Source organism: Xiphophorus maculatus, chromosome 18 (assembly GCF_002775205.1).
Source record: "Xiphophorus maculatus strain JP 163 A chromosome 18, X_maculatus-5.0-male, whole genome shotgun sequence".
Taxonomy (NCBI): domain Eukaryota; kingdom Metazoa; phylum Chordata; class Actinopteri; order Cyprinodontiformes; family Poeciliidae; genus Xiphophorus; species Xiphophorus maculatus.
In genome coordinates, this window is record NC_036460.1 from 1,701,429 (window position 1) to 2,259,576 (window position 558,148).

The 558,148-nt window shown below is 41.9% G+C and overlaps 49 protein-coding genes, 2 long non-coding RNA genes and 6 other non-coding genes across 84 annotated transcripts in view; 23 read left to right on the top strand and 34 right to left on the bottom strand.

Moving 5' to 3' along the window:
• The first annotated feature begins 308 nt into the window (after positions 1 to 308).
• On the top strand, positions 309 to 15,487 carry LOC102233780 (ATP-binding cassette sub-family G member 1-like). The gene is made up of 15 exons (XM_014472208.2): positions 309 to 371; positions 1,438 to 1,705; positions 8,583 to 8,700; positions 8,801 to 8,933; positions 9,773 to 9,823; positions 9,911 to 10,056; positions 10,274 to 10,397; positions 10,921 to 11,035; positions 11,927 to 12,063; positions 12,143 to 12,244; positions 13,038 to 13,206; positions 13,299 to 13,399; positions 13,740 to 13,898; positions 13,978 to 14,096; positions 14,985 to 15,487. Exons 1-15 carry the CDS (start codon positions 309 to 311, stop codon positions 15,211 to 15,213), a joined length of 2,034 nt encoding a protein of 677 aa, XP_014327694.2. The 3' UTR covers positions 15,214 to 15,487.
• Positions 15,488 to 21,544: 6,057 nt separating this feature from the next.
• Positions 21,545 to 27,109, bottom strand: LOC102218473 (olfactory receptor 6K3-like). The gene is made up of 2 exons (XM_005808261.3): positions 27,093 to 27,109; positions 21,545 to 22,475 (listed from the first exon to the last, which is right to left on the bottom strand). Exon 2 carries the CDS (start codon positions 22,472 to 22,474, stop codon positions 21,545 to 21,547), a length of 930 nt encoding a protein of 309 aa, XP_005808318.2. The 5' UTR covers position 22,475; positions 27,093 to 27,109.
• A 1,025-nt stretch (positions 27,110 to 28,134) lies between these two features.
• LOC111612068 (olfactory receptor 11A1-like) lies at positions 28,135 to 29,055 on the top strand. The gene has a single exon (XM_023351996.1). The coding sequence runs from the start codon at positions 28,135 to 28,137 to the stop codon at positions 29,053 to 29,055; it is 921 nt and encodes a 306-aa protein (XP_023207764.1).
• A 3,589-nt stretch (positions 29,056 to 32,644) lies between these two features.
• On the top strand, positions 32,645 to 33,565 carry LOC102218212 (olfactory receptor 11A1-like). The gene has a single exon (XM_005808260.2). It carries the CDS (start codon positions 32,645 to 32,647, stop codon positions 33,563 to 33,565), a length of 921 nt encoding a protein of 306 aa, XP_005808317.2.
• Positions 33,566 to 35,544: 1,979 nt separating this feature from the next.
• LOC102217952 (olfactory receptor 11A1-like) lies at positions 35,545 to 36,501 on the bottom strand. The gene has a single exon (XM_005808259.2). The coding sequence runs from the start codon at positions 36,499 to 36,501 to the stop codon at positions 35,545 to 35,547; it is 957 nt and encodes a 318-aa protein (XP_005808316.2).
• A 5,348-nt stretch (positions 36,502 to 41,849) lies between these two features.
• LOC102217697 (olfactory receptor 1F12-like) lies at positions 41,850 to 42,791 on the top strand. Its single transcript, XM_005808258.3, has one exon. The coding sequence runs from the start codon at positions 41,853 to 41,855 to the stop codon at positions 42,789 to 42,791; it is 939 nt and encodes a 312-aa protein (XP_005808315.3). The 5' UTR covers positions 41,850 to 41,852.
• Positions 42,792 to 45,698: 2,907 nt separating this feature from the next.
• On the bottom strand, positions 45,699 to 46,697 carry LOC102217444 (olfactory receptor 11A1-like). Its single transcript, XM_005808257.2, has one exon. The coding sequence runs from the start codon at positions 46,668 to 46,670 to the stop codon at positions 45,699 to 45,701; it is 972 nt and encodes a 323-aa protein (XP_005808314.2). The 5' UTR covers positions 46,671 to 46,697.
• A 1,489-nt stretch (positions 46,698 to 48,186) lies between these two features.
• Positions 48,187 to 56,788, bottom strand: LOC102217186 (olfactory receptor 52N4-like). The gene is made up of 2 exons (XM_005808256.2): positions 56,668 to 56,788; positions 48,187 to 49,062 (listed from the first exon to the last, which is right to left on the bottom strand). Exons 1-2 carry the CDS (start codon positions 56,728 to 56,730, stop codon positions 48,496 to 48,498), a joined length of 630 nt encoding a protein of 209 aa, XP_005808313.2. The 5' UTR covers positions 56,731 to 56,788; the 3' UTR covers positions 48,187 to 48,495.
• An 8,987-nt stretch (positions 56,789 to 65,775) lies between these two features.
• LOC102216940 (segment polarity protein dishevelled homolog DVL-3) lies at positions 65,776 to 77,931 on the bottom strand. Of its 3 annotated transcripts, none has more exons than XM_023351454.1 (15): positions 77,547 to 77,930; positions 76,559 to 76,628; positions 75,633 to 75,766; positions 75,469 to 75,551; positions 75,253 to 75,397; positions 72,997 to 73,093; positions 72,516 to 72,585; positions 70,978 to 71,117; positions 70,800 to 70,876; positions 70,607 to 70,674; positions 70,438 to 70,521; positions 70,231 to 70,365; positions 69,318 to 69,485; positions 68,422 to 68,607; positions 65,776 to 67,483 (listed from the first exon to the last, which is right to left on the bottom strand). In XM_023351454.1, the coding sequence occupies exons 1-15, from the start codon at positions 77,708 to 77,710 to the stop codon at positions 67,191 to 67,193; spliced, it is 1,914 nt and encodes a 637-aa protein (XP_023207222.1). In that variant the 5' UTR covers positions 77,711 to 77,930; the 3' UTR covers positions 65,776 to 67,190. The 3 variants fall into 3 exon arrangements, with proteins under 3 accessions (XP_023207222.1, XP_023207223.1, XP_023207221.1); XM_023351455.1 differs by having other exon boundaries at positions 70,438 to 70,518; positions 77,547 to 77,929; XM_023351453.1 differs by having other exon boundaries at positions 70,231 to 70,518; positions 77,547 to 77,931.
• A 912-nt stretch (positions 77,932 to 78,843) lies between these two features.
• Positions 78,844 to 87,743, bottom strand: rnpepl1 (arginyl aminopeptidase like 1). The gene is made up of 11 exons (XM_023351870.1): positions 86,343 to 87,743; positions 85,398 to 85,538; positions 85,136 to 85,287; positions 84,076 to 84,192; positions 83,238 to 83,473; positions 81,772 to 81,885; positions 81,567 to 81,679; positions 81,053 to 81,161; positions 80,757 to 80,984; positions 80,541 to 80,683; positions 78,844 to 79,792 (listed from the first exon to the last, which is right to left on the bottom strand). The coding sequence occupies exons 1-11, from the start codon at positions 86,829 to 86,831 to the stop codon at positions 79,490 to 79,492; spliced, it is 2,145 nt and encodes a 714-aa protein (XP_023207638.1). The 5' UTR covers positions 86,832 to 87,743; the 3' UTR covers positions 78,844 to 79,489.
• A 646-nt stretch (positions 87,744 to 88,389) lies between these two features.
• Positions 88,390 to 101,463, bottom strand: abcc5 (ATP binding cassette subfamily C member 5). The gene is made up of 30 exons (XM_005808233.3): positions 101,352 to 101,463; positions 100,882 to 101,035; positions 100,011 to 100,099; positions 99,515 to 99,670; positions 99,302 to 99,446; positions 98,594 to 98,827; positions 98,336 to 98,509; positions 97,803 to 97,950; positions 97,575 to 97,723; positions 97,387 to 97,494; positions 96,587 to 96,750; positions 96,313 to 96,511; positions 96,169 to 96,240; positions 95,956 to 96,080; positions 95,812 to 95,884; positions 94,732 to 94,935; positions 94,519 to 94,656; positions 94,341 to 94,434; positions 94,095 to 94,264; positions 93,873 to 94,019; positions 93,102 to 93,231; positions 92,738 to 93,020; positions 92,468 to 92,654; positions 91,611 to 91,700; positions 91,328 to 91,517; positions 91,087 to 91,246; positions 90,718 to 90,796; positions 90,144 to 90,257; positions 89,912 to 90,076; positions 88,390 to 89,830 (listed from the first exon to the last, which is right to left on the bottom strand). The coding sequence occupies exons 2-30, from the start codon at positions 100,969 to 100,971 to the stop codon at positions 89,729 to 89,731; spliced, it is 4,179 nt and encodes a 1,392-aa protein (XP_005808290.1). The 5' UTR covers positions 100,972 to 101,035; positions 101,352 to 101,463; the 3' UTR covers positions 88,390 to 89,728.
• Positions 101,464 to 102,539: 1,076 nt separating this feature from the next.
• On the bottom strand, positions 102,540 to 106,065 carry rpl35a (ribosomal protein L35a). Its single transcript, XM_005808232.2, has 5 exons — positions 106,004 to 106,065; positions 105,278 to 105,314; positions 104,954 to 105,106; positions 104,738 to 104,882; positions 102,540 to 102,626 (listed from the first exon to the last, which is right to left on the bottom strand). The coding sequence occupies exons 2-5, from the start codon at positions 105,286 to 105,288 to the stop codon at positions 102,603 to 102,605; spliced, it is 333 nt and encodes a 110-aa protein (XP_005808289.1). The 5' UTR covers positions 105,289 to 105,314; positions 106,004 to 106,065; the 3' UTR covers positions 102,540 to 102,602.
• Positions 106,066 to 113,436: 7,371 nt separating this feature from the next.
• Positions 113,437 to 124,725, bottom strand: lrch3 (leucine rich repeats and calponin homology domain containing 3). 6 transcript variants are annotated; one of them, XM_023351582.1, is made up of 20 exons: positions 124,444 to 124,725; positions 122,039 to 122,183; positions 120,900 to 121,026; positions 120,707 to 120,812; positions 120,494 to 120,630; positions 120,325 to 120,428; positions 120,152 to 120,245; positions 119,974 to 120,055; positions 119,750 to 119,892; positions 119,572 to 119,627; positions 119,440 to 119,485; positions 119,211 to 119,363; positions 118,989 to 119,033; positions 118,789 to 118,842; positions 118,419 to 118,452; positions 118,226 to 118,339; positions 117,690 to 117,787; positions 117,479 to 117,616; positions 117,328 to 117,405; positions 113,437 to 114,001 (listed from the first exon to the last, which is right to left on the bottom strand). In XM_023351582.1, the coding sequence occupies exons 1-20, from the start codon at positions 124,691 to 124,693 to the stop codon at positions 113,852 to 113,854; spliced, it is 2,154 nt and encodes a 717-aa protein (XP_023207350.1). In that variant the 5' UTR covers positions 124,694 to 124,725; the 3' UTR covers positions 113,437 to 113,851. The 6 variants fall into 6 exon arrangements, with proteins under 6 accessions (XP_023207350.1, XP_023207348.1, XP_023207349.1 ...); XM_023351580.1 differs by lacking the exon at positions 113,437 to 114,001 and adding an exon at positions 115,016 to 116,689 and having other exon boundaries at positions 119,750 to 119,889; XM_023351581.1 differs by lacking the exon at positions 113,437 to 114,001 and adding an exon at positions 115,016 to 116,689 and having other exon boundaries at positions 118,989 to 119,030.
• Positions 124,726 to 126,217: 1,492 nt separating this feature from the next.
• Positions 126,218 to 132,488, top strand: abcf3 (ATP binding cassette subfamily F member 3). The gene is made up of 21 exons (XM_014472204.2): positions 126,218 to 126,328; positions 126,949 to 127,096; positions 127,175 to 127,251; positions 127,347 to 127,402; positions 127,533 to 127,630; positions 127,800 to 127,922; positions 128,000 to 128,266; positions 128,348 to 128,428; positions 128,511 to 128,570; positions 128,643 to 128,699; positions 128,772 to 128,794; positions 128,902 to 128,957; positions 129,042 to 129,242; positions 129,577 to 129,653; positions 129,780 to 129,824; positions 129,914 to 130,046; positions 130,124 to 130,212; positions 130,641 to 130,732; positions 130,809 to 130,941; positions 131,898 to 131,985; positions 132,058 to 132,488. The coding sequence occupies exons 1-21, from the start codon at positions 126,256 to 126,258 to the stop codon at positions 132,214 to 132,216; spliced, it is 2,136 nt and encodes a 711-aa protein (XP_014327690.1). The 5' UTR covers positions 126,218 to 126,255; the 3' UTR covers positions 132,217 to 132,488.
• A 1,221-nt stretch (positions 132,489 to 133,709) lies between these two features.
• LOC111612006 lies at positions 133,710 to 138,753 on the bottom strand. Of its 2 annotated transcripts, XM_023351596.1 has the most exons (6): positions 137,332 to 138,752; positions 136,239 to 136,862; positions 136,074 to 136,150; positions 135,157 to 135,402; positions 134,058 to 134,331; positions 133,710 to 133,915 (listed from the first exon to the last, which is right to left on the bottom strand). In XM_023351596.1, the coding sequence occupies exons 2-5, from the start codon at positions 136,846 to 136,848 to the stop codon at positions 134,080 to 134,082; spliced, it is 1,185 nt and encodes a 394-aa protein (XP_023207364.1). In that variant the 5' UTR covers positions 136,849 to 136,862; positions 137,332 to 138,752; the 3' UTR covers positions 133,710 to 133,915; positions 134,058 to 134,079. The 2 variants fall into 2 exon arrangements, with proteins under 2 accessions (XP_023207364.1, XP_023207363.1); XM_023351595.1 differs by having other exon boundaries at positions 133,710 to 134,331; positions 137,332 to 138,753.
• LOC102237711 (dual specificity protein phosphatase 14-like) lies at positions 134,320 to 139,731 on the top strand. 3 transcript variants are annotated; one of them, XM_023351599.1, is made up of 3 exons: positions 134,320 to 134,353; positions 138,765 to 139,092; positions 139,503 to 139,731. In XM_023351599.1, exons 2-3 carry the CDS (start codon positions 138,782 to 138,784, stop codon positions 139,711 to 139,713), a joined length of 522 nt encoding a protein of 173 aa, XP_023207367.1. In that variant the 5' UTR covers positions 134,320 to 134,353; positions 138,765 to 138,781; the 3' UTR covers positions 139,714 to 139,731. The 3 variants fall into 3 exon arrangements, with proteins under 3 accessions (XP_023207367.1, XP_005808307.2, XP_023207365.1); XM_005808250.3 differs by lacking the exon at positions 134,320 to 134,353 and adding an exon at positions 136,901 to 137,306; XM_023351597.1 differs by lacking the exon at positions 134,320 to 134,353 and adding an exon at positions 137,438 to 137,523.
• trnal-cag lies at positions 137,756 to 137,838 on the top strand. The gene has a single exon. It is a non-coding gene; the product is annotated as a tRNA-Leu (tRNA).
• Positions 139,732 to 139,784: 53 nt separating the features above from the next.
• polr2d (RNA polymerase II subunit D) lies at positions 139,785 to 142,429 on the bottom strand. Its single transcript, XM_005808231.3, has 4 exons — positions 142,185 to 142,429; positions 140,842 to 141,022; positions 140,670 to 140,765; positions 139,785 to 139,967 (listed from the first exon to the last, which is right to left on the bottom strand). Exons 1-4 carry the CDS (start codon positions 142,261 to 142,263, stop codon positions 139,889 to 139,891), a joined length of 435 nt encoding a protein of 144 aa, XP_005808288.1. The 5' UTR covers positions 142,264 to 142,429; the 3' UTR covers positions 139,785 to 139,888.
• A 411-nt stretch (positions 142,430 to 142,840) lies between these two features.
• Positions 142,841 to 142,912, bottom strand: trnag-ucc. Its single transcript has one exon. It is a non-coding gene; the product is annotated as a tRNA-Gly (tRNA).
• A 2,708-nt stretch (positions 142,913 to 145,620) lies between these two features.
• On the top strand, positions 145,621 to 151,382 carry LOC102237455 (matrix metalloproteinase-23-like). The gene is made up of 8 exons (XM_014472200.2): positions 145,621 to 145,749; positions 147,174 to 147,286; positions 147,428 to 147,567; positions 148,018 to 148,185; positions 149,187 to 149,351; positions 149,477 to 149,587; positions 149,714 to 149,840; positions 149,940 to 151,382. Exons 1-8 carry the CDS (start codon positions 145,711 to 145,713, stop codon positions 150,130 to 150,132), a joined length of 1,056 nt encoding a protein of 351 aa, XP_014327686.1. The 5' UTR covers positions 145,621 to 145,710; the 3' UTR covers positions 150,133 to 151,382.
• Positions 151,383 to 153,495: 2,113 nt separating this feature from the next.
• Positions 153,496 to 155,980, bottom strand: serp1 (stress associated endoplasmic reticulum protein 1). Its single transcript, XM_005808230.3, has 3 exons — positions 155,788 to 155,980; positions 155,311 to 155,383; positions 153,496 to 153,941 (listed from the first exon to the last, which is right to left on the bottom strand). The coding sequence occupies exons 1-3, from the start codon at positions 155,869 to 155,871 to the stop codon at positions 153,901 to 153,903; spliced, it is 198 nt and encodes a 65-aa protein (XP_005808287.1). The 5' UTR covers positions 155,872 to 155,980; the 3' UTR covers positions 153,496 to 153,900.
• Positions 155,981 to 157,366: 1,386 nt separating this feature from the next.
• On the top strand, positions 157,367 to 164,054 carry eif2a (eukaryotic translation initiation factor 2A). Its single transcript, XM_005808248.2, has 16 exons — positions 157,367 to 157,416; positions 158,615 to 158,684; positions 158,755 to 158,826; positions 158,899 to 159,017; positions 159,091 to 159,190; positions 160,271 to 160,353; positions 160,915 to 160,988; positions 161,066 to 161,210; positions 161,295 to 161,411; positions 161,485 to 161,641; positions 162,155 to 162,239; positions 162,437 to 162,769; positions 162,838 to 162,951; positions 163,384 to 163,503; positions 163,620 to 163,685; positions 163,793 to 164,054. Exons 1-16 carry the CDS (start codon positions 157,389 to 157,391, stop codon positions 163,856 to 163,858), a joined length of 1,749 nt encoding a protein of 582 aa, XP_005808305.1. The 5' UTR covers positions 157,367 to 157,388; the 3' UTR covers positions 163,859 to 164,054.
• Positions 164,055 to 164,459: 405 nt separating this feature from the next.
• tsen34 (tRNA splicing endonuclease subunit 34) lies at positions 164,460 to 166,950 on the top strand. Its single transcript, XM_023351979.1, has 5 exons — positions 164,460 to 164,696; positions 165,501 to 165,764; positions 166,002 to 166,128; positions 166,194 to 166,475; positions 166,545 to 166,950. Exons 2-5 carry the CDS (start codon positions 165,501 to 165,503, stop codon positions 166,730 to 166,732), a joined length of 861 nt encoding a protein of 286 aa, XP_023207747.1. The 5' UTR covers positions 164,460 to 164,696; the 3' UTR covers positions 166,733 to 166,950.
• Positions 166,951 to 167,618: 668 nt separating this feature from the next.
• On the bottom strand, positions 167,619 to 178,338 carry mindy4b (MINDY family member 4B). The gene is made up of 11 exons (XM_023350926.1): positions 177,851 to 178,338; positions 176,564 to 176,707; positions 175,627 to 175,746; positions 175,307 to 175,404; positions 170,846 to 171,011; positions 170,711 to 170,776; positions 170,505 to 170,575; positions 170,326 to 170,398; positions 169,047 to 169,223; positions 167,869 to 168,049; positions 167,619 to 167,791 (listed from the first exon to the last, which is right to left on the bottom strand). The coding sequence occupies exons 1-11, from the start codon at positions 177,911 to 177,913 to the stop codon at positions 167,655 to 167,657; spliced, it is 1,296 nt and encodes a 431-aa protein (XP_023206694.1). The 5' UTR covers positions 177,914 to 178,338; the 3' UTR covers positions 167,619 to 167,654.
• A 2,611-nt stretch (positions 178,339 to 180,949) lies between these two features.
• On the bottom strand, positions 180,950 to 187,460 carry clrn1 (clarin 1). Its single transcript, XM_005808229.2, has 3 exons — positions 186,790 to 187,460; positions 183,980 to 184,159; positions 180,950 to 181,536 (listed from the first exon to the last, which is right to left on the bottom strand). Exons 1-3 carry the CDS (start codon positions 187,040 to 187,042, stop codon positions 181,271 to 181,273), a joined length of 699 nt encoding a protein of 232 aa, XP_005808286.1. The 5' UTR covers positions 187,043 to 187,460; the 3' UTR covers positions 180,950 to 181,270.
• Positions 187,461 to 188,068: 608 nt separating this feature from the next.
• On the top strand, positions 188,069 to 229,913 carry masp1 (mannan binding lectin serine peptidase 1). 2 transcript variants are annotated; one of them, XM_023351221.1, is made up of 13 exons: positions 188,069 to 188,129; positions 189,030 to 189,246; positions 190,373 to 190,550; positions 191,320 to 191,451; positions 191,911 to 192,107; positions 193,310 to 193,457; positions 210,588 to 210,706; positions 213,367 to 213,445; positions 225,620 to 225,748; positions 225,901 to 225,975; positions 227,459 to 227,706; positions 227,777 to 227,965; positions 229,206 to 229,913. In XM_023351221.1, the coding sequence occupies exons 1-13, from the start codon at positions 188,125 to 188,127 to the stop codon at positions 229,614 to 229,616; spliced, it is 2,127 nt and encodes a 708-aa protein (XP_023206989.1). In that variant the 5' UTR covers positions 188,069 to 188,124; the 3' UTR covers positions 229,617 to 229,913. The 2 variants fall into 2 exon arrangements, with proteins under 2 accessions (XP_023206989.1, XP_023206990.1); XM_023351222.1 differs by lacking the exons at positions 188,069 to 188,129; positions 189,030 to 189,246 and adding an exon at positions 190,155 to 190,258.
• A 2,954-nt stretch (positions 229,914 to 232,867) lies between these two features.
• Positions 232,868 to 237,365, bottom strand: LOC111612016 (vegetative cell wall protein gp1-like). The gene is made up of 7 exons (XM_023351660.1): positions 237,256 to 237,365; positions 236,124 to 236,232; positions 235,995 to 236,048; positions 234,907 to 235,281; positions 234,052 to 234,762; positions 233,615 to 233,911; positions 232,868 to 233,536 (listed from the first exon to the last, which is right to left on the bottom strand). Exons 2-7 carry the CDS (start codon positions 236,195 to 236,197, stop codon positions 233,212 to 233,214), a joined length of 1,836 nt encoding a protein of 611 aa, XP_023207428.1. The 5' UTR covers positions 236,198 to 236,232; positions 237,256 to 237,365; the 3' UTR covers positions 232,868 to 233,211.
• Positions 237,366 to 237,970: 605 nt separating this feature from the next.
• LOC102218647 (coagulation factor IX-like) lies at positions 237,971 to 244,710 on the bottom strand. The gene is made up of 12 exons (XM_005813621.2): positions 244,694 to 244,710; positions 244,471 to 244,562; positions 243,639 to 243,811; positions 242,649 to 242,673; positions 241,990 to 242,103; positions 241,768 to 241,902; positions 241,368 to 241,538; positions 240,939 to 241,030; positions 240,723 to 240,837; positions 239,743 to 239,939; positions 239,549 to 239,674; positions 237,971 to 238,547 (listed from the first exon to the last, which is right to left on the bottom strand). Exons 2-12 carry the CDS (start codon positions 244,535 to 244,537, stop codon positions 238,305 to 238,307), a joined length of 1,458 nt encoding a protein of 485 aa, XP_005813678.1. The 5' UTR covers positions 244,538 to 244,562; positions 244,694 to 244,710; the 3' UTR covers positions 237,971 to 238,304.
• Positions 244,711 to 245,682: 972 nt separating this feature from the next.
• Positions 245,683 to 262,975, bottom strand: dgkd (diacylglycerol kinase delta). Of its 3 annotated transcripts, XM_023351316.1 has the most exons (31): positions 262,823 to 262,975; positions 259,366 to 259,476; positions 259,192 to 259,272; positions 256,280 to 256,384; positions 256,073 to 256,205; positions 255,658 to 255,764; positions 255,427 to 255,552; positions 255,234 to 255,336; positions 254,980 to 255,142; positions 254,787 to 254,895; positions 254,193 to 254,332; positions 254,028 to 254,112; positions 253,803 to 253,897; positions 253,614 to 253,713; positions 252,705 to 253,008; positions 252,371 to 252,532; positions 252,164 to 252,292; positions 252,015 to 252,090; positions 251,835 to 251,945; positions 250,961 to 251,057; positions 250,774 to 250,881; positions 250,518 to 250,631; positions 250,292 to 250,426; positions 250,044 to 250,192; positions 249,866 to 249,971; positions 249,669 to 249,761; positions 249,154 to 249,273; positions 248,952 to 249,069; positions 248,703 to 248,833; positions 248,089 to 248,188; positions 245,683 to 247,998 (listed from the first exon to the last, which is right to left on the bottom strand). In XM_023351316.1, the coding sequence occupies exons 1-30, from the start codon at positions 262,958 to 262,960 to the stop codon at positions 248,099 to 248,101; spliced, it is 3,639 nt and encodes a 1,212-aa protein (XP_023207084.1). In that variant the 5' UTR covers positions 262,961 to 262,975; the 3' UTR covers positions 245,683 to 247,998; positions 248,089 to 248,098. The 3 variants fall into 3 exon arrangements, with proteins under 3 accessions (XP_023207084.1, XP_023207086.1, XP_023207085.1); XM_023351318.1 differs by lacking the exons at positions 259,192 to 259,272; positions 259,366 to 259,476; positions 262,823 to 262,975 and adding an exon at positions 258,398 to 258,521; XM_023351317.1 differs by lacking the exons at positions 259,192 to 259,272; positions 259,366 to 259,476; positions 262,823 to 262,975 and adding an exon at positions 258,394 to 258,466.
• Positions 262,976 to 263,854: 879 nt separating this feature from the next.
• Positions 263,855 to 269,899, bottom strand: LOC102217473 (S-arrestin-like). The gene is made up of 17 exons (XM_005813616.3): positions 269,444 to 269,899; positions 269,309 to 269,359; positions 268,272 to 268,405; positions 268,114 to 268,174; positions 267,746 to 267,790; positions 267,461 to 267,660; positions 267,006 to 267,065; positions 266,842 to 266,909; positions 266,635 to 266,770; positions 265,996 to 266,080; positions 265,269 to 265,341; positions 265,036 to 265,173; positions 264,880 to 264,957; positions 264,741 to 264,755; positions 264,614 to 264,666; positions 264,419 to 264,428; positions 263,855 to 264,297 (listed from the first exon to the last, which is right to left on the bottom strand). Exons 3-17 carry the CDS (start codon positions 268,317 to 268,319, stop codon positions 264,204 to 264,206), a joined length of 1,164 nt encoding a protein of 387 aa, XP_005813673.1. The 5' UTR covers positions 268,320 to 268,405; positions 269,309 to 269,359; positions 269,444 to 269,899; the 3' UTR covers positions 263,855 to 264,203.
• A 1,937-nt stretch (positions 269,900 to 271,836) lies between these two features.
• Positions 271,837 to 282,930, bottom strand: atg16l1 (autophagy related 16 like 1). Of its 4 annotated transcripts, none has more exons than XM_023351538.1 (20): positions 282,748 to 282,930; positions 281,489 to 281,594; positions 281,317 to 281,410; positions 281,071 to 281,173; positions 280,611 to 280,684; positions 280,462 to 280,531; positions 278,026 to 278,207; positions 277,887 to 277,952; positions 277,712 to 277,798; positions 276,754 to 276,810; positions 276,575 to 276,677; positions 275,647 to 275,752; positions 274,524 to 274,594; positions 274,369 to 274,440; positions 274,124 to 274,244; positions 273,929 to 274,034; positions 273,675 to 273,824; positions 273,386 to 273,433; positions 273,211 to 273,312; positions 271,837 to 273,134 (listed from the first exon to the last, which is right to left on the bottom strand). In XM_023351538.1, the coding sequence occupies exons 2-20, from the start codon at positions 281,586 to 281,588 to the stop codon at positions 273,041 to 273,043; spliced, it is 1,806 nt and encodes a 601-aa protein (XP_023207306.1). In that variant the 5' UTR covers positions 281,589 to 281,594; positions 282,748 to 282,930; the 3' UTR covers positions 271,837 to 273,040. The 4 variants fall into 4 exon arrangements, with proteins under 4 accessions (XP_023207306.1, XP_023207305.1, XP_005813675.1 ...); XM_023351537.1 differs by having other exon boundaries at positions 276,575 to 276,680; XM_005813618.3 differs by having other exon boundaries at positions 276,754 to 276,813.
• LOC111612110 lies at positions 275,314 to 275,595 on the bottom strand. Its single transcript, XR_002754413.1, has one exon.
• LOC111612109 lies at positions 278,284 to 278,564 on the bottom strand. The gene has a single exon (XR_002754412.1).
• Positions 282,931 to 285,504: 2,574 nt separating the features above from the next.
• Positions 285,505 to 295,991, bottom strand: LOC102218137 (kunitz-type serine protease inhibitor 6-like). Its single transcript, XM_005813619.3, has 10 exons — positions 295,405 to 295,991; positions 291,195 to 291,359; positions 290,250 to 290,333; positions 290,054 to 290,077; positions 288,810 to 288,971; positions 288,682 to 288,729; positions 288,437 to 288,604; positions 288,283 to 288,327; positions 287,334 to 287,442; positions 285,505 to 287,241 (listed from the first exon to the last, which is right to left on the bottom strand). The coding sequence occupies exons 1-10, from the start codon at positions 295,808 to 295,810 to the stop codon at positions 287,154 to 287,156; spliced, it is 1,299 nt and encodes a 432-aa protein (XP_005813676.1). The 5' UTR covers positions 295,811 to 295,991; the 3' UTR covers positions 285,505 to 287,153.
• Positions 295,992 to 300,731: 4,740 nt separating this feature from the next.
• On the top strand, positions 300,732 to 304,739 carry LOC106700131 (P2Y purinoceptor 14-like). The gene is made up of 3 exons (XM_014474351.2): positions 300,732 to 300,938; positions 302,137 to 302,396; positions 303,685 to 304,739. The coding sequence occupies exons 1-3, from the start codon at positions 300,849 to 300,851 to the stop codon at positions 304,367 to 304,369; spliced, it is 1,035 nt and encodes a 344-aa protein (XP_014329837.1). The 5' UTR covers positions 300,732 to 300,848; the 3' UTR covers positions 304,370 to 304,739.
• A 5,257-nt stretch (positions 304,740 to 309,996) lies between these two features.
• On the top strand, positions 309,997 to 313,289 carry LOC106700133 (P2Y purinoceptor 14-like). The gene is made up of 4 exons (XM_023352053.1): positions 309,997 to 310,022; positions 311,518 to 311,708; positions 311,786 to 312,045; positions 312,581 to 313,289. The coding sequence occupies exons 2-4, from the start codon at positions 311,553 to 311,555 to the stop codon at positions 313,275 to 313,277; spliced, it is 1,113 nt and encodes a 370-aa protein (XP_023207821.1). The 5' UTR covers positions 309,997 to 310,022; positions 311,518 to 311,552; the 3' UTR covers positions 313,278 to 313,289.
• A 6,377-nt stretch (positions 313,290 to 319,666) lies between these two features.
• On the top strand, positions 319,667 to 321,912 carry LOC102219173 (P2Y purinoceptor 14-like). The gene is made up of 3 exons (XM_014474352.1): positions 319,667 to 319,735; positions 319,834 to 320,093; positions 321,225 to 321,912. The coding sequence occupies exons 1-3, from the start codon at positions 319,667 to 319,669 to the stop codon at positions 321,910 to 321,912; spliced, it is 1,017 nt and encodes a 338-aa protein (XP_014329838.1).
• A 4,454-nt stretch (positions 321,913 to 326,366) lies between these two features.
• Positions 326,367 to 330,975, top strand: LOC106700132 (P2Y purinoceptor 14-like). The gene is made up of 4 exons (XM_014474353.2): positions 326,367 to 326,590; positions 328,020 to 328,137; positions 328,233 to 328,492; positions 329,285 to 330,975. The coding sequence occupies exons 2-4, from the start codon at positions 328,024 to 328,026 to the stop codon at positions 329,952 to 329,954; spliced, it is 1,044 nt and encodes a 347-aa protein (XP_014329839.1). The 5' UTR covers positions 326,367 to 326,590; positions 328,020 to 328,023; the 3' UTR covers positions 329,955 to 330,975.
• An 883-nt stretch (positions 330,976 to 331,858) lies between these two features.
• On the top strand, positions 331,859 to 337,271 carry LOC106700134 (P2Y purinoceptor 14-like). Of its 2 annotated transcripts, none has more exons than XM_014474356.2 (4): positions 331,859 to 331,886; positions 335,865 to 336,009; positions 336,087 to 336,346; positions 336,506 to 337,271. In XM_014474356.2, exons 2-4 carry the CDS (start codon positions 335,869 to 335,871, stop codon positions 337,188 to 337,190), a joined length of 1,086 nt encoding a protein of 361 aa, XP_014329842.1. In that variant the 5' UTR covers positions 331,859 to 331,886; positions 335,865 to 335,868; the 3' UTR covers positions 337,191 to 337,271. The 2 variants fall into 2 exon arrangements, with proteins under 2 accessions (XP_014329842.1, XP_023207745.1); XM_023351977.1 differs by lacking the exon at positions 331,859 to 331,886 and adding an exon at positions 333,615 to 333,726.
• Positions 337,272 to 339,629: 2,358 nt separating this feature from the next.
• On the bottom strand, positions 339,630 to 342,299 carry LOC102219434 (transmembrane 4 L6 family member 5-like). Its single transcript, XM_014474357.2, has 6 exons — positions 342,053 to 342,299; positions 341,094 to 341,270; positions 340,943 to 341,011; positions 340,558 to 340,712; positions 340,185 to 340,378; positions 339,630 to 340,077 (listed from the first exon to the last, which is right to left on the bottom strand). The coding sequence occupies exons 1-5, from the start codon at positions 342,101 to 342,103 to the stop codon at positions 340,189 to 340,191; spliced, it is 642 nt and encodes a 213-aa protein (XP_014329843.1). The 5' UTR covers positions 342,104 to 342,299; the 3' UTR covers positions 339,630 to 340,077; positions 340,185 to 340,188.
• Positions 342,300 to 346,670: 4,371 nt separating this feature from the next.
• On the bottom strand, positions 346,671 to 354,427 carry rnf168 (ring finger protein 168). 2 transcript variants are annotated; one of them, XM_023351998.1, is made up of 8 exons: positions 354,185 to 354,427; positions 352,001 to 352,170; positions 351,306 to 351,504; positions 348,723 to 348,784; positions 348,238 to 348,393; positions 348,082 to 348,161; positions 347,772 to 347,826; positions 346,671 to 347,695 (listed from the first exon to the last, which is right to left on the bottom strand). In XM_023351998.1, the coding sequence occupies exons 2-8, from the start codon at positions 352,133 to 352,135 to the stop codon at positions 347,111 to 347,113; spliced, it is 1,272 nt and encodes a 423-aa protein (XP_023207766.1). In that variant the 5' UTR covers positions 352,136 to 352,170; positions 354,185 to 354,427; the 3' UTR covers positions 346,671 to 347,110. The 2 variants fall into 2 exon arrangements, with proteins under 2 accessions (XP_023207766.1, XP_005813682.1); XM_005813625.3 differs by having other exon boundaries at positions 348,714 to 348,784.
• A 359-nt stretch (positions 354,428 to 354,786) lies between these two features.
• LOC111612081 (zinc finger protein 708-like) lies at positions 354,787 to 360,350 on the bottom strand. 2 transcript variants are annotated; one of them, XM_023352106.1, is made up of 7 exons: positions 360,065 to 360,350; positions 359,810 to 360,028; positions 358,775 to 358,973; positions 357,901 to 358,202; positions 357,748 to 357,814; positions 356,694 to 357,459; positions 354,787 to 356,195 (listed from the first exon to the last, which is right to left on the bottom strand). In XM_023352106.1, exons 1-7 carry the CDS (start codon positions 360,218 to 360,220, stop codon positions 355,412 to 355,414), a joined length of 2,493 nt encoding a protein of 830 aa, XP_023207874.1. In that variant the 5' UTR covers positions 360,221 to 360,350; the 3' UTR covers positions 354,787 to 355,411. The 2 variants fall into 2 exon arrangements, with proteins under 2 accessions (XP_023207874.1, XP_023207873.1); XM_023352105.1 differs by having other exon boundaries at positions 359,810 to 360,350.
• Positions 360,351 to 363,102: 2,752 nt separating this feature from the next.
• Positions 363,103 to 378,549, bottom strand: nyap2 (neuronal tyrosine-phosphorylated phosphoinositide-3-kinase adaptor 2). Of its 2 annotated transcripts, none has more exons than XM_023351809.1 (7): positions 378,190 to 378,545; positions 374,560 to 374,776; positions 372,475 to 372,788; positions 370,216 to 371,259; positions 369,477 to 369,617; positions 367,596 to 367,708; positions 363,103 to 363,783 (listed from the first exon to the last, which is right to left on the bottom strand). In XM_023351809.1, exons 2-7 carry the CDS (start codon positions 374,760 to 374,762, stop codon positions 363,562 to 363,564), a joined length of 2,037 nt encoding a protein of 678 aa, XP_023207577.1. In that variant the 5' UTR covers positions 374,763 to 374,776; positions 378,190 to 378,545; the 3' UTR covers positions 363,103 to 363,561. The 2 variants fall into 2 exon arrangements, with proteins under 2 accessions (XP_023207577.1, XP_023207578.1); XM_023351810.1 differs by lacking the exon at positions 363,103 to 363,783 and adding an exon at positions 363,790 to 367,508 and having other exon boundaries at positions 378,190 to 378,549.
• Positions 378,550 to 381,388: 2,839 nt separating this feature from the next.
• LOC102238368 (sodium/potassium-transporting ATPase subunit beta-3-like) lies at positions 381,389 to 393,610 on the top strand. Its single transcript, XM_023351307.1, has 7 exons — positions 381,389 to 381,853; positions 386,234 to 386,362; positions 386,473 to 386,571; positions 387,547 to 387,734; positions 388,690 to 388,740; positions 388,852 to 388,938; positions 391,486 to 393,610. Exons 1-7 carry the CDS (start codon positions 381,520 to 381,522, stop codon positions 391,651 to 391,653), a joined length of 1,056 nt encoding a protein of 351 aa, XP_023207075.1. The 5' UTR covers positions 381,389 to 381,519; the 3' UTR covers positions 391,654 to 393,610.
• A 208-nt stretch (positions 393,611 to 393,818) lies between these two features.
• Positions 393,819 to 406,280, bottom strand: LOC111611989. Of its 2 annotated transcripts, XM_023351305.1 has the most exons (10): positions 405,930 to 406,280; positions 404,450 to 404,539; positions 404,176 to 404,270; positions 403,088 to 403,182; positions 400,327 to 400,543; positions 399,179 to 399,291; positions 398,813 to 398,924; positions 397,824 to 398,025; positions 396,248 to 396,574; positions 393,819 to 395,449 (listed from the first exon to the last, which is right to left on the bottom strand). In XM_023351305.1, the coding sequence occupies exons 1-10, from the start codon at positions 406,028 to 406,030 to the stop codon at positions 395,311 to 395,313; spliced, it is 1,491 nt and encodes a 496-aa protein (XP_023207073.1). In that variant the 5' UTR covers positions 406,031 to 406,280; the 3' UTR covers positions 393,819 to 395,310. The 2 variants fall into 2 exon arrangements, with proteins under 2 accessions (XP_023207073.1, XP_023207074.1); XM_023351306.1 differs by lacking the exon at positions 404,450 to 404,539 and having other exon boundaries at positions 393,820 to 395,449; positions 405,930 to 406,278.
• A 5,799-nt stretch (positions 406,281 to 412,079) lies between these two features.
• Positions 412,080 to 416,119, bottom strand: LOC111611938. The gene is made up of 2 exons (XR_002754309.1): positions 415,941 to 416,119; positions 412,080 to 413,177 (listed from the first exon to the last, which is right to left on the bottom strand). It is a non-coding gene; the product is annotated as an uncharacterized LOC111611938 (long non-coding RNA).
• Positions 416,120 to 422,031: 5,912 nt separating this feature from the next.
• LOC111611943 lies at positions 422,032 to 429,618 on the top strand. Its single transcript, XR_002754311.1, has 3 exons — positions 422,032 to 422,345; positions 428,264 to 428,364; positions 429,523 to 429,618. It is a non-coding gene; the product is annotated as an uncharacterized LOC111611943 (long non-coding RNA).
• Positions 429,619 to 435,447: 5,829 nt separating this feature from the next.
• Positions 435,448 to 441,070, bottom strand: LOC102226811 (protein FAM222B-like). Of its 2 annotated transcripts, none has more exons than XM_023350675.1 (3): positions 440,930 to 441,070; positions 439,380 to 439,498; positions 435,448 to 439,038 (listed from the first exon to the last, which is right to left on the bottom strand). In XM_023350675.1, the coding sequence occupies exons 2-3, from the start codon at positions 439,459 to 439,461 to the stop codon at positions 437,366 to 437,368; spliced, it is 1,755 nt and encodes a 584-aa protein (XP_023206443.1). In that variant the 5' UTR covers positions 439,462 to 439,498; positions 440,930 to 441,070; the 3' UTR covers positions 435,448 to 437,365. The 2 variants fall into 2 exon arrangements, with proteins under 2 accessions (XP_023206443.1, XP_023206444.1); XM_023350676.1 differs by having other exon boundaries at positions 439,380 to 439,520.
• A 2,008-nt stretch (positions 441,071 to 443,078) lies between these two features.
• On the bottom strand, positions 443,079 to 453,553 carry LOC102236278 (flotillin-2). The gene is made up of 11 exons (XM_005811776.2): positions 453,332 to 453,553; positions 452,120 to 452,201; positions 450,772 to 450,862; positions 449,601 to 449,724; positions 448,799 to 448,917; positions 447,488 to 447,601; positions 447,285 to 447,404; positions 445,476 to 445,690; positions 445,216 to 445,399; positions 444,761 to 444,910; positions 443,079 to 444,336 (listed from the first exon to the last, which is right to left on the bottom strand). The coding sequence occupies exons 1-11, from the start codon at positions 453,378 to 453,380 to the stop codon at positions 444,298 to 444,300; spliced, it is 1,287 nt and encodes a 428-aa protein (XP_005811833.1). The 5' UTR covers positions 453,381 to 453,553; the 3' UTR covers positions 443,079 to 444,297.
• A 3,583-nt stretch (positions 453,554 to 457,136) lies between these two features.
• LOC111611910 (beta-1,4-galactosyltransferase galt-1-like) lies at positions 457,137 to 482,535 on the top strand. Of its 4 annotated transcripts, none has more exons than XM_023350831.1 (11): positions 457,137 to 457,321; positions 460,699 to 460,852; positions 471,599 to 471,729; positions 471,958 to 472,055; positions 472,160 to 472,221; positions 473,237 to 473,450; positions 474,737 to 474,852; positions 475,647 to 475,758; positions 477,054 to 477,255; positions 478,027 to 478,347; positions 479,033 to 482,535. In XM_023350831.1, exons 3-11 carry the CDS (start codon positions 471,632 to 471,634, stop codon positions 479,151 to 479,153), a joined length of 1,344 nt encoding a protein of 447 aa, XP_023206599.1. In that variant the 5' UTR covers positions 457,137 to 457,321; positions 460,699 to 460,852; positions 471,599 to 471,631; the 3' UTR covers positions 479,154 to 482,535. The 4 variants fall into 4 exon arrangements, with proteins under 4 accessions (XP_023206599.1, XP_023206598.1, XP_023206595.1 ...); XM_023350827.1 differs by having other exon boundaries at positions 457,141 to 457,321; positions 472,127 to 472,221; XM_023350830.1 differs by lacking the exon at positions 460,699 to 460,852 and having other exon boundaries at positions 457,140 to 457,321; positions 472,127 to 472,221.
• A 3,413-nt stretch (positions 482,536 to 485,948) lies between these two features.
• On the bottom strand, positions 485,949 to 486,112 carry LOC111612115. Its single transcript, XR_002754418.1, has one exon. It is a non-coding gene; the product is annotated as a U1 spliceosomal RNA (small nuclear RNA).
• A 2,085-nt stretch (positions 486,113 to 488,197) lies between these two features.
• Positions 488,198 to 514,272, top strand: LOC102218491 (calpain-5-like). Its single transcript, XM_005811793.2, has 13 exons — positions 488,198 to 488,414; positions 492,312 to 492,472; positions 496,128 to 496,259; positions 505,117 to 505,325; positions 506,881 to 507,073; positions 507,152 to 507,345; positions 508,527 to 508,604; positions 509,442 to 509,637; positions 510,617 to 510,739; positions 510,884 to 511,080; positions 511,966 to 512,087; positions 512,944 to 513,080; positions 513,148 to 514,272. Exons 2-13 carry the CDS (start codon positions 492,317 to 492,319, stop codon positions 513,316 to 513,318), a joined length of 1,908 nt encoding a protein of 635 aa, XP_005811850.1. The 5' UTR covers positions 488,198 to 488,414; positions 492,312 to 492,316; the 3' UTR covers positions 513,319 to 514,272.
• Positions 500,436 to 505,110, bottom strand: LOC102217464 (olfactory marker protein-like). The gene is made up of 2 exons (XM_005811789.3): positions 502,903 to 505,110; positions 500,436 to 501,772 (listed from the first exon to the last, which is right to left on the bottom strand). Exons 1-2 carry the CDS (start codon positions 502,969 to 502,971, stop codon positions 501,341 to 501,343), a joined length of 501 nt encoding a protein of 166 aa, XP_005811846.2. The 5' UTR covers positions 502,972 to 505,110; the 3' UTR covers positions 500,436 to 501,340.
• A 5,638-nt stretch (positions 514,273 to 519,910) lies between the features above and the next one.
• rsf1 (remodeling and spacing factor 1) lies at positions 519,911 to 539,081 on the bottom strand. Of its 3 annotated transcripts, none has more exons than XM_014473613.2 (18): positions 538,874 to 539,081; positions 535,929 to 536,020; positions 534,954 to 535,046; positions 533,910 to 534,246; positions 532,973 to 533,071; positions 531,046 to 531,888; positions 530,282 to 530,606; positions 529,995 to 530,193; positions 529,026 to 529,238; positions 526,566 to 526,670; positions 525,595 to 525,674; positions 524,813 to 524,861; positions 524,100 to 524,221; positions 523,933 to 523,997; positions 522,796 to 522,970; positions 522,505 to 522,722; positions 521,684 to 521,881; positions 519,911 to 521,171 (listed from the first exon to the last, which is right to left on the bottom strand). In XM_014473613.2, the coding sequence occupies exons 1-18, from the start codon at positions 539,025 to 539,027 to the stop codon at positions 520,444 to 520,446; spliced, it is 4,095 nt and encodes a 1,364-aa protein (XP_014329099.1). In that variant the 5' UTR covers positions 539,028 to 539,081; the 3' UTR covers positions 519,911 to 520,443. The 3 variants fall into 3 exon arrangements, with proteins under 3 accessions (XP_014329099.1, XP_023207878.1, XP_023207877.1); XM_023352110.1 differs by having other exon boundaries at positions 529,995 to 530,169; positions 533,889 to 534,246; XM_023352109.1 differs by having other exon boundaries at positions 533,889 to 534,246.
• A 1,970-nt stretch (positions 539,082 to 541,051) lies between these two features.
• LOC102216528 (pannexin-1-like) lies at positions 541,052 to 554,743 on the top strand. Its single transcript, XM_023350771.1, has 8 exons — positions 541,052 to 541,208; positions 542,551 to 542,750; positions 544,071 to 544,186; positions 547,353 to 547,540; positions 548,716 to 548,994; positions 551,011 to 551,233; positions 552,883 to 553,123; positions 553,566 to 554,743. The coding sequence occupies exons 2-8, from the start codon at positions 542,570 to 542,572 to the stop codon at positions 553,646 to 553,648; spliced, it is 1,311 nt and encodes a 436-aa protein (XP_023206539.1). The 5' UTR covers positions 541,052 to 541,208; positions 542,551 to 542,569; the 3' UTR covers positions 553,649 to 554,743.
• Positions 554,744 to 557,488: 2,745 nt separating this feature from the next.
• LOC111612086 lies at positions 557,489 to 557,652 on the top strand. Its single transcript, XR_002754393.1, has one exon. It is a non-coding gene; the product is annotated as a U1 spliceosomal RNA (small nuclear RNA).
• The window catches only part of LOC111611935, a 5,581-nt gene continuing 4,943 nt past the window's right edge, over positions 557,511 to 558,148 (top strand). Inside the window, exon 1 of the mRNA XM_023350950.1 lies at positions 557,511 to 557,539. Coding sequence (XP_023206718.1) covers positions 557,514 to 557,539 — 26 coding nt within the window. The 5' untranslated portion in view covers positions 557,511 to 557,513. The remainder of the gene's footprint in view (positions 557,540 to 558,148) is intronic.

The following is a 558,148-nucleotide window of genomic DNA, read 5'->3' on the forward strand; positions in this document are numbered from 1 at the left end:
TTATTATTTTACCTGATGCGTGTGCATTAGCCCCCGATGCTAATGCTGCTCTTGGCAGCTGCCCACATCAAAAACCACCATTTGCTTCAGCATTGAAATTAAATTAGCTTCCAGCTCTTTTAGGATAGATATTCATAAAAATCCTAAACAATAATCAGTATTCTGTATTTTCACATGGACCTGTATGAGTGGGTGTGGCCTTAGGCTACGGGGCGGGGCTATAGCTCAGGGGGCGGAGACTTTTCCCAGCGCCGGGCCGATGGGAGTTTCCTCAGAGTTCAGCTTCACAGAGCTGCAGTCTGTCTGCCATGGCCTGTCTGATGGCCGCCTGGTCTGTGCACAATCCCACTGTGACCAACTCCATCATCATGGTGAGTGCAATACACACACACACACACACACACACACACACACACACTGCATGTGAAAACAGAACCTGACTTCAGTTCTCGGAGAGTTTCTGTCTCATATTGACAGTTTAGTCGCTCAGTTCCTCAGACAGGTGGAAACAAATATGAGACAGAATCTGATTTTGCTTTTTCTTATTAATATTATTTTAGAAATGCAAATAATTTCTAATAATCAGGATATAGAGCAGTCAGACTGAACAGTTTGAGTTGTTGCTTCAGTGGTGGACAGGAGGTTCCTCTGGCAGACTGAGCGCGCTCAGTGGCTCATGAACAGGTAGACCCACCAGAGGACAGGTGTCCACTGTCCACCACCTGAACACTACAACACAAAGAAACACAAATTAAGACTTTAACCTGAACTGAAACATCAGCAGGTAGGGGTAGTTGCTTTTGAGTCGTTAAATCTGGTTTTATATTAACTCCCAGTCTCTGATTTATCTGTTTTGTGCTTTTTCTAAAAGTTTCGGGCGTCATCCTCACAGTGTGCAATATAAATCTGACCACTAGAGGCAGTGTCAAGGAAATGTGTTTAAAGCTCCCATAAGTGCATTAGTGTTAGTTTGCATAATTTGTCTTTTTTTAGTCTTTATCTTTGCAGAACTTCTCCACACTGCGCCCCCTAGTGCCGTCTTTCAGCAACAGCAGGGATTGATAATAAAGAGAAGAAGCTAAAGTTAATTTTTGGCTTTAAAAGAATCTTTTCCTCTATGTGCTGCGATTGTTTTCCAGGTGTATGTGTGATGTTTAGTGCTGATTCAGGGCAGCAATCAGCTCAGTCTGTCCAGCAGTAACCTCCGGGACAGATTAGAGCCTCAAAGCGTCCCGCATAAACAGGAGCCTGCTAATCTGAGCGCTCACTGCTCTTCTCCAGCTGACGCACCAACACGTCCTCATGAAGTCTGCACCAACCTCACGTTACAGTTGGAAGAATTATGTTTAAAAAAGTTGAAAGAAAACCTCTGAATTTCTTTTTAAAATGGCGGCACTGAACAAATTGAGCTTGAAAGAAACATCTTCTCACCTGCAGAACACCAACGGGCCCCCCGACCTGATGCTGGACCCCCGGACGGTGTGCGTCTGTTTGGAAGAGGAGATCAACAAGCATCCGGGGGGAACCCAGCAGACGCCGCTGCTGCAGAAACACCAGAAGAAGCTGGACGGACCCCTGAAGAAGGTGGACAACACCCTGACGGAGGCCCAGAGGTTCTCCTCGTTGCCACGGAGACCAGCCGTCAACATAGAGTTCAAAGACGTCTCTTACTCAATCAGAGAGGGACCCTGGTGGAGGAAAAAAGGTAAGAGTGAAACTGGCAGAGAAAAAAACGCAAAACTTTACTGTCATGATTTACTGACATTGTCAGGTCTGACTGTAGACCAGGGGGGGGCAACTCCAGGCCTGGAGGGCCGGTTCCTGCAACTTTCAGATGTATCTCTACTTCAACACACCTGAGTCAAATAATGAGGTCATTAGCAGAACTCTGGAGAACCTGACTGCACTGAGGAGGAGATTCAGCTGTTGGATTCAAGTGTGTTGGACCAGGGAGACGTCTAAGAGTTGCAGGACACCGAACCTCAGGACCAGGATTTCCTGCCCCTGCTGTAGACGGTAACTGTCTGGTTTGGTTCTGGTCACGTTGGGAGTGACTCCATTGGCGGTCCATTCCTCGCTGTGGTTGGCACGCCGATGATGTCATTTTGCGTGCATATTGTTGGGCGGCCAGTTTCTCTCTGTATATTTGCTCATTGCCTCGTCCAGTTGACGCCGTCAGCACTCTTCTGCCACAACCAATAAAAAGGTTTGGACCTCAAAGTTTGACCATGGATTTATCATCAACTGCTGTGGTCCCATGATTGGTTCAGATGTTTCTGTTCCAGTCAACTAATAGGAGTCTGCTGCCAATCAACCTAGCTTGACCCGGCTGGTTCCACCTCTGAGTGGTTCCTAAAAACAGGGAGGAACTGCACAGCATCTGCAAATGGAGATGAATCTGGTTAGGCCTGATTGAGGAAGAACCAGTTAATGCCACGGCCATGAAGAAGAGACTTCAGAGACTCAGTAGAACCGCCCCAGTGGTCCAAAGTCAGAGTTGATTTCTGATAGTTTATACCACAGTGGTGGAACCTCAGCAGCCTGGACTGAGATTGTCTTTAGGCACAGCGGTACCGGACAATGTTCCTCTGAGGAGATCAGCGATCCAGAAGGACCAGCTGCCGCTAAATCAGAGTTTAAACAGCAGCTGTTTGACCCCCCATGAGCAGCGTGGGGGGTTCAGGTAGCCAGTGGAGTGGAGGGACATCAGGATCCAACAGGTTCTGGATCATCTGAGGCGGCTTTGTTCACAGCAGAGACTTTGAATGCAAAATTACAGTAACAATTGGTCAGTGGAAAGAAAGACCACCAGTCCATCTACTGGTGAAGGTGGTGTTCCTTCATTAGTCTGTACTGGTCCAGAAGGGACATTTCTAAAACTTCTCAACTGGAAGGTGAAATCCTCATCAGTTGCCCAAATATGATTCAAAACGGCCACGTTTCTACTCCAAACCACGAACCAAGATCTGTAAGCTGTTCCACTCAAGCCTTTGGTGGAGACCTGACCTACAAAATGACCAGCTTGTCCTGATGAAGGGGTTTGTTCGTCTTCATGACGCCAGAAAATATGGTTTTCTCAGCAGTTTGGTCCCTGGCAGGGACTCTGGGTCAAAGGTCAAACCGACTCAGTGACTCTTGAACTGACACCAGGATGAAGAGATCATGGTTACTTTGTCTGGACGGAGGGGGGAAAGTTCATTCATGATGACCTCATGGTCTGACCTTCACCTACATCGGACCGTGCTGACCCCCACCTGTTGACCCCCGCCTGAGACAGGTACGCTTAGCGGCCCGTGGATTGGCAGGTTTAGGCCTTGGAGGTTCGGGTTAGACGGGGAGCCGTTTGCAGTTACACACTAAGAATCTAACAGCTACATTTCAGTTTATTTAGTCTGAGAGAAAAAAAATGCAGGATTTCATTTTTCACCATGTTATTCATCCATTCATAAATGTCAGAGTTGCAAACTAAATATTTAATTCACAAGCTAAATATTTAGCTTTCAAATTAAATAATTAGTTAGGAAGTTTGAAAACTAAATATTTAGTTAAAAACTAAATGTTTAAATCCGACTTAAATGTTTAGCTGTCAAGCAAAAATAGTTTAAAAACTAAATATTTAGTTAGATGTCAAAGTCAAAGTTATGGACCCGTTATAAATTGTTTAAAATCTCTTTCCTCCTTCATGTTTTCTTTTCTGAGGCTGCGTGTTTTTTCATTGTGTTTCCATTTAGCTAATTTATTTTGGTAATTTTATTCATATGCTGAATGGAAACGGAGCTTCAGAGTCTTTATGACGTTCGGTCACTGAACTGATTCATGAGCTGATGCTCAGTGAGCCCAACATGGAGCGGATGAAGATGATCTGTGTGCTTCACCTCCACCCTGACCAGGCTGGAGTTCCCTCCGTCAGAGGATCAGCCATGTTGCTCAGGTCACTGCCGTCACCTCGCTCGGTTAAACCTCGTGGGAAAGCAACCAACCCGAGGCCTTCAGCCAGGACCTACCTGGAGTCTGACCCGACCCGACAGTCCGTCAGCATCCAGCTCCTCGCTACGCTTCAACCAGATCAGATTGCATCATGGGAGCCTGCTAACGCAGTGAGAGGAATTAGATCAAACAAGAAAAGCAGATTGAAGCCGTTCAGTCCATGTTGGCCACACTTCCAATCACAATAACCAATAAATCAATGAATCTCGTCACAGATTCAAACAAGCTCAATAATTTATATTAGCATGATTTATGATTTATGTCTCTTTCTACCAAGAACTGGTTGAAACGTCTTCAGCCTGTTTTGGTTCCGTCTTTTGACGGGACCAAAACAGTTCAGAGTCCGAAAGCAACTGGGTTGATTTTCAGTCTAGGTTTAAAGGAACTCTGTGTTTCGGCTGTTTTGAAGTTTTCTGGAAGTTTGTTCCAGATTTGTGGCGCATAGAAGCTGAAAGCTGCTTCCATGTGTGAGATTTGATCTCAGTTACAGAATCTATAAGGAAAAACCTTAAAGCATTTCAACCAATATTGTGTTTTAAAACTCAACACAAAGTTTCCTGGCTCTGGTTCTGCTGGAGGCTCTTCCTGTTGAACAGGAGTTGTTCTTTCCACTGTCACCCTGTGCTTGTTTAGAGGAGGAAAGCTGTAAATCAGACAGATTCTGCAGGTAAATAACTTGACAGCACTGCACTAGAAGCAGGAACAAACGGGGATCAGTCTCTGATTGGATTGAATTATTTTGATCTGATTACCTGGACCGGTCGCCACCAGAACCGTCTTACTGGAATCTGCTCCACCTCCAGATCCACAGCAGCCGTGATCTGATTATGTCCAGTTATTGTTGTTTGGATGATATTAGACTCTTGATCTGTGGTCCAACAACAAACTACAACCAGTGGTGCAAAAAGTGGGCGCAAATGGGCGCTGTGCTTGAAGGGGTGCCAAAACGGGGGTGGGAAAATTATTCCTAATCTGCATTTTCAGGGAACAATCAGAGATCGGTGGATTTCTGGTCTGTTTCATAGTAACACTGAAGCTGAGCTCAGGAAACATGGAGAACCAGCAGGAGACGAAGACGCCACCAGCAGCGGTTTGTTATTGTCCCAGTCCCACTTTGTTGGTGTGTTCCTGCTGGATTAACAGGCTGTAATCTGTTAATCTCACTCAGCATCTCCTGCTGGAAATAGCTGCAGGTCAGATTAAGAAGCTCTGCCACACACAGCTGAGAGGAATTTCTCTGTGATGAAGGAAAACAACAATCTGATGAGTCTGCAGAGAACCAGAAACCGCTAAATTGATCCAACTGTCAGATTATAATCTGAGTGGGCTTTATTAAGCCTTCTGGTTATTAACAAGCTCACCACCAGAAGAAGAAGACTCTTTCTGAGCAGTGGTGACTCTAAAACCCAGAATGTGAACAGAAACGTTGGGATTGTGTTTCATCTTTTCAGAGCAGAACAAAGCAGCGCAGAGCGTCCCGATCTGAGCAGCGATACGCCGCTTCACCCGCCTGCACGGCTTTCAGCCGCATTTCAAACCCCGATGCTTTCACCGATCCAGAAAGATTACAGAACTTAAGACAACCGAGATTTTTACAGGAATTACATCACTGCAGTTTTTTATTTGGTTTAAAGAGCAGAATTATGTTTTCCAGCCACAAAGTGCAACTTCATAATACAATCGAGTAACTACATCACCTGAAAATTCTGTATATATCAAATATGACTTAAGAGAAATTTTACTTCCTGATTTAATGCCTTGAAATTTGGCCTCTGTCTCTTTAAAAACTCCTGCTCTTTCTGAAGCTCCGCCTCCCAACATGGCCGCTCTATTAACCCTAACAACGTTTTTACCAGCAACGCTAAGCTCAACAGTTCCACCAAGTGTTTTCTAATAATGTGCTAATGTTTGCTAATTGCTGCTGGCTAGTCTGTAGGAGATAAGTGGGGGAGGAGCTGTGTCTAGAAGGCGGGGCTAGGTCCACTCAGGCGTTTTGTACATCTGAATGGTTAGTCCTAACTGAGCTGGAATATAAATGTCTAAGTTCTTGCAGGTCGAAGTGGTTAAATATGGAAGTTAAAGAGAAACAGAGATTCAGACTCTTTTGGAAGCAGAACTGGCAACGTGGACGATGTCAATATGGCAACCAGGGAGCTGAATAACTCTGTTCCTGCACATTAACAGAGTAAATGTATTGATGTGACTTACTTTGACTTGCTATGTAAACAAGTCAAATTTACTAACTTATGAATAAAACATCCTGTTAAAAAGTGCAAGTCACTTCTGAGTTACAGACTCTGTCATTACATTTTATTCACGTCTGTAAAGTTTAAAGTAATCAGAAGGTCAAATTCTTAGTAAAAAAATATGAATAATAATTTTAGGACTTTTTAAGTCAAAACGCTTCATACAACATTCAGTGATTCTCTCATTCACACAGACATTCCCATGCTGATTATTGTAAGCTACATTGTAGCCACAGCTGCTCTGGGTCAGGCTGACAGCAGCACAACGTCTCTGATCGCCACGGTTTCTCCCTCGTCATCTTTCTGGTCTCGCCCTCATCTGGTCTGGTCTCTGTCTTCTTGGTCTTACTCTTGTATTAGCTTTGCTTCTTTCTCTTGTCGGGTGTTTGTAGTTCAGAGTCCAATTGGACCTGCTGAATCACCTGGATGACCCCTGATTTGACCCCTGTTCTGGCAGCCTGAGCTGCTCACTGATGATGTTTTCTGTGTTTTATACATTCAGTTGAGTGGTGGAGGTGTTGTGCAGTTTTTCCTGACAGGTTTCATGTAAATGTTCTTCACCCGTTGACCCGTTACCACGGCAACCGAACCCTGCTGAGATGCAGAGCAGCTTTGCTTTCTTCTCATGTAGAAGCAGGGATCTCTAAGTGAAGCATCTTTAGAGGAGAAATCTGAGAAAGTCGGATTGTTTCTCACAGCCTGACAGAAACATTTCTCAGAGTTTTAGGGTTTTTCTAAAAGTTGAATCTCTGATCTGCGTTCAGCAGCAGGAAACTCGTCTCACTACGAATCCCTAGCTGCTGCCCGTTTTGTTCTGTGACTCTGGAATAAAGGTCGGCACAGATCGTATTTCTCTGGAAGCAGCGGTTAAACTCTTTGTTTCTGCTGCGGGTAAACCCTCCTGGTTTCAGTGGGAACATTCCTCACCTGCTCAGGTGTGAATAAAGCTGAGACAGGCTGTTCCTCTGGTTCGATCAGTACGTCCCAAACTTTTCATGGCTTCTCTCTCATCTGCTCACATCTTCCTCAGACTGACTCAGGTCTTGATCTGAGTTTAGAACCTGACGAGACCTGAACCGGATCGGTTCTGCCCCAAACAAAACACATTCAATATTAAAATAGTCAAATAAAAAATCCGTCAAAGGTTGAGCGGCTAAAGCCTTTCCTTTGCCTACATGCCCCAGAATGCCTTGCAGTTCTGGATGGAAGTTTAGTGAAATTATCAACATTCTATCATGTGTATTTCTATTGACCACAGCTCTGTCCTGATAGATATTGTCATTGTTTTATGGTCCAGTCCTACTAGGAACAGCACCTTACGTAGGGTGCATCCACACCGGTTCTGTTTACTTCGCTTTAATCCAACTCCAGTCCGTTTGCCTAGAAAGTCCAGTTTGTTTGGGGAAGTGTGAATTCATAATCGAACCGATTCACTGAACTCTGGTCCTCCAGACCTCGGTTTGGGTTCGGTTAAAGTGAACTCTGGTTCGGTTTGAATGCAAATGAACCAAATGGAGTAGAGACCGCTCCAAAAGCAGGAAGTGGACTACAGCACAGGGCATTCTGGGTAAATTAAAGCAAAACAAATGTGCTAGCCTAGCGCTAGCAGGCTTTAGCCAAAGACTAAAGAGAAATCCTCCAGCCGCTAAAATCTGACGCCTCCATCTTGTTTCCATCTGGTGAAACAGGAAGTTGCTCTCAGCGTCTTCAGAGGTTTTTGTGTCGTTTCCTTCAGTAGTTCTTGGTGCAGCGCCCCCACAGGCCAACAGCCAATCAGAGGATGGTTGGAGTAGAGAGGAAGTACTCTGTAGTACCACGATAGTACAGGGTGTAGTACTCTCTGTTTTATGGGTTTTGTACCAGTTGTAGCATGGTGCGCAGGTTCTGGTGCTGCTGCAGAGGTTACTGTCGGCCAGCAGAGATTTAATCCCGTTCTCAGATTAAACATGATAATCCCATTAAGGAGTGTTTAGACTCCATCAGCAGATAAACTGCAGAGGTTACTGAAGATCATCTTCATCGTTGTTCTGTTCAGGGTTTTAGATTAATGAGATGGATGGATTGATAGAAGGATTGATTGATTGATTGACTGACTGGGTTCTGAAATGAACTTTTCTGTTTATTTTTGTGCGTTTTCACCTTTAACCCCACCAGTTGTCTGGTTCTGGTTCAGATATTCTCCTCTCCGTCTCATAAGCCCTCCAGCCAATCAGAGCTCGGCTGGTGGAGTGGAACCGCTGAGCCCAGTCAGAGGGGAAGCGGTGTGAAACCGGAGCCCGGCCTGCAGGACAAAGAGCCGCTCTGGGTGCTGCTGGGAACCGGCAGACTCATTGTTTCGCCTCGTTTCAGGTTACAAAACTCTGCTCAAAGCCATCTCTGGGAAATTCACCAGCGGGGACCTGGTGGCCATCATGGGGCCCTCAGGAGCCGGGAAGTCCACGCTCATGAATATCTTGGCGGGGTACAGGTGAGCGGAAGGCTCTTCATCCACACGCCCCGTGGCGGTCCGAGTTTTCCCGAAGCGTTTCAGAACAACGTAACCCAGACTCACTGAGTCCTTCCAACAGGGAGACGGGGATGAAGGGCGAGATCCTGATCAACGGTCAACCCAGAGACCTGCGCTCTTTCCGGAAGGTTTCCTGCTACATCATGCAGGACGACATGCTGCTGCCGCATCTCACCGTGCAGGAGGCCATGATGGTAGGAGCAACCACAGCCACAGCTTCCCCAGTCACAAAAAACCAAATCACTGAGTAAAACAGGTCAGAAAATCCCCAAAGCTGAGACTTCAAGAGATTTAGCAAAATGTGTCAACGGCAACTTGGCAGTACAGAAGCCCCGTACCTACGGGATGCCTTTGTAGAGCATTTAGCCTGTCATGAGGGAACAAATTAAGGCTTCATTTCTTAAAGTCATATTTTAATTTATAGATGTCAGTTTCACACTAAACGTTTAATTAGCAAGTTAAATATTTAGTTTACAATCTAAACATTTATCTTCAAATGTTTAGCCTCAAACTAAATACTTAGTTAGCGAGCAATATTTAGCTTGCTAACCATATTTTTAGTTTGGAGCAAAACATTTAGTCAGAAGAATAAATTTTCAGTATTTGGTTTGTATATGAAATATTTAGCTTGTCAACTAAATATGCAGTTTGGAGATAAATATTTAGTTTGAATCTGTTACATTTATAAATGAATGAACAGTGAAAATAGGATTTTCTAAAATCAGAGTCAAAATAATCCAAATTATTGCTGAATTTCTTTTTTACTGTTTTCTATTTGGAACAGGCAGAATCCTTTAATTGAGTTTTAAAGAAAGGTGCGATAAAAATCACTTTTTATGATTTATTAAAATTTTTTACTAAATTTGTATATTGGCTAATGGTGAAAAAGCTAAAACCATCCAGTTGATCTGAAATCCAACCAAACAAAAGCAAATTTCTGGTCTCAGTGATGAAGCCGGTACCGTCCCCGTCCCTCTCTGCTGACCTGAAACGGGTTTTCAGGTCTGCAGGTGAAATCTGTGTTTTTCTGCAGGTTTCAGCCAACCTGAAGCTGCAGGAAAAGGTGGAGGCTCGGAGGGAAATGGTGGGTTTCGGATTAAAACAGCTTCACTGCTCCAACTCAGCCTCAGAGTCTGAGCGGTGGGTCTGCTTCTGTTTTGGGCTCCATCAGGTCCAGGAGATCCTGACAGCTCTGGGTCTGCTGGACTGTGCTAAAACCAGAACCTCCCACCTGTCCGGAGGCCAGAGGAAGAGGCTGGCCATCGCTCTGGAGCTCGTCAACAATCCTCCGGTGATGTTCTTCGACGAACCCACCAGGTGAGCGGAAGGTTCCTCCGATGGATTTATTAATTCATCTTATTAATTTCCTATTTATTTTGAATTTCCAGTTTTTATGGTTGGTTAAATTATTTGTGAGCGTCCATCTGGTTCTGTTGATTTCTTTGAGCAGAAGCTTGAACTGCTTGGACCATGAGGAACTTCAGATCGTCTTTTTTAACGCTGACCTTCGTTCCTGTGTCTGTCTGCGTTCCAGCGGTTTGGACAGTTCGTCTTGTTTCCAAGTCGTCTCTCTTCTCAAAGCTCTGGCTCGAGGAGGACGGACGGTCATCTGCACCATCCACCAACCCAGCGCCAAACTCTTTGAGCTGTTTGACAAGGCAAGATGAGGAGGACAAACTCAATACACCATTTAGATGCAGAAACTAAGACCCAACACTTCCCTAAGTCCAGCGCTGCTTTAAGAACCAACATTCTTCTGAGAACCAACACCACCTTCACACCCAATATGTCCCCAAGACCCAACACTTCCCTAAAAGCTAATACTTTCCTGAGACCTAACACCAGCCTAAGTTGCAACACCACTTTCAGACCCAACAGCACTCTAATGCCCAACACCAAACAGAGAAAAGAGGGAAAACAATGTTTAGATTAGGTTAGGGAAGGAGCCAGACGCTGTTCTATAACTCACAGTTTGGTCCACTAGGTGGTGCCACCAACTTCCTTCATCTGCTTTATTGGACAAATGTGTCTTTTTTTTAAGTTTTGCATCAAATGACCAAAAAACTCTGAGTTTGGTGAACATAAATAAAACACATTTCATTGAGTATCTAAATATTGTTTATGAACTGATTTGCTTTGGGTAGAGGTTCTGACCTGCCTGACTCTGTCTGTGTGTTGCAGCTCTACGTGCTGAGTCAGGGTCAGTGCATCTACAGGGGGAAGGTGTCCAGTCTGGTTCCGTACCTGCAGGAGCTCGGACTGAACTGTCCGACCTACCACAACCCGGCCGACTTCAGTGAGAACACCAACACAGTCACAGCATGAATCCCTTTCCAAGACAGCAGAAAGTGAAATCTCAGTTTGGACCTGAGGGGAAAGAATCAGAACAGTTCTGGCCTGCTGTCCGATACTTTGTTTACCTAGGAGGCAAGGTGTTGTTCACCTCAGATAAACCTTTTGGCAGGTATTGGAAAGCAAACCTTGATGTTCTTCTAACTTTAAGAATTTTGTCCTCGAATACTGAGGTGCCTGGGTGGAAGACATCTTGCTGGTAGCTAAAGTACAAAAACTCTGGTTGCAGAAATCTACCGTGGTTTTCTGACGGTAGAACCGTGAATGTTGTCTTGCTTGGCTTGTCTTGAGTTTTGAATAGAGGTTGGCTTTGGCCTGGCAGGTTGGGATGGTCTTACTGTCTTTACCTCTGGTGGGATCTCCATTCTCAACCCTCTGCTCCTACAGCAGCTGCCTGAGATACTTAACATATCTGAGGAGTTCAGCACAGAATACCCCCTTCTCCTCACTAAAGGAAGTCGGTTCAGATGTTTCTGCTAAAGGTTCCCTAACTAGCAGCTGTTTCTGGACATGTCCTACAAGTCAGAGGCTTTGGGAAGGACAGGCTGGAGAATGCAGAGGCAGGTTTGATCATCTCTGATTAGAAAATTCAGACCTGATTTTAAACCAAAATCACTCCAAATGCTTTCTGCAGCAAGATAGTCATTGGCTAACCAGAGCTACTCCATGTAGCTAGTGGTGGACACACCTCTGCTAATCCACCAATAACAGAGATCATTTTTAGTTTACTGCTTTAGCATTTTTGCTAACTTAGAAAACATTTAGCCCTCTTAGCTTCCCCTAAAATTACTTTTTCCAAATAATTAAAACATTAACTTACTTGTCTTCTGTGCAGTCATGGAGGTGGCGTCCGGGGAGTACGGGGACCAGATGGTGAGACTGGTGAAGGCGGTTCAGGACAGGAAGTCTGAGGAAGAGCATCAGACGGAGCTGAACGGAGACGCCAACCTGCATCCGCTCCTCTGGCAGGAGGTAGAAACCAAAGGAGAGGAATAATCAGGCGGTAGAATAAGATCAGATTCTCTCAGCTCAGTGTTTCTGCTCCTGACAGGAGAGTTCTCCGTCTGAAGGTTGCCACAGCTTCTCAGCCAGCTGCAAGACTCAGTTCTCCATCCTGTTCAGACGGACGTTCCTCAGCATCCTCCGCGACTCGGTGAGGAAACTTCCCACCGACTCAGATTTTACGATGGTCTAGCTTTTACTTAAATTAGCATTTAGGAAAGGAGAACAAAGAGGTTCCTCCTTCTGAATATAAAACAAAAACCTGAGTTTTCATTTTTCCTTTAACAGGAATTAATAGTTTAAAGGAGCACTATTATGTAAGATCAACTTTTCTTTTAGTTTTCCATCATGTTATTATGTTTTTCCCTCAACAAAGATAAACCTGGAGTGTTGCCTTGATTCTTTCATGCATGTTTGAGAAAACCTTTAATCCTTCAGACTAGCCACCAGCAATTAGCAAACAGCTGCTGAACTCGTTATAGGAGCTACTGCTCAGTGAAACGCTGGGAAAACGTTGGTGAAGGGTTAATAGAGAAGCCATGTTGGGAGGCGGAGCTTCAGAAAGAGCAGGAGCTTCTTAAAGAGACAGAGACCCAAGTTCAGGGCATTAAATCAGGAAGTAAATTTTTAAGTCATTTGATATATAAATAATAATTTGATATATATGAAACAGTTTTATAACAACTAATTATTATAATGGAAATCATAATGCTGCCCCTTTGACCTTTTAATGTTTGATGATAATCCAGGATAAATGTCCCAACATCAGTGGAAAATGACAGAAAATAATTTGCAGGTTTATTTTTATACATCCATAAATTCTGTTGTTTTAACACGTTCAAAAGCATCTGGACTCAACAGCAGCTGCTTCACATTTCATGTTATGGAGATTTTCAGTATTATGACTGGGTGATTGTGCCTGGTGTCTGTGATTGGCTGAGCAGGTGCTGACCCACCTCAGGATCTCCTCTCACATCGGGATCGGAGTTCTGATCGGCCTCCTGTACCTGGGCATCGGCAACGAAGCCAAGAAGGTCCTGAGCAACTCGGGCTTCCTCTTCTTCTCCATGCTGTTCCTCATGTTCGCAGCTCTCATGCCCACAGTGCTCACCTGTGAGTCGCCGGGTCCAAACTGCAGAAGAAGAACCAGAGAAACCAGGAGCAGCAGGTTCTTATCCTCCTTGTTTCTGTCTTCTCATGCTCAGTTCCTCTGGAGTTGGGCGTTTTCCTGAGGGAGCACCTGAACTACTGGTACAGTTTGAAGGCGTACTACCTGGCGAAGACCATGGCCGACCTCCCCTTCCAGGTAACTCACAGCAGCAGACGGTCATCTAGGTGTTTCACAACCTGACCTGAAAAACCAACAAACGCCTTTTCTTCCAATCCCTTTGGTTTTCCAATAATATAAGCCAGTGCTTCTACAAATTTGGTGTTAATGAGCTCTGCTGTGTTTGTGCCGCTTTCATTTTAATGAAAGGCTTCCAGAGGTCAAAGCCATACAAGCAAAAACTTTTGCTGCACAAACGTCTGACACCAGTTTCTTTAGATTTGAAGGAGGGGGAGCAGCTTCACTCAGGTCACGCAGAGAAAGTCTGGATATTTTAGGTAACTGAACGTCCTGAATAAATGGGTGGTCTTCCTGGCAGGTGGTCTTCCCGGTGGTCTACTGCAGCATCGTTTACTGGATGACGGCTCAGCCTCCGGACGCCGGCCGGTTCTTCCTCTTCCTGTCTCTGGGCGTCCTGACGTCTTTGGTGGCTCAGAGTCTGGGTCTGCTGATCGGCGCCGCCTCCACCTCCCTGCAGGTCGCTTCTCCGCCCTCCTCTCTGCGCCGTTTGGTGCGTTTCCATGGAGACCGTGCTCAGGTGTGCTCGTTTACTGCAGGTGGCGACGTTTGTGGGACCCGTCACGGCGATCCCGGTCCTGTTGTTCTCCGGGTTCTTCGTCAGCTTTGACACCATCCCCTGGTACCTGCAGTGGATGTCCTACATCTCCTACGTCAGGTGGGGGCGCTGTTGACAGGAAGACAAAAATAACTTTCTGTCAATATTTCATCAAATGATGAGGGATGAGAGGCGATGATTTCTGTTTCTGCTGGTGGGTTCTGATCACTGATAGACTTATTACTGGAACGGACGTCACGTGACTATCATTACATATGTGGCATTGTTTTGCCTCTTCTTTTCCTTGCCATCCATAGCTGCGCTGCCGTGGTAGAACTGTTGACTAAATGAAACCTGGAGATGTAGCTGTTATTAATTTAGTGCAGTACGCCACAGCAAAGAGAAAAACAGAAACACAGTTAATAACTCAAAACCAGTCGTGTTCTTTTTTTTCTGTCCCTTTGTGTTGGCTACGCTACACACAGATCCGTTGCCATAGCAACCGATAACAGTGTCACTTCATGTTTCTGGATTCAACACCAAAAAACACTCAGACAGTTCCCACACCAAGAACAAAACATTCAGGATGTTACAGTTTTATGTTTTTAGGCTTGATTTTTATTTTATGATTACTATTAAGTGATCGCTGCGGCAGATTAGCTCATTTAAACACCTGCTGTACTGATGCTCTGTCAGAGTTGGTGTTTAGGTCGCCTTTTTTCATTTCTTATTTCTAACTGAACTAAAACACTGAACTCCACAGCACATCTATATGTTACGATTGTCAAAGTCAAGCTAGCATAGCTGACCTACGACCATCTCCCTCACTATTTTTCTGAACTAAAACTTTTTCCTGACCTTGGTTGTCGCAGTATTGACAATTAGTAACAAAGCATTGTGTTCCTTTTTCTTCTATATATCAGGCGTATAGTTAAGATTTAACGCGTTATGTTGTCAACTTGACAGCTAAAACCAAAGCTAATCGTCGTCAGTGCTGCTGTGTTTCAGGTACGGCTTTGAGGGCGCCATCTTGTCCATCTACGGTATGGACCGACCGGATCTTCACTGCGACGAAGACGACGCGTGTCACTTCCAGAAGTCCGAGGCCATCCTGAAGGAGCTGGACATGCTGGACGCCAAACTCTTCCTGGACTTCATCGTCCTCGCCATCTTCTTCTTCTCTCTGCGGATCATAGCCTACTTCGTCCTGCGCTACAAGATCAGCTCTGAGAGGTAAACCGGAACCGGAAACAGGAGGACCGGACCCGACCTGTTGGCCTGCGTTTGGACTCCGCTGAGGAGACGCTGGTCCGGTTTGGGTTCTGCAGGGACCGGAGCGGGCCTCCCGGTTTCTGAAGGTGATACTGTGCCACAGCCTGGACTCTTCAGAATAAAAGCCTCTCTGAACTGAGACAGTGATCCGGAGTTTCTCTGAGATGTTAGTGAATTGTGGGTAAGTCTGTGAACAGAGACGTGTGGACTCACACTAACTGTCTCAGAAATAAACGTGTCTCACGACCGAGTCTTCAGTCTTTCTTCTCCGTGAAGTTTTGCTCTTTTTGAAGTTTTGCTGGGTCTGGAGTTTGCTGAGCATCAGCATCTTTTCACTGGTTTGGGTTGGAATTTGTCCTCAATGTGTCCAGATCAGGTCAGGAGAACAGAGTCTCAGTCATTGGTGTCCGAAATCACCAGGTTGGACATACTGAGGGACCACAATCTGTTTGTTTTGTTTTCAGTTAAAAATCTAAAATTATTTCAGGATAAATTCTCATTTTTTACCTGCTCAGCAACAAATGACCATTTATTTTAATTAAAAAAGCCTGAAACAGGGTCTCAGACTCGTACAGTTTCCTAACTTGTTTTAATTTATTCCCAGCAACAAAAATGAGAAGTGTCTTCCAAAGCTGTTAACTGGATTTTAGCCTTTTCTAATTACTGGATGTGATTTAGTCTGCTGGACATTTGTGGCCTACTTACTGACAATAATATAAAAACACAACTAAAAACAGAAAAACACTGGATTTGTACCTACATTTTATTAAGATTTTGTTATTGAAAATCTCAAAGAATAACATCTCCATCTGCTTCAGCTCTTTCCTAAACTGAGTCAAGGGGCCACACAAATCTACTGAAAGGGCTGCAAATGGCCCCCGGGCCACACTGTGGACACCCTGGTCAAAGTGGAACCAAGATCTTCTCTTCTGGGACGAACACCTGCTCAGATCTTTAATAACTCCATCTATCCATGCCTGCTTGTAAAATCCAGATTAACGATTTCAGCAAGTTATGATTAATAAATATATTTTAGAATATAAATTACAGTTATAGCTTTTGTTAATTTAAAAATCTTCTGAATCATCGTGACGCCAAACCTCGAAGTTAATATTTCTAATTTCATTTGGAATGAATCAAGCTAAGCTGCAGTATGTTCCTTTGACCAGCAGGTGGAGATGTTTGGCTTCAGAAGATAAAACTGACATGATGGGTGAATTTCCGCCCCCTGGCGGCTGAACGCCGTCAGCGCGTGTCTCTGTATGTTTATCAATGGGAGTTCATCAGTTACTGTTATTCTCTTCTATCCCCTCGTTTCTGCTCCACACTTTAGTTTTTATATTTTCCTCCTTAGAACAAGTTCTAAAATACTTTACTGTAAATAAACAATTATATATCCCATAATTTTATTTAAATTGGAAATGTACATATCAAATAAATACATTTTACATATAGTGTAATGGCCCAATTTTATTATTACACATATAAATAAAATGTTTGAATCTACTTAAAATTTGAGTCAATCATATTTTTTAGAACAAAGAGATTAAATAAATGAACGATGTTCTGCAGCACATGACTATTAGGAAAACATGTCTATGAGATATTAGTAAAGGTTTTAAATTATAAAACATTTGCTAGGAAAAAATATAGAAAAGGTTAGATAATAAGAGCTGAGCTGGGATTTTTATTCAGGAAGTCTGACAGTTTTAATGACCTTTCATGAGCTTTAAGGTTTTCAACATTTTTTTTGTTTGATTTTTTTTGCCCACAGATTAAAATTTTCATCAAAAATTATTTTAAAAAACTGTAAGAGAAATATATAATAGAGAAATATATACAGACAAAACCCACTCGAGTTCAGCAGTTTATTTTTTAGTTAGCTTTAAGCACTTGGCGCTTTAGCTTTGTTTAACATTAGTCTGTCTCTCTTCAGCCCTTCATTAAAAATTGAGGCAACAGTGAGATGAGATTTATTCCTAATTCAGCCACCATCTATCAGCCAATCAGAGGAGACATCAGTAGAGCAGGCAACAGGCCAGACTTGGTAGCAGCTAAGTATGTGGCGTTTTGGGGAAGCTGTAGTCGGCCATTTTACAGTAAAGCGATGGATTCGACACAACTTTTAACAAACTTTGTGATGAAAAAAACAGTATCCTCCAACCACTTCCTGTTGTCTTTGTTGTTTCCGCCAGTAGTAACATCCGGCTGTCGATCATGAGACTCGTGATGTGAGAAAAGTTTCTATTGCAGTTTTGCTAAATAAATCCACTTTGATACGCTAAAAAAAAAAAACACAACATCCCAACGCAAAAACGTTACTAAAATATTTTTTTTTTCTGAAATTGCTGTTTCCATCAAGCAAATTTATTTTCATAATTTCAATTTATGCAATTTTATGGTTAACAGAAATGTAAATGGCGTTAATCACACCGGAGAGTTTTCAGTCAGAAGAGAACAGTTGAAACTATTTTCAGATTATTTTAAAAAACCAGATTCAGCATCGAAAACAGGAACTTGTTTGGAGAAGTTGCATCATTCCAGCAGGAAGTCGTGATCGGCATGTCAGCGGCGTTTCCCAGAGGAAAAGTCAAACGGTTCCTGTAATTCCCTCTGAAGCAGACAGAGCAGCAACACGTAGCGTGTCCGTCTGTCCTCTGGAGGTTCAGGACATTAACGAAGTCCCACAGACTCACAGGGAAAAACAACAAACTTTTGTTTACAGTCGCACTAACCACTACTGAATTTAATTAGCAATAAACTCAGTAGGAAAGTTACTTTTGTTCCAGGGTCACACAGGAGGATGATAAGCATATAAGTTTTAAAAACTCAAGTTTATTTTTCTTTCCCCACAAAAAAACAATAATCCAGGTAACACTGCTTACCTTAATAAAATTAAGAATAAAACTTAAATTGTCCACCGTTATAAAAAATCTAATTAATATTCGGAAAAATGAGGGTAGTTTTTCTAAACTGTAGCTTTAAAGCTCATTTAGTCCTTCAATACAACAGTTCAGTCAATGTGCACAGAAGTTGTCAGTTTTGAAAATGTTCGTGAACAAATAGTTTGTGGAATGAAAAACAATTTAAAGGATTGGGCCCCTTTTTGTTCAATAAGCTTATCTGTTGTCCAAGCTGAACATCAGAACCAGCAGCACCAGAACCTCCGTCCTTCCAGGCTTCAGTCCGAGTCACAAAGATGGCGGCGGGACCCTCCTGGTTCTGGATCCACTGGCTCGTTCAGGTATCGGCCGTCCAAAAAAACCCAACCTGCATGCAGAGCAGCTCAGAGGGATCTTTCAATTACTTCTCAGTGAAAACCAAATTAGCGTTTAAAATGAACCAAAAACGCTCAGTAATAAAGAAATTACTTAATAAACATCACTTCATCATAAACAGCCTCATTTCACAGAGCTAAGCTGCTTACAGAGAAACATTTTACACTCCGGTTGGTTTTTTAACAGTTTGAAAGAACCGAGCAGCGTTAGCTCCAGCTAGCTAGCCATTCTGCGTAAGTAAGCAGCTGAAAATAAAACAGACTCACCGGAAAAATCCCAGAACAGAATGTACATCATCCAGTTCAAAATAAACAGATTTCTTTCATATCACAGCAGCACTGATGAGGAGTAACTTCTCTACCTCTGCTGAAACGAGCTTAGTCTTCATAGTCCGCCATTTCTTTTTTCTGCTCCCCTCTCCTTACTCTTCTTCTCGTACCGACACAGGAGAAATGTGGCTGTAGCGCCCTCTACAGGACATTCTAAGAACTAACAAAACAAACACATTAAAGATGCAGACAGATCAGCAGTTTATGGGGGTCACATTAGATTTAAAACTTTCAGCCAAACTAAAAAAGTTTTATAAACTCACAAAATAAGAGCAGTTAGTTATATTTTCCACAGTAGTCACAGTTTTTATTTATTTAAGTTTTTTTATATAATTTTGTAAATTCACGCAAAATCAACATTTCCATGAATTTTCCATGCTAATAATTACGAGACATAAATGGAAGTTTATTGCAAATTTTCTGCAAAAATGGTAAAAAAAAAATGTTTAAGTAATACCAACTCCCACCAGCAGGTGGCAGTATTTCTTACTTCTGCTGCTGCTTCAGCTTTTCTTGATGTTCCGTTATCGATGTGACGAGTATCAAAAAGAAAACTATTTAAGTTTTTTAAAGAATAAATGTTTTTGTTTTCAATCTGGTTCTTCTCTGTGTGAAATTTAGAAAAAAATCAGAAAATTCTGTGCAAATATTTAAAAATCAGTATCACTGATTTTGTTTGCAAAAAAAAATAAAAATCACAAAATCATGGAGGAGCTTGGAGGAAGTGTTGAACAGTTACAGAGAACCCATCCATCAAAATTAGGAGCGTTTACCTGAACAGTTCATTTACAAATAAAGTTTTTAAATTTGCTGCTAAAGATATTTTATGTACTCATTATACACCAAAAAAATGTCTCACATTAATATTTTGTTGAACTGCCTTAGGCTTTTTATTGGTTTCATGTAATATTAAAACTTTATGAGACACTTCATTTTGGATTTTCATTTTTTGGTATCACACTGCCAACCACACTTTTTCCTTCCACTTAACTTTCTACGAATGTGCCAGAGCTCTCTTGCAGTATAAACTGTAACTTGATTCTCCAAAATAAAATGAAACACAAATGATTCAGTTTTGCCCTTCAGAGATATTTTTACCGTTACTGACGCTGCATGTCTGTGTCTTAAATAAAAATTAAAACGGTTCAACTCTAATTGCATTCATTTTGTTTTTTTCAGTTCAGTTGAATATATTAATAATAGTTTTGCAATACAATATAATAGTTATTGTAATTATAATTTCACATTCCTCAAGTTCTTTCAACTTTAATTTTTTTAACTGACATGGAATAAAGGCTGGAAACTTTATCCTCAATTCACCTAAAATATGCTTTAAAAATGAAATGTAGTTGAGTTTTTGTGTGTAAATAATTATCAGGGAACAGATGGAAGATTTTTAGTTTCGTCACTCATAAAATAAAACCTGTCGGCAATATTTTGTTAAAAAGCTGCAGATTACTTTGATCTGTGTGAAGACACTGACTGAACTTAAATGTTTTAATCAAAGTCTGATCTGTGTTTCAATCATCATTATAATTTACTAAAATGTTATTTTCCCTGCTTCTCTTTCTGAATTTATCAAACTGTTTTTCTCTTCAAACTAGCATTGGATGGATGAAGTTTCTGACAGGAAGAAATAGTGAACAAAAATGAGAACAAAACACATTCTCAGGTCTCTTCACAGATTTTGCAGCATTTATTTTCTGGGTTTTAATGGTAGTGTTTATGAGCCGCTGACATAAAGAGCAACATCAGGAAGTGGAATGAAACCGTATTTCAGCTGCCATGAAATCTTCATGACTTCATGACAGAAACAGCAGAAAAACACGAAACCAGGTCAATAAAATAGACATAAACTCAGTTTATTACAACTGACAGACGGTAAAAGCAGCTTTAGTTTGTGAAACACTTGTTCAAAGAATCCATCTGCAAAAAACACAAAAAAATTACTAAGCATTTTCGTTTCCAGGGCAAAAGTCTTAGTTCACCTGAAATAAGAAAAAAATAACTTAAAAATAACTTTAAGCTACATACAGGAGTTTGTTTTAAGTCAGTAATTCCTTAAAGTTGACATTGAAAACAGCACTAGATCCACTGGCAGATTATTTCATTTTATGGGAAAATGTCACTTGACATTAGTGAAATAATGTAACAGTGGAACCAATAATTTTATAATATTAATATTAATGAATTATTGACCTAAAAGAAGCTCCTATTTCCTGCTGAAAAGTTACTTGTAAGTTAGTTTTCTCTTATTCCAACTTGCACACTAAACATAATTTATTGTTTTTCCAAAAACGGGATGATAAAAGTCTTCAGTCTGATGCTTTGGTCTCAGCTAACAGATTTGTTAAAGGACAGATTTTACAAAGACTTTATGATTCATTTTATTTGTTGTTTCTGCAGTTTTGTTTATTTATTTTGGATATTTTTAATATTTTTATTTCCAGTGTTACATGTTCATTGGAATTTAAAGTTAATTATCTTTGAGAATGCAATTAGCATCTTATTACTTGGAAATGGTTTTACAGCAACAATATTATCATTTATTGCAATAACTTCTGCGGCAATTTATCGTCCAGCTAAATCTGTAATCATGACAGATCGAACTTCAGATCTAATTTCAGGTTCATGAATACATTTGCATGAAACATTTGGTAAGGTTTCGTGTTTTTGCAGAGCAGGAAGCTCAGCTCGTCCCCAGAACCAGCCGTTTGCTGAAGCTGCGGATCTTTGACAGGTTGAGTCCGTACAGCAGAGGGTTGAAGAGCGGCTGGCAGGTCAGGAAGTACAGCGATAAAACGACCTGCAGCACCTCAGGAACTCCTCTCACGTCCAACCTGCTCTGAAACAGGTCAAAGAAACATCCGAAGGAGAAGTTAATGAGCGAGGCCAGGTGAGGCGCGCAGGTGCTGAGCGCTTTCTGCCGGGTCTGCTTGGATCCAGAGAAACACACTTTCAGGATCTCAGCGTATGAATAAAGGATTAAGATGATAATCCCCAGGATTATGGTGAACATGTAAACTATTCCTCCAACGTTGCTGGCTGTGGTGTCTGCGCAGGCCAGCTTAACGATGGAGTAGTTGTGACAGTAGATTTTATGGATGACGTTTCCGCAGAGCTGCAGAGAGACGGTCATTAATATTCCTGCTACAGACTCAAGGAGAGGGAAGAGCCAGGTGAGCGCGACCAGCCTGGCGATCCGGGACGGCGTCATCAGGGTGTGGTACTGCAAGGGGCGGCAGATGGCCAGGTATCTGTCATACGACATGATGGCCAGGTTGCAGAACTCGATGTGAGCGTAGGTGTAAACACAGTAGATCTGCAGGAAGCAGAGCGGAGCAGAAATGATGTGAACATCGGAGAGGATCTGGACCAGCAGGAAGGGAAACAAACCTAAACTGCCGAACAGTTCGTTCACAAACAGGCTGCAGAGGAACATGTACATGGGTTCATGTAAGGTCCGGTTCACACAGATCACCGCGATCAGCAGGACGTTGGAGCAAACGATCAGGACATACAGACACAGAACAACACTGAAATACAAATACTTCAGAACATCAGAGTGAAAGTAAGCAGTTAGTGTGAACAACAAAACCTGTGTGGAGTTAATCATCATCCTGCTTAATGGTAAATCAGCCAGAAAACATGATCAGTGTTTCAGATTTTACTCCTGCAGTAAGAGTCAAATCTTCCAAGTGGAGGAGGAGCTGCAAGCAGAACCAGACTGGAAATCCATCTGCTCCGTCTCCACAGCGCCACACAGTCTGAAGCTCTACTTATAGCTGCAGATCTTCAGAGAAACCGCCCAGCTGAAACCAGACCAGCTGAAACCAGATCAGCTGATACCAGACCAGCTGAAACCAGACCAGCTGAAACCAGACCAGCTGAAACCAGATCAGCTGAAACCAGATCAGCTGATACCAGACCAGCTGAAACCAGACCAGCTGAAACCAGACCAGCTGAAACCAGATCAGCTGAAACCAGACCAGCTGAAACCAGATCAGCTGAAACCAGACCAGATGAAACCAGACCAGCTGAAACCAGATCAGCTGAAACCAGACCAGCTGAAACCAGATCAGCTGAAACCAGACCAGCTGAAACCAGACCAGCTGATACCAGACCAGCTGAAACCATCCATCCATCCATCCATCCATCTTCTTCCGCTTATCCGAGGTCGGGTCGCGGGGGTAGCAGCTTCAGAAGGGAGGCCCAGACTTCCCTCTCCCCGGCCACTTCTTCTAGCTCCTCCGGGGGAATCCCGAGGCGTTCCCAGGCCAGCCGAGAGACATAGTCTCTCCAGCGTGTCCTGGGTCTTCCCCGGGGCCTCCTCCCGGTGGGACGTGCCCGGAACACCTCACCAGGGAGGCGTCCAGGAGGCATCCTGACCAGATGCCCGAGCCACCTCAACTGGCTCCTCTCGATGTGAAGGAGCAGCGGCTCTACTCTGAGTCCCTCCCGGATGACTGAGCTTCTCACCCTATCTCTAAGGGAGAGCCCAGCCACCCTACGGAGAAAACCCATTTCGGCCGCTTGTATCCGCGATCTCGTTCTTTCGGTCATGACCCAAAGCTCATGACCATAGATGAGGGTGGGAACGTAGATCGACCAGTAAATCGAGAGCTTCGCTTTTTGGCTCAGCTCTCTCTTCACCACGACGGACCGGTACAGCGCCCGCTTGACAGCAGATGCTGCGCCAATCCGCCTGTCGACCTCCCGCTCCCTTCTTCCCCCATTCGTGAACAAGATCCCGAGATACTTAAACTCCTCCACTTGGGGCAGGACACCCCCCCTGACCCGGAGAAGGCACTCTACCCTTTTCCGGCTCAAGACCATGGCCTCGGATTTGGAGGCACTGATCCCCATCCCGGCCGCTTCACACTCGGCTGCGAACCGCTCCAGCGAGAGCTGCAGATCACGATCTGATGAAGCCAAAAGGACCACATCGTCTGCGAAAAGCAGAGATGAGATCCTAAGGCCACCAAATCGGATCCCCTCAACACCTTGGCTGGTCTAGAGATTCTGTCCATGAAAGTGATGAACAGAATCGGTGACAAAGGGCAGCCCTGGCGGAGTCCAACTCTCACCGGAAACGAGCCCGACTTACTGCCGGCAATGCGGACCAGACTCTGACACCGGTCATACAGGGACCTGACAGCCCGTATCAAAGGGCCCGGTACCCCATACTCCCGGAGAACCCCCCACAGGGCTCCCCGAGGGACACGGTCGAACGCCTTCTCCAAGTCCACAAAACACATGTAGACTGGTTGGGCGAACTCCCATGCACCCTCCAGGATCCTGCCGAGGGTGTAGAGCTGGTCCAGTGTTCCACGACCAGGACGAAAACCACACTGCTCTTCCTGAATCCGAGGTTCGACTATCCGACGGACCCTCCTCTCCAGGACCCCTGAATAGACCTTGCCAGGGAGGCTTAAGAGTGTGACCCCTCTATAATTGGAGCACACCCTCCGGTCCCCCTTTTTGAACAGGGGGACCACCACCCCAGTCTGCCAATCCAGGGGAACTGCCCCCGATGTCCATGCGATATTGCAGAGTCGCGTCAACCAACACAACCCTACAACATCCAGAGCCTTAAGGAACTCCGGGCGGATCTCATCCACCCCCGGGGCCTTGCCACCGAAGAGCTTTTTAACCACCTCGGCGACCTCGCCCCCAGAGATTGGAGAGCCCAACCCAGAGTCCCCAGGCTCCGCTTCCTCAGTGGAAGGCATGTTGGTGGGATTGAGGAGGTCTTCGAAGTACTCTGCCCACCGGCCCACAACGTCCCGAGTAGAGGTCAGCAGCACACCATCCCCACTATAAACAGTGTTGGTGCTGCACCGCTTCCCCCCCCTGAGACGCCGGATGGTGGACCAGAATCGCCTCGAAGCCGTACGGAAGTCTTTCTCCATGGCCTCTCCAAACTCCTCCCACGCCCGAGTTTTTGCCTCAGCAACCGCCCGAGCCGCATGCCGCTTCGCCCGCCGGTACCCATCAGCTGCTTCCGGAGTCCCACAGGCCAAAAAGGCCCGATAGGACTCCTTCTTCAACCTGACGGCATCCCTCACCGAAGGTGTCCACCAGCGGGTTCGAGGGTTGCCGCCGCGACAGGCACCGACAACCTTGCGGCCACAGCTCCGATCGGCCGCCTCGACAATGGAGGCACGGAACATGGTCCACTCAGACTCCATGTCCCCCACCTCCCCCGGGACGTGTTCGAAGCTTTGCCGGAGATGGGAGTTAAAGCTCCGTCTCACAGGGGATTCCGCCAGACGTTCCCAGCAGACCCTCACAACACGTTTGGGCCTGCCAGGTCTGACCGGCTTTCGCCCCCACCACCGGAGCCAACTCACCACCAGGTAGTGGTCAGTGGACAGCTCCGCACCTCTCTTCACCCGAGTGTCCAAGACATACGGCCGCAGATCCGATGAAACGATGACAAAGTCGATCATCGAACTGCGGCCTAGGGTGTCCTGGTGCCAAGTGCACATATGGACACCCTTATGCTTGAACATGGTGTTTGTTATGGACAATCCATGGCGAGCACAGAAGTCCAGCAACAGAACACCGCTCGAGTTCAGGTCGGGCGGGCCGTTCCTCCCAACCACGCCCCTCCAGGTCTCACTGTCATTGCCCACGTGAGCGTTGAAGTCCCCCAGCAGAACAAGGGAGTCCCCAGGAGGAGCACTCTCCAGTACCCCCTCTAAGGACTCCAAAAAGGGTGGGTAATCTGAACTGTCGTTCGGCCCGTAAGCACAAACGACAGTCAGAACCCGTCCCCCCACCCGTAGGCGGAGGGATGCTACCCTCTCGTTCACCGGGGTAAACCCCAACGTACAGGCGCCGAGATGGGGAGCAACAAGTATGCCCACTCCTGCCCGACGCCTCTCACCTTGGGCAACTCCAGAGTGGAAGTATGTCCAGCCCCTCTCAAGGAGACTGGTTCCAGAACCAGAGCCGTGCGTCGAGGTGAGACCGACTATTTCTAGCCGGAACCTCTCGACCTCACGCACTAGCTCCGGCTCCTTCCCCACCAGAGAGGTGACATTCCACGTCCCAAGAGCCAGTTTCTGCAACCGAGGATCGGACCGCCAGGGTCCCCTCCCTCTGCTGCCACCCATCCCACACTGCACCCGACCCCTTTGGCCCCTCCCACGGGTGGTGGGCCCATGGGAGGGGGGGCCCATGTTTCCTCTTCGGGCTGAGCCCGGCCGGGCTCTATGGGTAAAAGCCCGGCCACCAGACGCTCGCCATCGTGCCCCCCCTCCAGGCCTGGCTCCAGAGTGGGGCCCCGGTGACCCGCGTCCGGGCGAGGGAACACCAAGTCCAAAGTTTTTATCCGTCATTGGGGTCTTCGGGCTGCTCTTTGTCTGGTCCTTCACCTAGGACCTGTCTGCCTTGGGTGACCCTACCAGGGGCATGAAGCCCCAGACAGCATAGCTCCTAGGATCATTGGGACACTCAAACCCCTCCACCACGATAAGGTGGCAGCCCATGGAGGAGCAGCTGAAACCAGACCAGCTGAAACCAGATCAGCTGAAACCAGACCAGATGAAACCAGACCAGTTGATACCAGACCAGCTGAAACCAGACCAGATGAAACCAGACCAGCTGAAACCAGACCAGATGAAACCAGACCAGTTGATACCAGACCAGCTGAAACCAGACCAGCTGAAACCAGACCAGTTGATACCAGACCAGCTGAAACCAGACCAGCTGAAACCAGATCAGCTGAAACCAGACCAGCTGATACCAGATCAGCTGAAACCAGACCAGTTGAAACCAGACCAGCTGATACCAGACCAGTCAGCATAATCACAGTCTCACTGGGCTCCAGTCCAACTCCAGCTGCTCTTCCCCTGAACATCTGCGTCTGGCCCTAAAATGTTCCCTAAACTCACATAAAGGCACAACATCTTTGTTAAATTAGATTCTTTTGGGTTGTGGGAACGATTGTGTGTCTAAGTCAAGTTTGTTTGTTTTTCACAATTCAGCAACAAGATAAAAACCAAATACAGTAACCAATTATAAAAGGAGCTCTGTAGTCCACTTCCTGCTTCTGGACCGGTCTCTGGTCCGCCTGGCGTTCACTTCAAGAATTCACTTCAACTGAACCCAGACCGAGGACTGGAGGACCAGACGTCAATTAGCATTCACTTCTCACCAACCGGACCGGAGTTTATAGGCAAACGGGCTGGAGTTAGATGAAACTGGACCACAGTTGGATTAAATCAGACTGCAGTTGGGTTATGAGGACCAAACAGACCTTGGATTACTCCTCTGAATCCTTCAGGTCTAAAATCCTCCAAGCCTCTTGTTGCCTTCAGATTAGCTCAACATCAGAGAGTAGAGAGCTCCAGTTGTTCCCTTCACTGAGTTTACATTAAACATAAAGCTACACAAATTGAAATTCTGAAAATAAATTCCCCTAATGGACGGTGCCACTTTTCCGTTGCATTTTTGGATAAATAGTTTTTGCGCAAGGATGAGGTGGTTTTTCAGCTGGATCCAAATTCATGTAGTTTGCAGAACTGCAATGAAAAAACTTTTTTTGCGACAGCTACTGCTGGAGAAACGTAGCCACTCCCAAGTAGGCGGGGCTTGTCATTCCAAGTCATGAATAAAATGCCGACGTTTCCTCTGATTGGCTGATAGATGATGAGCACTAGGGCTGCATTGTGAATATAACATCATGTCACATCTGTCGCTCCCAGGATTTTTAATGACTTATCGCAAGAACAATGTGACTTTCATTTAATTTCTTACTTGTGAAACTGTGATTTTTAACTTCAGCAGAACATGAATAAAGATTTTTAACCATTTCAAAAGGAAAAGCAGTTAGTGTGAGCCTGGTTGGTCTGTAAGGTTCACGCGGGAGGAAGGAGGCGTCGGATGATACCACCCCAAGGTCAACTCAGACATCCTCCACACATGCAGCTGTGTGAAGGAATATTTTGTGTTTTGAATCTTTCTCTCTGCTGACAACTGGAAACAGAAAAGTCCATTTGATGATGACATCATCCCGTTGATGTTGTAGGTCACTGAAAGGCTTAAGAGCAGCAAAGGAAGGTTTAGTGTTCAGTTGGATGGAAATCGCTGTGTCGGTGAAATAATGTAATGAATGTTAGGTTTTGCTGTTTATACTAATTCTTCTTCCAAACACTGAAGATTATTAATGATACATTTTCGGGGTAAAATCTCCCAGAAAAGGATCAGGAGGGGTTTAATCTAAGCCTTCCTGACTAAATATTTTATATTCTATAAACCATAAGGAAAATCATGCTGAATTCAACACAGGTTTCATATTTCACTCTTGCTGCTTACTTTGATACCAAACAGTTTAAATATGTATTTTTCATGTTTGTTCTGTCTCTGTATGTTCTGATTATCAGCTGTAACGTCCTGCTGATCGTGGTGATCTGTGTGAACCGGACCTTACATGAACCCATGTTCCTGTTCCTCTGCAGCCTGTTTGTGAACGAACTGTACGGCAGTTGTTGTTTGTTTCCCTTACTGCTGGTTCAGATCCTCTCTGATGTTCACATCATTTCTGCTCCTCTCTGCTTCCTGCAGATCTTTTGTCTTTACACATATGTAAGCATAGAGTTTTTGAATCTAGCCGTGATGTCTTATGACCGATACCTGGCCATCTGTCATCCTCTGAACTATCATTCTTTGATGACCTTGAAGAAAGTTACAGTTTTTATTACAGCAGCCTGGATAACTGCCTACCTGGTAGTTTCTTGTACAACATCTTTGAGCTTCTCTCTGCAGCTCTGTGGAAACGTCATTAACAAAATGTACTGTGACAACTACTCTATAGTGAAACTGGCCTGCTCTGATATTACAGTCAATAACATTTATGGCCTTTTTATCGCTGCTCTCTGTGTTTTTGGTCCAGTAGGGATAATTCTCTACACATACATGAGGATCCTGAAGGTTTGTTTTTCTGGATCCAAACAGACCCGGCAGAAAGCGGTCAGCACCTGCACTCCTCACCTGGCCTCTCTCATTAACTTCTCCTTTGGTATTTGCTTTGAGGTGTTGCAGAGCAGGTTTAACATGAGCACAGTTCCTAATGTTATCGCAGTATTATTGTCATTATACTATGTAACATGTCAGCCATTGTTCAGTCCTGTGATGTACGGGCTGAAACTGTCTAAAATACGCAGCATGTGGAAACGTTTGTTTTGGAAATAACTGAAATAAAAATGTTTTATTCAGCTGACACTTCAGATCTGTGTCCAATGTGAATGGAGTACAGATTCATGCATTCATTTAATTTGATTGTTTATGTACGTGTATATTTACAGATTAATCCCTTACCAATGTTAAAATGAAGAATAATTATTTAGCTCCACGTTACATAACCTGGCTCTGCTAGACAGATCCTTTTCTGGACCTTTGCTGGTCTGCTATGCATCAGAACCAGAACCAAACATGGAGAAACAGCATTCAGCTTCTGTGCTTCACAAATCTGGAACAAACTTCCAAAAAACTGCAAAGCAGTCAAAACACTGAGTACTTTGAAATCTAGACTAAAACACACCTGCTAAAGTTGCTATCAAAACAAGAAATGAACCATTAATCAACATTTTGATGTGTAATGATGGCAAAATGTAATACTTACTGGTTTCCTCAATTGTTGACTGCATGGAGTCTTCTATTGCTTTGTATTTTTGTGATATTATGATGTAATGCACTTTGAACTGCCTTTTTGCTAAAATTGGTATAGAAATAAACTTGATTGATTGATCTAGATCAGGGGTCTCAAACTCAATGTACCGGGGGCCGCTGGAGGTAGAGTCTGGGTGAGGCTGGGCTGCATTCACACACACGGCCTCCTCAGCAGAACCTTTCTGATTGTCTATTACCATATTTGGCCGTAGTCAGGCGCTGTAACAGCCGTAATTGTGTAGTGTCTCTTTAAGATACTCTAGTGTTTCTAATGATGTCAGAAGTATGCGCCACGGCTTCTCTGTAGAGAGCGTGGGAGAAACGTGCTAGACGGACATGTTAGCTCCCTAACCTTTTAGTAATGTTGTTGTTTGGACGCTGCTCAATTTTCATGTCTGATAATATAGCAGCCGTTCAACCGGCTTTGTAAGGTTGGTGAAGAGTATTTATTAAAGGACAACACTGGGGAATTCCCAGTACCAGTGTGGTTGTGAGTTTTTGACCGTCCTGACGAATCTGCCGCCTCCTCTCCTCCCTTAAACACAACCCAAGCGTTACAGCGCCTAACCTTAATTACGTTACACTGATCAGCAACTTCCGGGTCTAGACTGGATGCTGAAGCACGTGAAGCGGAGCGGCCGCGGAAATTGCGCATCGCATGCAAATAATGACAACTAGAAAATGCAAATAGGCCCGACCGATGTCCCGCCCCCGAGAGCAATATACTCCACCGTGATTGGTAAGTTCGTTCAGCTCCGCACACAACACTGAAAAATGCCAATTATATCAAACTCGCGGGCCGCACTAACATTAAACTTTCATATTAAGACGGGGGCCACAAACTATCGTCCCGAAGGCCGCAGTTGGCCCGCGGGCCGCGAGTTTGAGACCCCTGGTTTAGATAGAAGCTCTGATGTTTAAGAAGTTTCTTTATGGAATATTACCAGCTCAGAGTTTTAAGAAATTGATGCACCTGCTGGATATTCTGGTTCGACAACTTTCTTGTTATGCAAAATTGTTCCATTATCAAACCTGATTTTTTTGAAAACTCACATATTTGAACAAGAAGATGTTTATCATCCAAGGAGTTAACTGACCCTCCAGTGTGATTTCGTGGCTTGTATATTGTTCAACTGAAACTGGAATGACTACATTGTGTAACATGAGTTCTATATATTGTGAGAGCTTGCAGCTCCAAATCACAACTCAGAGCAGCTGCTGCTGCGTTTGTTCTCCGTCTGCAGACCAAATAAAGCTTTGCTCTTTGCCATTTGCCAGAGTCTCAGCCTGATCTGCTATTACACAAGATTTTTGTCCACAAGGGCCAGAGTTTTCTCCTGCAAATGCAGTTTTAGAGTTTAGTATAACTCCATAATGGTGTAATGTCTGTATTTATTTTCTGGGTTTTAATGGAAGTATTTATGAGCCGCTGACATAAAGAGCAACATCAGGAAGTGGAATGAAACCGTATTTCAGCTGCCGTGAAATCTTCATGACTTCATGACAGAAACAGCAGAAAAACACGAAACCAGGTCAATAAAATAGACATAAACTCAGAGCTTATTACAACTGACAGACGGTAAAAGCAGCTTTAGTTTGTGAAACACTTGTTCAAAGAATCCATCTGCAAAAAACACTAAAATATTACTAAGCATTTTAGTTTCCAGGGCAAAAGTCTTAGTTCACCTGAAATAAGAAACTCACAAACTTTATGTGAGTTTCTCAAAAACTCACATAAAGGCACAACATCTTTGTTAAATTAGATTCTTTTGGGTTGTGGGAACGATTGTGTGTCTAAGTCAAGTTTGTTTGTTTTTCACAATTCAGCAACAAGATAAAAACCAAATACAGTAACCAATTATAAAAGGAGCTCTGTAGTCCACTTCCTGCTTCTGGACCGGTCTCTGGTCCGCCTGGCGTTCACTTCAAGAATTCACTTCAACTGAACCCAGACCGAGGACTGGAGGACCAGACGTCAATTAGCATTCACTTCTCACCAACCGGACCAGAGTTTATAGGCAAACGGGCTGGAGTTAGATGAAACTGGACCACAGTTGGATTAAATCAGACTGCAGTTGGGTTATGAGGACCAAACAGACCTTGGATTACTCCTCTGAATCCTTCAGGTCTAAAATCCTCCAAGCCTCTTGTTGCCTTCAGATTAGCTCAACATCAGAGAGTAGAGAGCTCCAGTTGTTCCCTTCACTGAGTTTACATTAAACATAAAGCTACACAAATTGAAATTCTGAAAATAAATTCCCCTAATGGACGGTGCCACTTTTCCGTTGCATTTTTGGATAAATAGTTTTTGCGCAAGGATGAGGTGGTTTTTCAGCTGGATCCAAATTCATGTAGTTTGCAGAACTGCAATGAAAAAACTTTTTTTGCGACAGCTACTGCTGGAGAAACGTAGCCACTCCCAAGTAGGCGGGGCTTGTCGTTCCAAGTCATGAATAAAATGCCGACGTTTCCTCTGATTGGCTGATAGATGATGAGCACTAGGGCTGCATTGTGAATATAACATCATGTCACATCTGTCGCTCCCAGGATTTTTAATGACTTATCACAAGAACAATGTGACTTTCATTTAATTTCTTACTTGTGAAACTGTGATTTTTAACTTCAGCAGAACATGAATAAAGATTTTTAACCATTTCAAAAGGAAAAGCAGTTAGTGTGAGCCTGGTTGGTCTGTAAGGTTCACGCGGGAGGAAGGAGGCGTCGGATGATACCACCCCAAGGTCAACTCAGACATCCTCCACACATGCAGCTGTGTGAAGGAATATTTTGTGTTTTGAATCTTTCTCTCTGCTGACAACTGGAAACAGAAAAGTCCATTTGATGATGACATCATCCCGTTGATGTTGTAGGTCACTGAAAGGCTTAAGAGCAGCAAAGGAAGGTTTAGTGTTCAGTTGGATGGAAATCGCTGCGTCGGTGAAATAATGTAATGAATGTTAGGTTTTGCTGTTTATACTAATTCTTCTTCCAAACACTGAAGATTATTAATGATACATTTTCGGGGTAAAATCTCCCAGAAAAGGATCAGGAGGGGTTTAATCTAAGCCTTCCTGACTAAATATTTTATATTCTATAAACCATAAGGAAAATCATGCTGAATTCAACACAGGTTTCATATTTCACTCTTGCTGCTTACTTTGATACCAAACAGTTTAAATATTTATTTTTCATGTTTGTTCTGTCTCTGTATGTTCTGATTATCAGCTGTAACGTCCTGCTGATCGTGGTGATCTGTGTGAACCGGACCTTACATGAACCCATGTTCCTGTTCCTCTGCAGCCTGTTTGTGAACGAACTGTACGGCAGTTGTTGTTTGTTTCCCTTACTGCTGGTTCAGATCCTCTCTGATGTTCACATCATTTCTGCTCCTCTCTGCTTCCTGCAGATCTTTTGTCTTTACACATATGTAAGCATAGAGTTTTTAAATCTAGCCGTGATGTCTTATGACCGATACCTGGCCATCTGTCATCCTCTGAACTATCATTCTTTGATGACCTTGAAGAAAGTTACAGTTTTTATTACAGCAGCCTGGATAACTGCCTACCTGGTAGTTTCTTGTACAACATCTTTGAGCTTCTCTCTGCAGCTCTGTGGAAACGTCATTAACAAAATGTACTGTGACAACTACTCTATAGTGAAACTGGCCTGCTCTGATATTACAGTCAATAACATTTATGGCCTTTTTATCGCTGCTCTCTGTGTTTTTGGTCCAGTAGGGATAATTCTCTACACATACATGAGGATCCTGAAGGTTTGTTTTTCTGGATCCAAACAGACCCGGCAGAAAGCGGTCAGCACCTGCACTCCTCACCTGGCCTCTCTCATTAACTTCTCCTTTGGTATTTGCTTTGAGGTGTTGCAGAGCAGGTTTAACATGAGCACAGTTCCTAATGTTGTCACAGTATTATTGTCATTATACTATGTAACATGTCAGCCATTGTTCAGTCCTGTGATGTACGGGCTGAAACTGTCTAAAATACGCAGCATGTGGAAACGTTTGTTTTGGAAATAACTGAAATAAAAATGTTTTATTCAGCTGACACTTCAGATCTGTGTCCAATGTGAATGGAGTACAGATTCATGCATTCATTTAATTTGATTGTTTATGTACGTGTATATTTACAGATTAATCCCTTACCAATGTTAAAATGAAGAATAATTATTTAGCTCCACGTTACATAACCTGGCTCTGCTAGACAGATCCTTTTCTGGACCTTTGCTGGTCTGCTATGCATCAGAACCAGAACCAAACATGGAGAAACAGCATTCAGCTTCTGTGCTTCACAAATCTGGAACAAACTTCCAAAAAACTGCAAAGCAGTCAAAACACTGAGTACTTTGAAATCTAGACTAAAACACACCTGCTAAAGTTGCTATCAAAACAAGAAATGAACCATTAATCAACATTTTGATGTGTAATGATGGCAAAATGTAATACTTACTGGTTTCCTCAATTGTTGACTGCATGGAGTCTTCTATTGCTTTGTATTTTTGTGATATTATGATGTAATGCACTTTGAACTGCCTTTTTGCTAAAATTGGTATAGAAATAAACTTGATTGGTTGATCTATGGCCTTTATCTATTGATTGATAGGTAATGACTTTCTCTCTGAGCATAATATTGATGCCACGTTTCTAATAGAAACATGGTTGGATGACAATAAGGAAGGACTGCAAATTACATTTTCTTAAGAGCAGAAACCACAACAAAAGAGTTCCTACAATATTTCAGGATTTACTTAACATTAAAAATGTTTTTCTGGAAAAATTTGACTCTTTTTCAATATGTGTTAATCAGTGTAAATGGCCATAGGCGAACTTTGACCCCAACTGGTAACACTTTATTTGAAGGTTGCGTGTAGGACTGACATGCCACTGTCAGAAACATGACCTAACACCTGCCATCAACATGAATATTCATGAATATTTACGACTGTTGTCATAAAGTGTCATTCTGTAAATAATGACACTTTTAAGGCAAAGTTGACATTATTCAACATGTCTTTGTTATGACAACTTGAGTTTAACTGAGAATAATCATTGTCCAAATGTAAAATGTTATGTATCTTTGGGTATTATTACATTACTATGTCATTTGACATAGTAAATGATATAGTACTAACTGTAAACTTTACAAGATCATTATAATTGTGTGATTAATATTTTCCCTTAAACATTTGACTAGTTACAGAAGTCATTAATTGTTATTACACTTTCAATAGCTTTAACAACAAAGTCATTATTTCCGACGGAATAATAATAAAGATTTTATTACGTTTTATTACACTGTAAAATGATTTAACAACAGTCATTAATAATTTGTCTTACATCAAGTAAAGAGGAACAAGTAGCTCTAGTTATTAACATGTCATTAACTGTTATTACTGTCAAATGCCATATTAACAGAGTCGTTAATATTAACCCTTACCTCAAGTACAGTGAAAGAAGTAGCAACCTGAAAATTACCCAAAGCAATCACCATGGTTACCACTGCCAATACACAACATTTTTAAGATTAATGTCCATTTGTATGTCTGAGTATCTGTTTTTATGTAGATGTTTTACTTTTGGTTTCTTGATGGGCTGACTGGATGACAATTTTCTTCATACACTTTACAATATCAATAAAAATAAATATAGTTCATCGTTTGTGAGACCCAGCTCACAAAATTCAGCACTGAGACTATAAAGAAACAAAGAGTCAGAAAAGAAATTTATTTAAATTTTATGGTGAAAAAACAAAAAAGAGAGACAAAACGCATAAAAATAGTTTCAGGAGATTATGTGTAACATTTATATTTCATTGAAATACTTGCAAAAACAAAATCTTCAACAGTCAGAATATAGACTTTTATGTATTCAGCTGCAGAGCATTAAAATAAAATTATGCCACACATTCAGGGAAACTTGGATTAGAGCTGCTCCTCCTGCACACCAACAACTGGAGGTGGTTTGAGCTTGTGATAAGATCCAGTGGTCTAAAAAAAAACCTAAATCTTTCTCAGAACCAGCTTTTTACACATGCTGCGTATTTTTGACATATTCAGGCCGTATAGAACTGGGTTAAAGAGCGGCTGGCAGGTGAGATAATACAATGGAAATATTGTTCTTAGCAAGCCAGGAGCAGTATTCATGTTAAATCTGCTCTGCAATATTTCAAAGGAAACACCAAAGGAGAAGTTGATTATAGAAGCAAGGTGGGGCGTGCAGGTACTGACGGCTTTCTGCCGGGTCTGTTTGGACCCAGAGAAACACACCTGAAGGATCCTCATGTAGGTGTAGACGATAACAGAAACAGGAACACAGACTGTGAAGAAAGCCATGATTAGTTCATAGATGTTATTGGCTGTGGGGTCGTTACAGGCCAGCTTGATGATGGAGTGATTGTCACAGTAAACCTTATTGATGACGTTCCCACAGAGCTGCAGAGAGGAGCTCAGGAATACGGTGAAACCAACACAGAAAAGAGGAGGCAACCATATGATGGATATAAGAATCGCTATTCTCCTTGAAGTCATCAGGGAGTTATACTGCAGAGGACAGCAGATCGCTACGTATCTGTCATAAGACATGACGGCTAAGTTAGTAAACTCTACACTTCCGTAAGTATAAAGAATGAAAATCTGCAGTAGACAAAGAGGAGCAAAAATTATATGAACATCAGAGAGGATCTGAACCAGCAGGAAGGGAAACAAACCCAAACTGCCGTACAGTTCATTCACAAACAGGCTGCAGAGGAACAGGAACATGGGTTCATGTAAGGTCCGGTTCACACAGATCACCGCGATCAGCAGGACATTAGAGCTGATAATCAGAACATACAGAGACAGGATGATGGTGAAGAAAAAGTAGCTCAGCATGCCTGTGTCTAAAAATGCACTCAGAGTAAAATATAAGACATGAGTGGAATTAATTTTCATTCTTAATTTTGTTTGTAATACAAACATGAAGATGACTGAGTAGACAAACTGATCACAGAGAAATGCTACATGCTGACAAAATAAATTAGAGGAGGAACTAAATCACAAATATCCATGTGTCTTTTCTAATTAAAAACAACAAAGGGTTGAATGATGGAAACATGTACAGCCACCAGGAAGTCAGGAATGGCATTACGACTCCTAACTGAGCTCAGATCTGCTTCCCTTAAAGAGTCAGAGCAGAGAAACGCCCACAGCAACACAACCAATAATCAATCAACTCACCAAACAATATTTCCACTTCAATAACTGGCTGTGATTGACTCAAAGGTATCAGTTCATGTGCGTTTTATGTTAAACTTTAACACAAACAATCCTAATCTACACTATGAATGAAGTGTAGTATAAAATATATAAAAAATATATGAAACATTAAATGTAAAAGATTAAAAAAAATCTTATTCAATAGGTTAGAATATCATTGAAGAAAATTGTTTGTTTAGTTACATTACTGAAAGAATTATATTAATTTCACACATTGATGTTTTCAAGCCTTCACTTCTATTATGATTATTTTCATTAAAAATAATTTAAGATTAGAATATAACATCAGAACAATAAAAATGTTTTCATATAGAAATGTGGCCTAAATAAAGTCTGCTTAATATTAATATCTGTATCTCAGTTATTATTTTCAACTTTTAATCAGAAAAACAAGCCTCATTAGACTACATACTCAGACTTATTGAACATGAATATAGTTATTAAAAAAAAGAAAAAGTATGTAAATAATACTGAAAATGTGTTTTGTGTGTGTGGGAGGGGGGGGGGGGGGCACTCTTGTTTGCATAGCTATCTTTGTGGGAACTTTCCATTGACTTCCATTCATTTCTAAAGCCTAAACCTTACCCTTACCTTTACCCTAACCCTCCCTATTACATACCTAACCCTAACCAACCAAAACTCACTTCACACCGTAGTCCTAAATCTGACCCCTGACCCAAAAACAGCGTTTCCCCTTATGGGGACCAGGCTTCAGTCCCCACAAACAGCAGTGGGTCCCCACAACGTAGTATGTGTCAGGAAAATGGTTCCCACAAGGTATTAGAAACAAACGCACACACACTAACACCCACCTACACACACACACACACACACACACACACACACACAGACCCACACACACACCCAGACGCCCCCCCCCCCCCCACACACACACACACCACACTCACACATGTGTGTGTGTGCACCCACACTTGTTTGCATGGCTATCTTTGTGGGGACTATCCATTGACTTCCATTCATTTCTACAGCCTAAACCTTACCCTTACCTTTACCCTAACCAAAACTCACTTCACACCGTAGTCCTAAATCTGACCCCTGACCCCAAAACAGCGTTTCCCCTTATGGGGACCAGGCTTCAGTCCCCACAAACAGCAGTGGGTCCCCACAACGTAGTATGTGTCAGGAAAATGGATCCCACAAGGTATTAGAAACAAACACACACACATGTGTGTGTGTGTGTGTGTGTGTGTGTGTGTGTGTGTGTGTGTGTGTGTGTGTGTGTGTGTGTGTGTGTGTGTGCTCTCATCCTTGTTTTTGATGCAGAGTAAGAGCCATTTCCCTAACAAATACTACATTATTGGGACCAACTGCTCCTTATGGGGCCCAAAGCCCCGGCCCATGTAGCTTTTACGTTCAACCAAACCCAATGAGCCACTACAAGGATTTTTTCACTCATTTGTTCTTGTTAGAATAGATATTAGCTTAACTTATGGGATCTCTATAGCACATGAACATAGTGATCTTTGTTGTCCTATTGCTGACATGTTTGGATTTAATCTTCTGACCCACATGCAGAATCAACAAGTTCAATTAAGGTATATGTTTTATTTCTTTCAAAGAACAAGCAACAATTTACAGGTTTCCTTGATGTATCAGGGAGTGGCAGTGTCATGCAATCCGTGGCATCTGGAATGAGAGTTGGGTTATTGGTGGCCTGTCATGAGTTGATCAGATGCAGTATGAAAAAGGCTTACTTTCGAATGGACTTAGTGAAGCATGGGAGAAAGGTGCCCAGGGGTCCTGTGTGGAGAATGGAGATGGAGCTTCTGGAGGCAAGTGCAAGGTAGGCGATGACCGAGAGCCAGGGGTCTGACTGAGCGGAGTGGAGATGGGGGGAACGGTGGAGCAGGCAGGCAGGTAGGTACTTGCTGGGGAGTTCCACAGGAGGGAAAACGGTTGAACCGATTCCTCTAAAGAGTAGTGATGGGCTATCTGAAGCCAGGCTTCGAGGCTTGTGTCGTCTTATTGAAAACCACGTGACTGGCAACAAACGAGGCCTCGCATTGCATGGGTCACGTGACTGCTTCATTTTGCGTGTCGGTTTTCAAAATAAAGGATCGCATCAGAGGAGTATTTGTCTTCAGCAGTGGCCGAAATAAAAGGAACCTTTTATAGTTCATGTGCATTAATGATTTTGATGATGGCACTCATCAAAATGTAATGTTTGTTATTGATTTTCTCAATTGTTGATTATGGTATATTTTATGACATTATATTTGTGTGTTTTTTATTATGTAAAGCACTTTGAAACCTCAATGTTGCTGAAATGTGCTACACAAATGAACTTGATTGAAAAGGAGCCAGCGAGAAAAAAAATCTGACATCTGCAAATACTTTGAGATGATCATTCACAAGGTTCTTAAATAAAAAATAATTAAACCCTTCACCTCCAAAATTCTCACCTTCTTGAAATTTCCACTTCTTTGTTCTGAAAAAATATATCAGTCTTGCACAGCAGAAACAGACTAAAGCTGTTGGAAAAGTAAAATTCTGGCCTGATAAGTAAAAATATAAGGGATCAGATCAAAGAGCCAATAGAAATCCAAGAAAAAGAGACATTTTGAAGAATTTTAGTTTTTAGGAGGCAAATCAAAACTCAAAGAAAACTGTCTGCCCCAACAAGCACCGCACTCTGAGTACACTAAAACAAATGTCTATTGTCAAATCAGTCTATGACTAAAGAAAACAGCCACTGACAGTCAACATATACCAGGATTGACTACAAATCATTTTAATAACTAAAAAAGATTAGTTAAATAGGATTTAATTGACTCTCCTGTTACTAAACATGAGTTTGACAAAAACCTTGTGACAATATTGCATGTACTAATTGTTTTTAAATATGTCTGTCTGAGTGACAAGGCTGTCACAGTTTGAACAGCAGATGTCACTAGTGAAAAATGAATGAACCACTGAGTAACGAATCTTTGGGCAAAGCAAAGGGCCTGAAGCTTCATTGCTTCATGAGGCTTCATTTGGCCATCACTACTAGAGAGATCCAGTGACATAAACCTAAAGGAAGCAAAAACAAGAACTACAAACTTCAGGCAGGTATTCAAGAGACTGATCAAAAGCTAAAAATAACCAATAACAACAAGAGGTTCCCAGAGTGACTACCAGTAGACGTTAATCATCCAGCACTGAGTGAAGGCTCTGCTGCTCATTTATCCCCAGCACTCTGATGAGGCTGATGAGCTCCACATGTAAAGGCTGCCCAGGCTCTCCACCAAGATCCTCACTGGAAGAGATGTGTTACTCGCACTCACACACATGCACACAAGAACCCTGACAATTGCTGAGGAAAACCATTTAACTTACCATCAGTGCCGGGTTTGATCTTGGGGTAAATTAAATCTGAAGAGCAGTTCAAACACCAGCATAACCAGACTGGCTTTTCACCTTTCACAGCGTTTCAATAAGTGATATTTCTTAACAGATAAATGGGATCTTTTTATGTAATGCACATCATTATATAATGATGTAATATATATATAAAAAGAAAATATTCCCTTCTCACCCACCGCGGGTGGTTCTTGTCCTCTGAGCTCGGGTCCTCTACCAGAGGCCTGGGAGCTTGAGGGTTCTGCGCAGTATCTTGGCTGTGCCAAGGACTGCACATTTCTGGACTGAGATGTCTGATGTTGTTCCTGGGATCTGTTGTAGCCATTGGTCCAGTTTGGGGGTGACTGCCCCGAGGGCCCCGATGACCACAGGCACCACTGTGGTCTTCACCTTCCAGGCCCTCTCCAGTTCCTCCCTGAGGCCCTGGTATTTCTCTAGTTTCTCGTGCTCCTTTTTCCTGATGTTGCAGTCGCTTGGTATCGCTACATCTACCACAATGGCTTTCCTCTGTTGTTTATCCACTACGACAATGTCTGGTTGGTTCGCCATTACCATTTTGTCTGTCTGGATCTGGAAGTCCCACAGGATCTTAGCTCTGGCGTTCTCCGCCACCTTTGGGGGTGTTTCCCACTTTGATCTCGGGGTTTCCAGTCCATATTCTGCACAGATGTTTGTGTACACTATGCCTGCACTATATATATAGTGCTATAGTGCTATAGCCACACGATATATATATATATATATATATATATATATATATATATATATATATATATATATATATATATATATATATATATATATATATATATATACATAGTTAACATACAGCTTCAGTTATTCCAGCTGGAAACTGGAAATCAAGTTAACCTCTGACCTGACCGTCCAAAGCCATATAAAGCCAGTTCCAAAGTGGGCCTTCTAGCAGCTGCAGAACATTTCCAGGACCACAGGACTAAAGTCTCAGATCAGAGAAACTCATCCAGGTGTTTCTCTTTAGTGGCTTTGATTCCTGCAGCAGCGTCTTCACAGGTCTGACTGACAAACCAACAGTCCAGAACCTGCAGCTGGTCCAGAATGCTGCTGCTGGAGTTCTGACTAGAACCAGGGAGATGTACTCTAAATCTAGACTAAAACTCCACCTGTTTAGAGATGCTTTTGAACCATAATAAATTAAAGGCTGACCAACATTTTAATGTGAAATAATGGCAAAATGTAATTTAGTGGTTTTCTCGGTTGTTGACTGTTTGGTGTCTTCTATGACTGTATTTTGTGTTTTTATGATGTGAAGCACTTTAAACTGCCTTGAACTGCCTTCTTGCTGAAATGTTCTATATAAATAAACTTGCTTGATTGATGCAACTTTTGATTTGTCTGCAAACTGAAGTTGAGTTTTTTTTTATGAAACTCGTCTTGATGTCAAAACTAATTAGACAGAGAAACGGTCCTTTGACAGCTATGTCTGCCTGGGGATGAAGGAGGAACCAGAGGATAAAAGCAGAAGCAGAGGAAACTCAGTTCAGAGGAACTCAGTGGGTCCTCCACTCAGTGACCTGAACTGCCATCCCTGAATCTGCTTATTTTGTTTCTCCAGCTGAAGTCTGATTTAATTTCCATTTACTACAGGCTGTGATGAGAATTTATCACTGTTTCACCTAAACACTCTGTGACTTTCCTTTCAGCTCCAACAAATGCAGATGATGTTAAACTCAACTCTTGCTCCATATTTGATTTTGGGGGCTTACTTTGATACCAAGCAGTTAAAGTACTTATTGTTCCTGATTGTCTTGTGTATGTATATTTTAATAGTTGGTTCTAATGTTCTACTCAGTGCGGTTATTGGGTTTAGCAGGAGCTTACATGAACCTATGTATGTCTTTCTGTGTGCCCTGTGTGCCAATCAGCTGTTCGGCAGTACCAGCCTCTTCCCGTTCTTGTTGCTTCAGATCCTCTCTGATGTTCACACCATTTCTGTCCCATTCTGTTTCCTTCAGGTTTACTGTCTTCACACCTATCTGAGCGTAGAGTTTTTTAACCTGACTATCATGTCTTACGACAGATACCTGGCCATCTGTCATCCTCTGCAGTATCACTCGCTGATGACGGTGAGGAAAGTCGCAGCTCTCATTGTTGCTGAATGTGTAACTGCCTGTATCGGAGTCAGCATTTTCACCTCCATGAGTTTCTCTCTGCAACGCTGTAGAAACGTAATCGATAAAGTCTTCTGCAATAATTACTCCATTGTTCAGCTGACCTGCTCAGACACAACAGGCAATAATATTTATGGACTTGTGAGCACTGTTGTTGGAGTGGTTTGTCCAGTGAGTTTTATTTTCTACACATACATGAAGATCCTTAAAGTGTGCTACTACGGAACCAAACAAACCCAGCAGAAAGCTGTCAGTACCTGCACACCTCACCTGGCCTCCATCATTAACTTCTTCTTTGGTGTTTGTTTTGATATTTTACAAAGCAGGTTTAATACAAACCATGTTCCAAATATTGTAAAAATATTCTTGTCCCTGTACTTTCTGACGTGTCAGCCGCTGTTTAACCCTGTGATGTACGGACTGAACCTGTCCAAAATACAACAAACCTGGAAGAGACTTTTTTCTGTCCAAAGGAGGTAATCTGATCAGTTTGCTCACGTTGGTTGAAGAAACTCTGTCTGAAATAAACAGAAGGTTTTCCAACACAAAGATTGTTTGTTATTGTTACATAACATCAAACAGTAACTGTTAGTTATTATTAGTACATTTTCTTTATTATAACGTCTGCTTATATTAGTTTATTCTAATCTTGTTGAAGCTAATTTAAGCAAATTCTGCAACTCATTTTATGTGGGAGATTCACCAATAGGTGGCGTTGTGGTAAAAGAAAATAAAAATAAAAGAGCATTTTAGCTCATGAGTTGAAACCAGGGATCCTACTGACTGGAGCAAAGTTCTTTAGAAAGATTTTCCAGCAGATGAACTAATTTAAAATATTATATTCTCACAGTAGTTTTCATCCTGACAGAACCAGAGTCCCTGGGTCGGGCTTTGGGACAGAATGATCATTCACATTTTCTCCAACCACAAAGTTTTCTATTGGACTGAAATCGGAGCCTTTTTAGTGTCAGTTCCTAAACAAAACCCTGCTGACATCCCTGTATTTTACTGCTGTTTTCAATGTTTTCAGGTCTGTAAGCTTCTGCAAAACTAACTGTGATCATTATGACCAAATGCTACAGTTTAGCTTCATCAGACAGAGGACAGCTCTTTAATACCGCAGGGTGTTTGACTTTTTAGGCGACTTTAAGAGTGATGAATTCTTCCTCTCTGAATGGCCTTTCAGTCCTTGTTGGTTAAGGAATCATTTTTATTTAACCAGAAAAGATAAATTATGAAAAGTAATAATAATAATAACTGTGGCCTGGGAGAAAGACAGAACCTCTTGACAGAGAGGAGAAACAGTTGATCCATCCATTCATCCATTTTCTGTTCACCCTTTGTCCCCAATGGGGTCGGCAGGGTTGCTGCTGCCTCTCCAGCTACGTTCCAGGCGGGAGGCGGGGTTCACCCTGGACAGGTCGCCAGTCTGTCGCAGGGCAACACAAAGACATACAGGACAAACAACCATTCACACACACACACCTAGGGAGAATTTAGATAGACCAATTAACCTAACAGTCATGTTTTTGGACTGTGGGAGGAAGCCGGAGTACCCAGAGAGAACCCACGCATGCACAGGGAGAACATGCAAACTCCATGCAGAAAGACCCCGGCCGGGAATCGAACCCATGAGCTGCAAGGCAACAGTGTTACCAACTGCGCCACTGTGCAGCCCCAGTTGAAACAGTTGATTAAAGACAAAAAAAAAGACAAAAAAAAAAAGAATTAAAGCTCCAGTACCTAACCTTAATAAAAAAAATATGTTTTGACATGTTTGTTAAAATTATCATTATGTTGTGAGAACATAATAAATAATCTGTGCTCCAGTGCTCCCAGTGCTAACTGCATAAAAACACCGCTAAGTCAGAAACAACCAATCAGAGCCAGGGGGAGGGTCTTAGCGCTGCTCTTTGCTATTCTACAGCTGCAAACACAGCCTGCTACAAATGCTAATGCTAGTTAGTATGGCTGCCGATGGCGAATTAAGGGTTTTCCTGAAACAGTAAGTTGTTTCTCTCATAAATACATTTAGCAGTGAGTAAATGAGGTTGATTGACAGCACTAAGCCGCTCCTCCTGGCTCTGATTGGTTGTTTTTGATGGTAAACACACAGGCAGACTACGTTAATTTTCGTTAATTTTCCGTCTGCCTTAAAGTCTCAGTGGTTCATCTTGATGGCGAAATCCTAACAGCCACATTTGTGGTCAGTCCCACAGGACAGAGTTTCCGACCTATCCGGGCTGTTTTCTCAGCGAACAGAACCACTAGCGGTTCTGGTCACACAGCATCCAAGTCCGAGTGTTGATAGAACAGCACATCGCCTCACAGAGGCCTGGCAGCATAACTGCTCCTAGAACAGCTGATGATATTTTCCTAATTTCTCGATATGCCAGCCAACTGCCAAATCCAAAAAGCAAAAATTCTGTTATCAAAAATGTAATTATGTTCACGTTTCCTCTGCTGACGGCGTGGACAGACACACGGCCTTCCATCACGTTTCCAGCTACATGTTTCCTGTCAGGGACAGAGGACTTTACAGTTTGATCAATTGCACAGAGACCAGGTGACCAATTACATTGGTCCATGTAATTACATGGATCTTGCAATTACAATCACAAGATCCATGAATTGTAATTTAGAGGCTCAAAAAGAAATCACAGGGCAGAGAGCAAATGGAAGGAAAGGAGGAGAAAAAGGTTCATCTTCTCTCCAGAGTCCAGAGGACATTCAGTTATTCGGCCGTTCATTCACATGTTGATGAGCTACATTGTAGCCACAGCTGCCCTTTGACCCCCAGCTGCAACCCAACAAGTACAGGATAAACTTCTGATACTGGCGTCACCTTCGCTATAATTAATTTAGTGACTTAATTTTGGTGATTTTCTCCAAGTCCTGGAGGTTGAAATGTTATAACTCCAGTCAGGATTCTGATGCTGACATTCTAACACATTAATGATGCTTTCTAGTCAAATTAAAAGTTCACTTTAAACCTAAATATAGCTGCAAACATTTTTACTGCAGTTTTTCTTGAAAAAATAGTGGTTTAGTTTGTGTGTTTATAAATAATTTTTTCATTTTTCATGGACAATTTGACATTAAATTGATTAATTTAAGTTGAATATATTCTGCACTGAAAGTCAAACACCTGCAGGTTTTATGTTCATTATTTCTCAGGATAGGACACAGTTAGAAACTATTTACCATACAGGACTGTACATTTATTTCAAAAGGTCAAAGGTTAACCTCAGTATTTCTTTGTAAATAATTGCAATAGGAATTATGATTCTTTTTATTGTGTAAATAAATAATTTAAATCCCTTTTGGAGTCAAATAGTGAATTTTATTAAGTATTAATTTTACCAGAAACCAAAATAAAAACCTTCTTCATGGTGAACATTTCCTCACAGAGTTCAGAACCAGCTTTTTACACATGCTGCGTATTTTGGACATATTCAGGCCGTACAGAACCGGGTTAAAAACCGGCTGACACGTCAGAAAATACAGAGATAAAAGTATTCTGATAAAACTGGGAACAGTATTCATGTTAAATCTGCTCTGCAATATTTCAAAGGAAACACCGAAGGAGAAGTTGATTATAGAAGCAAGGTGGGGGGTGCAGGTACTGACGGCTTTCTGCCGGGTCTGTTTGGACCCAGAGAAACACACCTGAAGGATCCTCATGTAGGTGTAGACGATAACAGAAACAGGAACACAGACTGTGAGGAAAGACATGATTAGTTCATAGATGTTATTGGCTGTGGGGTCGTTACAGGCCAGCTTGATGATGGAGTGATTGTCACAGTAAACCTTATTGATGACGTTCCCACAGAGCTGCAGAGAGGAGCTCAGAAAGGCCGTTCCCCCGACCGCTAGACAGGGAGGCAGCCATATGATGAACAGCAGGAAAACTATCCTCTGTGAAGTCATCAGGGAGTTATACTGCAGAGGACAGCAGATCGCTACGTATCGGTCATAAGACATGACGGCTAAGTTAGTAAACTCTACACTTGCATACGTATAAATACAGAAAATCTGCAGGAAACAAAGAGGAGCAGGAATGATGTGAACATCAGAGAGGATCTGAACCAGCAGGAAGGGAAACAAACCCAAACTGCCGTACAGTTCATTCACAAACAGGCTGCAGAGGAACAGGAACATGGGTTCATGTAAGGTCCGGTTCACACAGATCAACATGATCAGCAGGACGTTACAGCTGATAATCAGAACATACAGAGACAGGATGACAAAGAAACAGAAATATTTCAGGGAACCAGAGTCCACATAGGCAGTCAGAGTCAAATACAAAACCTGAGAGGAGTTTAATTTCATCCTAATTTTAGTTTGTAAAACAACCATAGAGGTGAGTTATTGGAGAAACTAATCAGAAAAACTAACTCATGTTTATAAAAATTAACAGAGTGAAACAAATTAAATCATTTCCACCAAATAAAGAAGGAATCCAGAGTTTTAACGGTGGAAACGCCTCCCAGCTGGAGCCAGCAGCCGTTGGATCAGAGTCACAGCAAACTGAGCTCAGATCAGCTTCAGCTTCACTTAAAGAGCCAGAGCGACGCCCAGCATCACGCCTCCAGCATCAGCACAACGATGGCAGAACAACAACCACTGCCTGGCTGCTTCCTGCACAGGGGAAAGTTTGGTGGAAGGATGACTACACTGTAGGTTTGTTATTCACAATTTTCTTTTTTTTTTTACAAACCCAAATAAAATTGAAGTTTTTATCTTTGGACCTACAGAGGAACGATCTAGAATCAGCACTCAGCTTCAGTTATTGCAGTGGGAAACTAGAGCTCAGGCTGACCTCTGACCTGAACCTTCAGAGCCACAGAAAGACGGTTACAAAGTCGGCCTTCTATCATCTGGAGAACATTTATAATGGGCCATCAAGATCTACAGAGACTCATCCATGCATTTATCTTTACTCTAATTGATTACTGCAATAGTGACTTCTTAGATAGAAAGTTTTTCTAGCAAACTTTTGACTTTTCACACTCAGAAATTATCATGTTTTGTTATAGAAATTTTCTGAAATAGGATTTTTTTTTTGGGGGGGGGGGGGGGGGGGGGAGTTTCCTCTGTTTCTATCTGCAATGGCCCAAATACACTATTGTTCAAATGTCACTTCATGTACAAAAGTCTGGTGATTTGGATATTTCCTCTTTATTAATTTTATGCTTTTTTATGTTAGTCCCCTTATGTTGTTTGGCTTGTTTTTATTGTTATTCATTGCTACAAATTAATATAAATAAATGACAAAAAGAAGCTCTAAGGTTGAACGTTTGGTGTCTCATATTTTTTCTAGCTCGTTGTGTAATAATTATATAAAACTGCAACAAATTAAAACTGCTGAACATGATGTGATCATTATGTTTGGGAAATATTTACTCATTACTAAAAATTTTAAACTGATACTGTCCACAGCTCATCTTTCTTTCCTATTTTTCAAAACAAAAATCTTACTGTTCCAAACATTTTTATGACTTTCCAGCTCATTAAATTTATTTTAACCTTAAACATGCTTGAATTTTTTTTTTATTGCTTCCACAAATAATAAACCTCGAGTTTGACGCATATGTTTTTAGATGAAATGAATACATTTTATTTGGTCGTCTGTTCTGACTTTTACATTCATGTTTCCCAAACACTCGACAAAATAAAACAGCTTGGAAAATGTTTTCCTTCTTCCATTAAGGCAGATGTGTAAAACTTGAGGTCCGCGGGCCAAACCCGGCCCGCCACGGCCGTTTCTGTGGCCCTGCAGGCTCCAGACTGACACAGAAAGAGAACTTCAAGATAACAGTTGTGTGTTTAAATTGTATTTTATTAGTCAAATTTTTTTTTTTTGTTTGTATGAATTACTTTGATGCTAAATGTAAAATTTGTTAAGGTCCCATTTTAACAGTTTTATCAGTATTTTTTACCACAGTTGCCCCATGAGGACCTTCATGGTTTATGATGAAAATGAAATGAAAATAAGTTTTACTTCCTGTTTTAAAACATCCGCAAAGCAAAAAAACATCAATAGAGAGAAAAATGTCGGTAACAACATGTTAAAAATGATTCCTCATCTACAAACTGAAAATGATTCAATAATGAAAAACATCAAACCTGAGGCTGGAAACAACGAAAAGAAGAAGAAGAGCTTGAGTCAAGCTGAAGGTTCTCAGGCATGAAAAGCTGCTGCAGAAGCTGAGTTTTCCCCACATAACAAACGTTTACACGCATCTCGGATAGCGGCCATTTTCAGGCCGTACAGCGCCGGGTTGAAGAGCGGCTGGCAGGTCAGGAAGTAAAGCGACGAAACGATGGCCAGCACCGGAGGCACCCTGCTGAGGTCAAACCTGCTCTGCAGGATCTGGAAACAGCAGCCGAAAGAAAAGTTCAGGATGGAGGCCAGGTGAGGCGTGCAGGTGCTGACGGCTTTCTGTCGTGTCTGTTTGGTAGCACAGAAACACACCTCCAGAATCTTTCCGTAGGTGTAGAGGATCAAAACGAGCGGAGCGACGATGGAGACGACGGTCAGAACCAGACCGTAAACGTTGTTAATGCTGGTGTTAGAGCAGCTCAGCTTAACGATGGAGAAATTCCCACAGAAAACTTTATCGATGACGTTCCCACAGAGCTGCAGCGGGGCGCTGAGCGACACCAGAACCACAGTGGCCAGAACAGGCAACGCCCAGGTCAGGGCAATGAGCAACGCAACCTTTCTATCCGTCATGGTGGAGCTGTACTGCAGAGGAAAACAGATGGCCACATAGCGGTCATAAGACATGACGGCCAAGTTCAAAACTTCAACTGCTGCATAACTGTAAACGCAGAAGATCTGCAGGAAGCAGAGCGGAGCAGAAACGGAGTGAACGTCAGAGAGGATCTGGACCAGCAGGAAGGGAAACAAACCCAAACTGCCGTACAGTTCGTTCACAAACAGGCTGCAGAGGAACAGGAACATGGGTTCATGTAAGGTCCGGTTCAAACAGATCACCACGATCAGCAGGACGTTACAGCTGATAATCAGAACATAGAAACACATAACCATCATAAAGTACAAGTATTTCAAACTCCCAATGTCAAAGTAGGCAGTCAGAGTGAAATATATGACCTGTGAAGAGTTAGTCATGATGAGCAGAGAGGAGCTGAGTTACACCATGAAGCTTTTATATCCTCTAAAGTCAGCAGAGACCAACGAGAGAGAGAATCCTTCCCAAACAAACCGAAGCATGTTTCCCACCTGACAGTCCGGTACACTGGGTTCCATTAGGGACCAAAACAGCAACATTTCTTCCATTTTCAGGGTATAATAGGTTTACTAAACCTCATCTACTTGCAGGGTTTACATGTTGTCTGTCACTCTGTCATTTATCATTCCTACTGGAAACAGAAAATGCTGCCAAACTAATTATTTAGCAACGTTTTCTCCTCCTTTTGGTCCAGTAGACCCGGTTCTACTGGAACCAGAAATTCATCATCTGCTCCACCTCCAGCTGCTGTGGTTCTCTGAGTCAAACCAACCTGTTCCCCTCCTGGCCTGTGGGGGCGCTGCACCAAGAACCACTGAAGGAAACGACACAAAAACCTCTGAAGACACTGAGAGCAACTTCCTTCTTCACCAGATGGAAACAAGATGGAGGCGTCAGATTTTAGCAGCAGGAGCCATTTCTCCTCACTGTGCTCTAGTCCACTTCCTGCTTTTGGAGCGGTCTCTGGTCTGTTTGGCGTTCACATTCAAACCGAACCAGAGTTCACTTGAACTGAACCCAGACCTAGGTTTGGAGGACCAGAGGTTCGATTAGCGTTCACACCTCGCCAACCAAACGGGCTTTCTAAGCAAAGCGGATTAAACAAAGCTGGTGGGATTGATGCCGCCTTGGTCTGTTTCTAATTGTTCTATCATGAACTGTAACCTGCAAACGGAGGCCTGTAGAGTCTGAGATTAATCTCTCTGGTCTTTTACTCATTTCTCTGGTGCACCACACTGAGGGTGGTGTCTCTATCCTCCTGGTTCTAGTCAGAACTCCAGCAGCAGCAGGTTCTCCAGCAGCAGAACCTGCTGAACCTGCTGGTCCAGCAGGTTCTGGACCAGCAGGTTCTGGACCGTTGGTTTGTCAGTCAGACCTGTGAAGACGAGAATCAAAGCCACTAAAGAGAAACGCCTGGATGAGTTTCTCTGATCTGAGGCTTTAGTCTCTGGTCATGGAAATGTTCTTCATTCATGGCTTCAGTTGTGGGTTTTTTATGTTCGTTTTGTTTTTGGTCGTGTTTTATTTAGGACATTTCAGTGTGAAGTGTTCGTTACAAAATGAAACTTTGTTACTTCATAATGGTCTCAAAATATCATTTATCTCATAAATTACTGGGGCAATTTGTGGTGCAGTAAAATGAGTGGCCCTTCCAGGCCTACATGTACGGAGGAGCCCCAGGACTGAGCCCTGGGGAACCCCACATGACTTCTGTCTGCTCAGATGAGAAATTACCGATTGACACAAAGACACTCGGTTCTTTAGGTCAGACTGGAACCAGTTTGGTCAAATCATTTGTTCCAGATCTGGTTTCCTTCTCTGTTTGGTTTTTGGTCGTTCTGGTTGTCAGTGGCTCCTTCAGTTAATCCTCCTGGTTTCCATTTATTGATGCCTTGTCCTTGTTGTCATTAAATGTTTTGTCCTTCATTTCTAATCAATTTAATCCATTATTGACCATTATTGATTGGATTATTGCTTGGTCTTGGTTTTGACTAATCAAATCCAAATAGAATTTCTTTGACTTTCTTAACTAGAAGCAGAAAATCATCCATGATAATAAAATTTTCCTTTTCTTTCTAAAGTTTCTCCAGTTGGAATTTTCTATAACTTAGGATTTTATATTCATATTACAGAAAGAGCAGAGGCATCATCCAAATCCAGGATCCCTGACGCAACCTGTCAGCTTGCTGAAGTTTCCTGAAGTCTGAAACAAAACTTATTCGTAACAAACAGGCGGCAGTAACCATAGCAACAGCAGAGAGCTCCTGTGCTTCTTGATGCGTGCTAATTGTCCTGTTAGCGTCCAAACGTCCACACAGACTGCGTCCTCTGGGCTCAGTGTTGTTCCAGAGCAGCTCCACTGGGGCTCATTAAAGAGACAGGACACAATAAACATGATGCAATCACACCAGTGACCTCTGTGACCCTGTTTGTGTCTGAATAACAGATCCATCCAAAACATTTACCTGGTCTCATAAGTTTAAAGTATAAAGTTTGGATTAAATCTCTTTTCTTTGATGCTTAGGCTCAATTTGTTGTTAAACTGTTTGATCCACGTTAACCGATCAAACAGTTAACGTGTTTGATCCGCCTACAAACCTAGTTCTGTTCAGCTGAAGTGAACCCTGGTGTAGTTTGATATGTGAACGCCAAGTGGACCACAGATCGCTCCAAAAGCAGGAAGTGGACTGCAGCGCAGGGCATCCTGGGTAAATACTAGCCAAACAAACGAGCTAGCCTAGCTAGAATGCTGTTACTACTCTTCAAGCAATAAAATAATGTAATTCGGTTCAAAAGGAATTTAATTGTTTATTTATATTTTTCTCTATTTTTATTTTGTACATAAAATAAGTTGAAGTGAAGATAATAAAAATGTGCCATTGTTTTATCCAATTAATCATCAAAATAATTTAAAAACAGGGAATCTTTTAGAAAAGTGGAATTTAAAGCTTGTTTTTAGACATGAATTATTGAAAAACCTTCCCTTCTCTTTAAAATGAAGGATAATATAGTTCTTATAAGTTTATATTTCCTAAGGAAGAATGTGAGGAGAGTGGTGCGGACAGCAGAGAGGATCATCGGGGCCCCCCTTCCCTCCATTCAGGACATTTCATCCCAGCGCTGCGTGTCCTGAGGCCGAAACATCATCAGTGACCCCTCACACCCCCACCATGGACTGTTCTCCCTGCTGCCCTCTGGAAAGAGGTTCTGCAGCATCCGGTGCAGGTCCACCAGGTTCTGAAACAGCTTTTTCCCACTTGCCATCAGACTGCTGAACTCTTAACTGGACTGCACTCAAAATCTGGTCTCCACTTCATACCTTGCACATGTACAGAGCTAAATAACTTCTATTTTACTGTCAGTCCTGCACTTTATATTTTATATTCATATCTATATTCATATTTTATACTGTATTTTATTTTATTCTGGAGTAACCTCACAACATTGAAAGCTCAAAACATTGTCCTGAGCCGAATGCAACAAAATTTGGTTCTGTATTCACCCTGTGCATGCAAAATGACAATAAAGTCAGTCTAAGTCCAAGTCTAATAATTTTCAAACAAATGTTTATGGAAATGTGTATCATTGTGTTTAAATGTAAATGTTTGACCTAAACTAAAATAATAAAAGGTATTTTAAATATTTGTATGTTTTACTGTGACTCATTTGTTCCGGAGCCAAACATCAAACCACAGAGGAGAAAACATTTCAGCATCTCCAACACTGAAGCTTCCCGCTTCAGGATCCAGCTGTTAACGCGGCGCCCTCTGGTGGCTGCTTCAAGCTACTGCAGGGTCTGCTGCATGATGACGTAATCGGTCGGCCATCACGAACCAAACTGGAGCAGCAGAACCAGCCAGAGACCGCTCATTTAAATATTAGAACATGGAGCTAAAAATATATAAATAAATAAAATTAAAAGTCCCTGAAATACGTAAAGTAGCCTTATAAAATAAGTGTCAAAAAATAAATATACATCTACAAATAAATGGAATCTGACAAAATGAGCTTCCCATTAAAATGATTTTTTAAATGTTTATTTTAATTTATGGGGACACTGAGTATTATTCTTTATTCATACCATTTAATTTTTAATGAGATATCTCCATATTATGTGGTTTATCAGAATTTCTCAATAACTTAAAAAAACAACTGGATTGTCCAATTTATATCTTTATTCTGATATTCAAAACTATTTCAAATGCTCATCCATTCTTGCATTTCAGACTGAAAAATTGTCCAAAAAAAAAAAGATCAAAGCAACTACTAAGATTAAAAAATATATGTAAGGTTAAAATCAGGAAGCTTGAACTTGGAAAAAACAGTTTTCCATTTGATTGTTGGAAGAAACAGATTTTATCTTCAGAGAAACTAAGTAGGCTGAATAAAACTGAAACACGGCGTCTGATCAGAACATTTTATTCAATAAAACCCAAAAGATTCAGTTAAACAATACAGTTAAAGATGGTCTCTGATTGGCTGCAAGACATTTGAATTTTTTATTTACTTTTATCTTTCATATTCCTATACATTCACCCTCAGAGTTCAGAACCGACAACAGCAAATATTCTGGTTCTGGTTCGTTCTACAGGAACAACATTAGGAATGACTAAACCAGTGGTCTAACTGGTTTAGACTGGAAAATTTTAGCTACCAGCAGGCCACATAATTTATTGCATAAAAGAAAAATTGACTATTTTATTAAGTTTAAGCCAGTGAACAAAAAATCATTTTTAACATTTCCACACACATAAAGAAAAAAACATAGAATGTAGAAAAAAGGACAAAACTAGAACAAAAATAAACTTAAACTTCTGTCAAAGTTTAGACCAACATATAATTAAAAAGCAAAAAGTTTTTTGGTCATCAATTGTTTTGGGGGTTTTTGGCCAGTTTTTTACCATTTTTAACTTGAGGTGAGGGACCGAATAAAATCCTTCTGAAGGGCCACAGATGGCCCCCGGGCCACACTTTGGACACCCCTGAGGTCCAGATGTTTATTCCGGGTTCCCGCTGCTCTCCCACTCAGCGCTGTATTTTCTTTAGGTTTTGATTTTCTCATCCAACGCTACAAAAATCAAAACCTAAAAAAACCACAGAGCTGCAGCTCAGCGGCGCCGTCTGCTGGCCGGAGGAATTCCCCAGAAACGCCACAAACAAGCCTGGACCAAACCCGCTCCTCTTCACGCCGTCAGTCGGAGTTCGTCGTCATGGCGACCCGGCAGCGGCTGCCAGACGACGGGTGGAGGTGAACCTGCATGAGACGCCTCAGCCTCCTTCGGTTTTCCTCTCAGCAGGAAACAGGAAGTGAAATCCTTCCAGCTTTGGTCCTCCATTTATTCTCATTTCATCAACAGGAATAAAAACAGAACCAGAAACGTTTAAACCCGAAACAATGAGGGACCAAACGGACGCCTCGCTGCAGACTGAGGTGACATCACTCTCCCTCCTCTGCCTCCCTGCTGTTGCCTAGCAACAGGCTCCCTGCGCAGGAGCGACGGCGGCGGCTGTAAAGCTGCGTCAGCGTCTGATGCCTGAGCAGGCGTCCATCGCCAGTTGGTTCTGGACCGCAGCAGCAGAACTGAGTCTGTTCGGGTCCGGTTTCCACCAGAACCGGCTCTGGAGGCTTCCCTGGAGCACAGTACCGCCCCCTGGAGGCTGCAGATGGAGAGTTCCCTGATCTGATCAAGTCTCTACGTGAAATATGAGTTTGATATTTCCAAACAGACCCTGAAGGTAGCAGTAGACGGACCGGTTCCAGTTTTTTAAATGGGGGCCAGGGGGGTTCTGATCCGGTCCTGGGGGCCCCGGTCTCCTGCACGGTTTAGGTGCACCCCTGCTCCAGCACAGCTGTTATTTCAGCATCTTGTTCAAGCTTTTTACTTTGATGTTTTGCTTTTCTGATAATCTTTCTTATAATAGTTTGATGTTGCCGGCACCAAATCTGCTCAAAGTTTCCAGATTTGTCGTTTCCTGTCAGTTCTGATGTCAAAATCCAGTCATACAATCGATCCAGTTCAACGAGCAAAAATGTACACAGAAAACACAGATTATAAGAAAAAAATGTATAAAATGTGCAACTGTAATAAAAACTTTTCTAGTAAATTACAGATTTAGTTAAAAAAATCTTCAAGAATATTTAGCAGTAGGTACTTTTGTCCTTGTTATTTAGATTTATTTTTGCATTCATTGACACGTTCATTATTTTATTTCTGCTGCAGGACGACATGTTTTAAAGTCTGTTTCTGGGAGATTTGAACTGGATCTTCATGTTTCAATCAGATTATTAAAAATATATAAAAACTGGATGAAACCAGTTTACATCTACAAACTGTCCACATTCTTTAAAACCTCCATCTTTTCACATTCTCCTGCTCCATTGATCATGTCTGATCTAAATATCACCTTTATGGACCAAATCCAAATCATAGAATTTCAACTTTGAATCTCAAATTAGATTTTTTTATTGTGACTTTTTCCCCCGTAAAATACATGGTCGGTTTTATCTTCATTCCCTACAACCTTCTGAATAAATACCCCATATCCCATCATACAGAAATATGTCAATACGATCATGTTTTTAATGATTATTTGCTTTTTAAATTAAAAATTATGGGAAGTTAGGAATCACAATACTTTCTGTTGTCAGTAATGTTCACTTTCAGGGATTCAATGTTTCTTATTTTGTATTTTTTATTTAATATTTAAAATACAAAACACATGGGTGTAAACCAGATACATTGTGATTACGCATTAAAGCAAACATGCCAATTTTCAACACCTGATAATACCGTAGACAGACATAAAACTTATTTTAAAAATATTAATAAATAAAATTGTGGTTATTTAAATATCAAAAGCATTATCAAAACTGATAGTTCATCATGATTATTCACAGATTGATTCAGTTATAATTTATTGTTGTTTTTTGTACGTTTGGCTTTCCATATAGAAGTAAGGAGTAGCAGCAATTTGATTTGAGAACGGATTTGGTTTAATATATTTGAACATTTGAATAAAATGAGGATCACAGAACATCTTCAGATGGAAGAAGCCTTGAAGAAACAGCGTTCAGAAAAACATTCAGCCTCCTGGAATCTGATCGCGCCGGAAAACTGCATATTTGTTCCCTGCGGACGTTTCCTCGGGCGGTAACGGGAGCCGAAGCGGTCATTTCGGCTCACATTGAGACGCCGAGCCGCTGTTTGGTTCGGGTTTCCCTTCACGACTGAATCAGCGGCTGGAGTCACCGCCCAGTCACGTAGCTGACGCTCCTTTTAAACACAACGCTAACCACAATGCAGTACGTTAAAATTCACAAAATAATGGAAATTATTTGAGTTAGCTATTCTCTCTGAATGCCGAACCAGAGGGAGGGTTCTCCAGATTAAAACTGGACCGTGTTTTAATTCACAGCAGTCAGACCCGGTTTGATGAACTACGCTACACTAAAATCTGGCATTTTTAAACCCAGTTCAGGCTAGCCGTTAGCGGCTAGCTGCTAACGTTACCGCAGCTGTCTGGCGGTCAGTCCGCCACTGCAGCGCAGACAGACGCACGAACGGACTGTCGGTGTCCCCTTCCCTCCGTCTCCTCACCTCCTCCGGTGGCAGCAACGATGTTCCCCGACCCCGTCCTCCATTTCCCGCTGGGCCCGTCATCACTTTATCGGAGTGATTGACCGTCAAACTCGGACTCTGCGTCTCCGCCGTTTCGGGGGTAAGATGTCGGCGGCAGAAGCGGCGCGTCAGCTGATGGAGACCGGTGTTATGCCCAAAAATGCATGCCTGCCGAGAATTGCATCCCCTGTCGCGGGAGCGCGCATCTTTCTAAACTCTCGCATTTTAATGAGGAAACGGACTGAAATATGACCGAAGACGAAACTTTTAAAGATATTCGTAACAATATCACGTTTCTTAAACATGTCAGCCTTAAAACGATGGGTTTTATATCGCAGATTAATTGAAATAAATACGGTTTTTACACATTTATTGAGACAAATGAGTCGAACGTTTTTCAGTCCGTGTCTGAAGAAAATGCTCTCCGCATTTGGTTTGAAATTTCCCGATTTTTCTTTTAACATCATATTAGCTTAAAGTATTACAAAACAGAGGCCCATTATGTAGAACATTTTATATCATGCTTAACTGTCTAGCATATTAATGTAGAGGGGATGCATTTTAATGACTGAGCCTGCCAATATTTGTATCCCCTGTCTATTGTTGATATGAAACGTAAAGCAGTTGCACAGAGAATAAGTGTCATTACGTAGAAAAGGTGAAGTCCCTCTTAACTCTTTATTTTTTCAAGTTAGCAGAGGGATGCATTTTCTGGCATAGCAAATTATTACCTTGCCAATATATGTAGGCCTTATATATTTTCCACAAATATAATTCTACTGATACAAAATGTATACCAGCAGTTCATAAAACAAGTGTGATTGTATAGAAAAAGTAATTTCACTCTTGACTCTTTATTTCTCCATGTAAGCAGGGGATGCATGTACAGCAAAGCCTATTATTAGCCTGCCAAAATATGCATGGCCTCTCCATGTTCTTCAAATATTATCCTATCGATATAAAACCCATACCAGTAATTCATAGAACATCTCTGATTATGTAGAAAAGGTGAAATCCCTCTTTAATTCTTTATTTATCCAAGTTAGCAGGGGATGCATTTTTTGGCAATATGGATGTCGAGCCTGCCAAAATATGCATGCCCTATCTATTTTTCTCAAATTTTATCCTATTGCTATGAAACTTATACCAGCAGTTCATACAACTACTCTGATTATGTAGAAAAAGTTATTTCACTATAAACTCTTTATTTATCCAAGTTAGCAGGGGATGCATTTTTTGGCAATATGGATGTCGAGCCTGCCAAAATATGCATGCCCTATCTATTTTTCTCAAATATAATCCTATTGATATGAAACTTATACCAGTAGCTCATAGAACATGTGTGATTATGTAGAAAAAGTTATTCCACTTTTAACACTTTATTTCTCCATTTTAGAAGGGGATGCATTTTACAGCAAAGCCTATTATTAGCCTGCCAAAATATGCATGCCCTACCTATTTTCCTCAAATGTTATCCTATTGCTATGAAATTCATACCAGCTGTTCATACAACTACTCTGATTATGTAGAAAAAGTTATTTCACTCTAAACTCTTTATTTATCCAAGTTAGCAGGGGATGCATTTTTTGGCAATATGGATGTCGAGCCTGCCAAAATATGCATGCCCTACCTATTTTCCTCAAATGTTATCCTATTGCTATGAAATTCATACCAGCTGTTCATACAACTACTCTGATTATGTAGAAAAAGTTATTTCACTCTAAACTCTTTATTTATCCAAGTTAGCAGGGGATGCATTTTTTGGCAATATGGATGTCGAGCCTGCCAAAATATGCATGCCCTACCTATTTTCCTCAAATGTTATCCTATTGCTATGAAATTCATACCAGCTGTTCATACAACTACTCTGATTATGTAGAAAAAGTTATTTCACTCTAAACTCTTTATTTATCCAAGTTAGCAGGGGATGCATTTTTTGGCAATATGGATGTCGAGCCTGCCAAAATATGCATGCCCTACCTATTTTCCTCAAATTTTATCCTATTGATTTAAAACTTATATCAGCAGTTCATAGAACAAGTGTGATTTTGTAGAAAAAGTTATTTCACTGTAAACTCTTTATTTCTCCATTTTAGCAGGGGATGCATTTTACGGCAGAGCCTATTATTAGCCTGCCAAAATATGCATGCCCCCTCTATTTTTCTCAAATATAATCCTATTGATATGAAACTTATACCAGCAGTTCATAGAACAAGTGTGATTATGTAGAAAAAGTTATTCCACTCTTAACTCTTTATTTCTCCATTTTAGAAGGGGATGCATTTTACGGCAGAGCCTATTATTAGCCTGCCAAAATATGCATGCCCCCTCTATTTTTCTCAAATATAATCCTACTGATATGAAACGTATACCAGTAGGTCATAGAACATGTGTGATTATGTAGAAAAAGCTATTTCACTCTAAACTCTTTATTTCTCCATTTTAGCAGGGGATGCATTTTACGGCAGAGCCTATTATTAGCCTGCCAAAATATGCATGTCCCCTCTATTTTTCCTCAAATGTTATCCTATTGATATGAAACTCATACCAGTAGCTAAGAGGATAAGTGTAATTATGTAGAAAAGGTAAAATCCCTCTTGACTCTTTATTTTTTCAAGCTAGGAGGGGGATGCATTTCTTGGCAATATCGAATTTGAGCCTGCCGATATTTGCATGCCATACCTATTTTCCCCAAATATCATCCTATTGATATAAAACTCATACCAGCAGTTAAGGGAACAAATGTGATTATGTAGAAAATGTTATTTCTTTATTATCGCTATTGCAAGGATACTGAAGGAAATAAATCTGACAATGCATCTTTGCTAAATGTAAAGCATGCACAAACCATTCTTATTTTGGTTTAACATAAAAATTAAATCACTTTGTTTTCATTAATTTCAACAAAAGAATATTCATAACAAAAGGTTTCCTTAACTCACTTGGAGAGTCCCAAAAAGATGTGAAGAGGTGCTTGGAAGTAACAAGGTGAGAAAAACAAGAACAATTATTGTTTATTATAATAAAAAATGTCATAATTGGATAACTAGAATGTTAATTTAACATTTTATCCTCTCAACAAGGACATTTATGAGAAGCAAAGGGATGAAAGTGTCAATGTGGAAATGTGAAACAGTATAACATGCCATCCAGGAAGGTGTGGTTTCATGTGGTGTGTTTGCCCTTAAAGTAAGTGCTGTTTAAATATATATATATATATATATGTATATATACATGGATGCACATGGTCCTCCAGAATGGTTCGGTAGTCCTTGGCAGTGACGCGCCCATCTAGCACAAGTATGGAGCCAAGGGAATGCCATGATATGGCAGCCCAAACCATCACTGAGCCACCCCCATGCTTCACTCTGGGCATGCAACAGTCTGGGTGGTACGCTTCTTTGGGGCTTCTCCACACTGTAACTCTCCCGGATGTGGGGAAAACAGTAAAGGTGGACTCATCAGAGAACAATACATGTTTCATATTGTCCACAGCCCAAAATTTGCGTTTCTCGCACCATTGAAACCGACGTTTGGCATTGGCACGAGTGACCAAAGGTTTGGCTATAGCAGCCCGGCCGTGTATATTGACCCTGTGGTGCTCCCGACGGACAGTTTTGGTGGAAACAGGGGAGTTGAGGTGCACATTTAATTCTGCCGTGATTTGGGCAGCCGTGGTTTTATGTTTTTATATACAGTATATATATATATATATATATATATATATATATACAGTACAGACCAAAAGTTTGGACACAACTGTGTGTCCAAACTTTTGGTCTGTACTGTATATACTTGACTATGATTACTTATATTTCTTATGTAATGTAGAACATTGCCTGTTTACAAATCAATTTATATAACCTTTATGTGTACTGTTCTGTCTCTTTCCACATACATGTATATCTATCTATGTCTGAAGATAGATAGAATTATATATCAATATATTGGTATACATGCTTGTTTACGTTTTTGATGTTGTGAAAAAAAGATTAATATGAAAGTGGTTTTCTAATAATCACATTGCCATTAATCTAATGCTATTTTGTAGGAGTAGAACTTTTAAGATGATGAACAGCTTTGGCTTAACAACTTAAACTGTGCATTTCTGCCTGAAATATAATGTAGTTTATGAATTATATTGCTTTATTACATGGTTGATTTATTTTAATGACAATGGAAAGAGTCTGAAATAAGTATAGCAAAAATGTCTAATTATTCATAAATGTCATGACCTCTATATGACAATCTAATACTTTGACAAATATTTTGTCTTTGTAATGAGTCCGCTGTTACTCTTCTTTCTTTTTTCAAAAAAATATATTTGCCTTTACGGTTTGCAGAGTGCATACTGGAAAACAAGGACCAGAACTTTCCATCAACAGCAGAAGCTGTTAATACCATGCGACTCAACATTTCTTCCACACTTCTCTCAGAATCAGGTGTCTTTTGACATGTTTTTTATTCAGTTCCTATGTGGGTGGGATACTATGTTGTGTGTAAAATCATGCACGCACAAAAAAATTGTGTTAGGTCAGCTATTTTATCTAATTAGAAATATTAAAATATTGAACTTTGCAGATGTGTGAAGTACAATCAGGTCAGTGTTTATGTCAAATTCAATTAGTGAAGAACATTTCAATACACCTGGCCTTGATCTCTAATAAATAAATTACACATAACACAGCCCAATAACTGTTGAGGCAAAAAACATAATCAACAAACTTAAAATTGTTCTAGGATACAATTACGTACACTTTTCTTGAGTAGCTTTAATGTAACTTAATAAACAAAAAGGACTTGCAGTTTGTGAAAGTACAAAACTGGAATGAGATGTATTATGTGAACCATTATATTCATTACTGTGTTTTCATAAAATTAACATTTACAAAATGACAAATTTCACAAGATGTACACACATATATATGTAGACATATTAAAATTTTCTGAATGCCATTTTTATACCTTCAGTGGCTTAAGTTGGAGAAAATTATAAAAAAGTAAACACTAAGTGATGCTTTCTTTTACCATAAATCCCAGAAATACCTTAAATACATGTGTGTTTCAATTCATAAATAGACAGACAATATGCCAATATGATGTACAGTTTCTATTACTTGTATTTGTTTATGAGACCAGACATTATCAAAAAGGGATGATTAGACAACTGAGATCTACACAGAGGATTATTGTTCCACTTTCAAAAGAACACTAACAAATGGAATTATTTAAAAGAAAAAAAAAAAACGCAAAAAATACCATTAAGATTGTTTTATAACATTGATTTAAAGATGCGGTTTGTTTTTCTGTAGAGTCAGTGGAGACTCTACAGACTCTGCAGACACTGTGACAGTGAGGACACAGAAGATCACATGTGGGTAAGACAACAATGTAATGCAGTGAAAAATCAATTCAAGCAAACCATATACCATCCTTAAAATAGTTGCAAAGTATGTAGATATACAAAAATAAATCATAATAAAATAAATAAACACCCAAGGCAGGTAAGTGGGAAGTAGCTTAAGTTTTTTTTTTTTTTAAGTACAGTCGTAAAACATTAAACACAGTTGCTTGTGGTCCTAGAATTTTTTTATCTCCATACATGTCAGGAACATGCTGTCATCTCCTCAAATAAAGTTCTACCAATCATATATTGATAATTAAGAAGAAGCTTTATGTTGACAAAACCCAAAATCACCTTCAGTAAACAGATAAGGAGCTAAAAGAAAACATTCTTTATGTTGTTATTTGACCATTTTGTATTATTTATTTACAGATCACATGTGACAGATGCAACTGGTGGTACCACCAAGGCTGCATTAAGGTCCCACAAACCGAAACAGACTACTGCTGTGCAATGTGTTTATAGATTTTATGTTTGTACCAATCTAAATCTTTAATGACTGCAGTTCAGTGGATTTTCAGTTTAAACATGTGACATAATTTTTGTTGACTTAATTGGTTTTCCAAAGATTTTTGTTATGAATATTCTTTTGTTGAAATTAATGAAAACAAAGTGATTTAACTTTTATGTTAAACCAAAATAAGAATGGTTTGTGCATGCTTTACATTTAGCAAAGATGCATTGTCAGATTTATTTCCTTCAGTATCCTTGCAATAGCGATAATAAAGAAATAACATTTTCTACATAATCACATTTGTTCCCTTAACTGCTGGTATGAGTTTTATATCAATAGGATGATATTTGGGGAAAATAGGTATGGCATGCAAATATCGGCAGGCTCAAATTCGATATTGCCAAAAAATGCATCCCCCTCCTAGCTTGAAAAAATAAAGAGTCAAGAGGGATTTTACCTTTTCTACATAATTACACTTATCCTCTTAGCTACTGGTATGAGTTTCATATCAATAGGATTACATTTGAGGAAAAATAGAGGGGACATGCATATTTTGGCAGGCTAATAATAGGCTCTGCCGTAAAATGCATCCCCTGCTAAAATGGAGAAATAAAGAGTTTAGAGTGAAATAGCTTTTTCTACATAATCACACATGTTCTATGACCTACTGGTATACGTTTCATATCAGTAGGATAATATTTGAGAAAAATAGAGGGGGCATGCATATTTTGGCAGGCTAATAATAGGCTCTGCCAAAAAATGCATCCCCTGCTAACTTGGATAAATAAAGAGTTTAGAGTGAAATAGCTTTTTCTACATAATCACACATGTTCTATGAACTACTGGTATAAGTTTCATATCAATAGGATTATATTTGAGAAAAATAGAGGGGGCATGCATATTTTGGCAGGCTAATAATAGGCTTTGCCGTAAAATGCATCCCCTGCTAAAATGGAGAAATAAAGAGTTTAGAGTGAAATAGCTTTTTCTACAAAATCACACTTGTTCTATGAACTGCTGATATAAGTTTTAAATCAATAGGATAAAATTTGAGGAAAATAGGTAGGGCATGCATATTTTGGCAGGCTCGACATCCATATTGCCAAAAAATGCATCCCCTGCTAACTTGGATAAATAAAGAGTTTAGAGTGAAATAACTTTTTCTACATAATCAGAGTAGTTGTATGAACAGCTGGTATGAATTTTATAGCAATAGGATAACATTTGAGGAAAATAGGTAGGGCATGCATATTTTGGCAGGCTCGACATCCATATTGCCAAAAAATGCATCCCCTGCTAACTTGGATAAATAAAGAGTTTAGAGTGAAATAACTTTTTCTACATAATCAGAGTAGTTGTATGAACAGCTGGTATGAATTTCATAGCAATAGGATAACATTTGAGGAAAATAGGTAGGGCATGCATATTTTGGCAGGCTCGACATCCATATTGCCAAAAAATGCATCCCCTTCTAAAATGGAGAAATAAAGTGTTAAAAGTGGAATAACTTTTTCTACATAATCACACATGTTCTATGAGCTACTGGTATAAGTTTCATATCAATAGGATTATATTTGAGAAAAATAGATAGGGCATGCATATTTTGGCAGGCTCGACATCCATATTGCCAAAAAATGCATCCCCTGCTAACTTGGATAAATAAAGAGTTTAGAGTGAAATAACTTTTTCTACATAATCAGAGTAGTTGTATGAACTGCTGGTATAAGTTTCATAGCAATAGGATAAAATTTGAGAAAAATAGATAGGGCATGCATATTTTGGCAGGCTCGACATCCATATTGCCAAAAAATGCATCCCCTCCTAACTTGGATAAATAAAGAATTAAAGAGGGATTTCACCTTTTCTACATAATCAGAGATGTTCTATGAATTACTGGTATGGGTTTTATATCGATAGGATAATATTTGAAGAACATGGAGAGGCCATGCATATTTTGGCAGGCTAATAATAGGCTTTGCTGTACATGCATCCCCTGCTTACATGGAGAAATAAAGAGTCAAGAGTGAAATTACTTTTTCTATACAATCACACTTGTTTTATGAACTGCTGGTATACATTTTGTATCAGTAGAATTATATTTGTGGAAAATATATAAGGCCTACATATATTGGCAAGGAAATAATTTGCTATGCCAGAAAATGCATCCCTCTGCTAACTTGAAAAAATGAAGAGTTAAGAGGGACTTCACCTTTTCTACGTAATGACACTTATTCTCTGTGCAACTGCTTTACGTTTCATATCAACAATAGACAGGGGATACAAATATTGGCAGGCTCAGTCATTAAAATGCATCCCCTCTACATTAATATGCTAGACAGTTAAGCATGATACAAAATGTTCTACATAATGGGCCTCTGTTTTGTAATACTTTAAGCTAATATGATGTTAAAAGAAAAATCGGGAAATTTCAAACCAAATGCGCAGAGCATTTTCTTCAGACACGGACTGAAAAACGTTCGACTCATTTGTCTCAATAAATGTGTAAAAACCGTATTTATTTCAATTAATCTGCGATATAAAACCCATCGTTTTAAGGCTGACATGTTTAAGAAACGTGATATTGTTACGAATATCTTTAAAAGTTTCGTCTTCGGTCCGTTTCCTCATTAAAATGCGAGTGTTTAGAAAGATGCGCGCTCCCGCGACAGGGGATGCAATTCTCGGCAGGCATGCATTTTTGGGCATAACACCTGTTGCGTCCCATTCAGAGCACCGCCCTGCGGCGCTCCACGGTATGGGAAGCAAACAGGACCAAAATTACGTGTAAAACAATTATGTAAGCTAGAAATATTTCAAAAAATAATTTAAATGAATAATAAGGGGGTAGCATGTAATATGTCTCGTATACTGTACGCTAGAGGATGTTTTTCGTAACAAAAGGAGTAAAAAAAAACCTAGACATTGTATTGATATTATTTGTTCCCATTAAGCACATTTCAATTCTAAGTTCCACATTCATATTGTAATCAGTCAGTAGCTGCATTTCCATTACAAATATGTGCAAAATGTTGTTTTACATTAGCTATTCTGCTAATGTAAAACACACACACACACACACACACACGCATAATTGGGGTGTTTCCATTAAATAACAGACACAATTAATCTGTGTCTGTTACTTCACATATGAAACTTTCACTTTTCTAGTCTCAACAAGGGTGAAACCACTGACTTTTAAAGATCTGAGGAAATCACAGTCATACACAGATTTCTATGAAAGCTAAGTGAACTTTATTCCAAATCTATTTCATCATTTAAGGTTTTACTATCTGGTTGTGTACATATAACACAGTGAACACATTTTATACAACTGTTTTCACTAAACAGATCACGGTCTTTGTTCTTCACAAAACCCAAATGTCTAAGAGCCTTCAGTCTGTGATTTGGTACCATATTTAACCTTTATGTAAAATAATTTTCATTGACCCGTTTCATTGGTTTTGGAATGTAGAGGAAAAGCTACAGCTCTGCTTCTCTGGCGTTTTAGTCATGAGGAGACGAGAACAAGGACTCATAAATAATCCACACGTCGCTTTCTGCAGTAAATGTTTGGAACAAACAGTTCATAAATAAACATGTTAAATAAATAATGAATAAATAGAAACAATAATGAGCTCAGTTACAGGCAGCGTGACAGCAGGTGATTTACAAACAGGAACGTCAGGAATAATTTACAACCATCCCAGGATGCAGGAGAGACTCTGCTGAGTCAGAACGTCTTTCAGAGAGAAAAGCAGTACATGCTTTGATTTGGTTAGTTCAGAGTCCAGGTCCGAGTCAGATCCATGTAAATCTGGTTTAGTCCTGAGTCGGGTTTAGTTCTCGGGTTTAGTTCTCGGTCGGGTTTAGTTCTCAGGTTTAGTTCTCAGGTTTGGTTCTCGGTCGGGTTTAGTTCTCAGGTTTAGTTCTCGGTCGGGTTTAGTTCTCAGGTTTAGTTCTCAGGTTTGGTTCTCGGCCGGGTTTAGTTCTCAGGTTTGGTTCTCGGTCGGGTTTAGTTCTCAGGTTTAGTTCTCGGTCGGGTTTAGTTCTCAGGTTTAGTTCTCAGGTTTGGTTCTCGGTCGGGTTTAGTTCTCAGGTTTGGTTCTCGGTCGGGTTTAGTTCTCAGGTTTGGTTCTCGGTCGGGTTTAGTTCTCAGGTTTAGTTCTCGGTCGGGTTTAGTTCTCAGGTTTAGTTCTCAGGTTTAGTTCTCAGGTTTGGTTCTCAGGTTTGGTTCTCGGTCGGGTTTAGTTCTCAGGTTTGGTTCTCGGTCGGGTTTAGTTCTCAGGTTTAGTTCTCAGGTTTAGTTCTCAGGTTTAGTTCTCAGGTTTGGTTCTCGGTCGGGTTTAGTTCTCAGGTTTGGTTCTCGGTCGGGTTTAGTTCTCAGGTTTAGTTCTCAGGTTTAGTTCTCAGGTTTGGTTCTCAGGTTTGGTTCTCGGTCGGGTTCAGGATGGTCCTGTCTAGTTTCAGGTTTTACCAGAGCCTGGTCTTGTTCTGGTCTGATCCAGGCCTTCATCAGGTCCAGGTCTTCACAGTGACTCTATGTGCCTCAATCTTTTTCAGTTTGTTTCAGCTTTAGTTAAAAAAAGTCACATTTTAATCGTGTCTCCAGGTCACCTGCCAGGATATGACATCATCGTCACCGGATCACATGACATCTACAAAGAGGTCGCTGGGGTTTCCCATGGCCAGGCGGAAGGACTGTCGAGAAATTTCCGGTTGGATCGATGAAAAGTCGCGGTGCTGACCTCGAGACGGTGTTGGCATGTCTTTGTCGCCATGGGAACCGGAGAAGGAGGTGGGCGGTTCCTGAGCGCTGCCATCACTCAGACAGTCGGCCATCTTGTGCTGAGCGTTCGCTTCCTGGTTGGAAGATTCCTGCTGCGTTCCTCCTTTTCCCTCCTGATCATCGCTGAAGTCCGATTGGCTACTGCGACTTCCTGCAGGACCAATGAACACATGATGTCCTCGTTTCAAACAGAACCCGAGAGGCGATGCCGAGGTTTCATCAGGGTCTTCCAGCAAAACATTAACACAAAACGCAGTGTTGATATCAGCCTTTAGTTTCTGTGGCGTAGGAAGAACGTCCTGGAATTTCTTTCTCAGACTGTTTGTGAATCCTTTAACATACGAGATGCAACAGCAAAAGTAACGTCCAATACCCATACTGTGGGTTCCATTACACAGGGAGTGCTAAAATCTCAGACATGACGGAACCTGATCTTCAACTCAATCTGCTTTTATTCCTCAAATGTAGTCACTTGTTTTCAATAGTCAAGGACAGACGGCAAGATAGCAACTGATGAGACACGGTGTAGCGGCAAGGCGGGGAACCCAGGCAATTAGTCTCCGGTTCAATTCCCAAACATAAAACCATTGCTTCCGCGTTGTCTGCCTGACTACTGTGAATCAAGGCCCCCAGTGCTACAAAACATTTTTAATACAGGGTCGCAAAAACAACTATTCGCTAATAGTGGAGCTAATTTTTTGTTTAGCGCTTTAGCATTTTTTGCTAAATTTTAAGATTTTAGAACAATTCGCTTCCCCTGAACACATTTATCCAGATGAATTCTAAAGCGCTTTGTAAACTTTCAGTTCAGTAAAGTTTGACATCTGTGTTGAAAGTTTGGTTATTGTCTGTTCAGAATTCTTCAAGTAATTAGCTTCAAGCTTTTATTTTGAAATCTGTTTACGCAGCAGTTAGCTTCCTCTCTTCATGTTCTCGTCACTGATTCTAGAGTACAACAAATGAACGACTGAGAAATACAGAAACATACAACAATTACTTAAATAATCAAGCAGCAGTGTTAGCTAAACAAATACATACAGGATCCACATACTGACATAAACCTTATGAAAAACAAGAAACGTCCTGTACCTTCGCTGTGATGACTCCTGCCTCCTCCTGCCCCACAGGCCGGCAGCTGCTGCAGCGGGTGGGGCGAGCTGTAGGGGTGAGGGACGGGGTACTGGTAGGGGAAGGCTGGGGGGTCGCAGTCAGTTCCTCCTCCTACTTCGCGAGAGGATCCGTCTTCGTGGTCGAGCAGAGACATGGCAGCCAGATCTGAAAGGAGCAGCATCAGCAAAACAGCAAAATATATGCTGTTAGAAACTCTGGTTTTTATTCTCTTATCATCAGACTACAGTAGAGTCCAGACCTTTTGAATTAAAATGTATAAATTTCTAACAATGAACCTCTGAAAGTGACATTAATTACATAAAACAGTTTAACATGATCTGCTGGCTTTGTCTTCTGTGTCGCCATCTTGTGGTCATTGACGGTACTGCAGGTGAATGTTCAGGACTGCACCAAAGCAGCTAGAGTTTTACCATCCATCCATCCATCCATCCATCCATCCACCCATCCATCCATCCACCCATCCACCCATCCATCCATCCACCCATCCATCCATCCACCCATCCACCCATCCATCCATCCACCCATCCATCCATCCATCCATCCATCCATCCATCCATCCACCCATCCACCCATCCATCCATCCATCCATCCATCCACCCATCCACCCATCCATCCATCCATCCATCCATCCACAAAGACTACAGTTTTAGAGCAACTGAAACAACTTATCTTTCTATTAACACATTTAATTGAAGTTTCCCTTTTATTTTTAAAGAGGACCTCAGTTGAGGACAAAACGCCACAGACTCCAGGTGATCTCAGAACACTGAATATTTAAAGGTCTTCTTACTTCAAAGAGTAATAACTATAGTTATAGTCTCTAGTGTGGACAGCTCTGTGGCCCCAGCTCCTACCTCCACACAGGTCTCCGAACACGTAGTAGCACTGCTCTGAGAAGGTGACCTTGTTGACGGTGTGTCGGATGAATCCGGCTTTCAGCAGGTTTCCGGCGTATTTACGAGCTTCGCGCCGGTCGGTAAAACCTTCTATGTTACGGTGGAGCCAGTCCACCACGTCCGAACCTGGACAGATAGAAGACAAGCTGCAGATAAAGATATCTGTCTCCTTCCACAGTCCTGATTGGAATCGTTACCCCAGAACTACAGAAGATTATTTCATGTTGGTTAAACAGAATGTTTTTATTGGTGAGAATCTCAGGTGCTTCACCACCTGATAGTTTGGTAAACGCAGCTCGAGGGGGACGAAAATAACATTTGCTTCATTTTCAGCTGCTGTGGTTCTCATTCTCTTTGCTCCAAGCCAAACCAACAAAACCGTTTGAGCAACCTGTTCCCCTCCTGGCCTGTGGGGGCGCTGCACCAAGAACCACTGAAGGAAACAACACAAAAACCTCTGAAAAGACACTGAGTGCAACTTCCTTCTTCACCAAATGGAAACAAAAATGAAGTGGCATCAGATTTTGTCTTTTGTCGTTGGAAAAAGACACGAGCCATTTCTCATGCTACCGCTAGGCTAGCAAATTTGGTTGTATTTACCCAGAATGCCCTGAGCTTAAGTCCAATTTCTGCTTTTGGAGCGGTCTCCGGTCTGCTTGGGGTTCACGTCTGTTTTCTAATTCACTTCAACCAAACCAAAACTTAGGTTTGTAGATGGACCAGATTTCACTCTTTTGGTCCACATAAAAATTCGATTCACATCTTCCCAAATGAACTAGAGTTTGATAAAAGCGGATTAATCAGGACTGGTGTGAATGAGACATTCCTCAGGCTCTCAGATCCAGATCTACGCAGTAGTACATCTTCTCACCAATGAAAGCGTTGGGGATGGTGATCTTCAGCCACATCCTGTCTCGAACCTCCAGCCCTGACTCTGGATTGGCCATCGCCTTGACGACCACTGTCATGTCACTGTGGATGTTGAGGTGGTTTTCTTCATGCACGCCTGGAGAACAGCAGGAAGTTAAAATGAGATGGGAGGTTAACAACAGAAGAGAGGTGCAGAGTTGAGACGTACTGTAGTGTGGGGGGAGTTTCCCGGTCATGGCGGCCGTGTGGGACACCCAGGCAGCCGGGTCGATGGGGCGGACCGGTTCACCTGCTCGGTTTTACAGGACAGACCGTTTTAACAAGTTGGATTACATTCAACAGTATCAAACCAAACCAACACATCCTGCCTGACTCACTTCTGGGCAGCGTGAAGCAACTTCGTGGGTTTGGATCCCAACACTTTGCCACAGTTAATGTCACCGAACTAAAAGGAAAGAGAGAAACAGCTCAGCTTGAGTCTCAAAGGGTGTGTCTGGATGAAAAGTCGTCCTCAGCTGCAGAACAGAGGAGGACAGACTGTAATGGTCAGTGGTTTTAATTAAGCCTCACCCCGGCTGGTGGACGATCTCTCTCAGAACCCGGACTGCGTCGTCATTACTCATGTTCTCAAAGTTGATATCGTTCACCTGAGTGAACAGAATCACAGAGAGAATCACCAGAGCACCAAAGGCTTCAGCATCATTACCAAGCCTAGATGGTCCAAACTAGAACCTGGTGTCGGCCCTACCTGCAGCAGCATGTCTCCAGGCTCTATGCGGCCATCTGCTGCAACTGCTCCTCCCTTCATGATGGAGCCGATGTAAATCCCTCCGTCTCCTCTGTCGTTACTCTGACCAACGATGCTGATGCCCAGGAAGTTATACCTCTCTGAGAAACAGGCGGCGTTAGTCTGACCATCGTCAGGTCTGACCACACAGGACAGTCAAACCTCACTGGCATCGTACTCAGGATGGAAACATCTCACAAACATCTGTGGGTCTTTGATTGATGAAATAAAGATCTCCTTCTGAAGAACTTAAACTTCTGTTCAACCCAACAACACAGCAACCGGGCAGAACCAGAACTCTGAACTGGGTTTTTAAATGATCTCATCAGGTCACGGTCCGGTGTGAATCAGTATCTACCGACCCAGTTAGGTCTGGGTCTTGTTGGGTTCAGAGGACCTGAAGAGAACCAATCAAATTGTAAACCAACCACCATGTTTGAACAGAACCTGATCCGTTCTACTGCCAAAGCTGCTGAGGACCAGTTTTACTCTACTGGATCTGATTCTCACCGTTCTGAACCTGGTTCAGATTCTATTGTACCTGATCCAGACAGTATTTAGTCTGTTTGGAACCTTTTTGGATCTGATTTATGGATTTATGGACATCATCTGGTCTGTCATAGACCTGGTCCAGTAAGGTTTAGGGATTGTTCTGAACTCTGATACGATCCATCTACCTACGAACCTGATTCAGAACCCCAACTGGACCTGATCTGTGTTGGTCAGATAGCTGACCCATTCTAGACTGGAGTGGACCAGATTCAGTCCAAGAGAACCTCTGGACCAATTTTGGACTGTAGTGGACCTAATTTAGGACATTTTGGTCTAAACTGTTTGAGTTTAGACTCAAACAGAACATGAGGAGCAGTTTTCAAATTCAATAAACCTAATTTAAGTTGTTTTTTTTTTATCTGGTCTAACATGAAAGGAACTTCTGGAGCAGTTTTGAATTGGACTAAATGTAATTTGGGCTGTTTTGGATCTAGACTAGCCTCAAGGGAAACTGACATCTTTCTACTTTAAAAAACTAATTTATGTTGTTTTGGAGCGAGCTGAGACTCAAAGAGACCACACTGAGCAGTTTTAGACTGTAACAGACCTAATTTAAGGTGTCTGGGACCTAGTTTAGATTCAAGGAACCTCTGAAAAAGATTTGGACAGCAGCTGGTCTAATTTAGGATGTTTGGACCAAAGGGAATCTCTGGAACAGTTTTGGACTAAGATGGAGCTAATTTTGGATGTTTTGGACCTGATTCAGACCCAAAAAACATGTGGAGCAGTTGTAGATGATGATGCACCCAAACTAGACATTTGTGACCTTTTCATGGGTTTTACTGATGAGATTCAGGCTGACAGGATCTGTTCTGGACTCTCTTTGCCTTTATCTAGACCGTTTAGGCCTGTTCTGGTCTCTGTCGGACTTGACCCTGACAGCAATAGACCTAACCAAGGTTCTATGTGTCCTGGTCCAATCCGTTGCTGACCCATTCTGTACTCACCCATGTTGAGGGTTACAGTGATGATGTTGAGCGACATGGTGGAGTCAGTGACGCTGCTGAAAGACGCCGACTGACGGACAGACAGATAGAGGCAGGCAGAGAGGGAGACAGGTGGACAGAGAGACAGGACAGGAAGATGAGGGACACGTCAGTGACAGGAAGTCCAGACGGAAACAGCCGCCCTGCACCAGGCGTCATAAAGACACACTTACACAGGTAACCAGGACCTCACAGTGTGGTGTGCGTGTGTGTGTGTGTGTGTGTGTGTGCGCGCGTTTGTTTCTAATACCTTATGAGGACCATTTTCCTGCTCTTTGTGGGGACCGAAGCCTGGTCCCCATAAGGGGAAACGCTGTTTTGGGGTCAGGGGTCAGATTGAGTGTGTGTGTGTGTGTGTGTGTGTGTGTGTGTGTGTGTGTGTGTGTGTGTGTGTGTGTGTGTGTGTGTGTGTGTGTGTGTGTGTGTGTGTGTGTGTGGTTACCTTTTCCATCCGTGGAGTTTTTGGTTTTCGGTGGCGGCGCCGCTGTCGCCTGATGAGTCTCGGCGAGGAGCTGCTCTGGCCTGTTGATTGGCTGAACCTGGTGTGACATCACAGACAGAATCTGATTGGTCAAAAAAGCACAAATCTAAAAACGCAACATGGATTTTAAAGAAATATAAAATCAGGAAATCCTAATTAAAACATGTATTTGAAGCAGACGGTAAAATTAATAAAATTTTATGAATAAAAGTAAAAGCTTTTTAAAAGGATAAATGGACAAATCTATAAATACAGTCGAGCCCCAATAACTCACTGGTTTTTCTATCCATGGAAAATAATTAGTTGAAAATTTGCTCATTTTTCTCCCCAGTATTCAGAGATTTAACAAAAAGTTGCTATAATGTAATAAAAATACATTTTTAACTTGAAAAGATCACGCCAATATATAAAATAATGAAAAGTTTTAACTATTAAACTGGAATAGCATGAATAAAAAAATCTAAATATCAATTTTTTTTTAAAATTAGGTTTTAAAAAATAAATTTTTAATTTGGAAAACATATTTCAGACCTACTTACCTGTCAGAAATGAATCACTTATAATAAAAAATCAACACATTTCCAACAGAGAGAGGAAAATCTGACTTTACAAATAATGAGATAAAAGACAGCAAAACTCCAAACCTGTTGAAAAATTACAAAAAGATTTAAAATGTTTGGGTAAAGATTGTAAATCTGGCAGCAGGTGGAGTCCATCACTGATGGAAATCAGAGTCTTAAATGAGAAAATTGATCAGGAACACATTATTTCTGCTCTCAGATCAGCTGGGATGGCTTTATCTGCAGCACAATACAAAAGACAGCGCTGGTCACATGACACGCAGCAGCCAATCAAAGCCCAGGGCGTGAACAGGTTTACTGGGGCAGAAAAAATGACCTGCAGGCAGGTGAATGTGTGTCAGAGACACAGGCCAATCACAGCGAGAGTTGCTGCTGAGGTCACTGGGCCACATGACACAACCTTTAAAGGAGCAGTACACGTTTTTACACGCCACAGAACCAGAACGACAGTTTGGGTTCTCCCAGGAGTTCTGATTTCAGCAGGTTTACAAGCCTGATGCTGCTGCAGCAAATGCACCGCGATGCATTCAGGGACACGCCCATAACTGGAAATGCTCCAGACTGACAAACAGCAGTACACTGCTGTGAAAAAGTATTAGCTTGTTTTTTATCAAACTTTGTTTCAGATCATCAAATAAAACAGTAAACAAAACAATTTGTTGATGATTTAAAAAATAAAAAACATTCAAAAAGTGTCAAAGTAAACAAAACACAGCGTTTGAAGTAGCCTAGTCAAACCACCCATCCATCCATTTTCTGTTCACCCTTTGTGAACAGAAAAGGGTGAACAGACCTTGTGAACAGAACAGAGGCAGGGTTGCTGCTGCCTCTGCAGCTACATTCCAGGCGAGAGGCGGGGTCACCCTGGACAGGTCGCCCGGCAACACAGAGACATACAGGACAAACAACCATTCACACAGAGTTAACCTGACAGTCATGTTTTTGGACTGTGGGAGGAAGCCGGAGTACCCAGAGAGAACCCACGCATGCAGAGGGAGAACATGCAAACTCCTTGCAGAAAGACCCCGGCCAGGAATCGAACCCAGGACCTTCTTGCTGCAAGGCAACAGTGCTACCAACTGCGCCACTGTGCAGCTGGCCTAGTCAAACCCTGGGTCTAAATATGATTTATAAAGTCACTTTAAAAACTCCTCAGATTGTCTTTTATGGAGCTCAACATTTTTTCTGAAACAACAAAAGAACCTTTGAAATCTGCCAGAGTGCAAATACTTTTTTCCAGCTAAGTTTGTTCTGTTGGCGCTGCTCCTCCTGCCAACACCCCCAACCAATTAAAATGTTGAGATCAAAGTCAGAATTCTCATAAAAAAATCAAAATTGAGAAAAAAAAATAGAAATTCTGAGAAAAAAGTTTAAATTCTTTTTTTTATTTTTGGCATTAACCCTCTTCCGTACACCCTACTGCATAAGTGACAGATGAGACATATTACAATACAAAAACTATGTAATTTCCACCTTGAACCGTCTGAAATGTGCTACACAGATAAACTTGATTGATTTTCTAGCTTTAGAGCGCCGCCCATTTCAATGCCACCCTGGGTAACCGCCCCAGCCTGGTTCTAAGTTCTGCTGGTCAGCAGGTGGACTCAGAACCGGATCAGAACTGTTTGGGTCTGACCTTCCTCCAGAGTCTTCCTCAGACGAGCAAAAGCTGGTCGTCTCTAACTCGCTGCTCTGCTGATTGGACGAGCTGTCGCCGCCGCCGGCTGGCCCCGCCCCCTTGTGGTCGGCCGCCTGGTGGGCGTGTCCGTTCAGGTGGCCTCCTGTATGAAGACGGCAGCCAATCAGAGACAGCTGGAAGAATTCGGTTTGATTCAGTTGAAGATTTTACCACCTCTCCGCCGCTGCTTCTCTGAAGATGGAGCGGGCGATTTGACCTCTGACCCCTGCAGGTCATCGTGGCAGACGGCCGCAGCGCTGAAGCGGACAAATACATCACATCCTGTCAGTGCGCGGTTGCGTCAGCACGACTGGAGCTCAATCCGTGTAGGAACTCACTGGAAGGACGGCGGTCTGGAGTCGCCGATGCCGCCGGTCCTCTCGATGGGGGGCGGAGCCAAGCTGGAGGGCGTGGCCACAGAGGGAGTGTCCGACCCCCTGAAGTCCGGAGGACAGGCGTCTGAAGACACCACCTGCAGAGAAGAAGACAGGATCTTAGAGACACCGGGACAGTCCAGGTGTCTCATCAGGTCCAAATGAGACAGTCATGAAAAAATACGGACATATACAGACTTAGATATTAATAAAATGTAATTATAATGTGTAATTTTCTGAATTTTATTCAATTTTAAGTTTAGACAGTACAGTCATCCTGACTGTCGAAGTGATGTGGACGCCATGGTGAGATCTACAGAGAAGCCGTCAGGACAAAGACTGGAGCAACTTCTGGTCTGGTAAAAGGTTTAAAGATTTCAGGAGAATCTGGAATCAACCGTTTCAACGTGCGGACAAACCTACGAGTGTCTGACCTTCCAAACGACCTCCAACATGTCCAGGTCTGGCTAAAACCACACAGCAAGATGCTAGCAGCCTCCAAAACCAGCGCTGGTTAGCAGCTGGACACACTGATGCTAATCTGCTAACAACAGAGCTAATTTAGTGATTAGCACTTTTACTTTAGCAAATTTACTTGGCTGTTTTGTAAACTTTCAGTTGAATAAAGTTCAAAATCTGTGTTGAACTTTTGGTTATATTCATGCTCTTATTTTGAAATCTGTTTACGCAGCAGTTCCATTTCCTCTGCCAGCATTCTCCACCTGTGATGCGGTGCAGGTGTTAGTGGATAAAATGTTTATGATTAGCTTAGCTAACTTTTCAATTAGCAATGCCCTCTACTGGTGAGATTCAGAGAACTGGACGTTCAACAGACGTCCTGATGTTTTCATGACTGATCGTCCATCTGAGAGGTTCTGAGCGGTTCTGACCCAACAGACGACCCGTCCGTTGACACAAGGCAGCCGAGCTTCATCGTCACTGATCTCTTCTTTCACCACCCTGAAACACACCATCACCATCATCATCATTAGTGTGATCATCATCATCATCGCTACCAGCATCATGTCATAACTTGAGGTGTAGCAAGATATCAAGATATGAAAACATCCTGAATATATCTGTCATCTCGTCTGATTAAGTTGTAGTAAAATACGCCAGAACTACGTTAAGGGTGCTAAGCACTTTAGCAATTTGATGACTTTGAAAATATTCAGTGTAGTCCGCTTTAATTCAATTCGCTTGGGGAGGTGTGAATGCACAACCGAACCAAAGGAGCTAACTCTGGTTGGGTTTGAAAGCAGGCATTCTGGGTAAAATCAAACCAGGGGGGCAACAAGCTGCTCAAAGGTTTGGTTGGTTTGACTCAGTTTGGTTCCTGATCGAACCGAGTCATCGGACTATCAGGTGGGAAAACAGCAGCAAATCATTTTTACAGACAAGGAATCAGACATTCGTCCTTTTTTTAATCTGTTTTGTAAATTTGATCTTTGAAAGTAATAATTCTCGTCTCGTTCTTGTTCAGTTTTTTAAAAAATTGCTACGCCTTGAGTCATAAGATCCTCCTCCTCCTCATCCTCCTCCTCCTCATCATCATCATCATCATCATCATGAGCTCAGCAGTCATCCTCTCATCAGAGGGAATATTAAAGCTTTTGTTTTCATCACAGTTACATAATCACAGCTGCATGAGGAGGATTATATAAACAATCAGCTCATAAACAAACAAACAAACAAACAAAGCCTCCCTACTGATTCATACATGTGTTTATCAGCTCCTTCTCTTGTTATCATGGTTATTGATCACCGATCATGTGACTGAATCGCCTCCCCCCGCTGGAACACGTGACCTTTGATGCTCAATAAACCCATCTGGATCTGTGTCATCTTCCTGATGGAGGCGTCAGTCACGTGACTCACCCGAAGTCATCATCCACGGACTTGAAGAAGAATTTGGCGTGAGGTCTGTTCAGCACCTGCTTGAAGTCGGCCAGGGTGACGCGCTGCGCGGGCACGCCGATCCGGATCAGGTAGGGGGTCTCCTGGTCCTCCAGGTGGTAGATGACCCGGGTCTCCTCCGCCATGCTGGCCCCGAGGAGCCCCGCACGCGCTTCGAAGGGGATGCTGAGACACACCTGCGCGCGCCGCGTGAAGCTCCGGAGGTCTGGTCACGTGACGCCTCACCTGTGCGCTCCCCCGCCCCCACCTCCAGGAGCTGAGCTGGTCCCAGGCCGGTTCCGGTCCAGATGTGTCGGTCCAGCTGCAGAGGGGCTCCGATGATGCTTTCCTCCTGATAGTCAACACTGCACGCGTTAAAACACGCAACGTCCGGTGATGGACTTCAAAATAAAAGCCGCCCAGGTGAAGCGAAGCCTAAAGAACCCAAATAAAATAATTTTGTTGAAATTGTTCTATTGGAATTGGGAAAATTTGAATGGGTTTACTTATTACAAATAAATTTCTTGCTGTTTATGTTTAATATTTCTTAATTAAACGACTGACATGTTTGTTTGTTTGTCTGTTTTTCCAGAAATCTGAGGTAAAGTTCATCTGATGTTTCAGCACCAGAAACGTGTGACAGCATTTTAGGGAATAAAGGGAGTAAATTTGCACCAAAACCCTCAAACTTTCCAGGAGGAAAAGATGGTAGGTTTCTGAGTGACAAAATCTCAGAAATTTTCTAGAAAAAAAAAGTTTCCAGGTTTCAAAAGTCAAACATTTTCAGCATTTAGATATTTTCTCAGGTCCAAAAGTTAAAAATTTGCAAGAAAAAAAACCCTCCAATTTTGAGATTAGTCAAAATTTGACATTTGGAAAGTAATGAGTTTCAAAAGTTGAAATATTTTGACTTTTGAAATCCAGAAATGTCGATGTTTTTTCTGAGAATTGAGTTTTTTGTGGAAATGTACTCCTTTTATCATCCTCGTCTATAACGCCCTGATACATCGTCAGTTCTGTAGTCTAGTTAAAGTTATAAAGATAAAGATCTTTGAAATTTGTTCCACTTATGGCACAAAAGCAAAAAATATATAATTTCAGACATAAAACACAAACTGTATCTGATTCAGATTTAACTTCAACCCAATTACAAAATGTTCAATGTAAACAAGTTTGATCAAATAAAAAAACTGTTCTAGACAGTTAACAGATTCTAAAGGTTTTCTGTTTGTTCACAATTAGTTCAATAAAAATGTAAAATCTCATGAAGCAGTTTAACACGATTCAAGGCTTTTATTGTGAAAGCAAAGCCACCAGTTTCCTGTGTGTTAAATAATAAAACCTTCAGACATCAAAGATCCCGTTAAACATGTCAGACCTTAAATTTCCGGTCTGACTTCAAAATAAAAGCTGGACATTAAAGGATCCCTTCAAAATAAATAAACCTGTTTTCTGAAAGTTAAACATTTTCTTCAGGAAAAAGAACAATAAGATGATTTTTTTTTAATTTTATTTTCCATAGAGGAAAACAGAATAAATAGAATAATTAACTGTCTGCAGAGTGAAGCTGGTTGATAATCAATACAGATTATTGGTCATGTGATCAGGTTTCATTTCATTTCAGCTGTTTGAATTAGAGACGTTTTATTGTGGCGGTGCGTTCAGGGTCTGCAGGTTCCTGAGGATCTGGCTGGACCGGGTCCAGTTAGCGGGTTTGTTTCACAGTGAGGCGATAAGGCCGCTCCGGTGTTCAGGTCCGGTTCTGGTTCTGGATCAGAATCCAGTCCAGGTTCCTCAAACCGAGGAGAAGGGAAATCTGTCGCATTATTTTCATGAAGTTCTAGAATGTTCTGCTGTTTGCAGGCATGATGAAGGAAATTGTTCTGGTTCTGACCCGTCGGGGCCCCTGAGGGCCCGGACGGCCGTCATGCCGACACATTAACGTCCCTGAGCGCCATGGTGGCCGTCGTCCCGGCAGCGGAGGCCGTCGCCGTGGCAGGGGGGCTTTGCAGCGGCGAGCCGGAGGGGGCGGAGCCAGTCAGGATGGGCGGAACCGGGCCGCTCTGATTGGCCGGAGCCGAGCTGCTGGGGAACAGGATCAGCTGCAGCGTCCGTCGCAGGTTGGGATGCAGGCGGCGCTGCGTCTGGTAGAAGATCTCCACGGCAACGCACTTCATCACCCCAGCAACCAGGTCCTCATAGAGCGGCACGGTGTACATCCTGGAGGTCTGCAGGGAGCAGAAACAAAAACATGTCCTGATAGTTACTGAAGCTCTGACGCAGCGCTACGCTGCTAGTAGCACAGCTAACTGTTGGCTTAGCGCTTCAGCATTTCAATGAGGTTAGCCATAATTTGCCCAGAAAATATATTTAGGGGAAGCTAAAAACGTTTAGCATTTGTGCTAACTGTGAAATGACTGACCCACTTAACTTCCACTAAGTACATTTTACCAGATAAAATTCAAAGCGCTAAAGTAAAAATTAGCTTTGTGTTCATTAGCAAAGCTAATTTTTAGGTCATTGAATTGTTCTAAATAAATGTTCTATTTATTCACACCATGTTTTCCTCTGGTCAGTCACATAGTTTAACAATCTCTGGACAGTTTCAACAGAAACATTGTTTCTGAGCCAAAATTCATTTCGCGACTAAAAAATCTAATCGAATTGAGAATCACTCAAAGATTCAACCTCTAGTCATTATCAACATGGTGGAAATTAGCAGTATCTTCTACCAAATACCATGATGGCTTAGCACTTTAGCATTAGTGGAACTAATGTGTATGATTGGTGCTCTAGGGTTAGCGCTGCTAACTGTTAGCTGGCAGTGCTCAGCACAGCATTGACCAAACACCAGTAGCTTGTTTCTGATCCAATATGGCTTCATGAATCGATTCTTTGCATGTTAATAAGATATTCAGATATTCAGATACTCTGGATCCTGAGGAGCTGCAGCGAAGCGTCGGTTGTTGTTCTTACGTGTTTGTGCAGGAAGGCTCGGACCCGCGGCAGGTCGGGGTAGAACGTGTTCCTCACCACCATCTGCAGCCAGCGGATCTGGACCTCGGCGTTCAGCCCGTCGAACAGCGCCGAGTAGCAGGCAGACAGATTCACCATCACGTCTGAAACACACAGCGGCCCGTCAGCGGCGCGCCTGCCAGCAGGTGGCGCTGCCGCCAACGTTAAGAGACGCACCGTGCGGCAGCGGTGAGTGGTCCAGCATCCGGTCCAGGAACAGAACCACCTGGAAGGTGCTCCAGGCCGACAGGTCGAAGGTCGCGAATGTCTGCTGGTCGGGTGGGTCGCCGCCTCTCCACAGGTCGCACAGCTCCTGCACCGGCCCGATCAGAGCGCCCCCTGCTGACAGGTCAGGCTCAAACGGCGGCGGGCCGCAACCGCTCAGCCAGCGCTCAAACTCCAGACCTGAGAACAGGAAGTGATGTCACAGAGCAGAAAGCGGAAGGCAGCAACGTGAAACCGACCAGGCGTACCTTCCCTCTGAGAGACGGCGGCGTCCTGCAGCTCCGGAAAATACTGCAGGAAGTAGGCAATGAGGTCCTGAGCCACAACGCTCTGAAACTTAAACTCTGAGATGTAGTCCTGCACACATACACACACACACACACACACACACACACACCAACACGTTAATCTTTCTGTCCTTGAGTCAGAGAGCAGATACAAAATCGAGGTCTAAGGTTCTGAACATCTCTGGAGTTCACAGAGACTTCCTGCAAACAACAAAGTGGAGGTTCAGGAGTGGCCTAGTCAAAGCCCAGACCTGTTCAGCTGATTAGCAGCATCCAGAAAGACACAAAAATACAGAAATTTGCACAGAAACATGAAGATAACGGCCTTAAAGCTGCAGTACGTGACGTTTATAATTTCTTTGTACGTATTTTTTAACCTGTCTCTGTCTGACAGATAATCAAATTCCTCTGTTAGGACGGGGCTAACATGTAGCCCCGTCCTAACAGAGGAACAGCCTCTAAATGCATCACTGACCTTGAGGAAGCTGTCAAAGCGCCGGATGTCGCCGCTGAGCTCGGACAGGTACGACACGAAGCAGAAGCCTTTCTCATAGGTGAACAGGTTCATCAGCGTGCTGGGGTTCACACCTGCAGGGGAGCAGGAAGGACCCTCACCTGTACAGCTGCACACCAGGGGTGTGTGGGAGTGTGTGTGTGTGTGTGTGTGTGTGTGTGTATACCTGGCTCAAACTTGACCTGCAGCTTGCTCACAGGGTTGTTGTCTCCAAGGAGACGCAGCTGTCTGTGCAGAGCGTCCAGTCGGACCACAGTCTCTAGACAGGTGAAGGCCTCACCTGGAGACAAAGGTCAGAGTGAAACCCTGACCCTTGATGACCCCTGATAATCCCTGGTGACCTCTATAGGCAGATATGAAGCCCTGCGTTGAACGCACTGATTTTACTTCCGATATCTAAGGTTTGATATCAATCAGATACAGAAAAACAGCTGAATTGCGATAAAATGTTTCTTATTTTAGATATGGACATAAACAGGCCTGTCACAATAAATCCAGAAGTGATCTGCGCCATCTTGGTAGGCCAGAGCAGCACAAAGCACAGCAGACCCATGGCTTCGATACCAACAATGTGTGGACTCTTGGTCAATGTGTGAGAGAACGATACCGGGAAAAAACGGCTGCTGTTGGGATCGACCCGTATGAGTCGGGGAAGGAAAACATGTCAGACGATGTGGACAAGCTGCCTCTGATCTCCCGTTATGGTTTAGTGAAACAAGAAGAGCTTCACATGGACGCATAGAATCAGTGTTTCATTTGTAAAGGACGGACGAACTCTGGGTGTGAATAACAAAGTTCTGGTGACAGGCAGAGTAAGAACATGTAGTAACAAACACGTAGGCTACCTGTCCGTTTTAGCTAGCAGATAAAAGCTACATTAGCTAAGCTAGTTTCACCAGTTTGGTACTAAGTACTACAGTAAATATCACTGATATTTATCTTAGTCTTACACAGAGGTGGGTAGAGTACTCCAGTAGTTTTAATGTACTGATATTGTTTATAACTTGTTTGTTGTTGTCATAGTAACTGCCTATGAAGATGGCTGTCGGTTACAGAGTTCACTGAAGTGTGATGTCACAATAAAATGATCTATTAATAGTATTATAAAGTGAGCTCAGTGATTTATTTGGTGTTTTGGTCTCAACTAAACCTTTTTTTAAAGTTTCTGTTTACAGAGACTTCATTTTATTTGTTGTTTTGTTTATTCATTTTGAAATATAAAATGTCTTCCGGTTCCAGTGTTCAATGCTCATTAGGATTTAAAGTTTATCGATCTTTGAGAATGAATTATTGCATTATTATCATTTTATTGGTTTAAAAAGGTTTCAAAACAATAATATTATCGTTTATTGCAATAACTTCTAGGACAATTTATCGTCCAGTAAAATTTGTTGCGTCAGACCCTGAGATAAATGCAATGAATTACAAATCTATTTATAACTAAAATACACCAATAGTTTGGTCAAACATGTAAAAACAACTTTAATGTGTTCAGTCAGCAGTAAAAATAAATAATAAGCCGAAACTGAGAAAAATGAACTCCAACAAACCTTTTTTCAAATGCTTCAGAAAGTGCAATCAGGAAATAAAGCGTAGAACTAGACTGAGTAGATGTGATGGGCGTGGCCTCACCGTACGCCTCCGTGGTGATGCGGCGCTGTGCGTATGTGGCCAGGCCTTCGCTCAGCCACATCTCCTCCCAGGTGGCGTTGGTGACGGCGTTCCCGAACCAGCCGTGCGCGATCTCATGGATGACGTCGATCAGCAGGAACTCGCTGCTCTCCAGGATGGAGGCGATGATGAAGGTGAGGCACGGGTTCTCCATGGCAACGATGGGGAAGGAAGGCGGCAGGAAGACGATGTCACACCTGCAGGGTTCAGTAGCGACTAGTTACATTTACCCGAGTAACTTTTTTGAAAAAATTTACTTTTAGGAGAGTTTTTAGTTTTTGCTTTTACTTGAGTCGTTTTATTATGAAGTATTTTTACTCTTACTAAATTTCTGGATTTTCTTCCCACTGAATGAAAATCAAACATGTTTCAACCAAACGCAGACAGACACACACCTGCAGTTTCTGTTCAAGTTTAATTAGTTTTTATTGAAAGAAACTGATTTGGACATTTTTTATTTTATCCGATTTATTTACTTTTTGTTACATGAATTATTGTCATTTGGTCCTTAAAATAAAAACATTTCTGCTTAACTTTATATTTTTGTCCGTCTGATGATGTAATTTTTGAATATTTATTGATAATTTGATCAGGTAATCAGTATTTCAGTAGATATTTTACCAAATACTTTTTTACTCTTACTTGAGTAATTTATTTTAACGGATACTTTTTACTTGAGCAAAAATATGCTGAAGTATTTCTAATTTTAATTGAGTTTAATGTTTGATACTCTCCTCCTCTGAGCCCGGCGCCACCTGCTGTCGGGTCGACGTTTGGGTCCATTGGGCTTCAGACTCACCTGCCCCACAGGTACGGGCCAAACAGGTCCTCTGCCACGCCCAGCCAGCGCTCCACGCTGCCCCCTAGCTTCTTCACGGCGCAGGACAGCAGGCAAGGCTCCGCCCACACACGACTCCTGCAGTCAGGACAGAGGAAGTAAAACAAAACAAAAAAACATGTTTTACCCCCGACTTCCTGCTGGAGGAGGAAAAAAATGCTGGCTAAAGATGATTAGCATTCACTTTAGCTGAAAAGTTGTTGCCATAACACACTAAATATTAAATGTAACCTTTAAATATAGGAGACAAAGTAACACGGTGCTTTCCTACTAGTTGTCCACACTGAGACGACCAGATAATGTCAGGAAAAAGTTATAATTAGGAAACATGACAGAAATGGACGCAGTTCAGCTACGCTAGCTTGACTTTGAGAATCTTAACATGATTTTATGGTAAATTTAGATTAAATTAAAGTTTAGATTTTATCTGGAAAAATGTATTTAGGAGAAGCTAACTGTGCTAAATGTTTTCTTGTTAGCATAAATGCTAAGCTAAAGACGAGTGTCGCTGTCAATGTACTCACCAATGGTTGGACTTATTCAACTGATTAGTTTGGGAAATCAACACTTTCCAATATTTATCTTTTACACAACAATCAATATTTCAAATATAGTTTTTCTTGAGGACAGAATCATCAAAATTACAAGAAATTAAAATTTATAACATTTAACTAAGCATGACAAATTCATACAAGTTTCATTTCTGGAAATAAGTGACAAAAATATTGAACTTGTTCTCTATTCATTTTTTAAGTACTTGAATATGTTTATGAGGAATATCTGATTATAAAATTTGATTAAAAAAAAGTTAGTTTTGAACATTTTCTATTATTTTTTGCAGATTTTTTTCCAGAAAAAATATCAAAAACTGACTAAATTAAAATTTTCTGAGTTGAGAATAAATTTAAACATCTGAAATATTTTCCATTGTTTTTCTCGTGTTCGGTCTCTGTGAGGCGCTGTAACGACCCATCAGAACCGCGATGTCACGGCGCTCAGGAGTGTCCGGGTGACCTCTGACCTGGGCCCGATGTCCACGTGCTGCAGCTCTCCGGCCACCAGCGCCACCAGGTAGGACGGGACCGGGAACTCCATGGAGAACTGGAAGATCCGGTCCAGTTTGGAGTAAGAGCTCCGGGACGCGCTCATCAGAACCGTCACGCCGTCCGGAACCTGAGCAGGAAGTTCCATTTTATTTTCAACATGTCTTCCCCAACCGACGCGCCTCGCCTCGCCTCGCTGACCGGACCCGTCCCAACAGAACAGAACCGAACAGAACTCACCCGGATGGAGGCGGAGTAGGTGCTCTTCACCGCCGGCGTGTCGAAACACGGGAAGAAGGAGCGATTACACACCGAGTGTCCCTGAGTGAAGACCAGAGGACGGGACTGACCGCAGGTCAGCTCCGAGTCCAGCCACCAGATCTGAGGTCACACAGAGGTCAGAGGTCACACAGAGGACAGGATGTCAGTCATTAGGAGAAGATCGGGTCTTCAGCAGGAACACGGGTCCAAACATCCAGAAACTCTGGCCGGAGTTTTCTGCCTCAGTGACCCGGGCTGAGACAAAGATCAGAAACCAGTTCCAAACCAGTCTGAAAGCAAGGCAAACCTGTCCCAGCAGTGTGAACATAGTACAGTTCCAAAACCAATCTGAAAGCAGTTTGAAAGAAAGTATGAAACCAGTTTAAAACTAAATCTGAAACCAGTTTAAAACTAAATCTGAAACCAGTTTAAAACTAAATCTGAAACCAGTTTGAAACTAAATCTGAAACCAGTTTGAAAGAAAGTGTGAAACCAGTTTAAAACTAAATCTGAAACCAGTTTAGAACTAAATCTGAAACCAGTTTGAAACTAAATCTGAAACCAGTTTGAAACTAAATCTGAAACCAGTTTGAAAGAAAGTGTGAAACCAGTTTAAAACTAAATCTGAAACCAGTTTGAAAGAAAGTGTGAAACCAGTTTAAAACTAAATCTGAAACCAGTTTAGAACTAAATCTGAAACCAGTTTGAAACTAAATCTGAAACCAGTTTGAAAGAAAGTGTGAAACCAGTTTAAAACTAAATCTGAAACCAGTTTAAAACTAAATCTGAAACCAGTTTGAAACTAAATCTGAAACCAGTTTGAAAGAAAGTGTGAAACCAGTTTAAAACTAAATCTGAAACCAGTCTGAACCCAGTGATGCAGTAGGACCGGAACCAGTCAGAGGAAGTGGTGTGTGTTCTCACCGCCGGGCCGTCCGTGGTCGTGTACCGGACGGTCACCTGGATCAGCTGTTCGGGTCGCACCGCTCCGGCCGGCAGGCTGATGACCAGCGAGGACCCGTAGTCGGTGAACGGGTCGACCCGGTAGGTGAGGGACGCAGGCTCCTCCGGCCCGTCTCCGGGAACCTTACAGTCTATGGAGTGGATCAACAGGGACGGGTGGGAGTCCAGTACGAGGGAGCTGACCCCCGGCTGGACCGGAACCAGGTCCAGAACCAGCCAGCCGCTCATCTCCTTCGCTGCAAAGTTCAGCCGCAGGTCCAGGTGAAAGTGGCGCAGCCGGAAGCTCCTGAAGTTGGAGGCTGACGCCACGTCCACCAGGGGGCAGCGCGCGGCGCCGGGCCTCGGACCGGCCGAGGGCGGCTTGGGTTCGCCGGCGAAGCGACCGCCGGACACCGGCAGCGCCTTCCGGCAGCAGCACAGCGAGGGCGAGGTCTGCGCGAGTTCTGCCATGTTCTGGAGGACAGCAGAACCGAACCGGGCCACGGATGGCCTAATCCGAGGTTAATCCCAGGTTAAACCTGGGTTCAAACCCGGGATTATCCCAATTCAGACCAGAACCAAACCCGGTTTAGACCTGGACTGAAACCGGTTTACACCGGTACAAAACCCATATTAGACCGGGATTAACCCAATTTACACCAGAACCAAACCTGGTTTTGTACTCAAGCTTCTTAAATCCTGGATTAAATCCAACTATGTTTGACTTAACCTGATTTGGACCAGAACAGAACCAAATGGTTTTTTTAAGTTCAGGACAAGCTTGACCTTCGACCCAGGAAGTGCATCTACTGGGTACCAGTACACCCAGTCCAGACTGAACCCATTTTCAATAAAACAGAACCTCGAACTAGAACCCAGTCTTTGTAAACCGGTCCGGTTGTAGCCTGCTTTCCGGGACCCAGTCAGCCTACCGAACCGATACCGAGTCCAATTCACCTGCAGCAGAACTTTTTCCACTTGAACTCTGATCCAAACACAGTTTAGCGAACTGTCCAGCCCAGTTCTCCGGTCCGCACGGCATTAAAACCCAGTGAATAGGTCCGACAGTGGCCCAACGCCAGAAAGAGTTCTGCAGAACGGAGCCGAACCGAACTGGGTTAAAGGGTTCCGTCCCCTTGTCCCGGTTCCCCGCAGAGCGAGCCTCGGCCCCGCAGACAGAGTTCCGGACCGTTAAGTAAAATCCATCTGGACGGAACCGGACCAGCACCGGCTCCTCCGCTCCCGGTCCGGCTCACAGAGGCGGGAAGGTTCCGATGGACCGGCGCCAGAGGACAGAGTGTCCCCGGAGAACAAAGACCGACGGAGACCGGAGGACCGCGGAGGACAAACAGGAAGTACCAGAAAGTTTCTGCTGGCCGCCAGAGGGCGCTGTGGGGGCTGGGAGAGGAGAGGACAGCCGGGAGACAGGAGAGGCTGCGGGGGACAAACAGCCGTCCAGTGGTCTGTCCGTCCGGCCAAGAAATTATAAATCAATTCATTACGGTTCAACAATGATCAAAAATTTAAACAAAAAACAAGGAAAGAACCTCTTCCAGAACCACTTACCTGTTTGACCGAACCTCTCATCACAATATGGAGCTACAAAGGAGCGTAAATTAGTTCAAAAGAAAAAAAACAACTCTGAAAATAAAAAAGATTTGACACTGAAAAATGTTTTTGAAACGGAAAAAAAGTTTTAAACTGAAAAATAAGATTTAAAATTTAAAAATTTTTGAAAGAAAAACAAAATAACACTAGAAATATTAAATTAAAAAAAAATTTTGGAAAAAGGTTTTTAATTTCAAATCTACTAAAATATTTGCACTGGAAAGTGGACAGAACATATCAGACAAAGTGTATCTTAAGTTTTTAATTCTGTTGTTTTGCTTTTCACTCATTGTTGCTGTGTAAAAAATTAATTTAACAGATTTATTAACAGACATTTGAAGGCTCTGATCTGGTTTGCGTTTGGACTTGTTGGCCACCGTACCGGCAGGTTTTACCCCCAAATGAAGGCGCGGGTCGGGAGGAGTGTGTTAAAATGCTTTTACTGGTTTTGTTCATCGTGCTCTTAGAAAAATACAGACACCAACACAGAGACACTTTGACAAAGGCTGATCTATCACAAGAAGATTCAGAATGAAAACGTCCCATCACTCTGCGGTGATCCGAGGCGGTGACGTACTCATGACGTCACAGCAGAAGCAGCGGGTCCTCGTTCCGCTTCTCAACACGTAGCGGCTCATTTACAGTGACTGTACAGGTGGAGACTGTGTGCGTGCTGCCCCCTGCAGGCACACAGCAGAAACTGCATCATCACGGCAGATTCCTGTGCAGTAACAGTGTTTTTCCTGCAGGGGGCAGCAATGCCTCCGTCTGAAAGGCCAAAAGTCTTTAAAGGCAAAGAGGTTCTGCTGCTCAGACGTTTAAATGATTAATGACAGCTCTCTACATTCCACATTAAAACGCATCAGGCTGATTATAACGGATCTGACACGGAGAACAAACTATTATGTCATCATTTGCTACAGCTGGAGACGCAGAAGCGTCTCTGCTATTCTCCGATGACAGTAAAACTAAGACGATTGAATTAACACCTTCACATCGGCAGATGTTTCATACCAGGAGTCTGCAACCGTCAGTCCAGCTAAATAAATAAAACTCTGCAAATGTTACATCTTTAGTGGAAACAGAACAAAAATGTTTAAATAAATAGCTGCTGTAGGAAAATTGTGGTGATTCTTAAGGAAGCAACATTTTACGTTTTAAAACAAAAGGAAAAAAACAAAACATTTAATTAAAAAAAAACAGGATTGATTAATTTTATTCCAGGGGATGTTGATTTTACGACAGAATATTAGCACCATGTTTTAAACATTTTAAAAAATAAAATGATGTAATAATGAGAATAAAGAACAATGTTTCAACCTTATTCTTGTAATGTTACAAATTTATTGTCAAAATATTGACTTTATTCTCATAATTTTGTTCTCTCTTAAAAGTGTATTCTCAGTTTTATTCATTTTTTGCAGGCCCAGTTTTCTGTCATGTGACATAAACCAAAACAGAACTTAGTTTCCAACGTAATGGTGAGAAAAAATAATAAATATTCCTGATATTTGTGTGAATTTATTCCATATAAAAAATAAACCCAATAAATTCATAAAATCTGTCTCCGGAGCCACAGGTTGCAAACCCCTGACCTGTACAGACAAGAAACCACAGGCTTTGACCTTTGACCCCACCCACCTCCGCATGCAGCCAGTCACACGGTGCCGCCTCATCAGAGCGTCAAAACGAGTTCAACATAAATAAATAAATAAAACCGAGCAGCACCGAGGTGTCTGAGAGCAGCTTCCTCCTCATCCTCATCCTCGGACGGACACTTTGCTCTCTGCGGCCGCCAGCATCGAACACAGACGAGAGTTCTCATTGGCCAGCAGCCGCGCCGGCTCATCGAACTCCGCCACCTGAGCCAATCAGAGACAAGCAGGCGTGTCACAGCGGGGTCTCCAGAGCAGCAGGTGTTCTGCGTCCCGATTGGCTCCTACCTGTCCCCGGGTCAGCACCATGATGCGGTCGGATGACAGGACGGTGTGGAGCCGGTGGGCGATGGTCAGCGTGGTGCAGTCCTGGAACGAGCTCCGGATCGTCTCCTGGATCAGGAAGTCCGTCTCCGCGTCCATGGCGGCCGTGGCCTCGTCCAGAACCAACACCTGGACCAGAACCGGCCAATCAGAGAGCAGCACACAGGCAGGGAGTGGGACAATGGTTCCGTCTCACCTTGCACTGCCTCAGCAGAACTCTGGCCACACACAGCAGCTGCCTCTCCCCCACCGAGAAGTTCTCTCCGTTCTCCACCACCTCCGACTCCAACCGCTGAGGAAGCTGAGACACCTGAGGGGAAACAGATTAATGTTCAGGATTATTTCTAACTGGTTTAGTCATTTTGAGTAACAGAATTGATTTAATTTTCACCCTGGATCCAGAATCCCCCCAAAATTTACCATGGCGTTCCCCCAGGTTCTGTTCTCGGCCATTTAAAGTTTTCTGAATCAGAAATGTTGTTGTTTTCTTAAAGGGGCAGTATTATGCATCTTCCAGGCACATTGTGCTATTTCATAGCACAATCAAGCAACTGTGTTACCTTCAGTTGTTATAAAAAATTAAATATGACTTTTACCTAAATTTTACTTCCCGATTTAGCGCCTTGAAATAATAAAAGGTTTTGTCCAACAGTGAACCATGAGTAGCAGGAAGGTTTTGTATCATCATTCTTCTCTCTCAGAAACAGAAACTCTTCAGGGCATGTAAACTCTTGCCCCGCTCCGGTGCGGTCCGGTGAGGATCCACTCACCGACTCCTTCATGTGACTCCTCTCCAGAGCGTCCCAGATCTTCTCCTCGCTGTACTGGTTGAACGGATCCAGGTTGGACCTGCAGGAACAGAAATTCTGTTCTGATCTGAGCAGCAGAAGGTTTTCACACCCCTTCACGTTCCCACACAGTTTGACATGTTAAAGGTTTTACTCTAGATCAGACTGATGTACAGTTTGCTTTAGGAAAACCTTCTTACTGACATGATTCATGTTAATCCGGTACATCTATGTGTACCGGATCAGCCCAGTACACACAGACGTACCGGACTGATCCAAATCCCTCAACCAGGATAACAGAAGAGCGACTGACAAAGAGACATCCGAGAAAAACAAGACAGGAAGTTCTACCTGACCGTCCCGCTGAACAGAACCGGGTCCTGCGGGATGATGGACAGTTTGCTGCGCAGATCGGCCAATCCGATGTCACTGATGTCGATGCCGTCGATCAGGATGGAGCCTCCGGAGCGCTCCACCAGCCGGAACAAGGCAACACCCAGAGACGACTTCCCTGCAGGACCAAACCCTTGATCTCAAAACATGACCTCTGGGTGCAGTTCCTCTGTCTCACCGTCCCAAACACCCTGCCTACCTGATCCGGTTCTGCCGACAATGCCGACCTTCTCCTTTGGTCTAATGGAGCATGAGATCTTGTTCAGAACCAGAGGGAGGTTCTCCTGGTACCGCATCTCCACATCCCGGAACACCAGCTCCCCCTGCTGGGGCCAGTCAGGCGGAGGAGCCCGACCTTTAACCCGGGCTGGAGCCTCCTGGGACAGAGACTGAAGCAAACAGAAATCAGCCTAACATCTGGGTTCATCAGAGACACTAGGAACACCAGTGTTCCCAGTTAGTGAGGAAACAGCTCCCAGTACCTGGATGTAGTGATAGATTCTCTCCACGGAGGTGAAGCGAGCTTCGGTCTCTGAGGCGAGTCGCACCGTGAACTGGAACAGTCCTGTTAACTGGCAGAGACACAGGTTCTCCTTCAGGATCCGAAACAACCCCAACAGTCCAGCAGACACATCCCCAAACTCTGGTCCAGACCCAAACAACGGCAAAGAAAACATCTCATGGTGCCGAACCACAGACAAACGAGTTCAGCAAGAGAAGAAGAACTCAATGAACCTGACAACCTTCGTCTGGACAAACTGCTGAGGAGCCCGAAGACCTGATAGATCAGGAGGTCCACTCATACCATTACAGTACGAGTGGACACTATATGGGGTTAAATTATCTTTCTTTTTGTAAACAAAGAAGCTCCGCCATGTTGCTACTACACTCTCTTATCACGTTATCCCGTGAAATGTCCACTGTTGATGGCACACGCTTGGTTCCCCAAACTGGTGAAAACGGCTGTCAACTTTCAAACTACTGAAGTTCAAAGGCACCTGAACTGAACCAGTTCAAGAAAGTGGAAACACACTAATAGAAGATCCTGGTTGACGGACTGAGTAGAACCTGTTTTCTAGAGCATTGGATCATAGTCCCGGTCCTCAAGTACCCTGTCCTGTCCTGCATGTTTCAGATGTGTCAAGCAACCACCTGAATCAGATGGTCCAGCGGTTGGGGAACATTGTACTAGAAAAAGACACCAGACAGAATGGTTCCGACACTTGTTCCTTCAAAGAGATTTTTCAGACAGGAAAAACACAGATCTTACTGAATATGATGTTCGATTGCTGTTTGGTCAGAACAGGTTTATGGGACAGAACTTAAAAGTTTCAGTTACCTGGACAGCATAGGAGATGGCAAGTCCAGCGTAGGCAGGGGGGATCTGACCGTGCATCAGAACCATCATCAAGGCCGTCATGCTGATCAGAGACACGCTGATGATATCCAGACGAACCGCCAGCCAGCGCATGGCGCAGCTGAACAGGTAGAAGGGAGACTGGTTCTGGTCTAGTAAAAACTGGTACCTTAATAAACCAGAACACAGTAATCAGATCCTGACCGCACGAGCTCTGGATGTCAGGGCAGTGGTTCTGGTTCTGACCCTGACCTGCGGAGGAAGTCCTGGCCACGGTCGTAGGCCTGCAGAGTCGTCAAGCCCTGGATGCTGGACGTGATGTGGGACATGAAAGGGGACATCGTCACATTGTCCAGACGCTTCAGCTCCCGGATGAAGACCTTAGAGACGCTGTGGAGAGCAGCAAAGCCCAAGACCAGAGGTCCAACAGCCACTAGGAACCATGGGAAAACATAGCTGATGACACCCAGACAGAAGAAGACCAGGATCACGTTCTGGATAAACATTTCTGCCTGGAAGGGCAGCCGGGTGTCAACTGGAACGAGACAGAGACAAAACCGAGTCAAGCAAAGACCAGAACCCCAGAAAATGCTCCAGTCCTGCTAACCTACTGTACCTTCATCCATGTCCTTGGAGAAGCGATTGAGGATCCATCCTGTAGGAGTCATGTCAAAGAACTTCATGGGGCAGCGCAGGATTTTGTGGAAAAGTTGGTCATGCAGTTTAGAGGAAGCTCTCAAAGTTCCCTAGAAAGACACAACCAGGGTGTTACCGCTGAGAGAAAGGGTACCTGTAGTCTGTTGGGCTTCATGTGGTGTAAAAGACGCTGAGACCAAACAGACTTCCTGAAAGACACCATGTTGCTCCTCACGTTGTTGTACCCCGACACTGAGGAATGCTAAAGATCCGCCTGTCAAGTCTCACTGGGGGAACCGTGTTTCACTCTGACCTAAAATGGTCTTCAAAGGGTCTAATTCCTTCACACCAGTGGTGAGCACTGCTAACAACAGCTAACAACGGCTAACAATGGCTAACAACTTGAAGAATTCTTACCAAAACTTTAACACAATTATCAAACTTTGTTCAGCTGAAGTAAATTAGAAACTTTAGCCTTAATGTGGAAAAAATTATTAATGGCAAGCTAAGTGCGCTAAACATTTACAAAGTTAGCAAAAACATTAAAGTGCTAATCAAAGAAGTAGCTCCGGTAGTTTACCGGCCGAAACGGGAGACTTGACAGGGACACCTCTTCTTAGCTTCCACTCGACCTACGAAAAAGTCTCTGGTGATGTTCAGACACCTGGACTGCTCCCTGCCTAAAGCCGACCCACTGAACCCTCTGGGACCTTTAACTGGACCGGACCAGACCAGGAGTCTGGGCTCTGACCTTGACGAAGGCGATTCCTCGGATGAGTTTGAAGATCAGCATGACCCCCATGGAAGAGGCATAAATGATGGCGTACTGTTGCATCTTGGGATTGTCCTTCATGCTGACACTCATTGCTGAGCTGTTGCCCACGGTGACCGTGGTGTTCTAGAAACCAGGAGAGGGGAGTCAGAGGAAGAGGCGACGATGGTGATGTGAGGAGGAGGAAGTCAGGCGACTCACCCCGCTGCCCTGGTTGATCCAGTAGCTCAGCCACCAGTGACAGAAAGCCGCACTTCCCACATTGAGAACAAACAGAACCAGGATCAGCAGGCAGGGGGCGGAGCCTCCGCAAGCCGCCATGTAGACCCGGAACACGGGCCAGGGCACAGCCCCGTACTGCTGCTCCTCACCTTGGAGAACAGCAGAATGTGGTCAGAACAGAACAGACCGGGTTAGGGCTAGACGAGTCGGTAATGAAGTCAGTACCGTTGTCTTTGACAACCGATGAACTCTTCTTCACGGATCCTGGTTTGGTGTCGGCTGGTTTCCTCTGAGAGCCGCCCTGCTTCCTGCTGGGGACCTGAAACACAGAAAGGGTGATTCAGACAGATGGACTCAGGACAGACGGACTCAGGCAAATGGACTCAGACAGACTGGTACCTACGATGGGCGGGTCCCCCAGCTGGAAGTGATTGAACATGGCTGCATAGTCTCCATTCAGCTTCATCAAGTCGTCATGGTTACCCTGCTCCACTATGCTCCCCTCCCTCATCAGAATGATGTCATCACAATCCACCATGTACTGCGGACACACAGATATCTCCATGGTAACCCTATGCAGCGGACGGACATCTGTCAGAGTCTGGAGGAAGGCTACCTGCAGCTGATGGGTGACGAAGATGACGGTCTTGTTGTGAAGCTGCTTCTTGATGGCGTTGTGGAAGATGTGATTGGCCACGTGGGCGTCCAGAGCGCTCAGAGGGTCATCCAGGATGTAAACGTCACGGTCGCTGTACAGCGCGCGGGCCAAGCTGATCCGCTGCCGCTGGCCGCCACTCAAGTTGGCGCCGCGCTCTCCGATCTGATTGGACAAATACGTTTGAGGTGAGTGACAAGATTAATGTTGCTGTTTGGGTTAAAGGGATTAGAAGTGACCAATGATTTTACAACATGGTTCAAATATGAGGCAGATCTAAATTCAGCTGTGTCCAGATCTGTTTCTAAGACCAAATTAGGAACGACCAGCACTTGCCTTTGGTTCCTAACCAAAGGACTGATTTCAGTTTAGTATGAACTCAACCAATACAAACCATTGACAGGTTTAGTCTTCGAAGGAACAAGGAAGTAGAAAAACAGGACTGAGGTACCGGCTATCGTGTCACAATGAGCTCTGGAGCTGGTCGTTCATGGAGTGAATATGATACGAGCTCTAACTGGCTCCAGTTCTGGTTCTAAGACCCGACTGGGAAGGGTCACCATTTGTTTTTGGTTCCTAACCTCAACAACCTTCAATGAAACCAAGTTGTTAGAAACCAGCATTAGAGAGTGTTTGCCCAGGTTAAAGTTTGATTAAAGCAGCTGTGAATGTTCTTGGAGTCTTTCTATAAAAAAGCCTGAAGAAGTTTTTAACTCAGTTGTCTGCCTCAGCACCTCAATCTGCCATTAGCTTTGTTTCCCTCATGCACATGTTTTAAGTTTCACTCCCTCCACTGGTGGGTCTGTGCCTTACCAAAGGCACCAAACACTGAAAAGTGCAGACCTCCATCTTGAAGTGGAAGACTCTCTCTGGTCCATGCTAGTTAGCAACCTCTACTTCCTGTTTACTACAGCCATACTTGGCGTTGGTAGCCTGGTTCATTCATTCCAAACCAGTAAACTGAAACATGACTAATTCGCTTTTTCTTTTTAAAAAGTCCGTTCAAAATTTGCTTGACAGAGAAACAGGAAATGACATCACCTCTGTGAGGTCGGCATTGGGCAGCAGAGCCAGGTCCAGTTTGAGGCAGCAGGCACTGAGGACAGACTGGTACCTGCAGAGACACAGAAACGGTGAGTCTACCTGTGGACCGCCTCGTCCTGAGTCCAGGTGTCTCCGCCTCACCTGTCCTCCTGGTATTCCTGTCCAAACAGGATGTTGTCTCTCAGCGTGGCGTTCAGGATCCAGGCCTGCTGAGCGACATAGGCCATCCTCCCCCGGACCGCCACGCTGCCCTCCAGCACCGTCATCTGCCAACATACCAACCAGTCAACAGCAGTCCCCACCAGCTGTCTGCTGGGAACACTGGGACACACTGGGACACACTGGGGACGTCACCTGTCCTAAGATGGCTGAGATCAGAGAGGTCTTCCCACTGCCAACGCAGCCGCAGACACCGAGCAACTGTCCCTGGAGACAGTCAGAGACACAGAGTGTAAAGGACAGGAGGGTTGTCAGAGGCACAGAGTGAGACACACCCACCTGCTGGACGTTCAGGGTAATGCAGTGCAGGGTGCTCTGAGGACGCTGAGAGGGATGGGGGACTGCCAGGAGGGGGGGACAGCTGTCCTCCTCATCCCCATCTTCCTCCTCAGGACTTGAATCTGCATCTCCTCCCAGCAGGGAGCCGGTCACCTCCTCCTTCTCCTCCCTGTCCTGGAGGACACCTGCATCTCTGCACCTGGACATGAGGACATGTTGGACCTGAACCTGTAGCTAGTACCGAGGCGGTTCTGTCAGGTCTGTCTGGGTTTACTTTTCTCTCTGTCGATGCCGGCCGGCTGCTCGGACACACGGGCTGGCCTGGGCACTCTGCCCTGCGCCTTCCCATCCCAAAGAGGCTCCGCACATCTCCACGGCAACCAGAGGGTCGCTAGGCAATGCTCGGACACTGTCAATCTCCGGCAACAAGAAGAGACTCTGAACGCAGACACAGAGCGGTCAAATTAGCTCAATCTGGCACCACAGCTCTGCTCCTCAACAACCTGATCAGTCACTCTGCAGGTAGGTGGTGCTACAACATCATGGGATCCAGTGGAAGCTAACACTGATGTACTATGTCAACATGGTATCTTGTGAAAGCTAATGCTAAAGCATTACATCAACATGGTATTTAGTAGAAGCTACCGCTAATGCACTATATCAACATGTTATCGAGTAGAAGCTAATGCTAGCATTATATCAGCATGGTATTTATTGGAAGCTAATGCTAAAGTGCAGAAGATATTGAACTGCTGTGTAAAAAGTCTTCACCCACTTCAAAATAAGAGCATAAATACAAACATGTAACTGCTTGAAGAATTACTAACAGTCGATAACCAAGACTTTATTCAACAGAAAGTTTACAAAACAGCAAAGTAAATTAGTGCTTTAGAATTTAGGTTGAAGCTAAATATGCTAACTGTTTTCAAAGTTAGCAAAAGCTAAGCTAAAATGTACCACAGCTATTACTAGAAGAACCAATTTTTAGCTTAGGGCTGAGCTAAAAATTAGCTGCACTATAAGCGGACTAGTGAAAGGTATTTGGCAGGATGTGTCCGATGGTCAGTTCAGTACCTTAAATCTCTCCACGGCCACCGAGGCCTCCGACAGGGACTTGACAGAAATTGGCGTCACTTTAAGGGCAAAGGTCATGGCGTTGAACACCGTGACAACAGTGAAGGCCTGGAAAAGAGGGCGGAGTCAACAGGCGGGTGAAAGGGTGAGTGGAGGTACGTGAGCTGACATATGGCGGTGTTTGGAACCTGAGCGGCTGTGAGGTCGTATCCTAGCAACATATGAGTGGAGAACGTCACAACGCTGGCGATGACGACCACGATGGGAGCCACGCCCACCGTGATGCTCTGGAAATACCCTGTGAGCTCCAGCAGGCGGCGCTCCTCATCTCGGATCCCTGACAGGAAGCACAAACAGGTCACAACCTGCGTTACCGTGGCAACAGGCAGGAGGAAGGCTGTCAGGAGACCTCGTACTTTGGACGTCCCCTGAGAAGGCTTTCACCCAGGCGTACATCTTGATGAACTTGATGTAGCTGAGGATCTCGTTCATCTTCTGCACTCGCCCGTCGGTGACGGCCACGCCCTTCCTCCTGAAGTACGCCGTCATCCTGGAGCTGAACATCTGGAAGCAAAAATATGTATTTTACATATAGTCATATTTAAATTATTTACAATATCAATAAAAATGTTTGTGAGTTTTAAATTGCTTATGATTACATTTGTATTTGCCAACATCTAACACTTTGCATGGAGCAGCTGTCAACATATAAGGGATTTTCCATTGGCATCAATAAGTACATTCTATTTAATTCTATTGTTTTTGGGTTATTTCTTTTTTTCAATGTAAAAATAAATACATGAAAAGAACAGTAATATACTGGACACATTAATGTCTCTTTGTTGTTCTTCAGGATCCTTTGCAGACCGACAGATTATAGCACAAATTATTATGAGTTTGACTTTGAATCAAATTCTGAGTAGTAAAAGATTCCCAGCTCTTTACTGACCATGGTGGGATAGAAGAGGATGAAGACGGAGGATCCCAGCAGCGATGTTGGACCCAGGATGTACAGGTTGTACGCGACACCGAGAACGGCCAACAGGGGGCCACCTGCTAGCAGACTGCCCACCGCCGCTGCGTCAAACATCCGCTGCCCGTCGCTGGAGCACATGTTGATGAGCTGAGTGTGAGGAATAACTGAGGTTAAACCCGTTAGCGGCGCCTCTAGCTTCCTGTGAAGCCACCAAGCGGCCCAGGAACCAACCTGGCCCACAGACTTGTCCCGGACGCTGCGCAGTCGCAGGATCTTCTCAAAGGCCAAGCTGAGCACAGCTCCTCTCAGCCTGCACCCGGTCCGGTAGTTCAGGGCCCAGGTCAGAGCCAGAGACCAGGACCGCATCACCTCCGTGGTCAGGAGCCCCAGAACCAGCAGCAGCCCGTAGGTCAGGTCCGATTTCTCCTGCTGGGTGTAGTCCAGCAGACGCTTCACCACAAACGCCTGGAGAGAGAGCAGAGCAACGGTGAGTCTGAGAGCACAGAACGGGCACGATAAGAAAAACCAGGGGGAGAACCAGAATCTAGGAGGCCAAATGGTGATGGAAGATAGTTACAAGGCCTCAAGACTCTGATAAAACACGGTGAGAAGGTGCCAAGAACCAGGTGTGGTAATTAAATACTGGGACAGGTGTGGAAAAAAATAGAAGCAGGTGTGGTGATTGAAAACAGGAAGTAGGCGTGGTGATTAAAAACAGGAAGTAGGCGTGGTGATTAAAAACAGGAAGTAGGCGTGGTGATTGAAAACAGGAAGTAGGCGTGGTGATTAAAAACAGGAAGTAGGCGTGGTGATTAAAAACAGGAAGCAGGTGTGGGTAGGACTGGTTTCGGACTCTATCGGCACAGACCCAGACTGTGGATCTAGTGACCAGCACAGGTAACCGGTAAAGGTGTGTGATGTCAGCTGGTGGAGACTCACCGGGCCGCTGAATCCGGCGAGCTGAGTGACGGTGAGGCAGAGGATGGACAGGAGGAGCCGGGCCCGGCAGAAGGTCCAGACGACCGAACACAGGGAGGCCTCGGTTCCTTTGGACCTCTGCTCCTCCTCCCACAGCGTCCTGAGCCTGGACAGCCACAACAACCACTCACTTGCTGAGCTAACTCACACGGAAAACACCAGAGCGCCACCCACCTCATACTGTTGTCATGGCAACGCTCCTTTGGCGCCACGGGCCAGACGTCCTCCAATAGGAGCTGCCCTTTCCTGCGAGCTTGCAGAGCCACAGGAGTCAGCCAATGAAACGTCATGAAGGAGAAAAAACCCGCGCTGTCGACTGGGTGGGCACACCTGAGGAGAGGTGTGTGTTTGAAAAATGTCACTAGATTTGTCACAAGTTGCTCTTTTCAAATAGTCACTAGATATGCTAGTCACTTAAAAAAAAAAAACGTTGCTGCATTTGTTGCTAGTAAGAAAAAAATCATTAGATTTATCATAAGTCACTTTTTTGGAAAAAAAAATTATAAATAAATTGCCAGATTTGTCGCTAGTCGCTGTTTTGAAAAAAAAGAAATGACTAGATTTGTCAGTAATTGCTGCTTGGGGGGAAAAATCTGCTGAAATCGCCTGAAAAGTTGCTAATTATAGTTAGAATTGTTTTGCTGGGGTCAGACATCCTGATGCTCCTCACCTGTCAGCCTTCTGCTCTGTGGCTCCGCCCTCTGCCAGCTCTTCGTCATGGCAACCAGCTGGTCGGTCCTCAGACAAACCCAGGACAACCTGGAAACACACACACACACACACACACACCCCAACACACGCACACCTGAGCAGCAGGCCAATCAAAGACATGCTCATTTGTGGGTTTTGTGATCAAAACCGGACCTGGTTCTGGTTCTGAGTGTATTTAAGCTGATTAAGGCCCTCATAAAGATAGAAAAAACAGATTGGACCGAGTTTTGGTTCTGAGTGTGTTTACAAAGCTAACTGTCCTCATAAAGATAGAAAAACCAGACTGGTTCTGGTTCCGATAGTGTTTATGCAACTATCGGTGATCATAAAAACAAGAAAAGCGGACCGGACCAGGTTCTGGTTCTGACGGACTCAACACAGACAGGAGGAACGTCACATTGGGCTGAGGGATGATCTGAGCATGCTCAGAGGGAGTCAATCGGACTGAGCACGTGCAGAGCTCACGTTCCTGCCCCGTGACGATGTCACGCTCTGATGCAGCCAATCCAGAGCCTCGCAGCTTCTCCGCTCCAGCCAATCAGCTCGCGGCTCGGCGCTCAGTGTGACGGAGTGGGCGGGGCTTCTTATATAAACAGACTTCAGCTTTGTTCTGAGCTCCTTGTCCGCAGACTCCTCATCTCAGGCTTTTATTTTGAAAAACTTATCAACATCACCGATTGAGCCTCTTTCTGCTCATGTTGTAGGGATGACTCTATGTTTCTGGTGAACTTTCTGAAGAATATTCCTTACATTTAAATCTTTTAAAGCATTCAACAGGTCTAAATCTGTCCTCTGCTCTGATTGGACGGTCTGCTGTGATCTGTTCTCACCTGGTTCTGGCTGACCTCTGACCTCGGCGGAGCGTCGCAGGAGTTCTGCGATAGACCCGACTCGCTCCTTCCAAAGTCATGTTGTTTCATCGTCTATCAGACCACATGGAGGCGTGACCTCTGACCCCGGGACGTTGAACAACAGGGGAAAATACTGGAAAACGTGCAAATAAACAAAGAAAAGCATCTGATTATTACAGTAAAACTTCATAGAACACAACAGGAACACATTAACATCACTGCGGAGGGATCAGGGGTCAAATTTCTGCTTCAGGTGAACCTCCAGGTGTGTGTCAGGTACTGCAGTACAGCAGCTGGAACACTGTGTACGGATACTACAGAGTACTATGAAGGACTCCTTCAAAATAAAAGCCTGTGATGCTGCGCTGATGACCGGAGCCGTCCGTCCGCGCGCTCGAACCCCACCAGAGATCAAACACCCGACCACCTTCACCTGCGCGGGTTCTCACCTGTCCGTGGGTGCGCGCGTGTCCGTGTCCGCGCGGCACTCTATCCTCTGCAGCTTCGCTCAAATGATGCTGCGGCTCATCACTTGAACCCCGGGGCGGGGCATCATGGGAAATGGAGTTACGACGCAAAAGATGCGTCACAACCGGAAGTTAAGGAAAATTATAATTAGCCTTTTATTAAGGTGGTTCAGAGAGGATTTAAGGTAGAGAGCAGTTAGAGAACCTCTTCTTCTTCTGCGATGATAAAGTTTGGACAGAAACATTTGAAATAAATTTATCTTCTTCCTGAAGGAGCTTGTACAAATAACGCAATGGCGCCCCCTGCTGTCCGAGTCTCTCTGAGGCGACTTCAGCCGGGAAACAAACTGGTTTATTTCTACGAAGGCGTTTTAGGGACATTTTAGACAGAAAAGTAGGAAATTTCCGCCAATAAATCTCAGAAAATTTATAGGAAAAACGCAAAAATTTCAGAGCCTGAAAAGTTGAAGATTTGAAAGAAAAATGTTTTTGAGACTAGTCTCAAAAACATTTTTATAAAAAAAGAAACAAAAAGATTATATATATAAAAAACAAACTTCAGTTTGAAAAGTTGGAAAATTAAAAAAAAAAATTTCAAAATAGTCTCAGAAATTTTCTGAAAAAAAAAATCCTAGAAAATGGAAAAAAGTAAACTTTAAATTTAAAAAGTTGTTGGAATAAAATCTAGAAAAAAGAACATTTGAGTTTGAAAAGACAAAAAATAGCTAAAAACTCAGAAATTTGGAGAATATAAAAAAAAATAAAAATTAAGTCTTTTTCTCTGGCAAAATTTCAAACTCAGAAATATCCTTTTTTCTAAAAAGAAATCTATTAATCTAAAAATTTCTGAGGTTTTGGTAGAAATTCACTTTTTAATTTTTTTATCTCTACAAACATAATTAAAGTCGATCTGTAGAGTGAAGTCCTTTCATTAATGTTTGAAAACCCAAAATGTGTCAGTATTTAGTGTTAATATTTTCTATATGAGAATATAAAAGAAACAGCCTTTATTGTCCCAAAGAGAAAATTCAGGTGTTTAACGTTCACAAAGTGGTAAAACATATAAAAAGATTAATAACATATTTTATAAGACTAACAGAAAATACTGAGCAGTTACTAGAAGTTGTGATGTGGAAGCGAGTCGGACAAAAGAACAAAAACACACAGCAGTTTGGCGCCGATCAGTTTATTGATCCGTTTTTATCATTTCTGTACAAACATGATGGATCGTCTTCACACCCGAGACGGATACAGCATCTGCAAAGACAGGAAGAGACACCGTCAGAATAAAAGCACCGGGACTCCTTCACAATAAGAGAACACCAGATATTCCTGCTGTAACAGATCAGAACATGAAACCACAGTTCTGGTTCCAAAGAAGTAAAATCAGGATTTAAATGATCAAACTGAATTTATTTTAAAATATATATATAAAAACCAGAGATACACCGAAAGAAAAATCCGATATTGATTGATTTTAAATATTTCCTAAACTTCTGAGAAAAGCAGAAAATACAACAGGACAGAAATAATCACCTGTTAATATCGGCCGATCGTTATTGTGCATCTCTAATAAATATATTTATTATTCAACAGATTAAGAATAATTTCTGGATGTTTTGGTAAATAAAGAAAATCCGTAGATATTGCAGCTTAAAGTTGGAGGTTTATTTATAAAATCAGAATCAGATGTTTGAAATTCTGGTTTTTTTTATTTTTTTAATCTGAAGACTGAAGAATAATTAAATTCTGTTTCAGTCAAACATTGAACCATTAAAAGTCGAAACAGATTTTTACAAACAGATGCGAGTCCAATTTTTAGATTGTGGTTTCAAAAGATCCAGTTCTTTCTAGAGCAACACTGGGAGTCAAAGTGGCTGATTTTAAACTGATTACTGATCAATTATATTAATTACAAGTAGAAATTTAAATTCAACATTTGTAGAACTATAACTGTTACCAGTAAGAAATTCGCTTCAGATTCCTTTAAATCTCTGATTTGTTCTCAGAATGGTGGGCTAACCTATTAAATGTTATAACAGTTTGCCATAGAGACTCTCCAGAACGTTTAAAACTGAGTTGAAGTGCTTTACCCACAATTCACTGCTGCATGTCATGTTTTCAATGTTGAGGTGGAAATATCGCAGAAAATATCAGCTTTTAAATGTAAAATAATGAAATGATTTGTTTTTCTGTGTGAAAACTACCAAATCTTGCTCTGCATTCAACAACTCAAAACAAAGACATCTGAACAGCTAAATATCTCAGCAATAATACAGACACTCTACATTCAAAATAGCACAAAAGCCAAAGCGGTGACCGGTCCGCCATGTTGGATGTTGTGGTTCTGAAGTTGCTGACGTAACAAACTCTCCTGTGTTTGCAGGTTTGTAACTCAGACCGAGTTCACACTCTACAGAAAAATCACAATTTCTGCATCTGGGAATCCTGAAAAATGTATTTTAAAATGTGTTTCAGTTGAATACTGAATCCACCGTCTGCATGCTGAATAATTCTATGATTTTTTCTTTTTTGATTCAGAAAAGCCAGGCAGCTAAGCTAACCTCATACTGGTAAACTAAGTTACAAAATTTGATGAACAAACCGATTTTTGTTTAACTGATTGAATTTGATCCTGTATGGAACCTTAGAGAACAGTTATGAATAAACGTCTTTTTGTCTACAGTCTTTTTCTCTTTCAGTCGCATCATTGAAACAGAAACTATAAACAGCTTGAACAGAAAAATTTGTTTCTGGATCGAAACGTGAAAATCTGAATCAAATTGCTGCTGCAGCTGCGTTTCCACTTGAAATGTGCAGAAAACTGTCAATATTTTGATGTTGAAAAAACACAATTGAAAAATTAAAATCACATCAATACATTTGTTCACATGATAAAACATTAAAAATCATGTTGATAATACAAAACAGTTTTTATCGTCGGGATTGTTAGAATTACTATTCTCTACAGTTTTTTCAATAAATATCAATCCATCTGAGAATATGTGAGCAGTTCAGGGATATAAATCACATCTTGATGTGCCTGGTGGCCTAAAGAAGCTTGTTGCACAGGAATGTTTTAAAGAGATGGTTTGTGTTTGTGGAGCTACGATTACCATGAAAGTTTTACAGTTAACTGAAAACAAATAGAAGTGACGATAAGAACTATTTATTATCGTTGTGACAATAAATCATGATGAAACTTTTAGTCCGTATGGTTCAGCTCTTCTGTGATGAATGTTAAGGCTGCTGGTGTAGAGCGAGTTTTGGAACCGCATCAACCCAACTAAGAAATGCCTGAACCAGACAGAAGTCTGATCAGAACCCGAGCAGAACCTCCAGGAAACCGCAGCAGCAGCAGAACTCACCACCCGGATTCGGTGTCCGATGGCCTTGGCCGGCAGGTTGCTGCTGAACTTGGCTCTGACCATGCCGCTGTTGCCGTGGGCGCGGGTCACCTTCCCCCAGATCACTCTGGTCTTGTTGGGCTTCCCGCCGGGCGTCACTGTGTTCCTGCACATACACACACACAGTTTGAGCTGAGGCAGCGGTGGCTGTGTCGTGATGCGGGCGGTGGCGCTCACTTCTTGGCCTTGTAGACGTAGGCGCAACGTTTGCCCAGGTAGAAGTCGACCTCATCCCGGCTGTAGCAGCCCTCCAGCTTCAGCAGCGCCGTGTGTTCGCGCTGGTTCCGCAGCCCACGCTTGTAGCCGGTGAAGATGGCCTTACTCCAAAGTCTGGGGGTCAGAGGTCAACGGCTCACTTAACACATCATTACCCACAAACACCAGTTCCTGAATTTCTTTTTAATTATTAAACTTAAGCAGAAAAACAAGGGAATCTGAGGATAAAAAGTTAAGTTTTCATTCAGCTCCTCCAGAAAAACGAGACAAGACCAGAGAACTCACCTTCCAGGCATCGTTTGTCCTCTTCAGGTGAGTTCACCTGCAAACACACAGATACATTAGAGCAAATCACAAACATGAAGACACAGAACTGGATGTCATCTGATCTGAAAACCTCCAGAGGAACCCCAGATGTCCTGCAGCATCTCTGATCTGAAGCTAACGCTAAACCTCCCTCCGCTCTGGGCTGTTTGACAGTTTATTCCGGGCTGCTTTGATTTGGAAACCGAGCTCGTTTCAAATGAGGATCCATTAGAACCGGAACTAACCAGAGATGAGTTCGGCTACTCATTTTCTAGCATTTATCCAGATTATAGCGGAATTGAACCCAACAGGACAAGCAGAAACGTGGGGTAGCTAAACGTCAGACCGGATGGTAAGTCCTGGCCTTTACTGATTTATAACGAAGTTCAGCAGTAAAGCTGAACGTTTGTGACACAAACAGACCCCGAATCTACTCTGAAGACCCGAGACCCCTCCGCCTCGCTCAGAATGTGGTTAATAGCTGCTTAGTCCCCCTGCAGCGGAGCGGCTGAGACGTAATCGGCTTCGCTAATTTCTGTTAGCTTTACTATCCGATTTAAATCTCCGCCATCGGAGATCACACCGCTGACATAATCACCCCGAATGAAAGAGGACAGTCTTCTCCCTCTAAACAAGTGAGTATTTAAATCAGGTAGGCCAATGTGTGGCTGATTTTCAGTTTTAATCGGACAGATACACACTTACCTGCGAACAGTCCACAAAGATGGAGGAAAAGGCAGGACCCAAGGCCTGCCGGGTAATCGCAGTCCAGGGAGCTGCCCATTAGGATGCCTGATCAAAATAACAAAAACACCTCTTTTAAAACAAAGAATTAAACATTTGAATGTTTAATATTAACTACTATCACCATTAATGAAAAATAAAAACTAAATAATCAGCTGTGAAATTCTTACGTTCTTGTACATCATCGCGATTTTGCAGTTGTAGTAAAAGTTTTAATTTATCAGACTTAGTTTCTAACCTTCTCGGGGTGTTGGTTGGTTGGGGGCGTGTTGGGTGGTGTGCAGTTTACTTCTGGGCTGGCTATACATGTTTTCAAGAAGTTCTGGGAATATTTAGCAAATTATAAACAGGCTGGTATGTAGTCCAGAAAGAGCATAGCATGAATAGCTCCGGTTGTCTCTCCTCACCACTAGTGGGCACTGTGTTACAAGTTTCTGGGATCAATATATATTATTTAACATTACATATCAATGAGTTTGTATGTCGAAACCTTAATCTAGCTGCATATCAACTTTACTTAGCTAACTACAATTAAACAGTAAAAATTAGGCACATACATTTATTTACAGTTTCAGTTAAAAACATTTATTAGAGATCGTTTTTTGCTTCTCTGCTTCCGATTGGATGAAAACATACCACGTGACTATGTGTAAACGCGGATATTTGCCTTTTTCAGAACAGAAATTCTCGTGGGCATTTGTTATGTAACAAAACAGATCAGATTGTATTTACTGCGAGGCAGCAAAGGCTTATATTACAAATAAAATGTTTACATCTCTATAAAACTGAAAAGAGAAAAAGAAGGGAAAAGAAGTTTATTTAACTTTATTATTGTTCTATTTCTACAGAAGTGGATTAGACACACTGACAAAAAAAAAATCAGAATTATTTTTTTCAGTCAGATTATTCTTGTGACCCAAAATAATCTGTATATTTCCAATATATCTCAGTTTTTATTTTACATTTGTGATTTATTTTATGTGATAGTTCAACATTGATTCTTCTCCCATTTTCAGATCTGCACTCAAACCCACCGCTTTAAGACCGCACTGTGAACTTTTAGTGTTTAGTGAACATTTTATTCATTTATTATTATTTTCATATGATGTGACAAGAACTATCTGTTATTGTGACGTATCAGACAAGCAGAGTTAGAGTAACTAACTGGTTCCTGTTGTCTGCGAGGACCAACGTGCACATCAGAAAAAACAGGAAAAAACGTTAGAATAAAGGAGAGATGTTAGTATGATGGTTAGGGTCGCAATGACTTCCCCCTGAACCCGTCCAAGCCTAAACTCCCTCACCCAACAACAGCCCAGACAAGGTTAATCAAGCCTCGCTGTGTGTTGTATAAGGCCAATTAGGGATCTATGCCATTAAATTAAGGCTAAGGTAAAGAAGTTTCCTTCTGTAAAACACAAGGAGACTTCACATAATCCTAAATGAATGTATTAAGGTAAAAACGTAAGCACTGATACCCCGGGGTTAGGAACCTGTTGGTTGATTTAAACCTGTTGGTTAAAATCAACCAACAGGTTATAAGGTAGCCATGATCCATGAACCCAGGTAAAATGGTAAATCTAAGTAGAGATACACATCAAGCCTGAGGTCAGGGTTGGGGTAGGGGAAGGGTCAGAGTTAGATGTTCATGATTTTCCATTCATTTGCATGCCTTCCACCCTGACCCCAATTATCCAGGAGGACCAACATGGACATTAGGCAGGCATTTGAATTGGGCCACTTGGGTCCAAACAGGACATTTGGGAAGATTTTGCAATTCCTGGTAATGCCTGATGGCAGCATTGTCTTGAAGAGTGGAGTGACGTTCACCCCACGTGAAGCTGGGGGCCAAATGGCATATGTGTAATGGGTGGGTCAATGTGGACAAGGTTCTGCTCTCTGCTGGGTTTGGACCACCTTATATTAGTAGTTCTGGTTCCTCCTGGTTCTGGACACCTTTTCCAAGGTCCGCCTGGTTCCTGGTTCAACCCTTGGTTCTCAGTTTACCAAGTTTCTGAGCACCAGGCCTAGAGTAACCCCCGACCATTAGGGGCCTCCTGGGTCGTCCTCAGTGTCCCGTTCAGTGCATGCCAAATGCCCCGTTTTATCCCTAAAGAACCCTTTTACTTCCTGTGACCAGAACTGATCTGTGCAGCGTTGATCAGGTCAGAACTGAAATGTTTAAAATCATACACACAAAAAAGGAGAAAAATCACATTAAAATATTTATTTTTTGTTTAAACTCTTCAAACAGTCGGATTCATCTTTTATACAGAAAAAAGTAAAAACATGTTTGTCCTTTAAAATGGTGGAATGTCCTTTAAAAACAGTGAGACTGCATCACGTGACTGGTCACTGCTGCCGGACAGAAATTTGAATTCAATGTCTTTACAACGCCAAGTCACCTGTCCTCTGAGAAACCGAGCTGCTGATTTCCCCCGAGTTCAGTCTGACAGGCAGAACTCAGCCTGGCAGTCTAAACACAGGGTGCTACAGGATAAAAACATGAGCTAAGTTTGTGCACAAACTGTGAGAAGTGTTTTTAGGTTAGTGTTTAGTGATGTCCCACTGCGCCTGAACGCAGCACGACCCCTCAGTAAACATGTTTTAAATTAAAAAGCTGCTTCCTGTTGTCTTCTTCTTCCTCCACTAAAACGAGCTCCATAAATAAATGTAGTGCGCTCGGAGCAGGATGAACCGCTACAGCAAACCAACAGTGACCTTTAACCTGCAGTGTCGCCATGGCAACAGACAGGCTTCAGCTTCATATGTACAACATATCTACACATGTATATATATATATTTATATTTATATATATTTACAGGAGTTTTCTGAACACTAACTGCTCCGTTACAGGGTGAAAATCAGAACAACAGGAAATCCAAACAGCTGAATGTAAACGACAATAATAACAAACATACATATATGTATAAACATGATTTCATCTGTTGGCCCCAGGATTGGTGGAAAGCCTGACAGTCAGAGTTCAGGGTTCAGTCAGAAAGATCAAAGCGACTTTGGATCTGATGGAGACGCCAGAAACAGAGCGAAAGAAAAGAAAACATCAAAAATGGAGCCAATCTTCATGCTCCACCCTTAAACTGAGCAACGCCTAGCTCTCTGCTGATTGGTCGGCTTTCTACAGCCGGCCAATCAGAGGACAGAGGCCAAGAAACGAGCCTGGAGAAAAAGCTGGATTTTAAACAGAACTTCTGCTTTTCACAGCAACTTAAGGTATGAAGTTGAGTAAATAAAATAAAATACGCCATTTTTTATAAGTAGCACTGTTATAATTTCATCTGAAGTAAAAGAATCATACAGAATAAATTCTGGCTTCTGTTTATTTCTTGTGTTTAATTTAACCAACATCTGGTCTGAAACTTGGTTATTGGCGTTTCTGTCAACTCGTTCACATACAGAGCACTTCACACTTAATCTGAGTCTGAGTCTGTGAGAAAAACTAGATTTAAAACCATATTTTAAATATGCGTCATGTGACCGGTCACTGCCGCAGGACAGAAACCTGAATTTCTGATATTATAGTATATCAAAGGTCTGTAGTGATCCAACATATCAAGCACAGCTTGTGTTCGCTATTGTAACATGAGTTTAGCTAACTGTGTAGCTAACAGCTAACTAACTTAGCCAGAGTTTTTGCTTTTCTAAATTTTGCCCTCTTATCAGTACAAATGGTTTACCAAAAGTAATTCGATCATCTACTGGACTTTAGGACATAAAGTTTCCTGCTTTGTCTTCATCATTACCAGTTTTATTCCATTTTATGACAACTTATCAGCGCTAGACAGTTCGCTATTGAGTCAACCACGCTAACAGCTTAAGATAACTCATTTAGCAACTTAGCAAATGTCCATCAGAATTGTTGCTTTACTCACTGAAGCCATTTGGGCCTATAAGCCACCTAAGCACAGTTCAACAGAATTCCAGCTAATGCTAGCCGAAGCTAATGATGTATGGTAGCAACCAACAAAGCTAAATTAAGAACTGCTGAGTCATCTCAGCAGTAATCAACATTATTGTGATACATTTAATGTAACTTAAATATTATAACAAACTTCGTCAGCAGTAGCTACTGATTAGTGTTAGCATAATTTTAGCATTTAGCTATCAAAGCTTCAGTCGTATATAGATAGCATGTTATCATAATGTCAGTTGCATACACAATTTTTTGAGTATTTTATTATTTTATAACTTAAGCTATTGTTTCAACTTAACTTATTGAAGTGCTTTCAAACTAAATCAGACAGTAATTAGCTTTATTATCATCCTTAACCACAAGGTCATTTTAAAGTTCTATAGATACAAAAAGCATTGTATGGAAACAAAGTAGTCAATAAAACTTAGAAACAGCATTATGTGCAAAAAACAGCAAAGCCTGAAACTTTACTTATAGTTTCAGTTTTTAGGTTCAGTGCCTACAAACATGAATACGAAAAAAAACTCCTGGAGTTTGGGAGAAAATTTGACCTTTAGTATTTCACCCAATATAGTCAAAACATATTCCCCGAAACTAAAATGAAAAACTGGCGTCTTTACGTTGACAGAGAGAAAAAAGAATATTTACATCTAATCAGTAAGATTTCAATGAAAGGTTTGCCAACTTCGTCAGCTTTCAGTGTTTCTGAGGATCCGCTCTCTATATGGGACTCGTTCGCTTTCCCACGACTTGCCTGGTTACATAAGACCTGTTTGGTTTCTCAAGACTCGCTTTCTTTCTCTGGCCTGTTTGTTCTCTTTCTTGGAACTAGCTGAGTTTTTCCAAGTCTTGTTCAATTTCTACTCTCTTTCTTAAAACTTGCTTTCTTTCTCAGGACTAGATATGTTCCTTGAGACTCGTTCAGTTTCTAAAGACTTGTTTGATTCCTCCAGAATCGTTCGTTTTCCTAAGACTCGTTCAGTTTCTCTGGCCTATTTTCAGAGAAACTTCCTTCCTTTCTCTTAACTAGTTCAGTTCCCTTGCACCTGTTCAGTTTCCAAAGACTCTCTTCCTCTGGCTTACTCTTTTTTCAGGACTTGCTCCCTTTTTGGGGACTAGTTCAGTTCCTTGGGACTCGTTCAGTTTCTGATGTCTTGTTTACATTCTGTGGCCTATTCTCTTTCTCAGGACTCGTTCTGTTTTCCAAGTCTTGTCTGGTTACACCAGACCCGTTTGGTTTCTCAAGACTCGCTTTCTGTCTCTGGTCTGTTTGTTTTCTTTCTTTCTAGTTCAGTTTTTAAAGACTCCTTCAGTTTCTTGAGACTAGTTCAGTTTCTCTGTCATGTACTCCAGTGGTCCTCAACCTTTTTATTACCGCGGACCGGTCAAGACTTGGTAATTTTGCTGCGACCCGGGACCGTCAGGTAATGCTTCTTCATGTTGGCGTTCCAGCTAAAGCATTTTTTTTTTGCCCCGATTTTCCCTTTACGACAATCTTACAACGTCCTGCAGTGAGTGGTGTGTTGAATACGCCCGAACTAAAATCGTTCGTATTCAACATTGTTTTGGCCCGATTATCTCAGCCTGTGATGTTTTTACTGACTGGGTGCGAAACGCAGCCTGTTGAATGTGACAGGTAGCCAATCAGAAAGCGCGATGACGTAAGAACGGCGGGGAATCCCAGACAGTTGTCATTGCAACTGAGAGTCCGGTCGACATCAGAGGTGATATGTGGAAATGTTTATTACTATATGTAAAGGTAATTTTCTATATGTTTATTATATGTGGTTATGATTATTCAGTTAAAAATGTTAACTATGAAAAAACACAACTCACCTCCAAATCATAGAGCAGCAAATAGAGCGGCTGCTCCGCCATCTTTTATCAAACATCTTTTCTTTTTATGTCTTTTATCGCTTAAAATGAGCCACAAACTGTCACTGCTGCTTCTACATCATCATCCTGTTTGATTATTCTACATTCATGTTTGGTCTGTTGGGGGTTTTACTGGATTCTCTTCTGGAATCGGGATGTTCGTGAGTGGAATCGGTTCTGTGGTGTGTTGCTCCTGATCGAACCTGTTGGACTTTTATCGGCTCTGTGGTCACAAAATCGGCCCACAATCCATGTGAACCAGACCTAAAACTCATAAGCTCCTCTCCTCTCGTCTCTCCACTGCCCTAACGCTCTCTGACTCTGGTCGCTATGGTAACGTTTACATATCCCTTCAAAATAAGATACAGATGCGCCACAAAAACGAACATTTTACTTTGGTGAAAACTTTAACTCAGGATAACGACTAATGGAGCCCTGAGCTTGTTTCTCTGCAACCAGACGGTCCATCTGGGAGAGATGAGAGACGATGAGACCGGAAGTGTTGCTGATGCTCAGGGTTCTTGGTCTCTAGTGGAGAAGCAGCTTGAAGCTTCATTGCCTCATTAACATCCGGTCACCATATCATGCAGAGCTTGGACTGTGGGAATCACCTGCTGGGATAAATCCATCCTCCTGGCTCTTCTCTGGGCCTTTTCCCTTCACAAAGAAACTTTCCAAACAATCTGATCCGTTTCTGACTCATTTTGCTGCTTGTGGCTCCATGTTGGCGGCAAGACGGAACCGAGAGAGTCCGGTTAAAGGATTTTCAAAATAAAAGATCCTCCAGACTCAAATAACTCATAAAACGAAAATATTTAATTGCTTCTTACGCGGCCCGGTACCAATTGGTCCACAGACCGGTACCGGTCCGCGGCCCAGGGCTTGGGGACCACTGATGTACTCTATCTCAAGACTTGTTTCCTTTCTCAGGACTAGTTCCCTTCCTTGAGACTCGTAGTTTCCAAAGACTAGTCTAGTTACTCAAGACTCATTCAGTTGCCCAAAGCTGTTCCAGTTTCTGAAGACTTGTTTAGTTTCTCGAGACTCATTCAGACGATGAATCATAAACTAGTTTCTAAAGACTAGTTAAGTTCTTCAGGACTCATGCAGTTTCTCAAAACTATTTTGGTTTCTGAAGAATTATTTGGTTTATCGAGACTCATTTATTTTCTAAAGACTCGTTCAGTTTCTAAAGACTCGTTCAGTTCAGTCGTGACGGTTTGATCTCAGCTCTTTGTGTCTCCATCAGATCCACATGCAGCTTCCAGCAGGTTACCAGTCCTGCACCAGTAGGAAAGCCCCGTGTACTGGGATCAGTACTGGGATCAGTGAGAATGCCTCAAACATCCAGAGAAAAACACTCACCTGCCAGAAGTCTGTATGGACGCTGTATGGAAGCCCATTTGAGCAAAAATTAAATCAACCAGCAAGGTAAAAGCTAAAATCAAAAAGTATGGTAAATCAGTGTAAAATGTAACTTTTCACACAAAAGTAAATCGTTTTTAAATGTATTTTTACAGTTCAATTGGTATGTACTTTAGATTAATTTAAAGGATTGAGAGAAAATTTTTAAAATAAAATTTTCCACTCACTTTATAAAAAATATTCCCACAAAAAAGCAAAACAATCAGATGTTCCACAAGAACAAAATGGTCAAAAACTCTCTGCCTGAGTTTGATTTTTCCCAACCAATAGTCTAAAAACGTTTTAGAGTTTAAAAAATATCTTGTTTATGCGTTTTTCCTCCAGTCAAAGCAGTAAAACCTGCTGTTACCATGGAAACTCAGACATTAGTGTTGATCTGGATCAATCAGCACAATCAAACATTATCGACGTTTTCATTTATAACTCCTGATTTTAACTTCCTGGCACTGATGGGCTTCCATACGCCACACAGCTTCCTGAACGGCGTCACAACGACTCGTTTCTGGCTGTGGGAACTCGGCGAGCTCTGATTGGTTGTTACAGGAGGCCGACTGAGCGCTTGCAGCGGCAGCGGCTAGATGATGACGGAGGGCCCAGGTGGCGTTGCCGTCGTTGTGGAGACGGACTGCTTGGGTGGAGCCAGGTCCAGCAGCGCGCTGACCGTCCCGGCCACCTGGGGGAGCCCTCGCTCCTCCAGGATGTGGAGTGGAAGACACAACTTAGTCTGCACAGACAAACACCACAGAAGAAGAGCAGACAGCGACGGGCGGGGCGTCAACAGAAAGGTGGGTCAAACGATGACAACTTAAATTAAGGAACAAAACAACCGTAACCATGGCAACTCAGGAAAAAGAAGCAGGAAGAACAGGAAGTGATGCGGGATGGAGGGAAGGAGTGCTGCTACTGAGCACTGCCAGTCAGCAGTCTAAAGGACTGTCGTTTTCTCTCGCTCACAAGTAGGGCTGCAATAGAGATACGAATCTTTCAGCGTCCGGCGATTCGATTCTGAAACGATTTTTATTTCAGAAACCAATTTGTTTCTGGGATTCACTTTAAGTTTTGGACACAAGACGAAAAGACAAATAAAAAATTTATTTAAGAAATTCTAAGGCTCCATTTCTGCATAAATATCTGTAACTTCATTCACCAGTATTAGGTTAGCTTAGCTGCCTGGCTTTTTCTTTAAAAAAAAAAAACAATTCAAAATATAATTTTAAGCAGAATTAAAATCGATTCAAATTGACCAACATCAATTTCTGAGAGTTCTGAATCGATTCTGAATCGAGTAGGAATTAAGATTCTTTACAGAATTAATTTTTTTCTGCAATTCTAAGATGCAACTTGCAGATTTTTCATTTAATCGCTTATGTCTTAGAAATACATAAAAACAGAATAAATATATTTATTTGAGGTTTTTTTTAACCGAATCTGAACCAGGTGGAGCTAAAACTGCTACTGAAGGATTTCTGGGTGCAAAATAATAACAGACAATGATTGTTTTTTCTATCATAGATGTACAACGTTAATATTTGTTGTAAAGTTTTGACTTCATTGCAGCTCTAAGTTGTTCTTTCAGCAAATGGTATTTTTTGTTGAGTCTGTATTCTGCAGTTAACGATTAATCAATTATCAACTAGCTGGCTCATCTCGATTAATCTGATTAATCGTTTCAGGAGGAGAAAAGCTTGGAAATATTTCTGCTAACTCAGGTGAGCTCAGGGGAAAAAATGAGTCAAAATGGTTTTCTGGACTTTATTTAGAGAATCAAGAGGAAAAATCCAAACCGATCCGAGGTTAAAAACACATCATCATCATCATCATCATCATCATCATCATCTTATAAAAAGGGGAACGGTCAGGGGGTGTGACCTCATCCTGACCTCACAGCAGCAGCAGAACATAATGGTTACCATGGAGACGACTCCCAGAGTCCCGGACTCGGTTCTGTTCTGGTCCTGACCCGCTTCACGCGGTCAGAACGGTAAAAAACACTCAGACAGGCAGGCGGACGTAAGGCACGAGGGGGCGGAGCTTCAGCAGGCAGGAAACGGACCAAACGGACAGGAAGTTCTGCCTCTAGCTGAGGCATGATCCTCTGCGACTCGGCGAACAACGGCAAAGACACGTTACGGCTTATCCTCAGGTCCACGAAATCCCAGTTCAAGCCAAAACAAGTCCTGGTACAAGTCCCAGAAAAGTCAGAGTCCAAGTCCAAATGTCCCAGTGCAGTCAGAGGTCTGAAACTAACCTAACAAATCCCAGTCAAACCCACAGAATCTGGGCTGCGTCCAAAATGTTTGTGCTGAATCCACAAGTCCCATAACCATCCCCAGTTCAGGTCCACAAGTCCCAGTCCAGATTCTAATGCTGCGTTCAGACCAAACGCGACTCGATGCGCACACATGGATGCACGTCTACGGTGCGCCGCCGGGCGTGTAGCACGTCAATCACAGAGACTGAGCTATGTGACGTATTGACCTGTAGTTGGTGTCCTGTCAGGATGTGGAGGCCCCGATGCTAATTAGCAGGCTAATTCTAGCTAGCAAAGATGGCAGATATGGTTGTGTCCCCCATCTATGTCGCCATCAGAATACAACGGACAACAGACGATTCTGATGCGTCCAACTTGAGGCGCTGGCTACATTTTGGCAAAACAGTTTGGTCTGAACGCAGCATTAGCTAGGCTACGTTCACAGAGCAGGCAAACGCGACCCTAATCCAATTTTTTTCATTTCATATCTGACTTTTTCCACAGCAGTCTGAACAGAAAAAAATATATAATCTGTCACTTCCATATGTACATGAGAACAAATATTTCTGCCGTGACAAAACGTAACACCTGTGATTAACATGTTTCAGGCCAACTTGGTTTTTTAAAATGGGTTTAACAAGTTTTATGGCCTTAATCTCAACTACATTAATTTAAGACATTTTAAGGATGCATGGACGCCCTGCGGATCAGCCCTGCAGAGGCCCGGTACCGACCGGTTGATTTGCAGGATGTTAGATCTGGACTGGACTTGGACGACCCTTCACTAGAGGTACCGACCATCCCAACTGGACCCGGCGTTCTCCAGAGGAGAGGGAACCTGCAGCTGTGCTTGTTCATGAAGTATTCCACGTTTCTGTGCGTCAGGAACGGTGTAGCTACAGCGGGAGACGACAGCTAAACGGACCGAACCCGACAGAGGTCCTGTAGAGGTTCCAGTGGGGTCTAAGCGTGCGGCGCCAGGTGAACATAGATGGCGCAGAGAGCCGACATGACGGACAGGTAAAACAGGGCAAAGCCGGCCATCTGGACCTGGAGGGAGGGGCTAAGAGTGGGCGGGGCCATTGAGAGCAACACCTGCAGCGTCCCGTAAACCCCGCCCCCTTTCCCCTCCAGAACGTCGCCCACCGAGCAGAGGCGGTCCTGAGTGTGTGGGTGTGATGGACACGGTGGAGGATAAAAACGAGGAAGGAGTGAAACAGGAAGCAAAATGGAAGACAGGAAGATGAAGAGAAGAAAGGCAGCTGTTAGTTTAGAAAGAGGAGAAGAAGAAGAAACTTCATCAGATGGTTCAGACTGAATCCAAACGTCTGAACAGCAACTTCTGTTACAACAATCAGTTTAAAGGCTCATCTCATCTTGAGCAGGAGGTCAACAGCCAGATCACTGAGAGGACAGTTGCTGTTTGTGAGCATAAAGTTTCTGATTTACAACCAGCCTCTCTGATCTATCAAACTATTAGCTACTTAGCCAAACTTGAAATCAGCAGTTCAGGCTTTTTAAAAATCAGTGATTGGCCAGAAAACGGCAATCGGTGAACTGCTAGGAATTATCCAGAAGGAATTTTATTTTTTTTTATTTGTCTTTAGTTGTTTTTGCCCACTGTGGTGAATTACAGACAGAATGGCTCAACACAGGAAGCTTTTAAGCTCCTGGTTGGGGTGCCAGTCTGTTAGGTATCTAAACGCTGATGTATTGGTGTTGAAGTTTAGCTCGTCCTCCCTGCAGTCTGCAGTCTGACAGAGTTGGATTCAGCCTCCGTCTCCTAGGTGTGTGTTTACCTGTGGGACTCCGATCCTGCGACACGCCTCCAGGAAATTCTCCACGTTGCGGCGACACTTGGCCATGGTGAGCTTAGGCTGCAGGGACAGAGAGAGGTCAGCGGAGGTCAGCTGGGGTGACAGCATCAACTGACCAATCAGAGACACTCACCACAGCGGGGGACGGGACGTGGATGCTGGGGACGGAGCGCGGCCTCACGTGATTGGCCAGGTGGCACAGCACCACGCCGTCCGTCAGGGCGGCGCCCAGGTCGCTCGGCAGCGCCACCTTCAGCCGGGCCTCGATATTCTGGGCGGGAGGAGAGAGTCGGTGAGCAGACCAATCACAGGGCAGTAGAGGCGGAGGAGGTGGAGCTACGTACCTTCCTGAGCTGCTCCACCAGCGCTGCGTCTTCACCCACCAGAGGAGGAGTAGCAGGAGCTTCCTCCTTGGGTTGAGGCAGCGCAGAAACAGCGTCCCCTGCAGGGCAGAGAGGGAACAGTTACACTCCAGCTACGAATGTTTTCCGTACCTCCAGAACCAGTCCGGTATTCTACTGGAACCAAAACTTCATCATCTGCCCCACTTCCAGCTGCTGTGGTTCTCTTCCTCTCTGCTCTGAGTCAAACCAACCTGTTCCCCTCCTGGCCTGTGGGGGCGCTGCACCAAGAACCACTGAAGGAAACGACACAAAAACCTCTGAAGACACTGAGAGCAACTTCCTTCTTCACCAGATGGAAACAAGATGGAGGCGTCACATTTTAGCGGTTGGAGGATTTCGCTTTAGTCTTTGGCTAAAGACCAGGAGCCATTTCTCCTGCTAGCGCTAGGCTAACACGTTTGTTTTGGTTTTATTTACCCAGAAAGCCTTGCGCTGACATTCACATATCCATTCAAACATCACAGGTGAAAACACACCTTTTCTCTTCTCATCCCTCTGACTGAGGCGATACAGAAAGCTCTCCGGTCGCAGGCCAGACGTCCGACTGGTAGCCCCGCCTCCTGAGCAAGGGTACGAAGGCGACTGATTGGCTGAGAGGAAACAGAAGGTTCAGAGTGGGAGGAGCTGTAGGTAAGGTTAGGGCAGTATTCAGGTTGGTCTTGCTCTTACCTGTAGGAGACAAGGTGGCTCTGTCCTCCCCCTGCTGAGAAGACAAAACACAGGACGGTTACACACCTGAGAACTTCCAGAGCTGTGAGAGTGAAACCATTAGAGCAGGAAGTGACAGAGAGGAAACCAGTAGGAAACAGGAAGCTATCACCAATTCAAATCAACATGCAAAGACAGAGGGACAGAGGTCAGGTCAGGGATCAGAGGTCAGAAACCAGAAGGAAGAAGTTTTCTTTCATCTTTGGGCCAGAAACCAACAGAGAGAAATCTGTGATGTCACATGCAGAAAACCCACTGATCCCTTTGCATGCTTTTATTTTGAAAACCGTTAATGAGATGCGAGCTTGTGGGTGGAGCTCCAAGCTCTTACCATGATGAGGGCAGAGTCATCTGTGTGGGTGGAGCGCCTGGAGGGGTAGATGTTCTGACAACAAACACCAGACACACATCAACAGACATAAAGGGGCGTGTCCTAAACACAGGGGCGGGGCTACGGCTCTGTGCCGTCCAATCAACACGAAGAAGAAGAGGGTCTGCAGGTAAATGAGTAAGAAATGGAGACTGACTCACCTCAGGTTCTGGACTGGACTTGGACGGACTCTGAGCTGCTTTCTGCTGCAAAACAACAGCAGGACCAGTTAGAGACGCCCCCTGCTGGTTAAACTGGTACTGCAGAAACTACTGGAAAACTGGCAACAAAATGGTTAAACTGGTCTATGACCTTTTAAAATAGCGACCGGTTAAAAAAGTGATCAACTGGTTAAACTGGTGTCTGAATGCCTGGTTATGTACCTTGGAGTAGCTGGTGACGCTGTCTCTCTGGAGAGAACGGTTCTTCTGCCGCTCTTCGTCGTACCTCAGAGCGGCGAGCTGAGCCTCCCTTCTCATCCTCTCCACACCTCCAAAACCAGTACCGGAAACAGAACCATAACCAGAACCAGCTCTCTGGAAAAACACGGATAAGAACATGAGGAGCCAGTTTGCTGCTGACGCTTCTTGTCAGACGGCTCCGTCATCATACCTGACTCTGGGAGCTCGAAGACGCTGAGACGCCGTCAGCCATGTTTCTGAGAGAGACAGAAAGTCAGACAGGAAGTGAGACAGGAAGTGAGGACACAGGTTGACGTGGTCGGGGCTAGATGTTTTTATTAACCTGCTGTGTCTCTTCATGTCTTCCGCCCGAGCCAAGCTGTTCTTCACTGGGGAACCCTGAAGACATGAACAGGAAATCAGAGCTTTTCGAAATAAGATCCGTCCTGCTTAGGTCAACGACTTTTCCTGATTGACTCAGGCTGAATGAAAGCCTCCAGCACAAGGGGGCGGAGCCTCACCTCCCTGGTGATGCGTCTCTCGATGTATGCCATGAACTGAGAGCTGAGGCTGCTCCGGTCTGCTCCTCCTGAACGGCGCTTCCCCTCCTCTTCCTCCTCCACACAGCTGTCGATGAAGTCTATCTGCTCCAGCTCCCCGTCTGCTGGGGACAGAGGAGGAAGTGAGGAGGAAAAGAGGAGGAAGTGAGGAGGTGACAGTCTGTGGGCGGCTGAGAGAGTCTCACATGTCCCGTTGGGCAGCACATGTCCTCCTGGTCCGGCTCGCCTCTGGTCTCTGACCGGCAGCTCTGACGGTTCCTCTGAAACCTGGAACAGAAGACGAGGTTCTGTTAATGTCCCTGCAGGACGGACCGGAGCTCCGGATCAGAACCGGCCGGATCGGCTACAGCAGTACGGTCTGACCTCGTTGCCCAGCCACCGCTTGTCTCCACTGTCCACGCTGTTGAAGCCCGAGTCCAGCGCGCCGTACGGTCGCCCTGGATACGCCTCGTCAACACTGCCGGGACACAGCAGCAGTCAGTCATGAGGCTTTTATTCTGAAGGAGCAGCATTATAGTGCGTGTGTGGGGTCAGACCAGGAGGTCAGAGGTCTCCTGTCGAACTCAGGCAGCTCCGGCGTGGTCTTACTGGCCTCCAGGTTCAGGAACTTGAAGATGTGGACCTTCCCCTTGATGCAGATCTGCAGGACAGAACGGTGTTAGGCTCAGCCGCAGAGCAGCAGCTGTGATGTCACTTCCTGCGTACCTGTGCGGGCGGGCTCTGCAGCGGATTGTTGTCCAGGACGATGGCCTGCAGCTGAGTCAGGCCGCGGTAGCAGACGGGAATGGAGGTCACTTTGTTGCAGGAGAAGTCGAGGCGCACCAGAGGAAGCTCAGCCAGCTCTGAAAGGAGTCACATGGTTCTGATCCGGTTCTGGTTTTTCTCCCGGCTGGTCCGGGCGTGTCTGAGTGAGTTTACCTGAAGGGAGTCGGACCAGGTGATTCCTCCGGATGTTCAGGTCTCTCAGAGCCTCCAGCTGACCCACTTGGGACGGTAACGTCCGGATCTCGTTACAGCTCACATCCTGCCGCACCCGACAGCAAGAGATCAGAACCGAACAAAAGTTCTGATCAATAACGGGTCTGATCAGCCCATCAGGAACCGTACTCACCAGCTCGGTGAGGTGTCTCAGCTGGCCCAGTTCCTCTGGCAGAGAAACCAGTTTGTTGTTGGAGGCAATCAGAACCTTGAGAGGAAGGCTGCAGACGACGGCCGGCAGGACGGACAGCTGGTTCCGACTAGAGGAGGACGGACAGACAGACCGGTCAGCAGAGGTGGAGGCCACTCTACCGCTAATGGCAAAGCTAAGTTTTAACTTAGCATTTTGCTAACTTTGAAAGTTATTAGTGCATTTATCTTCCTCTAAATACATTTGTCCAGATGAATTCTAAAGCAGTAAGTTAAAAATAAACAGCAGGGCTAACTTTTAGCCCACCGTTTTGCCGCTTTCCAGATCAATTCCCAAGTGCTAAACTTAAAATGATTTCTGTTAATAATAATAAAGCTAGTTTTTTACTTTTTTGGAAACTTTGGCTGCATTTAACTTCTCCTGTGTACAGTTTTCCAGATGAATTCTGAAGTGTTAATAATAGTGAGGCTAATTTAGAAAAGGTTTGGCAACCTTAGCTTTTCTAAATTAAATTTTCTGGATAAATTCTAAAATGTTAAACTTTATGGTGAAGTTTTGCCAACTTTGAAAAAATTTAACACACTTAGCTTCTTCTAAATTAAATTTAGAGGAATTTAAATGATAAGCATAAAATTAGCTGTGGTAACAATACCAGAGCTAGTTTTTAACTTAGCCCTTTACTAACTCTTTACTAACCCAGATAAATCCTAAAGTACTAATTTATTTCATTTCTCTTATTAGCATAATTTACAGAGACAATACACACAAACATAGAACACAAAAAATTTGCAACTGATGCGTTGCATCAAGAGTAGCTGCATCAGCTAATCCGCAATTCTGCTTAGTTCACCATTAAACATTAAAGTTCAACATTATTGATGAAGTTTTGCTTATGAATTCTTCAAGTAATTAGATGTTTATATTCATGCTCTTATTTTGAAGTCTGTTCATACAGCAGTTCCATTTCCTATCTTCCAATTCTCTACAGGCTTACAGATGAAGACGACGGGATAAAACATCAAACTTTACAATACATGTAAAATCCTCAGTTTGTATAGAAGTAGGTGGACGTTTGTGTGTGTACATTCTGCTGTGTGTGTGTGTGTGCGTGTGTGTGTGACCTGAGGTTCAGGTGCGTCAGGGCCTGCAGGTTCACCAGGCCGTCCGGCAGAGACCTCAGGCAGTTCTGGTACAGGTTCAGATACTCCAGAGACACGAAGAGGCAAACCTCCAGAGGAAGCTCCGACAGCCGGTTCCGGGACAGATCTGGACACACACACAGATCAGTTAGACTCTGGTTCTGGTGATTAATCATCAGATGGTTCTGGTTCTCTGACTCCATATTTGAAGTGATTCTGCTGAATCACCCGGACTCCTCCCTGCTGCCGTTGTTCTCCTCCCAAAGTCCCCGCTGACTCCACTGCCAGCGACACGATGCAGAGCCGACCCACAAACGCTATATTTATCAGAGCAGCTGTGAGGAAGCACTCATCACCATGGTAACCCCAGCTTCCTTGTTTGTAACAGCAGCTGGTGATGCTCATCAATCCACCATCACAAACAGGAAGTGGTTCGTTGGGGGACTTCCTGTTTGTTTGTTTGCCACCAGGCCCTAGGCTCAGATTCTGGGAGAGATGGAGCTGCAGCCGGGAGTTCTGGGTAACGTAGTTTGAGCTGTTGAGGGAGAGGGGTGAGCCACAGACCAAAACCACAAAGTTGGATATCACTTTGATCTGGCAGGAACCGCAGAGAGAGAAGCTGCTATCAGAGCGGTTCTGAAGGTGATCAGTGCCCCTGTTAACGGAGAGCGATCTGAGCGCGCTCAGTTAACGGAGAGCGATCTGAGCACGCTCAGTTAACGGAGAGCGATCTGAGCGCGCTCAGTTAACGGAGAGCGATCTGAGCGCGCTCAGTTAACGGAGAGCGATCTGAGCACGCTCAGTTAGTCGGTCACCAGGTGCTCCTGTTTACAGCAGGAACAGAACCCGAGGCAGAACCTTCTTCAGGCAACCAGTGTGTTCAGCATCGGTTACCATGGTAACCCAACAGTCTAACGTTAGATGGACCATAGATGGTAGATATGGCTTTAAATTGATCAATCTGGCCTGTTTGGAAACACTTCATTCATCCTAAAGGAAAGCTAAATGTTGTGGAATCATACAAGCATCTTCAAAGAGTCATTGTGGGCATTAAGAATCTCCAGCAGCAGTCAAGTTTGCAGCAAATCTGAAGAGGCCTCTGACTGAAGATAGTAATAACATGCTAGTAGCTCCATATCAGGGCAGTAGAGATGATCTCTTCTGGGATTTTGGGTTGTAGTTCAGGTGTTACCTCAGAATTCTGAGATGCTAATCAGCCGCTCCTGTTTGTGAAAGAACGCCTTGTTGCCATGGTTACCATCATAACAACTGTCAGAGAGTATTAAAAGTAAGATCAAAAATCTTTCCAGCTGCACACAGTCAAAAACCAGACTCAACAGAAAACACGATGAATAAAATAAAAAAAGAAGAAATGAAGCAGTGCAGATGATGGAGTTCCTGCTGAGTTTCCTCCTCCATCACAGTCTGACACAAACAAAGGGAGCCTACATCTGCTCTCCGTTATGCCCCTCCCCGACCACACTGAACCCCAAAATAAGCACATTGTAATCAATCTTCCTGTATTTTTACCTACAATTTCATCATCTTTTGCTTCCTTTTCTCCCCATTTGTCCCATCTCCAGTGGAGCCTCATAGATCACACTACATGTGTATAAATTATTAAAATAAATCATAATTTGGTTCATCTGTGTTATGCCTGATCAATAATCGGCTGATTTGGCTCTTTTAGGGGGGCGCTTGTTTCCTGGTCCACACCGTCCCAAAGGGGCGGAGCCAGCAGTAGGCGTTCAAATCAAAACAACAAAGCCACACAGGTGTGTCTTCACCTTTCCTACAGGGTCTGATCCGAACCGAACCTCGGACCAGCTGAATCACCAGAGACTGCAGAATAAAACCGGCTGTTTGTGTTTAACCGGACCGCACCGGTGTGCTGTCATCATCTGTTACCCCTGATAAACAGTTCATCCCTCGGCCTCACCTTCATGAGAAACCAGCCTGAAGCAGAGCAGGTTTATAACGAGTTAAAATTATAACAGTCATAACACCAGCGTCATACGGCCAGTGTTAACTGGGAATACTGGTAACCAGTGCTAAGCAGAGGTTCCTCCATGAAGGAGATAATTTTAAACTTTGACCCTGTTGGAAAATATAACCAAACATCCCCTTTTCTGTCTGATCTGAGCGGTTAGCGACCAAAGAGCGTGTGACGCCGTTGAAAGAAGAGGAAGCCGGACCTCATGTAGCCGGGGCTCGCAGTTTGTCACAACACCGGCCCTCACTGTTTTCCATCCTCCTCCTCTGGAATTGGAAGATGGATTCAACTTTTCCCCCGTTAAGATCCCTAAAACACCCCTCTTAACCACCTCACCACTCCCAACAGAGCTCGGACTCTATGGTTCTGCTGGCCGCTTTTGGACCTCACTTACCGGCCCGGACGGTGTCGGTCAGGTCGTGGTTGGCGGCGCTCCGGGGAAACTCCTTCAGCTTCCTGCCGCTGAGGTTCAGACAGCCGCTAACCGACGCTTCTTCCAGCGCCCGGTCCAGGGAGCGGTTCCAGGACGCTGGGCCCGCCTGGCCCAGTCCATTAGAGTTTCCGAGGATAGCATTGCCACCGGCTCCGACCGTGAAGTTGAGTCCGGTGCTTTCCGCAGACCCCAGTAACACCGAGGCCGCCATTACACGCTCCGGCTGTTAGCCCCCAATGCTAACGGCTGCTGTGGAGAGGAGCATGCGCAGTGCGGCGCGAGGAGGAAGCGCAAAACTGACCAGAAACACTGCTTCTAGTACTACATAGTACTTCTGTATATTAATACATTATTACATAGTGACTACACATATTTCTGTATAGCCTTATACTTACAGAGTACTATACTGCCACAGTACTATTGACTGACCCCAAATACTTCTATACTCTAATAGCAATTTGGTATTTAAGACTTATTACAATTATTGTAATAAGTCTTACATATTCTACAGACACAAATATAGTACTACAGACCAATCATGATACTTCCGTAAATTACAGCGTTGCTACAGAGTGACTAAAAATTCTGTACACTAACAGGCAAAGCACATATGCTATAGTATATTCCTACTAATACAGCCACAATACTGTAGTTTGACCCTAAATACAGTCATATACTAATACTACTAGAGTGCTGCACACTCATAAATATTTATTTGTGCTGCTATTAATATTACTGATGCAAAATACCATTATACTGCTTTATAATATTACAGTAGTACAAAATGATTATAAACATGACTGTGTACTACTGCTAACACTAACACAATCCTACAGGCTGACTGTAATATTACTGCAGTGCTACAAAGTGACCATATATACCACTGTATACCAACACATACTGCACTACAGCCAAGCCACAAATGCTATAGTACACAACAATTATAGCCTGCTACGCATTTTAATACAACTACAGTACTACAGATCTATCACTGAAATAAACTAATATAAATACTGTTGATACAAAGTACTACATACAGACTGATGATAGATTTTCTATATTCTACCACACTATGAAATATTAGTGTATTCATGCACTTATAACTAATATAGACTGATCATTAAGAGTACTGTATAGTACTCCTGATAGTTCTACAGTACTACTCCCATTTGTAATGAAAACTCGAAAATTCAAATTTCCTAGTTGGAAAAACCATTAAAATAATTTATAAATACTAAAATGATTAATTATGATTAAATAATTAAATTACATTTTTGATCAAATGACTTGTTTAAGATCAAAGTTGAAAGTTTAGGAACAATCAAAATAAAATTATTAAACTTATCTGGCACACAGAAGGATTTGCTTCTTTGTACATCTGATTTTTAAATTGATATTTAATAGATATTTATGGAATATTTTCCATTTTGAAAAGCATGAGAAACGAACGGAATGAAACCCTGAGCATCCTCTTCATCAGGCTGTAAAGAAAAAACAGTGTCTTCAGTCAGAGGCGTCTTCATATCTGCAGTAATACAGACTGCTACATTAGATCATACCTGCTAACATTTATCAGCACCTGCAACAAATGTTTGAACAAATGCGGATGATATAAGTTACATTTGATCTACCTCTAGGATTAATAAAGTATTTTTGAATTTGAGAGGCCTTTCGCGTTGACGTCACGGAACCAATAGACTCCATCCCCCATAATCCTGAGAGGTGTCGCATTCTGGCGCATGCGCACTTCAGTGGTGTCCAGGGCCGGGTATCATGGCGACGTACGTGGACATCCTGAAGAGAGAGTTTCCTGAGATTGACACGGAGCTCTTCGACTACATCACAGGTGAGACACCGGGGAAAGAGTAGCTGTGTGCCGGCAGCTTATCGGCGCTTAGTGCCGGGAGGGGGGAACGAAGCCAGCGGCCGCCGGCTCCGGTTGGTACCCACACAGCGGCCTTTAGGGAGTCTGTGAGCCGGGCAGCCGCGGCTCTCTGGCGGCTCGGCTCCCCGGGGTGAATGAGCCGGAGCCGGGACACCCAGGGAGCGCCGACCCGCGCCTGGTTCGGGCTAAATCTGGCTCAGAATTAGACCCACAGCAGCTGCCATTCGGGGCCCTTCAGAACAGCAGGAAACCGGGCGCCATGTTTGTAGGAAAGTAAGGATGAGGTTGGACTACAAACAGGGCTCTACTCAGACTCAGCACGTGTCAGGCACTCTCTGTTTTAAAGTTAGCTTCACTGGCAAAGTATGACTCAGGCACAACATTATGACCACTCACATTAGATGCTGTAGTTGGTGGGGTCAAAGGTCAACCTTCTCCAGACCTTTTAAATAGAACCAATGTGTTACTAGGAGCCACTTTGGAGATGTAAAACCCCAGGGTTTTCCTGCCAACGTGTTTCTCTACCCTACCTGGAAATGTGGTCCAGCTGACTGGAGTGTAACCATGGTAATGTGCTACAGGTGTGTTGGACAGCGGCGCCTCTGACTTTGAGGATGGCGAGGAGGTGTTTGACGCCATCGGTGGCGTCCTGCAGGACGTTTCTGCTGACAGTAAAAACGAGGACGACGTCAGAGACATCTGCCTGCAGATGTTCAACACCCTGAAGCTGTGAGATCCCTCTATGTGATTGGTCTGTCGATGATGATGATGATGATCAGGAGGTAAACATGAGGTTTGTGTTTCCAGGAACAACCATCATCATCCTCAGAAGCAGATGCTTCTGGACGCTCCAGTACAGCTCTCTCAGATGTCCGCTGACTCTGGTAATGTTGGACTAAGATGGTCGCCCAGTTTTGTCTAGTGTTTTTTTGTTTTTGGTTTTTATCAGCCTGATGTTGATCTGTGTGGTTCTCATCAGTCTCAACAGCCCAGGACATCCAGGGAATCTGGATGATGAAACGTCCCCAGAACACAGTGAGTCTGAACTCATATTTACTTACTGACCTTAAAGCAAACTCAGCCTCTGTGATTCCCCCTGGCCTGCTGTAGAGATGGGTTCTAATGACCTCTGACCTTCTGTCTCTGTGTTCTTGTCGCTCTCCAGACGGTTGATGCCAAGAAGCTAGAAAAAGCTGAAGCCAAGCTGAAAGCCAAGAATGAGCGCAGGACCGAGAGGGATACTCAGAAAGCCACCGGTCCGCTGTGAGTCACTGAGCGGCAACACCTGTCCTTACCTGTCTCCTTTCAAATTTACTCATCTGTCTCTTCTTCTTGCCTGTCCCCACTTGTTCTCTCACCTGTCTTCTCTCACATTTCCTCACCTGTGTCCTCCCATTTGTTCTCTCTCACATTTACTCACCTGTCCTCCCAGGGTTCTGGAGGAAGCGTCAGCCAGTCAGGCCAGCAATAAGAAGGAAAGCCGCGCTGATCAGTCAGGGAAGAACCGCAGCTACGACATCCGAATCGAGAACTTTGACATTTCGTTTGGAGAGAGGTGAGGACCGCCCTCATCACAGCCAGCAGGTGGCAGTGTTTAAAATCGTGCTTCATTCCATGTGTTGTTGCGCTCAGATGTCTGCTGCAGGGGGCGGAGCTGTCCTTGGCGTCGGGCCGGCGGTATGGTCTGATTGGTCGGAACGGTCTGGGGAAGACCACGCTGCTGAAGATGCTAGCTAGCAGGAACCTGAGAGTACCGGCCCACATCTCCATCCTTCATGTGGAGCAGGAAGTGGCAGGAGACGACACAATAGCACTGCAGAGTGTGCTAGAGAGCGACACCAAGCGCGAGGACCTGCTGAACGAGGAGCAGCGGCTCAACGCGCGAATCGCCAACGGAACGTAAGATCAGGCTAATGTTCGGGCTGCGGCGGGCGATTACGTCTCAGTGCAAACTGTGACGTTGGGTTGTTGTTGTTTCAGGGCCGACGGGACGGAGAGCGTGCGATTGTCTGAGATCTACGCCAAACTGGAGGAGATCGAAGCCGACAAGGCCCCGGCACGGTAACTATGGCAACACATTAGTTGCACAGAGAATGGTACTGGAACGATTCTTTATCCTGTCCGCATCTTATCGTCCAATCAGAGCCTCAGTCATACTGGCCGGTCTCGGGTTTTCTCCCAGAATGCAACAGCAGCCCACCAAGTGAGTAACGGTCAGACATTGTTGTTTTTCTGTGTCTGGACCACTCGGAACCCGCATGTTCTCTGTGTGCAGGGAGTTCTCCGGAGGATGGCGGATGAGGCTGGCGCTGGCCAGGGCACTCTTCGCTCGGTGAGTTTCCAACGTTTCCTCTCCGTCAGGTCACATGATCCCTGATTAACCTGTCTGTGTTTTCTCCACCAGACCTGACCTGCTGCTGCTGGACGGTAAGTTACCCATCTAGCCCTGGCCTAACTAGCACCGCCCTCAGCCAGCTACACCCTCAGCTAGCCTCGTCCTCTTGGCAGTCCTCTAATGACTGTGTGTGTTTCAGAGCCTACCAACATGTTGGACATCAAAGCCATTCTGTGGCTGGAGAACTACCTGCAGGTCTGTAGCCATAGCATCACTCATAGGAAACAATGGAGTCATTAGCCGCGAGCTAATGTGAGCTGAATGACTCGTCCCCCTCAGACGTGGCAGTCCACCATCTTGGTCGTCTCCCACGACAGAAACTTCCTGAATGCCGTGGCGACAGACATCATCCACCTGCACTCGCAGAGGCTGGACACTTACCGTGGCGACTACGAGAACTTCCTGAAGACCAAAGAGGATCGCCTGAAGAACCAGCATCGAGAGTACGAGGCTCAGATGCAGTACAGGCAACACATACAGGTACTACCGGGTACTACAAGACACTACAGGGCTAAAGCTAATACCTGAAATGATCCTGGAATCAGAATAATATTTAGTAATCCCAGGCTCCAAATTATCTCAGACAAACTCCTGAAGCTGCCACGGGCTCAGGCTAAGTTCTGAAGCGACAGCAGGCTCAGGCTAACTCCTGAAGCTGCTGCGGGCTCAGGCTAAGTTCTGAAGCTGCCTCGGGCTCTGGCTGACTCCTGAAGTGACCGCAGGCTCAGGCTAACTCCTGAAGCTGCCATGGGCTTAGGCTAAAACTTGAAGGGACCCCGGGCTCAAACTAACACTGAAAGTGTTTGTGTTTCAGGTTTTCATTGACAGATTTCGGTACAACGCCAACAGAGCTGCCCAGGTCCAGAGTAAGATCAAGCTCCTGGAAAAGCTGTAAGTTCCCATCCTGACCTCATGTTGTTTATCATTGTGTTTTTCATGGACATTGTGTTTTGTGTTTTACTGTTTCTGGAGTTGCATTGCTTCTCCTGCTGATGTAACCGTTGTTGTGTCCTGCAGACCGGAGCTAAAACCAGTTCAGAAAGAATCGGAGACCACTTTGAGGTAAGAAGCTGAGGCCTTCACAAACTGGACGATCCACCAGAGAAGAGATGATGCTGGTTATGGATTCATTTATTCCTGTTTTCTTGTAGGTTTCCAGATAACTTTGAGAAGTTGTCTCCCCCTATTCTTCAGTTAGATGAAGTAGAGTTTTACTACAGTCAAGATCAGCCGCTCTTCACCGGACTGAACCTGTCGGCTGACCTCGAGTCTCGCATCTGCATCGTACGTATCATCAGTTGATCAGAAAGTCACCTAGTCCAAGATTTAAAGCACCTATTCTGAACTGGTTTTGCTGGCAGGTTGGTGAAAATGGTGCCGGTAAAAGTACCATCCTCAAACTGCTGATGGACGACTTGACGCCAGTCAGTGGCATCAGACAAGCTCACAGGTGAGACCGCCTGGCGTCCAATCAGATTGGCTGACTGTGAATAAACTAATAATCTATTTTAACGGTTAAAGAAATGTTTCTGATGAAAGGTTTAATCAGAAATCTGTGTAATCAAAAACCTTTACGCTTTGATTGGGGAATCTTTACTTTTTAAATAGGAAACTTTTTGGGGGTTTTTTATTGAAGTTTCATTTTTAGATCAGGACAATTTTCTTTTTGAACTGAAGAACCGTTTTTTTCTGATAATTTTTACTGTTCGATCAGGAGAACGTTTTGATTTGATGAGGGCTTGTTCATGATTTGATACGAGAACATTTGTTGCCTTTTTGTGCTGCAGTTAAAGAACCTGGGGAAAGTTTTGCAGGATGAAATTTGGAGACAGCCTTTGTTTTTTTCCACCTGGCGTATAACTGGCGTCTCTTTGACAGGAACTTGAAGATCGGTTACTTCAGTCAGCATCACGTGGACCAGCTGGACCTGAATGTCTGTGCCGTGGAGTTGCTACTTAACAAGTTTCCCGGTAACTATGGTGACAACAGATCCGTGACCCGTGGCTGGGCGGCGAGCCCTGATTGGCCGCTGTGTTTGTGCCGTAGGTCGGACAGAGGAGGAGTACCGGCACCAGCTGGGAGGTTACGGGATCACCGGGGAGCTGGCCACGCGGCCGGTGGCCAGCCTGTCGGGGGGACAGAAGAGCCGCGTGGCGTTCGCCCAGATGACCATGCCATGGTAACGCAGTCACATTTTGCACGGCGTTGTACTTTCATTTGGTTTTCTATTGCTTCTAAAACAAGAAAAGAAAAACAGCCCAGGCGCTAAATAAAAAAAACATGCAGCTGTTTTTGGCAATAAAATCTATTTTGGTGTCTAGAAAATGAGCCGTTTCATAAACCTCTGGAATCTAGCAAATCAGATGTTTTACCATCCAGAAACCACCGGAGTGGCTTTTATCTCACTGTTTCTCATTCATCTTAACAAATTCTTATAATAAGAATTTAGATTTATTTTTGTCATAATAAATTCCAAATTATGTTTAAAAAAACTGTTTGTCTTCTCAGGATTGTTACTTTTACTATTTCCTCCACAGTTTTTTTCATTGAAATATCAAAACATACCAATAAAATTGAAAATATGATTAAAGTTTAGTGATAAAAATCATACTTTATGTGACTGGTGTCCTAAAGAACAGTTTTAAATTTCTTTTCAAGAACAGCATTGGTGTTTGCAGGGCAAAGATTGTTGCGCCATACAATCACAACCAGAGTTACCTAAAGGAGAAGAAAACAGTTTTTATTTTCACTTTTATCATTATCATAGTAGTACCATTTAACACCCAAATAATAAACTGAATCATAATAATTAATAAATAATAAACAAAAAGGGAAAAAACACACACACAACCTAACCCATGAATAAAATTTGACATTTCTGTAAAAAAAAAACTATTCAAAAAATATTAATCATCAGAATATAAATTATTGAGCTCATTTTATTTTATTATGCAATTAATTGATTAACATGTAACATTTGTGGCTATAAACAACTTTTATTTTTCTGGACTTGGAGCAAAATTTACTCTTTGGATCAGATTCCTGTACTGGACTCCAGAGGGCCACATAAAAACTTACAGCGGGCCGGATTTGGCTCCCCGGACCTTGAGTTTGACACGTTCATCTGTGTTTCAGTCCGAACTTCTACATCCTGGACGAGCCGACCAACCACCTGGACATGGAGACCATCGAGGCTCTGGCCAAAGCGCTCAACAAGTTCAAGGTGGGTGTGTCCGCTCTTCCTCCTGACCCAGTGTCTCACCTTAGCCCCTAACCTGTCTGGCGCCCCCTACAGGGCGGGGTCATCCTCGTGTCTCACGACGAGCGCCTTATCCGCCTGGTGTGTAAGGAGCTGTGGGTGTGCGACAGCGGGAAGGTGTGGCGGGTCGACGGCGGCTTTGACGAGTACCGGGACATCCTGCAAGAGCAGTTCAAGAAGGAGGGCTACCTGTGAGGCCCCGCCCCCTGTCGACTGACCACGCCCACCAGGGATCCTGGAGAAGCAGCCAATGAGCAGTTGGAGTACATGGGAGGACCAGAACTGTCATCCTCTGCTCAGGCGACCTGCTGCGAGGTGATTGGCTGTTGGGGGTCACCTGGTGCAGTCTCAGAGAAGTCTGGATTAGGAACGACTCGAGTTTAAATGTTGGGTCAAACAGAATCTGTTGAGACCTCTGAGATTTTATGAGATTTAAAGGACCAGAAAATAAAACATGATGCCATGAAGTCCAGTTTCTGTTCATCTTCTTCACCTGAGAGAAAGGGAGCAGAATATCCACAACATTTCACACCATGAGCCCGGTTTTACCAGAACCAGCTGTGGTTCTGCTGCACTCCAGCCAATTCAAATGCAATTGATGATCTGTTTTTGTGTTTTGTAGCAGAAAGCAGGAAATTCAACTAAAGGGAACTTCCTCCACTACACCTGCATACGAGTGCTAGCAACTTGCTCAAGGGATAACCGAAGTATAACGTCAACTTCCTAAATTAGTTTTTTGTTTTTCTTGGTGAGAAGGGATTTTTCAAAAAGGGAGAAAAAAATCACCAAAGGGTGGTGATTGCCAAAAGATGGTTTAATCTAAATAATACTTTTGGCAAAAAATGACCTGGGGTCTTTGGAAGGTGTCAGTGTGTTTATTTTCTAGTTTTTAGGTGATTCACCTCTTTAAGATGCCGACCTGGACAACTGACCCTGTAGCTCATCTCAAAAACAATCACGGACAGATTGGCAGGTACAGGCTGATCCAGGTGAACGGATTTGGATCCGTCTATCTGTTGGAAAGATATTGATAATTCTGCATGTCTTCTGGTAGTGTTGGTTCTGTATCATTGATGCGTTCTTCCTGTGGTCTCGTACCAGTTCTGTAGTCTGGTAACCGAACTTTCATGTCTCAGTTTCCCTGGAAGTCCAGAATCAACTCGTAATTATCTGGTTAATTTTTAGTATGCTAACATGCTAGCAGGCTAACAACCTTTCATTCAATTTAATTCAAAAACATTTCATTCTTTCCAAAGGGAAATTTAATGTGTAGCTCATACCCGAGTGTCTTTTAAATATTTGTTCGGCGTTAGCAGTGGTCTTCGTATAACAGTATTCCGACAGGAAGAGGGTGGAAGACGGAGGCTCGGGTCTGCCGCGTCATGACATGCTAACAGCGAATAGCTTGTAACGCTGCTCATTCTAACTTCTGCACGAATAAATACCGCGACACAAAACCAAAAACATTTTTTACATTGAGATTATGAACAGCTACCAGTATGCTAACGTGAATGTCCACAGCAGGTGGTGGACTATTCATTCTCAAAACAGAGGTGGTGCTAATGCTAATGTTAGCATGCTAACTGTGTGGTTTTGCTGTGAAACGCCTTAGACCCCAGAATAAGTCGGGGGAGCGTTGCTGCCTTTGTTTCTTCCAGAACTCCCAATTGACAACAAATGGAGACAAATTTCATACGAAATGAATTTATTTTCGTAACCATGAGCCCGCTACAGAAAAAGGTCCGATATGAGGAAGTGTGAGCTGATCCAGTTGAGAGCGTTTGGATTGGTTCCGATCCAGAAGCTCATCAGGGTTCTGTCAGTCTCTGGTTGGACGCTGTTGGACAAACTGGACTCAAAAGGTCGAGTTCCTCAGAAGTCCGACTTGTTTAATCTGAAATAAATAATTTCCCTGCTGGGATGAATAAAGTAATGTATAACAGAATCAGTAGCTTAAAAAATGTCCCTTGTCCTCTACCACCCTCAGAACCAGAACACATCCGTCCTCAGAGGACAGGACTTGTCCAGTAGATCACCTTTGTTTGGACCGTCCTGTTTCTACAGTTCTGGCCCTGCGTCTGCTTTCTGCTGCATTTTTTGTCTGAGGTGAGGGAGGACAGCCTCCTGGTAGAAGACCTCCAGCTTGGACACCGTCTCATCCCACAGGTCGGGGTCAAAGGTCACGGGGACAATGGCCGTCTCCATCAGAGTGAAGACGACCAGGTCGGCCCGGTCCAGGCCTGTGACGGCCAGCTGGACCTGGATCTGCGTGAAGTAGCTGTGGGACTTCTTCAGGGCGTAAACTGGAGCCTGCGGAGGACAGAGAGGACAGGTGAGACAGAGGACAGGTGAGACAGAGGACAGGTGAGACAGAGGACAGGTAAAGTGACTGAGCCAGGGTTATTATAGTTATCTAGATCTAATGTAACCGCTCAATCGTTTAAAAGTTCTCCTACTGATAGTAATTTGATACTGATGCCTGAAATGATGAAGTATTTCCTTACTCGTAAACCTTCTCAAGATGTTCAACATTACTCATTTTAATTTTTAATTATTTTTTGTTAAGTTCTCATAAAATGACTACTTCGTATTCCGACTTTATTCTCGTTTTCTTAAAACTTGTTTTCTGTTGAGACTCAAGCTGAGAAAAACTGAAATACAAAAAAAACATAACTGAAATAAACAAAACTGGTGATTAATGAATCGGGTTGAAAGGCTAATAAACAGATTAAGAAACACAAAAATGAAGAATAAATTATATTTTCAGTATGTTTTACTTAGTCTTATAAACGCACAATATATTTCCAGTTAGTTATAGCTTTTTTCCATTAATAACAGTTTTTATTCATTTTAGTTAACGAAAATCTTTTCAGTTTCAGTTTTTGTAATTTTATTAGTTTCATTTTACTATAATAACCTTGAGTATTCATTACCCAATTAATGTAAACATAATCAAAATGCAATACTTTGATCTTTCTGAATTCTGCACCTAAAAATGAGCCGAAGTATGAAAAAAATAAAATTACAACTAATAAAAACTCAATAATTTCAAACTAATAAAAGCTAGCACTAAAAACTAAATGAATTAGGCAGAAAGTCAGAACCAAACAACGCCGTGCTCTGTTGGGAGGTTACCTGTCCAGGTGTGTCCCCGTCCAGCAGCTGCAGGCAGAAGGCCGGGTCGTCCCTGCAGGCGTCCTCCACCCTACGGTGCCGGTGTTTGTAGGGACATTTGACCTCCAGACAGAGCAGCCTGCGGCCGCTCCGCGCGTCCACCACGATGCCGTCAGGGCTGGCCGCCAGCCAGGGCCGCTGGCCGTCGATGAACAGGCCGCACTCCAGAACCCGGACGGGTCGGCCCAGCGCCGCCGACTTCAGAGTCTACAGGACGCAACGGGAAACACTTCACACACTCCTCAAAGTCTGTTTTTATCAAGATATTTAAAGGCGCAGTGCAATGTAAAATGTAGTTTTTCTGAGTTTTACATCAAAAATATACCTGGACTGGTGCTTTGATCCTTTTGTTATGCCAGAGTAAATCTTTAATTCTTAAAGAGACGGAGGCCCAATTTCAAGGCATCAGGCAGTTTCATACAGCACTTTAATAACAAGCCAAAGTAACACAGTTACTTGATTATGCTATAAATAGACATGATACTGTCTCTTTAAATATTTTAGAGTTTTGTTACAATTTAAAAAAAAATCTGATTCTTTGATGTTTTAAAATTATTCTTCACATTTTATAGTATTTTGCATTACTAGAATTTTTTTGTTGAAATTTTAGAAAATTAAATTTTTTCTGGTATAAATAATGGCACGCAGCTTCAGGTATTACAGCTGGAAACTAGAGAGCAGGCTGAACTCTGACCTGAACCTTCAGAGCCACATAAAGACGGTTACAAAGTCGGCCTTCTATCACCTGAAGCACATTTCTAAAGTTTCATCCGGGCGTTTATCTTTAGTGGCATTGATTATTGCAGCTGTGTCATCACAGGTCTGCCCAAACGCGTCCAGGTGATGTCGGACCTTTCAGACCCGTTCTATTAACTCACCTGGTACCTGCGGACGACCTCGGCCTCTTTCTCGATGCCCCAGCTCATGGCTCTGGTCTGGACTTTGGGCCCCTCGCCTGTGGCGCCAGCAGATTCATGGACACGACCGATTTGGTTAAAACTGTCAGAACCAGCAGGGTCCAGGTGTCGGTGGGCGGGGCTTACCTGTGATGGCAGCCAGGTACGAAATGGGCGGAGCTTTGCTCTTGCCATTGACGAACCTGGAGTGAGCGATGCGATGGGCCACAGAGGCCGTGATCCGATTCTTCCTCCAGTGGAACCAGTCCTGGTTGGTGCTCTGTCCGCGGGTCAGAACCTCCACCTGCTGCAGCAGGTTCCGGTCCAGTTCGGCCCTTGGGTCCAGCGGGACCTGGTCTGGTGTGGGAGGAGCTTTGTTTTCAGCAGAACCCAGATCCCTCTTGGGTTCTGGTCCTCTGTTAAAACATGGACCGGTCCTGCTGGGATCATGGTTCTTCTGGACCACTCTGGGCTCAGTTCTGGTCTGAGGGTGGTGAGCAGCACCTGGTCTGAACCTCTGACCCTGTTTGCTTGATGCTTGGTCTGCAGTTGGACCTGGATCGTTGTCAGGTGGTCCGCGCGCCCCACCCGGACCGGTTCTGTTGGAGTTCTGGTTCTTCTGGACCGTTTTAGGTTGAGTTCTGGTCTGAGGACGGCGAGTAGCACCGGCTGTGGTTCCACTTCCTGCCATCTGAATGGATGGATGGTACCGGACCTGTGGGATGACGGGTCGCTGGCTCGGAGCAGCTTGGTTCATGTCTGCGCTCCAAACTTAACCAAAACAAACAGAACAAGTCAGTCACTTTAAAAACTTACTAAAAAACTATCTACCCAACCCGAGAGTTTGGTTCTGATCCATGCTTCGGGAGAGGCTTTTATGTTGAAGCAACCAACCCCCAGTTTCTGTTGATGCATAAACTGTTGCTATAGAGACGTGAGTAAACATCTGAACCAGCTCATCCTGTTTTCAACTAACATGTTGCACACGTCAAAAGGGGAAATTGATTATATATAGATATCCCTGAACATCCGGTTCTGGATGAAAAAACGTAAATTTGAAGTTTTTTAAATGAAGTCTGGACTAGTGCTGCCAATCTCGAATAATCTCGAAACAACCCGCGAGGCTTCAGCCTGTGTTTTGTTTTTAAGCCTTTTTAGAGTTAAGGTCCGAGTTCAGGAGAGTTAGCGTTAGTTGGAGCATATTTTACCTGAACGGTGAGTTAATGAGAGCAAGTTGTACCTGTTCAGGAGCCGTTTCAGTCCGATGAAGGTCTTCTCTTCCTTTCGGTACGAAGGGAGAACCGAAACTCTTCTTCTGCTGCTTTTCTTTAATAGCGACGACGAAAGGGAAACGAAACTGACGCTCGGAGGAACTAAACAGATCCGAAAAAAATCCAAATTTAGGATGCGACAAAGCCAGACCCACGAACAGGTGCGAACATGATCCAGCTCGTGATCGTGACTCACCCAGTAATGGTGGGGGGTAGCCGATCTTTTCGTAACATTGTAGCTTTTCCTACCCGACTTTCTCGCTGCGATATGTGGCCGTTTATTTCAACCTTGAGGCGTAGAGGCGATGTCGTATCCGTTTTGATACCCAGCTTAATAAAATCCACAGGCTCACGTTGTTTAAATCCTGCGGGTTTTGAAAGTTGTACCGTGATGTCAGGATGGCCGAGCGGTCTAAGGCGCTGCGTTCAGGTCGCAGTCTCCCCTGGAGGCGTGGGTTCGAATCCCACTTCTGACAGTAACATTTTATCACGTTCACCTGCAGATCTGATCTTAATTTACATGTTTTGACGTCTATAGCAGCAACATTTTGTCGATTTAATTTAGATTTAACGGGAAACAAATCCACATCAAACGGATGAAATTTAATACGTTGCCCTGTATGGAAAGCCAGCAGTGCCAAAGGTGATTCAAATTTTGAGTGGAATTTGAATCAGTTTGAACACAGAATTAGTTTACTGGCCATGATTGTGTCTTGAAATCTGACTTCGGTTTCAAGACATTAAGTGTAAAATATAAACTGTAGAGGAAATAAAATAATAGATATAGAAACAGTCTATGTAGGAATTTTTTAATATGAGAAAAAATAAAAAAAGCCAAGTTAGAGCAGTGGACATGTTTATTTAGTTCCACAACAGAGTAGCCAACAACTTTTTCTGTAGGCGGGGATACTGCATTTTCCGCATCAACATCATGAATGTCTGAGAACCAGTTGTGGCAGAATGTATTCATAAAAATAACTGTTAAAACATCAGCTTTCCCTGTGTTCGATTACCACTTTCGTTTCACATGATGCAATTTGGTCCAATACAAATGACAACTGACTTGATTGATAAAATAATATTTAAGAAGCTGTCTCTGTAGTAAAAGTCTAAACCGTTCATGTCCAGCATGTGTGGGATCTGCAGACACGTTAGTGTCCATTTTCATTCAGTAGAGGTCCTGGATGGAGGGAAGGTCAGTGACTCCACGCAGGCCCAGTTCTTCTAGGTCTAGAGTTCAGAGATATTTGTTTGGTCACATCTGGATTGGACCACTCAGAACCTTAACAGAACAAGGATCTGGATCCAATCCGAACACCTGAAGTTCTGATAAACAGCTGTCCACATGGTAGCGCTGTAGCAGCTGCTGTTCACTCTGACTGTTCTGAATCTCCTGCTCCAGGAAGCATTTGGACCGGCATGCGGGTCTCCCAGGTTTCGGGCCGACTTTACCTGGGTGATCTGGACTCGGCGCTGAACGCCGCTGTGTTGACCAGCAGGAACGTCTCGCTCATCGTCAACGCCAGCGGATTGCCAGACCTCCCCTACCCAGCGCCCGACGGCCTGCAGGTCCTCCACATCCCAGTCCAGGACCGGCCCCATGCCCAGCTGGGTCAGTACTTTGACCCGGTGACGGAGCGGATCCAGCAGAACCAGGCCGGGTCCACTCTGGTCCACTGCACGGCGGGTAGGAGCCGCTCCGCAGCGCTGGTCATGGCTTACCTGATGAGGTAACGGCTCTGGGTTTGGGTCGGTTCTGGTAACACAGCCAGAACAACCAGAAGCAAAGACCCCTGACGTATTTTTGCTAACTTTGAATACGTTTAGTGTTCTTAGCTTCACCTAGATTCATTTTTGAAGATAAATTCTAAAGCGCTAAGGTAAACATTAGCTCCACTATGTTAGCAAATCTTATTTTTAGCTTAGCGATGTGCAATTTATCTGGAAGAATGTACTGAGAAGACGAGACGCTTTAGCATTTTTGCTAACTTTTAAGACGTTTAGCACATTTAGCTTCCCCTAAAACAGAACCGTAACTTTTCCCGGGTCGGTCGGGATCTGAACTCTACCCAACTGTTCTTGTCAGAGATTTCCTGTAAAGTTCTACAGAACCATCATGTAAGTTCTGTTCTGCATCCAGATCTGAAGGCTTCAGCCTCCGTCAGGCCCACGAACTGGTTCTGGAGTGCCGGCCGTTTATCCGACCCAACGCGGGGTTCTGGAGGCAGCTCATGAAGTATGAGAGGGAGCTGTCGGGTCAGAACACGGTGAGAATGGTGGGGACGGCAGCCGGGGTTCTGCCTGAGGCCCTGCCGGACCCGGACGGAGCCGAGTACTGTGTGAACGTCTGAACGCGGTTCTGACCCAAACACAAGATACCAGAACCAGACAGAGACAAGAAAACACGAACATGGTAAAAAAAAAACAGCAGAGAAAGGTTTATTTATACGGCACACAGAAAGATCAGATTGGATCAGATTGGATCGGCACTGGAAGGTCCAGATGGTACTGGGTCAGATCAGTGGGTCAGTACTGGAAGCTCCTCTTGGTCTGGATATCGTCCAGGATCTGCTGCAGCTCCTCATCCTCAAACCGACCCTCCAAACTGAAACCAGAACCAACAGAACCTTAATAACACAGAAATAAAGTCATGTTGGATCAACAGAACCGGTTCTGATCTGGCTGGGTCCAGTTCTGGCCCTGCAGATTTCAGAAATGTCAACAGCTGGGTTACTTCAGAACTTGACCCGGTTCATGACCCATTCATGCGTGTTTAACCAGCAACACGTCCAGAACCAGCAGGATCCGGTCCGTCCTCAGTTAGAAGCGACCGCTGCAGACAGAACCGTTTGGACTTACAGTCACAGACTTACTGCTGCTTGAGATTAAACCAGAACCAACTGCTGTTCATTCAGGTCAAAGAACCGGGTCAACAGCGCCGGCGCTAAGCTAAACATTAGCACCACCACTAGCGAAATTTATTTTAGCTCAGCAATTTAGAATTTTTCTGGGAAAAATTATTTATTTTGTTAACTTTGAAGACGATTAGCTCACTTAGCTTTCTGTAAATGAGTTTTTCTGGATGAATTTTAAAAAATTACTTTGCTGTTTTTCAAACATTCGGTTTAATAAAATTTGACGACTGTTTGAAGTTTTAGTTATTGACTCTCTATGTTCATGCTCTTATTTTAAAATCTGGTTCTTGATTGACGTTCTAATGTTAGAACCACCAACATATTCTGTGAAGAAAACCAGGCTAGGATACGCCCGGTTCTGACCCGACTGGGCTTGGTCGGTACTGACTCACCTGGGGATCAGAGCCTTGGCCTCTTCGGCGGCTTCTGGACACAGATTGGCCAAACTGGCGAGCTCGAACTTATGGAGCTTCTTCTGCAGGAGGAGGCTGCGGAGACAGACAGAACCGGGTCAGAACCTGAGCCGGCCAGCAGACAGAAGTGGGTCAGGTTGAGCTGCGGCACCTGCGCACGGCGGTGATGGTCTCGCGGTTCTTGAAGCGGCTGAAGCGGGCCGTGTAGTTGAGCGTCTTCATGAAGACCTCGGACAGCTCCTGCTCGTCCTCGGCGCTCTCGTTCTGCTGCTTCCGGTGCTCCAGCAGCATGTGGACCTCCGAGTTCAGCAGCGTCTCCGCGTTCTCGAACTCTGCAGAACCAACGGCACCGTCAGAACCTCCACACAATCACCACTGGTTCTGATGGACCCAACCCGGCCTCATACAACAAAACATTAACCTTCAAGTCTGATAAACTGTTGAGTTTATCTACAGAGTGACGCCTATAAAGTTACATAAACAATAATTTGAATTATTTAATTATTTTAAAAAAAGAACTGGGAGTCAATTTTTCAAAGTAACATTTTCACCGTGTTATTCACTCATTTCAAAATGCCACTGTTTCAATAAAAATATTTAATTAGCAGACTAAACTTTTAGATTAAGAGTAAGTATTTAGTTAAATATTTAGTTAGCTAAATAAGCTAGAAATATTTTGCTCCAAACTAAATATTTAAACTTGGAACTCAATATCTTATTTAATTTGGAAATAAATTATTAGTTTGTGAAATAAATATTTACTTTACAAATTAAATATCTAGTTTGTAAATATTTACCTTGCTAACTAAATATTTAGCTCAGATCTAAATTGTTAGTCTAGAGCTAAATATTTAGTTTAAGTAAATATTTACTTTGCTAATTAAATAATTAGCTTATTGAGCTCGTCAACTAATTATTTAGCAGGCGAGCTAAACATGTAGTTTGGGGCTAAATATAGTTTGTAAACTAAATATTTAGCTCAAACATGACTTTGAAAACTGAACTCCAATCTTTTCCTGACAGGCTAAATAAGCCCAATTTATTGCGGTTAATTTCTGACTGTTTAGTTTTACAAATGGCTCCCATATTTATCTCAGGGGTCCAGGATGGAATCTGAAACATCCCACTCCTCTGAGGGGTTCTGGTTCTGACCCATGTGGCTCTGAAGCCACACGCAGCTCGGTTCTGACCCAGAACAACTGATTAACCTCCCTACGTGAGGAAAAGCTCAATTCTGTTGATAAACCCTGAGGTAATGCAGAGAAAACGTAACCATGGTGACAGACCCGGTACAGAGCAGATCTCCGGTCAAGATGCACAGCCTGTTGCCATGTGATGACGGAACAAGGCTGTCTGGGTTATCTGATCAGAACCAGAACCGCTCTGACCACAATGATTCTACTGTTCTCCATTACAAACAACTGAAGTTCGGCCTCGTGGCAGCCGAACACAGTCCAAGAGCGAGTCTTCAGGTGTTGTGTTGAGCTTTGTCACCTTTAGGAAACAGAAGCTGAGAAGCGTCTTCTTCTATGTCTCCGAGCTGCGGAGGAACCGAACTACCTCCGGCCGCCATGATGGAACCGCCGCCGGAGGAGAGTCCCGGTGAGTCCTGTTGTTTCCTGGTAGAACCGGCTGAGTCCTGGCACCGGTAGGTAATCGAGGGATAGTTCGGATGGCGCAGCTGACCCGCGCTGAGCTTTTCACACAAACACAGCCACACTTCCACTACTGCTTCCGCTGCTAGTAACATATACTGCTGCCCCCTGCTGGCTTGGCGGTGTCCATTGGTATAACGGACTGTTTTAGATCCTGAGCCGTCTTTGTGTTGTTGTATGTATTTTATTTATTATTGTATCATACACTTTGTTCTTGTGATAATGATCACAGACTGCATGCTGGGATCAGTAACAGCGTCATACCTGTACTTCCTGTGCTCCTCGCGGAAAGTAAGAGACCGCCAAAGAGTCATAAAAAAGGTTACACTAAAATTACCGTTGATATCTAAAACGATTCGGATGATCCAGTATTATTCAGAAAACATGCTAAGGTCTTGCTTTCAGCCTTATCGAGGACTGTCAAAGCGGGAAAGACTTTATATCACCATTTTAAAAGAGAAAACCGGTTTTAGGGCCACAAGAAAAAAGGAGAATTGCGTTGGCCGGGAATCGAACCCGGGTCAACTGCTTGGAAGGCAGCTATGCTAACCACTATACCACCAACGCTTTCCCGTGTTTAAAGCTGAGCGTGGTGATGCTACAGTTCTGTCGTCAGGCGGTGGCTCAGGTTCAGAGGAGGTTTGCTGGGTGTTTAGTTTTTCTTCTTTTTCTTCTTTAGTCCATTTTGCTCTTTTTTGTTTCCTGCGACTCCGTTTTATTCATGTCATCAATTATAAAGGTCGTTTTATCCTGATCTGTCCACTGGGTGGCGCCATAGATCAAATTTTAGACATTCCTCAATAGAAGTTTTTAAATAGATTTGTTGCTTTTTATTGTGAAAGTTTGTACTAGTAATCTGTCCCAGTTTCCTCCCCAGAGCTTAATATGTATGGAGGACCAAAACTGACATAATAAGAAATAAAAGCATAAATATTTTCCTCAGAGCTCCTGGATGGTAATGTTGAACCTGACTGATAAAAAAGATTTTCTGTTTCTCTAAAGTATGGTCCTGAGGCCTCTGTGGATTTGTGGGGCCCCAGTGGGTCTGATGGAGGTCTATGGGACCCCAAAGCACTGTGCGGCCCCTAAAGGTGTGTAAGCCCCACGATGGAGTGTGGGGCTTTTATCACAAACATGTTACATTCAGAGTGAGACGTCACATCGTTGAACTGTCAAGTTTGACCTGCTGGTCTCTATGACGACCACCAGCCTGTAAACAGACGGCAAGTTTCCATTCAGAGATGAAGAGGAGGAGGAAGAGGAGGGGGGGTGTCTGTGGGAACCCGGCGGGAGGAGAGAGAGAGTCCCTGTGACTTTTACTGTTTCTGTCAGTGTGAGAGTGTTTCTGTGTGTGTGTGGATGGACAGATGAATGAACAGAAGTGTAATTAAATCGTCATCCCTCAGCCTCCGCTGAAGGTCCGTCTCCTCCTCCTCCTCTCTGTGATGCTGAAGGAGGCCCCTGGGGGGCCCGAGGCGCGCAGGGAGCTCTGTCTGTCAGCCAGACGGCCAATCAGAACCAACAGATCGGTACCAAACCAACTCCGGTTCACACAGCAGACCCAGGAGGAAACAGTTAGAGATCATCAGGACCAACCAGCACTGATCTTCTTCATCATCATCATCATTATTATTACCATCATCATTATTATTACCATGACGGTGAAGATGGTGATGATGAAGACAATAAGTAGGTGGTGATTCTAATGATAAGGATGAAGATGACGATGATGGTGATGATGAAAATAAAGATGATAGCTGTTATGCTAATTATGGTAATGATGATGATGAAGATGTAAATTATGAAGATGATGCATATAGAAATGATGATGAAGACGGAAAAGATGAAGATGTTGTAAATGAAGATGACGTGGATGATGAAGACAACATAAATGATGAAGATGATGTTGATCACGTAACTGATGAAGACGATAGAAGCAATGATGTAAAGGATGAAGGTGATGAAGGTGAGGATGCATCGCTGCAGTGGACCAGTGCAGCTCATTAACATGCAGCTGCTGCTGCGCTCTGCAGGGGGATGAAGGTCACCAGCCGCCCTTCACTGATAAACAACAACAATAATAACAACAATAACGATGAAACCATGGCAACAATGCGGGCATAATGAGCTGCTGATGAGGCTCTGAGCTGCTCATTATCAACTCCAGATTAACTTACAATAAAACATCAGCTGAGCTGCAGGAGCCATGCTGAGCCAGCAGCCAATCAGAGGGCAGGATGAGCCAGCAGCCAATCAGAGGGCAGGATGAGCCAGCAGCCAATCAGAGGGCAGGATGAGCCAGCAGCCAATCAGAGGGCAGGATGAAGGCGGGGCTAAATTCAAACCGTGACTGAATCAGAATGGACCCCGGTTGTCTCGGCCCAACAGAACCTCCCTCAGCTGAGATTTTCATCCGTCTCATATTGTTTTTCTAAAGGTCCCAGCCAGGCTGAGCTCTGGGCTTTGACTAGGCCACTGTAACACCTTCGTCAAACATCCTGTTGTAGACTTGCTGTGTGTTCGGAACCATCAGTCTGCTGACAACCCGGTTTGGATCCGGCTGCAGCTGAGGAGCAGACGGCCTCAGATCAATGCCACATCACCAGCCTGCCACCGCCGTGCTTCACAGCCGGGATTTCTGCTCATTTCTATGAAGTTTCTGCTCTGCAGAATGATGGATTCAGGTAGATTGGTCATGACCTTTGAACCCTTCCCAGTATCATTGCTGATCTCTTCCCGTCCTGGCATCATGTTTAACAGAACCACTGTTCACTCAGCTGGGTCCAAATCCACCAGAACCGGGTCAGGGTTACTATTTCACATTGTCTCCATTTTAGTTTTTCAGTCCAAAACAAACTAATATTTTTCTCTCAGAGATCGGTCGGTTCCTGGTTCTGATCCAGTTCAACAATCCGAACCTGAATGGAACCATTTCTGCGGCCCAGTCTGTCTCATTGGATATGAAAAGCTCGGAACTTTTTTCCTCCGCGGGACTCTGTTTTCCAGCGTCTGTTTTCACAGATGTGCCAAACATCTGGACCCGGAAAACACCTCAGGGCGTCCCTACCTGGGCCCCCGGCGGCCCCGGGGGGCCCGCGGGTCGGCTCGCTCTTGTTTGTCCTCCAGATCGGAGCGTGTTCCCTCTGTCATGGCTAGGTTCGGATGGGTTCGGCGCTGAAACGGTTAAAATGTCTCCGCGGAAAGTAAGCGGACACCGCGCACACACCTGACCCCGCCCACCCGGACCGCCCCGCCTGCAGCAGCGAGCGCACACACTCTCCGCGAACTTCCCTCAGTTGGTCCGGAGCGCAGCGGAGCAGCAGGAGTTCGGTCCGGACGGTCCGGACGGGCGCAGAGGGGACACCATGAAGCTCCTCCTGCTGCTGCTGGTGATGATGATGAAGGTCAGTGAAGTTCTGCTCCGGTCCGGTTCGGTTCGGTTCGATTACTGGATCAGCTGTCAGTGACCTCTGAGGAGTGAATGTGAGGAGGGTCCCTCCTCAGGGGCCCTCAGCCTGGTTCTGAACTTTTTGGACCTTTGTGTCTCTGCAGGTTTGTCCTGCTGGTTCTGACCCGGTTCTTTTCAGGTTCTGATTCTTGATGGTCCAGATCCATCAAGAATCAGAACCAGGAGATTCATGATGTGTGAACGTTCTGAGGTTCTGGACCCAAACAGAGGTCTGGTCCAGTCGGGTCCAGTCGGGTCGAGCAGCTGCAGCGTAGCCCGGTCCAGTTCTCCTCCTCTGAGGTTCTGGTCTGTCAGGCAGCTGCAGCTTCCTGTCGGTCCCACTGGGTCCAAAACCCAGAACCGCTCCTATTATCAGAACCTGTTGGATCTGGCAGGCCCGGTTCTCGTGAGGTTCTGATTCTGGTTGTGTTCCAGTCCTGGTGGCCGGGTTTTGACTCTTGGACCTGGCCCCTGGTATGTGGAGAGAGGCGGGGTCGGATCAGATGGTTCTGGTTTGTAATCTGAGCCGTCTGATGTGCCAGACACTGGGCCCATTTGTTCTGGTTCTGGTGTCGGCTCCAACAGGTGCTGCTGCTGTTCTGGTCGGGTCCGAGGAACAGAACAGAGGTGATACTGAGCCCGGCCCACACGTGGGCGACAGACACGAACAAAGCATGAAGAAAAGTTCTGTGTAAAATCAGAGTTCTGCTGCGACCCGGTTCTGACCCGAGACTGAACTGAAAACCAAACCAGCTTAAACTAAAGCTGCACTAAAGCCGAGTTCTGACCCAAACCAAACACCAGAACCGAGTTCTGACCCAAACCAAACACCAGAACCGAGTTCTAATGTAGGTTTGTTAAATTACGAGAATAAAGTTTTACAGCAATAAAATTGTAATAATAGGTTAAATCTAATATTATCAGAATAAAGTCCCAATAATAGGAGAATAAAAAGTATTTTTTTGTGAACTTCTTCACAAAAAGTAATTAAAAGTTAAATGAATAATGTTGAACATTTTGTGAAGTTTTACCAATCAGGAAATATGAAATTTTTTTTGCATCAAATTTTCATCATCATCAGGATTGAAATGTTTTATCAAACGACTGTTTTGTTTAGGATAAAGAATCAGATGGACCAGACCGGATCTAGATTAATCGGTCAAAGCTTTTATCTCATTAAACAACATTCTTTTCTTCAAATTTACAACCTTTTCTGCTGAAATTGTGACTTTCTTCTGGTTCTGACACTGAAACTTTCCCAGTTGGTTTTATTTGTTTATTCTGCTTCATGGTGCACCAGTAGCTCCCCCTGGTGGACCCCAGAGGAACTTCAGCTCCGCTCCTCATGCAGCTGATTGAATGTTGATGTTTTATTGACAGATATCTGGCAGCAGCATGATGATGGAGACGATCTCAGACCGAGGAACCAGAACCAGACGCTACGCCATCAACCCCCTGGGACACAAGTGGACTCACCACAACATCACATACAGGTGGGTCCGCCCAGAAACACCTGAACAGGTGAGCAGGAAGCAGACCGTCAGCCTGTTAAAAGAGGCGGAGCTTCAAGCAGCCTGCCAGGCGATGCTCAGGGCAAAACAAGCCCGCTGACCTGCCGCCTCTTCATCGTCCAGGATCATAAAGTTCCCCAACACCCTGAACAAGGAGGACACCCGGAAGGCCATCAGCATCGCCTTCACCAAGTGGAGCGACGTGTCGCCGCTGACCTTCACCGAGGTCACCAACGGCAGCGCCACCGCTGACATCACCATCGGTACGTCACAGAGGAAGGATCCAAACAAACTACCACGATCATTATAGTTAACAAAAACTGACACTGAGAAAACATTTCCAATAACTGAAATAAAGAAAATCGGAAATTAATGTGGAAAAACTATAATTAACTGGAACAGTCATTTATAAAACTAACTAAAACATACTGAAATTATAGACATAGTATCTTTAGTTTTAGTCTTTGTTAATCTATTTATAGTCTTTAAACTGATGAGAAATTTATTTTCCCCTCACAAGCAGCTTATGTCAGCTGTTGCCATTACCCACAATATGGCGACAGCAAAAGTTGGGATAAAACACCAGTCAGTTGATTGTTCAGCAATAATAGAAAACTCCAAGCTGAATTTAGTTTCCACTGAGACACTAAGGTTGAATAATAATACAAACATTTGTGGATTTAATTCCTCTGGTCTCGTCTTTGGTGCGTTAGGTTTCTACATCTTTAACCACACCGACTGCTGGTGGTCTCCTCTCCATCCGTGCTTCGACGGCCTGAACGGAGAGCTGGCTCACGCCTTCCTGCCGCCTCGAGGAGAGATCCACTTCGACAACCACGAGTTCTGGATCCTCGGGAAGTCCCGGTTCAGCTGGAAACAAGGTAATACTTCAGCACTACCAACACTAAAAGGATCAAATTAAAAACCAAATCATGGACTCCAGCACACATCCCTGAGGAACTCCACAAGTAATTGACCAGTAGATCAGAATAGGAGATAAAAAACAATTTGAAAAGTAAAATTCAACAAGAAAGTCTAGTGGACATGTCATGCTTTCAAATAAGTTTATTTTAAGAACTATCTTAACAAACAGCAAAATCAGAGTCTGGGTAAAATGGAAAAGATGACATCACATCATGGCCCGCAGTTTAAATAAGCAGGATTGTTCACCTCCTTCTGATTCTGCTGTTAAAATCAGTTAACTATCCTCTTATTGGAGAGACGGGGAAACTACAGCAACAGTTTTACCTGACAGGCTGCAATACCCCTCCTGTCCACCAGGTGTCCCTCTTACATCAGACACTGAATGCAGCTGGAGAAAACCCAAACATCCAAACTCCATGCAGAAGAATCCAGGCCAGGATCTAAACATGCAGACCAAACAAAGGGATGCTAATGCCACTTTTACCATTTTTACCTTAATACTAATCTTAAAAAATAAACAAAAAAGAGTTTGTATGGCAAGAATAACATACTAATGTTGCTATGCTAACACTTCAAGACTAAAATAACCTGCAAGTAAGTCATAGCAGAAAAAAGTAGTTCTTACTTACAAAGTTAGCATCCTGGCAGTAACGTTAAATATAGCACAGGACCCAAGCGTAACAGTTGGTATTGGAGCAATGACAGCCGGCTAATGCTAACATTTAAGATTTGAACCCAGGATCTTCATGCTGTAAGGCAGCAGTTCTGCCGTCTGTGTCACTGGGCTGTTCAGCTCTGAAATCTGACTGCTACCGGTTTACTGCTGTGGAAATACACACAGACTCAGATATATTCACACACCTCTACTAAACTATTGTGATTGATGAGCACAGAATCAATCACAGCTGGCAGACTGATCCAGAACCAGTGTTGGACCTCTGACTCTGTGAATCTGCAGGCGTCTGGCTGAACGACCTGGTCCAGGTGGCGGCTCATGAGATCGGTCACGCTTTGGGGCTGTGGCACTCCAGAGACCCGGACGCCCTTATGCATCCCAACGCCACGTACACCGGGCAGAGAAACATCGCGCAGGACGACGTGTGGGGGATCCAGAGGCTCTATGGTACCGACCCAGAACAGAGCTGCTCCTGTCTTGTGTTTACTCTGAAGTCTAAGTTGGTTCTGCCTCCTGTGTGTTGCAGTCAGGTCTCTGTTGAAGTGTCATTGCTAAGGATGTTGTGTTTGTAGGATGCCAGGATAAGAAGAGGGTCTGTGATCCATGGGCTCGACTCGGATTCTGCGAACGAAGGAAGACCTTCATGAGGAAGAACTGTCCGCAGCGCTGTGACCTCTGCTACGGTGACCCGAGGATCTCTGTAGTACTCTTTAGTAGAATGACACTCTGTGATATTTGAAAAGACAGGATCAGAACTTTGTCTCTGGTTTGAAAACGTATTTCCTGTCTGGATCTCATTCCCACCGCAGAGCCCCTGGATGTGGTCGCCACGCCAACGTCGCCCCCATCCAACGTGAAGATCAAGATGGTTCCTCGAGGGAAGGTGGTGGGTTTCCGCTGTGGCACCAAAAGCCTCCGTTCTCCCCCTAAAGTCAGGTGAGCGCAGACAGAGACTTACTGATGAGCTGATTGGGTCGGACCCAGCAGAACTCCACTCAAGCCATTTCCTCCATCCTCTGCCTCTGTTTTCTGCAGCTGGTACAAAGACGGCGAGCAGATCCTGACCTCCATCCCTGGATACATCGTGATGAAGGACAGAGACCTTCGCATCGTTGCAAATGAGTTCAACGAGGGCGTCTACACCTGCCGGATCCACCGGCGTGGAGACATCGTGTCCGCCAACTCCTGGGCCATCCGGCTGAAACCAGAGCAGCCGTCCAACAGCTGAGAACGTCTTCAGGTGTCAACACAGGGACAGCGAGGAGACACGGAGGCATATGGGGCGTAGCAACCCGGAGGAAAAGTCTATCAGTTTCTAGGGACACCACATTCCCAAAGGACCCGTCTAATGGCAGACATTGACAGAGAATCCTACAGACCCAACAGACTCATGGATCAGAACTTTACCTCATCTCCTCAGGACTGGTACTGAAGTCAGGGACATCAATGAGTTGCAGAATGCTCTGCCAGAGTCAGGTTCAAGTCAGGAGAGCTTGAACCATCAATCAGTGGTCTAACTGGAGTTTAAGATTTTGTTCTGGTCTCTACAACCTACACAGACCTGTCTGAACACCGCAGACCCATGAGTTGCTCTTTGACCTCTCTCCACATCACTTGCACCTTCCAACAGTGTTACTACTTATGAGAGCCGGACATCATTGTACCTGGGCCTCAAACATGGCTCAACAGCCTCAGACTGGATCACATTGCCAGAACAATAGAGGTTTCTGTTATATCAGCTTTATCTGTGGACTTTTTCTGTGTCTCAACCATCAGTTTCAACCTTGGTCTGGACAGGAAATAGCATCATTGTCTTCACACCTGATCTGGTATTCTCTACTCGGTATCAATGACTCGGCTCTAACAGAACTGGCACAACGTCGAACTTTCAAACCCGAAGGTTATCCAGGTCAGGCTGGGTCTCCATCGGCACCATGAGAAGAACCCTTCAGAGAACCTAGTTTGGGTTCCTAATCCCACAGTCAGGCCGGATATTCATTTCTGATTTCAACTGGCGGTCCATCTGATTGGCTGAATTTATTTCTGTCATACAGAGTATTTTTACAGGGGTCTTTAAAGCTGCAGTATGTAACTTTTATAAACAATATTTGTAAATATTTATTGAAAATGTCATCATGTTGTGACAGTTTGCTATGAATCAGATAGTCTGTGAAAAAAAAAATTGATTGACAGCGCTAAGCCCCGCCTCTTTTGCACTCATCTTACACTAAGAAGGTGCTAAGACCCGCTCTGATTGGTTGTTTCTGGTTATGACTGGGAGAAAGCAGAGGAGCTCCATGCCGTCTGGTGACAGTTTAAACAAATATGTAAAAAAACATTTTTTATAAATGTTTTATACTGCAGCTTTAAACTCCCACAGCCAACATCTACCAGATAACAAAATTCTAGTTCCTAATATTGTGACGATAGAAACTTTTTGATATGTAGAGCAGCTGCAATAAACATTGTTGGCTTCCAGTTGCAGGAACTTATTCTTTCCTATCCACCTCAGAAATATTTACTGTCCTGAAACTAATCTCACAAATTTCCAGCTTCTCTTCTTATTGGATGAGTTTAGGTCTCAGACAGTGGAAATAAAAGATGTCAACCAAAGTTGACTATATTCTGAATATTGGTCAGGAAAAGTTGTGAAATATTTAAGAGCTAACAGATGTCAGTGGATATCCAGCTCATTTTTCTACTGTTATTTATAGCAGACGGCCCTTTGTGGCTGTAAGAGAGAAAAATAATACCCAGGGAGGAACACATTTCTCAAAAAGTTTTGAGATTAATGTATTTAAAAGAAAAAACTTGGATATCATCTGAGTTTTTAGGTGGAAATGAACTAATCTATTGGCCAATACGTTTTTCTCTAGTTATTTTTTATATTTTATTATCTGAAGCTGAAAAGCACAATACAAAGCTGTAAATGCTGCCATGGTAGTGCTAGCAACATTTACTAGACAAAATTAAAAGTTAGCTGTGACTGCATTAGCCACTCGTCACTTTTGTTTATCAATGCTAAGCTTAACATGCTAACATTGAGATGCTTAAGATGCTAACATTGTTATTAAGAACTGTTTACTACCTTTTGTTATGTTTACTTGTTCGGGTTAATTTTGTGCTGAAGTGGCATTAGCATGTTAGCTTCGTTGTTGGTTTTCTGAGCAAAGTTTACGATGAGGGTAAAGATGCTAAAAGTATCATTAGCGTTCGTAGCCAGAGCTAGAAAATAAATATGTTCCTGTTTAAATGGTTGTAGCAGTTAAATGACGACACTCAGAGAAAATACCGATGGGGCCCTTTATGTTTGTTTAACAAGTTATAATCTTAATACATCGATTAAAGGCCTGATCATCACCATGACGACCACACGGCCTGCTTCAGCTGCAGGACGTCTCCGTCTGAGCCGCCTGTTGTTTCCAGCTTCCTGAATGAAGGTCCAGCTGTCGACTCGCCCATCATCGGGAACAAAAGCCGGAGAACAAAGAGCGTCTGGTGGGAAGACGGAGGGACCGGCAGGAGATGTGGGTCAGAGTCGGATGGGGTTAAACATGGGACCGACAGCGAGTTACACGCGGCAGAAACAAAAGATTGGGGTTAAACAACCGATACGGTACAGAGATAAACATGGGATAGACACACGGAACATGGGATAAAACCGGGATTAACCACCAAAACACACGAGACTGGGATGATTACAGGACTGAAAGAGGACAGAATGGGGCCAAAGATGAGATACAGAGGATAAACCCACTGTTAAAAACAAAACAAAGGAGATCCTCTTAGTTTAAAAAAGAGTTTTACATAAAATCAAGAAAATTACAGACGACACTTAGCGTCCTCTTCAACCTCAGTGTCTTCAGTCAGAGGCTTCTTTAAAGTCGCTATAACAGACTGCTACAGGAGATTCTTCCTGCCCACCAGCATCTACGACTCTTTGAAGAGCCTAATATGAGTTACAGCATCTAATTTCCCTCTGACAGTACATTTGAATTGAAGTAAACACAAGAACAATTTGACTAACATGGAAAAATCATTTTAGCAACATGAAGTTAAACAGGAATCAGTTCTATAACAGGAGGAAGATGGGAGACGAGGTTTTGACTTCATCCACTGTAAACAGAAAAAAAATCAGCTAAAAGTTTCAGAAATTTTCTAGAAAACAATTTTAAAAAAAAAGTTTCCAAAGTTGAACGTTTTTGACTTTTGGCCCTCACAAATTTTCAAATTTTTTTCTAGAAAATACCTAAGCGTAATTTCAAAATGTCCGTTTTTGTTTTTCTCATGAACGTCTGACTTATGCAAGCTCAAAAATTTCCTCTTTTTTTTTTAAACAAAATTTCTGAATATTTTAGATGTCTTGGTGGAAATTTACTCCTTTTTTTATTTTATTTTACAATGGTCCTAAAACTCCATCCCGCTGCTCCGCGGTCCGTCAGTTGAATCATTGGGGAAACGGCGCCACCTGCTGGAAGAATTCACCACCTGCAGCAGGATTTAAAACTATCAAACTATTCAGACTATCAAACTGAAACAAAGACCAACCGCTTGGCTCCAGAACCGGGACCAGGAAACACAGAGGCAGCGCTGATGTTCAGAGTGAAACTTTATTGGTGGATCAGGAATGTTCAGGTGCAGCTGCACACGGTGCAGCCTCACCTGTCGGCACCTTTACACCTTCTGATTCAAAAGGTCACTTCCTGTCAGGTCCGCGAGGAGGAGACAGATTGGATCTGGACTTTAACCCCGCCCATCCTCCCTCCGCCGTCAGGCTGATGAGGCGCATCCAGAGGGGGCGGAGCTACGTCCAGGTAAATAGAGGAAGGCACGGGGTGGAGCGCAGCGGCACGACGGGCCTGTGTCTGGGGGCGGGGCTAATGCGAAAGGGGCGGGGCTATCTGGAGAGCGGGGCTTCTGTGACAGGTCAAAGTTCAGGAATATTTGATGTCATGCTTTCTCAGTTCAGGCCCCGCCCCCTGCTGGTGACGTCACTCTACATGCCCATCCTGATGCTCTGGATGATCTGGAAGATGGCTGCAGGGAAACAGAACAACAAACTTTTACTACATGGTTTAAACTTGTTCTATTTGCTCAAATTTATGTTAATTATATTTGCATGATTTTAATATTTTTCAAAAACCTTTTTTTCCCAATTATTCAACTTGATTTTTGTTTATTGTTTCTGTATGTTTTATTTAGCTTTTCTTATTAATTTTGTAACATTAAGGTGTTTTCATCAGCTCAGAGTGTCGTCTGGTTTTATTCCTGTGAGAACCTCAGGCTGGATAAACAGCAGTCAGCTGGACTCTGACCAGAGTGAGACCTCTGATCAATAACCGCTCTGCGTCCGACTGAGCATGCTCAGATAAACACACACCTGGCAGACAGGTGTTTCTTATCTGTCCTTTCTCTCTAAAGGTTGGAGCGACATCAGAGCACCGGGACTTTTACTGTGAAAGGTCAAAGGGCACGTTTGACCCCTGCTGGTAAAATTTGCTGCGATCTCATCAACTGAAATAAATCTGAATGAATAAATACAAACATGAATCATTGTTTCTACAGAAAACAGATCAAAGTTATTTTAACTTATTTTTACATATTTTACAGAAATTTATGGAGTAAACAACTCGGCTTGCATTTAATTTCATATAGTGTTAGTTTATTTTGTTTCTTTTTCTAGCTTAACTTTCCTAAATAAAAGTATGAGCTCTAGCTGATAAAAAAGCAACTTTTTAAAGATTTTTAAGAAACCAGATATGTAATCTGTAAAAATATGTAAAAAGTCATCAAATGAAGCAAAAACTTAAAAAAATAAAATACAATTTATCATTAAAAATAGTTGTAGAAAACAAACTTCTGTGAAAATGTGTAAAGTAAAAATATATAAAAATTTGATAAAATGTTAACTAAACTTGCATAAAGTTTTGAGAATTTCTTTTCCTGCTCAACAATAAAATAAATATGAAATATTTATAAAATAGTTTGATGTTTTGTAGGAGTGTGGAAATTATTGTGGATCCAAATATTCAGGAGAATTTCAATATTTTTTATTGAAAGAAAGGAAACAAGTTTAGTCATTTTAATTGATAAAGTTTCTCAGCAATAAAAACCTGATTTATTAAGTTTTAATCATGTAATTAAAAGCAGGTTTAAAGGGTTGATGTCACATTTACAACGAAGCCAAACAGAAAAATGAAACTTTATTATTAAAAGATAAATTTACACTTTTTATTATATCTAACAAAGGCCCTGCGCCACTTTGGACACCCTGCTTTAGAGTTGTATTAAATTTATTGATAAAGTTTAGAATTGAATCCATATTGATCATCCTTAATTGGCTCATAGCAGTTATGCTCAATTAAAGGAGATCAGTACTGATATTGATAACCTGAAGAAGACTCACCTGATCCACAGACCACGAAGATGAAGAGCGCCAGCAGCCACGGTCCAACTCCCTTCTCCTCCACCAGGTTCCTCTGAAACACACAGCACTTCGATTATTGATCAGCTCTGATTGGTGATGATCAGAAGAGTCTTCTTCAGCTGATCAGATGTGATCAATCGATCTTTCTCCGTGGATTTCCTCCTGGAACTTTCCTCCCCGTTTTCCTGATGATCGATCACTGACAGCATGCTTGTAATCGAAACCGAACCGAACCCAACCGAACTACAGAACCAGTGAAAACCAAGTAAGATTTTAGGAGAAACATAAGAAGAAGTCCAGCTGCCTAAAGGGAACCAATCAGCTGATCGATCTCAGGAACCTCCGTTTCTGCTAATGATGATGTCATCAAATCTCACCTTAAGCTCGAACTGGTTCGGTTCGGTCAGAATCTAACCAGCAGCTTCGGACTGGTTCCGGTCGGGTTCGGTCACTCACCGTGGACTTGGCCACGTTCCCCCGCTGCGTGATGTTCTTGCTGTGCTTCTCGTTCGCCATGCGGATCCTCTGCTTGGCCACCATCTTTCCTTCTTTGTTTGTTTGTTTGTTTGTTTGTTTGTTTATTAACGCCGTTAACTCTCCTCGCGCTCTCCGCTCCGCTGGGCTCTCGGACTGGGAGGAACACAGCTTTGTCTACGTACTCAAAAACTCGGAGCCCCGCCCCTTTAAACAAACCACGCCCCCGACAATCACACTGGCGCCCGTGAAGCGTTTGAACACCAAATTCGGACTTCCGGTGCGCTCCTTCAGAATAAAATGAGGCCTTTTGCTGCATTTGAAAGTGAAAAACTCAAATGATCTTAGGGTAGAGTGTAAAGAAAATGTTCTCAAGAAAGAGTAGCTCAACTTCAACATATTTTTAATTAAGTAAGCGTAAAGTAGCCATCAGACAACTTATTCAAGTGCCATTCAATTGAGAGAAATACTTTTCTAAACATTTAAAAAAATAAAAATGTATGAAACTAATACTTAAAGTAGGCAATGCATATATGTTGTATGTTAGAACAGAGTAAAGTGCTTTCTTATTCACAGTCTCCAAATGGCTCAGGAGATAGACAATAACATTAGAACAATATTAACTATATACACAAAGTCTCACTTTTACATAAATCGCAGGCATGTCAGTGTCATCCACATTTTTGGTAAAAATTTTTTTTATTCTTCTGTAAAATTACTTGTGTTGAGCAAAGTATCCAGACACTGTATAATAATAGTATTCACGTAGAAGTGCAAAGTTGGAGCAAAACTACTCTTAAAACAAAATTTTCCATTATATATACACTGATCAAAAAAATAAAGGGAACAATTAAACAACACAATATAACTCCAAGTAAATCAAACTTCTGTGAAATCAAACTGTCCACTTAGGAAGCAACACTGATTGACAATCAATGTCACCTGCTGTTGTGCAAATGGAACTTTGTACTGAACAAAGTATTCAATAAGAATATTTCTTTCATTCAGATCTAGGATGTGTTATTTGAGTGTTCCCTTTATTTTCTTGAGCAGTGTATATAAAACGCTGTTTTGTTTGTGTGTGTGTGTGTGTGTGTGTGTGTGTGTGTGTGTGTGTGTGTGTGTGCATTTGAACTAATATGTATATTAGCTCGAAAAGGAGTGGGAAGAGGACAATCTTATTTACTCTCAGGCTTGCTTGTTGTTGTCATTTAATTTCGGTCATTAAAAGTCAGCTATAATGTCCCATAAATCTACTTAATGTCATCCATGTCTGCTAACTCTTATTTTGAAAGCGGAAGTTGTGTTAGTTTTGTGTAGTACACAGCATCTTGACCCTCGTTCAACTTTAATAAGTTGTTCAGCTTTAAGAAAACAGATTTATTTGGTCATCAAAGGCCCACATTTCATCTTAAAACGAAAACAGTAAGTTTTATGTTATATTTAAAACGATAAACTCTGCTGTCATAGTTATCTTTTTAAAGAGAACCGACGTGTTATGCTGATGTGGCACTGGAAGTCCCGCCTCCTGTCCCCGTCACGCATTTCCGAGTAACTCCCTTCTTCTTCCGGCACATGTAAACATGGCGCCCCCCATTCCGCTGCTCGCAGGTAATTCCAAGTTAAATCTCTGTGTTTTGTGACGTTTTCCTCTCGTTGTTTGCTTGTTTATTCAGTGTGTGACGTTATTAATAAGGTCAGATTCTAAGATGAAGCGTTGTTCTTTGTTATTAACCAACATTTAACCAGACTCCGTAGAAAATCCGTTCAGCGTCAATTTAACATCCGTTCGGTTGAAATATTGAAACTCTGGCAACTGAAGTGTGACCTCACCAACGGCAGCAGACTGTGCTGCGTCATTCGGCTTGATTTAAATAATCCTGAACATCTTCAGTAAAACAACGGGAATCAATAAACCACACCAATGGCTGCTGTCTGAGCTCTACAGGTTCAAGTGACCTAAACAACACCATAAAGATCAGCTGTTTCCGCTGCTGGCTGGGTTTTTATGTTTATGCCGAAATTTTAAATCCTCATTTTCAGTTCATAAAATGTCTTTAATTTAATTTTATCTGATGGATTTATAACTTGATAGTTAATAATCATTTAAATTAGAGAAGAGCTGAATGGCATTCAACGCAGTAACTTCAGAAAAAGTTAATGGAATTGTTTTTGTGTGATTTAGACAAAGATTTAGAGACGATCAAGAACATCTACTGGAGTAACAATTATAGTTGTGATTTATTTTAAGTTTTCAGAAATCAATATAATGATTAAAGTCACAAACGCTTCCGGTTGTCTCCATGTTCTGTCTGTGAAAGCCACAAACAGGGTTAGAGGCCATTAGGAATCCAACCAAAGACACAGGTGTTGATACAATCAATCAGTAATCAATGCTAAAAATAGAGATGGATGACATGAAAACTCTGGCCAAAATTAATATCTGATAGTAATATTTCTATCATAGCCGATAACTGATATTGTATATTTCTCTATCATTTTGACACCTTTAGGGAAAAACCCCACCTGAAACAGATTGCAACAAAATGGAATAAAATATCGGTTGTTGGTTTCGTTTCAATTTTTATTTATCAGTCCGACATTGATATGTTAAAAAAATACTAATGTTGACTCATACAGATGCTAGTGCTGTTACATGCATACTTGCATATTGCATACTTGTTACTTGCATATCTCCGAAAAAAAGTCTAAAAGAATCACAAAACGTGGCTTTCCTGTAATCAGTCAGGAATATTCCTGCAGTCAGAGTGTCTCTTCCTGCTGCAGCTTCACCGTGTTTTTGTTTCAGTGTGTGGATCAGACGGAACGTCGCTGCTGTGCGGACCCCCGCGGTGTGAGCAGTACTCGTCCTTCCAGAGGTGCTCTCCTCCCCTCTGTAATCAAACAGCTTCCTGTGACCTTTTGTGACCTCGTCTCTGTGTCTCTCAGGGACAGCCGGCCCAGCAGGAACCTCACCTTCAGCAGGGACGGGACGCTCGTAGGATGGTGCAACGGACACAAGTTGGTTTTTAATTGCTTGTCTTCACGCAGCAACATGGCGGCTTGTTGACTGTCTGTCTTTCTGTCCTCCAGCGTCTCTGTGGTGAAATGTGCGGACGGATCTGTGGTGTCCACCTTTGACCTCCCAAAAACAGCTCTGCTGGAGTTCTCTCCCCTCAACAACATCCTGGTCACCTGGCAACCGTACACCAGTAAGAGACGACCCAGAGACGTTGGAGGAAACGTCCAGGAAGTCTCTGAGACTCTGTCTGTCTGTCCTTGCAGAGACTCAGGACAGTCCTCAGGGGGAAGCCAACCTGCAGCTGTGGGAGTTACAGAGCGGCCGACTGGTCAAAGCTCTGTACCAGAAGAAAGTCGACTCCTGGTTGGTCCAGTACACTCTGCATGCGTTCTGATTGGCTCACGATTTCCCCCAGAGTATCATCAGCCTGGTGGGCTGCCAGGCTTTATTTGCTCCCACCAGGCTAAGCATTGTTTGTTTATTTTAAATAGTTTTTAGCCACCAGTAAGATTCCAAAATGTATCAAGAGTTTCATATCAGTTGATATTGATAATTATTGATTAGTTGTTTTATATGTAAATCTGCCAAACTAGTGCCATGTGATTTCCTCTTTTATCCTTGTTGTTCTTTTATTTTTAAGCAGTTATGATTTGATGTGCAAGTTACTCCACAGGTTGTTGCTAGGCAACCAAAAAGTGAGTGAGTTGGTTGATTCCACCAACCTAGCTTAGCTAGCTGTGAGAGGTTGAGCTAAAGTCTTTCCTCTGCCTTCATCCCCCAGAATTCTTTGCGGTTCTGGATCAGAGCTCAGTGAATATTTGATCAGATTCTACTGATACTGATCATAACAATAATATATTGTTATTGATTTATTGTCCGGCCCTAATTAACACTGACAGCGAAGACAGGTTAAACAACATCCTTGGTGAAAGGGAGTCTGAGGTCAGAGGTCTGTATTTAATCGCTTCCTGTCTCTACCTGTCCACATGCTAACGTCTTCATCCAATAAAGCCACAAGACATAAATAAATAATCCAAAATATGTTGGACGCTGTTTTTCCTGAGAGCATGGATGCTGGCAACCTTCTGCGTATGACATTATATTTGTGCCACTAACCGGAGCGTGCAGTGAGGCTGGTGTGAGTGTTTATATCTTTGTGAATAAAGAACGATGTGTGGCGTTTACATCTCAACACGTTTGCTCGCCCCATTCGTGTTCTGGCTCTGTTTCTGTGCTAAGTGAGCCTCACCAGCAGCCAATCACAGACAGCTGATTGGCTGCTGTCAGTCAGACTGCTAGAACAGCCAGATTTTCAAATTTCCTGTGAATTTTTAATATTTTATAGTATGACAACATGGTGGGCAGCTGCCAGTGGGGTAGTTTTCCGGGTGGATCCCAGTTTCTGATCGATCAGTTGGGTTTCATGTCTGTCGTTGTGTCCAGGTGTCCCAAGTGGTCTGAAGACGAGAACGTCTGTGTGAGGAACGTCAACAACGAGTTGCACTTCTTTGAGAACAATGACTTCAGTGAGAAACTTTCTGCTTTATTTCATATTTTGACCTGACTTGCGTAGCGCCATCTGCTGGCAGAACGCGGCACAGCAAGAGTCTCCTGCATCCGCGATACTCTGCTGTAGATTCATGGTAAAGAGACGCGAACTAAGAACTTTTTCTTATTAATTCAGTTTCCTCAGATTTAGTCTTGTTTTTATTTTTATTTCAGTTAAAAAATGTGTTTTTTACCTTTAAATTTTATTTTATTGTTTTTTGTTAACAATAACAACCTTGGTTAGCAGTCGGTTAGTGGTTGGCCTTACAGGAAACCAGCAGGTCAGGGGGGCCAAAGTGTGGCCCACGGGCCATTTGTGGCCCTTGAAATGACCTTCTTTAGCCCTTAACCACAAGTCAAGAATGGTAGGGAACTTGGTGAACAAGACAGAGAAAAAGTTTGTTTTGGGTCTATAATAATAATTATAAAAAAAAAACAAAAGACACACAAACTCATTTTTGCATTTTTTCATATGAATTTTGTTGGACATCAGGCTTCTCGTCGTCATGGTAACGGCAGCGTCTTGTTTTCTTCCTCAGACTCCATCGCCAACAAGCTTCACATGCAGAAAGTTTCTGACTTCGCCGCATCGCCTGGACCTCAGCCCTGCAAGGTGAGACCAAACCGGGTCGTCCCCGTTTGTTACCTTTACTCACTACGTCCCCGTCTGTCCCCGTCTGTCCTCTGCAGGTAGCCATCTACGTCCCCGGCAGTAAAGGAGCGCCGTCCTTCGTGCGGCTCTACCAGTACCCGGTTCTGGGCGGGCCCGGCGCGGCACTGGCTAACAAGAGCTTCTTCAAGGCAGATAAAGTCGCAATGCAGTGGAACCAGAAAGGTGAGCAGGTCCAGTCCAGAGCCCGGCCCGGTCCGGTCCAGAGCCCGGTCCGGTCCGGACTCTGACCCGTGTCTCCCCCCTCAGCCTCCGCTGTCCTGGTCACGGCGAGCACGGAGGTGGATAAAAGCGGAGCTTCGTATTACGGCGAGCAGACGCTGCACTACCTGGGTGTGAACGGAGAGACGGCTATGGTCCAGCTGGGTAAGAACCGAGCTCGGTAGGCGACCCGGTTCCGATCCAGAACACCGACTCCCTCCATCTGACTCTCCCGCAGCCAAGAACGGGCCGATCTACGACGCATCCTGGAGCCCCAACTCCTCGGAGTTCTGCGTGGTTTACGGCTTCATGCCGGCCAAAGCCACCGTCTTCAACCTGAAGTGTGAAGCCGTGTTCGACTTCGGGACCGGCCCGCGAAACGCCGCCTACTACAGGTAGGGAGGGGAATCACACCTGTTCTGTTTCTGAATCCTTAAAGCTGCAGCCTGTAACGTTTATAATAAATATGGTTTTATATATTTGTTAAAACTGTCAGCATGTTGTGACACTTTATGATCACATCCTCGCTGAACTGCTGTTGCTGTCTGAAGAAATGGACCAAAAACATCCAGTCAGAGCCCGGAGGCGGGGCTTAGCGCTGACAGTCAATCTCATGAACATGATGCTAAATGTGCTTATAACAGAAAGTAATTGGGAAAAACAGCTTAAAATATAATATTGCCATTTTAGTTTACCTATAATAGCAGTAATAAATGTCAATTAAATGTTTTTTTTAGTTCATTGTATTGATTTTAAATCCAAAGTACTGGAAAAGTTTGAAAACTTACCTTGAAAATACTTGAACTTTACAGTTTGAAAAGAGATGAAATGCTGTCAGGTGGTAAAATCTGCTCTGTAAACCTAAAAAACTTTTAGGCTTCAGTCGAATTATTTCCCTCTTGCCTCAGTCCTCAGGGCCACATCCTGGTTCTGGCCGGGTTCGGGAACCTCAGGGGCAAGATGGAGGTTTGGGATGTGAAGAAGTACAAACAGGTGAGAGGTTTACCTGCAGCAGGGCTCAGGTCACGACAGCTGCTGTCTGTACAGGGGAAATTCTTGAGTTTCTAACTTGGGACGGTTGGAAAACTTCCTCCCTGTTAGCATCTCTTAGCTCCTGTTAGATGAGTTAAAATAAGTGAATTAAATCATCCAGGTGTTTTTTGCTGTGATTACTGTCTGCTCTCCTGCAGGTGTCCACGCCTGAGGCTCCAGACGCCACGTTTTTCTCCTGGTGTCCCGACGGCGAGCACATCGTCACGGCGACCTGCGCCCCTCGGCTGCGGGTCAGTAACGGATATAAGATCTGGCACTACACAGGCTCGGTTCTACAGAAGCACGATGTTGCAAAGGGCGCGGAGCTTTGGGACGTCCGCTGGCAGCCGTTCCTGGACGGTACCTTTCCGGAGCGGCCCATCCGGTACCAGGCGGCGCCGAGCGAGCTGGGCTCCACCCAGGCTGCCCCCACGCAGGCGTACCGTCCCCCCGCACTGAGGCACCTGCCGGCCGCTCCCAGCTCCAAACTGGTGAGGAAACGTTAAAATACATCCAGCCTGGAGCTGAATGTCTGTGGTAACGGGTGTGTGTCCGTCAGCATGAGGAAGAACCTCCTCAGAACCTCCGGACCGGACCGGGAGGAGAGAAGAGCCTCTCCAAGGCGGCTTTGAAGAACCAGAGGAAGCGAGAAGCAAAGAAAGCCGCCAAACTGGTGAGCAGAACCGTGATTACTTCCTGTAATCGGATTCCAAACGTCGGTTTAGTTTCATCTGATATCAGATATCAGTCACAGACTAGAGACGCACCGATCCCGTATCAACATCTGGTTCAGTAATTCTAGATCAGGTATCCGTGACAATGTTCTAGATCTACAGGAGCGGATCTATTCAGTCTAATTCAGGGATGTCCAAACTGTGGCACATGAATGAAGAGTCATTTAGTAAATAGTAACACTTTTAATGCAAAATTAATACTGTTAATAAACTTTTAATGCAACGTGGCAGCGGAGCCAGATAGAAATGTGTTAACGGCTGATGAGAAACCTCACATATCGGCAGTGAAAACGGTCGATCGGTGCGAAGGTGTCCTTGTCCTGCTGCTCCGTCTCTGATTATCTGTGATAACTCCTTAAATCTCGACGCAGGAGGCCAAACCTGACACTGAACCTCAATCTGCTCCTGCACCTGTGAGCCACAGCCAATCAGAGGCGAGCAGCGGCAGTGGAGACCCGGAGATGGACAAGAAGATCAAGAACTTAAACAAGGTGAGAGGAAATGGGACCGCTATGAAATCTGCATCTGCTGCCTGAAAATCAAACATCAGGAGATTAAAACCTTCTAATCTAATCTGTTGTAAACAATTATTCTGTTCTATTCTCAGAAACTGAAAGCCATCGAGGAGCTGAAGGAGCAGCAGGCATCTGGGAAAGTTCTGCAGAAGAACCAGGTGACGGATCCGTAAACACAGCAGAATAACGTCTGCATATGGAGTAACAGTCAGACCAGTATGGTGACCTCTGACCTTTAAAGAAAGCTGCTCTGTGTTTGCTGCAGGTGGAGAAGATCCAGAAGGAGGAGCAGCTGCTGAAGGAGCTGCAGGCGCTGCAGGTCAACCCATAGGACACCTTCCCAGCATGCTTCACTCTGACACAGCCCGGAGCAGCGGCTGATTGGACAGAAATGGGACTGAATCGGGGGCGGGGCTTAGTCGTTTAGGTTTGCTGAGTGACAGCGGCATTCTGGGAAACCTAGGCAGAATTGTACAGATGAGGTCGCCTCATCTGTACACTGTTTTACAATAAAAACCTGTTCTGAAGCTCAGCGTCTTTAATGTGGAGTCATGACCTCTGACCCTGGTTCTGACCTGGTTTTGTTTCCATCTCATCACCAGAACAGCTGGAGTCTGGGAAGTTTTCCAGTTTTTGTCCAGGTTTCATTTTTCCTTCTGGAATGTTTTCTATTACTTTAGCATCCCTTATCTTTCCCAGGCTTCACCTGCCAAACTTATCTTAAAAGATAAATATCAGCGTCTGATTGGTTCACTTTGCTGCCTGCTCAGCCTCACTCTGCTCCTATTGGCTGTATTTTCAACCAATACAAAAATGCAATCAAAGGTACAACCAAAAATACTGAATAAAACTCAAAATCTGCGGAGAGTTGTGACGTCATCATCGCGGATCGCTCTGATTGGCCGTTTCTGAACTCCTCCCACCAACAAACGTGTTTGTCTCAAACACTCCTCCCTCTCCGGCCGACCTCTCCGCCGGCTGGCTGTGACCGAGCGGACCCTCTAGGTGTTTTGTATTGATCGTTGCAGACACTTCCTGCGCTGCTAAACAGTGCCGTTCTGGTACCGGTACCGGGAGCTGTGGTTCAGAACGGAGGCTTAACGGCAGTAGAGAGGAACTACAGCTGAACCAGTTTACGGCACGTCGTGAAGCGGAGGAAACACGTGCCGGTAAGAAACTTCTGGTTAACGGTCTGTAATGTCAGCTGTTGGGACAGATTCTGGTTCCGGACCATCTGGCAGTAATGAACGTAGATCTTGTCAGAGTTCATGAGTCCACACCGAACCGGTTCTTCCTATGAACAGAACCGAGGACTGTTTAGGAACCTGATTGGTCCAAACACCTGGAGATCCAGAACATTTCCGGACCGTAAAGCCACAACCTTTATCTTACCATAAAGTTCATTTGAGTCACAGTTTTCCTGGACCAGAACCGGAACCAGATCGGGCAGAAACTGTTTTACATCATTACTGAGAAAATTATGGGAAAAGTTTCCATAAAAAATAAAGACCAAAATTAATTTAAATCAGTTTAAGTTAAGCTATTATTTAACTACTTTAAATATTTGCTTTATTGATTTTGTTTTACTTTTGTTAGTTCATAATTTAATGTTTTGTCTGCTTTACAGTGTATAAATGTCACAAAACAATTTGTTAAATTCCTGATAAAGAAATACAGAAATAAAATGCAAACTGATCATTAAAATTAGAAAGTAAAGTAAAATAAATACATGTTTACATTCAGGCTGCACGTCCCAAAAGATTCTTCACTAACTGATCCAGAAAGATCTGCTTTTAGTTTTATTTTGTAACTTTCAGACAGTAACCGTGGCAACAAGACAAGATTAGCATCTCAAAAGCTCAATTAATACTTGAACTTGTTTCCATCTATCACAATAAACATGAATCCACCAATCAGAGGCTCAGTCTAACTCCTGGTTTCTGTTCTCGTCCCTGATTGGTTGGTTTCTATAGATGGAGGCGGAGCTGCAGCCTCAGGAGGAACGGAGCCCCGCCCCCGTCGTCGGGCTGAGTCTCTGTGACTCCGCCCCGCTCCTGTGGCGGCTCCAGGACCTGAAGGCCGTGAGGTCCGAGGGCCTGGTGGGGGCGCTGCTCGGGTCGCTGCCCAGAACCCCCCGGCAGAACGTCCGACTGGGCCGGCCGCTGCTGCTGCTGCCGGAGGAGGAGAGACTGCTGGGAGAACGGGGCGGCGCCGCCGCTCTGCCCGCCCAGAACCAGGTCAGCAAACGGTCCGGGTCAGAGGTTCTGGGTATTAACTGGGTCAGAACCAAGATGAGGAAGCAGAACAGGTCAGACATTTGTATCATAAAGATGTCTGGGGGTGGAGCTTAAATTTCACCTACTGAAGTGAAGAAGGTCACTAAGGTGCGTTTGTTTCATCATTGTTGTCAGGAAGCAGCGGGGTGGAGCTAGAGCTGCAGCCCGCTGAGGGTGTGTTTGTTTTGTTGACCTCAGGAAGCGGCGGCCGGGGAGCTGCAGCAGCGTTACACGGAGGAGCAGCAGAGGAGCTTCGAGGAGCAGAGCGTCCTCGCTCTGGAGGACAGGGAGTCGGCGTTGGTTCGAGCCATGACATCATCATCAGGTAGGATCGTTACTATGGCGAGGTTTTTTTCCTGCTGCGCTCTAACGGTTCTGGTTCTGATCCAGGTTCTGATCCAGCCTCAGACGAGGCCCTGCAGCACCGCCTGCTGGACCTGGAGCAGAACTTCAGCTTTCCTCGCTCGGCGCTGGCGGTGCAGCTGAGCACGGCGAGGGCGGGGCTTAGCCACTGTCCGGAGGCCCGCGCCTTCCTGGAGGCCGACTGGCCAATCAGAGCGCAGCGCTGCCCCCGCAGGGAGGCCAGGTTCCAGGTGTTCAGGGACCTGCGGGGGCGGGGCTTCTTCCTGACGTCTGCAGGGAAGTTCGGCGGAGACTTCCTGGTGTATCCAGGTGAACCTGAACACTCGACCTCTGTTTGACCCCGCTGACTTCCAGCTGACTCCGCCCCCTCGTCCTCAGGTGACCCGCTGCGTTTCCACGCCCACTTCATCGCCATCTGCCTGGCGCTGGACGAGTCCGTCTGCCTGCTGGACGTCCTCTGTGCGGCCCGGCTCGGCTCCAACGTCAAGAAGACGGTTCTGCTGTGTTCGCCGGCGCCGGACGGCCCGGTCCGCTACACCTCGCTGCAGTGGAGCGGGATGGTGTGAGATCCTTACCGGACCGGACCGGATTCAGTCACCTGGTAGAGGAAACGCTGTCCTGAATACGCCGGCCCGTCTACAGCGACCCGACCCGACCCGTGTGGTACCGCTCAGTGGATCCAGACTAAATATTACGAACATTTTATTGAGGTTTACTGTTTCTTTAAATTCCTCAATGTTTGGAGTTGAAAACAAAGAGAAAATAAACTTGGAGGTAAACTGTGCAAGTCTGTTCTTAAAGCTGCAGTACGTCATTTTATTTAAAAAAACTGTCAACGTGACAGAATTTTAGACAGATAATCTGAAAAAAATAAAACTCATCTGCCTTCTCCCAGTGCTAACTAGAAAAAAACAATTACAGCCAGGAGGCGGGGCTTAGCGCTGTTTGCTCTTTGCTACATTGCAGCTGGCAATGCACGTTGTGAATGCTAAGGCTCGTTAGCATACACAGATGAGACAGTTTTTCTGAAACAGTAAGTTGTTTCTCCACCATTAGCACATTTAGCAGGGAGTACTTGAGGGTGATTAACAGCGCCAAACCCCTCCTGGCTTTTATTGGTTGTTTTTGGTCCATTTCTTCCGACAGTAATAGGGAGGAGGTGGAGATCGATCTTTTCACACATTATCTGTCTCATAACTGTCATAACATGGTGACAGCTTTAATAAATAATATTTTATTGTGTCTTAGCTCCGCCCACTTTACTAGTCCAGCATTTGGGGGTGGGATCAGTTCAGCTTTAAGATGATTAGAAGCAGATTTGGAAATTTCAACTGTTTGTGTTCAGAACACAAAGGAGAATTTGTCTTTGTTGGCTCAGATTAAAGCATCAAAATATTAATTTTAAACAAGTTTTTATTGATTTTTTGTTTAAAACAATTCGTACAGATTTTACATCCATGTCTCCACCAGCAGGGGGAGCCATAGCGCTCAGTAGAATGGGTCGGTTCCATTCCAGTCGATGGCGGCGCCGTCCCACTTCGTCCTGATGGTCATTTCCAGTGACGGGAACCGTTTCTCCGGGTCTGCCTCTGCTGGCGGCGCCTCCCAGTGGTGGGAGTGAGTATCTGCAGGAGAACCAGAACCTTTATGGACCTGAAGCGGCTTACAGGAGCTGAGGGACGGCGGCGGCGGCGGCGCTCACCCACGGTGAGGCGGGCTGTGGATCTCTGGGAGTTCTGGCCGTTGCAGTAGAATAGCTGGAACTGGTGCTCCATCCTCCAGTCGGACAGCAGGGACCGGTTCAGGCTGAACAGAACCGAGTAGCTGCTGTTGATGCAGCAGACCCAGACCGGGAACCGGGGGGTCTTCAGCATGCTGCCCACCTGCAGGAACAGCGAGAAACTAAACGGGGAACATCCGAAAGAATTCAGACTCAAATATGAATCAGTTTTTCACCTGAAAACCAACAAGCGAATATTTGATTCGACGCCGGATTAGAGCCGTCAGAAACAAATGAGAACATTTCAGCCAAAAGAAAAAAATCCTAAAATTTTAAGACTAGTCTTTTTTTCTGAGTTTCCAAAGTTAAAAATCTTTGGCTTTTGAAAACTAGAAATTTCCAAAAATTGAATATTTTTTGTTTTATTAACATTTCTCAGAATAATCTCAAATTTCTGAGTTTTTGTCTAGTAATTTTACAACTTTTGAAACAGAATTTAGACTTTTCAAGAGATATAATTTTTTTTCTCATATCTCTTGAAAGGTGATACGATGGCGCTGCCCATCATGAAAGGGTAGCGCCTCGCATGATGGCTGCATTATGAGGCACCCGTCTACCAACGTCTTATATTGTTTGTATTTTTGTTGTTGCTTCTGTATGATGACAGTAAAAGCTGATTCTGATTCAAATACTGACACAATGGGACAAGATGAAATGAGGATCTACAGCTGCAGGTCCGGGTTCTGCTGTCCTTCAGACACGGACCTGAACGCAGGGTAGCGCTAGGATAACCTAACTCTGCTTTTTTATGAGTGAAAGGTTTTAGTTTGTAGTTTCCCTTAAAGCAGATGTGTTTTATTTAGCCTCTGTGTCTCACTTCCTGTCTTGCTCATGACATTCCTGTCAGATTAGTAGGACAGTCGGAGACGCTTTCATAAGGAATTGCTAGCTGTCTGCAAAGCCACGTTGACCCAAATGTTTCTTGGCCTTAAACTAGGAAGCAAGGACTGGAGTTGCTAACTTAGCATTGGCTGTTGTGGTTTCAAACAGACCTGAAAACACCTCAGAATAACGTTATACTGCCTCTACAGGTTGGGAGGATGCATGTAGGTGAAAGTTGGTTTGTTGTTTCCATAACAGTCGAGTAGAGAACTGGTTACCTGAGGCAGCCCGCCTCGCTCCATCTGTTCCCGGCTCCAGTGCAGGTAACCCACATCACTGCGGGACAGGACTCCCTGCAGGGGGCGCTCCAGAGGCTGGCCGTCCTCCCCAAACTGCAGCGTCCCGTTGAAGACGTGAGGACTGGCTCGGCCCGTCAGCAGCAGGTTCAGTAAAGCCTGCAGAGATACAGACATCATCAACAGAAACGAAGCAGCCTGAGACTCATCTGCTGTTCAGGATCTTCATCTGACGAGAAGAAGATCCAACAAAACTGGGAGTTAGCAGGAACCGACCAGAACAACACGAGTTTTGTTGCAATAATCCACAAGTCAAGTTCATGTGGATCACCTAAGAAGCCAGACGTGGTAAATCTGCAAGAGAACAATGGCTGAAAATGATAATTATAAAATTATGAAAGCAGTCTAAATCAGTAGCTGCATTTCTATTGACAACAGAATTGCACAAATTAATATTCTGAAAATAAATCTGCTTAATGGAAACACAAATTTAAAAAAACAACTTATTACTCAAGGAAGTGTTTTTGGCGCTAGGGCGAGGTGGGGCTTTCTTGGCCTTATCAAAACTGATTTGCCAAAACTTCAATGAAAACACTTTTTTTGCTTCATCTGATCAACAACCGGATGTTTCCATTGGTGCAAACCAAGAAGAAGAAGACAACAGGAAGCAGTAGGAGGATGATGGCGGCAGTGCTGCAGGCTTTTTAATGACTTGCTGTGTGAACAAACCTGTGATTTTAATTTTGTTTCTTATTTAACAGACACACAGCAATTGTGTTTTTTTTTTAGATTAGCGAAATATTAACAACATTTTGCACACATTTGTAATGAAACAGCCAGTGAAGACGTCATTTCCCAACCCTACCACTCTTCGCTCTGACTCCATATGCAGACAGATTTCTCTCCACAAGCTGCAGTCAATGCTCCACTAACGGCCGTTTCTGTTAGCACGGCTTTCTGTTGATCAGTTTCCTTGTTTTGGCTCCCATTGCTGATGAACTTTAAAACCCATCCATAGACAGCGGCGGCCATCTTTACTGGCGTAAACAGAGCGCTGCTGCGTGGCGTCTGTATTCTTCTTCTGCGCATGCGGGTCGCTTTGAGGTCGGAAACCGTTCACACAGAAGTCTGATTGCGTCGCATTTAATTAGTAGAATGAACGACCATGCAGAAAAAGTCAGATTTTAGGAAAAAGATTGCATCAAGATCTGGTGTGTGAAAGCAGCTTGTCAGGCTCCACCAGCGCAGGTGAGAATCTTACCTGTCGACACACAAAGTTTCCCAGGCTGAGGTGCAGCAGATGGGAGGTGTTGGAGTTCATATCGTCTCTGAGCCTGGATGGAAGGAAGAAGAAAGGTTCTGGAGTCAAACCAGAGGCCTTACTGCCCCCTGCTGGTGTATGGTGTCTGTTTGGACAACATGGAGGTTTGGGAGCGTTACCTGTCGACTGTCCGGGAGCAGATGAGGCTGTACAGGAACAGGATGACTCCATGACTCCCCTCTGCTTTAAACTGCAAACACAGATTTAAAACATAGACTTCCCCAAACCTTGATGTTCATCTCAGTTCAACCAAAAAAACCTTCCAGGTTTAGATTCTGTAAGAATCCAGGTTCACACATCAGAGCTGATCTCTGGGCCAACTCACACACTGAATGTGGTCCAGGATGAACTTCCAGACGTCGTCCTTCCTGTCAAAAGTGAACAGCTGCAGCTGGAAGACATCATGGGGTTAAGATGGAGGATGGTGCTGCAGACAGAGGAATGCAGAGGCAGAACTGACCTTCTCCGTGAAGTCATCCAGCTTGTAGTCCAGGTGAGGAGTGATGCAGTAGTCCTCGGTTACCAGGGTAACAGTGGCCCGCTCCTCCTGGCCGGCCAACCAGAGGCTGTCGGACAGCGCAGCTGCCAGCGCCTTGTCCTGGTCCCTCTGTTGCAGCTGACTGAGGCTGGTGGAGAGACATTACTGTCCACCAGATTAAGGCCATTCATGATTGGCTCATTGTGCTACTGACATGTCCATGTAATCCCCTGCCTCTGGAGGGAGATAAGCACCAGGCCCCAAGGCTTCTGATAGAAAACCAGGAGAATTTATCACAATGGAAGTGGCTCCCCAACTTATACCAGAGGCAGGTTTATCCCTGGTAGAGACAACTCTGGGATGGTTCTTTGAGGAACATGGTTGCTTGATTCCCACTCTGCATGAAACCCTGAAGGTAATCGAGAAAACTTTGAAGGTGTTTTCACACCCGATAGACCAATAGAGTCAGTTCTGTAGTCCACTTCCTGCTTTTGGAGTGGTCTCTGGTCCGCTTAGTATTCATATATGCACTGGAACAGCACAAGAGCTTTCTTTAATCAAACCAAGATTGAGGTTTTTAGGAGGACCAGAGTTCGATTATAAATTCACACCTCCCAGACAAATTAGACTTTCAAGATAAAGTTTCATAACTTTCAAGACAGTTTCAAGATGGCGGCGCGTGTAGACGCTGCGGCTCGGAGCTCCCGTGTTTTCGTTTTTTTTAGCCTGTTTTTATTGATGTCTTCGCTCAACACACTACTGGAAGCCGTTACAACTTACAGCAGATTAGAACTGTGGGACATAGGAACACAGTTTGGACTTCACACACCCACCAAGCTGGACTTTATTCCTCCAGAGCTGCTACGAACACCTGGGACTATGATCATTCCCCCCCTGCTGCCAAAGCGACGGAGGAGGCAGCGCAAACAAAAGAGGGGTAAGAGAGCCGGCATGCGTGCTAGGCTACAAGCTAGCCCTCATAAACCGGCCCTCCCCAGCCTCTTCCTCGCCAATGCCAGGTCCCTCGTCAACAAAATCGACGAGATGCGACTCCGGATTACTTCTCGCCGGATGGACAGCTGTGTGACTGTTGTCACAGAGACCTGGCTGGAGGATAACATCCCGGACGCAGCGGTGGAGATAACGGGGCGCGCTCTGTTCCGGGCGGATCGGACTGCAGCTTCGGGTAAGGGCAGAGGCGGAGGTTTGGCATTGTATGTACACAATGCCTGGTGTACAGCCACACACTCTGTCGGCACATTCTGCTCTCCTGACTTGGAATATCTGGCGGTGAAATGCAGACCCTTCAAGTTGGTGAGAGAACTCTCGTCCATTGTGATCGTGGCTGTCTACATACCACCGAGGGCTAATGCTAAGCTAGCATTAGAGGAGCTGTACTGCCTGATCAGCGTGCAGATGAACTCCAACCCGGAGGCGGCCGTGATTGTGGCGGGGGACTTCAATCACGTGGAACTGAAGGCTGTGTTTCCCAAATTCCACAAATCCATAAACTTTCCCACCAGAGACAATAACATTTTGGACCAGGTCTACTGCAATATCCCCGGAGCCTACAAGGCTGTAGCAGCTCCACATCTGGGCATGTCTGACCACATCTCAGTGGAGCTGATTCCTGTCTACAAGCCTCTGGCCTGCAGAACTAAGCCAACCACCAGAATAGTTCAGGTCTGGACTGAGGAGGCCTCCTCTGCACTTCAGGACTGCTTTGAGCATACAGACTGGAGTGTGTTCAGGGACGGCGCAGACTTGGAGGAATACTCATCGTCCGTTCTGTCCTATGTTCAGTTCTGCACCGACGCTGTCCTCCCTGTTAAGACCATAAAAGTGTTTCCAAACCAGAAACCATGGCTGGACAGCACAGTACGGGCCCTGCTGAAAGCCCGGGATGCTGCCTACAGGTCTGGAGACAGGTTGGCTTATAGCAGGGCCCGGTCGGAACTGAAAAAAGGTATTAAGCAGGCCAAGCTCCAGTACAAACAGCAGATTGAGGAACATTTCATCAACAACAACCCCCGAAGCATGTGGAGAGGCATTAGAACCATGACGGACTACAAACACAGCACTCAGCTGACCAGCCGCGACCCCACCCTGCCTGACACCTTAAACAGTTTCTTTGCCCGCTTTGACACGGCGGGCAGCAGAGAAGCCGCACATCTACCCCAACTGGAAGAGCAGCACCAGCCTCTCGTCCTGCAGAAGCATCAGGTGACGTCCACCCTGAGGAGGATCAACACCCACAAAGCTACAGGACCGGACAAGGTGCCAGGCCAGACGCTGAAAACCTGTGCCGACCAGCTGGCAGGAGTGTTTCTGGACATTTTCAATCTGTCCCTGCAGCTCGCCACGGTTCCTGAGTGCCTCAAGTCTTCCACCATCATCCCTGTACCGAAGAAGAGGTCCATCACCAGCCTGAACGATTACCGGCCCGTCGCTCTGACCCCGGTGATCATGAAGTGCTTTGAGAGGATTCTTCTGAGGTACATCAGAGACTTCATCCCCGCAAACCTGGACAGCCTTCAGTTCGCCTACAGAGCGAACCGGTCAACAGAGGATGCTGTCTCCATCACTCTGCACACAGCCCTGACCCATCTGCAGCATCCCAACACCTACGTCAGGATGCTATTTGTAGACTTCAGCTCAGCATTTAATACCGTCATCCCAGACAAGCTGGTGCTGAAGCTACTCGAGGTGGGGCTGCCCGCTTCGCTGTGCCACTGGATCAGAGACTTCCTCACCAACAGGCCTCAGGTGGTGAGAATAAGTGGCTCAACATCGTCCCCACTGGTCCTCAACACAGGCACGCCGCAGGGCTGTGTGCTCAGCCCAGCTCTCTTCACCCTGTTTACACACGACTGCGTGGCCATCCACCCCACCAACACAGTCGTGAAGTACGCGGACGACACAACAGTAGTGGGTCTCATTTCAGACAACAACGAGACCCACTACAGAGAGGAGATTCTGCAGCTCACTCAGTGGTGTTCAGCCAACAACTTGGTGCTGAACACAGGGAAGACCAAGGAGGTCATTGTGGATTACAGAAGGTCCAGGAGGACGGATCACACTCCCCTTCTCATAGATGGAGAAGTGGTGGAACGTGTGGACAACATCAAGTTCCTGGGCCTCCACATCACTTCTGACCTCTCCTGGAACACAAACACCTCCCACCTGGTGAAGAAAGCACAACAAAGGCTCTTCTTCCTCAGGAAACTGAGACGGGCTGGACTTTCCTCACGGCTGCTCGTGAACTTTTACAGGGCGATGATCGAGAGCATCCTCTGCCTCAACATGACTGTGTGGTATGGTAGCTGCACAGCACTGGAGAGGAAACAACTGACACGGGTGGTGAGAACAGCACAAGGCATTGTGGGATGCCCCCTCCCAGACCTGGACTCCATTTACACAGACCGGGTCAAGAAGAGAGCTGGATCCATAGCCATGGATTCCAGCCACCCGGGCCACAGACTGTTTGTGCCGCTGCCATCAGGCAAGCGGTACAGGAATATACGGACTACAACAAATAGACTGAGAAACAGTTTCTTCCCCACAGCCGTCAGAGCCATTACTCCCTGCCGTCCCCCCCTCCCACACATATCATAACCTCGCAGTCACACATACATATCCCCCACCCCCACACAGCCATATTGTTCTGCACTTTGCACTGTCACATTATCTGTACTTTGCCATAATTGGACCTGCTGCTACTTCTTTGGTGTGGTTGAGTGCCTTTAGTTAATTTAGTTGTATATATTGTTATTATTATTATTGTGTGTTTGCTTATTTATACTGTATATATTTGACCTTTTGCACGGGAGCTGCAATGGAAATTTCGTTGAATTCTGTTCAATGACAATAAATGCTATCTATCTATCTATCTATCTATAAACGGACTAGAGTTCGGTTAAAGTGGACTAAATGTGGCTGGTGTGAATGCAGCCTGACCCTGTGGTACCAGCAGTGGGCACTGCTAACTGAAAAGTTAGCTAAGGTAACCCTAAAGCACTAATCATAAATATTAGTTCTGCTGATGCTCTAGTGCAACATTGATGTTTATTGGAAGCTAATACTAAAGTGCTAACTTCCACCATGTTGCCACCCAACATGAGTCGATGCCATAACCTGCATATTATACCACCCTCAAAAGGGTTAAATCTGTAACTACACATTTTCCTGTATGTACAGTTTGTATGATTCAGGAAGTGATTTGTTGAGTTTTGCTAACTCTGCAGATGATTTTGAGTAATAACTTTCTGCTCATCGACTGGTGAGTCTAGGTACCAAGTTATTTTCTGTCTTAGGATACTAGAGTTCTTATTGAAAATGAATCTGACACCTCTCTGCTGCCAATCATGGATCAGGTGTCATGACCTTGTCATGTGATCTTGTGTTTACAGGTGAAGGTGTCATTGCACCAAACAAGATCCTCACCTGTGCAGCGTCCGTCTGTCTGTGCTGCCTGGTTGGCTGAACAGCAGGAACTTGATGATTCGGGCCTGAATGACCATCTGAATAGCGCGAGCTCCGCCCTGAAACACACACCTGTGCAGGTGAGACAACTCAGCAAGGTGTCTGTACATGTCCAACTGACCAAAACTCAACAGAACTCAGTTGTAGTTTGAGTTTTCGTCTGGATCCAACTAATTTCTGGGTCAACAGCAATTAGTTGGTTTTGGTAAAAGTTCAGATTCAACCAACTAAACTTCAGCTGTGAGCAACAGAAGCTGCTTTGGTCTGCATGGGTTCCTCACTCTGTCGGCCTCCAGGATGTACGACAGCTCAGAGTCCGGTTCCCTGAACTGGAAGAATGACTTCCTCCACTCGTAGTTGAAGACGTGAAACGTTCCCCCAAAGAGGATCCTCCTCAGGCTCTGAGGGAAAACAGAGGAACCTGATCAGCCCTGCTGCCACTCACCAAGTGGTCCCTCATGCAGGAGACAGTTAAAAGTTAAAACCAAGTAGCTCCAAAGGATTTAAGTACAGCCATGTGTTACTGATTACTGCGATTCGTTTTGTTACAGCTGCCCCTTTTTAATACTTGCCATTGTCATCTATACTATTTTCTATACTGGCCATTGCTCCACTCACTCGTAAATAAATTAGTACAAAATCATCCATAAAACTGGCAAAACCCCTCCATACTTCCGCTCACTCATCAATACTTACAACAAGACTTACATTTGACGTTCTGATAAATTCATCACAACAATGGTTCCAAGAGTTTGTCCAGCATTCGGTCAATCATTGTTTCATTTTTGCTGCACTCAATGATTGGAACAACTTGCAGAAAGTCAGTAAAACCATAGTAGATGATCAATGTAACCATGTATTTGTGTGTTTTATAGTGTTGGTACTACTATGGTTATAGTTTGCATGATTTTTATGCTAATTGTTCAGAATGATCTGGACCGCTCCGATCTTAAATTTGGGATATTCAACGCATTGGATTGTCTTGGCCTGATATTGCAGCGGGTGTGGCGTTCCCTTAGGACGAATGAGAATGCAGTCTGTAGCCAATCAGACAGCAAGATGACGGAAACATGGAAGAGAATCCAAAAGACAGAACAACTGGCATGATGCAACAGAAAGTCCAGTGGAAGTCGGAGATCATCTGAGATCTCTCTGTATGTGTTTTTCTCTGTTAAACATAGGCCACAAACTATCGGCAATGCTTCTTCCCAGGCTCACCTCGGTCAGCTGGGGGGTGACCGGTGTTCCTCCAAGGCCAGGGGAGATCACCAGGCTCCGGGGGATGGAGCAGGGAGCCAGGAGGGTCCTGCAGTGTGGAGGGGCCTCTTCCTGGTCCTCATCCTTCGCCACATCCAACAACCTCTGAGGACGGAGAGGAACATGAACATCTCCACAGTAAACACCATCCTGGTAACACAAAACTGATTAGTTCCTTCCAAAACATTCAGGCAGAATACAACTTCTCTGGTAAAGTGGCAAAAAAGTAGCTTCATATTTTATAATGAATTCTGCAGCCAAAATATTTTCTGTTTCATGTCATCAGCTACATTTGAACCTCATCCATTGCTTCCATCCATTCCTGCATTTAAAGGTAAAAAACACACAACAGTATAGATCCTGAAAGAGCAAACAGAAAAGTATCTGAGGACCAAAGATGTCCATGGGATTTGAAAATGGCAAGTCTTTCATATTTGTCCTGCACAGGAGAAAATCAGGACAAATCCTCCCAGGAATCTGGAGGAAGTTGCAGATTAAAGCAGTGATCTGCACCAGGAACCGTCATTTATTGACAGCTGATAGAATCACAAGAGGTTACATGAAGATTTCAACTCCTTAAGGGTCGGATCTGTCTGGAATGGAGCCCATTGGGAAGGACTTCCACTTTATAACTAAGTTTTAAATATTCTGCTGTTAGTCTAGAAGTAGTCAGCCTATTGGGGGATCAGCCTTAGCATGCTAGTCACTAGCCTTTCCAAAGCTAAAACTATAAGTACTCAGTTAAATCAATCGATAGTTTCAGAGTGGATATAGCCTCCAGTTCTAAAGAAGTAGCCACTGCTGGAAGCACAATAGTCCTAATTTTGGCACTAATTCTGCACCATAGAAAAGAATCATCCATCAAGGCCAGTGGGGATTTCAGAGCAACACCTGATGTCTTCAAGAACATATCTTTTCCTGGGACATCCAGGGAATTCTCACCCCGAAAGAGGAAAACCACATTCCAGAGTCACGGCTGAGGAAGAAGAAATTACGGCTCCACTGAACCCAGTGGAGCCTGTTGGAAAATTTAGTCTCAGACGTTTTATTAAGATGTGGGCAAAACAATATTCACGTTTTCCTTAACAGGAAGCTTTTAAATGAGTCAGGAAAGAAACTGAAACAAATCCTTTCCTTGTTCTGCAGGATATAAATTCCTTAAAACAGAAGAGAGGAAGAAAAACGAGGTTTCAAAATGTTTCAGTCTGAAGGATCATGGAAACCTGTTGGGCTCTGTAACGGACTCACATCTGGGTTCCTGTTGACTTCGTGTTGCAGCAGCTCGATGTAGTCCAACCCAGAGTCCGTCATCACCACAAAATACCTCTGTCAGAACCAGAGTCAGCAGTAGAGCCAGAACCTCAAACATCAGCTCTGCTTGGACCCCATGGTTCTGGTTCCTGAATCCGACCGATCCAGAATGGACTGCGGTTCTGCTGCACACCTGGGGCTAACAGCAGCAGGTTGGTGCAGCAGTGAAACCGAATCTTCTCTGAGTGACACATGATCAGCTGGCAGGTGAAAATGGAGCCGGCTGCAATGCCTGACCTACATCAGCAGAGGGCAGAGTGACCCAGTCCTAGACCCGGCTCCAGACCACAACAATATAATTAGAACCCAGACTGAACTGTCTTATGCAGAACCTGTAACAGGTCCGGTGTTTATAAAACTGTTTTATCATGGAGGATCCTGAAGGGGAGCGTTAGAGAGTCAAAATTTAACTATTATAACTGTGAATTAATTTGGATTATTTAGCCTGTCATATCAGAAAATCATGTTACTCATTAATGTATAAACATCTAAAATTAATATTTAAGTTGAAAACTAAATATTTAGTCCCAAACTAAAGAATAAGTAAGCTAAAAACTAAATATTTAGTTTGAGGCTAAGTACTTTGTTTGCTAGCTAAATGTTTAGCTCCAAACTAACTACATAAATCGGAAACTACATATTTATCCTTCCAACTATTCAGCTTGCTAACAAAAGATTTAGCATTTCTTTTCAAGCTAAATATTTAGTTTGGGTCTAAATATTTAGCTCCAAACTAAATATTTGTTGGAAAGCTAAGTCATTAGCAAGTGGAATATTTAGCCTTAAGCTACATATTTAATTAACAAGCTAGATATTTAGTTTGAGGCAAAATATTTAGCTTCAAACTTAGTTTAACTCCATGTTAATTAAATATTGAGTTTCAAACTGAATTTTATGAATGTAAAATTATGACTTTTGAAAAACAAACCCTCATTATTCCCTCTCATGACAGACTAAATATTTTAAATTATTGCTGTTAATCTTTGAATGTGTAAACTTCCAGTCAGTTTTAGTTGTTGGTTGCTTAGTTTTCTCTTCTCATCTGCGTATCAGCAGCCATAAGAGGTGAAATAAAACCTGAGACAGGATCTGAGGTTCTGTTGCTCTGGTGTGTGGAGATGACTGAACAGTTAATGATCTGAAATGAATCTGTTCCCAGACTCTCACCATGCTGTGGTTGGACTGCAGCCTGATGGAAGAAACAAACGGATTCCTGGTCAGACGGTGAAGAAAAGAACAGTTAGTCATTTAATTAGTCAGATGTTTTTAGTTACTGCAGAGTGAAAACGTTCCTTCGCCGCTGCAGGTCAGAGACCTGGACCAGGATGTTCTGAAGCTCTGCCTCCATCTGTAGACACAGAGGATTTCTACCCATCAATATTACTAAATGTTTGGCTAAATATTGAAACTAAATATTTAGTTTGTGAGCTAAACATTTAGCTTGCAAGACAAATACTTAGTTGGCAAGCTAAATATATAGTTTACTAAATAAAAATGTAGCTAAATGAAATATTTGATTTACAGATTACATATTGAGTTTGTAAAATTAATATTTATCCCCAAACTAAAAATGTAGTTAGTTCAGTTTATAGATGTTCAATTTCAACATTTTTCACAAACTAACTAGTTTGAGCGAAATATTTAGTTAGCAAGCTAAATATTTAATTTGCTAATAAAATGTTTTTCTAACTGAATCGTTTGCAAACTAAAAATGTTTTACATTGATAAATGTTTAGCTCCAGGCTAAATATTTAGCTTGAAACTGTGACATGTATAAATAAATAACTAACATTGTTAGTTAACAATAAATAACTAACATAACTAACATGCTAAAAACATTTGAAAAATGAATCTCTAATTTTAGTTATGGCTAAATAACCCAAATTATTGCTTGTATTTTTTAACTGTATAACTTTGCAAACATCACCTCTCATACTCAAACCTTCTTCAGTTGGAGCAAAATGATTTTAATAACCTAATCAACCAATCAGAGATCGATAGATCAGGATCTTACCTGCAGTCGAATGAACACCTGGAGAGTTTGAGCTCTGCTGCTTCCTCGGTTTCTTTCTTCACTTATTTTCTTTAAGAAGCAGGAAAATCTATCTGTTCATAATCAGGACGTCCTGCTGATCAGCAGCACCAGGACAGCAGAGACTGGCTGGACCGACTCTGACTGGTTCTGCACCAGTTGGGTTTGAATCCATCCAGATTCTGCAGAACGTTCATCTTCCTGATTCTTGGATCAGAGGGGGTCCATCTGCATCTCGGTCTGCTGTCACTCCGATGAAATCCTGGCCTTTAATTGGCCGTCCTGCTGAGGAAGACACAATTAAAGAACTGGACACCAACCCCCTGCAGAACCGGGAGGATCCGGGCCCGCCAGACCCGATTGTTCGATTCTCTCTTTTCTGTCAACGCGTCTTCGTCTGGAGACGGACGCTCAGGTTTGGTGTCACTGCGGGGGACAGACGGGTCAAAGAAAAGAACCAGCAGGATCCTTCAGAGCCCGCTCCGGTCCGACTCCCACAGACAGCAGAATGGTTCGGCCCGGTAGGAGCAGCCTGTCATGGATCAATACCTGATCCCTGCTGGTCAGTTGATCAACAGAGACTTTGGTTTTATTGAGAGCAGGAAGTTCTGAGGTTCTACTGGGATGTGAACTTGGATCCAAATGCTTCAATCAATAATCTACACTGCAAAACACAAAATATTACCAAGAATTTCTTTTTTTATCTCGTTTGTAGTGAAATTTATTTCAATACACTTGAAATAAATTACAAGTAACTTTTCATTAAGAAATATTAATTTATTTTAAGTCAATTATTACTTATTGCTAGATTATTGCACTTTTTTCCACAATCAAAGGGCATCATACGGTTACCTAGCAACCCCAGTCACGCCCAGCTCGTTACCTAGCAACAAAATTCCAGTTCCACCAGCAGATTATTTCATTAAAAATGGGAACAATGTCGACGTTATGAGTGAAATAATCTGCCAGTAGAATCATCTTTTTTAAACATCAATATTAAGAAATTATTGACTCAAAAAAAGTTCTTATGTCTTGATGAAATGTTACGTCTAAGTTATTTTTCTCTTAGTTTGTGTGAACTCAGATATTTACAGTACAAACTAAACAAAAAGATTTGGTAAGATTTGGTGTTTTTGCAGTGCAGAGTCAATAAATCCAGAGAGAAACAACAGATTTAGTCAGAACAAGTTTATTTTCCTCTAAAAAAAGTTAAAAACAGAATTTATAAAGAATCAGTTGGATCATCAAGTTTTGATCCAATCATTCAGGTTCTGATCAATAATCAATGATTATCCGACTGATTCGACTGGTCAACAGTGAGTCCATCAGTACATGAGGTCGGCCGCGCCGCCGCTCAGCTCCACATCTTTCTTCCCCTGGAACGGGAACTCGATCCCCGTGAGCCGGATCAGAACCAGGTTGAGTCCGTGGAGGATGAGGATGAGGAAGAAGATCCAGAAGCAGCGGTCGTAGCGCTCCGAGTGCGTCTGGAAAACAAAGTTCTCCTCCCTGAAGTTGGAGATGAGCTCAGAGAGGCGGCGGATCTTCACCTCAGAGGCAAACAGGATCAGAACCAGGCAGCTGGTCGCACCTGCAGGACCAACACAGGCAGCTGTTCAGAACCAGAACCAGAACCAGAACCATTATGGGGCAGGAGCTGGAGAAGTCAAAATCAATTTGATGTCTCTGACTGGAGATGCACTGATATGAAACTTTGGGCCAATATCAGTATCTGATGCTAATATTTGTTACTGATATCATATTATTTAACACTGTAAAAAAGCAAACAAGTTACTAACGTTGCTTCTTTGCTTCAGTTAAACTCTAATCACCATCATCTTATTTATGAAGTATATGAACGTTTATCTTTTTACTTTGTAAAAAGTGATTTTTGATGGTTGCTATCGATCATCGCCATCTTCTTTCCTCGTCAAAAAATTACAATAAAATGCCAAGATTTTATGCATCCCTGTTTGTTTATGCAGCTGATGACCATTTTTACATTAAATCAACTAAATAAAAGCACAACTAGCCAGTGAAGTGTCTGTGTTTGACTGGCTTTACAGGAATTAATGCCAGTCATAGATTGTTTTGACGTCCATCATGGTGGAAGAGCGGGACCTGACAAGCAACAGGTCAATATCAGCATCGACATTTTGTTGCCGTTTGTTTCTGGAGGAGGTTGGCCGTGAGGTTTTTGTGTGGTTAGAAAGATGCAGAGAGAGAAATCATGGGTCGGTTTGTAAACTGGCAACTTTATATGAACCCCAACTTGGTGCGCTATGTCCAAAAACAAGCTAGCTTAAACTGAACCAGTAGAATCCATGGCTGAACTGGGAAAAATAACTGGGAAAAACAATCGCAGTCGCTCTGTTCAATACTCCTGACCCTCACTTCCTCCGTCCGCTGTGGCGTAGGAAGCCACAGCTTCCTCTATGGCTGCCATAGCCGCTGTGGCCATAGCGGCGCCTACAACATCATATTGATCAATATGATGTCATCATATTGATCAATATGATGTTGTACCCCATGTTGTGTTGTTGACGCATGGTCGGTATCGACATGGTTGAATTTAGCACTTTAGCGTTAGCTTTAGCTAAACTCCATGTTGGTTTAATGCTTTAGTTAGCGGCGTCCAACCGATGTAGAACCTCATCAACACCAGGCTTTAATATCTGATGGTTTCTGGTAGAAATCTGAATCGAGTCCAAGCAATTACTCAGAACTATAGAGACGTCTGGACCAATCAGAGGACATCCTCGCCTCTAAGCCCCGCCCCCAGCCCTTTTTCCTGCCTCCTTTGTTCTGATCCGTCTCCTGCTTGCAGCTCCGGTTCTGTAATTGCTGCTGTTATCGTCCTCAGACCGACTGATCCATAATTAATCACTGAAGGCTTGATTAGAGAGCGTGTTCGCATCTGGTGGAGGCAGTTTGGTTCTGTTTGCTCCTCCGGTATTCACCTCCTTACAAATGCTTTCATTGTTAGTTCATTGATTAAGCAAAAAAAAAGGACAACAGGCCCTGACTAAAGAAATTCAAAAACAGATGATAAATAGATGATTAACTCCTTCTGTCACAAAATCATTTCTAAGGTTTGGAGACTTCATTGAACTGGAGTGAGAGCCATTACAGCAGGACGATGATCCAAAGCACAGATCACCTCTAAATCCCTAAAAAAACAAACAAAGTGGACTTTTAGAAGTGGCTCAGTCAAAGTCCAGACATTGGTGTAGCATTAAGCAGGGGAAAGTCTCCAATGCGGCTAAAATAAAACAAAACTCCTCAATGGTTTAAAAATAAAGACTCATTGCTAGTCTTTACAAACAGCTGATGGTTGAAGCAGTTATTAGGTTTAGGGGAGAATTTGACCATAAATGCAGGACAGAGGATCAATTCAAGGATTTATTGGTTCTACATGTCTGACCGGGATTAATACATTTGATCTAAGCTTTCCAAAAAAAATCTGCTTAATCACACTAGATTTATGATTTAACAAGGCAGGCCAATTCTTTATTATTATTATTATTATTATTATTATTATTATTATTATTATTATTATTATTATTATTATTATTATTATAGTGTTATTAAACAGACAGATTTTATTGACATTAAACTGTACATTTAAAATTCACATATAGTTATGAATTATATTAATAATTAAATAAGAAGCCTCAATATAAATACTGTTCATTTTTAATTGTTAAAATATTTCTTTTATTAATTTTCTTTATTTTTCTATTTAGTATTCTTTTCTTTTTTCCTATACGACCCAGTTGGTTTATAAAACCTCGTATAAACCAACTTATTAATGAAATCTTCTTTCCACGATGTATAATTATATTTCCTCAGGAAAATTGTCTGATACAAATATATGTTTTAAAAAAATTGATTACTGTTATAACTATTGTTGATTTAATTATTTCAATGGAATGAACCCAGAAATAAACCCGGGGTAAGCCGTCCAGCTGCTCGGAGGACCAAAGCTGCTGTTCTTCTTCTACTGGTCGGTGACACAGAGAGTGCGGCCTCACAGCAGACGCAGGTCCACAGGTAAAGTCCCATGGGGCCTTGCAGCGTCTCGTAGGGCCGCCCGAAGGCGTTGAAGAAGAAGAAGCCGGAGGCCACGGAGGAGAAGAGGACCACGGCGCTGCAGAAGAAGACGATGGTGACGTGGAGGCCGGCCGGGATTCCACCCAGCAGGTCTGGGAAGACTGGAGGAGAAGAAGAAGACATGGAGGTTACTGGTTTCTATTTTATTAAAAATACATTTATTCACATCCCAACATGGTAGCACTAAATGATTAGATTAAAAAAATACTTTACTTATCCCAAAGCAAATTAAATGTCACAACATTCAAGTTTCTTCAGTCATTGAAGATGTTAGTTCAACGTGTCAAACTGGAGGCTCGGGGGCCAAATCTGGTACGCCATAAGTTTTTATCCTTCCAGCTGTACAGATATTCTCATCCTTACTACTTTCTCTTACTGCTCTCCAGTGATGCATAACCTCCACTTTTCTCCAGCTTAACTTTATTTTTCTCTGTTTTCTATATTTTTCTGGTTACAAAGTCACAGAACTGGAACAATCAGCTGAGTTTTTTAAATTTCCGTCTAAAAACTAAATATCAGCATCACTCATTCTGACCTCTGTGTTAGAATGACCAAAATGATTCATTCTGTAAATAGTTTAGATAATGCTGAGACAGTTAATTGTGATTAATTGATTATTGAAATAATCAACGTATTTCATAGTCGATTAATCGTTACCTGGAGAACTGAGACCCTAAAAAGGCCGTTAGCTGAAAGAACAACAGTCAGATCAGTAATTAAACCAAAACTGTACAAAAACAGAAACATTTAAAATAAAAAATTCCTGTCTGTAAATCTATGTGGCAGTTTCAGCTTCAAATTCTGTAAATTAAATATTATATTAAGCACCTTTTGCATCCAGTTATTAATCAGTTAATCCATAAATAATCAACAGATCAACCAAACACTGAATTAATGTTCAATCTAACAGAAGGAGGTTAACTTTTCACATGGTGATGTTAGATTTTATTTTATTTTTGCTCCATATAAATGATAAAATGTTCACCAAAATAATTTATGGAATAAAATGTTTCTTATTTTAAAAAATGAATTTTTAATGATTTGTTTTTAGCATCTTAAAACAGGCTTAAATAGTTAAATGAAGTCTAGAGAATGTGATTAGTCGATTAATTAATAAAAAACCATTAGCTGCAGCCCTGATTGTAAATAAATAATTGTTTTGAGAAAGCTCCGGTGATGACGTCACAGTCGCGTGAGCTCGTGATCCCGCTGTTCGTCCTTCTGGACCGGTGACTGTCCTCATTACTGTCACAGAGCGGTTCTGATCCGGCCCACTCAGCCGGAAAGCGTGTTAGTGACGGATGGCCGCTCCATTAACTGGGACCAGTAACCGCTCTGTTCTGGTCCAGTCTAGAGGAGAGAGCGGCGAGACCAACATCATGTTCCACAGAACCGGTCCGGACTCAGGTTCTGCTTAATTCAGAGACAATAAGTGAATGTTTTCTGCCTCAGAGGAACAGAACCAGAACCAGAACTCTGGTCCGTGCGCTGGAGGATTCTGCAGAACCAAACAAGAGGAGCGGAAATATCTCAATCGGAACCAGAATGTTTCAGCACAAAAGTCCGGGTGAAACTTTATTCTGGGTCAGAACCACATGAAAAACCGAATTTAATAACATTTTAATAAAAACATTTTAAACAACTTTTTGATGGGAACTTCACATCTCGCTGGTTAAATCCAGTTTCTGTTCTGCGTTTCAGCGCCACCTGGTGGTCGGAACCGGAGGAGCAGTTCGGGTGTTTCGGTTCAGTTTTTGAACTTCAGTTGGAATGAAAAAAAAAATCCAGGGAATCTGTTGATCCTCCTGGATGATTTCAAGTTTTGTAAAATTACACAGAAATGAACAGCAATAATTCAAGATATTAATAAGAGAATAAATGTTCATGTTTCCACCATGTTGTTCTTTTTTTATAAATGCCACAGCTTCAAACTATTTTTATTATAAAGCTAAATATTTAGGTAACTAAAAATTTAGTTAGGAAGCCAGTTTGGATTTAGAAAGTTTGGAAATAAATATTAAAATTGAAGCTAAATGTTTAGTTTCTAACTGAATATTTAGCTAACAAGCTAAACATTTAGTTTTAACTAAACATACACATTGCAACTTAAATATTTAGTTAACTAATTACATATTTAGCTTCAATTTAAATATTTTCTATTTTATTTAGCAAGTGAATTTGGATTTAGTAATATTGTAATTAAATACTTCTGTTGAAGCTAAATATTTAGTTGGTTTACTAAAGCTAAATATTTAGCTTTAAGTTAAATACAAGTTCAGTTTAACTTAACCAAATATTTAATTTGAAACTAAATATTTAAATTTAAGCTAAATAATTAGCCTGTTAACTAAATACTTAGTTTAGAACTAAATATTTAGTTCAGACTAATTTTAAAATGAGTCTAAATATTTAGTTGGAAATAAAATGTATAGTTTGGAACTGAATATTGGTAATTGCATTTTTAGTCTGAAACTGTGTGACATTTAAAAATGAATAATGGAAAAAATGCGACTTAGAGAAATGAACCATTTTGCTTTTATAAATAATCCAGATTATTGCTGCTTATTTCTGACTGTAACTTTACAAACGGAACTCCTTAGTTTTCATGTTAGAATCAACATTGGTCCTTATTTTAATAAAACCTGGGATCCAAGTTTCTGTCAGGTTCTTCAAGGAACACTATCTAAACGGACCCTCCGGTTCCGACCCGTGGACCCCCGGTAGGACTCACATGAGAACCGGGACGGTCTGCCCCCCAGGCCGCACTGCTTCACCCTCTCCCCGTGGAACAGCCCGTAGCTCAGCTCCCCCAGAAACTGGTCCAGTTCGGCTCCGGTGGCGTTGACGAGCTCGGCTCCGGTTCGACAGAGAACGACCCCGCGGAGCCAGTAGGGCAGCCCGGTGACGACGGCAGCCGACAGGGCGCAGCAGAGGCTCAGGAGGCCGGCGGAGCAGAACAGAACCTGCTTCTGTCGGTTCGGCATGGTGATGGAGGAGGAAGAGGAGGAAGAGGAGGAGTCCAGATCAGGGCGGGGGGGACTCCATCAACCCGAACTGAACCGCAGAGACTAACAGCAGCCAGGACTATCCCGACAGAACCGGCAGTCCATCAAAACTTCAACGGGACCAGATCGGATGACACCTCCTCTCTGCCGTCACCATGGCAACAGAGGGTCCAATTACCTCCCGGAGGGGCGGAGGGGTCAGAACTGTCCCGTAAAGTCTGACAGATGGCTCACTGTCTCTCCTGACCTTATACGGACTTCCGCTCACTTCAACCTCGTCAGAACCGAACTTTGGACCGCTGGTTCTGTGGAGCCTTCAGCTGAGGAGCCTGGTTCCGATTAGTGAACCTGTTCAGATGATGATGATGATGATGATGAGGGGAACTGTAATCAGTGGCAAAAAGTGAGTATTAACGACCTGCCATACATGTGGGCGCCGAGCGAGAGAGGGCGCCAAAACGTTTGTTTTTGGTATTTTCTGTATTTCAGCTGTTTGCGGTTTGAAGAGATTTACATTATTTTATCTCACTGTCAATATTGTCCCATAAACTGACACATTTACTCAAAATGCATCGTCCCAGTTTTTATGTAAGTTTTTAAGTTGTTTTGATTTCTCTCTCTCTCTCTACAAATGTTGAATATTGTTTGGTAAAAGTTTTTTATGCGCTTTCTGCATAAGTTTTAAAATATTGCACTCTATCAATTCAGAAAGTTTCACTAAGACTGACTGTATAAATATTCTGTTTGTGTGATCTCAGTTTCCATGACGACTAACGGCTCTCTTCTGCAATTATGACAGTCGACCTTTGACCCTATGTGGGGTCAAAGGTTGTCAGTTTGAAACCAAAACTTTATACGGTTCTGGTTCTGTACTGCAGGTGATCAGAACCAGAACCCCTGAGCTGTTACGTCTCTGCTCGGCCAGCAGGGGGCGCTGTTACGTCATTTATTGAATCTTTCTGGCATTTATCACGTGACCATTTCAGAGCCACACCTCTCCAGCAGGTCCGGATTCGGTCCAGACAGACGGAGCCGGAGCAGCAGAACTTTAGTCCTTCATCATGAGGTGAGTTTCCTATTGATCGGTGATCTGCAGCTGCAGCAGTTTCTGATCAAATGATCAGTTATTGATCAGGAAACAAACTTGGACTTTCAGATGGAGTCTGGGTGAAAGGTTCTGGTTTAACAGAGAACAGATTAATTGATCTGGAGACTCACAGAACCGGGTTGTCAGATCATGTCTCTGGGTTAAAACACCAGCAGGGCCGGATTCAGAACCATTTGGGCCCTGGGCTGCAGCTGGCGCTGCTTTGGGTGCCCGACCCACGAATGATTCTTTTAAATGCGAATAGATCGGATCCAATTGTGATCCAGACATTCCTGTACGAGCCGGGGATATGGACTTAGAATTTTATCACAATATTTTGTGGGATTGTTGTTATAATGCTAAAAATTATGATGAAAACTATTTATTCCAATTTTTTTAGGTAGCTATGGCTGCGAACACATGACAGAAAAACAAATACTGCTCTAGATAAACATTATGATTTTGGAATCAGGACGCCACTTACTTAAAAAAGTGGGATGTAAATAACAAAGATTTACTAATTTACTATATAATTAGTAAATCATTTATTTGTTATACCAGTTATACCCTACATATCTGAAATAACATGATAGCTTATATCACAAAGCGACACATGGTAACTACATTTAATCATATTTTCAGATTTACTGATGTTTGTTGATGCTTTTGTGGAACAAACTGGAGAAAATCGTAAAAATAAAATTTCTGATAATGTCATTTAAAAAAAAAAATTAATAAAATTTTTATCAAGATATTGATAAATCTATTTTTTTCATAATAAACAATAAATGATAACAACATCATATGATAAATATCCATCCATCTGTTCCAGTCCCGTCTGGTCTGGTTGGTTCTGATCCGGTTGTCTCTGTGCCTCAGGGTCTTCCTCCTCTCCCTGCTGGTCCGGTTCGGATGCGGCGCTGAGCTCCAGTTGGAGATGTACGGTAGCCTGGAGTCTCCAAACTTCCCCGACCCGTATCCCACAGACACCAAGCAGAACTGGACCCTCAGCGTTCCGGACGGATTCCGGATCACGTTGTTCTTCAGCCACTTTGACCTGGAGCCGTCCTACCTGTGCGAGTACGACTTCGTCAAGGTAAGCTAGGAAGACCCGGAACTGGATCAGGGAACTTTCTGGATCCGGCTGCCTTTCAGAGTCTCAATAGGAACCAAGTTAAATATCCTTAAATGTAGCTGCAGTCAGACTTCTGTGTGAACGGTTTCTGACTCCAAACCGACCCGCATGAAGAAGAACGTAGCCGCTGCCCAGCAGCGCTCTGTTAATGGGAGTAAAGATGGCCGCCGCCCAGCAGCGCTCTGTTAATGGGAGTAAAGATGGCCGCCGCCCAGCAGCGCTCTGTTAATGGGAGTAAAGATGGCCGCCGCCCAGCAGCGCTCTGTTAATGGGACTAAAGATGGCCGCCGCTGTCTGTGGATGTGTTATTATGTAAATCAACTTTTTTGAGTTTTACTTTTTGTTATAATATTATCATCAAAAACAAACATGGAGGGTCGCTTTGACTCTTTTATGCATATTTGAGGAATACTTTAATCTCCATGGCAACAAATCAGATGGCAATAAAAAGCCTGGGTGGACCTAGCTGGTTTTATACTGGTTTGTACTTGAATTACATTGTTTTTTTTTGCTGGTTTGTGTCTTTTTATAATGGTTTTAAACTGGTTTATACTGATTTATACTGGTTTTTACTGGTTTTGTACTGGTTTTTCCTTGCTTATCACCCAGGTTTTATACAAGTTTGTATTAATTTATTCTGGTTTGTACTGATTTACACTGGATTATCTTGGTTTGTACTGGTGTGAGACGGGTTTACTGTTGCTGCTCTGAATCTGAGGTGTGTGTTGGTGCAGATGTTAGGTTTATCAGAGTGTGTGTCGGTGTGTATCGGCGCCCTGTGGTCCGTTGACCCTCCCAGTCTCTGAGTCAGATAAACAGCAGCTGAATGTAAACAGAGCTGCTGGTCTGTTTTCTCTCCCCAGTTTGGACTGAGCCCTGATGGACCCAGATCTCTGGGAGGTTAATGGTTCCAGTTTGACCCATTTGGGGCTTGATAGAAGTTGGTCTGATGAACCTGGAGCCTGCTGCTCATGTTAGACTTTGTTCTGACTTTAGATTACTTGAAGTCAGAACTTTGTGGTTCTGATCCAGATCTCTGGTTCTTCATTCTGACGTAGTTTCTCTGGCCTGCTGTGTTGCTGTGCAGGTGGAGGCGGACGGAGAGGCGCTGGCTTTCTTCTGTGGGAGGGAGGAGACGGACACCGAGGCGGTACCGGCCCAGCGGGTCATCACCTCCCCCAGAAACTCCCTCACCGTCCAGTTTGTGTCGGACTTCTCCAACGAGGAGCGATTCTCCGGATTCGTGGCTCATTATAGCGCAGTGGGTGAGGAAACCCAAACAGCCGAGCTGCTGGTTCCTCAAGTTCTGATACAGGAAAAGAACCCGACAGTTAGCATGTCGGATTAACATGAAAACGTTCAGCAGCGTCTGAAATCAGTGATGAACCCTGACATGTTCAAACCATTTTTATATGGTGATTTTTATGATCTATATACTATTGAGCCACAACATTTAGATGCAAAACTTACATTAACAAAGAACCGAAGGTGTTAAAACAAATTGGATACAAATGGATTGTTTTGAGAGGATCCTCATGTTCTCCTTGTGACACAAGGTTGAATTAAGCACTTTAGCATTAGCTTCCGCTAAAGACTATGTTTATGATTAGTGCTTTAGCGTTAGCTTAAGCTAAATTCAGCGCTTTAGCATCAGTGTAGTTGATATATAATTAGTGCTTTGGGGTTAGCACCGCTAATATTTCAGTGCCTGCCACTGGTTTTCTGATTTTCCCAGTCTCATGGTCATTCTAGATAAAAATAAAATTATTTGGCCACAGAGGAGAACATTTTCACCAAATACCTCACAGATTTCTACATTATGTCACATCTTCACAAGCAAAAAACTCAAAACTGTCTGATGTCCAAAAGTCAAGAAATAACATATTTTTCCATGATTAAAATCATAAAGTTCTGATATTGAAACTGAGATATTTTCTGAGTAGTGAGATGGCAGCACTTGGACGGGCCGACCTCTTCCTGCTGCTTGAAAACATCAGAGCCTGAACTCTGACCCTTCTTCTTCTTCTTCTGCAGATATAGACGAGTGCAGTGAACGCGGTGATGAGGAACCGCTCTGCGATCATTTCTGCCATAATTTCATTGGGGGATACTACTGCTCCTGTCGCTATGGTTACCAGCTGCACACAGACAACCACACCTGCAGAGGTGAGTGTGTCGGCGCCCCCTGGAGGCCCACGTGGAACCTGCCTTTACTTTGTAACAAGACATTTTCACAGTATTACAAGTTGAATAATCCGCCAGTGGAACTGGAACTAGAAACTAGTCAAAGTGACTTGGTAAGATTTAGTGTTTTTGCAGTGCAGTGAGCAACATGGATCAGAGTTAAACTAACTGATCTGTCATAACTCAGCGAAAGGTTACAAGTCAGCTGGTTTTCAACCAGTTAAACCATTGTAACCAGTAGACATTCACTTGATTTCACTGACACCAAAGCATCAGGGGCCTCAGGGGCCTCAGGGGCCTCAGGGGTCCCAGGGGCCCCAGGGGCCCAGAGCTGTTAGACCTCAGTGTGGCTGATAACAGCTGCTGATTGGTGGAAATGTTTACATGATGAAGACGTTTTGTGGAGGAGGAAGCTCAGTGAATCTGTGTGTGTGTGTCCAGTGGACTGCAGCGGCGCCGTGTTCAGGGAACGCTCTGGCATTCTGAGCAGTGTTAACTTTCCGGGTCCGTATCCAAAGAGCTCTGACTGCTGGTACCGCATCGAGCTGGAGGCTGGGTTCAGGGTCCACATGAACTTTGACCCCCGTTTTGACGTGGAGAGCCATCCGGACATCAGCTGCCCCTACGACCACCTGAAGGTGGGACAAACACATCCAGGTTATCATAGCTAACCAAAACGAACAAAAGCTGAAACTGAGAAAACAATTTCATTAACTGAAATAAATAAAAACGGTTATTAATTAGGAAAAACTCAAACTAATTGGAACTGCATTTATAAAACTAAAGCATACTGAAATTATAGATACAATGCCCTTCGATTCTGTGTTCATTAACCTATTAATTCGCTTTTCATGCTGATGTGAAATAGATGTTTTATGTCAGCTGTTGGTAAATTACGGTACTCCAGGCTCCTCCTGGCAGCTACACTGTGCTAATCCGCAAAATGGTAACGGCAAAAGTTGGGAGAAAACTCCAGTCAGCTGGTTATCCCACAATAATTGGATACGGTTTTTGAAAATGTTTTTTTCTGTGGAGTATTCATTAACCATTTGATGTATTCATAATCACAATACTTTGGTTCATTTTTAGTTGCATAATTAAAAAAGATACAAGTATAAAATGCTAATAGAAACTAAACATTAAAGTAATAATTAATAAAAACTAGCAAACACACTCTAAAAACTAATTAAAACTGAATTAGATTGGGCGTGCTGCGGTGGCATAGGGCGTAGCACGACCCATATTTGGAGGCCTTGAGTCCTCGACGCGGCCGTCGCGGGTTCGACTCCCGGATCCGACGACATTTGCCGCATGTCTTCCCCCCTCTCCTTCCCTGTTTCCTGTCAGCCTGCTGTCATATAAGGGACACTAGAGCCACAAAAAGACCCTGGAGGGGTAAAAAAAAACAAAAACAAACTGAATTAGACAAAAAGTCAGCATAAAATGAAACTAAAGTATAATGAAAAACCCAAAACTATTATTATCCTGCCTCACACTCCTCTCCAACCACACACACACACACACACACACACACACACACACGGCTGCGTGGCTATCTTTGTGGGGACTTTCCATTGACTTCCACTCATGTTCTACATCCTAACCTTTACTCTAACCATCACATACCTGACCCTAACACTAGCCAAAACTCAATGCGCACCTCAGCCCTGAAACTAACCCCTAACCTAAAAACAGCATTTCCCCTCATGGGGACCAAGGAAATGTCCCCACAAGCAGCTCTGGTCCCAATAGCCCCTCATTGTAGACAGAAATATGTCCCCACAAGGCTGTAAGAACCTGGTTCAGACTCTGAGGTGATGATGGAGCATGTGTGTGTCAGATCCAAGCAGGAAGCAGAGAGTTTGGCCCGTTCTGTGGCGATCGGTCTCCAGGAATCATCCGGACCGACAGCAACATCGTCTCCATCCGGTTCCACAGCGACGACTCTGGAGAAAACCTCGGCTGGAGTCTGAGCTACACCGCCACCGGTGAGACCACGCAGGGGGCGGTGCCTGAAGGTTATCCTGCAATAGTCAGCCCCGCCCACTCCTCACTACTACCCAGGGCTGCCTACTGACCAGTTCTCTGTCTAACAGGTCCGGAAAATCTCTGAGACCTGGGTATTACCCTAAAAGTACTCTATAAGAGATAATCTATTTAAACTGGTGGCGAAAGTGATTCGTCTAGCTCTAACTACCTCCAATCCAGAAGTTATGACCCTTTACAGTTAAGAAACAATCAGCTGAGTAGCCCTCACAGCTGCATAATTCCAATAACCACTTCTGTTAACGGTAGCCCACTTTCTAAATCATAACTTGCACTTGGAACCGGCTAGATTATGTTTAGTGACTTAGATGTAAGTCCCAGGGTCATTATTTATTCTCGCCAAAGGAAATTATGAAGCCTCCTATTTACTGGAATCATGTACATTAGTTTTACCTTAATTAAAAGAACTGAACGAAGATTAAATGACTCTATTAATTCCAATGTCCACCAACCTCTTTAGAATTTTATAGTATAAATTTATTACGCAAGCTTAAGCAGGGATATGCGACATACAAATCAATAATCAATCGTAAATAATTTAAAAACAGTGTAATAAAATTTACATGTACAATCATACTACCCTGTCCTCTTTTCCCTGACTAAAGTCGCAAGTTCTGAGATGGAATTTCGATGAGCAGATTCAACTCATACCCAGACGATGGTGGATCTTTGGCAACAGGAATTTCTAGCATCCTTGGTTGAGGTCTTTGCCTGGTGTGGAAAAAAAAAAACCTCTTTAGAAAAGAAACAAAGCAGAACGGGTCCGAATCCTTTTGCAAAACCCAGTTCCTCATCCCTGAGGGAGCTTTGTCCTTCCTCCAAGTCTTGTTGCAGAGTTTGTAATTGCTGGGCTGAGACGAGACCGACGATCGAATGAAGAACCAGGGATGGGGCGATGGAACCCAGTCCTTTCTTGGCGGTGTGAAGTCCGAGCTCCCCCGTGGTTCTGAAGTGCGGTCCGTGGCTCAATCTGCTTCAGCAAGTTGTCTCTCCTTCTGCGCCGTCGGACTGGGAACGGCTGGTTCCTCTCTTCAGCCCCTTTTTATGCATCTCTCCCCCATGTGTGTGTATGGGGAAATTTGGTCTACGTGACTTGCTTCACATCTGCTATGTATCATGAAAAAGCCCCCACATTGCCCAACCTATTTCTGCTGACCACAGTGGAAAGTCCCGTACTTCCCCTTTCTCCGTTGCTTCAGCCAAACTCAACACTCCAACCATCCTGTGCGCTCTGACCATCTGTTCAGAACTGCTTGCGACATTTCCTGTTTCAGGACTGTACTGTATTCCTCTCTTTTTCTATAACCCACTATTATGTATTATAGCTCATTAAACACATTAAATCTGTTGTTAAACCTGTTTGAATTAATTTCAAATGATTACAACTTCACATTATCACAAGTTTGATCCTTAGTTAACAATCAATCACATCTCTTACTTATTATAATTCATCAACCATAATCTTTCCACAGTTAATTCATTACAGAAATCATTACAGATCACATTTCAGATAATACATTTCAGAAGGTTACTATGTGATTACTTGTATTCATTTTACTATTCCTTCATATTCAATTTAATTAGCTTTTAATCAAACTACAAGATTACTTATTTTCTCTCAGGCCTCTATGCACCTTTTCTGCATGCACCCGGAAAGATCTCACACCCTATGCCAGTTTTCTTGACACCCCCTCCATGAGATCGGACGGTGCTTCGCAGAAAACACAGAGTCCAAAGTCAAAAGAGATCAAGTCCATCATCACAAGTGATAGTGAGGATGTCCCGCTCATAGCAGGTAACCGGAGACAATGAAGGTGTCCAGGAATCCACAACCGCATACTCCGACAGATTGGATGGCGGAGAAAGCCAGCGTTCTGCGCCCAAATCGTTGTCAAGTGTAGAGTCACCTGAGACGGAAAGGGTGGAACGTTCCAGCGGAGGCGGCAGAGGCGAAGGCAAGTCCATGCCGAAGTCTGGCAGCGTTGATGGATTGTTGCAGTAGCCGTCCAACTCTGCCAGCAGATCCTGGAAATCCATATCACTTGGTGATGGCGATGAAGGGGAAAGGATGTCCTCAGTCTGGCATGCTTGGGGAGATGAACTGAGGTTCTCAGTTTGGGTACCTCTCTCGTTAGTCGCACTGCTGGCTTGGCATCCGACGTCGATAAACAAATCCGGAGACACGGGACGTGTAGGCGGAAGATAGTCGCCCAACGCCACAACTCGGCCATCCAACAGATGTAAAGTTGGGAGGCATTGCCGAGTAAGTTGGTGTTCCCACAACTTATGAATTACGGGCAGCCGTAGCCCCGTATACAATGGAGATGCTGGGAAGTCGTCGTCGGCTAGGCCAAATGCAGAGGTCCACACGATTTTGTGCACCCGTTCCAGGGATCTAGATGTGGAATCCGCTATGTAGGGCAAATCCTCCAGCCCTGTGGCGCAGAGAATTGCCGTTACATCATTAAAATGGCTGCTCACGCATTTGTGACACCAGCGGGCGGACGATGCCACCCAAATGAATCCATAGGATTCTGCGGTGATCCCACATCCCACACAGCAGGTTGATGCCTGAGGAGAAACAGCAACCCAGGTAACTTCATGATCAGTGGTTATTGATTAACTACATGTATTTACAACGACGAAAATGCTAAAGCGAAAGCTGAGAGAGTAGGCTAGTTTTAAGCCCGTGTGCCGGTTTGTTTTGCGAGCCAAGGTGAATTAATCACAGGAGCCGAAATGTCATGATCTGGTGCTGGTTCACCTCGATCATAGACATGAGCTGAATCATGGAATATTGCCGCGTAGGTCATCAGCCATACAACAATGGCGAGGTCCGAGGTCTCATGAAGCCAGTAGAGGACCACCAGGATCCCCCAAACCGTTGCCCAAAGAGCCAGAATTACCCACTTTTGCATCCAAATTCGCCGTCCTCGACCCTTGATAGCCAAGGCCTGGCGCGCTAAGTAGATGAGGATAGATACTGCGAAAAGCCCTTCTAGAATGGCTGTGAGAATCTTAAATGGGGCGGCTCGTGTAGCTTGTGCGCCCCCCAGGACCAATTCCAGTATCAGGGCTGCGGTGTCGGTGATGAGCCACAGGCAGACCACAACGCCCCTGCGCCAATTGATGCGAGTACGGCCCATCAAGTAACAGGCAAAGAGGGACGAAGCCAACCCCCATCTGTGGAGAATGATTGGACGGAGGATAAGCTTGGCATATCCTTGTAGCGCGACGAAGATCCTCATAGGATGTCCCTTGGGCCAAGGACCGGTGTGGCAGAAGACTACCCAGGCCAGGGTAATCCCTAAGTGCTCAATGGTACTCACTTGAATCGGTGCAAAAAGTGAGTTGGGATTTGATGAGTTGGTCGAAGAGTTGTTTTCCATGATGTGAGATGATGGTCGCTCTGGATCAGGTCCTGTCGGCAGCTGCGATGAAGGTTGAATGGCTCGCAGGCACACGGCAGCTCTCTCTTATGCAGAAGTAGGCTCCTCCTTAGGGGGGAGGGGCTGGTAGTTCCTCTTTTTGCAACGACAAAGTGCTTTCAGCCACGCCTCCAAGACGATTTTGCCGATGAGTATTGCTACGGCGACGCCCAGGAGTCCTAAGAGATATGGCCATAGCACGCTCAAAGCGTCTAGCAGCCACTGTTCAACAATGTTGAGGCCTTCTTCCACCACATGAGCAATTTCTTCCACAACCTCGGTAGCGACGGCCACCAAAGTTGCTCCCATAGTCTCATACCAGAAACAGTCATGTTTATTAGAGCCTTCTCCACATTGCTGCCAATGCTCCATAGTGGTGGAGCAGGTGAGATTGGAATACAACAGGTTGGGTCCTACCCAGTCAAACCCTGAGTCTATGGTCCCTTCACACAGACTTTTCCGAAAAGCATGTCCTTCGGCGATGGCTATAAGGGGATTTGGAATGAACGGAACGGGTAGTCCAAGAATGCTCTTGCGCTTCTGGAGATGATATCCTAGGATTGCATCGGTGCATGTCCGTCCACTCACTATGGCCCTCCGCCATGTGCCATTGATTTTCCGCCAAGTAACCTCAGAAGAGTGAGTGTCATACTCATCTGCATAATGTTCCTTGCAGTAGCTTTCCCAACCTCGGACGGTTTGGCAGGGTCTTCTGGCCAAACTGATTGTGCATTCGAGGACCCGTCTTGTTGTGTTTCTACAGGTCATGCGCCAAGGTCTCGGGTTGACATAACTGTCAGGTCTCCAAAAAACTCCAGGCCAAATCATGCGATCTTTTGAATAAGTCGTGGCGATGTACTGGTACTTGACCCAGTAGTTTGTTGATTCCGTGAGGCATGGTGTTACCCAAGCTTCAAACTCATCTTGTTGGAGTCCCCACCACTCGTAGTCCCAATTTCGAGTGTAATCCTCGTACCAGGCTCGCAAAGCCCATTTGGCAGTAGGTGCTTTTTCAGGATCAGGGCAGTTGTACCTCCAGGTGGAGTGAATAGCGTTCCCAGTTTGCCAGAGGTCACAACGTGGCGATGAGTGGGTTTTCCTCCAGCAGGTGTCATTAAGGCTCTCAAAAATTCTTTTGGCGACACATTTGTCAATTTTTGCAAAGTCCGTTTTAGGAGCGCTCAGAAGGTCATCAGGAGTTGGAAGGGGTTGTGTACGCAAATTGGCAATGTGTAGCTCCTCCAAACCAGTATGAGAGCGAACCGTTCCCTCCGGGAAGTCTCCCATAAAGAACGTCTGGTCTTTGGCTATGTATGTCCATGGGAATGAGTTGTTCAGCCAGGTTTCAACTTCTGTACGGATTGTGCGTGTAGAGTGCCACAAATCAGCCCAGTATTCCTCTATGGCTGTAACTATATAATTCTGTCCTGCACATTGCACAAACTTATTCCAGAGGCAAGGATTTAACCAACTAAAGTGGTGTCTATAACAGTGCTTTTGCTCCTCATCATACATAAACCGTCTAGGTCCTTGTCTGATCAGGAAAGCCGTCATGTTGGTCAAATTGGCTGATGTAGGCAGCATCGTTGTATTGACTGGAAGATTACCTCGGGAGGCATTTCGATAGGTCCAGTTGCCCGTTGGTGCTGTTGGGATGATGTCATCCTTTCTGCAGTTCAGGTGGATATCTCCCCAAAACTCCCCTCGTGGAAGCCAGGCCCGACAGCCTGAGGACCTGTGTGGGGCTGGGTATACTACTTCGGTATCCCAGTACCCTTGACTTGGCATCAATAGCAGCGATCGACAAGCCATGTTGCAATGCCATTCTGGCATACCTCGGTCCGGGTGAATCCAGTTGCATCTGACGGTCCTTCGTTCTTTGTTTTGCAGAACCCGTATCCAGCAGAGCACTCCAGTTTCGAGGAAGTCATAGTTGTAGATCTCCCAGGTGCGATTCAGAAGGTCGTCCAGAGTGGAGTCGTTCAATCCGAAGGCTCGGCGCTCCACGTACTTTTTCCCGTTGTCTTTGGCGAACAGCCCGGTTCGGTTCTGGACAGATGTTTCGTTGTTCCATGGTACAAAAATAGCCGTGGTGCTTGTATTCCAACAATTGAAGTTAGCGTACTTAGAATGTCCGTAGGTGACTCTTGTATGCGTAAGATACCACGGTCCAACTCCGATGAAGTAGAAGATAGTAGCAAGAACAGCAGCAGCAAACAGCAGGGCAAGAAGCGTTAGCAGCCCTTTCAGGCATAGGGTTTTTCTGGTTATCGTAGTCGTTTTCCGTAGCAAGGGTTCGTTAGAGATTTCCGAGTCGTCGTCGGTGTCAGTAGAGCTGTCTGATTCCGATGTAACATCCAGCAACTCCGGGTCTGTAGGTCGGCGCCTCATGCCGATAGCATCCATCCTGGCCAGATTAGTGCTTCTCTGGGATCCGCTGTATCAGGCGCTGTACAGATTTTTCTCAAAGAGTTGAGGTGGCCTTGGTTGGCAGGGTTCTTTCCAACCCGTCTGGTGGCCCTTCTCTGCTGCAGGGCTGTATATATGGGAGAGGGGTAGGGTAAATCAGGCTCCAACCCCCTCCACACCCACTTCCAGTGGAACACCCTCCAGTAGTCCGGCCTAGGGAATGGGCCTGGGGCGGTTCCATTTTTCAGCGCCTGGTCTTGCCAGGATTCGTGTTTGTACCCTATTGGGGCAGGTACTGAGATATAGGTGTACAATGATTGTCCATGCAGAGTTAGTCTAGTGCGGTACCCCCAGGTTGACGGAGTAAAAATCCTCTGGTGTGGTGGATTGGGGTAGACCCTGTCTATTTCCAATTTTAATGGAAGCCTGGTGTTATTAAATATATAACATTCAGGATTTATTTCCCTCCTTACTATGGTTTTCGCCATACTTGGTGAAGTGGTCCAAATCATCATGTCATTAAGTGAAATTTCACAATACAGTCCTTGCAGTGGTTCAAGATAATGGGGACCCCACCTAATCCGTAGCTCGATCCCCTGTAACCTGAAATACACTGTATTAAAAGTCCATGGTAGAGATCTTGGGCACATAGGGGAGATTGATGCAACATTAACCGTGTTGTCGGATCCTCTTCCTTTCCAAGCGGGCGGTGCGGTAGGGATAAATAAATGTGGCTTCATGGCAGGGGGCGTCGTGTATTCTTCACTTTCCCCCACCTCTTTTACGTTTTGGAAATTGGTGGGTCGGAGATATATGAGATACTTAAGAAAATAGGCCTCAGTGAGCGGATTGGAAACAGTGAAATCTTCTCTTGGCATATCTAGTAGAATGGAGGTGGTAGGGAGTTTTAAAAACGGGCCTCTGTCTGATAGTCCCGATGAGACTCCAACCCCCACTTTGAACAATCTAGTCACAAAACACTGTCTCCCCTTTCGCTTTTTGGTTTTTTGCTGACCTTCAGACTTGACGACTCGTTTTCCTCCTTCCGGTGCGTCCATCAGTCTTGGCTTGTCTTTCTCCATGGAAATGCTGAGGCAAGCTTCTGCCAGGCGTGAGTTTTGGGTTTCTTCTTGGGAGGCTCCGGCTCCGTACTGGACACGGTGGCGTGAGTCTGCTCGTCTGGTACCACTTTGATGGCTGCTCCGACTGAGTAGATCCCTTTATAGGGGACGGTGATCATGCGCACTGACAGCTGGACATGACAGGAGGTGCTAGGATCAGAGGGCGTACTCGCCCTGTGAGCCACGCCTCCCGGGTGTTGCAAAACTCCATCCCGAAACTGGGATTCCGCTGTCACCCAGTACAGGCAAGACTTCTCTTTTGGTCTCACCGCATTGCTGCCCCATCCTTCCACCTCTGTGGTGTAGTAATACATATCCGAGCTGCGCACCCCATCTTCTCTTGGTACATCCGGCAGATCCACTATGGGTATCGTGCAGTCATTGATGACCTCCAAAATTAGATGTGCCCAGGTGGTTAGTTCCCAGGGGCCTGTCCACCCACCATTAACGGCTTGCTCTCGGGCATCATCTGGGAGTGCACTTAGCTCCTCAGCTGATGGTTGGTATGCGTGAGGCCGATGTACCCGGAAGACCACCGGAGAGTGGTTGGCATTCAATGGTGGACATGACAAGGATGCTCTAGCAGCGTCATATGGCCAGGCGGCTTGAACAGAATCCCACAGGACATCATGGGGCCCTTCTTCCCTCTTCCACACCCATGGGTCCAGTTCCTCTGGAGTGTTCGGAGGGGCGGAAGGTCCTGGTAATATTATCGGTATGGAGCTCCCATAGTTCGGCTGCACTTGTCCATAGGTTCTGTAATATCGCAGCGAGCTGTAAAATCTTGTCACTTGCCACCCTTCAGCTTCGCCTGTCAGTGTTACCTCTCCACTCTTCAGCTGTTCCTCGCACACAGGGCAGTGGTGTAGCTCATCTCCGTCCCACGTGCAATAACAAGTTCTTGGTTTTTCCTGGAGCCATCCCCATTGGGTTTCCAACTTAAGCCGGGGCAGGTAACCCACTCGGCAGTTCCCACAGACGGTGTTGTTCAATACCGTGACTGGGGAGACGCGAAGGTGTTGTAGCATCTCTGCGGTAGCCTCCTGGTGTCTTGGCTTCTCACGGCCCGGTCCTTCCCAGATAATGGGAAGATGGTGGTCGGCTAAACAAACCGGGCAGCCGCTTTTAGCTTTCCTCCAGACCAGCATCTCTCTGTCCTCCGACAGGACTCCATTTTTGGCCCAATCCAATTTCTTCAGGGCTCGTCCTGCCCAAATCCCTGAAGGGGTTCTTCTAATTACAACCACCCCTTTCACGGTGGCCAGTCCGAGATAGGGTGGAATGGTACATGATTCACTGGCCATTTCACCGGCTTCTGTTTCGCTTTAGTCAGGAACCGGCTTGAGCTGCTCGACTCCTTGGATCCCTTTTCTTTCCAGCAATACTGTGTTCCTATCCAGTACTCTCTTGACGATGTCAGTTGTCTCAAACTTGGGTTTTACTGCTGCATGTACAGGTTGTTCTCTTGCTTTGACCCACACGCGCTGTCCCTCTCGGAATGGCACTCTGGGCGTCAGCTTCTCCTTTTTGTCGCTGGAGCCCCGCCCCACTTCCTTCGTGGTGAACGGCCGTTGGTTGAGTTCCATCGCAGGGGCGGGTCTTTCGGCTCTGCTTCTGTCGTTCAGGGCCTGCCCTATTTCCACCGCTTGGGTGCTCCAACTGTTGGTGTTAGCATTTTTAGCTATCCAGCTTTTCACTAACCCTATGGCTCGTTCCACCACTCCGTTAGCTTGTGGGGTGTAGGGTGGCGAGTAAACTCGCATTACTCCATACTTCTGACACCACTGGTCAACCTGTGAATTACGGAAATGAGTCCCATTGTCCGTGCGCAGCTCTTTCGGGATTCCCAGGGCACTGCATACTTGTTCCAGCATGCCGACAACGCTATTGCCGTTTGCTTTCCTGGCTGCTTTTGTAGTTACAAACCCCGACATAGAATCCACCAGCACTAAGAGGTACTTCTCACCTCTCCTTCCTGTTATCCCCATGGGTCCTGCAACATCCATGCAGACTGAGCCCCAGGGGACCGTGCTTTTGATGGACAACCCATCCATCCGCTGCCCTCGGCGACCTGCGTTGTATTGACCACACACTTCACAGTCCCTTAGCACGCGTTGGACTTGTTTCACTGGGATCCAAAGGTCTTGCTCCTCCAGTTCCTTACGGGTAGGTCGCACGCCTGCATGTCCAAGGGCCTCATGCACGCTCCGCACGACCTCGACCACGTATTCTTCTGGGACCTCCCGTCCTTTGGGAGTTCTGTCCCACTTCTCGGTACCGACAAAGACGATCTTCCTTTGTTGGACATAACAGTCCACTTCATCATTCCCACGCCAATGAGCTCCCTCATGCGTGTGTGCTCTTTGGTGCTGCACTTCTATTTCCAACTGCAGCTTCAGCTCAGCAATCTTTTTCCACAAATCTTTGTGTGCCACTGGCTTGCCCTTTGCTGTCTCGAAACCATTTTCTTCCCAAATGGCCAAGTCCTCTCTGAGAGCCTGAGCGCAGTAGTAACTGTCGGTTACTAACCTGGCACTTTTGATTTTCCTTTTCACCAGCTCCAGCAATCCTTCCAGTACTGCCGTCACTTCTCCGGCTTGAGCACTACCCGGGGTCTTTCCTTTCTGGCGGCATTTCTCTTTGCCGTCCTGCTTCAGAATAAATCCCCAGTATGCCGACTGGTCGGACCCCTTTCTGGATCCATCGGTGTAGATTGTCCATTCCGGTTGTCCTGGCTTCTCAAGTGTTTCTTGTGGTTTTTTCTTACTGGTAGGTTGTGCTGGCCCAATTTCAAGCTCCGGGTCCAGCAAGATGTCCTCCCATCTTCCCCACCGAGTATTGGTTGCTTTAGTACTTTCCACAGTTCCTTTTCTTAGGTACTTGTGAACTTGGCTTTGTGTGATGACTTTGACTGGTTGTCCTTGTGCTAAATCTTTCAGCACACCCCAATAGCGGGCTAACACCGCTAGCTCTTTCTCTTCCTGCGGGTATTTCTTTTCAACAGAAGTTAGGGTGTAACTCCACAGGGTAACTAAGCCTCCATTTTCGTTACTCACTTTGATCATGGCATCGTCATTCTCGCAGCTGATCTCTGCCACCAGTCTTTCTGACAAACTCCTTGGTTCCAATCTCACAGCTGCTTGAATGGCCCTTCTCAGTTCCTCTAGGTTCTGTTGATTTGCTGCTGTCCAAACCCAGGGTCTTTTTCCGTCTTTCTCGTCGCCCTCACTTTTCCTCAGGCAGTGGTACAAAGGTTTGGCATATTTCTGATAGTTGGGTACATGGTCTCTGACATAGTTGCACAGTCCCAATATTTTCTGCAAATCATTTTCTGACTGTGGTGGTTGAATGTTCGTCAGCTTTTCTCTGTACCCATCCGAGAGTCCCAAGTCCGACGTGACTTGGAAACCCAGATAGTTCACTTGGAACTGTCCAAATTGACATTTCTTGAGGTTTAGCTTCAAACCTGCCTTGGTGAGATTTTCAATCACCTTTCGTAGCCTCTCTAGGTGTTCTTCTTCGGTGTCATCAGCAATAAAAACATCATCAATGTACACAGTAGCACCTACGTCCCCCAATACTTCCATCACTGCTGACTGGAACACATTTGGGGAGTTCTTGTATCCCTGGGGCAACCTTTGCCACACATAGCTCTTGCCTTTGTGGGTGAATGCAGTTTTACCTTGCGACTGTCTGGCAAGGCGTAGAGAGAAAAATCCATTGGCTAGATCGATGCAGGACTTGAACTTTTTGACTCGAAGAGTTTTCAACGCTCCTTGTGGATTGATCAAACTGGCTCGGTTTGCTATTGTTCTTCGATTCAGGGCCTTGAAGTTGATAACTGGCCTCCAACCCCCTCCAGCCGATTCAGGTTTCTTCACCGCCTGGATGGGGCTGTTGGTGATCGGGTTGAGCTCCTCTCTGATGATCTCTAGGGCGCCCAGCTCCTTCACGATCTTGTCCATCTCCTCGACTGCTCCTGGGTTCAACGGGTACTGCCGAACAGGTGGATGAACCCCACCTTCGATGTGATGAACAAACTTTGGGCCCAAATCTCCACAATCGTTCTTGAACCGTGCTACCTGTGCTGTAGCGATGATTTTACGTAGCTTCTCTTTCCCAGCCGGGGAGAAGTCACTCTCTTCAAGTTTCTGTTCTGTCACCGTTGGTATGTCGACCGGTTTGTACCAGTCTTGCTTTTCTGACCCTGCTTGAGTCGGGCCGACTTTCACCAATCTTGCTTTCAAACTTGTCAGCCTTCGCTCCAGTCGGCGATGTGTGCCTTTCTTTTTACTGAGTTCGTCTAAGTCTTTTACTGTGAGGAGATTGTAGGGACCTTTCACCCATACTACTCCTTTCCAGGTTCCATATGGCATTTCTTCTATTTTCCCATTAGCAAACTGAACCTTCAGGTGTCCTGCTGTTTTTAGGTCTTTGCGGGTCATCGACACCTCCGCTCCGGTGTCCACTAGGTAGGGCACTCCTTCCACTTTAGCGTAGATTTCGTCCCCTTCCCAGTAGGCATTTTCTAAAACGACCCGCGACCTGGACGCCATTACTTTGGTGACCCTCCGGCCCCGGCTTTACGGGACTCACGGAGGGCCGTCCTCTCTTCTTGGCTCAATTTCCTATACTCCTCATCTGTCAGGAACTGACCTTTTCCTGGCTGGTTTGATGAAGCCGGAGGGTTGGTCGGTTTCCCTTGCGGTCCTGGTGGTTTCTGCTGGAACGGCCGGTTCCGGAAGTTGGATGGCGGTGTTCCTTGTTGAAACGGTCTGCTCTGGAAGTTGGATGGCGGTGCTCCTTGCTGGAACGGTCTACCCTGGAAGTTGGCTGGTTGTCTGATGTTAACCCTTCCAGGTGGCTTTGCCGGTTGGCTAGCCTCCTTCTTCCTTTTGTCCTCGTAGTACTGTTGTTCCAGGTCGAATCCCTGCACCGCTACATCCATCTGAGCGACCGTCGTGCTTCTCACTGGCAACTTCACGAACACGATCTCCCCTCTGCGTCCTTTTGTCACCTCACGCAGTACTTTCACATATCTCGCAGGGGAAACGGTCTGTTTAAGTGTGTGCCACAGCGGTTCCAACCGGCTTCCCTTGTCCAGTCGTCCTCTAGCTCTCTTCACCTGGGACTCTTCATCATCCATGTCCTCCAACACCAGCCTTTCATAGTTGCTCTGTGCTGAATCTGTTCCAACCATCGGGTCCGAGGTCACGCTGGTCAGCCACAACTTTTTGGCTCCCTCGTGGTTGGTGGTAGACAACACGGTTGGCCAAACATCTTTCAGATACTCCTCATTGTTTTCGTCTGCGTTTTTACTCCTAATCACCAGCCTTAGATTCTTCAGCTCGGCGTAAGCGTCCTGTCCCGTATTAGCGGCAGGTAGCTGAGCCAACGCCCCTGGTGGTCTCACCGGGATCTGTGGTCCTGGCTCCGAAGACGTCGCCTGGGGTTCCTCTTCATCAGCCGACACTTCGTCCAGCTTCTGTCGAGCCTCCCTGGAGTATTTGAAGGCGGCTTTCTTCAGTCGTCGCAGCATCACATCATACATAATTCCAATGTATGCATTCCTGAAGTTGGTAGTCAGGGAATAGTGTGCTGTCAGTGTAGAGCAGGATGGTGTCATCAGGATGTTAGCCCATTCTCCGATTGTCGCTTCCACCTCGAGTCGCACCCGGTCTCCCAATCTGCTGGCCCATCCTGCAGGGATCTGGTACTCGGTTTGGCCGACCTCTGGTACATACGTACACCGTCCGTCCTTAGCCTGCACGGGACCCCAGGTCACGTCTCTTGCCAGTCTCTCAGAAGATCCTTCGATGTCAAAGGTTTCTATTTCTTTCTTCTTACCCCGGTGCTGTCCTGTTCGGAGTGTTTTATGCTCGGTCGGTAGTTGCTTTGGGTCGGAGAAGACGCTGCCGTGATCGCTCTCCTCTTCTTCTTCTCCAGGATGTTCGATCTCCGGTTGCTCCTCTTCGTCCTCCGAGTCGCTGATGTCCTCATACTGCTGTTGTCGAAGAGGTTCTCTCCTGGGGGAGTTCAGCGGTCGAATCTTAGCTGGTTTCATCGGTCCTTCTTCTTTCGGGACCGTCGGCTGCTTATTCTTAACTTTTCCCGCATTGGGTTTTTTCAGTTCACTGCGGCTCTCTTCAAACGAGAACTCCTTAACGTACCTTGCTGCGGAGAACTCTGGTTCAACAGGTGCCTCCTTTATCTTTATCCTGGGCGGCTGCACGGCTTTGGCTTTACCGATCTGGGTGGTGTTTGAAACCTCACTCTGTGGAATTTTTAAGGGATATTTCTTGATTTCTTGCGATGGATGGCTAATGCGGCATTGCTCCTCCATCTCAGCTGCCAATTTCACCCCTTGCTCAGTGCGGAGTCGATGCAGACGGGGGTCAATCACCACCACCACTTCTTTGAACACAAAGAAATGACTGTTGGTCCTGGCTATATTCACCACTCCGTTCTCCGCGATTGATCTGGCGGTGTCCCTTGGCAGATCTGGCGATCTCAGTCCTTGTACACTCACTATCACTCTTCTCATGCATTCGTTGCTGGCTGCTGTCAGGCCCCGCTCGAGTCCATGCCACATCTTCTTCCGATATTCCTCCAAACTCTCTCCTTTTCGGTAGACGTCAATCGGGACTAGGATTACAGCTCCATAAGGGAGACTATAGCCGTTCATCAAGACTACTTCTCCCCTTGTCTTTGGGCTACAGGTGGCTTCTAACAATTTTGAATCCGCTTGGTAATATTGCCCTGCTTGGTCCTCAAGGCTGCGTCTGAACTTTCGATTGTGGATCTTGTATCTGTCATTGGTGAACACAATCAGTCCGTCACCCTCAAGATCCCATATTCTTCCAATAACCTGATAAATCCGGAGGCCGGTCTGCAGTCTAAAGTTGCTGGCCCCCGGTGGTATTTCGGCTAATTCTCGGGCCATCCTCCAGGTGTCCGATTTCTGAGTCTTCTTCTTAGGGCGACCGGGGTCCCGCTGCTCCTCGTCCGATTCCTCCTCGTCCTCGTCGGAACTGCTGGCTGCTGGGGTCTCCGTAGGTTGCAGTGGATGCTTCTTCTCCGTGCTGTGGACTCGGGGATGAAACCCGAGCTCCCGACCCCGTTCAGTGGACCAATCCCTGACCGCTTGCTCCCACTGCTCCTCGGTGAGACTGCCGACGAGCTGTCCCTCGGGGTCTTCCTCATTGGCCGGTGCAGGTGGGATGTCCTCGTTCCGCGATGGACCCGGTTGAGCAGGGATGCCTCCGTCGTCATCGTTGTTGCTGTCGTCGCCGCTGTCACCGCCATCGTTGTCGTTGCTGCCGGCCGTCAGGTCTATCAGATCCCTCGGAGGTTGCTTCTGCGGGCGAGTCGGTGTCGGGGCTCTGCTGGGCAGTCGGGACGGAGGCTCAGCCACCTCCGACCTTGCCTCTTCGAGGGCTTGTTCCTTTTCTTTGCCTTCTTTGTAGGTTGAAAGTCTCTGCATGGCCTCGGTGTAGTCTTTGTACTGGCTCACCCCCTTGACGTTTGGGTCCACCAGGATTCCATCGATGCCCGCCGCCAAGGTAGCTGTTTTTACTACGCGGTCATACTTTTCGGAGGGGCTGTGGACAATTCGTAGCTCACCATCCACCCATCCTTCAAGGAGGTCAGCGAACCATTCCAGCCATCCTCTAACCTCCGACTTCCTAGCCACTTTCACTGGGCATCTGACGACTCCCAGTCGGTGGCCGTGTCTAAGCTGGGTGCAATAGTATATCCGTTTTTGCACTATGATTTCCATTGGGCTCCGAGCCACGTCCCTGCTCATGGTGAAGTGAGAATCAAAGAACATCTTTTTATTTATCTCAGTCCAGGATTCCAATCCATCACCAAGTAATATCAACATTACAGGAAATTGCGATAATGTAGATTTGGAAAGATGGGATTGATGATTCTTCCCATCCCGGCTGTTGTTGCTTGCCTCTTGTTCCATTGCTGGCTTTTGTAGGGGCTCCAGTTCCCCTCTTTCTTCTTCTTCACTCATAGTTGTCTTTGTCTTTCGAGTCGCCTATCCCCCAAAGCCTCTCTTTGCGCTTTCGAGTAGGGATGGGTCCAGGCTGTGTTGGCTACTGGCTTCACTGTCTGGATCTGGTCATTCTATCCTCAGTAGAAGCTTTCCCTCACCTGTATGCTATACAGTTACTGCGAGGGTTGTGACTGATGGCCTTATCAGTCACCACTAACTCTTTTCCCCAAGAGTTAGTAACCCAAGTGAGCTATTCAGAGTCTCACATCTGTTTTTACTGACTTGGTATCTTTGGGGCCCGCCTACTCAGTTGTGCGCCGCCCCACGTTGGGCGCCATGAAGGTTATCCTGCAATAGTCAGCCCCGCCCACTCCTCACTACTACCCAGGGCTGCCTACTGACCAGTTCTCTGTCTAACAGGTCCGGAAAATCTCTGAGACCTGGGTATTACCCTAAAAGTACTCTATAAGAGATAATCTATTTAAACTGGTGGCGAAAGTGATTCGTCTAGCTCTAACTACCTCCAATCCAGAAGTTATGACCCTTTACAGTTAAGAAACAATCAGCTGAGTAGCCCTCACAGCTGCATAATTCCAATAACCACTTCTGTTAACGGTAGCCCACTTTCTAAATCATAACTTGCACTTGGAACCGGCTAGATTATGTTTAGTGACTTAGATGTAAGTCCCAGGGTCATTATTTATTCTCGCCAAAGGAAATTATGAAGCCTCCTATTTACTGGAATCATGTACATTAGTTTTACCTTAATTAAAAGAACTGAACGAAGATTAAATGACTCTATTAATTCCAATGTCCACCAACCTCTTTAGAATTTTATAGTATAAATTTATTACGCAAGCTTAAGCAGGGATATGCGACATACAAATCAATAATCAATCGTAAATAATTTAAAAACAGTGTAATAAAATTTACATGTACAATCATACTACCCTGTCCTCTTTTCCCTGACTAAAGTCGCAAGTTCTGAGATGGAATTTCGATGAGCAGATTCAACTCATACCCAGACGATGGTGGATCTTTGGCAACAGGAATTTCTAGCATCCTTGGTTGAGGTCTTTGCCTGGTGTGGAAAAAAAAAAACCTCTTTAGAAAAGAAACAAAGCAGAACGGGTCCGAATCCTTTTGCAAAACCCAGTTCCTCATCCCTGAGGGAGCTTTGTCCTTCCTCCAAGTCTTGTTGCAGAGTTTGTAATTGCTGGGCTGAGACGAGACCGACGATCGAATGAAGAACCAGGGATGGGGCGATGGAACCCAGTCCTTTCTTGGCGGTGTGAAGTCCGAGCTCCCCCGTGGTTCTGAAGTGCGGTCCGTGGCTCAATCTGCTTCAGCAAGTTGTCTCTCCTTCTGCGCCGTCGGACTGGGAACGGCTGGTTCCTCTCTTCAGCCCCTTTTTATGCATCTCTCCCCCATGTGTGTGTATGGGGAAATTTGGTCTACGTGACTTGCTTCACATCTGCTATGTATCATGAAAAAGCCCCCACATTGCCCAACCTATTTCTGCTGACCACAGTGGAAAGTCCCGTACTTCCCCTTTCTCCGTTGCTTCAGCCAAACTCAACACTCCAACCATCCTGTGCGCTCTGACCATCTGTTCAGAACTGCTTGCGACATTTCCTGTTTCAGGACTGTACTGTATTCCTCTCTTTTTCTATAACCCACTATTATGTATTATAGCTCATTAAACACATTAAATCTGTTGTTAAACCTGTTTGAATTAATTTCAAATGATTACAACTTCACATTATCACAAGTTTGATCCTTAGTTAACAATCAATCACATCTCTTACTTATTATAATTCATCAACCATAATCTTTCCACAGTTAATTCATTACAGAAATCATTACAGATCACATTTCAGATAATACATTTCAGAAGGTTACTATGTGATTACTTGTATTCATTTTACTATTCCTTCATATTCAATTTAATTAGCTTTTAATCAAACTACAAGATTACTTATTTTCTCTCAGGCCTCTATGCACCTTTTCTGCATGCACCCGGAAAGATCTCACACCCTATGCCAGTTTTCTTGACATGCCACAGGCTGATGTGGAGAGAGAAATTAGGCTTTTATTTTGAAATTACAGGAAGTCAGTGTCCAGTACCTGAGGCTCTGCCCAACGCGGTGATGGTTCCGATCCAATCAGAATACTCCTTCAAGGACCATGTGGTGTTCAGCTGTCAGCCGGGGTTCCTCCTGGTCCAGGTGAGGCTTCACTCTGCTGCTGGGAACTGAAACTGGAACCAGTGGCTGAACTGGGAACAGACAGAGACATTCTTATTGGTCTACACAGGAAACACAGGAGAGAGTCTGATTGGCTCTTGACTTCCTGCAGGTTTTATTTGATCCATCAGATTAAATTTGATTAAACTTTATTTACTTTAGTTAGTCAAAATAAAAAACTGAAACTCTTGAATTTTGCTCACATGGAGAATTTTTTATGACTTTAGATTAATGGAAACCAAAAATGTCTCATAAAATCAGAATACATTTGGCCAGTGGTGGGAACACTTCTGCTAACCCGCTAATGTGCTAATAGCTGAGCAAATGTTTTGTTTAGCACTTTAACTTTTTTGCTAACTTTGAAAACATTTAGCACACTCAGGTTGCCCTAAAATATTTTTTTCCAGCTAAATGCTAAGTGCTAATTTGCTCAGTTGTTTTGTTAATTTTAAGTTGAATAAAGTTCAACATTTGTGTTGAAGTTTTGGTTCTTGACTGTTAGCAATAGTTAGACATTTATGTTGAGGCTCTTACTTTGAGGTGTGTGTCAATATGGCGAAATTTAGTGCTTTAACTTTTGCTAAATACCATGTTGGTGTAGCTTTTAGCTTTAGCAGAACTAATGTTTATGATCTGTGCTTTAGAATAGAATAGAATTAGAATAGAATAGAATTCAACTTTATTGTCATTGCACTGTCACAAGTACAAGCAACGAGATGTAGTTTGCATCTATCCAGAAGTGCTCTATGAGATATAAATATTTATTTACAGATGTACAAGACTATGTATGTATGGACTATAAGGGGTTATAGCAAGAGATATAGATATTGTGTATAAATATAAATATGGGAGCTATATGCACAGATTATACAGATTATACAAGAATGTTAGGGAATGGATTATATATGTATATAATATAATACAAGATAAATAATGGCAGATTAAATTTACAGGTTGTATGTGTGTGTGAAGAAAACAGTCCGTGATGTGTGTGTGTGTGAGGATAGTCCATGTGTTATTGTTGTATAAGAGGATAGGGGAGTCCAGTCCTTATAGTTTATGTTTTATGTCAGGAGGCGTTCAAAAGCGTGACAGCTGTGGGAAAGAAGCTGTACCGGTGCCTGGTGGTTCTGGTCCGTAGGCTTCTGTAGCGCCTCCCAGAGGGCAGGAGGGAAAAGAGTGTGTGTTCTGGGTGAGTGGAGTCCTTTGTGATTTTCCCGGCCCTTTTCAAACACGGCTTCCTGTAGATGTCCTTGATGGCAGGGAGCGGTGCCCCGGCGATATACTGGGCAGTTTTCACCACCCTCTGCAGCGCCTGCCGGTCGGAGACAGAGCAGTTCCCGTACCAAGCTGTAATACAGTTGGTGAGGATGCTCTCAATGGTGCAGCGGTAGAAGTTCGTGAGGATCTCTGAGGACAGGTGGTTCTTCCTCAGGGTCCTCATGAAGAAGAGGCGCTGATGCGCCTTCTTAATGAGTTTGGAGCAGCTTGTCGTCCAAGTCAGGTCCTCGGAGATGTGGACTCCCAGGAACTTAAAGGTGTCCACACGCTCCACCACTGTCCTCTTAATGTGGATGGGTGGATGTGGGTCAGCGTTCCTCCTGAAGTCCACGATAAGCTCCTTGGTCTTCTCTGTGTTCAGCTGCAGGTTGTTTTTGTCGCACCACTCAGACGGTCTACCTTCTCCCTGTAAGCGGCCTCGTCATTATCTCTGATGAGGCCGATCACCGTGGTGTCGTCTGCGAACTTGATGATGGCGTTAGAGCCATGGACAGGTCTGCAGTCGTAGGTGAAGAGGGAGTAGAGGAAGGGACTCATCACACAGCCTTGTGGCACTCCGGTGTTTATGATGATGGTGGATGAGAAGTGGTTGTCCAGCCGGACATGTTGAGGTCGACTGGTCAGGAAGTCGAGCAACCAGTTACACATGAGTGGACTGATGCCGAGGTCTGTGAGTTTGGTAATGAGTTGTGATGGGATGACAGTGTTGAATGCTGAACTAAAATCTAAGAACAGCAGTCTGGCGTAAGTGTTCTTACTGTCCAGGTGAGAAAGGACAGAGTGCAGTGCTATAGAGACTGCATCCTCTGTGCTCCTGTTCTGCCTGTATGCAAATTGGTGGGGGTCTAGTGTGGGGGGGGGGAGACAGGATCTGAGGTGTGCTAGGACCAGCCGCTCCAAGCACTTGGTAATGATGGGGGTAAGGGCTACCGGGCGGTAGTCATTGAGTCTGGTTGGGTTGGGATTCTTGGGGATTGGGACGATGGAGGTAGATTTGAAGCAGGTCGGTACCACAGCGCGGGCCAGGGACAGGTTGAAGATGTCCGTCAGCACTCCTGCCAGCTCCCCAGAGCACCTTCTGAGGACACGTCCAGGTATGCCATCAGGACCCGCAGCCTTGTGGGATTTAATCCTGCTCAGAGCCGCTCCTACGTCAGTGGGGAGGAAAGTCAGTGGCTGTTGGCCTGGGGTGGCAGCTGCTTTGGTTGCAGTTTAGGGTTAACCTTTTAGTTAGCACTGCCCTCCACTGCATTTGGGCATTAAAGAAGGATTTTTAATAGCGAAATCATATTTTTGGTCATGTTGTGGCCCCAGCGGTTATAGGAAAGACTTCACTCCTCCATGCTGTGATGTGTCTGCAGGACGGTGGGACGTCGGATCGTCTCCAGCTGGAATGCCAGGCTGACGGCTCGTGGAGCGGCCGTCCTCCTCGCTGTGACAGTAAGACTCGGATCTGAGCTCAGAGCTGCTGATGGACTTGTTTCCTGTCCAAAATGGAGATTCTGGAGTTTCACTCAGCAGATCTCCAGTTTCTGAATCTGCCCTCTTGTTTTACACACTCAGATTTATTCATTACAGATTATTTAATTAGTGTGAAGCTGCACTGTTTCCAACATTTAATGCACCAAACTTCAGGTTGGAGGGGTTTAATCCTCTTAACTGCAGTACATAGTAATTTGTTACACCAGCAGGGGGTGCTGTTGTTAGGAAAAAGGAGATTTTGTTTGGACCTCATGTTTCGGCCAATTTGCCAAAATCCATTTTCATCAACGTTTTTTTATGCACCTTATTAAGAGTTGGACTAGAAAATATTGATAGAAATGACGAAATAAGTTCCTCAATTTTGCAATAAAGTTTTTACAGTGGCTAAGCAATAAGTGATCATTAGTATCAATATTAATATAAAGTTTGTCACCTTTCCTAGAGAAGTTTAGAATCTTGTAATTATCTAAGGTTTTGCTCACCAAGCCGCGCGCGTGTGTGTGTGTGTGTGTGTGTGTGTGTGTGTGTGTGTGTGTGTGTACGTCCATGTGTAAGAGTAAACACATACCTCTGAAGAAAACCTACAGTTTAACTGTTTTACTGCTTTCTTTATGGCAGCACGATTAGTCAGTGCTGACTATCAGTTTGTGATTTCCTTCATCCGTTCCGTCACTTAAATTTGAAACTCATAGATTTTTTTCTGTAACACTTGCTAGTGTGATACATGTCAGTAAAGGTTCCTCATCTGTAAATGTATTTCTGAAGAGTGTGGCAGGGACTAAACAGGCCTGGGTGAGGATACTCATATGAATCTTTCAGTTTTCCCTAAAGTTGAACGTTTTTTACAGTGCACAACCAGGCTGCAAGAGTTGCTCCAACTTGGGAAATTGTTGGTTTTTTACCTTTAAAATTATCCACTACTTTTGTCTCTGACTTTGTTTTCCCTCCATCCATTATTTTACACACTTGAGTTTGTTCACTAACAAAATATAATACACCTGCAGTTGTTGAATTTTCCATCACTAAACTTATAAATGATCAATGTAAACCATCAGTCTGTATTAAAATAGTTAACACAATTCATATTATTTATTTAGATTTGATGTTTTGATGTTTGCCCTTGGATTTCTATCGATTTATTGATCGATGGTTTGTGTAAATATTTATCAAACTGAAGGGCCTTTTAGGTTTCATATAGTTTTTTTCTTTTTGTGTTTGTTGCACAAATCCAAATATATGCTGCTATCAATCAACAATTCAATCAGTGAATTTGGGTTTTTTCTTAAATACTCCGTCTCACCGAGATTTACTTACATCTTCTGACATCTAACCCAACTTATAATAACATAGTAAGGCCCATGGACAAACCATGGGTCAAAGGTCAGGGTGGATTCTTTAAATAGCTGCACTGGGTACAAAGCAAATTTGACAACACAATTTACAAATGAGACCATTTCTGGAAACCCCAAGTCTAAAAACTGTATTTATCTGATCACCTGCAAAATTTGTCAAATTTATTATGTGGGCGAGACGGGCAACAGCCTTCTCACCGGTTCACCCAACACAGATATAACATCAAACATCAAAAAGAAAAACATGTACAACTTGTGAAGCATTTTATCAACCATGGCTGGGAAGCACTTTTGGCCTTGGTACTGAAATGTAACCCAACCTGGTCCTCAGCACAGAGGAGAACGGCTGAGAGGATTTGGATCCCTAGGTTGGACACACAGATCCCTACAAGTCTGAACAAGAGGTAGGCCTTGGGCGTGACCACCAGCAGAGAGTGTCCGTGCATGGGATCCTTCAGGAGCCCTAACTCTAACCCTAACCTTACCCCGAACCCCAACCCAATCCTGAACCCGAACCCTATCCCAACCCAACCCTAACCTTACCCCAAAACCCAACCCAACACTAACCTTACCCCGAACCCCAACCCTATCCCTTCCGTCCATTTATAAAAATATGACTTGACACAGATCCTACTTTTTAAGGCAAACCCGGTCTCCATAGCAACCAGCTAGCGTGTGCATGATGTCTACTGGTTGCCATGGAAACCAGGTTTGCCTGAAAAAGTAGCATGTGTGTCAAGTCATATTTTTACCCCACGTAATGTAATAATACACTGCCTGGCCAAAAAGAAGTCGCCACCTGGATTTAACTAAGCAAATAGGTACAAGCCTCCTATTGGATAAGTACTGCATAGGCGATTATCTTTCAGCTGGCAACTAGTTATTTAACCCCAGCTGATGCAATGAGTAACTCCTCATTTCTTAAACAACCCTGGCAAAAGACACATCCTGTGGTCGTGGAAAAGACGTTAGTCTGTTTAAGAAGGGTCAAATCATTGGCATGCATCAAGCAGAGAAAACATCTAAGGAGATTGCAGAAACTACTAGAATTGGGTTAAGAACTGTCCAACGCATCATTAAAAACTGGAAGGATGGTGGGGAACCATCGTCTTCCAGGAAGAAATGTGGTCGGAAAAAAATCCTGAATGATCGTGATCGGCGATTACTTAAACGTTTGGTCAAATCAAATTGAAGAAAAACAACAGCAGAACTCAGGAGTATGTTTAATTGTGAACGCAAAAGCATTTCCACACGCACAATGCGAAGGGAACTCAAGGGGTTGGGATTGAACAGCTGTGCAGCCATAAGAAAACCTCTAATCAGTAAGGCTAACCAGAAAACAAGGCTTCACTTTGCTAGGGAGCATAAAGATTGGACTCTGGAGGAATGGAAGAGGGTCATGCGGTCTGATGAGTCCAGATTTACCCTGTTCCAGAGTGATGGGCGCATCAGGGTAAGAAGAGAGGCAGGTGAAGTGATGCACCCATCATGCCTAGTGCCTACTGTACAAGCCTGTGGGGGCAGTGCTATGATCTGGGGTTGCTGCAGTTGGTCAGGTCTAGGTTCAGCAACATTGTGTGCCCAAAGAATGAGGTCAGCTGACTACCTGAATATACTGAATGACCAGGTTATTCCATCAATGGATTTTGTCTTCCCAAATGGAACGGGCATATTCCAAGATGACAATGCCAGGATTCATGGGGCTCACATTGTGAAAGAGTGGTTCAGGGAGCATGAGACATCTTTTTCACACATGGATTGGCCACCACAGAGTCCAGACCTTGACCCCATTGAGAATCTTTGGGATGTGCTGGAGAAGGCTTTGCGCAGTGGTCAGACTCTCCCATCATCAATACAAGATCTTGGTGAAAGATTAATGCAACACTGGATGGAAATAAATCTTGTGACACTGCAGAAGCTTAATGAAACAATGCCACAGCGAATGCGGGCTGGAATCAAAGCTAAAGGCGGTCCAACAAAATATTAGAGAGTGTGACCATTTTTTGGTGGCGACTTTTTTTTTGGCCAGGCAGTGTATATTAGCTTCCCTCTGATTTTCTAATTTATTAAGCATTTATATCATGCAGCTACAATCAAATATTGATTTTTTTTTTTTTTTTTTTTTACAGATTTTTACTTTGAGGAGGAATTTCCTTCCTCTCTTGTCTGGAAGGTTTAATAAACTTCATCCAGCAACTTTTATAATTAACTTTAAATCAGTCTGGAACCTTAGATAATTATTAAATACACCTGAAGTGTAGACCAAATAGCCTACAGTTGTAGTCTCCTAGTGCTCCCTCCGAGTCTCCTCCCCCCAGTGGTTCCAGTGCTCTCCCGAGTCTCCGCCCCCCTAGTGCCTCCCCCGTCGCCTCCCAGTGGCCCCAGAGCTCCTTTGTCGCCTCTGCGCCGTCGTCGCCCGCCGGACCTCCCCCGAGGTGAACCCGTCCTGTGCCTCCACACTTTGTTGTGTTGATCTTTTTGGACATGTTCGGGCGTCTGGTGTCCGCCCTTGAGGGGGGAGTACTGTCAGGATTGGGTTTTCTTCTGGTGATACTGGTATGAACAGTGAAATAAAGTAAATGACGACCCAAACAGAGACCGCCCAATCATAATGACTGAAAGAAAAGGCATAGGGTGCAGTAAAAGTAAATAAAGAAAACAAAAGAAAACAAATCAGCCGTAATAAGAAATGAATCATGTACAGATCAGTAAGACAATCAAGAAAATCTTCTACTTTTTGGTGATGACGTTCTTGGTCCTTGTTGACTGACTCTGACTTTTCCACATTGATACTTCCAATGCTAAATTCGCCGTAAATTTCCTGATCATATTTGCTCATTTCATCGTCTGTTGTGTCTTCAGACAGCAGATAATATTCGCTTTCATTTCTATAGTTCACCACAGTTGGTACGATTCCACAGTTGTAATTGCTTTCCTGAAAGCTAAATTTGTCCTCTCCTCCTGCATACTTCTCGTAGAAGTAGATGAATCCTCTTCTCTTCATGTCTTCTACGCAGCCCTCATCTGCTTTGGTTACCAATTCATCTTCAATTTTATACACTTCTTGTCCACATATCACATATGTATAAAAATTGTACGTCTGGGAATTTTGGATTTCACAGCAGATGACCGAGGATAGACAGAACAATTGGCTTCCCATTACTAAAGGAACTTCAATGGTTGCACTGGGAGTCACAAGCAGTCTGCCGTCACTGAGCCGTCGATGCAGGAACATGCTGATCACATCTGTTGTGTCGAGGATGCAGATGTTCTCTATTGTACAAGAGCTGCAGCATTTCTTCAGAGAACTCGCTTTCTGAAGATGGCGTTCAAACAGAGATGCCGTGGTGTCATTTGGTCTTGCGTTTTTCAGCTTAATCAGGTAACCTAACTTTGTCAAGACCGGTCCAGTCATCTCACAGTCGAAACAAGTCATAAGCTGCAGTATTTTGCAGGTTGTTTTGACACTATAAACTTTTAAAACAGTCAAAGCAACATTCACTAAAAATAATATCCCAACCCTCTGACTTGGTCTATTCAACTCTAAAAGTTCGCTCTCTCTCCTCACAAACTTCATGCACTTTGTGATGTCAAACTGCCGAACACTGCATGACTTTCGGCTGGTTGGGAGATCTTCTTGCTCTGGATTGTCCCTGGAGGCACCTGATGGATGTCCTGATGACGCTCCACAGGCCTGCTGGCCATCCTGAGCCAGGTACTTTTTGATGACTTTCAGGTTCATAATGCTGTGCATTGTGACATTTGCCAATCTGTATCTGAAATTCTGGCAAACGTGAATGACTGGAGCAAGATCACTGTTTGTTGGATGTTCCTGGTTCAGTGCATGGGGACTCGGCTTCCTGACTGTGTCTTCAGCTTTAGCGCTGGTGCTGTCACTGCTCTCTGTGGAGTTTTCTTCCGCAGTGCCATGTTCGTTCTTCGTTGTGCTAATTTCTTTAGCACAAACTTCATCTTCAGGATGTTCTTCAAATCCAGAACATCCGTTCCTGTTCCCAAAGGTGGAGGGGATGGGTTCGCTGCTCTTACTCATATTATGCTCTTCAACAGAAGAGTCAGCAGGAACAGTGAAAGCCAAGCAGTCTTCTGGTGTTTCCATTTTACTGCTGTTCTCTAAATCAGCATCAGCTGCGTACCGGCTGCTGAACTTCTTCACTGCAGTAGTAATTATATATCCAAGTCCGAAACCAACGTGGAAGAATGTGATGTAGTATTTCTGAACGGATCGTTAGAAATACTAGAAATTCCTGAGAATTTGTTTCTCTTTCGAAGTTGTCCTAATCGTACGAAGCGATTCTTCACGATGCCGACCTGATCCAACCGATTTGAGATGCAGAGTGAAGGAGAAGTTCTGCCTGCCAGTCAAATAGAGCCTCTGTGACTGATGATGTCATCAGCCTCTGTGACTGATGATGTCACAGAGGCTGATGACATCATCAGTCAGCTCACTCTTTTGAAAAACGTCTATTTTTCTATATCAGATGTTTTATTGACAGTAAAAGGTTTTGATATGAAGCTGAATGTTTGTTTTTCCTGAACATCAACACTTTCCTGCTTTATTGGTTTATTGAAAATAAAACCTGGATGTTAAAGACATGGAGGAAGAGATGAAAACTGAAAAAATGTATTTTAAACACAACCAGACTTTATACAGTTTTCAGTAAAAGTTGATGGAAAATGAGAAAATATCACAAATCTGTTCACAGATTAGAGTCGAGTAATTAAAGTATTCAATTATACAGATTATTTTATTTCACAAAATATTTGAATTAAATAAATTTTTAAAATATACAATGTAGCTTAGTTTACTTTTGATTTATTGGATTTTTTCTTACATTATTTATAGGCTTTAATTTATTCAAGATTGAATATTTTTGTTAAATTCAATTTCATTTTATTTTACATATCTTATTCCCCAGGATTTTAAATAATAGATATATTACAGTTAATTTGGTTGGATTTAAAAATATTTTCACTATTAGTTTTTTAGATTAATTTTATTGTAATGTTAAAAATGCAATATTACACTTTTCTTTTCTTCCTTTTTCATTTTATTATACAATCAGATTGTGTTTCTGCATCTTTATGATTTTCTGTACATGTAGAAATTATTAAAGCACAAAGTGAAAAAAAGAAAGAAATTACAGAAACATGTTGGGTAAATAAATAACAAACAGCTAATTTAGAGATAATTATTTATGGAAAGTATTTTTTAATGGAATGAAACTTCATGTTTTATTCCATTTTTACTGCTGATAGAAAAATAACATTTATTTGAAAAGTTGTTGTTGTTGTTCCTCGGAGTCACCAGCAGGTGGCAGCAGCGCCTCCTCTCAGCTGTCTGGAAGTCTGGACCAGACTCGGCTGTTTCTCCCAGTAAACCGGTTCCTCTCCCAGTTTTCTTCCAGTTAACGGAGTCGAAAGGCGGCTTGAAGCGGGGACAGCTCGCCGGGATGGAAGAGCATCAGAACGGCAGCGAGGTTGGTGCCTGAGCCGGTAGTTTACTTTGGTTTGCGGATGTTAGAAAGGAGAAGTTAGCTGGAAAAAAATCAACAAACATGTTTGCAAAAAGAAGTGGCATCATATTTTCACTTAAGACTTAGGAAATAGTTTCATGATTTCGGTTATTCGGTTTAAACTGAGGTAACACTGAACAATGAATAGTTTTAAATAGTTTGAAAAAAATTGGTTTTTAAATTCATGCACAACTTTGCAGTTTACAGCATGGTATCAAAAATTAAAAATAGTTTTAAATCACTAATATAAGGATGAAAAATAAATCTGATGTTGTGATGTTTCTGCTCCTTGTGTCCAAAAATATTTCCTAAAGGTTAATAAATTGTTGGAGCAGATGACCGGTTCCCTCTTTGGTCATATGGACCCGTCAGGTTTACAGGTCTCATTCTGTCCTGATAACTGGTATTAAGGAAGAATAATTTTAAATTAACTTTGGACAAAACGTTTGTCTCTCTCTTCCTTAAACTTCCGGGTCCTCTCAGCGGGCGACGTGCAGCCACAAGAAAAACAACAATGCGCGTGTTGACGTCACAGAATCACAGAGTTTAATTCCATACAAAGCAACGCATGAATCAACAACAAAGCTGCAGAGGAACAGAGATATGCATTGTTTACCTTATACAAACAAAGACAGACAAGACAAAGACAGACAAAAAACAAAACAAAGACGCGTCTTTGGAGAGAGCGATGCAAAAAAGCAAAATAGTGGCAGCTCTCTGAATTTTTCTCCTGTACACGAAGTCTTATACTAAAGGTGTGTCTTTCCTGTTTAATATATTCAATTAAGGCGTTCCTCTAGTTGACCAACTGGAAGCTATCTTGGACACTCAGAGAAACTTAGAAACTCCCCCTAATTTTACGGCAAAGATCAAAGGCCATTTGCTCTCTGCTAAAACAAAAGAGCCAACAGCTGCGTCCTGACCCCCTGTGGTTCTGCGGTCATTTTGGGTACAGAGAAACCTGAGATAAAATTTCACAGATCCGAAGTCTCTCCCGTTATCTCCCCCAGGCTCAAATGATAGTGCCTTTCAGCAGATGTTAATTTTATGGCCTCCTGTGCTCCGGCAACACAGCAGGAGTCCCCATTGAGAGATCTGCAATTGGTCCCCGTCTGTCTGAATGCTTGGTCATCTGGTTTAATTTTGAATCCTTAACACAAACCTGTTCAAAATAAAGAAATTTGTTCAAAATAAGAGTGTTCAATATACCTTTTACACATGCCGTAAGATTAACTGTATTAAGCACTAAAAATAATCATTTTTCCTCAACACTAGTCACAGCTTTACTCTCAGTAAAAACAACTATCATCTTTGTACTTTTCTTTCTAAATCCTCTTTTAATCCTGTTCCTTGTCCAGTAGCAGAAACACTTACATTAAGAAACCACAATCCCTGAATTGCTTTATCACCAAACTTCTATAACCGCAGGATCAAATAATTATGGAATTGTACGTATTTATTCATATTTTAAAGGTATGTACTTTTAGGACAGCCATCGAGTAAAAAGCTGCATGAGCTACTGGAGTCTAAACCTCAGTCACCATGTCTCCTCATCTTCTGAAACAGCCACAGATCAACAGTTTGACAACCAGTTTGCTTTGTGAAGCCTCACTGGGAGGGAATCAAAAGGGAATCAGGTGCAAGTTGGGCAGGTTAAAGTAAGAGAAACCAGATACTGCATTCAGAGCATGATGAAGACCAGCAAGCAAAACATTTAGAGAGGATGTAGGAGAATATCGGAGTTCAGGAGATACAGGAGAGAAGATTTGACTGAATCAAGACATTGGCCAGAAGTTCAGACTGGGAAGCTAACTGGCAAATTACTAGCTAAGTATGTGGAGCAGGAAAATGGGTCGTATTTACTTTAATTTATGCAAACCAATTACTGCAACATATAAAAGACAAGTGTAGTTACACCTTGTGATTTTTGCAAACAATATTCTTAAACTCATCCAAAATATTATTCTCCACAAAACTTCTTTTATTTATATGTAGCAAATATATTTGCTACATAGATTAAAGATTCATGGTCTCATTATTTGACATGGTTGTTCTGTTCAAAACCTTTTGGTTTGCTTGAGCAGAAAGTGTCTGGGTTTGTTAAGATGTTAAACTTTTACCACCTAAAATCTTCACTACTTTCCAATAGTTCACTTTTTATTTAGTTGTTTCATGGACTCAACTTCAATAGATTAACTTATAAAGCATTTTTTCATCCAAACGTTCCTTCCTCTTGTTTAAGATGAGTACAAACAGCAAGTCGATGATAATTAAGTGATGTTTAACTTCTTGTTTTTAAGTCTAAGGTTTTATTTTACAGTGAGGAAGGCCGGAGTCCAGGTTCAGCAGGCGGCTGAAGGCGTCTGATCCGCTTCAAACTCAGAACCTGTTTGCTTTACGGCAAAACTTTGGTAAAGTTAAATTTAATCGGCTAAAGAAAATCAGACGGTTCGTTATCCAACGTGAGAAATCCCTTCAGGTCGTCAAGTTTCTGGTTTGATCAGATCTTGTTATTCATTATGATTAATAATTAACGGTTGATTCTTTTGTATCTAGATGCAAAATAATCATTGAATTCACAATTGAGGTTTTATTATGGGGATGCAGCAGATTAAATATTTCATAGTATATTTCACTGATTCCTTTCATACAGTCTAAACTCCCTGAAAAGGAGAAATGACCTTTCAGAGAAATATAATTTTGATTGCTTTGAGTTTGATGATATTTTACTTAATCTGACTGATACGATCTTCTTTAACTCATATTGATGCTTCACATTGATCATTTATAAGCTGATCAATTACAAGAGGTTTACTGTCTGTTAGTGAATGTGATGGAGACCATGGGTTCCATCCCATGTTGATTATTGATATTATGTTGTTTTCAGTTCAAATGTGTTTGTATTAGTTTTTGTTTAGTTATATTGTGACATTTGGTGAACATTCTTTGTGGGGGGGAGACTGGCCATCTTTCCTGTTCGGAGAATGTGGGAGAGAGGGGAAATGTCAGTTCGTTTTGATTTAGATTAGTTCAATTTGAGTTAATTGAGTATTTGCCTTTCTGGGTGTGTCTCAGCAAGGTGGATCAGAGAGGGAGACGAATGCTCCTGGAGCATACCAACTTCCATTAAGAGGGGGAATACTCTGAGGATGTATATTTAGTTATATTTACTTTTGATTGACTTTAGATTAGTTTAATTTTAATAATTTGCATGCATGTAAATATTTTTTGGACCATTTATTGTTAGGTTTGTGTAAGTAGTGTTTGTTTGTCTTTTCTTTTTGGATCACCCCTTTACCTGGTGTAAGTGTTGGAACTTGCCTCAGGTATAAATGTCAGCTTCTTTGTTTCACTAAGTAGGGAAGGGTGCTGGTGTAATGAAGATTTGGAGCTCCCAAATAAATTCACCTCAAAGACATTTGTTGCCTCACTTCCTTCTTGAAACGCAGAGCCTCCGCCGGTCAAAGTGACAGTGAACATTAGTGAACAGCATCATTAGGACCAAGGAACAAAAACTGCAGATCATTTTAAAGGTAACAAAACAATTAATCATGTTGTGAGTAAATCTTGGAGCGTGGTTGTGTAGTGAGTATGTTTAATTTTTATTTTTAGGTAAAGTGTACCAATAGCAAACTGAGTCAATGTTGATATAAGTTATTATAAGTTGGGTTAGATGTCAGAAGATGTAAGTAAATCTCGGTGAGACGGCGTATTTAAGAAAAAACCCAAATTCACTGATTGAATTGTTGATTGATAGCAGCATATATTTGGATTTGTGCAACAAACACAAAAAGAAAAAAACTATATGAAACCTAAAAGGCCCTTCAGTTTGATAAATATTTACACAAACCATCGATCAATAAATCGATAGAAATCCAAGGGCAAACATCAAAACATCAAATCTAAATAAATAATATGAATTGTGTTAACTATTTTAATACAGACTGATGGTTTACATTGATCCTTTATAAGTTTAATGATGGAAAATTCAACAACTGCAGGTGTATTATATTTTGTTAGTGAACAAACTCAAGTGTGTAAAATAATGGATGGAGGGAAAACAAAGTCAGAGACAAAAGTAGTGGATAATTTTAAAGGTAAAAAACCAACAATTTCCCAAGTTGGAGCAACTCTTGCAGCCTGGTTGTGCACTGTAAAAAACGTTCAACTTTAGGGAAAACTGAAAGATTCATATGAGTATCCTCACCCAGGCCTGTTTAGTCCCTGCCACACTCTTCAGAAATACATTTACAGATGAGGAACCTTTACTGACATGTATCACACTAGCAAGTGTTACAGAAAAAAATCTATGAGTTTCAAATTTAAGTGACGGAACGGATGAAGGAAATCACAAACTGATAGTCAGCACTGACTAATCGTGCTGCCATAAAGAAAGCAGTAAAACAGTTAAACTGTAGGTTTTCTTCAGAGGTATGTGTTTACTCTTACACATGGACGTACACACACACACACACACACACACACACACATACGCAGGTACACTGACCACCACTGCCCTTGACCTTCCCCAGAGGTCATGAGAATCATCCTGTGGGGTCAGCCTTGTCCCTCTTCACGCTGTGCATCAGGAAGACATTCTGTTTAAATCCAGAGGTAATTACAACATCCAGATCTATTTAAACTTCTCTATGTATAGAATATACTATATATATTATTCTTGATTATCTAACACTTATTGGTTTTTCATACTTTAATTGTATTACTCTTAAAACTCAGAGGTCAGAAGGAGTTTACCAAAACAAAGTGTCACAAAGATGCGACTAACAGATGTCAGAGGAATTTTTTTTTTTTTGGGCACATTGGGTCACCGGAAATTAAAAGCAATTATTGATTAGGGTCATAAATCAGTCCACTGATTAAATTTTGCCATAAGGATGCCTATATATCTCTGCTGGACTATTTATGTAAAAAAACCCAAAAAACTGTTAAATTAACTAAAACTAAAAAAGATGACGGAGACGTTAACAGAAAATATTTGAAGTGTTTGCGGGATGTGGAAGCTACCAAATGAAATGAAGCGGATGACATAAAACCCATAAAAACATTGGTTGACATCCTCAGGAACCATCAGCAGTTCGACGTTTTCTTAAACTGCAGGTAAGATACTGACTGCTGATAAACACCCCGCAGAACCCCCACCTTAAAAACCTGGACTGTCCCTTTAACACCTGGGTTACATTCCTGTAACGTGATCCTGATTGGTCGCTGACTCACGTCTGTTGCAGTGGTGGATTGTGGGATTCCTAAGAAGGTTGATGGAGCTGTTGTGATGTTCGGTCGCCATGACAACACCACGCTGTTTGGAGCGACGGTTCGTTACGTCTGCGAGGAGGACGGCGTCCAGCTGAGCAACAGTAAGATGGTGATGATGTCATCGGATAAATTAAGATCTTGATATTTAGTCTAATGATTATAATTGTTATTTTATATCTAATCAAACCAAAGATCTGATCTATTGATCATGTAAACGAGAGATCACGGAGCGTCGGTGGGTTTCTGTGCTCAGCTTCGTTCAGGTGCGGCCCAGCAGGAGAGTGGGTGGATGCTGACGGAGGAACAGAACTTCCTGTCTGTCTGCCAGGTACGACTCCTGCATTAACCTGAAAATAATAACCGTCACATACTAAACATATCAGACCCACGTTTATTTTTTCATGTTTTCATCAGCTGTTAATAATTAACAGAAATAAATCATAATGTACATCATGTGTTTTAGATGTGAGCTGAAATACATGAACATTAATATTCTGATTTATTGAATTTGACTGTTTGACCCGTCTGTGTTTTTCTGTCTCTGCTGTCTAACATACATGTTTACCTGAATGTTCACTAGTTCATTTTCTTTTCTGTTGTTTCTTGACCTTTCTGTCTGTTTTATGCCCGTTGTTTTTTATGTTTACCCATTTGGACATTTATTCTTCCTGTTTGCTTACCTGTCCATCTGCTTGTTTACCTGCCTGCTATGGAGCTAAATTGAGGCCATAAAGTTTGTTCAAAAGAAAAAAAATCTGAAACTAAATAAAAAACCTTGAATCTGAAAGGTTGTTTGGAACATTTTTTCAGATTTAAATCTATTTTTTTTCATTTTCAAAACTTTTTTTCATTTGCATTTTTTTTCTTTTGAACAAACTTTATGGCTCTAATTTTGCTCCATAGTCTGTTCCTCAGCACCTGTTTGTCTGTTTTCCTGTCTGTGTGTTTATAAATTTATCTTCTGTGTTTTTTGCCTGTGCAGTCACCTGTCTCCTCTCCGTCTCCTCTCCGTCTCCTCTCCGTCTCCTCACTGTCTCCTCTCCGTCTCCTCTCCGTCTCCTCTCCGTCTCCTCTCCGTCTCCTCTCTGTCTCCTCTCCGTCTCCTCTCTGTCTCCTCTCTGTCTCCTCTCCGTCTCCTCTCTGTCTCCTCTCCGTCTCCTCTCTGTCTCCTCACTGTCTCCTCTCCGTCTCCTCTCTGTCTCCTCTCCGTCTCCTCTCCGTCTCCTCTCTGTCTCCTCTCCGTCTCCTCTCCGTCTCCTCTCCGTCTCCTCTCTGTCTCCTCTCCGTCTCCTCACTGTCTCCTCACTGTCTCCTCTCCGTCTCCTCTCTGTCTCCTCTCTGTCTCCTCACTGTCTCCTCTCCGTCTCCTCTCCGTCTCCTCACTGTCTCCTCTCCGTCTCCTCACTGTCTCCTCACTGTCTCCTCTCCGTCTCCTCTCCGTCTCCTCTCCGTCTCCTCACTGTCTCCTCTCCGTCTCCTCTCCGTCTCCTCACTGTCTCCTCTCTGTCTCCTCTCCGTCTCCTCACTGTCTCCTCACTGTCTCCTCTCCGTCTCCTCTCCGTCTCCTCTCCGTCTCCTCACTGTCTCCTCTCCGTCTCCTCTCCGTCTCCTCTCCGTCTCCTCACTGTCTCCTCTCCGTCTCCTCTCTGTCTCCTCTCTGTCTCCTCACTGTCTCCTCTCCGTCTCCTCACTGTCTCCTCACTGTCTCCTCTCTGTCTCCTCACTGTCTCCTCTCCGTCTCCTCTCCGTCTCCTCACTGTCTCCTCACTGTCTCCTCACCGTCTCCTCTCCGTCTCCTCTCTGTCCTCCAGCCTGCGGCCTGCCTTCTCGGCCTCTCCCCCACCAGGTGAAGCGGATTGTGGGCGGTCGGAGCGCTGAGCCCGGTTTCTTCCCCTGGCAGGTTCTGCTCAGTGTGGAGGACCTGTCCCGGGTCCCTGAGGACCGCTGGTTTGGCTCCGGGGCCCTGCTGTCTAAGTCCTGGATCCTGACCGCCGCCCACGTCCTGCGGTCCCAGAGGAGAGACGCCACCGTCGTCCCGGTCGTCCCGCATCACGTGAAGGTGGATGTTTGTCCCTGAATGTGAGGTTCATGCTGTCTTCGTGTCTCAGTCAGGACTTTCTGTCCCTCAGGTGTTCCTCGGCCTCCACAGCCTCAGAGACAAACAGACGTCCGCTGGCCGCTCTGTCGATCAGATCGTCCTCCATCCAAACTTTCAGCCCGACAACTACAACAACGACATCGCCCTGCTGAGGCTGAGCGAGGCGGCGGAGTTTAACCGGCTGGTCCGTCCCGTCTGTCTGCCACCGGCTCACCGACAGGTGAGCAGGAGGCTCCAGGTTTCAGGTTGTTACGGACAGTTGGAAAGACGGACATGGGGTTACTGAGAGACAGGAGGGGGACACTGTTAAACATTAAGGGTGATGAATGAAACACAGAGGGACACAAAGAGACACTAAGGCTGTTTTCCCTCCTGATACTCTGGCAGACTCAATTTGATTTGGGACCAAAGTTGTGAGTCAAACCCACCAAACCCTTTGAGCAACCTGTTCCCCTCCTGGCCTGTGGGGGCGCTGCACCAAGAACCACTGTAGGAAATGACACAAAAAACCTCTGAAGACACTGAGAGCAACTTCCTTCTTCACCAAATGGAGACAAAATGGAGGCGTCAGATTTTAGTGGTTGGAGGATTTCTCTTTAATCCTCCTTAGTCTTTGGTTAAAGACCACGAGTCATTTCTCCTGCTAGTGCTAGGCTAGCACGTTTGTTTGGGTTGAATTTACCCAGAATGCCCTGTGCTGTAGCTTACTTCCTGCTTTTTGAGCGGCCTTTAGTCTGCTTGCTGTTCACATATGCATTCAAACCGATCCAGAGTTCACTTCATCCAAACCCAGATGGAGGCTTGTAGGCAGAACAGAGTTCACGTTTTTGGTTTGATTAACATTCACACCAGATACATTTGGTCCGCTTTAAGAGGACCAGAGTTGGTTTCCCCTATTGGTCCAGATCTTTTCTCCAGATGTGAAAATACTCCTGCAGAACTGTTCAGTTGGATCCAGACCCGCTTTCTGAGCTGCTTGCAAACCTGCAGACCGGCCTTGATCCGAACCAACATGGAAACAAACGTCTTTTTAGACTTACGAGCCACCGTAGCTGGGCATCATCAAATGAGCCCCTCAGTGTTGCTACTGCTGCTGCAGCAGGCGCTAACTGGACTGAAATTGGATAGATAGATTGGATATGTGAGCATAGATAATAGATAAAAGACAAGAACCTTCAGATAAAAACAGGAACATTCTGTTTCAACCTCTGGTCTAATCAACACATTTAACACATTAGATCAATAAAAAGCAGTCTGACTAAAATAATAAAAACCTAAACATGTAAACAGTTCTATAACATTCACACATTCTCACCTCTTCAAATGAACTGGACTTTTAGACGGACTGGATTAAATCGGACCAAACAGGTTGGAGGGGATGAAACCCTAAAAACACAGATGGTGTTTTCCACCTTCCAGGTTGATGATGTGATCTCTTCTTTGTCTTCTGTCTCCATCAGGACCGTCCGCCTTCCCTCCTCCCCAACTCTCTGGGTCTAGTTGCTGGTTGGGGGATCTCCAACGCTTCCTCCACCCCGTCCCCGCTGACCTCTGACCTCTTGCAGTACGTGAAGCTGCCAGTGGTCCCTCAGGACGAATGTCAGGCCAGCTACGCTTCCCGCTCCGTCCGCTACAACATCACAGACAACATGTTTTGCGCGGGTTTCTTCCAGGGTGGGCGAGACACCTGCCTGGGGGACAGCGGGGGGGCGTTCGTGATGCAGGCGGGGCGGCGGTGGGCCGTGTTCGGCCTGGTGTCCTGGGCCGGGCCCGAGGACTGCGGCAGTCAGAGGGTGTACGGCGTCTACACCCGGGTGGAGAAATACCTGGACTGGATTCAGAGCCGTGTTCAGGCTGCCCCCTGGTGGTGAGGAAGAGACGCTGCGCCTGCCTGCAGAGACCTGCTGCTCTGCAACATGCAGAATCTGATCAATCATTGGATTCATCAGGAATTTTCATGGATTGCTGAAAGTTCACACTATAAACTGATGACTCTGTGTTTTCACCATGTGAGCTGCATAATCTGCATAATCCGATCAATCAGCCTGCATGTTTAATTCAGATTAGTATCTAGAACTTTCTCCACTTCTTTCAGAAATTTAAATTTATTATTTTAAAATTTATAAGGGTTATGCAAAATAACAAAACCTTACCAAATATTTTTACTGTAGTTTCTTGTTCAAATATTTTAGTGCACGTGAAATAAGACAAAATAAACTTACAAAAAACTTTTCTGCAAGAAATAGGAGCTTGGTTTTAGTCAGTAATTCTTAAATATTGATAAAAACTGTTAGTTCCTCTGGCAGATTATTTCAGTTATAACAAGACATTTTCTCCACATTATAAACTATATAATCTCCTTGGGGAACTAATTCTCATTGACTCACACAAGCTCTTATATCTGGCTAAAAAATTACTTGCACGTTAGTTTTGTCTTATTTTAATCCTACTATGTTACTTACTGTGTGCTGTTGGTTAGTAACAGGTGAAGTAGAATGTAAACATCACTTTAATGGAAAACTTATTCCATCAGAAACATTAATCTGATTCCAAGGGAAAGTATATTTAACTCTGTGATATTTTAGGTCATATTTAAGTTTACATATACTTTACTAGTTACAATAAACGTCATGTATTTTAGTAGTAAAGGCATTTTTCTATATATTTATATTTATTTTCAATTATTTGCCATATATCTCAAATGCAAAGAATGGCAGGAGGATTGCTTTTATTGATCACAACTGACAAATGTTTTACTGGGTTTTTTCAGAAAATATCTGACAAATATTTATCTTAACAGGGCAAATTTTCAAAACTCTTCTTAAGTTTTGGCTCTACAACATCTCACACATCTCTTTCCAACAAAAACGTCTGACTTCTTAATTTCTTTAATTAAACTATTACATTATCAAGTTAAAAAAAATCCAAACATCACAAGTTTTTATGAAAAAGTTCTTTTGACTTGGGGTTCAAACCCAGCTCAGGCCTTAGTCCTCAACGCGGCCGTCACAGGTTTGATTCCCGGCCGGGCGACCTTTGCCACATGTCTTCCTCCTTCTCTCATTACCCTGTTTTCTGTCAATTCACTACCAAATAAAGGCCAGTAGAGCCAATAAAACCTTTAAAAAAAGTTCTTTTGACTTGACAATTTCGATTTTACAATTAAAAAAATGCAAACAAAAAATGTTGCAACCACAAGAGATGGAAGAAAACAGAAAATACAAGTAATAGCAACAACAAACAACATGAAACTGCAAATTTTCTCCACAAAACCGAAGTCCTCCAGGCCACTAGGGGGAGTCGACTAACAAATTATATGGGACCAGAACCTCTGTAAAGATGTAATGTGCAGGAGAAGAGAAATTTGGAGGATTACAGGAACGATGTCACATTTCGTATCTTTTCAAATATGCAGACTTTTATAATATTACAAAACAGCAGCATATTTACATACCTAGTCCAGACTCTCCCTGATGGTCTGGAGGACTTTCCTTTTGTGGAGCAAGTTTTCAATGTTTCATACTTTGCTGTTCGCAGCATTATTGTACATAAAGAATAAAACGGTAAAAAGACAAATGACCAGCACCAGGCAAATCCCACAGTCAACTTGATTCAAATTTTAGCTTCACATCATCAACTAGTTCACAGAGATAAAACCAGACGGCCTCAGACTGTAGATGAGATCCGAACCAGTTGTGCTTGATCTCCTTAAAAAGTTTGAGTTTTCTCTTCATACGTTTGTGAAAGGACACCTGGAAACATTCACCTGTTCAACCTTTTATTGTCCGACAGGATTGGTAATAGTGGGCTAGAATTTTGTGATTTTAGGGTTTTGTTTCCCAATAAAACCCCCCAGTTCAATCAGGTGTTTTTATATGTAGAGGAAGAAATCATTAAAACCTTTCAGAAATCAGAGGTTTTTCAGAGAACAATCATTCAGTTCATTCAGACAGTGACACAGATTGCTCAACTGTTTCCTGATTGGTCTGTGAGCTACTTCCTGTCTGTGCCAGCAGACCTTGTATGAGTTTCTGATTGGACTCCAGTGAAATCCCGAGGAGGAAACGGAGGAACAAGTCCAGTTGTCTATTGGAGCTCCGTAAGACCTGCCTGGTCAACAGCTCTCTGATAGAGAGACGTCAGATCTGATTTGCTGAATTTAGAGAAACCTCTTTCTTCTTCAGAAGGTAGTGCTTGCTTTTCTTCCATCAGGTTGACTCCAGAGTTATGAAGGTCAGATGAACATAAAGAGCAGCCAGAAACTCCTGAACACTCAGATGGACGTAGCAGAACACCTTGTCCTGAAACTGCCCTCTCTCCTCTTTAAAGATCTGTGGCCTTGTTTTTTCAGTCATTGCCCAAAGCTCATGACCATAGATGAGGGTAGGAACATAGATTGGGGGTTTTCCTTTGGACTTGGCTCTTTCTTCACCATGGTAGATCAGTACAGCACCCGCTTCGCTGCAGACGCTGCACCAATTCACCTGTTGATCTCCCGCTCCATTTTTCCTTAATTCGTGAACAAAATCCCAAGATACTTAAACTCCTCCACTTGGGGCAGGACATCCTCCCCGACCCGGAGAAGGCATGCTACCCTTTTCTGGTTCAAGACCCTTAGATTTAGAGGCACTAATCCTAATCCTGGCTGCTTCCCACTCCGCTGCGAACCACTGTAGATAACTTCCCAAGGCCCAGTAGCACAACATCATCTGCAAAGAGCAGAAGTGATCCTAAAGACACCAAAATGGATCCGCTGCACCTATTTATTCTGTCCTTAAAGGTTATGAACACAATCAGTGACAAATAGTAACCTTGGCAGAGGTTAACGGTGTCAGACTCTCACACCTGTCATAAAGGGACCTAACAAGCCCTAAAGATGAGATTTAACTTTATCGTTTCCTAATGTGTAGATCAGTTGTTGGTATTTTCCAGAGGTCACAATAACTTCTGGGAATTTAAACATGGCAAAGACATGAAAAGGTTTGATGACAGCTCCAAATATCAGATAGTTTGTATCAAAAATAAAATAAGTCGGGGCGTGCTGTGGTGGCACAGGGGGTTAGCACGCCCCACGTTTGGAGCTCGACTCCCGGTCCCGGCGACCTTTGCCTTTGTCGCAAAAAATACGAGCCACTAGCGCCGCAAAAACTCTTCGGAGAAAAAAAATGAAAAAAATAAAATAAAATAAAATAGCCAGGACTAATTGTTCCAACTCTCCAAACAATATGGAGCCAGATCAACCATGATAACCCTGCAGCCCTCTATCCAGTTCTGCTGGTTCACAAATCTGTCATCATCTAGGAAGGAGCTGCTTTACGTTGTCTGTTGAATAACCTTGAAGCCAAATGAAAGCCCTTAACTCTGGGTTCCATGAATTCCTCCAACCCCAGAGTGTTTGCTTCAACCACACCAACTTCATCCAGTCTGACCACATGATATTTCAGACATAGGTGACATAACAGAAACTTACTTTTGATTGTTAGAGTGATCGTCTTCAGGTCCAGAACCCTCTGGAGGTTCAGAGATGCTCTGATGATGAGGTAATGGATCAGATCCCAACAGGGTGTCAGGTTCTGGTCCCAGCTTGGATCCAGATTCACATCCTATAAATGTCTGAGATTGAAGCTCAGGTTCAGTGTTGGGTTCAAACCCTGATACTGTCTCAGATTCAGGATCGTTATCTGATATGGGTTCAGTTCCAGGTACAAGTTCAGAGTAGGGTTCGTCTTTGGATTCAATTTCAAGCCCAGGTACAGCAGGAGGTTCAGGAGAGTCTGGTTCCTCTGTGTGACTAGAAATGTATGATAAAGGAAAATATATTCCCAGAATTGTTTTGCACATATAAGGGACATGAATATAAAAAACTTACCTTTGATTGGTAGAGATTTCATCTTCAGGTCCAGAACCCTCCAGAGGTTCAGAGATGGCCTGAGGATGAGGTAAAGGTTCAGATCCCAACATGGTGACAGGTTCTGGTACCAGCTCTGACCCAGATTCACATCCTGATAAGGTCTCAGATGGAGGTTCAGGTTCAGACTTGACTACTGAGTCAGGTTCATGAACTGATTTGGTTTCTGACCCAGACAAAAGGTCAGCATTGGGTTTGTGTTCGGACACAGTCTCAGGTCCAGGTTGAGGTTCAGGAAAGTCTGGTTTCTGTGTGCTGCTAGAAAAACATGGTTAAAAAGAAAAGGTAAATGTTTTCAGGTCAACAACTGTAGTTATTATGAAATGTCCTATTTTACATTAATTATTTACATTTCACCATGAAATTTCAGACACAGAAGGACAATAAGAGAAACTTACCTTTGAGTGGAAGAGCGATCAGGTTCAGGTTCAGGTTCAGGATCAGGATCAGGTTCAGGATCAGGATCAGGTTCAGGATCAGGATCAGGATCAGGTTCAGGTTCAGGATCAGGTTCAGGATCAGGTTCAGGTTCAGGTTCAGGATCAGGATCAGGTTCAGGTTCAGGTTCAGGATCAGGTTCAGGTTCAGGATCAGGTTCAGGTTCAAGATCAGGTTCAGGTTCAGGTTCAGGTTCAGGTTCAGGTTCAGGATCAGGATCAGGTTCAGGATCAGGATCAGGTTCAGGTTCAGGTTCAGGATCAGGATCAGGTTCAGGTTCAGGATCAGGATCAGGTTCAGGTTTAGGTTCAGGAAGCTCTGTAAGTTCAGCGATAGTTGGAGGTAAAGGTTCAAATCCGAACAGAGTCTCAGATCCAGGTACTGATACTGATTCAGGTTCATTAACTGATCCAGATACAAGTTCAGAGTTGGGTTCAAATCCCAGCCGGGTGTCAGGTTCTGGTACCGGTTCTGATCCACATAAGGTCTCAGATTGAAGTTCAGGTTCAGAGTTGGGTTCAAACCCTGATGGTGCCTCAGTGTCTGGTACTAAGTCAGGTTCATGAAGTGATTTGGTTTCTGATCCGGTTTCCAGTTCAGCGTAGAGTTTGTGTTCAGATGCTACCTCAGGTCCAGGTTGAGGTTCAGGAGAGTCCGGTCTCTGACTGTGGCTAAAAATACATTTTTAAGAAAAAAGGAATGTTTTCAGATTAACAGCTGCAGTTATGAAATACACTTCATATAAAGTAATTATTTCCATTTCTAATCTGTCATTGTGACATTTCTGTCATAAAGGGAACATAAGAGAAACTTACCTGTGATTGGTGGAGAGACAGTTTTCAGGTTCAGAGATGGTCTGATTGTTGGATTCATAACTCGATAACGTCTCAGGTTCTGGTACTGACATTAATCCAAAACCTGACACAAGTTCAGGTTTTGGTTCAAATCCCAACAGAGAGTCAGGTTCTGGTACCAGTTCTGATCCAGGTTCACATCCTGATAAGGTCTCAGATGGAGGTTCAGGTTTAGAGTTGAGTCCGTATCCTGATAGATTCTGGGGTTCTGGTACCGGTACAGATTCAGGTTCATAAACTGATATGGTTTCTGATCCAGAGTGGGGTTCATATTCTGACACGGTCTCTGGTCCAGTTACGGGTCGAGCTTCGGGTGAGTCTGGTCTCTGTGTGCTGCTAGAAAAACATCCAAGACCAAAAGGAAAATGTTTGCAGGTTAATGTCTGTAGTTGTGGTGAAATTTGTCTATTTATATTTTATTTTCAACAACTGATCCATTGTTATGCTGTGAATTTGCCCCTGCTATAAAGTATGCTATTCTTAATTTTGTTTATATGTACAGTATATTGCATTTTTGCAGGAAATGCACAATTTTGATCATTTTTCACTTTTTCTTGATTATCTTTTTGTTTTGTTCATTCAACAAGTTAGTATTCACACTGCTGCCTCACACAGAACTGCATTTTCTCTAGTTTCTCTTTCTAAACTCTCATTGTGATTTTTTATTATTTTTTTAAAGGTTTTGTTGGCTCTAGTGGCCTTTATTTGACAGTAGTTTGACAGGAAACAGGGTAATCAGAGAGGGGGAAGACATGCGGCAAATGTCGCCAGGCCGGGAATCGAACCTACGACCACAGCTACAAGGACTAAGGCCTCAACGTGGGTCATGCTTTGCCCCTGCGCCACCACAGCACCCCATTGTGATATTTTAGACATTTATATGAGTTTGAATACATTCTCAGGATATTGCGGATTAATAAAGAGTGGTACTTCAGCTGCTGGTTTTTAAAGTTTTGGAAAAACAATACAAAATGAACAGTTGAACATTCAATCTTTCCTAGATGATGAATAGTTGAAGTTCCTGAAATGGAGAAAAACTGACAGCTCACCAGAGTGAGCAGCACCAAGTCAGACATGTTGGGATGGGATGTGGCTCCTCTGCTCTGTAACACAACAGAAACGCTGAAGATGCAGTGACATCCATGCTGAGCTCAGTCAGTCACAGACGCTGGCCTCACCTTTGACCTCTGCTCTGTTTCTTCTGCTCTCTGAGCAGAGGAACGCTCTCATTCACATCCTGATCCTGATCCATGCTGCTGAATCCAAATCAGCTCTCGCTGCCTTCACCTGCAGAGGAAACAGGCAGAATGTTAGGATTCATCTGGACATCAGCTGCAAACGTTGGTTCTTATTCTGATTCACTTCCAGGTCAGGAGGCTCAGTTACCTCTGAGTTAAAACTGACTAGATAAGAAATAGGATTCTAAGGAGTTGGTATAACAGAAACATCTTCACTTGGTTTAATACAATAGTTATTGTGTGAATATTATTAGGATTCATGTAATGAAGATTGAAGAGTCTGCTGCCGCTAGTCTGGAGGAGCTAAGTGGCGTCGTGAGGCAGAAGCTGTTTGGTAAACAGGCAGCGCTTTGTGTGAGCTAACGTTCAGGCACAGCTGAATGGTTGCCATGGAGATTAAAGGATTCCTCAGATATTCATGAATTAATAAAGTAACACTATTGTTATGTTTTTGGATGAGGGAATAATTTTATAATATGATGTAAAACTCAAAAAGTTGATTCTACATGATGCCGCCTCTTTAAGCAATTAAAGGGGTGGTAAAAATTTTATTTAAGCAATTAAATTTTTACCCATTTTCTATTTGGGTAAAAATGTGTTGAAGTTGTTCTAAGATTACTGGAGTAGTTTTTGGTTTTCTCGCCGTCCTCTGTGAACGAATGATTACTTTCTAAAATAAATCATAGCACGGCTGCAGGAGCTCCACCCTGTGAAAGAATGGCAGGCCTTCACGATCTTCGCCCTCAGGGTCTATCAGTGCATTCAGGCAGACTCGGGGGGGCTGGGGGGGGCTCTATACAAAGGTTGGCCCTGGGCCCCAAAATGACTGAGTCTACCTCTGCGTACCTTCACTCCGTGGCTTTTCCCACCGTTTGCTGTTTGCTGTCGGTGTTTGTCTGCGATTCGACCGACTGGAGTTTGTCTCTCACTCCTGGCAGCAGAGTAATCACTTCCTGAAGTAAACGTTGGGCTGACAGTCTGTCGAGTTTCCAGCCTGACACTAACTTCACTGTGGAGTCATGAATGAAGTTTTCTCTCTACAAAAATAAAAAGACAAAGAAGAAAAACTCACCCTGGTCACGGCTCTTCTTCAGAAACGCCGTATTCCACCTGCAGCTTCGTTTGTCTTTCTGTTCTTCCTGATTTCTCTTGTTGGTCTTGTTGGCAGCGTCTCCGTGGAAACACGCCCACTGGCGTGTGTGAACCTGCTCAACATCACTGCTTTCAGTTTCTTTTCATTTTTTATCTTATTTTTGGTAGAACTGTTTTACTTTTCATCATAAAAATTAAACATAATTTTTTCCAATTTAATCACCTTTTGTCTTTAAGATCTTCAGGATTTTAATGTTAAATACATAAATTTCTGTCACTGCTGTTTCTTATAGATTTCAGTTTCATATTTCATGAAGCCAGTATTTTTAGTTTGTTTTTGGTTTTTTATGCTTTAATGTTTGGAAAAAGCTCTAAAGTTTGTTAACCGCTGCAGGCTGGTTTAGCTTGGAAGCTGAAAGAAAACTGAAGTTAGACTTCATAAATTATTTTTGTATTTTTTTTAATGTGAATTTTATTTTGTATGCCTGTTATTTTGAACATCATTTTAAAGACGCAGCTCAAACAAAAATGTCTCATAATTTTTGAGACATTTTTGTTCCCACTAACCGCCGATGTGAAGTTTTTAAAAGAAAATCTTTTTTTTTTTATTAAATTTTCAACTCAAACTCACAATAGAGCAGAAAACTAATCAGGTTTGGTCGATGCTGGTTCTTCACCGTTTGAATCAGAGGAAATGAGGTTTTCTGTAAAAATCTGTTTATTAAAAGCAGCATCAGATGAATCCATTAAGCCTTTATGAAAACATCCCATAAGCTCTGGATTATTAAACCTGCACATCCTGCTGCCTGCAGGACGGAGAACCTAAACAATCCTTCAGCTTTTTGTTGCATCTCCAATAAATGTTGAAACTATTTGCACAAAAAACAAATAAAAACTGTTATTAAAAAACATTGAGTTTAAGCTGACAAACTTTCTGTCTCTGATAGAAAAGGATGATTTGACTCTTTTAGGTCCGCTGAGGTTTGATGATGATGATGGTGGTCCCGGTGCGGTCCAGTTAAAGCCTCATCAGCTCAGAGTCTGGTTCCGCTCCACCCTCTGCATGGTGTCTCTGATCCAGCCCAGGAAGTTTCCCAGCCTGGTGTAAACGCCGTACTTCCCCCGCGCGGCGCATTTCTCCCCCCAGCTGACGATCCCGGTCAGGTACCAGGTTCCTCGGTAGTGGACCACGAACGGCCCGCCGCTGTCTCCGCTGCAGGCGTCCATGTTGGTCTCCAGGTAACCTGCACAGAACATGTTGTCTGTGATCACCTGCAGGACGGACAGAGAGGAGAGGAGGGTTCATCTGGACTGAAACATCAGGGTTTTAAAATCACAAAAAGCTACATAATGATGTAAAAACCTTTGATAAAAATTTTTAACACTCGTTGAACTTGAACTGTGTCCATATTTTCCAAACAATCAAGTTGGAAGTGCGATCAAGAACCAGACCACCTGCTGCCACCCACAGCCTTTTACATGTTGGGTTTTGAAACTTAAAAGGAATTAAAGTTGATAAAAAATACATTTTTTACGTTTGTTGAATCTGTCACCATGTTGTGACAGTTTGATATGAAAGAAAAAATCAATATCCTCCGCCTTCTCCCAGTAGTATCTAGAATCAACCAATCAGAGTCAGGAGGCGGGTTTTCGTGCTGTCGATCATGCCTGTGTTTGTGCAGCTCTCCCCTCCTATCTCTCCGCTACAGCTTCTCCTTGTAATGAATGCTAGGCTAGTTAGCATGGCCACTGACGATGGGAGATGAGCTGCTCTCTAGGAAACGCAAGTTATTTCTCCGCCATTAGCACATTTAGCAGCGGGTTCATTGATTGACAGCGCTAAGCCCCTCCTCCTGGCTCTGATTGGTTGATTTTGGTGCATTTCTTCAGACTGCAGGAACAGTTCAGGTAGGAGGTAGAGGAAACTGACCTGTTCACAGTCTAGTGAAAATGTTGTCAACGTGTCGTAACAAACTGTCACAACATGGTGACAGTTTTAACAGATATGGATTTTTTTTTTTTTTTTTACATCGGTTACCTGTTGTAGTTTTAAGAAAAGCTCAGATAGAAATAAACATCTAAAAAAAAGTTTATAAGTTCTTCTTATTTTTCATTTTAATTGACAAAAATCAGAGTTTTCCTGAGTTGAATTATGTTTCTGAGTTTTGTCCAAAGTAAACTAAAGTGAAATCTATAACATTCTGCAGAATGAAACCTGGTTAGCGCTCTGACTGGAGCTCAGCGCCGCCCCCTGCAGGTGGCGATCAGCTCACCTGTTCGGTGGAGGCAGAGCAGGCCTGGTAGCTGACCACCGGCAGGGTCACCTTCCTCAGGAAGCGGGAGGAGCTGCCCAGGTACTGCGTGGCGCCCCACCCCGTCACCACGCCCCGGGTGTCTTCCTGAACACAGACAGGCGGTCAGAACCCGAAACATGTATCGGCCGGACTGACGGCTGGAACCGGGTTACCCTCAGCAGGTATCTGGACAGGTGAGGGTCCGGCAGGCAGGCGGGGACCGCGGTGGGGCCCCTGAGGGCCGGCCGGGCCAGGTAGAGCAGGGCGATGTCGCTGTCGAAGGTGTAGGAGTGGAAATGAGGATGAGCGACGATCTGCTGGATCTTTATCTTCTGCTCGTCTGGATCAGGACGTTTTTTATCGTAGTCACCTAAAAACCAAAAAAACAAACAAATGAATAAATTATTGTGAGACGAAGGAAGATGAGAAAAAGAAAACAGACCTTTTGAGCAGAATCATGACTGCTGTTGCTTTTCATAGTTTTAATTTTATTAGATGCTTTTTATGATTTTATGCTTTGAAGCTTTTAAGCTTAACAAATCTGTTTGTCTGGTTGGATGTAAATGTTTTGTTCCTGTAAATGGAGCCGCCGTCTCACCAGGTTCCGCTTGAAAAAGAAACAATGAATGTAAATTTTATAAAAAATATTTTTTATGTATTTGTTGAATCTGTCACCATGTTGTGGCAGTATGAGATGAATAATCTGTGAAAAACAATCGATGTCCTCTGCCTTCTCCCAGTCCTAACTGCAAACAACTAATCAGAGCCAGGAGGCGGGGCTAAGCGCTGTCAATCAAGCCCGTGTGCGCGCGGACTTCAATGACATTTTCTCATAATTTATACTTTCTAGCAAAAATTCCTAAAGAAGAAACTTCAACCATCAAAGACTAACACCAAATCTACCTCTAGCTCAGAAGAGTAAAATCAAGTTTCAGAGTGGCCTAGTCAAATCCCAGACTTAAATTTGATTGATAGTCTGTAGCGTGACCTTAAAACACTCAAAAACTAAATCAAAGCAATAAATCGGACATTAAACCAGCCAATCAGTACAGAGACCAATCAGGACCGGCTGATGGTTCCCATCGTTTTGTTCTGGTCCAGCAGGAACAGGAATCAGTTAGCGAGGTTTTTCAAAATAAAACTCCATTCTCACCTACAGTGACGTGGTCCGCTGAGTCCTCAAAGCAGTGAGCTGCAGAAACAACCCAACGCTCTGAAACCAGGGTTCCTCCACAGAACCCGGACCCGTCCGACCTGTGGACCAGAACCTGGACAGAACCGGTCGGAATCGATCAGAACCTCAACAGAATCTGAACAGATCCACACAGAACCAATCAGAACCGATCAGATCCATCAATAGAAGACTAACCTGCCAGGGACTTCCTCCTCGACTCTCCAGGTTTCCTCCCACAATACGAGTCGAAATATTCTCCTCCATTTGTCCCTCCGTCTGGTACCCACCTGTCAATCAATCAATCAATCAATCAATCAATCAATCAATCAATCAATCAATCAATCAATCAATCAATCAATCAATCAATCAATAAATGAATCAAGTTTATTTGTATGGCACATTTAAGCAACAAGGCAGTTCAAAGAAACATTATAAATGTTCTTCAGGTGACAGAAGGCCGTCTTTGTAACCATCTTTATGTCTCTGCAGGTTCAGGTCTGATAGTTTCAGCTGTAATAGCTGAAGTTGACCAACCTGAAGTTGACCAACCTGAAGTTGACCAACCTGAAGTTGACCAACCTGAAGTTGACCAACCTGAAGTTGACCAACCTGACGTTGACCAACCTGACGTTGAGTTTGTTGCCTCTGACGGTTCTGTTGAGTTGTGTTCATGGACTTCGCTGTTGGTGCCGTTCTGGTCTGTTGCCATGGTAACGTTGGTGTCCTCCAGGAGATCCAACAGGGAGCGACCGTAGTGCAACGCTGCCATCTGCTGGCGGCCGCAGGGAAACTCCACTGGATGGGAGAATAAAGCAGTTATGGAGAGTTTCACCTCAGGAAAATCTGCCGGAATTACAGATTAGACAGGTAAATTAGTGCAACACAGGACAATGACCTGTCAGACAGGTGAGACTGACATCAAATCTGTCTCAGAATGGACTCGATTAGACCAAATTTATTTCAGATTAGACCAGATCAGACCAGGTTTATTTCAGATTAGACCAGATTAGACCAGGTGTGTTACCTGTTGGTGTGCAGCTCTTTTCATCAGCCTCCAGTTTAAATCCGTCAGCACAGCCACACTGAACTCCAGCGCCCTCTGGCAGGTCTTGGCAGTACTGCAGGCAGCCACCGTTCCCATAGCGACACTCCAACACCTCTAGACACGGCACAGACACAGGTAGCAGGTGTGTTGTGAGACCTCATGGCCGACAGGTGTTTATCCGAGTCGCAGCTCGTTTCTCACCCGAGTCGCAGGTTTTCCCGCGGAACCTGGGAGGACACAGACACAGAAACTCCTGCCGGTCCTGACTGCAGATTCCCCCGTTAAGGCAGGGGTTGGTCCGGCACGGGTTCAGATCTGCAAAACAGAGAAAACACAGGTGGACCCGTCACCTGGCAGTGATGTCACCTGGCAGTGATGTCATCAGGCAGTGATGTCATCAGGCAGTGATGTCACCTGGCAGTGATGTCATTAGGAGAGCACTGTTCATCCAATAAAGTGATGAAAGTTGTCTAGGTGACATCAGTCAGTGATGTCACCAGTTAATGATGTCACCAGATAATTACTATACATACCAATTTACCTGTGATCAGGTAAATTTCTCATTCAGCTCTAAATTCAGCAAGAAAATCAAAACATTTTGCAACATAATTCTGATATGCATAACTAAGGCTGAACGGTACGGCAGGAAAACAAATCACCAATCAATCATTTCATATTAGTCAATATCAATACTTTATTATGTTTTTGTGCTTTAAATGATCTGAAATACTGCCAGTGTAGATAACTGTTCATCCACAGTTTTCTCTCTGTGGTTATGACACAACGCGCAAGTTACTCAACAGGTTGTTGCTAGGTAACCAAAGAGTGTTGTTAGGTAAATGAACAACAGTTTTACTCACGTTGGTATCTGTACCAGAACTCCATCTGTGGACGAGAGTTTAGAGTTAATATCTGCAGCAAAGACGACGAGGAGAAACAACCCAGGTTCATTTCCAAAGACATATTTCATCATCTACAAATGTTACATTTTCAAACTTAATACTTAGTTAGCAAACTAAGTACTTAAGTATTTAGTTTTGTAGTTTTAATTATCTGAAATACTGCCAAAGTGTGGATAAATGTTTTACCCACAATTTTCAAAACTAAATACTTATGTATTTAGAGTGACGTATTTGAGACGAGCTAAATATTAATCTAACTAAATATTTGGCTTTAAAACAATTTTTTGTCTTGCTAACGAGACAAAATGAGGTTGCTGACTGAATATTCAGTTTGAAAGTGTGACAAACAAAAAACATGGTGAAAATATCCATCCATCCATCCATCCATCCATCCATCCATCCATCCATCTTCTTCCTCTCATCCGGGGTCGGGTCGCGGGGCAGCAGCTTCAGAAGGGAGGCCCAGGCTTCCCTCTCCACCACCAATTCTTCCAGCTCTTCCTGAGGCGTGAAAATATGACTTTGAAAAATTAACCACAGTTTTTTCTCTCATGACTATATGACCCAAATTATTTCTGTTAATTTTTTACTCTGCAAATTTACATATTAACCAATTTCTCCAAATATTAATGTAATAAAGTGAACTGCACCAGAGGAATCTAATAATTCCCATTATTTGTAGAACAAATCTGCCTCTGACACTGGAGGGCAACTGGACCCACCATGTTGTCCCAGGAAGATAAACCTCATCACTGAATGTGGCCTCCAGCGGGGCCCCCTGTCCCTTAATGTGGCCCCTGAGCTCCAGTGTGGCCCCCTGTCCCTTAATGTGGCCCCTGGCCTGCAGTGTGGCCCCCTGTCCCTTAATATGGCCCCTGAGTTCCAGTGTGGCCCCCTGTCCCTTAATGTGGCCCCTGGCCCCCAGTGTGGCCCCAGAGTGGGTTGTACTGTGGTTTCGTGGGTCTGGAAGATCTCGGCGGCCTCCTCTCTGGAGCAGCGCTCTTCGTAACACTCCCTCTCCAGGTTTCCTGGCAGCATCTCCTCCAGGATGAAGGAGTTGGCACGGCGCCACCTAGTGGAGGACTGCAGCACCTGCACAGCCGTCGGCTGGTCGATGAAGACTGAGGAGTAAATTAGACTTTACTCAGACATCGCCTGACCTAAGATGGCATATTAGGGCCATTGTAGACAGAAAAAATTAGGAGTAAATTTGAGAAAGTCAAAAGTTTACTGGAGAAAAATCTGAACATTTTTGATTAATCCATTAATCAAATTTTGTAGAAAATGTTTTGGAATTTTTTGAGTTTGAAAAGTAAAAAGAAATTTAGGGAAAAAAATCAAAAGATTTTGAGATACATCTCAGAAATTTTCAAGAAAAAATATCTTGAATTTTCTTTACTTTTGGAAGTTTTCTATTTTTGAATTTCAAAAGTCAAATATTTTCAGTTTTCAAAGCTCAGAAAATTTGGAAATTTTTCTAGAAAATGAATCTCACAATTTCTGAGTTTCTGAGTTTTCCCCCACAAGGTTTTGACTTTTGGAGTTCAGAAATTCCCTATTTTCTAGAATTTTTTTTAGTGGACATTTGCTCCTTTTTTCTATGTACGATGTCTATAATACGCCATCACCGCTGCACTCTGACTGCTGCTTGTTTAATTATTAAACCGTATTGATGGCCATCAGCCTGAATCTCATTTTAAAGACTCCACAGCGTCAGGAGAAGGTGTCGATCTCTCGGTTCTCTACATCTGGATCCAGATCCGGTGGATCCGGGTCTCACCTGAACATTGGATCAGCGTGGAGCAGCTCAGCAGGAAGCCCAGATTCACCGTCATGAACGACAACATGTCTGCCTCCGGAGCCTCAGTCCACCTGCGAAATGAAGGTCCAGCTCATCGATCGACTTTTAACCACAGTTCAAATATTGACTCGCAGCAGAACCGCGAACAACGAGGGAGAAAAGACCAAGAGTTCTGGCAAAATGTTTGGTTTTCACCACTCACCTGTACAGCAGGAGGTCAGAGGTGACCTTCTGAGAAAGAAGAGTGATTGTTCATTCAGTGGGAGCAGCAGGTGGGTTTGTTATTGGTGTGGAAAACCAACATCCTGCAAGACAAGCTGCAGGGAAAACTTAGCCCACCGTGATTTCAACCCCAGAGTTTCCAACATCCAACCTGGCAGGTTCCTCATCTCAGAACCAGTTTCTCCAAACTAAAACTCTACATCAGGATGCATTCACTTACCGTCGGAAACTGGGACTCTGCCTTGACATCTCGCATAAAATATAATCGCTAATTCCATTTATGTTTATCTTTTTTTGCTGGTTTTGAGAAACAAATGAGCAGCTTTGGTTCCGACCCGACCAATCAGAAAGCCTGAAACCAGTTTGAAAAGGGTTTTCATCCCGACTTAAACTGGTTTCAGACTCTTTGGAACAGGTTTAAGTTTAAATAATTAATTAGATCAGGTTTCTCCAAAGTGCGGTCCGGGGGCCATTCGTGGCTCCCAGAATGATTTTGGGCGGCCCTTGACTTGATCACAATCCAAAAATGGCTTCATGTGGTTGTGCCAGGTCAGGCATTTTGATGCAGATTCACATTTAAAAACAACTCCACTGATGGGTGGCCTTTCAAAATAAGAGACAACTTAACATCTTACCATGGAAAGTTGGAGGTACAACCAAAGTATTCATCCAGGTTCTGCTTTGAATTGAATTTATCAGTAAAAGGAAAAACAAACATCCAGTTGACAACAAACTCAGATAAATACATGGATTTTTAATAAACTTTTTTTTTTTAAATTGTTGCTGAAAAGACAAAAAGAATCTAGAAAAAGATGAAAAGTTTAGGATGTTTTGTTATAGAAGGACTTTTTAGCTGCAGATGCATCTTTTGTGATAAATAATCACTAAAATAATATATTTTATTCATAAATGTTCTTTGTTTGAATCCTGAAGTTGAACTCGGAGAAGCTATAAAGAAAAGCCGCAGCGTTTCAGAGGAGACATGAAGTTTATTTATCTTCCACAGGTTTCTGTGTATCTACAGCGACGGCCCAGCAGGGGGCGCTCCTACCGCCGGAACAGTGTCACGGTTTATAAATTACACAATAAATACAGGCGGGATGAGACCGGCACTGCACCGCGCCCTGGAGCAAGGCACTGAGGAGGAGGAGGAGGAGGAGGAGGAGGAGCAGAGGACACATCTGGATCAGGACGACTCTGGGTCTGGATCCAGAGGCTAAAACACACATCTGGATCCAGAATCTGGAAAAAATCTGGAGATTTAAACTCTTAAATTCAGGGAGTGAGGCACAAACATCAAGTAATCTGAAACATCTGGATCCAGACTGAAACTTCTGTACCAGGACTAAGAAATTCTGGGTCTAGAATGTGACACATTGTAACATGAAACACCTGAAGAATCTGGATATCAGGACCCAGAATCTGAAACATCTGGACCGCAAAATATGTGTAACAGGACTCAGAAACATCTGGAAAATCTAAATGCAGACATGAAAATATCTGGATCAACAGTTTGTTATGAAAATACATCTGAAGCTCAGAAACATCTGGATCCAGAGGTGGAGAGAAATCTAAAGTATTAGAATCCAGGACCAAAAACGCGTGGATGTAAACCTGTATGGATCTGGATCCAGATCCAGACACGTCCGAATCCAGAATTTGAAGTATTTAAAACAGAACTCAAAGATCAAAACTCAGAAACATCTGTAAAACAAATGAATCTGGATGTTTATGAATCTGGATCCAGATGTTAACCATCTGTAATCTGATCCAAACTCTGGAATATTAGGAAGCAGAAACAGAACAATCTGTTCCAGAACCTCACAGATCCGATATGTCCGGGTCCAGAAAAGCTCAGATGAAGATGTGGAAACATCTGGAACCAGACCGAAACATCTGGACAATGAAAACATGGGAATCTGGATTGAGTCCAGATTGTGGGGAATCTGGAGCGGGTTCTGGAAACGTCTGGGTCCAGATTAAAACTGGAACCAAACACAAACATCTGGAACAAGATTTGGAAAAATCCTAATCTAGAATCTGAACATATCAACTGTAGAACGATAAAGATCAGTAGAAAAATGAAGCTGGAGAAAGAAAAAAAACAAACAAATGATCTGAGATCAGCCGGTTGACCTCTGACCGGTTGACCTCTGACCGGTTGACCTCTGACCGGCTGCCGCGTCTTTAAGGCACCCGTCGATAAATGTTCAGGTAAACTCTTTGAATCTCCACCAGATTGATCAGAAAGGTTCAGTCTGTGATTGGTCGCCCCCTGCTGGTGCACTGCAGGAATCCAGGGGGCGGGGCTTCCCGGAATCTGACCAATCAGATTCAGCAGGGCGGTTCTGAACTATTCAGAACCCATTAGGGTTCTGTTTCAATCTGATGGATCGTTGTAGTTTCAAAATAAAACATTTTGGACCCAAAACCGTTGATGAGGTTGAAATGTTGGATCGGGTTCTGACCGGGTTTCATCAGAACCACATGTGATGTGAATCCTGTAAACTGGTTTAGTCCATCCAGAACCATAGCTTTCTGGTTCTGGTTCGGGTGTTTGGGACATTAAAGGTTTGATTTTCTTTAAAGGGTTCTGCTAGGTTCTGGTCCAAAATGTCAAACCCGAGGAGGTTCTGTTGTTAAAAAAACCCAAACCATATGGCTCACCATATTCACCTAATAGGTCAGTGGTTCGGTTCTGGATCACTCTGACCCAGAATCCAGCTCACAGAGCTGCTGCCGGACCTTGCTGTTCTGGTTCTACCAGAACCCGGTCAGAGTTCTGATCCAGTCTGAGAGGAATCTCACTATCAACAGAACTCAGAACCAGTCTGTGGTTCTATTTGGAGTAAAGGAGATCCGGTTCTGATCAGTACCTGAAAGTGTCATGATCCAAATGCATCACCGCAACCGGACCTGAGGTCCAGTTGGTTCCGACTTATCAGAACCTGTTGTCGCCTCCAAGGAGAGGCCCGTTGAAACGTTCAGAGAGTCTGAGATGGTCCTGGTTCTGATCCGGACCCATCTGATGGTTCTGAATCTTTGATTGGACCGCTTGGTTCTGGTTCGGATTCTTTGATTGGACCCCCTTGGTTCTGGTTGGAGAGGGAAGGCACTCATGGATCAGCTGATTGGTTCTTTCTCCGGGTCGGAACCGGGAGGTTCCTGTAAAAGGTTCTGCCCGGTGTTTCTGAGGGCCGGTTCTGGTCCCGGTCTGGTCCGGTGGTTTCTGGCTGGACGGGTGGAGAAAGGTAGCAGAGGGAGGAGGACAGCGGACAGCGGTTCCTAAGCAACACAACAAGAACCCAGTTACACCGAAGTGGGACTAGAACTGGAGCGAAGGACATCGGGTCCAAATGGACCTTCAGAACCGACCTGCAGGCGGTTAGGCCTCGCTGGCGCTGCTGCTCCTCGTCAGCTCCTTGACGCCCTGCAGGATCCGCTTCATGTGTCCAACCTTGGTCACCCCAAGGTCCTGGAGATGGACGGCAGGGACGGACTGAGACCCAACGGACCTTCAGACCGTCCCACATGCATCCTGGGACATGTCCAACATCCAACCAACATCCGTCCAAACATCCAACCAACATCCATCCAATGTCCAAACATTCGTCCAACAACCGACCAAACATCCGTCCAAACATCCAACCAACATCCATCCAATGCCCAACCAGCGGTCCAACATAGAAACATAAATCTAGAGTCTCATTTGTGCCTCTCTGTCCCTCTGTGCCTCTGTGTCTCTCTGTCCCTCTGTGCCTCTCTGTCTCTCTGTGCCTCTCTGTCTCTCTGTGCCTCTCTGTCCCTCTGTGTCTCTCTGTCCCTCTGTGTCTCTCTGTCCCTCTGTGCCTCTCTGTCCCTCTGTGCCTCTCTGTGTCTCTCTGTCCCTCTGTGCCTCTGTGTCTCTCTGTCCCTCTGTGCCTCTCTGTCCCTCTGTGTCTCTCTGTCCCTCTGTGCCTCTCTGTGCCTCTGTCCCTCTGTGTCCTCACCTTCAGGTCTCTCCTCTCCAGGTGGATCAGCTCGGCTCCTCGGACATCGTGTCCACTAAATATGTCCTTATACTCAGACAGGCAGAGGAAGTCCAGCCAGGCCCCGACCTCCTCGGTTCCCCACTGGTGAACTAAAACACCAGAAAGTGGTTCAGACAGACAGGAAGACCCAAAAAGAGACAGAGACCTTTATGCTGTGGTTCTGTGGTACCGGACCCTGTGGACAGACTGGACGGGTTCTGAGCTCACCTGGCAGGGACAGGGTGGCGCACATCTCTTTGTTCTTGTTGTTTTTGTCCTTCTTGAACTTTGAGACAAGACGAAATTTCCCACTTTGACTCCGTTTGGAAAAGTCCGCCAGAGGACCCTGGACAGAGACAGACCCGAATCCTGAGTCGGTCCAAACTGAAACAGAACCCGGTCACCTGTTTTGCAGACGGAGGAGGTTTACCTCCTGGTCCAACGGGTCAATGACGGGACACAACCAGGGGACATCCGACAGCCGGCGGAGCTCCTGGGCCACAGAACCCAAAGCAGCGTTCAGCTGGTCCTGCTGAGGCGGGTCCAACTGCTGCACAGACACAGAACCACAGTCAGAACAACAGAACCACGGTCAGAACCTGGAGCTACAATCAGAGTCAAAGTCTAGTTTTGGCTTTGCTAGAACCAGAACCAGGCCATCAGAACAAAGAAATCAGTTCTGGGTGATACTACTACAACGTTAACCGGGTCATAGAGGGAACCGGACCTCTGCAGTCCAACAGCTACCACCTGTTCAAAGTCCAAACATCACGTCCAAATGTCCGTTCATGGTACAGACATAAACGTCTAAAGATGCGTCCAAACATCCATCCAACAGTCTAAAACCTGGACAGCAGGGTCCGGTTCTCCCTAAGACCCGGCAGACCTTATTTCAGTTCTGGCAGTACAGAACCAGAACAGAACCAAGTGATAGGAATCAGCTACCATGGACATCTTCCCGGCCAGGAGCAGTTCCGTCTCGCTGAGCAGAGCTTTGACGTCGCTCACCATGTGGACCACAGAGCTGCAGCTGAGAGCCTGAAACACACAGAAGGTTCTGGTCAGTCCACCAGAACTCCGGCAGGATGGGAGAGATGTTCCGGTCCAGCTGACAGACGTCTCCAGAATGGCGGAGGACAAACCTCGGGGCTCTTGGCGTAGACCACGTCCATGGCCTTGGAGCTGGCGTTGACGGCATGGGCCAGCTCCTGCTCCATGCTGTGGTGGAACTGGGCCACCTCCCGGATACTGGAACCAGAAGAGACGGCGTCAGCGTCCGGACCGACGCAGGAGGACATTCGGAGGACATGGAGGACGTACCTGTGGATGAGGGCTCCAGCAGCCTGACCGAACTCGCTGACCAGCAGCGCCTCGTCCTCAGAGACCGTCTCCGGCTGCGGCGGCAGGGACGGCTGGGGAAACTCACACTTCTGCTTGTCCTCCCAGGACTTCAGGGTGCTCTCAAACGCCTGCAGGACACAGAGACGCTCTGAGAACCCAGCCGGGCCTGGGCCAGAACCAGAACCAGAACCAGAACCAGGGTACAGACGACCAGCAGAGGGACTCACCCGGTCTCTGGTCAGGGTCTGCGTCCGGTTCTTATGGATGATCTTAATGTAGCCGGGAGGCTGGATCCAGGCCTCCCCGTCCACCTGGACCGGGACGCCCTCGTCCCCCAGGATGGTGATCTTCACTGTCCGACACTGAGGAGTGGAGACACCGTGAGACACACAGGACAGGGACATGGAGGGACAGCAGACAGTTGGACAGACAGGAGGACAGTTGGACCGGTACCTGGGCGATGCGGTGGTGCTGCAGGTTGATGACCCTTGACACGGCCATCTGCATGCTGCCGAACACGGCGACCACCTCCAGGATCTTATCGTCGAAGGACGGCGCCGCGAAGGTCTGAGGGACAAGCGGACACCGGTACATCACTGGTCAGCCAGTCACTGGTCTCCTCAAGCTCCAGTTCTCCCAGTTTGTTTTTATAGTGAGAACCAGAGCAGGGAACCGGAGCAGAGACGGATCAGACGGACAGAGTTCTTACATCGTCCTCCTTGGTCCCGCCCCAGAAGTTGGTTCCCCCGGCGTAGCTGGGGATGTTGAGCACAGCGATGCCCTGCAGGCTGGGCAGGGGGATCGGCCGGCCGTCACACTGCAGCAGAAACAGACGACACACTGAGTGACGCGCCGCACGCTGCGGCCGCACGGCTTACCGCGGCGCCGGTTCTGACCTCCAGCAGGACTCGCTGCTCCAGGTTCTTGTAGGTTCTGTGCAGCAGCTCTTTGGTTCCCAACACTCCGTACCACATCAAGTTCTTTGTGCGACTCCTGAGGAGACAGAATCAGACGCATGAAGAAAATATCATGGGAAAGAATTCAGCTTAAAGATCGTTAAAATAACAACAAACTTGATTTTAGACATGAAGTTATGTGTTGATGTGACGTCCTGGCCATGTTTTGCTAGCTGTAGCATCACGCCTTTTGCTAATTTTAGCACTGTGTGCTAGCTGTTAGCTCCTTTAGGACAGAACCATAATGTGTGTTTTGAATAATATTACATAAACTAATACATAAATATTACATATGTTCACTTTAAATTTATGTTTCAGAATCAGCCTCATTTCTTCCCATTTTCCTTCCTCTGATCTGAATTGTTTGAGTTAATATGTTTAATTATTATATTAATTATTATATTATGTAATATATATATTATATTAATTATATTAAGTAATCCACTTGTAGCTATAGCATCCTTGAACTTGGACTACAAACTTGACATGGGAAATAAAAATGGCAACTTTGTGAAATTGGTTAGCCGACAGCCAAATACTGACATTAAGAATAAAACACAATAAATCGGAACGAACCGCAAAATGTGACCCAAGAACAATATAAAGATTTCTACCCAGCACTGGGAGAGACTAAATTCACCTTTTCTGAACTTCTAGAGACTTCAGTAGAGGGCTGAAACAGTGGACTTTGCATAACATGTCTCCTTTAAATACAACAATTTTCAATGAACAATTGTTTTTAGGTAATGAAGGTGAAGATTTTTCTGAATGAAAACGGTTTGTTTTTGTATCCATATGCATGAAGACGCTGTACCTGCACTTCTCTGGATGCTCGTCTCTCTTGTTGTTGAAGTCTAGCGTGATCTTAGCGTCGAGTCCGATACCAAAGTAGTTGTTCATGACGCACTTCTCCGTGTAGCAGTCCCTGAAACAGAAACACGGCTGTTACACGCATGATCAGCCTGAAGGTAAACGTGTGCGGTCGCGGCCTCACATGTTGTCGGCGTCGCAGCTGAACGGGTCGGCGTTGACCAGCAGCCGACTGATGACCGAGCTGCTGGTCAAAGTGCCTGAAACACAGACACAAAGCTCCAGAACCTCACAGGAACTCATTCAGATGAAGCAGGTGGGAGAGCATCTTACCTGGATACAAGATCTTTGTGTTCAGCATAGGCATGTTGTCTCTATTTCCTGTATGGACAGGAAGTGAAGCGGAGCTCCCAGGTAACAAGCCGCCTTTATGGATCAGTTTCTCACACGGCGTCTTGCTGACTGAGAGCAGAGAAACAAACAGCTGAGCCTCTGGTTGTCCAGAACGAGCCTCACCTGTCCTCAGCTACCCGTCCTCACGTCTGCGGCTGCTGCGCTGTTTGGAGCTGAAAGACGACTGCAGAGACAACTTGTCCTCCTCCCCGTCTTCCTCCTCCTCCTCTTCAACCAGACCCACCTGCTGCTCAGAACGACCCACAGAGAAGACGTGCTGCTGGGTCTGAGCGTTCTGCTCGTCCACAGCTGCAACAAAAACAGACAAACACAATCAATCACACCTGGAAACAGACAGGTGATAGGTGGACACACCTGGATTCACATCGGTCACGCCCAGACACACAGCTGGACACACACCTCAGTCACCTGGAAACAAACACTTAGACAAATTCCCAGCTGGAGACACTCAGCCACTCACCTTTCTCTGTGTGCTCAATAATTTGTCGGATCGCCTTCTTCAGACTGTTGGCTCTCAACATCAGCTGCTCCCGAGGTTTAAAAATGGCAGCCGCTGCTGAAGGTGGCGGTGTGGCCCGTGGCGAACAGGGAGGATGAGGAGGAGGAGGAGCAGGATGAAGGAGAGGAGCCAGACTGACCACCTCCAGCTCCTCCTGTTCCTCAGCGATGGTCGGCGGAGGAGCTGGGGGGAACACCGTCAAGGCCTGCGACTCCTCGTTCAGAGTCTTCAGCAGCGAGTCGAGTTTCTCCTTCAGAACGCCGCACTGCAGCACAAACACGACAACCTAAATACCACGACCGGACGTAGACAGGACTGAGACAGAACCGAACCAAAGCCCCGTCAGCAGAGGCGTGGATTAGACCGGTGCTTCCTCAGTCCACCCTGCCCACATCTGTCTCCATTTGCAGATCCTAAGAGGTTTTTGAAACCACCTCAGGGTGGTACAAGCCCAACCAACCCGGTACTGCTCACAAGTGATCTGATGCCAGCAGACTGTATTTATTGATTGGTCCATCAAACAACATCTCAACCAATCCAAAATGAGCCCACAGCAGTGGGAGAGAAAAAGAGCAGGAAATTGATGATCCCTTGTCAAACCTTGAAGTTCAAAGCTTCCAATCAGTTGTGGCAGAAAAGCACATGCAACAACCGAATGGGGCAACCCGTAACGAACAAAACCGAGATATTGAGAAATTTCAGAGAAACTGCCTGAACAAAGGTACAGCAGCTAAATCATCAGAGGGTCGACTACAGCCCTGGTGAGGAATAAACTGCCAATGGAGACAAACTTAAGTTGGCTGGAGCCAAACCAAACATTACCAGCTACAATAAGACTTTACAGTGAAGAAGGGGCTTTAGATTTAGTACCTTTTTGGCCATAGCCTCAGACTCCTCCAAATTCTCTGTATTCTTCTCATAAGCTTTACCAACACGAGCCACAAAGTCCTTGACGGTCTCACAGAGAACTCTGGGTCCAAACACACAAACACAGTCGGTTATAGAACTGCATGAGATCCGATGGTGGTTATAAGAACTACAGCGGAGAGAAGACCCTACTTGGCTGAGGAGATGATGACTGAGTGCTGGTCTGAGGTCAGGATCTTCGTCAGGTGAGCAGCCACAGAATCCTCGTAGGTCAGAATCTGCTGCACCTGAATCAGAGGATCAACCAGTCAGAGAACCTGCTAGAAAACCTGCTTCAGGACGCATGGTGTCCGTTCTTTAAGAGGTGATTCTAACGCTGCAAGACTTAGAGGAGATTAAGAAGTGATGCCACATTACCTCCGAGTCATCACTGCAGTCCTCCGTGACGGTGGAGGCAGAGTGTTGCCGTGGAAACTTTGTCTCATAGACCATGATGCTCCACCTGAAGAATAAGAAGGGCAAACAAGTGTTAATGGCTCCCCTGGCATGCAGCACACACCTGTCTGACATCACAGCCCTCACCTGTCCAGCATCTTGGTGCTGGCTCTCTCCAGTTTCTCCAGTATCTGAGGTAGCTGCGTGTCGTCATCACAGGCTGAGCCCCAGCCCAGAACCCGAGCCAGGTCATTCCCGGTTCCGAGAGGAAGAACACCCATCTGACACTGAAACAGGAAAACCTCCTTAGAGTCGCTACGCTCCGAAAACCTTTTCACCCTAAAGACTCTCACTCAGGCGTACTCGGACTCAAAACAGAAGTCTGCCGGACAGAAAGGTTCATTTTTATGACTGCGTAGTCGGTGTCTGCCCCGCAGGAAACAATGTTTGTACGCAACACCGTGACGATAAGGTTGGCAGTAGGCGCAACCAGTTGCAAGGTCACTTAGGTTTACATTAACAGGTGGGTGGAGGAGGCTGTGGTGGAGAGGAAACGGGTCAATTCACCCAACTTTCTCAACATTGAGGAACATGAAGAAATTTGTCACGAGAAATTTTGGCAGTCTCAACCTTCTGCCGACAGTGTAGTCAGAGAATACGTACAGAATACATACAGTACACCTGAGTACATGGGAGCCTTGGGAAGCAGCTCTGTTCCCATGACAACCTCACATTTGGTACCTGTTTGTGCAGCGTCAGAGCATCGATCTCAGACAGAACCCAGCCAACGCTGCCGTCTCCTCCACAAACCAGGATCCTGAAGGTGTCGAACTTCTGGAACAGCCGCAGACTGACAGAGAAACAGGTTTATCGTTTCCTTACATGTTTTCCTGGATAAACAAGCTATTAGAGAGAGAGCCAGACAGTGTCTCACCCCAGGTGAGGTCCTCCGTTCATCAGGTCAAACACCTGCGCCGGGTTCAGCAGCTGCTTGAACCGTCGCAGGAACTTCACGCCCTGATTGTCTCCACTTTTTGAGTTGACAAAAACCAGCAGAGGACTGGTGCAGGACGGAGGACAGGACGCCTTCCAGAAACCTGGAGACAGACAACCAGACGTTTCAGTTTAATTCATGCAGTAACTACATTAGACCACTGGAGGGCAGCGGTGCATTCCTCAATTCCTCACCATCAGAATCGATGCTGTTGAGCGCCGTTGGAGGAATGACGGACACTTTGCACTGACCCAGAGGACACTTGGACGACAGCTGCTCCTTACAGCCTGAGTGCACCTGCAGACAAAGCACACCTGAGGCTCAGTGCATCTAACGGCAGCACACCTGATCAGGTGTGTGTGTAGCTGTGTGTGGTGTGTGTCTAACCATGGCTTTACACCAGAGACACCTCCAGTCCTGCAGCCGGAGGACGCTGCCGCATGTCTTATCGCAGACGCTACACTTAGCGGAGACAGGAAGGTTCCCCTCCAACCACTGATGAGGCATCGACACCTGGAGACAAGAGTGAGAGAGGACAGGTGAGAGGACACCAGGTGAGAGGACAGGCATTGACGACATGCATCAGAGGAATCAGGCGTGTGTCTCTTGGTGTCTCACCCCGTCCTCGTCCTCAATGATGTCCTTCCCGATCGAAGCCAGAGTTGTCCACTTACAGTTGTTTGTGGCTCTGACCGCGCAACGCTTATGAGCCTTAAACTTACACACTGCAGCACGCACACACACACACACACACACACACACACACACACACACACACCCGCGCACAGTTAGAATGCATCAGGGTGAATCTGAACAGCTGCTTAGTGGTGTGAAGTTGTATATTTATTGTCTAGTTGTGTCTAGCTTTGGGTGGTTTTGCGTTTATTGCGTCGTTGTGTTTAGTGTGTAGCTGTATCCAGGTGTGTCCAACTGTATCCAGGTGTATCCAGGTGTATCCAGGTGTGTCCAGCTGTATCCAGGTGTATCCAGGTGTGTGTAGTTGTGTGTTTATTGTGTAGTTGTGTGTCCGTACCTTCACAGGACAGGCCGTGGGACGTGACCCCTGACAGCGCCTCCTTGCACACGTTGCAGTACGTCGGTCTGGCGTGGGAACAGGCGTACCAGTTGTGCATCCCACTGAAGTGGTCCATGCTGTACTGGGTGGACTGGGAGACAGAGACACGGTGAGCAGCACAAACTGGGACGCAGCTGCAGTCTGCTGTCAGGAAGCCGGTCTGACCTCATAGTTCTGCCTGTTCTGGACGCTGCGCAGCGCCGCCATCCACTCCTCCATCTCCTTCCTGTTGTCAGCACACAGAATGAGATGCCTGCAGGGGGTGATCACCTGGAGGACAGGTATGGGGTCAAAGGTCAGGTCAGAGTTTGGAATACAAACTGGAGAATTATAATCTGATTGTGTTTGAGATGAAGCCTGGTCAGATTCTATTAAGGCCTTATCAGGACCTCATTAAGACTTTAATAAGATCTCACCGAGTCATCAGTAGAACCTCAACAAGACCTCATTACGACTTCAACGAAACCACATTAAGAGACCACCAAGACCAGCTAGGACTCGTCAGGCCATCCTTATGAGCATCCTTATGGTATGTAAAGAACCTCCTTAAGTCTATGTTAGGAAACTGGTCAAACCTCACTAGGAGTTAATTAAGAACCTCAGACCTCAATGGGACCTTGTTGAAAGTTTGTTGTGAAACTGTTATGAGGAAATCCTGTTTCGGTTTTCCATGCGGTCCGTCCTGGAAGCAGGAAACAGTAAATTTGTTGTTTTTCCTGTTTTCAGGAAGCAGCTTTAACAGCTTTCAGGAAGCATCAACCTCATGACTCGAACCTCTTGACCGGCTCCACAGAACCTTCAGAAACACTCTGACCTTCTGCCATCAGAACATCTCAGATTATCCACAGAAACTAAATGAATCCAGTCTCAGTGTTCGGACAAACTGGCAGTTTAATTCGGATTATTTCACTGGAATTGAGTCAGCAGGAATGTGTGTGTGTGTGTGTGTGTGTGTGTGCGTGTGTGTGTGTGTGTGTGTGTGTGTGTGTGTGTGTGTGTGAGTGACGTAGACATCCACTTCCTGTCAGATGTTCAACAATGAAGCCTCTGTTCCCACGGCGACAGAAATAGACCCAGTAAAAGGAGAATCTGCTGATCCAGCTCCCTGACCACCATCTGCCTGAGGAGAGCCGCTCCTCTCCTGGATCTTCCTCACTGTTTCCTGGCGTCCCAGTTCAGCCACTCATTCAGCCTTACTGGAGACCAGTTCTGTTCTGGCCCGTTAGGTGGGATCTGTCAAACGGATCTTTGGCGTCAATGTGACCAGACGTCAGCTCCAGCTTTGAGTACGAAAACAGAACATTTTTCCAACAATTCTAGGAATATTTGAGTCCTGAACATGGACAGAATGCTGTCAGAGCCAGAGGCCGGTTCTGGCCCAAAGCCCGGACTGAATGCTGGACCTTCACCTCCATCTCTGCTTCAGATCTCATCATCACTAACTGAGTTCCATTCACCACATAACTGCGCAAATTGGAATTACAAAATATAAAGTTAATGGAAAAACGTCAATTCTGAAAAAGGTTTTTGCGGTAGGAAGAGTCGGTCAGTCGAGTTACTTTCATCGCATCAGACGAGTCACATGACAACAACCAAGATGAAGACGGACAGGAAGTGTTTTTAATGAATTGGACAAATTCATTCAGGTATAATTTTAACTTAGTTTCTTCTTTAATGGAAGCACTGCAATTACAACATGTTATTTTTTCGACATTCGCAGAATATCAACAAAGACATTTGAAATAAAAACGCAGCTGCAGAGGTTCTGGTTCTGATCCGACAGCCCAGACATCGACCCAAACCTCTAAACCATCTGATGCTCTCTGAGGAACCCAGAGTCTCAGATTCCTGTTTACAGTTCAGGAGCCGTCCAACCCGACCGACCCGTTTGGATGAAGAACCTTCCAACTGGGTAAAATGTTCTCCAAACAGCTGGGATGAGAATTCTGGACATAACGAGTCAGAAAACCCAGTCAGAGTCCTGGTGGGTATCAGTGGACCTGCAGGTAACAGTCGGCTCTGATTGTTGTCGGGTCTGACTTGGATCAGGAGAATCGGACCCATCCGAGCTTTAAAGGTTGATGATCACATTCTGATCATCACCATCATCATCATCATTCTGATCATCACCATCATCATCATCATCATCACCATCATCATCACCATCATCACCATCATCATCATCATCATCATCACCATCATCATCACGAACCAGAACAGAGAAACAAGCTGAGCAAACGGATCAGATCAGAACCTGGCGGACCAATCAGCTGTCTTACCGACCCGAGGTTCTCCTGAGCGTCCGGACCCGGATCCCGTCTGAGACTCGCTGCTCTTTGATCCTCCTGCTGTTTTTCCCTTCACTCGCCCCTCCCACCTCCCTAAAAACAGCTCATGCCCACTTCCTGTCTGACGTCACACACACACACACACACACACACACACACACACACTGCTTACGAGAACATGCATCCTGCAGGCTATAAATAAACTCCACCACATGATCAGTCACACAAACACACACACCGCCTAACCCTGTGGCTAACCATCTGCAGCCTCATTAACAGGAAGTGACATCACTTCAAGCAAAAATACACATGTAGAAAAAGGGAAAATAAAAATAAATACAAATTTCTGATTATAATTTAAATGTTTTCTGAGATACTTGTATTTATCTGTGTTTATATCTGTCTCTACTGTCTGTTTTATTTTGTTTTAAATAAATTTATTGGGGGAAAAAAATAAAGAATTTGAGGAGAGGAAATGGAACTACTGTCAACAGTCTACCCCTTTCAAAATAAGAGCATGAATATAAAAGTCCATTAACTTGAAGAATTCTTAACAGCCAAGAACCAAAAGTATCAAAACTTTATTTAACTGAAAGTTTACAAAACAGTCACGAAATTAGTCATTTAAAATTTATCTGAAAAAAAGAATTTAGGGGAAGCTAAGTGAGATAAAATGTTTTTAAAGTTAGTAAAAAGCACAAAAGCTGTAAACAAAACGTTAGCTCTGCTCAGAGGTCCCTTCCCCTGCTGGGACTACTTTCAGGATGGAAGGATTGCGTTTGGACTCACTGTGAAGCTGTTGTTGACGTTCTTGGTGCTGGACTCGGCCACGCTGGCGTCGGTCAGGTCCACCTCGTCAAAGATGATCGACTGCAGAGAGACACGTCACTGCTCATCAGTCCCAACCAATCAGATGATCAAACCCAGGCTCCGCCCACTCTTCATCCTGACCTGACCACTCACCTTGCTGGTCTGAGCGTAGTACAAAGTCCTTCCTCGTAGCTTGAAGTATCGTCTCTTCCAGCGCTGGAAGGAGTTTGTCTGTTTCAAGAGCGTTCCTTCCTTCAGCACGGTCTGAAAGAGAGGGGGCGGAGCATCATCATCATCATCATCTTCATCATCATCATCACTTTCAGCAGCCTTCCTTCTTAGAGAGCAGTATTTACCAGGGGGTTGGATCCTTACCATCAACAAAAACCTGTAAATCTTCACAGAGCAGTTAGAGGTTCAGTGGCTGAGCCAAGAACATTACTGAGGATGGATGGATGGATGGATGGATGGATGGATGGATGGATGGATGATTGGATGGATGGATGGATGATTGGATGGATGGATGGATGGATGGATGGATGGATGGATGGATGATTGGATGGATGGATGGATGGATGGATGGATGGATGGATGGATGGATGGATGGATGGATGATTGTATGGATGGATGGATGGATGGATGGATGGATGGATGGATGATTGGATGGATGATTGGATGGATGGATGATTGGATGGATGGATGATTGGATGGATGGATGGATGGATGGATGATTGGATGGATGGATGGATATTGTATGGATGATTGGATGGATGATTGATGGATGGATGGATGATTTGGATGGATGGATGGATGGATGGATTGATTGGATGGATGGATGATTGGATGGATGATGGATGATGGATGGATAGATGGATGGATGGATGGATGGATGGATGATGGATGGATGGATGGATGGATGGATGGATGGATGGATGATGAATGGATTGGATGGATGGATGGATGATTGGATGGATGGTATGGATGGATGATTGGATGGATTGATGATTGGATGGATGGATGGATGGATGATTGAGGTGGATGGATTGAGGATGGATGGATGGATGGATGGATGGATGGATGGATGGATGATTGGATGGATGGATGGATGGATGGATGATTGGATGGATGGATGATTGGATGGATGGATGGATGATTGGATGGATGGATGGATGGATGGATGGATGGATGGATGGATGATTGGATGGATGGATGGATGGATGATTGGATGGATGGATGATTGGATGGATGGATGGATGGATGGATGGATGGATGGATGGATGGATGGATGGATGGATGATGGATGGATGGATGATTGGATGGATGGATGGATGATTGGATGGATGGATGATTGGATGGATGGATGGATGATTGGATGGATGGATGGATGGATGGATGATTGGATGGATGATTGGATGGATGGATGATTGGATGGATGGATGGATGATTGGATGGATGGATGGATGGATGGATGGATGGATGGATGGATGGATGGATGGATGATTGGATGGATGATTGGATGGATGATTGGATGGATGGATGGATGGATGATTGGATGGATGGATGGATGGATGGATGGATGGATGGATGGATGGATGGAGTTCCTCAGGCCAGTGACATGGAACCAGTCAGTGGGTTAAACCAGCTACACCTGAGGCCTGGACAGCTCTGGACTCACCTGGAGGTCGGCTTAAACAGTTTTAAGAGGTAAACAAGGTTCCCTGTAGGGTTAAAGGTCAGATCGCTTTGAACATGTGAACATTCAGAAGGAGTGCTGCGGATAAAACCACCAAGCCGTTCCTTGTTGTTCCCACATTACTCATTCCCCATGTGTTTAACTCCAACCAAGAAGAAAGCAGCTTTAAATAGAAACTGAACTCCAGTCACTGCTGCCTTCAGGGGCCGTAGGAACTCACAGCTTCACAGAGCAATCTGATAATCAATTTATCTATTTGGATCAGACTGTTTTCAGGTGCAGAAAGTTGCATTTATATGACTCTTTTGTTTATTTTTACATTAACGTGTAATTTGTGTTACATTGTCACAACAAAAAGTCTAAGAAAAACTTTAATTTATCGCGAAAACTAAAGATAGTTGATTTTACACAATTTTCTGTAGCTCGGTGTTTCAGAATGTTTTATTTTTCGCATTTTTAGCGCATCCATCACATTTATCAGTAATTATCATGACAGTTCGCCTCTTTCAGCAGAACCGAAGTCGAATAAACATCTGTTCCAACAGCAGGAACAATGCCCAGGCTGTGAAGGCTCCCACCCCGCCTTACAACTCACCACTGCCCGGGTGGGCACGGTGGAGAACCAGGCCTCCGCTTTACTGAACGGAACCATATTCTCTCTAGTCAGTGTTTCTCGGGAATAATTTTAAATTCCTAATAATTTGTGCCTTTATTCCGCAAATATTGTCATATAAATGCTATAGGTTAATAAAATTAAACTGAACCAAAATAGAGTTATTTATTTACTCCTGTGAAATAATTTACCGGTGGAGTCGGTGAACCTCAACAGGTTCTGATCCACAAATATGTTGGTCTTCTGTAGGAAAGGAGAAAATACGGACCGTATTCCACCAAACATCTGTATCGTTTAAACTTGAATTTCTACAGAAGCTTCAATAAATGCACATTAACGTGATTTTTAACGCAGTTACACTGAAACACATTTACTCTGATTCGGCACTATTAAAACTCGCAAGCATCCCAAGGTTCCGTTAGCTTTCTACATGAATAAACCCAAACACAAGTTAAAAGCCTTCGGATCAAATTTTGATTAATCTCCAAAATAAATAAATAAAAATAAAAGGGACGACAAATTGAATTTCACGGAGATCGAATGACAGAAACAAAATCAAGCTTTAATTCGGCATCATTAGTTCCGCGATCCAGTTCCGTTATCTTCCGGAAATGAGAAATGGTAGCAAGCTCCATTTAAAATCTTCAGCAAAAATTTTAACAAATGTTTAAAACATAAACAGGTTCAAACTCGGATCTTAAAGCGGTTAGAGAACAAAAATATACACACTCTTTAACACGGCTTCATAAAAACTCATATCAGCTGAGATTCTGGATAACTGTTTAGGTAAATAAACAATCAAACCAATCTCCAGTCGAGGCTGCATTCATTGAAAATTTTAATTATTCTCTGATATCGGACTCTGGATATAACTGGACGTAAGAGGCAAAAATAACCATACTCTTTAATTCGGCGTCAATTAAATGAACCAAAAGCCCAGATTCTGGTTCCAGTAGCAGTGCGGCCGCTCACTGAGCCCCGCATACTACGAGCAGCGGATGAGGGTAGAAGGTGTCAAAAGTTTCGGTAGCAGAGAGATATTTATAAACTCAGTGACGGTCTGCTCTACGACGGATCAGAGAACAGTCTTTATGCAACCATAGAGTGATCATGTTCATTTAAAAAAAGTTTACAAAACAACTTCTTCAGGGCTGTTAGTATAAAAGTGCCCGTTTTTCTCCGGGGGTTTGGCGCCCCAGTGTTCCAACGGCCAGAGCGGAGCAGCCCGGGGCTTTGCGGGGCCCACCTCGCTGAATGACCAGTGATACCCCGCTATAAACCCCCTAGCTGTGACCCTTTCATACCTTGCTGCGGATCTGACCGGACGTCGACACTTTCCGGATAAGTTTCTGCGGAGATCCGGGCTCCTGCTCGGGCTCACTGTCCGAGGACTCGTCCGGGCACCGGGCCGCAGTGGACTCCGGTCCCCCTGCCTCCGCCATCCTGTCATTATCAGGCCCCCGATGAGTAGCAGAGAAGCGGCTCCCCCTAGCGGCGAACAGTGGGCAGCACAGCAGCGAGGCTGCGAACGGTGCATACCGCCCCCCGCTGGCGAATCTCTAACATTACTAGAATAATAGCATTTTTGCGCGCTGTATTAAAAACGACTCGTTTCACTGTTTGACATGAAATCCGACCAAGCCTTTCAAGTTTTCGGCCCGTTAGGATGGCCAAATTGATTCATGTTGCTAATTTAATGAATAATTATCTGAGGATACTTCAAACTGAGATTTGTACATACATTATATAAATATTTGGAAGAATTACCTTTTAAATGTATGAGCTTTAGTTTTAGATATTCTTCCACAAGCTTTTACAAGAATTTGACGGATTATAGTCCAATTCCATCTGACAGTTCTGGTGTAGTCTGTCATCAGACCAAACACTTTAAGTTTAGCTTATTTACACTAAAGAAATGTCTCCTAAATGTAATCTTTTTGTCCTTTTTGAGTGCATTTGCAAACCGTAATCTGCCTTTTTATGTTGTCTTAGGAGTAATGGCTTCTTCCTTTCTAAGTGGCCTTGCATTCATACGTTAAAAAATTTGTACCAAAACATCTGAGAGACAAAATCCTTTTCCAGATGGTTGGACATTTACAGGCTGTTTCAATTTGCAAGATTGCTTGACCAGATGAATGAGACACAAATAGTCATCTTGAAATTGGACACAAAGAAGAACCAGATTAGTGGAGGTCCAAAGCTGTTCTTCACCATTCCTTTAGATTTCTTTCTAGAAGCCATTTAAAGAAGAAATATGTTGCATTAAGTTGGATGGACAAATGGCTGGTTGGTTGTTTGTTTGGTTGGTTGGCTGGTTGGATGAATCAAACAGATGCTTTTTGGTTTAGGACGTTCTTTAATCTGAGAACAGTTAAAAACTACATTCTGAACTCTGGTTTGTATCCGATTCACTAGAAGCTACAGAACAATACTACAGATATATGTAGCCCTGTCCCTTAGGTACCTCTTCCTCCACAGCGGGACATACAGATTTGAGCTACATCACCTCCACTGAGGAACTGTCAGAGGTTAACAACTACAGGCGCTATCTAACTCTGAGGACTTCACAACAGACATCTTGCAGGGTAACCATATGAGGTTCCTCTGATGACTCCTCTGTCCTGAATGTCTATTGATCATTAGGTGGAGTACTGAGCAGTCGATGCCATTGGCCATCTTTTTAGTTTAGGCCTCAGTTGGAGATTCATCGTCATCTCCGTAGACCACGCCCTTCAGGTAGGCCCGTTTAAAGTCTTCAAACACCATGTCGTCAGGTTCACTGCAAAGGTCAGAGAGAAATGTGACGGCCACACAACATGAATAAACATAAAGTTTTATTTGTTTTCTCGGATTTTTAAAGTTTGAAGACTGAATTGTCGTGCTCAAGCAGACAATCTTACCTGTCCTTCACTGCAGGTCAGAAGCAGCAGAAAAAGATCGAAAAGAGGACGTGAATATTCATTCTGAGGTAATCAAATGAAAGAACCCTTTACTTTGAAACAATGAGTCCAGGTTGGCTACACCAGTCTGGTAGGCGGAGCTACATACATCTGAGGGTAGGGCTGTATGGGATACTAAGCATTTCAAGTCTTTACCTGGTTCTGATTTTGGATTCATCAGTTTGAAGGGCACCTCCACAGAAACCTCACTGTGAAACACACAGAGCTGTGAGCCTCCACGTCATAGAAGATACACACAAACGGTGTCGAGGCATGTACGTACCTGGACCCCACCGTCCTGTTGGTGAGCAGCAGGAGACGGAGCAAAGACACAGTCAGTTAACATTCATCTACAACTGCAGATGATTTGCTGCTGAATGTCTACAAACATATAAGCAAACTCAAAGCAGAGGTTAACTCACCCGGAGGCTATCATCTTCAGTACCACCTTGTAGGAAATCAGCATCCCCTGGACCTCTTTCAGCACCTCCTGCTTCACACTGAGACAGAGAGACAAAACTCAGAACTCCTCCTTGGTCCTTCAGTACCGCACCTCCAGAGCGAACCGTGACACCTACATGCTGGATGAAGCCAGGTTGGTGTCTTCATGTTTCAGTCGTCCATCCAGAGCGATTCCTCTGCGGTCCTTGTTGTACGCCAGCAGAGGGTACAGAGTGTACTCCTTCTTCAGTGTGGTACCAGAGGGAACCGAATCCCTGGGATGTGGATCAGAACCTCATGAACAATACAGCTCCAACAGATAACCGGTAATTCAGAACGTTCACCAGACACCAGGCACACAAACACTCACTCAGGCTCTTCTTTGGCCACAGATTTCACGTATTTGTCATTGGAGTAGAGCACCACATTGGTCACCTGCTCAACTGAACACAGTCAAGAAGAAACAATGATGAGAAAGTGATAACTTCATATACAGGTATCCACATATACCTGGTACATGTTCAGGAACAACAGCCGTAGTAACGTTCAGAGACACATCCATGACACAATCGTGTTATAGCAGGTTCCCTTGCTCACAAGTTTCCTCTGAGAATCTAATAAAGTCGTGATCATACAGAGATACTGAGTAGAAACTCATTAGTTCAATCACAGGACAGGTGAGTTCAGATGGGTGGAAATAAGGACAGGTGTGTATAGGTAAGCAAAGTTGTATAAATGTGAAGACAAGTGTGCATAAAGGACAAATAGTTACGTAAAGGTACGGGGCAGGTATGTCAAGGTTAGCCTGTCTGTATAAAAGATAGGGCAGGAATATAAAGCTGAACACAGGTGTGTAAAGGTGAGGACTGATTGTGTATAGGTAAAGACAAACTGAATAAAGATGGGAACAAGTGTGTTGGGGTGAGCAAAAGTTTATAAAGGTGGGAACAGGTGTACAATTGGGGAGATACTGTAGGTGTGTGTATTAGTAAGCAAAGTTGCATAAAGTTAAGGGCAGGTGTGTACAGATTAGCCCAGGTTGTGTAAAGCTGAACACAGGTTTGTAAACCTTTGGATGTGGAGGAAGAGAACCTCACCTGACAAACTGATGTCTTTGATGCTCCTGCTGGAGGAGTTGGTGATTTCAACGTTGGCTTTGACTGGCTCACCGTGGTAAAACGTCTGCAGACAAAGAAACAGATAGACAGATTATTGTGTCCACAAACTTTAAAATGTGAAGGATTTCTTCTGGACACCTCATTAGAAAGATGTCCCACTGGTTTGAAAGCCTCTGGAGAAGACACTGAGTTCAACTTCCTTTCTCACAAAATACAAACAAAAATGGAGTATCATCAGATTTCAGTGGTTGGAAGATTTTGCTTTAGTCTTTGGCTAAAGACCACGAGCCATTTCTCCTGCTAACGCTAGATTAGCTTTTGTTTGTTGTTTGTTTTATTTACCCAGAAGGCCCTGCGCTGTAGTCTACTTCCTTATTTTGGAGCTGGTCTGCTTGGCATTCACATATGCATTCGAACTGCACCAGAGTTCACTTCAACTGAACTCAGACTGAGGTTTGTAGGCGGACCAGTGTTTGCTATTTTGCTCTGTATCAGAGTTAGATTATGTATTCATTCATGGGGTCTTCCATGGCTAGCCCTTCTGTTTTGAATGAACTTTAGCCTAGACCATGGATACTTTGTCTCTCATCGACTGATCCCAGAATCGGGTCGACTGACCTCTTTGGGAAGGCTGAGCTTGACATGTAGAGGTTTTTCGGACATCAAGAACTCAAAGGTCATGTCTGCGAATGGAGCCACTTCAGTGTTCTCTGGACTGAACTGGATCTTTCGGATGGTGAGACGAACTGAGCTCCTGCAGAAAAAGATAAGAACCACATGATGCAACACTGATGGAGTGAATCCAGGTCCGGTAAACACACTCACTGTTTATCGATCTTCTCGTCCTGATTCTCCCCACAGAACGCCTTCACCTCGAACTCCACCGCACATTTCTGCCCAGCACAAACACACAATGGGAAAGGTCAAACATCCGGAGGGACAGAGATAGATGGATGAAGATATGGATGATATCAGGGAGAATTTGTTACCTTTCCCACATCATTCGGACCGGGCTGCAGACTAACGGAACACGGCAGGTTGTCTGGAAACTGAAAAGGTTTTATTGCAGATGACCTCGACTGCCAACAACAATTCAGCCGATTGATGTTTGAAAATGTTTCATGATTTAAATGAGGAGAATCCTAATCTTAGCTCTGGGTCAGATGTGATTCTTGGTCTGACTTAAACTCTTGCTGAGACGTCAGACCAGGATAAGATTTCAGTCCCTGACTGATTGGATCTCTGTCTTTTTCACAGCCTTGATCTTCCCTCAGTCCAAAATTTGACTTTTGTCCTAATTTAGACTTCAATACTTGGTCAAACCCAACTTAGGTCTTACAACAGACACCTGTCCTCTGCCTGCTTCAGAGCAATGCCTGGAGTAAGGCCTGACCTTGGGCTGGAAGACCTCAGGCTCCGTGTAGCGTCTGACTTCAACCCTCACCTCGAAGAAGAAAGGGTAGGCGTTGTCTCCTAGTTTGTGCAGAAGCTTCTGCTGGACCCTGGTGTGGGTCAGCTTCTCTTTGTCCTGCAACTCTGGGTAAACCTGCCGGGTCACCACGAACAGGTCCCTCCTGAAGGCCACGCCCATCACATCCATATCCTGTCGACCGTATCGAAACGTGCAGGAGAGCATCACATAAACTGGCAGAGACAAAAAACAACGAGGCTTAATGGAGACCAAGGTTCCCAAATATGATTTCTGAGAAGTGAGAGGATTAAAGCTCACCTTTCTTTCCTTTCAGCTGTGCTGGGTCAATCACAATCACGCCGTCTGTGAGATTAGAAACAGGAGGAGTCCATTTCACACAATGAAATGGTCCACACTGGGCTTATGCAGAAAAGACTCAGCACCAACAACAAACAGTCTTGATCCGTTTGGTGTGGTTCTGTTTAGACCCTTTAGGATTTCTGGGCAAAGTGTTTTCAGTAAAGGACCAAATATCCTTTCTCTTCAGAGAAGAATATTGGTGAGGTCATATTCTCCATCTCTGTTGATGGAAGTTAATTGATTTTTTCCTGCACAGGAACCTTCAGTTCACAAAAAAAACAACTCCCAACTAATCAGGAACATCTAATGGTCAAGTTGGAACTCACCAACTGGATCCACAGAGTCACAGTGATCCACAAAGTCTCTCTTCGCCATGTAGACGGCCACCTGTCCAAAAAAACAGAGGGACACACATCAAGATGGCTGCTTGTTCAAGAAGACTTTACCTACAAATGGATGAATGGGTTTTCTCAGCAGAACTTACCGACTTGTCTCTGGATACCTTCTTGAAGACAACGTGTTTCGGACTCATCCTGACCAACGGGTCTCAAACTGAAACAGAAATATTCAAACAGCCCTGGTGGAGAATCGCCTGCTAGAGTCTTCAGAGAAACAAATCTGTTGAGAAGCAAGATCCACAGAGACTTTACTGTTTACACAGAATCAGGATCCAAAGATATCCTACTCTACAGGAAACGAGGGTCAAGCATCCCATGAGATCTCTGCATCTACAAAGAGTTTACAATCCACAGAGATCCAGGGATCTGCAGCAGGCGCCAAAGTCCAGTCTTCCAGAGATACTATCCTACAAGCTTTAGATGCATTTCTTCTCCAACACGGCTGAACCAAGTGAACCGTTTGTTACCAGGCCTCTGCAGAACTTAATAAGATGCTGATGAAGGAATTGAGCCATTTGATTGAAGTATGTTAAACCAGGGAAGGAGCTAAAACATGCAGGATACCAAAACCTGAGGACTTTAGACAGTAATGTCCTAAAGTCTTCAGAGAACCAAGAGCTACAGAGACTTTACAGTCCGCACAGAATCAGAATTAAAAGATATTCTACAAACTACTCATAACTAGCAGCCAAATATCCCACGATCTACTGAGATCCCAGAATCCCATTAAAGGGATCCAAGGATCCATAGCAGGGGTGTCTATGAGAGCTGCTATGCTGTAACTTTTAACCATATCCCTTCTTTAACACGGCTGAACTGAACGGTCTGTTACCAGGCGTCTGCAGAACTCAATAACATTTGGTTAAAGTGTGCTGGAGGAGGGATGAATGTAAAAGTTTCAGGGTTGTAGCTTTAGAGGATTGGATTTGGGCAGACAGGATACAGAAATACTGAATAAACCAGCCCCTCAACTCCAACCGGAAAAAGATGGAAACTCTGGAACCTGACAGGAAAATAAAGCTTTTTTGTCCAGGTCTTATTTTCCTTCTTAGCCAAACCTGATGTTGAGTTTCCATGGAAACTCTTAAAACGGCTGAACCAATGCCTGGGAACAGAAACTCACCTGAAGCAGCAGCAGCCAAGAAGAGGATGAAGAAACCTGAGACGGAGTCGGCTGGAGATGAAGAAGATTGTTTAGCAGCTGATCACATGTATTTATAATCTCTGCACACAGCGTGGTCAGCATGCTGATCATTACTCTGTAATCCTGCAGCGTCCGTCTGCAGCTCTGTTTACTGCATCCCACGTGCACGCTCACACGTGCACACTGGCTCTGAGGAAACTCCACATGTAAACCACAAACCCGGACCAGTTAAACTGAGCTGTCTTTGGTTTCCACGGCGTCTGGGGAATTTTGTTCTGCTGTAAATGATGAGAGGAACCTCAGAACGAAACCGAACAGATCTCCATCTGCTGAAGTCATTGCAACATTTTTATTATGAAATCGAGGCCCAGAATTTCAGCTTCATTATCGGCTCCATCCCTGTGACTTCCTGCTTTAAAACGAAACGATGCTCTCCAGTTCTCCTCTCTCTGCTGTTTTCCTTCTGTTCTATTTTACTATCTGCAGTTATGTTTGCTGGTTTTTCTGAAAGAGTCGCCATTTTGTTTTTGCTTTGCTTTGGCTTGCCTGCTTAGAAAGATTGGAAGAACATATTTTTAGAAATATTGAATCTCGTCCAGGCATGTAGCCCACCACCATTCTACTAATTTCCATGTTAGAAAACTGGGAAAAAAAAGAATAAAAATGTATGAAAGTAAGAATAGAAGCAAAGAAAATGCAGCTGAGAAAATGGGAAAAGAAAATCTCGGAAAAGATTGAAGGCTGACTTTGCTCTGCCTGTAGCTTATAACAATGCAGGATGAGAAAATGAATTACCTTAACCCCCCAGAAGTCATTGTGACATTCAGGTAAACATTTTTTGCTAAAACTCACCAGGATGCTTTAAACCAGCAAGTCAAGCAGCGACGGTGTAAATGGAAGCAGCTGAAAGTCTCACATTTTTAGCCAGTTTTACTTTTAAAGTAGTTGCTTCAGATTGGATGAGGCCTCCTGCCAGGTGGGGGTAATCTTAATTTTGGCCCCAATATTGCACCATACAGCATCACGAACACCATTTCTAAAAGTCGTGCCGTCTGCATCGTTCATTTTTTATGTTTGGTGAAATAAGGAGGAGTTCCTGAAACTGTCAGGATGACAGAAAGTGATCAGAGGTTCATTCATCAGGATGAAGGTTTGAACTGGAATCAGGAGGGAAAATAATGTGTTTAAAAAGTTGAGATTTTAAGTAATAATGGAAGATTTCTCTGATTTCCAGGAATTATAACCTCAGTAGAGACAAGACTGTAAACCATTAAGATTGCAATAAATGCTTATGGTAAATCTGTTAAATCGGTAATAAATGTAAAAGTTAAATCTGAAATGTTTAATTTGCAATTTCAAAATAAATGTTTTTTTTCTTTCACAAACTTGATGACTAATTTGAAGGTTAGAGATAATTCTCTTTATTTGGAGCCTTAGCTGGTCTGAGCTTCATGTTTCTGCTTCATTCAACCATTAGTATGAGTCCATGTCGGATCAGAACCAGAACCAGTTCCATGAGCTTCCGGTACGATCAGAGCAGGATCATGTTTATAACATGTCGACATACGTGATCAGGACGAGTCTGTGCTGAGCTGATCAGCTGAGACAGAGTCAGCAGTCTGAGTGCTGACAGCAGCTAAACTCAGACACACACACACACACACACACACCCACACACACACACCTTCAGCTCTTATCTGGACTGAACCAAAGCAGAACCATTCGCCTCTCTAGAACCGGGCTTCAGGACATTATGTGAAAGATGCTACAGATCTACAGAGCTAGATGTGGCCAAAATGGCATTATGATGCATTCAAGGACAACCTGTAAACTCTATAATCAATGTTGAAATAAAACTAAAATGTGACAATATGATGGAAGATGGTCATGATTCATTTTCATGATTACATCTGAGAAATGATTGGCACCCTGCTCCAACTCCACCATCGTCCATACTTTATATTTCAAATGAATATTTTATAAAACTATATTAATGAAACCGATGCGACTTTTTAAGCACAAAAATATAATTAAGTATCTCAGGTCAAGCGGAGTCTCCCTCAAAGAATAGATTTTATCTCAATGGACGTCCTGGTAAAATGAAGTTATAATAATAAAATAAGCAGTTTGCTAGTTTAGTGAAGCTCTATCAGCATCGCAGCGAGTCCAAGCATAGATCCTAACAACAGGAAGGCTGATTAAAGTTCTGGAACAGCCAGGTCGGACTCCAGAACCAGGTTGGACAGAACATCTGGTCACCAGGAGCAGCTGGTGGACGACAGCAGTCAGACATGTGGAGAACGTCAGAGATCACAGGAATAGTTTAGGAGTGAACCCTCTTTCTGCAGACAACAGCTTTGTTTCTGAGTGGCACTGTGATGTGAACGATTCATCATGACCTCAAGAAGTTTAACCTTTTTAAAAACCCACCGCAGTTTAAATGCAGTTTTAGATTAACTTCATCGTAGCTTCGACTCTATTGGACTCATTTTGCTCTGAAAGCTTCAGCGAACGGTTGGTTTATTCACAGCAACATGACAATGAAGACTCAGATTTCTCACTATAAAGGATCAAACTGAATCCACTACAGAGATTCTGATGTTAGAGTCGTGTTCATGTTCTGACCCGACCGCGGTTCTGCAGTTTGAACTTACAGTCCGGCGGCTCCTTATGCCACCGATCTCAGAAATGTTCAGTGGAAAGTTTTGAGTTGTTTGTAATCATAATTTAAAACAAAAATAGTGATGAGAAAATGTGTTATTCATTTAGCTGTTGAATAATTCTGCACATATATTTTATTAATAAAGCCAAAACTACACTTCTGCCGTCTGAAACATTGATGAGAACCGAGGACAGCAGGAATCTCCTCCATCTCAGCTTCCATTTATCTTCATTTTTCACAAAAACTCCAACGTGTTGAAAATAACTGAAACCATACAGAGGCTTCATGACTTTTCAACCAACCAATCAGAAGCCCACCCAGTATGGCGGCCATGCAGTGAGGCTCCCAGAGCCGGCGCCGGGTTCCTGGACCGTCAATCCGACCCGTCGGGATCCAGCAGAAGACCTGAGGATTGGTCTACTGTGTGAGAATCAGAACAACTTGAGCAGTGAGCGCCAGAGCCTGAAAACCTTAAGGTTTGTGTCTGCAGAGCTAAAGCAGTGAGCTGGAAACACCGTTTATTTTTCCCAGTGGTCAGTGAACGCAGCGTGAGCGGCTCGTTTTCAGGCGGTTCGGGTTTAATGTCTCCCAGCCAACTGAAAACATGAACAGAAACAAGCGGAAAAACTACAGACCGATTAGTGTTTATGGATCTGAAAACTGATCAGGCCGTTTCCATGGTAACATGTCAGCGGCTGCTTCTGAAGGAACCGGCAGCTTTCCCAGTATCGCTCCGGGAACGCTCAGAGGCACTTCTGCAGCGGTGTGTGTGTGTGTGTGTGTATCAAACAGACCAACATTCACTCTCAGAGTCTTTAATCTTCATCTGTTTAGTGCGAAAAACTTCCTGTTTCAAACCAATCCGTCTCCTCCTCTTCCTCAGCCTTCATCAGCTGTCCATTCAACCGTCAACCAGCAGGTGGCGCTGAGAGCCAGCTCCTCTTCTTCTTCTGTCACAGTTAAAATGACTGAGCATTAAAAGCTCCTCAGCAGCTTCATCAGGAGTCCAGCAGCGTGTTGGCTCCGCCCCCTTCCTGGGCTCCGGCCAATCACATGTCAGACCACAGGATGGCTCTGCTGCCCTTCTCCACGCTGGCGACGTACGTTCCCGACGGCGACCAGGACACAGAGTTGATGGCCGAGCTGCGGGGCGATGACATCATCACCGTGAACAACAGGTGGTCTGATCCAGCAGAACCGGGTCCGGTCCAGTTCTTACCTGTGGTTTCGGTCCAGAGTCCGGTCCAGTTTCCCCGTCAGGACGTTCCAGACGTAGAGAGCGCCATCTGCTGACCCGCCGGCCACGTAGCTGCCATCAGGACTGACCAGAGAGAACCGGACAGGTTAACAGCGGTTCTGTTCGTTTATAAGAACCGTTCTGACGTTCAGCTCACCTGAAGGTGACTCTGGTCCAGTCGGCTCCACATTTGAACCCCTGAGCACTGAACACACACAGAGTCCACATCATGATGACTATGACAACAGCTGTGATGACGAGCAACTAAACTCCAAATCAAACGTCTAAACTGGTCATTAACGGCGCCATCTGTAAGTTTCTGACGTTTTCACTCACGTTTGTTTGATTCTGTAATATTTGGCCCAAACCAGTGTGAGGAGCTGAAGTTTCCCATCGAATTCAAAGCTACAGATGAAAACATCCCCGGATCTTTGTTGGTTTCTCACCTGAAGGTCTGCCGGATGGCGTTGCTGCGCAGGTCGATGATCTTCAGCATGTCGTCTCTGGAGCAGGTCAGCAGCTCGCTGCGGTCGTGGTTCAGGTCCAGAGACGTCACCCGGCCCAGCAGCTCCATCTCCCGCACGATGCTCTCCGCCCTGACGGCGCGGCGTAAGTCAGAGCACAGGTCACAGGGTCAGGCTGGTTCAGCCAATCAGAAGCCCAGCAGCTCATCACATGATCACCTCTGATCAGAACCCACCTGATGTCCCAGAACCGGACCTTCTTATCGAAGTGTCCGCTCATGACGCACTGCTCCGTGCAAACGATGTCGTTACAGCTGGAGCCGGCGAAAACCGTCTTCATACCTGACAGGTGAGAACAGGAGGGGACAGGTGAGGGGACAGGTGGAGACAAGTGGAGACAGGTGGGCGGACAGGTGTGACCAATGACGTACAGACTTTGCTGCGCAGGTCCCACAGTTTGAGCGTTCGGTCGTAGCTCCCAGACACGATGCGGGCGTTGTCCAATAGGAATCGAGCAGACAGAACCTTCCCGCTGTGACCCGTCAAGGTGTGCTGGAGGACAGGTAGAGGTCAGAGAGGTGAGGACAGCTTAACACACACACCTGCTGCACACTGACTCCTCCCTCTGTTGAGTGGACCTCGTTAGCGATGATGATTTAGACCAATCAGGACTCACCCTCAGTCTGTAGTCGTCCATAGTCCAGATTCGACTGGCAAAGTCATTGGACGCAGCGAGCAGGTAGGAACCCTGATAAAAACAAAGAAAACAGGTAAGCAAGAGCAGGAAACCAAGGTAACCATGGCGACAGGGACCAGCAGAAACAGACTTACAGAGCTGTCGAACTCGATGCTGGTGATTCCTGCGTTGCTGCCGGTCAGAGCTCCTTTAGCCTCACAGCGACCTGAACACACACAGTAACGCTGCGCTGTGATTGGTCGACAGTAAAACAGGTTTTGGTTGGTTGACTGTCAGTCAACATATAACCCAGACTTTGCTCATTTGATGAGCATGTGTTGGGGATGTCTCTGCTTGGACCGTGAACATTACTGTAGCCGCAATGTGAAGCTCCTGATTCGCTGCGCCAGCATTAGCAGAGCTGATGAATGAGAGCGACGGCGCCACCAACGGTTGTGGAGGATTGTTGTGGCCAAAGAAACCTGTACTGGTCCAAATCCTCTGGGGAAAACATTTGTTTTTCTCACAAATGTTTTTCTAATGCACTAATAGCAGAGCTAATTCTTCAGTTAGCACTTTAGCTAACTTTAGAAAATGTTTAAACTCTATAGCGCTAATTTACCTGGTTGCTTTGTAAACTTGTTGGTTTAGCGGATTAGCATTATTAGCTTATGCTAAATTTCATATTGGTTTAATGTTAACTCCCAATAAATCCCATGTTGGTTTAGTGTTTTAGCATTAGCAGAGCTGATGTTTAGTTAGTTATTTAGGGTTAGAGCAGGAGACGGTTTTGCCACCTCTGGTTTTTGTGTTTGACAGAAAGAGTCCTATTTTTTCTCACCAAGTTCTAGACATGTAATAAAAAGACACCATCTACAGTCTCCGTCAGCTGCCTACGCCCCTGATTACTCTTTGGTAAAGTAATCTGATTACAGTGGTAATGAAGGTCTCAGCTTGAAAACTTGAGATCAGCTCCCTCTTCCTCCTCTTCCTCCTGATGCTCCTTCCTGATTGGTCATGTTGGATCAACATCACAGAGAGGCTGCAGGTTCTCAGCTCAGCCTCTCAGTGATGTCACATCCTGTGTGATGTCACATCCGGTGTGTCAGCAGCTGCTGGGCCCATGGCTGCATGACTGGAGCATGATGGGAGCAGAGAGCGAGCTGCTGGGAGCCGGAGGCAGCAGAGGATTGTGGGAATCAGACCTTTTACAGCTCATCACTGACCTTCAGCTGGTGGGCGGGGCTTAACGTTGAGGAGTTACCGTGTGAAGCTCACCTGAGACCACCTCCCACAGCTTCACCCTGCGGTCCATCCCACCGGTTGCTAGGAGACGGGAGCCGGGGCTGAACCGGACGGTGTTCACCTCTCCGTCGTGAGCTTCCTGTGGAGCAGAAACAGTTTTTCCTGTTTGTAGAAAAAAAACAACCCACAAAACTTCAAAAACTAGAAAACTGCTTCAGAAGAAGAATTTCCCATTTATTCTCCACCAAAAAACGGCCCTGAAGAGCCGCCATCAACCATCCCCACGGTAAATCTGGGACGTTTTGACTCAACAGAATTATTACTCAACATATCAGTGATGTTACTCTGACTGGTCAGGATGTTAATTCAAGATATCTAACATAGAGAAGCTATCTCTAATTCTTTAGGAGACATCGTAAAACAAACGTACACTAGTCATTATTTACTTTCATCTAACTGTAATGTAATTTCACTAGTTGTATCTTATACCTCCATTTAAAAATAGACATACTGAATTGGAATTATGACGACTCAAAACAAAACGTGAGATTCTCAAATTTACTTTATGACTAGTGATAATTTAACAGTTGATATAAATATTCCAGATAGTCAGTAATTTATTGTAAATATCTTGAACTAAAGCTTCGGTAAATCTGAGGCCAGGATGTGATTAGATATCTTAGCCAACTGAAAAGTGTCCAGTCATGAACTAATTAAAAATATCTGAATGCAAGTGTGGTGAAGACGATTTTATGTAAAAACAGCTTGCCATAGAGGACAGACCCGCACACACAGCCTTGGGGTGCACCAGTAGGGACAGTTGGACTGTTGATGAGGACTTGATGTTTTTTTATGTTTGGTTTTTGTTGCCTCAGTGACCGTCAGGTTGATCAGAACCAGAACTTCCAGTGGGGAAGTCTGGCCGTCTGATTGGTTCCTGACGGCGCCGGAAGAAACTCACAAAGACGTGCAGCGCCGTGGTCGGCACCCGGACCTCCGCACAGCCTCCCGACGGCGTCTCGCTGGTTTCTGGAGACGTGCCGAAGGAGTTCGCCGACCGACGCCTGCTGAGGAGGAGAAGCGCAGCGTCATCAACTGAGCATGCTCAGACGAGCTGGAGCTACGCTGACCGGTACCTACCCAAAGATGTTGGAGATGGAGTCCAGGAGCCCACCCTGAGGCTGCTGGGACGTTTTCCTGCTGCACACAAACAGAACCAGAACCGTCAACCAGGAGCCGCCATGTTTGTTTACCCATCAGGTTTACGATTCGCCACCAGGGGCACCGACTCATGTTTCCGCTGGTGGATGCTCACTAGCTAGTCGACCAAAGGCGCTAATGTTCAGACGATCACTTCATAATAATAATAACCATAATAAATCTGAAATCATGAAACCGTAACGGACTAAATGTTCGATTCATGTAGGAAATGTCTGCGTGATTTTTGGTGTTGATGTTCCTGAATGTAAACTCTGCTTTGTTGGAGCTGGTTGCCACGGCAACGAGTCTGCGTGTGGAGCGTAACAAAAACAACGAATTTTAGTGGTTTTGATTTGTTCTTCATCTGTTTATTTATTTTCTCTTTGCTGTGTCGCACTGCAGCCGCCGACATTTCCAAAAGTTCAATATAAAAATAAAACCTGGACCAATTTTCTTATTTGTTCGTAGATCATCGCAATGTTCATAATATTTCATCAAGTATTTAATAAACGTCTTCTACAGTTTACAATAATTAATTTGTTCAGTATAAAAAACAACAACATTCGGTTAGATATCTTTTGATAGAACTGACCAAACTTTATAGATTTATATCTAGGATTAAGACATATTTACATATCAAAACATTAGCAGTTTTCTTAACATTAATTTAATCCACATTTTACAGAAATCAGACAAGAAATAATGGCGCTATGAACATTTTTGTAGCAGATTCCTGCTGACCATTACAGTCTGGTTTAGTGGATACGACTCGATGCACAGTAAAGGCGCCTGCAGTGGCTAGCTACAGCGGCTAACAGGTGCTAACAGGTGGCCCTATGCGGTAATGTTTGTGACGCGTCGTGGCACACATGGGTGCTGGAGAATCCTTGGATCTCACCTCAGCGTCCTGCCGATTGGTCGGTTTGGTGACGTTTCTCCGGCTCCCTTCCCTCCGTCCTCAGCCAGCACCTCGATGTCGTCGTCCCTGTGGAGGAAACAGACCCGGGTTCATCACCAGAACCTTACCTGGACCGGATCCGGGTCTACTCAGACAGGAAGTGGAGGTCACTGACTGTTCGATGGGCAGCGGCTCCTTGGCAGCGTCCGCCAGGTCCTTCTGCAGTTTGGCCTGTCTGCGCCTGGAACACAAACAGCCGCCGTCACATCAGCGCTCAGAGGCCCCGCCCCTCCGCCCGCTGATGCCCCGCCCACCTGGTGTCCTTCTCGTTCTCGGCGTTGAGCCGGTTGGCCTCCAGAGCCTTCTCGGCCATCCAGCGGGACACCAGCTCCTGGTTGTCCTCCGACGTCTTCCTCAGCTTCTCCTCCAGGGCAGAGAAGGTGATCTGCAGCGCGTCGTACTCGTCCTTCAGCGTCTGATTGGCCATTTCCAGCTCCTGCACAGAAACAGGAAGTTACCGTGGTCACATGGTCGGGTGGTGAAGTCATAACGCCGTCGGTCTCAGTGAAGAAGGTCTCAGCTTGAAAACTTGAGATCAGCTCCCTCTTCCTCCTCTTCCTCCTGATGCTCCTTCCTGATTGGTCATGTTGGATCAACATCACAGGAGGCTGCAGGTTCTCAGCTCAGCCTCTCAGTGATGTCACATCCTGTGTGATGTCACATCCTGTGTGTCAGCAGCTGCTGGGCCCATGGCTGCATGACTGGAGCATGATGGGAGCAGAGAGCGAGCTGCTGGGAGCCGGAGGCAGCAGAGGATTGTGGGAATCAGACCTTTTACAGCTCATCACTGACCTTCAGCTGGTGGGCGGGGCTTATTTTGAAATTTGGGCTTTTATTTTGTAACCGCTTCCTTCACATAATCGCAGCTTCTGGAGATGAAACTTCTCATCTGTACCCACACGAGGAAGATACAAACCAATGCCACGTAAGGTGTTGTTTTTACAACTTGGAGCAGCTGATTAGCATCTCGGAAGCACAAATAATATCTGACCTTTGACCCCAAATCCCAGAGGAGTTGAAAAGGAGGCTTCATGGATGAAGAGCAGAGAGAGGAGGAGGTTTCCGCCGCCAGCAGGAGCTAACGACAGGGCCGGCCCAAGGCATAAGCAAACCAAGCAGCCGCTTAGGGCCCCAACTCCGCTAAGGGGCCCCTCAGTGGAGCTGATTTTGTTTTTAATAATAATTTCTGTCATTATATCAAAAACACATTATTTCACTATGAAATGATTTGTTTTTACAATAATATATATTTGATAATGTATGTAGAAATTATTATTTTATGGATAAAAAGAAAAAAAAATGTAATTGCTCTTGGGGGGCCCTGGTGGCCGCGGTAGGTACCGCACGCTTCATGTGCGTAATGAGCTGCTGTGCAGAGAATCCAAACGTCTAAAGAAGTTAAGTAAGCAAAACTATGTCTCAAAAAGGACTTATCCTTCAGGGAGGGAGGGAAAAAAGAGGAAGAATAGAAAAAAAGCCAAGATAAAGGTTTGTTTTAATGAGCTTTGGTAATGTAATGTAATGTAAAAGATTTGTAAAGCTGCTAGTAGAATATTTGCTTGATAGCGACCTGGACCGGTCCAGTTCAACAGCCAAGCATTTATGCTGCGTCTTTGTGTGAAACTGAGTTTAAACTTTAAATGAGTTGATTCTCATGGTGACTCTGGATATTTCTGAGGTATTTTTATCTTCAAACCGTGTTTGATAATAATAATTAAAACTTCTCAATGTTCGACATCGTCTATTAAAATGTTTTTACGTCAGGCTACATGATGAGCTGCTCTAAGCTGTAGTTGGGATTTGTTGTTTGCTGCTGAGCAAAATCATTTAGTGGCTAAAAACATTATTTTTACATCAACTAATAAGTTATGTGAAACTTCTGTTAAAATCATTTGCAGTACCGGTACCGGTCCACATTCTCAGGGCAGAAAGACTCACCTGGTATAAATTACATTTTTAGCTATATAAGAAAGTCGCTGAGTTGGTAACAGTGGGGTGAATATTGGGCTGTAATCAGCCTCTAGTTGTTAGCAGAACTACAGGGCCCCAAAACCACATTTCGCTTAGGGGCCCTGGCTAACGCCAATAGCAGGAGCTAACGAAATCAAAACTAAGTGAAGGAATGTTTATGAATGTTTAAAGTGACAATGAAGCACCTTTAAGTCTTTGTGAGTCACCATCCTAATAAATTGTTTTGATCCAGAGGCTTACAGTAAGCAGCTTCAGCTAGAGCTACGCTCTCCTTTCAGGTTAGCATTTCCAGCAGCAGCATCACTAACACCAGGTTTTTCCTCTTCCTCCATTTGGCCTCATTTTCATTTCACATTTAAAAGCTGACTGTTACTCATTGATCAAAATTACTGTTTGGGCTAAACAGAGCTAGCACTGTAGCACCTAGCATACATCATCTACCCAGGATGCATTGCAGAGTGGATAGATAAATTTGATCTAAAACCTGAACAGCCTACAGTATTTTTACATCTGAAATAAATATTTATTAAATTAAATTTATTGCTACAGGTAATTGTGGATCCTTTTAAAGGGGAGGGGCAAAAAAGATGGATTAGCAGTGCTAGCTAACATCATCCAGGAAGTGTTGATGTGGAATATCATCACTGCTGATTTGTTGCAAAACTGACTGCTACTGGAGATTCTTTATCAACAGATTAATTATCTTCATGGAGTCGTACCTGCAGGTTGCTCCTCAGATCCCGACAGTCTCCCTCCAGGCTGGCGATCTGCTGCTGGTATTCCAACATCCTGGAAGGGGAGAACCAATCAGCTGCTGCAGGTGATCAGACTCATCAGGTGTGTGTGTTTGTGTGTGTGAGAGACGGACCTGGCCTCGTTGCTCTGGATCTCTCGATCCTTCTGCTGGATTTGGTTGTTGAGTTCGATCACAGTCTGAGCCAGCTGCAGGAGACAGGAAGGTTACTGACTCCGCCCACTTTCAGAAGCACTTCCTGTTTTAAACACCCGACCCGCGAGCGTCCAGCTACAGGTGTGTCCTGAAGGGACAGACTGGTTCCGCCCAGCAGGGCCTCTGCTACAGGCGCAGCAGAAAGGAGAACAGATGTGTGAGGGAACGTGAGAACCTGAACTGGTTTCCAGTGACGGCTTCACAGGAAGTAAACTGGAGCAGAGAGCCGCAGCGCCTGCAGCAGCCTGAGGGGAGCGCTGTCTCCAACAGAGACCCTGATGGACCAGAAACACCTGCAGAGGAGCAGGAACGCCCCACGCTCCTGAATGCCACGCGGACGCTCGGGGGAGGACAGGCGACATCACTTCCTGTGACTCACCTCGCCCCGTTTCTTGTGCAGCTCGGTCAGCTCCTCCTGGTGGCGAATTCTCATCTGGGACATTTCCTGGTGCAGGGAGTCGCTGCGGGATGAGTCAAGGGAGCTGGACAGGGACGGGGGACAGAGACAGAGAGGAAACAAGGGGACAGAGGATGAGGACAAACAAGAAATGATGGCGACAAAAGAAAAACAGGAAACAGAAACAACATTAAGAGGACCGGATGTCTCAGCTCCAGGGTGTCTCACCTGGCCTCATGTCCTCTCTGGACGTCATACTTCTCTGTCTGGTATCTCTCAGTGAGGACGGCCTGCAGGTCAGACTTCTCCAAGAGACGATTGTCTGAAAGACAAACAGCTTTAACCCCTCACTCAGTCCTCAGAGTGGGACACAGTGTGTCCTCAGAGCATCCTAACTCACACTGCTGGACGATCTCCTCGAAGGTGTGTCTCTGAACTCTGTCCCTGAGCTTCAGCTGGTCTGAGATGTGTCTCTTCCAGTCGGCCCGCCGCTCCGCCATCACCACCTGGAAGAGCAGCAGCAGTCAGTGGGACACAGAGACACACTGGGACAGACAGAAGGACGAGCAGCATCTCAGACAGCTCTGTTTTAATCAGAACCAGAACCCGGTTCTGATCCATTTAAACCTGCAGTAGAAACCAGTTTCTCTCCTGAGGACAGAGTGAGCCCTCTGTCCACACATCCACCTCTCTGCTCATGAATCAGCTGTTTCATCCCTGATGCAATCAGGTTACCATGACTACATAATCAGATAGGTTAATTATCCTGAACTGGACCAGGATTTAACTAGATAACCGCGGTCCGGATGACAAACCTGCTCCAGAGCTGATTATTGATCAGATAAATAAGATAAGATAAATCTTTACTGTCATTGTCACAAGGACAACAAAATTCAAAAGGTGCCATCAGTCGGTGCACATGCCCAAAAACAAAAAATAACTGTCTTACAATTCACACACAACGCAAGAATCAACAAACAACTGGCAAAAAAAAGTAAGAACAGCCACATTCTCACATCCATCATTTATGATGATTAATGGTTGTTTTTGATTGCATTTAGTTCTGTTATTGCTATCGGGTAGAAACTGTCTCTGAGACGGTTGGTTCTGGTTCTGGTTGCTCTGTATCTTCTGCCTGAAGGCAGCAGTGTGAACAGAGAAGGTCCGGGGTGAGAAGTGTCCTTTGTGATGTTGCGCTTTTCTCAGACAGCGGTCGCTGTGCAGGTCCTCCAGTGAGGGGAGAGGGCAGCCTCAGTTATCCAAACACAAATTGATTCCGTTTAGATCAACGTTCCTGAGTGAAAACTACGGAGGCCGAGAGGTTCTGTTCTCATTAAAAGAGTCACATAAACATGTTTACAACGGAAGGAACACGTGTTAATCAGGTGGAGCTCAACTGACCAGCGGAAACCAAAACAGAACCGGAACCAGTAGCAGGTTACCTGTAATCAGCGTCTAACGCGCTGGTGGTAGTCAGGTGGGCCGAACCGGTTTGTTCCGGTCAGATAGAAACAACAGCAGCTCGGTTCGGACCTGATTTCCGATAGAGTCCCAGTTAAATCAAAGTCAATTCTGGGTGAATCACAGTGACTCAACACGTTAGCATCTTGCTAGCTACTGAGCTCCGCGCGCTCCGAAGGGAACAACTGTGACACTCACGGCGTGCACGCGCGTCCTGGCGCGAGGCGGTGGTCCCTGTGATCTCCCCGGTCACGTCACTGCGGTCCGATCACGGTACTAGTCGTTTAACGTTTATTTCCCGAACCAAAACCAAAACCAACAGCTGCCGCTGCTGCGCCATTTTGGCTCCGATCGAGACTTCCGGGAGAGGCGCGGCGTGATGACGTCAGAGAGCGTCAAGCAGACCGAGTTCCTCTTCCCGAATTTTTGCAATCCAAATCCTTAAATAGGCATTTTTAGGCTTTAAAATTTCTTGATATAAAACGTCATAGCGTATCCGCGTGACTTCTCCTATTAGGTTTTATTTTAGACAAATTACATTTATGGATATAATATTTGCCAAATAGAATAAAGTTTTTGACAATTTTTTAAATTGTAAAATATATATAGTGCAACTTAATTTTAATGCCACAATACAGTTAAAGTGTTGAATTTTAGTCCAGAAATGTTTAGCACAAATACATTCATAGAAAAGATGTGAAAATGTTTTGAATGCATTTGTTTTTCAAATGAAGGATTTATTCGTATAAACAAAGCAAGCGTGATAAAGCCTGTCTGTGAAAATTAAAGAACTGAAAAGAAACTTTGTTGACATCAAAATCACATAAAAGAATACATTACATTTCTCCAACTTCTTTAGCAATAGGGTTTTGGTATCCATAATCTATGTTTGTCTCTGATTAAATATTTGATCCAGTGCGGGTTGAATATTGCGCTGTTTTAGACGTATTGAAAACATATTTAAACCCCCTTGATTATAAGAATTTAGAATAGATTTATTCAGTTTTATTTAGTTTCTGCACGACCAGTCCGAGTGACTGCAAAGCCAGAGGTCCTTTCTACCTCAAGTCATCCTCTTTACTGCCATCTGGTGGCAACTTTAGGGTACTACAGTACAAAAAGAGTAAAAGTGGAGCCCACAGTCGGTCCTGGAGGCCCGGCATCCTGCACGTTTTAGTTCTCTCCCTGGTGGTACCAACAACCTATTCAGCATGTCAATGTTCTGCTTAGGCCTTCTAACGAGCCATCATTTGATCCAGGTGCGTTAAACCAGGGAGAGACTAAAACATGCAGGATGCCGGGCCTCCAGGACCCACTTTATTATATTCCTTTATTTAACCAGGTAAACCCCGTTGAGATATAGATCTCATTTTCAAGAGGGACATGGGCAAAAAATTTGCACTACATAGCAACCTGGTTACAAAATAAAAACAAAACTGTGCCCAGCACCCCTGGCTAAAACAAAAAGATAGAAATCATAATTTGCCCAAATTATCAGTCTTATCAATTATTTGATAAAAAAAAAAAAAACTCGTACAAGTCTACATCAGTATGATCTGTTTGTACTAAAGTCGTTTGGTTCTTTGTGTATCTGTTCTCTATCTGAAAAACAATTGCACTGTAACGATATGAAAGGTCTGGATTTTTCTTTTCATCCAGTAGGGAAAGAAATACTGTAAGTTTATTTCCCTGTGTAGCAATCACAGTCTTGTTGACAATATCTGAAGAGCAGAGAGTATGCAAACTTCAATGGTCCTAAAATAAGACCATAGAAGTTTGGTGTTCCATAGGCATAGAACACCAAACCGGACTCACAAGAATGGGATCAGTAAGTTTTTGTAGATAAGATTAATCTGTCTGATAAATATGCAGACAAGCAGAGGAAAAACCTGTTGTACCAACTCCTCAACCTACTTAGCAGGGTTGGCTGGTCAGCAGTGAGATAATACAGGACACAAACCTCCATGAAAACAGTTGAGCCTTTAAGAAAAGCTGTTTCAGTTGAATAGGATTAACAAAGCCGTGACTGAAACGGGTCCAGAATAGATCAAGAGCAGCAGCCAACTGCTTGACCATGACCTTCTTTAAAGTCAATGTTACCTGTGTTAATCATCTTCCTAACTCCTGTAATTCACCCTAACACACCATTATTGTTTTTCTGGACCAAACAGTGACGGGTTGTGACCCAATCTTTACTTATTGCTTATGACTGACTCCAGGCTTTCAGGTAGTTTCCCAGCTGTTCCCAGAACTGGAATCAGATTCTGTGTTCTTATCTTTAAGCCACTTTAATCATAATGAGTCCTGTGACATTTTGACAGAAAGTCCATAGATCAGGGGTCTCAAACTCCAGTCCTCCAGTTGCTGTCCAGCAGTTTTTAGATGTGCCACAGGTACAAAACCCCGGAATGAAATTGCTTAATATTTCCTCCTCCTTGTGTAGATCAGTTCTCCAGAGCCTTAATGACCTAATTATTCTATCCAGGTGGTGCAGCAGAGGCACATCTACAAGTTGCAGGGCAGTGGCCCTCCAGGGCTGGAGTTTGACACCTGTGCCATAGATGATCTCCTAGTTCTTCCAGGATTGTTAGAACTTGTTCCGAGACGTTCCGGATGTTTATCCATTGCAGTTCTGTCTTGGACAGAACTAGAACCAACTCTGGACTTGGTTTTGGTGTTGGCATCACACAGAACTTTCAGCAACTCCCAGATCTTCAAAACAGCCAGGATGGCTGATCAGAAAACCTCCCTGCTGGAGTCCGTCCTTCCAGTCCGTAGTGGATGGTTTTCCTGGAAAAGTGGCTTTTTTGTTGCTTTTTTGCACCAACAGAAACCTGCAGCTGATCCTGAGGACGCTCTGCTCTGGTGGCATTAATCTGTTGGACGGCTCAAAGGATTTTACCTGCTGTTAATCAATAACTCTATGGAATGGAGTAAATAAGGAACTGCTTCAGACTGAATTGGTTACATTTTATTTATTGTTTCTGTGGAGAGTTTTCCGCTTTTCATTCAGAAAATTGATCACAACAGAATGATTAAAAATTAGCCGATCAATAACCTGATCAGTAGCCAATTGCTTAATAAGTGGTATTTAAAAGTAGCTCGATAAACTCCAGAATGACCCTGCTGAGATTAGATTGGTGATCAGATTATTGATCACAGTGACACTTTAAAAAGCAATAAAACTTAAAAGTGATTCCAACAGTACACTTGACAGATTCCCTGATCAATAAGTAATAAAACTGACAGAAGCTGTTCAGATCTCAGCCTGCAGAGGGAACCAGACTGCAGGTGCATCATGGGAAATGGAGTTTAGCAGTAACAGTAATAATTTAGTGGTATGGTTTTCCACCTGCAGGCTGATTCTGTCACTTCCCAATCAATCAATACACATCTGATTACTATCATCAATAGCCCACATACACAACTTCTATTAAAAACTGATAAACATTTATAACTGATAGGGAAAACAGCAAACATTCATCAATAATTATTGTAACCCCACTGAAAAATTACCAATAATTGATTAAGTGAAAATGATCAAAACAATTCCTTGAATAATTGATTTAATTACATAAGAAAAACATCAAAGTTTAATTTTAACATATTTAATTAAAACCTTCTGAGCTCTGATCTGTCAGCTGATCAGCTCACTGATCAATAATCACATCAACCTTAAAGGAACAGTATCCTACTGACGGCCAATCAGAGGCTCTGCTCCGAGCTCTGGGCGGAGCCAGGAAACAGAACCAGTACAGTCCAAACAGCACATGACGAGGTGCTGATCTAATGTATTGATCTGTCGGTAATCAGAAACTCGGCAGGTTCTGGATGGTTCTGATCGCCTCCTGTGAAGTTCTGGCTGTTAATGGACTTTGTGACGGGATCTGAAGTGACGTTAGAATCTGATTGGTGCCGATATTTGGAGAAACACTCAGAGCTTCACCGGAGATGAAGTCCAGAACCAGAACTTCTGCCTGTATTGATCAGATCAGTGATCAATACAGGCAGAACTACCCAGAACCACAGATCCTCGGAGAAGTTGCTAGTTCGACTGCAGACAGGAAGTTTAAATGTTTCTCTTTGAAAGAAACGCCAATAATCACATGTCTGAATCATTCCCAATTGATGATCAGTAATAATCAATTACTTTGTTTCTGACAAGAAACCAGGAGCTGATCCGTGTCTGGAAATTTAAAATCAGGATTGAATCGGTTTTACCGATTAGTCAGGAGACCTGGACAGGAACCGGTCCCTGAGGACAGGACCAGCTGCAATTTGGGTTGAACTTTGAACCTGGAGGGTCTCTGCCAATCAAATGGCTCCTTTAATGAGGTGATCAGTAAGTGGTGATCAATAGAGGTGATCGATGACAAATCAGCCAGAGCTCTTATGCTGCAAGGAGAAGAAAACATTTTATTGACGCTGCGAGCTCCGCCTCAGAACTGAAGCTCCGCCCCTTTAGTCGCCTATGACTGAAGATAATTAACAGATTGTAGGATAATTGATCCAACCTTGGATCACATTCTTGTCACCCTGATGAATCCCTGTAAGAAGAGAGAGCGGATCAGTTCTGAGTCCGAGCCCCGGTTGACCCGGACCCCTCAGGCCTTTGGTTCCGGTTTGGGGCTCTCCGGGATGCTCAGCGAGTCCTGAGACGACAGCTCGTCTGCGATTAGCCCCCGCTTGTCGCTGGGAGACAGGAAGAGTTTCAGTCAGACGGCGTAAAAAAATAATCCTCAGTGATGCAGACCTGGGCCAGCAGGGGGCGCCGCTAAGCTTACCTGATGGAGGAGTAGCGGCGGAACTGTCGGCGGCGTCTCACAGTCAAGATGACGAGCGTGGCGAGCAGCAGGGCGGAGATTATTGCCAGAGTGACGAAGAGGAAGAAGGCTTCAGGAGAGAGGAGATGAAGGTCACGCTTTACTTTTATTTTGAAAACACCTCACAGGAAGTTTAGGGTCATCTTCAGGTCACCCTTAATTGCGAACTAATAACCTTCATCATTAGGTTTGTCTGGAACCGATTACAGATGATTGATTTACCAACCAGTAAATCTGTAGGTTGGACTACTTTTACTCTGAAAGTCCTAAATGACAGGAAATCCACCATTAGTAAAAGAAAAAAAAGATTCTTGTACAGCTGTGCAGGTTCAGCTGCAGTCAGTGAGGGTCCCAAGCCCTTATCTAGCATCTCCCACAGATCCAACCTGGGTCCAACACTTTAATATCTCTAACAGTAGAGGGGCAAAGGTCAAACTGAGTCCGCTATATGCTGATGACACCATTATATATCCTTCCATTTCCTGCCTGGAAAATGAGTTCTCTTAATTACAGGATCATTTCACCAACATCTAATGTGCCTTCTCTGGTCCCCATTTAGGTTAAATAGAAACCTGTAGTGAGATTTTATCCTTGGACGTTGTTTAAGTTGATGGTGTATAAAACTCGAGGTCCTCTGGTATCCGTCATGATGCTACACTCCTCAGAGACAACCTGATTTTTCTTTACTGCAACAAATCCTCATCAGATTAAATTGTTCACAATGTTTGATTTTGCATCGACAAGCCTGCTTCAAAAACTATTTTCAGTTTTATTAGAAAATGTAAATATTTCAGATCTTTGAACAACTGAAGCAGAACCAGACAGACGTGGCTTCGATCACTTAATCTTTCCTTGGAGAGAAACATGAAAATAATCACAGCAACTTAAGGACGAAGACTAAGGAACTCACCTGCAGCCCATCTGCTTCTGGTTTCATCATGACCATCGAGCCGACCTGCAAGACAAGGAACGGATCAAATAATCAGGAGAGACAAACAGGTGACAGGTATTCAGCTCTTCTCATGAACAGTAGGTAAGAACAATCTGATTGGCCCAGTCCTCACCTGTCCCACTGCACACAGACATGCACTCCTCCTCAGACTCGAACTTGTTGTCGTTCCCACCACAACCGCCGTAGATGAAGGTCTTACAGGAGGCGGAGTCAGAGTCGTAGAAGAACATGGGGAAGGCGCCGCGGCACATTCCAGACTGATGACTCAAACTGCAACGATCTGACAAAGATGCACAATAATTACCAACCGAGTCCATGGAGCCGAAGAACAGCGTCATGTCCAGCCCACTCTCACACCTGTGTCGTCTTCTGGGATCTTCTTGGAGGAAGGCAGGACAGAGACTCCTACAGCAAACAATGGGCCATTAGTTCCAGTCTTGCCTGTAGTCTGGAGTCTCTAGGTAGAACTAGACCTGGTACCTCACCTGTACAGGTGGACTTGCAATGGTTCTCATCCATGTAATTGTTCTTGTTTCCTTTGCAGCCGCCGTAGTAGAAGGTCTGACAGATGCCCATCTCTTTGTTGTAGTACCAGCGCTTAATGGAAGCTCTGCATGGACCCTGCTCATACTCCGCTTCACACAGCTCTGCGATCGGGCAACAGCAACACACACAATCAACCAGGAACCCTCCAAAACCCAAATGAACCGCCACCCCAGAGTGATCCTCCAAAACAAAGGAATCTCTAGAGAAACCCAGAGGAACTCCAAAGCATCCTTCCAAACATCAAGGAGGAACTTCAGGACCGTTCCCCAGTGCAGAGCCACCAGGCTTTACTTGTCCCCCAGCAGGCTCAGAGTTGTTGGTTTTAAATAGGGTCTTTATAAACCAGTAGAAGTGACAGTAAAGAAGCAGGTTTCTAGCTGACCCAGTGAACTGGGCATGAGGAAGTTCACACCAGTTGTGTCGTCCCTGCACCTGCCCAAATTATGACCCCTTCTTGTGCACCTCCACAATTTTGTAACTCGACACAAAAACACAGTGGGTTTCACTGGTCCCACTGGGCTCAGTAGGTTTTCTGGGGGGAAACCCTGGACCCCGAATGTTTCTCCAGAACCAAACTGTTGGATAAATTGTATTTTTAGTAATTATCAAATATTCGTTGTATCATGTAGCCTTGTAGTTACATTTAGATAATGTTTAATTATATGCTTTTTCTCTTTTTCTTCTATTTTAAGTAATGTTTCTTTGTGTTAAATAACTTTGATTCCTTCCTGTGACTAAAGCCAGCAGTGAAGCGGAGACAACTTTTCTAGCAGAGTTTATTGCCCAGCAATAAACTCTGCTCTCCTGTGTGATATACAACTTGTTTTACTCAACGCCGGCCGTGTCTGGTACTCGACTGGAGAAGGATTTAGAGTGTAGATAACATGTGTCTAAATAGTGAATGTCATTAGCGCCGCAACTAGTGATGAATTGTTTTCCCCCTCCCTTTGAGAAGTTGCAAAGCGGCCAATGTACGAGGGTTTCTGAAAGTAATAAAAAGAAAGGAGCGGACAGATGTGTTTCAGAGCGGTAGGAGATTTGTAACTGAAAGCACATCTCTGTCCGTTCTCCTCGCGAGAAACAAAGAATCTAACTCTCTTGTCTTTCCTGTGTTTGTTTAAATTGTCTAATAGGTATTTAGACCCGACACAAACCCACTAGAACAGTTTGGAGTGAGACGTACCTGCGAACTGATCAGCTGAGATTTCTGCAGGAAACAGAGAAAGAGTTCAGTGAGTAAAAGGTTCATCAATCCTAACTTCCCAGCTTCTTACAAACTGCAGTCCGGAACCATAAACGGACCTGCTTGTTAGTGGAGTTAAATATTGATCTTTGACCTATGAATAAATCGCTGTTTAACTGAGTTTGAGGAGACTAACCGGACTTGAGTTGGGGGGCCATCCGAGGAGCTTTGGGAGCCGACTCTGGAGCAGAAGTTGGGACGTCTTCAAGCAGAACCGAACCTGAACACACAAGTTATTAATGAGACATTAGCAGGTCAGATAAAAGCTTCCCTTCAGATCGATTATTCGTGGTTCCTCTCAGATTTAAAAGTGTTTTGTTTCACAACATTTCTCAGATGGACAGAACAACGAACTGCTGAACTTTAACACACTTCCTCTCGGCTCCTGTTTTCTCTGCAGAACAAATAAAGCAGCTTTTGTCTGCAGCCCCGCCCTCCCACCTGTTGTTGTTGGTTATATGAACTGGGAGCGGCGCTGCCCATCTGGACCCTCCCAGTTTGTTTTATGATGGTCATTGTGATGATCCAAAACAAACACAGAGAGACAGCGTCTGATTTTCAGCCTGAGGCTGAAGGAAGCAGGATAAAACCAGACCCACCATGAATTACAACCCAACTTCAAACCTGAACTTTCAAGTTTTTATGTTTCTCTCAAGCTTCCTGGAGCTCAAATAAATCAAACATTTCAGCACCTCACTTCCTTATTTTGCTCTAGCACCACTAAAGTTCGACTGGAATCTTGTCAAATTCTCAGATGTGATCCAGAATCCAAACCTTCCCTCAGCCGGTCCGGAGCGGTTCTGTGTTCAGTCACATGAGGTCAAACCCATCAACCGCTCAGTCTGGGATTTCATACCTTTATTTTGGGGTGGTTGTCAACCAGTGGAAAGAGTTTTACTGGATCATATCTGACAATTCAGCAAGTACAAACTGAAGTTCAATTCCAGATTTCTCCAACGCTACATGTCAATGTTCCTTTGGGCCCAAAGCCACGTGTTTCCTAACTTTTTACATCTCCAGACGGTTTCTGTTCTCTGACCATGAAGACCAGACCGCTGGCAGGCCAGCGAGCGGATCTTACCGCCGCTGCAGTTGTTGTAGCAGTCTTCCTGGGACTGGAAGTTGTTGCCGTTGCCCTGGCAGCCGCCGTAGATGAAGCTGGTGCAGGTCCGGCTCGTCACGTTGTAGAAGAACCTGGGGAACGCCCCGCGACATGGACCCGTGTTCTGAGGCAGACGGCAAATATCTGAGAAAGACAGGAACTGCAGTTTTAACACCAAGGTCAGAGAAAGGGGATTTTTTCCACTGAGGAAACTTTCATTCCTGCTTGTTTAAGGCAGGCTGCTGAAGCAAAAAAGATTTTCTTCACATTGTTTTAAGTCTCCTGTTGGAAGGATCTTAAACATTTACAAGAAAGGTGGATGCCAAATGAACTGAAAGTCACCAATGCATCTTTCCACCGAGTGGTACAACAGAATTTGGTCAGCTATTTTGTCTGTTTCCCTTGTAAAAGTGGACGGTACCACCAACCCGTCCCACACCGCTCCTGAGGACCCTTCAGTTCTAGCTCTGTAGGCTATGGTTCGGTACGGTTAGGGTGGAGCGACTGCCGTCACGACGACATCCATCGACCCAGGGACAGGAAAACATCAGCTTGCAACAAGAACAAGAAATATTTGTTTTTCATCGCACTGAAATGACGCCAGGTTGGGCGTTCGGGTTTAACCCCGCTCGTCCAGTGAGAGTCCAACTGGCGGTAGAAGCGCTCTCCTGAATGACCATAAACTACTAGACCGACCCGCTCAGTGGAAATGAGGCGTCATCTAAATTGTGGGTCGTTTCTCATGTGAAATCTGACATCAAAGTTTTCATGTTTCTTTGGACTTCGTCCTCCTTGCAAACGTAAATCCTATTGGACAATATCAGTTTTATTTGTGTAATTCTTTTAAATCTAAATTCCAGAGTTTCACACATTGTTACCATTTACTGTTGATTGAACTGAGTCTCAGCAGAAAGCTGTGGAAACCGTCGGTTTGATAATGAGGACTGGTTGATCCGGCTACTTGTTTTACCTCCAAACATTAACTTCAGAACATCTCATGTCTAAAACCAAACAGTTTTTGTTTCTCATAAAAGGCTTTGATCTCTACAGGAATAATACACAGCAAATTCCTTTGTAACCAGCAGGGGGCGACATGCCAGGCAAGTAAACTTTATTTTAGTTTTCTGGACAAACCAATCTGGGACTCCACAGAAGAAAGAAAAAACCTGAAAATAAGAGAAACAGTGAAGAGAATCACTGATCTGTAAATCACCTGACCTGATTATTCTGATTGGTTTTGTTGGAAACGTCACTAAATACAGAGTTTGTAAGTAACAAGTTACATTTATTTGACTAACTAAATGTACTTTAAGAAGTATTTTTACTACACTGTACTTTGTATTTTTACTTAAGTAACTTTATTCTGAAGTATTGCTGCTTTTACTTGAGTAAATTTCTGGATACTTGACACAACAAACTTGTTTTAACCAAAAATTCACCAGACATGCAGTTTGTGTTTCATAAATTTTATACTGAAAGGAATTTGCCTGGTTTTATTTGATTATTTATATGAATTGCTTCCTTTTTGGTCTTTAAAATGCCAAAATTTTCATTCAACTTTATATTTTGGTCCATCTGTTGATGGACCAAAATATTTTAAATATTAAATGATGGATGCTCTGATTAGTTACTCAGTGGAATAGCTAAGCCTGTTGCAATAATCAAATCAATTAATTGTATTATAAATTAAAACTCACAATAATATTTATTTACATTATTTATCATTTTTTAAAAATCTTTCTACAAAAAATCTGGATGATAAAAGTTTTCAGTCTGGTGCTTCGTTCTCTTAACCTTTTTAAAGGACATTTTTATTAACAGAGACTTTATAATTTATTTGTTACCATCATCAGTTTAAAATGGTCTCAAAACAACAATGCTGATTCATCCTTCTGAGGAAAACTCAAAGTTCTTGGAAATGTAAACAGGAAGTGATGTCAGAAACATCAGAAGTGGGCTTTGTTTACCGGAGGCTCCGCCCCCACCTGAGAACAATCCAATCTGATCTAAAAACGAACACAAAGGTGAAGCCAGGTGTGTGAAGTGATCACACTCTGCTCCGGGCCTGAGACATTGTGAGAAACAGCGAGCCAGTCAGAACCAGAGGAACCGGTCGGACCGGAACCAGACCGGTTCTCATACCTGAGCTGAGCCTTAGTCAGCAGTGAGTCAACTGCTGAGCTGAAAACCAGCAGCTCAGCGTTGGAGCTTTAATTAGTCTTTAGAGCGTTTGCTAGTTTTTATTAGTTAAATATTGTTTAGTTTTACTTTAGCTTCTATTAGTTATAGCAGTAGTTGTGGTTTTTTCATACATAAGTTAATTTAGTTAACTAAAACAAATGAAAAAAACTACAACTAACTGGAACTATATCATGCAGTTACTAAAAATTGAGTAATTTGTTGACAAATTACGGAACTCCATGCTGCTCCTGGTGGCTACGCTACGCTAGTTCACAAAATGGCCAGATGTATTTTTGAAAATGGTGTCTTCTGCTGAGTATTCATTATATTAAACCACCTTTGTGAATTCTGTACATAAAAATGAACCAAAATATGAAAGAACTAAAACTAATAAACACTAAACAATACGTAACTATTAAAAACTAGCAAACACAAACTAAAGCTGAGAAAGTCACAAAATTATAATGAAAACCCAAAACTGTAAAACCCCCAAAACTCAACAGAAGATAAAAGTTTCACAAAATGGCTTCAATTCTTGTTGAACTACCAACTGACTGATGTTTCATCACAACTGTTGCCGTTTTACGGACCAGCGTAGCGAAGCCTGTAGGAGCCGTAACCTGGCGACAGCTGACATGAACTGCTAATAAATGGATTCATAATGAGAAAAACAAAGGATATTATAGCTGTAATTTGAGTGCGTTTTAGTTCGTTTTATAAAAACAGGTGAAATGGTTCCGATTAGTTACCGTTTTTATTTACTTCAGTTACAGGAAATGTTTCAGTTTTCATTAATTCAGTACATTAACCTTGGTTCTGAACTCCAGAAACTTCAGATTGGGTTTATGAGAGGAGGTCCCAAGTGATCTGGATCGGGTCTGGATCAGAGATGACCCAGGAAACTGGAGCGGTTCTGACCCGGATAGTGTTCACATCTCTGCAAGAACCAACGGCAAATAAAAACTGGACTCGGATCAGAAAAAGTTCTCCTTTTAAATGTTAAGCCAGAACTGATGCAAACGGACTCTGAACCGGGACAGAACACAATCCGGATCATTCCGTTTGATGGAGGGAATGGCTTAAATCTACGATCAGAACTGGTTCTGATATCAGTTTGAAAATTAAAGCATGTTCTTAGTTTGAGATCCAGAACATTTTCAATCTGTTTGGTTCTGTCCACTTTTCCAGTTTCAGTCTCAGTTTCCTGGTTCTGGAAATGCTGCAGTGATTGGATGAAACCCAGAAACATCAGAGAACCAAACCTGTCCTCATTAATTCATCTGAGGAACCAAACGGTTCTGGATCACTTCCAGTTCTGGATGCCGGGTCTCAGCAGAATCATCTGGTTCTGACAGTGAAAGCCTGCTCTCATTTTGGAACAGCAGCCAAACCAGACCAGAACCCAAACGGACTCGCTATCAGTAAATTATGTCGGTTTGGAGCAGCGGATCAGGACAAACAGGAAGTAGAGATCCTGCATGGAATTCTACTTCCTGTTACCTGAGCAGGTTTCCTGAACCACCTCCACTTTCAACATTTGAGTGAAATAATTTATTTTAAAGAATTGCTTAAATATCAAACACAAAAGCCAGTCTTTATGCCGATATGTTGACACTTCACATTAATATTTGAAATTCTTTTTGTAACATTTCCTGTTTTACTTTCCTCATCATGTTTGTCTGATTCCTTCTTATTACTATTTTATTCTTTATTTCTGTTCAGTTTCATGTCAAATCTACTTTTATTGTTATGGTGTGTTTATTATTATTCTCAAAGATTAAAAGACATCAGCAAGTAAACACAGGAGACCGGAAGTGGGGCCAAGCTGATGGCTCCTCATCTTTAACTCAATCATGTTGATCAGAAGTTGGGCGGAAGTTTATTTCCGGTCACTCATGACGCCCCTTTTGATATACAACCAGCTGACTGATCAGGAAACTAACCCGACATTAATCCCAGCTTTAATTAAAGATTAATGACTGATTGTTTGGTACTTTCCGGCGCTCACCGCTGTTGTTGCTCCGCGGCTCCACGGCGTCCAGCAGCGGGACGACGTGCCCGCCTGTAGGAGCTTCCTGCTCGGCCTCGCGCTGCTGCTTCTTCCGGAACGCCTGGAACTGGGAGTTCTGCTGCAGCGAGCAGCCGGCCGGCCCGCAGCTCACCAGCATGCACTGCATCCCTCCGTCCGCCGGCCGACCGACCACAGCCAGGTCGCAGCCCGCCTCTTCGCAGCAGGCGGCCCGGCAGCTCTCCTCGTTCGACACCTCCTGACTCTGGCCCAGGTAGCGCGCCCCGGCTGCGAGGGAGTCCGGGTGGAGGCTCTGGTTCGGATCGGTGGACTGGTCCCAGTCACAGGTCTGAGCCCGTCCCAGCTGGACCAGGAAGCCGAGCAGCAGCAGCTTCAGAGTGAACATTGTGGAAATGTCTTCCTGAGGATTGATTTCCTCTGATCCTGATTTAAGCTGCAAGAAGCAGAACCGAAAATGTTAAACAGCTGGTGACTTCCGCCTCTTACAGCCAGTTGTGTCGCAGTTTAGTTTCTTCTTCTTCTTCTTGGTATTTAATGGCGGTTGGCGCAGTTTAGTTTACCTGCGACAGGTGAAGTCACTTAAGCCACGCCCCTTGCGACACACATGACAGTAGCATTGTTTCACCAATCCAGTCCATTTGGTGACTGTTTCCTTCACCAGAACCAGAACCAGCTGCGTTGTTCTGACATAAATCCAGGTTATTTTATAAAATCCGACAAATTTAATAATAATAATAATTAATAATAATAATAATAATAATAAAAAGAAACAAAATGAGAGCTGATCTGCGAAAACATCAGAACACAATCAGAACCAGGATCTGGACTCGGAACCAGAATCTAAACCTTTCAGCTTTTCTATATATCAAAACTTAAATGAAGTCAATTCAGCCCCTCCGTGTCCAGCTGGGGTTTTTTTTATTTTATTAATAAAACAAACAAAAATGTCTGTTTTGTTTCCAAAACAAAACAATGCAGCAGCACACACTGGACACCAGGATTTATTATTCTCATTTTGAACACCAAGCTTCCCACCTGTTATAAATCTCACTATAGCAAATGAAAGCTTAAAGAACTAAATTAAATAAAACAAAGTATTAGCTTTATGTTTTTTAATTGTCATAAGAAAAAGAAAGAAAATGCAGAAACAAAACAACCTTTATGGAACTAATAAATACAATCACTAAAGTAACTTTGGATTATTTTCTGTAGTCCAACTAGAAATAAAAATGTAGAATACTTGTATATGTGTGTGTGTGTGTGTATGTGTGTGTGTGTGTATCGATATAGATATGTCTATATATATGACAGGGTCTGTAATTAATTAATTGCAAGCAACATTTTAAATTGAAAAACCTTTTTTGTTGCTAAATTATTGAGGTCAACAGTAAAGATATTTATAGTTTTTATTCTGGTTATTTTACCATCAGATTGGAGAAAAGTTCAGGAAGTTCTGATCGTTCATGGAGCTTATTTAGAAACATGGACTATGAGCGCTAACATTAGCATTAGCTGCTACCTGTTTAGCGTTCAGATGCTATTTTAGGCTTCAATAGCTTTGCTAGCAGGCTAACTGCTTTAGCACAACTTGATCACAACAGCAGTCTTTCCAGCGTCCAATCAGATTGTGTAGAAGCAGAAATGAGCCCCAATGGGCCGAGAGAATCCGGTTTTTACAGATATCATTTGTGCGTTATATTTACCAGCATGCCATAAAAATGCAATTAATGGCGTTACATTTTTTAGCGCTGAACGTCACCAGCTCCATGAGAGCTGAAGCTGGTGGACTGGACTTCTTTCTAAAATCTTTTATTTCGTTGACATTCAGTTTTAAGTTTTAAGTAAAAGCTGTCACACCAAAAATAAAACCTTCAGCAGCTGACCGGGTGGATCATCCTCTCCCTCCAACAGGCTGATAATAACTTTGTCATCAGCAAACTTCAACATCTAATGTCTGTTTACTCAAAATCTGACCCATTATTATTTCTGTTTTATCACCTCTACGTGTCACATCCTTAAAATTACACCATTTGTGACTAATTAGGGGTGAGATGAACTTGTGATGTTGAAACAACATGATCTTTCTTGACTTTTTCAAGTCAAGCCATTAGGCCATCAGGCCTCAGACATGTTTCTGAGGCTCTTTTTTAAAGTTAGAGAAAAACTACTTCCTGTGTTGCTCAACAGGTTGTCTTCAGTAACTCATCAGCTGACTTCCTGCCTGCTGCTCTGGATGTCATAATAACCGCTGGAGCAACCCCACAAACATGAAAAGAAATGATAAAATGGAGGAAATATGAAGCTAATAACAGATTAGCAACATGTCTGCCCTTGTCTCATCACTTCAGAGTTTCTGGAGATGTTTTGATCTTTCTGTGTTTGGTTTTAATTCATATTTCTGTGTTAATCATCATTAGTCTTATTTTAAATCAGAGTTTATTTGTGTTTACTGTTTCTGTTACTTTCAGGGTTTTTCCTTCATCCCAGATTGGTTTGGTTCTCCCTTCCTTAGCTGTCTCTACTTCCTTCTGATTAGCTCGTCTGGTTCCTAACCGACTCTCTTCTCTTCTCTCCCTCTGTGTTTTCTTCCCTACTGGCTCCTTTAGTTTCTCTCTGTGACTTTCTACTGCAGCTTTTCTCTGTAAATGTTCATTTGACCTTCATTAAGTTGCTTTAATTCACTGTTTTAAGATCTTATCTGCACTTCGGTGTGATTCCAAGAACTCGCTACATGGCAGAAGGAATGGTGGCTTGTTGTTCTTGGGTTAGATTGAATTCTTAAACTACTGATAAAACTTTGTACTGATATAACCGACATGTTGAACATGCAAATTAATGTAGGTTTTCACAGTAAAAGCTCCCATGACGCCGTTGGTTTGGAGGTTTCCTGTGTTTTTGGTGATAATAAATTGAAGTCTGTGATTTTTCTTAGAAGGAATATGAGCAGATATGGAGCAGTACTCTATGTTGAAATGAAAACAGCTGAATTGTTTACTGCCTCAGTGAAACCAGCCGTTTGGTTGTTCCGTCTTTAGAACAGACTGACTCTTCAGTGCCATCTGGTGGCCATTACAACTCATCACACCCAGTGGCGGACTAAAGCAGGTTCACCAGTGAACACATGAACTGGCCGTGCTGAGGTTTAATTGTATGTGCTGGTGGGAAGAGTTTGTCCATTTTTAACTTCTGAACCAGAGCAGCACCAGCTGGTTGGATTTCAGAGTCCTGGGGTTCTGCAGGTCCAACCTCCCGCAGAAATCCCATCTGATGAGACCCGTCTGCACGCAGAGGACCCTCAGGATGGGGACCCACTGAGGATGTGCAAGGACATTTATATAAATTTAAAGGTTGTTTATGAATATGTAGAGAGGAAAATGTTTGTGTTTCCATTGTATCTTGATTTATAAATTGCATATATTTTAATGAATAGATTTCACTATATGAATTTTGAGGTTGAAAGGTTGTTTATATGAATATGTAGGCAGAAAAACATGTATTCTTACTGTATTTTGTTTTATAAGTTGTTCACTGTAGAGACGCAGCTCCTTGCCTGCTCAGCTCCTTCAGACTAGCCAGCAGCAATTAGCAAACACTTGGTGGACCTGAGCATCTGCTGAGCCCATTAAAGGAGCTACTTCTCAGAGCAACACTGGTAAAGTCTTAGTAGAGTCACTTTGTAATAACTTCCTGAAGGCAGAAGTTCAGAAAGAACAGGCGTTTCTTAAAGAGACAGAGCCCCAATTTCAAAGCGTTAAACTACAAAGTCAAATTTCTTTTAAGTCATATTTGAAATATATGGCATTTTTAATACAACTGAAGGTAACAGTTACTTGATTGTGCTATAAAATGTGCAACTAATGCGACCCTGAGTTACATTCCTCTAACCATTCGAAACTTTAAAATGTAGATCACACATCTACATCTCTGCTTCTCTGCTCCAGTTAAAACCCTCTGTGATCCGCCGCCGCCGCTGTCACATGACCCAGAAAAAACCACATGGCCAACTCCCCTCTGTAACACAAACATGGCAATAATCATCATCAATAAATCATTTCAGCCGATAACAATGTCAATGCAGAAACACTGAGTTCCTTTAAATCCAGACTAAAAGCCCAGCTGGTCAGAGTCACTTTTGAACCACAATGAATGAAACATTGACCAACATATTTGATTATTGATGATTATTGATGATTTGGATGATGGCACTCATCAAAATGCAATGTTTGTTACTGGTTTCTCAATTAGTGATTAAGATGTATTTTATGACTTCTTATTGTTTTTATGATATAAAACACTTTGAACTGCCTTATTGCTGTACAAATAAACCTGATCGATTGATTGATGTAGCGTCTAATGTCTGTGTGTTTACTATTAATACATTTTTTCATGGTAAGCAGTTCAGGCATCAGATTATGTAAAGAATCTGATGATCAGTTTATAAAAACTGATAATAATTTACTCTCTGGTCCTACATCATGAGTGTGAGCATCTTAAAACCACTCAGAAGTAAAAGATAGAGGTCACAAGAGTTAGTAGTAGTTAGTTTTTTTTGTGGAAAGTGACCTGAAAAAAGAGAGAAACAGGAAGAATCATCTGCGACGGCAGCAGTTAAAGACGCAGCAGCTGCTTCACAACCTGCAGCTTCAGTCAGGCCAGGCCAGATTCAATGCTCCAAACAATCGTTTTCAGAAGGTTTCAGTTAATTATTCAGAACCTTAAAGAAATGCTGGGATGCCAACAAGGACGATCTCGCTTTTCCAGGAAGAGTTTCAGCAGCCTGACTTCATCAATGTTCACAGATATTTAAACATCCCAGTGGGAGAAACACTGACAAATGTTGTTTATTGTAGATTCAAATTCAGAGTTTGCACTAAAGGGAGGCTTTCTGACATGTTTCTGTGTCTTTTGGTTTTGTTTTTGACTTGCAGATGTGACAGAGAGAATGTGCTGAATGGATCCAGAGCCTGAAGGACGGAGCTGCGTCTGAGGCAGGTGATGCTGCAGGTGAGGTTCCCTTCAGGAGGCTCCACCATTTCAGTAAATAAACTTAAGATATTTATTCTAACATGATCAGGAGTGTTGAGGTTATGATGCACTGGGTTTCGATTGGTTTATTTTTGTTAGAAAAGTGTCAGCATAACACTGACTGCTAAACACATGAATGCAACTTTTATCATTTATTGCTGCTTCTTGTCTGGCTTCCTTCTTGGTGTAGCAGGACTTCCTCTGGTTTCTATTTAAAACTGGCCAACGCGGAACAACCCTTACAAAATATAACAACCAAACCTGCAGCCTCAGATAATCATCTACAGACTCACTCTGGTAGAATCTGAGTTGCTGCAGAGCTACTGTTCAAATCTGTCACTGAAGAGGAAATGATCTGTTGATTCTGTTCTGCCGGGTGAAACGTAGCTGACCCAGAGATGACCAACAACTCCACCAACCACGTCTGTAATCCAGTCAACAAATCATCTCTTCCTGGATTCATATTCTTCTACAGTTTGGTGTTTGTGGTGAGTCTCAAACCGAAGGGTTGCCAGTGCCCGTGTTTCATGCTTTTCCACTAAGCATTTGACTGCAGTTACAGTTTTCGCATTATTCAAATCACTATCAAAATTCGCAAAACAGTAAGTGCATTTTGTACAAAACCCCTCGGATCACCTGCAACAGACGGTCTCTTTTTCAAAATGCTTAGTTCATCTTTGAAAAGTAAATACCAGCCTGTGAGTTTAGCAGTGCCTCAGAACGACGAGTCCTTGTCATTGTGTGAAACTAATTAGTCATGTTGTAAATATAGCAGCGTACTCTGTTGCAAACTATGGTTAATGTTTGCATGACAAGTATTGCAAATTGCGATTGTGAGAGATCAATAGCAAGAGATTCACATTTATGCTTTTACTGTAATTTGTTGACAGACAATGCCACTGTGATTCAGAAAGGGAAAGACAGAACAGCAGAGACCAAAAAACTAAAGTAGAACTGGGGACCTAAGACAAATCCATCAGTGGGGTTATGGAATAAGGAGTAGAGGGAGAGGAAACCCATCAGCATCTTATTGTGGGTTTTATGGCCTGATGATGTTGCAGTGATGGAAACTGACATCATGTCCTCTTCAGACTCTTCTTCCTCTCTCTGGCTGTTGATGCCGCCCAATCTTTGCCCTGTAACATTGCATTGGCTCTGGCTGCATGCACTATATACATGCCAGCTGATGGTTCATTAGATGGAGCTTTGAGCTGTTCTAGCAAACTGGTTGATCATTGGTTGATCTCTTGCTTCACAGGTTCACCTTTGGTGGAGAAAGTCAGGATTCTCCTGTGAGCAATTTATCAATTCAGGACAGATTTTTAGAAACAAAGTCTAATGGTAATGTATGGAAATATTTTTGACATGAAAAAGGTAAAGCAGAAAGAATCTAGGAGTTTAAATACTAACATCAAATGCATCAGTTGAATTTGGTGCTCCACTGTTAATCTATTTAAATACAGCAAATATGATCAAACAGTGTAATCAGCAGATCTTCAAATGAAGCAGCTCAAATCAAATTAAAACAACACAGTGAAACAATATCTAAATTGTTATATCTTAATGGATTTATCTCTGCCCAGACTGAAGACATCTCTTACTGCTAAGCTACAGTAAACGGGCCCATCAGCAGGAAAAATAATTCATCCAGAGCTTTCGTCTGATCTCCTGATGTTCCCTCTGCAGGTGGGTTTGATCCTGAACAGCTACACCTTGTGGTTCCACCTCTGCCGCACTCGGCAGAAAGTCCCTAAGAGCTGGATGATCTACCTGAAGAACCTGACAGCAGCCGACTTCCTGCTCTGCCTCGGACTTCCCCTCCGCATCGCTGACTATGCAGGCAGGTCCGACAAAGTTCACCTGTTCTACTGCACCTTTGGAGCCCCTGTCTTCTACATCAACATGTACATCAGTGTCCTACTTATGGGCTACATCGCCATCAGCAGGTACAACTTCTATGAAAATTTTAAATAAAACCTGTACAAATGTCTGAGCTTCCCGTCAAACCCAGAAGGTCTCTTACCTTCCTTGAATGTAATCTGAGGATGACATATTGTCTCAGCTGTTAGCACTGTTGCTTTGCAGCAAAAGATTCCCAGGAATTTGTCATGAATTGTGTGGTTTATGTTGAGGATGGACACGGCGGACCCAGATTGTTGATGAAAAATTATGGTTTTAATGATGAATAATGAAGTTCACAAAGTACAGGCAGCACAGGAGAGCAATAAGGCAAGGAGCACAGACACTGGCAGCACCTGGAAAGGCACAACACAGGAACTAGGCAGACAGGCTGACGTCAGACAAGGACCCGACAGGGAGCAGGTGACACAGATGGGGTTAAATCAGATGGGGGAGTAATCAGGGTAACGAGGGACAGCTGGGAACAATCAATGGCCAGACAAAAAACAACACAGAAACATAAATCCTCACAGAATCCTTTTTCCATGGAGTTTGCATTTTCTCCCTGTGCAAGTTTAAATTCTCCATGGGTAGTCCAACTTCCTCCCATAGTCCGAATACACTTGTGTCAGGTCCCTAAATTGCCTTTAGGTTAGAGTGTGTGCATGTTTGTTTGTCCAGTAATGGACTGGTGATCTATTAAGGGGTTCCTGCCTCTCGCCTCCAATGACCTCTGAAGATAAGCACCAAGGCTGCTGCTACCCTGCAGGATTGTCAGGCATTTGGGACGGGACATCATAGTAGGCTAGAAATGACTGTTGCACAAGACTTCAAAATTGTCGGCTGATTTTCAAAACCAGACGAACTCCGTACGATATAAAACCTCCAGTATGTGAAGCTTCGAGCCACATGCCAGGAACAACACACCACACATCAACCAGTCAACCAGATCACTCTTAACACAACACACATGAAAGAAACGTCTTAAGATAATCTTTAGAATTGTGTCGATAGTCGGGGCATTCTTAAGATTGTTGGAATTGGGACAAAAATCAACATAAAAATCTTCCTGTGTGAACTTGGTGTCGGCATCGGAGTCAGTGTCTCGAAACACTCGGACGCCGTGTTGTAAATGTCTGACGAAAAGTTCTGGCTCCTAACTTTGACAGGAAGTTAAACCTTCTTCTTTAACTTTATAGATAAAGTGTATTACAATCAAGACACATTTGTATAAATGTCAATAGTCAGATACCTTTGCTAAAATTAGATGTTCACTTTTATAAACATTCAAAATTGTTTAACTTAAATATCCCTGATATTGCATTAACTCTCCAGGTACATGAAGATCTTTCATCATCTGAGGACTTCCTTCCTGATGACGGCTCGAGCTGCCCGCTTCCTCTCAGGAGCCACCTGGGTTTTCTCCCTGGTTCCAATGCTTGTATACATCATCCTGATGCTGAACACAGACAGATCTACTTTTTCTGGTGCCAGAATTTGTGATGTCTTGCAGAGTGAATCAGTCAAAGTACTCTACAAGGTTTTCCATGCTGGTGCTGCCATCATCTTCCTGTCAGTGCTCTCCTCTCTGGTCTTCTGCTACTGCAGCGCCTCCCGCAGGGTTTTCCAGATCCAGCGGAGGCAAGAAGGCTCCTCCAACTGCAAGAAGCTTGTGAAGTCTCGCAGGAACATGTTGGTGTTAGTCAGTGTGTTCTGCATTTGCTTTCTTCCCTATCATCTGGTTCGACTTCCGTACATCATACTTCAAGGACAGTGTTCTGTGCTGCTCTATTACCTGAAGGAGGTGACTGTCCTAATATCGGTTTTTAATGTCTGTCTAGATCCTCTGATTTACGTCTTTCTTTGTAAGGAGTTCAGGGCCCAGTTGAACCTGCAGCACATGTTCTCCACTACAAAAGACAACTCAAGCATCTCAGTTTCAGAGGCTAAAGATGAAACTGAGGAATGGGAAACCAACAGACCCAGCAGTGAAAACACAGAATCCCATGAACTGAGATAAAAAGAAATGGATGGATGTAATCAGGATTGTTCTGGTTCTGGAAACCACAGACAGTTTGTCACCCAAAAAACTGAATTCAAGACACAGAAAGCTGTGAAGTATGAAAGCGTAGGTGTCATGGTATGGAGAGTCTTCTTTTACCATGGTATCAAGTTTGAATGCTTCAAAATAAAGAGACCTAAACTAAAATTTAGTTCAGTTACTGACAGGAAAGTTCACTGATTAGAAGACTTTTCATTTTATAGCAAATGTTTGAGCTTGTAAAGAAAAAATGCTGCAGCTGCATTTTATGGTTAAATGAAACCAAATACAGTAAAAATTTTCTTCATCTTTAGATTTGAAACAAGTTGAACTTTGTTTGCATTTGAATGTATGGAAATAAAGCTACTCACTTCTGTAAAGAAGATAATGTTGTGAAAACTGTGGAAATGGGATGAAATTCAGGGCAAACATTCAAATTAGTAATCATTTACTCTCACATGCCTGAGAGTTCATAAATGCCACTCCACACTGCTGGTCTAATTTCTTGTGTAAATATCTAAGTACACTTGAAAATAAGACAAAATAACTTACTTTCCAGCAAGACGGGAGCTTGTTTTAAGTCAATAATTCCTCAATATTGATGAAAAGTTCTAGTTTCACTGGCAGATTATTTCACTATTAAAACATTTCCCTCACTGAAAAGTTACCTGTACTGTACTAAGATATCTGCACTAGGAAATGCACAATAAATACTTGGTGATATTTTATATTTTCACTGATCTCGCAGTGCACAGTGATGGTGGTTACAAAACTTTGGTGGTTTTGTAACCACCAAAGTTACAAAACCCTGTTTTTCTTCTAGAGAAGTCCTTGCCAGACAGACCACAGAAAGAAAGAAACGTCTGACCTCCCGGTGGTGAAACCATTTTACAGCCTGCAGCTCTCACACCTCATGTGTTTGCTTCATTTCTGCTCCATTAGTCTGTTACCCAGTCCTTTACTCAACCTGTCATAATCTACTTTAGCTGTTATAATGAGCGTTTATTGGCCCAAGCAATTACTCTGAATCCACCTACTTCCTGCCACAAGAACATATAATGATAAAACTTCTATATTATATATGGGGGCTTGGTGGAAATAAATTTGTTTCCTGTTATTTAAATCAATAAGATGAAAGGAAACATGTGGTAGCTGAGAAGATTTCTAGCAGATAGCATTCAGAAAACTGCCTCGTAGCTAATCTCTCTAGACTGAGGAGACGTCAGGCTGACAGAAAGCTGCTGAAGCTGAGAGACGAAGAACAAACACAGCTGTAAGTACTTTCAGACAAAATCCATCCTGCAGATTCTCTCAGCTTTGGGATCGTCTTTTTAGTCAAGAGCTTAGACGTTTCCATTTTACTACATTTATTTTACGTATACTTGTTGTTTTAGTGATTATTAATTTCATCCAAGTCTGCTGGAGCTGCTTTAATAGCTGAGTGGCTGATCTAGAAAATGTTACACATGGATGGGACAGGAAGGGACGGACAAGATGTGTATGGAGGTATGGAGGACCAAAACTGACATAATAAAAAATAAAAGCATAAATATATATTTTGTTTTTCCTGTTCCTTCTTACATGCGCTGTCATCAAAAAGTGTATATTAATTTTTCTTTTCCTTACACATGTATTTTCATCAAGAACAGTATACATCTTCTTTTTCATTTCCCCTAAACGTGTTTTTGTCAAGAAAAGTACATATTTAGTTTTTTCCTTATACAAGCCCTCGTTCTGTTGTCATTGCCTCCTCTCCTGTTTCTGCCTCTCCATGTCCATCTTTAGCTGCCTTCTCTGTCCAGCTCCTCCTATACAGCTTTTCAACCAACATCACTGCTTAAGACGTTGTGGGACGTTTACGTCTTGTGCAGTCGCTCGGCGCCATCTTTACAGGCCACAGACCAAAACAGACTTTATTCTGGTGTTTTCATTGTGTTACGGACCGTAGTGAAATTAGTTTCAAGTTGGATATTGGATATTCCAATATCAGCGGCGCTAGCGGCATTTAGCTCCAGATTGAGCCGATTTATGAACGTTAATTTTGGCTAGCCGTTCTCTACCGCTCCCTCCTCAAGCGCTCAGAGGTTCACTTAGGGCCAGACTCCAGTCCTGCAGGGCCGCTGGCCTGCGACTTTTAGATGAGCCTCTGCTGCAGCACCTGAACAGAATAATTAGGTCATTAAGGCTCTGGAGAACTGATCTACACAAGGAGGAGGAAATTAAACCGTTTCATTCCAGGGTTTTGTACCTGTGGCGACTGGAGGCCTGGAGTTTGACTCCTGCTGAGTATCTGATCATTAGTTGCTGCAATAATAAGGTCATCAACCCAAATAATCAAGATTACTCTCTCAGTAAATAATCATAAATGTTTTTCATTGCAGTAAATTTGAATGTGTTTCATTTTGCCAGTAATTTTTGAATTCTGATTAGAGCTGTATACTTTTAATTTTCGACTTTGCATTTTCTGCCTAGTGCTGCAGTAAAACTGTTGGTTTGTTTTCCCTCAAACACAGAAGTTAGTTAGACCTACAGCGGTTAGAGCGGTTATTACAACAGTTAGTAGAGCAGTTCGTCTTCATGGAGCAAACGGCAGCATTGTTTCACGCTGGCAGCCCTCTGGAGTCCAAAGGTGTGAAAACTTATTCACTTTTATGTATATTTGTTTGTTAATATGTTTGGCAAAGACTTAAAGTAACATAAGAATGGAAACTGATTAGTTAATGAATAGCTACAGACATCTTATATGTATTTCAGCTCTTAAGGTGGTGACATGTAATGTAGGTTACAACGCTAAGGGAATTAAATCTCCTAAAAACCATCAGTAAAACTTCATCCTTGTTCGGAACAGCAGGATACTCTCTCACTTTCTCTACTGTCAACACAATCATCAGCAGGGTTCTGCACAAAGCCATTATCAATAAGGAAATCATGTAGCATTTTATTCCAATTTCGTCCCGACTGTTTCAGACCATAAAGTGACTTATTAAGCTTACAGACTAATTTCTCTCCTGTCTCAGTCAACACTTCAAATTCTTCAGGTTGTTCTAAAAATACATCACAATCAATAAATATGCCGTTTTACATCCATTTGGTGCAATTAGAACAAGCACAGATGTCATATCAGCAGACGGGGAAAAAGTCTCATTATAGTCGATACCAGCAACCTGACTGTAGCATTTTGCTTCATAAAGTGTCTCAACTGGAGTTTCTTTAGTAGCAAATACCCTGTTTGTTTACCCAGGTAATGCTGATGTAATATTATTCTCTATCAAAGAGTCCATTTCATCCTTCATAGCTCTGATTGTGGTGAGCTTAGAGCCTCTTCCAGGGTCTTTGGCACATCAGATACGATCCTACAGCAACATCAATGTTCATGTTTGCTCGACCATCCTCACATCTCATGTCAGTCCTGATCTGCATGATACTTCGGAGGTCTCCTTCCTCTCTTAGGATAACGTCCACCAACGTTACCTTCACTTTGAGCGAAGTTGCTATCTGTGTCACAAGTCTCAATTTTAATCTCCTGTGAGATAATTGTTGTCAAATCTGGATTTGGTTGCTGACTTTCAACTGTCTTTTGAGCACAATGTCCTCATTTATGTCTTCATCAGTCTGAGTGTCTCATTCACTTTTTGTGGTAAACTTTACCATCCTACTGCTAAGTACTCTGCCTGTGTCTGGATAAAGGATAAGATATGCAGGACTATTTAATCGTAGCCAACAAAAATCCCCCTTTTCACAACGTGGATCCAACTTTTTCTTGTCATATTTATATGCATAAATCAAATCCAAGAGTTCTCATTTATGAAAGGTCCGGTTTCTTTCCAGTTAACTTGTAACATGGAGTTTGCTCAACACGTCTGTTGTAACATCTTTTACAGATAATAGCAGCCGTCTGAATTGCGCATGTCCATAAATCTTTAGGCGGATTACTCTCAATTAACATTCATCTTGCCATTTCAAAGACAGTTGTCCATGTTCCCTCAGCTGTCCCTTTCTGATGGGGAGAATAAGGAGCTGAAGTTTCATGTCTGATGGCATTTTAACTAATCGATGCCTTAGATATAAACTCAGTTCCATTATCTGATCTTGGACATTTAATATTCCCAAAAGGTGTCACATCTGCAATAAACTTCACTGTACCTTTAACAGTATCACACTTAGCTGTCAGGATATAGGTGAAAATAGCACCTGAATAACCATCTGTAAAAGCTAAGGTACATCTAAAGCCATCTTTAGCAGCTGGTTCTATTGGTCCAGCCAGATCTGCACACCTTTAACTTTTTCATCAGGATCTCTACTGGTCTGAGCAAATTAACCCTTTATGCATACTTCACATTTCAAATCAGGTTTTTCAGTTTTACCTCTAATTTTCATTCCATCTGCAACTCTCTCCAACTTTGATACAGTTGCTTTTACAGTGACCATCTGCTTCCACTTGCACTCATCAACCTCATCTGTAACAGTATTTAAATAGAGCAGTCCGTCACTAACATTAATGCCATAAGCCGTACCATTTTTATGGATGAGGCGGTTCTGTCCATCTTTGAAAATGACTGTCACTCTTTAGGCAGTTGCAGCTTTAACAGAAAAGATGTCCTGGGAAAATAACGGCACATATAAAGTGTCAACATCATCTCCACAATTTGGCTGTTTCTCAAGCGAACTCTGCGGTGCCTTTTGCCAGCGCGATGCCACTGCCCTCACACCGTCAGCCAACTCCAAAACCTGAGTTTTAATAGTTGAGTCGAAATCCATGAATTGGCAGAAAGTGGCCCTTCACCTTCACACCGTAGATCTGGGCGTTGTCCATCTGCTCCATCTCGAAAGCGAACGTGTTTTCTGAAGAGACGTCAGCTCCGGCTTTTCTGCCGTCATCCGCAGCATCTCGCGTGACAAGGGAAAGACTCTTATCATCCAAGACTTGAATTAGTTCTGTATGCGGCTCTTCATTGTCAGTGGCGTCATCAGGTTCTCCTTTCAATAATACGGTGTTCTTCAGCTCAACCAGACGTAAGTGGGCCAAAAACTTTGTTTCCCACAACTCTTTCATCTCCATCAAAGAATAATCAGTTCCATCAGCTCCCAAACTCCTTCCTGGGCCCATAACCTGCTGATGCTGCCATCTTTAACGGGCTGGAAATGCCAGTAAGTGACAGATGAAAGACACAGCCTTCAGTTACATTTGGCCTGAGTGCATTGCTGACCAGAGCGACCTGTGGGCTTTTATTAGCGAATTGCACCCACCTGTGTAAACCTCCACCCAAAACAGGAAGTCAGAAAGAACATCAACAATAAGATTCAACACCTGATAGCACAACGTGTCAGTCTACAGATTACTTTAGCTGTTATAATGAGCGTTTATTGGCCCAAGCAATTACTCTAAATCCACCTACTTCCTGCCACAAGAACATATAATGATAAGACTTCTATATTATATATGGGGGCTTGGTGGAAATAAATTTGTTTCCTGTTATTTAAATCAATAAGATGAAAGGAAACATGTGGTAGCTGAGAAGATTTCTAGCAGATAGCATTCAGAAAACTGCCTCGTAGCTAATCTCTCTAGACTGAGGAGACGTCAGGCTGACAGAAAGCTGCTGAAGCTGAGAGACGAAGAACAAACACAGCTGTAAGCACTTTCAGACAAAATCCATCCTGCTGATTCTTTCAGCTTTGGGATCGTCTTTTTAGTCAAGAGCTTAGACGTTTCCATTTTACTACATTTATTTTATGCATATATGATGCTTTAGTGGTTATTAATTTCATCATTAAGACCGCTGGAGCTGCTTTAATAGCTGAGTGGCTGAAAATGTTGCACATTTATGGGACAGGAAGGAAGTGGCAAAAGGTGTAGGAAGGGTGGAAAGACCCTTTAAGGACATTCATGATGTTGGTGGGGCCTGGAATGAAAACAGTTTTGACACACAGCAACACAAATTGTTGCTGAACTGGTTAGCTCCTTCAGTGACAGACTGCTGATTCTAACTACACAAAGAAACGTTAAAGGAGATCTTTCCACCCAGCAGATGTCAGATCCCATCACAGCTCCCAACAAATTCAATAAGTGCTGGTATTCAAACTGTTATTCTCAGTTTTACTAATTTAAATAAAATCTTTGATGGTAAGACAAGCAACTTTATTCATACAGGACCTTCTAGTCAAAGGCAACTCAAAGAGCTTACAGACAGAAGTTAACAACATACATTAAGATAAAGCATAGAACAGATTTAGATTAAATCGATTTAAAAATAAAATAAGCATCTGCACATCTTTAGGCACAATTTTTATGGTCCTTACTGAAAATAATTTCTTTTTAATGTGCAAACATGCAAATTTTGTACAATTTATGGAACTCAAGGGCCAAACCTATGAACAACTGAGGATGTGTGGCAAGACTAATGCATTGAAGAGTAACATAATGATCATAAGAACCAGTTAAGATCAGAAGTTTGTACTTCCTGACTTCTCATTATCTGGTGTCGTTTTTAAAGTGTGTGCAGCTGCCAGATACCTGGGACATGATATACCTGATGACCTGACTGACGATAAGGACGTTTACAGACGCCGTTTAATGTAAACACAAGCCAACATGCTGGTACGAATCAGGGTGTGTTCTGTCTCGGTGACAGTGGCTCTTTTTAAAGCGCTGTGCGCTCTGTGTGTTCTGCTCACTTATGGAGAAAGTACAAGCAAAACAGTTTGCAGAAACTCAAAGTGCTTACAATGATGGAGTGAGGAAGCTGCTTAGGATGCCGGGACGGACGAGTGCGTTACTTGGTGGTGTGGGTGTCCCCATATTTCATGCTGTATTACAAAACCTTATGTACAGATTTCTGTCTAGATTATGTGCTTCTACAAATGACATCATCCTGATACTAACGGATTTTGCACAATGCTCAGTCAGGTTTAAGTCCAAAATGTGCAGCCACTGGCGATTTAGCCTCTCTGTAAATCAGTGACAGGATATTTGTGATTACAATTTTTTTAATGTGATTTAATTGTATTTTTTATTTTTTAAATGATCACTATTTTAATTTTTTTTCTCATATGCTGATGATAGAAAATGAATCAGTGCAGATGCTCTCCATCCATTCATTCTTATCACCATGTGATTTCTTTGACAGTTCTGTTTTGCTGCTTATGATAAACCTCCAGAACCATGGATGCAACAACGTCATCCATCCATGAATCACATGTCCACAACCATGAATCACATGACCACAACCATGAATCACATGTCCACAATACCACATGTCATTTATCTGTAGAATCATACCACTCTTTCCTAGTAGTGGTCTACAGTCTGCTGTTTCTGGTGAGTATCATGTCTTTGGGTTGCACTAAGCCAATTTAGGCAAAAATCATTCAAATGATTGATGATTTTCTCTACAGGTGGGCTTTAGCCTCAACAGCTTCACCTTGTGGTTTCACTGCCGTGGAGCTCATGGACAAGTGTCCAAGAGCTGGATGATCTACCTGAAACATCTGACAGCGGCTGACTTCCTGCTCTGCGTCAGCCTCCCGCTGCGCATTATTTACTACGACAACAGCTCATTCATCATCCACCTGCTCTACTGCAGCATCGGAGCCCCGCTCCTGTTTGTGAATTGGGCTGCTAGCATCCTGTTCATGGCATATATAGCAGCTAACAGGTACCTCACCTCAACTACAAACCAGATTATTAATTTAGACTATTGTTTAAAGCATGGGTCCCACATAATTTGCAGTCAGGGTAATTAAATTAAATAGACAGATAAAAATGTGAGTACATTTGAGGTGGATAAGATAGGCTAATGCTAGCCTAAATGTTATCATTAGTATTATGGCTACTTTAGCTTTATATCTATATTGAACAAAAATATAAACGCTCCATGTCAAATATATAGCTATTCAGACCCAATTGTTACATAACTATTTGCAGCTCCATCTCTACCACCATAAATTAGGGATAGATAATAAATTATCTGTCCCTAGTTTCATCCTCCTTGTAAGGAAGAATGTGGAAACACTACAAAGGAATTTCATGCTTTTAACCAAAAGAAATATAAAGAAGAGCCAGAACAAAACTCAGCATCCATCGTCAATGACTTTTTCTTCACTTTTGTATTTCATTCTGCAGAAATTCAGGTTGCTTCAAGGTCCAGCAAATCAAATGAATGGTCCCTGAATCCTTGTCCTTCTCCACAGATACATGAAGATATTTTATTCCACGGGAACTCACTTCCTGATGACTCCCAAAGCCAGCCACATCATCTCGATAACCACCTGGGTTGTTCTACTGACCATGATAACACCTTACTCCATCCTGATGCTGATAAACGAGAAACATCACGATGATGAACACAGCATGTGTGATCATCTGATCAGTGAACCTGTGAAACCACTGCACATACTGAGTCATGGTTTTGCTTTCATCATCTTCCTTTCAGGACTCTTCTCTCTAGTCTTTTTCTACTACAGCACCTCCCGCAGGGTGCTGCAGGTCCAGCAGGCCCAACTGGCCTCCCCCAACTCCAAAAAGCTTATGAAATCTCGCAGGAACATGTTGGTGTTGGTCAGTGTGTTCTGCTTTTGCTTTGTTCCTTATCACATTGTTCAACTTCCATATGTCCTACTTGAGGAAAACTGTTCGGTAGAGTTGTACTACGTCAAGGAGTTTGCCGTGTTACTATCAGTTTCTAACATCTGCCTGGATCCTCTTATTTACGTCTTTCTTTGTAAGGAGTTCAGGGCTCAGCTTAACCTGAAAAGAATATTCTGTCCAAAATGCAAGAGAAACACCTCCAGTTTGGAGGCAAGTGACAGTGAGGATCAGCCGAACACCATCAACACCATCAACACCATCAATAACATCAACACCATGTCAGAGCTCCAGGAGCAATAAAACTGGCACTGGTCAGAGTTCCTCACTGTTCATTTACCAATAACATGTGCAATATGTATGTATGTATGTATGTATGTATGTATGTATGTATGTATGTATGTATGTATGTATGTATGTATGTATGTATGTATGTATGTATGTATGTATGTATGTATGTATGTATGTATGTATGTATGTATGCATGTATGTGTGTAGGTACTGAGGGTGTAAATAAGTGATATAAAGCATAACTCTATAATTTTTGAATACAAGCTTATTAATTGAATCTGTCTGCTTCCATTTACTTCTAACTTTCTAATTTCCTGCTAATTAAAATCCCCACGAGCCGAACTTGAAAATTGGACGTTATGCTGATAACACCTAGCTTTCGTCAACAACTCAGAGGCGGAAGTCAGAGCTCCGCGCAACGCAAGTAATGTCCCTGCCGGAACACGGTGCGCTAAATAATAAAACATAAATTAACGAAGCTTTGAGGCAGGTAAATTTTCCAAGGAATTTTAATAATCGAGGTACTTGAATCATTCGAGGAATCTTTTCAGCCCTAGTTATTATATAGTGTTTATCTTATTGATCTTCAAATGGCACAGAGCCTCCATTTACCTGTTATGATGAAATGACAATCGCTTTCTCTCCTCCTGCCAAGCAACCACTGAAATTTGTGCATGTGAAATTTTGAGCTTGTACAGGTAGAGGTGAACACCGGGCCAGCGACGGGACACCAGAGAGTTGAAAGATGTTGTTGTTAAAGTTGCCCAACATCTGGTCTGTTGGGTTCACCCAGACTGGCCGGAAAATCAATCACTGCTAGTTCTAATTATTCATCACTCACATTCTTAAAGTCACAACATAACTTGAAAATTTGAAGCTATCAAGAGTTGCTAAAGATGTTCAACATATTTGCCAAATAATACAATTCTATGTTATTGTAAATATTTCTGTCACATTTCAATTACTGTTCAATTGTTTGGACGAACACGTCATCAAATAAAGTAAAAAAAAAGTTACAGTTGGTGCAAACCAAGGCTGCATGAGTGGCTCTAAAATGCTTTTTGAACTAATGGAGCAAAAATACAACAACTCTCCTGGTTCCAGGTGAAGATCAGATGGTTGTATAGAACAGCTACATTTTTAAGTTGTACTGTTAAACACAAACAGCATTCATGTTATATCAAAAATGACATGGATGTTGAAGTCTTCCACAAACATTAACAGTCATTACCAGAGAATACCACGGATAGACGGCCAACAAAAAACATAAAACAAACGTTGCCTTATATTTCGGGATGGGGAGTGTGTTTGTGTAGACAATGTTAGAGTTGAATGTTCTCCCCATAAGTGTGTGGATTCACTCCGGGTACTCCACCAACAGGCCAAACAACACGGCAGGAGAAGGTGATGCTCCACTTGAAGCTGAATCTTTGACACATGGCCACCAGATGGCACTGTGCTGAAAAACTTCGTCTGGTATTCACTAGTTATCGGCATTTCCACATTGCTTCATAAGTGTAAACATGTTTGTCCTGTGACCAGTTACAGCTTATCACAGGGTTGTTTTTATTCAGTTTATGTTTAACGTTTCATTTCATAGTAAACATGAGGGTAATGTAAATGTTCCTCTTGTCTGATCATTTTAGCTCTGAAAAATATGAAGACATTGAAAACCTCCTGGTTATTCCACCAAACATTGATTTCTGAACCCTTCCTGAGTTAAATCATTAGTATTGTTGTTTCTAAATGAATATGAAACTTGTTTTCTTTGCAATATTTGAAGTCTGAAAGCACTGCATCTTTTTCGTCATTTTGATCATTTCTCATTTTCTGCAAATTGCTTCAAATTTCAGAGACATGTTGTCAGTAGTTCGTAGAATAAAAGATCAATGCTTATTTTACTCAAACATGCACCTATAAAGAGTAAAATAAGAGAAATTTTAAGAGGTCTCTTAATTATTTCTAGAGCTGTATAAATATGGTGGTGTAAAGCAAGTGCATCTAATATAGAGTCAAGCTAATTATAAAGGCCACTAGTTCCAAAGAAAGCAAATGTTTTGTTAAAAGAAGAAAGGAGCTTTCACACCTTGTGTGGGTTAAGCACATTCAATAAAAACATCACTCAGTAAAACATCAGGGATGACTCATTTACCCCATGATAAACCACTAAGCAATCAGGAAGTTTGCAAATAAATTTGTTTCCTATTATTTAAATCAATAAGAAGAAATGAAACCTGTAACAGCCGAGAAGATTTCCGGCAGACAACATTAATTTCTGTGAAAATCCGAAAACTGCCTCGTAGCTAATCTCTCTAGACTGAGGAGGCATCAGACTGACAGAAAGCTGCTGAAGCTGAGAGACGAAGAACAAACACAGCTGTAAGTACTTTCAGACAAAATCCATCCTGCAGATTCTTTCAGCTTTGGGATCGTCTTTTTAGTCAAGAGCTTAGACGTTTCCATTTTACTACATTTATTTTATGTATATTTGATGTTTTAAAGATTATTAATTTCATCCAAGACCGTTGTGGAGCTGCTTTAATAGCTGAGTGGCAGATCTAGAAAATGTTACACATGGATGGGACAGGAAGGGACGGACAAGTATGGGTGGAAAATCCACATATGTAAACAGAAAACAAAATATTTCCGAAACTCTTCAAAGACAGCAAAAACTATTTTAAAGTACTTTCTGTCATCAGTCAGAATAAGAAAATAAATCCTCTCCCCATTCCAGTAAAACTTCACAGAACCTCATTCTGAACACTTTTGCTGGAGTATTTCTATTTTCCAGGACTTCAGACATCCGGTTTGCTCGTCTCCCACACATCACACTAAACTAGCCTACATTTATTTGCTTTCTATTTATACTCCTAAATGTGACAGAACGTTCTGAGCAAAGTTAGTAGCTTGTTCTTGATCAATATTTTTATATACAGTACAGACCAAAAGTTTGGACACACTTTCTCATTGAATTCAATGAGAAAGTGTGTCCAAACTTTTGGTCTGTACTGTATGTACAATATAATTTTATTATATTTGAAATTAATAATAGCGAGGAACTGCAATAATCCAGCCTCGAAGGGATAAGTGCATGGATAAGCTTTTCAGCATCTGGTTGGGTAAGAGATGAATGTAGAGTTGCTATATTTTCCAGATTAAAGAACAAAGTTTTGCAGATGTGTTTTATATTGGTGTCAAAAGAGAGGCGAGTCAAAGTGTACGCCAAGAATGGTAACGGAAGAGGAGAGTGCAATGTTCTGACCATAAAGTGTAAATGAGGTCATGGTGGATGACTGCAACTGATGCTTAGAGCCCACCAGAATAGCTCCCGTTTGGAACCACTGAGGCAAAGAAAATTCTGAGTCATTCATGTCTTTATATCCTCCAATCAGAGAGTATAGAGTGTGATGATGGAGATGAAGTGGATGAAGAGACAGAAGATGGATGAGGATCTGTTTCAATATAAAGTTGCGTATCGTCTGCATAGAAATGAAATGCTACACCAAAATGGGAGAAAACTTTGCCAAAGGGAAGCATGTAGAGGATGAAAAGAGTGGGGACCAGGACTGATCCTTGAGGAACCCCACAAGTAACCGTGTGTGATCTCTGGAGGTAGCTTACCCCAAGAAACCTAGCTACTCAAGTCAGTCAGTGGAAAGGTTGTGCAGTCAAATATTCATCAATCAAATATGTTTTAATACATATGTAAAATCTTATTTTGTTTTAAGTTATATGCTGCAGCTTTAAGCAGATGTTCGGTGTGAGAGTTCATTGCTGGGTGGAGGTTGAGCGGCGATCCGTCTGTGAAATATACAGAGCAATAAAAACCAGGACAAATCGCCTAAAAAACAGTTTTTACCCGATGGCAATCATGGCACTAAATTCAAAGGCATAAGAACTTCTGCTCTTGACACCACTTTGTTAAAAATGTAAATTCTGTTGCGACACCTCCAGGCGCTGCAACCATCTTCTGAGGTCTATTTATTTCTCATTTTGTACTATTTATTTCTTTCTACATTACGATGTCACCAGGTGACTCAGAGCCCATCCAATCACTGAACAGATGCTTAGAACAGATAAATGTGTGGATGTGCCAAAACTTTCTCCAGTTGAACAGAAACAAAACTGAAGTTATTATTTTTGGACCTAAAGAGGAACGATCTAGAGTTATAGATCTAGAGTCATAGATCTAGTTATAGATCTAGAGTCAATGCACAGCTTCAGTTATTACAACTAAAAACCAGCGATCAGGCCGAAACCTGGCAGTAGTGATGGACTCTGACCTGAACCTCCAGAGCCACATAAAGACAGTTACAAAGTCGGCCTTCTATCACCTGAAGAACATTTCCAGGATTAAAGGACTGATGTCTCAGCCAGATCTAGAGAAACTCATCCATGCCTTCATCTTCAGTCGTATTTATTATTGCAACAGCGTCTTCACAGGTCTGTCCAACAAATCAATCAAACAGCTGCAGCTGATCCAGATGCTGCTGCTGGCGTTCTGACTAAAACCAGGAAGATAGAGCACATAACACCAGTTTTAAAGTCCCTCCACTGGCTCCCTGTAGCTCAAAGAATAGACTTTAAAATCCTGTTGTTAGTTTATAAATCACTGAACGGCTTAGCACCACAATACATTAAAGATCTGCTGTTGTTGTATCAACCTTCCAGACCTCTCAGGTTCTGGTTCTGGTTCTGCTCTGCATCCCCAGAACCAGAACCAAACAAGGAGAAGCAGCTTTCAGCATCTATGCACCACAAATTTGGAACAAACTTCCAGAAAACTGTAAAACAGCTGAAACACTGACTTCTTTTAAATCTCGACTAAAAACCCACCTGTTTAGGATTGTATTTGAAATGTAATCAATTACAAATTTATTGATGTAACTTGACTTAATGACTGATTCTATGTTGCTTTGTGTTTCTGTGTTTGTAATGATGTAAAGCACTTTGAAATGCCTTGCTGCTGAAATGTGCTATACAAATAAAATTTGATTGATTGATTGATTTATCTTTGTATATTATGTATATACACATAACCTGCATCTTAACTCGAGTCGAGCAAATCTCAATCTTGTTGTAATCTGTTGATGACAATGACAAATAAATTTTATCTTATGACTACCAGTAGCGCGTAGCGGCGGTCCAGCAGAAGCAGAACCAGCATCTTTCATCGCTAGCTCGTTGACTTGAATAATGTTTTGGGTTATTAGTTTAGTGTTTGACCGTTTACTCTTCCAGGTGAGTGTTGGTAATTGTGTGCTGCTTTAGCTGCTGTCTGATCGCTCCGGATGTCTTTTTTCCTGCTGTGAACCTCAATATATACATACTCCGCCAAGTGTTTTTTAAATGCCATATTAGATTTGTTGTGTTGATGCATTTTGACGTGCTTTACCCAGCAAGGCAGTTCAACAAACGCCTATTAATCAGTCATCAATTGAAATCTGCTGGACTGAAGCAAGGAAATACCTAAAACATGCAGGGCAGTGAGTCTGGAGGACCAGGGTTGGGAAACACTGTCCTAACTACACAAAGAAGTGTTAAAGATCTTTCCAACCAGCAGATGTCAGTCAATAACCAACACAGCTCCCAACAAATTCAATAAGTGCTGGTATTAAGTTATTTGCACAGTTTTACTAATTTAAATAACATCTTTGATGGTAAGACAAAGCCAACTTTATTCATATAGGACCTTCTAGCCAAAGGTAACTCAAAGAAATTACACTTAATATACATTAAGATAAGCATAGAACAGATTTAGATTAAATGTATTTAAAAATAAAACAAGTATCTGCACATCTTTTGTGGCACAATTTTTAATAATTGGTTTTTAATGTGCAAAAATACATGCACATTTTGTCTAATTTAAAATGGACCTACTCAGCTGCACATTCCTTTGGATCAAAGTACGCTATTTTTAATGCCAGAACAATATTTATGTTGAAATTTGGCCATTACATTGCAGTACATTCTTTATTCTACAACCAATCTCCTCGTTAGTATAGTGGTGAGTATCCCCGCCTGTCACGCGGGAGACTGGGGTTCGATTCCCCGACGGGGAGTGAAGTTTGTTTCAGGAGGAGATCTAGATCTCAATGGGGTTTACCTGATTAAATAAAGGAATAAACTTTGAGAACATTCATGATGTTGTTGGGGCCTGAAATGAAAATAATTTTGACACCCCTAGTTTAGATTAAAACACATTCAAGTGTTGAAATGGCACTCAAAGGCCAGACCTATGAACAACTGAGGATCTATGGCAAGACTAGAAAATGAATAAGTGCAGCTGCTCTCCATCCATCCATCCTTATTACCATGTGATTTCTTTGACACTTGTGTTTTGCAACTTCAGAACCATGGATGCAACAACTTTATTCATCCATAACTCCTCAATCCAGAATATGACATGTGATTCAGATGTAAAATCATACCACTCTTTCCTAGTAGTGGTCTACAGTCTGCTGTTTCTGGTGAGTATCATGTCTTTGGGTTGCACCAATCCAATTTGGGCAAAAATCATTCAAAGTTTTGGTTTCACCAACTTATCATTTGATGATTTTCTCTACAGGTGGGTTTTAGTCTCAACAGCTTCACCTTGTGGTTTCACTGCTGTGGAGCTCATGGACAAGTGTCCAAGAGCTGGATGATCTACCTGAAACATCTGACAGCGGCTGACTTCCTGCTCTGCGTGAACATCCCTCTGCGCATTATTCACTACGCCAGGAGCTCATTCACCATTCACCTGCTCTACTGCAGCATTGGATCCCCACTCCTGTACCTCAATATAGCTGCCAGCATCCTGTTCATGGGCTACATAGCAGCTAACAGGTACCTCAACTACCAACTAGATTACTAATTTAGACTATTGTTTAAAGCATGGGTCGCACATAATTTGTAGACAGGGTAATTAAATTGGATAGGCAGATAAAAATGCAAATACATATATTCTGCTGAAGTTGGACATAGATAATATAGGCTAATGCTAGCCTAAAAGTTATTAGTATTTTGGCTACCTTAGCTTTATATGTAATTTTAGCTCTTAGTTATTTCAAATTGCATGGAATATGTTACTGTAGGACCAACATGCTGGTGATAGCCTAAATGTTATTAGTATTTGAGCTAGCTTTAGCTTTTTAGCTCACCTTGCCTTATACCAGTGATTCTCAGTTCCAGTCCTCATGACCCCCTGCTGTGCGTGTTTCAGATGTGCCTCTATTCCAAAACAGCTGTTTGAAATTATTGCATGTCCTCTTCTGCAGCCATCAAGTACTGCAGATGGCTGTTAATCACCCACAGATTCAATCCAGGTGTGTGGCAAAAGGGAAACACCTAAAACATGCAACTCAAGGGGGCCTGAGGACCAGAACACTCCCTTATACGCTGCTGTGACCTTACAGTTTAGCTTTGTGTTCTGCAGCAAATTCTATTAATCTTCAGGTACGATTTTCACACCGAGTGAAAGTTTTTACTCATCAACAGTTTTTCTTTACATACAGGTGTTTCGGCCATTTCTTGCATTTCTGAAAGTCTTTGGAGGTTGACTTAAAATGCCTTTGCAATTTTCACAAAAATGCAGTGTGAAAAAACAATTTTCACACTGAATTTTTAACTCTTTTTTATACCTATTGATGGGCAAACCAGACCCAATTGTTACATAAAGATTGGCAGCTTCATCTTTATCACCATAGATTGGAGCAACACCACCATTACAAAGCTTCAATCTGTCTATCTGTCCCTAACTTCATCCTCCTGAGCAAGAATGTGGCAACTCTACAAAGAAATTTTATTATTTTAACTCTAAGAAACATCCAGTAGAGCCAGAACCAAGCTCAGCATCCATCTACAATGACTTTATAAAGGACTGTATTCAGTTTTGTATTTCATTCTGCAGAAATTCAGGTTGCTACAAGGTCCAGCAAATCAAATGAATGGTCCCTGAATCCTTGTCCTTCTCCACAGATACATGAAGATATTTTATTCCTTGGGAACTCACTTCCTGATGACTCCCAAAGCCAGCCACATCATCTCGATAACCACCTGGGTTGTTCTACTGACCATGATAACACCTTACTCCATCCTGATGCTGATAAACGAGAAACATCACGATGATGAACACAGCATGTGTGATCATCTGATCAGTGAACCTGTGAAACCACTGTACACAGCGATTACTGCTTTTGCTTTCATCATCTTTCTATTGGTACTCTTTTCTCTAGTCTTTTTCTACTACAGCACCTCCCGCAGGGTGCTGCAGGTCCAGCAGGCCCAACTGGCCTCCCCCAACTCCAAAATTCTTATGAAGTCTCGCAGGAACATGTTGGTGTTGGTCAGTGTGTTCTGCTTTTGCTTTGTTCCTTATCACATTGTTCGAATTCCATGCATCATACTTTGGGGAAAATGTTCGGTAGAGTTGTACTACGTCAAGGAGTTTGCCGTGTTACTATCAGTTTCTAACATCTGCCTGGATCCTCTTATTTACGTCTTTCTTTGTAAGGAGTTCAGGGCTCAGCTTAACCTGAAAAGAATATTCTGTCCAAAATGCAAGAGAAACACCTCCAGTTTGGAGGCAAGTGACAGTGAGGATCAGCCGAACACCATCAACACCATCAATAACATCAACACCATGTCAGAGCTCCAGGAGCAATAAAACTGGCACTGGTCAGAGTTCCTCACTGTTCATTTACAAATAACATGTGCAATATGTATGTATGTGTGTGTGTAGGTACTGAGGGTGTAAATAAGTGATATAAAGCATAACTCTATAATTTTTGAATACAAGCTTATTAATTGAATCTGTCTGCTTCCATTTACTTCTAACTTTCAGCTGGTACACATGAATTTCCTGCTGTGGACAATAAATGATTAACCTGTTCTGTTTATGTTGGTGTCATGGGACATCTGAGAGCTTATAGTGAGAAGATATATGTTTCAATTTCAATATAGTGAGAATAATGTTTCAATTTAATTAATTAATCGGAACCCATACCGCTTATAACAACTAGGAGGCCAGCAGGGCTTTTTTATCTCTTCTGCATCTACAGATGAGAAACTGGAGTGTTTCCTGCATCAGAGAGATTTCATCAAAGGGTTGGCGTAAAGAAAAAGTGTGGGGTCAGTAAAAAGGCTTTTTATTTAATATAAATACATTAATGTGACCCTCCAAATAAAATAAACATGTTTATGAACGCAAATATAATAACGACGTAAAAAGTGACATGTTAAAAATGCTGAGTAATGATGCTCAGATTAGCATAACCATTAGCTCATACATTGCAACTGCAACTGATAAATGTTTCTTAGTGAGTTATAATCTCACCTTACCGCTCCATCATCCCTGCTGCTGGCCTCTGGTCTAACGTCTCCTCCCTGATTCTGCTGTTTGCTGTGTCAATAAAGATTTATTTTAAATATGTGGAAAAAAACAGCGAGCACAACTTCTGTCTGAACATGAATTAAAGAGTGTTGGGTTTATTACTGGCATTAAAAACCGCAAAGCGATGTAACAAAGGCAGACGTGGCTAAAGTAGTCAAAACTTGTACTGAATTAAGAGTAGCACCACTTCTACATACTTTTACTGGAGTAAAATGTAGCTGTCCAAGACATTGCTCAAGAGCAAAACTACTTTAGTACTAAATATTTTAAAATGTCATCTAACAGAAAAAAAAGCAAATTCTGGCATTTAAAGACTAAATTAAAAGGAACTGACTATAAATAAAACTCCACATTCCATTTTTAAGTCATTTTTTCCCAATATTAAAGTTACATAAAATTGATACAGTAGGTAATGTGTACACATTATTATATAGTGTTTATCTTATTGATCTTCAAATGGCACACAGAGCCTCCATTTACCTGTTATGATGAAATGACAATCGCTTTCTCTCCTCCTGCCAAGCAACCACTGAAATTTGTGCATGTGAAATTTTGAGCTTGTACAGGTAGAGGTGCACACCGGGCCAGCGACGGGACACCAGAGAGTTGAAAGATGTTGTTGTTAAAGTTGCCCAACATCTGGTCTGTTGGGTTCACCCAGACTGGCCGGAAAATGTTGATCTTCGATGTCGTTTATCACTTTCTGGAACTCTGAGGGCATTTCAATAATTCAGTCTTTTTTTGGTTAAAAAATATTAAACCAAAATTTGAACTCAAGGTCCAGAGATAAATGTCAGTCCTTCCAGCTCACCACTCTCAACATAGTTCCTGGGGTCCAAAACAAAAAACTTTACCTATAAATGAGATCAGGAGAAATCACCAGTTCTATCAGAGTTTCTATTAACATTTTAACATTCCATCCAGGCATCATGGGCCCAAATTAGTAATTAAGTCTTACATTAATTACATGACTGCCTCTGTGGGTAGGCACTGGATCAGCAAATGGTCGGTCTATAGCAGTGGCGCCAATCGCAGCGGATTCCCCGTGAATCTGCTGCAGGTCCCAGATGAAGAGACAAGCAGGCAGATCCACTGACCTGTTGAAACAGGAGAAATGAGGGAACAGCAGGACGACAATGTTGCAGCTCTGGTAGTTGTCATCAGAAATTATTCATTCATCACTCACTTTCTTAGTCACAATACAACTACTGTGATTAAACGATCACTCTGAACGGCTGCATTGTAGCACCGTATCAACTTGCTGTTACATCAGAAATTTTACTTTGCAGCTAAACGGCCACTATACAGTAAATACTCATTATACAGCTATCTCAAACCATTAACTAAACACCTGAGGAAATCCTCCGATAGCCAAGAGTGATAAAAACAAACTTCTACAACTTTTACCAAATACATCTGATAAATGTACAAACAGACTCTGAGCAACATTTGACCAGCAGCTCTGGACTAATTCAGACCGACTCCCCCAGATTCAGATGTAAAAATACAAAATCCAATATAGAAACTTATATTTTAATTTTGAACTTAACTAATTAAAGCTTTTAATTGTGCTTTAAGTTGTGTGAAACCTTACCTTCACTTTCATCTGAAGTCCATGCACCAATCCTTCCACATGAATATCTTTGTCACTTTGTGTAAAAAAACGTCCTTGTTTCTCATTTTCAAAAATCTGGCAGCTTTAATAGAGATGATCACTAAGGACAGTCGTCTTGAACGGTTCTGACTGTATTTTTCAGACTTTTTTTTAGCCTTTTCAATGCGTAGAAGAAGAAAACATGTTGCCTGCTTCTCCTATGCACTGCCCTCTATCAGTGAGGCAGGGTACTGAACTGCCTCACCTGCACATTTTTGCTGTGCATTTATGACCAATCAGAAAGACTAAATGCCACTCACCTGTACATTTTGACATTACATTATGTCAAAATGTAATATGTTGACATTCTACAGCACTGTAGAATGTCAACATATGTAGAGCATGTGTAATTAAACAAGTATATTGGCGATATAACAACAAACAACAATGGGCTCCAACTGCCTGCTTCATTCATTCGCTTCTGCCATCTAGCGGCACGAATGTGAAACTGCACAGCACTGTTCTAATGATACATTACTGTTCAAACGAGGCCATGCTTTTAATTACAATCACAACAAAATAAATGTGACCACATTTTGTGGCATCGCAATGTTTACATAGCATACAATATTATTAGCTGGAGTAAAAAATCAATTAGTTAAGTAAAAACTAAACTTGAACATGGATTTTATGTTATTATAAGTATATTTCTGTCACATTTCAATTACTGTTCAATTGTTTGGACGAACACGTCATCAAATAAAGTAAAAAAAAAGTTACAGTTGGTGCAAACCAAGGCTGCATGAGTGGCTCTAAAATGCTTTTTGAACTAATGGAGCAAAAATACAACAACTCTCCTGGTTCCAGGTGAAGATCAGATGGTTGTATAGAAAAGCTACATTTTTAAGTTGTACTGTTAAACACAAACGGCATTCATGTTATATCAAAAATGACATGGATGTTGAAGTCTTCCACAAACATTAACAGTCATTACCAGAGAATACCACGGATAGACGGCCAACAAAAAACATAAAACAAACGTTGCCTTATATTTCGGGATGGGGAGTGTGTTTGTGTAGACAATGTTAGAGTTGAATGTTCTCCCCATAAGTGTGTGGATTCACTCCGGGTACTCCACCAACAGGCCAAACAACACGGCAGGAGAAGGTGATGCTCCACTTGAAGCTGAATCTTTGACACATGGCCACCAGATGGCACTGTGCTGAAAAACTTCGTCTGGTATTCACTAGTTATCGGCATTTCCACATTGGTGAGAACCTGGGGTTTGGCATTTCAGCTTAACTGAATATCTTCAAGTTCCAGTGTCCACAGTGTTAAGGAATGAGTCACATGTTTGTCCTGTGATCAGTTACAGCTTAAAGCATTTTTATTCAGCATGCTTACGTTTAACATTTCATTTAATAGTAAACATGAGGGTAATGTAAATGTTCCTCTCGTCTGGCCATTTAATTTAGCTAAACACTAGATTATACAAAAAAGTAAATCTAAATTAAATAAAAGAGCTAAAGTTGATCTGTATGTCTCCATTGCAACATAAAACGTCACCTTTATTTCATTGTACGTGGGGAAAAAAAAGAAGAAGTATAAACAACCTCTTTTAACCATCATGATGTGCCTGATAAAGAATGAGTCAGATCTTTAGGTTAACCCATTCACCCACTAAGACCGACGGTCGCCTAGCGGATGAGCTTATTGCTTTATGACTAGTGTTAGCTGACAGTGACTAAAGGGGATTTTGTGATCATGTCTTCTTGTTCTATGTCTCCTTTTCAAAACATAAGAGAAATGCTGTGCTCTGCATTCACTTGGTGTTGTTTTTCTTCTCCCTCTACTGAGATACTCAAGAACCACAGAAACCCAATCTAGAACAGTAATCAGGCAACCAAATACAGAGCAGTAACCTGATCTGAACCCAGCAGTTAATGATTTAAAATGTCACAACAAATCAAAAAGAGATTCTCTAAACTGAAAATTAGCACCACAAATGCTAAACTAAGCAAAGCAGAGCAAAATACTGCATGCCATCATGTGATGTAAAAATTAATACTTGTCTGGTTTCAGTTTATGTGGTCTGAATGGGAAGTAGGCTGTCACTCAGCAAAACATCAGAGTTGAACCATTTACTTCACAAGAAAGCAGAGAGCAACCAGGAAGCTTGTGAATAAGTTTGTATCATTTTTATTTAAAGCAAAGAAGGAACAGACATCATTTCATTGGTGTGAAAATCAGTCTATCAACTGTTTCCTCAACTCTGACCAGACTAAATGCTGACAGGAAGATCTCTGAAGCCTCAGAAAGATTCAGCTTCTGGTGCCAAGACTAAGAACAAAATCAGCTGTAAGTACCTTCAGACAAAATCCATCTTGCTCCAGGTTTTTCCAGCTTTGGGATCTTTTTCGTTTTATTACATTTCTTTTACATAAATTTAATGTTTTTATTGTTATTAAGCTGCTCTAAAACACAAGCACAGGCAGAACATTGATGACCTTGGAGATTTCTGCATCTTTTCTTCATCCTATCAACATTCAAGGTCAGATGTTTTTAGTTCAGAAAACTGTCAGCTGGAAATCAGTGGCGGATCTGGAAAATGTTATCTGTGCAGGGGCAAAGAAGGGGAGGGGCAATGCTGGACCTTCTCAGTGAAGTATGCTGAAAATCCCCTGAATGTAAATAGAGTGAACAACACAACTTGATTCATTTTTAGGTGATTTCTGAAGCAAACTGGTTCTGCTGAATTTTACATTCTCCAAATCACAGAGCTACTGTTAGGGTCCTGGGTTGTTTTGGGGTTTGATTTATTGATTCTAACTTAACTGATATTCTATGTTCCTTGGTCTTTCTTTGATTAGATCAGCCTTGTTTCTGTTTTCACTTTAGTTCAACTTTCTTAGTGATTCTAGTTTATGGTGTTTATTTCTTGTGTCTAGTTATTCTTTGTAACTCTAGTTAATTATGTCCCTTATGTCTACTTATTCTTTAGTGTTAGATATATTTCCTGTTCCCTGGTGTACTCTCGCTCTGTTCCACATTCACCCAGTACTGAAACATTTTTGTTTCAGTACTGGGTACAAGAGTTTGAAGACAGTACTGTCTTCAAACTCTTTACTGCTTTGTCCTGTTAGATCCTGTTGTCCTGGTCATGCTCCTTGTGCTTTTGTTTGTTCCTGTTTTTTGTTCTCCCCTGGCTCCTTGTGCTCCCATGGTTTATTTTAAGTCTTTGTCCATTTTTTTATTAATCCACAAAATTCGACCCAATGCCTCCTCCTGCTGCATTTAGGTTCCCTCAACAAACACACAATATGACATCTACATTTTTCAGCATATGGTTCATTTGTCAACAGAGAATTGGTGAAGCCAGGTCAGTGCTTTCACTGAAGATGCTCCCCAGTTTCACCTTACTGGTGCCAGTAAGTCAGAAAGCTTGTGAACCATTAACAGATGGTGGTTGGCACTGTGAGCGTCTGGTGGAGGATCTCTGGGTTGATGGTTCCAGGCCGAACAGATCCTGGCGTACGCCGTTGGGTGGTCAGTGTGGTGCGGGATGAAGTGAAATCTCAGGACAACTGTCATCTGTTTTCCTCGTAAACAAACTGAAGGTTACCAGCAGCAGTTCTGTGATGGTTTTCAGACGCTTCATCAACATTTGATGCAGAATTTCATGACCACAGAGGTCAGGGCGACAGACCTTAAAACAACTGAGGTAATGAATGTTTGCAGACACTCTCCACACAGTCTCTGAGTTTTACTCCTCATCATAAACCTGCAGAACCATGGCAGACCTGGAAGGAGCAAATTCCTCAGGCACTGGGCAAAACAAAATGTGTGATTCAGTGGAAACATCATACCATCCTTTCCTAATACTAATCTACTGTCTGCTGTTTCTGGTGAGTGTCAAGTCTTCAGCTTATACCAATCCAATTTAAAGAAAAAATAAGTTAAAGTTTTGGTTTCACCATCACCTCAATCATTTCCTCGGCAGGTGGGCTTTAGCCTCAACAGCTTCACCTTGTGGTTTCACTGCCGTGGAGCTCATGGACAAGCATCCAAGAGCTGGATGATCTACCTGAAACATCTGACAGCAGCTGACTTTCTGCTCTGCATCAGCCTCCCGCTGCGCATTATTCATTACGCCAGAAGCTCATTCACCATTCATCTGCTCTACTGCAGCATTGGATCCCCACTCCTGTACCTCAACATGTCTGCCAGCATCCTGTTCATGAGTTACATTGCAGCTAACAGGTACTGCATCTCTTACTCAATTACCAGCCAGGCAATTAATGAGTAGATTTAAACCATGGGTCAAACTTGTCCTGTTTTATGTTGTGATGAGCTATCAATGCTGACAAGTGAGCTAAATTAATAAATACATCACAGAGACGTATATCAGGTATTGTGTTAGTGTAGTTCACAAATCAGTTCTAATGATGCATCAGCCATTAGTGCCAGTTAGAGCATCATAACATCAAACGTCACTATTGGCGCCCTGATATGTGCAAGCAAGAAGAAAAACAACAACCATGGCAGACCACAATGAGGGTTAACTTCAAATCATAAGATTTTAAATTTGATAGCGGCACTGAGAACTTCTTCCTCTCTTTTATGGTGGCTGCCAAGACAACGACCATGTTCTCTGTGTGTGAAGTTATTGCTCCCTCTACTGCGCAAGGGGGAAACTTTTGATTTTTTTTTTTTTTGAACAAAAATATAAACGCTCCATGTCAAATATATAGCTATTCAGACCCAATTGTTACATAACTATTTGCAGCTCCATCTCTACCACCATAAATTAGGGATAGATAATAAATTATCTGTCCCTAGTTTCATCCTCCTTGTAAGGAAGAATGTGGAAACACTACAAAGGAATTTCATGCTTTTAACCAAAAGAAATATAAAGAAGAGCCAGAACAAAACTCAGCATCCATCGTCAATGACTTTTTCTTCACTTTTGTATTTCATTCTGCAGAAATTCAGGTTGCTTCAAGGTCCAGCAAATCAAATGAATGGTCCCTGAATCCTTGTCCTTCTCCACAGATACATGAAGATATTTTATTCCTCGGGAACTCACTTCCTGATGACTCCCAAAGCCAGCCACATCATCTCGATAACCACCTGGGTTGTTCTACTGACCATGATAACACCTTACTCCATCCTGATGCTGATCAACCGCACATCTCAACCGCCTGATCATGGCACCTGTGGTCATCTGTTCACAGAACTCATAAGACCACTGTACATAACAAGTCATGCTGTTGCTTTCATCATCTTTCTGTCAGGACTCTTCTCTCTGGTTTTCTTCTACTACAGCACCTCCCGCAGGGTGCTGCAGGTCCAGCAGGCCCAACTGGCCTCCTCCAACTCCAAGAAGCTTATGAAATCTCGTAGGAACATGTTGGTGTTGGTCAGTGTGTTCTGCTTTTGCTTTGTTCCTTATCACATTGTTCGAATTCCATACGTTATACGTCAAGGACACTGTTCAGTAGTGTTGTACTACCTCAAAGAGGTGGGCGTCTTACTGTCAGTTTTTAATATCATTCTGGATCCTCTTATTTATGTTTTTCTTTGTAAGGAGTTCAGGGCTCAGCTTAACCTGAAACAAATATTCTGCATAAGAGGCGACAGAAACACCTCCAGTTCGGAGGCAGGAGACGGTGAGAATCAGATGAACACCATCAGTAGCAGTGTAGCGCCCCGGGCTCAGTGAGGACAGACTGATAGACACAGGAATCATTGGTCCAGGTTGTTTCTGATTAAACTTTTTTTAAACAGCTCATACAATATTAGTATGGTACTCAGCATAGATACAGAGAGGCTGGAAGAGTCAGAGGATGACATAAAGACGGACATGCTTTGTTCACATTCCACGTTGATTAGTGCTTCATTGTGAGCAATGCCCTGAAAAAATGGATGATGATCAGCACTAAACTCCAGGTGCATCAAAGACAAGTGTTACGTCAGGCCATTTGAATCAGTTTACACCAGCGTGGTCTGTTACGACCTGCTACGGTGAATGGAATAACATCCTTAACCCAGTCACTGTGCCTCTGCACAAACAGCAGGTCTAATTAATTATGAGGGATGCTAATGCTCAGACAATGACTTGAGGGCACATCATGCTTCAGCAGACAATAAGTTTACTTGTCAACAGCACAAGATCTCATTGTCATGGCTAAGTTCACATGAAACAGTATTGAGACATTTTCCGTTGTGGTGTACCAACCTCTGTTGTTGGTATTTGTTTCAATCTATAGTTTCAGGTGAAGAAATCACCATTGCATGCTTTGACTTAAGCGCCTTCTTTCACAACATTATAAGATTGTTGCACAGTGTTTACACATTTTCAATAAATTTCACCCAAAAGCCAAATATCCCTAACTTTCTGTGAATTAGTCTAGTAGTTCATGTGCAAATTTGTCATATTAAGCATAAGTGGATGTAACTCCCACTGCTCTATGGTGGCAAAGAGTCTCTAATAAGATGCTTAGTATGAATGGAAAATGTCGCAGTGGGATCAAAAGCTATGCAAGATCAGAAACCGTTTGAAGTGATATTGCGACAATGGTCCACAGGGGGGCGCATTCTACTTGTAAAATAAGCTAATCCTTCCTTATAATCTGAGTTTGCTCATTTTAATAACTATGAAGTGTTTTTTCCTATGATGTAAATTTGCAATTGCTGTAAAGTTTATTCTTATTTTCAAGTTTTTACATTATTACTTTTGTTAAAACTGAATGCTCCTATTTAACTTTAACACAATAGTAGTACAATAAAGTGTTATTTTGTTTTATTCCTTCTGTTTGGTTCATGGGACTTGTGAGAGAATATGGTGAGAAAATCTATGACAATCTAAAAGTTTATTTTAATTCATCAGGATCCCTAATAAATAAAATCCTAATGCAGGTCTGACGGATTCTTACTTCTAATAGCTGAGCAGACAATTAACGGGAATGTTTCCTGCATCAGTGTTGTTGCATCAAAGAACTGAACTAATGAAAAAAGGTTGTACTTTCTTTAAGCATGACATATTTTGCAGTAATTATGAGAAATAAGAAAGTCTTCTCAAATGTTCAGTTATGTTCCAAGTCAAAAGATGCTACGATATAATTCATTGCAGATACTGAGAAGGACAAATTAACCCACGAGCGTTCACAGGCTGCCGAGCGGTGGAGTGAAACAAACAGACTCTTTTTAACGTCAAAAACTGTATAAATCATATTATGACTCTTTCTCTAACACCCACACACCTTAACTACATTTCTGAGTGTTTGGTTGACCACTAACCTGATTTGATAACCGAGGGAGAGAGGAGGCAGATTATAGCGGTTGTAGGATTTCTCTTTTTGTCTTTGGCTAAAGACCACGTACCATTTCTCCCACTAGTGCTAGGCTGACGTGTATGTTTTGGTTGTGTTTACCCACAATGCCCTGCGCTGTATCCTCCTTCCTGCTTTTAGAGCGGTTTCCAGTTCACGTCAACCGAACCCAGGCCAAAGTTGTTAGGCGGACTAGAGTTCGCTGTTTTGGTGCGTTTACGCATTCACACCTCTGCAAATAAACTGGACTTTCCAGGCAGACGGACAGAAGTTGAATTAAAGCGGAGTGAACAAGACTGGTGTGAATGCATCCTTAAAGCTGGGTATGTAGATTATTTAAAAAAACAAACATGTTTTTTACATACTTAAAACTGTCACCATGTTGTGAAAATTGAGCTCCTCTGCCTTCTCCTAGATCTAAATTCAGAGCCAGGAAGAGAGTCTTATCGTTGTCAATCATCCTCGTGTACATGCTGCTCACACCCTCTCTCTTGTTTTCTGCTATGATAGACCTTCTCCCTGTCAGCAGAGCATGTTGTGACTGCTCAGGCTACTTAGCATGATCACCAATGACGGCGGATAGACGGTCTTTAGCACATTGTGCTAATGGCAGAGCAGAATAAAATAGGTTTACTGACAGCACCAAGACTCTCCTCTGATTGGCTGTTTTTGGGGAGAGGTGGAGGATATTGATCTTTTCACAGATTATCTGTGTCGTATTAAATTGTCACGACATGGTGACAGTTTTAACCCATAAAAAACATTTATTTTTGTAAATGTTACATATTTTAAAATCAGTTGATTGGTTGTTTCAGTTATCTCTGGACATAAACACCGTAGGATATTCTATCTTTAAGCCCCTGAAAGTGGGAGTCTGGGCTTCATTTAGCCTTTTGACTTCATATTTTTTCCTTTTCCTGGAAAAGGTTCCTGAGGTGGGAACATCTTAGAAGAGCTTATGCTCCTCTATGCAGAGATGCATGGAGAGGTGGAGGCAGGTGGATCATCTGGTGTGGTGGGGTGAGGTTTGTCAGACTGACGGTAAATGTGGAAGCTTGTTGTGGATAATTGGCTGAGTGGAGCCGCTTCAGGCTTGACAGCTGTTAACTTCCTCAAAGCAGATTCCTCAGATGACACCAGGTTAAATCTGTACTTAGATTATTTCTGCTTCTGTCTCCTCTTCAAAAGGCTTTTCCTTTCTCTTTATGGCATAACCTATTGCATGTTGGTGCAGTAGCCAATGTTTGAACTCATAGAGTTACCATCCCCACACCAAGGAAACCCTATAAAATATTATTATTCCAGTTCAGAGGACTTAGAAAGTCCTAATGTCTTCAGGTCAGATCATGTAAGTCCTGTTCTGATGAGTAAAACATTAGAACCTGGTCCAAGACTGTGACCTTTACCAGTTCAACAATCATCCATTTATTGTAAATATACAATCAAAAGCTCATCTGTGTTGAATCAAACTGTGAAAAAGCTCCCGTCTCTTAGAGGAAATGGTCTACGTTGGTGTCAGGTGGTTTTTAATGATGAAGTGGTTTATATGGTCAATTCATCCCAGAGGAAACCAACAATGGTATCTAATTTATTCATTTACTTTAAAAACCCCACAGAAACTGGAGAACTTCATCTTTTCTATAACATACAAAATCATTTTGACTGATTGCAGTAAAAAGTTCCTCTTTTCTGCTCCACACTACTCTGTTTTGCAGAAGAGTCTGGTTGGGTAACAAAGATGTTTGCAAAGCACAAATATAGTAAAAATAATTTTGCTAATTGTGGTATTTGAGAGTGGAAATACAAAGTAAATGCAAACCCGGTGCAGCTCACCTAATGGTGTGAGATGCCATGCCACAAAGCAAACAGGAAGCACAAGTGAGAAGTTTCTATTCTGTTACAAGCCAAAACCCCAACAGGACTGTGGCGTAAAGGCTAGCAGCCACTATCTTATCTCAACCAATCAGAACACGGCAGGCGTTTGCTGAGACACTTCAACAGGATCTGAACCTTAGGGAATCAGAGTGACGGCTTCTCCGGGTAGATTTTCAGTTTTCTGAGCAGAAGCGATGCAGATGCTGAGCAAACATCAGATGGGCCGTTTCTAAAACCCAGAAGAAGTACCCGGTTCTGAAGTGGGGAACAGGAAGAACAAATGGACCTGTAAGTACCTGAAACCATAAAGACCAGCTATAGGATCCAGTCTTTACGGTCTCACCTGCCTTTCAGTTGGAGTTTGGTTATTTTTTTATGCTAGTTTGGGTCCCAGGTTGGTTTCGGTTGCAGCGTTTCTCCAAACACAGTTCTTCATTAAAAAATATGTAAAGGTGAAGTTAATCTTTAAGATAAATATCAGTCCAGTTGAATTTGTATTATTTTTGTGCTTAATTTTTTTACAGATTTTTACAATAAGTGATGAAGGAATTAAGATGATTTTTCACACTTCATTATTCTTGGCCACTGGCATCTCTTCTTGCAGCTTTTTAACCGCAAAGAAAAGCTGGGGTTTATGTTTAGTCTTATTTCACAGTAACCACTGAGTGTTAACAGATGGGTGGCATACTCCGACTCGCTCTTAACAGGGAAAAAAAACTGTGGCTTCATGTTGCTTTAAAGGAGCTGAATTACATATTTTCCAGCCACAATCAAGTAGTTATGTCACCTCCAGTTATAAAATATTCTGCATATCAAACATGACTTACAAGAAATTTCAGTTCGCAACTTAAAGCTTTGAAGGTGGGCCTGTGTTTCTTTAAGAGGTTTCCACTCTTTCCGACAAGCTGCTTTCATTACATTAACATTCCTCTATTAAGTATCTACAACAGGCATGTCCAAAGTCCGGCCCGAGGGCCAATCACGGCCCGCGGTCAGATTTCATACGGCCCACAGCTTCGGTCTTATAATGTATTATTTATGGCCCGCCTCCACTGTCAAACAGAATAAATAAATCATAAAACTTGAAACTGTAATTCCTCCTTTCACCAAATGGTGGCAGCACCACTTTAATACTATCAGTCTCTGCCTCCGTGCAGCGAACCGCTCTCCACTCATTTCTGCCATGGCCACTGCAAAGAAAACAAGTTTACAGTGAGGGCCGTCGCTTTCAAGAGAGATGGGAATTATAATACTTCTTCACTGAAAGTCAAGGCAATTGTGCTTGTCTAATTTGTAATGAGACGGTTGCCTTGTTTAAGGATTTCAACGTAAAAAGACACTACCAGACTAAACATGCTAACACATACAACAAGCTAACAGGAAGTGACCGTGCTGAAAAACTAAAGCAACGCCAAGCTGGACTGGCATCACAACAGCGATTCTTCACGCGGGCCTGTGAGTCAAAAGAAAATACCACCAAAGCTACGAAGTTAATGTTAATAGCTAAACATGGCAAACCTTCTACTGAAGGTACATTTATCAAAACTGTGTTATGAAAATGGTGGAGAACATTTTGCCCTGAGAAGAAGCAAGAATTTGCGAAAAATGTTTGCCTGGCAGTAACAGTGTGGCACTGAGAGCTGAGGACATGAAACTGAGTATTTTGAACGGCAACGTCTGTCACTATCAGCAGTGAAAAGCCAAAAGAACATTTATGCACCTGGATTTATGGCACTTATTTTTATTAAACTCTTGAGTAAGATTTGGTTATGAACCTGTAGATATAGTAAATGACGAGCAAAATTCACTTGTTTTAAGATTTAATAATAACAGACAACTTTGCATTACTTATAACTCCTGTTTAAAATGTTCTTGAGGCAAAAATATTTTTAAACTCATGTAAATTTAAGGTATTTCATACAGTTTGTTCAATGTTATCTGACTCTCCAGATATGAAAGAAAGGCAGAATTTGGGTTTTTAGAGTTGTTCTCATCTGCCTGAGTGGCTTATATTTGGTTATTTTGTCATTTGAAAAATAAAGATAATTGTGACAATGAAAATTGTTTTATAACGGTGTGTATTTGCATGAAACTTTTGTAGTTAAAAAATGTCCAAACAAACTATTGGCCCCCGGGCATCTTCACTTTATCAAATCTGGCCCTCTTTGCAAAAAGTTTGGACACCCCTGGTCTACAAGCATTCGGAGAGCTGGACTAAGTAGTTTGTTTAAGCTCAGGAGATGCACAGTTCCACCAGGTGTTTGCAAACTGCTGCTGCTGCTAGTTTGAAGGAGCTGCGTGTGGAAAGCGACACTTGGTTAGAAATATCAATCGGGAAGCTGTAGAGGGTTTGGCTGTGCTTCTTTAGATTAACTAAATCATTTACTTTCTTTTGCTGAGGTTTTAAGAAAACATCTTCCTTACAGAAACATGTCTGCACCAGGGTCTGTGACCACAGCAGTCAGTAACGCCTCAGTTCCCAACCAGAGCATGACCAGTCCAGTCCCCTGTGACCATGGTGAGAGATCAACTCATCTCATCTTCATCCTAGTCTACAGTGTGCTGTTTCTGGTGAGCGCCTTGTTTCCTCACTGTCTTCAAAGATACGGTCCAGTCCAAGCCAGAGTTTCTGACGTTTTTCTCTCCAGGTGGGCTTGGTACTCAACAGCTTCACTTTGTGGTTTCATTGCTGCCAACCTCAAAAAAACGCCTCTAAAAGCTTGATGATCTACTTGAAGAACTTGACAGCAGCCGACTTCCTTCTCTGCCTCAGCCTGCCACTTCGCATCATCCACTACACAACCAGATCCATCACCATCCACCTGCTCTACTGCAGCTTTGGAGCCTCCATACTGTTCCTCAACATGTACGCCAGCATCCTGTTCATGGGCTACATCGCTTTGAACAGGTACTAGAGTTTCTACTGCAGACTAGATGACAGCTGCACCTCTGTGTTCTTGCTTAAGTACTTAGATATTTGTGGTGTTTAGAGTAGCTTTAGTTCTTTGTGAAACTGGTGATGTGTTTTAGAAAGGAACCTCTTTAGCGCCCCTCTCTGTCTCTTTAGATATTTTAAGGTGGTCCGACCTTTTGGAGCCTTCTTCCTGCTGACTAAACGAGCTGCATGCATCACCTCCTTGACCACATGGGTCTTTCTCCTGACTCCGATGACAGCGTACTCCACCGTGCTGCTAAAAACCCTGAAACCTGACGGGTCTGATGAAGACAGCTGTGAGGACCTGCACAGTGATTCCGTCAAACTGATCTACAAAACCCTTCACATCGGTGCTTCCACCATCTTTCTGTTGGTGTTCTTCTCGATGGTTTTCAGTTACTACAGTGCCTCCAGCAAGGTGTTGCAGGCTCAGCAGAGACAGTCTGCCTCCTTCAGCTCCAGGAAGCTTCAGAGGTCTAGGAAGAAAATGTTGGTTCTCATCTGCATCTTCTGCATTTGCTTCGTTCCTTACCACCTGATCCGACTCCTGTATACGTTTCTGCAGCAGCGCTCCTCGGACAGGGTGTTTTACTACCTCATGGAGTTCACCACCATTGTTTCAATTCTTAATGTCTGCCTAGATCCGCTTGTTTACTTCGTCTTCTGCAAGGATTTTCGGTTTCATCTGAAGCTCAGGAGTTTCTCCTCCCAGAAGGAGAATGGAGCCAGGAGGAGCAACGAGGAGCAGCTGAGGAGCATTAACCTCAACAAGGACAAGACCCTCAGCACAACATCACGGTCAACTGGTGAGGTTTAGTGTGTTAAAGACCAGAGGGTTCAGACTCAGAAAACTGATGGAAAACTCATTGAAATGTCAGTTTTCCATCAGTTTGACCAAAAATGACCTAAACTTAATATGTTGTGGTATATATGTAAGATTGTTTTTCTTAGCTTGTTTTCATCAACCTTGTAATTAAAGGAACTGCAATCTTCCTAGTCCAGTCTTCAGTTTTCCTTTTCCTCCTCGGCTTCCTTGGACTCTTCCTCCTCTGAGATCAAACCTACAGCTTTCAGTAGCCTGAGTATGCAATCAGACAGGAATGTATCTACACGAAGCAGGGTGTCTGTCTTTAAGGAGGAATCTCAGGCAAACTTGTTAAAAAATCTATTCCAGGTTGATGAAAACTGCAAAGCAGACCATACCAAGATTTATGTTTTTCCTATTATGGAGGCAATTCTTGAGAAGATGTTAAGAAATCCATCCATCCATCCTGAGTGATCCAGACTATGATAGCAATAGTTCAGGAGGGAACTCCGGACATCCCTCTCCCCAGTGACATCCTCCAGCTCAAATTGGGGGATTATAAGGCATCCCCAGGCCAAACCAGATATATAATCCCTGCAAGAAGTTTTCTTTTCCTGAGGTCTCCTCTGAGTGGGGCTTATGTTGCAGGTCTCGGGTGGAGGGACAGGCAAACAGATGCAGATAACCTGTTTTAACAGGAAAAGAACAAATGAGCCACAGGAGACGGTGTTGCTGTGCTGGTAGCTCTCATCCGAACGGAAGGGAGCTTCCTCGACACCGCAATGATGCACCGTCAGTCCCGCAAGAGCCCGCTTCTGCCATCTAGCGGCGCACCCGTGTTACTGCGTGACATTGCTCCCCAAAACCTCAAAACAACTAAGATCACAATTTAATCTACCAAATGTGACCACACTTTGTGGGGGTCACACTTACCTAGACAACTTCCAAAGGGAGACACCAAGGAGCCATCCTCAACTGACTCAATGTGGAGACAGCAGGTGACAGAAAGAGCTCCTCACTTTATCTCTAATGCCTGCTTCACACGGCAAGACTTTTATACCAATATTTGTCTCGAACACAGCATTATTCCCATCCAGTTGATGCAAAGAAAATATACATTTATGGTAATAAAACACAATACATACCTTAAAAATGATATGTTTTTAAGGTAACAAAGAGCAGTGCAAAAGTAGTTTGTTAGCCATGTAGCTAAAATTTTACAATTCTGAAAATACATATTTTACCTGTTTTATTTTGGTTCTGAAACTCGTAGAGGCAGCATGCTAGAAATTTTAAGCACATGTCAATGACGTTAACCATAGTAACAGCTAGCATAGCGGCTAACAGACCCGCGAGGTCGATGTGAGCTCACCCGTAAAATCCCACTGTCAGTCCTCTGCTCGGCTGTTTCACCAGCTACCCAGCCTTCACACAAGGTTTAAAACAAGGATAAAAACAATTAATATCATATAGTATTGAATAATTAAAGTTAGTTTCATTAATTTAGTCGGAACCTTACCAGAAGTTAGCAAGCTGGTCTCATCAAGCTAACTAGCTAGTTCAGGCAAAACGCAACTAAGGGCGGGACCATCAAGGTGATTGGCTGAAATTTGCTAAAGCCACTTATTCTATTGGCTGTTAACCTTTGTAGGATTTGTACATCTTTATATTATTTTTAAATAATTCTTTTAAGATTTTAATACTTAGATTGTATGGGTTTTAAACTTTAATTTGAAATGTATTATTCTGTAACAGTTATCAGTTTTTATGAGATATTTTTTAATATGGGCTACCTGGTGGGTCCAGTTGTGGTCCAGACTGAACCCGCTTTCAGCCCACCATGGATTCACTGCAAGGTAAATAAGTTCTTCACTAAAGCCAGAGTCAAATCTGCCAGCTGTTCCTTGATTGGTCTGTAGAGGTTATTATTGATGTGATGTAATTTCCTGTTATCCGTTAGCTCTCTGATTGGCTGCTGCATCTGCGTGACAAAATCCCTTTGTTGCTCCCAACATCTTGCTGAAATAAAGTTACTGTAATGTGACATAAAAGCATCTGACACATCTTGTCTTGTTCCCGTGGTCAAATATTTTTGGCATGGTAGGCCTGCCGTGGCAACAAATTTTGCTGGACAAATAAATGATCTTAAATGTTATTGTGATAAACTATTGTTTCAAAACCATTTTCGAGTAATATAATGGCAATGGATAATAAAGCAAGACCACATTCTCAAAGATTAATAAACTTTTAATTCTAATGAACATTTAACACTGGAATATCCAAATAAATAAACATAACAATAAAAACAAGTAAAATGAATTATGGAGTCTCTGTAAACAAAATTATCCTTGAAGAAATAGTTATTTGAGACCAAAGCACCAGACTGAAGACGTCTGTCATTCTGTTTTTGGTAGAAAAAACAATGAACGAAAGAAAAGAGAAAAATGATAAATCGTGCAAATGAAAATCATGGTATTCATTTTTATTTATCATGTGATTAATTGATTTATTGCTTATTGTGACAGGACTTATATATATAAAGACAGATGGATAAAAGAAAGAAAACTCACAAAAACTTTCCCAAACTGTCTTCTTTCTTTTGACTTGTAGTTAACGGATTCAGAGTCTTTGACTTTATTGCTTTAAGTACAGGAATAAATAAAACCTTCATAAATCTGAATCGTTCTGATCTTCAAGCTTCTGGTGAAATCTGTAAATCTGACTTATGTTACATTTATCATAGACAAAAATCAGTTTTACTCTCTGGAACAGCCAGAGAGGAAAAACTGATGACATAAGAGCTATTGGTCAGGTAAAGTGCATCTGTGCTTTTATTTTGAAGGATCTGAGGAAGTTTGCTGTGAAAATCCTGACTTCCTCATTCTGAATGCGGAGCGACCTGAAACCAAACACACAGGAAGGTGAAGTTACAGGTGAGGAACGACGAGCCTCTCCGCTCAGAAATCCAAGACGGTGTCGCCTTCAGGTCTGGCCACGCCCACTCACCTGGTCATGGGCGGATCCCCTGGCCCAGAACCAACCCCACCAGGGAGTTCAGGATGTTCAGCCCGCAGAGGACGGCCTGCACGGCGCTGCAGATCCCCATCATGCTGAACAGAACCACGTTCCACTCCACCACCGACTCAGGCCTCAAGCAGATCCCCGACCACATCGACTGGTTGTACAGGTACCCAGCGTGTCTGCAGAGAAACCGGGTCACAACATCTGGACTGAGACCAAAACATCTGGACTGAGACCAGACCGCAACATCTGGACTGAGACCACAACATCTGGACTGAGACCAAAACATCTGGACTGAGACCAGAGTGCAACATCTGGACTGAGACCAAAACATCTGGACCTGTGACGGGTCTCTCACCTGTTGGGGACGGGCTTCAGGGGGACACCCCAGGTGAGACCGGAGGACGAGTTGTAGAGACACAGAGGACCCTGAGCCAGACCGGTGGCGCTGACCACACAGCAGGTGGAGGCAGCCAGCAGCCCCAGGCAGGAGTACAGGGCCACACCAAACATCTGGAAAAACATTAAAACATCTATTACAGCTGAGAAACATCTGGGAACAAAAGCACACATCTGTAACAGCAGGTCGTATTTTGGATGTAGTTCCTGGTGCGCCAGATGTTTTGCGGTTCGGACTGGATCAGTGAAACCTGAGAGCAGATGTTGGACCCGGGTTCCACCTGGTTCTGAGGTGAAGTGGGCCAGATGTTAGTGGGTCAGTCAGCTGCAGCTGTGGAGCTCACCTGAGTCCGGGCAGCAACGAAGCCTCTGGTTCTGCTGCGCTTGATGAAGGCGTTCGCTCCAAGTAAAACCTGAAACCAAACCGCTGTGAGATACAACATGGCCGCCGAGAAACAAACACACACATGACCTTTCACTTTGCCATGACCTCACCAGGAAGCCGGAGGCCCACAGACCCGTGGCCCAGGTGGCCTCTCTGGTCACATGACCATCCAACAGGAAGTGGTATGTCATCTCTGGAAACAGCAGCAGGATGTTGGACACTATGCAGATGATCGCCATGGGAACCAGTGCGAAGCCCACATATAGCAGATACCTTGACACGCACATCTGTCAACACAGGGTTAAAAACAATCAGTGCTGATGGATCAGAACCGATCCTGATCTGAAGAACATGAGCTCTGACGTCACAGAACAGCTTGAACTGTTTGTTTTTTTACCTGTGTGATGTCACAACTAAGCAGCCAATCACAGAAGCTCCCACTTAGAGACGTTTCCTACCAGCAGAAGCCTCAATGCGAATTCTTCTTTATTTGCTAAAATTTCTATTTTTATTAAACTTTAAAACGCAATTTAACAAACGTTTCAGATCAGAAAAAAACAATTAAATAATTGAAAAACATAACTGACTATTAACACTACTGGTATTTTTTAGGATCTTGACACAAATTATTTTATAATGAAGCTGGAAAATTATTTGTTCCTGATTTTTCAGAAGTTCGTTTCGACAACACGCTCAAGGCAAGTCCTTCTTCTGTTTAAAATGTTAATGTTTATTAAACTTTCAGAAGCAATTATTATTTTTAAAAAAGCTCCAGATCAGAAAAAAATATTAAATTATTGTTTAATTTTATGCTAAACAGCAGCAAAACATAACTGATTATTAACATTATTTGTAATTTTTACTTTCTTGACACAAATGATTTTATAAAGCAGCTGGAAAGTGATTTCTTCCTGGATGTTTCGGCGTAAAATACTCAGTTTGAATCAGAAATCTGAGAATATTTAATGATTGGAAGCTGAAATGTGTCAGTAAAGATTTATTTTGGTGCTGCAGAGGTTTCAAACTGAATCAGTGTCACATGGAGTCATAAAAAAAAAGCAGAACTCACCGTGAAGTCCCTCTGCCCGGTATAGATCCTGCGCGGAACAAACGGACTCATTTATAATCTGAGCCGGCAGGACACGCCTGCTGGGCAGGACAGGACAGCAGAGCCGGACCAAGACTGGGGACAGGAGACCGCAGCTGGGATTACAGATGGTTCATTAAACCAGAATAGCGGAATAAACCGGGATTTTCTGGATATCCTGGCTTAAATAAACCTCGATTCGGTTTCAAAAGCAGTTGCGCTTACGTTGCCATGGTGATTAATCCCGTGCAGCTAGCTTGCTCTGGAACAGGCTAACAGCTTCAGCTAATCTGGTTTCTGTCTGTTCAGCCAACAGCCGATCAGAAACCGATGAGTTTCATCCGTGATTCTGTTTCCATATCATCTGTGCTCGTCTCATTTATTATCGGGTGTCTTTTCTAAAATGACAGTAAATGAAATAACAGCAGTAATTTGGTTTATTTAGCCAATAGAGAAAACATGTAGTTGTTCAATCTTCAGTCATATTTTCATCATTTCATTCCTACGTTTATAAATGTCAAAGATCCGAACCAAATATTTCATTTTAAATCTAAATATTAAGTCCACAAACTAAATATTTATCTTTCAAATTACATTTTTAAAACATACATTTATGTTAATATATATTGCATATTTATAAACGTAAATATGTATATTTTAATAGCATTCAATATTTAATCTGAAATTAAAAAATTCATTTGAAAATGTCATATTAAATATTTTGTTAGTTCCCAACTAAATGTTTGTGTCTGAGCTAAATATTTAGTTCCCAAACTAAATATTTATTTTCCCAACTAAACATTTAATTTTTGTAACTAAATATTTATTTTTCAAATACACGTGTAATATTGACTTCCTCTGTTCATTTCTAAGTTTGAAGTTGCTAATATGATCAAATGACAGGATATGATTATGACTGTTTTAGTTAAGAAAGATTTGGAGTTTCGCATCGTTTGCTATTGTAGCAGCAGTTGTTTTCAGTACGATGTGGTTCAATTCCTCATAATCATTTATCAAAAGAGGTTTGTGTGAAGCATGGCATAATGTAGCCTCAGGGAATCTGTTTTTGATCTCAGGCTGCTGAGTCTGAAGGAGCTGAGTGGGGGAGGAGCTGCGTCTCGAAGGCGGGGCTAGGTCCACCCAGTCGCTTTGCTTGACTGAATGGTTGCCATGGAGATTGAAAGGGTTAAAGGGTTGAATCAAAGCAACACTCCAGGTAAGTTTTTGATGAGAGAATAATATATCATGATAGAAAGCTCAAACGTAAAACCAGCATGAACTGAAGGAAATCCTGGATTTTGAATCCGACCTTTTGTGAGTCCTCAAATAAAATAACATCTTGTTACTGGAGGTCAGTCACAGTTCTTCTGGTCTGATCCAGGGCCAGAGGACACTGGTGGACAGAACCTTGATCCGTCTCTGGAAAAACCAGCTGCTGCTCGTCACTTGACCTTTTTCTTCTAATTTCAGTTCTTTGAAAGCAGAACCACTTATTTTGGCTCCTGTGACTCACTGCAGGGCAGCAAAGATTCATGGGAAATGTGCTGATGTCTCATCGCTGACACCATCAGGTTCTCCTCCGTTGGACCAGCTGCAGGTCCGGATCCTGGACCAGGGTTCAGGGAGAACAACCCATTCTCAGGTGTGAGGGTGCAGTTCTGTTTTCTACTGGTCCAGAAAACAGAACCAGTCAATGAAAAATGTTGCTTAAATCTAGTTTCAGTTTACAATTGGTACCCAATGTTGTCCAGTTGGTTCTGGTCCATCATAGTGGCAAGTTGAACTGGTTCTGGATCTGTCCATTAGTGGACCCGGGGACTGACTGAGACCTGAGGCTCCATCTGTAAAGTCAGTCAAACATTAACAGCAATAATTTGGGTCATTTAGTCTGAGATAAGAGGAATAAATGGGGATTCATTTTCAGCCATATTTTCTACATTTATTAATGCCACTTTCAAACTCAATATTTAATCAGATAGATAAATATGTAAACCAACTAAATCTAGGTCAACCAACTAATATCTGGCTTGTAAACTAAATGTTTAGCTTTCTCAGAGCTAACTGAATATTTAGCTAGCTCAGAGCTAAATATTTAGTTTGGAGCTAAATATTTAAGCTGCTCACTAAGTATTTATGGAGCTGAAGATTTAGCTTCCAAACAATTAGGCTGGAACTAAATATTTGGTTTCTAAGCTAAATATTTATCTCCAAACTAAATATGTAGTTTGAAGCTAAATATTATTTACTGAGATAAATATTCAGCTTTATAAATACCTAGTGAGCAAGCTACCTATACGTTAAATATTTAGTTTGAAGATAAATATTTAGTTAGCCAGCTTAATATTTAGTTTCTATAATAAATATTTAGCTACTTTAAATATTGTCACATTTGTCAAATAATGATCTGAGTCATTTTTTGACAAAAATGATTTTGGTAAAATTACCACCTTTTGTTGCTTAAAGATAATTCAAACTAAATATTTAGGTTATAGCAAAATATTTCACTACCAAACAAAATGTCCTTTTCCATAAATACTTAGTGAAGAAGTTAACTACATTTAACTCAACTAGTTTCAATTGGTTAACAAAATATTGTCACATTCCTAATATAATTACCTAAGTCATTTATTGACAAAAGTGATTTTGTAAATAATAAAAAAACGTTTTGGCAAAAAGTGACAAGTCTTTATGAACTTATGACAAAAAGACTTGTCATAAGTGACAAGTCTTCAAAGCTAAGCGTTTAGCCAGCTAAATAGCTTGCTAGCTAGTTAAATGGTTAGTTTCTAAAACACACATTTCCTCTTATGAAACAAATTATTGTTAATTTTGCAGTGTGTGGTTTACAAACAGCAGCTCAAACTGCAACATCAGAACCGTTCATGACTCGACCCAAAACCCCACAGACATGAGTTTAACCAGAACGCCTGAGATCCTCGAGAACCGTGGGCTTTTGGGTTCAGCTCTGATGTCAGCGCGCGACTCATCAGGGTCACATGACACAACAACAGAAACCACGTCATGGTGACGAAACGTCCTGCGAACAGCTGAACCCCATCCTGAAAACATGCTTACTTTGGCTTTCTGAGATCAGATCTGGGTTTATTCTGGGTTCTGGTCGACATAAGAGCAGCAGCAACACATTTCTGGTTCTATTTCGTTGTTTTCAGGTCGTGTAAAAATGTTAAACACATGAAGAACGTTACCAGAACTCCACTGGTTCTGATTTTATTATGAAACCACTGCGACCACAGAAACACTACAACAAACTTCATCAGACTCCAGAAATATGTTTTAAGAAGTTTGTTTATTTGAGGTTTTAAGCTCAGCTTGTCATTCACCTCGAATATAACCATCATCATGAGACTGAAGTCAAATATTATGTGTCTGCTGCTAAATGTTTACTGTTTATTTATGTTAAATACATTGTGAGCAGCTCTATTGTCTGTTTGCCCAGATAATCCAATTCCTACAGCTAATGCAGAGAAGGAGCTTTCATTAGAAAATGTTAAAGATAATCAGCCACAGGTGGTTTAAATTTGAATTTTAAGGAAACATTATGAGTTCTGCTGTTTTCTGGATCGATTCTGATATTCTGAAAATATAAAATAAAAAACTATCAAAAACAAACTAAATATCTAGTTACTCAGCTAAGTACTTAAATTCAAACTGCATGTTTAGCGTAATAAATATTTAGTTTCCCCATCTTTTTGTAAACAGCTTCTTTCAAATTGCGTCGTGTTATTTTATCTTACAGGATGAGCCATTTTAAAGACAACACACACACACACACACACACACACGTTGACCAAAACAGCAGCAGTGACTCCATCAGTACAGCTGAAGTATTCAGTCAGCAGTTTACAAGTTCTCAAGACCAGCTTTTATTTTGATAATCCACTTCCGCTTCATATTAGATAAACATGTTAGCTTTGAGCTAGCTAAATATTTATCTAGATGATTCTGTGTCTAGCTGAATATTTGGAAATATTAAGCTTGCTATATTTAGCAGCTTCAGAGCTAAACATTTAGCTCAAAGCTAAATTAGGTTACCAGCTAAAGGTTTAGTTTTATTTTTTATCTTGTGACTCACTAAATAATTCAAATGACTGCTGTAAATTTTTGACTAAATTCACAATCAGTTCCCATTTGGAACAGGCTTCCTGCAGCAGCAGACCTGATGCTTTTACAGGCTGACCAATTTATGTGATTTGCGTTTTTAGTCATTAATTTATAGTTCAGCTAATCTTTATATTTGTACTGAACTTTTTATTTGAATTTCCTATTGTTTTACTTATATTGCTTTTCATTAAAGACCTAATTCATCAGTTCTTTGAATTAAATATTTGTCATGTCTCAGTGTCGCCTCCTAGTGGTTCAAACATTTTCCATCGTGTCAGAGTCCAGACGACAGAACACAATCCTAACCTTCTGACCGATACCAAAGAATCCTAGTTTGTAAATTAAAAAATAATTCTTTAAAGGGAAACCAGAAACCAGCCGGCTACACTGGAACCAGGCCAGTACATCGACTCAGATCTGATCTGGTTCAGTCTTTCTGGTTGGATCATCAGGACAAATTTAAAGAATCAAAGCAGGAGAAACTTAACAGAACTTTTATTTCTAATCAGACACTTTGGGATTTATACTAAAATTTGAGAAAAAAACAAAACAAAAAAACAGTTTTGATAAATGTCTGAATCCTGCAGGAACAGTTCACAGCGCCCCCTGCAGGATCCATGATTGTGTTGCATATAACGGTTGAGGGGGAGGAGCTTCAGTGCATCCCATGCTGTCATTCACTGATCTGACCAATCAGATCAATAACTGCCAAAGTTATTGACCTGATTTTATCTGTGATTAAATGTTTAGCAGATTCGGCCCATCAGTGCTACTTCCTGTGATGTGACCACCAGGGGGGGCTGTTGAGTCAGAGTGTCACATGACTGATCACATGATCCCAGAAACATCAGGAAACAAACCGTGAAGAGAAAGTGATCACTGATCAGCAGGAAGTGCAGGTTACAAAACAAAGTGCCTTTATTTTGCGTTTCTTGTGGCAGCCGAGGCAGAGGAGCGGGAGCGAGGAAGAGTGAACATCTCGGTCAGAGTGGCCTGTTTGCTTCCTCTGCTCACCACCGAGGCAGAGGAGACCGAGCGCAGGAACGGGAAGCTGACAGAGCTGCTGACGGAGTTACTGACGGAGTTACTGATGGAGTTACTGACGGAGCTGCTGACGGAGCTGCTGCACATCCGGCGTATTCTTCCTCCTGCAGGTATGCGTGACGGCCCCGCCTCCTGCTTGTCACCTCCCTGGGCGCGCAGCAGGTAGGCGTCGGAGGAGCCCTTGCTCCGGTCCGTGGCTCTCCGTCGCTCCTCCTGGTCCAGCTCCCTCTGGAGCAGCAGAGCCAGGTGGAGGTCGTCCTCCTCCTGCTGCTTCCTCACCCGAAGCTCCGCCTCCCAGTCCGGCAGCGGCCGCTCCTCTCCAGGCGGGGAGCACACCTGGACTCGCTTGGAGGTCACCTCCTCGTCCTCCACTGGGTCCAGCTCCGAGCTCTTCCTCTTCGATGATATCGGTGGGCGGGGCTCCGGGTGAAGCTCCGCCTCCATCAGGAGGATGTTCTCCTGAAACAGGAAGTTGGAGCATGTGATGTCATCACTGTGCATCGGCTGCAAAGAGGTTCAGAACGCTCAAACTGACCTTATTGGTTATGAAGCCGGGGGCGGAGCCTGGAGGAGGGCAGGGACACAGGAACCTGAAACAAACAGGTTAAACGTGTCACTTCCTGTCAAACAGACCATGTGACCAGGAACCCAGGGAGCAGCTGAATGAAACGGGTCCAACAGAACCAGGTTCCACTAAACCTGACTGGGAATGAGTCCGACCCATCAGAACCAAACAGACCCGGTTCCAGCTGCAGTGACACAGGAACTTCATGGCTGTTTGGACCTGACTCCATCTCCATGGTAACAGATGCTAATTAGGTAGAGTGGAATCAGGTGTGACTCACCTGTCCATGTGTCCCATAACGACCTCCTTCTTCTTCTTGACCGGAGCGACGTCGGGAACACGAAGGTTCTCCTGGGAGTTCTGTGGGAGGAAAGCAGCTTAGCGTGACCCACAGTACACAGTGACCTCTCTGTGACCTCTCGGCGACCTCACGGACCAGCTGGTTGCTCAGCAGCTTGGCCAGACGCTCATCTTCCTCCTTCCTCCTCATCTCCTCCTGCAGCTGCTGCTGCTCCTCAGCCAGCAGCTTCTGGATCAGCTCCTCGCTTGCTTTGCTCTCCTCCTCGTCCTGAGCCCTCCGCTCCTCCATCAGCTGCAAACACACACCTTCATGTGACCTCATCACGTGACCTCACCGTCACAACCACCACCACCATCATCATCATCATCATCATTATTAAGATCAAGCTTTATTTAAAGAAGCAACATTTACAGACAGATGGCAGACAGAAGTAAAGCTTCAGAGATCCTGGAGCAGACTCACACCTGGATGACATCACAGTGATGTCATACAGTCAGAATGACAACATGCCCAGTTAGTGTCATGTGTTGTTTTTTTGAGTTATTTTAATTTAAAATAAACAAAATTAGCAAATCAAAATAAGAACAAGACCCCGCCCACCCTGACCCCACCTTAGTCACCTGATCCTCGTACTCCTGCCGCAGCTCTCCAGGATGACAGACCCTGGGAAACACTCTGGGAACTGCGCGCGCGCGCGCACACACACACACAGACACACACACACACACGATCCTGTTAGTGAAGCAGAGCTCATGTGACAGCATGAGCTCTCTCAGGTCAGAGATTTAAAAACCAAAAAATGGTTCTGGAGGTTTTACAGAGACAGTTGGAGGATCAGTTGGTCTGACTGTGTGTGTGTGTGTGTGTGTGTGTGTGTGTCTTTGGATTTGATTCAGTCTAAGGCCCATTTTTCAGCAAATACTACATTGTGCTTAGAGTTGCAGCTAACAATTATTTTAAAGGTAAAGATAATTTTATTTATATAGCACATTTTCAGCAACAAGGCAATACAGAGAGCTTTACAGGATTTACAAGGAAATACAAACAAAATAACAAACTAAAGGAAAGAGCAAAAGAAGAAAAATCTAATAATGTTGATCCAAAGTAAATAAATTAGATAATCCTGTTCAGGGTTGGTAGATAAGTATCAGTAAGTATCCTCTGGTCTAATTCCTTTTCTGGGTTGGGAAGAATAGGAGTCTAAAAAGTTGTTTTCTGGGTTACAAGTTCTAATCCCTGTTCTGTGTTGCTAAATAAGTGTAAGTAAGTAAGAATCCTCTGGACTTCTGGGATGCTGGATAAGTATAATTATTCTCTGGACTTTCCAAGTGTTCTCTATATTTATAAAAGTAATGAGTTCTCCACAGTTTCTAAGTAATAATAAAAGCTAAATGTTCCTGTTCTGGAAGAATTTTTTCTGGATTCTAAGTTTATTCTAATTCCTTTTTTTGGTTGCATTAGGCGTCTCTGCATCTAAATAGTGAGTACTCTACAGTTTCTAAAATATAAGCTAAAGAGTGACTAATAAACTAGAGTCTCTGGATTCCAAGTTTGTTCTAATTCCTTTTCTGGGTAAAAAGTGAGTAATCCACAGTTTCTAACAAAATAAAATAAAAAAGAGGAAACGACACATTAGGGCAAATGGCAACATTCAGACAAAACAAAGACATGAGTGAAGGCAGTGACATCACAGGGCCATGAAACCACGTTGCTCAGCCTCCCGCCAGAAGTCCGATAAGATGTTGTTATCAAGGAATGTCCTTGGGAGCGCTCAGGTCCACAGCTGCATGGATAACGGGAGGTGGTGAGGTGGGAAGGAGCGTTATGTTTATATATCTTCAAGGAGATTGGAAATATGCAACCCTTCCAAAGCAACACGGGGAAAGCCAATTCAGATACATAATGTTTTAGGTTGGGTAGATTATAAATGTTAATCTTCCCTAAAGTCTCTCCGATACATCTCAGTTCATCCCAATTATCCAAATTGGTTTGGTCATTCCACTGAGCTTAAACTAGCAACTTCTCCAAGATCAATTCCATCCCGTTAGTGAGTTTTGGAGTCCTCACTGGGCTGAAAGTCTCAGCAAGACTCACATCCAACTCGCGTCTCTGTCCACACCTACAGTCTGAGTGTTCGCTAGTTCGGCCAAGTCCGTCACAAATTTGTCGATAAGCCAGGTATCCACAAGCTCCAAACAGCAGAAATCCTGTTATGAATAAATCCAGGGCGTATCCTGCCCGGCGTGTCCCTGCAGGACAAGAGGGCTCTCCTGTGCCCAGTCTTCTCGTGGAGAAAATTTGATAGAGACCGGTTGACCAGATCCATAATTTGTAGATTTGGAGGATGTGCAAAGAAAGGCTCCAAAAATATAGACAAAGACGGGACAAAAACAGAGCAAGCAGGGCAGGCAAGAGCAGGGAGGGAGCAGAGGAAAAAAAACCGTCTGCCTTCACTGAGAGCAAGAGAGGAAAAAATAAATGAAAAATAAAAAATTATTTTAGTAATAAATTATTCTGAGGATTCAATTTTTGCAGATTTTTCAGTTACGCCTTTTTCTACATTAGAAATTCATTGAAAGATATAAACAAACATTTATTTTTAAAATAAACATTTGATTGCCTAACATTATTCCTTTAGTTCACATCAGCAGCTAAATGTGAAAAGCTCAGCGTTTCTGTTGATCAATACAGAGTAGGGCTGATCTGCTGACTAACTGATTAACTGATTAGTAATTGGAGAGCAGAAGCTGCTAATAGAATATTTTGCAGAATCTGAACCAGGTGAAGTTATTACTCCAAATGAGAAGTTCTGGGTAGAACAGATTTAGAGACAAAAGTTAGTTTTTTTTATCCGAGGCCCAAGTTTTGTGAAGTTTGGGTCTCATTACAGCTCTATGTCTTGTTCTTTCAGCAAATGGACATTTAGAATCTGTATATTCTGGTCAATGATTAATTACTAAATTAGTTGACAATTATTTCAATAATCATTAAATCATTTCTGCCCTAGTTGTGGATCAGGAGCAGTTCTGTTTCTGGGTTATGGGTCGGGTTTTGGACTAAGCTGTGAACTGAGTTTAGGATCAGAAAGTCAATGCAGAATCCCTGTGAAGACAGAAACACGCTGTGTCAGGTGTACCTGTGTGTGATTACCCTGCCTCTGATTGGCCGGCGTGGCGCGGTGTACCTGTGTGTCTGTGGCGTACCTGTGCCGTCGTCCTCCTCAGCGTCCTGGCCGTTCAGGCGGCGCTGACATTGCAGAGGGAAGAGGGTCTGGATCCGGTTCCACAGCTCCAGGTTCACCAGCGTGTTCTTCTTGTTGTTGCGGCGGGCCCAGCTGGAGACCCGCTTCCTGCACATGGGGCAGCACAGTGTCGCCTTGTCCACCGACTCCAGGAAGCAGCCCTGGAACACACACACTGGGATGAGTGGTGGAGGCAGAGCGCCACCTGCTGGACAGCTTCTTTAGGTTTAGATGCAGCAGCATCTGATGGCCGTTTCTACGGAAACAGACCGACAAGTCCAGCCTTTTCAGACCCCAGCATCACTAGTCATTTCAGTTACCATGGTGACTCCAGCTCAAGCATCGCCTCTTTGTTACCATGGTAACTACAGCTTCACTCCCTCTCTGTGATGTGGTGACTTTACAGCAGCAGGTCTGACAGTTTCAGGTTAGTTTTTATTAGTTATAGCAGCAGGTTCAGTTTCTCAGATTGTGGTTCATTTTCAGGTGCAGAATTCAAAAAGGTCAAAGTATTGGATCATGATTATGGACAGTCCCTGCAGCCGGAGTGTGTGTGTGTGTGTGGTACCTTGCAGAAGGAGTGTGTGTGTGTGGTACCTTGCAGCCGGAGTGTGTGTGTGTGGTACCTTGCAGAAGGAGTGTGTGTGTGTGTGGTACCTTGCAGAAGGAGTGTGTGCAGGGCAGGGTGACGGGCTCTATGAAGATGTCCAGACAGACCGGACACAGACAGTCTTCCCAGGTCAGAGCCAGCTCCTGTCTGCCTCCTTCCTCCACCTCAGACACCGGAGACATCTTCGTCCTCTTCGCAGTCGAGGAACAAGTAAACACTGTTGAAGCACAAACCATCATCATCATCCTCAGCTGTAGTGGTGTGTGTATCCTGATCACAAAGGGCGCCCCCTGCTGGTCTTTACATCATACTAAGACAAAATATTCCATCAGAAGTTGAACTAAATTAGAAGAATTTAGTAAACCTGCTGTGAGTAAAGAGGAAACCTGAAGTCTGAGCAGAAAGAGGACAGAAGGATCTGGGACAGGCTGAGATGGAGAAAAGAAAAGACCTGAGGAAGAGGAGAAGCAGGAGGAAGATGAAAGCTAAAAGTCAAAACACTGACAATCGTTACAGATGGAAGAAATGAAAATAACGGTTCAGTTCCTGGTCATTAGGAGGTAAGCGAATGGTTTTTATGCGACATGTTTTATAGTGAAGGGTTTTTCTGCACGGGGTCTTTATGCATGTTCTCCCTGTGCATGGTGGATTCTCTCTGGGTACTCCGGCTTCCTCCCACAGTCCAGAAACATGACTGTCAGGTTAATTGGTCTCTCTAAATTCTCCCTAGGTGTGTGTGTGTGTGTGCGTGGTTGTGTGTCCCGTCTGTCTCTGTGCTGCCCTGCGACAGACTGGCGACCTGTCCAGGTGACCTGTCCAGGTGACCTGTCCAGGTGACCCCGCCTCTCGCTCGGAACGTTAGCTGGAGAGGCAGCAGCTCCTCCTGACCTCAGTAGGGACAAGGTGTTAGAAAATGGATGGATTTCATTTTATATTAAAACAGGATTCTTAGTTTTGCACATCATTTGTGTTTCAACATGAAACTAAATATGTTCTGTTGAACCACATCATTTTGTTTCATTTGTGTACTTAACTGATTTCAGATTTATTTATTTTTGGTAGCCAAAATCCATTTACATTTATCTTAATTTATTTTAGATTTTCTTTTGGCAGTATTGTTCACCTCTAGTTCCACATGAAACATGTCTGACTGCAAAGTGTCAACAAGAAATAACTCAGATTTAATGGGACTCATCTGAAGTTTTATCACTTTTCAGATGTACTTTGAAACAAAAGCTTTTTATCGAGTCCATATTTGCTACATAAAAACCACAAAATAAAGTTTAAACTTGCACATTTCACCAGACGAGCTTCTGCGATGTTCAGAAGAGTTTTCCTGTTTGCTGTGACTGATGCCGTCTGAACTATTATGTAGTGTAGTTAGAAAATACTGATTCAAATATTTTACTCACAGAGAAGTAGTGTGACCGCCATCTTGTGCGAGAAATTTTGAGTTTCCTGCCAGAGCAGCTTGTGTTTATTCAACTCAAAAATACTTTACTGATCCCAAAAGGAAATTAAATCCTAAAATTATGCTAACAGGTTTTCCAGTTCGTACTCACGTAATGTAAGGCTGCGCGTATCGACCAAGTTATCAATACTATCAGTACCAAGCGGAGTTTTGGAACCAGATCAATATTTTTAACTTTCTCTTCCACGTATCAGCAAATTAAACATTTTCCTCTCAGTTCTGCCAGCACAAATACAGGAATTAATACCAAGACCTTTCATTTTTAATTTGAGAGAAGGACTTCATAAATTTGTAATGTTTTAACTCAAAATGTCTGTTTTCTTTCAAATATAACCTGTTTACTTCCCAGTTTTGTCATTATGTTGAAAATAATCCCCACTGAAACTGAAATATACTTATATAAAATGTGTAACGCTAACATTAAATATGAATATGGCTTCCAAGAAGGGAAAACAGACTGATGCACGTTTGTAATGCTATATAGTTTTCTATTTTATATAGCTAATAAAAACTCTTGTTTTCCTGAAAACTGGAGTCGAATTACGAATTCAATCAATTACAACGCTTCGTTGGGCTAAAACATCCGTTAAACCGCCCTGTGTTCCCCAGGCTAACGGCTCTCTGACACCGACAGGATCTCCAGCTGAAAATGGGGACCAAACATCTCGTCCTGCGGTCAGAAAGCATCCCAACAGAACCCCTCTAACTGCCTCCGAACCAACCCCCTGCTCGGAGTTTACCAGAGCCAGCCCCGCCTCACCTGCTTCAGCTCCAACGGAAGCTAACTAACGTTAGCCGGTCCAAAGTTTACTTGCCAACGGTTACCGGATACGAGCCGCTCCAGCTTCGCAGCCCGCAAGGCGTCATGTTGTTTCAGTAAATTGGGAACCAGGAGTCAAACGTCGGTGGCTTTCGACCGTTTTTGATATTCTTTGGACGTTAGCTTGTGGACTGAACCCGCCTGAACTGACTGTTGTTGGGACAGTGCGCATGCGTCCTCAGGTCACTCTCTTCTTCCTTTTTATAACGGGGGCTCTCTAGCATTTTAATAGCGCATACCGCCACCTACTGTTCATGAGTGTGTAACATCCCGAACTTTCTGCAACTTTATTGTGCTATGAAAATAAATGAATGCTTTCCAATTTCAGTCATTTTCTCTTTTTCCTTTAGTTTCACACGTTTTCAAAACTACATGACAGCTATGCATATAAAGACAATAATAGTATAATAAAAATATTTTCTTTTATGAAGTAATCTATTTGTCTTCGCTTGTAAATTCTTTTTTTCATTGAAGAAAATCATTCGGTTTTTATTATACAAGTATTTATTATACAATCAAAAATGAAACACATTTCAAAACTGTTTAGTTTTATATAGGTTTTATTGCTAAGGCAGGATGGTGAAGGTCGCTGACTCCTGCTTTAATGATTACTATTATAAAAGCAGGTTTACTATTATAAGAACTCTCTGTCTCTATGAGACTTTTATTGCATTTTATTTATAGTTTTATTCCAGAAACCCATAAAATCTTCTACATTACAGACTGCACAGACACTAAGCAGATTCCTCCAAGTGCAAATAATGACTTTATTTTTTTCTACAAATTGAAAAATGAGCTCAAAATTTTGTCAGAACAAATTTAAATTTAAAAAGGTTTAAATTGGTTAGTTTCTCTCTGCAGTCTGACGGGAAAATGGACCATCAGATCACCCGACGCTGCAGGTTTGGAACAAAATGGACGCCTGGCTCGACTGACGGACCAATCAGTGTTTGGATGCATTTGGGTTTTCCATATTACTGAATCCCTGAGTTTAAAAAGAAATGTTTGTCTGGATGTCGGCAGAACGAAGGTACGGAACACCAGAATGTCCATTTGTGTGCAGAAGAAGAACACAGCTGACCACATCTACTTGACTTCAACTGTTGGTCTCCATGTTGTAAAGTTATGGTTTCCTTTCCGTCGTTAGTCCGGTCGAGTCTGAAGCGTCTAGCTGTTGAAGTTGGGCGTCCAGCCGAAGTCGTCCCGTTGTCTCCTGTCTTTGGTGCTGGACTCCAGCGTGTCCTGCGACTCGTCTCCGCAGCGGTGCTTCTTCAGCTGCCGGGAGTCGGAGAAGCCCAGGTGGCAGCGGTCGCAGGAGTACAGCTTGATGCCCGTGTGGATCTGCATGTGGGACTTGAGCTGGTTGGATTGCCGGAACCGCCGGCTGCACACGCTGCACTGGTACGGCTTCTCTCCGGTGTGCACCAGCAGGTGGCGGTGGTAGTTCTGAGGCGTCCTGAACTCTTTGCCGCAATGCTCACAGCGGTGCGGCTTCACCCCAGTGTGCAGCAGCTCGTGCTGCCTCAGCTGCGACGCCTGCAGGAAGCCTTTGCTGCAGAAGGAGCAGACGTGCGGCCGGTCGCCGGTGTGCTGCCGCTGGTGGTACTGCAGCATGTGCCGCAGGTGGAAGGTCTTCCCGCAGGTGTTGCAGGCGAACTCCTTGGTCTGCTGGTGGCTCTTCTCATGCATCCGGAGCGTGCTGCTGCTGCTGAAACTCTTCAGGCACATTTTGCAGCTGAACGGTTTGACTCCGGTGGACCTGCGGCGCGCGGCGCCGGGCAGCCGGCCCTCCAGGTCGCCGTGGACCAGCTGCTGGTGTTTCTGCAGCTGACAGTTGTAGAAAAAGGTTTTTCCACAGCAGTCACACATGAAGGGCTTCTCCACACCGTGAACCAGCATGTGGGTTTTCAGAGCCCAGGTTCCTGAGAAACCTTCACCACACTGATGACACCTGGTGGAGAACAGAGGGAAGCACAACAGGATGAATTTGCATGTTCCATGATGCCTTTAGATATTGTACTTATGTCTGCTTGTTCTGTACAGTATGTTTCATTTTGTTCCTGAACTTTTCTTGTTTGACATAAAGTTACTGGTGAAAAAAAAGAGAGAACACAAGTAGAGGAAATGGAACTGCTATGTAAACAGTCTTCAGCCCCTTAAAAAAATAAGAGCATGAAATTAAATGTCTGTGTGATCAATAACCAAAACTTCAACACATATGTTAAACTTTATTCAACTAAAAGCTTAAAAAATAGCCAAGTAAATTAGCACCTTAGGATTTGTCTGAAAAAATGTATTTAGGGGAAGCTATGTGCGCTAAAAGTTTTCAAAGTTAGCAAAAATGCTACACTAAAGTTAGCTCAAAACGTTCCCACCGCTGCCTACGACAGGGTGTGCATCGGTGTGCATGGGGTCTGAATCTAGATGGAAATGTTTCGGGTCTGCCTACCGGTGAGGTTTCTCTCCGTTGTGGAGATGCAGGTGTCGCTGCAGGTTGTACTTGAGGCCGAAGCTCAGTCCACAGGTATGGCAGGTGAAGGGTTTCTCTCCGGAGTGAACCACTCGGTGCTGCATCAGCCCCATCCTGCATTTAAAAGCCTTGTCGCACTCGCTGCACTTGTATGGCCGCTCGTCAGAGTGCGACCTCTTGTGGACGCGCAGGTTGCCGCTGGTGGAGAACCTTTTGCCGCAGGTCTGGCAGGGGTATGGCCGCGCCCCTGTGTGGACCCTCTGGTGCTCCTGCAGGCTCTTCTTCCTGGTGAAGCTCTTCCCACAGACGTCGCACATGAACGGTTTCACCTTAGCGTGTGACACCTCGTGGGACCTCAGCGCTGCAGCAGAGGTGAAGGTGCGGTCGCAGGCACGGCACTCCAGCGGCGTCTTCTCCAGCCGATGCGACGCTTGGTGGACCCGCAGCTGTCGCAGGAGGCGGAACTTCTTGCTGCACTGGTCGCATTGCAGCAGCTTGTCCGGGTCACGCTCCTGCGCCTCCCGCAGCTTGTGGCTCTGCTGGTGTTTGAGCAGCATGTGTGCCTTGTAGAAGCCTTTGTCGCAGGCGTCGCAGGGGAAGGGCTTGCGGTGGCTGGCCATGTGTTTGGTCAGCTGGTGGTTCTGGTGGAAGCCTTTGTTGCAGAGTTCGCAGAAGAAGCGCTTCTCCTTGTAGAGCTCCCGCCGCCGCCAGCGCTCCTGCTCTTTCTGCTGCTCCGCGCTCGCAGCTGCACACACACACACAGGTTCTGGGACTGGTTCTGAGAGAGGTACCAGCTCCTGGATCAAACCGCAGCAGAATACTGACAGAGCCGGGTCAGGGTCAGCGGGTTCAATCACAAAAAATAACGTTAAATTTATTGCAATGCCTTAGGAAAAAGCTCGGTAAAAGGACCACCTGGCAGGACACCTGGTTCTGTCCAGTTTGAGACCCGGTTCCATCTATTCTGACCCAGTTCTGTCCATTCTGACTGCAGTGGTTTGAATGTTTTGTTCAACATAAATCAGAACTTTACCTGTTGGACTCTCGAGGCCCGTCGGACCCTCAGAACCAGGGTCTGGTTCTTTTGTAGTTTCTGATCCCTGAAGACACCACCAAACAGTTGAACACTCTGACCAGCTGTGGTAGAACTGAATGTTCTGATTCTCCAGGGAGCTCCTGAACTCACCACAGTTCCCTCTTCCTCAGGTTGGACCTGGTCGCCTCCTGGAAGCCCATTGGCCAGTCCGTCTTTGGTCTCAGGTTCTGTGGAGATCTGGGTCGTCTCTAAAACCACCTCAGCCTCAACCTGCGGCGAGCCTGGAGCAACCAGATCCGTCTTCTCCTGCGGCACTGGAACGCAGCAGCTGTTCTGTCGCTCGATTGGCTGTTGGACAGAAAGGTTGGTGAAGATCGCCGGAACCGGGTCGCTGCAGGTGGGCCGAACCGAGACCACCTGGAGTTCAGCCAACCTGACTGACGGGTCCAAAACTACAGACACACAGAGAGACAGCAAAGGCATCACAAAACTACAACATTAAAAATAAACGACTTCCTGTTCAGAAGGTTCTCGCTCACAGAGCAGAGTTAGAGTTTCCTCCTTAAAGCTGCAGTACGTCACTTTTATAAAAAAATTGTTTTTTCTATATATTTGACGGATATGAGACAGATAATCTGTGAAAAGATCAAGCTGAAGAAATGCACCGCTCCCAACCAAAGCCAATCAATCAGAGTCAGGAGGCGGGTCTTACCGCTGTCAATCAACATCATGAACAAGTTGCTAAATGTGCTAATGACGGAGAAACAAGTGAGAAACAAGTGACCACTGCCAGTCATGCCAGTGTAGTTTAGCAGAGAGCAGAGCCTACATGAGCATGATTGACAGCGCTAAGACCCGCCTCCTGGCTCTGACTGGCTGTTTCTTGTTAGCACTGAAAGAAGGCAGCAGAGCTCGATTTTTCACAGATTACCTGTTTCATACCAAACTGTCACGACGTAGTGACAGCTTCAACAAATACGTAAAAAATATTTTTTATAAAATTCATAATGCAGCTTTAAATCACCTGACGACTGAACTTTGGGAGCCTTGTGGTTCTTCACTGCAGCGGCGGGTTTTGGTTTCTGTGGTTCTTCCCCCTCCAGTCGCCTCACTTTGTCCTTCAGAGCTTCGTTCTCCGTCAGAACGATCAGGTAGAGTTCTCTGAAGATGCTGCGGATCTTACGGACCGCCTCTCTGGACATCAGAACCAGAACACTGCTCAGCTGCAGGGCGAAGGAGAGTAAGAGGTTAACCCGGGCAGAGAGCAGAGAAACCAGAACCTTCTGGTCTGATCAGGATCCAAATTCCACCAGAACTTTTGATCATTTTTCTGATTTAAAACAAATATAATAATAATAATAATAATAATGCAGATGGGTGTGTTTCTGTGTCTCCATGGCTGATTCTATAGGAAGGAACTTTTGGGCCCAAAAAAGTTCTGTTACCATTATTGTCAGTATGTAACTGACAGTAATGCTGGTTAGCATGGCCACCGATAACAACGTATAGATAGTTTTCCTTTAGGTAAACTGTTTCTCCAACATTAGCACATTTAAAAGCTTATTCATAAGGTTGATTGACAGCGCTAAGACCCGCCTCTTGGCTCTGATTGGTTGTTTTGTCCGGTGCATTTTTCCAGACAGCAATAGTAGCTCAAGGAGGAGATCCACCGATTTACTGATTGTCTCATAACAAACGATCATAACATGGTAACAGCTTTAATAAATATGTTAAAAAAAAACAACCAAAAAAACATTTTTCATAAAAGTTACATACTGAAACTTTAATTGAAAGTTATTCCGACCAATAAAAAGACAGAATTTCATCCATGAAAGACCGTCTATTGGACGGTTCTATGTCACGTGTAAATTAGTTCTTGAAAGAAGCGGTTCTGGTGATTTTGGATCAGATCAATTTGACATTGTTATTGTAACCTGGGGAACAGAAACGAGTCCAGAATCTGAACTTTAAACGCAACAGCTGATTCAAACTTGCAGAACGTTCTTTTCAGGAAACACTCTGCTGACAGAACCGAACCAGCATCACGTCCAGCTCTCACCTGATTCCGCTTCTCTTCTGGTTCCTGCTTCTCCAGCAGAACCTCCTCCGGTTCTGGCTCCCGCCCCAGTAGAACCTCCTCAGCAGCAGGTTCCCGGTCCAGCAGAATCTCCACAGTTACTGGTTCCTGACCCATCACCTCCGTTTCTGGTTCCTCCTCCAGTAGAACCTCCTCAGTTACTGGTTTCGAATCCAGTACTGGTTTCTGATCCAGTAGAACCTCCTCAGTTACTGGTTCCTGTTGTCCTAGTAGAACCTCCTCAGTTACTGGTTCCTGTTGTCCTAGTAGAACCTCCTCAGTTACTGGTTCCCGTTGTCCCAGTAGAACTTCCACAGCAGCCTCCAGCAGCAGCTGGAGAACCAGTTCGGTCTGACGGCCAAAAGTTTCCTCTACGGTTCTGAGATGCTTCATGGCGAACCGGAACCAGAACCTAGATTCTGTTCAGACAACAAACTGCGCTAAAAATGCTGTTCTGAACCAAACTAAGCGAAATATCTGCTTCCCATCAGTCCAACATGGCGACTTATCCTTTGTTGACATCGCGGGGACTTGTTCTTCTTCTTCGTTTCATTCCGGTTGGCGGCAGGTTGGTGGAGGCGCGTTGCTGCCCTCTGGCGGCTGAGACCTGCTATTTCAGAAACAGGCCCAGAATGTAAACCAGGAGTCGTGTTCAGCTTAGAAAAGTATACATCTTCTCCAATCAAGCATAAATAAATTATAAACCCATTAATTACGTAAATACAAGAATAAAGTGAAGAAAAAATTTATTAAATTAGAAAAAAATAATATGCAAGTCATAAAGTTGTACAGTTGGTAGTAATGTTGCCTTGCAGCAAGAGGGTCCTGGGAAGGTAGAGAAACAGGGTACAGGTGTGTTCATGGGTCCAATCTAGAAGCCACACTACACAAGCACTGTTTTAAAATTAATAAACCACATTAAAAATACCTTTAATAAAGTTCTGTTCAGTAAAAATGGAGAGTGTAGATTAAGCTTAGTTCTGTGAGTGAAAAAAAATCATATTATTTTAATATTAAATAATATCAGCAGGCATCTTATCAGTTATCAGGATTTATAGTTAATCTTGTTAATCCGAACTCTGAGAATAATCTCATAGATGTCGTTCAGGTGATTCTTCTTCTGGCCGTATTCTGTGCTGCTGTTCTCATTTTGCCAATTTGGTTTAGAAACCAGCCAGTCGAGCGTTAAATCACAAACAAGAGAAGAGGCTGGACTCTGGATCAGAAAAATCAACTTTATTCATATTTCATCTTCATTGATGAAAACATAATCAAATACATCAGTTCTTTTCTTTCTCACAGTTTCAATAAAAATAAACAAGTGCAATAATCTCAGAGCAGGAAACCGCGGCGACCATCAGATTCTCACAGTGCATGAAGAACAAGTCATGAATAATCTGAACCAGCTTCCGAGTCGGAGCGCCCTGTTGGCGTTCACACAACGTCTAAATGCTTCTACCAACCAATCAGAGAGCTGCATCTCCAACCGCTGATCTTTGGACCAATCAGAACTCAATCTGCTTCTCTTCAGCATTTCAGCTCAATTTTAATAATTTCCTAAAGAAACTGCATGAAACATTAATATAGGTTGATATAATATTCATTTCCTGTAAATAACTACAAATAAATCGTGTTTGAGGAAACCTTTACAAACTCAGGAAGTGCACTTAGTTTAATGATGACAAACATTTTGTGCAAAAGGAGAAGTTTGTGAGCAGATAAATATTTCATATTTAATCCATGTGCATATTTCAACCTGAATCCGGTGCTTGGCTTCAGGTCGTTTCACGTTGATCACAGAAAGAAGGAAGTTTTGTTTCTCCTGGTTCGTCAGGACCAGCAGGCATCTACAGATCAACAGCCACCTGACCTCCAGGTCAAAGGTCAGGTGAAGATCCTGATAAACTGTTTGAGTGTGATTCACACTGTGGTGTGGAAATGGCTCTTATCCAACAGGACAGATCGCTTTTGGCTACATTTATGAAGCCAAACTGGATTTAATCTGTGTTCACACTGGGGTAAAGTTGGATCAAACTGAACCCGGTTAACCCGGGTTAGTTAACTCAGGTCCTTGTTCAAACTCAGACTAGTCACTTTAGTTTGCTGCAGAGTTCTGCTGCCGTCAAACTGCAGTCACACTGGAGTTAAACTGGAGTCACACTGGAGTTAAACTGGAGTCACACTGGAGTTAAACTGGAGTTAAACTGGAGTCACACTGGAGCTAAACTAGAGTCAAACTGGATTCACACTGGAGTTAAACTGGATTCACACTGGAGTTAAACTGCAGTCACAATGGAATTAAACTGGAGTCACAATGGAGTCAAACTGGACTCAAACTGTAGTTAAACTGGAGTCACACTGGAGTTAAACTGATGACATACCAGAGCCATGGAGACTAGACTGAAATTAGACTGGGAACCAGCAAGAATTAAACTTCAGACTAAAACTACAATCTGAGTTTTAAATTGTAGTGAAACTGGAATCAAACTGGAATCAAAAACTTGATTAAATAAATATACATAAATAAAATAATCATAAAGGAAGGAATTTAAAATCAAAGTGGTTTGAAAGATGTATATTTAGCTTGAATCAAACTGGAATTTACAGTTGAGTCCAGTTGAGAATTTCCACAGAGTCTCACTGGAGTTATAGTGAAGTGAAACTGGAGTCAAACTGGAGTCAAACTGGAGTCAGGCTGGATTGAAAATTCACCACTTGCAAATGAGCACAAACCAACAACCAGCCTGCCAAAATATTCTCAGTTTTAAAATATTTTATAAAAACATGTTCACGTTCTGACTACACTCCACACACAGACGTCACCATCTTTTCTTCCAGAAATATAAAAACACATCGCAGTGATGCGCCGCGTCTTCTTTTCAGACATAGAGGAGTTCATATTTTCTGCTACACGACTTAAAAAGAAACAACCATCTGAATATTTTACAGATAAAAAAATAAAAACTAGAAAGACGACAGGAATCTCTGCTACACCTGAACAGCCACGCCCCCTGCGCGCCGCTCTGCGCTCTGATTGGACAGCAGGACGCCTGGTTGAACCTTTGACTTGATGAGTTAAAACCTGGCTGAAAGGCTGTCCGTTTGGACCGGAACCAGGTCAGAACCAGGTCCGACCCTCAAACAGCATCTTGTAATGTGAGTGTCCTCACTAGGATAGACAAACAGAAGCTGCGGCGTGTGTTCAGAGTCACTTCCGGTCTGACAACGACGATCTGATCGATGCTAATTTACTGACGCACATTAATTTCTGTCGCCTGTGGAACATTAACGAGGTTCAGATGAGGATGAAGTCAACTCAAACTGCGTCACGTGACAGGAAGTGGAAACATCAAAGCAGGTGAGTCTGCAGGTGCGAACGTCAAAACTGAATCAAATGATTGTTCAAAGCAAAAAGAACGACTGGAAAGTTCAACTCATCAACCAATCAGCTGGCAGCAAATTCAACCGGCCAGCAGCTCTGGAGGAAGATGATGATGAAGATGATGTCTCATCCTCATCCTTCATCATCATCCTCCTCATCATCTTCATAATAATTATTATCTTTATCCCCATCTTCATGACCACCTCTTGTCATCACTATGGTTACCATCATCATCATCATAGTCATGATCACCATCATCATCTTCATCAACATGACATCATCATCACTATAATCATCCTCATCCTCATCGGTTTCTCTCTGCCTCAGTGGAGACCGTTGTTCTGGACGTCCCTCAGATGGCGGTGTCCCAGAACACGGTGGTGGCGTGTCCGGTGGCGGTGGGCGGGGCTGAGTATGGCGGCGGCTGCTTCCTCCTCCAGCTGGGCAGGTTGGGCATGCTGTCCTGTTTGCACAGGTTCTTCTCCGGCCGCTGACGGGCTTTGATCTCTCGGCACAAAACTCTCTTCTTCTCGATCATCTCCATCATGGTGGCGTCGCCGCAGAGCCACGGCATCTGGTGATGAAGAACAGCTCGTCATCATCGTTCACACGCTGTGGTCCTGCCTGAACACTGAGGGGATTCTGGGTCACATTCAACACTAACGCCATCCTGTGGATGTGTCAACATTCAGACACCAACAAGGTTGGATTCATTTGTCTATTTATTAAAGCTCATGGTGGACACACTTCCACTGATATGCTAATATGCTAATAGCGAAGCTAACTTTTTGGTAGCACTTTAGCACTTTTGCTAAATTTGAAACATTTCCCTAAATTACTTTTTCCAGAAAATTTGAAAGCGCTAAGCTAAAACTTTGATCTGCTACCCAGCTAATTTTTAGCTTAGCACTTTTGCTAGCTGATTGCTAGAAATTGTTCAGGTAGTTAGACGTTTACATTCATGGTCTTATTTTTGAAGTGGGTGAAGACTGTTTAGGCTCTCCTGGGGTTCACAGATGCAGCAAATGATGTTCATTCTGTACCCATAATGCATTGCTGTAGTTCTACAATAAAGAGTTTAAAATCTACTGATGTTCTGCGTGTATCCAGACTGAAGTCCTACTCTGGTAAATTAGGCAAAATCAACAACAGAGTCAGAACAACTCAACTATAAAACTGACATCATGACTGAAAGAATCACTTCCTGAAGAGCAAAACATAAAAATATGATCCTGTAGAGACGTGTTGTGTTGTAGCACAGGCTGTCATTGACACATAGCATCATGATTGAATTTAGTGCTGTAGCATTAGCTTCTGCTAAATACTGTGCTGATTAGCAGAGCTAATGTTTATGATTAATGCTTTAGCACAGCTAGCATTTTAGTTAGCAGTGACCTCCACTGTTAAAGGTATATGAGAAATGTTTCTATATATGAGAAATGTTTCTAATTGGTTTAATTACACCAACAATGGAAACTGCCTATTCTACATCACTGTAAAGGAATGTTGCTAAATGGTTTCATGCTAGCCACATTTTCTGAGCCGTTCAGAGATATACTAGGCCTGCTGATGTGTTTCAGATTACTGTTCTGCAGCATAGCCAAAGTGTTAAGGTCAAAAACTGACAGTGGGACATCATTCAGGGTTTTCTGACAGAGCGGGTTGAGTTCCCACCCTTTCCAAAGGCTCCACAGAATATTTTCCCAGAAGCCTTTGGTATCATGAATGTGTTTTTGGTAGATTTGAGACGGACCTTTGTGTTCATTTGGGTCAGCAGTGGTTCTGGCTTTGGAACTCTAATGTAATTTCCCCCAGCCTCTGTCATATGGTTGAATTATGACCTCTGACCTTCACTGGTTTGCAGAGCTTTAGACGTTATCTAGATTTTTCTGTGACCTCCTGGATGAACCGATGCCTTTTGGAGTCATTTTGGTTCCCTGCTGTTCCCAGTTCTCTCCGTTAATGGATAGTAGTTCACTCTGTCTAACTTTTGGCCTACTTCATGTCGTCAGACAGGTTCAAATTACGTGATTTATTGATTCAACAGTAAATGGATGTGGCTAGAGAAACTCAGCCCGAAGAATCACAGTTAATTCATTGGGTTATTATTAAACAAACTCCTATATCTCTAAAGAGTTGCTAAGTTAGTTTTATCCTATTTAAAGTGTACCAAGATATTTACACAATAAACTAGACCTAAATTACTTTGTTTTGCAGTGTATGAATAAAAGCAGCTCATTAGGAATTTGTCTGAATGAAAACTAATTTAAACAAATGTTAATAATTACAGTCAATATGCTGATTTATGGATAATGTCATGATCTGTAGATTTTTAAGCATTTTAATTAAAAAGATAATGAGAGTCAACTCTGACATCATGGACTGGACCCTTAAAAATTAAATTAAATCAGTTGAATCTAATGTCACAAACTGGATTGAAGACCAGAAACCAGAACACTACAGCAATCCCTCCAAAATTATTTAAATAAAAACAACAACAACACTGCAGACTGAGACAGAACAAACACCACACGAGACATTTTGGATTTTATTTGAAAAAGTTTGACACAGAAACACAACCACAGGGAGAAGGTGATGGATGTCAGGTGAGGATCGACTCAGTTCCAGTCCAGTTCTTCCAGTTAGCACTGGGAAACTCTGTGTTGCTTTAAATGATCTCCAATTAAAGGAAATAATGGTGAAAAACAGGATTGATTATATTATGCTTCATTAACTCTGTGTAAATGAATGAAAATCTCCTGCGTCACATGAAGGATGACTGTACAAACCGGACTAAAACTGGGCCAGAGTGTGATTCAGAATGCATAACAACAGGGTGGAGCCGTAGGTCCGGTTGGGACAGGGCAGGGTCAGAGGTCATACCACAAGAATCAGCATGCAACAGAAAGGTGCAGGGTCAGCATAGGTCACAGCGTGGGCAATTTGCATCAGAAAGGGGCGGAGTCAATGTGTAAAGAATGATGCGTCATGACAGAATCTGTCCAGGAAGAACGATCCGCAACGACATCACGGCGTTAGTACAGGCGCTAAAGGAAATACTTCCAGATGGACAGGGTTCCCTCGACAAACACATTCCTAATCTTCAAGGTGATTTCTGGTTATAAAAACAAAATATAAATCACCATTGAATGCACTTCGGTCATTTGAAAACAATGCTAAGACTAATAATTTTAATAAATAGATTCACTCCAGGAACAATTTTTTTTAGATCATGTTTAAATGAGCTGATAGTTTGGATCGAGCTTCTGGGACAGATTGTGCAGTAACAGCGTCTGGTCAGTATGTATTAAATATGGAACATGGTTGGTGTGTATTAAAATGGAGCGTGCTCCAAAAATTGGTCATGACCTGGAGGTGTCAGGAGTTCATTAATATGTATAAAAAATAGGGGCAAGTCTGTACTTCAAACCGGACTGAAACTCTGCCAGAGTGTATGTCAGAATGCATAACAACAGGGCGGAACAGTAGGTCCAGTTGGAACAGGGCAGGGTCAGAGGTCACGCCACAAGAATCAGCATGCAACAGAAAGGTGCAGGGTCAGCATGGGTCACAGCAATTTACATCAGGAAGGGGCGAAGTCAATGTGTCTAGGAATGGGCGTGGTCAGCATGTATTTAAAATGGGGTGGAGTCAGTATCAGAACGGAGCGGAGTCAGTATCAGAACGGAGCGGAGTCAGTATCTGAACGGAACGGAGTCAGTATCAGAACGGAGCGGAGTCAGTATCAGAACGGAGCGGAGTCAGTATCTGAACGGAACGAAGTCAGTATCTGAACGGAGCGGAGTCAGTATCAGAACGGAGCGGAGTCAGTATCTGAACGGAGCGGAGTCAGTATCTGAACGGAGCGGAGTCAGTATCTGAACGGAGCGGAGTCAGTATCTGAACGGAGCGGAGTCAGTATCTGAACGGAGCGGAGTCAGTATCGGAACGGAGCGGAGTCAGTATCTGAATGGAGCGGAGTCAGTATCTGAACGGAGCGGAGTCAGTATCGGAACGGAGCGGAGTCAGTAACTATAGGAATAAATTTGGGTTTATGACTCTTAGTGAGGAGTTTTAGAGTTTTATTGTGTTAAAGTGCTTCAGAATGACTCACTGTTAGTCGAGCATCAGTGTGATATTAGTTCTACTGTGAGAAACGTCAGCATGTTAGTAATCAGGTGTTACTGAGCCAGGTATGTTCAGCTGCTGCAGGCTGTTAGTGATTCAAATTCAGATTGAGACTAAGTTCAGGAGAAGATGTGAAGCTCCTGCTCTCTGTTTGTTCACCAAAGCTCAGTCCTGTGTGAACATTTCAAACACATGGTCAGGACAGGTGACACAGACAAGAGCACACAGGTGAGAGGGGGCGGGGCGGGGGCGGCTTACCTGGCTGAGGACCGGGTGGTGGGCATCATGGAGGTGGCGCTGTGGCGTTCCGCCTGGAGACGGAACCCCTGATGTTGATGCAGACCGGCCCAGTTTACCCACAGTCTTTGATTCTGCAGAACCAGACATCAGTCACCTGACAGGTATCAGCTGCTCACCTGAGCTTCAGAAAATGATTAATCCTAAAGCTAAGAAGCCATGGAGTACAGATCAGATGACTCCAATGTTACACTGTAAAAACACAAAATCATGCCAAGAAAGTTTGGTCTAGTGCAAATTTCTTATTACACTTGAATTACAACAAAAGTAATTTACAGGTAACTTTTCATCAAGATGTGGGAGTTTTCAGTCAATAATTCCTCAATATTGATAGAGAAGTCTGAGGTCAACTGGCAGATTATTTCACAACAAGACAATCTTCTCATTTTATAAGTGAAATATTCTGACAGTGGAACTAATACATTTTAGAATAGAATAAAATCAAATTTTCTGTAACTTTCTGCCATGGACTGATGGATGCTGCGCACAGTAGCAGCTGCTAAAACAGACAATAAACACACAGCTAGAAACCTAGACCACATACACAGCAGTTTAATAAAAAACAACACAACAGCAACATTACTGCACACCTTCCAGGCCTCAACATACCGGCTATTTAATATTTGGATTAAAGATTTAAAACAGTTCAATTTCATTTTTGTGATTCTGTTCTTTCTACCAGAGGGTAATATTCATCAAAATTAATTATTGACTTAAAACAAACTCCTATATCCGGCTGAAAAGTTACTTCTAAGTGTGAGGATTTGAGTTTTTCTGTGTTAATTTAGGTTTCTGTGTCGTTTGGTTAATTTAGTCTCTGTTGTCCTGTCTACCCTTTGATTGTCTCGTTTCCCTGATTACCCTCTGAGTATTTAATCCCACCTGTGTTCCTTGTCTAATCTGTCTTGCCCTCTAGCCTAGTCTAGTTGTCTTGTCTGCTGTCTTTTGCTTTACCAGTTGCTACCAGTTGTGAGCTATTAGCCTCCCTTTCATTCTGTGACTTCATCATTAAAATAATCATCTCCTTCACACCAACCTGGGTCCTCTCCATCTGCCTCACCGCCTCTCTACCGCATATCATGACAGGAAGTTAGTTTTGTTGTATCTAAAGTGTATTTGCTCAATAAACTAGACAAAATACTAGGTCAGATTTTGTGTGTTTGCAGTGCAGGCTTCTCAATTAACTAACCTGAAGTTCCAATGAGCTTATGCATAATTTAGAAACATCTAAAATACTCAAAATATGAGAAAACAACACATTTTTTAGGGAATTGTGACATTACTGTAGTAATAAGACACAGAACTTAATGTGTGATTAGCCCAGAGGTTACATCAACAAACAATCCGAAGCAATCTGATGATGCAGCAGCGCGATAAAATTAGCAGGAGACGAGACAGAGAGGTTTAATCAGCGCTGAGTGAGCTTTCAATGGCTGCTGCTCTCCAACTCTGCCCGGGGAATGTGCAGCACTTAGAGAGCGAAACGGAGAGGCAGTCCCACTGCGACCGAACGTCCAGTTCTCAACGGAGAAAAGAAGTTTAGTTATCTTTTCTCACAAAACAAGAAGAAATTCAACACGCTGAATTAAACTGAACTTTTTTTTTTTGTCTGGGTCATTTGGGATTACCAACAGTTTCCTATTTGCTAAATGCAAGAAAACAGACATAATTATCACCTTTGTGATTTATTTATCCGCAGATTAAACAAACTGAAACCAGTTTCTGAAGCTTCATTTTGTCTGAAAATTCCTCAACTAAACCAAACGGGGTCGGGTTTGGATCATCTAACCTGACCTCCTGTTGACATAACGGTTCAGTTTTTAGAGGGTTACAGGACCTCACCTCCTCCACCTCCACCTCCACCTCCTCCGCCCATCAGCATCATGGTGGGGCTCACAGACGACCTCCCCATCCTGCTGGAAACAGGACTGGATTGTCCGTCTCGGTCTTTACTGTCGTGTCTTGGCAGAGACTTGGAATCTCCTGCAGAAATCAAACATCAATGCAAACGTGAAGAATCCAACAGATCTGGTTGTTTCACCTGAGAGAGAAATCAACAGAACATTCATCCTGCTGCTTCGGTTTGAGGCAACCAAAGCAACGCGATGATGCAAGAGCTGAATGTATTTTTTAAAAAGGTAAATATTAACTGCTTCTAGTATTTTTAACCCAGACAAAAACTTAGAAGAGTTCACATATTTACTGGTTATCTTGGATTCACAGTTTGTTTTAAACAATGAAACAGGTTGTGAAAAAAATTAAATTTAATCTAGAAAGTGCTAAATTATACTGTGCTGCCATGTTTAGCCCTAATACAACATGTTGGTCATCGGCTTGTAAAACAATTCTCAAACCAGTTGAAATGGTTTATAAACTATCTAATTTCAGTATGTTTTAGTTTTACAGTCAGTTACAGTTTCCTCCATTAATTATTGTTTTCATTTATTTCAGTTGATGAAAATGTTTTCTCAATTTCAGTTTTTGTTATTTTGTTAGTCTTAGTTAATTATGACAGTCTTCTGGTTCTGGTTCTGGTTCTGCTCTTGCTCATCAGATTTCTGGTTTTCTGTGACATTCTTACCTTCACCCTCTCTGCTCTTCCTCCCTACTGAGCCCCTCTTCATCACCTGCCTGCCGGACGCAAACAGGTTGTTGAGTTCGTCCAGCGGGCTGGTGGGAGTCTGGCACCGCGCCGAGACGTTGTGCATGGAGCCGTGGGCGGAGGAGGAGTTACTGAGTTTAGCTCCACCCTCTCCTGCCCTCTGTGAGGATGATGATGAAGAGGAAGAGGAGCGGGGTATGCTTCCTCCTGCTATCAGAGTGTCATAAGGGGGCGGCCTCTTCAAACTCAGAGGAGTCAGAGCGCGCCCCATGCTGACCGGAGACGGGCATGCTGATTGGCTGCGAGGGTAGCCATGAACGCTGTGGGCGGAGCTAGATGACTTGTAAAAACTGGAGGCGAGGGGAGGGGCTGATGAGCGACCAGAGGATGTGATTGTGTGAGTGTGGGACGCGTCCCGGTCCCGGTCCCGGTCCCGGTCCTTACGGTGGTGACCGGAGCCCTGTGGGTGCTCTGCTCCACCCGATTTACTCAAGCTAACGTTTTCTAGCATAGGCAGACGAGTGACATCAAGCGGGGTGAGAGGGGACTCGTCGGAGTTGGGGGAGCACTGGACCGGGGCGGACGGGAAGACGAGCAACGGAGGGCGGTGAGTCAGGAGGTTTGGGAAGGGTGGAGGAATGTCACAGAACGAACCGCGGGAAGACCACGCCTCACTGTCGATGATGGTGGACTGCACATCCTGCAGAAAGTCCTCCAGCATCGGGTACTTCATCTCCTCGTACACAGACTCGCTCTGCTCGTCGTCTACGGCTTCCTGACCTTTCAGCTCACGCAGGATGTTTCCGACCATCTCGATGTAAACCGGCTCTTCGTCGTCCGTGTCTCTGGATGCCGGGCTGTGACTCTGAGACGAAGATTTGTCGCCTTGGAAGGAAGACTTCTTGCTGCAGTGGTTACGGACGTAGGACTCATCAAAAGAGGAGCTAAGCTGAGTGTTTGGGTCTCTCTTGGGTTTGGGTGGAGGCATCTTCCTGGATTCTTCACTGTGGTGATGATATCGAGCTGCAGACAAATGGAAACTACTGAGAATCCAAAGAAATCCTTACTTCTCATTCACCCATAATGTTCAGTGACTTACAAAGTCGTATTTGTCTCCCGATCCGGCACATCTGATTCAAGTAAATCTATAATCTAATAGGGCTGGATGATAAAACAGTAATGATAGCTACCGTGATAGGTACTTGATTAATAGCAATAGAAAACAAATCCGATAAAATGTTGATAATTTCATTGAACTCCAATCAAGAACCATGTAGAATTCTGGGAGATGTAGGCAAAGGAAAGGCTTTAGCAGCTCAACCGCTCACAGCTAAGCTTGCTTAGCTAGGTTGGTGGCATCAACGAACTCACTCACTCGTCGGTTACCTAGCAACAACATGGTGAGTAACTTGTTCAGTAGCAGTTTCGCGTTGACCCAGCATACTCGGGCGTACTTTGCTCTTGGGAGGTTGACATGAACTCATAGCAAACGTCCACTAGCCGTGTTCGCAAACAAGTTTGATAAAGTAGTTGAGTAACTCACCCCTTCCTACTATCCATTCAGATACAAGCAAGTTTGCTGGTATTTATTTGGATAATAGCAAGTTTGGGAAACATGCTAACATCCAATCAAGTTGGTTATTAAGTTGGATACAAATTTGACAAAATTTGTCACATGTAGGCAATGGAAACCAATTGCCTACAATTGGTACTTACATTTGGTGCCAATATGTACCAAATGTACATTTGTGTACCATGTACACAAATGTACTGACTATGAAATCTGAACCGTCTGCAGTCAGTGCACAGCCCACAGAATACACGCAGTGCGCCTGAGTATGTGGGAGCAGCTTCATGTTTCGCCACCGTGGCCAGTAGCTGCTTAAAAATGAAAAAGATTGGGGTGGAGTTACAGGAGAAAATGAGTATAACAACTCAAGAGGAAATTAAAAAGGGAAGGTCACATCACCAGTTTGGCTGTATTATGAATATTTAAAAGAAAACGGACTGATAAGAAATGCTTATATTGTAATACTTTCTTCATCCAAATCACCCAACTCCAATGTCCAATCAGCATGCCATTAAGTTTGGTGGTAGTCCACTAATGACCCAGTTCATAGAAACCAAGTTTTGGCAACAACAGCATCAACAACGACCCGTGAGAACTGAACACAACTGATCTGAAGCTTTCGGGAGAGTGGCTCCTGAGGAACAGGACATGGATGATTCAAATCTCACCTTCTGAAAGTTCTGCACCATCTTTTGCTTCTTGATACTCTCTCTTTATGAAACCAGAGACTCCATCCACCGCCTCAGAGCTGCTGCTCAGTTTGGTGGTCGGGTCTCGCTTGGGTTTGGGTGGAGGTTGCTTGCGACTGTGGTTGGAGTCTTCCTCTCCGCCACCGACTGAGTGAAGAGACTGGGATCGCACCGTGAAGCCTGGGGTCGGCGTGGGCACTCGGTCCTGTGGCGCCGGCATCGTCATGAAGCCCATCCTGAAATGTTTTCCAGAGTATGCCCCATCTGAGGCCGTGGCGACGTCTTCTCCAATCCTGGAAAAGACCAGGAGAATGTTTGATTAGTGCGATCACCTGAAAAGATTCAGTCAAGCATCAGTAGAAAGGAATAAGAGGAGATTTGTTGATTCAAGAGGACAGGGATCCATGGCTCAATGTGGTGGGAGATGAGAATTCAAATGGCCTGTAAAGTAAGGGTCTTTGATCGCTAGTCTCCTGCAGCTTTTAGGTGCTGATTAAAAGAATCTTGTGATCTATTTATTTGATTAAGGTGTGTTAAAGCAGAGACACATGTAAAAGCTGTAGGATCCCTGTCATGAATTGCGGTGGTGTGAGGTGGTGAGGCAGACGCTATGAGACCCAGGTAAGATGATTTATGGTTGTTTTAATGATAAATAATCATCCAAACAGTCCAAAAATAGTCCACAAACACAGGCAGCACGGCTGAGCGGACGCCAGGGCTCAACACCGGTAGCGACTGGTAACGAGTGGAAAGAACGACAGAGACTAGACGTCGAATGAGACGAGGACCCGACAAAGACACAGAGACACAGGTGACACTAAATACACAGGAGGTAATCAGGGAACGAGACACACCTGGGAAACAATCAAGGGGAGACAGGACAACAAGGGACTCAGAGACACAGAAAAACTCAAAATAAATACACAGAGAACTCAGAACAACACAGAAAAAACCCAAATCCTCACAATCCCAGGTCCACTAGGGCTGGCGTTGGCGACTATAGGTATTACCGTAGGATTCATTCCCACCAAACCTGTTGGGTCCGCTTTCATCAAACTCTAGTTAATTTGTCTAGAATGTTCATTTGGAGAGGAATTAATGTGTAATCGAACTTTGATCAAAAAACTAACTCTGGTCAGCCTACAAACCTCAGTCTGGGTTCAGTTGAAGTCAACTCTAGTTCGATTTGAATACATATGTGAACGCCAGGCGGACTGGAGACCGCTCCAAGAGCAGAAATCTGATTCCAGCGCAGAGCATTCTGGGTAAATACAACCGAAACAAACATGCTAACCTAGCTCTAGTGGGAGAAATGGCTCCTGGTCTTTTGCTGAAGACAAAAGAGAAATCCTCCAACTGCTAAACTCTGATGCCTCTCTATTGTTGTTCACATTTCTTGAAGAAGGAAGTTGCTCTCAGTGTCTTCAGAGAAGGTTTGCAAGTTGTTTCCTTCAGTGGTTATTGGTGCAGCGCCCCCACAGGCGAGGAGGGGAACAGGTTGGTCAAAGGGTTGAGCAACCTATTGCTCTCTCTGCTCTGAGTTGGTTTGACGCAGAGCAGAGAGAAAGAAACACAGCAGCTAGAAATGGAACAAATGTTTTAATTTTGGCCTCCAGTCGACCTGAGTCTACCGGACTATCAGGTGGGAAAACACCTTTAAGAAAACAGGACCATCGTCAAGATTGCTCAAGTTCTGTTGTAGATTGAGATTGATCACAGAACTAGTATCTGAACGTAAACAAATCAAATTCTGCGCCCTCATATTATTCATCAGAACTGAACTTTCACCTCTTCATGTTTCCAACATCTGAAAAACTTTGGTCAGTCATTTGTAGTCTGACACCGTTTTATCTTTAGTCAGCCAGTCAAATCATTTAAGTCTTGTAATCAAAAAACTCTGGAGATTTAAGGAGAATCGAGACACAAGATGTTCAGTTTAAGATTTGACAAGAGAACCTGCCTCTTGTTGATGGTCAAAATCCTGGCATTTCAAAATATAGTCTGATGAAGTGATACCTTAAAACATTAAACACGATCGTCTGAGTTACAAAACGGCCTGTTTACCTCTTGATGGCCTCTTCTTGCCGTCTCTTCTTCTGGTGTTTCTCCTGCAGGTAGGTCCAGTTGGTCTGGTTCCGAACACGGTCGCTCTCTCTGGCGATGTCGGAAGCGTTTTGGATCACCAGACCGTCGTATGTTCGAAGCGCGCTGTCCTCCACGTACTGAAAGAACCTCCTGAAGGAAGACGCCTCTTCCTGAGAGGTCATGACGCCCCTCGGATCTGAGGACGAGGAGAGAAGGTCACCCAACCAGATGGAGCACAGAACCAGCTCCATCTGGTTCTGTGGCTGACAGCTGACCGGTGACATTCAACTAAACCTAGAAAACTCAAGTAGAATGCTAGAAAGTCTGAGCATTTCTGAAACACAGACTTTGAGATCCAGTATGGCCGCTCCTCACATCCATGTTAGTGCGTCTAAAATCAGTGCTAAAGGAAGTGAATGCAACTTCAAGTTGAGAAAATTAAAAGTTGTGTTTGTGGAATACGATGTTCTTAATGGCTACTTGGGCGTCGCCATGTTGGAATCCCAACTTCTCTGACTATGCTAACTGGGATATTGCTAACTCGGTTGTGATGTCACTTCCAGCTCTGACTTCAGAGGTAACTGGAATTGGATTCACTGTCAGACTGCAGCCTGTGGTTTGGTGCTAAGCTAAAGAAACATTTCAGCGTTTTTTTTTTTAGGCCGCTGTGTCGATTTGACCACGTCCGGCTCAAATATTACAAATTTAGACTGAGATTTTTTAACTCTCAATTTGGTGATTATGAAACCTTTAGTTTTGTGTGAAACACAGAAATGAGCTTTAACTGCTGTTTGTTCCCATTAAGATAACATGAAATTTAGACAAGAGTAAACAGCAAAACATAGACCAGCTACAAATTGACTTCAGAATAAAGTTTGTGGTTCTGATTTCCTGAAAAAATGAAATCTATAACTTCTAATTATTTTATCTCATTTACCAACAAAACTATCTTCACTATTTAAAATTTCAGATCACTTTACAAAATATAAAGGCTTTTTATTCGTTCATTGGGGCTGCCAGTCGGTGTAAAAAGGTCATTTCCAAATAACTCAAGTCCATTTTTCTACAGAGAGAAATCGGGGAACATTTTAAAAAGTTGCTGATCCTCCTTTTCCCAGAGAGTTGATGCAAAACATTTACACAGAGTTTGTGTTTTAGGATTACTTTGTAAAGTAAATAACAAAAGAACCAACATGGGAAAAGATGAGCAACAAAAACATAAAAACTGCAGCGGAAAAACAGGACAAAGAGTTTGTTCCTTGAAAGCAGCTTCACTTCCTGCCTTTCTAGCTTGATTCTGAATTCAAACCCGTTCTCACCAGAACCAGAGTCGGACTGTAAGCTGGTCTCTGATGCCCTGAATTCCTCAGAATGTTTGATTCTCTGATATTTAACGCTATATCTATAACTGACTGATGCACTGTTAAACGTACAGTTCAATAAAACCATCTGAAGGACCTTCGGTTTTTACTGTTTGGTGTCGTTCTGAATCCTTCTGCTCTCTGTCCCCTCCCCCACCCCTCTGTCTATCAGCATCCTTCTAAAAATGGAAGAGAGAGTCAGCCGGCGGTAACCTAGCAACAGCAGCATCTCTCAGAGGAGCATGATGTAATGCCTCCTTGTGCGCGGCTGATGAAGGGGAGCCGATGGAAGGAGGGGGAGGAGGCGAGGGGCAGATGTTCCTCCTAACCCACAGGCGGGTCGATGTTTGGAAGACGGAACATCTCCTGCCGCTCCACCCCGACGCCTCGGCTGCTGCTGATTCAATAACGTTCAGACATGAAGTCGATTCATTTACGTAACGTCTCTCCACCAACCACCTTCTGCAGCCCGGAGACCTGAACTCGACTCTGCTGTGGGTTCTGGTTCCCGACGGTTCTGCCGCCGTTTCCGGCTCTGTGCTAATGCTTTAAGGAGCTGAGAGTCACATAATCTGCTGAATCTGAAATTCACAGCTGAGAGAATCCTGAGATGAACTGCTGCAGGGAACAAGAGGAAGCAAAACTGCAGAAATATCTGCTAAATGTTCTGCATAGATTCCACCTGCGACCCGAATCTGTCTGGTTCTGGAGAAAGTTAGCAAGAACTTAAATGAACAAAGAAACCAGCAGCTGGTACAGTAATAGGTCCAGTTCACGTTTTATAGCGTTTGGATCTGGTTTACTGATCTCAGTTTTAATTTTCTAAATGACTGTAATTCCTTCAAAGAGCCTCAGAAACCAAGTTACTGTCTGGACGAACAGAACCATAAACAGAACAGAACCCAAAAACAGAAACTAACGAGCTTAGAACAAAAACCAAGACTAGCAAACAAGAGCAAGAGAAAACGGACGGACGGACGGACGGTCAGATCCCAGTCGGTCACTTCAGATGACCGACCGCTCACCATGATTCTTGTTCTGGTTCTGTTGTCGGTTTCATCCTGTGAAAAGAAAGTTATTCCTTCCCACTGTCACCACATGCTTGGTTTCAGGTTAACGACTCTTCCTTAGGGAGTTTCTTACCAGTTTGTAAAACATCCTGATTTGGTGCCTTTAATTTCAGTCTGTCTACATTACTGGTTGTACTGGTGTGAATTTGAGTTACTGTGAATTTCTGCGTGAAAATGAACTGAACCTGTTTTTATGTTGACAGGACAGACTGTTTCGGATTGGATGGATGAATCTGAACCATCACTCAATGAAATCTTGTTTTAGTCCAGTGGTTCTCTGGTTTCATTCTGGTACCTTCCCAGTTTCTGTCCCATGGTGCTCTGGTTTCAGCCTGATGGTCAGTTTGTCATATTCCTGGTTTCTGCCTGGTTCTTCTCTATTTTCAGGTCTTGGGTCTTCGAGTTTTAGTCCTTTGGTTCTCTGGTTTTGGTTTGTTGGTCCATTGGTTTTATACCTGTTGTTTCCAGGTTTTAGTCCCATGAGCCTCTAGTTTCAGTCCTGTTGTTCTCTTGTTTTAGTCCAATGGTTCTTTGGTACTCTATTTTCAGTTCTCTGGTCTTCTGGTTTCAGTCTTTTTGACTCTGGTTTTGGTTTGGCAGTCCATTGTTTTTATTTCTGGTTTCAGACCAGTAGTACCATGGTTTCTGTGCTGTTGTTTCCAGGTTTTAGTCTCATAAGCCTCTGGTTTAAGTCCTGCTGTTCTCTGGTTTTGGTTTGGCGGTCCATTGCTTTCAGGCCCAAGGGTCTCTGTCGTCAGTCCTGTGGTCTTCTGGTTTCTGTTCTTTCACTTTCTGGTTTTGGTTTGCTTTAAAAATGTTGACCAGGAAACCATATGATATCACGTCTGATCTAGCAGCCATATTGGATCACAGCTCATCAGGCGGCCATGTTGGATCACGCCTGGGTCATTTCCTGTCTGCTACATTTCATGTTTGTTTTGATTTACCTAATTTATTCCTCATACCCATTTCAAAATAAGAACCTATTTTACATTTATATATTTTTTATTTTGTTCTGCTTTCTGCTGAAAGATGGCGGCCATGTTGGAGGGAAATGGTTCTGGATGGGAAGGAGCCGGATGTGTTTTGAGCAGACTTTATTGACACTTCATTCTATTCACATCAAGCTGAAGTAAATGAGAGGAGCAGGCAGACATGTTGAAGACGTGAAGGCTTACCTGAGGACCAGCGAGGACTCACAGTCCCTCCATTCCTCCTTCAGTCCTCCCTCTGCTCAGATGGAGTGATGGAGCTTCCTGATGGCCGGAACTCAGAGGAAACGATGACTCTGATGTTTTTCTGCGGCAGCGATAATCCACCCTTCAACACCTCCTGCTGTCACAGCCTCCTCCTCCCCTCCTTTCCTCCTCTCCTCCTTCCCTCCGTCCTGTCATAAATCCTCACGGCTCTCAGCCTTCGGCCGCGCACGCAACGGTCGGCTCAAGAAGCAGGAGGCTGAAACCACGGCAACCTGACAGCATCCTCAGCCTGCTGGCTCCTCCTCCTGCTGACGGTGGCTCGGTGTGTGTGTGAGAGTGTGTGTGTGTGATGAGGTCACATGGTGTTTCTCCACCGCCGTGTGATGTCACAGCTCTCTGATTTTCTGACCAGTGATCCAGACCCAGGAACTGGACTCGGCTCGGTTCCTGTTGGATCAATGAGTGACGTAGAAATGAACATTTATCATATCGTTTATCATTAATCGTAATGAATTCCTTACCAGGATAAGATTTTGATTTATTTTTCATATGACAAATTCCAAATAAAAGTGTCTGTATTGTCAGGATTGTTATTTTACTATTTTTTAAAACTGTTTGTTCAATAAAAGTGCATAAATACAAATCAATTAATTTGAAAATATAATTAAATACAGTTTCTGTCAGTACTAAATGAAGCAATAAATAACTCTTATCATCACGTTTATCATTATTACAATAGTACCACAAAATATTGTGATAAAACCTTTCGCTACAGTGAAACAGTCCTAGCGTCAGTCAACAGAACCAGAACCAGAACCAATGTGATTTCTATCACTAAACTGCACATAACCACTGCTTTTAATTTTCACATTTACTGAAACTCTAATAACACAAGCAGTGAACAAAATAGTAAAACTAACAGTTTTGTCTGGGTCTTAAACGTCATTATATGGAAATTATTGTGTCAATGATAAATCAAAATTCTTATCTTGACAAGAAATGTATCACGATAAATGATAAACGATGCGATAAATGGCCAACTTTAAAGATTCAGGATCAGACGTTTTAGAATCATTGCTGGTTCTGGATTCCTGAGGGAACCAGCTGCTCAATAACCAGTTGGACCAGTTGGACCAATCACACTCAATGATTGATTTACTGAAATTATTCTGCAGATCTTCATGAGTTTTTTTGTTCAGAACCAGCAGCTGAAAAACTATATTTTACTGATAAATGTAACTTTTGTCCAGGTCCAGTTCACTTCTCACTCTTCTTTATTCCTAAATCCTACATGACCAAAAAAACCTCAAAAACTAACATGTTCATGTTCCTGAAATTATTCCAGAGTCTTTAGTTCCATCTGGACAGAAAGAGAATCAGGAAGATGAAACAAACATAAATAAAATGTTTTAATAATGAGTGCTGTACCTTTATTCACTTTATGTTTTAACCATCCTAACTTCTGCAGTCTGAGTTTTTCTAACTCTGTTGCTGATTTTGCCTGATTGACCACAGAGTCAGAAAGCACTTAGGACATCATATTAAAACAGCATATTGTTCTACCGCAATGCATTCTGGGTACAGAGTAAATGTCATGTGCTGCACCGCTACGGGTGGAAAGCATGAGGAACACCAACAAAAAAGCTCTCAGAACAATTTATATGTATAAATTTTCCCATATATTTGTTTAATTAGCATCTCTGGTTATTTGTTTATGAAAGTGTATTATTCTGTAAACCTCATTTTGTTTGTTTGTCTATTTGCCTCTTGTTCAATAAGCTTTATTTAAAAAGTAACTTTATTTATGTAGAACCTTTCACAGTTCAGAAACCACAAAATATTTTACAAAAATAAGATATAAAAACACAGAAGATAAACTGAAGGAGAGATAAAACACAAGATAAAACTGATTAAAAGCCAAACTGAACAAATGTGTCTTCAGCTGCTTTTTAAGAATATTAAGAATATTAAAGAATACATGAAGAGAAGAAATGGTGTACACAGACTTCAAAATAAGAGCATGAACATAAACATCTAATTAGTTGAGGAATTCAGTCGATCAACATAAATGTCCAATTTTATTCAACTGAAATGTAAAAAACAGCCAAATTAGAACTGAAATGTATCTGGAAAATTAAAGCTAAAGGCGCTAAACGTTTTCACAGACAGCTAAAATGCTAAAATGCTAAAATGCTAAAACAAAAAAATGAGCTCCGCCATTAGCGCATTAGCAGATTAGCAATAGTTTATACACTGCTGCCCAAAACAAACTTTTACTGTCCTGAATCTGATAAGTTGATTTATTTTATATAATAATTGAATGTTTTCTTTGTTTTGGGTTTAATGTGATCATGAGTCGCTCATTCACGGCTCGGTGTTGGACTTTAACTGGACTTTAACTGGACTAGTTTGGGTTTAAGACAAACTCTCAGATTTTTGCTGCTAAAGAAAATAAATAAGGACTTCATAACAGACTGAACACAGAACCGCTCAGATGGTTCTGATTGGGTTCATAAGGACAGGTGAACTGAGGTTCTGGTCGGGTTGGTTCTATCGGTACCGTGATGGATCAGCTGAGGATGGACTCCTTCACATCTCCTCCTTCTGCTTCCCTGCTGCCGTTTACCCCTGCTGGTCACGTGACTTCATACCTTTTGGTGAATGTGACATCAGAGTGACATCACTCCGATTTGACCCAATGAGTTTGACTTCCTGTAGTCACGTGACTGTCACCTCTGGTGTGATTATATAACTTCAGATACAGTTTAATGGGATTTTGCATCATTTAATCACACACTTGAAACAAACAAATTATATTATATTATATTATATTATATTATATTATATTATATTATTTTACATTATATTATAATAAGAGAAGTGTGAGTAATCCTGAGGACCAGACTGTAAAAATGCTTCCTCACATAAAAGGTCACGTGATTTAATTGGTGTTTAATTAATAAATAAATTAACTAAGTAATTAATTTAGTTAATTAATCAAACTGAACGTTCTCCTCTCAGCTTCTCTCTGACTCCATCACTGAAGACCCTCAGGACTCCGTAATGCGCATGCGCCGCGTTCTGCAGCAGTCCGTGCGCTGCCGTGTGTGGGTGAGTCAGCGCGCATTCTTTGACGTGCGCGCGCGAGTGTGCGTGCGTGCGTGTGCGTGCGTGTGCGTGCGTGTGTGTGCGTGTGTGTGTGTGTGTGTGTGTGCTGGGCTCCAGAGCGAGCATCGCTGACAGACCCAACGGATCGCTGCAAGCGCAGATTAATTAGCCCGGTTCGGATCAGCCCGGCGCCGCAGCAGCATGTCGTCCGCCCCAGAAGCCCAGAACCAAGAACCGAACCAGGAGCCGCCGAAAGAGACGAACGCGGAGCAGAAACCGGAGGAGAAAGAGGCGCAGGGGGAAGAGAAGGATGCGGCGAAGGAGGAGGTGAAGGTGGAGGAGAAGGAGGAGAAAACGGAGGAGAAGAAGAAGGAGGAGGAGAAGAAGAAAGAGGAGGAAGAGGAGAAGGACAAGAAGGACAAGAAGAAGAAGAAGAAGAAGGAGCAGAAAAAGGAGGAGAAGAAAGAATCATGGAAGGATTTCATCTACAACCCGCGGACCGGAGAGTTCCTGGGCCGAACCGCCAGCAGCTGGGGTAAGAGGCGGCCTGAGCCGCGCACCAGGCTCGGTTCTGATCGATTCAACCGAACCGAACAGAAGCTCGGCATGGTGTCTTCATTTATTAAAGGTTCTGCTGCTGCTGCGGCCCGAACCGAACTGAGCCAATATCCGGACAATAAATAGTTAATGTTTAATTGTGTCAAATATGTGCAGATTATATTCACGGTACCGGTTTAATGGACCAGTCCAGATTAATGGACCAGTCCAGATTAATGGACCAGTCCAGATTAACGGACCAGTCCAGATTAATGATAAACCAGATCAGATTAATAAACCAGATCAGATTAATAAACCAGTCCAGATTAGTACCAGTTCAGCTCATTAAACCGGTCCAGAATATGAAACCCATCCAGATTATGAAACCAGATCAGACTCCCAGTAAAACCAGTTCAGTTCTGATGAAACTCAGTTTAAATGACCAAAATAAACTAAAATAAAAGCTTTTCTGTATTTTTCTCTGTTTTCTGTCCTCATAACCTTTTTACCAAAAAATAATTATTTTACAATTTAATGAATGAATTCACAAACCTAAAGCTTTAATTTACTAACATTTTTTTGTTTCAATTAAAAGTGTAATGTTTTGCCAGAGAAAATAAAAAAATGAACTTATTTTCCTGCAGTGAGTTTCATTTTGTTGCAGCTACTTCCTGTCGCCGTCCTCCATTAATGGAATTAAATTACAATAATAACACAAATACCCTCTTTATGAAGTTTTTGGTCCCAAAAATAATTTCCCTATAAATGAACGATCCGGAACCTTTGTACGGATCACAGAGAGTTCAGCAGCCGGAACCAATTTAGTGTCCGGCGTCTGGCTGACATGGTAAGAACGACCGCCGGGGGGCAGCAGTGAGTAAAGGTCAAAACACACCGGATGCAGTTTGGAATCCAATCTGACGGAAAATTGATTCAAATGATGAACGCGGCAATTAGAAGGAGTTTAACGTCAAAAGAACTTCACAGATCGCTAGCGGATTCCTGCGACTGCTCATCCGACAGGAAGGTCATGGGAGAAACAGGAAGTGAGACAAAGTAAAGCGCAGCTGCTCTGGGAGAAAATACAAACTAAAATCTTTTGCAAAAAAAAGCATTTTAAGGCCTCGGAAGAAAATCATGAAAGAGTGAAAGGTTGATCTTGTTGGAGCAGTTTTGAGTTTTTGGTTCATATTCTCGCCTGTGAGTCCGTTGGTCTGTAGAATCAGAATCTGAATGTCTGGAAAACATCGGATCGGCGCATGAAGAGTTGGACGCAAACACTTTGTCCTTAAAGCTGCAGTAACTTTAATAAATAAAATGTTTTGTACACATTTGTTAAAACTGTCCCATGTTTTAACAAATTATGAGAACGATATTCCTTAAAAAGATCAATCTCCTCTCTGAGCTACCGAAGAAAAGCACTGCTACAAAAACAACCAATCAGAGCCAGGAGGAGGGGCTTAGCGCTGTCAATCAATCTTATGTACTGCTGCTAAATGTGCAAATGGAGAAACAACTTAACATTACAGGAAAACGGTTTTTCTGTTGTCACCGGTTGCCATTCTAACTAGCCATAGGTGGGGGGGCATGATTGACAGCACTAAGTCCCGCCTTCTGGATCTGATTGGTTGTTTCTAGTTAGCAGTGGGGGAAGGCAGAGAGGCTCAATTTTTTCACAAATAATCTGTCTTATAGCAAACTGTCATGACATGGTCAGAGTTTTAAACACATAAGAAAATGAATGTTTTATAAATGTTTGATGCTGCGGCTTTAAGGCGACAACGTTATCAGGCAGTGACCAGAGTTTGGACAGGAAGTGAAGATCAGCCGACCCAGCAGATTCTAGTTTGACCCGTCAGGAGTCGTTACCAGGTCTGATGAACTTTGACCCGTTGTGGCTCTAACAAGGCTGGGAGGTACTGAACTTCAGATATCCAAGAACCAGTTCCGCCCCCTGGTGGCTGGTGTAGATATGAGCGCGGCATGTCTTTCCAAGGTCCTGAACTTCTTACTAATAAACCAAAATATTAAGTAAGAAAACTGGTGAGAAAAAACATATTTGCCTCCTTATAGGTATAGAGAAAAATAAGCCTAAATATGAGCTGTTTAATATCCGACTAACTGGCCTTTAACAAAATGTATTTTGAGTTTGGGCCCCATCTGGTCTGGTTCAGCCACATTGGAGGTTTTCCAACATGATCCGCCTGTTTAAGACCAATAATTGATTGGTGTTCAATCATTTTGAAGATCAAACCTTTATCATTTAGAGCTAATCTTGAAACTGAATGATAATTTTTGATTAACTGCACAGTCCTAACTCTCACCTGGACGGAGTTTGAACCTGTTCCTGCTTCCAGTCAGCTCACCTGAAATAAATTTCAACTTTTTCTGGTTTTAAGCCAACAGAAATCCTTCCTCTATCATTATCAGTTTGTTCCATCAGACTTCAGTGTTTGGTCCTCATCATCTGCTCTCTGCTGGAAACCACCAGATTTCTGGACTGTCTGTTTCAGCGGAAATGTTTAAAATTGGCCTCAGATTATTAGTTTTGCTTCATCTGCTGCCTCTGTTTGTTCGACGGCCCAGTTTACTATTCAAACCAACTGACACCACATTTGCAGGCTCAGTCAGAGTTAAACATTTATTGCATAACTGCTCCCTGAAGATGCATTAAGCTGGTATTTGCTGCTTCATGCATTATTCAAACAGACATTAATGCTGAGATATTTTACTAATGTGTTAGCAGTTAAATCTGCCATCAATCAAATCGATTCTCAATAAATCAGAGTTAAAAGTTGCTTTCAGAGGATAACGGCTGCAACGAGACACTGAAACTTAATTCAGCTCATAACTGAACACATTTAACATTCTATAAAAACATTCAGTTATTTTTATTTCAAACATTTGAAATTAACTCTCTTCTTCATGGAAGGAAAACAAAAACGGAGTTGCGTCAGATTTTAGCGGTTGAAGGATTTCTCTTTGGTTTTCAGCTGAACCATTTCTTCCGCTAGCGCTTGGCTAGCACGTTTGTTTTGATTGTATTTACCCAGAATGCCCTGCGCTGCAGTCCACTTCCTGCTTTTGCGGCAGTCTCTGCTTAGCATTCAAACCGCCCCAGTTAACTTCGGCCGAACCCAGACTAAGGTTTGTAGGTAAGCCCGAGTTCGATTAGCATTCACACGTCACCAACCGAACCGGACTTTCCAGGCAGACGGACTGCAGTTGGATTAAAGCGGAGGAAACCGTGCCGGTGGGAGTTACATTAACAACAGAGCTATTGTTACCCATATGTGGGGGTTTTTCATTGTGGTCTGAAAAAAATAAATTTGTACCATTTCCATTTGTGTTATTAAATCGGGTTCGTAGCCGATAGTTTTCAAATGTCTGCGGTCTGAACCGTCGTGTTTAGACAAACATTAAAATTTTATCTGACTTTTGCATCATTGACGTGAAACATGCGTCATAATTCTGCAGCGGAAGAAGACAGACGGTAAATCTGCACATGAACAAAGTCTGAAAATGATATTAATAAAGTGATGAAAGAAGTCTGAGTCAGTGAACGCATCACATACCGACCTCCTGGTCCAACTCCGTCCAGACAGAACCGGGTCAGAAGCTGCAGTCAATGCTTCGCTGAAGACCTTTGCTGTTTCTGGACTTTCTTCTTTTATCAGCTTCCTTGGTCTTGTTGTGATCTGGTGACGATATTCTCAGCTTGTATTGCTAAATAAATTTAAAGTCCATCCCTAGACGGCGACGTCCATTTTTACTGCCGTAAACAGAAGTCTGCTGTGTGACGTCTATGTTCTTCTTCTGCACTTTGTTGTGGTAATACAGAAATCTAATTGCTATTACATTTAATTAGTAATACGAATGAAATCGGATATCAGCAAAAAATATAAATTGAGCATCAAGACCTGCTGTGTGTGTAGAGTTAGTTACCAAATGAGTTAATTTGGTGAAGGTCCAGCCACTAGATGGGAGCAGAAACAAAAACGGATCTTTGGAATGTGTTAAATATGCATCAACAGGCATTGGTAGAAGAACCTCATTGGGTTTGTGATGATTTGAGGCAAACGGTGTTAAATGGAGGATGAGATAAATGGAAGGATAAAAATATTCAATTTATCCTGTTAAGTATCACAACATGAAAAAGGAGAACGAATCTTTTGGAAGGGATATTTTGAGGAGTCGATTCTTTTCTCAGTCAACTGGATGCTTGTGCTCCTTTAATACTAAGTAAGTAAAATAAATAAAGTCTTTATTGTCATTGTACAGTGAACACAGGAGCAATGAAATTGGGGCTACTAACACTTTCACTTCCTGTTTGTTTCTGCAGATGTAAACAAAGAAATGTTTGATTTTTTTCCTCTAGGTCTCATTTTCCTCTTCTACCTCATCTTTTATGGCGTCCTGACGGGAATGTTCATCCTCACCATCTGGGTGATGCTGCAGACGCTGGATGACGCCGTTCCTCGGCACCAGGACCGCCTGGACTCTCCAGGTGACCCTACTGACAGCTGCTGCATGATCCTGCATGATGCTGCATGGCGCTGCATGATGCTGCAGCTCTGTTCTCTCTGCCTCATCACTTCCTGTGTTGCTTCCTTTCAGGTCTGGTTTTTCGTCCTCATGCTGTTGAGATTTCCTACAATCGCTCGGATCCAGCTAAATTCAACCCGTACGTCCAGCAGCTGCACGACCTTCTGCAGCGTGAGTCAAACCCAGATATGCCATGTTTTAGAGCACATGTGTCAAACTCAGGGCACGGGGGCCAAATCCGACACGCCAGAGCCTTTTTTTGTGGCCCTCTAGCCTCCAGAGCGGCACACATAAAGAGAAGCTACAAGATAACAATTGTGTGCCTAATGGTTAAGTATTATGTATTTTCCAGGCACATTGTACATTTTACAGTATGACCAGGAAACAATGTTACTTTTATGACTCAAAGACATTTTGCTTCCTAATTTAACGCCTTGAAATTGGCCCCTGTCTCTTTAAGAACTCCCCCTCTTTCTGAAGCTCTGCCTTCATCCCAACATGGCTCCTCTACTAATCCGTTTTTACCAGCATTGCTCTGAGCAGCAGCTCCTATAATGAGCTCAGCAGTTCCACCAGTTGTTTGCTAATTGCTCCTGGCTAGTCTGAAGGAGCTGAGTGGGGGAGGAGCAGCGCCTTGAAGGCGGGGCTAGGCCCACCCAGGCGTATTGGTCATCTGACTGGTAGTCATGGAGATTGAGGAATTTCTCAAACATGGATGAAAAAATGAAAGCAAGACTGCAGGTATATTTTTGATAATAACATTATAACATGACTGAAAGATGAAAAAGGAGATTCTACATAAAAATGCCCTTTTAAATATTATTTAATCAATCAAATCAAAGCATCGTTTAAACTAAAATGGTCACAAACATTGAGTTGAAACGATGCTAACTCCTACCTGCAGGTGGCAGTATCTCTTACTTCTACACTGCTGCCTCAGCCTGACTTGATAATAAAGTATCAATAATATACTATAAAATAATATAGTATCTAAAGTTATACTATATGATCGATATGGTGAGGAACAAAAAGTGAATTTCACTGAGAACATTCATAATCTTGATGAAAATGAGTTTGGCCCCCCAGGATGTCACTTTCTATTAGTGCTGATGCTTTCACAATAAAAGCCCCGTTTCCTGTTTGCAGAGTACAACGACAGCATCCAGGAGGGGAACGACTTGTGTCTGGTGGGCGAATACACGGACCAGGACGACCAGCCCAAGAAGAAGGTCTGCCAGTTCAAACGCAGCAATCTGCGCCAGTGCTCTGGTTTGCCGGACACCAGCTTCGGCTACGCCGAGGGGCAGCCCTGCATCATCCTCAAGCTGAACCGGGTCAGTACAGAACCAGCATTAACTCAGGGTAGTTTAAATGTTGTGTTGTGGTGGGTTTCTGTGAGGAGCTTTAATTCACTCAGATCATTTCAAAACTCTCAGATTTTAACACGAAAATCAGCTTTAATTGCTGAATCATCAAGATTAAAGCAAAGTCTATACCATCTTTTCTCAGCAGAGGGCGCTGTGGTTATTTGTTCAACTCGGTATTAGAGCCATTCTAAAAAAAAATTAATTACACGAGTAAAGTTTTAATATAATAAAGTTATAGTGTTAAAAAAATAAAGTCAAAATAAGAGACTGGAGTCATATTACGACTTTATTTATGCATCATTATGACTTTATTCTAATATTAAAACAACTTTATTGTAGTATATTAATGACTTTATTCTCATACAACTTTATTCTTGTAACATTGTGACTTTATTTTACATTATTATGACTTTCGTCTCGTATCATTACAACTTTAATATGGTAATAATAGATTTATTTGTGTATTATTACGACATTATTTTCTTAATATTATGACTTTATTGTCATATTATTGTGATTTTATCCTTTTATTATTATGACTTTTTGCGACTTATTTTGAATTTATTTTCATACAACTATTCTTGTTTTATTGTGACTTTTTCACTGCAATATTATTTTCTTATTATTTCAACTCTATTCTTGTATTTTTACAACTTTATTCTTGTATTGTGACTTCATTTGTGTATTGATATGAATTTATTCTCATAATTAAATTGAATTACTTTTTTTTCTGAGCTCCATCACATGCTTTAACGTTATTTTTTTCTCTTGGGATAAAGGGATTGTTCATGCAGGTTGAACTCCAGGAGTTTTTAACATGTTAGAAGAAACTCATCACTGTTTAGTTTATCATGGAGCTTTAGCTGTTAGAGTGTGAGATTTCTAATAAATAAAAAAGCAATAACTCCATTTGTGTCTGCAGGTCATTGGACTGAAACCCGAAGGAGATCCATACATCAACTGTACCGCCAAGGTAACGGCCTAACATCAATCCCATCATGCACCTGTGAAGGTTTTTGTGTGTAGATGTTTAGTATCTGCTGTGAATGAGCACAGAAACAGGATCAGTCTGTGTTTTCTGCAGAGAAACACCCCGCTGCAGATGATTTACTTCCCGCCTGAAGGTCGTCTGGATAAAATGTTTTTTCCGTATTACGGCAAAATCGCTCACGTGAGTAAAGGCTGTTTGCTTCTCACATGCACAGAGGAACTGAAAACGATCATAGAAATCTAAATTCATGACCTCATCACTCTAGATTATTTATTTTGCACAATTTTTCTGAAACTTTTCACAAAACAAATCTTCTCAATGGGTTCAAAAGTCTTTCTTGCAATACCCTGAAGTGGCCACATGATGGCGCCACTGTCAACTATAAAAGCTTTTCTGAGACAGTGAAAATATTTTATTATGTTGTTATAGTTTAATGAAATGATTTGCACTTTATAATGCACTATTTTGGTAAAAGTATTGAGTTACTTGCCTTCATGTGTACATGATCCATTTTTGATCAGAAAGATTTCATATGATGTTGGAAATCATTTCAGATCTATTCAGAAGGTTTCCATAAGGTTGTAGGGTGGATTTTTAGGAATTTTCACTTTTCTTCCAGAAGGCTATTTGTGAGGTCGGACACTGATGTTGGACTAGACGGATTTGGGTCGTAGAAAACAATAATTTTGTGTTACATACTGCTTTCAGTTGTTTGCTGGAAGGGAAAACGTTTGTTTCCATTGCAAGATGAGACCAATATAAAATCCTTTTTTTGTTTTTTTTTTTAATTAAAATGTCACAACAACCACATATTAAAGAATATTGTTTTAGATAAAAAAAGAAAATAATGATGTGATATTTTCTTGGGGGTACTATGACTTCCAGGGAGAGCTACAGCGCCACCTAGCGCTGCCACTGCCACAAACTAAGAAGAGAAGAAAAAGTCCACATCAGCAGAGAGCCATCCAGAAGTTAGGAATAAAAGGGATTAACCACTAGAATGGCTAGAGTTAGTCCACTTTGACGTATACCTATATCGGCTTCGATAGTCCAACTGGCCTGAAGGATTTTCTCTAGCAGGTGCTTTTGTTCTGTAAATAGGGCCATTACCTTATCAGTACCCTGGTAATGGCCTCAACGCATCTCACAGTTGCACAATTGTTCCTTAGACTTCGACTTCGACTTCGACTGACTTTGTTGTCATTTTCAACAGTATAAAATATGAATATAAATCTAAATATAACATATAAAGTGCAGGACTGACAGTAAAATAGAAGTTATTTAGCTCTGTACATGTGCAAGGTATAAAGTGGAGACCAGTTTTTGAGTGCAGTCCAGTTAAGAGTTCAGCAGTCTGATGGCAAGTAGGAAAAAGCTGTTTCGGAACCAGGTGGGCCTGCACCGGATGCTGCAGAACCTCTTTCCAGAGGGCAGCAGGGAGAACAGTCCATGGTGGGGGTGTGAGGGGTCACTGATGATGTTTCGGCCTCAGGACACGCATCCTGCATCGATGGTTGACCTGACACTTCGCCCTTTTGCCTGAGCTGGGTGTGGAAGGTTGTTGCCGAAGCAGTTTCTCCTTGTGTGCCTTCTTCTCACTCACATGAGAGTTACCGAACTCTTTTGCAAGCTCAACCAGGAAGTCCACCCGTCTCTCCTGCACCCCAATGCATGCCTGATAAAGCACATGTGCATTCAGTGCTGCCATGTCAATCATGTTTGCCAGGTTTGCTGACCAGCTGTCACATAGTGATGGAACCTTGGTCACCCCCCGCAAGATTATGACTGAAATAAATGCCATTAGTTCTTGTGAACTAAATAGGTGAAGCAGTCACCTATTTATCCTCCACAGCACAAAAGGCTGCATGCAAATTTGCATGTGCAAAGTCTCCCAGATTTCTTTTGCTTACACTTTTTGCATGATTTTTTTGAGGTGGATCAACACAATTAATTTGGTTAGTTTATTTCTAAACTGTCATGTTATACCCTCTTAGCTTTATTTCAAAGAGAAACATTACTAATTTCTTTTAGAAAAACCTTTGCATATTTTTTGAAACAGATTCTATGTTTTGCAAACTCTATGTACATTTGGCAAAATGACCTGGATAATGCAGCACAACATCATGGATCAGCTGCAAAAGGTCACATCTCTCCAAAAACACTTCATGTATGCTTCAAAACTAAACTGAAGAGCACTACCTACAGGAGACCTGATCTCCTGCTGGTATCATAGATACCCACCCCCAACATGGACTATTCACATTCCTACCTTCTGGCCTGACGGTCAACGACCACATTTACAATTGAAGAAGGGATGCTAATTTGAGCCATCAGAGTCGTCAGGGTGGACTCCGGCCTATTGGCCCTGCTGAGCCGATATGGGAAGGACTCGAAAACTGTATCATCCTAGTGTTAACTGGCTATAGTTGAACTTGAAAGAAAGTTTTGATTGTTCTTCAGGAGATAAAAGCTTTGCAGAAACCTTTGGACCTGCAGAAACTTTTGGACCTGCTAGTTAAAAACCCAACATGATCAGAAACAGATAGAAAAAGCTAGACTTGTTTTATTAGACAGACTTTTGCACCTTAAACCAAAAATAAACTTGATAAAATGTGTCTTCCGTGTTTTGTTTAGCTGATTCTGTCCTCACATGTCAGATTGCCGGTGCTGCCGGACCGGTGTGATCCGAACCAGAACGTTTACCTCTGACTCCGCTTGTGTCTGCAGCCGGATTACGTCCAGCCGCTGGTGGCCGTCAAGCTGCTGCTAACTAAGGAGGACTACAGCGTGGAGCAGACGGTGGAATGTAAAGTGGAGGGATCCAACCTGCGCAACAGCGACGAGCGGGACAAGTATCTGGGTCGGGTCACTTTCCGGGTCACAGTGTTTCAGTAAACGCTTGGTGCAATTTTACACTGAAACACATTTTAAATTCAGGAAACTTTTAGCCCAGACCTGATCTACTCCTACAAGTCTGAATCAACTGGATCCAACAATGAAATCTGGACCGCTGAGGTTTAACGACACACTGCCAGAACCTCCGCAGCATCCTCGTGGTTCAGCCCAGTTTGACAGATAGCTCACCCGTTTCTGTTATGCGTGGCTCAAAGAAGAAGAGCTGCGGTGGATCCTGTTGAGGCGCTGGGAGCAGATCAGGTCTGATGTGGAAGCATGTGAGCCCAGAGCACATCAGTGTGTTGTTTTTAGACTTTTCTATGTTAGTGAGATCATTAAAGAGTAATCTGATTCCTATCGTGAGTCGCAGGGCAGCGCAGCAGAGTCTGCCTGAGAGAGCAAACATTTCGGTCCCTGTTTCATTAAAAGTCACATGGTCTAAAATCAAAGAATACTGCAATATTTTCCATAATTCTGACTGGGATGTTCTGGTTCTGCAACAGCTGAAACAGATCATTCATACATACAGTAGGAAAGTGCTACTTCTTAGCAGCTTTCTTTAGTTAAAGTCTCAGAATGAACATTAATATTACTAATCCATAGAAATTACAATAATTGTGTTTCTAACCAGTGAATAAAAAACTTGGTTTAGAGTCGGGTGTGGAAAGCAAGTCACCTCGATTCAGGTTAGCAGGTCAGCAGAAACGGTGCTACAGGATGAACCGAGTCCTGAGTTATTGCAGCTGACGCTAACGCTGATTGCTAACGGACAGTGTCAGATTGTTTGAAATACAACCCAGTGCAGTTGGTAGTCTAAGCCTGACCCTTATCTGACAAAATGAATTTAGAGGAAGCTAAGTGTGCTAAATATTTTCAAAGTTAGCAAAAGCAGTAAAGTGCTAAATAAGCAATTTGCTCCCATATTAACATGTTAGCAGATTAATGGAAGTGATAAAAGGTTTCATCCAACCACTAACCACGAGTGACAGGAAAAGTTGAGTGTTCTTTGTGGAAAAACGTTGAAATTCTGCCAGTGTATGAAAACTTATGAGCTCAACTTTAACTTCAGCAGGAAGATAAACAAGAATCCTAACAAAAAGAAAAAAAATAGACTTTGGCAAGTAGGTTAGCTTAGCCTGGAGGAATCTGCTTGTTGGACCAGGGTTCAAATACCGGACGAGCCCCCAATTACTGCCAGCTTAGCTCAGGTCATGAAGAAGGGAATCGGTACTGACACTAGGTGACACTAGTTAGTTTATGTTACAATGAAACTTCAGATGATGTCACTTGTTTACATGTGCAGATTCCTGAAGATGGCAACAGAAAACTAGTGAATTAAATCAGTCATGGAGACAAAGAGCTAAGAGAGGCGACTCCAGAGCCAAACGATTTCCAGCCAGCTGTTGGATCACAGATGGGAAATAAATATCCCACTTCCAGGATCCTATTGGCCCATTCAGACTAATAGTGACACTATATTTATGAGTAATAGCTACCAAAAAGTATTTATTGACCAATTAAAAAGTGACTTCCACTGCGCTGCCCTTCCCCCATCCATGGAAAATTTAGCAAAAGAAAGATTTAAACCTAATACAGTTATTATTTTAGCAGATTTTATTATTTATCTATTTATTTCTCAGATGTGTGAGATCATATTCATCAAGTGTAATTTTTTTGTTCTGTTTATCAGCCTGTACAGTTTTTAAAATGTGAACTACGTGTGATTGTAATGAGTTTTTGTGTGACACCATGAAACACATCAGCAGAGTTGCAATTAGAGAAAAGCTGTTATGGCATCACTGCTGTTTAAATGTGCTGTGAAATCTTTTGTTTTCTTCACAATAACAGAGAAATCGCTACGAAAACCAGAAAATGACCTACGATTATGTTGCTGAAAAATAAACTGAGTAAAATGATGAATCAACTCTGCTCTAAATAAATTATACATCTTCTAAAATGTGTTCCCTCGTTCTTTATCTTCATCACTAAGTTGTGCGATGATTTATTTGGACAGTAGAGCTACTTACTGTCCTGGATTCCTGAGAATGAAAAGGGGGCGGAGCCTCACAGAGACACTAATCAGGTAAAAAACACTTCAGTTGTTTCGACTCCATTTTGATGGGATGGTGGAGAAGAAAGATGAACTGATTCAGGTGAGAGTTACTTCTTGTTTTTTTTCAGTCTTAAGCACTTTGGTTCATATATTGATCTAAAACTGATCGGATACAACATCTTTTGGACCAATCAGAATCCAGATCAGCTTTAAGTCTCAATGTTTTGATTTGCTCTTTAGTTCAGGTCTTTATATATATATTCCTTTATCTTTGTCGGCTGGAGATCTGACTGACCAAGAAAATGTGGAAATCAAAACAGATTGATTCACGTTTCCCTGTTATAACAAACTGAATCTGGTCAAAACGACTTTTCACATTTCTGTGAGGATTAACTTAAAAAAGGAGACAGACAATAGGAAAGTTAAGAACATTTCACCCAGCGGGATCCCTGGACAGACCTGTTTATCTTGATGTTTTAATTATGAGATCACTGCAGGGCAGAAAACACCGAGGTTAAAGGAATTTGTTTTGATTTCTGCTCTGAACCAGGAACAGACAGGTTATGGTTGACTGGACGTTATTCTGGGTAAAACAAAACAAAGTTAAATGTTAAAATCATTAACTGATTCAGTACAAAACAAAGTCCAGGTGTGAAAGTGACGTTAATTTCTTGTCCTGCTATTGAACTTTTGCCGTAAGGTGTCAGAAAATAAAATACAAATGTTGCTAAAAAAAAGAGAAATCACAAAATAAAAGCAGAAGGAGTTAACTGTAAATTTTAAACAATACTTACAACAAATTCTTCTGCTTTCTTCTGTTGGTGTTGGAAAAGGAATAAAGTTCTTCTACCAAATGGAGTGAAAAGTGACGGATCAACGGCGGCTCCTTCAGACGTCCAGGAGACTCAGAGCTCTCATCCCCGAAGCTCCGACATCTCCTATATTTAAACATTTTTCAGGGGCAGAGTTATTACTGTAAATATTACTGAACCAGATAATTACCAAAGAGTAGAAACAGGTAAAAACAAAAATCTGATTCAAGGTTCCAGCAAATTTACAGAAGGAGAATTTTAGAGCAAAATTAGAAAAACTTTGCAGTCAGAGTTGAATTAAAGAAAAGATTCACATTTGATTCCTTGCAGAATGAATTATATCGATTCCATTCATTTTTTCATTCTGTTTTATTGTTGTGCATTTTCTGTCTTGAGTTTCTACTTTATCATCAACCTGCAGCAGGACAGTTGGATGCTTCTAACATTTTCCTCTCCACGGTTTTAATTTGTTGGATAATTTTACCCTAATTAAAGTTAAATGTTCTGATCTGCGCTGGCGGCCAAACATGAATCATTTCTAAGTCATAAAGTCATTCCGTCCGTCTGACGTCTCCGTCTCAGCTTGGTGATCTTTATCTTTTTCTTCCTCAGATCGTCCCGCAACACGAACAGGAACAGACTGTAACCCACTGTTTGTTCATAAAAAGGCCCTTTTTCAGCTTTACCTTCAGTTAAAAGATGCAGAAGTGTTGCTGAAATAGTTTTAATTTACAGTAACATGTAGAGTCATAACCATATGGTCCATATGAATTGATTAAAAGTCCTTCCTGCTCAGCGTCTGGCTCCGTCAGGGAGGAGCCGCGTCTCCCTGAGGACGGCGCTGACGGCCGACGTCAGGCGGCCGCTGTAGCTCAGCAGCCTGCCGTCATAAATCAGCTGCTGGGCCTTCAGTCCAGTTTGTCCTCGGACTCTGCAGAAACACAGCAGGGAAACGTCCGGAAATGGGATCTGAGTCGTATTTTCTACAGTCAAACATACGGAGCAACGCAAAGAACAAAAAATATTCATGATTTTAAAATGCTATCATTGCTGTGTGTGATCTGCAATAAGCTATTGGAAATGAAGTAGTTTAAATGTTTTTATGAAGATGTTTAACTCTTGTTTTATTGAGTCAGTTTGAACATTTTCAGTTTGAGTCGCTGAACAGCTTCGTAATGATGCAGTAAAATGACTGGTTAAGTTTAGTAGTTCTCCTCCAAAACCACTTAACTTAACCAGAGTAACGAGGAAGGCTAAGGCCATCCTCTTCATCGCTCTACAGGCTGATTAAATGTAAGATAAAAAGTTACATTTATCCTCGTTAGTCTCATTAACCATTTGAGATCCAGCTTAAACAAACTGTTGGTAATTAAATGTTCCGTACGCTGATTGGATGTTGTGGTGTATTTTCTATAGATTTTTTCTCGATGTTATTTATCTTCAAAGCAAATTGTTCCTTGGGGGACAATCAAGTTTATCTGACCTGAACTGAAAAGATGCATAAAATCATCAGAATCACAAATTCTTTGGGACGATTTAAGGACAAATTCAACCAAACCAACATTGGGGTGGATTTGGTCGATGTCCAGGGAGAGAAGGAACGAAATGTTCCTGCATTTGGATTAAATCTTTTCAGTTGTTTAAGGTTGAACAGTTCTGCAGTTTGCAGCTGTAACTTGAATCTCTAGATGCTTTTGTTCCGTCAGGTCGATTTGCAGCGTTTGCTTACTTGGTGTGGTACATCCGGGCCACCGTCCTGTCCACCCAGGCGCAGCTCTTCTGCGAGCGCAGCACTCCGTGGACGGTGACGACGAACACGGACCGAGGGTTGGTGATGGTCTTGAAGTTGTTGAAGGCAGGTTTGGGTTTGACAGGTTCACTGTACAGGTGAGTCAGGACGTTCGCCCCGGATACGTTTCGCCAGAGGCCCAGCCCAGGCAGGACGTTCGGCGGCGGAGGAGGCAGCGTGAATTCGGTGGGGAACCAGTTGTTCTCGAAGTAAAAGCACCGGTCAGCGCCGTGTCTTTTCTCCAGAAGCGGCAGCAGCTCTGACCAGCTGCAGGAAGCAGGTCCGAATCAGTAAAACACTTTCAAAAGGCGGAACAGGAGAGAAAACACAAAGGTGGCTATCGCATCATAAAAGACCAAAACTTGACTCAACTCAAAGATCGTTTCATCAGAAGCTACGAAACCGGTTCATTGATCCAGTTGCATGGTGAAAATTGTTCGCAGCTGTTGTGTGATTGGTCAGAAGTTTGTAGACGTGTTTAATGGAGAAATGTTGAGCACCGATTAGTTTGCTTCCTCTGTTTGGTTGCATGGGTGAATTTGAGGCGTGTTAGTTAGCATTTTACCCCGGCATCGTTCTGCTCGCTTTAATCCGACTCCAGTCCGTTTGCCTGGAAAGTCCGGTTCGGTTGGTAAGGTGTGAATGCTAATCAAACTTTGATCCTACAAACCTCGGTCTGGATTCGGTTGAAGTGAACTCCGGTTCGGTTTGAATGCGTGTGTGAACGCCAAGCGGACCAAAGACCGCTCCAAAAGCAGGAAGTGGACTACAGCGCAGGGAATTCTGGGTAAATACAACCAAAACAAACCTGTTAGCTTAGCGCTATCAGGAAAAACAACCCATAATATCTTCTTCTTCTTCTATGGTGTTTACTGGCAGTTTACAGGCTTGGTGTTCAGCCATCAACTGGACAAAGATGTTATCCAGACATTCAATTTATCTTTAAAACCCTAAAATAACTATATTATATACATACACACACTCTCACCTAATTTTGTGTCTTTTAAAAACGTAATAAGTGCTTGAATTATATGTTTTTTTATTTTATGTTTCCCTAATAAATTAGTCCCAGTGATTTAATTGAATATTACCCTTTCCATTTCTTTCCCATGTCTTATTCCTAATATCTGACACCACTGCATTTTAGTGAAGAAAGAAGTTGTGTTCAATGTCTTCTTCAGAGGTTTCCATGTCGTTTCCTTCAGTGGTTCTTGGTGTGGCGCCCCCACAGGTGAGGAGGGGAACACGATATGCTTGAACATATTTCTTTGCCCACGCTGGGAGATCAAACACCTTCAACTTCCTTTGAGCAATATAATCACCACCATTGGCTGTTTGAAAAAGTATTTGTAAAAAGAGTGAAAAAGAATCATGGAACCTTTTTCTGCCACTTCAAAATCATGAAAAACTTTTTGCTGATCTTGCAGGTGAAGAGCAAGTTAAATACAGCGAAGTAAATTCTTGCAATTACATTTTTAAAGGTTAATGTCACTTGGAACGGGTCAGCTGTCAGTACCTGTCGACCGTCTGCGGCAGGATGAGCTCGTCCGGGTCGTGCAGCGCCACGTATTTGGACCGGTACATGGATCTGTACAGGCAGTCGTTGAGCGCCGGGATCTGACCGAAGTAGTGGATGTCACCAGGATCCTGATCGGGTTTAGCGCGACGAGAAACCTTCAGATACTCCGACAGAGACCAAGGAACCACCTCCACTAAACCTGGAGACGGACGGCTGCTTTTAGTTTACACTCAAAAAAAATCTTTTATACTTTTTTATTTAACCCAAACAAGCAGAATATTTCTGCATTGTTGAACTTCAATGTTGTGTATTTGAAAATAACTCATCAACGTTGTGATGAAAGAGTAAAAAAAACAAAAAAAACATTTTCCCTCAAATGTCTGGATAAATATTTCCATTGTAATAAAAGTAATCTTCAGTTTAAAGCTACTTTTTAACATGATCCAAACCAATAAACAATAAGTTCATCTCAGTGTTCGTGAGTCTGACGTCTCCATTTACACACAATTTAAAAGTTTATCCACTTTTTTAGACTTCTGCTAAATTATTCATCAAGATAAAATAAAAACAACTATTTTGATCAGCTGGGCTGCAAAAAGCCAAAACTTTGCATCTGGACTGATTTCAGAAGAAAAGCTTTGAATTTACGTTTGATTTGCTTCAGTTTTTCTCTTTCAGCCTTACAGTCACTATAGTTGGTTTTTAAATGTTCTTTATCAAAGGATTTGCAGGATGTCAATGTTGCATCTTCTCTCACAGGAAAGAACACATTAAAAACTCAAATTTAATTCATTTCAGACTATTTTAAAAACATAATATTAAGTATAACTGACAATAAGTTTCCCCTCCACTAACGGTTTTGAAGGCGTTTTGTTTTTCTTCAGTTCTTTTTTAACTCATGCATCGTTTTCCCATATTACATGTTAAGGTGCTGTGCTATGCTAACCATGTTTATGAAGACAGAGATGTGAGTCAGCCTGCTGGACCTTTGTCGGTGTAGTAGTCCAGAACGCGCTGCGTCTCGTTGCTGCAGTTCATCTTGTAGATGACGATTCTGTTCACGCCCAGTAACTGCAGCATCTCCACCGTCTGCACCAGCTGCAGCACAATTTACACTGTAAAAATCACCCTGAAGTTACAGCAGAGTCAGTTTCCAAAGCAGTGATGCAGAAAATTCTCTTTGGTTTGGAATTAGCCTCATTTCATGGTTTGATTTGAACATTTCTGAGGCTGTTGGTCACCTTAAAATGTGTTTCGATGGACTTTGAGGTGCCTTGTTGTTAAAATGTGCTAAAAACAAATGACCTTGATTGATTGATTGATTGATTGATTGATTGATTGATTGATGTTACCTGCAGGATGTTGGTGTAGTTGTACATGGTGGAGAAACAGCTGGTGAAGTTGTACGGAAAGACGTTCAGCTCTTTTTGATTCTGAACCTCCAAAAACTCAAGGTCAGCTTTATCTAACCCACAAAAAGAGAGAAGACGATTTTCCTCAAAAATAACCAAGATGGCCGCCACCCTTTCTCCATCCCATTAGGTGTTCCTCAGGGCTGAATCCAAGGAACTCTTCTCTTCATCAGCTACCTTCTTTCTCTTGACAATGTTTCAATATCCAACGTTTCGCAGACGACACTCAGCTCTACGTCGCTACGGCTACGTTCACACAGCAGGCGAATACCAACTAAATCAATTTTTATTTTTTCACGTATACGACCTAAATTCTGATCTTTTTAATTGTGCCACTTCCCTGTGTTGAACTAAATCAGATCTATTTACGGTAGTTTTCAAAGTCATGTCGCATTTCATCAGAGCTCTGCGTCATTCATATGAGAAACGAGTCGTAATTCAGCACCAGAGGAAACCAAACGCGGTAAATCCAAACGTAAACAATGGCTGAAAATTATAATTATAACTCTGAGTCAGTGAACGCATCACATCACAATCCAAACACACTTCTCTACAGACGCTGCAGTCACAGCCTGTTGCTATTAGTTACGCTCTCTTTTATCAGCTTCCTTCGTTTTATTTGGACCCGGTAACGATGCTCTCAATGCTGAATACATTTAAAATGGATCCAAAGACAGAAATTATGACTTCCATAAACAGAATCCATAAACTAATTACATTTATGAGTAACTTTTTTACTTTTAGGAGTATTTTCACTCCTCTGTCCTTTTTACTTTTACTTTCTTTTTACTTTAAGTTTCTTCAGTTTTTTATTGAAAGAAACTGATTTTGAAAAAAACATTACTTTGTCTGATTTTGTTATTTTTTGTGACTTCTATGAATTATTGTCATTTTAGTCCTGAAAATGTAATGATATAATTTTGAAGTGATTATAATTTGATCAAAATTTAAGAAATAATCGGATTGAGCATAAAGACCTGCTGTGTGAATGTAGCCCAACAACCGGCCCACCTGGTTACCTGAAATAAAATCCCGGTCTGCATGTTTGCACCTGCGTTACCATAGCAACCAGTGCAGGGCCGCAGTACCTCGGTTCCTGGCGGCTGCCGAGGTGACGGCTACGTGGCTCGGCGCCTGGCAGGCCGGCGGCAGCGGGCAGGAAACGTCGGCCGTCCCGTACGGAAAGCCGAAGTGATCCCAGTGGATGTCGACGGAGGCTCTGGACACGTGGCGCCGCTCGCTGCAGAGCAGGCGGCACTGAAGGGACACTTTCTCTTGACGAAACATTATGGCAACAACAAGAACCTGTCAACATAATAAATTAGATTAAACCATCTAATGCGTCTTCCATGAAACTCCATTCGCTTCAGCTCAAAGAAAAACATCTCAGAAAACTGAATCAGATGTTCAAGGCTGAAAACCTTTTTAAATATCATCCCACGGCTTGGGTTCAAATGAACAGAAAAACAAACATTTGAACAAGAATAAACTGTTCGGATCGTGGCTTGATTTGGTGTTTATTTCAATCTGGTTTCATTCTCATTTGGTTTTTTATTTTGATGACATCAGCCTCGTCTCTAGTTTACTTTAATTCTTTCTTAGTGATTCTAGTTTATTACGTTTATTTCTTCTGTCTAGTTATTCTTAATTACTCTAGTTTGTTAAGTTTTCTATGTTTAGTTTTGCTTTACTGTCAGAATCTCCCTCGCCCCTGTGCCTCTCTCTCTCTCTCTCTCCTGTAATCAGTCAGCCAATCAGCTCAGGTCCTTTGCTCCACATTCACTCTCCCAGTACTTACACACCTTTAAATCCCGTTACTTCCCTGTTTTTCCTGGTTCCTGTGATTTTTTTGTTCTCCTCTGGCTCCCTGTGCTCCTGTGTTTTCTTTGTCTTTATTTATCCATTAAATCTTCATCATGTACTGAACGCCTCTGCTGCTCTGCATTCGGTTCCTCTTTTACATTCTGGATCTCCAGAACCAGAGCAAAAATGGAGAAGCAGCTTTCAGCTTCTATGCACCACAAATCTGGATCAAACTTCCAGAAAACTGCCAAACGGCCGAAACACTGAGTTTCTTCCAATCACGGCTGAAAACCTGTTTAGAGCTCCAGTTCATAACTCCCACAGACATATTTGCTCTGATTAATGATGACAACAATGGCACTGGATAAATGTAACGTCTTACTGGTTTCTATGGTTTTATGATCTGAACTTTGAACTTCCTTGTTGCTGAAATGTGCTACACAAATGAAGCTGATTAAACATTAACTTTGGTGTTTGTGTGTACAGTTAAACTGGGTGCAGTGGCTTTCTTCAACTTTGCTTGTAATGCCTCTTATGTTTGTGTCGTAAACGTTGCTTTAAATTTTATTTTTTTTAGTGCGAGAGTCGCTGACGGAATATTACGGAAAATGTTGATCAAAGACAAAAAAGTGGCCAAAAAAGACCAAAAATTTCTGGACCAAATTCAAATATTTACAAGAAAAAAGTATCTTCTGACGTCAAAAAGTGGCAAATTTACAAAAATTTCCTTCCCTGCCCTCAAGATTATAAGACATAAATTTACAATGTTAGAATAAAGCTATGCTCTGACACCATGTTTCCTAACCACAGGCTCTCTGCTCTGTATGTTTTAGCCTGGTTCAGAGGAAAGCCTGTTCATCAGTCATCAGGTGAACTCAGGTCTGCTGAAGCAGAGAAATGTGTAAAACGTGCAGCGAGCCTCGAGAGCCGGGCTGAGGAACCACGAGCTGACGGTTCAATTTACAGGAGAAAAAATCAAAGATTTCATCTCAGGTTAAGGTGGTAAATTAAGAAGATTTGAATCTGGATATTTTACAATATGGAAGTGGAAGTCCAGAGTTTTTTCCGGTAGCAGAACAATATCTCCCAAATCCCATGTGAGGCGTTAAAGCTGCAGTTTGCAACTTTTATGAAAAATATATTTTCTATGTATTTGTTGAAACTCTCACCATGTTGTTACAGATAATCTGTAAAAAGATTCATCTCCTCCCTGAGCTACTACTCCTGTCTGAAAAATGCACCAAAATCAACCAATTAGAGCTAGGGGGAGGGGCTTAGCGCTGTCAATCATCCTCATGTACGTGCTGCTACATATGCCAATGGTGGAGAAACAACTTTCAGTTACAGGAAAACTGTTTGTTCACTTTCTTTTAGAGAGAAAGTGGGGAAGGAGGGAGAAGGACGAGCAGCGCCGCGCAACATTGTGATTGGCAACACTAAGACCCGCCTCCTGGCTCTGGGAGAAGACAGACTGATTTTTTTCACTGATTATCTATTATCTGATTATCTGTTATCTCATAAACAGTAACAACATAGTGACAGTTTCAACAGAAATAAATAAAAAAAAATTCATAAAATTCCATCCTGCAGCTTTAATAAGATTCTGCAGCCGGGACAAATGGTTCTGATCCAGAGAAACAAACCCAGAAAAATATTCACATGTGAATCTCCTACATTTACCAGCTCAGTCTTGGAGGACGCGTCACCGTCTGTCACAAATTTCTGTTTTTTTTATTAAATGTTTGTTTCTATATCTGCAAAATTAATCTAGAAAATTCCAAGTTTGTTTTTTGTGCCCACATTTTTCCAGTGTGGGAACAAACCAGTTTTCCTCCACGCCTCTGTGAACTCAGCCGACAACTAATCAGCACATTTCAATCAACAACTTTAAATGCCACTTTGGCAGCAACTTTCCCACATCGAAGGAAGTGAAACTTTAACAGAGTTAAGTTGCCTGGTGATGCAGCTCTGATGGGAACAGGCTGCTTCCTTCCCAGGACGCATGTTTCCATGTTGCATCACAGCTTCCAGTGAATTTTTTCTTACCTTCTTGGGTTTGGTTCGATGCTCCAGAAAAGCAGACACCAGCAGCGCTTTGGAGCCACCGACTCCTATCAGATGGGCTGACTGTCCTTTGAGAACTGGAAGAGGAAAAACATCAAAACATGCTAATCAGGAAGAAGCTAAATGGAAACGTTCAGGTTAGTGGATAATAAAACTGAATCAGTGGAAGGTGTTCTCATGGGGAGCAGCGATTGGTGTTGGTTCATTCACATGGGTCCCGTTTAAAACGCTTTAATCCAACTCCAGTCCGATTTCCAGAAGGTCCGGTTCGGTTGGTGAGGTGTGAATGCTAAGCGCTAAGCTAACTCTGGTCCGCCTACAAACCTCGTTCTTGGTTCGGTTTTAATGTGAACGCCAAGAGGACTGGAAACTGCTCCAAAAGCAGGAAGTGGGCTACAGTGCAGGGCATTCTGGGTAAATTCAACCAAAACAAACATGGTAGCCTAGCAACAGTGGGAGAAATGGCTCGTGGTTTTTAGCCAAAGACAAAAGAGAAATCCTCCAACCGCTAAAATCCGACGCCTCCATTTTTGTTTCCATTTGGTGAAGAAAGAAGCTCTGCTTTTTCTTCTGAGGTTTTCATGTTGTTTCCCTTAGTTTTTCTTGGCGCAGCGCCCCCACAGGCGAGGAGGGGAACAGGTTGTTCGAAGGCAGAGGTCTCCAGAGGGCCACAGAAATTTAAAGGTTTTCAAACAAACTTTTGGTGACTATTTTTTATTTGATCTGCAAAATGATAAACTAAAAATTCTATATTTTAATAAAATTAATAAAAGTGTCTGATTTTTGTAGAAAACTGATGTGCAGATCATAGTTTCTAAAATGTGAGGGTTAGATTATTTCCTCATTTAAAAAGATTTGGTTTCGAAGCAAAATAAAGGTCAATGTTTGTTGTTGTTGTTCCCTACAAAAATATGATAAAGTAAATAATATGATAAACTTTAGTAAATGGGAATCTAATTTTTTTGTACATAATATTTTTTATTCCCCTAATACATGAAAAATCTGCATCTATTCTTGATTTTCTCTGATCTATAATTGATTATTGCTGCAGATAAAATCCGGGGTGGGACCTGTAGTTCCTGCGGTTTGGTTCTGGACCACGGCCGACCCGACCGACGGCTGCAAGGCGTACGTCAGAACCTGGAGCGGCAACATCCTGTCTGACCTGCAGAGCAACAAAAACAAATAATTTAATATTCCACCTTTCTGTGATCAGCCTGAAACGGAAACAGCCAGTGAGGATAAACAATTCATGCATAACGATCATTCAGACACAAAGTAGCATAAATAAGTTATTTTCTCATTGTTCCATAAAATTCATGACATTAAGTGGATAAAACAAACCTGAGCGACTGATTAAATGTTTCCTCTGTTTTTCTAAACATCAGCAAATCTGGCTGCCCGTTAATCTGGGAAGGACATAAGTCAATCATTCTGCAGAGAAAATGATTATTAACCATTAACATTAACCATTAACATTAACCATTAACATTAACCATTAACCATTAACATTTTTCATTTTGCTTCATTTTTTCCATCTAAAATGAAGCAAAAGCTCGTTGGAGGTGAGAAACCGCCGAGTCTCCGGTTCTCCAGCTGTACCTGCAGGAGTCGGCTGGATATTTAATGTGATTTTACTCAACGTATCCGGGAGGAGATTTATACAAATGAACTTTGAAAACAAAATTTCACTAATTTAATGATAGGAGCTAAAAAAGTGATTATAAGGAGACGGGAAAACCAGGATCCTCCAGAAAATGGAGTGGATTGAAATTACTGAAGAAATTTATATAGAGGAGAGAGATTAGTTTGTAATTAATTTACATATGGATGGATTTATTAGGAATTTGAAGAAACTGTGGCAATATTTGGCTTTGAAAGCAGGTATAATATTGGCTTAACAGGAAGGAATAAAGTAAGATTATTTCATATTTTCCTTTTGTTTCCTGCAACGTTGTCGCTTTAAATTTTTGTTTTATTTTCATCCTTCCCAATCACATTCCTGAGCGATGGATTTTTATCAGATGGTTTGTTTTATTTTCACTCTTTCAATGTATGATGTAAAAAAACAAAAAAAGAAAATCAAGTCGTGTTAGTCTCCAAATTCACTCGAAACACAGGATTTGTTTACTCAGATCGCCAAAATAAAAATCATAATTCTTCTGGGATTAAAGTCAGAATTAGGAGAAAATGAAAATAAACTTCTTTTTTTTTCTGTGGTCCAAATCACAAATCAACAAAAAGCAACATCATCTGTTCCTAAACAGCCACTAATTCATTTCTGACATTTTATGTCAATTTCATTTCATGATTTCTGTTTGAATCTGAGTGTTTCTGCTGCAGCAGTGACCATGCAGGTGATCCAAACAGCAGAACTGCAGCAAATGTCTAACAGAATGAGAACAAATCCAGATTTACAATAGGAAGAAAATAGAGTTTATTATGTTTTTTTTTATGATATTCCCGTCCACTCAGACGCAGCTGAGGCTAAACCTGATTTCGTCCTGCTCCAGAGCTTCCGCTCATTAAAAAAAGTCAGAATTCTGAGAAAAAAAGTCAAAATTTCAAGAAAAATTTCAGAATTTTAGAAAAAGTCTGAATTTTGGGCTCCATGTCCAGTAGTGACCATAGAGATGATGCCAGCCAACAAAACTGCAGCAGATCTATAACAGAAAGCTTGATTTTTTTCATCTTGTAGATTTTGCAGTGACTGAATCGCTGATAGGAATAAAATGGATCTTCCTGTGGTTTTTATTACATTCCCGTCCCTTCAGCTGAACCCGATTTCTGTCTGCACGTCTCGTCGCTCCAGAGCTTCACCCACCTGAAGGTCTGGAGCAGCAGAGCGACACCCAGGATGAAGACGAGGCTGTAGGTCAGCAACCTCAGCTTCTTCAGCGCCGGCGGCTGCAGAACGAGGCTCATGGTGGAAATAATCCGCTCAGCTCTGATCCCAGGTAGGAACTATCAGAACTTTGACTCATTAAGGCGTGGAGTCCAGATCAGCTTTCAGATCTGAACTTTTCACCTGAAGCAGAGCAGGTGAGGAAACTCACCTTGCCTTACCTGCTCAGTTAATTATTAGCAGTTATGCTAAATATCTCTTCTAATACCTCAGTTCCACCTAATAGGTTTTTTATGGGGACATTTAACTGCCAAAATTATTTTAATGTTTCATCTTTTTTCCCCTTTTCTGCTTTTCCATGTTATATTTGTTTAATGTAAATGTGGCTGTGATTGTTTGTCAAACCAAACGTTGTGTAAAGGTTCAACCTAAAGGCACGGCTGCACTGACCTGATGCTTCGTACGCATGCAGAAGAAGTCCAACGTCCAAAACTTCAAAGTCACTTTTTATGATTTACTGTTTCCAATTGGACAGGCAAGCAGAAAAGATCAAACTTTACATTGTTTCCCGTTGCTTCAGATAAAAAAACCCACAGAGCCGCCCCAGTGCATGCTGGTCCCATACCAGTCACTGACTGGTCCCACCGTTCCTCCTGTCTCACTTAGAAAGCAAATAACAAAAACAAAGAAACAAAAATAAATAAAGCAATTATTAACCTACAAATAAACTCTGAGTAAATCCAAAAATAATACATTTTAATAAAATAAAAAATAGCTCCAACAATAAAGCTAAACAGTTAAATATAAAGGGAACTCTGTTCTTATGGAGGACTAATCCTGCCAAAATCAGCCAGAAATATAGAAATAAACAAATAGCTTGTTAAAGTAATCAATGAGCCAAATGTTGTATCCAAAAAACTAAAAAAAAAAGTTTTTTGATTATATTTTATGGAATAAATATCAGTTTATAACTTTTATTAATGTAACATGATCACATGATCGACAGCAGGAAGAGATGAAAATATGTACCAACTGTAGAAATAATAATAATAATATATATGACATATAAATTGTTTTACCATTTTTAAATAGCATTTAGTATGTATTTTTCAATCATTTTTGTCATGTTGGCTTTTGCTCTTTGGGGCCCCCTGGTGGTCTGGAGGCCCTAAGGAGACGCTTAACTCGCACATGCCTTGGGCCGGCCCTGGCTGTAGTACTGTCTGCAGTGACAGGGCTGCCCAGTCCAGCAGCAGAGATCACCGGTGAGCGGTGGAGCTTTGGGCTGGAAGCTTCTTTGCTTCGTTTCCACCCACCTGAAGACGAGGAGCAGCAGAATGAGGCAGAGGACGATGAAGGTCACGCTGGGCGGCGGCCTCCTCAGCGGCAGCGGGTCCAGAACTCCAGTCATGGCGCTTCCACAACTGATCCCAGCTCACACAGACTCCTGCTGCCTTCTGGTTCTGGGTGCCGGTGGTTTGGGCTGCTGGTTCCCAGTGGGCGTGGCTGGATCATCAACACATTGGGATCACCTGGTTCCAGTGTTCCCAGTATCAAAAACTCGCTGGACTCTGGGTGAGACAGGGAAGCAGCTGGTTGTTTGCTAATTATTTGCTGCTGTTGTTGAACAAACCCAATCAGCTCCTTACACTGTAAAAACATAAAATCTTACCAGGATTTTTATCTGGTTAAATATTGTAGTTCAGCTAAAATGAGACAAAACTAACAAGTAATTTTTCAGCAAGATATAGGGACTTGTTTTAATTCAACAATCCTTGAATATTGATCAAAAGTATTATTGATAACGTGTGTCAAACTAAAGGCTCAGGGACCAAATCTGGACCCCTGGAGTTTTTTAGGTGCCGTTTTGGCCTCCAATAAATAAATCTCTCCAGTGTTTCACACAAAATCAACAACTGCCCACATTTTTCTGCTATTACTGCAAATTTTTCTCAAACTTTGTTCAGAAACGTTGGGTTTCAGTGACGGCTGCCTCAGTCTGAGTTGATGTCGAGTTTTAGTTTGTGATCAATATGGAGAGAAATAAAAAAATCACATCTAACAAATTTGAATAATTTGTTTTCTAAATATAACATCAAAATGGAAACAAGATGTAAGTTTCTGTTTGACTTTGGGAAACTTTTATTAAAGTCCTGAATGTTTTTATTTTCGGATTAAACTGGAAGGAACCGGTTTATTCTGCACTGTGAACAGAAACGGAAACAAACCGGATTGGTTGAATCTTTTCTTTGCACCAGTGTTGAGTTGTGTTTTTACTCTGAATGCCCAGATTTAATAATTTAGCTTTTATTCACATTCTTTACTTTAAAAATCAAATCTTCACAAACAATCAGCTGAGAAAAACAGAAGTTTAAAAATAAGTTATCAGATGTTCCAGAGCTTTTGACATTTTCACAAGAAAAATACAACAGTTAGAAAAGAAAATATACTGTAAACTGAACAAAATGTGCTTTATGCATTGCTTTGAGAAAATAAAATAAAATGTAAACATGTTGCTCTTTTTTATAACTATTCCTTTACATTGATGCAATTTGTTAACTGATTTGCACCTAATTAAATAAATTCATTATAAGAGTAAAACACAGTGGCAAATTGTCCAGATCCTCAGTGAAACCTTAAAAGTGTGATCATCGTGGGAAGGCAGCGGGTCAACATGTTGCCTCAGGCAGCGGGTCAACATGTTGCCTCAGGCAGCGGGTCAACATGTTGCCTCAGGCAGCGGGTCAACATGTTGCCTCAGGCAGCGGGTCAACATGTTGCCTCAGGCAGCAGGTCGTTGTCTCTCAGAGCCACGTTGACGGCAGAAACCAGGCGGCCGTCGTAAATCAGCTGCTCGGTATTCAGCTCCGTTTGTCCCCGAGGCCTGCAGCACAAAATACAAACGGTTACCGCCTTGCTGCTCTCTGATTGATTTAATAAAGCTTCTTCTGCTGCATTACAAAGGGATTTATTAAAAACAGATTTTAATTTTTACACAATTTTAGTCAGATTTTCACTGGAGGACTGCATTTCCCAGGATCCTTTGCAATATAAAAATGAGAGAAGGAACTCTAGTTCATCTCACAGCAATAAAAAAGGGAAACGTGTCAGAAGGTCAGAAGCCATTTTTTGTTGTCATTTCCTGTTGTACACCATTTGAAGTCTTATTTAAAGTCTGGAGCTGGATTGATTATTTTACTGATCAATTATTCTGTTCATTACTCAGACAAGTAATTGAAAAAATGGCCCCTTCAGCTTTTTGTACAACTTTAAAAATACATTCAAGAAATGCAAATAAATAAATAATTCAATTCCTTTTTAATGTAAGAAAATGAACATTTTATTGCCTGGAAGGCAATAAAACAATATTTCTTTAGTGAATTAATGATAATTTGTAACAAAAGATAAATCTGGAGCTAAAAATCCTTCTAACTAATCATTAACCGATTCATAATTGGACAGTTAAATGAGCCTAATGGGAGGGTTCTTTGAATAATTTGAAACTGCAACTTGAGGAGTTCAGAAAATGTTTTTTTGTATTAAATGTTTATGTTTTTCTTACAGTTTTGGCTCTGAATGTTTTTGTTCTGTCAGCAAAACCGTTTCTGTCCAGCAGAGGGAGCTGTGCCATTCCTGCTGGTCTGGGACTTCAAACGGTCTTAAATAACATAAATTAAAAACTTTAATTTCTGATCTGACTGTTGTTCTTTCAGCTAATGGCCTTTTTAGGGTCTCAGTTCTCCAGGTAACGATTAATCGACAAAATACGTTGATTATTTCAATAATCAATTAATCACGATTAACTGTTTCAGCATTATCTAAACCAGGGGTCACCAACACGGGGCCCGCGGACCCCCGGTGTGCTGCTTTAGTGGTTTAGGTTTGTGCTGCTTTGGAGCGACGCCACATGATGCGTTGCAGCGGTGGTTCTGCTCCTGCAGGTCAGGTGCAGTGATAGTTTTGTACCTTCTGATCTGTCGGACCTTTTTTTTTCGACATCTGCAGGTGTCAGCCAGCTGGTGACCCGTCAGCCAGCTGGTGACCCGTCAGCCAGCTGGTGACCCGTCAGCCAGCTGGTGACCCGTCAGCCAGCTGGTGACCCGTCAGCTGTTCAGTTTGTGAAACCACAAAAAAACCTAATAAACCGGCGACCCACCAGAACCGCGCACTGTAAAAAGCTCAGGTGGGATCTTAGAACTACGAGGTTCAAACTCCACTCATCATTTTTAGCTCACAGAAAAAGCAAACTGACCAATCAGATTTAGGCTTTGGCGTGACCTTTGACCCCCGCAGACTCACACTGATGTTTGCTACATACAAGATGTTTTGGCACAAAATAACTTTTTCTTCTCCACAATTTTGTTAATAGTAAAGAGGGTTGGATAATAAAAAATACAATAACTTTTCTTTTTGTATTTAAAGGAAAACCTCAGTGCCTCCAGCTGCAGCTGCAACAATCCAGACTCTCAGTGACTTGTGGGAAATTTAGAATCACACAGAAAATCTCCAAAAGGGAAACAAACTTAAAACTCTGAACTAAAAACTTCTGATCACATAATAGCAATTAACCATATCTGCATGGTAAATTATTACTGATAACTACTGTCAGTAGTAAAACATGAATATGATCAGGCAGCATGTAATCATATATACAGTATGTATTATTGTTATAAAGGCTGAGCCAAGAAAATGTATGTCTGCATCAAACAAGTTTCCCTTGGTGTTGCTCTGGACCAGTGAAGCAGCTCCCAGTCTCAGACAGGTTGGTGACCTCTGACCTAAACTATTTACAGAATGAATCATTTTGGTCATTCTAACACAGAGGTCAGAATGAGTGATGCTGATATTTAGTTTTTAGACGGGAATTTAAAAAACTCAGCTGATTGTTCCAGTTCTGTGACTTTGTAACCAGAAAAATATAGAAAACAGAGAAAAATAAAGTTAAGCTGGAGAAAAGTGGAGGTTATGCATCACTGGAGAGCAGTAAGAGAAAGTAGTAAGGATGAGAATATCTGTACAGCTGGCAGGATAAAAACTTATGGCGTACCAGATTTGGCCCCCGAGCCTCCAGTTTGACACGTTGAACTAACATCTTCAATGACTGAAGAAACTTGAATGTTGTGACATTTAATTTGCTTTGGGATAAGTAAAGTATTTTTTTTAATCTAATCATTTTGTGCTACCATGTTGGGATGTGAATAAATGTATTTTAAACTGAATATTAAACTTGAAACTCATAGATTTTTTTCTGTAACACTTGCTAGTGTGATACATGTCAGTAAAGGTTCCTCATCTGTAAATGTATTTCTGAAGAGTGTGGCAGGGACTAAACAGGCCTGGGTGAGGATACTCATATGAATCTTTCAGTTTTCCCTAAAGTTGAACGTTTTTTACAGTGCACAACCAGGCTGCAAGAGTTGCTCCAACTTGGGAAATTGTTGGTTTTTTACCTTTAAAATTATCCACTACTTTTGTCTCTGACTTTGTTTTCCCTCCATCCATTATTTTACACACTTGAGTTTGTTCACTAACAAAATATAATACACCTGCAGTTGTTGAATTTTCCATCATTAAACTTATAAAGGATCAATGTAAACCATCAGTCTGTATTAAAATAGTTAACACAATTCATATTATTTATTTAGATTTGATGTTTTGATGTTTGCCCTTGGATTTCTATCGATTTATTGATCGATGGTTTGTGTAAATATTTATCAAACTGAAGGGCCTTTTAGGTTTCATATAGTTTTTTTCTTTTTGTGTTTGTTGCACAAATCCAAATATATGCTGCTATCAATCAACAATTCAATCAGTGAATTTGGGTTTTTTCTTAAATACTCCGTCTCACCGAGATTTACTTACATCTTCTGACATCTAACCCAACTTATAATAACTTATATCAACATTGACTCAGTTTGCTATTGGTACACTTTACCTAAAAATAAAAATTAAACATACTCACTACACAACCACGCTCCAAGATTTACTCACAACATGATGAATTGTTTTGTTACCTTTAAAATGATCTGCAGTTTTTGTTCCTTGGTCCTAATGATGCTGTTCACTAATGTTCACTGTCACTTTGACCGGCGGAGGCTCTGCGTTTCAAGAAGGAAGTGAGGCAACAAATGTCTTTGAGGTGGATTTATTTGGGAGCTCCAAATCTTCATTACACCAGCACCCTTCCCTACTTAGTGAAACAAAGAAGCTGACATTTATACCTGAGGCAAGTTCCAACACTTACACCAGGTAAAGGGGTGATCCAAAAAGAAAAGACAAACAAACACTACTTACACAAACCTAACAATAAATGGTCCAAAAAATATTTACATGCATGCAAATTATTAAAATTAAACTAATCTAAAGTCAATCAAAAGTAAATATAACTAAATATACATCCTCAGAGTATTCCCCCTCTTAATGGAAGTTGGTATGCTCCAGGAGCATTCGTCTCCCTCTCTGATCCACCTTGCTGAGACACACCCAGAAAGGCAAATACTCAATTAACTCAAATTGAACTAATCTAAATCAAAACGAACTGACATTTCCCCTCTCTCCCACATTCTCCGAACAGGAAAGATGGCCAGTCTCCCCCCCACAAAGAATGTTCACCAAATGTCACAATATAACTAAACAAAAACTAATACAAACACATTTGAACTGAAAACAACATAATATCAATAATCAACATGGGATGGAACCCATGGTCTCCATCACATTCACTAACAGACAGTAAACCTCTTGTAATTGATCAGCTTATAAATGATCAATGTGAAGCATCAATATGAGTTAAAGAAGATCGTATCAGTCAGATTAAGTAAAATATCATCAAACTCAAAGCAATCAAAATTATATTTCTCTGAAAGGTCATTTCTCCTTTTCAGGGAGTTTAGACTGTATGAAAGGAATCAGTGAAATATACTATGAAATATTTAATCTGCTGCATCCCCATAATAAAACCTCAATTGTGAATTCAATGATTATTTTGCATCTAGATACAAAAGAATCAACCGTTAATTATTAATCATAATGAATAACAAGATCTGATCAAACCAGAAACTTGACGACCTGAAGGGATTTCTCACGTTGGATAACGAACCGTCTGATTTTCTTTAGCCGATTAAATTTAACTTTACCAAAGTTTTGCCGTAAAGCAAACAGGTTCTGAGTTTGAAGCGGATCAGACGCCTTCAGCCGCCTGCTGAACCTGGACTCCGGCCTTCCTCACTGTAAAATAAAACCTTAGACTTAAAAACAAGAAGTTAAACATCACTTAATTATCATCGACTTGCTGTTTGTACTCATCTTAAACAAGAGGAAGGAACGTTTGGATGAAAAAATGCTTTATAAGTTAATCTATTGAAGTTGAGTCCATGAAACAACTAAATAAAAAGTGAACTATTGGAAAGTAGTGAAGATTTTAGGTGGTAAAAGTTTAACATCTTAACAAACCCAGACACTTTCTGCTCAAGCAAACCAAAAGGTTTTGAACAGAACAACCATGTCAAATAATGAGACCATGAATCTTTAATCTATGTAGCAAATATATTTGCTACATATAAATAAAAGAAGTTTTGTGGAGAATAATATTTTGGATGAGTTTAAGAATATTGTTTGCAAAAATCACAAGGTGTAACTACACTTGTCTTTTATATGTTGCAGTAATTGGTTTGCATAAATTAAAGTAAATACGACCCATTTTCCTGCTCCACATACTTAGCTAGTAATTTGCCAGTTAGCTTCCCAGTCTGAACTTCTGGCCAATGTCTTGATTCAGTCAAATCTTCTCTCCTGTATCTCCTGAACTCCGATATTCTCCTACATCCTCTCTAAATGTTTTGCTTGCTGGTCTTCATCATGCTCTGAATGCAGTATCTGGTTTCTCTTACTTTAACCTGCCCAACTTGCACCTGATTCCCTTTTGATTCCCTCCCAGTGAGGCTTCACAAAGCAAACTGGTTGTCAAACTGTTGATCTGTGGCTGTTTCAGAAGATGAGGAGACATGGTGACTGAGGTTTAGACTCCAGTAGCTCATGCAGCTTTTTACTCGATGGCTGTCCTAAAAGTACATACCTTTAAAATATGAATAAATACGTACAATTCCATAATTATTTGATCCTGCGGTTATAGAAGTTTGGTGATAAAGCAATTCAGGGATTGTGGTTTCTTAATGTAAGTGTTTCTGCTACTGGACAAAAAACAGGGTTAAAAGAGGATTTAGAAAGAAAAGTACAAAGATGATAGTTGTTTTTACTGAGAGTAAAGCTGTGACTAGTTATCAGGACAGAATGAGACCTGTAAACCTGACGGGTCCATATGACCAAAGAGGGAACCGGTCATCTGCTCCAACAATTTATTAACCTTTAGGAAATATTTTTGGACACAAGGAGCAGAAACATCACAACATCAGATTTATTTTTCATCCTTATATTAGTGATTTAAAACTATTTTTAATTTTTGATACCATGCTGTAAACTGCAAAGTTGTGCATGAATTTAAAAACCAATTTTTTAAAAAACTATTTAAAACTATTCATTGTTCAGTGTTACCTCAGTTTAAATTCTACAGGCATAACCGAAATCATGAAACTATTTCCTAAGTCTTAAGTGAAAATATGATGCCACTTCTTTTTGCAAACATGTTTGTTGATTTTTTTCCAGCTAACTTCTCCTTTCTAATAGTGATGTTACGTGATGTGCCGAGGCTTCGAGGCGTGTGTCGAGTAATGGAGGGGGCGTTTCCGTAAAGCGCGTATCGAGGCTTGCTTCATTTAGGGGAGGAGCCGAAAACGATGACGTCCGAAGCCTCGCTGCCTGGCTGTACCACGTGACTGCTTCGGGAAGTGGCTCAGATTTTGGTGCGGGGTTTGACAGCTTTAGAAACCCCACAGGATCCATTCAAAATGTGGGTTGTTGTAGGCGAGTTGCGGTCAGTTGAGAGAGTGGATAGAGTTTTGATAGTTTGGATAGCAGCGTTTGGATAGTGGTTATTTAGTTTGAGACAGTTAGTTTGGTGTGTTTGGAGAGTTTAGGAGAGATAGATAGATAGATAGATAGATAGATAGATAGATAGATAGATAGATAGATAGATAGATAGATAGATAGATAGATAGATAGATAGATAGATAGATAGATAGATAGATAGATAGATAGATAGATAGATAGATAGATATAGATTATGAGTGCGAGGACAGGATAGGAGTAGGATGGAGCCGGCGAGAAAGAGGAGGATTTCCCCTATGTGGGAACATTTCGATTTGATAATCCCTAACAAGGTAAGGTGAACTGAAAATTTGCAGATGTGTTATGTTTGCTTATGAGGAACTGTATTTTTCACTGTTTCTTATTTTCTGTAAAGGTGAGGTGTTTATTGTGCTCCAAGGAGTTGGGGTACAATAATAACACCTCATCCATGTAGTGTCAAAAAAGAGAAGTCGTTTGAAACCAAAAATTGTGGAGAAATTGTTGTTTCTTAATAAAAATGCATGAAATCATCCAAGTTACACAAGCATTAGCCTATTCACTACCCCCTCCCTAGTTCCACAGGCACTTTCACTGTCCTCTGCCTGATTAAGCCCAGGCCATTTTTCTAGAGTCACAGAAAAACTTTATTACACAACATGCCATATCACATGACACTACTATTTTGGGAATAATTACAACAGAGGATACATTCAAACAATATTTTATTATACACATATGTGTATACATAATTTATGTAGACAAATGATTTCGTCCTACACCTTTTGTGAAGTCATTCCCAAGAGCCATAATAGACAAAAATTCAATGCATCACACGTGTTAAGATTCAGCTGGCTGTGATTATACACCTGGCCAGTAGGTGGTTTCGTGTGCACATGAAGCCTCAAGAAATGAACCCTTTCTCGAACCAGTTGGCTCAAGTGGTTCAATGCCTCATGAGGCTTCATCTCACCATCACTACTTTCTAACATCCGCAAACCAAAGTAAACTACCGGCTCAGGCACCAACCTCGCTGCCGTTCTGATGCTCTTCCATCCCGGCGAGCTGTCCCCGCTTCAAGCCGCCTTTCGACTCCGTTAACTGGAAGAAAACTGGGAGACGAACCGGTTTACTGGGAGAAACAGCCGAGTCTGGTCCAGACTTCCGGACAGCTGAGAGGAGGCGCTGCTGCCACCTGCTGGTGACTCCGAGGAACAACAACAACAACTTTTCAAATAAATGTTATTTTTCTATTAGCAGTAAAAATGGAATAAAACATGAAGTTTCATTCCATTAAAAAATACTTTCCATAAATAATTATCTCTAAATTAGCTGTTTGTTATTTATTTACCCAACATGTTTCTGTAATTTCTTTCTTTTTTTCACTTTGTGCTTTAATAATTTCTACATGTACAGAAAATCATAAAGATGCAGAAACACAATCTGATTGTATAATAAAATGAAAAAGGAAGAAAAGAAAAGTGTAATATTGCATTTTTAACATTACAATAAAATTAATCTAAAAAACTAATAGTGAAAATATTTTTAAATCCAACCAAATTAACTGTAATATATCAATTATTTAAAATCCTGGGGAATAAGATATGTAAAATAAAATGAAATTGAATTTAACAAAAATATTCAATCTTGAATAAATTAAAGCCTATAAATAATGTAAGAAAAAATCCAATAAACCAAAAGTAAACTAAGCTACATTGTATATTTTAAAAATTTATTTAATTCAAATATTTTGTGAAATAAAATAATCTGTATAATTGAATACTTTAATTACTCGACTCTAATCTGTGAACAGATTTGTGATATTTTCTCATTTTCCATCAACTTTTACTGAAAACTGTTTAAAGTCTGGTTGTGTTTAAAATACATTTTTTCAGTTTTCATCTCTTCCTCCATGTCTTTAACATCCAGGTTTTATTTTCAATAAACCAATAAAGCAGGAAAGTGTTGATGTTCAGGAAAAACAAACATTCAGCTTCATATCAAAACCTTTTACTGTCAATAAAACATCTGATATAGAAAAATAGACGTTTTTCAAAAGAGTGAGCTGACTGATGATGTCATCAGCCTCTGTGACATCATCAGTCACAGAGGCTGATGACATCATCAGTCACAGAGGCTCTATTTGACTGGCAGGCAGAACTTCTCCTTCACTCTGCATCTCAAATCGGTTGGATCAGGTCGGCATCGTGAAGAATCGCTTCGTACGATTAGGACAACTTCGAAAGAGAAACAAATTCTCAGGAATTTCTAGTATTTCTAACGATCCGTTCAGAAATACTACATCATGTTCTTCCACGTTGGTTTCGGACTTGGATATATAATTACTACTGCAGTGAAGAAGTTCAGCAGCCGGTACGCAGCTGATGCTGATTTAGAGAACAGCAGTAAAATGGAAACACCAGAAGACTGCTTGGCTTTCACTGTTCCCCAACAGAGAAGCAACCTGGATGGAAATGTTAGCTCAAAGGATGAGAACGCAGAACCTCAATCCTCTGCTGATGTTCATACAGTCAGGACATCTGATAAACCCGAGAGTTCGATCCAATCAAGCTGCAACGATGGACGAACCGTTGAAACCGTTGAACATGTGTTGACCATCGCCAGTGGTTCTGCTGACTCTTCTGTTGAAGAGCATAATATGAGTAAGAGCAGCGAACCGATCCCTTCCACCTTTGGGAATAGAAATGGATGTTCTGGATTTGAAGAACATCCTGAAGATGAAGTTTGTGCTAAAGAAATTAGCACAACGAAGAACGAACATGGCACTGCAGACAGCAGCTGCAACGTGGGAACGACGGGAGATTTAATGGAAACCAGTAACTGTGAAGCAGCGAGTGTTTTGGTCAGCTCAGATCTGGCTGAGGAACATTTGGCAGATCGTTGCTACCAAGACGAGTTTTCCAACTCGTTCGACAACAGCTGGATGAATGCCGCCATCCACAGCATCCTGAACCTCAGGGAAGCCAGAAAGTTTGTGGATGAGGATCCTGAGAAGATCTCTGGAGCTTTTTCAGCAACTCCATCATGCGCCAGTTTTCTCCATACAGACATGGAAAATTTAGGGAAACTTTTTACCCCAGAGGAAATCAAAGCAGTTCTGACTGAGATTGGTGAGAATGAACCAAATATGGGCTCAGGAAACAGGAACAAGTTAAAAGACTTTCTGAGGGTTATGTTAGACCGGTTGAACCAGAGAGGGATTGAAACCATGTGCATTTTATACAGTAATAACAGCTGTGAAGAAAGTGCTGAAATGTCAGCCATCTTGGATTTTGGTCCCATCATCACCCTGCCGGTCACAAATCCTGTGGACACCACCGCTTCTCTCCTGAACAACTGGATTTATTTGGCTTCCGGAAAGGATTGTTCTCTCTCCTCATCCAGCTCAGCGACAAACGTCTTCCTCCATGACACTGACGTGATAACCTTGCATCTGCCACGGTTCGGTTGTTCGGTGGACTCACCACACACCGTGATTCCTAGTACAACCATTAGCATCCCCATAAAAACTGGAACTCAGTTGTACCGTCTATCATCAGTGATTTGTCTGGACACCCTGAGTTCTCAGGCTGATGGCTACTACACCTATCTGGTGTATGAAGACCTGCTGCTTAAGGCTGAAAATGACAAGGTCACAACCCCGGAAGAAAACAGTGTGTTCGACATTTGGCAGAACGGGTTCATGTACATGTACGAGAAGTTTTCAGAAGGTCAGGACGGACTCAGAGATGAGCTCACAGGTAGCTCTCAGGAGAGGAGCTGCGGCCCTGAAAACGCAGCTGATATGTCGACGATGAATGGATACTGTGGTGGGTCAACACCTTCGAGCCAACCAGACAATCTGATGGAAGAAAACTCCACAGAGAGCAGTGACAGCACCAGCGCTAAAGCTGAAGACACAGTCAGGAAGCCGAGTCCCCATGCACTGAACCAGGAACATCCAACAAACAGTGATCTTGCTCCAGTCATTCACGTTTGCCAGAATTTCAGATACAGATTGGCAAATGTCACAATGCACAGCATTATGAACCTGAAAGTCATCAAAAAGTACCTGGCTCAGGATGGCCAGCAGGCCTGTGGAGCGTCATCAGGACATCCATCAGGTGCCTCCAGGGACAATCCAGAGCAAGAAGATCTCCCAACCAGCCGAAAGTCATGCAGTGTTCGGCAGTTTGACATCACAAAGTGCATGAAGTTTGTGAGGAGAGAGAGCGAACTTTTAGAGTTGAATAGACCAAGTCAGAGGGTTGGGATCTTTTTTTTAGTGAATTTTGTTTTGACTTTTTTTAAAATGAATGCTGTCAAAACAACCTGCAAAATACTGCAGCTTATGACTTGTTTCGACTGTGAGATGACTGGACCGGTCTTGACAAAGTTAGGTGACCTGATTAAGCTGAAAAACGCAAGACCAAATGACACCACGGCATCTCTGTTTGAACGCCATCTTCAGAAAGCGAGTTCTCTGAAGAAATGCTGCAGCTCTTGTACAATAGAGAACATCTGCATCCTCGACACAACAGATGTGATCAGCATGTTCCTGCATCGACGGCTCAGTGACGGCAGACTGCTTGTGACTCCCAGTGCAACCATTGAAGTTCCTTTAAAAATGGGAAGCCAATTGTTCTTCTGTCTATCCTCGGTCATCTGCTGTGAAATCCAAAATTCCCAGACGTACAATTTTTATACATATGTGATATGTGGACAAGAAGTGTATAAAATTGAAGATGAATTGGTAACCAAAGCAGATGAGGGCTGCGTAGAAGACATGAAGAGAAGAGGATTCATCTACTTCTACGAGAAGTATGCAGGAGGAGAGGACAAATTTAGCTTTCAGGAAAGCAATTACAACTGTGGAATCGTACCAACTGTGGTGAACTATAGAAATGAAAGCGAATATTATCTGCTGTCTGAAGACACAACAGACGATGAAATGAGCAAATATGATCAGGAAATTTACGGCGAATTTAGCATTGGAAGTATCAATGTGGAAAAGTCAGAGTCAGTCAACAAGGACCAAGAACGTCATCACCAAAAAGTAGAAGATTTTCTTGATTGGCTTATTGGTCTGTGCATGATTCATTTCTTATTACGGCTGTTTTGTTTTTTTTTGTTTCCTTTATTTACTTTTACTGCACACTTTGCCTTTTCTTTCAGTCATTATGATTGGGCGGCCTCTGCTTGGGTCGTCATTTTCTTTATTTCACTGTTCATACCAGTATCACCAGAAGAAAACCCAATCCTGACAGTACTCCCCCCTCAAGGGCGGACACCAGACGCCCGAACATGTCCAAAAAGATCAACACAACAAAGTGTGGAGGCACAGGACGGGTTCACCTCGGGGGAGGTCCGGCGGGCGACGACGGCGCAGAGGCGACAAAGGAGCTCTGGGGCCACTGGGAGGCGACGGGGGAGGCACTAGGGGGGCGGAGACTCGGGAGAGCACTGGAACCACTGGGGGGAGGAGACTCGGAGGGAGCACTAGGAGACTACAACTGTAGGCTATTTGGTCTACACTTCAGGTGTATTTAATAATTATCTAAGGTTCCAGACTGATTTAAAGTTAATTATAAAAGTTGCTGGATGAAGTTTATTAAACCTTCCAGACAAGAGAGGAAGGAAATTCCTCCTCAAAGTAAAAATCTGTAAAAAAAAAAAAAAAAATCAATATTTGATTGTAGCTGCATGATATAAATGCTTAATAAATTAGAAAATCAGAGGGAAGTTAATATACACTGCCTGGCCAAAAAAAAAGTCGCCACCAAAAATGGTCACACTCTCTAATATTTTGTTGGACCGCCTTTAGCTTTGATTACAGCCTGCATTCGCTGTGGCATTGTTTCAATAAGCTTCTGCAGTGTCACAAGATTTATTTCCATCCAGTGTTGCATTAATCTTTCACCAAGATCTTGTATTGATGATGGGAGAGTCTGACCACTGCGCAAAGCCTTCTCCAGCACATCCCAAAGATTCTCAATGGGGTTAAGGTCTGGACTCTGTGGTGGCCAATCCATGTGTGAAAAAGATGTCTCATGCTCCCTGAACCACTCTTTCACAATGTGAGCCCGATGAATCCTGGCATTGTCATCTTGGAATATGCCCGTTCCATTTGGGAAGACAAAATCCATTGATGGAATAACCTGGTCATTCAGTATATTCAGGTAGTCAGCTGACCTCATTCTTTGGGCCACAATGTTGCTGAACCTTGACCTGACCAACTGCAGCAACCCCAGATCATAGCACTGCCCCCACAGGCTTGTACAGTAGGCACTAGGCATGATGGGTGCATCACTTCACCTGCCCCTCTTCTTACCCTGATGCGCCCATCACTCTGGAACAGGGTAAATCTGGACTCATCAGACCACATGACCCTCTTCCATTCCTCCAGAGTCCAATCTTTATGCTCCCTAGTGTCAAGAAAACTGGCTTGGGGTTGTGAGATCTTTCCAGGTACACGCAGAAAAGGTATAAAGGCCTGGGAGAAATAAAGCAATCTTGTGATTTGATTAAAATAATAATTAATTCTCGTGAAATATGTATGAATACAATGGGTATAAGGTGTATAAGTAATCACTAAATAACTTTCTGAAATGTACTTCTGAATAATGATCTGTAACGATTACAACAATGTAATGATTATGTTTAATGATTATAATAAGTAAGGAATGTGATTAATTTTTAATGAATATCAAAGTGGTGATGATTTAAAAATCAATTCAAAAGGTTTTTAATACAGGTTGACGGTGTTTAATGAGTAGTAACAGTTATTAGTGAGTTAGAGAAAGAAGAGGAATTTATGGGTGAGGTCCTGCTGTCAGGAAATGTCGCAAGCAGTTCTGAACAGATGGCCAGGACGAACAGGATGGGTGGTGCGGTGAGGTTAGCTAAGATCAACAAGTTGGGGAAGGACGGGACTTTCCACAATATTCAGCAGACAGGAGGGGCCGTCGGGGTTTTCCGTGACACTCAGCAGTTATTCAGGAAACCACGTAAACTAAAACTCCCCATACACATACATGGTGGAGAAATGTATAAAAGCAGACGGAAAAGGAGAAGCAAGGGTTCTTAGTCCGCGGCGTTGGAGAAGAGACAACACGGAGAAGCAGATTGAGAGACAGCAGAGGTCCGCAGCACGGAACCACGGGAAAGTCAACACTCCGCGCCGCCTAGAAGGGACAAGATCTTACGGCCACAACCCTGGTTCCCGATTCGACCGTCGGTCCTGCCTCAACCCAAATTAGCAACAGACTTGGAGAAAAGACAAAGGTCCCGGGAGGAAAAAGAGCTGGGTTTTCGAAGGATTTGGACCCGTTCTGCTTTGCTCCTATTCAAAGGAGGATTTTTCCATGCAAGGACAAAGACTCAAACCAAGGCTTCTGGGAGTTCCTGTTGCTAAAGATCCCTTGTCAACTGGGTGTGAGTTGAATCTGCTCCTTAGAAATCTATCTTAGAACTTGCGACATATGTTAGGGAAAAGAGACAGGATAGTAAGGTTATACATGTGGATTTTATTATACTGCTCATGAATTATATACAATTGATTATTGATTTGTATGTCGCATATCCCTGCTTAAGCTTGCTTAATAAATTTATACTATAAAATTCTAATGAGGTTGGTGGACATTGGAATTAATTGAGTCATTTAATTATTTTTCAGTTCTTTTAATTAAGGTAAAACTAATGTACATGATTCCAGTAAATAGGAGGCTTCATAATCTCCTTTGGTGAGTGTAAATAATGACCCTGGGACTTACATCTAAGTCACTAAATTTAATCTAGCCGGTTCCAAGAGCGAGTTATATTTTAGGAAGCGAGCTACCATTAACAGGAGCGGTTATTGGAATTATGCAGCTGCGAGGGCTACTCAGCTGATTGTTTCTTAACTGAAAAGGGTCGTAGCTTCTGGATTGGAGGTAGTTAGAGCTAGACGAATCGCTTTCGCCACCAGTTTGAATAGATTATCTCGTATAGATCTCTCTTAGGGTAATACCCAGGTCTAAGAGATTTTCCGGACCTGTTAGACAGAGAACTGGTCAGTAGTCAGCCCAAGAGAGTTGTGAGGAAAGGGCGGGGCTGGCTATTGCGGAATAACAGACACTAGCAAACTGAAGCCTTTTTTTCTGGTTAGCCTTACTGATTAGAGGTTTTCTTATGGCTGCACAGCTGTTCAATCCCAACCCCTTGAGTTCCCTTCGCATTGTGCGTGTGGAAATGCTTTTGCGTTCACAATTAAACATACTCCTGAGTTCTGCTGTTGTTTTTCTTCGATTTGATTTGACCAAACGTTTAAGTAATCGCCGATCACGATCATTCAGGATTTTTTTCCGACCACATTTCTTCCTGGAAGACGATGGTTCCCCACCATCCTTCCAGTTTTTAATGATGCGTTGGACAGTTCTTAACCCAATTCTAGTAGTTTCTGCAATCTCCTTAGATGTTTTCTCTGCTTGATGCATGCCAATGATTTGACCCTTCTTAAACAGACTAACGTTTTTTCCACGACCACAGGATGTGTCTTTTGCCAGGGTTGTTTAAGAAATGAGGAGTTACTCATTGCATCAGCTGGGGTTAAATAACTTGTTGCCAGCTGAAAGATAATCGCCTATGCAGTACTTATCCAATAGGAGGCTTGTACCTATTTGCTTAGTTAAATCCAGGTGGCGACTTTTTTTTGGCCAGGCAGTGTATTATTACATTACGTGGGGTAAAAATATGACTTGACACACATCCTACTTTTTCAGGCAAACCCAGTTTCCATGGCAACCAGTAGACATCATGCACACGCTAGCTGGTTGCTATGGAGACCGGGTTTGCCTTAAAAAGTAGGATCTGTGTCAAGTCATATTTTTATAAATGGACGGAAGGGATAGGGTTGGGGTTCGGGGTAAGGTTAGGGTTAGAGTTAGGGCTCCTGAAGGATCCCATGCCCTCACACCGTGCACGGACACTCTCTGCTGGTGGTCACGCCCAAGGCCTACCTCTTGTTCAGACTTGTAGGGATCTGTGTGTCCAACCTAGGGATCCAAATCCTCTCAGCCGTTCTCCTCTGTGCTGAGGACCAGGTTGGGTTACATTTCAGCATGTAACCCAAAATTTCTTTCGAAAAATTTTATTGTTACTGTAAGCATTTAAAAAACATTACATTGTTGCAATTATCCAGAAATTTTTCAAGAAATTTACAGATTCATCACTTTAGGCTAAAAAGAGGCTAAGAACAAGAGTATAAAACAGAAAATCTCTGTGGGTTAAAAGTTGAGCAGGACCGGGGTGACTCCCTCCCAAGTCCGGAGCCGTCCCGACCTTCCAGACAGCACTGGTGCTCAGAGGGGATCCCGCCCTGAAGCTCCTTCCCTCCTGCCTCACCCAGAGAGCCAGGCCGCCGCTGCTTGGACCTCTACTCGTGGAGCGCCGGCTCCTTCGTCCACGGAGGCGCAGGCGATTCTTCTTGGTGGCTGTGTCCTTGGCGCGCCACCTGCAGCCCTTGATGTTGCTCTTGTTGCTGCTGCCATCCGGATCACAGCCACGGGGGGCATCTGCCTGCGCCTGCTCACCAGCAAGTTTCTGGAGGTCCAAATGGCGTCTTTGATGGTGGCTGGGGTGAGCCACATCTCAGCGAAGTCCTTTTAAGTCATTTTCAGCTGGCTCACCCCGTACAGCACTAGCTGTACATGAAGGACCTCCCTTGCTGGCAAGTGTGGGAATTGCAAGGAGCCGGCTTTCGCCCACAGGTCCACAGCAGCGCTGCACTCCCACAGCAGGGGCCTCACCGACTCCGGCGCGCCACAACCGGGTCGGGGGCAGATGGCCGTTGCAGACATGCCGCGGGAGTGCATGACGGCTCTGACCGGCAGGATCCCATGAGCCACCATCCATGACAGGTCCTGGAGTCTGTTTGGAAGGACGGGATGGCTCACGTTGCGCCAAACGGTGGAGGCGTCTCCGTACAGGAGGCCGCGCACTGGAGTCACTGGTTCCTTGTCCTGCACAACAGGAATAATAAAATGATGATTAGTTAAAATCTTGTTCTCCTCTCCTTCCAGTCTAAAATGTTCTAAAAATTTCCGAATAAAAGCATATGCAAGAGAAAGGTTAAAAGCTACTGGGGTTCTAAAATCTCTTATCATTTTTAATTTTCTGTTTCTTTTTCTGTCTAAAAAGTCATACCTGTCGTGTTTGTCATTAAAGCATAAATATTTAAGAGGTTAAAATCCTGTCCGTTAAAAGTCAGATTTGCTAAAAGTGCTCGTCCCTCTCTCACCACGGTGCTCCCCTTCACCAAGATGTGCGGGTTGTTTATTAAAATGGCCACGCCGTCATTTTTATTTTCATTGGAGCCGCTCCATATAGACGGCCGTGGCCACAAGTCCTGCCACCGGGTGTAAGTCTTTAAAAACGGGAGTGAACATTCTTGTAGTAAAAACACATCTGACTGTACGGAGGTTAAAAAGGATAAAACACTCTGGGCTCTAACTCGCGACTTCACACTTCTAACATTTATGGTTGAGAAGGTGAGAGTCATGAGTATGATGGCTAAAATCAAGTACGACATTTTAAAGGATTAAAACAAGATAATACTAAGTTCAAACCATGTTAAAAAACGGGCGGTCATTAAAACAACAGCGGGTTCAGAGACTGTCCTGTGAACAGAGCTCCTTCCCACATGGTGGTGCAGGTCGGGTTGGAGCTCCATTCCCCCTTCGGGCTCTCGGTGTCGGCCGTCTTTCTAAAGCCGTTACCTTGTTTGGGTCCTCCGGGGTTGATTGGTGAGCAAAGTGTAGGAACGAGACCTCATTGGATGAGCCAGCGAGGAAGGCTCTGGATTCCTCTCCGAAAGAACCGAAGAGTTCCTCCAGCCTTCCTCTCTTCCCTACCTTGGGGGTAAGGTCGGGAGGTGACTCAGATGCCGGCCTCTTAGCCAGCTGGGCGTCGGGGAGGGGGGCATCATCGCTGCTGTCCGTCTGTTCTTCCTCAGAGTCCGAGCTAGCTCCGCCTTCGGTTAGCATCTCCCCCCCCCTCACTGGATGTTTCGGTCTGGGGGGGGGCTTCCTTCCCCTCCCCGCACTCTCCTCTCCTCCAATCAGAGGACCTGGCGGGAGATTTGAATTTTCCGACCCAGCTGCGTCCACTTGCTCATTAGCCGTTTCCGTTAGCGTCTCTTTTCCTTTTTTCAGTTTATTTGCAAACGATTTTGGACAGTCTCTGAACAAATGATCTTGTCCACCACACAAATTACATTTCCGCCCGTTCGTACATTCATCAAAAGTGTGTCCCACTTCTCGACATTTACCACAGAATACTTTTTCACAAGTTTCGGCCAGATGACCATGCTCGCCGCACTTCCGGCACAGTTTGGGTTGGCCTTGATAGTGAATGTAGCCTCTGTTCTCCCCCAGGACTATCATTGAGGGGAGATGCTTCAGGCCCTGGAAGCCTTGGGGGTCTTCCCATTGTTTAATGGGGACCCGCCAAGCACAGTTCCAGATGCCGTCCACATCCCGCACCTTCATAGCCTGGCCTCTCACAGTGCAGTATCTACCCAGCCACATACAGATGTCTTCAGCACTGACAGTCTCATTGAACATCCTGACAATCACCGTTTTCAGGGAGTTGTCAGTCAGTTTCTCGACGTCAAATACTGAAAACTGGGTCTTAGCATTTTCAAACCGTGTCCAAAATTCTTTGAGAAGTGCGGCAGAGCAAAAACTTACATCATATCCCTTATTGAAAGGCAGGGTAAGGATACAATTCAGGTAATCTGGCCGAAACTTCAGCACCTGTTGAATTAGCTTCCTGGAAAAGTCCAATCTCGTTACTCTATTTTCTTCTTCTTTTTCCTTAAATAGAAATCGAACACTGTGGTGCCTCCGCATGCCGGCATGGCTAGCCGCCATGGTGGAGGCACCACCAGTTAAAGGTTTAAAACCTTTACTAAAACCAATAAATAGTTAAGAACCACCAATAAATACAAATAAAAGGTAAAAGATATTTTCCACTACTTAGTGGTCAATATCTCAACCGGGGACAAAATTTACTGAACCTCTAAATCAGTGGTAACAGCCAAGTCACAAAGACTACCGCTATCACCACCCAAAGGAGGGGACCGCTGTCTGAGCCAAAAGGCCGAGAAGATAAATACAGTTTTTAGACTTGGGGTTTCCAGAAATGGTCTCATTTGTAAATTGTGTTGTCAAATTTGCTTTGTACCCAGTGCAGCTGTTTAAAGAATCCACCCTGACCTTTGACCCATGGTTTGTCCATGGTCCTTACTATGTTATTATAAGTTGGGTTAGATGTCAGAAGATGTAAGTAAATCTCGGTGAGACGGAGTATTTAAGAAAAAACCCAAATTCACTGATTGAATTGTTGATTGATAGCAGCATATATTTGGATTTGTGCAACAAACACAAAAAGAAAAAAACTATATGAAACCTAAAAGGCCCTTCAGTTTGATAAATATTTACACAAACCATCGATCAATAAATCGATAGAAATCCAAGGGCACACATCAAAACATCAAATCTAAATAAATAATATGAATTGTGTTAACTATTTTAATACAGACTGATGGTTTACATTGTTGCAGCCGATTTGTTGACTTCAAGTTTTCGTTTCAGACAATGCTTTGAGTCAAAACAACCTTCATTATAAAACAGGTTATTAGATGAAAGAAGGGCATTAATAATTGCATAGTTATAAATTATAAATCTATATACTGTGTCACATAAAAATAGTTCCTCTCATTTAAATTATTTCTAGTCAAATGAGCCCAAAAAACATTAATTTCAAGCCTGCAGTTGTTGTCAGATGTTTACACTCATCAGAGACATATTTATTTATTAATTCATTTATATTTTGTTTTGTATTTTTAATTTCTTTATTTATTTTAATGTATTTACTGTTGTTTATTTAGTTATTTGGGTTTTTTTGTCTTACTTGCACTAGTAACTCTTAAATATTCATACATTTATAGTTTTTCAATATTTATTCTATAATAATTTTTCTGTTAATTTTTTTATTTTAATGATTTACAGTGAACTTTGGTATTTGTCCCTCTAAAACACTTTAGTTACATATTTTAACTACATTAATACACACAGTGGAAACTGTTAGCGCAGAAGCTAGCATCTGCACTTTTCCTTATTTTTGCTCTTTTGGGTTCAGCCAATCAGCAATAAGGAAAATAAATACTCCTCCTTAATTGGCTGATTTGCATATTTTCATTTTCTGAAATTATATCTTAGGTCAAGCAAACCTTTTAAAAGCGAACAAATGGATGGAGAAAACTGTCACCTGTGTGAATCAGTTGGAGAAACCGTTTTGTTGTCGTTTCCCAGAGAGCGACTCTGCCGCGCTGGCTGAGGACGAAGCTGCAGTCCGGAGCATCAGAGGTGGCCTGCGTCAGGAACGACCAGGTCGACGCTCGGAGATTCGTCAGGTGAATGTTGGTGGATTTTTCTGGACCAGTCAGTAAAATGAAAACAACACAAACCCACTCACAGCAGGACTCGTCATTTTTGTATCTGAATATTGCAGGCATGAAAATTAAGAGTTCTGTATGAACTAGAATTGGCAGCCATGATGAAACTAATTTTCTTTAAAGGTGACCTTTTATGCTTCTTTGAACAGGTTAGGATCCGTCTACTGGGTTCAGAAACATATTCGTTACATTTTTTTACACAAAATCATTCTTAAATCACCAGGTTTTAGTCTGGAGCTCCTTTTAGAATGAGCTGTTTTAGGGCCTCTGTCGCTTTAAATCCACGCCCCCAAACTCAACGTTTACACTCGCACATGAAAATGGCTGACAACAGATTTGCAATTATACAATCCTACATCTTTGAAAAGCAGAAGTGGAGCCTCCTGCACTGGGATGCAGAAACACAGCAAGTGGTTCCTGGATGGTAAATCAACAGCAAAACTCTTGTCTTTTCCAGCAGCCATTGTACAGCGGCGAAACCAGCCAACCAAATCTGCTGGAGCTCAGCTTGTGTTGCTAGGTAACAGGCTGGGGTTGGCTGTGGTTGCTAGGTAACGGGCAGTGCCTGCTGATTTGTGACGTTACATTAGGAGGTTTTTAAAACGGCTCATTTTCCACCGTTTCAGTGCGACAGTAAGTCGGGTCAAAAACATCCAGCGCGTTTTTTTCTTCTTTCCTAAAAACAGATTTGGATTCAGCCATGAACCAAACTTTCTCCAACAAAGTTTCTGTTTAAGTTGCTGGAAATAAAGCAACTTTTTCAAAACCAACAAAATAGAAAACTTTCAATAAATATAAGGGAAATGTCAGCGACATTTTAGGATTTAAAGTAATTTGTTCTTTTCTTTGTTTTATTGAAACCTTGAATGTTTTAATTTATCACTAAGCACGTAAAAAAAAAAAACGTTTCACAGCAAAATTATTTTGCATTTTCGGTTGTTTGACCATCATAGTGATTTTATTTTTATCTTTTCTAGTGTTTATTAGAATATAGAATAGAATAGAATAACTTTATTCATCCCAGCAGGGAAATCATTTAATTATATTCCATGAACTTTGCAGCATTTTGGTGGGAACAGGAGATTTTCTCTGGCGTTGACGTTTCGTCTCTTTCAGAGTGACAGAAATGAACTGGAATAAATGGCGACCGGATCTCGGCGTTAAGCTGAAGGAAGAACCCGCAGATCAGCTGACGACCGCATGAACCCAGGAGGAAACGTCTGGTAAAGAAACTCTGGTGTACCTTCACTGCTGTTTCCTGTTGCTTGAAATTCACTAAAATGTACAAACTGACTGTTGGAACATAAATGTGCTTCTCCAGAGGATTCGCTCCAGACAGGAAGACGTTCTCTAACTCAAACTCTCTTATTTTTATTTCTCAAACACATTTCTCATAACTCAACAAAATTCTTCTTTGTCTTAAGAAACTTTATTACAGGCACATTTAATCACATCTTTAAAACCATGAATATATTTCCAGAAATTTTCAAGTTAATATCTTGTAAAAGTTAATGTATGTGTTTCTTCTGTTACCTGTTTATTTAGACATTAACTGTGAAACTGATCAAAATGCCAAGTTAAAACATTTAAACAACACGACTCTACGCAGACACCTCATGTGGAAGGGAAGCTTTTCTACTGATGATTAAAATCTGATTTGATTTTATTAAATAACATTTAGATTTAACAATATAAGTCAGTATATTTATATCTAGTAAAAAACGCAAACTGCTAAACAGATTTTAAAAAAACTCTGACTCAGGCAGCATTAAGTTGGTTTGAAGAATCTAAAGTTTTTCACAATAAAAGTCATTAATAAAAGCTTTGTGTTATTTATAAATTTAATTTCTGTGCAAATTATTTCACTTTATTTTCTTAATGATAGGCAAAGCTGGAAAATTTTGTATCAAATGTGAAAAATTTGACATTTGAAATTCAAATTTTCAGTTTGTTTTTCTAGGAAATTTTAGATTTTTGTCAGAAATCTCTTTCTAGCAAATTTTTGACTTTAAAAAACATTTTTTAATGTCAGAAATTAATTTCAGAATAAATTACAAAAATCAGCACATTAAAACGTGAATTATGTAATTCTCTGTTCTGCCTGTAAATCTCAGTGTTCAAAACGTTTTGGTCGATAAGCTCTAGAGGACTCTAGAAAAACAAACATTACAAAAGTTTCAGAAAAACTATTTGAGACCCCAACAAATAAATACATTACTTCAGCACTGCTAATCCACCTCATTTGCTTTTGCAGCTCTTTAAATCTGTGCAGTCGTACTGTTAGAGGGATGTTGGAGTAGGGGATAAGATGCTTGCCTGTTACGATGGAAGGAAGAGATGATTTGATCTTCTTTCTCTCTCTGCTCTGCGTCTATGAAGCCTCATTTTCAGCTCCCCTGGGCTTTGGGGTCATAGTTCAGGTTTTACTGCAACTTTTGCAGTAATCTACTGCGAAAACAAGGCCTTGTTTCCATGGTTACACATCTTAACTGTTTGAAGGTAAAAGAAAAGTAGTTAGAATCTTCCAGCTGAACAACATCCAGAACCAGAGGGAATAATTATCCAAATCCGGACCGAAAACATTACAAATGAACAGAAATCAAACATGGCGCCACCTTCTGTTCCAAACGCACAGAAATCTGAAAACGTTCATAATAAAGACGCACCAATCGCTAAAGCTTTGTGTTTGCAAACTTTATTTTGGTTAGGGGGGGAATGTTTGTGCAAGACATTAGAGTTCCTGAAGGTTAGGCAAAACTGGAAATATCACATTTTCACACAGTAGACAGAAAGGCCCCTCCACCAGCGGTCAGAACATTTTGGTTCTCACAACCCACAACAGCTGGATCAGAGCAATAAGAAACCTAGAGTGACTGCTGGGTTCCTCTGGCCCCCTTCACCGGAATGTGCTTCAGTAGACGAGTCTTAGAGTGCAAACAGACGTGTACCGATCTCCCTCTGGACCTCGAGCAGAACCAGGAAACACAAAGCTCTGGTTCAGTGGCGGTTCTGGCAAACCCAACCAATTAAAACCCAGGAAATGATTCCTGATTTGCACAAACCAGGTGAAGTAACGTCTGCAATGTCAACAATCCAAAGCAACAGAATACCTGCTTAGACAACAAATTACATCCATTAGTTCCAATAAATCTGACGCCCCTTTTCGAATGTAGCCCTGGGCTTTCGCCAAAACGACCCGTTCACTCTAGATTTTCTTATGCTCAGTTCACATCTTTGATTTTTACTTCACAAGATTCTCTGAAAGCAACAGAACAAAGGCAGCAGCAGCAGCAGCAGCAGCTCTTCTTTACGTCACCAGATTGTTACTGTTAGAAGACCAAGCTAGCTGCTAGATGTTAGCACGGACTGCTAGGATGGACTAGTAGCACCTAGCTGCTGCTTTTGTCTGGCCAGTAGCTTGTCCACATTAGCAGCTAACTGCTAAAGTGGCTAGCTGCTTCTCTTGTCCATACTAGTAAAAGTATCTCGTCCATACTAGTAGCAGCTAATCTCTTACCGCTAGTGGCTAGCTGCTTCTCTTGTGCATATTAGCAGCTACTAGCCACTAGCCGTTGTTTCTCGTCCACACTAGAACTAGTAGTTTGTCCATTCTAGTAGCAGCTAATCACTAAATACTAGTGGCTAGCTGCTTCTCTTGTCATTACTAGTAGCTATTAGCTGCTACTTGTCCATTTAAGTACTAGTAGCCGATCCATACTAGTAGCAGTTAACTGCTAACAGTTAGCCGCTAGCTGCTGGCCGCTCAGAGAGAGAGGGACACCTGGTCACTTTGGTCGGCGAGTCAGCAGCAATCGCTTGACGCCCCACAGCGTCGAGTCGTGGCTTCAGGATTTGGGTCCGTCACACAGTATCAGTAGTTACAATAAGTAGCTTGGTCCCCCCAAGAAACAGACACACATTAGATTCACTTTGTGCACACCTGTGCAGGTACCCACACACACGCCCATCCATGCACACCCACACACACACACTTGTCCATACTAAGCCCAGTGGAGGCACTTCATATGAAACTGTAGAACCTGACTTCAACGGGCTGCACTGAGGCGGTTCAGAACCAGAGGCGGCTCGGTCCGACGGTTTAGTGTTTGAGCTCGTCTGATTGGCTGTTGGGGGGGGAAACCCAAACGTGAAACTTAATCCTGGTTAGTGTGGCGGGTTCAGCGCCTCCGAGTGTCCGTTCACCCGACCGGAGCGGTTTTCTCCCCTCCACTGGTGCAGCCCAAATCATGTTACTATTTATAGACACACACCGGATCAGTGTGCTGATTAAATTCAATAGCAGCTTAAAGGGACAGGCACATCAAAAACGAAAGCCAGGGAAGCAGAAATTAACTCCCGTCAAGTATAAAGACCCTAAACCCGACTCCTGGTCGCTTCGCTCCTGCACCGCATCAGAAATGCCAGGAATGAACTAAATATAAAATTATATAAGAAATTTTCTGCTGTTTTTTTAAATTAAATCTCCACAAAGTTTTTAACAACCAGCAGAAATATATGAACCAACTGGAATCGACTGCACTGAAAAAAACTAAATCTCAAATATTTTTGGTCCAATTTGTTTATCTCCGTACATTTGAAGCTGACGATAACTTTTCAGGAAAATAGGAATATAGGAGCTTGTATTACTTAAATAACTCTTAATTATTGATAAAAGTATTAGGGTCAGGCTATGAGAATTAAGTTAGGAGAAAAATAATGAGGAAAAACGCTGTAGCGTTCTGACAATTACGTCAATATTAAGAGATTAAAATTTTACAACAGTAAGTTGAAATAGTACAAGAATTTGAGAAAAATAAGCAGTAATATTAAGAGAATAAAGTCTTAAGACAAAAAGTCATAATATAAAGAGAAATAAAAGTCATAATAATACAATAATAGTAATATTACTATATTAAAGTCCTAATTATATAATAAAAGCTGAGGAAAAAGTAACAATAATGTGAGATTAATGACATTATTACCAGAATAAATTCATAAAACTCACAACAATAAAGTTGAAATAATATGAAGGTAAACTATTAATATTAACAGATTAGTTTTAATATTAGTAGAATCAAGTATTAATTTATGATAACTTGTACAAAAAAATATTTGGAAAAAATTAGGAATGTTGAGCATCTTGTGAAGTTAAACTTTGGTATCAGTTTTACAAATAAAAACTTCTGACAAATTATTATCAATAGCAGGATTTGGGCAAACAACAGTATTTGTATTTTTTCTAGTAATTTTATGACTTTATTCTGGTGATTTTGTAATAAAACAATAAATTTAAAAAAAGTCTTAGTCCGCCCCAATAGAAAAATGTCTTGATACAAGTAAAAAAATAAAATAAAAATCTGCCAGTGAATATTTTTAAATCAACATCCAAGAATCATTGGCTTAAAACAAGCTCCTATATTTGCTGAAAAGTTATTTGTGACTTTTGTCTCAGTTCAACTGAAGACATTTGCAGTAGAAAGTTGATTAAAACGCGGAGATATTTAGTATATTTGCAGTGTTGTTTGTTTAGAGTGAAGCCGGTGAAAGAGCGAACCGACCCAGATCCAAAATTCACCGTTTGACTTTTTAATGATAATAATTCAGCTTTCATAATAATTCAGGAATCCGAGTTCATCCAGGTGAAACCGCCTGAGTCACATTTGGCCCCTGAAGTGGAAACGAGTATGGCTTCAGGACAGAGAATAAAAACATTTAGAAGTATTTCAGAATCCTGACTGAAACCGAAACATTTCAAACGACTGCTACAGCCCCGCTCTAGATCTCCATCCAGTGACGGCTCCATCTCAGGCAACTTTGTCCAATCAGAAACCGGAGTCCGGCTTTTAGTTACCACGACAACAGCAGCGCTCCGATCCTGAAGCTAACCGTCGTATTTAAGGCTTTAGTCGCTGTGCAGCATCACTCTGTAGGCATGGGCAGTGGCATCAGGGCTTTAACTAGGCCGGCTTCTGAAACTGCTAAAACTTTCTGCCAGTCAGTTTGCTTAAAGAAAGGTGACAACATTTCCTATCAGTTACAACAGAAAGATAAATGAAAAGTTTCTGACAAAATTATTGAGTCTTTATTGAGTCTAACGTATTCACGGGCCAAGAAAATAAAAATACAACTAAATTCAAGCACATAAAGTCTAATTTTTTTGTTTTTTCATCATAGATCCAAAACATAATAATGATTTTTCTGGATTAAATCTAGTTTTAAATTCTTTTGGGTTTGACTGAACAAATGTATTCTCAGGATTTGGATAATTTTCCTTCAAAACATTTTAATTAAAAAAAGCTAATTTAGGGGGAAAAAAGTTTGGATAGATGTGGTTCTACTTATTATAAAAAGATTAATACTTTGTGTTGTACTTAACATTTTTTTATTATGTTGGAAATAATTTTATTCTGATTAAAAATAAAATTACCATCTGGACCAATTATTTCTGATAGACGGGTCAAATCATTATCATTCTTGAATTGCAGTTGGGGGCCACAAATGGCCCCGGGCTGCACTTTGGACACCCCTGACCTAAATCATCAATCCACTGTGCAGCTAAGATTGTTAGTAAATATACTCCTCCCATCCAAAGGGGGCGCCAAATAAGAAAGATGATGACTCAGAAAACCAACAATGTTTTTACGAAATACAGCCAAAACAGTTCTGAAACTGTCAGAAGTGTTAGTTTTTTCCACCTCATTGTCGCCCCCTATGAGGCTGGAGGAGAAACTGCATTTCTGAGTGAACCTGAGCTGAAATAGTCAGAACATGGACAGAATGAGGCTGAAATTCCTCAGATTGGGGGAAGTTCTGATTGTGAAACTGGAAAACTAGCCAACAGTTATCTAAACATGTGAAAATACAGTTAGCAAGCTATGGCTAGCATGTCCGACTAATTAACCACTTATCAAACTATAATTAAAACCTGTTTAGGATTGTATTTGAAATGTAATCAATTACAAATTTATTGATGGAACTTGACTCAATGCTGTGTTTTGATTATTGATTCTATGTTGTGTTTCTGTGTTTGTAATGATGTAAAGCACTTCGAAATGCCTTGCTGCTGAAATGTGCTATACAAATAAAATTTGATTGATTGATTGATTGATAAAAGGGTGAGAAAATAACTAATATTCCACATAATCTGCCTGTTTTTTGGAAATAACACAGAGATTATTTTATACCCTCTTTCCCTGAAACATTCTCCTTAACATATTGGACCATAAAATGACTTACCGAACCGCTCAGTAGAAATCCGGCATAAGATTTTTGTTTTAGTCTTAATAAATTTTAAAAATGCATCAAGAAATCGCCTACTGAGTGGACTACACTTTTTTTTTTAACGGCAACTCGAGAAATAGCTGCAGTTGATTCAGGCCGTAATAGACCAAAGGACGGGAAAGAGCGCGAGAATTAGATCAGATAACAGGAAGGCTGTTCAGTTTTCAACTTTGTTTGTAATTGAAGTTTGTCAATTAGGAAACATTGGCAGCCTGTTGGAAAGCTCAAAGTTGAAGTAAAGATTTAAATCTTCAATTGAATACCAACAGAAATATTAGCTATGCTAAGTGTGCTAATGGCTAATAGGGAGCTAAATACTCTATAGCTATGATGCTAAAAGACCAAGACGCTAAAGACTAAGTGTGACCCAAACTTCAATCCAAATGGTCCTCCACACACAGTGTGACGTCTCCTCTTATAAATTAAACAACGCTGACGGCAGAAAAGCTAGCTAACTTTTTATTAAATATTGAGCAGGAAATCAATCCGTTCCTATTTATTTACTTTTTCTTTTCTGTTTTAAATTAATGCATTAGAGGAAGTTTCCGGATGCTTGTTGTGATTTGTGGGCGGATGTTTCTGAGAACCTGGAACCGGCCCACGCCCCCTCCCTCCAAACGAACCCCAGGATCCACAGGAAGTGGGTTTGCTGCTCAACGCTAACAGAAATCAAACCGATTCACAGAGACGAATCAGGAAAGAGGTGAGTAGATGCGCTGAAGAGGGAGGAGTCGGCATCACACGCCGTTCCGACAGGACGCCTTCGCTTCACATTAACCAGACTTAAATACGGCCTGACGGAGTTTCTGCTCCTTCTGCCAAACTTTTACATTTCTACAGTTCAAGTAGGGCGAGCTACAGATCCACAACAACTAAAGAACTACAAGAAAACCTGGCGAGGAGAAGGGGAAAGTTCAGAACTGCAAAGCAAAGCCGAGCCGAGCCTTCGGGGCGGAGATGAGAACCCGTGGTTCCAGGACTTCCTGAAGCTCGCCTCTAGGCGCTTGTAAGGCCACGAATGCTGAGAAAAGTCGTGAAACTGAGAAGTGCTGCGGCGGTCCGGAGCGGCGACGCTCGAGCTCGGGAAGCTTCCACTGAGCAGCCTCCCAGCCTCGGCGGTCTCCACATCCCCAAGGCGCCATGCGGCGCCGCACCGTGCAGCGCCGCACGGCGAGGCGTGGCGCCGCCGGTCCATCACACGAAGCCAAACTATGAAACTCTGGAGCAGAACTGGGCGATAAATCGATCACATCGATTAATCAAATTTTAGTTTTCTGAAGATTAAAAGTTCTGGATTTTTTTTCATAAATGCTCTCATTGGGTCGGAGTGATGTCATGGCGGCCATCTTGTTTGACAAGCGTTTTTTTTTTACAGCTTCTGTTCATTTGGACTTTGGATTCAGTTCAACTTGATGGCGAAATATTAGAGCCAGGCTACAAGTGCAGAAACTTGATTCTGGTAAAATTGTGTCTTTATTTTGCTAAAATTATGACTATATTCGCATAATTGAATAATTAAAACTTTTTGCATTGTGGCCCAGACACTCAGAGGGAATCATAAAATAAACTTTAGAAAATATTTTTGTATTTTCTTTTTCAGAAAAGAAAGCGATTTTTATCGCCCGGCTCTGCTCAGCAGGTCGAAGTGCTGTTGGGAACAAACGGGTCGATGTGGAGTCTAATGGTAGCCTTGGTGATGATGGCCGCCGCCGCGGTGCATCTTATGCATCATTTCCACGCTCTGCTCCTGCATGCCGGGTATCTGGAAATCCTCGCCGAGGAAATCCACGCTGTGCTGCAGCAGCTTGGGCTGGCCGGCGGAGCCGTCCTTCCCCGGCCGGTACTTGGCTCCCGGGATGCGCTCTGCGGCGGCGTGTCCGCCCTGGAAGCCCACCGGCAGGTCCTGAGGAATGTTCCCGTTGTTTCCGGCGGCGCCCGGGACAGCGCCCCACGCCGGCTGCAGGTAGTGGCCGTTCAGGTAGGAGCAGTTGGCGGAGGAGGGGGGCAGCGTTTTGTCTGCGGCGTGCTTCGGTGGGAAGACGTGCGCGGCGGCGGGCGGCTTGTGGCCGTAGCTCAGGCCGTGGGAGGGGAAGGCGCACTCAGCCACCGGATCCAGCCGCGGGGTTTTGCAGGGGTGCGCTCCCTCTGGCGGCTGCTGCATGTGGGCCAGCTGGTGCTGCGCCCAGGAGCGCTGCTGCTGCTGCAGATGCTGCTGCAGATGCTGCTGCAGATGCTGCTGCTGGTGCTTCTGCTGCAGCAGGTGCTGCTGCATCTGCTTGTCGCTGTCCGGGTGGAAAGCAGCCATGTTGTTGTTGCTGCAGGCCGGGGCGGGAGCCGGAGCGGCCGGCTTGTCCATCAGCAGGCAGCTGGAGACGCCGCCGCCGGCCCCCGAGGCATGCTGGGAAACCCTGGAGCTGGCGCTGATGAGCTGGTTGCGGCTGATAGGGCTGGGGTTGGCGATCTGGCCCTCGCAGACGGACGTGGCGCCCATGCCGGCGCGCGCCTGGCACAGCTGGTTGATCTGTAGCACAATGCTGCTCAGGTCGCCGGGCCGCGCCTGCTGCAGGCTGGCCGCCATGGACAGCGGGATGGTGGAGGTAGATACCGTCACGTTGGGCGGGGCGTCAGCGTCCGGCAGCTTGCGGGCGCCGTACGGAGGCGGCGGCAGGGCGGGGGGGCCCGGCGGCGCCGCCTGCATGGCCACGCTGTCCGGGACATGCCGCAGCTCCTGAGTCGCTCCCAAAGATTGCGCTGGAGCCGCCTGATGCTTCAGAGTTTGCATGTGAGGGAGGTGCTGCTGCGGCATGGCGGCGTCACAGGGCGCCACGTCCTGAGGGGGCGGCTGCCGCTGAACGGCGGGTGGATGCGTCAGCCTCTGCTGCTGCTGCAGAGCCTGAGACTGAGCCATGCTCCTCTGGTGATGCTGCAGTGCCATGGGGTGCGCCAGGTTCTGCTGCGGATGCTCCGCCCCCTGCTTCTGAGCGGCCAGGTGCGGGAGGTTTAAAGTGCTGGGCGCGGCGTATGGGCCGCTCTGAGGGTTCATGGCGGCTTTCAGCTGCAGCCGCGTGCGGCAGCCGTCCGGCTGCTTGATGAGGCCCCGGGGAGGCGCGCGGAGGACGGTCAGGAGCCCGGCGCCGGCGGCCAGCTGCGGAGGGTACGGGCTGTGGCGCTGCGCGGACGACGACGTGTCCAGGCCGTTGACGGTGCGGCGGACGTGCTTCTTCTGAGGAACCTTGATGCTGTTTGGGAAGATCTGGATGCTCAGAGGTTTGTCGGCGACTTTCTTAGCATAGGCGTCCAACTCTGCAGGCGTCGGATGGGTGGCAGATCTCATCTTCTGTGTGGTTTCCCCTGAAACGTTCAGTCAGTCGACATTAAAACAGCATTTAGACATGAGGCAGGAAAATCTGCATTCACCTGTAACAACCGATAGATTACATCTTTTTAACCAGTTTATTGTATTTACTGTTTATCTTAACTTTTCATTTTAACCAAAGATCCTTATAGGGACAAGTTTTGCAAATTAAGTAATGCTAAAGACTTGATGCATGTTATTGTTTACATCCAGAAATTTCACATGTGCACAACACTGGAGGGCAAAAAGACGATTCTTTCACATGCCGTCCATAGCTGCGGTAGAAATATGTCTACAAAAGCAGTTTTCCTAAAATCTGATCGTGAAATATGCTTACATTTTTGAAGTCCAGTGTTCATCTGCGTGCGGTGAAGAAGTCGGATGGCGGGGTCACCTGACGCTGGCAGGCAAGCCAGCATGTCACTGCTCCTCTACTGCAGCGTCCCTCTCATCGTCCTGGAGACAAGCAGAGCCGCCGCTGGACGTTAGAATACAAAGATAATAAAACACAAGCTGATGTCAATTTGGAATCAAGTTAACGCAAGCATGTGAAATTATTGCCGCATTATTTGTCGTAGAATGTTTAGGGTTCAAAGTTTTCTCAAAACTCCACTTCTGTCAGAGTTTGTAATGATTTTAAACTGAGTTTTTCTTTGGTTAAAAACCTAAAATGCATAAAAACGTATTTGTTTTATCAGATATATGACTGTATGTATGGACACAATCCTCCTCCCACACAGTTGAATCAAATGAGTGATTCAAAACCAACCTGGTTTGATTCAGCTGTCAAACCAGGAATTCATCTAGGAAACGCTTCTGTTAGATGCCTCTTTGTAAACCTTCAGCCTCAGTTTAACTGTCCCAAACAAGCCGTACTTCTCCGGTTTTTTCTGTCACAAACTTTAACATTTAACCTGAGATGGAACGAGTGAGTGACTCTGCTGGAACGTCCAGTCCTGGAAAGGTTAGCGGATGTTTTAAACATTTCCCGCTTGTGAATCATCTCTGGTGAATTTGTTCCTTGGCGTTGCATTAACTCATGCTTCAGTCATCAGGGAGCGGCTCGAGTATCTGATCAATTAACGACTAGAAATCAGATTTAAATCATATCTGAACCTTTCAAAACACAGTTTTATTATGATCTGGTGCACACTTTAAGAGGCGACCATGTGACAGGTGCTCATAAAACTCATGAGTCATGTTGCAGAGCTGCATGTTTGAAATGCATCACAGGGCTTCCTAAACGAAGCCAAATCACACCAAAAGTCACTGCAGGCCGATTCGCAGCCCAGTAAACAGTTCCAGAAAGCAGATCAATAACAGAATCATAATGAGCTCCAGTTCACTGGAAGAGCATATTCATGCAGACATTTATCATCCATTTACAGGCTGATTCATCACTGATTCACGACTGATTGGAAACTCCTGGATTTCTCTAGAAAACTACGTGGAGAAAAGAGGCTCATTTCCTGTTGCACCATTAAAGACACACCGAGGACAAACTCAGACAATAATTCAGGTTCATAATGAGACATTAAAAGCAGAGACCTCATTATATTCTCAATTTAAAGCTTTTTTAGAGCAGGGCCTGGCCATACATTCAGCACAGAAACGTTAGCTCTGTAGTGTTGATCTCCTAGCTAACATTAGCACCGATCCATTATAAACAGCCCGAATCCGGCTACTGAGCACGGACAGCGGGTTCCGCGGGGCCTCGGTGCTCCTCTGTCCGGATTTAAATGCCGTCGATGGGGAGTTTATCTCGAGTCAAACCCAATACATAAGGAGCTTCTTTGTGCTTGTTGTGACCAGGCCAGCTGCTCTGAAAACCTTAGCATTTTTAGCACCAGGAGCCACAGAAGACGCGTTAAACGCAATAATACTCACTCCTCGCGAAGTTATGAGTAAAGCCGCTTCATTTTGTTGAAATTCAACAATAATAAATTAAAAATGAAGACACCATCCTCCGGCTGGCCGCTTCTCCGAGCTGCTGTCTGGCTACGGCAGCAACATCTGTTCCTCTCCTCCTTCTCCGGGCTCAGCGGCGGTGCGGAACCGGCTTAGAGGCGATCTACCGCCCCCTGCTGGCCGGGAGAGGAGGGACAAAAACATTTTCTGTCTCGGAACTAAACAGAAAACATCTTTATCGTTTACTAGTTTCCTAAACTATTAGATTATATCTTCAACCAGAGGTGGGTAGAGCACCCAAATATTGTACTCAAGGAAGAGTAGCAACACTTCAACATATTTTTACTCAAGTAAAAGTAAAATGTAGCAAGAAATTACTCAAGTGAGAATAAAAAAGTATTTGATAAAAAGTCTATTCAAGTGCAGAGTAACTGAACAAATTATCATTCATTTGATATTTAAAAATTACATCATCAGATGAACCAAAATGAAAATTTTGGTATTTTAAGGACCAACATGACATTTAATTTATATAGGTAAAAAAACAGCTCTTTAAAAATTGCAGAGATCAAAGGAGAAACATTTGACTTGTTTCCATAACAACTGATTAGAACCTCAAAGCTCAAATAATCCCTGAACTTTGACCCCAAATCCCAGAGGAGTTGAAAAGGAGAGGACTACCGTCCATCATAGGGAGGATCTTATCCCAGACTCCAACATCTCTCTGCCCGGTTTCCCAACCAAACGGCCAGTCAGATTTAAAAAGGAGCAGCTTGAGAACAGAGATTTATTTAAATATTTCCAGGTAAGACATTTTTACAATACAAAAATAAAAAAAGGTGTTCCTCCAGAAGGTAATGCTGTTGTGAACATTTTTACGAAAGCTTATACTCACCTCCCTTGTAAAATTGTTTCCAAACTATATAAAGGGTTGCAGAAACTTAATGGAAATAACACCTTGAACATTAAGTCTAAATGGGAAAGAGAATTGGGAGTAATAATTACAGAGGATGATTGGCTTTCAATGTGTGTGACACAACAGACATCTACTAGCTCCAAAAGATGGAAGGAATTCGGATGGAAGTGCTTAATCAGATACTTTATTACACCTCAAATTACTAGTAGACATAGAGGAGAAGAACAGCAATGTTGGAGACAGTGTGGCCATCAGAACGCCAACCACTCTCATGTATTTTGGTCCTGCCCAAAGTTGGCAACTTATTGGGATGAAATCTGTCAGACTACTGGGATAATTTTGGGGTATGTCATCCCCAAGGACCCTAGAATTTTTCTGCTGGGGTTGATGTCCGAAAAGGTGTTTCAAAAAGAAGATCAGTACCTTTTTAAAGTTCTGTCAATTGCAAGCAAAAAAGCAATTACACGGTCTTGGCTAAAGAAACTCCCACCACAGCTGAACCACTGGCGAGATGTCGTGGAGGAGATTCACTCCATGGAAAAACTGACATATCTTTTACGTATGAAAGGACATTCTTACAACAAACGCTGGTCTAAATGGCTGACGTACAAGAGCAAGGAAGCATAACAAGGTGTATCATCCTGTAATGTATTATTTTGTTTCTGTCTTTCTACTTATCTAAGTATCAGTGCCCCTAGTTCTGTGTGAGTGTGTTGTATGTTTTATTGTAATGAAAAATGTTAAATAAAGAGTATAAAAAAAAAAAAAAAAGGAGCAGCAAAAGCAAATGAGGTGGATAAGCTCATAACTGATGTTGTCGTCCAGGACATCTTACCTTGGAACATCGTCTCTGCTGCATGAATGTTGAGATGTTCATACAGCAAGTCTTCAGTCAGAGGCCGCTCCTGATTCACTGGAAGACTGACTGCTACTGGAGATCCTTCCTGACTACAACTCTGAATATACCTGGATGATACAAGTTACATTTTACTTTCCTTTGGAATAAATAAAGTATTTTTCAATTTAATTGGATGAAATAAAATATTTTCAATTGCTTGAAATTTGTTTTAGATTTTAATTATTTGGCCACTTTTCTTTGTAAAAGTGCCAAAAACAATCTTCATTTTTTATTCAGACAAACTCGGGCCAGGCCCGACTTTACTTAAAACAGTTCCCATTGTGGCAAAACAATAACAACCATCGAAAATCAAAATAGTTACAGCAGTCAGATTTATTAAAATGGCGGTTAAGAGCGAGCACATACAGATGGATGACATGCCAATAACGAAAACATTTTGGAGCTCATGGCTTCTTCAGAGACACAGTGCACATCAGTTTTCTACACCAGCTGCCGCTGTCGTTTTTTCTGCCTGATGTCGAGTCTGGATCGGCGTTCAGTTCCCAAACGGACGGATTCTGAACAGCAGAGCGGAGCTAAAGCGAAGCATGATGACGTTAGCGTGGCATGATCAACAGTACCAGGAGGTAAAAGACTGATATTTCATAAGAGTCAAATAAATCAGCCGAGATATGAACCACCAAACAAAGTGCTTTTCTCTAAAACAAACTAATAAACATGGCTTTGCATCTGCAGGAAACTATGAGATTTAAACCGACACATTATGTTTTTATATTCAAATCTATCAACATTTCTCCTACAGAAGTAACTCAAAGCCATTAGGAGCTTTTCAATTCCTCACTAAATGTTCTTTAGTTTGCATCATTTCCCATTAAAACCGCAGCTAACCACTACAAGCTAACAGTGTTTACGTATAAAGAGGATTTTTTTTTTCTACCCGTTTTATTTTCCTGCAAAAATGTTTTATATCAATAAAGTTTTCAGAGGGGAAAAAAAATCATTTCAATTGTCGACCAAAACAACCGTTTTAGATTACAAGCACCTTTGTTACAAAAAGAAAATGACCTGTTAAAGCATTTAGTTAATAAAACTGACAACTAAAATCACTTTTACACAAAACTAAAAATATATGTATATATTTATATATCTGATTATCTACAGAACACAAGTGTCTCCCATGAGAGAGGTATATAAATAAACAAAAATCCCTGGAACAGACCCAACACAGTAGCTTATTCTTATCAAAAAGACGAAGGAATAAACAGCAAATTAAATATGTCACATTAAAAAGTTTGATGCATATAATGCGGATCAGAATCAGCAGGTCGTCTACCTTCAGCTCTCCTTTTTTAAATAACACACATACAGCCCCAAACATCTGAATAAATAAGTACGGATAGCAAAATATTCCCACGTTTCAAGACGATGAGCAGTGCATGCAGATGTTCTGGTCCTGCGTGAAGTAAGGCACCAGAGGTTTCCAGAATCCTCCCGGTACGCAGAGGAGCCGCGGAGAACAACGCGCCTCCACGTGTTCAAGGCAGTCAGTGGTGCACCCGGACCGGGCCGCGCTCAGGCTTCAGCAGACGCCATCTTCTGCAGCAACGGGATCTGGGACAGGCAGGGAGAGGAAACTTTTTAAACTCTGTGGAAACTGATCAGTTCCTCCCAGTTACTCTGTTTTCAGCAGCAGCGACAACCAAAGGTTCTAATGCAAACATATTCACACCACAGTTTATAATTAAAATTTAGTTTTATTTTGTTGTGATTTTTTAAATTAGTTTTTAGAGTGGGCGTCCTTGTTTTTATTTGTTATTATTAGTTAAATATTGTCTAGGTAGCTAACTTTAGTTAAATAGTTACTTTGCTATTTGGTATAGCTAAATAGCTAGGTGACCTAGCTAGCAGTTCAGTTAGCTAGTCAGCTTGTTATTTTGCTTCAGACACCGATATCTGAGGATAATATCGGCCGATGCCGATCCGACTCAGAAAACTTCCACTCAAGGACGTTTATCAAAGCGATTGGGCAGCAAACCTTAGTCAGATCCACTCCGGTGAGCGCGTTGACGGACACAGGGAGCTCAGCCAGCAGGCGGTTCACTTCGCCCGTCACGCGGCTGCCTTCGCCGCTGAGGATGACGATCTCATTGGTTTTGGCTAAAGGCGCCGCCACCTTAGAAGTGATCTGCAATCAAACAGTTAAATCAGCAACAGTCATTAAGCTATTAGGAAAAATAAATGTTCATTACATTCAAACGGTGTGTTTGACCTCACAGTGTTTGACCTCACAGTGTTTGACCTCACAGTGTTTGACCTCGCAGTGTTTGACCTCGCAGTGTTTGACCTCGCAGTGTTTGACCTCGCAGTGTTTGACCCCGCAGTGTTTGACCTCGCAGTGTGTTTGACCTCGCAGTGTGTTTGACCTCGCAGTGTGTTTGACCTCGCAGTGTGTTTGACCTCGCAGTGTGTTTGACCCCGCAGTGTGTTTACCTTGGGCAGAGCTTCCAGGACCAGCGCCGTCTTGGCCGCCTCTCCGTACTGCTGGTAGGCTTCGGCCTTCAGCCTCATCTTCTCCGCCTCGGCTTTCCCCACGGCGCCGATGGACGACGCCTCGGCCTCTCCGATCCGCTTGATCTTCTCCGCCTCGGCCTGGGCGATCAGCACCGTCTTCATCCTGACGCAAACACACACACGTCTTAAAACACACACACAGGATCTGAAGCAGGGCATGAAGAGGCGGTGTGACTGACTTCTGCCCCTCGGCCAGCTGCTGCATGCTGTAGGCCTGCGCCTCCGCCGGCCGCTTCACCGTGGCGATGAGCTCCTTCTCCGTCCGGTCGATCTCCTTCTCCTCGATGGTGATCTCCTTCTTCCGCTGCACCACCTGGATCTCGATTTCCTCCAGCCGGATCTTCTGCTGCTCCTTGGCGGCCTGGAGCTCGTAGGCCAGCTGGGACTCGGCTTTCTGGACAAACATCGACACGCAACCCGAAGTCAGGGTTTGAACACTTTTCACAGTAAAATTCAAGAACTTTTCAGGCATTTTCAAGGTAAGTTTTCAAACTTTTTCTGCATCGGACACTGGAGATAAAAACAATACAAATGAACAAAGAAGACAGTTTAAAGTCACAATTATATGTCATTTATTACTGTTATTAATAGTCTTATAATACTCTAGGAAGCTAAAATAAAACAAAATCTTATTTTTTAAGCATTTCTTTTACACCTTACACACCTGACTGGTCTGAGAACAAAACACTAATTTAACAAAAATACTCTAATTTCAATAATTTCATTTAATGATGATTAATCAGTCACTGAGCTTTTAGGAATAATTCATATCCATTACATTTAACAACATAAACAAACAGTGTTAAGCTAAATTAACTTCCTGCTCTAATTAAATGCTGAAATACAAGTTAGAAAATAATCTTCAACAAATATTCTCACAAAGTTTTCTGGTTTTTAGAAATAATTTTGGTGATTCTAAGTGATGTGAAAGAAGTAAAGTTTAGTCTGAATTAACTTCAGATAATGTTTGTCTCTTTCTTATAAGAATTAAAATATCTGGCTTCAACTGTAAGTAAAATTTTCTAAATTTAGCATTAAATTGAACTTTATTACAAAACTACTCAGTTTCAATATCAATAACTTCACAGACCTTGAAAACATCTGATTGAAAATTCAAGCATTTTCAAGGATTTCAAGCACCTTAGACAGACTGAGAAGAGTTCCTGCACTAAAAAAAATATAAAATCATATCAATTATTTTTATTACTCATCCAAGAACAAAACACTAATTTAACCAAAAAATCCCAATTTCTGTAACTTTGATTAATGTATGAAAGATAAGCCGACCTTTATGCCAGTTAAACGGATCAATAAGTCAGCCAACAGCCCCAGAGTGAGACCGAAATGAGCCATTTATCACCTTTTTCTCCATTTTCAGGTTATATTATCTGTACGCCAGAATCATCAAATTTCTAAGTATTTAAACATCTAAAAACACAATTTGCTCAAATTATCTGAGGGAAACGGTAAATGAAGCTTTTATAGAAAATATGTTTTCTACGTATTTGTTGAAATTGTCACCATGTCTTCTGTGAAACTGAAAAACTAAATCAAACACGACTCCTCTGTCTTCTTTTAGTGCTGCCTAGAAACAACCAATCAGAGGCAGGAGGCGGGTCTTAGCGCTGTCAATCATGTCTGTGTGCTTGCTTGTTGCTGCGATGCAGCTTTTCCCCATCAGTTAGTTGTTTCTCTACCATTACCACGTTTAGTAGCACGTTCACAAGGTTGACTGACAGCACTAAGACCCGCCTCCTGGTTCTGATTGGTTGCTTTAGGTCTGGAGATTATCTGTCTCATAACAAACTGTCACAACATTGAGATTGAACAAATATGTGAAAAACATATTTTATGACAGACACACAGGAAATGATCAATGTTTCTGTCAGCTGAAAGCAAAGTTCAGGAACAGTAAGTCGTGTTTTCGTAAAAGATGAGCCGTGCTGCAAGGAATCGCCACCCAGGTGTTGGAAACCTCCAGGTCTCACCTTGGTGTTGACTTCCTGGTTGAACGCAGCTTTCTGCAGCTCCAGCTCTCGCTTGGAGTCGGCCATTTTGGTGTCGGCCAGAAACTTCACGTCCATCATCTCCTTCTTGCATTCGGCCTCCTGGAGTCAGATCACAGTGAAGAGCAGGTTCAGCCAGAGCAACGGCAGCCATGACACATCCAGAGCAGAATCTGCCCGGTTACCCGTATCCCAGCATCCCTCTCTGCTTCGGCCACGCCGATGTCGGCGTCCCGCTGCACGGCGGCGATCTGCGTCTTCCCCAACGAGCTCAGGTAGTCCAACTTATCGTAAACATCCTGGGAGCACAAAGGAGGAGGAGAACAATCAGAAAAACAATTTATTCTCCTTTATTTTACTGATAAACAAATTTTTTTGTTTTTGAAGATCTTTGGAAAAATCTCGACTTTTTTTTTTTTCACCAACGCATTCCCTGGGTTTAGTTTAGAGCAAACAATCCCTTAACATTGATTAAAGAGTAGTAGTTCTGCTGACAGATTATTTCACTAACAAGACATTTTTTCCATATTGTAAGTGGAATAATCTGCAGTGGACGTTTTTTTGGTTTTTCAATATTAAAGGAATTATTGACTTAAAACAAGCTTCTAAAAAGTTACTTGTAAGTTAGTTTTGTCTTCTTTAGACATTTTCATTGGAAACTAAAACAAAAATACTTTGTAAGATTTTGAGTTTTTGCAGTGTACTGATTGAATAGTGAATAAAAATAAGGGGAAGAAAAACTTTCTAAATGTCCATATTTCTTTACATATTTTCTTACATTGCCCTAAAAAAAACAAAAAAATATTTCTAAACATTAAAATATTTTTTTCTGATTTATTTTTTATCAGTTTTGTGTATTTATCTGAAGCTTAGAAATCCTTTTAATTATTTTTCTTTTTTTTCGTTGGCTTTTTAAAAAAAAATAAGTTTTCTGTTATTTTTTATCCTGTAACCACATTTACTAAAAACTAAATTCATTTAAGGGGGCAACAGGCCGGAAGCGGGAAGCGGTCCGTTTTTCCCTTAAACGAATTCAGTTTTTAGTAAATGTGGTTACAGGATAAAGAATAACAGAAAATATATGAATAAAACAGACAAAAGGATGGGGAAGCAGCACAGCACCAACACTGGATGGGGAGAGAATTAACCAATAAAACCTCATTTAAAAATGACCACTGGGGGTGTGCCGTGGTGGCGGAGGGGTTAGCGCGACCCACATTCAGAGGCAACGTGGCCTCAACGCGGCCGTCGCAGGTTCGACTCCCGGACCCGACGACGTTTACCGCATGTCTTACCCCCCTCTCCTCCCCCCTTTCCTGTCAGCCTACTTTGAAAAAGTAATGTGGCATAAAACTGGTTCTGGATCCGTCAAACAAACTGAAACTCCTCATTTCTTCACCTTTGCTCCAGTTATACAAACTGTGCTTTAAAAAATATGTTTTAAATTGTCCAGGGCTGATTTTAAACAGATGAAACATCAGCTTCTCTCCTCCAACCTTGATGGTGAAGCTGAGGATCTCGATGCCCATCCGGCCCACGTCGGGAGCCGCCACGTCTCGCACCAGTTTGGCAAACTGGTCCCGGTCCTGGTAGATCTGCTCCACCGTCAACGTGCCTGCAGGACAAGGACGGCAAAATCACGTTTCATTTTTTTATTTAAAAATCATTTTTAAAAATCACCAAACTGCTCACTATTTGGTTTTTCAGAAACATTGTTTATTCTACAACATCCACGAGTTTATTTCAGAATACATGAGCAAAAATACGTTTTTATGTAATGGAGGTGCCGTTAAAAAGCCAAAACGAATGCAGCTCTGGAATGCAATGCTGACTGATCTTAGCAAATGTTTTACAAGAACGAGGAAATTATATTTCAGTAAACTGCAAATTAAGTTCCTGTTTATTAATTTAACATATTACAGTACAATTAATTATGTGTGCCATGTTGTCTCCATTTCTTTGTTTTGTTTGTCTTATTTAATTAATATTAAGGAATTATTGACTAAATACAAGCCTGTTTCCTTATGAAAAGTTACTTGTCAGTTAGTTTTATTTGATAAGTGTACAAAGATATTTGCAATAGAAAGTAGATAAAAATACTTGGCAAGATTTTGTGTTTGTGCAGCGAAACCCAAGTATTTTTGATCAACTGGACAAATTATTGCAGCGGAGGGGCCGCACAAAAGTACTCCAACGGCCACAAATGGCCCCCGGGCCACACTTTGGACACCCCTGGTCCAGATGAAGATGAATTACACGATGTTATGGGTGAACAATATTTATCAGCAGTGATCGGACCTAAAATGGAGCGCAGGTGTCCCTCCAGCGTCTGCAGCAGCACAGCCTTGATGTCTCTGATGGATTTGCCCAGAAACTGCTCACAGGCCACCGCCAGCAGGTCGTGGTCCGTCATGACCTTCACCTGTGGGAGAACCAGGAAGTCATGGACGACCACCTGACTAAACCTGAACCATGCTGCTAAAACCGCTGCATGATCAAACAAAACAAAGCAAAGAAACACAAAACTCTGACGTTTATCACAGCGACTCTGAAACTATCGTACAGAAAAAGATATTAGAAACTTTTTTTAAAGGCTGAAACAATTAATCAGATAAATAATGAATCAAATAATAATACATTTTCATTGTAAAAAAATAAAATCTACACTGCAAAATCTCACCAAGTATTTTTTTGTCAAGTTTCAAGAGGAAATATCTTAGAAAATTTGAAATAAGAAAAACTAACTTACAAATAAAATTCTAGCAAGAAACGGGAGTTTGTTTTAGGTCAATAATTCCTTAATATTGATGAAAACGTTTTATTTCCACTGGCAGATTATTTCACTTAATACATGGGAATAATATCGTTTTATAAGTGAAGAAATTTTCCAATTAAACCAGAACTTTTTCCTGTTTTAAGGAATTACTGACTTAGCTCCAATATTTTCCGAAAAAGTCACTTTAAGGAACTTTTGCCGTTTTTCAAGTTTTCTAAGATATTTACACTAGAAACCTGACAAAAAATACTTGATGAAGAATTTTAATTATAAGTGAAATTATCTGTAAAATAAGACATTTTTCCATATTATGAGTTAAAATTATTTCTCTTACAACAAGATATTTTTGGTGAAATAATCAACAAGTTGAACGAATATTTCCTCATCAGCATTAAACAAACTCCTCTATATGGTGAACAGTTACATGTAAGCGAGTTTTGTCTCATTTCAAATGTACTAAACGATTTGCACTAGAAACGAGACAAAAATACTTGGTAAGATTTTGTGTTTTTGCAGTGAAACAATTTGAGTTTAACTAAAGAATTTAAATAAATAAAATCAATATAGAAAAACTCTTTACTCTTCATAAATTCAGAGATTGAAGGAGAACAGAATAAGAAATAAAGTCTGGAGAATGAAACATGTCTACACGTCCAGCGGTGGGTGATGCCAACAGGTGAGTCCAGAGGTTACCTGGGCGACGCCCGTCACAGTGATGGCCACGCCCTCTGCTGTCTCCACGTCTTCGCACCGCGGCTGCAGGGTCATGATCTCCAGACTCAACCTGAACAGACGACAGAAACTCTCAACTCGTCAGCGACCAGTAGAAAAAGTTTCTGCTTGCTGCACCGATTCACCCAAACGGAAGAAAACTTCAAATGATTCCAGTCAGGAACAGAAACCTGCAAACTTTTCTTTTCCTGCTTGCTTCATGCAAATAAATCTGCAAACACTGCCGCACACAAAAGATGAAGAATCCGCCTGAGTTTCTACTGGTTTGGGTAGAAACCAGTAGAATCAAACATAAAGTGCAGAAAAAACTTCAGAGTGAGAAAAATATCAAAATGATGGAGAAACGAAGCAGAATCATGTCGTGTTTGAAATGTGATGTTTGTTACTGGTTTCTCAATTGTTGTGTTTTTATGATGTAAAGCTTTTTGAACTGTTATACAAATACACCTGACTGACTGATTCGTTGACTGATTTGAAAATTTGATGGAATTTTGGTGCAATTATTTCACAAAAAATATGAGAAATTGTTCAAACCTGCATTGCTTATTATGCTTATTCACTAAAAACACATTTGTTGATTCTTTACCATTTTAACCACAGTTAAGACTCGCTGTTGAAGGTCCAATTAATGAATCACATGATAAATTAAAACAATAATTTCCATTTCCATATTTCAACATTTTTCTCTACTAAACACTAAATGATAAAAGTTTTCAGTTTGGTGCTTTGATCTCAACTGGCCTGTTTTTAAGGATAATTTTGTTTACAGAGACTTTATAGTTTGTTTTATTTGTTGTTTTGTTTACTTATTTTAAATATTAAAAATTTATTCCAGTTCCAGTGTTAAATGTTAATTAAAATTTAAGGTTTATTGATCTTTAAGAAAGTTTCTGGAATTATATTACTTTAAAATAGTCTAAACAACAATATTATCGTTTATCGCAACAACTTCAGGGAGGATTTATCATCCAGCAACATTTGTTATGGTTTGTCAAACATCTGGAGCTCAGTCGGATTGGATGAAGAGAGTCGGGTTTTCATTCTTATACAATCCCGACTAAAATATCACCACATGCAGAGAGTGACTTTAATTTTTGCAGTGTGCCAACTGGGTTACATTTGAAGCACATCTAGAGAAATCTGAGACAGTTTATGGGTTTCTACTTCCTGTTTTGAGCCTGCGGATAATGGAATAATGGAGTCAGTCATTCTGATGAAGATCACCGCAAAGAAAGTTCATTGCAGCTACGCCGTTTCTAAAATCAACCGCAACAGAACCGGGCCTTCACTGCTTCAGAAACACTTTTACCTTTGAGAATTAGTGACGAGCCACCAAGCCCACGCCCAGCCTCCGACGATGTAGCTCTTCGTATCGGACCCGCAGCAGCCGCCTGCGTGGAAAACATTTAGACACGATGAAACGGCGGAAAAACAAAAACCAGCACATCATCGTCTTCTCACTGCTAAAGATCAGGGAATGAAACACGACATTTATGAAAGCAAAACACCAAACACTGAATGAAAAACTGAAAAAACTCGATTCTATTAGGAGCGCACCGATTGCATTTATCGATTTATGATGATATTTTTGTCTTAAAACTCAACAAGTTGGTAAAAGTGAGCTGGTTCCTCCCCCACAATGGAGTGTCTGATTCTCAGACCTTCGCACCTCTATGGGATATCAGTTTTAATTTAGAAAACAGGGTCAATTTTATTATGCACTTTTCGCTTCTATGATTTTACAATGCTTCAATTTCTCCTTATTTTATTCTAAAAACCTATACTTGGTTCAATTTGATTGTTTTTCACCTTCTAAAAGAAATCACTGTTTCTTTTTGATTTATGCAACAGTTTACAAATATATTTATTTACATTTTAAAATGATAATACTGTAAGAAAATGTTTACATGCAGTCAGGCTGAATAAATCAGAATATGTTCTGTTCAGGTTCGTTTGTCGGATTAAAAGTAGCTTTTCAAAGTAACCTTTAAGAAATTATTACACATACTTTTAAGACCACATTTCTGATATAATATTACAGTCTTAAAAGTCGTTTCTAAAATAATTCGTCTATTTTATTTATTTAATTTTTTGGTCGTAACTAGAAAATCATCATATTTTACAGAAATAAAGGCTTGGAACTGTTATTCTCAGAGAAATAAATAAATAAATATTTCACTAGTAATCAGATTTATTAAATATTATTGCATATCCGATTTGCAGCCATTATTTACCGAGCCCAAATGGGTCAGAAAGCTTATTTAGTCACGTAACTCATTAACGGTAAGCTACCATGGAGAGCTCGCGTTAGCATTCAGGCTACAACAGCTAACATAGCGCTAATTAATGCTCAACTTAAGCTTTAGCAAACAGACAAAATGCGCCATAAACAGCGAAATAAACGTTTCTTTGTTTACCAGTTTGCAGCCGTAATCCAGGAGCGCTATAATAATCGTTATTTGTTGTTTTCTCCGTGACAGCTAGCATGCTGCTTTAGCACAACAACAGGAAGCGAACCTACCTGAGACCACCAGCGCTTCGTTTGGCCCCACAGTCAGACAGTTCCCCATGTCGAGAGAGGAGCTCAAGCACAAAACACAGCAAAAATTAAAGATATGTCCTTCAATAAAGTGGTGAATTTAAGATGTGTTTATTTTCCGACCGGAAATGGATGAGATAGAGGAGCATTCACACCCAGCAGCATCAACACAAGCAGAGCCCCACCCCGATGTGACGCCTGGGCCATTTAATTAAAGCTCCGGAAAATTAAGATTAAATCAAGATTAAATCAAAACCTAAAACAAAAAAAAAACATAGAGATTATGTTTCTGTTAGCCGGCGGACAGAGATTTGCCTTCCTTCATCGATGAAAATAAATAACTATGAAATACAGAAAACGATAAGAGAAAGAATAATTCGCTGTATAATTTATACTTCAGCTCTGTGGTTAACAAACTAGTTATTCCCATCTGTGTATATCATATTAGAATATAAAATTCAGACTTTAATCTCAAAATTGTGTTTATACACAGACACACTCTTAAAACGATCAGTTTCTCTGATTTTGCTCTTTATAGATTTATGTTTGAGTAAAATGAACATTGTTCTTTTATTCTATGAACAACTGACAACAACATGTCTCCCAAGTTCCAAGCAAAAATTTTGTACTTTTTTTTTTTGCAAAAAATGAGAAATTATCAAAATAACAAAAAAAGATGCTGTGCTTTCAGAGCTCAAATAATGCAAAGAAAACAAGTTTCTATTCATTTAGAAACAATAATACTAATGTTTTAACTCAGGAGGAGTTCAGAAATCAATGTTTGGTGGAATAACCAGGAGGTTTTCAATGGCAGTCAGGTCAGTCTCATCATTTTTTACAGAGCTGTTTATATTGTGCACATCTGACCCGAAGATGAACATGTTTATTTATGCAAAAATATGTAAATGAACCCCAGAACAAAATCAAAGAACCTTGTGAAGCTGCTGGTTGACATTGGAAAGAGACCTGAGTCACTCAGAGAGGAAGAGACCGTTAGTCCAAAACCAAAATAAAAGCCAGATTATCATTAACAGACGTACCTGGAGACAAAGTCCTTCCTGTTGGATGTCCAGTGGTTTAATGAGAGTCAGGTGTCGGGACATTATTACAGTCATATCATTAGGAAGTAATGTTTTCTATGAGTTACCTCATAATTTAGCATTGAAGTTGGGTGGTGTGTTTTTGGCAGGCTGCTCGGGTTGTTGGTTCAAAACCCTCAAATTTTCCAAGTCAGAATCACAACTTTTGTTGTCATTCCAGCTGATTTTGCCAACGTGGAACCAGGAAATCCCCACTTCCGTGCACAAACAGAACAATGTGAGGCTTTAGACAGCAGAAAGGATTCCTCCCAGGGTTCAGTTCATGAATAACCTTCGTTTTCCCTGCTGTGTTTGATCCATTTACTTCAGTAAACTTCTCTGCTGTCTAGAAAACAGTGGAATTAAATGACTTTCTTTGACCAAAATGTTTATAAGATAAAGAAACCCACCAGAAAACATTTAGATGAAACATTTCCCCTTGCAGATCGAACGTAGCTACACTAAAACTACAGCAAGTTACTGCTACTTTAGGCAACAAGGTGATGCTGAAGGTTGTTTTTGTTGTGAAAATTAGTTGAATTTGTTTAGTAAATGTAGAAAAAATATATCATAGCACCATTTGGATCTCGTGGTTTTATAATTTAGGTATTTAGTACAAGGAAATGGCTATTTAATTACTAAAAGCTGCTTTCTGTGGACAACAGACATGTCTTTAAGCAACTGTTATTAGTTTTTATTTTATTTTACTGAAGATGTTATATTATTGGTTATGCAACTAGATGGGTTTCCTTTGATAAAAAAGAGAAATGAGAGCGGCGCAGAAGAGAGAGCGGTTTTTAGCACTTCCTGTCTGTCCGTCTGATGGGCTCATCTGCAGATCTGGGTCCTCTTTCACACTCAGCTCACTGGGTTTTGAAAGTGATTTAAACTTATTTTGTGTTTGGTTAATAGTTTCGCTGTTCATTTTCCCATACATGCAGTACATTTACCATTCCAGTTGTTATTCATAGCATGAGCTGTGAATAACAGCTCATGCTATAATGAAAAAATTGATAATATTAATATTTCCAGGTATTTAAAAAAATCAAACTGGCTTTACAGGGACTTTGTAAGAGAAACAGGCCCGAATATTTACCCAAAGTTCACCTGAAATGTTTGCCACTGAGAAAACATAATATTTTAGTGTCATCTGACCAAAGCACACAGTTCTGGTTAAAATAAAGTTTTTTTTCTGTAGCCAGTTTGAGTCTTGAAAGACCAACAAACATCTATTAAATATGTGTTTCTGTCTTTCCTATTTTGATGGGTGGCTGGAGCTAATGGGCCTGGGTGTTTTATCATTACAAATATGTCATTGCAACTTTAATTTCTCAAGCTGTTTGACTTGTGTAAACTTTGGATATACAGCTTGCCCATGCTAATATTTTTAAGCACTATCAATAAAACTACATTTTTAACGTATTCTTTCATTCTTATTACGTTTTGTTCGGTTAACTTCCTTTTCCTCTTTGTCAGTTTATTGAAACCCATTTGGACACAATTAATTCCTAAACTTTGTTTGCCTCCATAAAATGAATCCACACTTCTTGAGAAAACAAAGCCGCTGTCTTCATGGCCAATTCTGGTCATTTAAAACTCATAAAGTGTTTTAAATGACATGTTACGAGTGTAATTTAAAACACTCGTAACCTGAATGTTACGAGTGTTTTAAATTACACTCTTTTAAAACACAATAGCCAGTAAGTTAAAATATCTTATTGGTTAAACCAATAGCAGTGAGATTTTGGATAAAAATAATAAACTTTTTTTACTTCCTCGCTGCTGGTGACACGGTTTGTTCTTTCACTTTCCATCTTAACAGTCAAACTTTTTTTTTTTTACCCCTCCAGGGGGTCTTTTGTGGCTCTAGTGTCCCTTATATGATAGTAGGCTGACAGGAAACGGGGAAGGAGAGGGGGAAGACATGCGGCAAATATCGTCAACGAGGCAACGAGGACTCAAGGCCTCCAAATATGGGTTGCGCTAACCGCTACGCCACCACCGCACGCCCCAACAGTCAAACATTTTAACTGTCACAACCAAAACGCTTACATGCCAGACGATGAGTCAGTTCAGAGCTCAAACATCTCAAGTTAATGTTGTATTTTCTGACTTCCAAAGTATTTCAGTAGTTTATGTTTATGAGGGAAATTGTTCTGCCGTAATCCAAGATCACACAGCTTCAGTCTGAAAGCAGGATTTCATGTCTTCTGTTCTCAAAACTTTAAATGCCTCCACAGTGAGTTTTTCATGAAGAGCACAGGAGCGTACGGGTCAGGAGGGAAACAACAGAGAAACAGCATGAATTTAATCTGAACTGCAGGTTATACATCCCTGCAGAGTAGGAGGAGAAAGTAGCAAAACTCAATTTGTTCTCCAGCAGCAGAGTAAAGAAAGACATTTCCTGAAAAACTACATGTAAAATAATAAAACACACAACTTGGTGTCCTTTATGAACATTAAAGAGTTTTAGATTTAGTTTCCAGTTAAATATGATGTTTAGGTTTGTTTTATAGCTTATTTGTCTGTTTAAAGTGTTTTGTTCTGATGTTTTCTGCTTATTATCTAAAGATCTGCAGCCTGTCCTTCAGTTTATTGTGTATCCATCCCTCCAGTTCTGAAGACACACTTCCTGTCCTCACCCAGCAATTAAATTATAAATTAAAGTGTCTCTTTTACCTCTGTTCGAACTGCAGTGGCTTCATTTTCCTCTAACTGATTAAGGGCGAGGTTAGCTCCTCTTATCTGCTTCCTGTTTCTCCACAATGACTTACATCAAGCGCGGAGGAGCTGCTCACTCAGAGCTCTGCATTAAAGCCACTGGTTTGGATCATTTTGCAGCCTGGAAGGTGGATATGGAGAAGCTTTAACATCCCTCTCATCAGTGAAACAGGTCAGTTTGGGTTTATGCTGCTACATTTCTGTTTTCTGTCTTGTGTCCACATAAAGGGTGTTTTAAAAAAATACATTTTCCTTTCCATCTTTTATTTTATTTTATTTTATACGGCTCGATAACTGGCTATTTTTATTCCTTAACAGTAAAACGTTTCACTGCATGAGAACATAAAGTGCCGTCTTTCCCAGGCAGCTCAGCGGATCTTTTTACTGGATCCATTTTGCAGCTACGATCGTCAAACCAACAGACTTTAAGTTTTCTGGACAGAACTGGCTTTCAATTTCATTCAACTGTCATAATTTATGTATTTAGAGAGCCTGTCGCTGCTCCAGCTTCAGTTTGGAAGTGAAATATGTCATTTAACTTTATCATGCACTGACAGAAAAAGACTGTTTTTCTGTCCTGTTTGTTTTTTACTCCACATTTCTTCTTCAAGACATTAACTCTAGATTATTCTAGATGGTATCCCTTCAAATTTATCCATACATTAAAATATGAGCCTTTGAGATAAAGGAAACAGAAAGTGTCCGAAACTTAACACAGTTTGTTGTCCAAAGATTTAAAATGAGGACTTTCAAAAATAAAAATATATAGTTTTTGTTATTTTAAATTACTGCATTATGTTTGGGAGCTGTAATTGTTTTAGACTTGAATCAAATTTGAATAATTTTTAACTATTATATTCTTTGTTGAAAAACTATTTCGATTAGTAGTTTAATATTTCTCAGAATTGCAGATGTGTGTACGTAGCCGTTCAACATCAGCTTAACTGGCTGTTGACCTTTGTACCCTGTTTTATCTTTAATTTGACTGAAAATGTGAGGCGATCATTTACAGCTTGGTGCCTCCAGTCGTGCGTGAAGGTCTTTAAAGTAAAAATGTCCCTGTGAGGTCCACTTTTATTTATTCCCTCTGCATTTTAAGTTGAAATGTTGTTTTTGTTTAAGTCCTTCAGAAACTTAGGCTGATAATTCACTTCCTGTTTGAAACTGTTTCCCATGTTCAGCTTCATTTAAAAACGTTTTTTTCAGTCCATTTGTTGAGGTAGTGAAACTTATCTACTGCTTGAATTTGAATCTTTAAGTCATATTATGCAAAAACACAAAATTATTCAGCATTTTTGGTCGTTTCCAGTGTAAATCTTACTAAACTTGAAATGAGACAAAACTAACTTACAAGTAACTTTTCAGCAACAGATTATGACATAACAAGACATTTTCCTCATAAGTGGAATAATCTACCAGTGAAAGTTTTGTCAATATTGAGGAACTTAAAACAAGCTCCCATATCTTGCTGAAAAGTTACTTATTTGAAGTGTTTTGTGTTTTGCAGTGTGGCTCACCTGGTTGGATTGTTGTTTTATTCTCTTTGGGGTTTTTAGAGCTCTCTTCCCAGAAAGTCTTTCCCTTCCTCAGGTTTTGACTTCATGCTCCAGTTATTTCAGAACGTTAACAATTACTCCAGAGCGGTTATTAATCCCTTACCTGCATCCTCTGCAGCGTTTTTCCTTCTTGCCACATTCCTGTAGCTGTTTTACTTTCAGCTTCCTGGTTCGTTTCTCTTTTCCCGTCGGTTTGTTTGAGAAGGATAACGAACATCAAGACAAATTCTTACTTCTAGCCGGAGCAAAAATAGCACTTCCTGGAAATCAGACACTAAGTTTGCAGAGAAAGAGTAAACAAGATTATTTATTTCCATAAAAGTATCCTCAGTAATGTTTTAATAAATTATGCTTCACATCACAAGAGCTTAAAATGACGTAGAAATGTGTGGTATCTTTAGCTCTGGTAGTCCTGGGAACTGAGGAAGGTTTGCAAAATATACAATATGCACCTATTTTTATGGACAAGACCCTCAGATATTCTGTGTCTTTGTGATCTTATTTATCTGAGACCCACAACTTATAGACTATTGCTACCTGACACCTACAGTCGTATTAGATTTCCTGTGGTCATTTGGATTGAAAGTACTAAGATTTGAGCTTTTATTGAATGTTTACCGGATTATACTAGTTTGTCTAAGAGTTATTTATGCTCCGTTTATAGAAAAGTTTAGTATGCATCGAAACATCCAACCACCGCCACCAGATAGTTTCTGTGAGTAATGAAAAGTGGTGCAAATGGAAAAAACTCAACATGCATGTTCTGTTTGTCATTAAAAGAACAAAGAAAAGATAAAACGGAGCATTAAAATGAGAAGAGAGAGAGAATAACAGAATAACTAGACAAGAAATAAACATAATAAATTAGAATCAATCAAGGGCTGAACTAAAGTAAAACAGAAATCAGACTGATCAAGTAAAAGAAACTAAAAAACACAGAATAAACAAAACACATGAAGGTTTTACATGTTTTATTAATGATTGTCAACAAAATGTGGCTTTTTGACAAAATTACAAAAAACTCTTAAAGATCTGGGTTGTAAATAAAGTTTTACCATCTGCAGTTCATTACTGAGAATAGAATAGAATAGAATAGAATAGAATAGAATAGAATAGAATAGAATAGAATAGAATAGAATAGAATAGAGCCGTGTCAGGCATGCAGATTCACACAAACCTAAAATAATGTGCGTCATAAGAAAAGCAATATTGTACAGTTATTAAATATAACTCAGTTTCAATGACAAGCGTGATTTAACGATTTGAAATCATCCAATCAGGACGATTTGTCCCATAAACAACATGTGAACACATTAAAACTCTGAGTTATCCTAAGTATGATTGTTCATCGCAGCCTGCACTGGAAAAACTAGCTTGCTACAAAACTTGTAGTTTACAGTTAGGAATGCACACGTTTTGTATTTCTGCAACATTTCTTTCAACTCTTCCTCTTTTCATCATCTTTAGATCATCCTGGTTCTTTACGCTGCCAGTTCAGGCCATTGTGTTTCTTTTCCTAAACGTTTTGGATAATTACTAAACCCAACTGTGAGTTTTTTGTCAGATTTCTCAAGAGTTTCTTTTAAGATTTCCAGAGCAATCAAATGCTAACAAGTTTCCCTGGGACTCTGAAGGAAGTAGAAAACTGTTTCTGTTTCCTACTGATTAATTCTCATCTGGTCAAAGCACATATTTGTATCTGGTTGCTCAACTAAAGCTGAGCAACCTCTAGTTGTTGAGGTTGGAGACAGAAAAGGCAGAACAATAGAAAAAGACTCTGTGAAATGAACATGCGACTGTTTAGTTTAGGTGTAAAACAGAGACTTTTAAAGGGTTTTTCTACATCTCTCACTGTCTGATGCGTCAGTCTAAAGCTGTTTATCTCTTCAGCTGCTCCTCCGTTTTCTTTCTGTAGATGTTTTTTTTCCAGCCATGATCTTCCTTCTCATTTCCTTGTTTCATTATCTCAAATCTGTGATCTCCTTTATTTCAGGGGATTGCTGCTGGAGAAACACGGCAACTTCATGAGGGGTTCAGTAGCAGAGCTAGCAGGAGAGCTAACAGCTGATCGCTGGTGTGAGAAATGGGAGCAGGATCATCCAAGTGGTCTCTGAACACAAATACCTCAGAAAAATGAGAACAAAACTGTGAGCTCCGATGTGTGAACCGTCTTCTTGTTGTTGGGTGTTGACTTTTTCACTTCCTTCCTGTGTAGCTTCTTGAAATTGCATTTAATGTGAACAGAGTTTTGTAGAACCATACAAATGTTCACAGTTGCGTTGGAAAAGCACAATTTTGCAATTGCAAAATTCATTCATTAAATATGAATTTTGTGTTTTTTGCGTGTTTTTTGCACTGTAAAACATTTGAAGGTGGTTTGAAAATGAAAATCCACCTGCTGCCTTGAAAATGCTATTTAGGTCAACAAGAAATTTGTATTGGCCTTAATTCAAAAATTAAGTTTGTGAAGTTAATTTAACAACAAGCAACAAGTTGCTAAAAATGTTTTTTTTTTAGTTCTTGTGGTTCATTAATCTTAAACTGTGAGTTTTAACTTAATGCTGCAATTTAAACCAAATAATTATTTCACAATATGCAAGAAAAAACTGCTGCCACCGAGTTGAAGAGCCACATTCTGTTATTTTTACTCAGTTATTTTACTTTAAAATAATTTTAATTCTTGTTTCAAATTGCATGAACAAAATTTCTGATCTGATCATGAACTTTATTAAACATCACAATGAATTCAGCTCTAAAACATTTAGTGTGAACAAACAAAGGTCATATCAGTGTAACTCACTTCCCTCTCGAGATACAAAAACACGCCGCTAAGCATTCTGGGAAATAGTTCCCACTCCTGTCTTTTTCTTCTTTCAGTTTTTTTAAGTGCTAACCTAAAAACTCTAGTTTATTCAACTCTTGGATGTTTGACGAAATTAATAGAAAGTTGACACAACTTACTGCTGTAAGTTCATCTTTCACAAACTCACATTCAAATTCAAAATCTAAAACTTGCTAAATGTATTTGAATTAAAGAGTAGAAGATAGTAGACACAACTAAATACAGCTCAAATGTTTTACAGTTTAAGTGACCAAACCTCGACTTCCTGCCGTCTTCTCCATCTTTTCCACCTGCAGTAACGTCTCTAAAGACTCATTTCATATAAAAAGTGTTTGAATTCCAGTTCTGATAGTCACTTCGATGCAGCTGTAAACATCCTCAAAAAAATCACTGTGTTCAAATTTAGCAAATATATTTTTGTAACTCTATTTATATGGTCGATAGAAAAGCAGCTCATGTTTCCATTTTTGGGTTTTGCTGGTTTCAGTTTCATGCTCTGCGTTGAGGTTTGTCTTGGTTTTTATGTGTCTGTTCTGTGAATGTTGGTTCTGATGTTAGCGCTGGGCTTTTTTCTATTTGGTTTTTATTTAGTTCATCTCTCTCTCCTCTTCATTTCCCAACTCCCTGCGCTGTTTTGCATCTCTCTGATTAGACTCCCCTCTTTCCAACGCCACTCTCCTCAGCTCTTCAGTATTGAAGCTCGTTGTTTTCCATTGTTCACATCTGATGTCTTCTGTCTACAACCTGCCTCCGTGTCCTGCTCTCCTGTCTGCAGGTTTTTCCTAATTGAACTCTTAAACATCATTTAATGGACATTTTTTTCCTTTTAACAAGTTCCACTGCCTCTGCAGCGACCAGTACCGCCGCGTTTATCTGTGTGTTTACAGTTAAAGTTAATCTCCCTCACGATGAAACACACGGCTGGTTGCTCCTCATATCTGACGTCGCAGCAGGGTCTTATCAAAATGTAAAATCCTCACGTTTATATCCTGAACCTGTTCCTCTGAAATGAACTGGAAGTATAAAAAATGCTCCATTAAAACCAGTCCCATCAGGGCTGATTTAGTCTGGGTTGACCAGGGAACGTTTTAAACAAAAAAAGGGTTATATTAAGGTTACCCAAACCACAAAGAAAAATAAATATCATTGACGTGAATGACTTAACAGGAAATATATCGTTTAATTCTACGTTAAACGTGATCAGATTAAAGAAAATCCTGAAATATAGCAGGCAAAATCTAATAAGGATACCAAATTAATAAAATAACTATTTTATCTTCAGTTGTTAAAAATGTTGTATATATCAAACCTAGAAGAAATCTGACTTGACTTGAAATTGGGCTCTGTCTCTTTAAAAACTCCTGCTCTTTCTGAAACTACACTTTCAGGAGTTATTAACCCTTTAACAGCGTTTTTACCAGTGTTGCTCTTAGAAGTAGCTCCTCCAGTGAGCTCAGCCGATCCACCAGGTGTTTGCTAATTACTGCTGGCTAGTCTGAAGGAGCTGAGTGAGATTGCAAAGCAAAAAGAGAAGAATCACAGGTGCAACAAATTTAGCATGTCTGTCTTTGTGAATTTGTAAAACATACTGACTGCAAAATGCTAGGAGGAGGATAATGCAAATGTATTGATGTACAAATAGCAATGTGATTTACCAAATCTGACCCAGATTGCTTCATGCTGTTCACACAGGAGATGTAGATACAATGACAGAAATTATTTAAGGAATATGAAATAACAGGTTACAAATATCATCCAGCAATGCCGATTTTGATCTGCAGGATTACCAATAACAGCGAGCTGTTAATGCAGATTACATCCGCTGCATTTTCCACATACTTTTCCATTCAGCTGTGAAAAACACCTGGGTGGGCCTAGCCCCGCCTTCATAGCGCAGCTTTTCCCCTCTCAGCTCCTTCAGACTAGCCAGCAGCAATTAGCAAACACCTGGTGGAGCTGTTGAGGTCATAACAGGAGCTCCTTCTCAGTTCAAAGCTGGCAAAAACATTTTAAATGGTTAATAGGACGACTTCCTGAAGGCAGAGTTTCAGAAAGAGCAGGAGCTTCTTAAAGAGACAGAAGCCCAAATTCAGTGTTAAATTACAAAGGAAATGTTTATTTAATTAATATTCTATATATATATATATATAAATAGCATTTTTAAGAACTGAAGGTAGCATAGCCACTTGATTATTCTTTAAAATGTTACTATTTGCCTAGAAAACACATAATACTTCCCCTTTAAATTAAAAGCCAGTTTAGTGGAGGATTTGTTTGCACGGCTCACACAATACACACAATACAGACAATACACACAATACAGACAATACACACAATACAGACAATATGCACAATACGCACAATACACACAATACACACAATACAGACAATACGCACAATACAGACAATACAGACAATACACACAATACACACAATACACACAATACAGACAATACACACAATACACACAATACACACAATACACAATACACAATACAGACAATACACACAATACAGACAATACACACAATACAGACAATACACATACACACAATACACACAATACAGACAATACACACATACCACAATACACACAATACAGACAATACACACAATACACACAATACACACAATACAGACAATACACACAATACACACAATACACACAATACAGACAATACACACAATACACACAATACACACAATACAGACAATACACACAATACGCACAATACACACAATACAGACAATACAGACAATACGCACAATACACACAATACACACAATACACACAATACGCACAATACACACAATACACACAATACAGACAATACACACAATACGCACAATACACACAATACAGACAATACACACAATACGCACAATACACACAATACAGACAATACACACAATACACACAATACACACAATACAGACAATACACACAATACACACAATACACACAATACAGACAATACACACAATACGCACAATACACACAATACAGACAATACACACAATACACACAATACAGACAATACACACAATACACACAATACACACAATACGCACAATACAGACAATACACACAATACACACAATACACACAATACACACAATACAGACAATACACACAATACACACAATACACACAATACGCACAATACAGACAATACACACAATACACACAATTCACACAATACACACAATACACACAATACAGACAATACACACAATACACACAATACACACAATACAGACAATACACACAATACACACAATACAGACAATACACACAATACACACAATACAGACAATACACACAATACACACAATACACACAATACACACAATACAGACAATACACACAATACAGACAATACGCACAATACACACAATACAGACAATACACACAATACACACAATACACACAATACACACAATACACACAATACACACAATACAGACAATACACACAATACAGACAATACGCACAATACGCACAATACGCACAATATACACCAAGTATGTGGGAGCAGGGGCGCAACTGCATACTTTCTGAGGCGTATGTGAACATGTCATCATCCCCCCCCCCCACCCCCACCCCCCACCTCCACCCCTCCCTTCTCGCGCCCCAACGACATAACCTTGTACAACTCATTTTTAATTAAAGTATCAATAACAATAAATGTACATCTATGTGAATAAATTGCTGCCTACAGGGCAATTAAAAAAGAATGAAACACAAAACAGGGCAATATTTCATCATTTAATATATAAATGAGCCAAAGAGCCTCGTCTGTTATCCTGTTTCTGCAGGTCTGAGGCTTTTTGTTAGCATGTTTTCTATCATTCTTATAGCTTGAAACCTGATCCAAACTGGCAACCCACATTAATAAAATGGTGAAATAATATTGATCACAAAACACTGAATTATAAAAGATATCAACATTTTTCCTACACAATCCTAACAAACATTTTTAATGTTGAAAAAATAAACGGTTTCTCTTCACAATATTTATTTATTTAGTATTAATCTATTTGTATGATTTGTTCTTAAATTGCCATCTATATTATTTTTCAGGGGCTGCACAGTGGCGCAGTTGGTAGAGCTGTTGCCTAGCAGCAAGAAGGTTCCTGGGTTCGATTCCCAGCTGGGGTCTTTCTGCACGGAGTTTGCATGTTCTCCCTGTGCATGTGTGGGTTCTCTCCGGGTACTCCGGCTTCCTTCCACAGTCCAAAAACATGACTGTCAGGTTAATTGGTCTATCTAAATTCTCTCTAGGTGTGAGTGTGTGGTTGTTTAGCCTGTGTTTTCCCACCACCGTCTGTATTTTTGCCAGAGGTTTTGCTTTAAGGATGGCCTAGTGTTTTATCGGATGGACATTTTAAAAAGACGCGGGTTGATAGCAGCTCAACGCGGCTGCGTAGCAACCGTCTCTAGGCAACCGTGACAACAGTGTCAGTTCGTGGAGGTAAAGGTTGGTCCTATTTAGGTCCTGCAACGAAAATTTAGCTGACCTTAATATTTCCCGTGTTTTGTTTTGGCCATTATTATTACACTTATTGTTGAGATGTGTGTGATAGGTGTGTCTATCAGACATTATAGCAATATGGAATAAATCGCGTCCCGTATTGGACAACAACAACCGCCTGTCATTGTAGCCTAGCTTAAGCTAACCTGAATATTTACAACTCTCTTGTTGATACTCTGACATTACTCACCTGCTGTCTTTCAACCACTTTGAAAAGCTTTTCTTTGTCTCTCCAACATCTTTATCCTTCCCCCTCTTCCGTTTTGTGCCCCTGAGTTTTATTTCTGCCGCCCATCTTTAGCTCCCTGTTGTTGAGGCATTACTACAATTCAAATTTAAAAGAAAAACATAGTTAAAATGGTTTTGGACGACTGACTGTTCCTCTCAGAGAGGCATTCACAAAGACAATTTGCCCCGTTTAATGTCTCTGCTGTCAGACTCGATATCCTGTGACCCAGGCATGAAACCCATCAAAGTGGACACAGCCAAACTCAAAAGGTCTGTTACTCTCCAGCCCCTAACTGAACATTTAGTTTGGGCCAAACTGCCTACATCTGATGTTTCTTTAGTTGGATGTTCAGTCATCATTGAACCAACTCAGTCCAAGTGCAGACCCAGAAAATCCTAGTGGGGAGAGTTGTGGCGTCATTGTATGGTGACGGCTGTGTTCCTGTCAAGACTGTAAATCCAACTGAAAAACCTCTCACTCTGAGAAGGAATTCAAAAGTTGCAGATGTGTCCACTTGTGTTTCTGTACATGAGTTCGCCAAAACTGAGCACATCCAATCCAACACACAGTACACCAAAGACCCTGTAAAGACACCAGTATCTGACAAGGAGATGTCTCATATTCTGAGTGACATTGGACTCCAGGACTTGGACCTCTCATCCTGTGAAGTCTTGAGTGGAAAAATAAGTTATTGCAAGTCATTCAGCAGTATGAATACATCTTTTCTCGGCATAAAATGGACTGTGGGGATGCTACAGATTTTGTGCACAGAATACGACTTGTGGATGACAAACCCTTTAGACTACCATACAGGCGCGTTCCGCCCTGCCATTATGAAAAACTGCGCACTGCTCTGAGTGAAATGGAGGAGTTAGGAATTATTCGTAAATCACAAAGCGAATACTCCTCTCCTCTGGTTCTGGTTGTTAAGCCTAATGGAGACCTCCGCATCGGCAATGATTTCAGATGGCTGAATGCGCGAACTGTTAAAGATGCGCATCCATTGCCTCATCAAACAGATGCCCTGGCTGTACTTGGTATTCTTTTCCACCATGGACCTGACTTCAGGGTTCTATAATGTGAGGCTACACGAGGATGATAAAAGGTTTACTGCCTTTTCATCTCCATTTGGCCTGGACAAGTACAATAGGATGCCTCAAGGCTTGACCAATAGCCCTGCAACTTTCATGCGGATGATGATGTCTATTTTTGGGGACCAAAATTTCATTATTCTGCTATGTTATTTGGATGACCTGATGGTCTTTGCCCCATCTGAACAGGTTGCGCTTGATCAGCTCCCGCTGGTTTTCTCTCGTCTGGCTGCAAATAACTTAAAACTGTCTCCAAAAAAGTGTCGCTTCCTTCGTAGGTCAGTGAAATTTTTGGGTCATGTGATAAGTGAGGACGGTGTAAGCACTGATACTAGTAAAGTTCAGGCTATCAGTGAGGTACAGGAAACTGATCTCATGGAGCCTGATGGTGAGACACCATGTGCCAGGAAAATTAGATCCTTTCTTGGGATGGTCCTTTATTATCATCACTTTATTGGGAAGTGCTCTGTCAAAGCCAAACGACTCTTTAGCCTTGTAGCTGAGCCTGGAGTGACAAACAAAAAAGGGCGAGGCAACAAACCCAAATTCAGAAAGGGTCAGGTTAAACTGTCCCCATCTGACTGGACTGACGAGTGCAAGGAAGCATTTAAAACTTTGAAAAACGATTTGATAAGTAGTGTTACCTTGGCTCATCCGGATTTTAATGCTCCATTCATCCTTGCTGTTGATGCCTCTTTTGATGGCACTGGAGCTGTTTTGTCACAGCTTCCTCCTGATGGAAGGGTGGCTAGACCAGTGGCTTTTGCCAGTAGGACTCTTTCACGCTCACAGCTAAACTATCCAGCACATCGCTTGGAATTTCTTGCTCTTAAATGGGCAATATGTAACAAGTTTAGCCACTGGCTAAAAGGATGTCATTTCACAGTCTGGACAGACAACAACCCATTAACATACATACTAACCAAGCCAAGGTTAGATGCGTGTGAACAACAGTGGGTTTCCAGGCTCGCTGCCTATAGTTTCGATCTGAATTATGTTCCTGGTAGCAAAAATGTTGTCGCTGATGCCTTGAGTAGAGAACCATTTGTTCAGTCATGCATGAGCCATCGCATCGTAACTGAACCATATACCGCACTGCTTAACCAGGTGAACGGTATGATGGACAAAACGGTCCAAGATGCATTTCGTTGTACGAACAACTGTCAGCTGGTTGTTGAGTGCACAGATGACAATGCTGAGGTTCCCTCACCGACTCCCCAGACATTAACGTCACAAGATGTGTCAGCTGTTCTTGAGGCACATGAGTCTGGAGGTTTCAGTCAGATGAGAGCCACTGATCCAGCTGTCTTGCAACTTAGTGACATTGATCAATCTGCCTTGATGCCAAAGAGTGAACTTGCTAATTTACAAGTTCACTCTTGTAAATTATCTGGTGTGTTGGGCAGACTTTTCTATTATATGCAGTGTCACGGGAGACCCACCAGACGTGAACGAGCAAGTGAGTCACCTGGTGTTTTAAACCTGCTGAGACATTGGCCTAAGCTTGTCATTAAAGATGGTCTGATGTACAGAGTTAAGAAAGACAAGCAAATGAACATGACAACTCAACAGTTTATTGTCCCTGACTCTTTAAAAGCCAAAGTCCTCCAAGGGGTGCATAATTCATCTGGTCATCAGGGCCACACCTCTGAGTCAATAGAACTGGTCTGTATTGACTTTTGGACCGCTGAGCTCTCAGATAAGCGCTGTGTGGATGTCCTAGTTGTAACAGACCACTTTTCCAAGATGGCACATGCGTTTCCATGCAAAAATCAGTCAGCCAAATAAGTTGCTCGTTGTCTGTGGGATGACTTCTTTTGCATATATGGCTTTCCTAAACGCATTCATTCAGATCAAGGAGCAAATTTCGAAAGTCTTCTCATCAAAGAATTGATGAGAAGACTTTCGAAGACTTTTCTGCCAGTTGTTTGTTGATTCTTGCTTTGTGTGTGAATTGTGAGACAGTTATTTTTTGTTTTTAAACATGTGCACCGACTGATGGCACCTTTTGAATTTCGTTGTCCTTGTGACAATGACAATAAAGATTTATCTTATCTTATCTTATCTTATCTTATCTTATCTTAGGTAACATGATACGAGCACTTCCTCCCCAGTCCAAGGCAAGATGGTCTCAGATGCTCCGAAACGCTGACTCCTATGCGCTCTTTTTATTGCACTTTTATTTTAGTGCTGTGTGTTTGATACAACCCCATTTTAGCAGAATTTACGGGGGTGTATGTAACGTAGTTAAAATGGTTCAGGTTAAAGCCTGCTAAAATGCACCATCTGCTGGTAAAACGGTGTATTGCATTCACCCTAGAAAGAGCGGGGTATTATGGGTAATCCTCAGAGCCGTTAGGATCACTGACGAGGTAATGTGTTTCTGCTATGCGATAAAGAAATATTATTTATTCATTTTATAAAATATGGTTATGGTTTTCGTTTTTGCATATTATTGAAATATGTTTATTCCAGGTTACTCTAGTTTTGCTATTATATCGTTTTTGTTGCGTTTTAGAAACGTTTAGTCCGTGAGAAAGTGTGGCGGGAATTTCCCACCCGGTGACATTAAGGCTCCTCCTTTCAGGAGCCTTTTTATGCCAGACTGACTTTACCTGACCTTACCAGAGGGGCCGCAATGCAACGTGTCTGTATCTGACATACACTAAAGATTTTAATTTAGCAGAAAAGGCTTTGGACTAAACTGTTACTGGTGTTAGCCACGTTAGCACCAAGTACAGCTAGTCAATCAACCATCGCTGTGTTCAGGGAAGCGCTGATTAATAATCGAGAAATAAATATCAAGCCTGGAAACTTGATATCGTAACGGACTAAATGTTATGTTTTTACCGTAATCTTTGCTCGTCTTGCGGGGCGCAGGCGGTTGCCACGGTAACAGGTGTGCTTAAACTACAAAGAGAGAGAGAGAGTAAAAAGGTAGGAGTGGTTTTGAGTTGATCACCTGTTCAGGTTATTTTACCTTTGTTTAACTTTGCTGTGGCTCATTACAGCCGCTGTAGTTTCTAAACGTTGGACTAATTAGTTAGTTTGTGAGTTTACGTCATTCACAACAAACATCAAATAGAACAAATATATTTCATAAAATTTTATCAAACAAATGGCTTCTGCCGCGATAATTATGTGAAATTAAATGAATTATATCCCAACTTCAGAAGATTTGCCTTTACCTTTCCAGAGCTCTTTGGTTCCTCCTATCAGACTGTAGCTTCTCATATTGAGGTCAAAGTTCAGATCTACCATAACTGACTGACACCTGCTGGCCTCAGGTTTGCAACCAGCTTGTGACTGAGAAACCAGTAACCTCCTCCCAGATGATGACATGAACTTGTTAGTTCCTCTGTCCATTTAGTAGCTGATTTATTGTGAAAATCCGGTAGAAATGATTCACTAATCAGTCATGTTTACATAGAAACAACGAGGCTTTGTTTGTGAGACTTTCGGTCAGGTGGGTCAGTTGTGGGCGGAGCTTGGTAAAATCCATTGTGTGAAATGCAGATGGAGAATTAAAGGAAAACGACTGATGCCAGCTTGAGCTCCTTGTCGTTTATTGCCACACCAACAGAAGCCACCAGATCCTCATGGCCACATGGGAGGGAGACGCCTAATCAGTACTGTTCCTCTGTTATTGATCATTTCATACACAAACAGCTGTTAAGTACATAAAATGCTGATAGAAAAAAATTCCCCACATCGTTTTTGCGCCCCCTCTAGAGCAGCGCCCCTATGCGTTGCATACACTGCACAGCCACTTTTTGTGCCACTGTGTGGGAGCCTGTGTTGCTGTGGTTTTACATCAATGAATGCTGATTAATGAATACTGTGGTGTATTTATTTTTCCCATGACAATGCTGAGAGTCACAGAAACAGTTTTTATTTCCTTTCCTGTAGATTCCTTGAGTCATTTCTCCTTAAATATCTTCGTTTCTCAGCATCACTATGCATATCTCCTCTGTTTGGACCAAAACTCGTGCATATTACTGCAGAAGTTAAAGTGATCAAAAGCAGAAGTTATTTATTTAAAAATGTTTAAATATAAAACGATGAGCCCAGAGTCACTTCCTCAGACTTTATGGAGCGTTTTCTCAGCACAGCTCTCCCCAGGCGACGGGCTGCACTGTTGCACCTTGAGCTGAGATAATTTAGTACTTTCTTTTCACTACGTTGGTTTTCTGAAGGCACTGAAGAAGAACGGACTGAATATCTCAGCAATGGGTTTCCACCAACCTTGCCTGCGGAAGCGAAAACAGCTGGTGTACTTCATCCTCCTGTGTGTTGCCGCGTTCATAATGTTCAAGATGGCGGAAAGGTGAGTGGCGTCACGTCGCTGATCCGACCTGACCAGACATCTCTACTTTGGTGTCATTTTTCCAGAGGTTTACTAATGACATATGCAAAAGTCAACACTCACCTCCTCACAGCGCCTCCTTCTGACAGAGTGAAAGAAATGACCAGCTTACCTTATTAGCTCTGAAAACGTTGCTTAAAATGACTTCACTCAGACTTATCTTCCTTTTGATTTGCCGTTTGGGGACAGATGTTTAAAGGAGGCTAACCAGAACCTCAACCCAACTGGAAAACTGGGCAGCACAGTAACACAACTCCGGCGCTGGATACAGAGTATTACACATAAAGGTAACTTACTCACTTCTCTGTCATCCTTTTGTCAACAGTTTACAGAATAATTGTTTTTTTTCCTTGTGCAGTTCCAACAAAAGTTGCAACCTCATTTATTGCAGTCAAGACGACAAAGACGCTGCTGGTATCAGCTTATCTAGAACACCGCACAGACCCACGGCAGGCGAGTAACGGCTTTTATCATTCCCTGTGTTCATTAAGGAATATTCCTTCAGTCCGCCTTAAATCACTGTCCAGTCCACCTTAAATCACTGTTAACTTTCAAGAAATGGCTTCCTAAGTCACAATCCTTTCTGTATTTCCTTTCTGCAGTGGAAAGGAAACGTTTTTTTAGATGCTTTAGTTAAAAGGTTCAAGAAAAGCTTAACAACACAAACTTATTTCAAATTACAATATTTTGAATCAATGAATCCAGTTTATTTATATGGCACATTTCATCAACAAGGCACTTCCAGGTGTTTTACATAACAAAAGCACAAAAATAAAGTCATAAAAACACCTTAAATATGGCGGAAAATATGTTCATTACCATGAAACATTTGGAAAGTTTCAAAAGCGAATGTAACCGATGGGTTTGGCCTTGATTTAAAGGAACTCTGTTTTGGCTGTTTTGCAGTTTTCTGAAAGTTTCTCCAAATCTGAGATCTCCACGTTTGGTTCTGGTTCTGGATATAGAGCAGAACCAGAACCAGAAGGACTGTGAGGCTGGAAGATGAGCAAAAAAAGGAAAAATAAAAAAATTATTGAATCCCATAAAGATTTTTAATGTGAAATTTTTCATCATGTTTTTTATATAAAGTTTAAGTTAAAATAATTTATTTAAATGTTATTTCTGCTGATAATTTGCTTTGCTCCTCAAGCTAGCGTAGCAATCAAAACACTGAAAAAATTCTGACAAGAAAAATAAATAAACAAAAGCAAAGCAAATAAAATAGAATTTAATGTGATTAAAATAAAATATTACATATTTTCTTACAATCAAAAGTGTAGATTGTGAGTAAAAAATGTATTAACCAGTAATAAAGTCATAATATATTATCTGACAGTCAAATTTTCCGCTATAGAACTCATGTCCGTCTAAAATCAGAAGGTATCAGGTTAGCATTTATGCTAAATAAGTGTAATAATTATTGAATATGAATTAAAAACCACCGTAACTCTTCGCTGTCTGTGCTCAGGTTCGGGTTATCGCAGTGGTGCTGCGTGAAGAGACGGTCGCCTACCGCTGCGTCTTGCTCTGCCGCAACAACCAGACCCACGTCTCAGACGGCGACCTGCAGATCCACAACGACCACTTCGGCTTCCGCTACGGCACCGCCGACATCCTGTGTGTCATACCGTCATCATGCGACACGCCGTCGCACGTCGCCGTGGCCTCCGCGGCATTTAAAGGTACAGGACAGATTTCAGCCATGCTGGCGGGAAGAGCAGCCGAAACATTCTCCAGTAAGATTAGCGATATTTCGACACATTTTCACTCCATCAAACATGGAGCCAACATTTAGTTTTATACTTGCTAATAGCAAAACTGAACAAGAATCAAACATGGAGACAGAGAAACTCCTGCTGGTTTATAAACTATAGAGTACTTATTCTTATTAATACTAATTGATAACAAACTTTAGTTTCTAGAGAAACTCATATTAGTCTAAACTGTGTGGTATGTTTGTCTTTTTGTTGTTGTTACCCTTTTGGTTTTGTTGTATTGTTTGTATTTCCTTCTAATTCATGCAAAGCCCTAAAGCCCGGTTTAAGATTTTCAAAATAAAACATCCGGAAGTAGTTCATTATTTCTTGCGCGGCCCGGTACCAATTGGTCCGCGGCCCGGTGGTTGGGGTCCACTGATGTCAAGCACTTTGAACTGCCTTGTTCCTGAAAATGATCTTCCTTTAAAAAGTAGCAGTCCAAGAAATCACTCAAGGAAAAAAAAAAAATTGGTAAAAAGGCAACTGAATTATTGAGTAAGTCAATAAGTCCTTAGTGTTGATTGAAAAATAGTAAAAAATACTCATAAAAGTACTTTTTTTTAAGTTACTGAAGTAAATGTAACTGAGTAAATGTAACTAGTTGCTACCTGACTCTGTTGAGGTTGAAGTGTTGTAGCAACAAGACGAGTAGCAAGTTGCCTTGGCTGGCAACACAGGAGAGTACAGGAGAATTTATAAAATAGTGATTTATTAAACATATCAGATTGTTTAATTTCCCTTTGGGATCAAAAAGTAATTCTGAATATGAGTTTGAATCTATGAAACAAGCAGCTTCTTATTTTATGTTCTTGCTCAAATTATTCAAATATTTTATTGAACTTGATAAATAAAAATATCCTCAGTTTTCACACAGTGGCAAGTTAAAAGGATCCAAAATGAGGTAAAAATAAAATAAGAATTAGAGACAGTACAAGTGGGGCAAATTTACAACATGAGAAAATAATATTAAATATTGTTTACTCAGATTAAAAGGAAATGTTAAGTTGTTCAAAATGTATATTTGTGCAAACACCAGCAGGATATTTTTTATCCTGGTTGTAACTGGGAGGAAGGATCTGTGATTACGCACCTTTGTGCATCCAGGATGCAGCAGTTTTGTCACTGAAGGAGCTCCATAGATCTGCAACATGCACGGGGTGGGAGTTTAAAAATATAATGTCTCAAAATGTACACCTGTTGTTTTCTCTCAGAGGAATATCGGCATGAATTTTTGGAAGTGAAGAACGAAAACAAAAAGACGGAATCCTTTAATCACACCTTCACCGTCTGTCTGTCCACCATGTTCGATTTCAACAATGTGCTGCAGGTAAGTCTGGTTACCTGCTTGTTAGCATGATTCACAGTTTACAGATCAGTAAACAACACAGACAGTCTAAATAAGGCGCACTGAAACTGGACTGCTTCTTCGGAGTGCTAAAGTTTGCACAACGAATTCAGCAGCCTTTCAGTTCCACCAGGTGTTTGCTAACTGCTGCTGCTGCTAGTCTGGAGGAGCTGTGTGAGGGAAAACACAGGGGAGAGGGGCTTTTATTCTTAAAGCTACAGAGTGTGAAAAACAAAAGTTATGTACATATTTGTTAAAACTGTCACCATGTTGTGACAGTTCAATATGAGAACAATAATCTGTGAAAAGACCGATTTCCCTGAGCTGCTGTTGCTGTCTGAAGAAATGCATCAAAAACAACCAATCAGAGCCAGAAGGAGGGGCTTAGCGCTGTCAATCATCCTCGTGTACACGCTGCTAAATGGGCTAATGATGGAGAAACTACTTACTGTTCTATGAAGATTGTTTATCCGCTGTTATCGGTGGCCATGCTAACTAGCCTAGCATTTCACACCATGCCCAAATGGAGAGGTGATTGACAGCGCTAAGACCCGCCTCCTGGCTGTGATTGGTTGTTTCTAGTTGTCACTGGGAGGAAGCAGAGGAGCTTGAATTTATTCACAGATTATCTGCCTCAAACCAAACTTTAACAACATGGTTTCAACAAACATGTAGAGAAATATTTTTTTAATAAAAGTTACATCCTGCAGCTTTAAAATACTGATAGTTATTTAAATATGACTCGTGTGTTAATGTTTATTTGCTCTGTTTTGCAGTTTGTGCAGAGTTTAGAAATGTTTCGGCTTCTGGGAGTGAGCAAAGTGTTTGTCTACAAAACCAGCTGCAGCGCTAAAACCCAGCGCGTCCTGAACTACTACACCAGAAAAGGTAGAGTAGAGCAGAACCATGATGCTTTTTCAGTTTGTTCAATCCAAGAAGTTCTGTGCAAATTTCACACCAAAAGGTCAAAGCAGCCAAATCTGGCTTTCCTTTTGACTGACTTCCTTCCTGCCCCTTTTGTTTATTGATGGTCAGACAGGAAACTGCTCAGGGTGACAACAGTTTCACCTTATAAACCGTTTTTTAACAGGAAACAGCTGCTGTAAGGAGGCTGTTTCATTTTCTAATGGAGACAAAAACAAACCTTCATTTGACTGAAGATTTTCACTCAGAGATGATTTTTTTCCCGTCCTGGGCTGAAACGCTGATTTTATTTTATGACCATGTCGCCTCTGCAATTTGTGCACATTTATTGACTTGTTACAGCAGCTTATCTATCACACATAAAACTCATTTTTTATCTCTTAAGTGGGTCAGAAGTGATAAAACTCAGCCGACTCAGCGCATATAGAAAGTACTCAGCCCCTTAGATAAAGATTTTTAAAGTTATTCCACAATTTATCAATTGCTTTTAGGTCTGGACTTTGACTAGGCTTTTCTATTCTTTGAATCTGCTTTGATCTAAACCGGCCGTCGTATCTCTGGATGGAGGTTTATGGTTTTCTTCCACAATATTCCTGCATTTCTCTCCATCCGTCGTCTCTTTTCAGTCAATCTTGGAGCAAACAGGATTTATTGAATTTTATTAATGCGGTTCTGCAGCAGCTGCAACGTGAACATTTAGAGTTGCAGGTCAGGTTAGCGGTTGGGCTAATGTGACATATTTCTGTTGTGTAATCCTCACTCTGGAAACCGTTTAAAAACAAATCTGTTTCCGTATTAAATATGTTCAATCTTCAACCTAGCTAAATGTTTAGTCGGCAACGCTGACTAAACTACAATAACTAAATATTGTAGCTCTTTGGTTTAGCCACAAATATTGTAGCTAAAGATTTAGCTTCAACCTAAACCTTTAGCTTCAACGTAAACATTTTGGCTTGAGCTAAATGTTTAGTTAGCAATCTAACTAAACATTGTAGCTCTTTGATTTAGCTACAAAGATTGTAGCTAAAGACTTATCTTCAACCTAAATATGTAGTTAGCAAGCTAAGGATCTAAATCTCTACCTCTAAACTAAATATTTCATTTGAAGCTACAAAATTAGCTTCAAACTAAATGTTTGAAGATAATAGTTAACAGGCCAAATATTGAGCTAACAAGCTAAATTTTTAGCTTCAACCTAAATATGCAGCCAGGCAGAGTAAAGATGTCTGCCTTTAGATCATCGTCCTCATCCTCCTCAGGTATCATAGAGGTGATTCCTTGGTCCATGTCCGGCTTCCTGAATGTCTCTCGCGGATGGCTGCCCTCACACGGCCCCGGTGACCTCCACTACTTTGGGCAGATTGCCGCGCTCAACGACTGCCTCTACCGGAACATGTACCGGTCCAAATACGTGGCTCTGCACGACGTGGACGAACTCATCCTGCCCCAGACGGTCAAAACGTACGGAAAACGCTCACATAGCTTCAGTGACAACAGAAACGATTCGTCCAGCAGTGAAAGTTTATTCAGATGAGAACAAGCTTTTATTTTGATAGTCCACTTTCACTTATCGCCAAACAAATTTGTATTTTAGCCAAATATTTAGCTAGCAACATTTTTAGTCAACAAGTTAAATATTTAGAACTGTTTAGTTTGGAAACAAACTAAACATTTCAAACTAAACTAAGTATGGAGCTAAATATTTAGCTTGTGCATTAAATGTTTAGTTTTTATCTCTGATAATGATAAATGTGTTTTACAGTGTAACTTTATAAATGGAACCCCGTAAATATTTAGCTTCAAAATTAAATATTTGGCTGTAATACTTAAGTCTAAGCTAGTTTTTTTTAGTTTACAAACCAAATGTTTAGTTAACAGACTAAATGTTTTGATGTAAACTTTATATTTAGTTTGCAGCAAAAGTCAGTTGGGAGCTAACTAGTTAGCTTTGAAGCTAAATATTTAGCTTGCTAGTTAAATATTTCATTTTTAAACTATGACCTGTTTATAAATGATGGTGAAAATATGACTATAAAAAATTAACCCCATTTTTTTTTCTTTTATGTCAAACTAAATTACCCAAAGTGTTGCAAATTATTTTTGACTGTGTAACTTTACAACCCACACCAAACAAAATAAGCACAAGTTAGGTTTTAATTTCCAAATAACAAAAAAATGAAACATGAAAGTCATCAGATCGTTTTAAAAAGTGTTTCACTTTCCTTCCTCCAGCTGGACGGAGCTGCTGCCTCTGCTGGAAAGTAAGTACAATCGAAACAAATGCTACATGTTTGAAAACAACGTGTTCCCCAACAACATGACGCTGCCACGGAGCGGGACCGACCCGGCCCGCTGGCGGGGCGTCCCGGGCGTGGACGTCCTGGCCCACCTCCACCAGGAGCCCGTCACCAAAGAACACGCTTACGAAAAGTTCAAGATCATCGTCAACCCTCGACTCGTCATCGCCGTCTCTGTTCACGGCGTGCTCAAGTTCCACAGCCTGAACGGCTGCGTCTGGGTGGACCGGAACATCGCGCGCATGTACCACACCAGGTAGAGCGCCACTTCCTGTTCCTTCATGATGATCAATCACCTGATCGCTTCATCGCAAAAACATCAGCTAAAATATAAGAAACAACATATGGAAGTTAAAGACATTGTGTAACATAACATAACAAGTTATCAAGGTTAGCCGAATTACAAAACCTGAAGCCGAGAAAACATTTTAGCTGAAATAAATTAAAAGATTCATTAATGGGGAAACTTTTATGAAACCAAATAAAACATACTGAAGTTACAGATATAATAATATCCTTATTTTTCATCCTTTCAAACTGAAAATGGCGACAGCAAAAGTTTTGAGAAATCGTCAGACAGTTGGTCAGACACTTGCTCAACCATGGTAAATTTTCAAGTTTGGAAATTGTCTCAGTTTCAAAAGTAAACATTTAAAATATTTCGAGCTCAGAAGTTTCTTGGCAGAAATTTACACCTTCTTTTTATTTTTTAATATACAACGGTGCCAATACATTGTTGTAGTTTTTTGTATTTCTTTTCATCAAGAAAGAAAAAACCACAAATTATGTTGATCATGCAACATAATTTAGAAGCAAACAAGAAAAAGGAAACTGATTTTTATAGGGATTAAAAGCGAGCAAACCTTGAAATTATGTGGAAACAAATGTAAACATCCATTTATTCCTAGTTGAATAAAGTTTTTCTCTCTGTTTCTTTTCAGAGCTCAGATGCAGATCAGTCTGACTTCAGAGCAGCTGGTTTATGACGGCAGACTGCTGAACTACAGCGAAACGCTCATCAAGGCCGTTAACGTGACGCTCAGCGAGAGCGGGATTCTCTGACGGCTCGACTCAACCCAGACTTTTCATTTTACCTGAATGGAAAAACTCAAGATTCCCATCCGTCAAGAAGACATTGACCAGAAACAGGAGAATTAAAAATGTGCTCAGTGAAAGTACTTAACTCCACACATCTTTGAAAATGTATAAATGGGAAAGAAATTAAGAAAAAATATGGTTTTAGGTACATGGTGTGGTGAAGATTTGAAAGTTTCCTGGAACACAAAACTAAACGATTGTCGTCAGTCTGAGAAAAACCAGTGAGGCAGGAAAACCAGAAAAGACTCTTTACTCTTTCATCTGGCAGCTGAATGAATGAATGAATGAATGAGGAGCAACTCTCCTCAAGGCAACTTGTAACTGTCATGTTGCTGCAACACTTCAACCTCAACCAAGCTGTTTGCCGAATTGCATAATAACTAGTAACATTCACCATTAAACAGTTCAATGAATACGAAACATGGTAAGAAGTTATATTTATCATTAAACACTTTCATCAGGGGAGAACGAACGCAGCCGCCACTACCAGAACTTGTGCAGTTGAGATTCTCCCCTGTGGAGAATTCAGAGGTCAGATCGCTGCAGGGCGATGATCCTCACCCTGGGCGACCAATTCAATTTAATTTTCAAAGGTTTTTATTGGTTCTTTACATATAGCACCTTGTTCCATAATAACAATAATCCCAAGTTTACATTACCACAACATACCATTGTTAACTCAAAATGGAACACACCGAAGACATTACATACATAAAGGAATTATAAAACAGAATAAATTAAACAGATTAAAGGAAACAAAGAGGAAAACAAGAAGCAATGGTTCCATTTTGTCTGTTATTCCAGGTTGTTTCACTATTTTTAATAATTCAGCAGCAACTTCCCACTCAAGAATCTCCTCCTCATTCTTTTTTCCTTGACTCCATTTCCAAATGTAATCTTTAACTGACACACCCACCATCTTTATAACATTTGTTTCAATTATTTCATATTTTCTGTAAATCAAAATATTTCTTGTTTTCCAAATTGCCTCCTTGACACAATTAATTACAATCCACCACCTGATTTCATTTCTTTCCCAGTCCTCTTTAAATAACCCGTACGCTATATTTTCATAAGTTAAATTCACATTATGCAACTTGCTCAACCATGGCAACATTAACGTCCAAACTCTTTTTGTAAAGGGACGTGTCCAGAACAGATGTTTGATCGTCTCCTCGTCCCCACATCTAGCTCTAGGACATCTCGGCCTTTTTGTGCAATTTCTCTTGTATAAAAAGTCTCTCGTAGGTAAACATTTGTTAACAATTTGCCAAGCCACGTCTTTATGGGTATTCGATAAATTTTTATTATTATATAAAAAACGCCCACAAACGGACTTAAAAAACTGGAGACCTTTAACTTTACTGGGAGTAGACATAAACATATTATCCAAAGTTTTATTTTTTCGTTTACAAACTGTTATTTTGAATATAATAGAAAAAGAACAGACTTGTGGAATACCAGGAAGGAAAATGACGGATAGCTTAGCTTTGATCAGAGACATTTATACATCTTGTCAAGAGAGGAAACTCCGTTGGCCATTTTAGGAATAGATCTAGAGAAAGCAGTTGACAGCAATCACAGGTTTTTAGAAGAAATATTGCGTCACTTTAACTTTGGTAGCAGTTTTATAAAATGGATAAAGATTTTGTACAATGAATGCAGCAGCGTGGTGGTAGTGAACAGGAAAGCAACTCCACCTTTCACAATAAAAGCAGGCGTCAGGCAGGGCTGCCCACTGTCTCCTTTGCTGTTTATTTTAGCCATGGAGCCACTAGCATGTGCAATAAGACAAAATAAAGTTATTAAAGGAATAATTCCTCCAGGGAATTATGGAAAAGATATTAAACTAACTATGTACATGGACGACCTCCATACAGGAAAGCTTAATGGTAAGCGAAAGATTCACAGCAGCATCAGGAATGAGGATTATCAAAAATAAAAGCGAGATATTGTACAGCAACTGGAAAGGGTTAAGGGAAAATCGGGGATTAATAGAAAAAAGCGACATGATAAAAGTTTTAGGCGTCCAAATAGGAAAAACATGGAAATAGACAATTGGGAGTCAAAATTGCCAAAAATTCAAGGTAAATTACTACAATGGAAGGACAGAGAATTATCATTAATTGGCAAAGTGCTAGTGATTAAAACAGAAGTCATCTCAACTTTAGCCTTTTTAGCGGCAACCTTCCCGTTACCGCACAAAATAATGGCAGCAATTCGGAAAATGATGTTTCGATTCCTATGGGGAAGTCAGCACGAAAAATTAAAAAGAGATATCATGTACAGAGCCTTGAACGAAGGAGGGAGAAACGTAGCAAATATAGGGATAAAATTTAAAGCAATGTTTATAACACCGATTCTAAAAGTCTGTTTAAATGTGTGTCCCGAGCCCATCTGGACCCCCTTCGCCAAATTCTGGCTGGGAGGGCGAGAAATGAAGTATAAGAGGGTCACTTTACACACCCTCCTCGGATAGGTGCCCTGCTATTTTTAATACGGTGGTCCAGGCATTGAAAGGTGGTATGAAAGAAGTTACACCAGAACCAATCAAAAGAATAACAATAGAAAGCAAGTTATCTCCTCCCGCCAGGTTGATACCAATTGGAATATTGAATGAAGAGAACGTTAGAATAACATGGAAAAATGTCAACAATAAAAATTTGACAAATAACCTGAAGGACTTGGCGTGGAAGATCGCCAACCTTTGTTTACCTACAAGGGATTTTTTTGTACAAAAGAGACTGTACAACAAGCTCTAAGTGTCCCAGACTCAGATGTGGGGACAATGAGACGATGAAACATTTGTTTTGGACATGTCCTGTAGTCAGGACAGTATGGTCTCTAATGGCACCATGGCTGAATGAGTTGTGCAGGGAGGAGCTAACGGATGAAAAGATGTTGAAAGATGGATGGGAAAAAAAGGAACTGTTGTGGTGGATTGTAATTAATTGTGTAAAAGAAGCAATATGGAAATCAAGAAATATTTTAATATATAGAAATCATGAGATAATGGAAATAAATGTTATAAAGATAGTAAGTTCATTGGTAAAAGATTATATTTGGAAGATTAGCTGTGGGAAAAAAAGAGAGGATGATGTTTTGGTATGGAAAGTGCCGGATGTACTACAGAATATTGTTAAATAACTGTTTTGTTTTTTGTTTGTCTTTATTTCTCTAATGTGACATGGAATATCGCCCCCCTCCCGTTCTTTGGTTATTATATTCCCTTTTGTGTTAATGAAATGATGTATAAGTAAAAATGTAAGATTGTAATTTTAGTTACAAACTGCTTGCACTGGAAATTATATGTAAAGAACTAATAAAAATTTCTTGAAAATTGAAATTGCTTAAGAATTAAAAGATGAAGATGGAATTAGACGCTTTTTTGTTCAGGTGAAGAAAGACACAACGACAGGAGAAACTCGTCACTTTCCACCGGTTATCCAGCTGGGAGCAATTAGAGCTTTGTGTTTTATCCAGGCCAGCTGAAAGTGCAGCACCTTTCTGCCGAATGTAACAATATTCACTACAAGAATTGTAAAGCAAACGATCATTTGACTAAGGAGAGCCCCCTTCCTGTAACTGTAACCTCTGTGGGGGGGAGGCCACATTTTAGGACTTGTCCCAAATCATAAGCAAACAGAGTTAAATTGGCTTCCTCACAAAAAACAGGAACGACATTAAGTTTGGGAGACGAGTTGATTCAAGAGTCGATGATCTCTGCGAGGAGACCAGAGGACGACCAGCAGTGGGAGGACATGGAAGAGCGAGAGCGGGACGAAGGAGACAGGGGAGTCCACGGTCCCCTTGCCCCTCGTCGGGCTTCTCCAACAAAGCTTTTGGTGGCTGAGAAAACGGAGACGGGGCCCGACCAGGCGGGTCCAGCTGGGGCAGATCGGACGGAACAATTGGAGCCACTCCCCCTCGGGAGGACGTGCAACGGAGCATCACCAGGGTCATGACGGCTGGAGATTGTGGAGAAATGTTGGACCTCATGATGATGGACATGATACCATCAACGCCAGAACCAGCACCGGAAGTGGACGCTGAGGGACGTAGTGCTTCATTTTCCTAGAGGACGATGGGGTCCTGGAGGGACTCCAACCTTTGTTTCAGACAGATGTTTCAGACCAGCTAAACCCACGACAGCGTTCCCAAGCCCCTCAACGGATTCCTCAGGAGGGCCAGATATAGAAAATTGGAACTTCACAATAAAAGCAGGAGTCAGACAGGGTTGCCCATTGTCTCCCTTATTGTTTATTATGGCAATGGAACCACTAGCATTCCGTGTTGTCCCGTCTTCCCCTTGATTGTTCCCAGGTGTGTCTTGTTCCCTGGTTACCCTCTGTGTATTTAATCCCACCTGTGTTCCTTGTTCCTTGTCTAACATGTCGTACCAGTCTGTCGATGCTGTCTAGCTGTCCAGTCGTTGACCAGTTGCTACCAGTGTTGAGCCTTAAGACTTCCACTCAGCTGTGCTGCCTGGTTTTTTTAATTTGTGTTTTCCTCATTAAAATCATCATTTTCCTCACACCAGCCTGGGTCCTCAGCGTCTGCCTCACCACTTCACGACATGTTTCAGTTTTTATGGGGAACCCAACAAGAAAAATTAAAAAGAGACATTATGTATAGACCACTGGACAAAGGAGGGAGAGATGTGCTGGATATAGGAGTTAAATTTGAAGCTATGTTTATAACACCAATTTTCAGAGCTTGTTTAGACCAGCCTCCTTTTGTCAGATTTTGGCTGGGAGGTCAAAACCTTTTTCAGATAAATGTCCTTCAATTTTCCAAACAGTGGTCCAGTCACTGAAATGTGGCCTAAGGAGATTACACCAGAAACAAATGGAGAATAAGTTATCCCCCCTTGGATAGACTGACTGCAGTTGACAAACTGCACAAAGAAAATGTTATAAAAAACATGGAAAAATGTTAATAAAAACTTGTCAAACATTCATTAACCAATGTTTACCCACGAAGGCCTTCTGGTGCAGGAGAAACTGTACAAGCCATGATTTACAATGTGGCCTAAGCAGGCTCTTAGCATTGGAGTCATGAACGTTGCTCTGAACTTGGTTCTTATGTCTGGCACTGCTCTGTCTAGTTGTCTAAACATTATTTCTCTTTTTAATTTTTCTAGTTGGTTTCCTGTTGGTTTGCGATGACAAATCAGACAGAATCCAGAAATTGTGAAGCTCTGAGGTTTTTTCTTTATGCATTTCTTCAAACATTTCGTTCCAGTTCACAGCAGGACATGCAATCAAGCAACAGTCGCTCTAAACCACCTGGCTTTTAAAGCTTTTAGTCCCTGCCAGGACTAATGAAGGGCTGGAGACAACATTTACGTTTCCAGGTAGAAAAAACATTTGTGCTAAACTATATTCCTAGAAAAATATTTACATAATTACAACTAAAACAAAACAAAATCCAGAAACTTCTCCCTCCCTCTCAAACAACGGATTTTCCCAGTGAGGCTGATTGAAAACACCTGGTCCTGGCCAGCACTGCTCAGGGGCGCGTTTCCATGGCAACACACGACCAGGTGACCTCAAAGAGACGAGACAAACAAAAATATTAAATAACGCAAGTTACTTCCTCCAAACAGACTCCAGGACCTGTCATGGATGGTGGCTCATGGGATCCTGCCGGTCGGAGCCGTTATGCTCCCGCGGCATGTCTGCAACGGCCATCTGCCCCCGACCCGGTTGTGGCGCGCCGGAGTCGGTGAGGCTCCTGCTGTGGGAGTGCAGCGCTGCTGTGGACCTGTGGGCGAAAGCCGGCTCCTTGCAATTCCCACACTTGCCAGCAAGGGAGGTCCTCGAACCACAGCTAGTGCTGTACGGGGTGAGCCCGCAGAAAATGACGAGAAAGGACTTCGCTGAGATGTGGCTCACCCCAGCCACCATCAAAGACGCCATTTGGACCTCCAGAAACTTGCTGGTGAGCAGGCGCAGGCAGATGCCCCCCGTGGCTGTGATCCGGATGGCAGCAGCAACAAGAGCAACATCAAGGGCTGCAGGTGGCGCGCCAAGGACACAGCCACCAAGAAGAATCGCCTGCGCCTCCGTGGACGAAGGAGCCGGCGCTCCACGAGCAGAGGTCCAAGCAGCGGCGGCCTGGCTCTCCGGGTGAGGCAGGAGGGAAGGAGCTTCAGGGCGGGATCCCCTCTGAGCACCAGCGCTGTCTGGAAGGTCGGGACGGCTCCGGACTTGGGAGGGAGTCACCCCGGTCCTGCTCAACTTTTAACCCACAGAGATTTTCTGTTTTATACTCTTGTTCTTAGCCTCTTTTTAGCCTAAAGTGATGAACATGAACATTTTTTGAAAATTTCTGTATAACTGCAAAAATGTAATGGTTTTTTAAATGCTTACAGTAACAATAAAAATTTTCGAAAGAAAAAAAGACGGTTCTGGAGATAAATTCAGGCTCATGATTGGAGCGACGAACAAAGCTCCAAGTTTTGTTCCCATGTCTGGTACCGCTCTCCCGGATTTCTCCTTCAGTCTCTCCTGTCTGCTTCCCCAAAGGAAACCAAACATCATTTTTCTAACTGTTGTCATTATTCTATGGGGCATCGGGAAAGTTGATGCAAGAAAGACCAGAGTGGATATAATTTCTGTTTGACATTGGAGAATATCTGAATTATTATAATATCTGAACTTTCTTCATACATATTTGAATCTTTAAGAGCGCAGTCCGCACAGCTACCATTTCATACATAGTTAAAGTTCAGATATTTTCTCAGTAACAGTGAACCAGGGGAGAGCGCGAACGCAGTCCCCCACTACCAGAAATTATGCAGTCGAGATTCCCACATTTGGGGAATTCGCAGGGGTCAGCACAGCCGGAGTGCAATGGCTGAGCCTCACCCTGGGTGAACCACCTTCATGATCATGGTATCTCCCCTGCCAGGTAAGTATGAGTTGCTCGTCTCTCCCGCCGGGATGTCTTTCGCGGACATACCCGCATGACTCACGGTGCCAAACACAGAAAATACATTGAACCAGAATCAGGACGCTGTCGTACTACACTGGCTAAAACATACAGGAGAAACTGGGTTTTAGAAGAAAATAAAACAGAAAAATGTTTAAAAATGTTTATACATAACGTTTGATTTATTACCCACAATGCAACGCTGCGCTACACTAGCCAAAGCTAACATACGAAATCGCAACTTTTTCTGTTTTTAATGTATTACAAAACATCAAATACAAAATATGTGAATTAAAATAAACTAATCTCGTCGTATTTTTTCCTTACCGTCACGTTAGAATACAGAATGTAAAACATCTACAAGCTTTTTCAATACACGACTTCGTGTTTGCTTCCAGATTTATGTTTTGCTGCCATCTGCTGGCAAATAGAAGTTAATTCTATCTCTGAATTGTGTGGAAATACTCAAAACATGCTTACTGAAACACGTACAGAGTATAAACTCGAAAATGTACTTTAATAATCATCACCTGACCTATTTGGTGCACAAAACTTTAATGTGTATGGATGGGACGAATAACAGTCAGAAGGAAACAGACTGAACACTGTTTCCTTCCTAAAACAATTGCCCAAGTCATTTTTGCCAAAAGTGATTTTTGTTGTTGTTGTTAAAATCACTTTTGGTAAAAACTGACACAAGTTATCATTTGAGAACCTCACGATATGAAGACTGAATATGGACACGCAGAAGAGGCCACCATCGAAACTGTGAACAGATAATAATTCACTTTTTATGGTCTTAATAAGAACTTTAGTTATTTGGCGCCGTCCACAGTGGCTTTTAATAACTAAAATAATAAAGAGCCACAAGACGTATCTATAAATAACAATGGGTTTAATCAGTATTGTCACTAATTACTAAAATCATTTTCCACACTTGAACAATACTAAAAGTAACAGTAATACTGTTTTGGTTGTATTTTCTGCTATTAGGTTGGGAGGCTTGTGGTGTTTTTACATCACTTTCTTCAAATATTAACATGGAAAAGCTTGTATGTTTTGGATTTAAAAACTTAGGAGCAAAAATAAAATGTAATTCTATTTTATTTTGATTTATTTAATTTTAATTTAACAATAACAAATTTTCTTGTAGATATATATCAAAACTTAATAAATTTTCACACATTTTATTTATCTCAGCTGAGGGGAAAATTGCTCTTCAAATTACTTTAGATCTCTAAACTGTTTGCCCCAAAGGGCCAAAACGGACAAATTTTAATTACTGACGGGCCACAAAATTCATTAAATAAAAAAAGATAAAAATGATTTATGAGATTCAACTGACATTTTCCAAGTTTTTTGGACCATGAATCATTTTCTACTTTGTTGGCCAAATTTTTAAAATCACTCTTGATTTGTGGTCAGGGGCTGAACAAAATCATGTCAAGGGCCACAAATGGCCCCTGGGCCATACTTTGAGCACCCCTGCCTTAGACTCTCAGCGGTGGTTAGAGTGCCCAAAATTTGTTCTAAAACAAGAGTAACACTACTTCAACATTTCTATTCAGATAAAAATAAAAAGTAGTCCAAGTGATTATTCGAGTCAGAGTAAGAAAGTTCAAGCGCTGAGTAACTTATCTGATAATTTAGTTAATGTTTAAAATGATTTTATCAAACAGACATAAATAGTAAGATATGAACATATTCTGGGTTTTGTTTTGTTTCGTCTTCATTTAGTGAAGCTACTCACAGTGGATGAAGTATTCAGAAACTTACTCAAGTACAAAAGTACATTTTTCCAAAATGTTACTTCAGAAAATGCCCCGCCTCTCTTCAATCTAGATTTTTTGCTGTAACATTCAGGACGGCTCTGTTGAAAACACAAACGGCCAAAATATTTTTTCCAACTCTGTAGGAAATCAACATAATAAATAAATCAAGTGTAATATTAGCTCAAAACCTCATTTCAGTGGGCACACCGCTTTAATATCGAGGTTAATATGAGCTGAAATCGTGCGGTCTCCGTCTTCAACGTGCGGACCTTGAATGCATCACCTACCATGACTGGAGCCGAGGCGGGCTGGAGGCGGCTTGCTGCTGCCGCTGCTGCCGCTGCTGTTGGTGCGTTTGTGCCTCCTGTCCAAGCTGGGTTTTATTTTGAGGGTCGTAAAGTAACTCTACTCCGGCACAAGACATTTTTCTTCACTGAACTGGCCTGTAGGAGGAAGAACCTCAGTTCTCCAGGAGGAGAAAACGACTTAGTTTGACATCCGGTGGAGCGAAAAACAGGTAAAGTTGAAGCTCGACGTTACATCTGGAAACCTTTCCGCAGACCCAAATTCAAACCGTTACTGTCACTTTTTTAAATTTAACTACATCCGAGTAACCGCTCAAACGCGTTTAATAGCAAATATTGTTAGAAATGTAACTCAATTTTATTCAAAAATGATCTTAAAGAGGCGCCTGATTAATAAAGCATTATTTATTTACAGCTTGAGTTTCGTTTCCATCTCCCACATAACTTCTGACTTCAGCCAAGCGAGCCCCTTTAAAGTAAAACTGAAGTCAGTTTTTGATGATTGTCTGCCATAGAAATCCTTTATTTAAATATATTTTGATGAATTTGATTTCAGTCCAACTTCGAATAGATGTGGTTGTGACCGGAAATGCAGGTTTAATGTTGAAAAAACGTTTTTATTCAAACAATATGACTTTTTTGGACAAAAGAAATATTCAGGGTGGTATAAAAATGAACAAGAAGGAAAAAATGTACATTTTTCTATCCTAATTGCTTCAAAATCCTGGAAAACCTATAGAAATAATAATTTTATTAGCTTTTATAGTAGCTGAACTGATTTGTAGAGATTACTAAACCTCTGCTGATGCTTTTACCTCCTGCTACAAATAAATGAAATCCCTTTCTGATGTTTCAACATCTACTTCTGGTTGTTGTTATTCAGCTGTCATGGTGTCTTCATAAAACCACACCCATCATTTGCCCCTGCTGTTGCTCCATTGTTGAGCCGCAGGGTGTTTTTGTTGGTGTTGGTGTTGGGAGAACAGCCCTAAGCTTTATGTTTACCTTTACATACTGGAAATGCATGAAATGTGAAGGTGGATGCACTTTTTAAATCGAGACAGAAACACAGATAAAACCGTTGTGTCAATCTGATGAGTCATTTTCCTGTCATGCTTCTTGTCAGGCGAAAAAGTTTTCTGCTTTTTTATTTTTATTACTTTTTAATCTAAAATATTTTTCTCTCCTGCTAGAACCTAATGTTTTAAAATAACTAGACTTTGCTTTGTTTTGAATATTTTATTATTTACTCATATGCAGCTCCCTCTATTAATATTTCTCTAATTACATCTGTTATTCTGATTCCAGTTATACATTTCAGTAAATAGAGATTAAACTCTGTGTTGCATAAGGCTGTAATTAAGCTTTTCAACCAAAGAATGCAGTGAAATTGCTTTAATTTGTGATGTGATGCTGACATTTCTTTCAGGAAAAGCATTTTTTACAGCGTGCATCTCTAAAATGACCTACAGTAGGAGGGTTGATTTGTCTGCCACAGTTAAACCCAGTTTACCCAGTGGGGCTTTTCTTGGACATTTTCATGGTATTATTCAGTTTTGTTCTTTCATTAAATCAATCTGAGAGTCAGACGTTCTGCTACATGTTTTACAAATAGTAGCCAGATTGACTAATTTCTTGGCTAGTTAAAAAATGTATAATTAATCCAATCCAAAAGCAAATGGCATCTTTTTTTAAACAATTAACACAAACAACAAAATAACCCCAAAAAACATGATAGAACTGACTTTTCATGCAGACCTGTGGAGACACTGTTGCAATAATCAATAAATAATAATCACATGTATGAGTTTCACTAGACCTTGTTGGGACATTTAATACCAGAAATGTACTTCAGGTGACAAAAGGCTGACTTTGTAACTGCCTTTATGTTTATTTGAAGGTTCAGGTCAGATACAAAACATTTAACTTTCTGAACTACGTATGTGGGTAATGTCCAGCATCATCACCCATTTATCCATCTGTTCATCTTTCTATCCATTCATCCTTTTAACCATCCATCCATCTCTTCTGTCCAATTAGTGATTCTGCAGGAAAGTCTTTCTGTTTCATTCGCCACCATCTCCTGTTTATAGCCTGTAAGTGACACTGATATAAATCGTGACTGAGTTTGTGGAGAATGTTTGTCATCCACTTATGTATTTATGTACCTTGCAGGTCTGTTTAAACTATACTTAAATGTCCATCTACAGCATATACAGAGTAAACAGATTTTCTAAAGTAAACAGATTTTGGGTTTTGGTCGCTTGAAAACAAAATCTTCTTAAATTGTTGTTTCATCTATGTATTATTTTTGACTGAGTTGCAAGTATTTGAGCTCTCAAAGCCAGCATGTTTCCATCCAGCTAATGTTTCAGTGTCTGGTCTACAGTGTAGAAAACTGCAGTTCTGTTTTTAAACTGTTTTGGTTTCCCCTGTTTCCTGTACAAAGGAAGCTTTTAATGCATGTTGGGGATTTTCTAATAAGCTTTTTAATGTCCTAAGAGATGTTACGGAAACTGAGCTGAACCAAATTCTCTTTCTGGATGTTTGAAGGGAAAAGACTTTTTATTTGCCGTCCAGTCGTATGAAATGTTGCAGTCAGACTTTAGCACTGGCCATGGTTGCATCAGTGATGCCGTCTAATCTGTATTTTGAATGACATCATAAGCGCCTCTGATAAAGACAGAATACTGCGTTACTGTTTGTCGACTTGCCCATAACATTCTGTTTCACTGACTCAAGGTTTCTCAAAAGAAAAAAGAAAAAAGTTTGGCTTGTTTTAAAATCTAAATCTCGGGTCGTTTTCAGTTTGTGCAAGTTGAAGGTTCCCAGTCGGGCCCCCGATCCCGGGCTACTGGTGTTCCTCAGGGTCCAATTTAGGACCGACTCACTTTCAAATCTAACTCAATGATATACGTAGTTCATGCTGTTGGTATCTCCCATATCCATCTAATGTTGCCATGCTGTACATTTCTGCTTCACATATTAAGTGTATGCAGTGCTTTTGGTCAGTATGAATATGGTTGTGCATTTCTTGCTCTTCTTTTATGATTTTCTTCTGTTTCTTGCTGTACAATGTTTTGATTTTTACTGAACAGGTTCTTGTTGAAAATAGGAATTTGTTCTCAATCAACTTACCTGGTAAAATAAAGGTGCAAAATTAATATTTCACACGTTTTTGTTTTCTCATTTGGATTTCTGCTGCTTCTAAAAACAGTAGAAAACCACCCAGCCTTTTTTGCCAATAAGTAGGCCAGTCGCAATAAGCACTAAATAAATTAAATGCACGATAAGTTAAAACGAGCCCAATAACTTCCATTTGCATGATTTATTGTTTTTCTCTTTCTACCAAAAACTGGACGACGAAAGTCTTCAGTCTGGTGTTTTGGTTTCAACTAAACCTTTTTTTGAAGGACAATTTTGTTTACAGAAACTTCATAAGTCAATTTATTTGTTGTTTCTGTTATTTTGTTTATTTATTTTGGATATTTAAAATGCCTTCCATTCCAGCGTTAAATATTAGTTAGAATTTAATTGATTTTGTATCTTAGAGCATGTGTTTGTCCCTTGTTACGCCATTACCTTTTTATTACTTGAAATATAGTGGTATTTAAACAACATTTAAAATTATACTGTTGTTTAAAACAACAAAACTATAATTTATCACAACAACTTCTTGGACAATTTATTGTCCAGCAAAATTTGTTATCATGTCAGACCAAGCAATAAATTAAGGTTTTTTTGGTGTCTGAAAAATGACCTGCTTCAAAAATCGAAATCAGCAGGCACTGCTTGTTACCTAGCAACCACAGCAAAGCTCAGCCCATCACCTAGCAACCCCAGCAGAGCTCCAGCACGTTTGCTTCCCATAAAAATGTTTTTTTTAAGTAATTGTCATGTATAAACTAGTTTCGGGGCGTGTCCTTGATGTTAGACTGTGACCAAACATCATGTGAGTATAAACTGAAGCTGCCAGCTTTCTTGGAGTTGTCTAAATAATCTCCATGACCTGCGTTCTTCCCACCGAAACACAGAAGTCTCTTTATCAGGATCAAAATGTTGGCGTTGTCGGAGGCCCCGTCTCAGACCTTGGCTTTCATTGTGTGCAGGGGGGATGGTGGCTCCGTACGAAGGCCAGGCTTTTGCTGCTCTGAGGAGGCGGTGCAGACTGAATGGGACCCTGTTTGAAGACCCTCTGTTCCCGCCATCCGACCAGTCTCTCTTCTACCAGGGAAATCGCATTGGACACATTACCTGGAAAAGACCCAAGGTAAGGAAATGAGAAACAAGGACATCCCTGGGAAGGGTTTCTACTTAACAAACAAATGCTTGCTATCTCAACGCTTGAACAGTTACAGATATTAATCTGAGAAATCTTTTGAAACAAGACGCAGAGAGAAAGTAGGCTGAAAAAGGGGGGTGGTGATCGTGAATTAAGAGTGAATGTAAACAGGAGATATTGAATCGGCTGAACATGGAGAAGAATTCAAGGAATTTCTTTTATCCTTCCTGAAATCCAAACTGCAACCAGTAGACGTCCTTTTTTGTAGTTGTTTGTCTTTTGCTCCACTCAACTCCTTGAGATGTTTACCTGTAACATAAATAATATGCATAATGGAATTTAAAGAAGTAAACAGACATTGTTGTATATAATCTTTTTAACTAAGGGGATGAGAGATGAGAAGGCTGCCTGAAATCAAACTGATCCAAAACTGTTACTTCCTCAACTTATTTATCGCTTTAAAGACACAAACGGCGGAGATACCAGCGGCTCACCGCCCGGTGCGGCGCATGTATGTACGTTTCCAGTTTTTAAAAAACAAACTTTGTGGGTGCTTATAGTGAGGTGTGCTCTATAGTCCTGAAAATACAGTAACATACATTCTGCATTGAAGAAGGAAACGATCCTTTATCTTTACACATGTTCTACTCAGAAATGTACAGTTTTAGCTTCACTGGGTTCAGATTCACTAAAACGGTGCTATGTTTGTGCATTTTGGTCAATAAAATATTTATTTCTTTCTAAATATTTTTAAATGAATAAAAATATTTAATGTTTGTTTGTTTCATGCAAACAATCTTTTTGTTTGTTTGCATGAATTTCTAATATTGTATGTAAAAGTGGATAAATAAAAAAATCTATAGAAGTCTCCAAATATTTTTATCCAATTAATCATCAGAATAATGGATAGAATATTGGTTTTACTGCAATAATCATTAGCTGCAGCTGTAGTTTTAATATCGTCAGAACTTCTTACACCCGGAATCGTCCTTCTCAGTCACTATGGGGCGGGCCGTTTTTGGCACCAGGAGCCACATTTTTATCCACAGAGGGGAACCAAACTAAACAAATGCAAAACACTCAAACTATGAAAAAATATAAACACTGAATCTCTTTAATGTTATCAGAGTTTGATATGCTTCAGTTGCCCCAGGATGTTTGGCATTTCTCGTGATTATTAGTTTCCAGGAGTGCAGCTGCAGTTCATGCTACTGAAATGGGAGATTAAATTATTGCTCAATAATTTTCATAAATAGATTTATCTTATCTCTCCTGCTCAGTCCTATCGTCACAATAAAAGCACACGCCTCTTTAAAACGCCTCTAAAGGCAGCAGAGGAGACGATGATTATAGTTTCATGTAAAGTGCAGCTTTTAGAATCTGCTCTCCTTTGCATGGATTCAACGTTTGTCCTTTTTTAATTCACAGATATAAATGTAAAATTTTACCCTTAACTTTGTTCTCTGTGTAAAAACTCCCACTGCTGGAGGAAAAGTGTTTTTACTGTCAGTCATTAATAATTTGAGTAAATAAATAATTAAACTGGTGGCAAAGTGCACTAGGAAGATGATCGATTCTGTTACAGAGTGATGAGGTGGGAAATGTTTTTATTGCTGCCTGATTAACAGGATCTTTTCCTAAAGTGTTGAGTGAAGGAGTGTAAAAATGTAAAGCAACATTTACAGGTTGGTTAGAAAACTTTTCCATCTCCTGAAATGTGCTGACTAGAGAAAACCGTTTTATTTCTATAAAATGTTACACATTGAGTCTATGACTGCAACTACAAAGTATTCTGATGAATAATCAGATAAAAGAAAACCTTTTTACACAAGATTAGAAATACATTAAACCATATCAATAAACGATTAAATTCCTTTTTTAAATAAGAAAAAATAAACATTTTATAGCCTAAAATGCCACAACGTTGATTATTTGTTGATTATTAGTAACAAAGAATCTGCAGCTAAAACAACAAAGTGAAAAGCTCAGCACTTTCTAAAACCTCAGCTTGACCTACCGTCAGCAGTGTAGTTCTAATATATTGATTATCTATTTGATTATAATTGCAGAGCAAACGGGGCTTAACAGGAGGTTTTCTTTGCAGAATTTGAACCAGGTGAAGATAAAAATGTCACTAAAGGAGAAATTCAAGAAAAAAGTTATTCTTATTATTTTAAATGGAAAATGTACATTTTTATACAGTTTTGTCTGAATTACTGCTCTAAATCCATTATTCTTTCAGCAAAAGGCCTTATTTTGAGTCAGAATGTTCCAGTTGACGATTAATCAATTACTAAACCTACTTGGCGATTATTTCAATAATCGATTGATCTTGATTAATCCTATTAATCATTTCAGTGTTTTTGCTTTGAGCACATCATCAGATGACGTTGAAAAAGCAGAAATCCCTTCCAGCCGCCAGACATCCAGCTGAACCAGTCTGACAAAGAACAACTTTCTGCCTCGACTTGTTTTATTAGGCAGGAAAGGGAAGGAAAACCTACAGAGAATCTGCTCCACTTGGAGTTTTTCACAGATAGAGACAAGTCAGTCGATAAGTAATTAGTAAAAAATGTGGAAGTTATTATCTGTTCTCCATAATGAAGTGTTTTCCGCCTTCATTTGGACCTGAATGAAGGAGTGGCTCGTACCTACCAGGTGACGACATTTTTCAGGTTCTGGACTTTCTTTGAATCTCAAACTCTTCCAGGAACCTGAACCATGAACTCTTTGAGATACATTTGAGTTTGGTCATCTGAACTATTTTTGGTTTTCTTTACATTTCTGACCATGAATTTAAACGTTCTCTGATGTTTCGGATGATCTAAGTGACATACCAGTGCCTGTTCCCACAGAGTTGGTGGTTCTGCTGGGTGTGTGCCAGTGGTTTATCCCAGCTCTGTTATTTAGCTGCTCTCTAGGTTCCCTGCCTCTGTTTATCTTTATTTGAACATCATATTTACTCTTTACTCATCTCTTAATGATTGACTGCGCCCTCTGGGTATCAGCCTGTCATTCATTCTGCCGTCCAGCAGTAGCAGGCTTGGATAAATGCGCCACATAAAAAGAAAAAATGGCAGGAAATGGCTGAGTTGGGTCAGTTATTCACTTTAAATTAACTTAAATAACAATTTCACAGCTGTATACCAAAAGGACAGGCTGAATGCTAACTGCATTTACACAGAGGTAAATTATACACAAGTAAGAGTATCACTACTTCAACATATTTTTACTCAAGTAAAAGTAAAAAGTCCCCAAAAATTATTCAAGTAACAATAAAAAGGTATTTGGTAAAAAGTTACTGAGAAACTGATCAAATTATCAGTAATTTAACATTTAAAAATTACATCATCAGATGGACCAAAATATAAAGTTAAGAGGAAATTTTGGTATTTTAAGGACAAAAGATCCAATAATTCATAAAGTAACAAACAACAACAAAATCAGGCAAAATAAAATGTTTCCAAATTAGTTTCTTTCAATAAAAAAAACTTGAGAAACTTTAACAGAAACTGCAGCTGTGTGTCTGTTTCTGGTTCAAACATGTTTGTTTTGCATTCAGTGGGAAGAAAATCCAGAAATTTTACTCAGAGTAGAAATACTTCATAAATGTAACTAGTCACTAATTGTTTTTTCCCTGTAGGAGTTGAGCAGCAACCCTCACCTGTTTGTAGACGGGATCAGTGCTCACGACTTGCACCAAGGCCAGCTGGGAAACTGCTGGTTTGTCGCTGCTTGTTCCAGTCTGGCTTCCAGAGAAGCATTCTGGCAAAAGGTAAGAGATCATCTAAAACTGGTGTCAAACTCGAGGCCCGGGGGCCAAATCCAGCCCTCGCCGTAGCTTTTTATGTGACCCTCTAGAAAAATGCAAAAATTCACAAACGCAAAATTCACTTTAAGAACATTTATGATCTTGATGGGGCACAAAATAAAAATGTGTTTGGCACCACTGGTCGAGATGGTGCACACGTTTCAGATTAAAAAATGCATTAAATAGGAAGAAAATAAATAAACAAAATGCTAAAAATTTTAATTATTTTCCTTTGTTTTACTAAACAGTATTTTAGTTTAATAAGAAATAAACCTGTTATTCTCACTTTAGAGGTTAGATGTGCAAAATACTAAAAATTCAACTAATTAGTTATTTTCCTTTGAGTTTTGCTGCTTTGCACAGTAGCATCTCACTTTAGCCATGAATATCCAGTTATTCTGACTTGAGCAGTCAGAGTTTCTGGTTTCTGTTTGCTTTGTGGGTCTTTAGCTGTCATGCTGATTTCAGTCCCAGCTGGGCTGTGTAAACGTCTTACGATTAATTGGGTAATCGGATTAAAAAAAGATAAAATAAAACATTGGTAAATCTAACATAACAGCAGTGATACTACTGCATATCAACATTAGTCCAATTTTTCACATTTGAGCTTCCCTAACAATATCTTTTCTGTAGTTTAGAAAACTAACCTGTAACAATAATGGCTCACTTTCTAAGTTAACCTGAAGAAAAGTTATACAAAAACCTGAAATTATATTCAGTGTAATAATAAAGAGGCAGCCTGCTCCCTGTTTGTGAGCAGGCTATTATAAAAAATGTCTGTACTCCAGCTTTTCTTTTATATATTCATCTTCAGTCGGTTTAATAGATGAACTCTCTCCTTGCCCAGACCTTTATAGCGTTTGTGTTCATGTTGGCGACGGGATTTGACTCCTGCATTCGTCACACACAGAAACATCTCCCAGGTATGTAACGTCACGATGCGCTTCGCCACCCACTTGTTGCGACCGGGATGTTTTGATGTAAAGCACAGCCGCCAGCCGTGTCCAGTCTGTCCGCTCACCTGTATAAATAATCCCGCTGTTCGCTCTGAACCAGCAGCTCTGGGAGGAGAAAAGCTGCCGTACTCCAGGCGTCGCTCCCGTCATTTTGCGGATCCTCATTGGTCCCCAGAAAAACAACAAAAACCTGGACATTATCATGGATCAGTAAAATCCTCCCTGGCCGAACTTGAAAACTGGATGTTATGCTGCTAATACTTAGCTTTCGTCAACAACTCAGGCGGAAGTGAGAGCGCAAATAAAGTCCCGGCCGGAACACGGTGCCTAAATAATGAAACATATTATAACGAGGCTTCGAGGCAGATCAGTTTTCCTCGAGGAATTTTAATAATCGAGGGACTGGACTCAGTCGAGGAATCGTTTCAGACCTGCTGACCTTTGTGTTCGTATTGGTCTATAACAGACATGAATGTTAGATTTATCTAATCAGCGTGTTTTTTATTTTAATGTGAATCCTGTCATTTATGTTATCAAATTAATTTTATTAGCTCTTAAGCTCTTGACACAAACTCTGCTGTACATATTTCCATGTTGACTCCTGAAAATAAGCTTTTTAAAAAAGCTGGAGTGAAATGTTCCTTGTGTTTTTTGTACATGAAACGTTGTTGGCGTTAAAATGCCATGTTCTGGACTGTTTATCCCTGCCGTTTGCATGGTAATTTACCTGGTAACGCATTTTATTTCTGTGTTCACACTTTTAACAGTTCTTTTGCACCACTTGTTAGGCATTTATGTTATGTGTGCCAGAGCTTTAAATCATTTATTAACTCACTTATTAGAATGGAGATGGTGATCAGTGCCATTAAGATTTTACCAAAAAGATTTGTTGAAAAATACTTAAAATATTGAATAATCCAACAAACTTCTCAACAAGTAGCATCGATCATCCACAAGGTGGCACCGTTAACTGTCTAACAAACCTGCTGTCTGATTTTTCATTTAATAACTTAAGCCTTTTTTATACTATATTAGAAACACATTAAAATATGGATATAAACAAACAATTCAGTTCATTTTTTAATTAAGAAAATAACATTTTAGTGCCTAAAAGCCAATAAGGTTGAACCAGATGAAGCTGAAACTGCCACTGGAGTTTTGGGTAAAACATATTTACAGACAAACTGTTTTTATCTTAATTGAAAACTGTATGTATATTTTTTTACAATTTGGCTTAATTACTACTCTGAGTGTGCTGTTTGTTCAGCAAATGTCCTTTTTTGAGTCTTTGTACTCCAGTTAATGTTTAATTGATTACTAAATTGCTTTTCGATTATTTCAATAATCAATTAATCGTGATTAATCGCTTCAGCCCAAATAAATTTCACATTTATAACTACATTATTGATCATGCATTAATGTCAGCTGGGGAAATAAATTATTCCTACTGATCTTGGAATCCTGGGTTTGGTTTTCTGCAGATGCTTTTTTATATTTTCAGGCTTTTTGTTTGGTTTTTGTTTCTGGTGAATAAGGAGCTTAGCTGGTTACAAAAAGTACAAATACTTTTATCATTCTCGGTTTTCTTTCTCTCAGTGTTTCAGGTCGGCCATCTTGAGGTTTTTGGAAACTTTAAACATAAATAAAGTTTGTGCTTTGTGTCCGGCCTTTGTGGATTGTGTGTTTCCTCTGTGTTTTCTCCGCTGTTCCCTCGTTTGTCTCCAAGGTCCTCCGTACCTCTCAGTTTTCCATCAGCCCAAAGGAAACTGAGCTCTTTCCCAGTGTCGGTCTGTCTCTGTGGGCCTGGCAGTTGTCTAGACACCCTGCATGGTTCCGAAACAAACATGGTTCCAAGCTAGATGACCAGTTTCAGCACTAAATGTAGTATTTCCAAAAGTATTTTTCATTTTTACATTCAGTTTGTCTTTATTCAGGCCAGAGCTCTTCAGCCTGGGGGTTGCAGAGGGATTGTGAGATTTCTGACTAATTGTTGTTTTTAAAAAATTTTATTGCCTATTATGAAATAATAGCATTTGTTTAGTGAATGCTTGATCAACAGCAGCTACAAATACTGCGCTTTTAACATCAATACAGTGTGGAGCTAATCAGTCGATTCATTTTTCTGATTAAGTTGGTTTTAATTATTATTATATTAAATGCAAAATGTTTATATTTTTTGAAGTCTTGGTGTAAGTGCTGTTGATAAATTAGTTGACAAGTATTTCAGTAATCCGTTACTCGTTTCAGCCCTAATAGTATTTCTGTTACATAATTAACCATCCTTGCCATCTGTAGCATTTAAGTCTCTGCCAGCCTTTGATTCTCCATCATTTCTCTACATTTCCTGATTTATTTCTTGTTTCGTTTTCGCCGTAGTGCTTCCTGCCGAGACTCCGTCCCACTGGATCCTTTTGCTGTTTGAAAGTTTCTGTTGTTTGCTTTCAGTGGAAAAGTTCAACATTATCACACAGAAAGAAAAGACAAGCTTTTAAGCAAAAGAAAATCTAAGATAACGTTTCATCTAGTCACAGCTCTGGTTATGGAGACAGAAAAACCAATAGCGTTTAAAGGTTTGTTAACACTTTATTGGCACAACACAGGCTGTAGGATACAGAGGAAAATCTCTTCTACAAATATGAGAAATAAATGTTTTTATTTCTTAAAGTTGTATTCTTTAGATCCAATTTTAAATGCATCATGAAACCGATATAAGTCCTTCTCTGTATCAGGATAATTTAGCTGGAGGATTTTATTTTACAAAATAAATACATCAATTATTTTTCGCACGTTTTTATTGCACCTGAAAAATATTTTCCTTTTTCTGCTCTCCGCTCTGTGTTGCTTTAATTTCTAAATAACGCACTGCAAAAACACAAGATCTTACAAAGCATTTTTATCTAGTATCTGGTGCAAATATTTATTAAACCTACAATAGGAAAAAACTCGTTTCAAATAATGTTTCAACAAAGCTTGATTAAAGTAAATAATTCCTTAATATTGATATAGATAACTAGTTCCATTGTTCTTTTTTCCAAGACATTTTCCCCATGTTATAAGTCAAATAATCTGTTTAAAACTAATACTTTTTAAAATCAACATTTAAGAATTACTGATTTAAAACAAGCTCCTACCTTACTGAAAAATTACTTGTAAGTTTTGTCCTATTTAAAGTGGACTAAGATATTTCAAATAAAAACTAAACATAAATACTTGGTAATATTTTGTGTTTGCAGTTCAGTTTCATCAGAAATGCAGACTAAAGGAAAAAACAAGTTTTTATAAATCAGGATTTGTGTCGGTTCCCTCCCAGTGAAAACAAACAGCTTTCAGAAATTGATTTTGCTCCATTGATCTGTTTCCTGTCAGGTCAGTGTGCATGAGATTCCATTCACTGCTGTTTCACCGAATAACATAAAGAACAAACTAACTTCAGACTATATCACAATAATTGGCTGAAAGTCAGAAATGAAGTGATTTCATCAGGCATCGTTTTTTTAAGCTCATTGTTTATTTTATTGTCAGTTGTAAGTGGAGGAGGTGTGAAAGCATGAAACAGGACCAGCTGCTTAGAAACAAAATTTACTTTGTTTTTTGTTTTTAACTAAAAAAGTCCGCGTAGGCCTTCTTTTAGTATTGTAGTTCGACCGCCATCCAGCAGAGGGCGCCGCTGGTCATTCTTAAGCGGAGACCTTGAGACCGAATAAAAGATGGCGGCAGAGATATCTCAAAACGGTGAGGAGAAACGGTCCAAACAGAATCCGATGTGGGCTGGAAAATCCACGTTAAAAGGTTCCGTTTAAAAATATAAACACTCAGCAAACTACGTAACTTATTGCCGTAACAGGAATCATCCGGAAGAGCTACATGTAGCATGTAGCATGATGAAAACAACATGGCGGCAATTAGCAAGGTAGAGTTTGTCATGAGCAAAGTTTTACATCAAAATACTTTAAGTGTGGAAATAATTAAAATAAATCGTTAGTGGTAGTTACAGACATGCAGACAAAGATTTAAAAACGCTTAGTGGGTTTGAGGGGGAAAATTTATGCTGAAATCTAAACATTTTCTACCAAGACTGAACCCGCAGCGTTACTTCTCCGGTATGAACTCGATGGTGCAGTCGAGGTTTGCTGCTGTGGACCCGTCCTTGTACGCGAACAGGAAATACATGACCTTCCTCACTTTCGCCAGCTCCGCGATCCTTTCCCCGAACTCCTGCATGTCGGCCTCCAGACACTTGAGCGGCGAATCCTCCGGGTCCTCGGCGTTTCTCCAGAACGTCCCGATCGGTTCCAGGAGCTGGCGGGTCATCAGGTTGGTGAGGTCCGGGGTCCAGTGTTGGGAGATGCCGGTGATGGTGACTCTGCCGTGGCCCGACAGGGAGAAGTACCAGCGGGAGAAGCTGAGCTCCTGCAGGGGGAAGTCGAGGCGGTGCACGGCCTCATGGGGGAGCAGCAGCCGCTCGCCGTCCTGACGCTTCTGGCCGGTTTTCTGCAGGGATGAGACGCGACGACGCATCATCTGCAGAGAAAATGGAGAGAGAGGAGCAAGAAATGCAAACATTTAAACTATTTACAACATTTTCTAAAGTGAAAACCACAAGATCTTACCAACTATTTTTGTCCAGCTTCTTGTAAAAATATTTCATTCTTGAAATAGGACAAAAAAAACTTACAAGCAAGATATAGGAGCTTGTTTTAGTTAATAATTGCTTAGTATTGATAAAAAATAACCAGCTATACTGTCAAATTTATTCTAAGTAAAACAATCTGCCATTGCAACTAGAACGTTTTATAAAAATATTAAGAAATTATTGACTTTAAACACACTCCTTTATCCTGCTGAAGAGTAAATGAATTTAGTCTCATTTAAGTGGACAAAGATGTTTGCACCAGAAACTAAACAAAAATACTTGGTAAGATTTTGTGTTTCAGTGTGGAAGACATCAACTCCCCAGGTTTTTTTTCTCTTTTAGTTTTTTTTTTCTTCTTGGATTAATCTACAAAAGAAAATCTAACAAAATTTCAACATTTCAAACTCAGAAGTGTCCCAGTTCTTGTCTAGAAAGGTTTCTTTAGCAGGAATTTACTTCGCTCACGACAAACTCCACCACTAACACATAATCTTACCACGTGCTTTTTGTTTCTTCTGCAAACTAACTTGCACACAGCTTTTCAGAAAGATACAGGAGCTTGTTTTAAGTTTCTTTTAAATTAATTCCTTAACATCACCAGAAAATGTGTCACTGGCAGATTATTTAACTTATAACAAGATATTTTTCCCATGTTATGAGTGAAATAATCTGCCAGAGGAACTAGAACTTTTTCATCAATATTAAGGAATTATTGAGATCAAGCTCCTATATCTTGTTAAAACGTTACTTGTAAGTTAGTTTTGCCTTATTTAAAGTGCACTAAAATATTTTCACAAGTAGTTGGGCAAAAAAATAAAATAAAATAAAGATTTAGTGTTTTTGCAGTGTACCAGGAAAAACTCTCGATAGAAAATCGAAAAAGTCACAGTTGCATCAAAAGAAAATCTAAAAAATGTTTTTTTGTTTGCAAAATAAATGTTTTGCAAACATCAGTCGCCTCTAAAGATGATATTTTTGAGTACTTTTTGCTGAAGCTGTCAGAAAGTGAGAACCTCACCTCCGTCAGTTCGGTGTCTTCCTTAAACTCGAGCACCAACTTGTCAGAGGAAGATTTATCCGCGTCCATGTCCGCCTTGGATCGTATTCCCAGGTTCAGGAGAGGAACAATGCCAGCCTGTGTGGAGGGATGCAGTGATGGATGCAGCTGAGTTTTTCCCTCCCTCCTCCTCTTTTCATAGACTCGTTCTGCTCCTCCCTTCCCTCAAACTGTTTCCGTCATGGTGGACCAGTTTCTCTCTCTGGCCCTCCTCCTCATCCCGCCTCATCCTGCCCACAGGGAAGTTCAGTTGGGACGTATCGACTGTCATGAATGGATGGAGAAGAGTAGCAGGACAGGAGATCGACCCAAACACATTATTGTTCCGACTGTATTCCAGTCCCTCAGTTAAATTTAGAAAATAGACACAATTTTCCACTCAAACTTTGAGCTAAAAGTGATTAAATCTTCCTAGAAATCAGATTCTCCCAGGTTTCAATGATAAAGAAAGCTGTGGGTAATTTCTGTTTTATTATTATTATGTAATGTTTTTTTTTAAGGTGTTAACTTGGTGAGTGATGTTTGGAGATGCTAGGCAACTGGGATGTTGATGACGTCCAAGTGGGAACGCTGAGAGTTTCCTGAGGGATTCTGGGAGCGCCGCTCGTCTCGGCTCGGTGGATCTGGCGTTTATTTTTAGCTCAGGTTGGACTTACATCAACGTTGACGTGATGTCAGCGGGGACGCAAGATGTGGAAGAACGGCTTTCCCTTGGTGGAAAAACTCTGAGCTGTTGGTTTTTACCAAAGGGGGAAAGAGTAACCAAAAATTAGACCCAAGAAAGAGCAGCACCACTTCAACGTATTTTTACTGAAGTATAAAGTAAATAGTAGCCGTCCGAGAAATTACTCAAGAGTAAAAAAATCTTTGGTAAAAAGTCTATTTAAGTACTAAGTAATTGATCAAATTATCAATCAACTAATATTTAAAAATTACATCATCAGACGGGCCAAAATGTAAAGTTAAGTGGAATTTTTTTTATTTTAAGGACCAAAATGGCAATAATTTTTATACATAACAAAAAATAAAATCAGGCAAAATAAAATTGTTTCCACATCAGTTTCTTTGAACAAAAACTTATGAAACTTTAAAACTGCAGCTGTGTGTCTGAGTCTGGTGAAGTTTTGGTTCAAACATGTTTGTTTCTCATTCAGTGGATAGAAAATCCAGAAATTCTGCTCAAGAGAAGAAATACTTCATGATAAAATTACTGAAAAGTAAAAAGTACAGCATAGTAAAAAAAAAACTCCTAAAAGTACATTTTTAAAAAGTTACTCAAGTAACTGTAACTAGTTACTAGCAACTCTGTTTTTTACAAAGAAAAAAAAATCATCCATCTGTCTAAACGTTTCAGTTGGGAGATTAATCAATTTTTATTTTTTAAAGATTTAATTTGAGAAAAATCTGCATTTTTTTCAACCAATGCACTTTTTGTTCCCATATTTCAGTGACGTCAGCCATTTTGCTTGACGAGTGTTTTTACAGCTTGTAAAAACCTTTGAATTCAGATCAACTCCCAGAAGGGATGATAGAAACATAAATGAGATTTAGAAAATATTTTCTGTCATTTGTAATTTCCTTTTAAGTAAAGAAAGCGAGGAAAAGTGGCAGCAATTAGGAAACGCCTGAACTGAAGTCTGCTGAGTTTATCATACAGACTACTGCTGACTCCAAATCTAAGAACTAACAGTTGTAAACGGCATAATGGAGAAGCATTGTTGTGATGACTTCCTGAAAGCCGAGTCTCAGAAAGAGCAGGAAGAAACACATTCCCAATTTCAAGGCGTCAAATTTCTTTTTTAAGTTATATTTCATTTTTATAGCAACTGAATGTGACGTAATTTCTTAATTGTGTTATAAAATTGCATTATGTGCTTGGAAAATACATTCTCCCGCTTTAAAATGGGAAATTAAATCTGGTATTAGAAAAGTCGGATGTTGTTTTTAAGCCTCCTCTACTGGACCTTTTGTTCGGTTTTTAGTTAAATTGGGATGACCAGCGGCGCCCTCTGCTGGAGGGTGGCAAAACTACAACGCTAAAATGCGGTCTGAAAGCGGACGTTACTAGTTAATCTATGGGAACTAACTTTAATCTAATAAACCATTAATGATAAGTCGATAAATTGTGTGCATCTCTTGTACTCGGTGATATTTATGTTTTATTCTCTTTTTCAGGTGATTCCGGACTGGAAGGATCAGGAATGGAACCAAGAGAAACCGGAAACGTACGCCGGGATCTTTCACTTCCAGTTCTGGCGGTTCGGTCAGTGGGTCGACGTGGTGATCGATGACCGGCTGCCCACGGTGAACGGAGAGCTGGTGTACTGCCACTCCAACGACAGGGACGAGTTCTGGAGCGCGCTGGTGGAGAAAGCCTACGCCAAGTGAGCCGTTGGTCATTTTTTACTTCCTAGTTTGTGTTTTCAACGTCTTTGTCCTCTTTCTTCTTCGCCTGACTTTTCTTCTTCGGGCTTCTTTTATGACCTGTCGCCTAGCAACGGTGACGGCGCTATAGACAGGCCGATAAAAATGAAGATTAAGATCTTAGGCCTTTTTTTAAAAGTATGTACTGGATTGTTTTTAATTGATCAAAATGAATACATTTAATTAGTTGGGCTGCAACTACAGATTATTGTAGGAATTGTTTATTCTATTCTGACAATCGGATAAAATCGGATATATTCTGCCAATTTTTCATTTAACCATTTAAACTTTTTATACAATATTAGTAATACATTATAATATGCAAATAAATAAATAATTCCATTCTTTTAAAAGGAAAATAAGCATTTTATTACCTAAAATAACATGTCTTTCCGTTGGTGAACCTTCGATCATTTGTTGCAAAGGTTGCATCTGCAGCTACAAAATATATATTTTTGATTAAATAATTAATAATTGGATTACAAAAGGTGGTTAATAGAAGATTTGATTTACAGAATTTGGACTTGGTGAAGTTGAAACTATGCAACTTGAGTTCTAGATAGAAAATATTTACAAACAAAAGTTGTTTTTTTATCTTAAACGCTGATATTTCTTGTACAGTTTTGACTGAAGTATTATTTTAAATGTATTATTCTATTTTTTTTTAGTCTGTATACTAGAGTTATCGATTTATTGATTACTGAATAAGTTGACGATTATTTCTGTAATTGATTAATCAGAGTGAATCTGATTAATCAATCAATCAATCAAATTTTATTTGTAGAGCACATTTCAGCAGCAAGGCATTTCAAAGTGCTTTACATAGAATCAACAATCAAAACATGACATTAAGTCAATTAAATTTGTAATTGATTACATTTCAAATACAATCCTAAACAGGTGGGCTTTTAGTCGAGGTTTAAAGGAAGTCAGTGTTTCAGCTGTTTTACAGTTTTCTGGAAGTTTGTTCCAGATTTGTGGTGCATAAAAGCACCACAAATCCCCAGAACCAAACCTCATTTGGTTCTGGGGATGCAGAGCAGAACCAGAACCAGAACCTGAGAGGTCTGGAAGGTTGATACAGCAACAGCAGATCTTTAATGTATTGTGGTGCTAAGCCGTTCAGTGATTTATAAACTAACAACAGTATTTTAAAGTCTATTCTTTGAGCTACAGGGAGCCAGTGGAGGGACTTTAAAACTGGTGTTATGTGCTCTATCTTCCTGGTTTTAGTCAGAACGCCAGCAGCAGCATCTGGATCAGCTGCAGCTGCTTGATTGATTTGTTGGACAGACCTGTGAAGACGCTGTTGCAATAATCAATACGACTGAAGATAAATGAATGGATGAGTTTCTCTAGATCTGGCTGAGACATTAGTCCTTTAATCCTGGAAATGTTCTTCAGGTGATAGAAGGCCGACTTTGTGACTGTCGGCCTTGTGAATAATCAGTTATTCTGATTAATCGACTCAGCCTTCCTTACAAGTTATAGTTTCTTCCCTGTTTGTGTGTTTAGGCTGTGTGGGTGCTATGAGGCTCTGGACGGGGGCAACACCGCCGACGCCCTGGTGGATTTCACCGGCGGCGTCTCTGAGCCGGTGGATTTGACGAAGGACGAGATAAAAGAAGAAGAGGAGAAACACGCCAATCTGTTTGAAAGAGTCCTGAAGGTTCACGACAGAGGAGGCCTCATCAGCTGCTCCATCCGGGTGAGAGAGACGAAGGAAACCCGGAACGTCTGAAACTATTTAGGAAACAAAACTGATAAGGACTGGTTGTCGCTCCAGGCGGTTTCTGCAGAGGACATGGAGGCCAAGCTCGCCTGCGGCCTGGTGAAGGGCCACGCGTACGCGGTGACCGACGTCCGCAGGGTGAGGCTCGGCCACGGCCTGCTGGCCTTCTTCAAGTCGGATAAACTCGGCATGATCCGCATGAGGAACCCCTGGGGCCAGAGGGAGTGGAACGGACCCTGGAGCGACAGGTCAGCAAACGCACCGTCACTCCAGACTCAGTAAAAATACTGAACATTTTTTTATTTATGTGAAGATGTGAAGTTAGAATCTTGTTAAAAAATGAGACATAGTTTCTGTTTGTAGACGAGCACTGCAAAAACACAAAATCTTGCCGAGTAATTATTGTCTAGTTTCTGGTGCAAATATCTGAGTGCCTTTGAAATAAGACAAAACTAACTTACAAGTAACTTTGCAGCAAGATATAGGAGCTTGTTTTAGGTCAATAATTTTATGATAGTGATGAAAAAAATATTTGTTATATTGGCAAATTATTTAACTTATAACAAGACATTTTTCCCGTCTAGTAAGTGAAATAATCTGAGTGGAACTAGAACTTTCTCGTCAATTTAAATAAATTATTGACCTTAGACAAGCTCCTATATCTTCCTGAAAAGTTACTCAGGAAGATAGTAACTTCCTGAGTTAGTTTTGTCTTATTTCAAGTGCATAAAGATATTTACTAATAAAATTACTTGGTAATATTTTATGTTTTCGCAGTGCAGAATACACCAGATTTGAACTGTTGCTTTTAATCCTTGAAAGTGCTTGAATTTCAGCGAGGTTTGGGAGAATCCTTGATTTCTGTATAAAGCCCTTAAAAGTGCTGGATGTTCAAACTGCACAGTTTGGAAATAAACTGCAATCTAACGTTTGATTAAAGCCTAAATGAGCAAAATGCTGTTTGCAGCTGAAACCAGACATTTAAATATAATGAAAATATAAGTACAGATTTTTTTTTCTCACTCTCTGAAGTCAAATCAGACTAATAGTTTCTTTTTTTAGGTTAGTTAGAATTACTAAAATTATTCATATTTGCTAAATGCCAAAAAATGTGACGAGAGATTTTTTTTAGTAACCTTCTCAGCCCAGTCTGGCGTGAGAGACATTTCAAAAATACAGTTTTGTTATATTTTAGGTGCTGTAGAATATAATAAAACATTATTAACAACAGTAATAAATTATATTCTATAATAGTGAATTACAACTGAATTTCAGTTCATTTGTATTGTTTTCATCTCCAATCTCCCGTCACATGTGAAAACTTGCATATTAAATAACTGCAGCTGTTCTATGGTTGTTTTCATTGGACGTAGCGTCACAGATAAATATTGAGGTGATCCTTATAAACATTAGTTTTGCTGTGTTTCAGCTCTGAAGAGTGGAAGCGGGTCAGTAAGAGTGAGAGGGAGAGGATGGGCCTCACTGTGCAGGATGACGGCGAGTTCTGGTGAGTTTCAGCGCAGCGCCGCCCCCTGCTGGCCACGCAAAGCTACAGCATCACTGCTTCGAAGCGTGGCTGCAGCTAACGATTGCTTTAGTAATCGATTATTCTGACAATCAGATGAAAATTTGAACACTTATGCCCTTTTTATACAATATTAGAAATACATTAAAATATGCAAATAAAGAAACAATACAGTTTCTTTTTAAAATAAGAAAATAAACTTTTTATTGCATAAAATGCAGCATTTCTTTAGTGAACGCTTCATCACTTGTAGCAAATGAATTTGAACCAGGTGAAGCTAAAACTATTAATTGGATTAAAAAAAAAATCTGGACATTTTATTTACTGTTAATATAACTTCTTCAGCTTTTTTAATGCAATATTAGAACTAAATTAAAATATTCAAATAAACAAATACTTCAATTCCTTTTTTAAATAAGAAAACTAATGTGTTATTGGCTAAAATGCAATAATATAGTATTCCTTTAGTGAATTTGAACCAGAAAAAGTTTTGGCTAAAACATATTTACAGGCAAAGGTGATTTTATTTTAAATGTAAAATGTAGATACATATATTTTGTACAGTTTTAGATTAATTATTGCTCTGAATATGTTGTAATTTTGATCAAATGTCCTTTTTTTCAGTCTATATTTCCCACTTAGTGACTAATCGATTACTAAATTAGTTGGTTATTTCAATAACTGATTCATCACAATTAATCTAATAATTTTTTTTCAGCCCTTCTTAACAGTTTATTTCAACTTAAACTCTCTTTCCTTATTTTATTCTTTCTTTTCTCTTATCTCTTCATCTCCTAATTTCTTTGTTTTTGTCCTCAGGATGTCGTTTGATGATTTCCTCGCTAACTTCACTGACCTCATCCTCTGCCGTCTCATCAACACATCCCATCTGAGTTTACATAAGACCTGGGAGGAGGCCGTGATGCGGGGCTCTTGGCGTCGCCATGACGACCCGCTTCACAACCGTGCCGGAGGCTGCAGCAACAACAAGCTGTCCTTCCTTCAGAACCCGCAGGTCTTTGGTTTCACACGGCAGCAGCTCTTCATGCTGAAATATGATGAGGATTTTTTCTTTTGTTTTGTTTTTTGCGTCATTCACATTATTCAACTAATTAAATATTTTTTCCTGAAATCCATTTATTTGTTTTTTTATGGTCAGTCTTTCTACTCAATTATGATTTTTTTCCTCTGAAATCAATTTTGGTTTTTTGCATTCATATTACTGAATTACGAGTTTCGTCTGTTTTGGGGGTTTTATGATCATTTGTTTAACTCAATTACAATATTTATTTTGCTGGAATTATAATGTTGTTGTTTTTTATGGTTATTCATACTACTGATTTTGGATTTCTGTGCTAAAACCAGATTTTCTTTAAATTTTCCCTGATCATTCATATTACTCACTGATGAGTTTTCCCTCCTGAAATCCAACATAGTCATACATTCTACAGAATTACAAGTTTGTTAGTTTTTTTTGTTGAAATCCCATTTTTATTTCTTTGCCTGTCATTTATACTACTCAATTGTTTTGTTGTTGTTTTTTTCCCTCAGCTGAAATCCATTATTTTTCGTGTGTGTTGTCGTTCATCCTGTTAATTAAATTGACTGCGATGAGACAGAACCAGCAGCGGCGTTGCAATGCGACGCTTCAGTGACTCAGACTTTTTTCATAGTTATAATCTTCAGTCATTGTTTACGTCCATATTTACCGTTTCTGGTTTCTTCAGGTACAAAATCATGATGTTTCATGTCAATGCCTTAAAGGTCATATAAAATGTGACATCACTGTTCAGAGTGATGTCAGTGATTGTTTGAAAACAATCAGATGCAAGTTAGTTCCAACTATGAAGTTCCACTGATTAGATTTTTGGGGGTGAAAAGATCAGAATTGGTTCGTTCAGACTTCTGTAAAAAAAAAATCTAATTTTGGACGTTTTTAGCTGCTGTTTTCGTCTGCTGTTTGACTCGACGTTCATCTTTACTTTGTGTTGCAGTACGAGTTTGACGTGAAGAAGCCGAGAGATGAGATACTGATCTGTCTGCAGCAAAAGGACCGCAAAACCGCTCAGAAAGAAGAACGAGGAGAAAACCTGCCCATCGGCTTCGAAATCCAGAAGGTAGTAAAAAAACATCTGCGAACGAAACATCTGCAGAACGAAACATCTGCAGAACGAAACATCTGCAGAACGAAACATCTGCAGAACGAAACATCTGCAGAACGAGCGCCGCGACTGCAACGTTAGTAACACTACGCCTCACAGGTGGAGCTGAACAGGAAGTACCGTATGCATGTCGTGCAGCAGAAGGCTGGAGGAAGCATCTTCATCAACTCCAGGTCTGTGTTTCTGCGCATCACGCTGAATGAGGGCCGTTACGTCGTCATCCCCACGACCTTTGACCCCGGCCTGGAAGGAGAGTTTCTGCTGCGCATCTTCGCCGACGTTCCCACCGACTGCAAGTACGATGCAAACCTGAGTTCCTGCAACTTGACTGGTTCAAAATGAAATACAAACACAGTTCAAGTGTCACCTTGATTTATTCAAATCAAACTTAATGGACCAATAATTCAGTTTACACCTTTTATTTTAACAACAAATAGTCACACTTTTCCATAGTTTCATTCTTCTGTCTCTTACAACTATATAGATTCCACACTATAAGTTGACAAAAGAAGAGGAGATAGCAATAATATTGTCAGAAGTTATAATAATGAATACAATGTAAAAATAAACACAGTCATTTTGCAGCTGTTTAAAAAAAATCTTGGATGTATTATGCAAAATTCAAATTTTGCATGTTTTTGTAATTCCATTTCAGTCTCTACTTCTTCTAAAAAAACAACCTTAGCCCTAAAAAAAACAACAACAACAACAAAAAAAACATCCAGTTGATTCTTGGCAACAAATTCATGTTTTTGGTGTCTGGAAAATGAGCAGTTTAAAAAAAAACCTTAGAAATTTAGAAATGTAACGTCTCAAATCGTGAGGAACTGCCCGTTACCTAGCAACCCCAGTGAAATTCCGCCCGTTACCTAGCAACCCCAGTGGAATTCCGCCCGTTACCTAGCAACCCCAGTGGAATTCCGCCCGTTACCTAGCAACCCCTGTGAAATTCCGCCCGTTACCTAGCAACCCCGGTGGAATTCCGCCCGTTACCTAGCAACCCCGGTGGAATTCCGCCCGTTACCTAGCAACCCCGGTGAAATTCCGCCCGTTACCTAGCAACCCCGGTGGAATTCCGCCCGTTACCTAGCAACCCCGGTGGAATTCCGCCCGTTACCTAGCAACCCCAGTGGAATTCCGCCCGCTATCTAGCATTCTGCCTTATTTCCTCTCTCCTGCAGGGAGTTGACTCTTGATGAGCCGCCTCAGACCTGCTGGTCCGGGTTGTGTGGTTACCCGTCTCTGGTCACTCAGGTCCACGTGCTACAAGCTAACGGACTGGCAGGACAAGACTCGGACAGAGGTATTTTCTACATTTATTTTTTTTATTATTTTAAATTGTTCATTTTCAATTTTCAAATTAAAATATTGTTCCCCTTCTATGAATTCAAACCCTGATTTATAAAAATATCTATAATTTCTTTGTGTTTTTAATGGCAGTCAATAGAAGCTCAGTGACTTCCTGTGAACGTTTTCCTGAAGGTTTAGTTTTTCCTTTTGACAGATTTCTGGTTTTTAAAATTCATAAATGCAATGAAGAAGGAGGACATTTTAATTTGCTCTGGCAATGAAAATTTGTTTGAGAAAAAGAAGGCAATTATTTTTGGGTTGATTTCTAAAATTTTCAAGGAGGGTTTTCTAGAAAATTTTCAAGATTAATCTAAACATTTCAGATACTTTTCTAGCAAATTTTTTGACTTCTCAAACTGAGAAATTATCTTGATTTCTCTAAAAAATAAAAATAAAATAAAAAAATCTGCGATTAATCTCAGAATTTATTGTTTTTTTGGTGGGAATTTACTGCCCTATTTTTTCTATCTGCAGTATAAATGTGCTGTCATAAATATTTATGCCATCACTTATTTTATGTTCCGTATTTTTATTTAATTGTCATTATTTTGTAGAACAGTTTTTTCACTTTGACATGAAAGTAAAACAAATTGATTTTTTGTCAAAAATTTGTTTTATTTTGAACATGATTGATTTGTAAAACCAATACAAGGTTAAAACTACATGCATGTCAGAATCATATTTACACCAGTTTCATCCAGCCAAATTGATTTAGGGTCAATTTGAGGATATTTGCACATTTTTCATTTTAATTATGTCATTAATCAGAAAAAGCAGCAAAAAGCTAATAAAACTTTTTGCCTCTCCAGTCTCAGATCCGTATGTGATCATCCGCTGTGAAGGAGAGAAAGTTCGCTCTGCGGTTTATGAAAACACCTGCAGCCCCGTCTTCAACACCAAAGGACTCTTCTACAGGAAGAAAGCCAGCCGACCAATCAGCATCGAGGTTTGAGTCGCTCTCTTTTGAAACGTTGAATCCTGACCACCATGTTGACCTCCTCTCCGTTTCTCAGGTTTACAACCACAACATCTTTAAGGACGGTTTCCTGGGCCGCGTGTCGGTTCCGGCCGAGCAGGGGAAGGTCCAGAAGACGCTTCACCTGAAGGAGAAAGGCGACGATAACGACCTTCCTGGGACCATCAGCCTGGTCATAGAGACCAGCTCAGTGCTCACCAGCATCTGACACCTAAACCTTTTATATTTACAACATCTTTTCTTTCTTTTTTTTAAAAATAAAATCTCTTCAGTATGAACTCAAAACACCAAATAAATCCTCCAGGTTTATCACCACTTACTTCAAAATAAAGTTTTGTTTCCACACATTAAAGTATGAAGGAATGTTTGGGGCATGCTAAGAAGAAATAAAAAATAGTCATAAAATTACAAGAACAAAGTCATAATTTTATGAGAAGAAAGTTGTTATGAGAATGAACTCCTAATATTACAAATTTATTCCTTTTTTAAACCCTGTCCCTAATACTGTGTTGTACGTTTCCACATTGGGCCTTTTGCTTTTATTTCTTACCTTTTATGGTGTTTTTCTATATGTGGCGCTTTATATTATGAAGGTTAATTTAGTTTTTATTACCATTTCTAGTTTCATTTGTAGATGTAATTAATTAAAAAAACGCATATTAATGCATAACTGTATTAACTTAAATCTTTGTCTGTTTTTGGTAAAATCATTTAGAGAATTTATTATAAAGAACTTATTCCAGAAAGGTCAGAGGTCAGGCGTGACTTTGTTGGGTGTTTACACTTCTGCCATTAGGGGGCGCTGTGTCTGATAGCATGATGCTGTTTTTTTTTTTTTTTTTTTTTAAACAGTGCCAACTTTTACAACCGGAGTTAATTAACAGAAATAAACGTCAGAAACGCGCCTGCGTTTGTTTCCGGCTGGTTTACGTGTCGCTGCTGCCATTTCTGTGTTTAGAATAGATTTAAAAATGAGTTTATGTGACGGCTGAAACTTTTACCTGTGAAAACAAAACGGACCAACAACACAACGCTTAAATCTTGAGCAAGAATTATTTCATCTTCTCTGCTTCATTTTTATTGATTTATGATGTCATCATATAAAGCCTTTTGTCTATTTGTACATGCAAGATAAATTTATTAAACTTTTCCAGTCAAAGATGTTCAGAGTGTAAGTATCTTTTTGACATAAAAACTAATGTGTTTTATATATATATTTGCAGAAAGTTGTGTAATTATTGTTTTAGGGAAAAAAGGGAGTAAATTTCCACCAAAAGACTCAAAATTTGAGATTAATGTTTTCTAGAGTTTTTTTTTTTTTTTTTGGAAGTTTCAATAATTTTTAGTTTTTTCTAGAAAATTTCTGATTAATTTGAAACCTGAGTTTTTCTAGTAAATTTTCGGCTTTTGAAACTTAAATGTCCAAGTTTTTTTTCTTTTTCTTCTTTCAGATTAATCTCAGAATTTGAGTTTGTTCTTGAATTTTTTTTTTTACTTTTGGAGCTCAGAAATTTCCTATTTTTTTCTGAGAAAAATGTTTATTTTAAATATTTACATCCTGACAGTAGGAAAATGAGAAAGATGAGGGTTAATAATAATGTAAAAAAAAGTGCTCCTGAAATGTTTTCTTTCCATTCAACTTTCTATGAACATGTTAATTTAGCAATAAAATTGGGGAATTTTATTATTAATAATAAGAAATCTATATAAGTTTTATTGCCTGGAATTGGTTACAAAAACTTTTTGTTGTTTTGGCTGCATTTGTACAACATTTTGGAGGCTGTTGTACAAATGCAAATAAAGTGTTTTAGATTAATCTGAAAGGTCAGGATGGTTTTTTTGTGTGTAAAAATTAACAACTAAACTTAGTGAGATTAATCTGTTAATGTGTATTTTATGTAAAAACATCTATATGATTGTGAGTTATTAGTTTGAGAGGCAACAACAACTTGAACTTTCTAGGGAAAAAAAGAGTTTCTTGTAGGAGATGCTTGAGATGTTGGTTTTAATAACTTAGAAAACATTTGTTACAGCAGCACTACAGTAACAGTACAACAGAGATAAATGGAAGGAGCCACATTCACATCCAGCGGCGTCGGCTTTAAACGAACCGGAGCGCAGAGGACTGGATGATGCTGGACTGGTGAAAACAAAAAGCCTCACATTGTGATCTCACGTCAAACAAACAGACTTTTACTGAGACCGACTTCTTAAAACACCGAGTCAAATCCCAGAAAACATGCTTGCAGGTTCCACATCGATGCAAATCATCACATTTTCTGCATCAAGGAAATTGTTTAAACTCTTCCGATGAGAAGTAAACATGATTATGAGCTGTTGAAACCCAGTCAGAAGTGTTGTAATGTAATCCCACAACAGCTGAACAACCACAGGAAAGTACCTGAAACAACGTTTGGTTATTTACGTAGCACTGAGCTGAAAACCAATTCTGTTTCGGGTTAAAAAGCTTTATACACCACCCAGATTTGACAGTTTTTAGGTGGTTTTCTATTGTAACAAAAGCTAAACTCACATTTTAAATAATCAAATTTTCACCTTTACATACTTTTTTACCCTCCTCCTTAAGCAGGTGTTAATTAGTTTGACTTTCTGAATTTCTCAGGCACAAGCAATAGTAACAAAATCAACTTTTAAATAAAAAAAATATTAGAAAAGGCTGTAACTACTTTTATAAATCTCAATTTTCTTTTCATCGTGCATCAAGTGTAATTCATAAGAAAAAAGACGAATTTACCGTAAAACATTTATGCATAAACATCAAGGAAATACTTGGCATTTTAATATAGTTTAATCTTCTTTTCTGTTTAAAGAGTAATAGATTGTGACTGTGTTTCTTTCTAGGAAGCTTTTTATTTAATTATTTCAAAAATGAAGATGGGGCAGGAGGACTTCAGCTAACTGTTGTGTTTTATTTGGACTCAAAATGGTGTCACAGATTTGTAGAGGAGGGAAAACTTTTTAAAACTCGATTAAAGCAAGTTGTGATCAAACTGAAAAATCAAAAAGAAGCTATCTGATGAGCACGCTTCCCTTCAAACCTTAACTGTCACATTTCCGCTAACTTATTAGCAGAAACGAAGGAGACTAAAAATAGAGTGGAAAATTCCAGAAGGAACATGCGAGTCATCCGTCGCTATGGTGATTCCCGCCTTTTTTAGAGCAGCAGAGCGCATACAGCAGAAGCCTCAAACAAAAAGCCACGGTAGGAAAACTACAAGTCAAACAAATGAAAAACTAATATTCATGAGTATCTGAACCTTCTAGTGGCTACTTTTGAATTTTTTTATTTAAGAAAGGCGGAAAAGAACCTTAGAAAATATATTTTTGTAAGTATATTTTGGGTTTTGACAGATAAGTCCTACAGCAGTGGGAGGCACACTGGGTGAAAGCAGACAGAAAAACCAACATTTGGATGTAAAAACTGTACATATGGAGATGATGTTTCTGAATATTTCACAGGGTCTGAATCCTTCATGGAAAATCAAAAGAAAATAAAAACTTGTAATACTTCAACTGCAATTACGTAAAAAATAAAAAACTTCAGGCAGAAAAAAAAATCCTACTTCCTGTGACCTGTTAAAGTGAATCTCAAAAACCGGTCGACTATTTTTCTACTCATTTACTTAAAAAAAACATTACAGTCTGTAAACACTTTACAATTTATTGTTACTTGAAGTCATGGCTACAACTGTTTATTAGGGCCAGTTTACATAGAAAAAAGATATAAATTCACAAGAAAAAACACAAAAATTAATCTTAGAAATTTTCTAGGAAAAACTTTTATTTTTGAGCTCCAAAAGTTGAAATTGTTTTCACTTTTGAAAGACAGAACATGAGAATTTTCACCTTTGTGATAACAGATTTTTTTTTTTTTAGAAAATGTGACTTTTTGAGCTCAGAAATTTGCTTGCTTTTTCTGAAAAATTTCTAAGATCTGTCTAAAAATTTGATTTTTCCCCCTCAAATTCTCACCCTTTTGAGCTCTTTTCCTCTTATTCTTTAAAATTTCTAAGGTAAAACTTAAAATTTGTCAGTTATTGTTTGCAGATGTTTTAATTTTGGAGCTAAGAAAGCTCCGATTTTTCTTCTAGAAAATTTCTGAGATTGATTTCAACATTTCTGAATTTTTTGGAGATTAAGTTTTTGTTATTATTATTTTTAATTTTCTATCAATAATGACCCTAATACACAGTGGTGCGTAGCCGCAGACTATTTTTTACGATATTTTTCAGGTTTTCTCAGCTCTGTGGGAGGAGCAGTGACCAGAAAGAAACATGCAAATATACCAACAAGGAAAATGTACTCTGGACAATTAGTTGCGCTGAAATGAAGGTAACAACGAATAATGTTTGTACTTCTACTTGTATACTGTATGCTAGAATAGAAGTATGTAGCGTAAGTTTTTACCCTCACTTTGTTTCATAAAAGGCAACGTAGAAAATTGTATCTGTGTGGTTATTAACTGTTTATAACAGCGTCTCTTCCCGTTGAAAGCACAACTTCTAAAACCCATCTGACTTTAGTTCATCTCCAACATGTTAGAAGATAAATAATCAGGTTTTTTAAAGTTTTATTCCTTCCACTGGGACATGAAATGTTAAAAACCTATAAAAAGACAAGTAGCTAAGTGTTAAAGTAGTGTTCAGCTCTTTCAGGCTCCAAACACACAAAAATAAAATGTAATCATCTAATGTGTGTCTTATTTTTTTTCTGAGAGCACGTTTTTTTTTCCCCACGGCAGATTCTCAAAGAAAACAAGCAAACTGCTGAAAGCCGATCGATCTAAACTCAGCGCTCGCAGCGTCCCTCCTCCTCACCTTCTTATATAAAATATAACACTATATTTTACAAGAAGACTAAACAGGACGTCTATTATCTTACAAAGAACAGCATACAGACAGTATGTACAGCAAACACGGACCTCCAGGTCTACGATTTGTGAAAATAAGTAGCTGGAAACTGAAAAACGCTGAATAAAAATGTTTTAAATGAAATGAAATGGATGGGGGGGATATATTTGTTGTATAATTCAGTTTTAAAGAATAAAATATAGCAATTAAACAGTGCTTTGCAAAAGCATTGACATCACTTTTAACTTTCTCAAGATTTCTGTCACATTAGAGCCACAAACATCGATGTTGTTGTTTTCTGTGATGGACCAACGCAAAGTTACTGTAAAAATAGATTTTTCTTCCAGCAATTTGTGACATTTCAAACAGAGAAAATGTCTTGTTTCTTGTAATTTTCTGAAAATTGACACAAATTTACTCTTTTTAATTATTATTATTGCTTTCATATCTTCATTTGCCCAAATGTGGTGTCATAAGTTTGCATATGGAAAATGTGCTTCACTGTTTCTGGTTTCTGTCAGTGTAAACATGAAAAAGGAAAAACGTTTTAACTCTTTAGAGACATCAGAGTACCAGGATATCATGACTAAATTAAAAAAGAAGAAAAATATATCTTAAGATTTTAGATTATTGTTCTAACAGAAATATTAAAACAGGAATTTTGATAATAAAGTCATAGTATGAGGGAAAAAAAAGTCTATATTTACTGTCGTAATTTTTCAATTTTCTTAGCCTCGCCCTAGCCTCCTACAATTACAACGTATTCACAAGAAACACAACTTGGTGTCAAAGTTGTACATTTTCAAGGAAAAAAATTAACATTTTCCACGATTAAAAGGTATAAATTTAGGTTTATATTAATCTAAGATATCCTCTGACTTTAAAAAGTGAAAAATTTGGTAAATGGAGAAAAAACCCAGATCAGCAACTTAAGACTTTGAAAAATATAAATTCACCACAATTTTTTTTGTCCTATTGTAAATATCTGACTTCATACTGTCAGATAAAATCCTAGTCTCAATATCTAACATTTAGTTTGTGAATTTATTAAAGAAAGTTGTAATTTTATAGCCAGATATTTTTAGTTTTAATTTATAGACATGCAAAATTAATCTGAAAATTCCTGGAAATGAAAATAACTGTGACGTAGGAGACGGTCTGCAAATATGGAACAAATGTTTTTTCTGACTAAATAGACTAAGACGTTCAATTGCTAATGCTAATGCTAAAGCATCCAGACTCCAGTCCATGTTTTTACACAGTAGAGTGTTTAATCGCTTTGTCATCCAGTGTAGTTAGCCTGGTTGCTAAACACTGTAAAAAACCCAAAATCTTAGCCAGTAGTTTTGGTCTCGTTTCTAATATTTTCACTTAAAATAAGACAAAACTAAGCTACAAGTAACTTTTCTGCAAGATATAGGAGTTTGATTAGAGTCAATAATTTCTTAATATTGATGAAAACATACAAGCAGATTATTTCACTTGTGACATTTTTCCAATGTTATAAGTGAAATATAATGTAATTAAGGAATTATTTACTTAAAACAATTTTCTATATTTTGCAGAAAAGTGACTTGTAATTTAGTTTTGTTTTCTTTTATGTAAACTAAGATATTTGCACTAGAAACTAGATTGAAATTATTTGCTAAGATTTTGTGTTTTTGCAGTGAAAAACGTGTCTTTAATCCAGTGCTTCTCAGTTCCAGTCCTCAGGCCCCCTGCCCTGCATGTTTCAGCTGCACCCCCATCTCAGAACAGCTGATCCAAATGATTGCATTACCTGTCCTGAGCCACCAAGTACTGCAGAAGCCTGTTAATCACTCATAGATTCAATCCAGGTGTGTGGCAGCAGGGAAACACCTAAAACATGCAGGGCAGGGGGCCTGAGGACCGGAACTGAGAAGCGCTGCTTTAAAATGTGTTGCCTAATGCAAAGGCATGCCACACTTTTCAGATTTTTCTTCTGAAGAAAATGCTGGTCTATCAAAGAAAAAAAAAAATCACACTGATGTTTGTGGCAAACGTGACAAAACGCGAAAAAGTTAAAGAGGTACAAATACAGAAAAACAAGGTGGGCATAAAATAATAAAAAAATACATAAACCAGTAGTTCTCATTACTTTAAATCTACTATATATACACATTTTTAAACTTGGCCAATAAAATATCAAATCCTAATAATTAATCACAATTTCCTATAAGCTTTTCGGGTTTTTTCCTCTTCCCAGTTTTATTTTGGAGGATTTTGGTCGTCACCTCGCTGTAAAGAGTTCGATCCGATGCTAGCTGGAGGTTTCTGCTACGATGAACCGACTCCGGGTTTTCCGCTCCGCCGGGCGGGCGCGATGCTTCGGCGCCCATTTGGGATTGTAGCGCTCCACCACAGAAGAAGAGTGAGAAGCAGAGAAGTGATGGAGGTTGAGAGGAAAATAAAAACATTGGAGATTTATTTACAGTCGGCCATCATGACCGCGGGCTGTTCTGGGCAGAGTTCAATGAGTCCGACTGGCCTTCATCCTCCTCCTCCTCCTCCTCGTCCTCTTCCTCCTCCTCATCTTCGGCGGGATGCATGGGGCCGTTGTGTCTCTCCCGTCTCTCAGCGTCTCTGGAGGTCTGGTGTCCGTTTGATGGAGACAGGCTCCGCCCCTTTTCCTGAGCGCCGCCGTCGCTTTTGTGCTCCGACTTTTTCCTCTTCTGTCCTTCGTCTTCGTCGTCCGTATCGACGCGCCTCTCGTCCTCGTCGTCATCGGAGTCGATGCGGTTGAGTCTCTTGCGGATTGGGCGGTCGTCTCCCGATGAAGACTGAGAATCGTCCGAGTCGGACTCGTCTTCGTCGGTGGACGGCCGGCGTTTCTTCAGCATCTGAGCGAGGAGTTTGCGGCGCTGCTGCGAAAGCATCTCCCTCCTCTTCCCCCGGCCCATCCGCTCCGGATCCTCTTCGTCTCTCTCCGTCCTCCTCTTCCTCCCATCATCATCTTCATCCTCCCTCCTCAGCTGCCTCCTCTTCAGCCGCCGCCCTCCTTCCTCGTCCTTCTCATCTTCGTATCTTTTCCGCTTTTTTCTCGTCCTGCCGCTCCGGAGTTCCTCCTCCTCCGCTCCTCTTCTTCTTCTCTTGTCCACTCTCCGCCGGCCATCTTCCTCCTCATCATTGTCATCGTCATCATCCTCAGAATCTCTCGAGGAAGCGGAAACTAAAAACAGAAAATATGAAAATGAGAGAAGTAAAGTTATTCTAGTGAAGTAAAACAAACAAAAGAAAAACTGAAAACATTTTCGATAACTGAAATAAATGAAAATGGTAACTGAAGGAAAAACTAAAACTAACTGGAACTGTATCATGGGTTAGTAAAACTAAAACTTTTTGAAATTATAGATGTAAAATCCTTTGTTTTAGTGTTTATGTATCTATTAATTAGCCTTTTGAATTTAGGTAAATGATCTGGACCGGTCAAGGTCATTTTGCTGGATGATAAATTGTCCCAGAAGTCATTGTGATAAACAATGATACTTATATGTACATAACACTATATTTACCCTGATACTAATAAAACCTAAACTAAAACTAAACAAAATTTGATTAATAATAACTAATGAAAACAAGCAAATATACTCTTTAAAACTAAATGAATTAGACAAACAAAAAGTCAAAACAAAATAAAACTAAACTGTAATGAAAACAAAAGAATTGAGAAGCGTTGCCGACCGTCGCTGTAGTCGCTGGAGAAATGCTCCTTCCGCGGTCGGCCGCGCCGTTTCACCGGCGGCCGCTGGGCCAACGTCCTGGAGTTGTCGGACGACTCCGATGTTTCGCGGTAGTTCACCTGCTGGCGCTGGCCCCGCCTCAGGCCACGCCTCTTCCTGTCTGCGTCACTGTCCGTCATGTCGCTGAACCGATCTGAATCTGTTGAAGAAAAAACACAAAATAGACGATAAAGTTCAGGAAGGGAAACATTCAGGATTCTGGGTTTTGTTTTAACCTCCATTTGGGTTCTGGATCAGTGGTTCTACAGCAGCTCTAATACATTTTAAAAGCATCTTAAATATTTATGGAATAAATCCCAAATTAAACTTCCACAACCAAACGACAATAATATTTAATAATACAAAATATCAATAATATTTATATATTTTATTCTCATTATTACATTGAAAAAAATTTATTTGTTGTTTGCATCATTTTATTTTCTCATTTCTGCAAATGTTTTGTTAAAACTGTTACCAATCTTTTTTTCCAGGAATTTCTGAAATATTTAAGAAACTCATAACTACAGACTATTTTTGCTCTTTTCTGTTATGTAATTAGTTATTTTAGCCCTAAATTAAAGTATGATTCATCGAATGAATCTGATTAATCCGATTAATCATTTTAACCCTAATAATTTCTTACGATAACAAATCAATGTTCTCAAAGTTTAATTTCTAAACTTATGCTGATTAATTATTTTAAAGTTTTGTAACGCATCTTTAACAAGATGGCTAATAACAGAACCTAAATAAAAAAGAAGGAGAAGTGATGGCACCCACCCATCTCTACATCCGTCTCTTCCTCCTCCTCGCTGGACCGCCTCCGCCGCCGTTTCCTGCCCCGGCGTTGGGGCATCCTGGGTTTGAATTTAGGCGTCCCTCTCGTGCCCCGTTTGGGACGCGCGCCTCTGTCCCAGCTGCCGCCGTCGCTGCCTGCGTCTTCATCGTCCTCCTCGCCGTCGTCGGCACCCGAAGCGGCGAATTCTTCTTCCTCCGAGCTGCAGGAAGAAAATCAGAAGGAATCAGACGAACGTCGGGGAGGAGGAGGAAGTATAAAACCGTGATGGCGACCTGTTGCTGAGCATAAACTCTTCTTCGCTCTCTATCGCCGTGCTGTCGCTCTCCAGGTCGTTCAGCCGCCGTCTCTTCTTGTTCCTGGCGGTGCGGCTCTGGGTTCTGATTGGCCGCTGGTTCTCCTTCACGCCCTCGGACACAACGGAGGGGATCTCTTTCCCCGTTTCTGCTCCTGAAACCCAGTAAAAGTTAAAATAAAAAAATTCAAAGTTTAGCTACATTTAGAAGTCGGTCACAGGGCTTTAGTCACAATACAACCACAAACCTGAAGTATTTCATTGGCATTTTACATTAAGGACCAACACAGAGTCACATGATTAGGAAAGATGACCTATTATGCTTCCTTCAACAGGTCAGCATGTGGCTCTGGTCTATACAAAACATGTTCCCTACAGTTTTTGCAAAAAATTTGATTTTATTCTGCTCATTTCTGCCTATTCTCCTGTTTTTGGACCTCTTGTCCCTTTAAATCCAAATAAGCTGCTGCTGGCCACGCCCCCAACTCAACGCTTACACTCACATGTGAAAACAGATGCTCAATCATACAAGTGTACATCTTTGAAAAGCAGAAGTGGAGCCTCCTGCACAACCATCCTGTTATTCAGCAGGTATAAGTTAGTCAGTCAGAGTCGATGAGTATGATGGAGTATTAGATAATAATTTATAACTTAATAATAATTTTGAATAGAATAGAATATACTTTATAGATCCCCAAGAGGAAATGATTTATTTCCCCTTGAGGAAATGCTACTCCATCTAAGGTGGTAATATTAATTACAAAAATAAATTTTATGACTATTCTCGTCATTTGTATAACTCTATTCTTGTAATTTTATGACTTTATTCTTGTATCGTTACAACTTTTTTCTCACAATATTACGACTTTATTCTCGTAATTAAATTTTTTCATACAATGGCTCTAATACTCCTCCATAGATGGGAATGATTGAGGTAAAACAGAAAAAATGCTGCAAGAAAAACTGAGCAGCGGCAAAAAGCTTGAGACTAGGGCTCACGTTCTAGCAGGACAGCAGAGTTCGAATGGCCTAGTCAAAGTTCAGAGCCAAGGTTTGTGGTTATATTGTGGCAAAGGGTGTCTAAATACTAAATAACGCTCAGATATTGGATTCTCACCACTGCAGAGATCCCTGATGTCCTCCTCTATGGCCTCATCGATGGCGTCATCGAAATCATCAAACCTGCACCAGAACCAGAACCAGAGTTCAACCTTCCTTCGTTACGGGTCACAGAACGCAAAATGACACAAACTCTCCCTGACGTCAAACCAAACCCGCTCCCACCTGTAGCTGATGTGTTTCCTGGTCCTGGTTGATCTCCTCCCCAGGTTTTTGGTCTTTTTTGGATCTTTTTTCTTGGTAGATTTCTCTTCCTCCTCCTCCTCCTCCTCTTCCACATCTCCCTCCTAAAAAACAAAACAAATGACTGCAAACAAAATCCTCTTCAAAACAAAATCCACTGAATGTGAAGGAGCGCACAGATAAAACCTGACAGCTACCCTGCAAAAACACAAAATCTTAGCAAGTATTTCTGGTCCAGTTTCTAATGTAAATATTGTCGTAATACGAAACAAACTTAAAAGTTTTTTTTAGCAAGACAAAGGAGCTTAATTCATGTAACAATTCATTCATTTTGATGAGAAAATACTAGTTCCACTGGTAGATTATTTAACTTTAAACAAAACATTTGAAAGTAAAACTATCTGCCAGTGGAATTATAACTAGGTTGCTAGGTTACGGGCTGGGCTTGGCTGGCGTTGCTAGGTAACGGAGCAGTGGAATATTCTACCAGTGGAACTTCTTACTTTCTATTAATATTAAGGAATTATTGACTGAAAACAAGCTCCAATAACTTGCAGAAAAGTTACTTTTAAGTTAGTTTGTCTTATTTCAAGTGTAATAATACATTTGCAGAAGAACTGTACAAAAATTACTTGGTAAGATTTTGTGTTTTTGCTGTGTGCAGATCTAACACAGCGTGGCAGAACCGGACTTACAGGAATGATGTTCTCCACACTGATGCCGACGTAAACCAGCCGTTCCCTCCTGGAACGAAGGAAAACGTTAAGAATTGTTCTTGTCAGCAGTGTTCAAACTTTTTGCACAAAAGACCAAAATCTCCAAGCTGAATCTGTTCACACGCAGGAGCCACAATTTATTTGTATTTTTTTTCAGCTAAAAATGCAAAAATCTATATTTTTTACCTCATTTATTTCTATTTTTCCAATTTAATTAACAGACTACACAAATATAACAATACAGCCAAAATAATACAAAGTGCTAAATAATTCTTCTAGCAAATCATTTTCTGTTTACTTGCTCAGGAACAAATAAACATGCATTTTAATTAAAAAAGTCTGAAAAAGTGTCTCAAAGTTGTACAGTTTCATAACTTATTAGTTATGAATAGTAGTTTATTCCATAGTTTATTCCAGCAACAAAAACAGGAATTGAAAACTCTTTACTGCATTTAGCCCATTTTAATTGTTGGCTGTGATAACGTCTGTTTTTGGGTAAAAAGTTGGAAAGTTGTGGCTCTGCTCACTTTTAAAATGAAAACAAAAAAGTGGAAAATACATGTTTTGTACCTAAAATATATTATCTAAGATATACATTTGTTATTGAAAATATCATGCAAAGAAACACACATCTGCATCAGCTCCATTTTCTGGAGTAAACCATTCATAAACTGCATCCAAGGGCCACACAAAACTTTACCTTCAGTGCAATTTACAAATAAATAAAGATGCTAAAAAACAATCATATTTTGTTGGTTTACCTCCGCTCTGCCCGTTCCTTCTTCTTCAGAGCGCTGTCCAGGTTCTGCAGCTGCTCCTCCAGTTTCTCACACAGCATCTTCTACAAGAACAATACATACAGATACGTACAGATCAGTTCATCCCATCTCCTGAGTCCAGCCGTCAGTTTGTGGTCAAATGAGGGAAAAACTGCTCATTTAAAAACCAGAAACATGAACCTTAACCAGGACTGGCTGCAGCTGCATCAGAAAATTTAAGGTGAGTAAATTATATGACACCAAAACTGTAATTATTGTTTATTTAAAAACCTTTTTCACTATTTTATTGTTTGTTCAATTGATTTCCAGTTTAAAATGAACAAAAAGTCTTTAATGAAAAGGCAGTTTGAACAAAAAAAAAAAGATCTTGTAGACGTTCCTCTCAAAAGTTAATTTGCTAAACCATCAAAATCAATAATTTGAACAATAAACTGAACTTAATAAGAATAAAACTAGAACTTTAAATTTGCTTGTATGAGTGGATGAAAGCATTTTTTGTTGTTGTAACTCATTTTATATGATTTTCCTCTGCGTTGTTGGTGCTGTAGCAGTCCATGTTACAGCAGCCATGATGAGGCCTCTGACTAAAGAAGCTCATGCAAATGATGCTCAAAGTTTTCTGTAATTTTCTTGATTTTATGATGAATCCCCAGAACAGAACCAGCCTTTTTAAATGGGCAAGATCACGTGTTTCCCAGGCACATAGTTTCATTTTATGGGACCATATTAATTAGTAATTATGTTACCGTCAGTTGTTATAAAAATGCTATATATCAAACATGACTGACATTTAAAATGAAAAGAAATGTGACCCAGTAATGGATGAAACAAAACAATATAAATGAATCACAAAATTTGTATGAAATCATAATTTTTCTGACTGACCAGAACCGTAAACATATATATATATAATAAACATATATATAATGTGTTTGTAAATATTTCCAGCTCACATGTTGGCAAGGTGGACAGAACCATTCTCCATCTGGGATCAGCATGAGCGGCGGCCGCAGACAGGCGGTGTGGTATCCCTGATCACACGAGTCACACAGCAGGATCTGAGCAAAAAACACACAAATACATGAGGAAACACACTGGTGAGAAAACTCAACACAGAACCTGCGGATGGCACCAACAAAAAAGTTTTTCATAATTTAAAAGCAAATGTTTTGATTTTTTTGATTCAGGAGTTTCTGCTCGTGTAATGTGAATGGGAAGTTTTAATCTGCAACTGCGTCTTCACTGTAAAACATTTGAAGGTGGTTCAACCTGAAAATAGACGTTCACCTGCTGCCTTTGAAAAGCAAGTCAACTAAATATTTCAGAAATTAAAGTTCACCAAGTTGATTTAGCAACAAGAAGATGCTTTAAGATTTTTCTTTAAGTTCTAAAAACTCATTAAACTTAATTTGTGAGTTGTTATAACTTAATTTATAACTTAACTGTTATAACTTAACTTGGAATTTAAACCAAATAATTCTCAACATTATGGAACATTATTTTAAAACCAGTGATCCCCAAAGGCTTTACATTCCTAATCTAACAGGATCTCTGCGATCAGCGCCGAGCCTCAGGGCAGCTGTGCTGGATGGAGACAGACCACTTATTCACTTTGAATGTTGCCGGTTTTATCTCGGTTTATTCGTCTGAAATTTTGTGCAAGGAAACTGATCAGGAACCTGATCAGTACAGAAAAATACTTGAAAATAGTAAGCATGTATAACAAACGGATCCCATTAACCAAACTGACAAACTGGAGCGCCTCTGCAATAAAATATTATTTCTGTTGCAGTTGTGAAGAGTTTCCTTCAGGAAACAAATGACCGATTAATGAATTAATGTAAAGTTGATTAATGATATCGATTGACGATAACAATTAATTGACAAACAGTAATGTTTTGTTTTCCCTCCTATCAAAGGTGTCGACTGTCTTTCAATAACATGAATTGTAACATTTTTCATAATATGTTTTATTATATATTTTAAAAATATATATAATTAATAATGAATTGATTCTCCTTAAACACGCAGTATTTGTTAGCGGTTGGTGGGTTCCTCAGCAGACCCATCAGACGGTGGGTGGAACCGGAATCCAACGCAGCGACTACATGGAAGTACTTGGTCTCATCGGCGGTTTTCCCACGGAGACGGAACTGGGCTTCCACATGCTGGAACCATGGTTCTGGATTGTACTGCCAGAACTCTGGAAGCTTGATAACGGCAGCAAAAACAGAAGCGGCGGTAGGAATAACGGCCGCCTGGCAAGAAACTGGGTCCGAAACCACAGCTGGCGAAGAAGCGGCGGCAGCATCTGGTGAGTTCTCGTTAAAAAACATGTTCAGATGTTGGCAGATGTTCGGGGTCACCAATGTGAAAGTCAGCAGAAAAAGACGAAAATATAAATGGAGTCAGTCTTGTTTTATTCTCAATGTCTTCCACTCAAAACCAAAAACAGAATGAAGTAAAACCGTTGGTGTGTTCTCACCTAACCTTCTCCCCTTCACAATAAAAGTACACATTCGGGTGTGAAATATATACATTGATTACGCCACAATGTTAACATTATTTTGTGTCAGCTGTATTAATTATTGACCGAATAAACAGAAAACTGTGATTTTCTCATGTTATTAAACTTAGGACATATTTATAAATAATAAAACAGCAACCTCACAAGTTGCTGAATGGAAAAATAAAAGACGGAAATATGTTAAAGGCTTAATTTCCCATAAACAGAGACATTACATAAGTAAGTGCATAGGTTTTTTTGTACTATTTATTTCTTTATCTTTGTTTATTATGTATATACACATAACCTGCATCTTAACTCGAGTCGAGCAAATCTCAATCTCGTTGTTATCTGTTGATGACAATAACAAATAAATCTTATCTTATCTTATCTTTATATAAGCAAGTGAGGTTCCTCTTGAAAGAACGTTAAAACTTTGAATCATCTCACGACAGACATCAAAATCTACCTTGCTTATTGTCGCCATGCTTTTTCCGTCATCTTAACATCCTCGATTTCAATAATATCGGTTATTTTGGAAAGAGAAACTGACGTTGCTCCGTGACGCAGCTCGACTGAACGAAGGTGAAACTCAGCTTAAGGATCTTATATTTCAAAACAGAACCGCATAAAGTGCATTTTCCATCCCTAATCAAACTCTGTTCGGACCGTTTCTCTTTACAGTTCTACCATATCGCCGCCATCTTCTATTAAAGGCTACATTTAAGGATGACCAGCGGCGCCCCCTGCTGGATGGCGGCCAAATCACAACACTAAAAAAAGGTCTCCAAGCGGACCTTATTAGTTAATTAATTGGAACTAATTTTAATCTAATTAATCAGGAATTAATTGCAAGTCAATTTCTTATTTCCCAAAAAGAAAAATAACAAAAAAAGTGAGTTTGTACCAGTTCTGGGTGGTTGGGCAGGCCACAGTGAGTGCAGGCATCCTCAGTGGGAATCTCCTCAGATTTACTCAACTCCTCCTCTGAGCCGCTTCCTTCTTTCTCCTCCTCTCCTCGTTTCTTCCACCCGCCTTCCTCCTCTTCCTCCTCCTCATTTGGTTTGTGTCTCTTGGGGCGAACATTGGTCCATCGTGGTCGCCCGTGTCTTCGTTTGCCCTGAAAAGATGCAACAGAAAGATGAATAAAAAAGCAACAATTAAATGATCGGCCCACCAGGTCACGTCTGCATGTTTACAGTTAACAATAGCTGGGGCCAATTCAGCAACTTTCTTGCTATATTGAGCAACATTTCAGAGAAAAAAATATTGGCATCGGCCAAAATCAGAATCGGAAGGTAATTCTGATTTTACGCAGGGATTGGCCAGAAAACTGCAGTCGGTACATCCTTCATTTTTATGTGCTTAGCGGTTTATCAGCAGCATAGCTAAGATTCTTATTTAGCAAACTAGTGGTTAGCGAACTTAACTTTTTCCCCACCATTGGCAATAACTACTGTAAAATTTAGTGTAAACATATATTCTCCACTACAACTATGGGGGCCATTTTGAAAAATGCCCACCAGAGCAAAGAAAACACAAGATCAAGAAAATATATATATAATTTCTATGGTTCAAAATAAGAAGGCTATAGTTCAACAACAAACACATTCAGCTAATAACGGATTTTAGAATCCATGAATGCAATTTTTATGGGCCAAATTATGTATGATTTGGCACCAAACATTAATCTCTGATTAATATTGGCAAATTTTATGCAAATATATATCTATCCTGACAACCATGGCAGCTATCTTGAATTTTTCAGTGGCTAATTTTTTTTTTAAAGCAAACCTTTGGGAACATCAGTGCCAAGGTCTGATCTTGTATCCAAAAGATTGATACATTAAATTTTCTTCTACAATAGAGGGGTTACCCTTCGCTTGCTAAATTTTCCAGCGAGTTCGTGTTTTTGGTTCTTTGTTGAAGGTGAGTTCTGCTCCTCATCGTCCTCTTCCTCATCCACCTCTTCTTCATCCCTCGTTCTGGCAGGCGGCGTCTGTTTCTTTTGCGGTTTCTTTCTCTGGCTCTCTGCCGCCTTCGAGCTTGGCCTGCAGTTTGGCAAAGCAGATGATCTTCAAGAAAAAAGGTGCATATATAAGGGATGTTTAGTGACAATCCGCCGCAGCAGAAGATTTTGACTTCATCGTGATTTTATCCTACCTGCAGATCCGTGCAGATCTCCTCAGCGGCCTCCCTTCTTTCTGCCCCTCTCGGGTTTTCATCTCCTCCTTTCCTTCTTTTCTCCGTAATTTGTTTCTCCGGTGCGGTGGGATCTTGATCTTCAGCCGGATTCCTTCTTTCTGGAGTTCGGAAGACGCTTCCTCCAGTGGAACCCTCTTCTGTTCCGAAACAAACCCGATCTTCTTAAGTTTGACGACGCTGACCAGCCCGCCGTTCACCCCTTGTTCCTGCTGGATCATCTTATTCAGCTTTTCTGCTTTTTGAGGTTCAGAGTCTCCTTTTCCAGACGCTCCTGAGTTTAACGCTGAAACGATTAATCAAATTAATTGTGATTAATCGATTATTGAAATAATCGTCAACTCATTTAGTAATCGATTAACCGCTAACTGGAGTATAGAGACTCAAAAAGAGCCATTTGCTAAAAAAAACAACATATTCAGAGCAGCAATTAAACCAAAACTGTACAAAACCTATCTATATATTGCATTTAAAATAAAACACATTAAATTAAATGTCACATTCTCACAGGTTGAGAATGTGACATTTAAATCTCATTTAATGTGGGGAGATTTAAATGATGATGAGGATGAGGGTCAGGAAATCATCAGATCTTCTACCAGCTCCTTTCCGAACAAATTATGTAAAATCATGTCAATGAGTGAATAATTTGGTTTGTTTTTCTTTTCCTGTTTTTACTTTCTGTCAGTTTGAAATAAATAAATAATCGTTAGCTGCAGCCCTACCTGAGTTTATTCCAGGTTCCTCCTTGACGTTTCGGTTCTCCTCCGGTTGACCGCTGCTTTGGTCATTTACCGTCATCTGAGAGGAGAAACCAACAGATTCTCCTTTTATCTCTGTAAGATCCGATTTCTGGTCCGTTAGCGGTGGGATTGGATGAGCAGGAAGTGCGGCGGCGGCGGTGGCGTCTTGCTCAGGCGGTCCCTTCCTAACCAGAACCGACTGCCGGCTCACTTCCTCTCCAGCCTTCACGCCGCTTGGTTCCGACTTCGGCCCGTTTTCCTCCGGAGCTCTGTGGAGCTCAGGTGGGCTGCGGATGACGCCGACGTGACCGATGACTCCGACCTGACCGATGACGCCGTTATGCCCGTCTCTGGGAGGCGGGTGAGGCGCTCTCCCATTGGTCAGCTCCTGCCTGGAGGTGATGACTTGCTGCAGACAGGACGCCGGGCTTCCTTGCAGTTCTAACGAGTTGGTCGGCTTCCCGTCTCTCCCCCGACAGTCCTTGCTGTTGATCACGGAGGGATTGCAGACGATGATGCTGCTGCTGGCGTTGTTCAGGTGGTTGGTCTGGAAGCAGCCGGCCAGCTTCAGGTCCCTCTTCTTCAGTGGTATTTTTGCCTGCTGGTTGCTCCGGACGGCGGCCCTCTCCGCTTCGTCTTCCTTGTTCAGCTTCAACAGAGCGGCGCCGGGCGCGATGAGGACGGACACGGCGTTTTTAGGTCCGTCTGCGTCCCTGGGCTCAGCTTTGACGGCGGTGATGGTGCTGACGCGGTTATCGAAGGCAGCCGTCTTCTCCTCCATCTTGGGTTCAGTGTTTTCCTGCTTTACCTCCTCTTCCTTTATTACTGCAGAACAGTAAGGAGTAAACTATCACCCACAGAGAAACATCTCGTGCCTTGAGAAAGTATTCACACCGTTTAAGCTTTTTCTAAATTTACCTAGTTACTGTAATAAAAAAAACCCCCAATATTTCAACCTGTGAACATCTAAAAGAGGCATAAGGATCATATTCATCTGATTATTAGAGTTCTTTAGATGGTGGCAGTATCATGCTGTGGGGATGCTGTAAGCTAATTGGAATATTTTGAATAAATGAAGCAAAATTATGTAAAGTTTTGTCTCTTCATCTTGCTAATGACACCATCTATATGGTAAGACATGGTGGTGGCAGCATCATGCTGCGGGGATGTCTTTTTATTCAAGAAACTAGAAGCTAACTGGATTTATTTTGGTAGAAGAATCTTGTTCTTTAAATAGATGGAGTTAAATTATGCTAAATACTGTTACTACATCCTGCTAATGACACCGTTTATAGTTAAGACTTGGTAGTGGAAGCATCATGCTGTGGGGATGTTGTTGTTCAGGAAAATGGAACCGCCTTAGAGTTCTTTAGGTAAATGAGCTTAATTATACAAAATGGTGTCTCTACATCCTGCTAATAACACAATCTCTATGGTCAAACATGGTGGTGGCAGTATCATGCTGCGGCCATGCTTTACTATGCAGGGAAATAGAAGCCGATTATAGGAGTTTCTATAAGCATGTGTAATTTTTCTTTGTGTTCACAAATATGTATTAATTTGTTCTGGTTTATCAGATAAAATCCCAACAAAACACTTTAAAATGTGAGATTATAATGTGATAAAATGGGACAAAGTTAGATTTCAAGGAATTATTTACTTTAAACAAGCTCCTAAATCTCACTGTAAAGTTATTTGTAAGTTAGTTTTGTCTTATTTAAAGTATACTAAAATATTTTCACTACAAACTAGACAAAAAAAACTTGGTTAAAGTTTGTGATTTTCAGGTGGAGTCTGACCTTTACTGCAAAGTAAAGATAAACAATGTGACGCTGGTAAATTTAGAGTTAAAATGTGATTCTTGACAAGACAATCCAATGTTCTTCATAAGCAGTAAAAAAAAGCTAACCTTGCATCTTTTCTGTCACTGGATTGGTCGTCTTGTTGTCATTTTCTTCCTCTGAAGCTTTGGGGAGTTTGATGCTGTTGATTCCATCGTTTTTATTTGCTGTGGATCCCAAACCAGAAAATATCCAAATTACATAACCGGAGTCTGATTTAACCTATTTTAATGCAATCTAGCAAAATTAATCAGATGACTAATTGAAATAATCGCCGACTAATTTATTAAACTGATTAGTCATTAACTAAAATATAGACTCAAAAAAAGTACATTTCCCTTTTTTACAGCCAAAACTGCAAAAATATTTACATTTAAGACTAAAAAGGAAAATTAATTTGTCTGTAAATATATGGCATCATTTTAGTTTCATCTGAAAAACAACTAAATCTCCTATTCAGCACCTTTTGTTATCCAATTAATCGATAAACTCAAAATATTGTCAACCGATCAGCTCTGTATTGATGTAAAGTCAAACAGAGTTTTTCATATTGTTAATCTGCAGGTGCATCTTTTGCTACAAATGATCAAATGTTCACAAGAAAATGCTGCTGTTGCAGACAATTCTTTTTTCTTATTTAAGAGTTGAATTACTTGTTTATTTGCATTTTTAACATTGTATAAAATAGGATTAAGTGGCAAAAAATCTTCTGAATGTGGCAATTTTTAAAATCCAATTAATCATGAGATTAATCAATAAAATGATTAATTACTGAAATAATTGTTAGCTGCAGCCCTAGTAAAATGAATGTTTAGCAATTTAAACTGTAATCCAATTAATTTACTTTTTTAATAGATGATTAAACATAACAGCTAAACTATTAAACTGTTTATTTACAATTAAACAACATTTTTATATCATTTTTTCCACTTTTCATATGAAACTTTAAAGCCCCTATAACAGAGTTATTGTCTGGATAGTTACTCTCTGATTTCCCCGTCGTACTCGTGTCTCTTTCTGCAGGGCTGGCGCTCCTGGTTCCAGCCTGGTTCTGGTTTTGGTCCTGATCCTGACTCTGACTGGACTCAATCTGAGCCTTCAGCAGCTCCAGAGCCTCGGCCAGGTCGTTCCGGGTCCGGACGATGCACTTCCAGGTGGATCCGTCCAGATCGTCCTGCTCCTCTGTGTAGAGCCGGATGTTCTGCTCCTGGTCCAGCTGGAGCCAGTACATCAGGCCCTGCTGGTCCCGACCGATGGGCTGCAGACGCATCTTCTCGGGGTCCTCATCGTTGACCACCATCTTGAACTTCAGGTTGTCGTCAAACTGACACTCACACAGATACTAAGGGATGAAAAGCAGGTGGAAGAATACAATAAATGTTTAACCGCTTATATTTGAGACTTTAAAGAGGGACTTAAACGATTAATCATGATTAATTGATTATTCAAATAATAATAAACTAATTTAGTAGCTGTTTAATCATTAACTGAAGTGTACAGACTCAAAAGAAGACAATTTGCAGAAAAAAAACAACCCATGAAACGCAGCTATTAAACCAAAACTGCACCAACAATAAGTACATTTTGCAAGTAAGATGAAAAAATCTGCCCACCCAGAACTCCTCTAGTAGCTTTAGCTTAACTTGGTTCAAATTCTGTAAAAGAAATCTCCTTTTCTATTCAATTATTAATTGGATAATCTAAAAAATAATCAACAGATCATCCCTACACTGTACTGATGTTTAGTTTTCACATTTTTTTCACAGTAGACGCATACTCTGCAGCAAATGATCAATCGTTTACTAAAAAATGCTAAATTATTGCATTTTAGGCTATAAAACACTTATTTTCTCATTTAAGAAAGGAATTGAATTGTTTATTTTAAACTTTTAATGTAAAAAAAATGATCTAAATGAAAAATCAGCAGAATGTGGCAATTTGTTTTATCAGATTAATTGATTAATCGTCAAGATAATTGACTGATAATTAATTGACAGATTAATCGATGACTAAAATAATCTACTTTAAAGGACTGTAAAAACATCTCACCTTGAGGATGCTCGACTTGCACTCCATCGACATCTCCTGGTAACCTTTCTGCTCCAACTCCCAGGCCCATGTGCTGTTCAGCTCCTGGCAAACCTAAACAACACAACAACATGTCAGTTGTGTCTGAACTGAATCACAAAATCTCACCAAGTATTTTAGTCTAGTTTATAGTGTAAATAAATATCTTGATACTCTTGAAATAAAACAAATTACAAGTAGCTTTTCAGGAAGATACAGGAACTTCTTTAAAGTGAACAATTCTTGAATATCAATAAGAAGTAGAGCTGAGACAATTAATCGGATTGAACGTGATTAATCACTGAAATAATTGTCAACTAATTTAGTAATAAATTAATAGTTAACTGAAGTAAATAGACTGAAAAAGGCCTTTTTTTCCTGAACACTCTCAGAGCAGTAATTAGACCAGAACTACACAAAAATATATATATTTTCCATTTAAGAAAAAAAAAACTTCTTTGAACATATTTTCTACCCAAAACTCAAGAGGCAGAATTTTAATTTCACCTTGTTCAAATTCTGTAAAAAATAAAAATATCTCCTATCTCACCTTTTCCTATCCACTCATTAATAGGAAAATCCAAAAAACTGCATTGAGTCAAGCAGAAAGAGTTTTTCACAGAAGTATTTATTAGCTGCAGATGCATCCTTTGCTACAAATGGCCAAGCATTCACTAAAGGAATGCTGTTACTGCATTTTGGGCAATAGCATATTTATTTTTCTTATTTTATAAATAAATTAATTTGTTTGTTCGTATTTTTAATCTGATTAATCGCCGGAATATTTGATTACTAAAAATAATTGTTAGTTGAAGTAACAATACAAAGTACATCTTGTTTTCTATGTGTTTTATGTAGTTTTGAGAAGAGTATGTTTGCAGTGATTCCCACAGTTAACACAAACAGTCTGGTGACATTAAAAGGAGTTAAAAGAAAACATATGGGTGATCTTCCTACCTTAGCCAGGTACTTTTCCCAGCGGTCTGTGGTCACGGACCTCCCCAGCTTTCTGAGCAGCTTCACATGGAGCTCCACCAACGGTTTAGGAACTGCAAAGCAAAACAAGAAAAGAAACTGCTTAAAATCTACTGAACATGAAAAAACTTCTGCTAAGAGCGAACAAAATGTTTGTTTTTATGAATAAATATTGCAAAATATAAAGATAGGCAAGTATGAGTTAAAATAGAGTTGTTTCTTTCCACTGTTCCCACAAGCTTGCACAGAACAAGAGATTGCTGAAAACTTTGTGTCTCCAAGCTGTTGCTTTGGTGTAATAAATTTTATACTGTTATAGATTTTAAAGCAATTGACAGAATTTGATCGCAATGTTTCATAACTAGTCAAATTGTAAAGAATGCAATCTAAATGTTTATTTTTTTATGAGACTGAATTCATCTGATTTCACATTTCTGTATTTTAATTCAATCTGATTGTCTTGTAAAGATGATATTTATTGTTTTTTGACACTAGATTAATAAAATGAATTGATGTGGAAACCACTTATCACTTTACAGTTAGTAAGCTACAAGTGGCTTCTCTTTAACGAGACAAACTGCAGACAATCCCGAGCAAATACCAGACTAACTAACCAGTTGTTATCAGTTTATTAAAGGAAAAAAGGAACATTTCTGTATAAATGTAAAATGCCATGTTTTTAAAATGTGCTAAGCAACAAAAAAATATTTTGAAAAAAAAAAGATCAGTTTGTTATATTTCTACTAGTTAATAAACACAAGAGAACTACTTTTAAACAATAAATCTAACATAAAACATGAATATAAACAGAATAATCAATCAGTTCTACACTTTCTTCTACATTTTAAATAATAGCATTTTTCAGAATGTGTTTTCCCCTTTTTTAAATGCCATTAAGCCATGTTATTTTTACTCAAGGTTATCAAAATCCTAGAATAACGTGCTGCTCCGTGTTTACTGCTACATCTAACAAGGACAGGATTTGTTACTTTATATCCAATGTTTTCAAGAACCACCACTGGTACTTTACCTGCTTTCAATTGTACTCAGAGTGATCTGTGATGAGGAGGGTTTGTAAGCAAGTTTTAAATACTTACTAAGTAAATATTACTCAAAATAATTGTAATTTAGAGATAAAAAGCCTAAACAAAACAATGGAGCATATTTACACCCCCCAATAAAACACCAAACCAAGAGACAGAGACCTAATATTAAATGCTGGTGGCTAATGAAGGTTCTTTTCATCCAACTTTAAAGAGGAAACTTGTACGAATTAAATTACTAAACTAACATATTTGCATATAAAAGCTATCTATGCATTTATCGTGCGGAGATATACTGAAATACAAGCTGCCAGAAGTGCTAATATACTATTTATTGCAGAAGCTAACAATGAATTTGACTTCAGGTGAGCTCCTGGTTTATTAATGGATAAAATGTTTGTTGTTGTTTTGATCTTTTGTGATAAAACAACATACAATAATAAGCCCAGATCCTGTTTTGTTCTGTTTTAAAACATCTTGATAGTTTGGTGACTTAAAAAGCTTGTTGTTTAGTGATGTGGTCCTTAATTTGAAATGTTTGAGAATCACTGTTTTACATAATTATCACTCTAAAGGTTAGAATACACCTGAATCTGAATCAACTTTATTGGATAAGAATGCGTGCAAGATTATGACTTTGGTTTTCAAGAGCTCACAAATATAAATATTTAGAAATTCTGAAAAATAAAATAAGGAAAAATTAACATCATGTACATTTGTGAAGCTATTTTATGTTTTTTGATTTGCTTATTACATGTTATGCTAAATTATTATCGAATATTTTGTTGTGTAGTTTATTTTGAGATTTCTTTAGAATAAATATTTATATTATTTGTCTTTAGATTAATGTTATTATACATAAATCTACTATTCTTACTTTGACAGTAATAATAACAAAAGGTACAATGTTACAACGTTCCTTAAAAACAAAATAAAATTAAAAGGCTACTATGGGTGGTCTGTTGTGAGGATGTCACGGAACATTTAAAATGTCAGGAAACTCCAGTTTTCTCTAATGACACGCTAACCCGTAGTCTAATTTCTCAGTTTATTAGCTAAGATTGAGGGCCAAAACTATTAGGTCGAACATCCACATTTATGTATGACTCTGAATAAGGACTTTCTAACTAACTGTGGTGTTGTAAAACAGCTACAAACCTCTAAAAACGCATTTTACAAATATTCGACAGAAATCCAGCTAGCTTGCTAGCCAGAGGCTAGTGCGCAGGCGCAAATTGACTGCCACTTTACCCCTCTTCCAGAAAATAACATCCAATGTTCCGAACGAACATGGCTCTTTAGGGTCTGACAGACACAATAAAATGCCGACCGTGGTGAGCTGTTGCCCCGCAACACACCGGTTTTCATGTGGTTCAACTGCCTGCGAGACAAGGCCGGTGAAAAATTACACCTGACAAGGCTCCGGAGCTAACCGGTTGGCTGTGTGTGGTCACTCGGCGGAGCTGCATCATGGCTCCCAGTCCAACTTTAATAGATCAATCTGTTGGCTCTGACAACATTATCCACAGCTCCTCACTAAATGGACCGAGAAAAACATGGCGCCACATGTTGTGCTCCCTGGTGTGCCCGTTTCCCCCCAAAGTTTAACCTGAACGACACCTCACAAAACTCGGGGTAAAACTGTCAGACTACCCTGGAAAACTGGCTTCGACCCGGGCCATCCCTGGTAAAATAACGGTCCCGTTAAACGCTAAAGATCCAGCGGTGACGCTGCTCTGTCGGGTTCAGAGACAAAACCACATTTTCCAACGGAGTCCAACAACATCACGATGATGAAGGTACCAGTGGTGGTACTGGCCCCTTCGGCTTCCAGTGTCGCAGCTTCCCACCACTTCTTTCTGCCAACCGCTACCGAGCGCTCACCTGCCGTCGTGTCACGCAGATACCTCTCTATCTGCGGGAAAGTCAGCTCGGGGAGGTCCAACGCTGCTCCGTAGCGCTCCAGAAACGAACATACCTCCGCGAAGCTCGGGCAAAGCGGCGGGCCGGAGCTTCTCGCCACCGCCGGAGCAGCCATCTTTCCAGGCGGAGAGAGAAATGTGAGGGGAGGGTTCGCCACTCGGATGCGACTGTGCGCGAATGAAATGAATGGAAAGGCAATGGAGGATCTACCGGTGTAAAACTAAACAACGGAGAGCAGAGAAACTTCCGGAATGTACTTTCAAAATAACACCCCATAAGTGGATACAATAAAATAAAATAATATTTAACAATATTTCAGAAGCTACATAAAGCAGCAAATTAAAAATGAATAAAGATCAAGCAAGTATGATAGAAAAGAAGGTATAAAATGGAAAAATTGGATGTTGTTTTGAGCTTTCTTGCTTTGAAAAAGTGCAAACTGTCGAGATAACATGTTTTTAACAAAAAGAGCTAATCCAACAACAAAACCAAAAAGCACAATTTCCGAACCACAATAAGGACAAAAAATATATCAGAACAAACAGTTATGACAGGAAAGGAAGCATAACCTGAACAACATTACTGTAAAATTGGTATGCAGATCAGGACAAACTTGACACTGGATGGTTTTTTATTTATTATAATTTAGAATATTTTGTTCTAAGAAAATATATCCAATGATTAATTGTTGATTTTTTTAATTTTACACAAAAACACATATGTTTGGTTGATTTCAAATTAAAACCACAGTTATTTCATTAATTTTAAGCTTTGTTAATAATGTCGACCTGCTTTTAAACTATAAACAACACTCCTTTATTGCATTTTTCTTGGACTAATCATAACAAATTAGAGGTAGTTTATGGAGCTTTATTTCTAAATCCAATTTCGAAACTTCCGGGAAAAGCGTAGTGATTTGTTTCTAACTTGATTGAGGCTCAGAGAAGTTTGGGAGGACCACAGAGGGCACAGCGAGAATGCCCAGAATTCATCGCGACTAACATCAACAACAAAATGGTTTTGGTTTTCATTCCTCAGATATTTCCACTCGGAACTTAGTGGCCCTCCATGTTCACAGATTCCCTCTACATCCTGTTGTACGTGTGGACAGCGCATGAAAATGCATTTACGAAATATTTCCAGTTAAACTCTAAAGCCAGATGTTGGCATGTTTTATGGGAAGGCAGTCACTCTGCCTAGCAGTATGCTACCTTTAGGGACTGTAAGAAATATAAATACAGAGGAAAAAATATATTTTTGCTTCAACTACTAGTTAATTATGATTACCGAGTTAATTTATTTTAAAAAGGCGGATATTAGTACTTCACTGATTCGAGTTTATGGGAAATCATTGCAGCTGAAATTTAGCTTGTCTTGGTTATTATTCATATTCATATTATTATCATTATCATTATTATTATGGTATTTTCTGCCAATTTTATAATTATCTTACCTAACTGAATTTTATTCTTTGTTTTATCATTTGTCTACCTGTAAGGCTGTGATTGTTGTAAAGCACTTTGTTCAGAAAGGGTGTTGTAAATGTTTTATGTAAATAAACTTTGACTTGACATGAATTTGAAGGAATTAATTTGAGGATTTCCCCTTCAGCTTTTATAGTTATTATAACTACCCTAAAAGTTAATAGCTGATGGTAATTTATTGATTATCAGCTCTTAATCAAGAAATTAATTCATATTTAATCAATCAATTTCTTTACAAAATTTTAACGCATAGTTAATTTTTGTCGGTATTTTTATTCTTAAATCTTAATCTTCAGTGACTCATAAGTTTTAATAATAATAATATCGAGTATTATCATTATTATTGACATTTGTTCACAAGTTAAAACCTGATTTCTAACTTAGACAACATTGAAATAAAATTATTAGATGAATTATACAATTTTCATTTTTGCTTTAACTATTTTTATTTATTTTTTATTAATCAATCAATTAAATATTTGTTTATGTTTCTCTTTTGTAAAAGAGAAATAATTCTTTTATAATTTGTAACTCAAGTTATAACTTACCGAGTTGCTGTAAACGCGTCATGGTGACGTCAAATCGATATTTTCGGTGTGTCCGTGAACGCAGCTGCCGTATAAGACTGGCGGAAGGAGTTCGCAGCCTTACAGGAAGACGGTGATTTCGAAAGTTTGTGTTGTTCCTTTAAAGACGCGCCGTGCTGCCACATTTCTCTGTCCTGGAAAACTAATTAATCTAACTTTTTGAAGCGACCGGCTTCTGAAAACCACAACAATGATTTTTTAATCATTACATAATATTACATATTGGTAAGTTTTTTTTGTTTTTTTTTCCTAATTTCTTTTTTAAAATCTCAAAGACATGACATTGGATTAGTGGGTATAGTTACAATGTCCAAACCAGGCCTTTGTCTTAAAACGTTATTTTTTATAAGTATATATATAAAGAAATGCTATTTTACATGTATTTTTTAAAATGTGCTTCTTACTAAAAACATTGCATGTAAACAAAGCAGCCTGTTGATGCTTCAGTCACGGGTTGTTTTTAGCCTGGACTCATGTTTCACCACTTAACCCCATTAAATTGCTTAACTGGAACATTATTGAGGGAAACCACTGGCCGCTCTTGGGACTAAATAGTTTTTTTTTTAATGTTTTCTTGGAGGAAAACATAAAACCTTCTTTTCTTCTGACAGCTGCAGGTGAGAAAATAAACCCGTTTTTTCACCATAGCTACAAACTAAACATATTTTTATGGATGTTAGTGTCTAAAAAAGGAAAAAATAGATGTGTTATGAAAACTGTTATTTTCATCACACATTTTTATATGGATTTGTAAATGTCTGATGAGAACTGTCAATTAGTTTTAGTGCTTAAATCATCCATTCATTCACCGCCTTCTGCCCATCTGAGGTCAGTTATTACAGAAAAGAGGTCCAGGTATGAAACCCATGAAAATAAAATGCCATATTTAAAGTATGAAAACATTTTTTGGTAGTTTTGAAACAGTATCTTTTTTTAAAAAGACCACAGGCTGTCTTTTATTTTTGCACAATTCAGACCAAACTTTAGGAATATTGTGGTGAGAAACTGGCCAGTGTGGCTTTATTAGTCAGACCCAGTCAGACATATGATCCCAAAGTGTAAACATTTTTATGAACTGTGCGTAAGCTTTAAGAAAACAAAGATAGAATTTTACAAAATGTTGATATGCTCCACCTGCTGATTATCTAACATGTTATCTAACTACTGACATAAGAGAATACAATACAAAATCTTACCAAGTATTTTTGACATGTTTCTAGTGCGAATATCTTAGTGCACTTTAAATAAGACAAAACTACTTTACAAGAAACTTTTCAGCAACATATAGGAGCTTATTTTAAGTAAATAATTTCTAAATATTGATAAATAATAACTTAATAATTGGCAGATTAATTTTTAGCAGTAGATTTTGTCCCATAAGAATTACTGACTTAGAATAAGCTGAAAAGTTGCTTGTAAGTTTTGTCCTATTTCAAGTTTCCTAAGATATTTTCATTAGAATCCAGAACAGAAATACTCGGTAATGATTTTGTGTTTTTTCAGTGCAAATCTAGAGGGAATTAGTTCAGCCGTCTGGGTCGTGACAAATCGGATGTTTTGTGTGCAGATAAGTTCAGAGAGGAGAGATGGCCATCGCTCACGTTGCTACAGAATATGTGTTCAGCGACTTTCGGCTGAAGGAGCCAAACCAGGCTCGGTACCAGAACATCCGAACGGAGATGGCCGTGGACAAGATGGTGACCTGCGTGGCTGTGGGGCTGCCCCTCCTCTTCATCTCCCTGGCCTTCGCTCAGGAGGTCTCAGTTGGTGAGTCAGACCAGAGCTAATCCAGTAAAAATCCAGATTATCTGCTTCTAGTCGGGTAAAATGAAGAATCATCAGCTGATCTGTCTTCAGAGATTCAGTTGAAGAAATGGGAACAAATTGTGTCTCACATTTGGCTTAGGTTAAAAAAATTTACATTTTGAGTTTTAGGATTTTTCGTAGGCACAAAAATGGTACAAATTTACTAATATATTGATGTCGATAATGTCGATATGGCTGAAAACATCACGATATAAGTGTTTCATATCGGTCAATATTGATTTGTTTTAAAATATTGCTAACTGATGTGACTTTAACTCTCATCCACAATTTTCACTTCACACTGTTACTTCTTATTTTGAAGCAGTTATTAGTTAAGCAGTTACTACCGAGTCACTGCTGCTGCGCCAGTGACTCGGTAGGTTGTTGCTAAGCAACCAAAGAGCGAGCAAGTTGGTGGGTAACCAATGAGTGAGTGAGTTGTTAGGTAACCAATGAGTGAGTGAGTTGGTGGGTTAAACCAATGAGTGAGTGAGTTGGTGGGTTAAACCAATGAGTGAGTGAGTTGGTGGGTTAAACCAATGAGTGAGTGAGTTGGTGGGTTAAACCAATCTGCCGGCTGTGAGAGACTATTGAGCAGCTAACGTCTTTTTTCTGACTACATCTCCCAGAATGCTGTGCAGTTCTGGGTTGGAGTTCAGTGAATATATTGAATATTCTCTCCAGTGTATTATCTATTGATATTGATCACGCGTCTATCGCGATATATATTACTGATTCATTGTCCAGCTGAAAATATCAATTAAGGGTGAGCATTTATTGTATTGTTTATCATTTCTAAAAAAAATTATTATAAAACTTTTTATCCATTTTTGCCACAGTAAATTTCAATTAATGATATTTAAAAAAATAAAGATATAACGGTATTACTGGAAATGTTAATTTAGCTGTTTTCTCCACAGTTTGTTCCATAAGAGCATCAATAAATACCAGTAAATTCAAATGTATAATTAAATGTACTTACTGTGCAGTTTAATGACATAAATCTCATTTTTTAAGTTGGAATGTTTGTTTTTATTTTCAAGAACAATATTTGTGTTTGTGGTGCCACGCAGTCACAGCCATACAGTTACCTAAAAAATAAATAATAGCTGTTTTTGTTGTTTTACATAATTTTTTACCACCACAAAATAATGACAGTCAAATTTTAGGTCCGTATCACCACCCCTGATGTTGATAACACATTTGTTTTGGAGTAGATATTTACGTATATTTTATGCCAAATGCTATATTTAAATTTATTTATCTATTTTTTCATTTCAGGTACTCAGATAAGTTGTTTTTCTCCCACCAACTTCTCCTGGAAACAGGCAGGTTATGTGGATTCGTACTGCTGGGCGGCTGTTCACAAATACACTCTGGTTCTGGGGCTGCACAAGGTAAACGCACACACACGCACACACACACACACACACACACACACACACACACACACACACACACGCTGAAAATGCCTCCACTTAGCCTTGCAAAAATATTTACACCATTAAAACCTTTTTACTTTGGTCACATCGGAGCCTTTAGAGGAGTCAGGTGAGGTGGTTCCGTCATCGGATTGGATGGTTGGATGTTTATGTCAGAGACCAAAACAAAAGTAGCACATAAATAAAAGTCTGAAAAGTGTGGCATGTTTTTTTTCTTCCATGCACTGCAAAAATGAAATCTTACTAGTTTCTCATGGAAATATATTTGTACACTGGAAAAAAAGAACAAATTGACTTACATGAAACTGTAAGTAAGTTCTAGTTCCACTGTCAGATTATTGCACTTATGTCAAAAATGTCTTGTTGTAAATTAAATAATCTGCCAGTGGGAACTAGTTCTCTTGGAAAAATAAATATTATGTAATCAATGACTTAAAACAAGTTCTTATTTCTGGCTAAAATGTTACTTTAAAGTTAGTTTTGTCTTTTTTCAAGCATAATAAGATGTTTGCACTAAAAACTAAACCTAAACACTAGGTAATATTTTGTATCTGAGCAGTGTTTTCTTTGTTTCTTTGTTTTAAGGGGCAGTATTATGTATTTTCTAATTACCACAATTAAATAACTCTTTCCAACAAACTTATACACAACATTTTACAGGTTTATGGTTTAAATAAAGTTATTTTCATGTCACATAAATGTGCCCTATGTTGTGTTGACATTCTCTAATTCAAATAAAAACATTGAGGCTTTTTGGTTTTCAAAATGTGAAATATTTCAAATTGTATGAATATTTTACTCGTACTATAAGATCTCACATCTGGTTGTATAATTTGCCCAACTGAAAGCAGTGACTTCATTCAGCTTTTGTTGTACTAATTCATTCCCGGGTGTGTCTGAAAGGTTTTCTAATAACACACATTAAGACAGGAGGCGTGTTTGTTTGTTCACATTCCTGTTTGTTCTTACTGGCATCATGAGGAATTTATATTTATATGAAAACGAATTCAGGCTGAACATGTTTTTATTTACATTTTACTCATACTCTAAACTTCTTTTTGCAACCGGTTTGCACTTTAGTCTCACTGCTTTACGTTTGAAGTCTATAAAAAATACCGGTTTATTTCTTCAGTATTTCAGTTTGTTCCTTGTAAACATCAGGAGACGGCAGTGATTGGTGGTGTGGCAGCAGAGCGAAGGCTGCTGGTTCTCAGCGCTGCCATCCAGCGCTACGTTCCTAAACTTAAAACCTTTTCTGCTTTTTTCCCCTTTTCTGTCTCATACTGCAAGTAAATACCACAAAACATTAAAATAAAAATAGTTCAGTTACACTGAAGAGAAAGATTGTTCATTCATTTGAACAATCTGAATCTGAATTTTTAAAAATGGCAGATTTTTCCGTTTGTGTATAAATACATTTAAAAATAAATAATTCAGACTAAACATTTCATTTCTTAAATAAAACAGTGTTATATATTCCTTTATTTAACCAGGTAAACCCCGTTGAGATCCAAATCTCATTTTCAAGAGGGACCAGGGCAAAACATTTGCAATACATAGCAACCTGGTTACAAAATAAAAACAATTAGTACATATGCACAAGTATAAAACAATAAAAACAATTTAAAACAATGACACTGTTTCATAGAATCTTGTTGCCTATCTTTAAACTGATCGAAATAAGTCCAGTGAAATCATTTCCGACATCTTAAGTTCAGACTGCAGCTGATTCCAGGCTGTGGGGGCAAAACACTGAATGCCTGCTTCCCTTTTTCAGTTCGACAGCGTGGGACATGCAGAAGAATAATGTTATTGGAGCGAAGAGAACGAGAACCGATAGTTCTGTGTAGGAGAATGGATAAATATGCTGGGGTTAGACCGAGTAAAGATTTATATATCAGGATCATTAAATGATTGTTTCTCCGTACACTTAAAGGAGCCATTCAGCTTTTGTGTACAAATCATGATGATGTGTCAAATGTCGACTACCGGTTATAAATCTTAAAGCGCAATGATACACAGTATTTAATGATTAAAGACTTTTGGTCAAAGCATTCATATATAAAACATCTCCATAATCCAAAAGTGGCAGGAATGTATCTGCTACCAATTTTCTTCTAGCTTTGAGTGTAAAACAAGATCCATTTCGATAATAAAACCCAATTTTCATTTTCAATGTCAATGCCTGTGATAGTGATGCAAATCAATAGTAGATTTGCTATGTGATTTTTAAAAGAGAGTTCATTATCTAGAATAAAACCAAGATATTAATAATTACTGACAAACTTGGTTTGTGCTCCTGCAGCAGTGGTCAGCAATAGGGACGTTTCTGGTATTTTTCTAGCATGTGAGAAAATCATTGCTTTTGTCTTGTCCACATTCAAAACCAACTTCAGTTTGTAAACGTGTTTGAACGACATTAAAATCAGACTGCAGATACTGTATTGCCTGTGATAGTGATGCAGAATAGCAGTATATTATTAAATTACTGTTACTTTAGTGAACCCCTGATCATTTGTAATAAAGAATTAATCTAATAAATACGTCTAACATTAATATGTGGAAAACTATTTAACTAATTAATAAAAGGACAGCAAAGGTGCTTAATAGATTTATTTTATTTTTTATATGCAGTTTAAATTGGGTGAAGCTGAAACAGCTGGTAGTCGGGTTCTGGGTAGAACATATTTTCCATCTTAAAAATAAATATTTTTCACACAGTTTTGGTTTAATTTCTCCTTTGAGTGTGTCGTTCCATCCTTTTATTGAGTCTGTATGCTGCAGTTAACGATTAATCGATCAAAATTAATTGACGATTATTTCAATTATCAATTAATCCGACGACTGTTTCAGCCCTAGTGCATTCAGTAGCATTAAACATAACATTTTGGTGATAATATTCAGGATTGTATGATAAGCATGTTATCGAGCTGCTTCTGATGAAACTAAAAAATGACATTATTGTCCGTTAGTGGAAATCTGACCGAATACAACGGTCGGTCGTTACCTCTTCAGGTCATTCTCTGTCCCGTCGACATCAGGTTGGGTCATCTGTGGGTCAGACTTTCTGCTCGACTAAAGCCGGTCACCGTTAACCGTTCCTCCTCGCCCGTCTCTGCAGTTCTTCCCCTACATCCTGCTGCTGGTGGCGGTGCTGATGTACTCCCCCGCCTTGTTCTGGAGGTTTTCCGCAGCGCCGCTCCTGCAGTCGGACCTCGCCTTCATCATGGAGGAGCTGGATCGGTGCTACAACCGCGCCGTCACTCTGGCCAAACGCTTGGCGACCTCTGGACTGCGGACCTCAGACAGGTACGCTCAGGGATCAAACCCCGACTACAAAACACTGGTGCAGCTTAAGCTTTTGCTTTTTTTTACTTCTAACTAGGACAAAAGAGGAATTATAATAAATTGCACCATTTTATCATTAAATAAGCTACTGTTTGGAAAATCTGTGCAAAAAAACCAAACACGCTTGGTGTTTGAAAAATATTAAAAAGGAAGATATTGCAGTAAACTGGCAGAGGAAGGTTGTGTCTTGATTAATGGCAGCAAACATCTACACTGAAAAAACAAGTATTTTTGGTTCTTTAATTATCTTAATACATTTGCAAATAAGACAAAACAAACTTACAAATAATAATAAGATAGAGGAGTTTGGTTTACGTAAATAGCTCCGTAATACTGAGGAAATAAACTAATTCCACTGAAAGATTATTTCATTTATAACAAGACATTTTTCCCATCTTTCAAATGAAATAATTTGCTGGAGAATAAATATTAAATGTTATTATAATATTTAATCAATATTATTGACTTAGAACCATCTCCAATATCTTGCAAGTTAGTTTTTTTAAGTAAAAACTTTCTACTTGTCAAAAATGTATTTATAACTTGCTATATTCTTTAAACTACATCACTTTTGTAATTCTCAAATCGTACAAGACCTGCCAGTTTTAAGCTGCTGTGAGTGAAAATTTGTGACTTTATGTTCCACAGACAAGAAGTGATTCACTAAAACTAAATATTTATTAGATTGTTTAGAAGTGAGTGAGAGTTTAAGATAAGGTAATAAATGTTAATGATTTCCAGGGGACAACAATAAAAAGGTTTTTCTACGTCAGCGTATTAGGGCCGTTGTAGATTCATAAGGAGCAAATTTCCACCAAAAAAACTCTGACATTTTCTAGAAAAAACAAGAACATTTCTGAGTTAGAAAAGGGAAAAAATTGTTAGACAAACTCAGAATTTCTTTAGATTAACCTCAGAAAAACATGGAAATTTCAAAAGTTGAACAATTTCGACGTTTAAAACAGAAAAATTTCTAAAGTCGATTTTTATTTTCTGGACATTTCTGAGCCTAATCTCAAAATTTCAGTTTTTTTGTGGAAATGTGTTACTTCTTTGTTTATCTACAACGGTCCTAATACGCCGCTGTAATTCCCAGTGTAAATAATTATTTAAACTTTTCCCCGCTCCCTGGCCAGCGACCCCACGGAGGGTTGCTTCAACTACCCGCTGGTGGAGAAGTTCCTGATGACCAAGCGCTGCTCCCGGGTGCTGCTGTCCTACTACCTGCTGTGCCGCGGCCTGACTCTGGTCACGCTGCTCCTTGCCTGCCTCTACCTGGGCTACTACCTCCACCTGGCCTCCATCACGGACGAGTTCAGCTGCCTGCTGCGGGTCGGGATTCTCGTTAACGACACCAACATCCCAGAGAAGGTTCAGTGTAAGCTCATCGCTGTGGGAGTCTTCACTCTGCTCAGGTAACTTTGCTCCTGCAGCAGGGATGCAGACCGCTGCACTTATAGATGACTAGCAGTGCCCCCTGCTGGATGGTGGCTAAACTAAGCACTAAAACTACGTCTAAATGGATATTAGTGATTTTAATTAATCGTGTCAATTAATGAATTATTAGTCCAAATCAATTAACTGATCATTTCCGTTTAGTTTTAGTATTGTAGTTTGACTTCCATTCAGAAGAGGGCGCCACTGGCCATCCTTAAGCGGAGTCGTAGATAAACAAAGATAAACTGTCGCAAAAAATACAAGCCGCAAAAACCCTTCAGAGATAAAAATGGGAAAAAAACTAATAAAAAACTAATAATGTGGAACATCCTTAAGTAGATTTCCTTTAATTGAGCTGACAGACAAACTAATCAACCAGCTTTCTGAAATTAATTAGAGTGATTCAAAGAGCCTGACACACAATACATCTATAAATTTAATAGCACAACAAAAAATGTCATCTTTGTGACACTTAAATCCAATTTGCATAATAATTTGGAACACAGTGTAAACCTCCTGCATGTTATTGTTTATATAAGGAAACTTTATGCATGCGGACAAAGCTGGAGGTCAAAGAGTCTAAACCTTTACTTACCATCCATAGCCGCGCTGCCGCCGTAGAATAATTCTGTTAACTCAAACTTGGACATTAGATATTAATTTCTTGCTCCACAGCAAAGTGGAAAACCGTTAAAGTAAAACTCAAAACCACGTCTTTCTCGCTCTCTGTATCAACGCAGCTACGCTCAGACAGTTGCTATAGCAACTGACAACAACGCCACAAAAAAACAAACATATTTCCCACACAAAGAGCAGAACATTCAGTCTGTTGCAGTACTTTGGTTTTAGGCTTAATGTTTATTTTGTGATTATTAATAAGTGATTGATGTGGTAAGAGGAGAAAACTATAAATATATCGCTGCACTTTACTGTATGGCTAGCTCCCTGGCTAGCTCCATGGCTAGCTCCATGGCTAGCTCCATGGCTAGCTCCATGGCTAGCTCCATGGCTAGCTCCACGGCTAGCTCGCTGTTACTGTCTCTTACTCTGCAGTTGTGGAGTCACAATGTCTGGGATCATGAGCGCCCCCTGCCATGAGGCAAGAGAACTGCCTGCCTCACCTCCAATCTGTTCTCTGGTTTCTGATCGCTCCTCAGCACATGAAACATGTTACACACACAGTTAGTGATAAAAAACACTGTACATTATGTACATAAGCTAAATTATGGAAAATCAGTTCATACATTAAATGTTTTTTAACTATTTTATTGGCGACATACAGCCAGGAGGAGCATGCTCTCATAGGATGGCAGCCAGTGCAGTTAGCCAGAGGTTGATCAATCCCAGGTGAGGCTCAGCTTCCTGCTGATTATGTTTTGGAGAAAAAATAATCAGAATTGCTAAAGCTAAATGAAAAATAAATACTTTATAGTACAAACCACAGGGTGAAAATAGCAATATAAATTATTTTATCATCATATATTATTTTTCCATGATGACCTCCCATAACCGCACTTCAATGATATTTATGTAGATATATAAATGCGTAGATATTATGAATTACATCATCACGAACAGCACTCCATACCAGTAGGTGGCGGTAATGCTGCTGTAAGTTTTTTGCCAACCACCAATAAAACTAAGAAGAAGAAGAACGAATATGGTGGTGATGGCGAGGCCATTGAAAAGAGAAGGACCTCGCTGCAGCAAACAGGAAGGGCGGAACGGACCACTGTCAGTCTCTTACCTTATTTGGAAATGGGACTATTGCGCTCCGGAAGTGAAGGGGGCGCTATCTCCTATATTATCCGCGGCCTCCAGTTTTTATTTTCTTTTGAAATCTGTGATATACGTATTTTCACCTTTAGGAAGGATTTTCACTCTCAGCATATATTTGAACTTCTCTCTTTTATTTACTTCAGCGCAGCTCACAGTTTTTAACCAATTCTTATAACCCACCTTCCGCTCTCTGTCTCTTCATTGTTTGTGTCCAGTGCCGTCAACCTGGCCATGTTCATCGCTCTGATCCCGGTGGTGATCTACGCCAGCCTCCGCCCGCTCTTCTGCCAGGGATACGCCCTCTTCCTGGAGACCTACCAGTCCCTTCCCACCGTGAGCGTCCTGCCCGCTCCCAGCGGCCAATGGGACGACCTCTCTCTGTACCTGCTCTACCTGGAGGAGAACCTTAGTGAGCTGAAGTCATACAAGTACATGAAGGTGTGTTTGCTTCCTGTACAGTAGAGAGGAGACCCTGGGTCAGACACTAGATGGAAACTCTAAAGCTATTTTACATTTTTAGCTCCGGTTTTCTAGATAAAGTGGTATCTGTGCTGTATTGACAAACTACTTAAATAAAAAATAAAAAAAATTACTTAAATAAACTAAGGCTGAATATTAAATCAGTAACAGTGAAAACGCCCCTCCAGCTCTTGAAGTCAAAAGAAATTGGTGTTTATCGACTCTGCTACGATCGTCATTTGTGCCACTAAATTTGCCACAATAAAATAATTAAACACTTGATAAATAAAATTATGATTTAATATTATCTGAACAGCAGTTTTATTTACAGATATATCACAATTTAATTTATGATTTCAGTTGTATTTTTATTTATTGTTTTTGGTTGTCTACTTTTTATTATTATTTAAAATATTCTCCAGATAAAGTGTTAACTGTCATCACTGTAGTGTTATCAATAATACTGTTGAATAATACAACAATATTATTATTACAATCGTTTCTGGGACAATTTATCATTCAGCAAAATTTGTTATTGTGACAGGTCTGTGTGCCACTATCATTTAAAAAAACAAACAACTGAGGTCAAAGGTCAACTAGCCACCCACATTTACAAAATTAAAACAAAATTGGTGTTTGATTCAACTCTGCTACATTTGTGCAGCAAAAATGTCGACTGTATTCCCTTCCATTAGAAGATATGACTTTGTTTTGGTTTTTATAAAGGTGTGGGGGGCTGATTGACCTTTCATGACCTCTGGAAACATTTATTACCTTTAACACGATGGCAGCACAACTGAAAATGTTTGCACCACAAACTTTTGATTGATTTGAAGAAAGCAGTGGGAATCAACTTCACTTGGGTCCACATATATTGAGATAAACAATGTCAATCAATAGATAATAGATACATCTGATAGGCTGTTCAGTAATTTCAATGAACCTCAATCCAGAACCGCACTGCATTCTGGGGAATGTAGGCAGAGGAAAGACTTTAGCTGCTGATTCTCTTATGGCTAGGTAGGCGGAATCAGCTAACTCACTCTTTGGTTACCTAGCAACTCACTCACTCTTTGGTTACCTAGCAACAACCTGCCTACTTGCACAGCAGCAGTTTCACGTTTTGCCACTGTTCCTCATCCATCCATCCATTTTCTAACACCCTGGTCCCCAGTGGGGTCAGGAGGAGCTGCTGCCTCTCCAGCTACGTTCGGGGCGAGAGGCGGGGTCACCTGGACAGGTCACCTGGACAGGTCACCTGTCTGTCGCAGGGCAACACAGAGGCAGACGGGACACACAACCATGTACACACACACTCACACCTAGGGAGAATTTAGAGAGACCAAATAAACTGACAGTCATGTTTCTGGACTGTGGGAGGAAGCCGGAGTAACTGGGCCTTACAACAGCTTAAAAATAAAAAAAGATGAAGGTGGAGTGACAGGAAGAAACAGCTTGAGAGGAAACTTATGGATAAAGCAAGAACGGTTATGTCACTAGTTGGCCCATATTTCAGATATTTAAAACAAAAAAACAACTAATCAATAATTATTAGCATCGACTTATATGAACTGCTCATTAATTAAAACTTAGTCGTCTTTTGTAACTCGTCTGTTTTCCATCCGCAGGTGTTGGAGATGTTGAAGAAGCGAGGCGAGTGCGCCGGAGAAAACTTTGACACCGTGGGGCTGCTGCAGACGCTCTGCCTGGTCAAGATGGACACCGTGGATTCGAAGAAGGCCCCGGATCCTGAAGACAAACCTCCGTCCGGTTTGGCTTCAGGATCGGGACCTGTCGCCAATGACGACAAACCCGCAAAGAACAACGTCAGCCGTCCGAACAACACCAAGACGAAAACGGAGATGCAAGGTGAACGCTGGATCATAACTGTCAAGTTTAGGACATGAGAATATTGGAAATCTTTATCCGTCCGCTGCTGCGTCGCAGCGTGATAAAGTCAGTTATAGCCAATAATTGATCAATTATAATCCAAAAGTGTTTAGATTAGATTTTTGCAAACAGTTTCCTCTGAAAACGACAGAGGTTGTAGTCTAATTTCTGTCTTCACATGTTTAATAAACAATTTCCATTTTATGTATTTCTTAAAATAAAAACAATTGATTGAAAAATGAAATTGAACAGATGATGATATGAGATGGCTTTATTATCAATGTGTGATCAATATTTTAAAGGCATTATAACAACAATAGATAAAAAGGTGTCTAATAAACATGCAGCCAGGCTATAGTAGTGATGAATATGGATCATTTTGACTTGATCATGTTAATTTATTTTATTTAATTTTTTTCAGAGCTCTCTCCATTGCTGCCAGGAATCGATGAGACAGGCAGCAAAACCGGAGAGGGCGGGACTCTTCGTCAGCGAGCGATGTGATTGGCTGGAGCTCTCTACTCATGATGGATCCATGAAGGATTCACCAACATGGAGCTGATTTTTTTTTTTCTTTAATTCTTGAACAAATGTGAAACTGAAGTGAACAAAAAAGGACCTGTTTGCTTTGATTTCATAATTTTACTGTTTATTTTCTTAAACTTTTGATTGTATTTCAGATGTGGTGGGTTAAAAAAAAAAATCACTACAAAACCAAAAATGAGTCCAGCTTTTCCCCTCGATCGAGCCGACGTCGGAGGGGCTGCACTGACAGCAGAGCTGCACAATGTTGCTTGAAATTCAATCATTTCAGTCCGAGTTGAACCGTTTACAGATTCCTTTAGTGAGGACAGCTGCTGCGCCTGAATAGGATTATTATTCAGACTTCATCTGAGTTATTGTTTGAGTCTCTGCTGCAGATTTAATCTCTCATTTCAAACTTGAGGCTTCGGTTGCATCATCTCACCTCTAAAGCCGGTGTTACAAATTTCCCTGAGGAGAAACTGGATGTAAAACCTGCTCACTGGATTTTCTGTTAAATGGTACAAAACACAGAAAAAAACACAACACGCATGATGCATGTATGTCTGTTTGGGAGCGCTTAGTTTTTATGAGATGGTCGATCACATTTCAGGATGCTTTAAAATAAGAATTGCACAATGTGGTTTGTTTACGCTTTTTTCCCCAGGTTTTTATGCTCATGACTTTCAAAAGAATAATTTGAATCTCTACGTTGATTTTTCCTGCTGAAGTGGTGGGTCGTTTTCTCAAATTTTATTTTATTATTTTAGAGATGCAGCTGCATGAGTTTTCCAGTTTAACAAGGTACGGTGTGTTCATTTTTATCTCATTTTAATTTTGTTGACTCTCAGGAACAAACATCTGATCTCAGATTTTACTTTATATTGAGTCCGTTTTGCTCACAAAATGGCTTTAATCTCCAGCGTCCTTGATGACGTTTTTATTGAAAATAGTTTTCGTGGTGACGTCGACAGTGTTTTTGTGAAGAGGGGTTGTTGTAGCGTTTTGTAGAATTAAAGCAGAAGTTTGTTTTTATTTTGTGATGAATAAAGATTGAATCCTGTTCTTACAGCTGAACTTTTGGATATGCTTGATTTATTATGCTATAATTTATTATTATTTATTTGAGACCATATTATTACTTATCACAATAACTTCTGGGACAATTTATCATCCAGCAAAATTTATCGTGGCAGGTCTAGTCTGAAAAATAAATGTCATTAGAGCTACATGGTAAAGAAAATTGGAATTTTATTATTCCTGAAAACTGCAATGATAATTTCAGTTACAATTAAATCTTATTTTTCTGACTATTCCAAAGATTAACAGCAAGTGTAGAGCAATCACTGGACAATCACTGGTGCATTTGGAGAGAGGTATATTTTTATTTTTTGGTAAAATACTTTTATTTTTACAGGTTTTTCCATTTGCTTTAACACTAAGCGCTGCAGTAAGAAAGTTATTTTGAGGTTTAACAGACCAAACTTCTAAACCAGGTCACTTTACAGACATGTACCTTATTCCATTGATGAAGGTAATGTTAAATTACTAAAATGTTCCCTTCTACTATATGAATATATTTTTTTTCTAACACAAAAAAACAGCAAAACATTAACAAGACTAAAAATCACGAAGTCCAAATTCATTAGAATTAGCTAGTTTATAGTTGCATACAAAATTTTTTAGTTATTTATGGTTTTTATGAGCTTTTACCACAACTAAGAGAGATGTGTGGCATTTCTGGTCCAGTTAGGACATGTAGTAACAGGCAGAAAACCTGTGGAGTTTATAACATTTATGGGTTGGAAACATTTTTTGTTTTTGCAATTATTTCAACATTTTCAAGGTTTTGTTGCAACTTGTGACCTAAATTTAGACGGTGGTGTAATCTCCTCGGCACGTTTGGCTCCAGGTGTTTTTAAAGGTAAAAAAGGCAACAAAAAAAACACCATAAACAACTTAATCCTGTTTTCTAAAGGATGATTCCATCTAATTGTTCACTATCTTGAGCATTTTTATTCTCTTCTAGTTTGTAAACTAAACTACTTACACTTTTCATCTGGTTTGTTTTACACTTATTGCAGAGTATTTAGAACCAAGTGATCAGTGAAACTTCAGTAAAGAGACATCAGTTCTTTTTTTGCATTGAGACCACATTAGAAACACTCCAGCTCCAAAACTGCAACACTTTTCAAACCTGGTTTACATGATTCACTAACTGTAAAATATACAAAATCTTATTTTTTGACCTTTAATTTGTTAGGCTTCAAGAAGGTTTTTTGTTTTTGTATCTAGGTGAGAATAAAACTGGTCCCAGCTCAGAAACAAGACTTTTCAAACCACATTATTCTACACTGGTGGCTGATTCATTCAAACAATGTGTGCGAGTTGTGAAGGACAGAACATATTAGTTCTGTTTTTGCATCCAGACCAGAAACAACCGAGCATATCCAGGCATATCCAGACTCTCCAAACCTGGACTAGATTATTCTACATTCATTTATTCAAGCAAAGTGTGTGATTTTTGATACTTAACGTCAAATGAGGTTCTCCTCAGTCCGGTAGCCATGTCCTCTCTGGAGGAAATGGATTCTGAAGACTCTGAATGATCATTAGAAACAGTCTAGATACGATGATTCAGTGGTGACTTGACTCCACCCACAAAGATTCATAATCAGCTAACGAGGTGTTTCATGCCGGCTCTTTAATCCTCAGTAGATAATTAAGTTATTGCAGACAGGTGTGAAGTCTGCTCAGGTAGACCACATCCTCCAGCAGAGATCCTTTGTTCAGAAAGGAGTCTCACAAGCACACAAAAAACACAACCCACTGAAACAAAAAAATATATAAAATGTTAATTGGTACTTGATAAATGATTACTCTATTGAATGTTTAAAAACAAATACTATACTCAAAATTAAATTTGAGTATTTTCACCTGGTTTGACGTTGAAAAAGGTGTTAAATACAGAGCGGATCTTACTTAGTTTAATAAGAAAGGCCAAAACATAAACTTGGTTTTAAATATTCTGCTATTAGTGTCAAACCTGGATCAGGAGCTTCTCTGTTCTGGTCTGGATGCATAGAAAGCGCATAAATCGCCCTTTAGTGAAGTTTCACAAATCAAATAAAGCTTTTCCTCTTCTGGTCAGCAGGTGGCAGCAACATAAAGGAGATCTGAAAAGCACAGAACAGGAAGTGGTTGTCCTGTGAATTTTAAAAGTATGTTTTAAAGTGTGTTTTTCATTCATTCTGACTTTATGGTGCTCATTGAAGCGTTCAAATTAAAGGTTTCACATGTTTTCAATCCATATGAACTTTGATGAGTTGTTTATGCTTTGGAGAAGAGTTAAAAAAAGAAATAAATTGTTAGCTGAGAGTTAGCTTTTCAGCTATGCTCGTGGGCTATTGCATTGTGGGTAATCAAACGGTATTTTAATAATTAGATCTCATCATTTTCCTGGTTTGCGGTCTGTTTAGTAAATAGTTGCTTGTAATAGGCGGATGTCTGTTTGAGTCATGATCTCCTGTTTGGTTACTGGGGGTTTACTAGAAGTTAAATACTGTAAAAATGTGTCAGTTGTTTGCTAGCGTTAGCTAGGCTAACACAACATTGCATTGTGGGTAATCAAACGTTATTTTAAACATTAAATTCAACATTTTTCCTGGTTTATTTAACCAAGTTATCCCAGTATGTTTTAGCTCGTGTAATACTGGTCTCCTTCCTCTGTTTTGTTTCGTTTTAACCAAATATTGTGTTTGGCACCGTGAGTCATGCGGGTATGTCTGCGAAAGACATCCCGGCGGGAGAGACGAGCAACTCATACTTACCTGGCAGGGGAGATACCATGATCTTGAAGGTGGTTCACCCAGGGTGAGGCTCAGCCATTGCACTCCGGCTGTGCTGACCCCTGCGAATTCCCCAAATGTGGGAATCTCGACTGCATAATTTCTGGTAGTGGGGGACTGCGTTCGCGCTCTCCCCTGATTTACTGTTAATGAGAAAATATTTAACTTTTCGATGCATACATTGATAACTTTATCTATGTATGAATTGGTAGCTGCGCAGACCGCGCTCCTAAAAATTCAAATGTGTACGAAACAAAGTTTGTAATAATTCAGATGTTCTCCAATGTCAGAAGGTTTTTACATTTCCAAGAAGAATAAAATAAAAATTAAATTTTTATCTCTCTTATTAAAACTACGATTTTCTGACATTGTAAAGTAAGATCCGGTAAGATGGCGCATTACGGCCACCGTAGGCAGAAAAAAGGATTCCTGTTTAATGTTTTTAAGCTTTTATGAGTCAGAATGTCATGAGGATAAAGTTAAAATAGTGAGAGAATAAAGTTATAATAACATGAGAATAAAGTTATAATAAACATCTGAAGAATAAAGACATAATATTATAGTAAAATGTTGTATGAGAACAGCTGTAAAAATGCGACATAATAATACAATAAAACTATAACATTAAAAGAAT

Bases quoted from the DNA above. Each gene is read 5' to 3' on its own strand.
- LOC102233780 (XM_014472208.2), top strand. From the start codon at position 309: ATGGCCTGTCTGATGGCCGCCTGGTCTGTGCACAATCCCACTGTGACC. The intron at 8,934-9,772 runs GTAGGAGCAACC...GTTTTTCTGCAG, and splicing joins CCGTGCAGGAGGCCATGATG to GTTTCAGCCAACCTGAAGCT. The intron at 9,824-9,910 runs GTGGGTTTCGGA...GGGCTCCATCAG, and splicing joins TGGAGGCTCGGAGGGAAATG to GTCCAGGAGATCCTGACAGC.
- LOC102218473 (XM_005808261.3), bottom strand. From the start codon at position 22,474: ATGATGATTAACTCCACACAGGTTTTGTTGTTCACACTAACTGCTTAC.
- LOC111612068 (XM_023351996.1), top strand. From the start codon at position 28,135: ATGCTGAATTCAACACAGGTTTCATATTTCACTCTTGCTGCTTACTTT.
- LOC102218212 (XM_005808260.2), top strand. From the start codon at position 32,645: ATGCTGAATTCAACACAGGTTTCATATTTCACTCTTGCTGCTTACTTT.
- LOC102217952 (XM_005808259.2), bottom strand. From the start codon at position 36,501: ATGTTTGTATTACAAACAAAATTAAGAATGAAAATTAATTCCACTCAT.
- LOC102217697 (XM_005808258.3), top strand. From the start codon at position 41,853: ATGCAGATGATGTTAAACTCAACTCTTGCTCCATATTTGATTTTGGGG.
- LOC102217444 (XM_005808257.2), bottom strand. From the start codon at position 46,670: ATGGTTGTTTTACAAACTAAAATTAGGATGAAATTAAACTCCTCTCAG.
- LOC102217186 (XM_005808256.2), bottom strand. From the start codon at position 56,730: ATGACGGGCCCAGCGGGAAATGGAGGACGGGGTCGGGGAACATCGTTG. The intron at 49,063-56,667 runs GTGAGGAGACGG...TTTCCTCTGCAG, and splicing joins CGTTGCTGCCACCGGAGGAG to TACAGCTCCACCATGACGGA.
- LOC102216940 (XM_023351453.1), bottom strand. From the start codon at position 77,710: ATGGCGGAGGAGACCCGGGTCATCTACCACCTGGAGGACCAGGAGACC. The intron at 75,398-75,468 runs GTGGTAAAATCT...GTCTTCATACAG, and splicing joins AGAGAAGCAGCGGCGGAGAG to GAGGCCACCTGAACGGACAC. The intron at 71,118-72,515 runs GTGAGTACAGAA...CCTGTTTCTCAG, and splicing joins CACTGTAACCCTCAACATGG to AGAGGTATAACTTCCTGGGC.
- rnpepl1 (XM_023351870.1), bottom strand. From the start codon at position 86,831: ATGGCAGAACTCGCGCAGACCTCGCCCTCGCTGTGCTGCTGCCGGAAG. The intron at 81,886-83,237 runs GTGAGGCCACGC...CTTTGTCTCCAG, and splicing joins CATCACCACGGAGGCGTACG to GTGAGGCCTTCACCTGTCTA. The intron at 81,680-81,771 runs GTATACACACAC...GCTCCCCTGCAG, and splicing joins GCAGGTCAAGTTTGAGCCAG to GTGTGAACCCCAGCACGCTG.
- abcc5 (XM_005808233.3), bottom strand. From the start codon at position 100,971: ATGAAACAACATGACTTTGGAAGGAGCGAGTCGGGTCTATCGCAGAAC. The intron at 99,447-99,514 runs GTGGGTGGCGCT...GTGGCTGTCCAG, and splicing joins TGCCATGACAACAGTATGAG to GCTCAGGACGCTGTGGGAGG. The intron at 90,797-91,086 runs GTAGAACTTCCT...CTGTTCCTGCAG, and splicing joins CTGTTCAGCGGGACGGTCAG to GTCCAACCTGGATCCGTTCA.
- rpl35a (XM_005808232.2), bottom strand. The intron at 104,883-104,953 runs GTGAGCGCCACC...GTGTATGTGCAG, and splicing joins TACGTCTACAAGGCCAAGAA to GAACACAGTGACGCCCGGCG. The intron at 102,627-104,737 runs GTGAGTTCTGCT...CTGTCTTTGCAG, and splicing joins TCGGACACCGAATCCGGGTG to ATGCTGTATCCGTCTCGGGT.
- lrch3 (XM_023351579.1), bottom strand. From the start codon at position 124,693: ATGGCGGCCTCGGTGTTACTGGGGTCTGCGGAAAGCACCGGACTCAAC. The intron at 118,453-118,788 runs GTAAGAGCTTGG...TTGTCTTCTCAG, and splicing joins ATGACTCTGCCCTCATCATG to CAGGGGGAGGACAGAGCCAC. The intron at 118,340-118,418 runs GTAAGAGCAAGA...GTTTCCTCTCAG, and splicing joins AGCCACCTTGTCTCCTACAG to CCAATCAGTCGCCTTCGTAC.
- abcf3 (XM_014472204.2), top strand. From the start codon at position 126,256: ATGGCGACGTACGTGGACATCCTGAAGAGAGAGTTTCCTGAGATTGAC. The intron at 126,329-126,948 runs GTGAGACACCGG...AATGTGCTACAG, and splicing joins GCTCTTCGACTACATCACAG to GTGTGTTGGACAGCGGCGCC. The intron at 128,958-129,041 runs GTCTGTAGCCAT...CGTCCCCCTCAG, and splicing joins GGCTGGAGAACTACCTGCAG to ACGTGGCAGTCCACCATCTT.
- LOC111612006 (XM_023351595.1), bottom strand. From the start codon at position 136,848: ATGAACCAAGCTGCTCCGAGCCAGCGACCCGTCATCCCACAGGTCCGG. The intron at 136,151-136,238 runs GTAAGCCCCGCC...CTGGCGCCACAG, and splicing joins GTACCTGGCTGCCATCACAG to GCGAGGGGCCCAAAGTCCAG. The intron at 135,403-136,073 runs GTGAGTTAATAG...TGCGTCCTGTAG, and splicing joins AGGTCGTCCGCAGGTACCAG to ACTCTGAAGTCGGCGGCGCT.
- LOC102237711 (XM_023351599.1), top strand. From the start codon at position 138,782: ATGCGGGTCTCCCAGGTTTCGGGCCGACTTTACCTGGGTGATCTGGAC. The intron at 139,093-139,502 runs GTAACGGCTCTG...TTCTGCATCCAG, and splicing joins GTCATGGCTTACCTGATGAG to ATCTGAAGGCTTCAGCCTCC.
- polr2d (XM_005808231.3), bottom strand. From the start codon at position 142,263: ATGGCGGCCGGAGGTAGTTCGGTTCCTCCGCAGCTCGGAGACATAGAA. The intron at 141,023-142,184 runs GTGACAAAGCTC...TTGGTTCTGCAG, and splicing joins TCAGCTTCTGTTTCCTAAAG to AGTTCGAGAACGCGGAGACG. The intron at 140,766-140,841 runs GTGCCGCAGCTC...CTGTCTCCGCAG, and splicing joins ACCATCACCGCCGTGCGCAG to CCTCCTCCTGCAGAAGAAGC.
- LOC102237455 (XM_014472200.2), top strand. From the start codon at position 145,711: ATGAAGCTCCTCCTGCTGCTGCTGGTGATGATGATGAAG. The intron at 149,352-149,476 runs GTACCGACCCAG...TTGTGTTTGTAG, and splicing joins GGGGATCCAGAGGCTCTATG to GATGCCAGGATAAGAAGAGG. The intron at 149,588-149,713 runs GTGACCCGAGGA...TTCCCACCGCAG, and splicing joins GCGCTGTGACCTCTGCTACG to AGCCCCTGGATGTGGTCGCC.
- serp1 (XM_005808230.3), bottom strand. From the start codon at position 155,871: ATGGTGGCCAAGCAGAGGATCCGCATGGCGAACGAGAAGCACAGCAAG. The intron at 155,384-155,787 runs GTGAGTGACCGA...TGTGTGTTTCAG, and splicing joins GGAACGTGGCCAAGTCCACG to AGGAACCTGGTGGAGGAGAA. The intron at 153,942-155,310 runs GTGAGTCTTCTT...GTTTCCCTGCAG, and splicing joins CTTCGTGGTCTGTGGATCAG to CCATCTTCCAGATCATCCAG.
- eif2a (XM_005808248.2), top strand. From the start codon at position 157,389: ATGGCGCCCCCCATTCCGCTGCTCGCAG. The intron at 158,685-158,754 runs GTGCTCTCCTCC...TGTGTCTCTCAG, and splicing joins CAGTACTCGTCCTTCCAGAG to GGACAGCCGGCCCAGCAGGA. The intron at 161,211-161,294 runs GTGAGCAGGTCC...CTCCCCCCTCAG, and splicing joins AATGCAGTGGAACCAGAAAG to CCTCCGCTGTCCTGGTCACG.
- tsen34 (XM_023351979.1), top strand. From the start codon at position 165,501: ATGGAGGCGGAGCTGCAGCCTCAGGAGGAACGGAGCCCCGCCCCCGTC. The intron at 165,765-166,001 runs GTCAGCAAACGG...TGTTGACCTCAG, and splicing joins CTCTGCCCGCCCAGAACCAG to GAAGCGGCGGCCGGGGAGCT. The intron at 166,476-166,544 runs GTGAACCTGAAC...CCTCGTCCTCAG, and splicing joins AGACTTCCTGGTGTATCCAG to GTGACCCGCTGCGTTTCCAC.
- mindy4b (XM_023350926.1), bottom strand. From the start codon at position 177,913: ATGACGGACTCTGGGTTGGACTACATCGAGCTGCTGCAACACGAAGTC. The intron at 170,399-170,504 runs GTAACGCTCCCA...CCTTCCATCCAG, and splicing joins TGCTCCCGGACAGTCGACAG to GCTCAGAGACGATATGAACT. The intron at 168,050-169,046 runs GTAACCAGTTCT...CTGTTCCTGCAG, and splicing joins AGCGAGGCGGGCTGCCTCAG to GTGGGCAGCATGCTGAAGAC.
- clrn1 (XM_005808229.2), bottom strand. From the start codon at position 187,042: ATGCCGAACCGACAGAAGCAGGTTCTGTTCTGCTCCGCCGGCCTCCTG. The intron at 184,160-186,789 runs GTGAGTCCTACC...CTTCTCCTCCAG, and splicing joins CAGACCGTCCCGGTTCTCAT to TCTTCCCAGACCTGCTGGGT. The intron at 181,537-183,979 runs GTGAGGCCGCAC...TTGGTCCTGCAG, and splicing joins CCTGTGGACCTGCGTCTGCT to GTGCGACCAGCTGCCTGGTT.
- masp1 (XM_023351221.1), top strand. The intron at 190,551-191,319 runs GTGAGGAAACCC...CTTCTTCTGCAG, and splicing joins GGCTCATTATAGCGCAGTGG to ATATAGACGAGTGCAGTGAA. The intron at 193,458-210,587 runs GTGAGACCACGC...TTGAAATTACAG, and splicing joins TCTGAGCTACACCGCCACCG to GAAGTCAGTGTCCAGTACCT.
- LOC111612016 (XM_023351660.1), bottom strand. From the start codon at position 236,197: ATGGATCAGGATCAGGATGTGAATGAGAGCGTTCCTCTGCTCAGAGAG. The intron at 234,763-234,906 runs GTAAGTTTCTCT...ATGTATTTTTAG, and splicing joins TGTCTCTCCACCAATCACAG to CCACAGTCAGAGACCGGACT. The intron at 233,537-233,614 runs GTAAGTTTTTTA...ATACATTTCTAG, and splicing joins GAAATCTCTACCAATCAAAG to TCACACAGAGGAACCAGACT.
- LOC102218647 (XM_005813621.2), bottom strand. From the start codon at position 244,537: ATGTTGTCGTTCATGACGGTGAATCTGGGCTTCCTGCTGAGCTGCTCC. The intron at 242,104-242,648 runs GTGAGTAAAACT...TCTGTTTTGCAG, and splicing joins GTTCTGGTACAGATACCAAC to ATCTGAACCCGTGCCGGACC. The intron at 238,548-239,548 runs GTGAGCTGATCG...TCCGTCCTGCAG, and splicing joins GCTCTGCCTCCACCGAACAG to GTGATCACAGACAACATGTT.
- dgkd (XM_023351316.1), bottom strand. From the start codon at position 262,960: ATGGCGGAGGCAGGGGGACCGGAGTCCACTGCGGCCCGGTGCCCGGAC. The intron at 255,143-255,233 runs GTGAGGAATTGA...GTCTGTCTCCAG, and splicing joins CAACAGCATCGATTCTGATG to GTTTCTGGAAGGCGTCCTGT. The intron at 249,972-250,043 runs GTACGTCCTCCA...TTCTGGTTCCAG, and splicing joins GCTGGAGCCCTCATCCACAG to TATCCGGGAGGTGGCCCAGT.
- LOC102217473 (XM_005813616.3), bottom strand. From the start codon at position 268,319: ATGAGTCCGAAACACGTTGTCTTCAAGAAGGTATCCAGAGACAAGTCG. The intron at 266,910-267,005 runs GTAACAAATTCT...TGTGCTGGGCAG, and splicing joins GTCCGAATGATGTGGGAAAG to AAATGTGCGGTGGAGTTCGA. The intron at 264,958-265,035 runs GTAGGTGTCACG...TCTCTGTCTCAG, and splicing joins AACCTGGCTTCATCCAGCAT to TGTGAAGCAGGAGGTGCTGA.
- atg16l1 (XM_005813617.3), bottom strand. From the start codon at position 281,588: ATGGCGGAGCGGCGGGCCGACTGGAAGAGACACATCTCAGACCAGCTG. The intron at 280,685-281,070 runs GTGAGTCACAGG...TGTCTCCTGCAG, and splicing joins TGCACAAGAAACGGGGCGAG to CTGGCTCAGACTGTGATCGA. The intron at 274,245-274,368 runs GTGAGTCCTGAT...CCTGTCCTCCAG, and splicing joins TGGACGACTACAGACTGAGG to CACACCTTGACGGGTCACAG.
- LOC102218137 (XM_005813619.3), bottom strand. From the start codon at position 295,810: ATGTTCACTCTGAAGCTGCTGCTGCTCGGCTTCCTGGTCCAGCTGGGA. The intron at 291,360-295,404 runs GTGAGCGCCGGA...TGTCTTTCTCAG, and splicing joins GCCGCGGAGCAACAACAGCG to ATATTTGCCGTCTGCCTCAG. The intron at 288,328-288,436 runs GTGAGGACTGGG...CTTGTCTTGCAG, and splicing joins GTCTGTGTGCAGTGGGACAG to GTCGGCTCGATGGTCATGAT.
- LOC106700131 (XM_014474351.2), top strand. From the start codon at position 300,849: ATGACCAACAACTCCACCAACCACGTCTGTAATCCAGTCAACAAATCA. The intron at 300,939-302,136 runs GTGAGTCTCAAA...TTCCCTCTGCAG, and splicing joins TCTACAGTTTGGTGTTTGTG to GTGGGTTTGATCCTGAACAG. The intron at 302,397-303,684 runs GTACAACTTCTA...TTAACTCTCCAG, and splicing joins GGCTACATCGCCATCAGCAG to GTACATGAAGATCTTTCATC.
- LOC106700133 (XM_023352053.1), top strand. From the start codon at position 311,553: ATGGATGCAACAACGTCATCCATCCATGAATCACATGTCCACAACCAT. The intron at 311,709-311,785 runs GTGAGTATCATG...TTTTCTCTACAG, and splicing joins TCTACAGTCTGCTGTTTCTG to GTGGGCTTTAGCCTCAACAG. The intron at 312,046-312,580 runs GTACCTCACCTC...CCTTCTCCACAG, and splicing joins GCATATATAGCAGCTAACAG to ATACATGAAGATATTTTATT.
- LOC102219173 (XM_014474352.1), top strand. From the start codon at position 319,667: ATGACATGTGATTCAGATGTAAAATCATACCACTCTTTCCTAGTAGTG. The intron at 319,736-319,833 runs GTGAGTATCATG...TTTTCTCTACAG, and splicing joins TCTACAGTCTGCTGTTTCTG to GTGGGTTTTAGTCTCAACAG. The intron at 320,094-321,224 runs GTACCTCAACTA...CCTTCTCCACAG, and splicing joins GGCTACATAGCAGCTAACAG to ATACATGAAGATATTTTATT.
- LOC106700132 (XM_014474353.2), top strand. From the start codon at position 328,024: ATGGCAGACCTGGAAGGAGCAAATTCCTCAGGCACTGGGCAAAACAAA. The intron at 328,138-328,232 runs GTGAGTGTCAAG...TTTCCTCGGCAG, and splicing joins TCTACTGTCTGCTGTTTCTG to GTGGGCTTTAGCCTCAACAG. The intron at 328,493-329,284 runs GTACTGCATCTC...CCTTCTCCACAG, and splicing joins AGTTACATTGCAGCTAACAG to ATACATGAAGATATTTTATT.
- LOC106700134 (XM_023351977.1), top strand. The intron at 336,010-336,086 runs GTGAGCGCCTTG...TTTTCTCTCCAG, and splicing joins TCTACAGTGTGCTGTTTCTG to GTGGGCTTGGTACTCAACAG. The intron at 336,347-336,505 runs GTACTAGAGTTT...CTGTCTCTTTAG, and splicing joins GGCTACATCGCTTTGAACAG to ATATTTTAAGGTGGTCCGAC.
- LOC102219434 (XM_014474357.2), bottom strand. From the start codon at position 342,103: ATGAGTCCGTTTGTTCCGCGCAGGATCTATACCGGGCAGAGGGACTTC. The intron at 341,271-342,052 runs GTGAGTTCTGCT...CTGTGTTGACAG, and splicing joins CCGGGCAGAGGGACTTCACG to ATGTGCGTGTCAAGGTATCT. The intron at 340,379-340,557 runs GTGAGAGACCCG...GTTTCTCTGCAG, and splicing joins CTGAAGCCCGTCCCCAACAG to ACACGCTGGGTACCTGTACA.
- rnf168 (XM_005813625.3), bottom strand. From the start codon at position 352,135: ATGTCTCCGGTGTCTGAGGTGGAGGAAGGAGGCAGACAGGAGCTGGCT. The intron at 347,827-348,081 runs GTGAGTCACACC...TGTTTGTTTCAG, and splicing joins GTTATGGGACACATGGACAG to GTTCCTGTGTCCCTGCCCTC. The intron at 347,696-347,771 runs GTCAGTTTGAGC...TTCCTGTTTCAG, and splicing joins CCGGCTTCATAACCAATAAG to GAGAACATCCTCCTGATGGA.
- LOC111612081 (XM_023352105.1), bottom strand. From the start codon at position 360,220: ATGAAGCATCTCAGAACCGTAGAGGAAACTTTTGGCCGTCAGACCGAA. The intron at 358,203-358,774 runs GTGATTTAAAGC...GTGTGTCTGTAG, and splicing joins TCCCAAAGTTCAGTCGTCAG to TTTTGGACCCGTCAGTCAGG. The intron at 357,460-357,747 runs GTAAAGTTCTGA...GTGTGTGTGCAG, and splicing joins GGGCCTCGAGAGTCCAACAG to CTGCGAGCGCGGAGCAGCAG.
- nyap2 (XM_023351809.1), bottom strand. From the start codon at position 374,762: ATGACCTCTCAGGAAGAGGCGTCTTCCTTCAGGAGGTTCTTTCAGTAC. The intron at 369,618-370,215 runs GTAAGAATGTCA...TGATTTCTGCAG, and splicing joins GAAGAGCAGAGAGGGTGAAG to GAGATTCCAAGTCTCTGCCA. The intron at 363,784-367,595 runs GTAAGCCGCCCC...CTTCATCACCAG, and splicing joins ACCACCCGGTCCTCAGCCAG to ATGCCGTGGCTCTGCGGCGA.
- LOC102238368 (XM_023351307.1), top strand. From the start codon at position 381,520: ATGTCGTCCGCCCCAGAAGCCCAGAACCAAGAACCGAACCAGGAGCCG. The intron at 381,854-386,233 runs GTAAGAGGCGGC...TTTTTCCTCTAG, and splicing joins CCGAACCGCCAGCAGCTGGG to GTCTCATTTTCCTCTTCTAC. The intron at 386,572-387,546 runs GTGAGTCAAACC...TCCTGTTTGCAG, and splicing joins GCTGCACGACCTTCTGCAGC to AGTACAACGACAGCATCCAG.
- LOC111611989 (XM_023351305.1), bottom strand. From the start codon at position 406,030: ATGAGCCTCGTTCTGCAGCCGCCGGCGCTGAAGAAGCTGAGGTTGCTG. The intron at 399,292-400,326 runs GTACTGCGGCCC...TTTGTGGGTTAG, and splicing joins GGCAGCCGCCAGGAACCGAG to ATAAAGCTGACCTTGAGTTT. The intron at 398,925-399,178 runs GTAACATCAATC...ATTGTGCTGCAG, and splicing joins ACTACACCAACATCCTGCAG to CTGGTGCAGACGGTGGAGAT.
- LOC102226811 (XM_023350675.1), bottom strand. From the start codon at position 439,461: ATGCTGGCTTGCCTGCCAGCGTCAGGTGACCCCGCCATCCGACTTCTT. The intron at 439,039-439,379 runs GTAAGCATATTT...TGAACGTTTCAG, and splicing joins GAACACTGGACTTCAAAAAT to GGGAAACCACACAGAAGATG.
- LOC102236278 (XM_005811776.2), bottom strand. From the start codon at position 453,380: ATGGGGAACTGTCTGACTGTGGGGCCAAACGAAGCGCTGGTGGTCTCA. The intron at 445,400-445,475 runs GTCAGTCACACC...TGTTTGCGTCAG, and splicing joins CAGCTGGCCGAGGGGCAGAA to GATGAAGACGGTGCTGATCG. The intron at 444,911-445,215 runs GTAAACACACTG...GTTTGATTGCAG, and splicing joins TCCTGGAAGCTCTGCCCAAG to ATCACTTCTAAGGTGGCGGC.
- LOC111611910 (XM_023350830.1), top strand. From the start codon at position 471,632: ATGGGTTTCCACCAACCTTGCCTGCGGAAGCGAAAACAGCTGGTGTAC. The intron at 471,730-471,957 runs GTGAGTGGCGTC...GTTTGGGGACAG, and splicing joins ATGTTCAAGATGGCGGAAAG to ATGTTTAAAGGAGGCTAACC. The intron at 474,853-475,646 runs GTAAGTCTGGTT...TCTGTTTTGCAG, and splicing joins ATTTCAACAATGTGCTGCAG to TTTGTGCAGAGTTTAGAAAT.
- LOC102218491 (XM_005811793.2), top strand. From the start codon at position 492,317: ATGGTGGCTCCGTACGAAGGCCAGGCTTTTGCTGCTCTGAGGAGGCGG. The intron at 505,326-506,880 runs GTGAGCCGTTGG...TTGTGTGTTTAG, and splicing joins GTGGAGAAAGCCTACGCCAA to GCTGTGTGGGTGCTATGAGG. The intron at 513,081-513,147 runs GTTTGAGTCGCT...TCCGTTTCTCAG, and splicing joins GCCGACCAATCAGCATCGAG to GTTTACAACCACAACATCTT.
- LOC102217464 (XM_005811789.3), bottom strand. From the start codon at position 502,971: ATGGACGCGGATAAATCTTCCTCTGACAAGTTGGTGCTCGAGTTTAAG. The intron at 501,773-502,902 runs GTGAGGTTCTCA...TTTTCTCTGCAG, and splicing joins AAGACACCGAACTGACGGAG to ATGATGCGTCGTCGCGTCTC.
- rsf1 (XM_023352109.1), bottom strand. From the start codon at position 539,027: ATGGCTGCTCCGGCGGTGGCGAGAAGCTCCGGCCCGCCGCTTTGCCCG. The intron at 525,675-526,565 runs GTGAGCTGGAAA...TTGTTCTTGTAG, and splicing joins TCTGTCCACCTTGCCAACAT to AAGATGCTGTGTGAGAAACT. The intron at 522,971-523,932 runs GTGAGAATCCAA...ACTGGGTTTCAG, and splicing joins CATCAGGGATCTCTGCAGTG to GAGCAGAAACGGGGAAAGAG.
- LOC102216528 (XM_023350771.1), top strand. From the start codon at position 542,570: ATGGCCATCGCTCACGTTGCTACAGAATATGTGTTCAGCGACTTTCGG. The intron at 542,751-544,070 runs GTGAGTCAGACC...TTTTCATTTCAG, and splicing joins CGCTCAGGAGGTCTCAGTTG to GTACTCAGATAAGTTGTTTT. The intron at 544,187-547,352 runs GTAAACGCACAC...CCGTCTCTGCAG, and splicing joins TGGTTCTGGGGCTGCACAAG to TTCTTCCCCTACATCCTGCT.